The 565717-nt window shown below is 43.4% G+C and overlaps 4 protein-coding genes across 11 annotated transcripts; 1 reads left to right on the top strand and 3 right to left on the bottom strand.

Moving 5' to 3' along the window:
- Positions 1–13905: 13905 nt before the first annotated feature.
- Positions 13906–226743, bottom strand: SETDB2 (SET domain bifurcated histone lysine methyltransferase 2). 6 transcript variants are annotated; one of them, XM_030200469.1, is made up of 15 exons: positions 226626–226743; positions 197643–197683; positions 180726–180853; positions 155680–155689; positions 151860–151913; positions 106833–106926; positions 102690–103256; positions 101728–101844; positions 90392–90561; positions 86296–86539; positions 74765–74876; positions 61746–61848; positions 51261–51541; positions 33783–33871; positions 13906–14954 (listed from the first exon to the last, which is right to left on the bottom strand). In XM_030200469.1, exons 2-15 carry the CDS (start codon positions 197671–197673, stop codon positions 14837–14839), a joined length of 2118 nt encoding a protein of 705 aa, XP_030056329.1. In that variant the 5' UTR covers positions 197674–197683; positions 226626–226743; the 3' UTR covers positions 13906–14836. The 6 variants fall into 6 exon arrangements, with proteins under 6 accessions (XP_030056329.1, XP_030056326.1, XP_030056323.1 ...); XM_030200466.1 differs by lacking the exon at positions 155680–155689 and having other exon boundaries at positions 74765–74873; positions 151860–151925; XM_030200463.1 differs by lacking the exon at positions 155680–155689 and having other exon boundaries at positions 151860–151925.
- A 502-nt stretch (positions 226744–227245) lies between these two features.
- CAB39L (calcium binding protein 39 like) lies at positions 227246–440208 on the top strand. 3 transcript variants are annotated; one of them, XM_030200471.1, is made up of 10 exons: positions 227270–227344; positions 228117–228184; positions 281114–281253; positions 312997–313161; positions 324996–325114; positions 349016–349184; positions 399379–399438; positions 408755–408820; positions 416529–416672; positions 438517–440208. In XM_030200471.1, the coding sequence occupies exons 3-10, from the start codon at positions 281152–281154 to the stop codon at positions 438694–438696; spliced, it is 1005 nt and encodes a 334-aa protein (XP_030056331.1). In that variant the 5' UTR covers positions 227270–227344; positions 228117–228184; positions 281114–281151; the 3' UTR covers positions 438697–440208. The 3 variants fall into 3 exon arrangements, with proteins under 3 accessions (XP_030056330.1, XP_030056331.1, XP_030056332.1); XM_030200470.1 differs by lacking the exon at positions 228117–228184 and having other exon boundaries at positions 227246–227344; XM_030200472.1 differs by lacking the exons at positions 227270–227344; positions 228117–228184 and having other exon boundaries at positions 281142–281260.
- A 23771-nt stretch (positions 440209–463979) lies between these two features.
- LOC115468630 (cytidine and dCMP deaminase domain-containing protein 1-like) lies at positions 463980–525683 on the bottom strand. The gene is made up of 9 exons (XM_030200473.1): positions 525495–525683; positions 518316–518419; positions 510367–510544; positions 498427–499005; positions 497070–497119; positions 482889–483064; positions 475699–475888; positions 471718–471778; positions 463980–464633 (listed from the first exon to the last, which is right to left on the bottom strand). The coding sequence occupies exons 1-9, from the start codon at positions 525577–525579 to the stop codon at positions 464557–464559; spliced, it is 1500 nt and encodes a 499-aa protein (XP_030056333.1). The 5' UTR covers positions 525580–525683; the 3' UTR covers positions 463980–464556.
- Positions 525684–552514: 26831 nt separating this feature from the next.
- LOC115467905 (motilin receptor-like) lies at positions 552515–565704 on the bottom strand. The gene is given in 4 exon segments (XM_030199417.1): positions 552515–552838; positions 560634–560688; positions 565193–565656; positions 565659–565704. Coding segments are annotated over 4 exon segments (873 nt in total). The 5' UTR covers positions 565696–565704; the 3' UTR covers positions 552515–552521.
- Between the last annotated feature and the right edge of the window lie 13 nt (positions 565705–565717).

The following is a 565717-nucleotide window of genomic DNA, read 5'->3' on the forward strand; positions in this document are numbered from 1 at the left end:
TAAAGTTTTTTTAGGGTGGGAGGGGGTTGGTGACCACTGGGGGAGTAAGGGGAGGTCATCCCCGATTCCCTCTGGTGGACATCTGGTCATTTCGGGTACCTTTTTGAGGCTTGGTCCCAAGAAAAAATGGACCAAGTAAAGTCGCCCAAGTGCTCGTCAGGGATGCCCTTCTTTTTTCTATTATCGGCTGAGGATGCCCATCTCATAAGCATGCTCTTTTGAAAATAAGCCTGTAAGGGCCCTGTTTACTATGCCACACTATAGGCGCGCTAACGTTTTAGCGTGTGCTAAAAATTAGAGTGTGTTAAAAGACTCCCATAGGAATATATAGGATGCACTGGGCAGGGCTTAACACCACATAAGGAGCCACAGATATGCAAATACTGTATGTAATACTTGCAGCAGAATGGGCTGGGCCACTGAGGCCATGGCATGACCAACATTTTGTCCAACACAGCATCAGCTGGAGATTAATTTATTTGCCCCTCCAACCACAAATACCCCTGTGATATGACTAGGATGAAAAACTCAGTTACTAACTTAGGAGCCCTTTTAGTAAGCAGCGCTAAAGTGGCCTGTGCTCAGGGCTGGCGTTAGTGGATGGCAAACAGGGCAATTGCCCTGAGCCCCCATGCCATAGGGGGCCTCAAACCTGCCTCGAGCTAAAGGAGGCATAGGCTGAAGGCCAGATTTTGGGCTCCCTCCCTAGTTTCTGCCCCTTTGTGCATTTCTAGCTACCTAAATGTTTGCTGTAGACTGGCTAGAACCAGTCTAAAGCAAACGTTAATAGCAAGGTAAGCTTTGTTCATCCCTTAATCCCTTATTTGTCCTGTTCGTCTGTCTTGAATAGATTGTAAATTCTGTTGAGCAGGGAGTGTCTCTTACATGTTTATGTGCAGTGCTGCATATGTCTAGTATCAGTATAGAAATGTTAAGTAGTAGCATGATCAACCAGACTGAAAGTACTAGAGACCTAATATCAGAAAACTACCTCCCCTCCATCTCTTTTCCACTATCATCTTCTCAGTACTATGTCTGGCATGAAAACTGGATTCAGAAACATGAAATACCTCAGTATCCTCAAACATGAAATACCTCAGTATCCTCCAAAACTCCATAAGCTGGCCTTTAACCACTTTTTTTGCTAGAAAATAACACTGGCCATATTCCTATAACATTCTTATTTTATTTCCATTTTGTTCACACCTTTTTCAGTAGTAGCTCAAGGTGAGTTACATTCAGGTACACTGGATATTTCTCTGTCCCAAGAGGGCTCACAATCTTGGTTTGTACCTGAAGCAAAGGAGGGTTAAGTGATTTGCCTGAGATCACAAGGAGCAGCAGTGGGATTTGAACTGGCCACCTCTGGATTGCAAAATCATTGCTTTAACCACTAGGCCACTGCTGGTGCTATCTAGGTTGGAGGGTTTTAGAAGGCAGGTAAGCATTAAGTGGGAGAACCTACAAGGCAGTTACCCCTTGTGTGAAAAAAATATCCACATGTGTATATATATATATATATATATATATATATATATATATACTAGTAAAAAAGGCCCGTTTCTGTAGGCAAGGAAACGGGCCTTAGGCAGGCAATTCCCCCCCCCCCCCCGCGCTATGGCCCCTCGAAACCCACCCCCTCCCGCGAACCTGTCAATCCCCCCCCCCGGAACGCCCAAAACTGCCGCCACCGCCGCCGTTGTTGTGCTACCTTCCCTTCCCGTAGGTTCTTCAATCATCTTCTTAGAAAGTTTAACTCAGTGCGTCTGACGTCAGACGCACGGAGTTAAACTTTCTAAGAAGATGACTGAAGAACCTACGGGAAGGGAAGGTAGCACAACAACGGCGGTGGCGGCAGTTTTCGGCGTTCCGGGGGGGGGATCGACAGGTTCGCGGGAGGGGGTGGGTTTCGAGGGGGCCATAGCGCGGGGGGGGGGGGGGTGACAGCTGATTCCAAGGCAGTAGGAGGAGTAGGACGTTGGAGGTGAGAATTATTATATAGGACTACATCAGTGTGTGTAAGACAAACAGATGCTAAAACTGACTAAGGAATTTTCTTGCCTGGAACCTTGAAGCAGCCACAGAAATATGTATACAACTTGTCTTGGGAGGTGCTACAGTCAATAGCAACAGAGAATACAGCCTGGACTTAAGTCAGTAGCCTTTAATTTGTTACACACTATTTACACTGAAATATAGAATATGATGGTACATAAAAGTTCCATCTAATCTGCTCAATTTTACTGCAATTACCACAGGCCTCGACCAGTTTCAGACTTTCTCTGCAAATAAGGATCTATGGGTGCTTTTACTACTTCTTTTTGGTAATAGGAAAAGATGTTGGTGAATCAGTATCATTTAGCAAAAAACGTTCCTGTTTTGGCCTTAACCCATTCATCTATGCCGATTACGTCACTATCTACATTCCTTTCAGAAATGATTTATCTGAAATCTCCAATGAAATTAAGCATGGATTACACACCATGGTCACTTGGGCAAATTCATTTAAATTAAAACTTAATACTGAGAAAACTCATTGCCTTATCCTCTCTTCTCCCTATAATAAGTTCAAACCCTCAACCTTAATCACTCCTGATCTTACCCTTCCGGTCTCAGAGTCTAAAAATACTTGGTGTAATTGTTGATCATAACTTATCACTCGTGAATCAAACAAACTCCACCACCAAGAAAATATTCTCTCTATGGAAACTAAAACGGATAAAACCTTATTTCCCTTGAGAAATATTTCGTAACCTAGTTCAATCACTGGTATTAAGCCACCTAGACTACTGTAATGGAATATACGCAGGATGCAAAGAATAACTTCTAAAGAAATTCCAAAGCGCCCAGAATACAGCAGCCAGATTAATCTATGGAAAATCAAAATTCGACAGTTCTAGACCCCTTCGTGAGAAACTACACTGACTTCCAGTAAAGGAACAAATTACTTTTAAAATTTGCACCCTGGTCCATAAAATTCTTTATGGTGAAGCCCCAGGTTACATGGATACCCTTATCAATCTGCCATCTAGGAATTCTTGCAGATCATCCTGTTCATATTTAAACCTCCATCATCGTACCTGTAATGGTCTCAAATATAAGTCCACTTACGCTTCCACCTTTTCCTTTATTAGCACTCGACTATGGAATGCATTACCTAAATCTGTGAAAATTATTCATGATCATCTGAACTTCAGAAAATCTCTTAAGACCAGCTTATTTGGAAAGGCTTACCCTAATGGACCCGTCTTAAATCCATAATTCCTGGAATACAACTAATTTATGGACGTCATGGACTCTATTACCCTCCCCCTCTTTTCCCTCGTCCCTTGTAATTACTATCCTTCCTATTCACCTTACTATACTTCGTTGGTTTGTTTACCAGATTGGCGATTGCCTTTACGGACTGATGTTAGCCACATTGAGCCTGCCAATGGGTGGGGAAATGTGGGGTATAAATTTTATAAATAAATAAATAAAACAGCTCAACTGTTAGAGAAAGCAACAAGTCTTTCTTACACTGTTCAAACAGAAAATGTACATTTATTTTAGAAGGGAATGCTGCAATAGTCCTGCTGTCCTTGTTTATCAAGAGAAGAGGGGGGGGGGGGTGAGGCAAAGTACAATATATCCATTTCTTTCTTTATTTACAATTTTTCAAATACACGTTTTGCTTTATTTGTTTAGAAAAAAAATTATATTCCACTCTATCAGCAGAAGTCAACATGTACATAAATATATATAACATTATTCTAAGTGCTCCAAGTGCATAAATATCATATTGTACTCATAGTGTACAACAAATGAGGCTCCACTGTAGGCCTCAAATATCAGGGTTTTTACTTCTTTCCTGAACTCCATTAAGTTCTGAAGCTCTCAACTGCTTTGGCATTGCATTCCAAAACATGGGACTTGCTATATAAAAGATCTTATTTCTGCATTCCTCCAACCTAATCATCATCAAATAAACAATCATCTAGGCTGATATATGTGTATCTTTGATACCAGTACAGAAGATACCTGTCTATTTTGTACCTTAGGCTCAAAATCTTAAATGTAATCCCCTGTTCTATCGGAAGCCAATGCAACTCTCTCAATACTGGGGTTATATGATCAAATCTAGACTCACCAGTCAAAATCCTTGCCACCACATTTTGTGTTACTTGTAATGCCCGTAAATAATTTTTCTTTAAACCAAGCATTAGCCCATTATAGTAGTCAAAACATGACGTAATGATACACAATTTCTTTTCTGAGATTGGTATAGCTGAGATTTCTCAGACTTCTCAATATATACAATTTCCTAAACACATCCTTTACCATTTTTTGCACACTCCATCTCAAAGTTAAAGCAGAATCCGTCACCACTCCTAGGTTTTAAATCTTATTCGAAATACAGATTGTAGTAGATACAGTGATATTCAAAACATTGTAAAAAAGTAAACAAAGCCCTGTTTCAATCACAAATGTTGTAGATTTCCATCTCCCTGCCTTTTGTAGCAATCAGGGCATTCAGAAAAATATTTAGGGTCAAGCTCCTACTGACTGAGACCAAGTACTCTACTGTAATTCATACAAGTAAATGTAAGTACTTATGGATTCTAGCATATATATAATACACAACCGCAGCATAGAATAACTCATTGTAGTTTAGTCTGTCTACATGATCAAAATGTCTGATACACTGTATTTCAAAGGAAAAATAAAGTTATTGTCCAAGGACATTAAGACTTTATTTATTTATTGCATTTGTATCCCACGTTTTCCCACCTTTGCAGGCTCAATGTGGCTTACAATATATCATGAATAGTAGAAACATGTAAGAAAATATACATTTAGCATTACAGAAGGATCTTGGGTAAACATAATGTTAAAACATACAAGTAGTTTAACAAGCATATATTGTAAGGCATTTCTGGATATTTGTATAAGAGTTCATATTTGTTTTTCATTGTGGTATGCCTTGGTAAAGAGATGGGTCTTCAGTAGTTTGCGGAAATCAGTTCATTCATAGAGCGTTTTTAAGTTGCACAGCAGCGCGTTCCAGAATTGTGTGCTCAGGTAGGAAAAGGTTACACCTCGTGACTGGGATAATGTCAGTATGGGTTGAAAATTTTCTCTCTCTTTTATTTTGTTATTAAAGCAGTCTGAAAATAAGTAATATAAATGGGCCCTAGGGAGGATGGAGTAGCATTCTAAACCTCAAAGTGACTGCTTAAGACTGACTGACCAAATTTACTGTTTGGAGACTGATTCCTGACACAATAATGTGAAATGTGTGGAAAGAAGTCCATGTCACAGTTTGCAAATCCCTTCCATGTAGGTTCACCTCAAATGAGCCACAAATATTGCAATGGTTCTGACATTATGGACTTGATTCTATATATCACGCCTAAAAAAAATCAACATCAAAATGAAATACACCTAGGCCTACTTTATAGAATACGCCTAAATTTCTGTACGGTTTATTGAATACGCTGAGCACCCATTCACAAGTCCACATTTAGTCGCAGGCAGTTATGCCAAGTAAAACTTGGTATAAATGCCAACACCTAAATTACATGTGGACCAGGTGTATTCTATCACAGCGCGCATAGATTTTAGAAGCGACTTAGAATTTACACACATCACGTTACAGAAAGAAGAGTCCTGCCTTGCAGTGGCTGTAGTTTGCTTTGCTACTGCTGTTGGCCTAGAGAAGTAGCAGTGGCAGGGATGGGGGTGTGTGGGGAAAGGGGCACAGAGGATGCAGATGCTGGATTGGAGGGAGAAACAGAGAAGGGGATTAGGCTGGATGGAAGTGAGAGAGAGAGAGAGCAGAAGCTAAGTGGAAGGGGTAGAGGCTGGATGTAAGGGGTATAGAAGGAAGGCAGACGCTTGATGGAAAGGAGGTTAGAGGAGGGCCTGCTTGGAAATGCAGGTATTGGTGGTTGAAGCATGCCACTGATTTGCTCACTGTGCAAGCAGCATGGAACTCAGGCCTTGGGCAGTGGACCTCTTTGGATGGCAGGGCTTGAGCATCCTCACCAGCAAAGATATATCTCAACACTGTCCTGAGAGGAAATGTGCAGCCTAGGGGCACCATGACCCGAGAAAGTTTGAGAACCATTGCTTTAAGTGCTTGTCTACAATGCTGCTACTCATTAGACTGAAAGGCTTGTGTAAATAAGTTTTTAAAGACACTTTAAATTTGGGATGTGACTGTTCCACTCTCGAGTCACGTGATAGGGAATTCCATAATTTTATGGCAAAAAAGAATGTTTAACCCCTTAGTAATTCCTTCTGTTTTACCTGAATAAAAAAGCAGTAAAGAGAAGTGAGAAACTCCTTAGCTGGTAACCAGAGAAACTGCACGGGGAATACCCATGAACACTATGACGGTGTGAAGGCTAGCCCATTTTCATCTACAGTGAGTTCTGGGACCAGAGGAGAGTTAGGGAAGGTGGTGGCATGCTGGATAGAGGCTGATGTTGTCAAGCCTGTGGAAGCCACCATGTTAGTTTGCAGCTGCCTCTTACTGTCCCGTATGTGACAAAGGGGGATTCAGCATCTCTGTGCTTTAGGAAGTTGGGGGAATTAAGGCTACAACTTCCGTGACTCTTATGGATCTTCTGCCAACAAGAACTGCAGCCATTTTGATTGCTACTGACCATGTCTCTCCCCTGGTGAAGTGTGGCCTGGCCTTGGAGGAATCTCAGGACTGGAAAGTAAAGGTCCTTTTAAAACAAGCCTTTACATTTTCTGTGCTGGAGCATGGTGTGACAATGGGGGAGAATGGGTCAACTGTAGAGATTGGAGCACCCCTAGCTGGGCAGCCTGAGCAAGTAGGTCCTGTGGTGCCTTTGACTAAGCAATCCTCCCTTATGAGCCAGCAGTTTGTAAGAGGACTGACAGGCTGCTTACAGCCTGGTCTTGTCAGTTGCTGTGCAGGCAGATTTGCAGCAATCATGGTGGGTGCCTTAGAAGCCCCACTTCTTGCCATGGATATTAGAGAAATTGAAGCACCCCAGAATGTTGGCAACTCACAAAGGGATTTGGGATCCTATTTCCACAAGTACTTGGGTTTTGGAAGGATGAAGTCTCCCCTCTGGGGAGTAGTCCATTATTTGCCTCTTCCATCAGGAGGCGCTGATGTTCCTCATCACACAAATCTAGATGTCAGGTGTGATGACTGAGGTGGCATGTGGTGATCCAATCTTAGAGGGATTTCATAAGCCTAGCATGGTCTTTCCTATTCATAAGGCTCTAAGAAGCATCGTCCTTGTAGAATGGTAGTATCCTGAGCTGTTTTGAAAGGGAGAAAAATCTTGGATGTTGGCGCACCAGCTTGGTGTGTTTTATAGGGCTCTCTCTCTTTCACCCTCCATTTTTTTTCTGTTTTGATTTTTAGGGGTTTGCCTTAAAAAACTGTTTGATAAATAGAGGAGGTACCTGTCTTATGGGGACCGGTTATGATGGTTTTGGGACTCTTTAATAATACTGTTGTGACATGACAGCCTGTGTTGTAGTTGCTCTCTTGCACATCTACTATAATAAAACTCACCCTCAACGTTCTGAAGACAACATTCTGAAGTCACTCAGTCACTCACTGAAGGGTTCATGGATTCATGGTGGTGAAGCCACAACACTGACCATGTCTCTCTGCCCTGCCCTCGCATGATGGACCAATCAGAAAAAACACCCTCAACGTTCTGAAACACAAAGGACCATCACAAAAACGTTCCCAGGCAACGCTAGGCGACGTGAGACGGACCTATTAGAGGAAACTATGTGGCAATAAGGGAGGAGCATTCACCAGCAGAACGGCTCATTATCTGTGCAGCACGGAGAGCCGAGAGAAGAATATTCCTGCTGTGGGTATGTGCAAAAATAGACCGGGGGGGGGGGGGGGGGGGGAAGAAAATTTAAAATGCCTAATGCCGGTACTGAAGAGTGCCGGAGGGCCTATAGCACAGACTATATTTGGGATCGCTTGACGTGGAGTCGGTGGAGCCAGAGAACAGCGTGCCCCTTACCATCTGGGACATGGACGAACAGGAGAAGCTGCGGCCCAGCTGGAAGGATTACCCACAACCCAGCCAGCAGCAAACAGCAACCAAGGAAGGGGGAGGTCCCTACTCCTTCCCTGCCTAGGAATCGCTGGACACTGGCTGCCAAACTAACGAAACAACCACACACCGACGCACCACCTCCATCATTCGAAAGGCATCCACTCTTCAACAGAAATGCAAACTAATAATAAAAAACAAACAAAGAATACCCGGTTTCTCACACGGCTGCAGGTAACTCCCCACCCCCTTCCTCTTCCCCTTTTGCCGAAGTGGCCAAGGACGTGCCCAACCATCCCCAGCCTCAGGCAAGCCATCTCCCACCTCGGGGATTCCCCAAGCACCTGGAAAAAGACACCGCTGCTTCTCGCAGCGCATAAATGTTCTAGCATTCCCCTGCAGCCGGCCTGAAATGGACCGAACATACCAGATCACCCCCCGATGGCCCGAGACCGTGCTCCTCTCCCTTCCGCCAACTTAAAACAACCATCCCTGTCCTCAGGCCAGCCGTCTCCCACCTCCAGGATGCCCAGAACCCCTGCCCAACGGAAAAAGACGGCGCTACTTCCCAGAGCACATTTATCTTCCAGCGTTCCTCTACAGCAGCCCTGAAATGGCCAAAAAATACTGACAGACCAAGAACGTGCTCCTCTACCTTCCGCCCATCTAAAACAACACTACTGTCTCAGCACAACACCAAAAAAAACAAACCCCGGAAAAAACAATCCACCACTCAGCAAAGGCTGACCCCCCTACAACCACATTCACATTTCACCAACAGAAAGACCCCCCTCCACAAACCTCCTTGACAGACAAAACCACACACACACAATACAACAGAAACACACCCTCAAAGCCACACACCAATCCATCCCACTTTGCCAGCACAGCACATCCCCCAACCCCCCACCCAAAAAACAACAAAAAAAAAAAAAAGACATACATCAACAACCTGCACACACACCCCACCCTCACACACACACAAAATAACTCTGTGACACATACACACAAAAAAAAAAGCCACATGCTAGCGCCCGTTTCATTGATTTTGGAAACGGGCCTTCTTTACTAGTGTTTAATAAAACCCTTCTAAAAAAGTGAGAAGAATCATGGGGAAGCTCTATCCACTGCAACAGGAGGATTCAGAGCAACATTTTAGCCTTCCCAGAATGGATGCCACAGAACCTTGCTTCATTATTTGAAGATTATAAATCTGTTTCCTAAGTTGGAGCCTACACAGCAGCCTGCGGAAAGGTACTTTTAAGTCCTTGTTATCCGAATGGCATATTTGTTGAATCATATGGAACTCCCATTGGGCTTTCAGGCTCACTCCACAAAAGTATGGGCTATGTCCCTGATAGAATCTAGGATAGCCGTCCCTGAATATACTTGCAGGACGGCAATATAGTCATTGCTGCACTCCTTTGTTAAGCATTATAGATGGGACATCCGATTTAGGGAGAATGGCACCTTTGGGAAGGCAGTTCTTAGGGAGGCCTTTTCTTCCTGCCCAAGGTCTTAAAGCATGAGTTTGTCCCATTTGCCTGGACTGATCTAGCAGGATAAGGAAGGTAAATTTTTTTTCTTGGCTGCTAATAATTTCTTTCCCTTATTCCTGCTAGACCAGTTCAATAAGATTATAGCTCTTCAGGTTATTTCCCCTCAGTTTTTTTCAAAGCCTTGAACTTCTTAGCGCCTTTTATTCTTGCAGAAGATTTTGGGAGTGGTTGGTTTACATTATGTTCCAGGGCTGCATCACTCCTTATACTGCTGATGTTACTGGAAATCCGTGTTCTCTGCTTGTATCTGCTGGATGGGTGGCATAACCCAGTTATCTGGTCTAGCAGAAATGAAGGAAAGGATAATAGCAGGTAAGAACAAATTTCACCTTCCAGGTCAGGTACTTCAATTCACAGGAATCTAATGGCTCAAAAGGGAGTTTTTATCAGTTGGGGTCAGTCCTCATCAAATAAGGTCATGTAAGGCTTGAAGGTAGGCTACATTAGAAGCAAACACTGTATGAAGTAAACAATTAAAGACTACTAAGAGCAAAAGAGAGAAATACCTGGTCAACAAGAGTGATAAGCACCAGCTGGAATAAAGTGAACCCTGACAAGTTGGTTTTCATACCTACTACTACTACTACTTTTTAGCATTTCTATAGCGCTACAAGGCGTACGCAGTGCTGCACAAACATAGAAGAAAGACAGTCCCTGCTCAAAGAGCTTACAATCTAATAGACAAAAAAAAAGTAATCAAATCAATGTGTACAGGAAGGAGGAGAGGAGGGTAGGTGGAGGCGATTGGTTACAAGTGGTTACGAGTCAAAAGCAATGTTAAAGAGGTGGGCTTTCAGTCTAGATTTAAAGGTGGCCAAGGATGGAGCAAGACGTAGGGGCTCAGGAAGTTTATTCCAGGCGTAGGGTGCAGCGAGACAGAAGGCGCGAAGTCTGGAGTTGGCAGTAGTGGAGAAGGGAACAGATAAGAAGGATTTATCCATGGAGCGGAGTGCACGGGAAGGGGGTGTAGGGAAGGATGAGTGTGGAGAGATACTGGGGAGCAGCAGAGTGAGTACATTTATAGGTTAGTAGAAGAAGTTTGAACAGGATGCGAAAATGGATAGGGAGCCAGTGAAGCGACTTGAGGAGAGGGGTAGTATGAGTAAAGCGACCCTGGCGGAAGACGAGACGGGCAGCAGAGTTTTGAACCGATTGGAGAGGGGAGAGGTGACTAAGTGGGAGGCCAGCAAGAAGCAGATTGCAGTAGTCTAAACGAGAGGTGACAAGGGTGTGGATGAGGGTTTTGGTAGAGTGCTCTGAAATAAAGGGGCGGATTTTACGGATGTTGTAAAGAAAGAAACGACAGGTCTTGGCGATCTGCTGGATATGAGCAGAGAAGGAGAGTGAAGAGTCAAAGATGACCCCAAGGTTTCGAGCTGAGGAGACAGGGAGAATGAGAGAGCCATCAACAGAAATAGAAAACGGGGGGAGTGGGGAGGTGAGTTTGGGGGGAAAAATGAGAAGCTCGGTTTTGGTCATGTTTAATTTCAGGTGGCGTTGAGACATCCAGACAGCAATGTCAGACAAGCACGCTGAAACTTTGGTTTGGATGCAAGGTGAGATATCAGGGGTAGAAAGGTAGATTTGGGAGTCATCAGCATAGAGATGGTAGGAAAAGCCATGGGATGAGATTAATGAACCAAGGGAAGAAGTGTAGATAGAAAAGAGGAGGGGACCAAGAACAGAACCCTGAGGTACGCCGATAGGCAGAGGGATAGAAGTAGAAGAGGATCCACCAGAGTGAACACTAAAGGTGCGGAGGGAGAGGTAGGAAGAGAACCAGGAAAGGACAGAGCCCTGGAATCCAAGTGAGGACAGGGTATCGAGAAGTATGCTGTGATCGACAGTGTCAAAAGCAGCGGAAAGATCAAGAAGAATGAGGATGGAATATTGACCTCTGGATTTAGCCAGTAATAGGTCATTGGAGACTTTAGTAAGCGCAGTTTCGGTTGAGTGGAGAGGGCGAAAACCAGATTGTAGTGGGTCAAGAATAGCATGTGAGGAGAGAAAATCAAGGCAGCGGTGGTGAACAGCACGCTCAAGTAATTTGGAGAGAAAAGGGAAGAGGGAGATGGGTCGGTAATTAGAGGGACGAGTAGGGTCGAGTGAAGGCTTCTTAAGGAGAGGTGTGACTACAGCATGTTTAAAGGCAGTAGGGACAGTTGCAGTGGAAAGTGAGAGGTTGAGAATGTGACAGATAAAAGGAATAAGAGCAGGTGAGATGGTATTAAGAAGGTGGGTGGGAATGGGATCAGAGGAACAGGTGGTACATTTTGAGGAAGAAAGGAGAAGTGTAGTTTCCTCTATAGTAACTTCAGGAAAGGAGGAAAAGGAATGAGGGGAAGGAGAGAGAGGGGAACGGACTAGTGGAGGGAGTGGTGACGAGGTAGAGAATTCAAGGTTTATCTTTTGAACCTTGTCGTGAAAGAATTCAGCAAGGGTCTGAGGAGATAATGAAGGGGGAGTGGGGGGAGGGGCACCTTGAGGAGAGAGTTCAATATGGTGAACAGAAGTCGAGGGTTAGAGCCAAGAGAGTTGGTCAGTTGGATATAATAATCCTGTTTGGCGTGTAAAAGAGCAGGTTGGAAGGAGGTCAGCATGAACTTAAAGTGTAAGAAATCAGCAAGGGCCCGAGATTTCTGCCAGAGGCGTTCGGCGGAGAGGGTACAGGAACGTAGGTAGCGGATATTAGAAGTCAGCCAAGGTTGGGGTTTTGTACGCCTTATAGGGCGGGTCATCAAAGGTGCAAGTGTGTCTAAGGCAGAGGATAGAGTATTGTTGTAAGAAGAAACAGCCTCGTTGACAGACGCGGATGGTGCCACAGTAGAGAGGAGGTTTGAAACATGGGAGGATAGAGATGAAAGGTCGATATCGTGAAGATTCCTAGATAAATTAGATAAGATAGGACGGGACTGGGGGGGGGGGAGGAGATTTAAGTGTGAAAGTTATAAGATAGTGATCAGAGAGGGGACTCTAATAAATGTAGAAGGTGTTCAAAGAACTTTTATGTGGGGAAGTAAGAGGTCTATCCTTCACAGTACATGGTAACGTTTCCTCTATTTAAATCCGTAAGATTTTCTAGTAGAGTGTCTCCTACAATCAACAGTATTTAAGAGACGTTATCAGGCAAATTCAGTGAACTGAATGTTACCCTCTCAACATTCAGGCTGAAGTGTCAGTGACTTGATGTTAGGATGTTACAGAATTCACTATGTGATCAGAGTTGGCGAAAATCCTAACCAGAATGATTCTTGAATGGACAGGAATGGGAACCAAATCTGTTATGATTAATAAGGGAGCTAGGAATATCCCTCCCCTCAGTCTAAGAGGAAGAAACCTAATGTTAGGTTGCTGTATGTATGTTCCTATCCTCAAAAAGAACTGAAGAAATATTTCATGCAGCAGAAACACAAATAGATCCACTGCAGGTATCTCCCACTTGTGGAATATCTTGCTTGCTACTCTTCTGTCCAGAAAAACTCAAGATGGCCCCTGGTCTTCTTTCATCTGCTGTGCAGGCAGCTTTGCAGCAGCATTCCAAATCAGTGGGCTGGGGGAGGGGGAACTCATTCGTTGCAGGATTCAACTTGGTTTGCCCAATTCCACATTCAGACAGTTGTCCAATAGGAGGTATTATCCTGACCATTCAGCCAGAACATAGCTACTTGACTGTCCATTTGACCTAGGATAATTTTGCTTGACAACTAATCTCTGAATACATTTAGAGCAATTGAGATCACTCTTACTTCTAAGAAGTTTATTTGAAAATTTTCCTGAGTGGGTCATAGGTCCTGGGTGGCTCAAGCTCTGTGTAGCCTGAATCCACTGGGAAAATAAGATTAATTGGGTTTATCTCATTATGAGATGTGCCATGGGCATCACAAGTATTGTTGATGACATAAGGCCCAACAACCTCAACATGCTGATGCTGTTTAACTCTTATTTCTTCCATGACAGATGCCAAGGTGGGAATTCTTTAGTGTAAGAAAGGCTTTTGCTTGTGTTGTATCTAGCAGAGCTCCAAGTGGGATTTGGGATAATTTATGACAAAACTTAGGAACGCCAACACCTGGATGGTTCTGCTCACCGATTCAATAGCTACCACCTTAAACATGCCCTTGAGCAGCTAATCATACCGATAGGGAAATACATGCATCCTCAATATGCATAGGTCCGTGGTCTCTAACCTTTTTTATGTAAAAAGCTGCAAAGTGGATACAAGAAAGCTTTGGGAGCCACTAAAAGATTTTAGGCTTACACATGTAATTTAAAATATGAATTTTGATTCTGCAAGGATATGTTTTTTAAAAACTCATTTTATTTTGGATTATTAGCAGTTACAAAACCCATAAATATGACTCCTGAGTAACACACTTAAGAGATGCCATCAATGAGATACCTGAACAGTAAAGTGTGTGAGCAGAATATTAAAAATAATCCTTTATTAAAATGACAAAAGGACCCGACACGGGCCATGTTTCAGCCTAATGGCCTGCATCAGGAATCTATAATATCTGTGCAACCCAAAGAGGTGCTAAATATCCTTAGGTTCAATCGTAAAAGGAAAACACTATGGAACTCTTGTGATAACAGCAAGTCCTATACAAGATTTTGCAATTGTTGCTACACCGGAACAACCATCTTGCCAACCATTAAGTACAGGGGTTGATATATTATGCTTTGGGATTGTGTGGCAGGCTTTGTCATAGGAAATATTTTGCAGGTGAAGGATGAATGGATTCAACATTATAAACCACATTCAGGAAGGTGGTATATAAGATTTTACAAATAAATAAGGCAAGTCAGACACCAGTTTTAAGTATCATTTATCAATGTTGTCTTACTGCACCATCTTTACTTCCTGAAAATGCTGGGGAGCTTCTACTTTGACAGAAAAACAGCTACATCAAAATGACTCAATGATGACACTGGATGAACTGCAGCTATGCAAAAAATTAAGCAAAGTCTAAAAATCTAAACTTCACCAAATGGCCTACCTGGGGTTTTTCAAAGTGGGAAGAAGAGTGGCCCCCAATATAAAAAGACACATTTAAACAAAAATAGGGTTACTCATTTATAACCCATGGAAAATAAAACCACACACACAACCCCCCCCCCCCCCCCCAGCAAACTGAGGTGTCCTGTGTGACAGTGCTAGGGGAAGATTCCAAGGTTAGCTTTAGTTCATTTGGTTGCTCTTTGAATTGTCCCTAGGTGGCAGGACCATTGTTATATTATTCTTTTTCTGCACTTTTGAAATCCACACAAACATGGAATTTCTTTTTCAGGCAAGCTTCCAACTTCATATTCATAATCCCAAGTAAGTTCTTTTCCAGCTTTAATGTACCTGGAAAAAATAAATTGTATAAATTAATACATTCTTAGTGATTCCACAACAAAACTCCTCAAATTAATTTTGAAAGAGAGAACAAGAACACAAAAATAAAATGATAATATAATCTATCCATTTCATATATCCAAACCAACTGCCCAACATCCAAAACAGGGCTTCCCAAAGTATGGGTCACAACCCCAAATGGGATTGTGAAACCCACATTTGGGGGTCACAACCTGGACGAGCCCTCCATATGTAATTGGCCCATGCCTCTGGGGGTCATGTACTTTCTATGGATGTATGAATGGGATCACAGCCATTAGAAAGATATATACGCACTGCTGTAGAATCTCTTCTTCTCCCATAGAGATTCTTTTTGCTTGCCCCATGTGGGTTTTTTTTTAAAATTCAGATACTCTCCTTATTTCTACTACCTCCACTGACAGGCTATTTTACACATTCCTGTAAAGAAATATTTCCTTAGATTACTTTTTAGTCTACCCCCTTTCACTCAATCTATGACTCCGTTCCCATTGATAAAGGCCTGCCTCCTGTGCATTTATACCTTGAAGCTATTTAAGCATCTACCATATCTCCCCATCCCACCTCTCTTTCATGGTATACAGGCTTTAAATCTGTTCCCATGCACTATATGATGAAGACCTTTTGGTAGAAGTTCTCTGGACCAACTCCATGTGGTTTATGCCATTTTAAAGGTGTAGTCACCAGAACTGCATGCAGTACTCCAAATGAGACTTGTACAGAGGCAATATCACCTCCTTTTTCCTGCTGGCCAATACTCTCTCTGTGCACCCAAACATCCTTCTGGCATTATATTGCCTTCTACTCTGTTGGCCACCTCACAATTATCAGATATGATCATCTGCAGATCTCACTCTTATTCACCCACTAAACTGTACCATTCTCTTGGTTTTCTGCATCCCAAACACATAACTCTGTTTTATATTTTGGTATCCTCTGCAAAAAAAAAGAAAAAGAAAAAAAATGTTTTCTGCTAGCCCTGTGGCACTGCACTTGTAACGACCCTATCCCGAGTCATGAACTCCATTTAGCATTACCCTCTGGCACTTCCCACTCAACTACTGTTTAACCTAGTCCCTTTAGGGGCCCATACTAAAGGTGCTCAATTTATAAGTAGGGATTCTATTCTAGGTGTTTATTTTCCAAGTAATTAGGTGCTCTTTGTGGGTACAAAATTGATGTGTACTCACAACTGATAGTATTACTGAGTAACTTTTCTGATGGGATATGTGAGTTTGTCACTGGTCAACCAGTCAAAGAAATTGATAAGATTTCTCTGACAAGACCTACCTCTTGGAAAATCATGCTGCATGAGATCCTAGTCTATTATTTTAAAGCAGTATGCATAACTGACTATGAACTATCTTGATGTATTTTGTTCACTGTAAAATTGCTAAGGCTATAGTGAAAGTCAGGAGAGGACAATACCTGGATAGGTGGAAGGACCGACACACAAAGAATGATATACCTGGACTTCAACGTTCTACTTTTGTGTGGTTTTAAAGCTGCAACACCTACAAATCTTTTTGTCTATCAGTGCCCTCCCCATTTTCTCTAAATATGTGGGTTTTTATTTTAAAAAAATATATATTTTTTTTATTTTTTAAAAATCGGTCTTTTGTTTATGATACAGAAAATAGATATGACATGCTGTTTATGGGACAATTTTATGCAGTATTGGGAGTAACTAATGAGATAATTAAATTTGCAGATGACACAAAATTATTCAATTGTTAAATCGCAAGAGGATTGTGAAAAATTAAGAGGACCTTATGAGACTGGGCATCCAAATGGCAGATGACATTAAATGTGAGCAAGTGCAAAGTGATGCATGTGGGAAAGAGAAACCCGAATTATAGCTATGTAATGCAAGGTTTCACATTAGGAGTCACCGACCAGGAAAGGGATCTAGGCGTCATCGTTGATGATATGTTGAAATGTCTTGCTCAATGTGTGGTGGCAGCTGAGAAAACAAATAATGTTAGATATTATTAGAAAAGGAATGGAAAATAAAAATGAGGATGTTATAATGCCTTAATATCAGCTCCATGATATGAGCGTACCTAGAATATTGTGTGCAATTCTGGTCACTGCATCTCAAAAAAGATATAGTGGAATTAGAAAAGGTACAGAGAAGGGCAACAAAAGTGATAAAGGGGATGGGATGGCTTCCCTATGAGGAAAGGCTGAAGCAGCTAGGGCTCTTCAGCTTGGAGAAAATATGGCTGAGGGGAGATATGATAGAGGTCTATAAAATGAATGGAGTGGAATGGGTAGATGTGAATCGCTTGTTTACTCTTTCCAAAAATACTAGGACTAGGGGGCATGCAATGAAGCTACAAAATAGTACATTTAAAACAAAAATATTTCTTCACTCAACATGTAATTAAATTCTAGAATTTGTTGCCAGAGAATGTAGTAAAAGCAGTTAGCTTAGTGGAGTTTAAAAAAAAAGTTCGGACAGCTTCCTAAAAGAAAAGTCCATAAGCCATTATGAAAATGAAGTTAGGAAAAATCCACTGCTTATTTCTAGGATATAACAAAATATTTAAACACACATGAATACAAGTGTATTGCTTCTTCAGCTTATTGAGAGTGGAGTAGTCTCATATATAACACACGATAAAGATTATTTGATTTTTCACCCAATGACTGGGTGTATTATCTGTGTGTATTGTCTAATCATTGACTTGACCTCCACCACCCTTTGCTAATCTTATATATGAAAATATATTTCTGTTTATCAATATGCTATCATCTAATTATACAACTAATATGCCTTTTAGAACAATTTTGTAAGTAACTTTGTGCTGCATCTTGTTTTTGGTTTTAGAACTGGTGACTCCCCCTTGAAAAAGTAGCCACGAAACGGGGACCTGTCGGGGTTTTAAGAGCACCAACTTGTTCAAGCTAAGTGCTGCATAAAAGTAGATGATAGCATATTGATAAACAGAAATATATTTTCATATATAAGATTAGCAAAGGGTGGTGGAGGTCAAGTCAATGATTAGACAATACACACAGATAATACACCCAGTCATTGGGTGAAAAATCAAATAATCTTTATCGTGTGTTATATATGAGACTACTCCACTCTCAATAAGCTGAAGAAGCAATACACTTGTATTCATGTGTGTTTAAATATTTTGTTATATTTTGATGCTCGACAGAGCACAGGCACAATTGTTTATTTCTAGGATAAGCAGCATAAAATGTATTGTACTGTTTTGGGATCTTGCCAGGTACTTATGAACTGGATTGGCCACTACTGGAAACTGGATTTGATGGACCTTTGGTCTGTCCCAGTATGGCAATACTTATGTAAACACTAGTAAAAAAGGCCCGTTTCTGACACAAATGAAACGGGCGCTAGCAAGATTTTCATCGGAGTGTGTACGTTTGGGAGAGTGTATGTGAGAGTGACTGTATGTGAGAGTGACTGTGTGTGAGAGAGAGAGTGAATGTGCGAGTGTGTGTGTGTGAGAGTGAGTCTGGGTGCGAGTGTGTCTGTGAGAGAGAGTGTGTCTGTGAGAATGAGAGTGTGTGCAAGTGCGTATGTGAGACACAGTGTGAGAGAGTGTGTTTCACACAGATACAGTGTGTGCGAGAGATAGTGTGTGTGTGAGACTCTCTGTGAGACTGAGTGTATAAGACCAAGAGATTGTGTGAGTGACTGTGTGACACACAGAGAGTGAATGCAATACAGTGTGAGACATAGACTGTGTGAGAGTGCGAGAGAGAAAGACATTGACTGTGAGAGAGAGAGTGTGTCAGCCCCCCCCCCCCTCTCTGGTGTCAGGCCCCCCCTCTCTCTCTCTGGTGTTTGTAGGTTACTGTGCAGGACGCTGAGCTCTGGCTGTGCTTCAAGGAACTGACCAATCCTATTTAATAGAATGCACCTCCAACATTCTGAAGCCGAGAAACCTCGTGTGGTTGGTCACTTCTGCTTGTGACGAACCCAGAAGTACGTGATGTCAATTCAGGAGATGGATACAGAGAGCAGGAATGCCTCAGCCATGCAGTCAGCTTCAGAATGTTAGAGGTGCATTTTATTAAATAGGATAAATTGTTTTACACTAGGGTATCAATTTGGCCTGGTACAGTAATCCAGCTAGTAAACAGAACAAAACTATACTTCTTATGAATACTAGTATTTTTGCTTTCACCGTGTGATTCTGAATAGGAAATAATGTAAGACTTCTGCTATATACCGCTTTGAACAATTCAAGTTTTAATTAGACACATCTGGGAGCATAGCAGACTTGTAGAAAATCTGACATATTAAGTTTATTGTATTTTGTACTATATTTCTTCAAATTTAAATATTGTAACTTGCCTTGAGTGTTTTTTTTTAAATTATAAATAAAGTGTGTAATAAAGCTGAAATCAACCATAAAACATGGCAGAGTTCTACAATACAGAACTAGGGGGGAAAATATATATTTTTTCTCTGAGCCTAGTAGCTTTTTCCTACTCTACACTTTCGGTTCAATTAGAATCAGAACTGTAACCTGGTACTATAAGCCTTCATTCACAACTATGGGGCCTTTTTACTAAAGGGCATTAAGCCCTTAATACAAAGTTAGCACGCATACAGGCTACCACAGTAACACATTAAATCTGTACCCACAGATAGAGGGAGAGAGGCAGAGACGCTGGATGTGGGAGTGGGGGTGGGGGGGAGGGGACAAGCAGGGGAGAGAGGAGAGATATCCGAACCAGAGGACAGAAGACCAAAAAAAAGGAGGGGAGTTGCTGGACATGAATGGAGAGGAGGGGAAGGGAACAGATGGGAAACATGGATGGAGGGAAGGGGAAGGAAAACAGAGAGAAAGAAGAAAGAAAATGCTGCGTATGGTTAGAAGGAAAGAGAAAAGGAGGGAAATGCTGCACATGGATGGAGGGGAAGGGTATAGATTGAAAACTAAATAGATTTAAGAAGGATGCAGAAGAAAGGAACAGCTTTGAACTTGAAAGATCAATTAGGGCAGGAAGTGAAAAAAAAAAGGAGGTGAGAAAAGAAATAGCAAATAGCCAGAAGGCCCTGGAAAAAGAGTTCAGAGCACAGACAGAGAGAAACAGAATCAGAAACTGAGTACAAGAAGACTGAAAATAAAATCATTTTTCTTTTGTTGTCTGGTGATTTTATTTTACTAGTCTACTTATGGAACTATGTCAGTTTTGAGAATTTACATCTGCTGTCTTTAAATTTTGCACTGTACAGAAGGAAATGCGAGAGGGCAGTTTATGCGATTAATCTTGCAATTAAATTTTTTAATCATGATTAATCAAGAGATTAAGATTTTGAATTGATGTGCAACATGTAGACTTAATAGGTATCTTAGAGTCATGGTGGAAGAAAGATAAACAACAGGATATTCTGACACCAGGGTATAAATATGAACATAATAGGGCAGATCAAAATGGTGAAGGGGTAGCACAATAATGTAAAGACTGGTATACAGTCAAAAATAATAAAAAGGTTCTGTGGAAAACAAATTGCACTCTGGAATCTTTATGGATAGAAATTCTAAAAGTGACAGAAGAGTACAATAGTGAGGTATACTACTAGCCTGGCCAAGATGAAGAAACTTACTATAGAATGCTAGAAGATAAGGAAGACTAATAAAATTCACACCATAATAAATAAGTGAGATTTAAATAATCCTAGTACTGACTGGGCAACGGTCACATTGGTACATGCTTGGGAGGTAAAGTGACTAGAGGGCTTATTTTCAAAACACTTAGACGTACAAAGTTCCATAGGTTACTATGGAGCTCATTTTCAAAAGAGAAAAACGTCCAAAAAGTGGCATAAATCTGCAATTGGACGTTTTCCTCACAAAAATATCCAAATTGGTATTTTCAAAACCAATTTTTAGACTTTTTCTATGAAGTCTGTCAGAAGTGCATTCAAATCACAAGGGGGAGTGTCAAGGGTGTGTTAAGATTTGAATCTGGGCGTTTCTAACAGACGTTTTTCAGTCATAATGGAAAAAAAACAGAACAGTCCAGGACTAAGACGTTTTGAGCTAGACCTGTTTTTATAACCAATAAGGCACAAAAAGGTGCCCTAAATGACCACTGGAGGGAATCAGGGATGACCTCCCCTTATTCCACCAGTGGTCACTAACCCCCTCCCACCGCCCAAAAAATGTGATTTTAAAACATTACTTGCCAGCCTCAGATGTTATACTCAGGTCCATCAGAACAGCATGTAGGTCCCTGGAGTAGTCTAGTGGTGGGTGCAGTGCACTGCAGACAGGTGGACCCAGGCCCATACCTCCCCCTACCTGTTACACTTGTGGAAGAAACTGTGAGCCCTCCAAAACTCATCATAAACCCACTGTATCCACATATAGGTGCCCCCTTCACCTGTAAGGGCTATGGTAGTGGTATAAATTGGGCGTAGTGGGTTTTGGGTGGCTCAGAAGACAAAATAAGGGAGTACTGGTGAGCTATGTACCTGGGAGCATTTTATGAAGTCCACTGCAATGCCCCCTAGGGTGCCCTATTGCTTCCTGGGATGTTTGGGGGACCAGGCTACTAAAAATGCTGGCTCCTCCTACATCTCAATGGCTTGATTTTGTGTGTTTTGCACATGGGACTTTTTGTTGTTGTTTCAAAAATGGACAAATCACAAAACCTTGTTCAAAACAGTATTTTTGAAGGAAAAAAAAGATAAGACATTTTTCTTTTTTGAAAATGACCTTTAGGAAAGAAGGTCAGATTTTGGATGTTTTTTTTAAACGTCCAAAGTCGGACTTAGATGTCATATCGAAAATGCCCCTCAACGTAACTTTGTAAGTTTTAAGTGCTTTGAAAATACGTCTGCTAGATGTCATAAGTGACTGCTTAATATGGCTTGTTCAGGGAACCAACAGGAGGGAGAACTACTTTGGATCTAATGCAGGACCTGATTCACGGGTAAACGGGTTGGATCTACTTGGCAACAATGATCATAATACAATTAAATATGACATAATCCCTTGAGAGCCAACATAAACCAAAACTACTGCAATAGTATTTAACTTTAAAAAAAGGAGACTTTGATAAAATGAGGAAATTAGAAAATAAAACTGACTAGTTTCCAGGGTCAAATGTTTATATGAGGTATGGACATTTCTTGATATAATTTTGGAAGCCCTGATAAAATATATAGCATGAATTAAAAAAAAAGTTGAAAGAAGACCAGAGGGCATATTTAAAAAAATGGAATGCTGACCCAAATAAAGAAAATGGATGAACATAAATACTGGCAAATTAGATGTAAAACAGTAATAAAAGGAAGCCAAGAAAGAAATCTTTAAAAAAAAAAAAGTTTGCCATAGAGGCAAAAACTAATAATAGAGTATATCTGAAGCAAAAGGACTCTGAGGGGATTCAGTTGGACCATTACACAAACAAGGAGTAGAAGAAGTGTTCAGGAAAGACTAGGTAATAGCAGAAAAACTAAATGAATTTGTTGTCTGTTTTTACTGAGGAGAACACGTTGGGGGTCATACCCAGATCAAAATCAATCATTCTCTGATAGTAACGATTTGGAGCAATTAGAGCAAATAACAGTAAATCTAGAAGTAGTAGAGCAAACTGACAAACTAAAGACTAACAAATCAGGACCAGACAGTAGTCCCCCTATCGTTCTAAAAGAGCTCAAACATAAGTAATTTGTAACCTATCATTTAAAAGTCCACCTAACTTTTTATTTCTTTTGACCCAAACAGGATGGGGGTTGCCACTGAACCAACCAGACTACTGAATAACAATAAATGAACATGACAATGAACAGAAACTGAACCAAGCTTCCATCAAATTCATCCCACTTAACATGCTTACCTGACCCAAATTATCCCAATCACTTAATGCAATGCCTGATACACAAAGCCTGTCATAATCATCTGTTAATCTCACTGTTCTATACAATAGTAACTTTGTTCTACACAAATTGTAACCAATCAACTCCAGTCTCTTGTAAGTCACATTGAACCTACATGCGCCTACAACAGCGCAGGCCATTTTTCAGCACACCTTAGTAAAAGGACCCCTAAGTGTGTAATCTATCCAAACTATTTTGAGAATCAATTGGTCTGAGTTACAAGGAGACAACTTTTCTGGAAAAACTTCAGCCTCCCTCCTATCGGAAGGTCATCCAGAACGGTTACTGAAGCCAGTAAAAAACCTCACCCCTTGATTTGACTGTGGAGCCAGTTGGTACTTCTGGGTCCATTGCTGACACAGGAGAGAGCACGATCTCTGATTTGGTTGGGAAAACTAAGAAGGGGAGGGTACCTATGCCTTTGAGAGAAGTAGGTCCTCCATTGCCTTCTGCCAAAATATATACTTGATGTGGAGGCCAAGCAAGGAGTGGGCTAAGATAGTAACTTGATGATCTCAGAGTGTTTCTTGGTGAGGTCAGCAGCCTCATTCACCTTTTCACAAAAAAAGGTTTCTCCCTGGCATGGAACATATGCCAGCTTCAAGGTCTGAGGCATGCAGCCAAGTGTTTGTTCACCCCTTCAAAGAAATGTAATAGATTGATGAAGCAAGATTTTCCATCACTAAATCCATGTTGGCTCTGTCTCATTAATCTGTACTTTTGAATATGTTCTGTAATTTTGTTCTTTATAATAATAGTCTCTACCATTTTGCCCTGCACCAGCGTCGGGCACACCGGTCTATAATTTCCTGGAAACCCCCTGGAACCTTGTTTAAATATCGGCATTACATGGGCTAACCTCCAATCTTCCGGTACCATACTCTATTTTAAAGATAAATTACATATTACTAATAATAGTTCCACCAGTTCATTTTTCAATTCTATCTGTACTCTGGGATGAATACCATCCGGTCCAGGAGATTTGCTGCTCTTCAGTTTGTCAAATTGCTCCATTACATCCTTGAGGTTTGTAAAGATTTCATTCAGTTTCTCCGACTCGTCAGCTTTGAATACCATTTCTGGCACTGGTATCTCTCCCAAATCTTCCTCACTGAAGACCGAAGCAAAGAATTCATTTAATCTTTCCTCTCTGTCTTTGTCTTCCCTGATTTGCCCCTTTTACCCCTCGTTCATCTAGTCCAACCGATTCTTTAGCTGGCTTCTTGGTTTTAATATACCTAAAAAAAATTTTTACTATGTGTTTTTGCTGCTAATTCAATCTTGTTTTCAAAGTCTCTCTTTGCCTTCCTTATCAACGCTTTGCATTTTACTTGGCATTCCTTATGCTGTTTCTTATTCAGTCAATTCTTTCTTCCATTTTCTGGAGTGGAGGAGTGGCATAGTGGTTAGGGTGGTGGACTTTGGTCCTGGGGAGCTGAGGAACTGAGTTTGATTCCCACTTCAGGCACAGGCAGCTCCTTGTGACTTTGGGCAAGTCACTTAACCCTCCATTGCCCCATGTAAGCTGCATTGAGCCTGCCATGAGTGGGAAAGCGCGGGGTACAAATGTAACAAAAAAAAAGTGAGTCTGGCCAGACCTGGCAGACGCTCTGGATGCCTTTCAAAAGCATCACAAGTTGCCTGCACTCCCACTCTTTCGCTACTAGCTGACAGAGATTCTTGGCCTTCTCCTAGAGGAGAGTGTTTGTATACTCTGCCATACTGCACACAACGTTCCGCAAGTGGATGCTAATTAAGAGCTGATATGAAGCTATGCGGGAAGCGAGAATAGCTTTCTGAAAGAATTTCTTCCCAAAAGACTCCAATGACCTAGAGGCATATTTTCAAAGCACTTAGACTTTGAAAATGACCCCCCTAGCCTCCCTCCCTGAGGGAACAAAGGCATGAGTCTTGGCTCTTTGAGAGCTGATTCGACCATCATGGAGTCCCAGAAAAATCAGGCTAATTGGTGAAAACTATACTGGAACAGGTACCCAAGGCCTAAGAGGGCCTAGTGATCTGTGAAAAATAAAGCTAAAGTGCTAAAAAAATCTAACTAAGCAGTATTAAAGGGAAATGGCCCTGTGGGACCACATTACACAATGAATGGAACACCCTTACTGATGCACAGAAAAATGAAGACTGAGCTTGTACCATGCAATAATGGTGGATGGGAAGGCATGTGGAAATGTGCTAAAGGCTTCTAGAAAAGAAACTGGGGAGTGTTCCTGCGCCAGGCTCTGTTGGAAGACTTCACCCAGTAGCAAAAAAGACATCATCTTGCTTGTCCTTGAAGGATATATATAGGTCATTGATGCCACTGCACCTTGAGTACTGTGTGTGGTTCTGATCACCTCATCTCAAAAAGAATATAGAAGAACTAGAAAAGGTTCAGAGACGGGAAGACAAAAATGATACAAGTAAACAGAACACTTCCCTTATGAAGGCAGGCTCCAGCTTAGCAAAAAAGAGATGAGAGGGTATAAGTTTATAAAATCATGATTGAAATAGAACAGTAAATAGGTGTTCAATCTTAAAAAAAAAAAAAAAAACAAAGATAGGAATGTCCATGCAGAAGTCATTCAAAGCAACACATGACGCAAGAATGTCAAGTTTTATTTGACTAAATTAGGGCCTCTTATCAAGCTGCGCTAGCAGTTCCTATGTGGCAATGCCAATGAAACCCATTCAAAATGAATGGGCTTTGTTGGCATTACCGCACCAGGGACCGCTAGTGTGGTTTGATAAGAGGCCCTTAATGTGGTTGTAAATATTTGAGTTAGCTGGATGGTAAATTATTTTCCTTAACATTTTTTTAATACATATTTTTATATCAAAAAATCTTTTTCAACTTGGATTTTCTGATGTATTTCATATTATATAACTGCTTGAGGAGAATAAATATTTGTCATACAACAGTTGATTTGTATCCCCCTTTCGGTATATGGCTAAAAATATGGAAGTCTACATGGGAGTTTCCTGTGCATTAAACCAAAGGGATTTAGAAACTATTAGAACTTTTTAAAACTGAATGTTCAGGAATGAGGGAGTGGCTAAGTCTAAGCAGCCTGCTATGTACTACCTTGGCAGGAAGATGTGCCCTTTAAAAATGGCAGCTCTACCATGAGTTCTCCATTCTGATGTAGATACTGTGGTCCAATGTAAGTAATTTAATTTATTTATTTATTACGATTTATTTACCACCTTTTTGAAGGAGTTCACTCAAGGCGGTGTACAGTACGAATAAATCAAACATAAGCAATAGACAATTACAGCAGTAAAAATATTCAAATAACAATACAAAGTATGTCATAGTATACTACTTACAATGTCAACACTATATGTAATAAAACATTTTCATAGACAGTATAGGGTATAAGCAAAGGTGGAACATATAGATAGGTAAGAGAATAAGAGGAGTTGGAAAATAAGTGGACTAATTTAAAGAATGTTGAACATGAGGCCAGAGAGGTGATTAAATATCTCAGCTAGGGTAGGAGTAGATAAACATGTTCTGCGTGCAGTATGTGCAGCCTGTGTCAGTGTGTGTGTGAGACTAAGAAGCAGGTGAAAGCTTGACTCTTCCAACCAGGCCTTTAATGGAAGAAATAACTAACTTCTTAGTCTCACACACAAGAAGTGACATAAGCTGCACATACTGCAGGCAGGACATGTTCATCCACTCCTACCCTAGCTGAGATAATATTTAATCACCTCTCTGACCTTATGTGCAACTTTCTTTAAATTAGTCCCCTTAATTTTCTAACTCCTCTTACTCTCTTACCTATCTATATGTTCCATCTTTGCTTATACCTTACGCTGTCTATGAAAATGTTTTATATATTATGTTGACATTGTAAGTAGTATACCATGCCATACTTTGTGTATTGTTGTTTGAATATTTTTTTTTTAATTGTATTTGTTGAAGGTTTTAAACAATAGCATATTGACAACATCCTCATAACAGTCATGTATCACGTACAAAACGTTTACACATCAAAAACAGAGAACAGCGTATCCCCTCCCTAATCCCCTCCCTCCCTATCCCTTGTAGCAAACCCCCCTCCCCCTTGTTACTAGTGGAGTGTCGTGGTGTGAAGTCTGTGTTATAGCAGTCATAGTCTTGGGATAATCAATTTAGGCGCATCCAAGTCTATCCCATTTTGTAATCTCCAGGATTGATATCGTTCCCATTGCAAATTAAATTTTGTTACATGTCCCAATCGCAGAGCTGTCATTTTGGACATTTGGTATAGATAGTCCATCTTGTGTATCACCTTTATCGCTGGTGGTGCCAACTGACTTTTCCACGCTGATGCCAATGTGATTTTTCCAGCTACCAGCCAAACTGTCGTGAGCCGGTGATCAGACAGCCGAACTCCTGGGGGTCGAATATGTAGCAAACATATCTCCAGTTTAGTTGGATATCTTACCCCAGTCACTGTAGCAAATAAGTCCAGCAGTTCTGTCCAGTAGGGTTGAATCTTCGGGCAAGACCACCAGATGTGGAGCATATCACCCACCATTGAACAGTTTCTCCAACACTGAGCAGACCCCTGTCCATACATTTTTACCAGTCTCTGTGGTGTGTAGTACCACTGATATAGTATTTTATAACTATTTTCAATCATCGAACTAGATATGGAAACCCGCAATAAGTGTTCCAATGCTTTTTCCCAGTGAGTGTAATCTATGGTGATTTGCAGGTCTCGTTCCCATCGTTGTAGATAATATAATATGGGCCCCTTGTCACTAAGTAGTGCTGCATATATGTGAGAGATACAACCCCTGTGGCTTCCTACTCTCACTGCCCTTTCTAGAGCCGTCTCCTCTATAAGTAATTCTGTTTTAGCTCTTTTGTTTATATAGTCTCTAATGCAATTGTAGTGAAACAAATGTGATAGTGGTAACCCATAATCCTCCTGTAATTCTACGAATGGTAATATCTGACCCTCATCCCAGAGCTGGCCCAATGTGCCTAGACCTCTCTTCTCCCATTGGCTATATATTAAGTTATCCATCCCCAGCGGACAACCTGGAGCTGTTTTTATTGCCATCTGGTGGAAATAAAGGCGGTTAGGAAGATATTTCCTCCTTATAGCCAACCATGTCTGCAAAGGATATTGCACCGCTAGAGGGGCTCTCTTGATATACGTCTGCAGTTGGCCCTTTGGTATCCATAATAGAGAGCCCAAATTGTTTAGTCCCATCCATTGTTGTTCTATTTGGCACCATGCTTTTGTACTACCAGCGCTCCACCCCGCAAGCACCCGCAACTGTGCCGCCTGAACGTATAGAATAAAATTTGGCACCCCCATACCTCCCAGCTTCTTGGACTGATACATTATATCTGCCCTCACTCTGGGTGGTTTATGTTGCCATATGTATGCAAAAACCTTCCTTTTTAGTTGCCTAAAGAACCCTCTTGGCATTGGTAAAGGTAGCGCAAGAAATAGATATAACAATTTGGGCAGTATCATCATTTTTATCGCTGCCACTCATCCCAACCAAGACAACTCCAAGCCCTCCCATCTATCCAGATCTCCAAATAGTTCTTTAAGTTTCATGGGAAAGTTAGCCTGATATAACTCTGTCAATTTGGGTGTTAAATGAACGCCTAAATACTTAAGGGATCCCGTAACCCATTTGACCGGGAATTGTTGTCGTATAGAGGCTTCATCTCCTATTGTTAGCCCAAGTCCTAAAGCTTCTGATTTGTCCATGTTCACTCAAAACCCAGAGAATTTACCATAACGATTCAATTCCTGCATTATCTGGGGCATGGAGTCGCTCGGGTTGGTCACAGTTAATAGAACATCATCAGCAAATAGCATGATTTTGTACGTCATACGCCCAACGGTAATGCCATGTATATGTGGGTCCTGATGAATGTGCTGAGCCAGTGGCTCCATTGTCAAAGCGAACAATAGTGGAGATAAAGCGCAACCCTGACGTGTCCCGCGTTCTAATGTTATTGGGTCTGAACTTGTCCCGTTGATCCTCAAGGCAGCCAATGGTCTGGTATAAATCAATCGAAGCCATGATATAAAGCGACCTGCAAATCCCATATGTTCTAATACCTTGAACATAAACCCCCAGTTAACCCGATCAAACAACTTTTCGGCATCCAGAGAAAGAAGCAACATAGATTGTCGGGTAACAACTGCCTCGTGGATCAAGTGGAGTGCCCTCCTAATGTTATCAGTTGCTTTTCTGCCTGTGATAAATCCCGCCTGGTCCTCCTGCACCAGCTTCGGCATAAGCTTTTGTAATCTCTTGGCTAGTATTTTAGTAAAGATTTTATAGTCAGAGCCAAGGAGGGAGATAGGGCGGTAAGAGCTACAATATTGTGGATCTTTCCCTGGTTTGCAAAGAACCACTGGATCTGCCAGTCTCCAAGAGTGAGGTAATTCCCCCTGAGATTCCAACTCATTGAACGCCTGGACCAGTAGAGGGATTAACAGCTTGCTATAGCGTTTGTAAAATTTATTTGTGAACCCATCTGGTCCCGGTGCTTTCCCATTAGGCAGATCGCTAATTGCCCATGCCACCTCGTTAGATGTGATGGGGGCTGAAAGCATCTCCTCCTCTAGTGGTGATATTTTTGTGAGCTTGGCTTGAGCCAGGTACCTCCCAGACTCCTGGGGATCTGGGTCCCCTTCGGCCCGATACAGCACAGTGTAAAAGTTTGAGAAGGCTGCCCTGATATCCTCTCGTGTGGTGCACATTTTTCCCTCCCTGTCACGTATAGCTGTGATATGTGTGTTGGTAGACCATTTTTTCAGCTTAAATGCCAATAGCCGAGAGGTCTTGTTCCCATATTCATAGTGGGCTTGTCTCACCCGTTGAAGTTGCTCTGCTATTTCTGCCATTTGGATTTCCCTGAGTTCCATCCTCAATGCATGCATGTGATGATGTGTAGCCCCCATATCTCTCTGACGGGTATCCTGTGCATTGAGGATTGTCAGCTCTGTGTGTATTTGCTGGGCCCTCGCTCGCGTCTGACATGCAAGATGTACCTGTAGAGCTATTACTTTCCCCCTTATCACTTCCTTGCATCCTTCCCAGAGGATTCCCGAGGTCACTTCTCCATTATCGTTGAGAGCAATATAATCTTTAATGTCCGCTTCTAGGCTGGCGGCTATGACCGAATCTGCTAGCAATTTATCATTGAAGCGCCATTGCGGCGCCTCTGGGCTCTGAACCCTCAATTTCAACTCTAGCACCATTGGTGCGTGATCCGACCACGTCCTCGGGTGTATCTGAACATCTACAATGTCTGTCATTAAGGTTGGTGGGCCCATCCAGAAATCTATGCGAGAGTGTGAGTTATGAACTGCCGAGTAAAATGTGTAGCCTCTAGTTTGGGGATTTCTATGTCGCCAGATATCTATTAAATGCCATTGCCTCATGAATTTATGTAGTTGAGACCGAGCGGATTGCGAGTATCGAACCCCCTGTGTGGTATTATCTAGTGTTGGGTGTAGCGTCAAATTGAAATCCCCACCCATTAATAGAGTGCCCACTATGTGCTGGGAGAGGAGCGCTGACAGTTCCAAATAGAATGCACCCTGTTGGTCATTAGGCGCGTACATATTCAGGAGTGTGAGTGTTTCCCCCTCTACTTGTACTATCATTAACAAATATCTGCCCTTTTTGTCCCTGACCACTCGTTGGACCCGCCAGGGATATTTCTGGGATAGCATGATCATAACACCGTTCTTTTTCTTTTCTAGTAAATTGGATGCACAAACCACCTGTTGCAATTTTGTATTTTGGCATAACCGCTCAGCTGACTGGAGTAAGTGGGTCTCTTGAACAAATGTTATGTCTGCTTTTAGGCGTTGCGCCTCTTTAAACATGAGTTGGCGTTTTCCTGGGGAGTTAAGGCCCTTTACATTAAGGGTCATACATTTAACAGTACTCATCTAATCTTTAAGATTGTCCCCCTTAACATTAATTCTTGCCTAATCCTCCAGTTTGTCCCTTCTTGTAGTTCCTTTGTTTCCCCCTTCACGTGATGTTTAATCAGAGCCAGTCCCCCCCAACTAGTAACCCTTTTGCCCTCCCTCCCCACTTGAAGACATCCTCGTACCAAACACATAAGGATGTCAAAAAGGATAGTGACCCACCCCCCTAGATATTAACTTTTAATAACTGGTCCTCACATCATTAACTGGTATATTATTAATTACATAGCATATAGGTATCTCCTTCTAACATTAAGCAACGCACTCTTAACAATATCAACTCTACAAAATTCAGTTATATAGTCACCAAATTGCGGTCTACATCTGAAGTCCGGTGCCATGAACACAGGCTCTGTTTATTTCTTTGCTCTAACATCTAATTTTGCTAGTTGCATGTCGGATTCCTGGCGTTGTAATCTGCCTTTTCCCGCGGTGACTCTTTGCCAGCGTGGTCTATCGCCAATCGTGGACGAATGTTTCTTTAATGCAGTGGTTTCCCCCTGTGGTCCTTCTTCTGGGAATGTATCAGCTGCTTCTGCTATGCTTCGCACTTGGTATTGCCTCCCTTCTTTGTAGAATCGTAGTACAAATGGATGGCCCCAGCGATATTTGATGCCTTTGTCTGTCAGGAATTTAGTGAAGGGCTTAAGCTCTGCTCTTCTTTTCAGTGTAGCTGCAGCCAAATCCTGGTAGCATTCAATATGGTAGGAGTCCCATTGAAATCCAGGCGCTGATCGTGAGGCCTTCATGATCTGTTCCTTTAGCTTAAAGTCACTGAAGCAGGCAATAATAACTTTTGGACGATTAGTTGTGGTGTTACCTAGGGCTCTATGTGCCCGCACAAGTTGAATTGTTGCTGGATCTTTAGTTATCTGCAACTCCTTTAATAGGGCACTTGCAATACTCTGTACTGTCGCTTCACAATCGACATACTGTGACGTGTTTGGGAGACCGCGGAACCTCACTTTACAGCGCCGACTCCGGTTCTCGAGATCTTCTACTTTATCCCAAATTTGTTGGGTTTCCTGCTTGGTCTCCCGCATCTGGGAATCTAGAGCCTGGATTAGTTCAGTTTGTTCATCTATACGATCTTCTGTCTCCGCGACTCTGATGCCCAGCGCGTCTATTTCTCCTCGGAGCTCCGCCCCCATCGCCACGATGTCTGCTCGCACTGCGGTAATAATTTCTGTTTTTATTTCTTGCAACCACTCGCAGATCTCTTGCATGCGAGTTTCCTCAGGATTATGTCCCTCTCCCTTTGCAAATAGCGGCGGGGAGAGTAGCAGGGGACTACCTTCTCGAGGGCTGGGCGGGAGTAACTCGGGGGCCGGCACGCTCATGTTCGCTGCTGGGCTCGTGTATGCGAAGGCTCGTAAGTCGATCGAGTTGGCTTTCGAATTCGACATGGATCGCTTACCCCTGACTTTAGATGTTGCTTCCATGCGTTTAGAAGTTGTTTTTATGCGATCGCGTCTCTGTGGGTGTTCTGATTTCGAGGGGCTGATCGGAGCTCGTGGCTCAGGCAGCCATTTCAGGGGATGACGTCACTTCCCCGCTCGTTGTTTGAATATTTTTACTGCTGTATTTGTCTATTGCTTATGTTTGATTCAGTCTTACTGTACACTGCCTTGAGTGAATTCCTTCAAAAAGGCAGTAAATCTATAAAAATAAATGTAAAGAACATATATGAGCCCTGATGCAAGTATTAGCTGAAACATGCCTATGTTAAGTCCTTTTATGACATATTGCCTTGTAACAAAGGTCTTTTTAAAGAAATAATCTCTGGTCGTTGATGATACTTCACTTGGAGGTGTATTTTCAAAGCACTTATACTTGCAAAGTTACAGAGAAACCTATGGAACTTTGTAAGTCTAAGTGCTTTGAAAATAAGTTCCTTGGCATCTTTATTTGGTGTAATGTTTAACCTTTGAAACAATACTTAAACATAGATCACTCAATAAAATAACAACCAGCAGTCTGAAAACAAATCATAGAAACTATTTTTTTATGCAGCACACACTAAAACTGTGAAATCCATTGCCAGAGGATACGGTCAAGCAACTTAAAAAAGTATGGTTCAAAAGAGCTTAGACAAGCTCCTAAAGTATTTACATTTTGAGATCTGTCAAGTATTTGTGACCTGGATTGGCCATTGTTGGGATACAGAATGCTGGGCTTTATGGACTTTTGAAGATTATCTTAGACCTTCAAATATTACTTATTTCTCACTTAAATCTTTTAGGTCTGACTGCTGCAGTATTACAGAAATGCCGGTTCTGCTCTATTCTCACATTACGTACACTGATATCTTGGGAAATCCATGCCTCACATAAGGCAGCAAATTACATCATTTACTACGTCAACCTTAAAGACATTATCACTAAAATTGTATTTCAAAAGGAAGTACAAAGAAGTATTTAGGAAAATGGTCACATTCCATTTACACGTTTATTGCACGGTTCATTTTATGGAATAATGCACATTAAACATAATGCATGCTAACATGGTAGTTTTTTTGGTCCCAGTATAAAATACTGGAAAATGATGCATTTACCAGTCAATCAGCAATGAGATCCAGGAGGTATATGTGACAACAGATGCCTGCTTAATGCTGAGTATTTCAGGAGAAGCCAATCCACCAGCAAAAGCTGATGTATTAATTGATCATAAACATTTTTTTTTATTTTTGTTACATTTGTACCCTGCGCTTTCCCACTCATGGCAGGCTCAATGTGGCTTACATAGGGCAATGGAGGGTTAAGTGACTTGCCCAGAGTCAGAAGGAGCTGCCTGTGCCTGAAGTGGGAATCGAACTCAGTTCCTCAGTTCCCCAGGACCAAAGTCCACCACCCTAACCACTATTTGGTGAAGTGGTATATAAATAACAGATAAAACCTGAAATTTCATTAGCATTACGCCATGAACAATGAAAATAAAATAAACAATTCCAACCTGGTAGTGAAGAATGCTACCCAAGGAAATCTTCTATCACGAGTGTCCACAAAAACATTCTGTACAAAAAGATTTGGGCAACAGCTATGCTGTGTGAACAAAAGCAGTGATTAAAATATAACTCACTGAAAAGTAACAACATTCATCAGTTATTTCCTGAAGACTTAGATTAAAACACTGGGGTGGGATGAGCAATTTTTCAACTGCTACCTTGATGTAACGTTTGTGAGTACAACTCTGCACCTATTTTTTAAAGAGAAAGTCTGCATAGACTTCTGCTCTGAAAATCACCATGGGTAGTTTGTGTGATAGTGTGTCCACAAACACTGCACAGTTTATTCTATGGGTAAAATTTCTCTGGAAGACGATGCACAAAGATTTGAAAATATCCACCCAAACACATGCCCCAGACTTCCTCCCCTCAATCTGGCTAAATGTATGCATGCTAAGGAATTACTCGCAATCTTTTAGTCAGATTGAGAGAGGGCAATTTCAAGACAGTCAATTTACCCAGGTAAACAAATAACATTGGTATGAGGACAATTTTGAAATTGATCAACCTGCGTTAAAGTAAGATTGACATAGCCAGATGAGGGCTGTTTCTTAAACTGCCCCTCTTCTAACACAGTAAAAAAAAGTCCAAATGATGTTAAACAGCATACTTTTGGAGATAAGTACAAAAATAACCATGGCTTCTGCCAGTTTCTAATTTTCAAAAGGAAATTCCATGGGGTGTTTCCCTTTGAAAACTGGTTTGCAGATCTGCAAATACAAAGTACCTATAAAATCTGCAAGCTGCCTGTGGGGATTGAAAATTGTACCCTGCTGCACCACATGTTGTTCCAGAACAAATACTTTATCGCTTTTATTTACAACTGACAGATTTCTTCATCAGCAAAACTTGTCACATTTATTAATTTACTATAAAAATGCCTGTCAAAACTTTTCGTGTAGTAAATAGAGAAGCTGTCAACTTATAATTTGCCATCCATTTAGATAGCCCTTATGAATATCCATGTGTAAATTGAAGTGTTTAAGTTAGATGTTTCAAGTTATACCTGCTATCTATACAAGTCATTTGCATGTCTAATTTATGTTTAGTAGCTGAATATAATTTCTTAGACATATAAAAGTTAATGGTTAAATATCACCACCCCCCTTTTTGGGCAGATAATTTTGGGCATACAGTTATATAACAAATTATCTGTTCAAGTGACACACATTTTTTTTTAAATAAAGGCATTTATACAGTTGGTCTTGCTGCCAAAGGTATAAATGCTTTTGAATATAAACATCCCTTCTATTAAGTTCTACAGGAATAGGAAATGGTTACGATTTTGAAGATGATGATAGCCCAGAAAAATTTGAACAAAATGAATATTATTACAGATGATTAATATCAAGATTGTTGTTTTCCCAGAGTTCCGGGTATGACTCCTAATGTTTTGTCCTCTGAAATGATTCCTTAGGATATTTATTCAAAAGGAGTGAAGCCTGTGAAACTGGGATTACCTTAATCAGTGGGAATTGGATTAGAGACTCAAGTGTTTGTATTGTTAAATAATTTCTGGTTTTAAAAGAGAAAAAATGAAATCAGTTGTATTATTTCCACTAATATTGGACAATAAGTATGTTTCCAACAAAATAAATTGACTATACACCGTTTTGGGTTTCAAGAAGCCAACCAGACGATCAATGTGGAATAATGATTCAGATAATAAATAACTGGGGGTGATCAAGTTAATACCATGTTTTCTTTGTTTACTGTTGTTTAATTGATCTCCTTGTCTTGTTTCACTCTCCCTATTTTGTGGTCTAAGGAAGAGTTTATAATTACCTGATTGAAATAATTCTTGTATTATTTTGTCTGTATTTCTGGCAAGTTATTTTAGTGCTTGTAAAATTAAATTCTTATAAATAAAATAAAAAAAAATCCCTTCTATTTCATCTTAACATTAGAAAAATGTACAACACAGAGTACACAGTTTTCAAAGGTGTCTGCTCAGTCTACTCCTCTCTCCCGTAATACTCAATCCTTTTTCTCTCTGTGTCTCATCAAGTGCCTATCATTACTTGTGTTATTCCCAAATAACATCTGGGATTCCCTTATCCCCAGCTTCAGCCTTTTCATCACCTGTTAATTTTCTCTGCTTAGCACTTTCTCTTAGCAGAATGAGTCAACAGCCCACTCCCCCACATGCAAGCCTCAGTTCCTTCCCTCAGCAGCCCCTAGTCTAAATTTATATTTGTGTATGTTTGTGTGTGTGAAGCTCCTTTTAGCAATCTGAAAAGAAAGTATCGGGGCTGGTTCAAGAGAATTTATGATGCAAGACTCCTTTTAAGAAAGCAGAACAGAAACACAAAAGCCAGTTTTTGTCAGAGCTAAATTTCAAAGTGTTTTATCCATGTTCATCTGTCTGAAAACTGCCCTCTCAATTTTTAGCCCCCTTGAGAGGAGCTGTTCCTTGTTTGTGTGTGTGTGGGGGTGGGGGGGGGAGGAAACCATACATACAAATCCCTTTTCCAGTAAAATTCTATCCACAGAAAAAGTGATTCTTAAATGACAGACCTTCAGCAGAAGAGGTCAGGAAAGAAAAGCAGCTCAGAACAAAGTTCAAAATGAAGGCATGCACATACTCTTTGAAATTTGGTGCAAAGGTTGAGATTAAAAAATGCATGTGGTCTTTGTTCTAACCTAGAGTGTTTGAAAATTGGTCTTTTAAGGTCATTTGTCTTTACCAGAGCCTCTTTTCAGTTTATGCAATTCCTTTTTACTGAATGAATAAACATTACAGAAAATAAAGCAAACCATCTAATGTTCCATTCTTAAAATTTGATCTGATTTACAGCAACTTTTACAATATATAACCCCCCCAATTGTCTCCTACCACCCAAGTCACCCCCTGTAGTAGTACTAGAATCCCCCTTTTCCCCCTTGAGAGGACAGTGTTATACATGGGACCAATATAACAACGTTTACATACATTGGGTCTACACATCTAGCTCATTCAGGAGTTTATTTGTTCCTCAGGTAGGTAATGATTGAATATACATCTCAAACAGACAAGAACAATTTCTTCAGCTTCAAGGAGAAATGCGCATCTCTACCCTCCAATTTTATAAGCGTATATAGCTTATTTCTCCAGTGTCAACAGGCAGGCGGATGGTCTCCCACCCATTTGTTTATTATTAGGATTTATTTACCGCCTTTTTGAAGGCATTCACTCAAGGTGGTGTACAGTAAGAATAGATCAAACATGAGCAATAGGCATTTACAGCCGTAAAAATATTCGAAAACAATACAAAGTATGGCATGGTATACTAGCAATGTCAACACAATACGTAATAGAGCATTATAATTGGTAGTGAAGGGTAAGGCAAAGTTGTAACATATAGATGGGTAAGAAAGCAGTGGCATAGCTATGTGGGGCCTGGGCCCCCGTAGATTTGGCCCTGGACCCCCCTGCCGACGACCCTTTCTGGCCCCCCCTCCCGCCGCCTGCCTTTGCTGGCGGGGGACCCCAATCCCCGCCAGCCGAGGTCCTCTTCTTCCCACAAAAGGCTTCCTTCTGTTTCTAATGAGTCTGACGTCAGAAACAGAAGGAAGCCTTTTGCGGGAAGATGAGGACATCGGCTGGCGGGGGTTGGGGGTCCCCTGCCTGCAAAGGTAGGAGACGGTGGGTTGGCGGCAGGAAGGGGGGTTGAGAGGGTCATCGGGGGGGGGGGGGGGTAAAGTTGGTGGTGGCAGCGTCGGCAATGGCAGGGGGGGGGCTAAAATATGCCCCCTCACCTCGGGCTCTGGACCCCCCTCCCGCCAAAGTCTGGCTACGCCCCTGTAAGAAAGTAGGAAGAATCAGAAAGTAAGGTGACTGATTTGAAGAAAGTTGCACATGGAGGAGTGGATAAACATGTCCCGCTGCAGTATGTGCAGCCCGAGTCAATCCTTCTGTGTGTGAGTGAGACTAACAGGTTAGTTACTTCTTCCATTAAAGGCTTGTTTGAAGAGCCAAGCTTTCACCTGCTTCCTGAAATAGAGAGATAGTCTTGTGTTAAGTGAAGCCTTTCAGGCAATACATTCCAGAGTGTGGGGGCTACTCCGGAGAAGGCTCGCTTGCGGGTATCACATTGTGTAATGTCTTTTGGAGAGGGTGTAGTTAGTGAAAGTCCTTGGGTGGATCTTAGTGTCCTTGGCGGTGTGTGGAGGATCATCCTATTCTTTAGATACTCAGGGCCATTTCCTTTCATGGCCTTGAAGATCAGATAGAGTTTTAAATTTAGCCCTGCATTTAAATTTAACCCATAAGTAATGCCATACTGGGAAAAGACCAAGGGTCCATCAAGCCCAGCATCCTGTCCACAACAGCGGCCAATCCAGGCCAAGGGCACCTGGCAAGCTTCCCAAACGTACAAACATTTTATACATGTTATTCCTGGAATTGTGGATTTTTCCCAAGTCCATTTAGTAGTGGTTTATGGACTTGTCCTTTAGGAAACCGTCTAACCCCTTTTAAAACTCTGCCAAGCTAACCGCCTTCACTACGTTCTCCGGCAACGAATTCCAGAGTTTAATAGCAAAATACATTTTTTTGCTGTAATGCTAGCTTTACACAGAAATAATCTTTCCTCCTTGCTAAAAGAACCACATTATGCAAATTTACCAAATAAGTGACCCAATGTTGACATCTTTCCCCAATCAGTATTGTATGATCTGTGACTAAAAAAAATTGTATCTTTGAACAACTCCACAAAGCATGTGACAGTGAACCATCTACTTACTTACTGGGGCACTTAAGAGGATAAATTGACTCCACCTCTGTATGCCTGTTTGTGTGAAAAATAAGCTCGTCATAGTGCAAAAATGACAGTCCCGCATATTGGCACAGCATGTTAGAGATGATGTCTGTCCAAGCAACTGTATAAACTATTTATTAACCTGATACTCAACTCAGAAGCCCAAATTCTGTATACTTTTTGGGTGGAAGAAGATTGCAAAGTTGTTTATGGACAAAGCTTGCGGGGTGTCCACTTGGAAAAAGTCACCCAGTTGCTTAGCTAAACTGCTTGTAAAAGCAGTCTCTCGTAGTGATGCCTCATAACGTGTTAACTGCCTATGTGCAAATATTGTATTCCAATCATCTACTATTGCTCCCGGAAGGTTTGTTACAGTCTCTATGGAATCATCTTCTTGGATAACCTGGTGTAAGAATTGTACACCTGCTTGAGCCCACCTTCGAAAAACTGCATTGTCCAGCCCTGGTTTGAAATCTGCATTACCCACAATGGGGAGGAGATTACTGAAGAAAGGACTGTGCCTCTAGAGTTGCAGGACCCTCTTCCAGGTTTCTCATATGGGGCACACAAGGACTCTTTGACGTAAATGTAGGGGAAGTATGCAAGGTCGTGGATGCAACAGATATGTTATGTGAAGTGGAATCGCAATCACCCGTTCCATATCTTTGGAGTACATTTATCCATATTTTCCATTTTCATTTATTGGTTCTTGTATCCTACACTATACAATCAAGGGCATTTCAATGTGGCTAACACAAGTTGCTAGGAGAACAATTTAAGTGAGTCAGTGTACAAATTGAATGGGACAGTATAGCTAACATTGTTTTGGTTACAAGTTATATCATTTGAGGGAGTAGTAGAAAGATACACCGAGATCGAATAGAAAAAATTCTCATTGCAAGTGGTCTCAAGATGAGTAAAGTAAAGAAACTGGTCAACTCGAATATTTAAGACCCAGTCCTGTAAGTGGCGCAAGAAGCATGCCTGGGTGTACCCAAGTCTAGAAGCCCTAGTCCTCCCCGTCTATATTGTCTATTTAGTCTGCTTTTAATTTAGATTTTTTTATTTCCCCATAAAAATCTTATGAACAGTCTATTAATCATCTTTTAAGTCTTTTTGTAGGAGAAAAATGGGCAGATTTTGGAGTACATAAAGCCACTTTAGAAAGATGGTCATATGAATCAAATTAATTCTCCCACTAAGTGTTGGGGGCAGTGCTCTCCATGTCTCTAGGTGACTCCTAGTCAAATGAATAAATTCAGGTATATTATGTGGATATAATTACCTGGGTTGACTGAGAGCTGGACTCCCAGATATTGAAAAAAGTCTGTGGCACAAGAGGAAAAGTTTCTCCCCAAAGTCTAGGGAGGGTGGCGTCGGTAGCCAAGGCTTACAACTTATATTTATTTAATTTGAACCCTGAGAAGCCATCAAATTCTTCAATGTTTTCCAACAGAGCAAGAAGAGAATGCACAGGATTTACTTTGTGTGCTAATAAGTCCTCTGCAAAAGTAGCAATTTTTGAACTCGTTAGACCCCAAGCACATCCTCTGCACCTCCAAATTTGATAGGATGTCTCAAATTAGAGGATCTAAAACCATGATGAAAAACATTGGTGATAAGGGATATCCCTGTCTTGTTCCATGCTGAACAAGGAAGGAATCGCTACGTACCTCATTCACTACTATAAAAGCTGTAGGGGATCCATACAGCGTCCAAATTGCAGTAAAAAAAGGTTCTTGTAATTCCACATTTCTTAAGGACTCCATACATAAATCTCCAGGATAACCGGTAGAATGCCTTCTCCACATCAAAACTTACTAGTAGAGAAGGCGTTGAGTGGCATTGAACGTCCTCCAATGTAGACAAAATGGCTCTATTATTTTTAACTGCATGAAGGGGACGAACAAACCCCACCTGAGGTTCTGACACTAGTTTGGATAACAGTCCAGCTAAATGATTAGCTAATATTTTTGCCAGGAGTTTAGTCTCAAAACATATGAATGTGGTTACTATGTGTACCTTTCGTGTCTCAGGACTTATTCTCGCTGTGATTGCCTTGCTGCTCCCTTTCAGCGTCACGTGACACCCAACATAAGCTCCATGGGTGAGCTCCGTGGGGCATATTTTTGCCTAACATTCTAATTTTCTAGATCTTTTGTTTACTTTACCACTATGGCTCTTGCTTTCAGGATGCTATTTGGGTTGGTACTATTTTTTCTCTGGCATCTTGAATTTGGTTATTCGTCCGGGATCCCTTTGAATGTGGTAGTACTGGAGGCCTTTTCCAACCCGGTGTTCTAAGGCCATTGTCCTTTTAACATTTATTACCTGGGTCATTCTGCTCTGGTATGTTTTTTCAATTATGATAGGGCTATTACTGCCCTCCTATTTCTTGTCTTCCTTTTTCAGGTGCTTTACTTAACTGTCGGTTGCTTTGAAGAGTGGGCTACTCAGGGATTTTCACTACAGTTCAATTGCTCTGTCTCACTGAAACCTAGTTAAAAAGAAAAGACCATTATTTTATTCAGTCTCTCCCACCTGGGCATGACTTTATTTCTACTTCTAGAGTCTCTAAAACAGGTGAAGGCCTAGCAGTTGTTTTTTCTTCCAATATTCCAGTTACTGAGCTCAGAGCCTCTTTTTCTTATCCTGAACTTTTGCTTTTAAACATTTCAGGGTCTTCCCCTCCGAAGGGACAGCACCTTGTAAGTGGTGGAGGGGCTTCTGTGTTTCAATGATTTAGAGGGCTATGCTGAAGGGTTACCCATATCAGACAGGCCTCTGAGGAGAAACCAGACAAAAAGTGTCCCAAACTGGAGGATCCAAGATGGCGTTGAGGGAGGACGTACGTTAGTTGAGTTCCCGTTTTACACCAGAATACCTGAAGAAGTAGGCGCGCTCCCCAGAGAATGGGGAAGAAAAAAGGCAAAGCCGTGGTGTTGTCCTTCTCGAACACGGCTGGGGTTCCCACCACTTCTCAGTCTACTTTGGAGAGATTCGGGGTCATAACGTCAGGGATATCGGTTCCTGCTTCGGGGAACCGCAAGGCTTTATTGCCGAATCTCAGTGGAGAGGGAGTGACTTTGAGTCCCCCTGTTGGCATGACCTCTCCAAGACCTGGTGTCACGCCTGTGGCCATGACCACCCTCAGCCTTACCTTCTTTCTGGGGGTCAGCAGCTCTGCTGGCTTCTGTCTGTGTTTGTGTTAGTCTTGTCTCGGTCCTGGTGTGCTGGCTGCTTCCAGCATGAACCTGATTGCTTCACTAGACCTCACCTGTGTGGGCTATGCCTCTCTGAGGAGCAGCATCTAAGATGGCTGCCACCGGCTCTGTGCCAGCTTCCAAGATGGCTCCTGCTTGTCTTTCCTGTGGGCTCACGTCCTATGTGTGTCAAACCTCTCTTTGGGGTCAGTGTACTTCCTGCTTCTGTTCTACTGCTGGTGACTCATCAGTGAGAGCCTTCATAAGGAATTGCGGTGCTTGCAGTCAGTGCCTTTGCATTGAAGTGTTATGCTCTTAGGCCAGGTCAGGTTAGTGTCGGCTGCACTACTGCTTAGCCTCTCTCTGGGTTCCAGCCCAGCTTCTTTCTGTGTCTGTGGTCTTTCCGTGGGGGGGTCTTCCCTGCCTCTGTTCCTGGCTTACTCTGTGTTTGGGGTGAAGCCTCTGTTCCTGGTTTATCCTGTGTTTGGGGTGAAGCCTCTGTTCCTGGCTTACTCTGTGTTTGGGGTGAAGCCTCTGTTCCTGGCTTATCCTGTGTTTGGGGTGAAACCTCTGTTCCTGGCTTATCCTGTGTTTGGGGTGAAGCCTCTGTTCCTGGCTTACTCTGTGTTTGGGGGTGAAGCCTCTGTCCATGTTTGTTCTCTGTCTGCATGTGAAGCCTCAGCCTTTGTGAGTTCCCACTAGGTGTGTGGAGCGGCTGTGGCTTCAGACCCTTGGCTTGATATTCCTGGTTTACTCTGTTTGCTCTGCTGCCGGCCCAAGACCCTTGGCCTGTTCTTCCTGGTTTACTCTGTTCACTCTGTTGCCTATCCTGCCTTGCCTAGTCTGTGTGCTTACCCTGTTTGTATATCCTGAGTCCTGCCTTGCCTAGTCTGTGTGCTTCCCTGCTTGTATTTCCTGAGTGTATATCCTAAATCCTGTCTCTGTCTAGCTACTGTTTATTGCCAGGGCGTGGTCCCTGTTTCCTGCTGCTTCCTAGCTAGTGGGTTTACCCGCTGGGTATTCCCTGATCCCCAGTCTGCCTTGCTGGCATGTTGCCCTAGTCTTTGCTCCTGCTAGCCTTCGTATGTCTTGTCTCCTTGGTCTGCCTTCTGGTTCTTGCTAGTGGCGGTGCAGCAGCTCCCTGTCTGAGTTTAGTTCCTAGTCTAGTCTCCCTCGTGTTTCCTAGACCCAGGGTGGGTCCTCTGGTTCTCCAGTTCCGGCCCTGTCCTACAAGTCCTGCCGGCCACCTGCACGCTAGAGCTCAACTCTAGTGGAACGGTGGCCAAGCGCAGGTGAAGCGGATCCTGTCCTGCCGGTTCCAGTTGCCTACTTCCGATCCCGAGTTCCAGTCCTGTTCTTCCGTATGTCCGGTTCCAAGATGGTCTTGCCTGCCTCTGCCGCTCCTCGGCAGGGGCCCAAGGGCTCACGATTCCCAGTGCAGCCCCGAGGACCTGACAGCATACCAAGGGCCTCGAGAACGCGACACCCGGAAACAGTAACGCTTCGCTATGGAGGTCGACAGTGGAAACGCCCGAAATGGGTTAGGATTCTCACGCGATCCGAGGAGGTCCTGGCGCAGCATTGACTCCGGATAATAAACCAACTGGGGGATTGGAGAGTGAGATCTTCCCCCCCGAAGATATCTGGAGCAGTTTCTGTGGAGAAATTGGACCTGGTGAAGCCAAAAAATGTCATAATGGATGCACTATGGGAAGTGCTGCAGAGTGTGAATAATTCTCTTCTTCAGATGTCAAAAATTTTTCAGGAATAAATATATGATTATATCAATACTTATCTAACAAAGTGGAAGTCCAAGATATAAAAATAGAGACTTTGATTACGGAAATGGTTTCTCTACGAAAATCAGTTAATCTGGTAATGAAGGAAAGTCATGTTTCTTGTAAAAAAGTGGAACTTCTGGAGAACCAATTAAGGAAAAATAACTTGAGAATGATAAATCTTCCTAAAATACCCTATATCAGGGGCGTATCTGCGTGGGGCCTCAGGGGCCTGGGCCCCCGCAGATTTCGCCCTGGACCCCCCTACCGCTGCCAACCCTCCCCCTCCGTTGCTCGCCTACCTTCGCTGGCGGGGGACCCCAACCCCCGCCAGCCGAGGTCCGCGTCCTCCTGCCGCTGCCGGCTGCCTTTGGTGCTTTCATTTGTCCATTGAAGCTGGCGCCGATGAAAGTTTCTTTTGAGTCTGACGTCGCTGCACGTTGTACGTGCAGGACGTCAGACTCAGAAACATTTTCTGTCTGAGTCTGACGTCCTGCACGTACAACGTGCAGCGACGTCAGAGTCAAAAGAAACTTTAGTTGGCGCCAGCTTCAATGGACAAATGAAAGCACCAAAGGCAGCCGGCAGCGGCAGGAGGACGCGGACCTCGGCTGGCGGGGGTTGGGGTCCCCCGCCAGCGAAGGTAAGCGAGCAACGGGGGGGGAGGGTTGGCAATGGCGGCGGCGGCGGCGGCGGGGGGGGGGGCTATAATGTGCCCCCTCACTCTGGCCCTGGCCCCCCCTACCGCCGCAGTTCAGATACGCCCCTGCCCTATATAGAGAGTTATATTACTAGTGACTTTTGCCTTTGATTTAGATAGGAACAATGTTTTGAAATTGTATTTCCAATACATGGCTGATAGTTTTTTGGGTTCAAAGATAAATATATTTCCTGATATATCAAGGGAATCGCAGACTAGGAGGTGTGAACTCTTGGCTTTTAAGCCAAGAATCATTGCCCAAGGTGGGACCTTCCTAGAGCGATTCCTTTGTAAGTGTTTTATTTCCTTATTTGTTGAACCCAACAAATTACAAGAGTTTGTGGAGTTAAAAGAACAGATGAAGAACCCTCTGCAGCAACTTCCTTTAGTTACCACTGTACCAGCTGCAATTACTGATTAACCTTCCTCCCTCAGAAAATATGAATTTGTAAGATTAACCACTTGGTGTTTTTCTTATTTTCTTTGAGATTGTTTTCCTGATCTTGGATCCCCCAATTGTGGTCAATTATATATATTGTTGTGAGAAAATGATTTTTCTTTTTCCTTATATTAATATCTGTTTTTCCTTACATTTACGTGATAAATGTGAATGTAAGTAAAATGATAAATAAAAAAAAAATAAAAAAAATAAAGATTTCCGGGTCTTCTCCTTTGCACATTCTATTGTACTATTTCCCTCCTCCTCTCACTACAGATTCCTGGGATACTACTACTACTACTATTTAACATTTCTAGAGCGCTACAAAGTGTACGCAGCGCTGTACAAACACAGAAGAAAGACAGTCCCTGCTCAAAGAGCTTACAATCTACAGTCTCTTGCTGAGGCTTCTATTAATTTCCCTAATCTTATAATCTTGGGTGATTTCAATATTCATGTAGATTATCCTCACCGCTTGTCCTTTCCCTGTTTCCTTTCTTATTTAAAAGAGCTTGATCTGCATCAATTGGTTTCTTTCTGTATATTTTTGTGATCTAAGACCACTTTCTCATAAGGGTGGCATAATAAAGCTTATTTGAGCTCTGTTCATAGTGAGGTCTTATGCTTGTGCAAGTTCATACATAACTCACTGAGTCAGGTTCAAATTTTAGTTCACATTCTTTGAATTTTTTCTTTGTTCCTCACGATGCCTGACTCCCCTTTACAAACAGTTTGTGATCAGAGTTCTCTGATTCCTAAATCTATAATCCTTTATAACAAAAAATGGCACAAGGCAGCCAATAAAAACGCCATTTTTTCATGGCTTCTGGCTATCAGCCTTTACCACCCAAACCTGCCTCCTTTATTAATTGTTATCTAAGCCCAAATGAAGGTGTCTTGATTTTTGGAGATAGATTAGCTGCTTTTTTGCTTTTAGCTCCAATCTGAATGCTGCTTTCATGTTTCAGGGCCTGATTCATGACAGCAGAGGAAGGGTATGATTTATATTTAAGACATAATACAATCTTCAATTTCCAAATTTGCTCAAATTAATTGCAGAAGATTATGGGCTATTTCTTGACTGATCTATGTGAATCTTGTAAAGGTCATACAAGGATACAACTTTGTCTGCCTCATTAGAATTTGTACTTTTTTACAGCTCAATTTTATTAGACTGGGTTCAAAGCTTGTTATGAACTCTTCTGATCATATGTAATATGTTTTATAGAAGGATAGCTTTTACATTAACTGTGAGATTTACTGAAAGGCTCCTGCCTGTATTTTCCTGTTATGACTAGATGTTGCACACTTTTCCACTCTTGTATTTTTGATGAAACTCTAAAAACTTTGTGATGTAGTTTTGTTATTTCCAGATGGTTGCATTCCTCCCTCATAAACCTGAGGGACCATATTATCTACCACAGACCTGCTGGACTCTTGCAATCACAGGACTGGAAGGGCACTGCTTCTCATCTGCAAATTATAGTCATTTTTGTAGAGACTTTTGTCTTGTTAATGTCATTAGTGGCATAGCCCCCCCCCCCCCCCCCCCCGGAAGAATGAATCTAGATGAATGTTTAGATTATGCACTTAAGATCTTTTATGTACCTTGAATGAAAATGTTTTGTGCTGCTCCAGAAAAAAAGGACAGTGCCTTTCTATTGCCTAGTTTGCTCTAATTTGTTTAAATTGCCTTCTTTCACCATATAGGACATAAGTTGTTAGATTTCCTATTTAGGACCATTATCTGAGTGACCAGCCTCATCAATTTATCATTTTATATTATTTGAACTTGAAAGCATTTTCCCCAAACTTAGAAAGACTTCCTTGTTTACCTCATTGATTCAGCCACAAGAGGGATGCTTCTAAATAACATATATACAATTTAGATGTTAATTGTATACAGCTGGAATGTTAAACTTTTCTCCCACTTTGTGTGTCCTTTCTGAGCCTTGTTTTGTACACATGGGGACATAGTGTACCTAACTAATTCCTTGGTGCCCTAATCTTCTTTGTTATGCATTAGTTTTTTTAGGACAAGTATAAAACTTTATTTTCACTAATTTGCACTGTTGAAAATAGGATGCTGATGTGATTTTTATTTTTCCCTAATTTGTTTTTCCATAAATGCAGTGTGACTCTCATGACTTTTAAGCTGAAGCTTGCTTGTAGCAGACCTGGTTACCCAGAAAACCCACAATGATCATAACACCCCAAACTTGAAATTGCCTCAATTAGAATCTACCCCAAAACCCTGCTTGACCACCTAAACTGTACCCTGTTTTACAGACCACCAGGTAACTAGAACAAAATCCAACCAGACTTCATGGACTTCATATCAAACACCTGTGCACCAACTCCAATATACTCATATTAGGAGACATTAACCTCCACCTAGAAGACCCAAACTCTCCAAATGCACGAGAATGCAAGGATTTCCTCCGTCTATGGGACCTTAAATGGCCACACATGCAACCAACCCATGTCAAAGGGCACACGCTCGATCTCATCTCATACAATCTGCCCAAAGACGGAACATAGGAATAAAAGAAATTAAATGGATAGACACACCATGGTCAGACCACTATAAACTAAACCTATCCCTACACTGGCAGAAAAAGGGCTTATACCGCAGAAAGGAACACAAAACTTACAGCACAAGATCAGCACAAACATACCTAAATCTCCACTACCCAAGCTGCAAAGAACTCAAATACAAATCAACTTATGCATCCAGCCTCTCCTATATAATAAGCACACAACTATGGAACGCATTACCTAACACCGTGAGAACAACATATGACCACCTAAACTTCCGGAAATTACTAAAAACCAAACCCCACCGACCCAACTTAAATGCTTGAACAACCACAACACAACGGAACCAAAGCTAGTACCGGACACTAATTAACTCTTCCCCTCTATGATTCCCTAATGTGTCTGTCACACATGAACTTTATTCTACCACTACATCACTTTGTATTTGTTCATACCGGAACTGGCGATCGCCTTTACGGTACAATGTAAGCCACATTGAGCCTGCAATTAGGTGGGAAAATGTGGGATACAAATGTAACAAATAAGAAGTTGGAAGAAATCTCCCAGTCATTTTTGGGAAATTTTATGTAGAAGGTTACAGAGAAGTTTAAGCAAATGAGAAGGTGTATTTGTAATGAGATATTGTAAAGTTGTTAGCTGCCAATGTGCAAGTTGTGTGAGCTGTTTAACAGTACATATTGTGACTAGTCCCATGGCACGAGTGAATGCTAGTATATTCAGCAGCATGTCTACAAACAGGGCCGTGCTAACACGGTAAGCGAGGTAAGCATGGCAGGGGGGTGCTTCCCTCTGGGGGGCGCCACCGCACCATGCTCACCTCGCTCGCCATCCCGCAACATCCCTTTTCTTTTTAAATTTACCTCCATGACGTCAGAAGAAGGCGGAACACAGCGAAGGGAAGGCTAGACGTCGGGAGCGCCACCTCCTTCCCTGACGCTGCTGGAACCGCCACGGAGGTAAATTTAAAAAGAAAAAAAAAGAAAAGGGATGTTGGGGGGAGAGAAGAGGGCGGGCAGTTAAACAATGGGAGCGGGAGGGCAGGGGAGAAACGAGAGCATGGATGCGAAGGGGGGGGGGGGAGAAGAAGGCGGGCCAGGCTGGGACATGGGAGCGAGAGGAGAGAGAGAGGAGCATGGATGCGAGGGGGGGTCATGGAAGGGAGAGAGGGGAATTGCTGGATAGGGATTAATGGAGGGGGCAGGGGACAGAGGAGCATGGATGGGCATGGATTGGGAGGGCAGGGCTCAGGGAGAGAGGGGAATTGCTGGAAAGGGATGAATGGAGGGGGCAGGGGACAGAGGAGCATGGATGGGCATGGATTGGGAGGGCAGGGCTCAGGGAGAGAGGGGAATTGCTGGATAGGGATGAATGGAGGGGACAGATGGGCATGGATGGATATGGATTGCAGGGCAGGGCTCAGGGAGAGAGGGGAATTGCTGGATAGGGATGAATGGAGGGGGCAGGGGACAGAGGAGCATGGATGGGCATGGATTGGGAGGGCAGGGCTCAGGGAGAGAGGGGAATTGCTGGAAAGGGACGAATGGAGGGGGCAGGGGACAGAGGAGCATGGATGGGCATGGATTAGGAGGGCAGGGCTCAGGGAGAGAGGAGAAATTGCTGGACATAGAGGGGAGGGAAGAGAGATGAAGGAGATGAAATGAGGGAAAAGGAAGAGAGGAGAAAAACTGCACATGGATGAAGAAAATAGGCAGAAGCTGAGGACCAGAAATGAAGAAGAAAGGAGGAAAGGAAAGAAATAAATGGAAAGGAAGCCCTGGAAACGGAGTTAAGAGGACAGATAGCAGCAGAATCAGATACTGGGCCAGCATGATCAGAAAAAGAAAGTCACCAGACAACAAAGGTAGAAAAAAAATCATTTTATTTTCATTTTAGTGTTTGGAATATGTCCACTTTGAGAATTTACATCTGCTATCTTATTTTGCAATGTATAGCAATTTGTTTCTAAGAATATTGCTGACAATTCCTGTCAGTGTGGCAAGTGGTGAGCGATCATTTTCACGGGGGGGGGGGGGGGGGGGGGGTGCCTCCGCCTGATAGTCTGCAGGGGGGGCCTCAACTGATAGGCTGCAGGGGGGCGCCAGAGACCCTAGGCACGGCCCTGTCTACAAAGGAAACTCAAGTTGGTCAGACTGTATATGTAAAATGAATATATGGAAGTGTTTGAACAGGGATATGTATATGCCTTATGATATACTCTTTTTTTCTTTTTTTTTTTTTTGTAAGACCAACACTGTAATTGATTTTCTTGTGCATTACATATAACTAGAACTGTGTAAAGCCTACAATCTGAGAAACACATTGACTTATTGGTATGTTGTTCAGAAATTGGGCAGACATTAAGTAGATTGTTTTACTTGCTGGAAAGTATGCTGACATTTATGACCTGAGGCCTAACTATAAGGCCCTCATTGCTCTGTTTAATTGATTTATTGTTTGAAGTCATGTTTCAGGTTCACAGACCTGTCATTTCACATTAGTTGAAGCCTTCCAGCAGAGGCAGGACATCAACTCATTTGAACCCTGACTGTGTGAACCATGTCAGCGCTGGTCTCCACTGCAACTGTGCAAAGCCTGCTGCTTCACAATACCAGAACCTGCACTGACCACTGTCGATTCATCTGTCACCTGGATTGTCAGCCTAACACTGCAACAAAGCTTTTAATTACACTGACTTGCCAGCTTTCTAGTTGTGTACGTTTACAAAAAAACTTTTGGACTTTTCCTAGTTTTCTATTTTTATTGTTGCATTATCTTCTTGATTATGAGTTACTTTAATGTTACAGGTTTTTTTTTGTTTTCTGTTTTATCTTCACCCTAGTCCCCTGTTCTATTTCCCATAGAATTCCCTGATACTAGTTTGCTGTTTTTTATTTTGCTTGTATTCTGTGGTCTTTTTGTTAACATGTCATCACCACAAGTACAACCGAATTCATGCTAATCCCTTAATTAAGGCTTGTCTTGGTGCTCTTTCTTATACTTTTTAGATTCCTATTTTCACATCACCTGCTATTACTGCTGCACTTGGAATGTCACTACGAAGACTTCAACCTCGTCCTCATGTGCTCCCCACTGAAATGAATATGGCTATCACTGCCTTGCAAGATCAACTTAATGAACTCAACACCTTTACTGCTTCCAACTGTATGGGTCTTTACTGTCTCCTTGCATCGCAAGGTGGTTTATGTAATGTTTTAAATAGTTCTGACTGTTTCGCTGTTGTTGTTAATTGCTCGCATGTTATTAGAAATGCTCTGGACAAAATTGTTGCATTCTTATTTTATTTATTTTTGTTACATTTATACCCCGCGCTTTCCCACTCATGGCAGGCTCAATGCGGCTTACATGGGGCAATGGAGGGTTAAGTGACTTACCCAGAGTCACAAGGAGCTGCCTGTGCCTAAAGTGGGAATTGAACTCAGTTCCTCAGTTCCCAAGGACCAAAGTCCACCACCTTAACCACTAGGCCACTCCTCCACTCCCACTAATGTGGGAGATAGAGGGTGAAACAGTTATAGGAAAAAGGAGTGATGACAGGAGCAAGAACAACAAGAGGAGAGGGTGACACGAGTCATGCACCTTAAATGGCAAAGAGGATGGAAACTTTAGTTCAAAATAGTAGTGAAATGAGTTTATGTACTTGTACGGAGGAGTGTAAGCTCTACAGAGTGGAAGTTACAACCCTCAACAATGGCATGGGTGTAATATCTGTAAGGATTAGCACATATAACCTTTACTATTTTACTGCACAGACTACATGGTCATTTCAGTCCTTATTTGTACTTTTATTTTTAAATACAAATGTAAATATCTACAAACACATACACAGGAGTAAGAAAGACATTTCCAGCTCCTTTCCTTAACAGACTATGAGGCATATTTTCAAAGCACTTAGCCTTCCAAAGTTCCATAGGTTTCTATGGAACTTTGGAAGGCTAAGTGCTTTGAAAATATGCCTCTATATATGCACAGAATAACATTCGTACTTACATTAAGGAAACGTCCCACATTGCCTTCTTTTGTTGCATCCAGCAAATAAATATGTTCTTCGGTAATTGAGCTCTTCTGAGAACTGATTTTTGCTTCAGATTGAGACACTGAATAATTGTCACGTTCTTTATAAGGAGCATCTTTTTCAGTTTGCCGTTCAGTTGGTTTTACTATGGGTCTGGTTGTATGGGGTGTGGATCCATCTGTAACACTTTCATCATCGGATATTGCCAATTCATCCCACGTTGCAGTCTCTTTCTTGTCTGGAGATAACTCCTCTTCTGTATTTTCAACAAGATATTATTACTAAAGGTTCCAACAACTGTTGAAAGGTTAATTTTGGAAAATAAAAACCGAACATTTTTTTTTAAATAAAAAGCAAAATTGCTTACCTGTAATAAATCTTCTCAGAAGACAGCAGGATATTAACCCTCACAGCATGCTTGAAGTCACTGAACAAAGACCTAGTTAGTTATGTAATTTGCAAATCCTAGAGCTTTAATACATGTGTTTAAATTTTATTTTATAAAGTTTAACACAATTACACGAGTATATCCTTGCTCAAGAGGCATTTAAAGAATATTTGGTAAATTAAAAAGAAATATCTTGACCAAATTCCAATAACATTAGACCACTACAGATAGAGGGGTGGAGGAACGCAATAATGGAGATTAAAAATAATAAAAAAATAATAATAAAGAAACTGCTTAACTGATAACTTCCTGTTTCTTTAACCATTAACCACTAAATGAGTCGCTGTGGTAGCTGGAATAACAGACTGCTTTCTCATATCTATAGAAGAATGCAAATGTTCTGGATCAAATCGTGTTTCTCAACCCCAAGTAATTTACCAATCATTTACAGGGATACTGACAAAAAATACAAAGCCACCAGTGAAAGAACCTCCTGGTGCATAGATAGAAAAAAAGTCTCCTCTCTTGAATCGGATGATCAACATCATGTGTAAATCCATGTTCTTTGACCCAGCAATAATGTGGCTTCCTAAAATACAGGCACATAATGTTATTCAAATCCTGTTCAAACACAAAAGCTAACCAAGAAACTAGCTCTATCTTGGATTTCATCAATTGAAGTTTCCAATATGGCTGAGATATCCACAGTCTCATTTACTCTCTCATTTTGTGTTAGCCTCTGAACAATAAAATTAACTTTACTGAATGGTGGCATTATTGAGGAAGATATTCCCAAATTTTCTGCTAGATCTCTCTTCCATGTATCCATGAGTTTGTCCCAGAACCCTAGAAAAGTTTAACATTCTCAGATTTAAATGCCTAGTGTGATTTTCTATCTGTTCCAATTTTCTATGAACAAGTTTCTTACCTTTAATAAAGGCTCCAATGGCAGATTTATTCTCCTTAATATTCTGATTCTAGGACACAAATCTTCTCTTGGTATGCCTTCCCCAAACTATCCTGATTATGGGCCAATACACTCACAGTTTGTACTACAGAACTTAAATCTGAAGAACATCTAGTTATAGATGCAACCATTTTAACCAGAATATACCAGACTGATTGAGGAGAAACTCCAGGGCTGGATGAAGATGAAAAATTCACAGCCCCTTGAGGAGGACGCCATATCTTGTAACCCCCGCTGCCATACGTTGTGCTTCAGGAGTTTTTAATGGCTGTAAATCCTTCTGCTGCACCATGCCAGTTTCCAAAATGGCCTGGGGAGCAATCACCTCTGACATAACCGAGAGAGGCCAAACTGATCACAATGTTAAGCACACTATTTACGGCCTTTGCCACCAATATGGCCACTGCCATTTACCCTTTCAGATCTTCTAGCCTAGGGCGGGCGGGGGAGGGGGGTTGAGAATTCTTGCAGGTGGAGGGAGACCTTGTTAGGAGAAAAATGAACTATGCTATATTTTAACTCCTTCCCAACGCTATGCTTTTTACCCAGAGGTGATATTAAAAGGAAGAAACCCTTCTCTGAAAATTAAGAACTTTATTCAGGCATCAATTAGAAAGAATCACAATATAGAATTTCTGATACAAGATTAAGATTTGTAGTATAACAGGAAGCATGGCTTCTTTTAGCTAAGCTCACAAAACAAGTTAATCATTAGCAGAGTCAATCCTAACACAACTAAAAAGAACATCAGTTTTCTCCGTCATACTGATTGTTTCCATAGCTAACCCACATACTCACCAAGCCTGTTACTCTAAGATAACAAACGTTCAGGCCAATAATACAGGAATGAGGGGCTTCTCTGCTTTTCTTTATATGCAAGTAAGCCAATCAATGATACTTTCTTCCCTCATCTACTCACCATCACACTGGTTCACAGCAACTCAAAAGAAACCCCTTTCATTCTCATCTTTTATAATAAACTTTGATAATGGACCCCAATGGGACGCTCCAAGGAAAGTTCCAGGGAAGAAAGTTTATTCAGACATCTTGTCTGTTTACCATTAGTCACTTCCAATGAGTTCACTTTGCATCCCCCTTTTCAGAACCTTCCATTAGTCCAGTTCATCACTCTCATTAGCTTATTTTAGGATACCCTGGACTGAATATCTTTCCCAAGGATCTGGGTCAGCCTGGTCTCTTACTTCTGCAAACATGGCCCTTGTTATTCTTGAACACGTGAGACATTCTGGGTCCAACTCAAACAACATGACTTAAAAATAACATCCAGGTGTATCCTATCACTGCATAACCATCTCAGAGTAATATGGCTCCCATCTTCTATTTTAAAATACTATGTTAGCCTAAGTATCCCCTGTTATCCCTCAAAATCTTTAATAAATTTAGTTCCTAACAATCTTGCCCCCAGACAGTTCTGAATCTCCATCGCCGGTAACTGAAGTAGGAGTACTAGCCATGGCATCTCTGGGACGCTTATAAGCATAAAAGTTGATGGAAGCTTAAGAACCTACAGATTTAGAGCCTACCTATGTTTAGGAGCCATAAGAAATAGCAAAGGAAAATTTTCAAAGAGGTTTCAGAACTGCTCAGATCACAGGCACCATCTTGACTCCATCCCCTGTCATACATGCTCTACTAAGTACATGTGGGATATCCTGCATCATGGTGGTCAATTCTGTAGCTAGCTACTGTTGGAGGATCCAGCCCATTAGAGGAGAGACCTGTAATTTTTTCATGCATTCCCCTGCAGAGATAGTTGGCACGCCAGGATTTTTTTCTCTATAAACAGGACTTCTGTTGAAGGTCCTGTCATTAAGAATTAATAGGGTGCCCTGTTCCCTCCTGCTGTTGCTGTGATTGAGCACTTGTATAAGATGTATCTACTGTTGGGGTAAATATATTCTAGAGTCTATTAATATAGATGCTTGTTCAGTCTATGCTGTATTGTATTATGGGCTTTTTCTATATAACTGTTGTCCAATCTTGTTCTTTTATGCATGTACATCTCTTTAAGTATAAGATTCAAAAGAAAATCAATTCAATTTATTAAACACTAGGAAAAAAGCCCGTTTCTGTGAGAAATGAAACGGGCGCTAGCCAGGGGCGTAGCTACGGGTGGGCCCAGGCCCACCCAATCTCGGCTCAGGCCCACCTAATTTTACGCGCTGAAAGTGGACACCAGCTCAGCAGCCGCTATCAAAGCCTTAGTTTTTTCAGGCGCAGCAGCCCACTCAACCACCACCTACCTGCTTTCTTTTGGCCGTCGGCACTCTCACTGGCAGGAGGCAGCTCCTTGGACAGTCCCAGTCCTCCCCTCTTCGTCCCTCCGACGTTGCATGCCTGCATTACCGCTATCCCCTAAGAGGCGCCGTTCTTCAATCTCGTGGCGCACTAAAGTCTAGCGGCCGCTCTGGGGTTGCACGCGCCATGCTGCTGTACTACTGCCCGCTCCCCCTGGCCTGGGTGGCCCGCAGTGCACAGCACAATGGCGCCGCACGCAGTGCCGCATGGGAAAGCTGTCGGCTTGAATGTGTCGCGGCACGGGTGCGGCTGCCAGTCTGTGCTTGCAGTGGGCCGGGTCTATGATTTTCACTGGATCAATCACAGCAGCAGCAGTAGAACTTTCCCCACGGCCCCACAACACTGCTACAGAAGCCATGTAAATACATGTATTTTTAAAATGTGTAATTGTACTCATAAATGCTGGCTGGTGGTGGTGGGCTTCTGGGTGGGTTAAGCACTTCACTGCCTAGGGCAAAAAGGTATATTTAATGATTAAAATATACCTTTTTTTGCCGTAGGCAGTAAAGAGCCCACCCCCACCCAGAAGCCTCCACCAGCCAGCATTTTGATTACTCTTGATTACCCTAGCATTTTGCCTTGGGCAAAAAAAGGTATATTTTAATCATTAAATATACCTTTGTAATCAAAATGATGGCTCTGGTGGTGGTGGGCTTCTGGGTGGGGGTGGACTCTTCACTGACTAGGGCAAAATAAAAGGTATATTTAATCATTAAACATATCTCTTTTGCCCTAGGCAATGGAGCCCATCCCCACCCAGAAATTCACCAATAATAAATTTTAATAGTGCCCAGGTTAATTTTAAAAAAGTTGTCTATTTCTCTCATTTTGGTGGTGATTGTCTCTGCAGTGCCTAAGGTAAAATAAGAAAAAAAAAGTGTAGGTGGTTTGATATGGCATAATGTAACTATATTTTAAAATAATGTTTTTTTCACATTAAGGGTATATTTACTAAGGTGCGTTAGCATTTTTAATGTGCCTGTAAATTTAAGCCACATTAAATGCTAACACGCCTATACATGTCTATGGGCACATTAGTGTTTAACACATGTAAAGCATTTACGTGCGTTGAAAACACTAACATGCTCATAGCACTGCTTAGTAAACCTAGCCCAAAGTATGTATGTGGTTTATGTTGTTGCAGGCAAGAAACACTACTTGTATATAGTGCCCACCCACATTAGCTCTGGGCCCACCCAAAATGTCAGGTCTTCCTCAGAGTGTGTGTGAGAGATGGCGTATGTATGTCAGAGAGAGAATGAGAGAGAGAGAGACAGAGTGTGTGTGTGTTTGTGTGAGAGAGAGAGTGTGTGAGAGACAGTGTGTGTGTGTGTATGTGAGACTGAGGAGTGGGGGAGGGGGAAGAGGAAGTCTGCACTTATACCTGAAGCGGGGCGGAAGCAGCTCATCTGAATATGGAAGTAATTGTAAGAAAAGCGCGTGTGACCATGTGTGTGAGCAAAATGCATTCTTTTATGACCGAGAGAGAATAATTGTATGAATCTGTAAATGTATGGATGGGTGACCGAGCGTATGAGTGAATTATTTCAGCAGCTCGACAGGGTGAGACGCATCCCAATTTCCAGACCGGGCTGAGTGCGCATGCGCAGCGTCCTGACAGGAAGGCGCGAGGCTGAAGCCGGCCACTGGACACTCACTCACCGACACGCAGGGACTGGAGCTGGTGGTAGGGGTGGGAGATCGCTGCACCGTTACCAGAGCCATCTAGCTGCTCGGCGTCTTGGGACTCGCATTCTCTATTTCTGCTGCCAGTCACGACTTGGAAGCTCCGCGTTCCGCCGTTGTTGGCCCTGGTGGCAATGAGGACTCTTTCCTCCCTATCCCATCACCAGCGAGAGATGACGAGGGGGAGGGGTGTCAAGGCTTGGGTGATGCGCCGTGGGGGAGGGGGGGAGGGGCTTGGTTGATGCGGCGGGGGGGCGGCAGCAGTGAGAGCTGCTTCGTAGGCAGGGGAAGGAGTAGGTACTCCTCCCCCTGCAGTGACATCAGCTGAGGCTTTACTCCTCTCCCTGCAGTGACGTCAGTTGAGGCTTCGGAGACCCAGCAAGTTACAGACACAGGTAGCCAGGTTTTAGAATGTGAGAATTATTATATAGGATGTGAAGTGTGATACTATAACCGGGTGCTTACAGCTATGTGCCACTTGAGCATGTAAATGCACAGAAAACTGGAACTTACGTATGTAAGTGGCAGCAAATCAACCAAGGGCTATTCTGTGTATAATGTCATAGTGCATAAATGCAAGGGGGGCATTCACATTGGTGGGGATGCCATATATACATGTATTTAGGTTACTGCAGTTATGACTGTTTTATGGCTGGAGTAACTGCAGGTGCCTAAATGTTAAGTACACCAGTACTGGGTTACGCTAATATTCTATAATAGCACCTGGGAGCCCCAATGCTGTTATAAAATAGGCTCTCACTGTCTGGTATTGGGGCACCTAAAAGAGTGCACCCAGTTACAGAATTGGTAGATGCCTATTCTATAACAGAACCTAGGTTCCATTGCAAGTGTAACCCGGTACTGTTATAAAATGGGAAAAAGTTCCTTGGGGAGATGTTGCAGAGGGTATACACAAGAAGGCACTACATGTGGTAGGAGTGTGCAGAGATTCAAAGATTCTGGTTAGAAGTTTGAAACAGAATTCAGCAAATTCAAAGGATGATTCCTGGAGATTATTATTATTATTACAATCTTATATCCCACAACCACCAACCATTTCAGTGCATGTTACAACCACCAACCATTTCAGTGACTGTTACAATCAAGATATTGAAGAATTAGTCAAGAAAGTACATATACACAAAAAAATACCCATCCAAAATTCAACAAATCATGAAAATAAAAAATATTTCCTAAAAAGAAAGGTTTTTAACATCTTTCTAAATAAACCATAATTTTCCAGTTGTCTAATGGAAAGTGGTAACATAAGTTGTAGCTTAATATGAAAAAGAAGACTTAAAGATATGTCTATTGGGATTACCCTCTACCCACACAAGGGTAAAAGTAAATAGCTACCATACTTATCTTGAACCTACTTATGGCTGCCACAATAGTAATAACCAGAAATTGGAAATCTAAGAGCAAACTGGGAACTGAACAACAGGAGAGAATCTGGAGTGATTCATGAGGTATGATAGATTGGCATGGTCTCTCAAAGGGAAACATCATCCCCTAAATTCTATAAAAGTCGCTAAAAACTGTGCACGCAATTTAATGAGCCAATTAGTATCAGTAATTGGCTAATTGGATATAATTACAATTTATGTGCAGGTCCAAAGGGGGGCACTGCCATGACCATGGGTGATCAGGGGTGTTCCCACAATTTATGCATATTGTTACAGAATAACAGGAATCCACACCTAATTTAGGCATGGGGATTTACACCAAGGTTTCAGTGGTGTAAATGGTCGTGTCTAAATGTAGTCACAGTCTCTGCTGCTAAGCGCTATTCTATAAATGGCACCTAACTATAAGTGCCATTTATAGAATAGCGATAAGTACTATTTTTTCAATGCCATTTATAGAATTTAGTCCCATATATTTATTGTGGAGATCTGGGCCCATTTCTAGAACAATAATACTTTGCAGCAGGTTATGGGTGGTCAAGATTGTACCAATCGGAAAATGTCCTTTTTAAATACACATTTCAGTAGGCATCACAGAGATGTTATACTGTTAAATAAGTTATGTGCTAAATAAGATATACTGTTTCATTATTAAATCAGTAAAAGTTGGGGATATCCAAAATGATCATGTAAAGATGGTTTAGTATTCTTATCAGGTGGCTTCGTAGGTTATATGACGTTGAATATGTACTGTTTGGGGTCTTGGCTGGTAGATTACCAACTGGAGGAGAAGCATACTATAACGTTTTGACCATAAAATTCAATAAAAAAAAAAGAATGAATTAAAAAACACACACAAAAAAACAAAACTTTCCAATGTCAAAGTTGCATGAAGTGACATCCTCCTGAGCCACTTAAAGTGCATTGGTGGCAGAGATGGATGCTTGAAGACTGCCGCATTCCCCAGACTATTTTAGCATGGATGTCTGTGTATGGGTGCAGTTAATATCTCCCTGCTCTCTGAATCAGGCATTCATGGGGACCAGTGCTAATGATCCTTTGCCCTTATTTGGCTCACTGTACTAGTCTCCCCTAATGCCAATACTGAAGCAGCAGAATCCTTCACTTTCCTTGGATGGAAGAACTTGAGAACGCCCTGTCCCTAAGGCCAGGGTTTGAAAATTTCAGAAGGAGCAATGCTTCCTAGATTTCAGTGCTCCCACCGGTGCTTCCTTGATGCAACATTGGGGTCCTTCACTGTTGATGGCACCCCTTTCATACACTGCTGATGATTATGAAGACTCCTGGGACATATCTTTTGAAATTTGTCACAACTACTACTACTACTATTTAGCATTTCTATAGTGCTACAAGGCATACACAGCGCTGCACAAACATAGAAGAAAGACAGTCCCTGCTCAAAGAGCTTACAATCTAATAGACAAAAAATAAATAAAGTAAGCAAATCAAATCAATTAATGTGAACGGGAAGGAAGAGAGGAGGGTAGGTGGAGGCGAGTGGTTACAAGTGGTTACGAGTCAAAAGCAATGTTAAAGAGGTGGGCTTTCAGTCTAGATTTAAAGGTGGCCAAGGATGGGGCAAGACGTAGGGGCTCAGGAAGTTTATTCCAGGCGTAGGGTGCAGCGAGACCGAAGGCGCGAAGTCTGGAGTTGGCAGTAGTGGAGAAGGGAACAGATAAGAAGGATTTATCCATGGAGCGGAGTGCACGGGAAGGGGTGTAGGGAAGGACGAGTGTGGAGAGATACTGGGGAGCAGCAGAGTGAGTACATTTATAGGTTAGTAGAAGAAGTTTGAACAGGATATGAAAACGGATAGGGAGCCAGTGAAGGGTCTTGAGGAGAGGGGTAGTATGAGTAAAGCGACCCTGGCGGAAGATGAGACGGGCAGCAGAGTTTTGAACCGACTGGAGAGGGGAGAGGTGACTAAGTGGGAGGCCAGCAAGAAGCAGATTGCAGTAGTCTAAACGAGAGGTGACAAGGGTGTGGATGTGTGTTTTGGTAGAGTGCTCGGAAAGAAAGGGGCGGATTTTACGGATGTTGTAAAGAAAGAAACGACAGGTCTTGGCAATCTGCTGGATATGAGCAGAGAAGGAGAGAGAAGAGTCAAAGATGACCCCAAGGTTTCGACCTGAGGAGACAGGGAGAATGAGAGAGCCATCAACAGAAATAGAAAATGGGGGGAGCGGGGAGGTAGGTTTGGGGGGGAAAATGAGAAGCTCGGTTTTGGACATATTTAATTTCAGGTGGCGTTGAGACATCCAGACAGCAATGTCAGACAAGCACGCTGAAACTTTGGTTTGGATGCAAGGTGAGATATCAGGGGTAGAAAGGTAGATTTGGGAGTCATCAGCATAGAGATGGTAGGAAAAGCCATGGGATGAGATTAATGAACCAAGGGAAGAAGTGTAGATAGAAAAGAGGAGGGGACCAAGAACAGAACCCTGAGGTACGCCGACAGGCAGAGGGATAGAAGTAGAAGAGGATCCACCAGAGTGAACACTAAAGGTGCGGAGGGAGAGGTAGGAAGAGAACCAGGAAAGGACAGAGCCCTGGAATCCAAGTGAGGACAGGGTATCGAGAAGTATGCTGTGATCGACAGTGTCAAAAGCGGCGGAAAGATCAAGAAGAATGAGGATGGAATATTGACCTCTGGATTTAGCCAGTAATAGGTCATTGGAGACTTTAGTAAGCGCAGTTTCGGTTGAGTGGAGAGGGCGAAAACCACATTGTAGTGGGTCAAGAATAGCATGTGAGGAGAGAAAAGCAAGGCAGCGGCAGTGAACAGCACGCTCAAGTAATTTGGAGAGAAAAGGAAGGAGGGAGATGGGTCGGTAATTAGAGGGACAAGTAGGGTCGAGTGAAGGCTTCTTAAGGAGAGGTGTGACCACAGCATGTTTAAAGGCAGCAGGGACAGTCGCAGTGGAAAATGAGAGGTTAAGAATATGACAGATAAAAGGAATAAGAGCAGGAGAGATGGCATTAAGAAGGTGGGTGGGAATGGGATCAGAGGAACAGGTGGTACATGTTAAGCATGTTGCTTAGTGCTCAACTAGCACTTACACATGTAACTTTAACAGTCACACACTAAGTCCTAGAATTTTATAACTCATTTTGGCACATGAATGTAGGCGCCAAGTTATAGAATCAGGGAGTATGTTTTTAATAAATACTCCAATGAAGCAATTCCACAGATTAATTATGATTACAATAATTGTAGGACACACACTGTGAATTATGTAAGCAATAAACCTTGACAGTGAATCTACTGACAGAGTGTCCTATGTTGTGGAAGACAGATTATTGTAAATAACAGGCTTTAAGCTTATTTTATGATTCTTGTAAAAGGTTTTTCCCACATACTTTTTAAAAATGTAGAATATTCTGAACATAGTATTGGTAACAGATTCATGTCTTTTTCACCACTAGACTGGAATCTAACTGGACAATCTACTTTAGAATCCCCTATACTTTGCATTGTGACTACAACTTTGGAAATCTCTTATTATTAAACCACTGGTCAAGCAAATTCCCAGATGCTTTGTATGCATATATTCAACTAAGCTGTTTCTTTCTGTCACAAATAGATTTTTCACCTGTGGAATGCTTCCTGAAAAAAAAAAAGAATATACAATGTGGCACATACAAAACGTACATCCTAAGTATGCCAACTTACTGCTTGCTCTTCTTGTCCTGATGGATAATTTTATTTTGGGCAATTGCTGGGAAAGAAGGACATCTTCATCTTCTGAGCTGCCATGCATTGGCGTGGCAATTCCCTAAGAACATAAAACAAAGCTGTGATACATCTTTATATCAAGCAACAAGGATTAAAAGGAATCATATCATGTTTGTCAAATAATTTAAGGATTTATGAATTTTTTGAATCAGAAAAAAAGGCACAACATATATAAAGATGATATTCAAAAAAATCATCTACCTAACATTGGGATTTGGCCACATAAATCTCACATGTACAAGTAAAGGCTCTTAGTCAGTTGTCACACTGAGGAAATCATATTGTTTAGACATTGATGGGAAAGAGTAAATTTGATGTGTACTTTGCAGAACATATTTAGACACTATCGATATGGTGTATACAGTAAGGATTTAAACATTCACTTTTTATATAGTAGTTGTCCAATTTTTTACCGCAGATGTAGCCTGTGAGCAAAAAAACCCCACAACCATGCTGGGTATTTTTAAATAAATTTGGTCCTTAAGTAAATTGAAGGTCCTGCTGACCTGCTCTTTTGTTGCACACTATTTGTGAAGAACCTAGCCTCAGTTTGTGCTCATATTTAAATTTGTGCAATGATTTTTGCGGTTTGAACGTTATCAACAAGTCTCTATTGGCAAAACAAATGTCAGAAGATACACGGTATGTATCGGCTGTTTAGAATAATACCACTTCATTAGTCTTTGTGCCAAAATTCCAGCCTGTGGTATGGTCTACACTCATCAATTGAGGAATAAATTCATCAGATCTATAGAAACTGTCCAAAAGTAAATCTAAACAAACTTCAAGGATAAAGGCTATCAAATCTGGATAAGGTGTTATGTTCAATGGGCTTCCTATATAAAGTAGTATATAGTCCACCCTTCTTGACAAGAATATATAAAAATGCTATTTCATTCCTGCTACATGTCATGGAAAACAAAGAGGGATCAAGAGTACACCAACCAAAACAGAACAAAAAATGCACACAAGGGCCTTCAAGACTGGGACAATAAGAAATGGTTTACTTAGAAAATGACCCAACACGGGCCGTGTTTCGTCGAGAGTCCGCCTGAGTCAGGGATTTATAAGAATAATAGAGAAAGCATAAAATAAATATCCATTTAAATAATCATATCAAACATTAATAAGCTTGATTTAAAACAGTGACATATATATATATATATATATATTCATTCCATATTTTATGAATTCCCTTGGACACCACATAAAATAAATAATACATATTAATACAATATGACTAAGAATTAAAACTTGAGACATAAAAATGCAAAAACCTTGAAATAAATGATAATACTATTTTACATACATGCAAATTAAAAACACAAATAATTAAACAAGCATAGGCATATTCATAATTAGAAAAATAATGTATCTGTATAGAAGGCTAAAATGAACCACTATACACAATGCTGCCTGTCTTACCAAAGAAACATTCCCACTTCCTCGAAATGTATTGCAGGAAAATCATTAATAAACTGGGCAAACCCCCCCCAAAACAAAAAATTGAATAAAAAAGGATGTCATCAAATATTGAGGCACAACGAATACCATATACACATTAGAAAATGAAAAAAACTACACTTATGTAAAATCCAATAATATTCTACAATAGCCTTATTGGTTTACATCAGTGTGCTATACTGTGTTTCACCATCAACAGTGTACTTAAAAAAAAAAAAAACTATCATAGGTGTGCTACACAGTGAAAATCTACAGTAGCCATAATGGTCTACATCATAGTGCTATATATCATGTGATCACAGTCTGCCATGTACTCTCATTAGCCTGTATACTCAGTGGAACTGTTCATACATTAAAAAAAAAATGTACTCAGAGTGCTGTAATTACAGTGAGAAACCCCCCACCAAAAAACCACTACAAAGTTGTCTAATCACCATCAGCAGTGTGCAACATTATGAACTAGAGAACACAGCTGTAGATGAGCTAACCCATACAGAAAGACAATCTTCATATAAATACCTATACAAACACTGTTGAAAGAAAATTTCCATAAAGATCTACACACATGCTTAGTGCAACGAAACTGCCTCGTACCTCTAAAAAATGGAAAACATCTCAGAGTTGATACCATTAAATTAAACCATAAATTGGGTGCATGATATAAAAGCTTGGATAGCATCACCAAAACGACCCCCAATGCCATATTTACACAAAACCTTAAACATAAATCCCCAACAAACTCGATCAAATGCTTTTTCAGCATCAAAGTTGATAAGCAATGTAGGTTCTCCTCGTGATCATGTTGCTTCTAGTGTAGATAAATTTTGCTAATATTTTTCACTGCATAGCGTTCTCGTATAAACCCCATTTGTGGTCCTCAATAAGATATGGAGCACCTGTGCCAAGCAATTAGACAGTACTGTTCTTAGTAGCTTGGCTACAGATCAAGGATATGGGCCTATATCCCAGTTTAGGGAAAACAACTAACTGCACTGACTCCAATGATGTTGGCATATATCGATCAGAAATAACCCGATTAAACATAGCAGTCAGAGGTCTGACAATATCTGCTAATAAGTTATAGAATTCTGCTCTGTATCCATCCGGACCAGGCACTTAGAGAGAACTCCTGAGGAAGGACCAAAGAACTTCACTCTTCTCAATGGGTCAATCTAGTATAGCAGATTACAATGGAGTGAGGTAAGGCAATTCAACACTTTCCAAACATGAGTCTGGATCTAATCCATTAGAATAATCAGTGCTATAAAGCCCCCCTAGGAATACTCTTTAAAAATGTGATTAATCTCTTTTTATGTGTTGAGCACTGTGGTGGGGGGGGGGGGGGGTTGTTTTTTTTTAAAGTCAACCCTCTAGATGATTGTTTTTTTAGGGTTAGCCAGATGGTCCAGCAATTTACTGGTAGTGTGACCATATTTATACAAAAAGGTACTGATAGAATAGTGTCTATTTTCTAGCCCATTGCTGCAATAACTTATTCAGAGCTGCCTGTGTTGCAAACAATTGAGTCTGATTATGATGGGTCGGGTGACATCACTGACGTTCAACTGCAAGATTGCATGATCTATGTTTTTTCTTTGTGCTGTTATAAACTATGATGTCATCTCATAAAACACTCTTGGCTGTATCCCAATACAGTATTTCAACTAAAGCATGCTGTGAATTAAAATGTTTATACTCAACCCACTTATTGTTAAGAATTCAAAAAAGTTGACAGCAGTATATATAAATCCAAAGAAAAGAACCAAGATCTATCAGATTCCTTGTGTCTTAGCCCCTGAAATTCCACCCAAACAGGTGAATGATTGAATATTGAAATTGAGTCAATAGTGGCTCCTGTCATCATAGAAAATAAATTTCTTTCCATTAGTACATAATCAATTCTAGAATATGTTATGTGTGCCTTTGATAGATGGGTGAAATCTCTGGCTCCAGGATGGAGAAGGCAACAGACATCAATAACATCTAGGGTCGCACAAAGCAACGGAATCCCCTTGGTATCAACCCATTTGTCTTTATGAGGATTAAATGTCTTACCCATGTCAGGGTCTGCTACCATATTAAAATCTCCCCCCTATCATTTTAGGTGCATTAGCATTAGATTGAATCAGTGAGATAAAGTTTTAAACATTGGGGGCATATACATTGCATAAGACTAGTGGCATCCTGTCCACTATATCCTGGGCAAGTACAAATCTACCCTCTAGATCAGTTACAATACTTGTTTTTGGACTTGCAATGATTTATAAAACAGGATAATAACTCTTGATTTTTTTCCCTTTAGCCTTGGCATCAATATAAGACCCCCACCCACCATGTGCTAAATTTCTTATGTTCCTCTGATGTCAAATGAGCTTCCTTGGAGCATGGATGTAGTAGCTCGCTTTCTATGAAGGCTGTGCAAAACCTTCTTCCGCTTAATAGGGGAACAAATGCTTCTTACATTCCAAGAAAATATCTTTATAACCATTAAATAATCTCCACATTAAAATAGCTTGTGTGACATATATTAAACATAGCAATGTTGAAATGCCATCCCGGCCTCTGACATCCCAAACATACCTTTCCCTTTGATTGAGCCCATATCAAACATAAAAGAGTATATCTATGACCAATAGCACCCAAAAGACTGTGTAAAAAATCCCTCCCCATCCTCTCCCTAAGCCACATATCCCTCCACCCATATCTCCCTCATGCATGTACCCAGTTACATAAGCAAAAAAAAAGAAAAAGAAAAAAAATCCCCAAGCCTACATAAGTCCCATCCCCCGTAGTATGTCCCTTAAAGGGAACAGTCACTAAAAGTCGCCCCCTCCTCATCACTAAATCCCACTTCTCCATGAAAGGAATATATAGCTCCGGTTATTACCACTCTAATTTTATAAAGCTACACATTCTCAATATGTTAGTATTACATTTAATTGCGTTTATATATGTGATGTCATGCAAAATACAAGTTGTGTCTCTTATTAAAACCGAAAATACAATCAGCACTTCCCCCAAGGCATCTTCAAGACTCATAGATTGTGATATTCAAGTTTCTAAAAAAACTAGGTAAGTGTGTCTGAAATTGATTCCGGTAGTCTGACCAACTGCAAATTATTGCGGTGAGTTCGATTTTCAATACCATCAATCTTCTGTTCTAACTCTAGAACTCTTTTTTTAAAGTGAGATATTATCCTGCATCACTTTGACTTCTAAATCAGAAGTGCGTTGCAATCCTGCATCTAAATTCCAAGCAAATGTTGTCCAAGCGTTCATGTGTTTCTTCTGCAGTTTTTTTTTAAATCTAGAGCTGCCTTGACTGCTGCTATTGCTTCAGCCATGATTTCTGCTGTCCACACGGCACCCACAGAGGAGCTCACAGGACTCAGATGGTTGGCCATCTTGTTTTCGGTAGGCTACAGTTTCTCTTTCTTTATCTCTGTGAGCCAATTTACTGGCCCTATTAACCTGATTCCAGTAACGTAGCCTCTTATTATAGTACGAGATATGTAATTTGCCTCACCGAGGGTCACAGGCAGAATCAGGATGGTAAAGCAGGTAAATTGCCAATTCCTTGGGAGGGCAGAGCACAGCTTGGCTTTTCAGCTGCTTCTCCGTTGCATGGTGACATGCACCTCTTAATTCTTGATTTTATCCAGCTACCATGGTTACCCTGTCACAATCTATTGAAAACTGTCCTCCCCATTAATCCAGTAGCAATAAACTGATAACTACCTGCCAGGGACGGTGGAACGCGGTAATGAGGGTATGCATGGCTGGGGTGGGTGGGGGACGCAACATTTGGGGGCGCCAGAAACGGCACGTGCTGCACAGCATATCTTCCCCTTCTTTCCTCCCCCATCCAGCATCTCCCTCACCTGCCCAGTGTAACTTAGGTTTTCCAGTGCAGGAGTGATTCAAACATGCTGCCTTCGGCCTCCTCAGCACTCTCCCTCTGCCGCCGCAGCCTACCCAGGAAGAAACAGGAAGTTGCATCAGAGGTGAGGTGGACCGCGATAGAGGGAGAGTGCAGAGGAGGCCGAAGGCAGCATGTTTTAATTGCTCTCATGCCGGAAACCCTCTATTTAGAAAAAAAAACATTTTTAAGTTAGCAGGTGAAGTAGACACAACTGAACATCTGCTAACAGATAATAGATAAATGTCCTTTAGCAGTTTGTAACCCTGGGGGCGGGTGGGAGAATGGGGGGAACCAACCGATAGGGACTCTGACGCCCCCCCCCCCCCCCCGCAAACTATCACTGGACCTCATAGGCGCCCCGTATAAGAGGCTTAGCCCAATCGTGGACTTCCCTTGGCTGCTGGCCAGGGCGCAGGGGGAGCGGTTGCTCCCCCAAACACATCTTTAGAAGAGATGGTCGGTCTCTGCCTCCTCCCCCCTCCCGCGCGAGTCTTGTGCTTCCCCTCCCCCCCACTCTCACCCATCTGCATGGTCATGGACACTCTCTGGCCTGAGGCATTCTCTCTCCGACGCCGGCGCAGCGATTCACATAGCCAGCCCTAATCTGCCTGCGTCGGAGCCTCTCCTTCAGACGCGTCCCGCCTCCTCAATGCAACTTCCTGTCTTACGCAGAGGCGGGACGTGTCTGAAGGAGAGGCTCCGACGCATGCAGATTAGGACTGGCTATGTGAATCGCCGCGCTGGTGTCGGAGGGAGAACGTCTCATGCTGGAGTGTTTGAGGACAATTTCAAGAGGGTAAAACAGGTCAGCAGAAGTGCAGCTGCTTTGCATGGGGTGGTTAGAACTTTGCAAAATTTGAGCCCTGGCTCTAGCTGAGAAGTCCTGATCTTTCTAGAGCTCAAACATTTTGTTTCCTTGCTAGGAAATTACTAGCAGACAGCAAAAACTAGAGGGGTCAAAACAGAATATCATCTGAGGCTTGTGAGATTCTAGAATGTGAGATATTCTGCTTCACAGTTGTTCAACTTTCATTTTAACAAACATGTTCTTTAATTTAAAAATATCTAGTGGAAAGTGTTTGCAAAAATCAGACCTCGACCCCTGAGGTTTTAATATTTATGGAGCAATGCCACCCTCAGTACATTTCAATAATCCAAAAGCAGTGATTTGCCCATCAGACTAGCAGATGGCCGATCTTCACCTTCATTTTTTCCCTTATTTATTTGTCTTAGTCCTGCATGATAAAAACCCCATGGCAGTGACAGTATATGGAAAGTCAATAATCAAGCTTGACAATCTATTTTGCACAGTGTTGCAATGCTGTGTTTTCATTAGAGCTTATAAAGTAAACAGAAAAACAAAGGTAGAAAAGATCATTTTATTTTAATTATAGTGTTTGGAATATGTCCACTTTGAGAATCAGGTGCTCAATGTTAAAAGTTTATATTTATTTACTTCATATATGGCATTTTATCCCACAATGTTAACAAATCTATGTAAGCCACATTGAGCCTGCAAATACAGTGGTGGAAATAAGTATTTGATCCCTTGCTGATTTTGTAAGTTTGCCCACTGACAAAGACATGAGCAGCCCATAATTGAAGGGTAGGTTATTGGTAACAGTGAGAGATAGCACATCACAAATTAAATCCGGAAAATCACATTGTGGAAAGTATATGAATTTATTTGCATTCTGCAGAGGGAAATAAGTATTTGATCCCCCACCAACCAGTAAGAGATCTGGCCCCTACAGACCAGGTAGATGCTCCAAATCAACTCGTTACCTGCATGACAGACAGCTGTCGGCAATGGTCACCTGTATGAAAGACACCTGTCCACAGACTCAGTGAATCAGTCAGACTCTAACCTCTACAAAATGGCCAAGAGCAAGGAGCTGTCTAAGGATGTCAGGGACAAGATCATACACCTGCACAAGGCTGGAATGGGCTACAAAACCATCAGTAAGACGCTGGGCGAGAAGGAGACAACTGTTGGTGCCATAGTAAGAAAATGGAAGAAGTACAAAATGACTGTCAATCGACAAAGATCTGGGGCTCCACGCAAAATCTCACCTCGTGGGGTATCCTTGATCATGAGGAAGGTTAGAAATCAGCCTACAACTACAAGGGGGGAACTTGTCAATGATCTCAAGGCAGCTGGGACCACTGTCACCACGAAAACCATTGGTAACACATTACGACATAACGGATTGCAATCCTGCAGTGCCCGCAAGGTCCCCCTGCTCCGGAAGGCACATGTGACGGCCCGTCTGAAGTTTGCCAGTGAACACCTGGATGATGCCGAGAGTGATTGGGAGAAGGTGCTGTGGTCAGATGAGACAAAAATTGAGCTCTTTGGCATGAACTCAACTCGCCGTGTTTGGAGGAAGAGAAATGCTGCCTATGACCCAAAGAACACCGTCCCCACTGTCAAGCATGGAGGTGGAAATGTTATGTTTTGGGGGTGTTTCTCTGCTAAGGGCACAGGACTACTTCACCGCATCAATGGGAGAATGGATGGGGCCATGTACCGTACAATTCTGAGTGACAACCTCCTTCCCTCCGCCAGGGCCTTAAAAATGGGTCGTGGCTGGGTCTTCCAGCACGACAATGACCCAAAACATACAGCCAAGGCAACAAAGGAGTGGCTCAGGAAGAAGCACATTAGGGTCATGGAGTGGCCTAGCCAGTCACCAGACCTTAATCCCATTGAAAACTTATGGAGGGAGCTGAAGCTGCGAGTTGCCAAGCGACAGCCCAGAACTCTTAATGATTTAGAGATGATCTGCAAAGAGGAGTGGACCAAAATTCCTCCTGACATGTGTGCAAACCTCATCATCAACTACAGAAGACGTCTGACCGCTGTGCTTGCCAACAAGGGTTTTGCCACCAAGTATTAGGTCTTGTTTGCCAGAGGGATTAAATACTTATTTCCCTCTGCAGAATGCAAATAAATTCATATACTTTCCACAATGTGATTTTCCGGATTTAATTTGTGATGTGCTATCTCTCACTGTTACCAATAACCTACCCTTCAATTATGGGCTGCTCATGTCTTTGTCAGTGGGCAAAGTTACAAAATCAGCAAGGGATCAAATACTTATTTCCACCACTGTAGATGGGGTAATGTGGGATACAAATGCAATAAATAATAATAATAATAATAATTAAACATGAATTAAAGTGTTTTGTGGCTCTACATGAGAATTGTGATATGATCCCTTGTTTCATATTGTTGACGGTCTGCATTTTCCATATGGGTGGTATATTGGTGTATTAGGTTCTGCCCAGTGTAATATTTATGGTACAGTAAGGTTCTGAGTGTGTTTTTGCACAAAGTTGTGCATAGTGTTTTGCAGTTGAGCGATTGTGGTTAGTATATGCTTTGAGCAACCACTTTATTTTTTGACATATGATACATATCTAATATCTAAATTTAATAAAAGGTATTAATTGTGACTTTTATTTTTATTTCTCTCTATCAATTATGGATTTAAGCTCCACCCCTGGCCCCACCCCTAACCCCACCCCCTTTAGCCTCCCCAAACAGTTGGGCCACCGACCGCCTATGCTGGACCTGCTACCTGCTAGGCAAAAGTGCAAATGGTTTTATGTTGGTGTTTTGTATATTGTCTGGAACTGTACAAATGAGGTGACACCAGGGTTGGCCCAGCAATTAGGCCAGACTAGGCGGTCACCTAGAGCAACAGGTTTGTAGGGGAGGGCACACCAAACATTAACTGCAGTCAAAGCAAAACAATAGATCCTAAGTCAACCAAACTGAAAGAGCTATGAATGCATACAGTGGGGGAAATAAGTATTTGATCCCTTGCTGATTTTGTAAGTTTGCCCACTGACAAAGACATGAGCAGCCCATAATTGAAGGGTAGGTTATTGGTAACAGTGAGAGATAGCACATCACAAATTAAATCCGGAAAATCACATTGTGGAAAGTATATGAATTTATTTGCATTCTGCAGAGGGAAATAAGTATTTGATCCCCCACCAACCAGTAAGAGATCTGGCCCCTACAGACCAGGTAGATGCTCCAAATCAACTCGTTACCTGCATGACAGACAGCTGTCGGCAATGGTCACCTGTATGAAAGACACCTGTCCACAGACTCAGTGAATCAGTCAGACTCTAACCTCTACAAAATGGCCAAGAGCAAGGAGCTGTCTAAGGATGTCAGGGACAAGATCATACACCTGCACAAGGCTGGAATGGGCTACAAAACCATCAGTAAGACGCTGGGCGAGAAGGAGACAACTGTTGGTGCCATAGTAAGAAAATGGAAGAAGTACAAAATGACTGTCAATCGACAAAGATCTGGGGCTCCACGCAAAATCTCACCTCGTGGGGTATCCTTGATCATGAGGAAGGTTAGAAATCAGCCTACAACTACAAGGGGGGAACTTGTCAATGATCTCAAGGCAGCTGGGACCACTGTCACCACGAAAACCATTGGTAACACATTACGACATAACGGATTGCAATCCTGCAGTGCCCGCAAGGTCCCCCTGCTCCGGAAGGCACATGTGACGGCCCGTCTGAAGTTTGCCAGTGAACACCTGGATGATGCCGAGAGTGATTGGGAGAAGGTGCTGTGGTCAGATGAGACAAAAATTGAGCTCTTTGGCATGAACTCAACTCGCCGTGTTTGGAGGAAGAGAAATGCTGCCTATGACCCAAAGAACACCGTCCCCACTGTCAAGCATGGAGGTGGAAATGTTATGTTTTGGGGGTGTTTCTCTGCTAAGGGCACAGGACTACTTCACCGCATCAATGGGAGAATGGATGGGGCCATGTACCGTACAATTCTGAGTGACAACCTCCTTCCCTCCGCCAGGGCCTTAAAAATGGGTCGTGGCTGGGTCTTCCAGCACGACAATGACCCAAAACATACAGCCAAGGCAACAAAGGAGTGGCTCAGGAAGAAGCACATTAGGGTCATGGAGTGGCCTAGCCAGTCACCAGACCTTAATCCCATTGAAAACTTATGGAGGGAGCTGAAGATGCGAGTTGCCAAGCGACAGCCCAGAACTCTTAATGATTTAGAGATGATCTGCAAAGAGGAGTGGACCAAAATTCCTCCTGACATGTGTGCAAACCTCATCATCAACTACAGAAGACGTCTGACCGCTGTGCTTGCCAACAAGGGTTTTGCCACCAAGTATTAGGTCTTGTTTGCCAGAGGGATTAAATACTTATTTCCCTCTGCAGAATGCAAATAAATTCATATACTTTCCACAATGTGATTTTCCGGATTTAATTTGTGATGTGCTATCTCTCACTGTTACCAATAACCTACCCTTCAATTATGGGCTGCTCATGTCTTTGTCAGTGGGCAAACTTACAAAATCAGCAAGGGATCAAATACTTATTTCCCCCACTGTAACTTTGCCAGCAGGAAGGGTGGGTAGTGATACCCGCGTGGCAAATGCAACAAAGCCCACAGAAATTGAATGTTTTTTTTTGTTGTATTTGTCACGCCAGAATCACTAACGTGGCTTTGTAAAAGGAGCCCTTAGTAAATAAACTACATACCTACTTGGAAGGTGATGGCTTTTGGAAGAGGGGAAATGGGTTAAGTTTAAGGACTTGTTGCTTTGCTGCCTCTTGTAATTCTTGCATTCTCATAGCTTGTTTCTGGTTCACACCTCTCACTCTCTCTGTGCTTCAATCAGCCACTACTAGACCGGTTTGCATGGTTTTGATCTTTCCTACCTCCTCCTGGCGCCTAAGAGCCTTTTCTTTGGAAGCAGACAAGCAAACAACAATACTGTGAGAGACTCAAGGGGGCACATTTTCAAAGCATTTAGACTTACAAAGTTCAATAGGCTAGTATATAACTTTGTAAGTCTAAGTGCTTTGAAAATATGCCTCAAGGTGCACAAGCCGAAGACAGAGCTACTGTGTGCTCTGCATCTAGGCTCTGCCTCCTTTATGGATGCCAAAAGAAGGCCAATATAGATCCTGGTTATGCAGCACGTGCTGGCTCACCTTTATCCATTTCATCCTGTTTATTCTTAACAGCATCTGTGATGTTCTGTGTTTGGATGCAGTTTTTTAAATTAATATTATTTAATATTTGTATTATTGCATTTCATCAGTGTTTCTCCTGTTTACCGAGGTTCTATATTATTTGTATAAAAATTAGTGTTTATTACATATGTGAAAAATATTCTCCTGAGATCTTCAACATAATCTCTTACTACTTATTCCATCCTAACTAACATCAGCAAAATTCGCCCTTTCCTCTCTGAACACACCACCCGAACTCTCGTCCACGCTCTCATTACCTCTCGCCTGGACTACTGCAACTTACTCCTCACCGGCCTCCCACTTAGCCATCTATCCCCCCTTCAGTCTGTTCAGAACTCTGCTGCACGTCTCATATTCCGCCAGAACCGATATACTCATATCACCCCTCTCCTCAGGTCACTTCACTGGCTTCCGATCGGATACCGCATTCAATTCAAGCTTCTCCTTCTTACCTACAAATGCACTCAGTCTGCTGCCCCTCACTACCTCTCTACCCTCATTTCCCCTTACGTTCCCGCCCGTAACCTCCGTTCACAGGATAAATCCCTCCTCTCAGTACCCTTCTCCACCACCGCCAACTCCAGGCTCCGCTCATTCTGCCTCGCCTCACCCTATGCTTGGAACAACCTTCCTGAACCCTTACGCCAAGCCCCCTCCCTGCCCGTCTTCAAGTCTTTGCTTAAAGCCCACCTCTTCAATGCTGCGTTCGGCACCTAACCCTTACCGTTCAGTGAATCCAGACTGCCCCAATTTGACTGCCCCTATCGGACCGACCGTTCACTTGTCTATTAGATTGTAAGCTCTTTGAGCAGGGACTGTCTCTCTTTGTTAAATTGTACAGCACTGCGTAACCCTAGTAGCGCTCTAGAAATGTTAAGTAGTAGTAGTAGTAGTAACTACTGATGTGAGCTAGGTGCTCAGTCAGATGTCCTTAGCAGTGCCAAGGCTCTGCAATGCACTTCATGGTTTCCTTTCCCCACTGAGCCTCCGTTCTTTACCCTCTTGCCAAGGGGCCTAGGCAGGGAGTGGGGGACCAGAATAGGCTGGCCTAGACAATCACGACAGGTGGGACTGAGAGTTCTGGCGAGGCCTATTTTAGGCTTCACTAGTACAAGCAAGAACTATTCCTTCTCCAGTGGCCAACTTTTCACCTACCTTCCTTAAACAGATTGGTTTCTATTAAAGGGATGACCAAAGCAGCTTACAAGTGTGAGCTAGCAGCTCCAATAGTTTAATGCTAAGGCTGTGGCTGATTATAAGGATATAACAAGATAGATCCAGGGGAGGGGGGGATAAAGAATGACACAGTATCATGTCCTCTGTATATAAACACATAGGTAATAAGTATATGATAGTTTATCAGATTGTATGTACTGAGATATAGTTATAAAAGCTACAGCCAAATGTATCTACACCTATATGTCAGATTCATAATTCTGTAGGCAAATAGTCCAACATAATGCCTATTGCACTGCTATGTAACTAACAATCTGACCAATGACTTCAAAGGGCCCTTTCTCCTCACCTTTTTCATCATCTGTTTTCGTCGATTCTGAAGTATTGCTGTTCTGCTTTTGGGTCTTTTAATTGTTGGAGGACACACACTCTTTGGATTGTATCCATATTTCTGAAAACTGCAGAGAAAAGATATTTAGATACTATAGGAGTCCATTCAAAAAAAATTACATTCCCTTCTTTATACTTTTTAATTTTATAAGTCAAAACACCACATAGAACAAGCCAATTGTACACAATACTGAAAGAATCATTTGTAGAAATACCCTCCCCTGCCTCTTCTAGTATCACTCTTATTTGTAATCTTGATTCTCCTCTGTCCCAGACCACTCAGTGCAGTTGTTATGCCAATAAAAAGCCATAGAAATTCTAATCATAGATGTTGGAATCATAACATAGGTCTCCATTTAGCATGAACATCCTATGTTTTGTGATAGTTCATTATTGTGCCATTAATTTGGACATAATTTAAATCAATTTTTCAGAAAGCTATTCCCCCCCTCCCGTTTACTAAGCAGCGCGGCAATGCCAGCACAGCCCATTCAAAGTTTTACAGCTTTCTCTCTCAGCTGGGCTGAAGTGCTGACCATGTTCTTGCCTCTGGGATGGCTAGATACAGAGTCTATGTGCAGAAGGCAACAATTCTCCTCTAAGCAACTGCTTTATTTATACAATAAAGAAGATTTTCTTAAGAATTGAGTCTACTACTAAAGCCTCTACTTGGGGTTGGTTCAGCTGGCTATTTGGCTACACTATACTTTGCCTAGAACAGCACAGTAAAAAGTCTTGGACACCAAAGTAAAAATCTCAGGGGGAGTGAAGAATTTTGAAATAACTCAGTGGATTATACTGACAAAGATTTTAGTGAACATTCTCAAAGTATCTCATATATTGAAAACAAAGCATGTTACAGTTCAAGTGCATGTGTGCATGCAAAGTAATTATAAGCATTCCTCAATGCAAAAGAAAGAGCAGAGTTACAAGTGCATTGCTTAAACGTTTCTAATGTGTGACCTCAAGTGAAAATTAAATAATTCTACAGAACTGTGCAGTGTGCTAAGCTTCAGCTCTTTCTCTAGCAGAGAAAATAAAAGTTTGTTAAAGTTAACTGCACTGCTTGAAAGTAATTGTGGTGTCATTTTGAGGGGAAATCTGGACTGTTAAAAGTAAAAAGCCTGAAAACACTTGCTGCTGTAGAAGACAGTTTTGGTGCATTCAAGGAAATACGCTCTCTGAAGAAGCTTATCAAAGCTAAAAATTGCATGGCTTGGCACATTACTATGTGAATTTAAGTGAGACTGGTGTTGGCCCTCTTTCCAAACAGAAGCAGTCTGGAGCCATAGCTCCCTTTGGAGGTATAGTAAAAACCTGAATAATTAATTAGCTAATGCCAGGTGCTCTGCACAATGTAAGATTCTGTGTCCCTTCCTTCACTGCCTGCAAGATACAAAGGAAAGGAAAGGAATCTCCTCCACATTAGGACTTCGTAGCCAAGGTGTTTGTGCAACAGGGGGAAGCAGAGAGCTGCATGCACCCCCCTCCCCCCAAGCTGTTCCTTTTAAGCAACATTTTGGCATAAAGCCAAGGTTCACTCTGCAATAAGTAGGAAAACCCCCCAGAAAAGGGGGTTTATTTTATTAGCGCAAAGCTATGGCAGATTCTGAAGTTAATGAGCAGGCTGTCACAAGTCAGTATGGGCAGTGAGAAGAAGTCTGAAAGATCCAGAAGGACACGTGCTTACATATAAAGCCAGAGAGATGCATGAAACTGAAGTAGAAAAAAATGTCTCTCTTGAAAAAACTTTGGCTCAAAGTAGAGCAAGAAAATTCTTGAGGTTTCTAACTAGAGCAAGGCTGAAGGCCTCAATACTAAGCAACTGCAAATAGTCTATAACCAATATCAACAAAAATCAGAGGAATACTGCCAGTTTCTAAGCAAGAAAGCCCAAAGAGAAAAACAACAACCCACCGACCTAACATGTTAGCAGAAGAAATTAAAGGCCAGAGGCACAAGCAGCCCCTGCAGGGGAAAATCAGTTGCAACATTCAGGCAACTCCAGACACACTAGAAATTCTAGAAGTTCAAGGTCCCTAAAATCACACAAGAAAAGCCATTTCAGCAGGTCCGCTACAGGCTCTATTGCTCTTAAATTGCAAATGAAAGCACAGGCTGACAAATCAAAGGTTCTTTATAGTAAACAGGAAGAAGCCATAGAATGTGAGCAACATAAAATAGAAACTGTTGCTAAATGTGAGAAGGGAGAGTTAAACATTGCTTTGAAGCTGCTCCAGCAAGAGAATGAAGTGGCTGTCTTAGAGGCACAGATAAAAGCACTTGAAAAAGACATAAGAGCAGGATGACAGGGAGAGTCAGCTCAGCCACATCGTCGCTGAACATTCTACCCAGCAAGGTTCATACCTTGGCTCACAAAAGCACACAGAGTCTGAGCACGCACGTTCCTATACACCAGCATCTAATTCACCCAAAATAAGTAGGCTTAAGGCAAAGCATGTTAAGGAGGTCAGCCACCACAACAGTGATCTACATGCTCACATGCAAACAGATTCATTAACATGGGTTCTCGCTCCAGGAAGTGCACCAAGGGAAATGCTTCATATCAACCAGACTCTGGCATCACCCAGGAACTGGACTCTTACAACAGATGAGCAGTTATGGCCGGCAAAACACCCTGTGATTAAGCAAGAGCTGCCTGATCAGCCACATTTCATGCCTGACTCCAGACAAACCCCAAGCCATAGCCAGACACAGGTATCTGCTGCCAGTGCAATAGAGACTTCAGAGTGAGAAGATCTATTAACATACATGGCTTGCAAAAAGACAGTTCAATGACTACCCAGAAAGGTATAGAGGGTGGAAATCTAACTAAGAATGACATAGCAACTATGAAACTCACTCCAAAGCAAGAGATGAACCTGATGATAAAGGAGCTGGGAATTGAGTCAGCCAATTGTGTAAAGAGATTACCAGATGCATATTTGCATGACCCCTCGAGGAGTTTGAAAGAAATGTGGGAGAGATTTGACCAACGCTATGGCAGCCCAGAAGATATCCAATAGGCACTGATGAAAAGAATAAGGAGTCACCCAAAGGTGGCAAATAAGAGACAATGACGTTACAAGAATTAGGAGATCTACTCCAGGAACTGGAAGCAAAGCTGATCTGAACCTTCATGGCCTTTACTACTTAGATACAGCTTGAGGCATAAATGAGATTATATCAAAGCTGCTCTATGACATAAGAGAAAAATGGTCATCAGTAGACACCAAGTATAAAGAGGACTACCAAGAGGTTTCCTCCCTTCAAAGTCTTTGTGAAATTCATCTGAGATTTTGCAAAGAGGAGAAATGACCCCAGCTTCATGTTTGATGAACCTGAAGCAGTCAAGACAGGTTACGTCCCTAGTGAAAGGCCAGTTAAGAAGTATACCACCACCAAGAAGCCTATAGCTGTACATATGACAGATTTGTCACCCACATGAATGCCATCAACTGATCATCACCCTACTACAGAAAAAGTAAAAAATACAGTGTCCTATACAAAACCTCAACCTCAAGAAATGTAGAGGTTTTAGGAAGAAACTTTAAAGAGAACGTAAAGATCTGTTCAAAAAGTATAGAATCTACTACAAATACTGCTCTTCATCCAAGCACATGACTCGGGTGCTGCATATATCTAGTAGCGCTATAGAAATGATAAGTAGTAGTAGTAGTAAAGACTGTAAAGAAGCCATCAAGTGTACTGAGAGCAATAGTGACCAGCATGTCAGTGCCTTACACCCTGACAACAGTAAGCCCTCTTCTACAAGAGCTCCAGCCTCTGAGTCAGGCCACAGCAGGGACGAGGAGGTACAGCAAGTGTCACTACCGAAAGTTACCCCAAACTGTATGCAGCTGTGCGGAGGAGGCTGCAGTAGATGGTCAAGCACCAAGATATATGTAACTAATGTATATCCAAAAGGGCAACCAGAAAAGCCAGTAAAGACCTATGTCATCATAGATGAGCAGAGTAACCAGTCCCTGGCAAGGACAGAGTCCTTTGATCTGTTTGACATCCAAGGAGCTCGCTATCCCTACAACCTCAAGACCTGTACAAGGATGACAAGGAGGATGGGGAGAAGAGCAAGTGGATACAAGATAGAAGAGATGGATGGTAGCAACAAGACCTATCAACTGTTATTGAATGAAATCAGATATCTGTTAACTGAGAAGAAATTCCCACAGCAGAGGTTACGCAACACCATCACCATCTCCAACCTATAGTGGAGTATCTGCAGTTTTTGGACCTCAATGCCAAGATGTTTTTTTTTTTGTTGTTGGGAAGAAATGCACCAACATTGATCAGAGTTCAAGGATGACATGTAGGTCCACTTGACGCCCCATATGCCTACTAACTCGCCCTAGGATGGGTGATAGTAGGTGACATCTGCATTAACAGATTGAGGAGACCAAGTGTTGATGTGTACAAAACGTGAGTCTTGGAAAATGGGAGTACCACCTGATTCAAGCCTTGTCATAACCATCTGTATGTGAAGGAGGGTTTTAGCTGGGATGAACCAGACCACGGCTCAACCACGTCAGGGCATCTCTCCATCAGATTTAGGAGAACATCTGGGGAACTCAGTGTTCCAAGTCATCAAGGATGACAACAAACCAACTTATTCAGAAGAAGACAGAGTTCTTGAGAATTATGGATAAGGAATTCTACAAGGATTGGTGGCTGGGTGGCTCCACTACCATTCTGGACACCCAGAACATGACTACCTAACAACAGAAAGAAAGCTCTCTCTTATCTCACTTGACTGCAACAGACTCTGAGAAGGAAACCAGAAGGGAAATAACACTTTACAACTTTCATGCAGAACATGCTGGATAATGGCCATGCTGAGCCAGTTCCATAGTTAAAAGACAACGAAGAATGTTAGTACTTACCTACCTTTGGTGTATATAATCCACAAAAACCAGGCCAGATCAGGATTGTGTTCCATTCCAGTGCTCAAATTCAAGGAATATCACTCAACAATGTGCTGCTTTTTGGGTATGACATGATTAACAACCTATTAGGAGTCTTGATTCGCTTCAGAAAGAACTCTATTGCCATAAAAGCAGATATCCAACAAATGTTCTATTGCTTTGTTGTATACCCAGACTACAGAAATTACTTGAGATTCCTGTGGTACCGTGACTACATCAACCAGCATATCGTGGAATACAGACTGAAAGTTCATGTCTTTGGTAACAGTCCATCACTGCAGTAGTAACCTATAGGCTTAGGACAGCACAAGAGGGAGAAAGAGAATATGGCACAGACGCTTCATTGAAAGAGACTTTTATGTTAACGATGGTCTGAAGTCCTTACCTACCACAGGAGAAGCCATTTACTTGCTAAAGAGAACAAAAGCAATGCTGGCAAAGGCCAATCTGAAACTTCATAAAATCATCTCTAACAGTCCAGAAATAATGAAAGCATTTCCTGCAGAGGATCATGCCAAAGATTTAAAGGATCTAGAACTAAGAGTAGACACTGCCACTTCAGAGAAGCCTTGGATTACACTGGGATCTAGAGACATTTTCACCTTTCAAGTCTCTACCCAAGAGAAGTTATATACACACAGAGGTGTCTTGACTATAGTTAATAATCTGTACAAGCCATTGGGGTTTGTGGCTCCAGGCACCATTCAATGAAGATCCCTACTGAGGGATAAGTGGAAAGTTCCATTAGCACCAGAAATGCGACAAGAATGGGAGAAATGGAAAGATTCTCTAAATCCTCTTGAACATTGCACAGAGGAGATGCTTATTAATATGTTGTAAAAAAAGTTCCTTTGAGTGTTGGGTTAACTGGAAGATGCAAAACATATGAATAGAATTATATACCATGTTCAATATAGTTGAAATTCTGTGTCAGTCACATTTAATAACACCAAAAATTGGTGGATGCCTATAAAAAATGTGTGTCGTCCTGAAATACAGGCAGATACATTACAGTGATATAGACTGATGATAAAATGGTTAACATATAGATATGACTAGGCATAGGTTTGAACAGTTTTACTATATAAAGGTTTGCAGACCATATAGGTCACAACAAGAGGAATAATAATTAAAGGGTTGGCGGCGGTATGGAACACCATGTACTGGAGGCAGGAACTTTGACTATTTAAATGCTGTTGAGTCAATTTGGAGTATGAGAATTGCCTGTACAATCCTTAACAAAACAAGGCGTATATGGTATAGGGTTAGCCCTAATATTAAAGACAGGGGATGGGGATATAAAGTGAAAAGTTGATGGCAATCTGTTGTAAATTAACAAATAATCTTTTGATGAACATTTATATTGTTAAAATTATGTATACATGGACAATGGCATGTAATTTATTGAACTGTCATCAATAAAAACGTTTAACAATAAATCCTCTTGAACAACAGCACATCCCATGCATTTACATCCCTGCAGTACTCAGTACTGCCTGCCACCAAGAGACTGCATCTTCACTTCAACAACTAGCTGATGAAAGAATGGACACCGACCACCAAAGTGCCATCAGAGATACAGAACTACAGATCATCAATGATAACCTGGCACCATCTGGGAACTTTGACACAAGACAAACAGAAAGAACTTCTTCAGCAGAGCTATCACTGACCCAGTGATCCACACCACGAACAGATGAGGAAAACATGGACCACTGGACATTTCTCTCTCTTATATACTGTTTGTCTCTCATTCAGCTCTTGCGAGACTGCAAGAGAAGTCGCCAGAGCAGCAGTGAACCAGAGACAAGCAAGAAGTTGCCAAGCTTAAGATCCAGAAATGAATAGACTTTTGAATATTTATAGTTAGAGGAGTTAAATAGTGGTATCTACCGATACCAGGTGGGGAGTGTTCTTAACCCATATTCATGGAGGCAGGTTATATTGTGATGTATATTTTCTATGAGTTTTGTTTGTATTTAATTGCATTGTTTGTATAATAGATAGCACTGTGTACTGGGGCATTCCCCCTATAGTTTGCAATATCCTGTGATTGACTCCTTGTAAGCTTTCTTTATTGGCTTTTAGCTCTGAGCTGGGGCCTGCCCTCCCTCTCTGCCCCTGAGGATTTTGTGAGAGAGACCAATCTTCCTAGCATGCCTTTGTGATCAGCAGCTGTTCTAGGGGATGATCTCTCTTTCATCTACTGTAATTCCATCTCCCCAAGTCATTTCCCATTTTTGCCCTTACTTTCTTCCCCTTATTCGAATTTGAGTGTTACAGCTTTTCTTCTCAACTGTGCTGAAGTTATGGCAATCTCCTTGCCTCTAAGGTGGCTAGTTAAAGACTATGTGCAGAAGACAACAATTCTCTTCTAAGAAACTGAACTGTTAAGTTGGATTTTCTTTATTATGAGAACTACAATAAAGACGATTTGCTTAAGAATTGATCGTGTACTCCTAAAGTTTCTACTTAGGGATAGGTTAGCTGGTTGTTCAGCTACACTATACTTTGCCTAGAACAGCACATTGCGGGTCCCTTACTATGGAATATGCTGACTGAGGCTAAAAAAAATAAAAGACTTGAAAGAGTTTAAAAAGAATTAAAAATATTCTTTTTCTTGCAGGCATAAGTTGGTGATTAAGTAGATCCATTTGTTTTGCACATTACCGATTGTATTTTTATCAGTCAATCTCTTATGAGATACTTATACATTATGTTAGGAGGTGTTTTGTTTTTTTTTTTGTATATGCTATCTTGACATAGATCACAAATCATAAATACATAATGATATATCTTGAACTTTTTGATTGTGCAGATTAGAAGTTTTTTAAATAAAGTCTCTGTTAAAGTTCTCTGCTAGCTTTGCGTTTAACATAGTCTTTTGTTGGTAATGGAAGGTATCATTGCAGGGAGGACAACATCCCTTCCTCCCAAACTTGATCGAGAGACTAATGATAAGGATGCCAATTTCTTATAAGTATTGTTCATCATTCCAGGTACAAAGCCAGATGCATACATTATTGCAGTAGAGAGAAAACATTACCTGTCAGGAGAGAGGGAGTGACATTGGACCATCCATGTGCAAAATGGGAGCTTGCATATCAAAGTTCATCCCTTGTACGTGTTTCAACATTTCTAGCCTTGGCAACCAGGGTATAACCCAAAGTGGTGTGTCTTCCATAATGAGAAGTTAAATTTTGAGCCAAGGTTTTGAAGAAGGTTGAAGCCATTCAGCAATGATCTTTAATTGGGCTACTTTGTGGTAGTTCTCAAGTTTGGTACTCCCATTCCAGCAGACATTCGAAGTTGGTAGTGCATAACTCATTTTAGTCCGAGGGGCTTTTTCCCCCCATATATAATGAAAAGCTTTCCTTTTCTGTGTAGCTGCCTTTCCTTTTGCAATCTTGTTTTATGTATATGGGCCTGTAAAGAGATATTACTTCGCATAACAGCTTTTAATGTTTCCCATAGTACTACTGGTGTCACCTCTGTGGTATCATTCATCTCTAGAAATTTTCATAGATCTTTTTCTAATTTTTCAATGCTTGCTGGATCTAGAAGTGTCTAGGAATCTCCATACCGGAAGCTTATTCTGTTTAGTATTCAGCTGTAATGTTATTAGTACTTGACCATGGTCAGACCATGTATGGGGGTAAACTTCAGCGTGTTTCACCTTTTTTTTTTTTTTAACATGCCTGCAATTCCCATCAAATATCAATTCTGGAATAGGTATGATGGACTGGAGAGAATAGGTGTAGTCCCTCTCTGAGCCATGCTGTGCCTTGAGAGGTCTAAGAAACAAACATTTTGTATAAATTTAATTAATGCTGCTCTTTCCTTAGTAGCATAATCTACCACTGGTGTCATGTTGTCTAAAGATGGGTCTACTGTGAGATTGAAATCTCTTCCTATTAATAATTCTCCTTCCAGGTGTTGAATAAAGAGTTTAATGAGCAAATCAAAGAAAGCCCCCTATTGAGTGTTAGGAGCATAAATATTGAGGAAGGTATATCTCTGTTGATGTAATGATATTTATTAAAGGAATATATCTTCCTTCTTTATCTGTTAATACTTTGCGTATCAACCATGGGATAGCCTGAGAGAGAAGTACACCCAATCCTTTTGTTTTTGCTGAAATCTTATTAGAAGCTAATTTTATCATTTTATAATGTTTATGATATAACAAATATTCCTGCCTAGGCAGCAAATGTGTCTCTTGTATGAATGCTATATCTATAAGTAACCAATGGGCTTCTATAAATAGCAGGTTTCACTTAATTGGTGAATTTAACCCTTTCACGTTTAGAGTCATAAATCTCACTTCTCCCATGGCTGATCTTTATAAGGCTGCTCGCCAAGGTCAGAACAATTTGTAGCTATCATTAAAGCAGCTATATAAGACAGAGTCAATAATATCAGCTCACAAGTGATATCTGGGGGCAGAAGGTTAATTTAAACATAGAGGCAGTTCCCAAAACCCTTCCCTAAAATTTGGGAGACTGGAAGACTGGGCAACCAAATGGCAGATGAAATTTAATGTAGATAAGAGCACAGTGATGCATAATGGGAAGAATAACCCTAACTATAACTGCATGATGCTAAGTTCCATATTAGGAGTCACCATCAAGGAAAAGGATTTGTGTCATCGTGGAAATCTCCTCCTTAGTGTGGCAGCAGTCAAAAAAAGCAAACAATGTTAGGAATTAATAGGAAAGGAATACAAAATAAAACAATATCATTATACCTCTATGTCTCTCCATGGTAAGACTGAACCTTGAATACTGTGTGCAATTCTGGTTGCTGAATCTCAAAAAAATATAGTGGAACTGGAAAAGGTACAGAGACGGGTATAATCAAAATGGTAGAGACTATTATAAAGAACAAAATTACAAAGCATATTCAAAAGCATGGATTAATGAGAAAGCCAACATGGATTTAGTGATGGAAAATCTTGCCTCACTAATCTATTACATTTCTTTGAAGGGGTGAACAAACATGTGGATAAAGGTGAGCTGGTCGATACTGTGCATCTGGATTTTCAAAAGGCGTTTGACAAAGTACCTCATGAAAGACTCCAGAGGAAATTGGAGAGTCATGGGATAGGAGTTAATGTACTATTGTGGTTTAAAAACTGGTTAAAAGATAGAAAACAGAGAGTAGGGTTAAATGGTCAGTATTCTTTTTTTTTTTTTTTAAATGGTCAGTATTCTTAATGGAGAAGGGTAAATAGTGAAGTTCCCCAGGGTCTGTGCTGGGACCGTCGCTTTTAAACATATTTATAAATGATCTAGAGATGGGAGTAACTAGTGAGGTAATTAAATTTGCTGATGACACGTTCAAAGTTGTTAAATCGCAAGAGGAGTGTGAAAAATTACAAGAGGACCTTACGAGACTGGGAAACTGGGCATCCAAATGGCAGCTGACGTTTAATGTAAATGCAAGTCATGCCTGTGGGAAAGAGGAACCCGAACTATAGCTCCATGATGCAAGGTTCCACATTAGGAGTCACAGACCAGGAAAGGGATGATACGCTGAAACTCTCTGCTCTGTGTGTGGCGGCGGTGGCTAAGAAAGCAAATACAATGTTAGGTATTATAAGGAAAGGAATGGAAAACAAAAAATGAGGACGTTATAATGCCTTTGTATCACTCCATGGTGCGACTGCACCTCAAATATTGTGTTCAACTCTAGTCACTGCATCTCAAAAAAGATATAGTGGAATTAGAAAAGGTACAGAGAAAGGCAAAGAAAATGATACAGGGGATGGGACGACTTCCCTATGAGGAAAGGCTAAAGCGGCTAAGGCTCTTCAGCTTTGAGAAGAGATGGCTGAGGGAAGATATGACAGAGGTCTATAAAATAATGAGTGGAATGGAACAGGTAGACATGAATCGCTTGTTTACTCTTTCCAAAAATAGTAGGACTAGGGGACACACAATGAAGCTACAAAGTAGTAAATTTAAAACGAATTGGAGAAAATATATTTCTTCACTCAACGTATAATTAAACTCTGTTATTCGTTGCCAGAGAATGTAGTAAAAGCAGTTAGCTTAGCGGGGTTAAAAAAAGTTTTGAATAGATTTCCTAAAAGAAAAGTCCATAAGTCATTATTAAAATGACTTGGGGAAAATCCACTGCTTATTTCTAGAATTAGCAGCATAAAATGTATTGTACTGTTTTGGAATCTTGCAGGTACTTGTGACCTGGACTGGCCATTGTTGGAAACAGGATGCTGGGTTTGATGGACCTTCAGTTAGTCACAGTATGGCAATACTTATGTACTTATCCTTTTTGTTTGAGTTGCTTATTCAATGGGGTTATTATTTTCTCATACAATCTGCTAAAATACACAGACCATCCTAGGGTGTTCACAGACTTTTTTTTAGCACTGTAAAGATACACATGCTTAAAACTGAGCCACTGTGCAACATTTCAACTACCAGCTTTCAACTTTAAATATTCTTTAGCGATATTCTTTTTGCTGCCTCTCCTGAATTTCATGGTGATTACGTTTTCTCTAAGTGCATAGACTATGGATATTTCTTACTCCAGCAGCTCTTTCCCTTGCTTCATAGCCTGTGGCACAGGCTTATATTTCCCTTTTCCACTGTTGCCTTCCTCAGTATGGATGACTTCAATCTCAGAATCTGAGCAAGAAATTTCCATTTTTTTCTTCTTTGTGAAACTTTCATCCACTTGATCATCATCATCATTGTTATTATGTTGGACACCAATTTCTGCTGAGTTTTCAGATCCACCTTCTCTGTTAATGGTTCTGGTCAATATCCTGCCTAAAGAAAACACACAGATAATTACAAACACTTCTTGTCATGGTTAATAGTTTCTTACCCCATGAACAATTTTTAAAGACATATTATTTTTTTTTTGTTACAACTTTTCATAAAATATTTTGGTTCAGTTGTGGAAGTGTAACTGCACAGAGTAAAACAATTAGAGAGAGAACCTTTATTTGGTATGTTAATGGGCTGGTGGAGCTATGATCTTATGAAATGGTTGGATATTAGGAAGATCTTAAATCCAAATTAAACTGGTGAGGCTGTGTGTGTGTGTGGCGGGGGGGGGGGGGGGGGTGGGGGTGTTGTATGTAACTGAGGATTTACACAGTTGAGAGTATTGTGAACTTTGTATAGATTTTAAATTGGGTGGATGAGTTATAATTATGTGTAATTCTGAATGTTTTGCCAGTGTATTTGATGGAAAGGTAAACAAGATTAGATGGGTGGGGTTGAAAGTTTAGACACTGTTTTAGGTGTTTTTATGTATGCTGTCCGACATTTTGTTTTATTGTGGATTTTCTTTAAACTTTTATCAGTTCTATAACATAGTGACTGGAAAACATACAAAACTGTCAGTCCAAATATAATAGAATTTCCACAATGTTTAATTATTATAATTAAATGTAGTGGGGGAAAAACAGACCCCATTAAGCAAGTCAGGTTGTAATACTGTGCACTAATGCCATTAATGTGCAATATTTTCTACAAGGCCCACTGCATAAAATGGGCCCTGTGGTAAATAACATGTGTTAACTGTTAGTTGACCCAGTTACAAGGGTGTAACAAAAAAAAAAAAGAGAAAGAGGGAGAAACAATAATATACTAATCATAGCAAGTACAAACAATGATACAACCATTCATACCAACTTCATGCAAGTGATCGGTTTAGGTGAAAACACTAAGAAAAAGAATAACAGAATTCTGTATATTTGCAGTGAAATGTAGAAACAAATATGTTTCAAAGCATCAGGCATCAAGAAGGCCTTTCACAGACATGGTTCAAATAGTCACTGTAATAGTAGTTCACTATAAGTTGTTTCCAAAGGCTGAAAGTAGATAATTGGTCTGATATCCAAACTAAAAACTACACTTAAAGTAACAGCAAGGCTATGTAGAGAAATAAATTCTAAATGCAAATACTTCTACTCAGTACAAAACTACAATAGTAATGGGGAAAAGCCTCAAAGAGCTCCCAGATTAAATATCCATCTGTCGGAGCTAAAACAGACCAACTAGTCTTCTCTTCATCATAGGCAAAAACCCCGTATATGCAGCCACAGGAATTCTTAGTGGACCGCAATTATCTAATAGATACTGTTAATTTGAATTTTTTGAAATAAAGAATTTTTTGAAAATTCTTTAGTATAGATACCTATACTTCATAATTGACCAAGCAGTCTTGAGTGGAATACAATAAAAGCAGCCATTAGATCTACCTTGATTAGCACATCTACTATAGCCCACAGAAGAGATTCAGTGCTATGATGATGTCAGTAGCTGGATGGATGACTATGCAGCTCTATCTTTAAAAAAATCAGATCAGATCAGGTAACTGTTCTAGAACTACTTTTTCTAATACCTGCTTGGCCTGGCCAATGCAACCTTCCATTATCTGCAGATCGACCCCAAATGCCAGTAACTCCTGACTGCAATTTTTCTAAGACCCTATTAATGGCCTCATTCTGTACGGTCTGGAAAACAATTCCTCTGTTTATTCTTAAACCAGGGCCAAAAACTGGATTTAAAGAAGCAGTGTTTGGTGTATTTGGCGGTGAGGAGTTGAAGGTGGAGCCACGCCATCTTGTTGACCTAGGCACTGTGCCATCAGGGTCTATCTAGCCGACTTTGGTTTGTCTGGTATATCTGCTGCCTTATTTTCCTTTTTAACTTCAGGACAAGGCGGCATTATGTAGTAACTGTCGATCATTGAGGGATTTTGTCAGATGATAACAGATTTTAGCAATTTAAGTGGAACCCATGTCAGGAGTGCAGTTTGTGTGTCCTCATCCTGCAGTGACCATCACATGACCCTTGTTGTAATAGCCTTTTCTTTGTTTGGTGGGTTATCCTAATTGTTAAGATAGGGGAATATATGTGCATTTCATAACAACAACAGAGTTGGACTATGTTATTTTATGGTGAAAAGTTCAAGGTTAATAAAGAGACAATAAAAGCAAATAACTAATTGTGCTGAACTACAATTATTAAAATACTAGTAAATAAGGCCCGTTTCTGACACAAATGAAACGGGTGCTAGCAAGGTTTTCCTTGGAGTGTGTATGTTTGAGAGAGTGTGTGTGAGAGAGAGAGAGAGAGAGAGAGAGAGAGAGAGTGAATGTGCGAGTGTGTGTGTGTGACAGAGAAAGAGTGAGTCTAGGGAGTGTGTGTGTGAGAACGAGTGTGTGTGCGAGTGCGTATGTGAGATACAGTGACTGTGAGAGAGAGTGTGTTTCACACAGATGCACTGTGTGTGTGAGAGAGAGATAGAGAGTGTGTGTGTGAGACAGAGTGTGAGAGAGTATGTGTGCGATACAAAGACTCTGTGAGACCGAGAGAATGTATAAGACCGAGAGAGTGTATGAGACCGAGTGTGTGTGTGAGACCGACTGTGTGACACATAGAGAGTGAATGTGATACAGTGTGAGACATAGTGTGAGAGACTGTGTGAGAGAGAGAGAGAGAGATACCTCCCCCTCCCTCTGTGGTCTCAGGACCCCCCCCCCCCCCCCCGTGGTCTGAGGATTCCCTCCCCTCTGGTCTCAGGATCCCCTGCCCCCCTCTCAGGTCTGAGGACCCCCCCGTGGTCTCAGGACCCCCTGCCTCTCCTCCCCTCTGCGTGGTTGGCTGTACCGTGCGTGTGTGTGTGTGACAGAGAGTGAGACTGGGTGTGAGTGTGTGTGTGAGAGAGAATATGTGTGATTGTCCTCTCTCCCCTGCCCCCCTCCAGCCACCCAGTGATTCTCCTCTCTCCCCTGGCCCCCCCTCCAGCCACCCAGCAATTCTTGTCTCCTCTGCCCCCCCCTCCAGCCACCCAGCTATTCCCCTGGCCTGCCCTCCAGTGATTCTGCTCTCTCCCCTGCCCCCCTTCAGCCACCCAGCGATTCTGCTCTCTCCCCTGCCCCCCCTCCAGCCACCCAGCAATTGTCCTGTGTCCCCACCCCCCCTCCAGCCACCCTACGATTCTCCTGTATCCCCTGTCCCCCTCCAGCCATGCAGCGATTCTCCTCTCTCCCCTGGCCCCCCTCCTCCATCCTCCCAGCGATTCTGCTCTCTCCCCTGTCCCCCCTTCAGCCACCCAGCAATTCTGCTCTCTCCCCTGCCCCCCCTGCAGCCACCCAGCGATAAGTTCCTCATACCTTTGCCAAACTTTGAACACAACGTTCTGAAGCTGACTCTGTGGCTTCACTCAAGGGTTCGTGGGTTCGTAACGGTGTAGATCTCTCTCTGCCCATGTCTCTCTGCCCCACCCTCGACGTCATGACATTTTGACGCTAGGGCAGGGCCCGCCCTCGACATCATCACATTTAGATGCAAGGTTGGGGCAGAGAGACATGGGCAGAGAGAGATCTACACCGTTACAAACCCACGAACCCTTGAGTGAAGCCACGGAGTCAGCTTCAGAATGTTGGAGGTGCTTTTTATTATAGTAGATTTTGGGGATAAAACAAAGTCTAAAATGCAGTGTGTAAAGACTAACATTTTAACATGAAAATAAAAAACCTAGTGCATTCAACTGATGGTCCCTCTTTATTGATCAGTTAATCTTTCCAGAGTGTTTATTGCATATTTATAAGTTGGTTACTGACAGTATTTTAAAGAGCAAGATAGGAAATAAGACATACTTACCTGTATAGGTACAAACAAATGTTCCTTTGTCAATATCATCCAAACAGCGAACTCCCCAGCCCTTGTTATGTGTTTTAAACACTTGAAGTCGGAGTCGAAGGCCATGCTGCACTACTCTGTTCTGACAAAACATCTCGTCACATTTGCATGATATACTACACTCAAAAATTCTGTAAAGAAAGCAACAGAATTATTTCTTCAAACTTCAAAAACACACATATATAAATACAATTGTTTAGACTAAAGATTCCCTATGAGCAGGCCAATCCAAATGTTTATAGGGTAAAAAAGGCCAAGAAGCTGTATTCTAACAATTTATAAAATATAAAGTGCATGAACAAAAACTAAAAATGCAAGTTAAACTTATAAATAGAAAACACACTAAAACAGTGTAACATCACAAGAATTTCAGCAGCAGTTTGTGCTGTCTTGAACTCTCAATGCTGGGCACAGTTCATTGAGTAGTAGTGGAATCATTCTAGCCTATGCAGCCCTGACAGCCAATAGGAAGAGGCTGCCTGCGTGTTACAATAGCAATGTGTTCTAGGCCCCTAGCACTCAGCAAATTGACAGCTTGGGGCCATAGTAAATGATACATGAAATGACAGCAGATAAAAGATCGGAACGGTCCATCCAGTCTGCCCAACAAGATAAACTAATTTTACATGGTATGTGATACTTTATATGTATACCCGAGTTTGATTTGTCCTTGCCGTTCTCAGGGCACAGACTGTAGAAGTCTGCCCAGCCCTATTCTTGTACTAAAAGTTCTGAAGCTAACATCAAAGCCCCTTAAAATTTACACTCCAGCTCATTCATATCTATTCAGTTACGATCAGGACGTAGACCATAGAAGTCTGCCCAGCACGGGCTTTGATTCCCAATTACCAGCTTTGCCACCCAATCTCCCCTAAGATTCCATAGATCCATTCCTTCTAAACAGGATTCCGTTGTGTTTATCCCACACGTTTGAATTCCATCACAGTTTTCATCTCCACCACCTCCCACGGAAGGGCATTCCTCGTATCTACCATCCTTTCCGTGAAAAAATATTTCCTGACATTACTCCTGAGTCTGCCCCTTTTCAACCTCAATTCATGTCCTCTAGTTCTACCACCTTCCCGTCTCTGTAAAAAGTTTGTTTGTGGATTAATATCTTTCAAATATTTGACCGTCTGTATCATGTCACCCCTGTTTCTCCTTTCTTCCAAGGCCAGTTTTTGTTGTGGCCTTTCTGTGAACTTGCTGTTTCCTGGCACTTGACTGGAAATCAAATGCTCACTAGAAGCTTCCAGAGAGGTAAAGAACTAAGGAGAATAGGGCAGAAGTCTCTGGAAACTGAAGGGTAGGAGGGTTTAAAATAATTTGGGGAATGGTCTGGTGGCGGAAGTTACCTCCCCCCATGTGTTATAAGCCTCATGCTTGCCTGCCAAATGTGTCTTGGGTTCCACCTCCTGCCTTTGATCCTGTCTAGTCTGATACAGTAATCCTGAATGCAGAATCAGTATACTATACTCCCGTGAGTTGGCACTAAAGGCTCTTGCAGAAGAAGCAAGAATTCAAGGGCCAAGTAACAGAACCAAAACTCAGCTGCTGGCTTGTTTTAGTGGGGAGGTATTGGGAACCTTCCCACCTCTGTTTATTCCAGGAAGAGGAGAGGAGATTTATTCAGGGAACCTGCTGTGTCATCCAGGCAAATCCTGTAAATTACATCCTGAGCAGGTAACATCTGATTACATCATCACTGCAGAGCCACAGTGTCTGTCACCTAGATAACCCAGGAGCCTGTAAGTATTTATCAGCTAATTAATCATGATAACAGTTAACATATGCTTAATCTTACCAGCAAAGTGAGCTGTTCAAGCCAAGCCAACCCCTCACCAATCTGGTGAGTTGGTTTGAAATAACTAGGAGAATAAGGAAAAGCTGTTTGTAATTTTTTGTGCTTAATTGGAAGAATGGAGAAAGCTATTGTATATAGTTGGCCCATGTGTTTTGAGGAGTTTGAAGCTGTATCCTCATCAATTGAAGGACAATAAAGGTTCTGGTTTTCAGCAAAAAGAACTGGTAGTCTCCATCATTCCATCATTGTGTGAAGTCTGCTGCAGAGCTTGCTCAGCCTCCTAGGTAAATCCTAGTACCAACCAATAAATAATAGTGTGTACCCCTGTTGTCCACCTTCCCAGGGCATAGTCTGGCACATGCCTAGACCACCTTAACCAGTGGGTTACTACAGAACTAAACAAATTGCCATAAAAAGAAAAATAAATTATCATGACATGAAGCACCTTGTGTACAGAAAGGAAAAAAATACCTCACTAAACAGATGTGATGATGACAACTATAGCCTGAGAAAAGGCCCTAGCATCCAAGAATTTCTGAAGCTGATTAAGACCATAAAAAGTAAAAGTTTTACACCACAGATCTAAAACACTAACATGGATATTGTGAAGCATAAAAATTAGTTTCTCTTGATTTGGGAACTGTATATACAAAATCTTCCACCAAGGGTACTTTGTATGATACTTAACAAAATGCAACTTTAGCCTAGTTGATTTGATAGGTTTTTTCTTTGTGTTTTTCTCTCTGTTTTCATTGATCTGGGCAAGAGATCAGGGGGTGCTTGGGGGGAAGTTGAGTAATGTCTGGTGGAGAGGAGCCGGAAGAATCAGAGTTCCTTCTATCTTGGATGGTCTTTATTTTTTAAACAAGGGAGGGATAAAAGACATAATACAGTTTGATGATGTTTTGTATTTGATTTCAAACTCTCATTTATATGTCTTTCATCATGTATCTATTGCGTGGCTTGTTCTGTTTTTCTTTGTCATTGATAAAAAAAGTGAGGGTGTTGACTGTGTGGCGAGCCACGCAGCACACATCGCTCCAACGCTCCTATGTTTTTTCCTTTAACTGACTCTCCAATATTAGTTCATTTGAACTATTAAGACCCCCAAGGAAGGCATTTCAGACTAAATATGGCCCGTGTAGGGTTTTTTTTGTCAGCTGATTTTGAATAAAATTATTGAATTCTCTTACTCTTCCGTTTGCCTTGGTTCATTGGAACTTTCCTCATTTTCACCTGTTTTGTATCTGTTTCTCTTGACCTTTCAGCCGCTTTCGACCTTATTGACCATTCCCTCTTACTATCTTATTTAAGCTCTTTTGGTTATTACAAGCCCAGCTCAATTGTAGTTCTCATCATTTCTTTCAAACCACACTTACACTGTTGTCACTACCTCATCTAGAGTGTCCCCCCCCCCCCCCCGGTCACTACCCTCTGGTGTTCCACAAGCCTACATCCTCTCTCCTCTCCTTTTCAATGTATTTCTTAGTCCCCTAGCAACCTTGATACAATCCACAGGCATCTCATTTCACTTCTATGCAGATTATATCCCTTTTATCTACCCTACAAAACTCTTCAATCCTTCCCTAAGACTGCTTCAAAGATGTCTTACTTATTTCTGACTGGCTTTCTGGTCACAAACCTGTCCTTAATAAAGACAAAAGTTGGTTTTCGCGTACCCTTCATATGCCATCCATTCCGCTGCAACATTTTGGGTCCACTCTTCAATATTTCAGGTAACTTGGGAGTTATTCTTGACTCACAATTATCATTTGCATTTTATATCTCAAATGTGTGCAAGACAGGCTTTTTTGTACTCCATCAGCTCCGCACAATTCGGCAATATTTTAGTTGCAAAGTTTTTCATTCCTTAATTCTCTCTTTGCTTACTACAAGGCTAGATTACTAAAACATCATATACTTAGGTTGTACTCAGACTTCAATTAAAAGGCTTCAGTCATCCCATCAGTATAACCACGCCTCTCCACTCACAGGCTTGGTCTACTCCTTTATCTTTCCTCTCTCACTATTCCATACTCTCCAGCCCGTCTTTTACATTCAATAAATGATCAGTGTTTAGTTTTGCCTGGTCCTAAGTCTGCTCAGCTAGAGTTCACTCTTCATTACGCATTTTTCTTCACTGCTCTCTTTCATTGGAATTCACTCGCACAAGATAGCTGTGCCGAAACCTCTTTTACAACTTTCAAAACAAAACAAAATACCTGGCTTTTTGCTAAAGCCTTTTCTGTAGACTGAACCGATCTGGCAATCCGCTGTTGCTCTCCCTCTCTTTGTCCTCTCCCCTCTCCTTACCCCTCTGTATCTCTTTACCTCTGTTCTACCACTTTCCTGTAAAATTTTGTAGTTCCTTTCCATGAATTTAAACTAGAAGGCAGGGATGGCATATGGAGGCAGGTCACTTCCAGTGGTCCCCCCAGCTAAAGACAAGATTTGACAGTAGAAAAGAAAGCAATGAAAACAACAACCTTAGCAAATCACTTCTTACCAACACAGCAGGAAGTGAGACTAAACAAAAAACTAAACAGAAGATGAAAATTTCACTGAAATGTAGATGGAAAGCGATGACCACAAATGCTCGCAGTCTAAGCAGCAAAGTTCATGATCTGCAAGCCCTGATTTTAGAGGCAGACTTAGACATTGTTGCTGAAGAGTCGGAAAAAACTTACTGAAATATCTGTAAATCTGGAACAAGTAATGGAGCAGTTCTGCAAACTGAAGAGTAGCAAATCTCCTGGACCGGATGGTATTCACCCTAGGGTACTGACAGAGCGACTGTTATTGATTTGTAATTTATCCTTAAGTAGAGGAGTGTGGTAGCCGTGTTAGTCCACTCTTAAGGTTATCAATAGAAATCAAACAAAATAAAACATGGAAAAGAAAATAAGATGATACCTTTTTTATTGGACATAACTTAATACATTTCTTGATTAGCTTTCGAAGGCAACCTTCGAAAGCTAATCAAGAAATGTATTAAGTTATGTCCAATAAAAAAGGTATCATCTTATTTTCTTTTCCATGTTTTATTTTGTTTGATTTCTATTGATAATTTATCCTTAAAATTGAGTGTGGTACGGGAAGATTGGAGGGTGGCCAATGTAACGCCGATATTTAAAAAAGGTTCCAGAGGAGACCCAGGAAATTATAGACCGGTGAGTCTGACGTCGGTGCCGGGCAAAATGGTAGAGACTATAATCAAGAACAAAATTACAGAGCACATTCAAAAGCATGGACTAATGAGTCAACATGGATTTAGTGAAGGAAAGTCTTGCCTCACCAATCAGCTGCATTTCTTTGAAGGGGTAAACAAACATGTGGACAAAGGTGAGCCGGTTGATACTGTGTATCTAGATTTTCAGAGGGCGTTTGATAAGGTCCCTCATGAAAGACTACAGAGGAAATTAGAGGGGCATGGGATCAGAGGTAGTGTCTTAAAAACTGGTTGAAAGATAGGAAACAGAGAGTAGGATTAAAAGGTCAATATTCACAATGGAGAAGGGTAGTGTATAATTATAGTACAGCAAGAGGCCCTCACTGGATGCCCACCGGAAGGGTGGAAGGCCAGATTTTAGGACTCAGGCTGTAAAAATACAAGCTAGGTTTAAAAATCTATGACTGGCTGCACAAGGACGTGCTTTTCCTGCAAGTTAATATGTGTCCCAGCTTGGGATCCATCCACTGGAATAGTGGTGGGTCAATTTACATACCTTAAACAGCTTAAACTGCTAAAAGGCACTGACTAGGCCTAAAAATCTGATGATGGCCTTGTTGCTGAGCACCTGCAGAAGCAGGGCTGCTTGATAAGCCTTATTAGAATTTAGTATGACATTTAAAAGCAGTGCAAAAGCCAAGATCAAGGAATTGATGGCTAAAATCCTAAAAAGTTTGGTTCAGAACATGGAGTCTGTTGCAGTTAAAATGGCAGCCAGAGTCACAAGATATGGAACTGATCTCTTCATCTTAGAAGAGATGGTTGCACAAGATTAGGAACAGTCCATATTAGGAGTTGACCATATTAGGGGTTATTTGCAAGACAGGAAAAAGATTAAGAAACAGGTGGACACCTGACCTGTGGTTAAGATAAAAAAAATCCCTCTCCATAGACTTGTATGGGGACCAAATACTATATAAGAAGTGGGCATCAGAGCTATCGTTGGAACATTTTTCCCCAACGAATCTCCGAAAGGCGAAGCTCTGGCCGGTTGAACCCAGAATCTGTCTGATGAATGTACCAAATTGAAGTCCTGATTTGGGTGAGAATAAAAGACTATTTCTTTCACTAAACTGTTTCAGTCTCTGTTTCAATCTCTTCTCTTTAAACTGTTTCACAAACACACAAGTAAAATTCTATCTCACTATTCTCTAGTCTCTGTGTTAATTTCTGTTTCATTTCACACCTTATATCACATAAATAGACTATCTTTTAAACTCTAGTACATCATGTGGGAGAATAGATGCCCTAGGATGTCCTTGGAAATTAGGAGCCAGAAAACAAAGGTCATATTTAAGAGACTTATTATGAGCCTTCTGAAACCACCTCCGTGGGCAAGGGTCCTGCGGGGGTCTAGAGAGGGGTAATTAAAAACAGTAGTTAGCGGGGTCCCTCAGGGATCAGTGCTGGGACCTCTGCTTTTTAACATATTCATAAATGACCTAGAAATGGGGGTAACTAGTGAGGTAATCAAATTTGCCGATGACACAAAGTTATTCAAAGTAGTCAAATTGCGGAAAGATTGTGAAAAACTACAAGAGGACCTTACGAGACTGGGAGACTGGGCGTCTAAATGGCAGATGATGTTTAATGTGAACAAGTGCAAAGTGATGCATGTGGGAAAGAGGACCCCAAACTATAACTACGTCATGCAAGGTTCAGCGTTGGGAGTCACGGACCGAGAAAGGGATCTAGGTGTCATCGTTGATGATAAGTTGCTCAATGTGCTGCTGCGGCTAGGAAAGCAAATAGAATGTTGGGTATCATTAGGAAAGGGATTGAAAACAAAAATAAGGATATTATTCTGCCGTTGTTTCGCTCCATGGTGTGACCGCACCTCGAGTATTGTGTTCAATTCTGGTCGCCGCACCTCAAAAAAGATATAGTAGAATTGGAAAAGGTGCAGAGAAGGGCGACAAAGATGATACAGGGGATGGGGCGACTTCCCTATCAGGATAGGCTGAAGAGGCTGGGGCTCTTCAGCTTGGAGAAAAGGCGGCTGAGGGGAGATATGATAGAGGTCTATAAGATAGTGAGTGGAATGGAACGGGTGGATGTGGAGCACCTGTTTACGCTTTCCAAAAATACTAGGACAAGGGGGCATGCGATGATGCTGCAGTGTGGTAAATGTAAAACAAATTGGAGGAAATTTTTCTTCACTCAACGTGTAGTTAAACTCTGGAATTCGCTGCCGGAAAAGGTGGTTAAGGCGGTTAACTTAGCAGACTTCAAGAAAGGGTTGGGCGGCTTCCTGGAAGAAAAAGCCATAGAATGTTATTGAATGGATGAGAGAATAATACACTATTTCTAGGATGGGCGGGACAAATTGCTTGTTCTTTTGGCCACTGTCGGTTACAGGGTGCTGGGCTCGATGAACCCTTGGTCTGTCCCAGCATGGCGATGCTTATGTACTTATCATGGAGACATGGTTCAATGACTCCCATGAATGGGATGCAAATATACCAGACTACAATCTATTTAGAAAGGACAGAGATGGTCATAAAAGTGGAGGACTAGCTCTGTAGGTGAGAAACAATAATCGCAGCAACTGAAATGCCAGGGGCCTGGGGAAAGGAAGAAGCGATATGGATCACCTTAAAAAGAGATGATAGCACACTCCATATGGGTATTGTCTACAGACCTCAGACATAATCGGAGAAACTAGATAAAGATCTGGTTAGAGATATCCAAAAGTTGGAAAAGAAAAGAGAGGTGCATTCTGGGAGATTTCAACCTGCTGGATGCAGATTGGAAAGTTCCATTTGTGGAATAGGAAAGAAGTAGAGAGATCGTGGATGTTTTTCAAAGTGCTCTGCTCAGACAAATGGTGATGGAACCCACGAGGGAAGGAGCGACGCTGAATCTGGTGCTCATAAATGGGGAAGTGTGTCTAATATCCAAGTGGGTGCCCACCTGGGCAGAAGTGACCAAACAGTTTGGTTTGCTATAACAGCTGAAGTGGAGGGCAGGCACTCAAAACTCAAAGTCCTGGATTTTAAACATTCTGACTTTTGTAAAATTGGGAAATACCTGAAGAAAGAGCTGATGGGCTGGGAGGACATACAAGAAGTGAAAAGGCAATGGTCCAGGCTGAAAGAAGCTATAAATATGGCTATGAACCTCTATGTAAGGACAGTAAATAAAAGCAAGAAAGAAAAATGATATGGTTCTCCAAGCAAGTGGCTAAGAAAATAAAGGCAAAAGAGTTGGCATTCATGAAATTCAGAAAAACTCAAAAAGAGGAACACAAGAGAGGAATACCAGATGAAAATTAAAGAAGCCAAGAGAGAAATACATCTGATGAAAGCGCACGTATAAGAACAAATGGCTAGAAATGCAAGGAGGGGGGTAACAAAATTTTTTTTCAGGTATATTAGTGAAAGGAGGAAGACTAAAAATGGAATTGTGAGACTTAAAGATGCTGCAAACCGCTATAAGAATATAATAGCCATACTGGGTCGGAACAATTGTCCATCTAGCCCAGTATCCTGTTTCCAACAGCAGCCAATCCAGGTCACAAGTACCTGGCAGAAACCGAATTAGTAGCAACAATCCATACTACCAATCCCAGGGCAAGCAGTGGCTTCACCCATGTCCATCTTAATAACAGACTATGGACTTTTCCTCCTGGAACTTGTTCAAACCTTTTTTAAACCCAGATCTGCTAACTGCTGTTACCACATCCTCCAGCAGCAAGTTCCAGAGTTTAACTATTAGAGTGAAAAAATATTTTCTATTTGTTTTAAAAGAATTTCCATATAATTTCATTTAGTGCCCCTTGGTCTTTGTACTTTTTGACAGAGTGAAAAATCGATTTGCTTTTACCCATTCTGCAGCACTCAGGATTTTAAAGACCTCAATAATATCCCCCCACCGACCAGCCATCTCTTTTCCAAGCTGAAGAGCCCTAACTTCTTTCGCCTTTCCTCATATGGGAGGAGTTCCTTCCCCTTTATCATTTTGGTGGCTCTTCTTTGAACCTTTTCTAATTCCACTATACATTTTTTTAGATACGGCAACCAGAATTCAACGAAATACTCAAGATTAGGCAGCTGCGTCAGTCTAGTAGCGCTATATGGAGCGATATAGAGGCATTACAATATTCTTGGTCTTATTTTGCATCCCTTTCCTAATAATTCCTAGCATCCTGTTTGCTTTTTTTGCCACCGCCACACACTGGGCAGAAGATGTCAGTGTACTTTCTACAAAGACACCTAGATCTTTTTCTTGAGTGCCGACTCCTAAGGTGGACCCTAGCATCAGGTCTATGATTTGGATTATTCTTCCCAATGTGCATCACATTGCATTTGTCCACATTAAATTTCATCTGCAATTTGGATGCCCAGTCTTCCACTTTCCTAAGGTCTTCCTGCAATTTTTCACAATCTGCTTGTGTTATTACAACTCTGAATAGTTTTGTGTCATCTTCAAATTTAAAATGTCGTTCCATTTTCCAGATCATTTTTAAATATGTTAAATAGCACCGGTGCAAGTACAGATCCCTGCGGCACTCCACTATTCACCCTGCTCCATTGAGAAAAATGGCCATTTAACCCTATCCTCTGATTTCTGTCCAATAACCAATTTCTAATCCATAGAAGGACACTGACTCCTATCCCACTACTTTTTTATTTTCTTAAGAGTCTCTCATGAGGAACTTTCTCAAAAGCTTTCTGAAAATCTAGATACACTATATTCTTCAAAGAAATGAATCAAACTGGTGAGGCAAAGCTTCCCTTGGCTGAACCTATGCAAATGTTTGTCTATGTTTTCCTCAATTTTATTCTTTATAATATATGGAGAATGATGAAGAAAAAGCAAACTTTCTAAACAAATTCTTCTGTTCTGTTTTCACGGAAGAAAATCTTGGAGAAGGCACATGATTGGCTGGCAAAAGTATGCACGAGAATGGAGAGGATATAGTACCGTTCATGGAAAAGAGTGTTTATGAACAACTTGAAAATCTGAAGGTGGACAAAGCCATGGGACCGGACAGGATACTGAGTGAGCTCCAAGGTTCTGGCGGGTCCTCTTAAAGATTTGTTTAATAAATCCTTGGAAACGGGGGAGGTTCCATGGGATTGGAGAACAGCGGATATGGTCCCTCTTCACAAAAGTGGTGACAGAGAAGAAGTTGGAAACTACAGACCAGTAAGCCTCACTTCAGATACTGGAAAAGCAATGCTGAAGGAAAGGATAGTGAATTTCCTGGAAGCCAATAAGTTGCAAGATCCAAGACAACATGGTTTCACCAAAGGTAAATCGTGCCAAACTAATCTCATTGAATTCTCTGACTGGGTGACAAGAGAATTGGATCAAGGACGTGAGATGGATATAATCTACTTAGATTTCAACAAAGCTTTTGACACGGTTCCTCATAGGAGGTTCTTGAATAAGCTTGACACGCTGAAGATAGGACCCGAAGTGGTGAACTGTAATAGGAACTGGTTGACGGACAGACGCCAGAGGGTGGTGGTTAATGGAATTCATTCAGAATAGGGAAAGGCAAGTACTGGAGTGCCTCAAGGATTGGTGCAGGGGCAGATTCTGTTCAATATATTTGTGAGCAACATTGACGGAAACTGCAGGAAAAAGGTAGCTCTTAAGGTCAACCTCTGAGGCCTTACATAATTAGGTGGGTGGTCCTAGAGAAGTCAGGAAAAACACATACACTTCAACCCCAATAAAACACATTTTATATCCAAAGGATCAAAATTCAGTTACCGAATGTTTCTAATACAAAAGTAAGGGCCCTTTTACTAAGCTACGGAACAACGTGGCCTTAGTGCACCCTTATGTGGGGTTTCCCCCACGTGTTAAGGTCATTTTTACCGTAGCTGGAAAATAGTACATTTTCCATTTTCCTTATTAATGGCCACTAACCGGCTAAGTAACTAAATAGACAGTAGAACAGCTGTCCTAACTTTATGCGGAGTTAACCAGGCACTGGTCTGAATGTCACCAGTGCCCAGTTAACTTCCAGGTTAGTGGACATAGCTGGATATCCAATGCTGGGAGCTGCATACGCCCCAGCTCTGAAAATCCAGGGTTAGGTCAGTCCACGGCTGGAAATTGCTTGCAAGCCACTTACTGATACAGGCTAAATATTAACCCGTTTTATTTTAAGATGACTTGCAAGTTATTTATTTATTATTTTTTAATTTAGATTTGCTCACACCTTTTCAGTTAATCACAAAATTCTCTTTTACACAACTGTTGACCATATATGGTTCAAGATACATATTTAAAAACCCTGATACCTACCCAGATGGAATAGGCTTTTGCAGTCTTCTATACTCATAACCAGATGGCACTTTATTTAATGGTGTAGAGCATTCCCTGTAGCCTCCTGCTGTCAGCTGAAGGCATGGACACTTTGAGCTAAAAGTCAATACACATAAAATTGAAACAAAAGATTTATACACAATGCAAAAAGATCTACAAAGCTGCAAATTTTTAAGAAACACATATCATCAGTATGTCATATTTTTGTATGGCCAGTCCAGTGGCTCAGTAGCAGTGTTAAACACTGCTATAACTATTTTAAAATGTATATACAACTCTTACAAATATATCTCTGTTCAGTGTGGTTTATAATATTAAACATGTAAAAATACACACGATGGTACAAAACATACCCTCCAACTTTCAACAACCCTATCCATCTTCTCTAGCAACCTTCTCATAACTTCAAACATAACAAGTTATCCCCCCCCCCTCTTTTCAAACCATCCATTACTGAGGACCTAGGTTTGATTTCTGGGCCAGCTGGGGCTAGCGATGCTGCAGAAGCAGTGATCACAGTCCATAGGAGAACAAATTCCAGTCACTGGGATTGGCCACTGTTGGACTTGATGAACTTTTGGTCCACCCCAGTTCTTAATGATCAATGGTGACACACAGATGCAACTTACAAGTTCACATTAACTGAACTGTACAAGAAGCTGCAGTTTGCTTCACCTTATCAAAGGATGTCATGTGATGGCTGGGATAAACTAGAAAGAGATACAGAAGCAGGAAGAAACACGGTAATTGCATATGAAAACTCGTGGCACTGTAGCTCAAATAGAAATTGATTCCCACTAATCTGGAAGCCAAAAGGAGTAGGAAGAGACTGCTGGGCCAAATAATGTTACATATTCTCGGCATCCTAGCTAGTTACTATCATTCTCATCTTATCTGACTTTGCTAGTATGACCATTAAAATAATGACTTTTGTTACTTACACATCACTGCAACCATCTGTGCAACTGCAGGAATCAATGAACATGTCTGAAAAATTGTTCATGGAATATCCATGTGGCCATGATGTTTTTCTGTATTTAAAATATGGCAAATCTGTGCTATCAATATCATTAAAGAAAGAAACAGGTACTGGTTCTGCCCAATTGCTGATATCAGAGTTAGAGACAATGGATTCATGGTTAAGATCAGTTCTGTCCAACTGTAAATATGTGTTGAATGAAAAGTTATCTACAAATAGAAAGTTGCACTGGGTTTCACTTAAGTAATTTTGGACCTCCTGATAATTTCGAAGACTTCTTCCACAGGGTGCTCTATAGTAGACATCAAGTTCCTTTGAAAGGAAATTTGCCTTAGCATGCAGACGCAGAAAGTGACAGAAGATAGGTATTTTAAGTGGATTTTTGCCCCTGAAGGGACCACGAGATGATTTGACAAGGCATGCAGCATTACAAATGCAATGTTTCTTAAAAGGTAACTTTGCAGGTAATGCTTTGCTAAGACAAGTATCTTCATACATCGAAAAGGAAGTGTCTTTGATCTTGGTTGTCCTGTAAGGAATCAGAAATGGCCGTCAGTGAAGTCTTGGAAAAGCCATACAAAACAATTAGATCTTCATTGCTTCTTGGCCTTCGAACTAAGATCCAAACACTGGATCCCAGACAATAACTAAGCCATTTTAGACACTTTTTTTTTTAAATTGTAAAACATTCCTACAACATCAATGCAAAAAAAAATGTCTAGTTGGTGTACAATTCAACACGTATACATTACAATTAATATCTCAAAACAAATAAACAATGCAGTACAAATAAAACAAAAGCATACTCCACAACAAGTAGAATTCATAAAAATATAATCTAATCTTCTCACAGTATTACTATCTTCCTCACTGAATCTCACCAGAGCCTTAAGGTACTGATTCTCCTTGGGTTGAGGCTTAGAACCTGTATATACTTTGGGGGAGGGGAGGGGAAAATGCCCTGTCAGCCAGTTCCATTGGGAACATGCTATTATGATCATTGCCAAAGCATACATCAAAATTATTGTTTCTTCCATTGCCTTTAAACTTGTCTCAAAGGACGTGAAAGTGAAATTCAGTCTTTGAGACAATGAGGGGCATTTTCGATATGATGTCTAAGTCAGGCTTTAGACGTTTTGCAAAAAGCAACCAAAATCTGAATAGGAAAGTTAATTTTTTAAAAAGAAAAAAGTCTATCTTTTGTTTTTGAAAATACTGTTTCTAAAAAGGTTTTGTGCTTTGGAGGTTTTGTTTTTTGGTCCATTAAAAAAAAAAAAAGTCCAAGTGAAAAACAAGCCATTGGGATGTAGGAGGACCCAGCATTTTTAATAGACTGGTCTCCCAGACATCCCAGGAGATAAATGGGGCACCCTAGGAGACACTGCAGTGTACTTCAAAAACATGCTCCCAGGTACACACCTCATCCTTTGTCCCTTATCTTGTCTGCTGAGACCCCAAAACCCACTGCCCACAACAATAGCCCTTATGGGTGAAGGGGGTACCTACATGTGGGTGCAGTGGGTTTCTGGTGAATTTTGGAGCGCTCAGTCTGCCCCACAAATGTGACAGGTAGAGGGAGATAGGGACCAGAGTCCCCCATTCCCTGGTGCACTGCACTGACCACTACACTACTCCAGGGACCTGCATGCTGCTCTAACAGACCTGGCTCTAACATATGAGGCTGCTAAATCATATTTGTATTCACATTTGTGGGGGGTCACACCTGATTCCCTCCAGTGGTCATCAGGTCACTTAGGACACCCTTTTGTGCCTTATTCGTTATAAAAACAGGTCTAGCTCAAAACATCTTAGTTTTAGTCCTAGACACTTTTGTTTTGTTCCATTATGGCTGAAGAAGTCCAAGTATTAGGAACGCCCAGATCATACCCTTAACACGCTTCTGACATGCCCCGTGTGATTTGAACGCACTTCTGACGAACGTCATAGAAAAATGTCTAAATGCAGATTTATGCCACTTTTTGGATGTTTGTCTCTTTTGAAAATGAGCTCCAATGTCAAACTATTCCATAGAGGGGGTCCTAAATAATTAAACGCAGTTTGGTAAGCAGTATTTAATTGTATCATAGCTGGAGGACGAACAGATGGAAGATCTTTCTAAGATGACCAGACACAAAATAGTGAAGAACATCAGCTAGATAGCTTGGATGACTAGTGGTCAATGACCAAAAACTCAATATGAGGCCAGTCAGTGAAACACTATAATTCATGGGATTTGAAATGTAGTTTCAAAGCAGAATTTTGAACTAACTATAGTATCTTAATGGAAATAGCTGTACAACAATGAAGGAGACCATTTCTATAATCCAATTTCTGCACTGCCAAAATATGGATAAGAATGTGGATATCCTATCTAAAAAAAAAAACCCAAAGGAGTGTTATACATTCCAAAGTGAAAAATGAAAGCTGATTTCCCTGTACTTTATAATTTTGCAGGGAAATCAGCTTTGGGTCAATAACATAGTAACATAGTAGATGATGGCAGAAAAAGACCTGCACGGTCCATCCAGTCTGCCCAAGAAGATAAATTCATATGTGCTACTTTTTTTATTTGTATTGTACTCTTCAGGGCACAGACCGTATAAGTCTGGCCAGCCCTATCCCCGCCTCCCAACCACCAACCCTACCTCCCACCACCAGCTCTGGCACAGACCGTATAAGTCTGCCCAGCACTATCCCTGCCGCCCAACCACCAGCCCCGGCACAGACCGTATAAGTCTGCCCAGCACTAGTCCCGCCGCCCAACCACCAGCCCCGGCACAGACCGTATAAGTCTGCCTAGCACTAGCCCAGCCTCCCAACCACCAGCTCTGCCACCCATTCTAGGTGGCATAACTAACAGTGTTACCATATCTTTGGTTGGGATTGGGTTGCCCTGGCATGAAGGGGCCAGATTAGGAATAGGCTTATGTTTACTTATCCATAAGACCTCTCAATTCTGAAGATTAATCTACAAATCCATCTACATGGCAGGATTTAGCTACCTGGGCTCAAAATGGTGGAACTCAATTCCCAAGGTCACAAGAAACATCACAAACTACCTTCAATTCAGAAAAGAGCTAAACACCTACCTTTTCAAGAAATTCTATGGTTAACAGATGCGGACTAATAATAACTTGTTATCATACCATAATACCACTGTTCTGTACAACTTAATTATTGTAATCCATATTACTTAGCAATTGTCATGCATCAATGTAATCTCCCGTAACTGTTAAATGTAAGCCACATTGAACTAAAACTCATTTTTTTTATAATTATGGTATATAAGCATGAATAAACAAATAAATAAAATCTAGAGAACACGTTTCCTCTGTGGCAAGGTACATGATTTGTTGGTAACAGTTTTCTTTTCATCTAGTCCTTTAAATTACATTATGAGGAAATCTGTTCTATTTGGGATTAGTACCAGCAGTCTACTGGTCTAAATCAAAAGCCAAATAGAGGACCTTCTTCACGGTAAACATTAGATGCAGTTTTCACCTCTTTCCACAGGTTTCCTCTTACTGAAAAGAACAGTGTTAACTCTGTTTGAATGAGATTTGCTGGTGGTATTAGAAAACTAAAATATTTGAGAACTGTCTTTCCACATAACAGAAAAATGAAGAGGATTATTTTCATAACAGACATGGGTTCAACATGTCCATTTCTGCCTCAGGTTACACCCCATCCTACAGAAGTTATCTATATTCTCTGACAGATTAATTTGTAGACAATAATTGTCTCAATGACAATTTCAACAATGAAGAATACCTATTGACAATGCTGTTTCTATCTGTATGTATATAATGGGGGGAATTCAGGTTTTGGATGAAATTTAGTTGGAAAGTCTTGTACTGAAGTTCCAGCTCTAATACCCAAACTCATTCAAATTCATCTATGAAGAGCGCCCCAACAAATATGCTGGGAAAAATAGGGCCATGTCTGAATTTGTAAGCACCTAAGCACACACATTTTCTTAAAGTAAGCGATAAGTGGTTTGCTTATTATTTTTTTTCAAAATGAACTCATTACCATGTCTTCTAAGATAATATGCAATGTATTAATTTCTAGGCCAATCTATAATAAAATGTTGATTTATACTCACACAACAGAATCATTTTCAGCATATTCGTCTTCCAGTGAGGCAAGCAAACATGGTATGCTTTTTTGTATATCATCATCGTCAATATTTGCAGCATCTATGTGAAAGATGAACATCATTATAGGACCTCAACAACTGCAATCAATGCTTATTCTTAAAATATGAGACTGATGCATTTGTTGTTCTTAAAAAAGGCTTCTTAATTCATAATTAATAAGAAAAAACACACTCTTGTAACACCAAGGTAGACAGATAATATCCTGACTATACAACAAGAAATGGAAAGGGGCCTATTTATTTAAGTGCAGAAATGCTAATGTACTAATGTACATTAATGCACAGTACCATTTTAGTCTGCATTACCGTTAATGCAGATGTAACAAGGACTAACACTCAAAATATTTAAAGGAACTTATTATTATAGAACCATATTACAAGCATCTCCTTAACATTAACATACAATACACCAGTAAAGTGAATGATACATACCTGTAGCAGGTGTTCTCCGAGGACAGCAGGCTGATTGTTCTCACGACTGGGTGACGTCCGTGGCAGCCCCCACCAACCGGAAGAAGCTTCGCGGGCGGTCCGCATGCAGGGCACGCCCACCGCGCATGCGCGGCCGTCTTCCTGCCCGTGCGCGACCGTTCCCGCCAGTTGAATGACAAGCAAAAATGATAAAAAAAAGCAACTCCAAAGGGGAGGAGGGAGGGTAGGTGAGAACAATCAGCCTGCTGTCCTCGGAGAACACCTGCTACAGGTATGTATCATTCACTTTCTCCGAGGACAAGCAGGCTGCTTGTTCTCACGACTGGGGTATCCCTAGCTCTCAGGCTCACTCAAAACAAGAACCCAGGTCAATTGAACCTCGCAACGGCGAGGGCATAACAGAAATTGACCTACGAAGAACAACTAACTGAGAGTGCAGCCTGACCAGAATAAATTCGGGTCCTGGAGGGTGGAGTTGGATTTACACCCCAAACAGATTCTGCAGCACCGACTGCCCGAACCGACTGTCGCGTCGGGTATCCTGCTGGAGGCAGTAATGTGATGTGAATGTGTGGACAGATGACCACGTCGCAGCTTTGCAGATCTCTTCAATAGTGGCTGACTTCAAGTGGGCCACTGACGCTGCCATGGCTCTAACACTATGAGCCGTGACATGACCCTCAAGAGCCAGCCCAGCCTGGGCGTAAGTGAAGGAAATGCAATCTGCTAGCCAATTGGAGATGGTGCGTTTCCCGACAGCAACCCCTAGCCTGTTAGGGTCGAAAGAAACAAACAATTGGGCGGACTGTCTGTGGGGCTGTGTCCGCTCCAAGTAGAAGGCCAATGCTCTCTTGCAGTCCAATGTGTGCAACTGACGTTCAGCAGGGCGGGTATGCGGCCTGGGGAAGAATGTTGGCAAGACAATTGACTGGTTAAGGTGGAACTCCGACACCACCTTCGGCAGGAACTTTGGGTGGGTGCGAAGCACTACTCTGTTGTGATGAAATTTGGTATATGGAGCATGAGCTACCAGGGCTTGAAGCTCACTGACCCTACGAGCTGAAGTAACTGCCACCAAGAAAATGACCTTCCAGGTCAAGTACTTCAGATGGCAGGTATTCAGTGGCTCAAAAGGAGGTTTCATCAGCTGGGTGAGGACGACGTTGAGATCCCATGACACTGTAGGAGGCTTGATAGGGGGCTTTGACAAAAGCAAGCCTCTCATGAATCGAACGACTAAAGGCTCTCCAGAGATGGCTTTAACTTCCACACGATAATGGTAAGCACTAATCGCACTAAGGTGATTCCTTACTGAGTTGGTCTTGAGGCCAGACTCTGATAAGTGCAGAAGGTATTCAAGCAGGTTCTGTGCAGGGCAAGAACGAGGTTCTAGGGCCTTGCTCTCACACCAAACGACAAACCTCCTCCACTTGAAAAAGTAACTCTTTTTAGTGGAATCCTTCCTAGAGGCAAGCAAGACACGGGAGTCACCCTCAGACAGACCCAACGCAGTGAAGTCTACGCCCTCAACATCCAGGCCGTGAGAGCCAAGGACTGCAGGTTGGGGTGCAGCAACGCTCCGTCGTTCTGCGAAATGAGTGTCGGAAAACACTCCACGGTTCTTTGGAGGACAACTCCAGAAGAAGAGGGAACCAGATCTGACGGGGCCAAAAGGGCGCGATCAGAATCATGGTGCCGTGGTCTCGCTTGCGCTTCAGTAAGGTCTTCCTCACCAAAGGTATGGGAGGATAAGCATACAGGAGGCCGGTCCCCCAATGAAGGAGAACGGCGTCCGACGCTAGCCTGCCGTGTGCCTGAAGTCTGGAACAGAACAGAGGCAGCTTGTGGTTGGTCTGAGAGGCGAAAAGGTCCACCGAGGGGGTGCCCCACTCTCGGAAGATCTTGCGTACCACTCTGGAATGAAGCGACCACTCGTGCGGTTGCATGACTCTGCTCAGCCTGTCGGCCAGACTGTTGTTTACACCTGCCAGGTATGTGGCTTGGAGGAGCATGCCGAACTGGCAAGCCCAACGCCACATCCCGACGGCTTCCTGACACAAGGGGCGAGATCCGGTGCCCCCCTGCTTATTGGTGTAATACATTGCAACCTGATTGTCTGTCCGAACTTGGATAATTTGGCAGGACAGTCAATCTCTGAAAGCCTTCAGTGCGTTCCAGATCGCTCGGAGCTCCAGGAGGTTGATCTGCAGCTCCTTCTCCTGGAGGGACCACAGACCCTGGGTGTGAAGCCCATCGACATGAGCTCCCCACCCCAGGCGAGATGCATCCGTCGTCAGCACTTTCGTGGGCTGCGGAATTTGGAATGGACGTCCCAGGGTCAAATTGGTCCGAATGGTCCACCAGAGCAGCGAAGTGCGGCAACTGGTGGAGAGGCGGATGACATCTTCTAGATTCCCGGTGGCTTGGAACCACTGGGAAGCTAGGGTCCATTGAGCAGATCTCATGTGAAGACGAGCCATGGGAGTCACATGGACCGTGGAGGCCATATGACCCAGAAGTCTCAACATCTGCCGAGCTGTGACCTGCTGAGACGCTCTGGTCCGCGAAGCCAGGGACAGGAGGTTGTTGGCCCTCGCTTCGGGAAGGAAGGCCTGAGCCGTCTGGGTATTCAGCAGAGCTCCTATGAATTCCAGAGATTGGGTTGGCTGGAGATGGGACTTTGGGTAATTTATCACAAACCCCAGCAGCTCCAGGAGTTGAATAGTGCACTGCATGGACCGGAGGGCTCCTGCCTCCGAGGTGTTCTTGACCAGCCAATCGTTGAGATATGGGAACACATGCACTCCCAGCTTGGGTAGATACGCCGCTACCACCACGAGGCACTTTGTAAACACCCGTGGGGCAGAGGCGAGCCCAAAGGGCAGCACACAATACTGAAAGTGCCGTGTGCCCAGGTGGAATCTGAGATACTGTCTGTGAGCTGGCAGTATCGGGATGTGAGTGTATGCGTCCTTTAAATCCAGGGAACATAGCCAATCGTTTTTCTGAATCATTGGCAGAAGGGTGCCCAAGAAAAGCATCCTGAACTTTTCTTTGACCAGGAATTTGTTCAGGCCTCTCAGGTCTAGGATGGGACGCATCCCCCGTTTTCTTTTCCACAAGGAAGTACCTGGAATAGAATCCCTGCCCTTCCTGCCCGGGTGGAACGGGCTCGACCGCATTGGTGCTGAGAAGGGCGGAGAGTTCCTCTGCAAGTACCTGCTTGTGATGGGAGCTGAAGGATTGAGCTCCCGGAGGACAATTTTGTGGCAGGGAGGCCAAATTCAGGGCGTATCCGCATCGCACTATTTGGAGAACCCACTGGTCGGAGGTTATGAGAGGCCACCTTTGGTGAAAAAATTTTAACCTCCCTCCGACCGGCAGATCGTCCGGTACGGACACTTTGAGGGCGGCTATGTTCCCATTGATCCAGTCAAAAGCCCGTCCCCGGCTTTTGCTGTGGAGGCGCAGGGGGCTGCTTAGGCGCACGCTGTTGACGAGAACGAGCGTGCTGGGGCTGTCCCTGTGCCTGACGAGGCCTTCGGGCCGGCTGGGTGTACCTACGCTTGGCAAAAGAATAGGGCACAGCCTGCCGGGCCCGGGGAAAACGTCCACCTGCTGAGGTGGATGCTGAAGGCGCCCGGTGGGAGAGCTTGTCGAGGGCGGTTTCCCGCTGATGCAGTTGGTCCACCAGCTGCTCGACCTTCTCACCAAAGATATTATCCCCCCGGCAAGGGACGTCGGCCAGTCTCTGCTGGGTGCGGTTGTCCAGGTCAGAGGCACGCAGCCATGAGAGCCTGCGCATCACTATACCTTGGGCCGCAGCACGAGATGCCACGTCACAGGTGTCATAGATACCCCTGGACAGGAACTTTCTGCACGGCTTTAGCTGCCTGACCACCTCCTGAAAAGGTCTGGATTGCTCCGGCGGGAGCTTATCAACCAGGTCCGCCAGTTGCTTCACATTGTTCCGCATGTCGATGCTCGTGTAGAGCTGGTAAGATTGGATGCGGGTCACGAGCATGGAAGATTGGTAGGCCTTCCTCCCAAACGAGTCCAGAGTGCGAGACTCCCGCCCCTGGGGCGCTGAGGCGGTATCCCTCGAACTCCGTGCCCTCTTGAGAGCAGAATCCACGACCGCCGAGTCATGAGGCAATTGGGGCCGCATTAACTCTGGGTCCGAGTGAATTCTGTACTGGGACTCTGCTTTCTTGGGGATGGTGGGATTAGATAACGGTCGCATCCAGTTCCGAAGCAGTGTCTCCTTAAGGACATTATGCAACGGCACCGTGGAGGACTCTCTAGGTGGTGATGGATAGTCGAGGACCTCGAGCATCTCAGCCCTCGGCTCATCCACAGAGACCACGGGGAAGGGAATGCAAATAGACATGTCCCTGAAAAAGGAGGCAAAGGAGAGGCTCTCAGGAGGCGAGAGCTTCCTCTCTGGTGAAGGCGTGGGGTCAGAGGGGAGGCCCACAGACTCCTCTGAGGAGAAATATCTGGGGTCCTCCTCTTCCCCCCACGAGGCCTCTTCCTCGGTATCGGACATAAGCTCATGTAGCTGAGTCCTCAACTGGGCCCGGCTCAACGTTGAGGCACCGAGGCCTCGGTGTCGTCGAGCGGTGGACTCCCGCGCCGGCGGGGACGAAGCTCCCTCCATCGACGTCGACGGGGACTCCACCTGCGTGGTGGTCGAGACCGGCGCCGCAAGCGGCGGCGGTGTTGAAGGCCTCGGCACCGGGCTAGAGCTCGCCGGCGCTACAGTCAACGGCGCCGAGGGCGCAAGCACCCCCGGCGCCGGCACAGCCTGGCGCATCAGCCCTTCCAGGATCCCCGGAAGGATGGCTCGGAGGCACTCGTCCAGGCCCGCTGTCGGGAAAGACGGGGGGAGGGGGCTGGTAGAGGCGTCGGTGCCGGAAGCTGCTCGGGTCCAGGAGACTGCACCGAAGTGCTGGGACCCTGACGTGTCGGTACCTCCACTACCGAGAGGGACCTTTCCTCTCGACATGGACGCTTCGGCGTCGACTCCTCTCCGGCACCGAGGGCCGGGCGCACCGATGGGGACCGATGACGGTGCTTCTTCTGTTTTTTGCGGTGCCCGTCATCGGCGCCAGGTGGAACGGAGGAGGAGGAGGTCGATCCCCCTCGATCTCGAGGGGCCGGGTCGGACAGGGTTCGGTCCCGAGGGCCATGAGCAGAGGGATTGACCGGGGCTGATTGCCCACGCGGCCTCTCACCCCTACCGTCACCGGAGGACCGGCGGGACCTGTACTCCTGGGGTCGATGCCATCGGTGCCGATTTCACGGACATCGATACCAGTACCGAAGAACCGGCCGTCGATACCGATGCCGTCGAGGTCGACGTCGAGGGGCCGGCGCAAGTTCCAAAAAGACGGTCCCGAAGAACTTGCCTCGCAACCTGAGTCCGTTTCCGGAGACCAAGACACAAAGAACACGACTTGATATTGTGCTCCGGCCCGAGGCACTGGAGGCACCAAGCGTGGGTGTCGGTCTGCGAGATAGGCCGGCCGCACCGACCACACTTCTTAAATCCACTCGGGACCTTCGAGGACATTGACGGAAAAATCGCGTTGGCGAAGTTAAAGTCGTCGATGGTGGCGGTAAATCACACCTCGAAAAATAAATCGACCGCGTGACCACAAGGCCGCAACGTGACGCCCCCGCTAGAAAATGAGGGAAAAATTCAGCGCGTTCTATTCCTTTTTTTTTTTTAAGAAAGGAAAAAAGGTTTGAAGCGCGCGGCAACAAAAAACAGAAAATTAGCGAATTCGCGGACAACGCGACGGTTTTCTGGGGCTGACTAAGAGAGAGCGGCGACGCACGACTCTCTCCAGCGCAGAAAAGAAAAGACTGGCGGGAACGGTTGCGCACGAGCGGGAAGACGGCCGCGCATGTGCGGTGGGCGTGCCCTGCGTGCGGACTGCCCGCGAAGCTTCTTCCGGTTGGTGGGGGCTGCCGCGGACGTCACCCAGTCGTGAGAACAAGCAGCCTGCTTGTCCTCGGAGAATGCCAATGTTAACTATACCTCCTTACAGTATAGTTACTACATTAGTTATTGGAAAAGTAATGGAAGCCATGCTGAAGGAAAGGATAGTGAATTTCCTGGAAGCCAATAAGTTGCAAGATCCGAGACAGCATGGATTTACCAAAGGGAAATCGTGTCAAACGAACCTCATTGAGTTCTTTGATTGGGTGACAGGAGAACTGAATCAGGGACGAGCTATGGAAGTAATCTACTTAGATTTCAGCAAAGCTTTTGACACGGTTCCCCACAGGAGGCTCTTAAATAAACTGGAGGGGCTGAAGATAGGACCCGAAGTGGTGAACTGGATTAGGAACTGGTTGACGGACAGACGCTAGAGGGTGGTGGTGAATGGAATTCGCTCAGAGGAGCGAAAGGTAAGTAGTGGAGTGCCTCAAGGATCGGTGCTGGGGCCGATTCTGTTCAATATATTTGTGAGTGACATTGCTGAAGGGTTAGAAGGTAAAGTTTGCCTATTTGCGGATGATACTAAGATCTGTAACAGAGTGGACACCCCGGAGGGAGTGGAAAACATGAAAAAGGACATACGGAAGCTAGAAGAATGGTCTAAGGTTTGGCAATTAAAATTCAATGCGAAGAAATGCAAAGTGATGCACTTAGGAAGTAGAAATCCACGGGAGACGTATGTGTTAGGTGGGGAGAGTCTGATAGGTACGGGCGGAGAGAAGGATCTTGGGGTGATAGTATCTGAGGATTTGAAGGCGACGAAACAGTGTGACAAGGCGGTGGCAGTACTAGAAGGTTGTTAGGCTGTTTAAAGAGAGGTGTGACCAGCAGAAGAAAGGGGGTGTTGATGCCCCTGTACAAATCGTTGGTGAGACCCCACCTGGAGTATTGTGTTCAGTTTTGGAGGCCGTATCTTGTTAGGGATGTAAAAAGAATTGAAGCGGTGCAAAGAAAAGCTACGAGAATGGTATGGGATTTGCGTTACAAGACGTATGAGGAGAGACTTGCTGAACTAAACATGTATACTCTGGAGGAAAAGAGAAACAGGAGTGATATGATACAGACGTTCAAATATTTGAAAGGTATTAATCCGCAAACAAATCTTTTCCGGAGATGGGAAGGTGGTAGAACGAGAGGACATGAAATGAGATTGAAGGGGGGCAGACTCAAGAAAAATGTCAGGAAGTATTTTTTCACGGAGAGAATAGTGGATGCTTGGAATGCCCTCCCGCGGGAGGTGGTGGAAATGAAAACGGTAACGGAATTCAAACATGCGTGGGATAAGCATAAAGGAATCCTGTGCCGAAGGAATGGATCCTCAGGAGCTTAGTCAAGATCGGGACGCAGGGCTGGAGGTTGGGAGGCAGGGATAGGGCTGGGCAGACTTATACTGTCTGTGTCAGAGCCGGTGGTGGGAAGCGGGACTGGTGGTTGGGAGGCGGGGATAGTGCTGGACAGACTTGTACGGTCTGTGCCAGAGCCGGGGTTGGGAGGCAGGGCTGGGGAGGTGAGGATAGTGCTGGGCAGACTTATACGGTCTGTGCCTGTGCCAGAGCCGGTGGTTGAGAGGTGGGGCTGGTGGTTGGGAGGCAGGGATAGTGCGGGGCAGACTTATACGGTCTGTGCCCTGAAGAGCATAGGTACAAATCAAAGTAGGGTATACACAAAAAGCAGCAAATATGAGTTATCTTGTTGGGCAGACTGGATGGACCGTGCAGGTCTTTTTCTGCCGTCATCTACTATGTTACTATGTTATATTAGCTTTGGCAAACTAATATAAATTGCATTAGCAAATAAAAAATGTATTTAATGGCCAATTTACTAAAGGTTTCAACCTTTTCAGTAAATCAAATATTAACTGTGCTGTTAATGCAAGTGTTAGCACTTACGTTAATGTGCAATTTTAGCATCTTTTAGAAACAGATCCCAAAGTCAGAAATAGCAAAGCTGCTTACCCATACTAGTTGTTCTATGTAGACCCCAGAATAACCAAGCACAAGTGGGCGACATCATTTGTTGGCACCTAGATACTGTAACTCTCTCCAAGCTCAGAATTAGCTTGAAAAAGCTTCTGAGCATATGAATTGCTGATCTTGTGCTCGTACTTTAGTTTGTATGTGGCTTAAGTAGAATTGCTTGTCTGATTTAATCCGTTACAAGTGAGCACCTTTGCTTTCTCTGCCAACAAGCAGAATTACTTACTCACACAAGTGGGGACTCGCCAGTTAAGGGTTGCTTTAGGATCACATCAAAGTCTTGGAAGTGTACATCTGCATTGCAGGGAGTTGTTTTGGACTATGCAATCCTAGATTTGCATTGTCTCTGAGCAACCTGTTTTTCTATTCTGTTCTATTCATGTTTTCTATTTCTCACTTTGTGTGAGCTGAAGTTATTCTGTGAATAAATTTCTTAAGCCTGCTTGAGCGAAAGCACTGTCTCTTCTGGATAAGAGATTCAGGCACAAGTGAGATGTAAATACATTCAGTAAGGACTACATTGCTGTAGAATTTTTTCTCGCGATGTTGATTTTAAATGATGTTGCCACTGCTCTGATTTCAGTGCACCTTTACTCTACCTTAGGTTGAAAGGCAAGTCTGCTTATACCAAAACTGAACACATTTTACCAACCAGATAGCTACTGCTCTATTAGAAATGGTGACACACAGATGAGTACAGGTAGCAAAATATAAAAAAGTTGAGATAACTTTTAATGTTCTTTTGCTTTGTTCAGACAGAACAAAAGCAACAGGAAGAAACCTCCGCAATATATATAGCAACCAAAGGAATGAAGGTGGTCAAAAGAAGGAGAAGAAGCCAATGTGAATTTATTGATAGTTGACCCAACTCAGCTAGATTTCAGCACAATTGCCTGCAACAGGTGTCATCTGATTTGGTAATTCAAATATTGCTCAACTGTACAGCACTGACTTGATTCTTCTCATGATTTGCCGAATGGCAGTCTGCACAATAGAAAGCTTTCAGCTCATAATGAAAATGTTTAAAAAACCTAAAAGCTTTCTAACTGTGCAGATTGCCATTCGGCAAATCATGAGAAGAATCAAGTCAAGTCGGTGCTGTACAGTTGAGCAATACTTGAATTATCGAATCAGATGACCCCTGATGCAGGCAATTGTGCTGAACCCCAGCTGAGTTGGGTCAACTCTCAATAAATTCACATTGCTGATAACCTTCGTTGCTTCTCCTTCTTTTGACCACCTTCGCACCTTTGGTTGCTGTTCAGACAGAATGCAAATGCCAGAGTATAAAGCTTTCTGATTAAATAGACCTTTTACTTATAGTGTGGGGATTAACTCGATATATAAATCCAGCAATATCCCAAACACTGCCTAATCTAATAAGTTCAGGTGAATGGTAGTTACGCTGTGATAAATAGTTTATTGATGAACTTATTAGATTAGACAGAGTATAAAGCTTAGCACAGAAGATTGGCACAACTATTGATTTGTTAATGTGGAAAGACAAAACTATTTTTGGTAGAAACTTGGAATACACCCCAAGTGCTACCATATCTGACACTATTGCTCACAGTTTGCCAATTCCTCAAGCTTAAGTAATATCTTCAAAAATGACACTATCCATGAGGTATGCTCAAACAAAAGCTCCATTGGTTTACATGGTGGTTTCATCAATCATGCCAGGAGAAAAGCCCCATTCCACTGATCGTTTTTCAGCAGATGGTTTGGTATGGAGAAATCCTCTCATAAATCTTGACATTTATAGGGCATAAACAGATTGGTTAAAGGATTTTCCTTTCTGTAGTATGCGAAATGGCACAGAGGTATACCTTCACTGATGATGTTCTAAGACCCTCCTAATATAACAGAAAAAAGGCACTGCAGAAGTAAAGCAGGAAGGCATTAAAGAGTCCTGATTTTTGGCTGCACACTAGATGGTGAACCTTTTCTCTTGAAGCAACATGATTTTCTTGTAGAAAAGAACTTCTAAAAAATAGCAGCTGCATTTGAACTGGTAGGTCTAAAGATGATACTAATTGGTGCTCAACATCCAAGGAACTAAGGCTAGTAGATACTGGAGGGTGGGATGTATCTGAGTAATAAGATTTGAAAGCATTTGCAATTTGATTGCCTCTTTCATGAATATTTCAAACAGAAAAAGGAATCAGATCTGTCTGGCCCTTACTGAAGATCATGGCACCTCTCTTTTCTTTTATTTTGAACATGGTGCTTACTACGAGTTTGATTGGATTATGCATCCAAGAGATCCCATGTCCAGTATATTGTCAAGGTATCAGTGCTACTCTATTCCTGGCTAATGTCCTGGAACAGAGGCCTACCTGTAGTGTTCCTAACCTTTGAAACAGCCATCTTGCTACTGTGATACTTGGGGACAATTTGTGCAGTTGCAGGACTTGACAATTTGTCAGCTAATTGACTTTACACTCCAGACAGTTATGTGGCTATAATTACTGCCCGATCCCAAATTCTAGTAGTAGTTTCTTGGTGAAGAGCAAACAATCCTGCACCATTTCTATGTTTATGAAATGCATGGCTCCTTGAATGCCCATTCCTACTTTGTTCTGAATCTGATATTGTAATAAGGAAGAGGCTGTCCTACCCTGGTTAGGCCCCTAGAGGGCGTTGTTGCCCTAGAATGTCCAGGGAGAAGGGCTGGGTGAGTGGCAAAAGGGAGCCAGAAAGGGGAGGTATAGATGGAGGTCGCTAGGACCGGGGAGAGTCCTGGAGATGGAAACAGGTGCAGCAGGTTATGGGCTGGGTCCTGTTTGGCCATTAACCACTTAGTACCCCGCCTGAGGGAGAGGGGGAGAGGAGGAGGGCTGAGTCCTGTTGAGCCCTTAACCACTTAGTACCCCGCCTGAGGGAGAAGGGGGAAAGGAGAGCTGGCAGCTGAATAAGGGGCTGGTAGCTGAAGCCAGGGAATCCCCATGAGAAGTAGTGGCTGTGCCCTTTGGCCTGGTAGTAGAACTGTGTGTCCCCAGAAGGAAGCTGGCTGGGGTAAGAAGGCCCTGGAGTAGCCAGGTATAAGAAATATGTGTTCAAAGAGGTACTGTGTGTCCCAGCTGAAAAGACTGTGGGTCTAAAACAGTGAAGAGGTACTGTGTGTCTGGGGACTGAGTTAGTACTGAGCCCAAAGGCCTGTGTGAGACAGCTCAGTGAGAAGAGTCCAAGGACTGAGTTAAGACTGAGCCCAAATGGCTGGGTGAGAGGGCTCAGGGGGAAGAAATCTATGGATAATGAACTGTGCAAGAAGAAATGTTTAAAATGGAAAATTGCACTGAGTAGGAAGAAATGGTTAAGCTGGAAGAACTGTTTAAGCTTGTGAAAGTGTTTTAAAGCTGAAAGAAGTGTGCCCCAGAGGCTGGAATAAAGATGTGTATGAAAAGAGCCTGATTGGTGAAACCTGACTGTGTTTGCTTTTTGGAGAAGCAGGTCACCCTGAGTAGAAAAGGGTGGTAGATTAATTTGCATAAAATCTGCATATGGAGAACCAGCTCACCCTGAGTGAAAGAGGGATCTGGGAGCCTGAGGTGGGAGCTTCATTATCACACAAGCCTCATCATTTTCACAATATGCAAACATATATGAGCCATCATCCATGTTTTAATGCCAATTGATCAATATAAAATTCTTTCCCTTTTCTTGACAAGCACTCTTGGGTATGTTGGGATTGGAGATGGACTTCCCATCCTATATTAAACGAATCTGTTGAAACAGTACACTGAAGCTGAGGTTTTTAGAAGCAGAGACCCTTCAGCAGATTGGATAGAGATACCAGTCAGTGAAAGGGGTTATTAAACAAAAGTGTGAGGCTCCGATGCCAGTCCGCAGATAACATCTCCCCAGATAACCTTGCCTAGATGAACTTGTCATTTCCTGCCAACAGGTAGGAACACCTATAAACTATGCTATATTGAACTTGTCATTTCCTGCCAACAGGTAGGAACACCTATAAACTATGCTATATGCTTCTGAAAGCTTTTGGAGACATCCTACCACAGTTAACAGTTGTTTCAGTCATGTGGGACCTAGGCAAAGGACAAGCTGTTTGTGATAATCAGAAATGCTCATCTTTTTATACCAGGCTGAGAACTTTCTGAATTCTTATTTCTCTAAAGGACATAATAAAAATTAGTTAAGTTAACAAATTAAATTATCTATTTTTTGTATGAGGGCAACAAAAAAACAAAATACAATGCAGCATCAGAGAAAAGATGAAATTTTTTCTGAAAAAGGTAAACATTGTTATAGCCGAATTATGCAGATATGAGAAAGCTAGCTTTCAAATCCAGCTGGCTAAGCAGAAAGAAAACTGGAGGTACCACCACAGGGGTGGAAATGAATAGTAATGGCCATGCACGACAGCTTCTTCAAGTTAATTCAGAGCTCTGAAAGGGCTAGGCTTTCTTGGCACCATCAGAAGACATCATCCACTTGTGTAGCTGATTCATCCTGCTTGTGGACAGAGAAAATGTATATGCTCCTCCTCTCTTTAGAAGTCTCCAAGAATGCAAATAATACATAAACGTACACAAAGAGCCTCCTAGAGCACTTACAGAACACAAAAAGGGCAATTCTATGATTAGTACATAAGAATATAAGTATTGCCATACTGGGACAGACCAAAGGCCCATCAATCCCAGCATCCTGTTTCCAACAGTGGCCAATCCAGGTCACAAATACCAGGCAAGATCCCCAAAAAAGTACAAAATATTTTATACTGCTTATCCCAGAAATATTTTCCCCAAGTCCAACTTAATAATGGTCTATGGACTTTTCCTTTAGGAAGCCGTCCAAACCTTTTTTAAAACTCTGCTAAGCTAACTGCCTTTACCACATTTTGTAGCAACGAATTCCAGAGTTTAATTACACGTTGAGTGAAGAAAAATTTTCTCAGATTCGTTTTAAATTTACTACTTTGTAGTTTCATCGCATGCCCCCTAGTCTTAGTATTTTTGGAAAGCGTAAACAGACGCTTCACGTCTACCCGTTCCACTCCACTCATTATTTTATAGACCTCTATCATATCTCCCCTCAGCCGTCTTTTCTCCAATCTGAAGAGCCCCAGACACTTTAGCCTTTCCTCATAGGAAAGTCGTACCATCTCCTTTAACATTTTCGTCGCCCTTCTCTGCACCTTTTCTAATTCCACTATATCTTTTTTGAGGTGCGGTCGCACCATGAAGCGATACAAAGGCATTATAACGTCCTCATTTTTGTTTTCCATTCCTTTCCTAATAATACCTAACATTCTATTTGCTTTCTTAGCCGCCGCAGCACACTGAGCAGAAGGTTTCAAAGTATCAAAAACGACAACACCTAGATCTCTTTCTTGGTCGGTGACTCCTAACATGGAACCTTGCGTGACGTAGCTATAATTTGGGTTCCTCTTTCCCATATGCATCACTTGCTCACATTAAACGTCATCTGCCATTTAGATGCCCAGTCTCCCAATTTTTCACAATCCTCCCGCGATATAACTACTTTGAATAACTTTGTGTCGTCAGCAAATTTAGTTACTTCACTAGTTACTCCCATCTGCAGGTCATTTATAAAAATATGTTAAAAAGCAGCAGTCCCAGCACAGACACCTGGGGAACTCCACTAACTACCTTTCTCCATTGAGAATACTGACCATTTAACCCTACTCTCTGTTTTCTTTTAGTCAGTTTTTAATCCACAATAGGACACTAACTCCTATCCCATGACTCTCCAATTTCCTCTGGAGATTTTCATGGAGGTACTCTGTAAAACACCATCTGAAAATCCAGATACACAATATTCAACCGGCTCCCCTTTAGCCACATGTTTGTCACCCCTTTGAAGAAATGTAATAGATTGGTGAGGCAAGATTTCCCTTCACTAAATCCATGTTGGCTTTGTCTCATTAATCCATGCTTTTGAATATGCTCTGTAATTTTGTTCTTTATAATAGTCTCTATCATTTTGCCTGGCACCAACGTCAGACTCACCGGTCTATAATTTCCCGAATCTCTCCTGGAACCTTTAAAAAAAAAAAAAAAAATCAGCGTTACACTGGCCACCCTCCAATCTTCCGGTACCTCACTCGATTTTAAGGATACATTACATATTACTAACAATAGTTCCGCAAGTTCATTTTTCAGTTCTATCAGTACTGTGGGATGAATACCATCTGGTTCAGGAGATTTGCTACTCTTCAATTTGTCAAATTGCCCCATTACATCCTCTAGGTCTATAGAAATTTCAGTTTCTCCGACTCGTCAGCTTTCAATACCATTTCTGGCACCGGTATCTCTCCCAAATCTTCCTCGGTGAAGACCGAAGCAAAGAATTCATTTAATCTCTCTGCTACGGCTTTGTCTTCCCTGATTGCCCCTTTTACCCCTCAGTCATCTAGCGATCCAACCGATTCTTTTGTCGGCATCCTGCTTTTAATATACCTACAAAAAATTTTTACTATGTGTTTTTGCCTCCAACACAATCTTTTTTTAAAGTCCCTCTTTGCCTTCCTTATCAGTGCTTTGCATTTGACTTGACATTCCTTATGCTGTTTCTTATTATTTTCAGTCGGTTCCTTCTTCCATTTTCTGAAGGATTTTCTTTTAGCTCTAATAGCTTCCTTCACCTCACTTTTTAACCATGCCAGCTGTCGTTTGGTCTTCCGTCCTCCTTTTTTAATACATGGAATATATTTGGCCTGGGCTTCCAGGATGGTGTTTTTGAACAGCATCCAGGCCTGAGGTAAATTTTTGACCCTCGAAGCTGGTCCTCTGTTTTTTTTTTCACTGTTCTTCTCATTTTATCATAGTCTCCAATTTTAAAGTTAAACGCTAACGTATTGGATTTCCTGAGTATACTTACTTCAAAGCTAATATCAAATTTGATCATATTATGATCATTTTTATCAAGTGGCCCCAGCACCATTACCTCCCGCACCAGATCATGCACTCCACTAAGGACTAGGTCTAGAATTTTTCCTTCTTATTGGCTCCTATACCAGCTGCTCCATAAAGCAGTCCTTTATTTCGCCAAGGAATTTTACCTCCCTAGCATGCCCCGATGTTACATTTACCCAGTCAATATCGGGGTAATTGAACTCACCCATTATTATTGTGTTGCCCAGTTTGTTTGCTTCCCTAATTTCCTTTAACATTTCTACATTCGTCTGTTCATCCTGGCCAGGCGGACAGTAGTACACTCCTATCACTATCCTTTTCCTCTTTACACATGGAATTTCTCTCCTTCTCTTAAGTCCTCCTTCATACTGAACTAGATCCTGCTTGCTTTTCCCTCTCTCTCTATTTTATTCCCCCCTTAATACTAAACTAGATCCTGCACTGCCTGCTAGAAGCTATCTGTTAATGCTGTGGCACAAGGTTCACGTTTTAAAACTAAGGGGAAGGGGGTCACGTGACGCTATGAGCGGGAGTGGACGCTAGTTGGATCGCTCCTGCCTTCTCCTCAAACATCTGGGCAAAAAATCGCTGCAAAACAAAGATTAACATCCTGCTAATTGAGAGCGAACATTAGCCGAACTCACGGTGAACGGACCGAGCGCAGAAAGTTACGGCAATGACGACAAAAAACACAAGAAAAGAGAAAGAAAAAACTCGCCTAGTTGGAGACAAAATGGCGGCGCCGGTGAGCCCGGGAACGTCAGAGGTGGGGTCCGCCTGGGCCGCTGAAATTGTGGGAGAAGTCACACAAGCGCTAGAGGTAATATTAGATAAAAAATTGAGCTCCCTGGACAACAAGTTGGAATCCCTTAATAACAATATAGCCCAAATACAAACGGATATGGCGCAATATCAACAGCGGGCCAGTGAAACGGAAGACCGAGTCAGTGTACTAGAAGCAGAGATAAATCAACTGAAGAAAACAATCACCTCCTATGACGATAAACTCGAAGACCTAGAAAATAGGTCGAGGAGGAACAATCTCCGAATTGTGGGACTAACTGAAGGGCAAGGAGATCGTGAACTCAGTAAATATCTTGAAACGTGGTTCACAGCAGAACTGGAGTTACCTGAGATGTTGGGGCCGCTAAGAATCGAGCGTGCACATCGACTAGGGCCGAAGAACGTGGCGGAGGGAAGACCACGTGTAGTCATCTGCAAAATCCTCAATTTCAATCATAAAAACGCCATTTTGCAAGCTCTACGCAACGGCAAAGAACTATACAGTGGAAATCGCAAAGTTCTTTGTTTTCAAGATTATTCATCGGCGGTGGCGGCGCAAAGAAAAAAGTTTTCATCGATATGCTCAGCATTGGTGAATAAAAAGATCAAGTTTGCGCTATTATACCCCGCGAAGTTGAGAATCATTCATTCTTCGGGCACAAAGTTGTTTACCACTATGGAAGAAGCAAAACTATTTGTGCAACAGATGGAAGAGAGGCCGGAAACTTGAGAGTGAAGGATTACATCGCTGAAAAAAGACATTTTCCAACTGACTTCGCTAAATGCTTGAGATAATGTACAATGGTGTGAAAAGTGAAAAATTATAATAAGAGGATGTTGGGGCAGATGATCCATGAAAGAGATTATTAAAGGATAAATTGAAAAGCGACACAAGTTGGATTTAAGGTGGACATAATGGACATTGAAAACATTAGAGGGCCAATTGAAATACAAACAGGATAACAGGAAAGGACGATTTAAGCATGAAAAGTGGCCAAGAATCTTGGATATTAGGAAAGTATGTTATAATAGATATAGTATAAGGATGTTAAGATATTACCTTTGTTGTTAGTTATTTGATACTGCAGGCAATGTAAGATGCAGGGCCTGAAATCAGTTAAATTCGATTTGAAAGTATTACAATCTTAGTTTGAAAGAATCTGACAACATTAAGAGTTCATAAGACTAATAATACTGCTCTTGCTTAACAATTGTAGAGACTGGCAAATCTAAAAGTCAAATGTGTTGGGGGACTGAATGATAAAGAGGTAATACATACTCACACAATCATGAAAGTATGTTATAATAGATATAGTATAATAATGTTAAGATATTACTTTTGTTGATAGCAAGTTGACACTGCAGGTAATGTAAGTCGCAGGGCCTGAAATCAGTTAAATTGGATTTGAAAGTATTACAATCTTAGTTTGAAAGAATCTGACAACCATAAGATTACTTAAGACTAATAATACTGCTTTTGCTTAATAATTGTAGAGAATGGCAAATCCAAAAGTTAAATGTGTTGGGGGACTGAATGTTAAAGAGGTAATACTTACTCACACATACATGTATCATTAACGGAAGAACGAGTAGAGAAGGGACGGATACAAATAATGGGAGGAGGAGCGTTGACAGTGACCTGCTTCCTACGGGAAGGAGAGGGCTATTGGGGGGGAATGGGGAGAGGGGGGAGGGTAGGGAACAGATAACTACAAGACAATGCAAGGGGGGGAGGGGGAAGGGAGCAACTCAATGTAACCTACAGACGCAAATAAATACGAAGATGAGAACATGGGGTATGAGCAGGAGTGGCTGGAGGCTGGGCTGGCTACTCTTGATAGTAAAAGGTAATCAGATGATGGAAAATCGCTATATGAACGATAACTACTTAAGGTAGCATCCTGGAATGTGGGGGGAATACATTCCCCCATTAAGAGATCAAAAATACTGCGTCATCTTAAACATATAAGAGCAGATATTGCACTGCTCCAAGAAACACATTTATCAACAGTGGAACATGCCAAATTAGCCAGATGGTGGGTGGCAGATTGTGTGGCAGCTGCGGCAATGGGTCGGAAAGGGGGAGTAGCCATACTTTTTCGGAAAGGGCTAGCAATTAAGATACATAAAACTATTTCAGACCCAGAGGGTAGATTTGTACTAAGCATAGTAACCATTAATAAAAAAAACTATAATATTGGGAAATATATATGCTCCCAATGTGTTAGATTTAAAATTCTATAAGAAATTGCTCTCCCAAATCACTCAATTGGAAAACTTGCCTCTAGTGATGGGAGGAGATTTCAATATGACTTGGGATCCGAATATGGACAGATCGCATCCGCCAAAGGAGATAAGAAAAATAGATACTAGGGGTCTACCGGATTTATGTGAAATATTAGATTTAATAGATGTCTGGCGCACCTTGCATCCTATGGAGAAAGCATACACACACCAATCTAGAGCACATGGGTCAGCATCAAGAATTGATTACTTGCTGGTATCACGAACTATAATAACAGACATTACTGAGGTACACATAGATCCCTGTGTCATATCGGATCATTCGGTGGTCGGAATGACATGGAAGGGAGGGGAGGATGAAGACTTGCTAAAAAGCTGGACGTTTCCAACATACTTAATTAAAGATGCAAGATTTGGGGAGTTTTTACATGCTAAATGGGCAGAATTTAAGCATTTTAATGAAGGCTCAGTGGCTGAGACCAGCACTTACTGGGAAGCAGCGAAAGCGGTGTTGAGGGGGGAAATAATCAGCTATGTCACGCAATATAAACGAGTGAGAGACAGAGAAATAATGAGACTAGAACAACTCTTAGGTAAATTAAACCGCCAATACGGTTTGAACCCCAGTAATGATATCAGACAAGAGATTCTGACCATACAAGCAACTTTAAACACCAAACTACATGAGAGAGAAGTGAAATCTCAGGCCTACTATCGCTTTCAACTTTACAAGCACGGGAATAAAGGGGGCAAATATTTAGCTCGACTTATAGCATCTAAGGTTACTTCCCGAAATATAACAACTATTGAACAAAAAAATGGGAATCTCATACACTCTAATAAAGAAATTCGACAGGCTTTTCAAAATTTTTATCAAGAACTTTATAAGAGGGCAGATCAAGACGAGTTACAGGGGGAGTCTTACTTGGAGGGTGTTCACATCCCGAGGCTGCAAAGTAGAGACAGAAAGCGGCTAAATGCTAGGATTAGTGAAGACGAGGTGGGATGGGCAATCAAACAAAGTAAATCAGGCAAAGCATCAGGTCCAGACGGCTTTAAAACAGAATTTTATAAGATGATGGGGGATTCGATTCTCCCTACCTTGACTGAGATGTTCAATGAATGGATAGAGAAGGGTGCCTTATCTGATAATATGAATTTAGCTAGGATAGTAGTATTTCCTAAACCAAAGCGAGATGAACAGCTGGTTACATCGTATAGACCCATTTCCCTAATTAATCAAGAGGCAAAATTATTTGCAAAAATATTGGCCAAAAGATTAGGAGGGATATTGCCTCACCTTATTCATCCAGCACAGGTTGGTTTTGTCCAAGGGCGATCAAGTACAAAAAACTTGCGGAATATTTTGGCGTCATTGGAAGGACTGGGTCATTCCAAAGAGCAAGCTGTGATGATCAGCTTCAACGCAGAAAAAGCGTTCGACAGAGTGGAATGGCCCTTTCTATATTCGGTGCTACAGAAATATGGATTTAATGGCAACTTTGTGCAGGCAATTAGAGCATTATATCATAAACCAAGAGCACAAGTGCTGGTAAATGGAAATATATCGGGGGAAATTCAGATCAATAGGGGAACTAGACAAGGTTGTCCTCTGTCGCCTCTGTTATTTGCACTTCAATTAGACCCATTAATTAGAGACATACATGATTGTGCAGCGATAACAGGGGTAAATATTAAAAATCAAGAATTTAAGATAGCCGCATTTGCGGATGACTTGTTAATGATTATTACGAAGCCAAAAGATACTCTAGAGAATCTTTTACAAATTTTCAGAGAATATGGAGATTATTCGGGTTTCAAACTGAATATAGACAAGTCAGAAGCGCTTCAAATTAATGTGGACATACACGAGCTATGGGGGGGAGATTTCCCTTTGAAGCAGGCACACAAATCTTTTGTATGCTTGGGTATACAGTTGCCGGCCAGACCAAAAGAGCTATATCATTTAAATGTTGAAAAATTACTGGAACAGACAAAACAGCAGTTAGAATCATGGGGCACGCTAACAATCTCGCTCATAGGGAGGATCAACCTTCTTAAAATGGTGATATTACCGAGATGGTTATATATGTTGCAGATCTTACCAATAGCCCTGTTGCAGAAAGATATAAAGCGCTTATACCGAATGCTGCTCAGATTTTGTTGGGCTAAGAAAAAAGCTAAAATACAACAAAAATACATGTTGGGAGGTTGGAGACAGGGGGGTTTGGGAATTCCCAATCTTAAATATTATAACATGGCATGTTTATTGCGACTGGTGAGAGATAGATTATTTCATGCTTCCGACCATACACCTATAGAGATAGAAGATGCATTATTTAACCCATATCACTTTACTACCCTAATGCATCTACGGAGCGGGGAAACTCCTCCAAGAATTAGACACAATATTTTACTTAAACCCATGAGAGAGGTATGGAAATTCATAGGCAAACTATTAGGCGGAGACTCAAGAATAACGGAGTTAATAAGTATTAGAGGAAATCCGGCCTTCCAACCAGGAATGGAGAACAAAATCTTTGATGACTGGGGAAAGATAGGTGTGGAAACCCTGGCAGACGCACTAGGAGAGAATGGGGATATTAAGCCATTGCCGCAGCTGCTTCATCAAGAGGAACCTGGATGGCAAGATACTTATGCACACTATCAGCTTAAACATTACATACAAAACTTAAATAAAGAAGCACTTACAATTAGGTTAGGTAGTAAAATTATTACCTTCTTTGAGGAAATTACAGAAAATGCCCCTTCTATATCGCAATTATATCAGAGATTATGGAGTCTAACTCCTGAGAAGGAGATGACTCTGTTGAAACAGAAATGGGAAAAAGATATGGGAAAGAACTTGCAATCCTGGGATATAATAGCACAAATCAAAAGTATTCCATGCCTGATAGGGGGAACTGATTATAGAGAATGTGCATTTAGAATGATACACAGGGCATACTTTACACAGGTTCAATTGTATAAAGCAGGGGGTATAGAAACAGCTCTTTGTGTAAAATGTCATAATGCCGAGAACTCCATTTATCATGCGATGTGGAAATGTGTGTTAATACAACGATATTGGAGACAAATAACTAATTATCTTACAGGTATGCTATGTAGTGGAGTAGATATGAATCCATTACATCTAATATTAGATATGAAGGAGGTACAACCGAGTTTAAATGCAGATAAAGTATTGCTAAAGCGCAAATTATGTTTGGTAGCAAGGAAATGTATTATGCAACACTGGACTACACACAACCCGCCAAATTTCTGGCATTGGCGTAATCAGGTACATCAATTGTTGGTCTGGGAAGCAAAAGAGGCTAAAGGAAATGATAAAAGAAAAACGAGATTTCTTAAAATCTGGGGATGCTACTTGGAAAAAATGACGCAGAAAGGGCGAAGTCTGATTATTAATACCTTATGAGTGGACTTTATGCGATACTAGAAAAGTATGGGGATTCTTATAGGTTACAGGGGGAAACACGAAGAATAAGAGGGCAGGGAGGGTGGGAAGGGGGAAGGGGAAATAGTAGGTATAAAGATGGAAGAATGAAACATTATACTATGGTGGAAACTAATAATTGATTTGTTGTACTAATATAGGATAAAGAAGGTGGAACAATATTTGGTTATGTTAGACGTTGACAATAATACAATGTTCTGTTGAATTCATGGATAATACAAATTGATGAAACACACAGAGGAAGAAAAAGAAACACACTATCCCTGTGTAAGATAAATATTGTTTTATTATGTTATTACAAGATAATTGAGGAACAAAAAATACTTGTATTAGTTTTATAATGTCTACAAGATGTGGATGTGTTGATTTCTTTCATAATAAAAAACAGTTGAAACATAAAACTAAGGGGAAAAGACTATGGAGATTAGTTGATAAAATTTGCTTTTCTCTATTTTTATTCTGCCTATCACTAACCTACAATTCCTCCTTTAAACCCCAATCTTTAGGTTCCCAAAGCACAATAGTGTTCACGTACCAGAGAAATGTCCTCTTCTCTCAAAATTTCTCAGAAAGAACGTTCAGTGGGACCTTTCCTCTTTATATAGTTTTGAATCTAAGGGGACCTTTTCAAAACAGGCTCTTTGAAGCTAACTCAGCAACCTATGCAAATATTCTACTTCCTCACACCTTAGTTAACACCTAATAGAGGTCACTGGCCGTGCTACCTCTCCAGCAACCAAAGAACAGAAAATAACTGTCTTTAAGAACAAGATTTGAGCCTTTTAAAGCTTTTTGGCTGTTAAGTTTCTACCTCTAGAAAAGGTTTCAGTTTAAAATTATGGTAAAAATGCCTATTTCTAGAGAAAATTTCAGTTTAAAACTATGGGAAAAGGATTATATTCTATGGCAACTAGTTAATAATGCTTGCTTTTCTCTCTGTCTCTCTCTTTTTTTAGTCCCCCCTTAATACTAAACTAGGTCCTGCTTGCTTTTCCCTTATACCTGCACTAACACAGGTCACAGTGCACACTGGAAAACAATCCTGGAGTTTTAAAAATGCACAATCTACACCTACGTTTTCATCATACAATTAAAAGCAAACTGCAAGTGTAATTTTACCCATACTGAAAGGAAGAGGAATGGACAGAAATAACTAGGTGAAAATGTGTTTATCCATTATATACAGTCAATAGAATTTCAGCAATATAGTTAGGTGTAAGGTAGGTAGTTCCTTTACACACAAGCATCAAGCCACACAAGAGCTATGGGGGCTGCCACACATGTGCAACAGTTTTCATGGCAGGGTTAGAGTGAGATGGGTTGCCATCTCTGTCTCCAAACACAGTAAGGAGAGTCACCTTGTAGAACCAAATAGTCCTTATTCCAACCAGCATGGACAGCAAAAAAATGATGACACAACAGTGCCGTGTTTCGGCAGAAAGAATGTTTGCATCAGGGGTCTTATTACATAAACAGCTGGTATACAAAGAGCAACATATGCACTGGAGCAGTTTTGCAATAGCTAACTTTCAATAAGAAAATAGTGATAAATATCTCAAGGAAATGTGTAAACTTCATAAAACTGCAGCAACACTATGGCCATGTTGGATCATCAGTTTTTTGCTGTTCCATGACGGTTGGAATAAAGACTGTTTGTTTCTACAAGGAGACTCCTTTGGTGTTTGTGATCTTCGTCGTAAGGTTTTGGTTCTTTTCTGCTGTTTTCCAGCTCTGTCTCCAGACATCCCAAAGCAACAGTCGGTTAAGTGTCTTGCCCTGGCCACAAGGAGGGGCATAATTGAAAGGGTTGCCCAAGTTTTCCTGAGGACGTCCTCACAGGATGGCCCCACGAAGTGGCAGGGAAACCCGTACTATCGAAACAAAATGGGTGTCCATCTTTCGTATCGATAATACGGTCGGGGACGCCCAAATGGCAAAATTTAGGTCGACCTTAGAGATGGTTGTCCCCGATTTTCGCCGATAATGGAAACTGAGAATGCCCATCTCAGAAACGACCAAATCCAAGCCATTTGGTTGTGGGAGGAGCCAGCATTCGTAGTGCACTGGTCCCCCTCACATGCCAGGACACCAACTGGGCACCCTAGGGGGCACTGCAGTGGACTTCAGAAATTGCTCCCAGATGCATAGCTCCCTTACCTTGTGTGCTGAGCCCCCCAAAACCCACTCCCCACAACTGTACACCACTACCATAGCCCTAAGGGGTGAAGGGGGGCACCTACATGTGGGTACAGTGGGTTTCTGGTGGGTTTTGAAGGACTCACATTTACCACCACAAGTGTAACAGGTGGGGGGGATGGGCCTGGGTCCACCTGCCTGAAGTGCACTGCACCCACTAAAACTGCTCCAGGGACCTGCATACTGCTGTCATGGAGCTGGGTATGACATTTGAGGCTGGCAAAACATATTTAAAAAGGGTTTTTTTTGGGTGGGAGGGGGTTGGTGACCACTGGGGGAGTAAGGGGAGGTCATCCCTGATTCCCTCCGGTGGTCATCTGGTCAGTTCGGGCACCTTTTTGATGCTTGGTCGTACCAAAAAATGGGCCAAGTAAAGTCACCCAAATGCAAGTCAGGGACGCCCTCCTTTTTTCCATTATCGGTCGAGGAAGCCCATGTGTTAGGCACGCCCCAATTCCGCATTTGCTAAGCTTCCGACACGCCCCCGTGAACTTTGATTGTCCCTGCAACAGAAAGCAGTTGAGGACGCCCAAAATCGGCTTTCGATTATGCCGGTTTGGGCGACCCTGGGCAAAGGTCGCCCATCTCCCGATTTGTGTCAAAAGATGGATGCCCTTCTCTTTCGAAAATAAGCCTGAAGGTGTTGCCATGGGATTTGAACCTGGGCCTTCTGGTTCCCAGCACACTGCTCTAACGATTAGGCTACTCCTCTTTTTAGCATGCAACTCAAAAAGGGGTGTGGCCGTGGAAGCAGTATGGGCAGGTCAGAAGCATGCAGGGTTATGGACAGATGTAAAATACAGCATTAAAATAAATAAATAAATAAATAAATAAATAAATAAACCGTCATCTGGGTTTATTTACCTTTTAATTACTAGTCACCAATCACTAAGGGCCAAATCTCCACCAGACAAATGTTTCCCCCTCTAAAGGCAGAGAAGAGCAGGAGTGTGAAAGGAAAACTACATTGTTTACAGCTCTGACAGTCAAAAGTTTGAGATTTTATTTTCACTATTCTCTCCAACTCACAGTAACTTTCCAAACCCCATAAAATCCAAAAGCCTCTCATTTACTCAGTTTAACAATACATATACAAAATCAACACATCAGCTAATATTAAATTATATTTTTAATGCAGTTCTACAAAAAATGTTATTTAAACAAAACTGATGACAGCCCTTTCTATTTCATTTAAGGGGAAATAAATGAAGCTTATAAAGCACCTTTTCCATCTTTATTAATCAAAGTAAATGGGAGTGATGTTGTGTTGACTACCTTTATAAACATGCTGTGGTTCTATGCTAAAACAATAAGAACAGATGAGGCACAAGCCCATGAGGTTTAAATAAACAAGCTGAAACCTGCACACTTAGGAGATAGCTCTATAAGGAAGTACCCAGTTAAAGCATTTTTTAAGGCTCCTGTGTGAAGACTACAAAGCAATGTGAGAGTGCCTGCATATCTTTCCAAATAATAGCATTAAATGCCTGCACCAATATAGTCAAGTGAAATTAAAGTATTTTATAAACATGCTATGAATGTAAACCTGGACTTCAGTTCTCATAGGTAAAGTAAGGGTTAATTTGTAAGCTACAGATGCTTGGATAAGAAAGAAAAAAATGTTCTTAGTACAAGTCAGAAAAGAACCACAGTGAAGATCAATAGTAATTGTACTAGAAGGGAGGAAATGTGCACGTCATGGGAAGAACTGCACGCTTGTCTTTTCTCACAACCAGAAAGGAAATGGTGGGGATGTTTGTAATTAACTGCTGAGCATAAAGTGCATCTCTTGTCTGAAATATATAAAAAGCAGTTTTGCACGTGTGTTCAGAAACCCTGGAAGAACTTTGTCTGTTCTCTCTCTATGCTGGCACGCAAATTAATAAGTATGCCAGCAAAGGTGTGTTTAAATGTATTTTATTGATTTCATTTTGGGGCTCAATTTAGGGACTCATCCAGTCTTCTAGTACCTCCCTATTGGTTGGACGGGAAAGAGATGGGATTCCCTCTCCCCAGGTGCCAAGCAAACGTGAGGGATACTGGCTCTACAAAATTTCTAGAGGGAGAGAGGAGGAGGCACACATCCTGCTCATTGCTCATCTTGAGGGAGGCTATGGGTTATGGACAGATTACTGCATTGCCAGTTGTAAGTTTCTGTGTTAACTGTAGTTTGTATTATCTTGTTTGCCTTTTCTATCTGGGAGGGGTGGGGGAGAAGAGCAGAAACAGAAAGTGTGCAGTCTGATGAGGTCTCAGGAGAAAAACAGAAATTTTGTGATTTGAAAGGTGGGGGGGGGGGGGGGGGGGGATTTGCAGAGGACAGTACAGGGGATACAGCTCATTTGCAATTGCCAAGCAATATGGGCGGGGAGGAATCTTTGACATTTGGAGAAGCTACAGATGTGCTAATAAAAGAACAAGAACAAACAGCTTGAGTGGCACCTTTCTCAAGCAGGATAAAGGGTACCTAGGGGGGGAAAAAAAACAACAAACAAAAAGGGGGTCTCATTTCTTGGGCAGTGGGTGGGGACATTTGCAGCCTTTATGAATAAGTGTTTGGTCCAGAGTTGAGTTATCTGTACAAGAAGAAAAAAAAACCAAGAGCAATTAATTTTGATTCACTGTTGCTCATAATTCCTCTTTCTTCAATTTACAAACTCATGCTTGTCTGGGGTTGAACTTGGTATGAAGATAAATAGTAAAGCGTTTTGCTAGGGTAGCATGGGCTGTGGGGCTGCATATTGATCTCTATTTCCAGTGTGTGCAGTGTGGGGGGAGCGCAAGTGTGGTGTGGTGGTGAGTGAGTGAAAAACCCAAAACTAAAGTCTAGCACGGCCACACCCAGATAAAATCCCCACATCAGGAGACAGAGAGAGAAATTAGAAATATAGAAGATGTTAGCCTACAGAAAGGATTTTGTTATTTTGCTAACCTTGATAATATATGGACAAGACAAGACAATGCTGCAACAGGGTGCAGATGAATTAAAAAGATGGAATATAAAATATCCAGTGTACCTGAATGTAACTCACCTTGAGCTACTACTGAAAACGGTGTGAGCAAAATCACACAATTGCTGCTATCACAATGGAAGTAGCTTACTAAATATTATATTTTTTTTCCTCATTACCAACTGTAATCATTCAGATGTCTTTTATGAAACTGAACAAAACCATGACCAGCTATGGAGTAGCCTAGTGGTTAGTGCAGTGGACTTTGATCCTGTGGAACTGAGTTTGATTCCCACTGCAGCTCCTTGTGACTCTGGGCAAGTCACGTAACCCTCCATTACCCCTGGTACAAAATAAGTACCTGAACATATGTAAACCGCCTTTGAATGTAGTTGCAAAAACCTCAGAAAGGCGGTATATATTATAAATACATGCTCTGTCCCCACCCCTACCACACTCCCAATAATAATAATTCCAATGAGGGTACCAATGCAGGCTGCAGACCATGTTGAGGGTTAGGAAAAGTACAAGAAGCTGCACTCTTCATCACCCATTGAGCCACAGTCCCTAACACACACGTTTCCCCAAAATAATCTGCATCCATAGAACCCCCTGGCCCTTTCCCAACAGTGGATGCAGAGCAGATCTAGAACATTTCCCCATAAAACTCACCATACAAAAATGTTTGTTTCTAGTATTATCTCAATAACAGGCATATTTCAAAGTAATACAAAAATCTATCAAACAAAAGGTCACACAGAACCTAGAGCAAATCTAGCATACCAACACTAACATCCAAAACAAGGATCCTACCTATGATACATTAGGGCCCTAAATATTATAGTGGGGACCTAAAATATCAATACATCCATCAAGAAATCTGAACAAACCAAATCACTAGAGAATACAACATAGAAAATTCATGCTAACAGAATACCTCGGTCACACATACAACACAGAACACAAAATGACAAATACAGAATATGGGACCACAAATATAAATTGAATCGAAACCCCAAGAAGACAGATCTTGCATTTAATAAAACACCAGAGAACTAGAAAAGTGCATTTCTTCCTGCACTGTGCAAAATATAAAGACAGCACATGCCAAGGATGGTGTTAGGGGATAAAACCAGTGGCGTAGCTATTTGGGGCCTGAGGGGCCCTGGCCCCCTGCCGACGATCCCCTTGAACCCCCCTCCCGCCACCAACTCTCCCCCGCTGTCGCTGCCCGCCCTCGCATCAGATACCTTTTTTGCTGGTGGGGGTCCCCAAACCCCGCCAGCCGAAGAGTCTTCTTCAGCGCCAGAGTAGCCTTCATTCAACGAAGTTCCTGCGATCAGCTGTTTCGACACCTTACGTCCTGCACCGTGCATGTAGCCTCGTGCAGGACATAAGGTGTCGAAACAGCTGATCGCACCAGGAACTTCGTTGAACAAAGGCGCTACTCCAGCGCTGAAGAAGACTCTCTTCGGCTGGTGGGGTTCGGGGACCCCCGCCAGCAAAAAAGGTATCTGATGCAGGGGCGGCTAAATAGTGCCCCCCCACCTCTGGCTCTGGCCCCCCTCCCGGCGAGGTCTGGCTACGCCCCTGGGTAAAACTACAGCAACTGCCCTTGGGCCCCTGGCCAGAGAGAGCCCCAAGCCTGCTAGAAGCTGAAGATGATTCAGCCTGGTAGTAAGCTTTGGGGTCCCCTCCCAAATATCTACCCTAGGCCCCAGCCATGTCTAACACCAGCTCTGGCAGAATACACCTTTCAAATCTGACATATTCTATTCACAAAATAGAAAAATAAAAATATTTTTCTACCTTTTGTGTCTGGTAATTTTATTTATCAAATGTTGGTCCCAAGCTCTGGTTTCTGCTTCTCTGTCTTCTCTTAACTCGCTGTCCAAGGTATTCTGTCCATTAGACATTTCTTCTCTCTCCATGTCCACTGTCTATCTTCTTTCTTCCTCTATGTTCGGCATCTCCCTTTCTCTGTGTCCCTATATTTCTCTGTCCAACTTCTCTCTTCTCTTCCTCCCCCATGCCAATGTGTGTCTCGCCTCTCCAACCCCACCCCATCCAGCTTCTCTCCCTCTCGCCCCCCCAATCTGGCTTGCTTGCCTGCCTTCCCATCCCCCCTCATTCCTGCTGTGGGCTCAGTATTTCAGCCCCACTTCATTCATCCCCTTGGTCTGGCATTTCTTTCCTTTCCCTCCCCCCTCCTGCAGGCCCAGCACCTCTACCCCTTCCCTGCAGCCATAGCCCCCTTTCCTCCCACAATATGTCCTGCACACGTCTCCCTTCCTCGAGTCCAGCCAACCACCCACCCACCCACAATTGAGCATCCCTCATTGGCTTCCCTACTGCGTGTCCGGGATTGCTGTAGCTTTGGCTTCCTTCTCCTTCCCCTGCTCAGTAGTGATTCACCGAAACACTCCGGATCCTTCCCTTTGCCACGTCTGGCCCTATCTGATGTAACTTCCTGTTTAGGGAAGGAAGGATCCGGAGAGCCTAGTGAATCGCTGCTGGGAGTCCCAAAAGTGTAAGCTGCAAGTGCACTGCAGCAGCGGTGGGGAAAGGAGACGGAAGCCGAAGCTGCAGTAATCCTAAACATGAATCGATGCTGGCCATCCCGAAAATGTAAAAGCTGCAAGCACTGCAGCAGTGGGGGAAGAATTTCAGACCGGAGTCTGTGTGGGCCTCGGGCAAAAGTGAGTGGGCCTGGGCCCATCCAGGCCCACCAGTGGCTACACCCTTGGTAGGAAATCAGATGATGTCAATGGTGCTTGCTACAGGAGGCAACTTTTTTTTTTTTTAAGTTTCCCTGCAAGTGCCTTGTAAAATGTTCCGATACAAATTAGGGCTGCAGTTTGATTAAAAATTTTAATCGTGTGGTTAAAAAAATTAAAGGAAGCAGGGAAAACTTCAAACATCACCACTGTATTTAATAAAATGCTACAGTAATTTTTATGTTTGTTATACTGGGGGGGGGGGGGGGGGGGGGGAAGACAGATGCAGTCACTATGCAGTCACTCACATCCTGTGTGACTTCATCTCTCTTCCCTCCTCTCCTCCCCCCCTTCCATTGACTGCCTGCCTACATGCTTGACTTGTCACACAGTCTGGGGTGGGAGGACTAGAGGGTAGGAAAGACAGATGACATCACCCAAAGCCTGCAAAACTGAATATATTTGCTCCTGTCCCCCTGCCCCCACCAACTGCCTGCCTGCCTGCCTGCCTGCAGGATCTGAGTCAGATCAGGAATGCAGGAAGGAAGCAGTGTGGGGAGGTAAGGGGACCCAGGGATATGCTGGAACTCACGGGGGTGGGGGAGGAGGAGGGGACGGGATCAGGTTGGACCTTGCGGGGGTGGAGGGGGGGATGGAATGGCATTTACCGGTGGCGGGGAGGCAAGCAGCAGCGGTGGCAGGCCAGGTGGCAGCTGCAAGCAGAAGGGGTGCCTTGTTGGAAGCATGCAGCAGCAGTGACGGCAGGCCGGGCTAGCGGGCAACATAAGAAAGCAGAAGGGGTGCCTCGTTGGGAGCATTCAGCAGTAGTGAGGGCAGGCCTGGCAGGCAGGCAAAAACAGCATCAAGCAAGCAGAAGGGTGTGCCTCCTTGGGAGCATGCGCTCCCCAATAGAGGCTTTCCTTATTGGATCCCCAACAGAGAACCAATCAGGAGATCCTGACAAACAGTAAATCCAAGGAGAGGAAGGATAAGGTAATGGCAGCCTTGTGTGAGCAGAGAAAAAGATAAGTAACTTGGGGGGGGGGGGGGGGGTCAATTAATTTCATTAACAGCTGTCATGAAACACCTAGCATCCACCCTAAAGTCAACTGGAAGGTCTGACCCCAACACTGTTCAGGCCCACTTGCACTTGGGCATGTGCTCTATACTGTACCCTCATCCCGCCAACTGAGTCCTACTTGCCTCTGGGTTAGTCTCCCACTCTCAAGTTATTCCCCGGTGATTTCTAGGTACTGGGGCCACTCTCTCAGGGGTCCCATAGTTCCTGGAAAACACCCACAGACCCAACACACAAACCACCAGGATCCTTAACTAGTCCAGGACAACAGAGCCAATAAACTAACAGGTTTATAATTACAGTAGAACAGTGAACGTCTGAAAAAGTGAAAAAGTACAGCAAGCAATAACAGATAACCAAAACAAGGATCAACATTAAAACTATCTAACACTTGTTACTACCTGGGTAGCACCTGGGGAGTTTCAGGAAATTAGCTGCTCACAAGTCTGGACAGGGTCTCAGGACAGAAATGTCTCTCCTCTGTACCCCCACACTCAGACTGGAGGAAAATAGTACATCCGTGCTAGATTTGAAGTCCAGGACCAATCAGAGCCCAGAGCACCAACTTTGAAAGTATCTGGCCAATTGAACTACAAGTTTCCTTGTCACAAGGCTAAATTGAAAAGGAAAGTAATCTTCTCTGCAACAGCTTTAAAACAAAAACAAATACCATCTGCTGGCCAATTAGGAGAAATACATGTCATCAGTAAAAATAATACAGACTACAAGCATAAGACCCCTGTTTTGCCAGAGCCACACTTAATTTTTTTAAAATCTCGATTAATTAATATTTATTTATTCGTTACATTTGTATCCCACATTTTCCCACCTATTTGCAGGCTAATCAATATTAACATGCAGCCTTAATAACAATTGTATTTCCTTGACCCTACTCAATTGAACAAAGCCGCCAGGGGGGGCCGGGGGGCAAGCTTCCCCGGGCCCAGCATACAAGGGGGGCCCAGTGCCAGAAGGTTCTACTCCTTCAGTCTGTCTCTTTTGCTCCTGTTGTTTCGGGACCCGGGTGACTGCATTAACGTGATAACCTGGGTTCTGGCACACAAGAGGAGAGTGACAGACTGCAGAGGAAGCAGAGGCAGGAATGTGGCAGGGGTCCAAGTGGAGTGGGGCGGCAGAGGTAGGGGCGGCAGTGTCCCGAGTGAGAGGGTAGATGCAGCAGTCCGAGTTCGGAGGGGGCGGCGGCAGAGGCCCAAGTGGGGGTGAGGAAACAGCGGCCTGAATGGGGGAGTTGAAGCAGCGGTGGTGGCCCGAGTGGGGGAAGCGGTGGCCTGAGTGGAGGAAGGGCAGCAGTGGCGGCTGCACCAGCCCTGCTCCGGCTCTGTCTCTCACTGGGCCAAAGGGGGGGGGAGGCTGGGGCTGTGCTGGACCTGCCCCGGGCCCAACTGTGTCTCTTGGCGGCCCTGTTTCTTGTTAAATACGAAATCTAAATTAATGAGTTGATGTTTACTTTCTTTTTATCAATTCGATGGTGGGTTTAGTTAAGAAAAAGGTCATATAGAATTGGTATAAGAGTGCAATGTTTGTTGATGATTTCTTGCTTATTTACGTTTTAGTATTATCCTCTCGCTTCATTTATGTGGACTGGATTTAATTATTTTTCTTTTCTTGCTATGTTTGTAAGAATTTGAAAATACTTAGGGGGTCCAAGATGGTTGCTTACCTGTGAGGACGTTTGTGAATGCTCCGCCTTACTCGTTTCATCATGCCTAAACACTGTGGGAGACCCGCAGTCCACCCACTCACTGGGTAGTTTTACTTCAACTTCGGAAGGCAGAAATCATAGAGTATGCCTGTGCAACTTCAGGCAAACCGGAAAAATGAGAGCCGGAGGACAGCTCGCGCTTTGGGAGTGAGGTAATGCTTACTCAAGTTGGTCCTATTACTCCCCCACATCCCAGAATAGATCCTGTGCTGGGTTCTTCCGGGTCACCAGTGGTGACCCCATCAGTGTCGGGAGAAAGCGGGTCGATGGCTGGAGTTTCCTCTGGTGAGAGGTCATCGCATGGTACGCCCATGGGCAACAAGTAGGTGGGAGAGATGCTGGAAGAACCAATAGAAGAGCCGCTTTTGGCTCTGTCGCTTTTGGTAAAGCCAGCAGAAATTACTCTGGAGGACATTTGGAATGTCCTCTATGCCTTGTCTTCTAAGGTTCTATCTGTAGGGAACCAGAATGAGGTTTGGTTTCAAGCTTTGGGAAAGAGTAACGTTGAAATACAAGGGAAGGTGGAGACACTGGAATTACAAATTCAACAGGTGAAATCTACACAATCTGTGGTTGTACAAGATAAGAAAATTTCATATCGTAGAATTGAGAATTTGAAAATTACATAAAGGGTTTGAATTTGAGTCTGTTGAACTTTCTAAAGGTTTTAATATCTACACCTAAGGAGATATATAAATTCTTGAAAGATAATTTTGGATACGTGGAGATTGCTGTACCTCCATTGAATAAAAATATATTTTATTCCTCTCCCAGTTAAGAAATGTACTAGCTCTTTAGAGAGAAACCTGATCAAGAAGATATCTCTTCAGACAGTCTGAATCTTAGTAACATTCTGAAAATCTCTGTAGAAGAGGTAACCCTTCGGGCTACCCTCTTGGTTTCCTTTGTTTTTCACAGGACAAGGAAGCACTTTTGTGGCATTTCTTTAGATCAAAGGACTGTAACTTTATGGGAGGGCAAGATACCTAACTTTCCCTGATGTTTCTTGTTGGACTCAGAATAGAGAGAGGAATTTTTTGACTTATCGCTCCAAGGTTTTGGCTCTTGGAGCATTTTTTTAATGAATTATTTTTATTGAACATTTCCAACAAGCAACACACAATGCAGTACAAATAAGACTATTATTATTTGTTACATTTGTATCCCACATTTTCCCACCTTTTTGCAGGCTCAATGTGGCTTACATAGTACCGTTAACGGCGTTAGCCGATTCCGGTCTGAAACAAATACAAGGTATGAACAATACAAGATGATATTGTGGTAGGATGAGGTACAAGTATGGTAGGTACAATTGGGGGAACTTGGAGAGGAAGAGTCAGGAAATGTCTATTACGGTCTTTGGTTACATTGTGTCGTAGGTATCTGGTATTTTTATGTTGGGTCGGTGGGGTATGCTCTTCTGAACAGGTCTGTCTTTAGTGCTTTCCAGAAATTTAGATAGTCGAACGTAGTTTTTACTGCTTTTGGTAATGCGTTCCATAGTTGTGCACTTAAGTAGGAAAAGGTAGATGCATAGGTGGATTTGTAGTTGTCCTTTGCTGCTTGGGTAGTGGAGGTTTAGGTATGATCGTGCAGATTTTGTGGTATTTCTGGTTGGCAGGTCGATGAGGTCTGTCACGTATCCTGGTGCCTCACCGTAAATAATTTTATGAACAGTCATGCAGATTTTGAAAGTGATACATTCCTTGATTGGTAGCCAATGCAGTTTTTTTCGGAGTGGCTTGGCGCTGTCAAAACGCGTTTTTCCAAATATAAGCCTGGCTGCTGTATTTTGGGCGGTCTGAAGTTTCTTTATGATTTGATCCTTGCATCCCTCATAGATTCCATTACAGTAGTCTGTGTGGCTTAGTACCATTGACCGTATCAGGTTACAAAATATTTCCCTCGGGAAGAATGGTTTCACATGTTTGTGTTTCCACATAGAGGAAAACATTTTCTTTAAGGTGGATTTCGCTTGGGTCTCTAGTGATAGGCCACAGTCGATTGTTACTCCGAGAATTTTCTCCCACTCCCCACACTCTCAAACCATTAAAATAACAAATAGGATAGCATCAACAGGGATTCTAGCAGCTAGCCACTAAAGATAGTGAAACAGAAGCCCGCTTATGCCAATTTCTATATGTCCCACACCTTGTGGAAAGTTTTAACCTGACAGAGAGCCGCCAGCTGGAACATCTGATAAACATAATCTAGTCTCCGTAACACTTGGTCTTCCATCGGAAGTGCAGACTGTTACGGAACTGGTAGTGAGCCCTTGTGCCTCGACAGAGCACGGTGAAAAAGGAGGCCGCACTCAGTCAGGCAGCCGGACAACCCCAAGCTTCACCTGGGGACGACCACCGTTCCCCAGGAGTTGAGCTCCCAGGTGCGGGTGGCCACCAGGACTTCAGGATACGAGCGGGGTCAGACGGCTGCTAGCCAAGCCCGGCAGCAAGTAAACAGTATCAAGTCCAAACCGAGAATCAGGGCAGGCAGCAAAGCAGAGAATGTCAGGTCCAAACCAGAAGTCAGGGCAGGCAGCAAAGCAGAGAATGTCAGGTCCAATCCAGAAGTCATGGCTGGCGGCAAAGCAGAGAATGTCAGGTCCAATCCAGAAGTCAGGGCAGGCAGCAAAGCAGAGAATGTCAGGTCCAATCCAGAAGTCAGGGCAGGCAGCAACACAGAGAATGTCAGGTCCAATCCAGAAGTCAAAGCCAAGCCAGGAGAAGACAGCAGAATGCTTAGACCACACACCAAAGCTGTACAACGATAGAAGCCGAAGCAAACTGATGACCGTGTTCAGTTCTTAAATAGGCCTCTCATCAGGAGATCCCTGCTACAGCTGATGGGCAAGGAACCTCATTGGGCACGCCCATAGGAATAAGCCTCTCAAGATGGCTGCCCCTCAGGAACTGATGTAGATGCTCTACTCAAGATGGCTGTCCTTCAGGAACTGATCAAATGCACCTCTCAAAATGGCCACCCCTCAACTGAACCTTCCAAGATGGCCGCCGCCAGGAGCAGCCAGGTAGGAGTGTAACAGAGTGTAACACAGACTTCTTCCAATAGGCAGCCAGGGCAACCCTGATAACCGTAAACAAGGACACTGCCAATTTATGAAGTTCATGCTTAATTCCTACTAGTTTGAAGTTCAATAGACAGCAGTCTGCCTTTAAAGGATAGCAAACCTGCAGGATATGATGTAAGCTGGTTCAGTAAGTCTGCACCAGGGGACAAGTTCACCATATATGAAAAAGCCTCCAGGGGAGCCACATCCTTGCAAACAGTGTCCTGAACCTGTCATAAATATGCGCATCAGCACCGTCCAAGATATCATCCTTGAATACAGAAATAAACCCCTGCAACACCAAAACACAAAAAACAAGACAACTTACCAAAATCAGCCCTTGCCCACACACCACTGATCCTCTTCTAACTGTCCAAATAGGATGCATTAATGCAAGATCAGTAGTAAATAAAAGCGAAATCATCACTAACTGGATCACCTCAGAGAACCTAGATCTACTGATTGACGGATCCAGGTTTCTGTGATGAAAAGTAGATCTAGGTTCTCTGAGGTGATCCAGTTAGTGATGATTTCGCTTTTATTTACTACTGATCTTGCATTAATGCATCCTATTTGGACAGTTAGAAGAGGATCGGTGGTGTGTGGGCAAGGACCCTATCATAAACGAACTCTGCCCCCCGGGCTACAAAATATCACACTGACCCAGGAAATACAAAAGAGGAGGAGGAATTGCACTCATCTACAGATCACACTTCTCCGCAGAGCCCACCTCAGAGTCCATCTCAACTCAACTCGAGATAGCCTCTATAAAACTATATAGTCCCATGCTATACGAACATTTAACCTGCATACTGTTTTACAGACCTCCTAATAACTGGAACCATAGCCAAACCACATTCGTGGACTTTATATCAAGTGCATGCGTCAACAACTCCAATATACTAATATTAGGAGACCTAAACCTCCACTTAGAAGACTCCAACTCTGCCCACACCCAAGACTGCACAGACTTCCTCCAACTATGTGATTTAAACCTTCCTCCAATAGTACCAACCCACAACAAAGGCCACTCACTTGATATCATCACACACAAACATTCTACAGATCAAAACTTCCTCCTATCAGACATCCACTGGGTCGCCTCCCCCTGGTCCGACCACCACAAAGCAACCCTATCTGTACAATGGCAGAAAAAAGACCAACCAAAACCACCAGAACCCACAACAATTAAAACCAGAGGACGAATCGAAAAAGATACCTTCTGGCAACTCATCTACGACAACAATTGGACGATAGATCCAAACACAACCCACTTCCTTGCAGACTGGGACCATAGATGCAAACTTATCTTAGATGAAATTGCTCTGCTACACTCCAAAACCCTACGCACAAAGAAAAACCCTCTCCATGGTTCAACGAGGAATTAAAAAAACTTAAAAAAGAAACCAGAAAACTAGAAAAAATATGGAGCAAGTCAAAAGATGACGCAACCCTGAACACATGGAAACAAACACAAAAGAAATACAAGAATGAAATTAAACGAGCCAAAAGGACATACTATACAAAACAAATCACAGCCACTGGAATAGACATAAAAAAAACAATACAAAATCATAAAGAATCTTCTTAACACGAACCCAGTAACAACTTCACCCTCAAACTGTCCATCTGCAGACCAGCTGGCCAAATACTTCAATAATAAAATCTCTAATCTGTGCAACACAAATCCCCCACGATGATACCAATATTGATACCTTCCTTGACGAACTGGACCCCGGCTCTGAAGAGATCCCAGCAGACCGCTACTGGACAAATTTCACCCCCCTCAGCACTAAGGAAATCTCCTCAGCACTAACCAAACTCTCCAAGTCTCACTGCCACCTGGACCCATGCCCCAACTATCTTATGAAAAATGCCCCAGAACAATTCATTACAGAACTCACCACCCACTTAAATTTCCTATTTCAACAAGGCTCCTTCCCCTCCAAACATGGCAATATTCTACTGACACCAATACCGAAACCCCCCAAGAAACCAGCAAATGACATCACTAATTATCGACCTATGGCCTCCATCCCTCTCCTAATCAAACTGATAGAAAATAGAGTGACCTCCCAACTCACCGAATTCACTCAAAGGTTCTCCATATTACACGAATCACAATCGGGTTTTCTACCTGCACACAGCACAGAAACAGTACTGCTCACCCTGATATCCAGATTCAAACAGGAAATTTCAATTGGCAACAAAATACTTCTTCTACAGTTCGACCTATCCAGTGCATTTGACATGGTAGACCATACTATTCTCACAAAACTACTGGACAAACTAGGGATCGGCGGGAACATCATTAAGTGGATAAAAAGTTTTATCACCACCAGATATCAGGTTAAATCAGCCTCATCAATATCGCCTGCATGGTCATCAAAATGCGGAGTCCCCAAAGGATCACCTCTATCCCCAATCCTCTTCAACCTTATGATGATTCCTCTGGCCAAATCCCTATCCAAATCCGGCCTTAACCCCTTCATCTACGCTGATGATGTCACAATAGTCATCCCTTTCCAATCCAACCTTACTGAAATCTCGGGGAAAATAATCACTGCCATGAACATCCTAGCGTCCTGGGCCAACGCTTTCAAGATGAAATTGAACAAAGAAAAAACCCAATGTCTAATCCTTTCATCACAACATGCTACTCTGCTCCCAACCACCTCGATCACCCCCGATGTCACAATCCCAATATCTGACAATCTAAAAATCCTAGGAGTAACACTAGACAACCACCTAACTTTGGAAACTCATGCAAAAGCCATGACGAAGAAGATGTTCAACATGATGTGGGTTCTGAAAAGAGTAAAACCATTCCTCCCAAAGCAAACTTTCCGCAACCTAGTACAATCCACAGTACTCACCCATGCAGACTACTGCAACAGCATCTTCATCGGCTGCAAAGACCAAATCATGAAAAAAACTCCAAATCGCCCAAAACACAGCAGCCAGACTCATTTTTGGCAAACCACGATTGAAAGTGCAACTCCACTTCGTGAAAAACTTCACTGGCTCCCTATCAAAGAACGCATAAATTTCAAAGCCCACACAATGATCCACAAGATCCTCCATGGCGAAACTCCAAGCTATATGACCAACTTGATCGATCTTCCAGCCAGAAATAGGTCCAAATCTTCCCGAACATATCTCAATCTTCATATTCCCAACTGCAAAGGCCTCAAATACAAAACCTACTATGCATCCAACTTCTCCGTTATAGGCAGCCAACTCTGGAACGCAATACCACGACACATCCGAACAACCAATGAACACCTACCCTTCCGAAAGCTGTTGAAGACTTACCTCTTCAAACAAGCTTACCCAAACAACCCAACTTAATTCTCGAACCTAATTCCACACCACCAGCACTACCCACACTCCAATCCTCTCCCCCACATCTCTCACCATTGTTTCTACTCTTTTAACTTGAACATCTCTTGTTACTTTGTATCATACTTTGTGTATCTATGTGATACTTTGTACCATACTTTGTACCATAGCTTGTAAGCTGTACTGAGCCTGCTATCAAGCGGGAAAGAGCAGGGTATAAATGCTATAAATAAATAAATAAAACCACCTACAGAGGACTTTATAGCCATTTTCCACCATAGGTGTTGCTAAGGACACTTTGTGCAGTTTCCGAAACCACTTTTCTCATTACTGTGCAGTATAAGATTCTCCCAACTCAGCCTCCCACTGTGCCAGACATTGTGACAGAGAAGTGGTAAACAACAACAACGCTTTATATAGATGACAAGTACACCCCTCCCTCATGCCTGCTCCAGGTGGGGTCTCCTCAAAGCTCACCCTCCCGTGACTTTTTCTGTACATAGTCCCTAATTTGCCTGTAACAAAAGGTATCAGTCCCAGGCAGACTGTACTCATCTTGAAAGTCTTGAAAAGAGACCAACTCCCTTGCCTCCCACAGCTGGCCCAAGGTGAGCAGCCCATGTTGTGCCCAGCACCCAAATATTGGGTCCGGATGACCAGCCTGAAATCCCAGGGCATACTGAATAGCTGTTTGTAGGTAACACTGCCTATCTGGGAAAAACTGCTTGCGCACCTGGTGCCAGCTCCTAATAGAAATCCAAATTATAGTCAGGAGTGTAGAGAGCAAACCCCTCAACCTCACCTCAGCCAGCCAAGCGACCGCCCATAACAGAATAATCCCTAAAAAAGGATTGCTCAATTTGAATCCAGGGTTTAGCAGAGGGACTCCCCACCCATTCACTGATGATGCAGAGTTGTGCTGCAGTGTGATAGTGTTGAAAGTGAGGAACTCCCATACCACCCCAAATGGGGATTCACATAAAACAGATCGTTTCACCCTAGGTGGTCTTTTCCACCAAATACATCAAACACCCTACGATTTAATCTAACAAATCTTGGAGCAATATTTCCATTGCGTTATTCTTATAAATGTACTAGTTCCTTAAATGATGTAAAATATGTTTTCTTTAAGCCTTCTCAGTTACAGTTTTTCTACAGAGAAAAGGGGCAGTATCCACATTATCTTCAGAGGGTTGTACCATCAAGACAGGACTGATTGATAGATTTGATGCATACGATTCACACTTTCCATTTTTCTTTTGAGCTTTTACTTTCTTTCTCTCCAAGGATTTCCGTATCTGAACTCCCCATTACATGGACTTGATTTATAGCACAGATTATAGTTTATAATACAGATATTGTTCTTTCTTCTTGAAGATCTGATTCTCTGCATACTACCACAAAGTACTTTTCTTTGTAAGATGAATTGAAAATAAATAAAAGAATTTGAAAATACTTAAAAATATATTTTAAAAAAGTTGTCCCGGGAATATTAGATAGGTTTTAATAGAATTTGGACAGCAGATTAGCATTTTCTAAAATGCAAAAAGAGATTGATCAAGCAAGACTGAATATATCCAGGATGGTGGACAACCATCTTTTGTTGATATATTTAATCCATCAGTAGAAAACGGTGAGGAAAAAGTTGGAGATCAATAGCCTTCCCTTCTCACATTGTACAACTGAATCCTATTACCCTTTAAGGATTAAGAAACAGAGAGTATAAGATAGTTAAACGACTCAATTATTTGAAGTTAACATCTTCCTTTGCATTCAAATAATTGAGGAGACATATCCCCTTTTCCAGTATTTTCTACTAAGACATTTTCTGAAGAATATCTTATGAGAATCATGGTACTTAAGGGCTTTGAGATTAACAGCCATGAAAAGTTGATCAGAAAAATATACAATGCACTAATAGATAAATAAGGGTATAAGAAAAGTTCATATTTGGAAACTTGGTGTCACTGGCTGGGCATAAACCTCAAAGATGTTCAATAGTGTAGGATATAACAAAGTTATTTACTTCAAGCAGGTGTTCTCCAGGGCCAGCAGGATACAAGTCCTCACAACATGATGAATTCATTGATGGAACCCATACCAGAAAGTTTTTCCAGTATAGTATGTACTTGAAGCTTTTGAGTTGCTTCACCGCACATTTGCACCACTTCCTGCCTGCCACCGACATGGGGACCAGTCTATTATTCAGCTCAATTAGACTACAACTTCTTGGGGAGATGGGTGGGTAAGTGAGGACTTGTATCCTGCTGTTCATAGAGAACACCTGCTGCATGTAAGGGTTTTTTTTCTTCTTCAAAGCAATATAGGATAGCAAAGTCCTCACAGTATGGAATTCCCTAGTTACCTTCAACAGATAAAAAAGAAATACAAGAAAATGATGCAAGATGCAGACACCAACATGTTTTTGGTAGCAGCTAATCTTTGCATATTTTTCTTATTTTATTTTTTTTAAGAAGGTAGCCTGGAAAAGAAAAAAAAATTGGCCTAGATGGGATGGGGTTACACATAGTAACACAGTAAATGATGGCAGATAGATAAAGTCTCACACATCCATCTAGTCTGCCTGACAAGGTGGCTATAGCCACGCCCGCCACTCTGTGAAGGTCCCAGCTACCATGCTTAAACAATGGTTGTCAAGTCTCTATCATGCCAACCATATAGGCAGACAAATGATGGGAGTCTTGTTTATAACCATATATCATCCTCAATTATTGCCGACAGTATTCAACTTACCAGTCAATATGTTTTCCCCTCCCCACTGAGCTGCACAGCATCCTCACTCACAGCACATGACAATAAAGTAATCTACAATACTGGAGTTGCTGAAGCTTCCCAGTCTGAGGAGTGTGACATATCCAAGCTCTGCCCAAAGCAGGTGAGAGAAAGCCACGGTAGCTCTCACGACTTTTATACTTAAGGTGCAGACCCTCTAAACCTGAATATCTACACTGAGGGTTCGATTCTAATCCCCTAAGAAATTCTGGAGGATTGCCTGGCTAATCCTACTGTCACATGGGGGGTCCTTTTCCTAACACTAGTTGGTCATGAATGTATGAACAAATGCCAATTTTCTCATATGGAGGCTGCTCTCAAGTGGGCTATCAATGCTACCACAACTCTAACATTATGAGCCATGACAGACCTTCTAACCTGCCTGGACTTAAGGGAAGCTAGCAAAACTGCATTCCCAATTATATAGTGTGCACCTGTTGATGGCAGCCTCTATTCTGGGTCAAAATGCTGGGTGAACGAGGGAGGCAGATCCAAGATGGTGATTCTGTGAGTATTCTGCATGTGTCTGCTGCAAATCAGATTTACCTCTTGTGACAGAACAGTGTGTTTTAAGCCTGTAAAATGTATTGGTTATTTCTTGAAGTGTATTTCTCTAGTTTGGCCAGCAGGTGATGCAAGTTATGTTTTAAGCTGTTACAAAGAACTGACCTTTCTTTCTTTTAGTTAGCACACAGATAAAGGAAATGCCTATAGTAATGTAACCAGCTTTTTTTTTTTTTAATTTATTGACTGTGCTCTGATTGGCCCAGGAGCTCTTTCAACTGTTTTCCCCATTTTCAGCCTGGGAGAAAAGAGAGAGAAAGCTCTTTGCTGAAACCCTGTAAAACTGGTGTGCAGCTATATGTCCTGATCTCCCCAGGTACTTTCTAGAAAGTAAACAATGTTTAGTTAGGGTATAATTGATCCATATTTCAGTTACCTGTTATTGTTTGCTGACTGCAACATTTTTATTCATTGTTCAATTTTCAGACAGTAAACATTTTCTTTTAGTTTATTGCCTCTGCCTCTCTGGACTGATAAAGAAGCCTGGTGGGTCTACGAGTGATTTCTGAGAACTGTCGGAGAACAGAGTGTGGCCTCAGTAACCTAAAAATCACTGGGGATAATTTGAAAGCGGCAGACTCGCCCAGAGGCGGTTGAGACCCAGTCGGTGTGAGGAAGGTGCTAGTATAGTAGGCAGATCTGAGCTGTACGGGGATAGACCCTGTAAGTGACTGTGGGGTAACCCCAGACTGGAGGTTAGGCATTTCATGACACCTCTGTTCTAGGCTTGCATATCTCTTCGAAAATAAAGGGGAAAGTGAAGATTCCCTCCTGCTCTTCACCACCTCGGAGTGCGTCAGACAGTTATTAACTACAGAGGAACCTTCCCGATAGGGGCGATCCCACTGCTCAAGGTATGAGGAACAGCCCAGAGCTGGGGAGCAATGCATTGCTCAGCACAGCACCATAGGTTCTTCAGCTCCTCCCTATGTGCGAGACATGACATCATTAGTGTTGCAGAGTCCAGCGGAACACCAAACGATATCCTCTGCTGCTGAAGGGAGGCCACTGTCATCTAAGCTCATTGCAGGAAGTACAACCAAGTTGGCTGGGATGCCAACTTCAGAGGTGTCGAATGGTGCTTGTTTGGGTGGCAGTGAGAAAATGATTCCTCCTTTGATTTAGCCTGCTGAAGTAATTCTCAATACCATCTGGTCTGTGATCAAATTCCTATATACCTCTGTTCAGGGATTATTCCCAGTGTGAATGCGAACAGTAGCAAAATTGAGAAGATTGAGGGAGCAATGTGTTTCATGCATGCAGAAGATTGAGGAATGTTCCTAATAAGTATCTCAGATTAAACAAGTACTCCTTGGTTCAAGATAGAGCTCTTTATCACTGTAAAATTGAGGATTTTGAAAATTATATTAGACATTTAAATGTTCATATCCTAACTTTCCTAAGATCTTAACTAGTACTCCTAAGGACCTATTTTATAGGTTTCTTCAGGAAATATTAACATATTCAGAAGCTGTTTTACATCATTGCATAAGATTTATTATTTGCCAGTTATAAATAATGCAAGTGGAAAGAGATCAATCAGTGGTGGATGGATCATCTGCTAGTTTGGACTCAATTTCTTCTGTAAAACTTTCCAGTAAGCCAACTGAATCGAGGTCTACTTAACTAATTTATCTTCTGTTCCTCCCAGAAGCTTTACTTTGTTTATTTTTTCAGATCTAATGAATGTATTTTTCTTGGAGAAAAAAATTCTATATTTCCTGATGTTTCAAGATGAACATAGATTAGAAGGAATAAATTTCTTCTGTATCATCAACATGTATTAACTCTGGGGGCCAAGTTTAATTACGATACCCTTGTAAATATTTTATATTCATATATATTTTTGAGCCTTCTCAGCTGCAGGTTTTTCTTAGAAGAAAAGGGGATATCATTCTCAGCATCTAAAAGGTCTATATTCAAAATTTTGACCCAGAACAGCACCAAGAGTTTTGGATTGGGTTCAGGGTGTCGATGTAATGTGTGATTTGAGAACTTCAAACTAGATCTGAGAATGTGTGTGTGTGGTGGTGGTGGGGTTCACCCCTTACCCCCTTCACATTAGAGAAGCAATTATATTACAGGAAGAAACCCATATGAACTTTGCTTGTTTCTGGTCTAGTTCTCTCATAGCCAGATGAAAGGAGCCCCCACAGTGAGATGTGCTTATCCGAGACCTTTCTTCTGCTCAGGCAGGGTGCTGCAAGGTACGCAGTTCCAGAAGAAGGATAAGAGGACAGATGGGGTCAACTGGACTCAAGAGCCTTAAACAGCCTTAGAAGTGGCTGCCACCTGCCTGTCAAAAAGAAAGGTGAGGTAGGAGAGCACTAGTGCTCCTCAGGGTCACCTTGCAGACATAACTGTCACCTTTAATGGAATGCAAATATTTGTGTGCCATTTTGGGTGCGGATATTCCAGAAACTCATCAATAGTATCTGCAGAGCAACTGTCGGGTAGTGTCAGCAGGGTTGGGGCAATGGAGAAATTGGTAGTGCGGATGAGGCAAAATTTTAAGTGCCATTGGACCAACTGACTCATAGGCCACTGTATGCCCAACCCTGGTCTTACTGGGACAAAATCTGAGGTCCTGCAGATTGGTCTGGGACCACTACCTGGTCAAGGAGTGGGGCAGGAATATTTCTGTTTAGCTAATTTCAAAGTCAGGAAGACTAGAAGTATTTCCTTCAAAAGAAAATGGAGTGAATTAAGTCACTTCTTACCATTTTCAAATGTCAATCGTTTGTTTGGAATGGCTTCATTCATCAGTTTCATGGCTTGCAAATATTCTAAGAAAGAAAAAAAAAGTAAATATCAATTTTTGAAAACAATATAGACAACACAAGGAATATATATCTTGTAGTTCAGTTAAGCAGAGATAATGAGATTGATGTTCAGCATGGTTTAAGGTGGCAGGAGAGGATCCTGTCCACATAAAACATGCTGTTGGCCATCCACCGATATTGAATAGTCCTTAAGTAGGTAGTGCCATTGAATTATTGGCTGTATCTGTTCATTCAAAATCAAGGCAGTGGAGGGACAATCCAGGGACAGAGTTAAGGATGACCAGGAGTTGTGGGTACTGGTGATATTCTGTGCCAGTGACGGTTTAGCTACGCAACTAGATAAGACCGTAGAAAAGGCTGTACTACGTTTAGCCACTTATTAAGTACCAGCACATACATAGCTATCAGGGTAGTGGCCTGACACTTTCTTTACTATACCCTCTCTCCCTCATGAATAGCCAGCCCCCCTTTCTGAATCCCCCCAATAGAAGCACCCCCTTCCAGAACCTTACTGCTAATAGTAGCATCCTATCCCTGAAATCCCCTCCTCATAAGTGTCCCCTTCTAGATTACCCCTCCTAAATCAAACATCCACATGTAGCCCCCCCCCCCCACCTTCACTAGTGATCTTAGGTGGTCTAGCAGAGAGTCTGGGAAGGAGTGATCCACACTTGTTCCTGCCCATGACAGCTCCAGCCTCAAAATGGCTGCTGCGACCTCTAACAAAAGTCGTATAGTACTACTATAGAACATCGAGACTGCTGCTGGCAGTCAAGTCAGTCATTTTGAGGTCACAGCTGCAATGGGCAGGAGCAAGTGGGGATCACTTCTGTCTGGACTACCTCGTAAGAACACCAGGGCCTGTTAAGGAAGGCTTTGGGGGGGAGGTCAGCAGGGAGAGCTGCTCTGGAGGAGGAGTCCAGGAGGGGGCACTTCTACTGGCACTGGAGGGAGGGGGACAAAAGAGGCATTGCTAATCAGTGAAGTCAGAAAGGGGGCACTGCTATTGGAAGGAGGTCGTAATTGGGAGAGTGGACCTTAAGATATCCTCTAATGTAGGTCCCAGCCAATATTCAGCTGAATATCAGCTGGGACCCACATAAGTCCAAGGTGGCCAGCATGTCTGGTCAGACTCTGTTATTCAATGCCAGTGCCCAGATATGGCCTGGCACTGAATGCTGTATCTGGGTCTAATTTAGCCAATGATGGTCAGCACTTAAAAAAAAACAAACAAAAAAAAAAACACTGACTGCCATTGGCTGAATACAAGGGAGAATATGTTTCAAAACATTAAACGTTTTCAGGCCTGAGACATTGCCTAAGGAAGTTATGAAAGCTTTCATCTTTAAATAATTTTAGCCTATCAAAATGCACAGGTCATTTTCAAATGCATGTCAGTGTATAAAACAGTGTTTTACATGTAGAAAAGGGCTTTTATAAAAACTAGTAAAAAGGCCCGTTTCTGGCTGAAATGAAACGGGTGCTAGCAAGGTTTTGCGCGGAGTGTGTATGTTTGAGAGAGTGTCCTCTGAGAGTGACTGTGTGAGAGTGAAATGTGCAAGTGTGTGTGTGTGACAGAGTAGGTGTGAGTGTGTCTGTGAGAGAGCGTGTGTGTATGTGAGAATGAGTGTGTGCGAGTGCGTATGTGAGACAGTGAGTGTCCTTCCCTGTTCCCCCTGTCAGGTGTCAGGACTGGGGGGACTGTGGACAGTCATGAAGGCAGCCCCTACCAAAATAATGAAAGCAAGACCATTTGTATAATAATCACTGCATTCCAGAGAACAAAATGGAGCAAGTTCCCACATGCTATCTTTTGCTTTCTGTATTCAGTAGCTGACAGGCTTGCTAGACTTACCTAAGTGGCTGCAGCTGCAATACACTGAAAAGAAAGCAAGGAAACCTATGAGACGTAGATATGGCCGTCCCCTTGGCCTCTGACGCTCCTCCCTTCTTCTATTTGACTTCCCTCTGATAGGTCCGTCATTCGGTGTGACGCTCCTCCCTTTTCCTGTTTCAGTTCCCTTTGATAGGTCAGAGCGGTGCAGCTGTGACACTCCTCCCTTCTCTGATAGGTCAGGGCGGGGCAGAGATGTAGTGTGCTTAAAAATGGTTACAGAGCTTCGAACATACGAACTGTTGAAGCCTCAGAGTGTGCTTTAGAATGTTGAGGGTGCTTTTTATGTGCAGATGGGGCGTGGCCTACGGCTCAGATGGGCGTGGCTGAGACTGAGGGTGAGTAGTCCGAATAGCCTAGCCTACCAGGAGGACAGGAGTTCAGGACAGATGGAGTGAGCTTCAGAACGTCTGAGTGGGGATTTTATTTATATAGATTACCTACCCTCTATATAGGTAAAGTAACATGCATACTAATTTTATACACATATGTTTACCAGAATAGAGCAGATAGTCCCAGGGTGAAGCTGGGGTGGGGTTAGCATGTATTTGCAAACATTCTACAACATATGTATTAAGGTCCATGGAATGGAGGTGAAGTTGAAGAGAATGGAGGGTGTGTGTACCAAAGAGCAGGTGTAAACATATGTACATATATTCTCTGAGGTAATTACTTTATAGAAAATAAATAATTTTGCTTTGAAATAATTTCCCACATGCATACAGGGAAAAAAAGGAAAAATTAATTACCTCATAATTTTCTTTTCTTTAGTCCCAATGGATCAGTCCAGACATATGGGTTGTGACCATCTGCCAGCAGGTGGAGATACAGAACTCAAATGAGTTGTGCCTCATAAGCTCCTGCACTTACCAACCAAGCCAGAACTTGATAATAAAGTAGTAAAAGAGTGACTTCCAGAGAAAAACCTCCAGCCTCTAGATAGAAAAACAACTATGAAATAAAGGGCAAAACTCGTAATGGAACCAGAACAATACAAACACCTAAAATGGAATGGAACCTGTAAAAACAGAAACCATCACAGAAGGGTGGACTCTGGACTGATCCTTTGAGACTAAAGGAAAGAAAATGATCAGGTAATTTTTTTTATTTTGTTACATTTGTACCCCGCGCTTTCCCACTCATGGCAGGCTCAATGCGGCGGGCAATGGAGGGTTAAGTGACTTGCCCGGAGTCACAAGGAGCTGCCTGTGCCGGGAATCAAACTCAATTCCTCAGTTCCCCAGGACCAAAGTCCACCACCCTAACCACTAGGCCACTCCTAATTTTTCCTTCCATTACATCCCAAGGATCAGTCCAAACAAATGGGACGTACAAAAGAAATCCTTAAGAGGGGAGAGACTGTGATATCCCTGCAGCGAAAACAGTGGCCCCGAAGGAAGCATTTCCTCAAGCAGACATATCCAAACGGTAATGCTTAACAAAGGAATGAGAAGACGACCACGTTGCTGACAGACAGATCCCTGCCAATGAAACTGCCCTAGACGCTGCCAAAGAAGTCACCAAAGACCTGGTATAATGAACCTTGACGTGCATGGAAGCAGATCTACCCCTCAGAATGTAAGTCAAAGAAATAGCCTCCATAAGTCATCGAGCCACTATCACTTTGGGGTCCCGCAAAGAGGACAAAAAGATGATTAGACTGCCTGAAATCGTTGGTAGAAATTAGATAGCACATATGGACATGCTTCACATCCAACAGTCTCAGGGAAGCATATTCTGCAGAATAGACCTCCCTGGAAAAAGAAGGAAGAAACATAGTCTGACATGAAAAGGAGATACAATCTTAAGGAAAAAGGACGAAACCATCCATATGGAAACACAGAAAACAGTCAGTCTCGTGACCTCCAAGGCACTGAAGTCCTACAATCTTCCCACAGAATAAGCACTCTCAAAAGCAACCACAGTGGCTGCTTTTTTTGTTTGTTTGTTTTTGAAAGATTGAGGCAGGAGAAAAAGAGAAGGGAAGACTGAGATCAAGAGGTAGAAAGTGGCAATGGGGGAGCAGAGAGGGACCTAGACCACTAGGTTTACACCTGAGGCACAGGATATTCTCAACCCCAAACTCAACTGAACCTGCAAGCAGGACAGCAGGTCACACAGAAGTCACCACAGCACACCGTTCTTGCTATCCTGTCTGCTGGAGATAGAGAATACTGGCTTGGTTGTTATGCGCAGGAGCTTATGAGGAAGAACTCAGAGTTTAACTCCTAACCCTTATTCACTTGTTCAGAACCCTTATTTTATCATCCTCACTTTAATATTCCCTTATCTCTTGTTTGTCCTGTTTGTCTGTCCTAATTAGATTGTAAGCTCTGTCGAGCAGGGACTGTCTCTTCATGTTCAAGTGTACAGCACTGCGTACTTCTAGTAGTGCTATAGAAATGATAAGTAGTAATAGTAGTTCTCTCGCTCCACCTGCTGGCAGATGGTCACAATCCATTTGTCTCGACTGATCCCTGGGATGTAATGGAAGTGTTGCGTCCGTCGATCCTTTTGGCTCCTCCGCCGCGGGAGCCGGTGTCCACCGCAGCGAGGGTCGGCGGTCCGGAGGCCGCGGCGGGGAGCTGGGGCCCGCCACGGTGATGGCCGTTCCGGCCGAGGCCAGAGGCCGGCGATTGCGGCCGCCGGTCTCTTGGTCACCGGCTGTGGGGGCTATGTTTGCGCCGCTGAAGGAGGCGGCGCCAAGGCGCGATGGCCGGTGTCTTCTCTTCCGGGCGTGAGGGCCCGGAGCTCCGCCTCTGAGGTGCTGGATTGGGAGGCCAGGTTGGTGGTCCCGCCTGGGTAATCGGACAGAGCCAATCATAAGGCTCTGTCGATAACCAGGTCCGGATTGGTCGGCTGTACCTACGGGGGCGGGGTGGCTGATGCTGAACAGTATTAAGGAAGGGGACTGAGCTAGAACAATACTTCAGGTTCTGTTCCCGAGGCCAGTCTCCGTTGGTTCACTGTGCTCCGTTGTTTTCCTTGTTCTTCCGGTTTTGACTTTTGGACTGTTCCTGGTTTTCCCTGCTAGCCGCCTAACTCGACCTCTTGCCTGATCTTGACTACGCTATTAGCTGCCGGCCCAGAACTATTGCCTGTCTGTGGATGTCCTCATTCTCCATATGCCCTCTGCTCTCCTGGTCCCTATCCGGGTCAGTTCGGCACCCCCGCAGTTCCTGAAGTCCCGTTTGACCGCCTGCAGCTAGGGGCTCAACCCTTGGTGAACGGTGGTCGCCGCGGGTGAAGACTTTGGGTTGCACGGCTGTCCTTTGAGGTCCCTCGGGACCTAAGGGCTCACCTACCTTGCAGACAAGACAGGAAGCATGCATATTATTTTTATGTATACACAGCATTATAAATTATCCCCATGGGGCAGTTGTATAAGTACATATTATGTTGAACAGTGCTTTATATGCTCAAGTTGATGGTTGTAAATTTACCTGGGGGTGCTCAGAAAAATATTAGAGCTATATTCTATATATGGCACCTGAAAATCTGCGCAGTAAAAATATGTCTAGGCATATTCTCTATACTATACCTAAATTTTATAGACTAAGGCTTAAATTTCCACACAGTATATAGAATATGCCAAGCGCACTCTCTATGTGACCAAATTGGTCATGTCCACTTACACCATGTTTTACTTGGCGCAAATCCAGAAGCCTATATTAGGAGTAATGCAGGTTATTCTATAATAATGTGCACAGATTTTAAAATCACCCATTCCATGCCCATAACCATGCCTTTTTCAACTGTGCGAATTGGAATTTACACTCACCCACGTTACAGAATACGTTTAGCGAGTTGTGTGCGTAAATTGTAATTAATGCACATCAGTGCTGATAATTGCTTATTAACATCCAACTGACAGCACTGATTAGCTAGTTATACACATTATTATAGAATATGATTCAATTTCCAAGCGGGAAATTAAGGTGCGATATATAGAATTTCGGGGATAGTGTCTAATTTTATACAATATATAAATACTAGGAAAGAAGGCCCATTTCTCAGAGCAATGAAACGGGCACTAGCTTTTTTTTTTGGGGGGGGGGGGGGGGTGACTCACATACGGAGAACAGTGGCGATTTTCCTGGGCCGCCCCGTGCTCGTCGCCGTTGTAGCTAGCTGGTTCATGCGCACACCGCTGTTGTTAGCGTTGTCGTAGCTCTGTGTGGGTGGTGATTTTCCTGGACCGCCCTCGACGTCATCGCGTTTTGACGCGAGGGCGGAGCATAGGTACAGTAATAAAACTCACCCTCAACGTTTGCTCCGCCCTCGATGTCATGACGTTTGATGCGAGGGGGTGGGCCCGGTGGCTTCACCACCACGAACCTTCGAACCTGAAGGAACTGAAGTCAGTGGCTGGCTTCACTGACGTCAGTGTCCTCAGAACGTTGAGGGTGAGTTTTATTATAGTAGATATAGGCATGTTTTGGCAGTGTCCAATCGTGATTGCTAAAAAGTTGTGCAGAGCATGCATTGAATTACTGATTAGTTTTCTTTTATGTTATAAACATAGTGCCTTATGCACTAAATGTATGGTGATTTACATGATCGATGTTATAGATTTGTGATGGTCTTAAGAAAGCATACATGCAGGCAAACCATCAGGGAAGCGTTATTATGTTTACTAAGCATCATTATTAAATCTAAGGTGCTCTTATTTTTCATGCACCATGCAGGCTGCTATATGCTGTGACATTAGTTTGCTTACCAATTTTAAGCATGTCTTACGCAACCTTAATCTTTTTTTGGCTCGTGCACAAGCCCTGTCTACTTTCGTGATTTATCAGAATGCGCATGCACTAGGTTTTCATTTGGCACCAGTTTGAGGATGCTGGTGTGCTATTACACACTTTTGCTCTCTGTCGATAATTTAAATCAACCTCGGTAAGTTTTATTATATATTTGTTTTTCTGTTTTTTACAATCTGGACAGAAGTCTCATTCAGAAGCAAACTTCTAAAGCGGAGTGTCCTGTGGAGAAAGGTGGTAACTGTGACATCGATGATTTTACTATGGTTAAAAATCTTGATTGTCAATTTCGCTGATTGGTTCTTTCTATTGAGAGAGATTCAGGATCTAGCAGATTTAAAAAAAGCGTTAAAAACATATCTGTCTATGCAAGATCATGAACGAGTATAAAGACAGGATGGCTATATAACATATAATAAGATGATATCTATGTATTAAAGGTCCATGGAATGGAGGTGAAGAAAAAATGGAAGGTGCTGTAAATAACTCATGTGTTAGAATGAATTTTGTGTTGTTTATGTAAGACATTTGATTATTATATATGTAGATGATGGAATCCGCCTAGAAGATTGGTGATATTTTAAATAATGTCGCTCCCCCCTGATATTCAAAACCATTTAACCGACCAGGAATGGCACTTGGCTGGTTAAATGGTACTTAGCCAGCTAAGCACCAATATTCAGCACAAGATAGCTGTCTCAGCTAAATATTAGCAATTAGCGGCTATCTGGATGACCACCTATGTTGCGTGACAAAGCCGGTCAGCGCCGATATTCAGCGTCTGGCCAGCTATGTTTGGCAGCCAAATATGGCCTTGTCAATAGGTGGAATATCTTTGGTAGGTTCCAACTTAACCAGCCAGTGCTGAATATCAGATTGGCCAGTTAAGTTCAAACCGATCAAAAATAAACTGCATATTCAATGCCAGTCACTGGAAACAGCCTAGCATTGATTATTCGGGTTTAGCGCCAACTGTGGGAGCTAGCCTAGCTACCTCCCACGGTCTGAATATCGGGCTCACTATTTTTAAAGAAAATAGTAGTAATATATCTCACACCAATGATATTTATAGAGTCAGAATCCAGATTGTCAATATCATTGATTGATCATTTTACTTGTAACTTACCATTGACATCTTATGCACCTGCCAAGTAAGAGTAACAAGTGCAGTTTTTATAGAAAGATGACTCATTTTTATAAATATTTTTATAAGGTCAGAATCCTGATTGTTAACACCACTGACTGTTTTATCTGCAATTTTTAATGGCATGTTATGCACTCACCAAGTAAGGTTAACAAGTGCAGCCTTTATTTAAAGGAGAAACATGACTCATTGCTGTACTACATACTAATGATTTTGCTGTCCATAAGGGTGGGGTCTTTTTATAAACTTTACCTTAACGGTTATTTTAACATTTATTTACACTGATCTTACATTTTGCTATTGTATCAAGCTGTTTTATATATAGCTTCACTATGTGGCTTATGTGTGTTTGGCCCCTCTGTATCTACCTACCAGTTATGGGATTCCCTTTTGTCACAACGTTTTTAAAACTATAGCATCTAATGACCAGGTATTATCTGATGTGCAATTGTGTGACACTATTTGGTATTCTCATCATATCTGCATGTTCTATTTTCAAGGTTTGCTGATTATTTGGGTTTACAGCTCATTGTTTTAAACAGACCAATTTCACTGGTAGGAAGTATTTCATCATTGTAATTTGTTTGGAACACCAATCACTTAGTCACTGCTTGAGTAATGTATTTTTCTTCATATCACTGACTTATTGAGTATTTTTGTAAATTACACACGCTATAAGCACGTTTGTCACACTACAATCAATTTGCATATGCTGTTAAAATTTAATATGTCTTCTATAACTGGGTCTAATAAAGGACTTTTGACTATCCCTTTCTTGAAAGTTCCTTGGTGCTTTTTTTTGTATTTGTGTTCTGGTAATTTTATAAGTGACTATAGTGTAACAAGAGAGAGAACTAAGTACAGACAAAGTCCAAGCAAAAAAAAAAAACAGCACAAAGGGCCTTTAAAAACAAAAGGGACACAGTTCTTGTATTTAAAAAATCCTATTTGACACTCATACTGAAGGTGTGCGTGAGCTCTATATGGAGGAATATATTATAGACAAGCTTGAAAATCGTCATATGTTCTGAATTTGTCTGTATGAGCCTCCTTGTCATTGGTGTGAACCCTGACGCAGGTGTGGTAGCACTGAAACACGGCCCGTGTCGGGTCTTTCTTCAATCAAAATTCATTATTAAAAGGATTTTTTAAATACAAGAACTGTGTCCCTTTTGTTTTTAAAGGCCCTTTGTGCTGTTTTTTTGTTTTTTTTTCTGCTTGAATTTTATAAGTGACATCATTATGTAGAATAATATGCTCAAGTTGATGCTTGTAAAAGGGGTGCTCAGAAAATATAGGGCCAGATTCTATATGAGGCGCCTAAAAAATCCACACATTAAACATTTCCACCTAAGAATATTCTATAAGCGGCGCCTAGATTTAGGCACAGTATATAGAATATGCTTAGTTGATATCCAGCGCCTATAACTATGCACCTCCATTTATACAAATGAAAATGTGGTGTAAATCTCTGCATGTAGATTTACACGCACTGGGACATATTCTATAACTACACATGTAAATTTTGGAACACCCACGAAACACCCATTTCCCCACCCCTTTTGAAATATGTGCATTAGAACTTAGGCGCAGTTCATTACAGAATATACTTAGCATTGTGTGATTAAATTCTAATTATTGCCAATTAGTGCTCATTATATCAAGTGCCGTTATCAATGCTGATTAGTTTGTTAAGCCAATTCAGTCACATGCGTTATTACAGAATATGCCTGGATTTCGGCGCACATCTCTAGACACGCTAAATGGAATCCAGCAGATAGTGCCCAATTTTATACAATATCTATGTAGGCATTCCTGGGAGGCAAAGAAGGACAGAACAGGTGCAGGATTGGCCTTTATGCAAGTATTTTATAAAATAGGTCCCAATTCTTAACAGCATATACATGTTTAACTTATATCTGCCTCACAGCAGGTGTAACACTGTGCAGGAACTTTTGGGTAAGCTATTTCATAAAAACATACAGGAACAACATACTTTCCTTTTGTGCCTACACACACCCTTCATGGAGCAAATTTATAAAGCATTGTCCATGTGTAAAGCAGGTTTTACATGTGGAAAATGGCTATTATAGAACTGCACATAAGTATACCCACCACAAGACTGCTTATTTTGGGTATGCAGACGTATGTGCGAGAGCATCTGTGTACTAATAGGGGTCATTGTGCAAGCTTATTTTAGAGAAAGGTACACAGGTGTCTATGTAGCCTTTATAAGAAGTCATCATATCAGAAGCAAATTCACTTTCAAAGAAGCTCTTTGAATAGAGCCTTCCAGCAATGTTTCAGATTCTAATCACTGGACATAGCAAACTAAGTTATATATGAAGAATCTCTTGTCAAAAACTCTCAGTCAAGCAATATGCAGTTCAAAAACATTTTTTAAAAACCCCATTTCTATCAAACACTTGGAGCCAGCTGATTACAAGTTACGTCACAAGAACTAGATACTAAAGTTCTGAAATTGTCAATTGTAAGCTTCAAAATCATCCCCCAAGCCATAAATGCCACCAGCTCTTGGAGGAATTTGGACCAAAACTGAGATTATGTTTCGAGCAAACCACTGCTCTGCTTCGAGTTGAAAACATGAACCACAGGTAAATTAATAGGAAGGTGAGAGAGAAACGTCGGAGAAGACACACCTACCACCCAGAATATGCACAGATTTTCTTGTACAGTTAGCTGAATCGGTCATTCTCTTCTCCCCCCCCCCCCCCCCCCCCCCCCCCCCCCCCCACCATGTTAGCCTGACATTTTTCTGTCCCTTCCCAGCACCTCCTTATCCCATTTATCTTCTCGTATTCCTCCAAGGGGAATAGCATCTTTCCTCTGCCCTCCCCACCACAGTCTAGCATCTCTCCCACTCTCTCTCTCGTGTCTTCTCTTCCCCCTCTTGGCCCAGCATCTCCTCTCTCTCTCTTTCCTTTCTAGCTATCTCTGTAGTCCAACATCTCTCCCTCTCTTCCCTGCCTCCCACTATCCAGCATCTGTCCTCTCCACCCCAGATACATCTCTCCCTCCCTCCCCTTCACCTTGTGTCCAAATCTCTCCCTCTTTCTTCTCTTCCACCCCTTCATCTCTGCTTTTCCCCTCTCTCTCCTCTGCTCCCAAGTCCAACTTCTATCCCCTCCCCCCATGTCTCCCTCTCTCTCCCCTCTCTCCCTCTACTCCACTTCTGGATTGGAGTCAGTCCCTCCCCCACTCTACCTCAGAATAGTCGTGTGGCAGCAGCGATTCATATATGCTGCCTGTGCTGGCCCTGCAGACTTCCCTCTGCTGCATCCCACCCTCACTGATGTCACATCTTGTTTCCTCAATGGCTAAATACAACAGAGAAAAGCCTATGGGATTGGCATAGGCAATGTATATGAATTGCTGCTGCTATGCAACAGTTCTGAGGTACAGTAGGGGGATGTTCAGAGAGAGAAGCTTCTGGGCTACAGGCAGGGGAGGGGCATATGACAGATCCGGGGGCGGAGGGAGAGAGGCAACCATCACTGCGTTGTGATGAGAGCTTTATTGGCCAAACTATGTGGGGCCTACCTATAGTTACATCACTGAGTCAGATGAGGAGGCCTTGCATGGACCAGCATATGAGGTCCTGCAAGGAAGTACAGGTGGGGCTGACTAATCTATTCACTGAAAAGTAAAGATCAATGTCAGACAGATATATGTAGAAGGAATGAATGAGAACAGGAGACAGAAGAAATAGAGAGATCTTGGAAAACAAGGAAATCTAATGTACCATTGCAGGAGCAGATCAACAAATAGAAAGTGGAAAAAGAATGTGACCATTCAATTAAAGAAATAAAATGTGCAAAGTTAAAATAAATAAATAATAAATAAATAAATGTGTGTATATATATATATATATATATATATATATATATATATATATATATATATATATATATATTACACACACATATTGCTTTCAATTTTTAGGGATTAGACTGTGTCAGCTTGAGGAACTGGGCACCTCTTCTATTTCTGTATTTTGCAAAGTACAGGAAATGCACTTCTGTTTCCTTCTTCCAGTGACAGTTCTCAATTTGGCTGTTATGACTTTCTATTTCAGTTTTCTGTATGTGTCTAATTTGTGAGTTCCTTATTCTGCTGCAGGTGAGGGCATGTCCACGGGAGTATAAACCAAGATGAAAGATTCTGCCAGAATGTAATGTTTATGCAGGGATCTAACACAGCCAGGTTTATTTGGTGTTTTTTTTTCACAGGAGAGGAACTGGATTCTAATGTCTAATGTAATATTTACAGAGTTACCTTTTGATAGGTAGAGTTGTTTCAGTTTGAGTCCCGTGAATTGGTGTACTTTGGAATGGTGTTAACTACATAGTCTCAGAGTATCTTTTTTGCAGGTTTTTACATTACTCCGCAAATGTTTCACAGTGGAACAGGTGTGTATTCTTACTGAGATGATCCCAGAGTTTTAATACTTACATATTTTTGTATTGTGAGTTTTAAGTGGAAAATGTCCTCTTTCTATTGTTGAGGAATATGGAATGCATGCTACATAAATGGGAGTGCAAGGTTTGAATTGAAATTCTGTCCCATCACCTATAGATTCCAGGCTTCACTCCCATAAAGATGAATTTATTGAACGATGCTACCAAATACCTACAGTGTAATGGTAGTTTTCCTAGTAGCTGGTTTGGGAGAGGCATGGTTCTTTATGCAACTGTTTTTCAAGTAGAGTGCCTTCAGGACTTGATCGAGTGTGCCACAGGTAAATCACTACAACCTTTTACACACGTCCCAGAGTGTAAGAATTAACAGGCAGCATGTAAGACATGGATAATCAGGTCCTGCTTTGTACAGCACATACATTATACACAGCACCTTCTCACCTTCCTTTCTTTGAGTTCTTTTAACCTCTGGTAGGACCTTCAGTGCTTCCATAGCTTTTCTTTTAGCTATGTGAAAGTCCGTTCCACGGAGGCCGATGAGCTGTACAACATTCTTGAAAACATAGATGCACTTTTGGTTTGAAAAGATTGGGAAACAATTCCTTATGTATAGAAGGCCCTTAAGACTTTCTTATAGTATCTTTTATAACTAATTTAAAAGTAGAGATAGGGGAGGGATACAAGATGATGGGTAGTATGTGAGGAAATTTTAATTAATTATTTATTTTTGCCCAGAAATCTCATCAAAGTAATTTTTGTAGAACTACTGGTAAAGCTACAGTGATACATAGACCACTCAGTTAAAATTCAACATATTTTTCACCAACCAGAATCATTCTTGTAGTAGTAGTACAATATCAAGGTTTGGTCTCTTCAGATTCTAATTTAGTGATTAGATGGCATAGTTACTCATGAACATTCTTACAGAGAGACCTGCTGTTAGATCCAGGGTAATAACTTGGTATGTACAAAAAGGATATGGGTTCTTTTTCCCTGAGAGGGGACCTGCAGAAGGAGATGGAGAGAAATTCAGAGCATAGCTGGCACAAGCTACAAAGAAGGCTCATGACAGCTCATGAACATTAAACAGTCTTGGAAGACATATCCCTGCCAGGAAACAAGAAAGCGAATGATACATACCTGTAGCAGGTGTTCTCCGAGGACAGCAGGCTGATTGTTCTCACGACTGGGTTGACGTCCACAGCAGCCCCCACCAAACGGAACAAAACTTCGCGGGCGGTCCCGCACGCAGGGCACGCCCACCGCGCATGCGCGGCCGTCTTCCCGCCCGTGCGCGACCGTTCCCGCTCAGTTGAATGACAAGCAAAAACTATGAAACGCAACTCCAAAGGGGAGGAGGGAGGGTAGGTGAGAACAATCAGCCTGCTGTCCTCGGAGAACACCTGCTACAGATACAGTGGGGGAAATAAGTATTTGATCCCTTGCTGATTTTGTAAGTTTGCCCACTGACAAAGACATGAGCAGCCCATAATTGAAGGGTAGGTTATTGGTAACAGTGAGAGATAGCACATCACAAATTAAATCCGGAAAATCACATTGTGGAAAGTATATGAATTTATTTGCATTCTGCAGAGGGAAATAAGTATTTGATCCCCCACCAACCAGTAAGAGATCTGGCCCCTACAGACCAGGTAGATGCTCCAAATCAACTCGTTACCTGCATGACAGACAGCTGTCGGCAATGGTCACCTGTATGAAAGACACCTGTCCACAGACTCAGTGAATCAGTCAGACTCTAACCTCTACAAAATGGCCAAGAGCAAGGAGCTGTCTAAGGATGTCAGGGACAAGATCATACACCTGCACAAGGCTGGAATGGGCTACAAAACCATCAGTAAGACGCTGGGCGAGAAGGAGACAACTGTTGGTGCCATAGTAAGAAAATGGAAGAAGTACAAAATGACTGTCAATCGACAAAGATCTGGGGCTCCACGCAAAATCTCACCTCGTGGGGTATCCTTGATCATGAGGAAGGTTAGAAATCAGCCTACAACTACAAGGGGGGAACTTGTCAATGATCTCAAGGCAGCTGGGACCACTGTCACCACGAAAACCATTGGTAACACATTACGACATAACGGATTGCAATCCTGCAGTGCCCGCAAGGTCCCCCTGCTCCGGAAGGCACATGTGACGGCCCGTCTGAAGTTTGCCAGTGAACACCTGGATGATGCCGAGAGTGATTGGGAGAAGGTGCTGTGGTCAGATGAGACAAAAATTGAGCTCTTTGGCATGAACTCAACTCGCCGTGTTTGGAGGAAGAGAAATGCTGCCTATGACCCAAAGAACACCGTCCCCACTGTCAAGCATGGAGGTGGAAATGTTATGTTTTGGGGGTGCTTCTCTGCTAAGGGCACAGGACTACTTCACCGCATCAATGGGAGAATGGATGGGGCCATGTACCGTACAATTCTGAGTGACAACCTCCTTCCCTCCGCCAGGGCCTTAAAAATGGGTCGTGGCTGGGTCTTCCAGCACGACAATGACCCAAAACATACAGCCAAGGCAACAAAGGAGTGGCTCAGGAAGAAGCACATTAGGGTCATGGAGTGGCCTAGCCAGTCACCAGACCTTAATCCCATTGAAAACTTATGGAGGGAGCTGAAGCTGCGAGTTGCCAAGCGACAGCCCAGAACTCTTAATGATTTAGAGATGATCTGCAAAGAGGAGTGGACCAAAATTCCTCCTGACATGTGTGCAAACCTCATCATCAACTACAGAAGACGTCTGACCGCTGTGCTTGCCAACAAGGGTTTTGCCACCAAGTATTAGGTCTTGTTTGCCAGAGGGATTAAATACTTATTTCCCTCTGCAGAATGCAAATAAATTCATATACTTTCCACAATGTGATTTTCCGGATTTAATTTGTGATGTGCTATCTCTCACTGTTACCAATAACCTACCCTTCAATTATGGGCTGCTCATGTCTTTGTCAGTGGGCAAACTTACAAAATCAGCAAGGGATCAAATACTTATTTCCCCCACTGTATGTATCATTCGCTTTCTCCGAGGACAAGCAGGCTGCTTGTTCTCACGACTGGGGTATCCCTAGCTCTCAGGCTCACTCAAAACAAGAACCCAGGTCAATTGAACCTCGCAACGGCGAGGGCATAACAGAAATTGACCTACGAAGAACAACTAACTGAGAGTGCAGCCTGACCAGAATAAATTTGGGTCCTGGAGGGTGGAGTTGGATTTAAACCCCAAACAGATTCTGCAGCACCGACTGCCCAAACCGACTGTCGCGTCGGGTATCCTGCTGGAGGCAGTAATGTGATGTGAATGTGTGGACAGATGACCACGTCGCAGCCTTGCAAATCTCTTCAATAGTGGCTGACTTCAAGTGAGCCACCGACGCTGCCATGGCTCTGACACTATGAGCCGTGACATGACCCTCAAGAGTCAGCCCAGCCTGGGCGTAAGTGAAGGAAATGCAATCTGCTAGCCAATTGGAGATTGGTGCGTTTCCCGACAGCGACCCCTTTCCTATTGGGGTCGAAAGAAACAAACAATTGGGCGGACTGTCTGTGGGGCTGTGTCCGCTCCAAATAGAAGGCCAACGCTCGCTTGCAGTCTAATGTGTACAACTGACGTTCAGCAGGGCGGGTATGCGGTCTGGGAAAGAATATTGGCAAGACAATTGACTGGTTAAGATGGAACTCCGACACCACCTTTGGCAGGAACTTAGGGTGAGTACGGAGCACTACTCTGTTATGATGAAATTTTGTATACGGAGCATGAGCTACCAGGGCCTGAAGCTCACTGACCCTACGAGCTGAAGTAACTGCCACCAAGAAAATGACCTTCCAGGTCAAGTACTTCATATGGCAGGTATTCAGTGGCTCAAAAGGAGGTTTCATCAGCTGGGTGAGGACGACGTTGAGATCCCATGACACTGCAGGAGGCTTGACAGGGGGCTTTGACAAAAGCAAGCCTCTCATGAATCGAACGACTAAAGGCTCTCCAGAGATGGCTTTACCCTCCACACGATAATGGTAAGTACTAATCGCAGTAAGGTGATTCCTTACTGAGTTGGTCTTGAGGCCAGACTCCGATAAGTGCAGAAGGTATTCAAGCAGGTTCTGTGCAGGACAAGAACGAGGTTCTAGGGCCTTGCTCTCACACCAAACGACAAACCTCCTCCACTTGAAAAAGTAACTCTTTTTAGTGGAATCCTTCCTAGAGGCAAGCAAGAGACACCCTCAGACAGACCCAACGAAGCGAAGTCTACGCCCTCAACATCCAGGCCGTGAAAGCCAGAGACTGAAGGTTGGGGTGCAGCAACGCTCCGTCGTTCTGTGAAATGAGAGTCGGAAAACACTCCAATCTCCACGGTTCTTCGGAGGACAACTCCAGAAGAAGAGGGAACCAGATCTGACGGGGCCAGAAGGGCGCTATCAGAATCATGGTGCCGTGGTCTTGCTTGAGCTTCAGTAAGGTCTTCCCCACCAAAGGTATGGGAGGATAAGCATACAGGAGGCCGGTCCCCCAATGGAGGAGAAAGGCATCCGACGCTAGCCTGCCATGTGCCTGTAGTCTGGAACAGAACAGAGGCAGCTTGTGGTTGGTCTGAGAGGCGAAAAGGTCCACCGAGGGGGTGCCCCACTCTCGGAAGATCTTGCGTACCACTCTGGAATGGAGCGACCACTCGTGCGGTTGCATGACTCTGCTCAGTCTGTCGGCCAGACTGTTGTTTACGCCTGCCAGGTATGTGGCTTGGAGGAGCATGCCGAACTGGCAAGCCCAACGCCACATCCCGACGGCTTCCTGACACAGGGGGCGAGATCCGGTGCCCCCCTGCTTGTTGATGTAATACATTGCAACCTGATTGTCTGTCCGAATTTGGATAATTTGACAGGACAGCCGATCTCTGAAAGCCTTCAGTGCGTTCCAGACCGCTCGGAGCTCCAGGAGGTTGATCTGAAGACCCTTTTCCTGGAGGGACCACAGTCCTTGGGTGTGAAGCCCATCGACATGAGCCCCCCAGCCCAGGAGAGACGCATCCGTCGTTAACACTTTCGTGGGCTGTGGAATTTGGAATGGGCGTCCCAAGGTCAAATTGGTCCGAATGGTCCACCAGTGCAGTGAATTGCGGCAGCTGGTGGAGAGGCGGATGACATCTTCTAGATTTCCGGTGGCTTGATACCACTGGGAAGCTAGGGTCCATTGAGCAGATCTCATGTGAAGACGAGCCATGGGAGTCACATGAACTGTGGAGGCCATATGACCCAGAAGTCTCAACATCTGCCGAGTTGTGATCTGCTGAGACGCTCTGGTCTGGGAAGCCAGGGACAGGAGGTTGTTGGCCCTCGCTTCCGGAAGGAAGGCCTGAGCCGTCTGAGTATTCAGCAGAGCTCCTATGAATTCCAGAGATTGGGCAGGCTGGAGATGGGACTTTGGGTAATTTATCACAAACCCCAGCAGCTCCAGGAGGCGAATAGTGCACTGCATGGACCGGAGAGCTCCCGCCTCCGAGGTGTTCTTGACCAGCCAATCGTCGAGATATGGGAACACATGCACTCCCAGCTTGCGTAGATACGCCGCTACCACCACGAGGCACTTCGTAAACACCCGTGGGGCAGAGGCGAGCCCAAAGGGCAGCACACAATACTGAAAGTGCCGTGTGCCCAGGCGGAATCTGAGATACTGTCTGTGAGCTGGCAGTATCGGGATGTGAGTGTATGCGTCCTTTAAATCCAGGGAACATAGCCAATCGTTTTTCTGAATCATGGGCAGAAGGGTGCCCAAGGAAAGCATCCTGAACTTTTCTTTGACCAGGAATTTGTTCAGGCCTCTCAGGTCTAGGATGGGACGCATCCCCCCTGTTTTCTTTTCCACAAGGAAGTTCCTGGAATAGAATCCCTGCCCTTCCTGCCCTGGTGGTACGGGCTCGACCGCATTGGCGCTGAGAAGGGCGGAGAGTTCCTCTGCAAGTACCTGCTTGTGATGGAAGCTGAAGGATTGAGCTCCCGGAGGACAATTTGGTGGAAGGGAGGCCAAATTCAGGGCATATCCGCACCGCACTATTTGGAGAACCCACTGGTCGGAGGTTATGAGAGGCCACCTTTGGTGAAAAAATTTTAACCTCCCCCCGACCGGCAGATCGTCCGGTACGGACACTTTGAGGGCGGCTATGTTCCCATGGATCCTGTCAAAAGCCCGTCCCCGGCTTTTGCTGTGGAGGCGCAGGGGGCTGCTTAGGTGCACGCTGTTGACGAGAACGAGCGCGCTGGGACTGTCCCTGTGCCTGACGAGGCCTTCGGGCCGGCTGGGTGTACCTACGCTTGTTAAAGGCGTAGGGCGCAGCCTGCCGGGCCCGGGAAAAAACGTCCACCTGCTGAGGTGGATGCTGAAGGCGCCCGGTGGGAGAGCTTGTCGAGGGCGGTTTCCCGCTGATGCAGTTGGTCCACCAACTGCTCGACCTTCTCACCAAAAATATTATCCCCCCGGCAAGGGACGTCGGCCAGTCTCTGCTGGGTGCGGTTGTCCAGGTCAGAGGCACGCAGCCATGAGAGCCTGCGCATCACTATACCTTGAGCCGCAGCACGAGATGCCACGTCACAGGTGTCATATATACCCCTGGACAGGAACTTTCTGCACGCCTTCAGCTGCCTGACCACCTCCTGAAAAGGCCTGGACTGCTCCGGCGGGAGCTTGTCAACCAAGTCCGCCAGTTGCTTCACATTGTTCCGCATGTGGATGCTCGTGTAGAGCTGGTAAGACTGGATGCGGGTCACGAGCATGGAAGATTGGTAGGCCTTCCTCCCAAACGAGTCCAGAGTGCGAGACTCCCGCCCCAGGGGCGCCGAGGCGGTGTCCCTCGAACTCCGTGCCCTCTTGAGAGCAGAGTCCACGACCGCCGAGTCATGAGGCAATTGGGGCCGCATTAACTCTGGGTCCGAGTGGATTCTGTATTGGGACTCTGCTTTCTTGGGGATGGTGGGATTAGATAATGGTCTTAGCCAGTTCCGAAGCAATGTCTCTTTGAGGACATTGTGCAACGGCACCGTGGAGGACTCTCTAGGTGGTGATGGATAGTCGAGGACCTCGAGCATCTCAGCCCTCGGCTCATCCACAGAGACCACAGGAAAGGGAATGCAAATAGACATGTCCCTGACGAAGGAGGCAAAGGAGAGGCTCTCAGGTGGCGAGAGCTTTCTCTCTGGTGAAGGAGTGGGGTCGGAGGGAAGGCCCACAGACTCCTCTGAGGAGAAATATCTGGGGTCCTCCTCCTCCCCCCACGAGGCCTCTTCCTCGGTGTCAGACATGAGCTCATGCAGCTCAGTCCTCAACCGGGCCCGGCTCGACGTCGAGGCACCGAGGCCTCGGTGTCGTCGACGAGCGGTGGACTCCCGCACCGGCGGGGATGAAGCTCCCTCCATCGACGGGGACTCCACCTGCATGGTGGTCGAGACCGGCGCCGCAAGCGGCGTCGGCGTCGAAGGCCTCGGCACCGGGCTAGAGCACGCTGGAGCCACCATCAACGGTGCCGAGGGCGCAAGCACCCCCGGCGCCGCCACAGTCTGGCGCATCAGCCCTTCCAGGATCCCCGGAAGGATGGCTTGGAGGCACTCGTCCAGGCCCGCTGTTGGGAAAGGCGAGGGGGCCGGTAGAGGCATCGGTGCCGGAAGCTGGTCGGGTCCAGAAGACTGCACCGAAGTGCTGGCACCCTGACGTGGCGGTACCTCTACTACAGAGGGGGACCTCTCCTCTCGACGCTGCCGCTTCCTCGTTGTCGACTCATCCCTGGCGCCGGGAGCCGGATGCGTCGTGGGCGACCGATGACGGTGCTTCTTCGCCTTTTTGCGGTGCCCGTCATCGGCGCTCGGTGGAACCGACGAGGAGGAAGTCGATCCCTCTCGGCCTCGGGTCCGACAGGGTTCGGTCCCGAGGGCCCTGGGTAGAGGGAGTGTCCGGGGCCGATTGCCCACGCGGCCTCTCACCCCTGCCTTCACCGGAGGACCGGCGGGCCGACGGGACCTGTGCTCCTGGGGTCGATGCCGTCGGTGCCGATTTCGTGGACATCAATACCGGTACCGAAGAACCGGCCGTCGATACCGATGCTGTCGAAGTCGACGTCGAGGGGCCGGCGCAAGTTCCAAAAAGACGGTCCCGAAGAACTTGCCTCGCTACCTGTGTCCGTTTCCGGAGACCGAGACACAAATTACACGTCTTGGTATCGTGCTCCGGCCCGAGGCACTGGAGGCACCAAGCGTGAGTGTCGGTCTGCGAGATATGCCGGCTGCACCGACCACACTTCTTAAATCCACTCAGGACCTTCGAGGACATCGACGGAAAAATCACGTCGGCGAAGTCAAAGCCGTCGATGGTGGCGGTAAAATTCACACCTCGAAAACAAATCGACCGCGCGGCCACAAGGCCGCAACGCGACGCCCCCACTAAGAGATGAGGGAAAAACAAAGTTAGCGGTTTTTTTTTTTCAACGAAAATGAAGAAAATGGAAGAAAATTCGCGGCGAAAGCGCGATCCGGTTTCCGGGGCTGACAGAGAGAGAGACGAACGCGGCTCTCTCCAGCGTGGAAAAATAAAGACTGAGCGGGAACGGTCGCGCACGGGTGGGAAGACGGCCGCGCATGCGCGGTGGGCGTGCCCTGCGTGCGGGACCGCCCGCGAAGTTTTGTTCCGGTTGGTGGGAGCTGCCGTGGACGTCAACCCAGTCGTGAGAACAAGCAGCCTGCTTGTCCTTGGAGAATAAGGAGTTCCTTTGGAATTATAGGAAGGCAAAGGTTGCCAATATATGAAACCTGTCGGGTGTGACTCCAGAACTGAGTGGTAAACAGGAGAAGCTAGGGGCTGAAGCCAAAGAGCTCCTGGACATCTTCACTACTCCTTAAAGAAGTGCAGTACAAAATAGGTGAACATATGCTGGAACTAACCTAAGCAGGATAGTTTTCTCCATGATGTAAGTAAGGAAAGATTTTTTTTCTTGAGAATAATGTAATATAGTTGCAAAATTCTACTCTTGTGGAGGAAGTATTGACAGTACTTTGTTAAACATTCCTAATAGAGTTTAAATCAAATAAAACCCAAAAGCAAAGTGAAGAGCATCAACACTCTGCAATCTCCTTCTTGGGGCAAACGGAATATAATGTACATTTTTCTTGAGGAAACTGCACTTTATATTATCATCACCTGAGGCCAATGTCATCTGATCAAATGAGAACACAGCTATATAAAGACACTACAGGCACCAGCAAAGAGGTACCTACAACTATTTTTCTGCTGTTACTTACTACCACTTAAATCCTTTAAAGCATGTTTAATCGTACTCTCTCCTTCTCTAAATATATGCAGTTTCAAACATTACTGTTTCAATAGCTGAATCACTAAGGAATCAATATTGAAAACATTCATGTGGCTAGCCGCATATCGAGGTCCTTTCACTAAGTTTAAAAGGGCTTGCTGCATGCTAAAATTATTACTATTTTACAGAGGGACATGCATTCCTCTTTACTATCAGTGACTGAAAAATGCCGAAGATATAAAAGTTTTGTCTGAAGCTGTCTTGCTCCAGGCACAGGCTTCTGACCACCAGTCCTCTAAATTAGATTAATTAGAGACAAAAATTCAGTCCTTAGAAGTGTTGGGGTCAGCCTCAGTAAAGGTTAAGAATTTTTCACATTGTTGTACCGAGTACTTGGAGAATCAAATTCGGAGACATAACTTGAGACTGTTCAACTTTCTTAAGTCTCCATTGATTGCAACAGTGGATATGATTAATAAATACCTTGTGGAGGTCCTTGGGATGGCAAATGACTCATTACCCCTTATCACATGAGCCCAGTATATTCTGGGTTTGGGAAGATCTGTTAGTGAAACCCCTCGGGGACAAGTAGGGGGTGATATGACTTTCACATTCTCTCTAGAAGTTATTACTCAGAAAACTACTTTGGTGGTCTCTTTTGAACCAGACCGCAATGCAGTTTTGAAACTTTCCTTTAGATATTTAGATATGCTGTTTTTGGGTTTAAAAGTTTGAGTTTCTCCTGATCTTTCAAGGGAGAAACAGAGGAGATACAAAGCCTTCCTGGCCCTTCAGTCGAGGGGACAAACTTTGGGTGCTAACTTTGTGCTTTATGATTTTTCAAGGTAAACACTTTCAATTTTTTGACCCAAAGCAGCTAGATTAATTTCTTGCGGCTAAAGAGGAAATAAGTGTTTTTGGATAGTCCTGTACACACGCTTTAGGGGCAGGCTGGGGAGGGTCTCTCGGGTAAATGACATGCATATAGATTTTTGTTTCCTTTTTCTTTTCTTACCTCTTGGATCTATTTGCTTTTTTTTCGGGCAAAGGTTAAAATTTAATTTTACTGTAAATGATGTTTACAGTAAATGATGTTGAGAGATGTTATTTATTTATTTGGATTTCGCACACACCTTTTTCAGTAGTAGCTCAAGGTGAGTTACATTCGGGTACACTGGGTATTTCCCTGATGGGCTCACAATCTAATTGTGTACCTGAGGCAATGGAGGATTAAATGACTTGCCCAAGATAAAAGAAGCAGCAGTGGGATTTGAACTGGGCACCTCTGAATGTCAAAACTGGTACTCTAACCACTAGGCTATTCCTTCACTCCTTATGGTTAAGTTCAATAAATATGAAATATAATTTTTAACAAAGAGCTCCTGTATGTTTTAAGAGCCATCCCTGGTATCTCTTGTTGCTTTAAGGTGCCGAGTATAGAGCCCATGTGCTGAACTGGACCTCATCACATAGTGGTGACTCTCTTCCATGGCAGACTCGATTAAACCTGAAGGCACCAGTGATGGTGAACCTTTCATAGACCGAGTGCCCAAAAAGCAACCCAAAATCTAATTATTTATCGCAAAGTGCCAATAGGGCAATTTAACCTGAATAACAGAACTTTAAAAGCATTTGGTATGCTTTTGAATAATTAATGTGATTTTTGCTGTTGCAAATTAAATGATCCCAGGCTCCAATCTAATTCATGTTTAATGTGGGATAAAATGCCATAAATAAGTAAATAAATATAAACTGTTAATGTTGAGCACCTGATTCTCAAAGTGGACATATTCCAAACACTATAATGAAAATAAAATGATTTTTTCTACCTTTGTTGTCTGGTGACTGTTTTTCTGATCATGATGGCCCAGTATCCGATTCTGCTGCTATCTGTCCTCTTTCCGTTTCCAGGGTTTCCTTTCCATTTATTTCTTTACTTTCCGCCTTTCTTCTTCATTTCTTGCCCTACTGGGTCTGCCTATTTTCTTCATCCATGTGCAGTTTTTCTCCTCTCTTCCTTTTCCCTCATCTCATCTCCTTCCTCACTCTTCCCTCCCCTCCATCCACCCATGTCCAGCAACCCTCCTCTCTCCCCACCCATGTCCAACAACCCTCCTCTCCTCCTGCCCTCCACTCCATCCACCCATGTCCAGCGATTCTCTTCTCTCCCTCGGCCCCCACTACAGCCCCCTCCAAATTCCAGTAACAGGCATACAGAGAATACAAAACACTCAGGACCTATAGAGAAATTCTACCATACCATAAGCAGTAATTTCTACGAGTCACACAAGAATGTACCTAGGAAAAGGAAGCATCTTAAACACTGCAGTGAGCACTAGAACACCAATTCACCTATTGTAAAATGAAACCAGCCAGAATAGTACAGATCCTCAATCCTGCACAGTCAATGCCAACTGAAAGCCATGTCATTTTCACAGACACAGATACACCCTAATCCATTACAGAATAAGTAACCACAAACTTTCTATTTAGACAAAAATTAAACTGAACCTCCAAGATGCCAAGATGCATATAATGAAACACCACAGAAACAGAAAATATCCCCTAGAACTGTGCAAAATATAAAGATAGCAGATGCAAATTTGAAAAAAAACACCACTTAACAAATTAACAAATAGAAATAACACAAATACAGAAAATAAGATAATACAATTTTATTGGACTAATACATTCAGCTTGCACAGGCCAAAATCTCCTTCCTCAGGTCAATACAGTATACTGCTGTTACAGTATCCTATCCTGACCTGAGGAAACAGGTTTTGTTGTCCAAAAGTTAGTCAAAATGTATTAAAATTAGTCCAATAAAAAATTATCTTATTTCCATTTTCTATTTATAAATATTTATTAGCACAACTACAATACTACTTTATCCTAAAGCAAAAAAAGAAAAAAATATTTTATTTACAGTTTGTCATCTCTGGTTTCTACGTTCCTCATCTTCTCTTCACTCTATCCCTTCCATCCAGCATCTGCCTTCTCTCTCCCTTCCATCCACCGTTTGCCCTCTCTCTCTGCCCCTTCCAACCACTATCTGACATCTATCTCCCTTCAATCCACCATCTGACCTCTCCACCGTCTGACCTCTATCTCCCTTCCATCCACCGTCTGCCCTCTCTCTCCCTTCCATCCACCGTCTGCCCTCTCTCTCCCTGCCATCCACCATCTGCCCTCTCTCTCTGTCTCTCTGCCCCTTCCAACCACTATCTGACCTCTATCTCCCTTCCATCTAGTGTCTGCCCTCTCTCGCCCCCTTCCATCCACCGTCTGCCCTCCCTCTCTCGCCCCCTTCCATCCACAATCTTCCCTCCCTCTCTCTCCCATCCATCCAGGGTCTGTCCCCTCCCTCTCTCTCTGCCCCCTCTTTTTAGCCCCCAGTTCCAGCTCCATTATCCCACCTGCCCCTAGTTACAGCCCCAGCCCACTTCTCCCACCTGCCGCCCCTTTTCAGCCCCCACATCCAGCCCCATTATCCCTCCAGTACCCAGTTTCAGCCCCAGCTCTTTTCTCCCACCAGAGCTTCAGCCCCAGCCACTTTCTCCCTGTCCCCTTTTCAGCCCCCAGTCCCCACAGTTTCAGCCCCTGGCCCTTTCCAGCCCCCAGTTCCAGTACTGGCCCCCTTATCCCACCTACTCTCCTTTTTAGCCCCCAGTTCCAGTCCCCTTCATCCACCTGCCTTGCATTACGGCCCCCCTTTTCAGCCCCAGACCCAATCTCCCACTTGCCCCTGCCCCAGGCATGACTCCATTCTCCCTCCTGCCCCCTTCTCAGACCCCAGTTCCAGCCCACTTCTCCCATCTGAGACCCTCTCTTCTGCCCCCCCAACCCAGTCCCCACCTGCCTACTCTCAGCTCCCTCGACAGCCCCTGTTCTCTGGAACCCAGCCCCCTGCATTTTTAAAATTTCTGAATCGTCAGCACAGCATCTCGCATCTGTAAAACAAGCAAATCGCCTTGGGCCTTTCCTGTGTCCCGCCCTGGCAGAAATAGGAAGTTACATCAGAAGAGGGGGGACACAGTGAAGGAAGGCCTGAGGTGATCTGTTTGTTTCACAGATGCGAGACGCTGGCGCTGCCGATTCAGAGATTTTAAAAATGCAGGGGATCAGGTGGCAGAGAGAAGGGGGCTGTCGAGGGAGCTGAGGCAGGCAGCAGACAAGAGAGTAATCCAGGTACAGGCAGAGTCAGTAGGCAGGCAGCAGATACAAGATTAATCCAGGTACAGGCAAGGTCAGTAGGCAGGCAGCAGACACGAGAGTAATCCAGGTATGGGCAGAGTCAGTAGGCAGGCAGCAGACACGAGAGTAATCCAGGTATGGGCAGAGTCAGTAGGCAGGCAGCAGACACGAGAGTAATCCAGGTACAGGCAGAGTCAGTAGGCAGGCAGCAGACACAAGAGTAATCAGGTACAGGCAGAGACAGTAACGAAGAACGAAGTAGAGGAGAAGCCCACTACTGAGCAAGTAACACCTACCAAAGTAGAAGCTGAAGCAAGGAGTCTAGGGAGAGCTCAGCTGATAAAGTGCTGGCGTCTGACATCAGCAGGGAGAAGGGGCACAGCCATAGGACAAGAGCAGGGGAAGGAAGAACCGGAAGACCAATAGGAGAGAAGCAAGGGAAGACAGGCAGAGGAAGAGCAGACCCAGGTGGGTGGAAGCAAAGCAATCAAGGAGTCTGGAAGCCAGGCAGAGAGAGCGCAGAGCCAGGTGCATGGAAGCAAAGCAATCAAGGCGCCTACAGCCAGGGAAGAACCACACACAGATGGCTCAAGGCTGTGCCAGTCAAGTGTGCATGTTGACGGGACCCTGCGCAGCCCGAGGACACCGCTTGCGCTGAGGTAGGGAACATGACACTCAAAGACTTTAAAACAGAAACTATAATTTCAAACCTCTATTTTGAAAGTGGAGGTATCTACACGTATTTTTATATGAACATAAGAATAGCCATACTGGGTCAGAATAATGGTCCATCTAGCCCAGTATCCTGCTTTCAACAGTGGCCAAAGCAGGTCACAAGTACCTGGCAGAAACCCAATTAGTAGCAACATTCCATGCTACCAATTCCGGAGCAAGCAGTGGCTTCCCCCATGTCCATCTCAACGACAGACTAGACTTTCCTCTAGGAACCTATCCAACCTTTTTTAAACCCAGATAAGCTCTAGAACTCGCTGCCAGAGGTTGTGGTAACAGCGGTTAGCGTAACTATGAAAAAATATTTCCTCCTATTTGTTTTAAAAGTGTATTTCCATGTAATTTCATTGAGTGTCCCCTGGTCTTTATACTTTTTGAAAGAATGAAAAAAATCAATTCATTTCTACCCGTTCTACACCGCTCAGGATTTTATAGACCTCAATCATATCACCCCCTCAGCTGTCTATTTTCCAAGCTGAAGAGCCCTAATCTATTTAGTTTTACCTTATATGGGAGGAGTTCCATCGCCTTTATCATTTTGGTGGCACGTCTGTGCATAGACAAATTTATCATTGCATAAATTTCTAGAAAGAAGTATATACAGTCCCTTGTGTTATTTTAGGAAATTATGTACAGTTGTGGAACAGAGCACAATGGCAGAACAAACCATTCTAGACCAGTGGTTCTCAACCCAGTTCTTAGGACACACCTAGTCAGTCAGGTTTTCAGGATATCCGTAGTGAGTATGCACAAGATAAATCTGTATACAGTGGAGGTGGTTCATACAAATTATATCATGCATATTCACTGGGATATCCTGAAAACCTGACTAACAGGCTTATTTTCGAAAGAGAAGGACACCCATCTTTCGACACAAATTGCAAGATGGGCGTCCTTCTCACAGGGTCACCCAAATCGGTATAATGGAAAGCTGATTTTGGGCGTCCCCAACTCCTTTCCGTCGCGGGGACGACCAAAGTTCCTAGGGGCGTGTCAGAGGCGTAGCGAAGCCGGGACGTGTGCGTGCCTAACAAATGGGCGTCCTCAACCCATAATGGAAAAAAAAGGGTGTCCCTGACGAACACTTGGACAACTTTACCTGGTCCTATTTTTCTTACGACCAAGCCACAAAAAGGTGCCCGAAATGACCAGATGACCACAGAGGGAATCGGGGATACCTCCCCTTACTCCCTCAGTGGTCACTAACCCCCTCCCACCCTCAAAAAAAGTTTTAAAAATATTTTTTGCCAGACTCAAATATCATACCCAGCTCCACGGACAGCAGTATGCAGGTCCTGGAGCAGTTTTAGTGGGTGCAGTGCACTTCACGCAGGCGGACCCAGGCCCATCCCCCCCTACCTGTTACACTTGTGGTGGTAAATGTGAGCCCTTCAAAACCCACCAGAAACTTGGCTGTACCCACATCTAGGTTCCCCGCTTCACCCATAAGGGCTGTGGTAGTGGTGTACAGTTGTGGGGTAGTGGTATTTGGGGGGGAGCTATGTACCTGGGAGCTTTTTTCTGCAGTCCACTGCAGTGCCTCCTAGGGTGCCCGGTTGGTGTCCTGGCATGTCAGGAGGACCACTACACTACGAATGCTGGCTCCTCCCATGACCAAAGGGCTTGCATTTGGTCATTTCTGAGATGGGCATCCTTAGTTTCCATTATCGCCGAAAATCAGAAACGCCAAGTCTAAGGACGACCATCTCTAGGGACTACTTAAATTTCAAGATTTTGGGCGTCCCCGACAGTATTATTGAAACGAAAAATGGACGCCCATCTTGTTTTGATAATACAGGTTTCCCCACCCCATCGCCGGGACATCCTCAGGAAAACTTGGGCGCCCCTTTTGATTATGCCCCTCTAAGTGTATCCCAAGGACTGAGAACCCTATTTTAGACAATCTACAGCTTGGTGGCTGCATGAAAACACTGATGGATACAACAAAAACAAAGCAGCATGAAACTGCTACATTGGGTTTATGTTCACACAGGGCTTTTTTTTTTTTTTAAATAAAACAAACATTAAGCTTATATCATATAAATGGTTATTTATATCAGTTAAGATTAAATTCCTTATACTTACAAATATTTTGTAAAATGCAGGCTGAATATAAGATTTTGGTGCCCACAGGCAAGAACAAGCAGAAGAGATCCCAAAAAGATTGGAAGCTAGAATAGCAGATAAAAGCCACAGTGAAAGCAGCATATGCACAAGGTCATTGGCCCTAACAGTGAGAGCCAACTCCTCTGGCACCTTCAAAATATGGGGGCTGTCTATGTCTAAAACTAGACCTGGTAAAACAAAAAGTTATTTATTGAGACAAGTTTTTCTATTTCATATTTTTTTCATACCTCGAGCTGTTGTCCAGTTTCATCTTTGATTTTTGTTTGTAGACTAAACAGTACACTCTGTACTTGCTCAAAGATCATGTCAACCTTTCCATTAAGTACCATTTTCCTCCAAAACTCTTCTGGATCATCTGTAATACAAATTCTTTGTAAGACAACAGTTTAAATATCAACTTAAATATGACAACTTTCCCAATACTACAAGCGAAATCACAAGTGCAGATGGAAGTTTAGTCTGAATTCACTTAACCATGGCAACAAATATGGGCAAAACAAAAAACCACACACATTTTCCCCATAAATAGTTTATACTATACTGCACTGAGTTCATGTTATTCACAATAGGAATTGCCACACATAGAACACTGGAGTAGGTGTTAAAGTCACTCCTCATTTACATCCTCAATTATAATGTGTTGCAGTCTTTATAAACAGATACATAAAACTCTGGTAGGTGGCTATAAGTAAATTATCTGTGTGCCAAAACAAGGAAAGAAGAATGTTGTTTCCAATTCATATGTAAAGCGCATAGATTATAAAATGCTACTCATGACATTTTGTGGCCTAGTTCTAATAGATGGAATTACTGAACTATCTTAACAGCAATTAATTGTTCATAGTAGCATAAAAAATACAGAGGAGACCCGGAAATTATAGACCGGTGAGTCTGACGTCAGTGCCGGGCAAAATGGTAGAGACTGTAATCAAGAACAAAATTACAGAGCACGTTCAAAAGCTGGACTAATGGGAAAAAGTCAACATGGATTTAGTGAAGGGAAGTCTTGCCTCACCAATCTGCTGCATTTCTTTGAAGGGGTAAACAAACGTGGACAAAGGTGAGCCGGTTGATATTGTGTATCTAGATTTTCAGAAGGCGTTGATAAGGTCCCTCATGAAGACTACAGAGGAAATTAGAGGGACATATGATCGGAGGTAGTGTCTTACTGTGGATTAAAAACTGGTTGAAAGATAGGAAACAGAGTAGGATTAAAAGGTCAATATTCGCAATGGAGAAGGGTAGTTAGCGGGGTCCCTCAGGGATCGGGTGCTGGGACCTCTGCTTTTTACATATTCATAAATGACCTAGAGATGGGGGTAACTAGTGAGGTAATCAAATTTGCCGATGACACAAAGTTATTCAAAGTAGTGAAATCACGGAAGATTGTGAAAAACTACAAGAGGACCTTACGAGACTGGGCGTCTAATGGCAGATGATGTTAATGTGAACAACTGAAAAGTGATGCATGTGGGAAAGAGGAACCCAAACTATAACTACGTCATGCAAGGTTCAGTGTTGGGAGTCACGGACAGAGAAAGGAATCTAGGTGTCGTCGTTGATGATACATTGAAAACTTCTGCTCAATGTGCTGCTGCGGCTAAGAAAGCAAAATAGAATGTTGGGTATCATTAGGAAAGGGAAGGAAAACAAAATAAGGATATGCCGTTGTATCGGTCCATGGTGCGACCGCACCTCGAGTATTGTGTTTCAATTCTGGTCGCCGCACCTCAAAAAAAGATATAGTGGAATTGGAAAAGGTGCAGAGAAGGGCGACAAAGATGATACAGGGGATGGGACGGCTTCCCTATCAGGATAGGCTGAAGAGCTGGGGCTCTTCAGCTTGGAGAAAAGGCGGCTGAGGGGAGATATGATAGAGGTCTATAAGATAATGAGTGGAATGGAATGGGTCGATGTGGAGCATCTGTTTTCGCTTTCCAAAAATACTAGGACAAGGGGCATGCGATGAAGCTGCAGTGTGGTAAATTTAAAATGAATTGGAGGAAATTTTTCTTCACTCAACGCGTAGATAAACTCTGGAATTCACTGCCGGAAAAGGCGGTTAACTTAGCAGACTTCAAGGAAGGGTTGGATGGCTTCCTGGTGGAAAAAGCCATAGAATATTACTGAATGGACGAGGGAATATAGTATTTCTAGGATGGGCAGGACAAACTGCTTGTTCTTTTGGCCGCTGTCGGTGACAGAGTGCTGGGCTCGATGGACCCTTGGTCTGTCCCAGCATGGTGATGCTTATGTACTTATACATGAGGCAGGCCAATATTTCATGTGACATTACAAAGAAGACTGAAGCTGCCGTTATGTGGGCAATTCTACAACTGGTCAGTTCTATTTAGGCACCTCAGGCGGCTCAGTAGGAACCTATCCTATAATGGAACCTGGACGTCCAGATTCTGTTATAGAATACTAGGGTAAACCGGTATCAGCATTCCTAACATTCAGAGCGCCCACAGTTACATAAGCTATAGAGTTGGTGTAAGGAAGGGCACCTAAATAAAGAAACTTATGCTTGTAAAAAGGTATCCCACCCATGCGTATACCCCCCTTGCAAATATGGATTTACAAATAGTGCTTAGGTGCTACTGCTAGCTCTTTTATATATTCACTAGTAAAAAAGGCCTGTTTCTGACACACATGAAACGGGCACTAGCAAGGTTTTCCTCGGAGTGTGTATGTTTGAGAGAGTGTATGTGAGAGTGACTGTGTGTGAGAGAGAGAGTGAATGTGCAAGTGTGTGTGAGAGAGAGTGAGTGAGTCTGGGTGCGAGTGTGTCTGTGAGAGAGAGTGTATGTGTGAGAATTGAGAGTGTGTGCAAGTTCGTATGTGAGAGTGTGAGAGAGTGTGTTTCACACAGATACAGTGTGTGCGAGAGAGAGAGTGTGTGTGAGACACAGACTGTCTGTGAGACTGAGTGTATGAGACCAAGAGAGTGTGTGAGTGACTGTGTGACACATAGAGAGTGATGTGATACAGTGTGAGACATAGAGTGTGTGAGAGACAGTGTGTGAGAGTAAGAGAGAGAAAGACATTGACTGTGAGAGAGAGTGGTGTGTGTGTGTGTGCCAGAGCGTACCGTCCCCTCCCTCTCTCTGGTGTCTGAGCGTTACTGTGCAGGACGCTGAGCTCTGGCTGTGCCTTCAAGGAACTGACCAATCCTATTTAATAGAATGCAACCTCCAACATTCTGAAGCCGAGAAACCTCGTGTGGTTGGTCACTTCTGCCTGTGACGAACCCGAAGTACGTGATGTCAATTCAGGAGATGGATACAGAGAGGCAGGATGCCTCAGCCATGCAGTCAGCTTCAGAATGTTGGAGGTGCGTTTATTATATAGGATAAGTGCTAGTATTCTAAACATTATGTACACAAGGGGCAGATAAATGTAGGCACCTAGAGTACAGAACTGTTAATTTATACAGATCTACTACTACTACTACTACTTAACATTTCTAGAGCGCTACTAGGGTTACGCAGCGCTGTACAATTAACAAAGAGAGACAGTCCCTGCTCAAAGAGCTTACAATCTAATAGACAAGTGAACGGTCGGATCCGATTGGGGCAGTCAATTGGGGCAGTCTGGATTCACTGAACGTATCTATATGCTTAATACTTTCATTCAAGTGGTATCACTAACCATTTACACAACAAACAGCAATACAACTAAAATGTAACACTGAATTGGAGGAAGAAAAATATTGTGCTTATAAATCAACCCTTCTCAGTAAGTTTTAAAATGTGATAAAGAGAAAGAGAGCCCCATGACTATCCTTTTGCAAGAGGAGCACGGTTTCTTGTAGCAGAGCTTTCATTTTCAGGTAGAAAAGGGAGGTGCATATAAGGATACTGTGGTGGTGCATCTCCACAGGATACTACGTTCTAGAATGATAATAGGCCTCCTAATCCTATGGCCAGTTGAAGCTGGTGTTATCCATATAATTTATAAACTGCTTCACTCAGCTAATAGTAATTCAAAGTGAAGAACAAAAGTTTACTGTAAAGGATTATAAATTCATATTGAAAAACAAATCAGAATCCATAATAATTAATAGATCATGTTATGAAGGCTGCATCAATCTTTATGTTATGAAGGCTGCATAGATCATGTTATGAAGGCTGCTCACCCCAAAAGCTGGCTAAAAATTGCTTCACATTCTACAAGCAAATGCAGCGTCTAAATTTGTGAGGGAAGGGGTATGAAAATGTGTATGTGTGTGTGTGTGTGGGGGGGGGGGGGGGGGGGGGAGGAACTGGGACTTGGTGTAATTGATTATGAACCCCAGTAGTTCTAACACCTGAATAGTCATTCGCATGGACTGTAGAGCGCCTGCTTCCGAGGAGCTCTTCACCAGCCAATCGTCAAGATAAGGGAACACATGCACTCCCAGTCGGCGTAGTGACGCTGCGACTATCACTAGCACTCTGTGAACAATCTGGGCGCAGACGCCAGACGAAAAGGGCAGTACACAGTACTGAAAGTGCTGAGTTCCCAGCCAAAATCGAAGTTACTTCCTGTGAGCTGGGAGTATCGAGATGTGTGTATAAGCATCCTTTAAGTCTAGAGAGCATAGCCAATCGTTTACTTGAATCATGGGAAGAAGGGTTGCCCAGGGAAACCATCCTGAACTTTTCTTGGACTAGGAATTTGTTCAGTGCCCTTAGGCCTAGGATGGGACGCATCCCCCCTGTTTTCTTTTGCACAAGGAAGTACCTGGAATAGAATCTCAGCCCTTCTTCCCCTGGTGGAACGGGTTTGACCGCACTGGCCTTTAGAAGGGCGGAGAGTGAGCTCCCGGTGGGCCATTTGGAGGTTGGATTTCAGATTGAGGGTGTATCCTAACCAGACTATTTGAAGAACCCACCGGTCGGAGGTTATAAGAGGCCACCTTTGGTGAAAAAATATCAACCTCCCTCCAATTGGTAAGATCGGCCGGGTATGGACACGTTTATTGAGGCTATGCTTAACTGGAGCCAGTCAAAAGCTTGTCCCTTGCTTTTGCTGGGGAGCAGTATGGGCCTTATATGAACGCTGTTGACGAGAAAGAGCGCGCTGGGGGCTGAGCCTGGGCAGGTTGCCCGAGAAGCAGGAGTGTACCTATGCCTAGGATGGGAATAGGGAGCACTCCTCTTCCCCCCCAAATACCTCCTAGATGAAGCGGCAGTAGCAGAAGGCACCCGGTGGGAGACAGAATCCGTAGCATCATTATGCTTCTTGATCTGATCAACAAGATCCTCTACTTTTTCAACAAAAAGGTTGTCCCCCCCCACCGCAAGGAACATCCGCCATTCGCTGCTGGACTGAATGATCCAGGTCAGAGACACGCAGCCATGAGAGTCTGCGCATCACTATACCCTGAGCAGCAATCCTGGATGTTACATCAAAAGTGTCAAACGTATCCCAGGCCAGGAATTTTCGACATGCCTTCTGCTGCCTGACCACTTGGCGAAAAGGCTCGGCCAGCTCTGTAGGGAGTGCATCAACCAAGCTCGACAATTGCCATATCGAGTCCCGCAAGTGTACGCTCGTGAAGAGCTGGTAAGACTTAATTTTGGCAGCGAGCATAGTGGCCTGATATGTCTTCCTCCCAAAAGAATCAAGAGTTCTCGCTTCTCTGCCTGGGGGCACCGAAGCAAAGTCTCTAGTACTCCTGGCTCTCTTGAGGGCGCAGTCCACCACCATGGAATTATGGGGTAACTGGGACCTCATCAATCCAGGTTCACCGTGGATCAGATACTGGGATTAAGCTTTCTTCGGGATCAAGGGGCCAGACAGAGGGGCCGACCAGGTTCGCATAAGGACTTCCCTTCAGTACCTTATGCAGAGGAACTGTCACAGCCTCTTTAGGTGGAGAAGAATAATCCAGGACCTCGAGCATCTCAGCCCTGGGCTCATCCTCAACCTCCACAGGGAAGGGAATAGCCATAGCCATTTCCCAAACAAAAGAGGAAAAGGACAGACTCTCTGGTGGAGATTGATCCTTCCCTCCACCAGAAAGGAGACTGAGGGAATCCCAAAGGACTCAACAGAAGAAAAGTACCTGGGATCTTCCTCTGACTCCCACGAGTGCTCCTGCTCAGTATCGGATAAAGCCTGTGTTAAGGTGCTTCGACACTGAACCTGCCTCGATGCCGAGGAATGATGTCCTCTATGGCGATGTCGAGAGGCCGACACCCGGTTCGACTGTGGCGAACCTCCCTCCACTGACGTCAAAGGGGAGTCGACTTGGGTGGCAGCCGACGCCGATGCTGTAGCCGGCGTAGCGGTCGGGGACCTCACCGCAGGTGAAGGGCCAGACACCGCTGTAGCAGACATTAAAGAAGGCGCAAGCACCCCCGACACCGAAACTGACTGGCGCAGCAATCCTTCCAGAAGTTCTGAAAACAAGGCCCGGATGTGCTCGTCGAGAGCCGTCATCGGATTAGGCTGCGCGGGTCGATGGAACAGGCGATGTCAGAATCCGTGGAGGCTCGGGAGCAGACACCGGGCTGCTAGGAGACTGACACATCGGCACCTCATGTATCGAGGGTGTTAGGTTCTCAAGGCAGAAACTAGATTCATGAGCCCTTGGACCACTGCCGTGGAGCGGCAGTGGCAGCCAAAACCACCCCCAAACCAGAGACAAGGCAGAACAGGACTGGAACCCCAGACTGGAGTTGCAGCTGAGGCAAACAAGCTGGAACAGGCAGAGCAGGAACAGCTAGACTTCACCTGCGCTTGACCACCGTTCCCCAGGAGTTGAGCCCCTGGGTGCAGGCGGCCGGCAGGACTTACAGGACAGGGCAGGAACTGAATACCAACTAGGCAGAACAGGGACTGAGGGTCAGAGAGGAAAGGAATATACATTGGAAGCAAGACAGAATACTGGGCTAGGACTCACAGACAGGCAGGAAGTGGACAGGCTAAAGGACAAGAACTGAAAGCTGCCAGGCAGCCACTGAAAAGGGTACAAAGACAGGTAACAGCAAGGACTGAAAGCTGCCAAGCAGCCACTAGGGAAAAACACTGACAGACAAGAGGGCAAGACCAGAAAGCTGCCAAGGCAGCCACTAAGGAGGGAACTAGCAGAAAAAGCTAACAGCTAACCTACACACAGACTAACCAGGGACCAGACAAGGAAATACAAACAAGACTAGAAAACAAGCAACAAAGTACAAGCTAACTACACAAAGACTAGACTAGAACCAAGCAAGGATTTCAGACAAGAAACAGAATAACCAGAAGTGCAACAAAACACACCAACATACCAGGGACCTTAGACGATGCAAAGGCAAACACAGAAGTTTCCAGGTGGTTAATAAAGCCCATCAGCAGCTGAAGTTCAGCTGCAGGAATCACAAGGCAGCTACGGGTGCTGTTCAGGCACAAACAAGAAAAGCAAGTCTGGCAGCCCGGAAGATCCGGACCGGACTGGGCTGGTCTGGAACGTGTGACAGTCCATAGCAGCCACCAGTTCTGGCCACCAGAGGGCAAGGTGAGCGCAGACAAGGAAACAGTCACCATCGTGACAGAGGGGAAGTGATCCTCTCAGCGCAGATGCTTCTCGAGTGCCGACTCTCTCGATGCCCTGGAGCTCCCGGTACCGTGTGTCGAAGGAGAACGTTGACGGTGCTTCTTCGCCTTCGCTCGTCGCCCGTCATCGAGACTCCTCGGTACTGACGAGGACGTGGAATCCTCACATCTCCTCGGGGCCGGGTCCGACGAAGGTCGGTCCCGGGGAGCCTGCATAACAGGAGGCCTCGAGACAGGTGGAGACCCACTCAACGCCTCACTGCTCCCAGCGCGAGTTGGTCTCTCAGCAGCTATTACCTCTCTTCCCAACGTCGATGCTCCATTCGATGTCGACACTGCCACCTCCGACCTTGGTACCGATGTTGAAGGACCAGACTGAGCCCCAAAAAGCTTCTCTCGTTGGGCTTCTCGAGACTCTTCAAGTGAAGACACAGACTACAAGCGGCTGGAAACACCAGGCGTGGGTATCGGTACCCGAGATGGTCCGGTTGCACTGAGTACAACATTTGAAGCTGCTGTGCGTCTTCAATGACATGGAAGGAAAAATGGCTTCGGCAAAATCAAAAGACGCGATTGTGCCTGTTAAAGAAAAAAGGGCACAAACAAACAAAAAGGGGAAAACCCCGGCTGCATCGAAAAGAAAGAAAACTTAGAAAAGGGGAAAAAGAAAACTAAAAGAGAACTAGGGGATAGTTTCTTTTTTTTTTTTTTTTAAAGAAATGACGCTAAAATAGGAAGAAAAAAGCGAAAAAAAGTCGTCAGACTCTGTTCCTGGGCAAAAACGAGGAGAACACAAAAATTCCTGTTACCTCGTCGTGGACAAAAAAGAACTGAGGAAGCACTCTCACACGACGGGTGGGAAGTCGTCCACGCATGCGTGGTGCACGCGCACCAGAAGACTCTGGCAAAACTTTGTTTATATTTTGCTTGCACAATGCCAATTCTTGGGCCGACGCTGACGTCAACCCATATGTGAGAATAAGCAGCCTGCTTGTCCTCGGAGAAACAGTTTTAACCCCTCAGTAACAAGTCCTGGGTTATCCAACCAGCTGAAATATGATCTATTTGCAAGACCTTCCTCTATTCCCTCTAGACACGGAATGATTAGAGGTATAGATTTGAAATCAAGTCAGTGCTGTATATCCAAAGCTCCTATATGTATTGCACTGTAACCTTTGTGCTTTGAATTCTCCATTAGTTTAGGACTTGTAGGAGGGTCATTCCATGCCAAGTGGTCTAAAATTTTAAAAAGTTCCCACCATCATGTTCTCCAATTTTGTTCAAATTGTATCTGTTGCACGAGTCAGGTGTTAAACTAAGTTTCCCAAAATTTGAGGTCTCTAACTGCAATAGTTGCAGATCTAGACCCCCTTTTCTGAAAGGCTGTCAGTCCATGAGCGTGCGACGTTTACCAAAATGCCATTTTTGGGGTCTAATAAAATCCAAACACATTTATAAGAATGGCTGAAAAAATTCAAATCCTGTACAGTTTTTGATGCTAATTCCGATGAAATACATTTTAACATTATGGATGCAAAATCCAGTCAAACAAGTTGACTCAAAGTGTGCATCAAAATTAGTCGCGACTCATCGGAACATATTTGGACCCATATTCAAACCGCAACAACTTCCATGCAAACGAAGATACGGACTTGAAATTTTGAACAAGCATTATGCTTGTGCTGGACACAATACTGCCAGATTTGCAACTAACCAGCATCTATAACCGCCCTGCAGGATCTCTTCAAAGTTGGCACTGTCAGCCCAAATGGTAAAATGTACCAAAGTTCAAAGCCAATTATTAAAAAGTCTGCCTGAATCAGCTAGTGAACAGTATCATCTGAAAGAGAAAATTGTGCTCTACAACATTGACATGTTTTTGTTTTGTAGTAGTTATTTTTCAATTGTCCAATTGTAAACATTTATCGTTTAGTTTTATATCGTATTAATATAGATGGACCATCCTTATGTCATATCATCATCACATAAGCATTTAGATAGATTTTTTATCTTTTTGGTATTTCACTTATACATCGGTCCAATTTTTAACTTTTTTATGTTTCATCCCACTAACATCTATATAGACCCAAGAGGGTTCACCGACACCATTTTTCAGAGTGCACGTATCACATCAGATTACCTGAGGTAATTTTATTTATATAATAAGTTATGTACAATTTTTATTAGTGTATGGTTCAGTCACTATAATCATGTGGCCATTAGCAATATATGGTATTAAAGTTCTTAGTGATTAGTACACACATCGATAAGGTTTATTGATATGGATCATTTAATATTTCATTTTCATTTTTATTGTTCACATTTTTATTGTCCACATTTCGATATATGGTAACTATAGATGTATGCATATCCTGACATTTATTAATATGGATATTTTCAATCATTTTCTTGTTTTAATACTAATAAAATGATTATGTCTGGCTGCCTATATAGATTTATGTATCAGCCATTGTATTACCCATGTGGCTTAATAATCCACATCTGTCAATACACATAATTTTAATATATGTTTTATGTTTCAAGTCATGTTTTTAGATTGTTAACAATTTCATATTTACTTATGATGTAATTTTATTTATTGATTTTCATATATATATTTATTGGTATCATCATTTTTAAATTATTTTTAATTATTTCCTAATATTTTGTTCTATTTGTTCTATTGTTTAGTTTAGGTTATAAAGACCCCTGAGGCAGGCCTTTTGGCCGAAACACGGCCGTGTTGGGTCATTTTTTATGTGAATAAACATTTTTCTTGGTATCCTCACTCATTCTCACTTTTTTGTTTTGTAATGCCACCATTAAGTAGCCATTTACTCAGGTCAAAGTATGTTATATTTTGTGCGCGCAATGTATTGCGTTGGTCCATGATGGCTGAGCCATTACTGGTTCTCACATTGAAACCAGCATCCCCATCGCCATAGGGGCCACGCCCGAAAGCCATGCAGTAACAGCCACGGGTGGGTATCTTTACTGCAGGATCCCAAGCCTGTTTGTGTGTTTCTTCTCTGCAGGTTCCCAAGCCTGCCTTCTTCAGTTACTTCATCATTCTGAAAGCATCATTGATCTGCAAGAGAATGGTTTCAGGGAAACTATATTGCCGACCAGATGATGTCACTGATGGAGCTGGAATAACAGCAATGATAAGTTGTTCTGGGATCCAGCAAGTATCGCGTCTTACCGGCCAATAAAATGAAGTAGCGGGACCATGAGGATGCATAAAGCTTATGAAAGCATCTTTCTGTTCAACTGACGTTTCACAAACGTTTCCAATCCACCATAACAGCGCACAATAAACGATTGGAAAATCAACAAATAAAATTCGAATGAATAAATAATTATATCAATACTTTTAAGCGACTATTAAGACTATTTCCTAGAAATGAAGAAAAATTAGCGCATCAAGCGTACTAAATATAACATACTTTGACCTGAGTAAATGGCTACTTAATGGTGGCACTGCAAAACAAAAACATATCAGTGTTGGGACACGCAAAATTGTAGAGCACAATTTTCTCTTTCAGATGATACTGTTCACTAGCTAATTCAGGCAGACTCTTTTTTTAATAATTGGCTTTGAACTTTGGTACATTTTACCATTTGCGCTGACAGTGCCAAATTTGAAGAGATCCTGTAGGGCGGTTATAGATGCTGGTTAGTTGCAAATCTGGCAGTACTATGTTCAGCACAAGCATAATGCTTGTTCAAAATTTCAAGTCCGTATCTTTGTTGCGGTCTGAATATTGGTCCAAATATGTTCCGATGAGTCGTGGCCAATTTTGATGCACACTTTGAGTCAACTTGTTTGACTGGATTTTGCATCCATAATGTTAAAATGTATTTCATCGGAATTAACATCAAAAACTGTACAGGATTTGAATTTTTTCAGCCATTCTTATAAATGTGTTTGGATTTTATTAGACCCCAAAAATGGCATTTTGGTAAATGTCGCGCGCTCATGGACTGACAACCTTTCAGAAAAGGAGGTCTAGATCTGCAACAATTGCAGTTAGAGACCTCAAATTTTGGGAAACTTCGTTTAATACCTGACTCGCGCAATAGATACAATTTGAACAAAATTGGAGCCATGATGGTGGGAAGGTTTAGACCACTTGGCATGGAATGACCCAGGAATATTTACACATAATAATAAAGTACTCCTTACAACATTATTTTTTTCAACTTATTTATTAAATCACCTATACCTATGTCCTGCATACAATCCTCTGAACTCACAGTCACTCGCCGCTTTCACTCATAACATTCTATTCTCTTCACTAATCATGTCATCACTTCTAATCAATTAATACATAGTAAAATAGTACCATAGTAGATGACGGCAGAAAAAGACCTGCAAGGTCCATCCAGTCTGCCCAACAAGATAAACTCGTATGTGCTACTTTTTGTGTATACCTTACCTTGATTTGTACCTGTCGTTTTCAGGGCACAGACCGTATAAGTCTGCCCAGCACTATCCCTGCCTCCCAACCACCAGCCTCGCGTCCCACCACTGGTTCTGGCACAGACCGTATAAGTCTGCCCAGCACTATCCCCGCCTCCCAACCACAAGCCCCGCCTGCCACCACCAGCTCTGGCACAGACCGTATAAGTCTGCCCAGCACCATCCCCACCTCCCAACCACCAGTCCCGCCTCCCACCACCGGCTCTGGCACAGACCGTATAAGTCTGCCCAGCACCATCCCCGCCTCCCGCCACCGGCTCTGCCACCCAATCTCGGCTAAGCTCCTTAGGATCCATTCCTTCTGAACAGGATTCCTTTATGTTTATCCCATGCATGTTTGAATTCCGTTACCGTTTTCATTTCCACCACCTCCCGCGGGAGGGCATTCCAAGCATCCACCACTCTCTCCGTGAAAAAAATACTTCCTGACATTTTTCTTGAGTCTGCCCCCCTTCAATCTCATTTCATGTCCTCTTGTTCTACTGCCTTCGCGTCTCCGAAAAAGGTTCGTTTGCGGATTAATACCTTTCAAATATTTGAATGTCTGTATCATATCACCCGTTTCTCCTTTCCTCTAGGGTATACATGTTCAGGTCAGCAAGTCTCTCCTCATATGTCTTGTAACACAAATCCCATACCATTCTCGTAGCTTTTCTTTGCACTGCTTCAATTCTTTTTACATTCTTTGCAAGATAAGGCCTCCAAAACTGAACAGAATACTCTAGGTGGGGCCTCACCAACGATTTATACAGGGGCATCAACACCCCCTTTCTTCTGCTGGTCACACCTCTCTCTATACAGCCTAACAACCTTCTAGCTACGGCCACCGCCTTGTCATACTGTTTCGTCGCCTTCAAATCCTCACATACTATCACCCCAAGATCCCTCTCCCCGTCCGTACTTATCAGACTTTCCCCGCCTAACACATACTTTTCCCTTGGATTTCTCTTCCCTAAGTGCATCACTTTGCATTTCTTCGCATTGAATTTTAATTGCCAAACCTTAGACCATTCTTCTAGCTTCCGCAGGTCCTTTTTCATGTTTTCCACTCCCTCCCGGGTGTCCACTCTGTTACAGATCTTAGTATCATCCGCAAATAGGCAAACTTTACCTTCTAACCCTTCGGCAATGTCACACACAAATACAAATACAAAGACTATACTTGTAGGAATATGCCAGATGAAGCATTTTTCACATTAATCATCTTTATTTGATATACCATAAAATCAGTAAAGACATCTAAGTATTTACAGTGACAAGCTAAGGATATTTTATATAAATCTTGTCTATCCTGAGGAATCTTAACTCCTCCCCAGTAGTCAAGTACAATAAATCTATTGTAAGGAGGAGGTAGAAAGAAGGCAGAGAAGAGTGACAGTAAGCGAGGAAAGGATAAAAACCCTCAGAGGGGAAAAGGGAGTAGGAGACTGATGAAAAGGGAAGAGAACTACAGAGCCCAGCAACACTTGCAAGGGAGGAGGGAACAAGAGAAACAGTACCACAACTCATATTTGTTAATTTGTACAGCGCTGCGTAACCCTAGTAGCGCTCTAGAAATGTTAAGTAGTAGTAGTACCACAACTCATAAGTACATAAGTAATGCCACACTGGGAAAAGACCAAGGGTCCATCGAGCCCAGCATCCTGTCCATGACAGCGGCCAATCCAGGCCAAGGGCACCTGGAGAGCTTCCCAAACGTACAAAACAGATTTTGAAAATATCAATTTGGACGTTTTGAGAAGAAATCCGTCCAAATGGTGCTTTTTGACACTTTTTGGATGCTTTTCTCTTTCGAAAATGAGCCCCAATATACACACTGAAAAACAATGTAGGAGACTGATGAAAAGGGAAGAGAACTACAGAGCCCAGCAACACTTGCAAGGGAGGAGGGAACAAGAGAAACAGTACCACAACTCCCAGCAGGTAGTAGAGTCAGGGGGTGATTGGGAGATGGAGGATAATCAGGGGGAGGAGCAGCACCTGGGAGAGAGGGTGGGGGAAGACTCCATGGAGTGGGAGGAGATTGAACTAGGAGAGGAAAGCGAAAGGAAAGAGGTTGGTGAGGAGCAAATGGAGTTCTTTTGCTCAGGACAAAGAGAGGTGGAAAAGGAAGAGACTGCAGAGAGAGAGAAGCCAGAGATTTGGGGCCGCTAAGTGACAATGCCTAGATGCGGTCTGGCTTCATGGAACTGTGGGAATTAATTACCTGAAGGAGGTCAGTCTGAACATTTGTGGGAGGTTGTCAGAGTGTTGGTGTCTGGCAAATGAGGGTGGTGAAAATGCCTCCAACTCCTAGGCAGTAGAAGAAAGGAGAGGAGGAATAGACTGATCCACAGGTTTATCCCAAGTTGTTAGCGAGTTCTAAGACTGAACTGTTCTGAACTGTTGTTGGATTGCTGTGTGTTGGAGAAGTGAAGCAAGGTGCACAGAGGCCAGCAGCTGTAGTACAGTGGACATACTGTTTTCCCGCTGGTACCACTGTGGAATAAAGTACTCTGCAGAATAAATATAATACTGTGAACAATTACTTTTTGCAAGTGAGCAGAAGCAGTTCCTCTTAGGAGGTGGATTAGCCCCAATTGTGTGGGTGAAGGCGGACAGCATGGAGAGGTGTTAAGTCGCAAGCACACAGCACGGAGAGGTGTTGAGCGGAGAGCGGACAGCACGGAGAGGGGTCGGATCGAGAGCAGACAGCACGGAGAGGTGCATGCTGACACTATATAGAAAATAATTTTGATCATCAACATCAGTGCTATAATATCAATTCAGCCCAGTATGTTTCATCATTGGTCACCCAAATGTATAACAATAAAGTGAAGTGAAATGAAATAAAAAACTTATCTTAGTGAAACAAAGGAGGCACCAACGTGATCATGTTTTGAGCACTGGCTCTGCGGCAAGGTGCACTTTCATCATCAGTGACACAAACACTTCTTTCAGAAACATGATCACACTGGTGCTTCCTTTGTTTCACTATTTTATTTAATTTCACTTCACCTTATGTTGAAATATTTCTTACTCAGTCAACACAACCTTTGCAACATACATGCAGATTATTGCAGATTATTGCAACGGAATCTACGTGGGCTGCAAAGAACAATTCATTTAAAAAACTCCAGACCGCCCAAAATACAGCAGCCAGGCTGATATTCAGCAAAACACACTTCGAAAGTGCCAAACCCCTCCAAGAAAAGTTGCATTGGCTCCCAATCAAAGAATGGATCATCTTCAAAATCTGCACCTTAGTCCACAAAATCATGTACGGCATAGTCCCAGGATACATGACAGACCTTATAGACTTACCAATAAGAAACAAAGTCAGATCGTCAAGATTCTACCTAAACCTACACTACCTAAATAGCAAAGGACTGAAATACAAAACAACTTATGCAGCCGGCTTCTCCTACATAAGCGCACAACTATGGAATGGGCTCCCAAAAGCTGTGAAAACAATCCACGACCACTTGAACTTCAGGAAATCACTAAAAACCTACCTCTTCAAAAAAGCCTACCCCAATGACACCACGTAACCGTCTTCACCTACCAACACAGCATGACTATGATCGAACAGGACATCACGCAATCTTCATCCATTCCGACCCTCCACTTATACCTCGTACGATCACTATACAACTTGTATTTGTTATCCACTGACTGGGCAAACGTCTTTGATGGTACTATGTAAGCCACATTGAGCCTGCAAATAGGTGGGAAAACGTGGGGTACAAATGCAATAAATAAATAAATACAAAATAGCAAATACTCAAGTACTTAAGCACATCAACAGACAAATGATAATCAAAATGACCAATTGTCCATTTCGTCCCCAATCCCATCTTCCCACCCATACATCACTCAATCCCCCTATTCATGAAGTGCGCTAAAATGCACATCAAGGAATAGCACAAGTCTCTGTCATGAACACTTAACATTTTATCTGCCCCCCAAACTCTTGTACTCCCAATCAGTAAGAAAACAATTGTGCTCAAGATCCCCAGTTATGATATATCCAAGTCATTTAAGATAATAGGATGGACTCTCAATAAGGTCGCCAAATAGGGATCCTGTATCTTCAAAAATCTCTTCTTCGCAGTCTGTCCCCGAAGGCCTGCAGTCATCTTTTCCATCCAAAGTAGCTCAAACATCCGATTACGCCACTGAGTCACAGTGGGTGGAGATGTTATCAATCCACTGTAACAATATACATCGCTTTGCCATTAGACAGGCTTTGCGCAAAAGGATTACTGAGAATATCACGCCCTCCACAATGTCATCCATCAAATCCAGGAGATATCTATGGGGGAGTGCTGGCCAGCTACCACCACATACAGTACTCAAATGGACCCAGAGAAACTGCAGAAATTCTGTATTTGAGGACATTCCGATACAATGTTTATAGGAGGCATTAGGAGCTGTTGGATAGCCCTCTTTTTTTGGGGGGGGGGGGGCTCTATGGGGTTCATTTCACTTTATTGTTATAATTTGAATGACCAATGATGAAAACATATACAGGGCAAACAATAAGCTTTTGAATTTGGTTGAATTGGCAATACAGCCCTGATGCTGTCAAAAAAATATTTTTTCTACATAGATTTATTGTACTTGACTGCTAGGAAGGTGTTATTGTGAACTATCTATATTTCCTACATCTATTTTGAATGTTCTTTTATTGGAGAAGTCTTAACTGACACAAACTTACATAGCTGATTAAATTGGAAAAGGCACCCAGCAACAGTATCTGTGGCAGGACAATACCAATAAATACCCATATATCGTACCCTTAAATAATTCTAGTTAGCTGGACAATAAACAGCTATAACAACTAATAAGAGCCCTATACAAATAATTAACAAAAAAATAATTTCCCTGGCATTTTCCAGTAATTCTTATGTCAATATTTCCCAAACTCATCCTTACTGTCCCAAGCAATCAGGTTTTCAGGACATTCACAATGAGACATACTCACAGAGTGGAAACACTGCATGGATATATATTGTGGATATCCTGGAGACCAGGCCTTCTAAAATACACAAGGATAAGTGCGAGACCTTCGCCTTACCAAGTGGATTTGATCTGGTGACAATGGGTGAAATATTAGGGCTAGGAATATTTCTTTAGCACCATGGTTCCAACTTACCAGGATGTGTCCCTTCTGATGAGCTGCTCATCTCTCGTGGCCTAAAAGAAACAAAAAAAAAAAACCCACTTATACAAGTAGTTGAAACTAAACATTTCTTCAACAGTACTAGGATATCTTGAGTATACACAAAGCTATACAAAATAGAAATGCAATCTTCTACAAAGTACTTCCAATTCAAATAATATAATTTAACAAAATGCAATGGACTATTAGAATGGAACTACATTGTTATGACAAGTGATTTGTTTTATTAAAGCATGATATACGCCTGAAAATGCATTGCAAAGACAGACCTGCTATGGATACAGTTTTCTACGAATACATTTCATAGGGTGCACAGTTTACTTAGGCCCTAACACGTGACTAACACAGCAAAAAAGGAGAACCACAAAATGCGCTCAGGCATCATGTAGTTACACTAAAATCTGCATGAGCAAACAGCGAGCTAAAAGATTTTTTTTGAGGGGTCGTGGCATGGCATGGGTGTTCCTGCAGTAACCAATTAGCACATCTACATTATCGCATGCTAATTGGTTAGCGCACGGATAACACAGGATCCCTACTGCCTACAAAATGGATGGCAGTAAGCTCATGTGGTAATTTTATAAAATGGATACACACTAATGGCAACACTAGAACATGGAAATTAATGGAAAAAAGGTGAAAAAAAGGCAATTTTACGGCTGCAGTAAGGTGAAATTAGTCCTTACCTGATAATTTTCTTTCCATTGGTCCCAAAAGATCAATCCAGAGACTTGTGGGTTATGTCCCTCTGCCAGCAAGTTGACATAGATAGAACTTCAGAGTTCTACTATATGTAGTCATGTGCAGTCACCTTAACCTCAGTATTGTCGATGATAAAGCAGTGGAAGAAGACAGAGAAAATCCAACAGTAAGCCCTCTCCTGCCTGCATAAAGCCCATGTAGGCTCTTCAACCGTGCCTACGGGAGGGTAACAGAAGGTTTCCTCTTTGTTATTTGGGGGTTTTTTTTGATTGAGTTTTTTTTTTAGCCAAAATCAAACAAAGGAACCTGATGAAACTGAAGCAACTAGAAGAAAACACTCAACCAAGAACAAAGGGCGGGCCTCTGAATTGATCTGTTGGGACTAATGGAAAGAAAATTAATAAAGACCGATTTTACCTTCCATAGCATCCAACAGATCAATCCAGAGAATTGTGGAATGTACCAAAGCAGTCTTCAAGTGGAGCAGGGCACTATATCCTCAACAGACCGGAGCAATGGTCCGCAGGCCACGGCTACACGAGCTGCCACGTCAAGCCTGCAGTGCCTAGCAAGGGTATTCATCCCCAAGTACTGATAAAATTGAAAAATGAACTTGCGGAACTATTGTTAGTAATGTGCAATTTATCTTCAAAATCAAGCGTGGTTCCGGAAGATTGGAGGGTGGCCAATGTAACACCGATTTTTAAAAAAGGTTCCAGAGGTGATCCGGGAAATTATAGACCAGTGAGCCTGACGTCGGTGCCGGGCAAAACATTAGAGACCGGCTCGTAATCTTGGAGTCATCTTCGACTCCTTCTCTGCCCATATTCAACAAATCGCCAAAACCTGTCGCTTCTTTAACTTCAACATTAGCAAAATTTGCCCCTTCCTTTCTGAACACGCCACCAAAACCCTTATTCACACCCTTGTTACTTCTCGCTTGGACTATTGCAATTTACTTCTCACCGGTCTTCCGCTCAATCATCTTTCTCCTCTCCAATCTGTCCAGAATTCTGCAGCCCGACTTATTTTCCGCCAGAATCGTTATGTCCACACTAGCCCACTCCTCAAGTCACTTAACTGGCTCTCTGTACGCTTCTGTATACAGTTCAAAGTCCTCTTACTGTCCTTTAAATGCATCCACTCTATGACCCCTCACTACCTCTCCTCTCTCCCTACATTCCTCCCCGTGAACTCCGCTCTCTGAACAAATCTCTCGTCGTCCCCCTTCTCCTCCACCGCTAACTCCAGACTTCGTTCCTTTTATCTTGTGGCACCTTATGCCTGGAACCGTCTTCCCGAACCCATACGTCTAGCTCCATCTCTTCCTGTTTTTACATCTATGCTGAAAGCTCACCTGTTCACTACTGCCTTTGGCTCCTAATCGCTACTCATTTGCCCTCTTCCTCCCCTGTTCCTCTTTACCCTGTAATTCCCTTGCCTGTAATGTCTTGTCTGTCTGTTTTACCTAGATTGTAAGCTCTTTGAGCAGGGACTGTCTCTCTATGTCAAGTGTACAGCGCTGCGTGCGTCTGGTAGCGCTATATAAATGCTATTAGTAGTAGTAGTAGACTATTATAAACAACAAAACTACAAAACATATTCAACAGAATGGATTAATGAGACAAAGCCAACAAGGATTTAGTAAAGGGAAATCTTGCCTCACCAATCTATTACATTTCTTTGAAGGAGTGAACAAACATGTGGATAAAGGTGAGCCGGTTGATATTGTGTATCTGGATTTTCAGAAGGCATTTGACAAAGTACCTCATGAAAGACTCCAGAGGAAATTGGAGAGTCATGGGATAGGAGGTAGTGTCCTATTGTGGATTAAAAAATGGTTAAAAGATAGAAATCAGAGTAGGGATAAATGGTCAGTATTCTCAATGGAGAAGGATAAATAGTGGGATTCCCCACGGGGCTGTACTGGAACCGCTGCTTTTTAACATATTTATAAATGATCTAGAGATGGGAGTAGCAAGTGAGGTAATTAAATTTGCTGACAACACAAATTTATTCAAAGTTGTTAAATCGCAAGACGATTGTGAAAAATTTCAAGAAGACCTTACAAGACTGGGAGACTAGGCATCTAAATGGCAGATGACATTTAATGTGAGCCGTGCATGTGGGAAAGAGGAACCCGAATTATAGTTATGTAATGCAAGGTTCCACATTAGGAGTCACCAGCCGGGAAAGGGATCTAGGTGTCATCACTGATGATACGTTGAAACCCTCTGCTCAGTATGCAGCAGCCACTAAAAAAGCAAATAGAATGTTAGAGGTATTATTCGGAAAGGAATGGAAAACAAAAATGAAGACATTATAATGCCTTTGTATTGCTCCATAGTGCGACCGCATCTCGAATATTGTGTTCAATTCTGTTCACTGCATCGCAAAGATATAGTGGAATTAGAAAAGGTACGGAGAAGAGCGACAAAAATTATAAAGGGGATGGGACGACTTCCCTATGAGGAAAGGCTAAAGCGGCTAGGGCTCTTCAGCTTGGAGAAAAGATGGCCGAAGGGAGATATGATAGAGGTCTATAAAATAATGAGTGGAGTGGAACGGGTAGACATGAATCGCTTGTTTACTCTTTCCAAAAATACTAGGACTAGGGGGCATGCAATGAAGCTGCAAAGCAGTAAATTTAAAACGAATTGGAGAAAATATTTCTTCATTCAACGTGTAATTGAACTTTGGAATTCATTGCTACAGAATGAAGCAAAAGCGGTTAGCTTAGCGGGGTTTTAAAAAATGGTTTGGATGGCTTCCTAAAGGAAAAGTCCATAGACCATTATTAAAATGGACTTGGGGAAAAGCCACTGCTTATTTCTTGAATACAGTATATACATTGTCCCAAACAATACTCCTTAAATAAATATTTTAAACTTCTATATAGTATTTCTTCATAACCATATCAAGGAGTGCAATCAATATATTCTTAAGTTTATGCAGTTTTTATATATTGTGTACATTTTTTTATGGGGATCTTCAGATGCTACTGCAGCTCACACCATACGAACACAGCTTTCTTTTGAAACAATGGTTGTGGCGCAAATCGTCATTGATCCACCTATTTGTGATTTTTAAATAACTTCAATGTATCTAACTTCATGTCAAACATTTTTGAAGACTTGGAATTTCTAGATGTATGGGTATACAGGATAGGCAATCAGATACATACCACTCTTTTTCAGAAACCTACTGCACGCAATACTTTACTGCATTTTTCCAGTTCTCATCCCTAGCACCTTAAGGTTAGTCTACCTACTAATCAATGTTTGAGGATAAAGAGGATTTGCTCCAATGATACAGCATTTTATTTATTTGTTACATTTGTATCCCACATTTTCCCACCTATTTGCAGGCTCAATGTGGCTTACAATTTTTCCGACATGACTTGTGTCATTTCAGAATACATATACAATTGGTAATGTAAATGGAACATGAGTATTAAATAACAGTCAAATAGAAAGGAAGAAAATATACCCAAGGTATAAAAATAAACAAATGGAATCACATATTGAACATGGATTGCATAATAAAATTAAGTAATACAGTGTAGGAAGAGAGTAAATCTGATGTTAAGTAAATGATGGTGAAATACAGTACCAATTATAAGTTATTATGGTATGCCATGTTAAAGAGATGTGTCTTTAGTGCCTTACAGAAATTAGTTAGGTGGTGGATTATTTTCAGGTCCAATGGTAGAGCATTCCACATTTGTGAACTTAAGTATGAAAAGCTGGATGCATGTGTTAATCTATATTTTAGACCTTTACAAGTGGGGAAGTGAAGATTTAGGAATGTGCGTGACGATCTCTTAGCATTCCTGGGTGGCAGGTCAATAAGGTCTAACATGTAGGTTGGAGCATCACCGTGAATTATTTTATGCACCAAAGTGCATATTTTGAAAGTTATACGTTCTTTAAGGGGAAGCCAGTGTAGATTTTCTCTTAGGGGCCTGGCACTTTCGTATTTTGTTCTTCCAAATATAAGTCTGGCTGCAGTGTTCTGGGCAGTTTGAAGTTTTCTGATGCTTTGCTCTTTACAACCAGCAAGAAGACCATTACAGTAGTCTAAATGACTCAGTACCATTGATTGTACCAGGTTTCGAAAGATTCCCCTGTGGAAGAAAGGTTTAATTCTTTTAAGTTTCCACATTGAGTGAAACATCTTCCTTGTTGTGTTTTTCACATGGCTATCCATTGTAAGATTCCGATCAATGATGACTCCGAGAATTTTCAGGTTATCTGAAATGGGAAGGGTGAAGTTTGGTGTGGATATATTGGTAAAGTTCTTAGTATTGTATTGTGATGTAAGTACTAGACATTGAGTTTTCTCTGCATTTAGTTTCAATTGAAATGCATCCGCCCAGGAGTGCAAGATTTGGAAGCCTTGCTGGTGATTTCTTTTAAATCACTTTTAAACGGGATAAAAATCGTGACATCATCTGCATATATGTATGGGTTTAGGCCTTGATTAGCCAACAACTTGGCCAGTGGTGTCATCATTAAGTTGAAGAGGGTTGGCGAGAGTAGTGATCCCTGGGGAACACCGCATTCGAGACCCAAGCATCAGTGATGGCTATGCGTTTTCCATTGTTAAAAAAGCTTACCTGAGGGTGAAATTTTCTCAAACAGATTGGCTATTGCAATATCAACCTAAACTGGAAGAGGAAAAATTAACGGTAGTAATTCCATACTCTCCTCTAAGCTCTAGAATTAATAGAAGCATTCACCTCCACTGGTAGATGTTACAAATTTATGATTGCTTTTCAGATCATCCTATATGTGCCTTTAGACGTAATAAAACCATAGGAGAGATGCTTACTTACAAATGATTGGATTATGATAAAAATTCCTCTGATGTTCTGGATCATTTTAAATGTGGATCCTGTCAATGGTGTGATCTGACCATTGAAGGATCTATGTGGCATTATCCTGCTACCTCACGTTCTATCTATGCAGCGGTCCCAGCACAGACCCCTGAGGGACCCCACTAACCACCCTTCTCCATCGAGAATAATGGCCATTTAACCCTACTCTCTGCTTCCTATCCTTTAACCAGCTCTTAATCCATAATAATACACTGCCTCCGATCCCATGACTCTCCAGTTTCCTTTGTAGTCTTTCATGCGGCACTTTGTCAAACGCCTTCTGAAAATCTAGATACACAATATCCACCGGCTCCCCTTTGTCCACATGTTTGTTCACCCCCTCGAAAAAATGCAGTAGATTTGTGAGGCAAGACTTCTCTTCACTAAAACCGTGTTGACTTTGTCTCAGTAGTCCATGCTTTTGTATGTGCTCTGTAATTTTATTCTTAATAGCCTCCACCTTTTTTCCCGGCACCGACATCAGACTCACCGGTCTATAATTTCCTGGATCGCCTCTGGAACCCTTTTTAAAAATCGGCGTTACATTGGCCACCCTCCAATCTTCCGGTACCACACCTGTTTTTAGGGATAAATTGCATATTACTAACTCTGAAATTGACTGGTGGAAAATCCAACGTTCTTTATAGTTTAATAATTGACCAGCATTCCCACCCTCCCACCCTAACTGGACATGATTTAGGATCCTCCATTTAATCTCGCTCAACTGATGATGAAAATCTAACCAATGTTGAACCAATGGAGCTGTGAGGACCTGATTCTTAATCCTTGATTTATGTTCATTCAGACAAGCCTTCACAGGACGACTTGATCTTCCTATGTAAACTTTTTGACAAGGACATATGATCGCATAAACTACATTACTAGTTAAGCAGTTAGTATAGGACTAGTAATGGTGGTCTCTGATTTGATTGGCTGATGGTTTAATTACACGGTCCAACCACAATGTGCGGCTTCATGACCAGCTGAAGACTATTTAAATCACAAGTCTGCACTAAGACGCCGCAGCCATTTTTCTTCTCATGCAGGAGAATGATCACTATGTAGCTGTGAGTGCTATCAAATTCTGAATATTGATGTGGGGGATGCAAGTAAATATGTAATTTTAATAGTGCTATGGTATTTTTGTTTCTTCAGAGAACCTCTTCCCTGAGGAAGTTTCTCGAAACCTGGCCAAGTCGGCAGAGGTTCTCCTGTGTTGAAATTTTGCTGCCAGCTAAAGATAAGTGATGTTCTATGCTAATCGGAACTGTTGATGGCTTGAAAAACGTTTGACATGAAGTTACTACTACTACTACTATTTGACATTTCTAAAGCGCTACTAGGGTTACGCAGCGCTGTACAATTTAACATAGAAGGACAGTCCCTGCTCAAGGAGCTTACAATCTAAAGGACAAATGTACAGTCAGTCAAATTGGGGCAGTCTAGATTTCCTGAACGGTATAAAGGTTAGGTGCCGAAAGCAACAACAAGTTAGATACATTGAAGTTATTTAAAAATCAAACGCCTTTTCAGCGTCGAAGCTAATCATAATCGACGGTTCACTGTTAGCTTCTAGGCGTTCCAGGGAGGCTAAAATACCTCTAAGATTCCGCGCTACTGACCTCCCCTGAACGAACCCCACTTGTGCTTCATGGATAATACCTGGGAGTACGCGCCTCAACCTATTCGCAAGTATTTTTCCGAATAGTTTTACTTATTTTTTATTTTAATATAGCTATTTTGCATTTCCTAAGCTGGGAGCAGATTTGGACTTGCAAGACAGCTAGAAATGTATTTTTTCTGGTAACTACCCTTTCTGAGGCAATAGAAATTTTTGGTTTTACATTTGGCCTACCCTAACTTGTGATAAGCAACTAAGAGCCAGAGACTCCTATGACTAAGGACACTTGCAGTATCCAGATAAACAATCAAAAGGAGAAGTGGGTTGGGTAAAATTGTAGCTCCAGCAAGAGGGTGTGGACACTATTATGGTGGCTTTAACCATTATCTAATAAAAACTTATGTTTATATCAATGCAATAAGGAAACTAATGAGATGATTAAAAGTGCTGGAACAGGATTCACCGTAAAAGGAAATAGAATATTCTGGAAAGATGCATATTCATTAGGTAGGAAGGGTAATTAAGATAATGAAGAAAAAAAGTATTTAAGAGGAAACAGAACTGAGGATGGTGAGCCTCGATGTGTCCACTAGCAGGTGGACATATTGACAGCTCCAAGGGAATACTCCGTTTTAATTTGCTACATATTATACTCTATTGGGATTTTATTTGTTGATATTTCAATAATTACTGATTGGCTTCTTTGACTATTTGAATAAACATTTATTATGTTTAATACTTATTTAGTAGCCAGAGTTTTTCTTGCCTGGGGTCCTACCTGGGAGGAAAATTTCTCAAGGGTCCCCCCCCCCCCCCAAGAGACCTCCAGATTACTCCAGTCTCAGAGGCAAAGACAGGAATACACCAAGAGGGGCATTTTCAAAAGGTATGTCCAAGTTGTGATTTGGACGGCCTTGCAAAATGGCGAAATCCAGGGGCAGGGAAACCCGTATTTTCAAAACAAGATGGACGTCCATCTTTCATTTTGAAAATACTGTCAGATGTCCAAATTCTTAAATTTGGACATCCCTAGACATGGACGTTTCTAATTTTCAGCGATTTTCGAAACCAAAGATGGCCATGTCAAAAACAGCCAAATGCAAGCCATTTGGTTGTGGGAGGAGCCAGCATTTGTAGTGCACTGGCCCCCTGACATGCCAGGACACCAACCGGGCACCCTAGGGGGCACTACAGTGGACTTCATAAATTGCTCCCAGGTACATAGCTCCATTACCTTATGTGCTGAGCCCCCAACCCCCCCCTAAAACCCACTACCCACAACTGTACACCACTACCATAGACCTTATGGGTGAAGGGGGGCACCTATATATGGGTACAGTGGGTTTCTGATGGGTTTTGGAGGGTTCGCTGTTTCCTCCACAAATGTAACAGGTAGGGGGGGTATGGGCCTGGGTCTACCTGTCTGAAGTGCACTGCAGTACCCACTAAAACTGCTCCAGGGACCTGCATGCGTTGTCATGGACCTGAGTATGACATCTGAGGCTGGCACGACATATTTTTAAAGATTTTTTTGAGGGTGGAAGGGGGTTAGTGACCACTGGGGAAGTCACAGGAGGTCATCCCCGATTCTCTCCGGTGGTCATCTGGTCATTTCGGGCACCTTTTTATGCCTTAGTCATAAGAACAACAGGTCCAGGTGAAAACGTCCAAGTGTTCATCAGGGACGTCCTTGCTGTTTTTTATTATGGGTCAAAGATGTCCAAGTGTTAGGCACGCCCAAGTCCCACCTTTGCTACGCCTCTGACACGCCCCCTTGACCTTTGGCCGTCCTTGCAACAGGAGTGCAGTTGGAGACGTCCTAAATCGGGTTTTGATTATACCGATTTGGACATCCCTGGGAGGACGTCCATCTTCCAATTTATGTCGAAAGATGGACATCCTTCTCTTTCGAAAATGAGCCCACAAGTGGCCGAACTGCAAAAGGCAGCCCCGGAAGCTAGATGGAACTTGGAGAAAGAAGTCATCTGTGCTCTGGAAGAAAGCGCTGCTACCCACAAAGGCAGAAACTGTCCATAGAGAGGCCAGCCAAAGAAATTGCCTCTCTCAGCCAACAGCGACTCTTAAAACTAGATCCCCTTTCTTGCAACCAGCAAAAGGGCAGCATGAGGCTATGCCAGGAATCATTTCTGCTCAGCAGATCAGGAATCTGATGATCCCACCGCAGTGTGGATGTTTTGTAAGGAGGAGTTGCCATGCTGTATATCTAAGGCTCTCCAGGTTCTGAACATGTCTCCTTCTGATCCTGCCACAGCCGCATCTGCCAATCTTAAAATGGCAAGCACTAAAAGAGCACTTCAGTCTTTTCCAGTGCATGAGGCTATGCAGGAAGTCATTTCTGCTCAGTGGGTCACCCCAGACACTGCCCCACTACACCCACATCTGCTAATCTAAAAATATCAAGCCAGCATGGCTTTAGAAGCTGCATTATCTTCCTGAGGTCCTGAGCAAAGCATGAAGCAAAGATTTGACCAATGGAACTCGCTGGTCACATCCAAATAGTATAGGGGTACATAGCGAATGTCAAAGAAGCAGGAAGACAAATGTTGATTGAGATGAAAGGCAGAAACCACCTTATGAAGAAAAGGCAGGACTGTGCGCCCCATCACCCCTTCAGGATACCTCCAGAAGATCTTGAAAGGATGAAGTCAGGAGTTCTGAAACCCTGCTAGGACTGAACCTGGATTGCTGAAGAAAACTAGACTGCCCCGGACGATAGTACCTGTTCTCTTTAAAACGAGGGCGAGCCTGACCCGACCGTAAAGAGAGTGTAGATATGTCCTCAGGAAGATACTGAGTCTGAGTCACCCAGCTCTTTCAACTTCGAGTCCCCAAACAACAGCTTGTCCTTAAAAGGGAGTTTATTCAGCCACTGTTTGAAGCTGCAACTGCTGCACAGTGGTGCAACCACATCAAATGACCGGCTGTGACCACCAAGGACACCTGCTTAGTCAACGCCGAAACAAATCATACAAGAAATCTGTCAAATAAGCCAGCATCAACTCCACATCTGGCAACTGAGGAGGAGGTAGTAGCCTACGAGCTGCAGATAGCCGCCTCCAGAGAGTGAGAACTTCTGAATTGTCAGAGGAAGGCTGTGTTGAATTCACCTGTTAAGGCTGTTGGCTTGAAGAGAACAAGAGAGATGAAGACAAAAGCTGAGAAGGAACCCCTGAAACGGTCTGATGCAATGTGGCCCATGGGAGAATGTCCAAGAGACCACTGCACCCAGATCTTGAACCTATTCCCACACCCCCAACCTGGTAGGGAAAGTAGAACCTGACTTGGGTTGGCATCTGTTGGTGAGGAGCAAAAGGAAGAAAGGACCTCCCAAGCCTATGTGGAATATCACTCCCAGATATGCCATGATTTGTGTTGGAAACAACCGACTCATGGTGAAATTGATTACCAATCCTAAGGACTGAAGAATAGTAGCTATTTTGGATGAAATTAGCAGAGTGTCTTGACAGACAGAGTCACAAATCAGCCAATCATGAGGTATGGATGAACCTGTAATCCACCCTCATGAAGGAAAGCTGATACTACCACCATGACCTTGAAAAAATGTCCTTGGTGATGTGGAAAGGCTGAAAGACATGGTCATAAATTGATAATGTTCTTCTATGGGAAGGAGCACTGGGAATATAAAAGTATGCATACTTGAGATTCAGGGAAGTTAGAAACTCTCCCCACTAGACAAACTATTACACACTACAAAGTGCCTATTGTGAAAAGTTAAACCTTAAACACTCTAGACTCTTATGATGTCCAAACTCAGCTAGAAGGAAGCTCCCTAGCTGGAAATACAAAGTAAAGTGAATTTCCCATTCCCCCAATTGCAACTGGACAGTGCCTAAATAAAGAAAAGTTTGCTAGGTGGTATGAACTGCCTGATATTTGGGCTTGAGCTTGAATGGCGAACCCAATAAAATCTACAGTGGAATGGGAGAACTCCAGTTTGTAACCCTGCATTAGAAATCCAAGACCAATTGGTCTGAGGCAGACATACGTATACCTGGAGTTGAAGCTGAGATCATTCTGCCAGCATGCAAGGCGGCTTGTTGTTGTGGAAGTGGAAACCCTGAAAGTGTTTTTCCTGGCTCGGAGCACTTGGCCTCACAAAACCCATGACTAAACTGAGAGGATTTAAAAGAATCTTTAGACTCGTCCTCTGGCAAGCTCTGAGACTTGGGAGTCCCTCAGATCTTTACCCAACTTCCCAAGATCTTCTCCAAGCATAAGATTACTTTTAAGAGGTAGCTTGCTAAATGTGACTTGGAAGCCACATCAGCTGTCCGATGCCTAAGCCAGAGCTAACTTCTTGCAGAGGGGGGTCATGAATTGGCTGGTGTGGCTGTGCACTAGAACTGGCTGCGCATTGGAGCTAACAAGTGTGGCTGAGAACCAGAGCTAGATAGTGTATCAGAATATGGCTGTTTGTACCATTGTGCACTACAGATAGCAAACTGCAGCGGGATGTGACCCAGCAACCTCTAGATCTCTGTTCTCACTCTCAGCTCATTGCTTAAAGTATTAAGCTACTTCTACACTGAAGTAGCTCCGTAATGAATGCTAGCGTCCCATACAATGAAAAGGAGCAAAAATGCAATATAAGAAATTAGAGCCACTGGAGACGCTGTGGATACCGTGGTGGCTGGTGCTAGTATGCAATAGATTGGCCAGTATTATTTATTTTATTTATTTTTTGTACTTGTATCCCACATTTTCCCACCTATTTGCAGGCTCAATGTGGCTTACAAAGACTTGTTATGGCGGCGCCATTCCAGGGTAAAAGATACAATTGGTGTTACAAAAAGATTAAGGCTGACATAAAAGAACTAAGCGACAGTTACAGAAAGAAGACTTTCCGAATAAGGGTGGAGTGTTGGAGTATTATAATTAAGCTAAGGAGTCTCATGGTAGGCATTCCTGCGGACAGCTTGTCTAGCCTCAGCCACCAACTCAGCACCTTGCGCACCACTGGATCCAAGGGAAGGCGTACAGCATAATCTTCCGAAACTGGAGTCCACTGCCGCAGAAGAAAGTGCTGTAGTGGTCTCATATGGGCCCTGGCCCAGGGCACTACCTCCATCTTGGCCATCATGGAGCCCAACAGCTGCACACAGTCCCAAGCCCGAAGTGTAGAGGATGCTAGGAACTGGTCCACCTGGGTCCGAAGCTTGACCCTCCGGTCGTCTGGCAGGAAAACTCTGCCCACTTGGGTGTCGAATCGAACTCCCAGATACTCCAGGGACTGAGTCGGGCGCAGCTGACTTTTCTCCCAGTTGACGATCCATCCCAGGGAGCTCGGATCAGCCAGTCATCCAGATAGGGATGGACTTGCACTCCTTCCAATAACCGAAGTGAGGCTTACCGGCCTGTACTTTCCAGCTTCTTCCTTATCACCACTTTTGTGAAGAGGGACCACCTCCGCCGTTCTCCGATCCCTCGGAACCTCTCCCGTCCAAGGATTTATTAAACAACTCTTTAAGAGGACCCGCCAGAACCTCTCTGAGCTCCCTCACTATTCTGGGGTGGATCCCGTCCAGTCCCATGGCTTTGTCCACCTTTAGCTTTCCAAGTTGTTAACAAACACTCTCTTCTGTGAACGGTGCTACATCCATTCCATTCTCAGGTGTACTTTTGCCAGTCCCTCTCGGTCCTTCTCCAGGAAACAGCTTTAGACTTGTTACAGATGGACCAACAATTGTGGATGCAGCAGCTCATAGGTTTGCTTGCTTTGTTTTCAGTGAATGGGAATGACGGCTTTGCTGGGAAGGGGAAACTTAGATTGTCCTAAATGACTCACTTCCACTTCTGTTTATTAAACCTCCTTGGCACTAGCTGTTGAGAGAGTTCCCAGCATGTACCCAGAGCTACTGTACCACAACTCTATTGCATGTTAAATGCATTTGCCTTACTGCAGATGCACTTGGTGCTAAATGTACTCACAAGGAGTGTGGTAAAGTACCATGAGCTAACTGCAATATGCAGTTCACTCCCATTATCTGCCCACAACCTACCCATTTCCTACCCCATAAAACACAGCATGCAGTTAGCGCCAGCTTGGTAACAGTAACTGCGCTTGTGTGCTAAAAGCACACGCTAATTCATACACTGTTTAGTGCACTTTAGTAAACAGGCCCCTTAATGTCCTACAACTGTAATAATGCATAATCATTACACAATGATTTAAGAGACAACAGATGGTGGGTATAAAGGGAAATCACATCAAGAAAAGGAAGGGTTAACATTTTGGTAAGTGATATTACAGAGGGGCTATAGAAAAAAGGTTTGTCTTTGTAGATAGAGATTTGAAAATTCCTTACAGCTTAAACACCAAGGAAGAAATATATTCAACATATATAGCAGTCCTCCTCCTACTCCATCTTCCTTGCAGCCTCTCTCTCTTCCTTTTCCTTTCTCAACTCCCTGCAGTCCTGGCATCCTCCTTCCAGCTCCATTTAGCTTCCCCCCCTCCAATTATGAAAATCTACTTGCCCCAAGGGTAACTGAATTTTTGAAACCCTGCAACAGGACAAGAATCCCCAGAAGAGAAGCATTCTAAGATAGCTTGAGGAATGGTCAAGTTTGACAAACAAAATGTAATGAAAATATATGCAGAGTCATACAATTGTGGCTCATAAATCTAAGGGAGCAGTAGGTAAGGGTGGTATGGTATTGATGTGATCTGAAGGTAAATATATCTGTTAACCCTGAAGTTGCCAAACCAATTGACAAGGTAATTACGTGAGCCAGGGGAATACTAGAGTGAACAGAAATAGCTAAAACAATCAAGAAAGAAGAAGTAATAATGTCCCTCTACAAACAATATCCGGTGAAGAATATAAAGGTAAAATTATGTATCATACCTGATAATTTTCTTTCCATTAATCATAGCTGATCAATCCATAGACTGGTGGGTTGTGTCCATCTACCAGCAGGTGGAGATAGAGAGCAAACTTTGCCTCCCTATATGTGGTCATGTGCTGCCGGAAACTCCTCAGTATGTCGATATCAAAGCTCCATCCGCAGGACTCAGCACTTAGAGAATTACACCCACAAAGGGACACTCTGCCCAGCTCACCACCGCCGAAACGGGGGAGGGGAATTAACCCAGCTCATCCCCACACAAGTGGGGGAGGGGAATCCGTCCAGCTCATCCCCACGGAGCGGGGGAGGGACACCACCCCGCCGATGCGGGGGGATCTGGCTTATCCTGCAACCGCAACCGCGGGAGGAGCTGACTGACCCTAACACCGCCGAAGCGGGAGGGGTACAAAGCTGCCCTACAGCCGCACGAAGCGGGAGGGAGTGCCGGCAGAATTTAAGTCTCAATCCAGCCCCGTAAAACGGAGGGGAGAGGAATGCAGCAGCTCACTGTAACACAAACTTGTCTCAACTCTTGAAGAATCCAAGTGAAAAAAACTTGAACACGAAGTCCTCCTGAAGTAACTGAAGACTAAACTTGAACCTAAAATTCAACCAGAATATAAACAGTACAGATATCTGGGAGGGGCTATGGATTGATCAGCTATGATTAATGGAAAGAAAATTATCAGGTATGATACATAATTTTACCTTCCATATCATCATGCTGATCAATCCATAGACTGGTGGGATGTACCGAAGCAGTACTCACCCAGGGCGGGACATTGAAATCCCTGAACTCAACACTGAAGCTCCAAACCGGGCCTCCGCCCGAGCAGCCACAGTCAAGCGGTAATGTCTGGAGAAGGTATGGGCCGACGCCCAAGTTGCCGCCTTGCAAATCTCTTCCAAGGAGACGGACCCGGCCTCTGCCATCGAGGCCGCCTGAGCTCTAGTGGAGTGGGCCTTCAACTGAATAGGCGGCACCTTCCCCGCGGCCACATAAGCCGCTGCAATGACTTCCTTGACCCATCTTGCCACTGTAGGCTTAGCAGCCTGCAGACCCTTACGAGGACCTGCAAACAGGACAAACAGATGATCCGACTTCCGGAAATCATTGGTCACTTCCAAGTATCTGATGATGACCCGTCTCACATCCAGATATTTGAGAGCAGAATACTCTTCTGGGTAGTCCTCCCTACGAAAGGAAGGGAGACAGAGCTGCTGACTCACATGGAAGCGAGAAACAATCTTGGGTAGGAAGGAAGGCACTGTGCGAATAGTCACTCCTGCCTCAGTGAACTGCAGAAAAAGCTCTCGACAAGAGAGTGCCTGGAGCTCGGAAACTCTTCTGGCTGAAGTGATAGCCACCAAAAAGACTGCTTTCAACGTCAGGTCTTTCAGAGATGCCCTCGACAAGGGTTCAAAAGGTGGCTTTGTAAGGCTCTTAGCACCAGGTTGAGATTCCACGCAGGCACCACTGAGTGCAGAGGAGGGCGCAGGTGATTAACTCCCTTGAGGAAACGCATCACATCTGGCTGCAAAGCCAGGGAAGCACCCTTCAGGCGGCCCCTGAAGCAAGCCAGGGCCGCTACCTGGACTTTCAGGGAACTGAGCGACAGGCCTTTCTCCAGACCTTCTTGCAGGAACGCCAGCACTGAAGAAATTGGAGCAGTAAATGGAGAAAGTGAACCTGCTTCACACCACGCTGCAAAGGTACGCCAAACCCTGGCGTAAGCAGTAGAAGTAGAGCGCTTCCTCGCTCTCAGCAGAGTGGCGATGACCTTGTCTGAGAAGCCCTTCTTCCTCAGACTCTGCCGCTCAATAGCCAGGCCGTAAGACCAAAGGGGGAGGGATCCTCCATCACCACGGGACCCTGATGTAACAGGCCCTGCTCCACTGGCAGTCGCAGAGGTTCATCCACTGAGAGCCTGATCAAGTCCGCATACCAGGGACGTCTGGGCCAATCCGGACCCACCAGGATTATCCGGCCCGGATGCTTTGCCACCCGGTCTAGCACCCTGCCCAACATGGGTCAGGTCGGGAACACATAGAGAAGCTCTTGTGTCGGCCACTGTTGGAGAAGAGCATCTACTCCCAGGGATCGAGGGTCCCGTCCTCTGCTGAAAAAGCGCGGCACTTGGCAATTAGCCGATGACGCCATCAGATCTAGGCTCGGCTGGCCCCAGCGCTTTGTGATGTCCAAGAACACCTGAACAGATAGCTGCCACTCTCCGGGCTCCAAGGTATGGCAACTGAGAAAGTCCGCCTTGACATTCATGACTCCGGCAATGTGGGCCGCTGACAGCTGTTCCAGGTTCGTTTCCGCCCACTGGCATAGATTCATGGCCTCCTTGGCTAGAGGGGCGCTCTTGGTACCTCCCTGGCAGTTGACATAGGCCACAGCCGTGGCATTGTCCGACAGGACCCGTACAGGCTTCAACGCCAGTACCGGGATGAACTCCAAAAGCGCCAACCGAATGGCTCTGAGTTCCAGGAGGTTGATAGACCACTTTACCTCTGCAGGAGACCAGAGCCCCTGCGCTGTCCTTACCAAGCAGTGGGCTCCTCAGCCCGACAAAGAGGCGTCCGTCGTGACGACAATCCACTCCGGGGTCACCAGAGGCATTCCTGCAGACAACTTGTCTGTCTGCGTCCACCAGCTCAGCGCCTTGCGCACTGCTGGGTCCAAGGGAAGGCGCACAGCATAATCCTCCGACATCGGAGTCCAGCGCTGCAGCAGAGAGTGTTGTAGTGGTCTCATATGAGCCCTGGCCCAGGGCACTACTTCCATCGTGGCCGTCATAGAGCCCAACAGCTGCACATAGTCCCAAGCCCGAAGAGGAGAGGCTACTAGGAACTGGTCCATCTGAGCCTGAAGCTTGACAATCCGATTGTCTAGCAGGAACACTCTGCCCACTTGGGTGTCGAATCGAACTCCCAGATACTCCAGGGTCTGAGTTGGGCGCAGCTGGCTTTCCTCCCAGTTGATGATCCACCACAGGGAGCTCAAAAGAGCAACCACCCGGTTCACAGCTTTGCCGCACTCTGCATAAGAGGGGGCTCGGATCAACCAATCGTCCAGATAAGGATGGACTTGTACTCCTTCCTTCCTCAGGAAGGCCGCGATGACCACCATTACTTTGGAGAAGGTCCGCGGAGCAGTAGCCAACCCGAACGGGAGGGCTCTGAACTGGAAGTGTCGGCCCAGTACTGCAAAACGCAGAAAGCGTTGATGAGGAGGCCAGATGGGAATATGCAAGTACGCTTCCTTGATGGCCAAGGATGCCAGGAGCTCTCCTGCCTTCACTGCCGCTATAACAGAGCGGAGGGTCTCCATGCGAAAGTGCCTGATTGACCCCTTGAGGTCGAGGATAGGCTGTACAGAACCTCCTTTCTTTGGTACCACAAAGTAAATGGAGTAACGTCCCTTGCCAAGCTGATTCTCTGGCACCGGAACGACTGCACCCAGGCGGATCAGATTGTTCAAGGTCTGCTGCACTGCCACAGCTTTGACCGGAGACTTGCAGGGAGAGAGTACAAACCCGTCTCTTAAGGGTCGGCAGAACTCTAGCTTGCAGCCGTCTCTGATGACTTCCAGCACTCAAGCGTCTGAAGTTATTGTGATCCACTCGCCCAGAAACGAGGACAGCCGTCCTCCAATCTGCACTGGGGCGTGGACCAAGGCCCCGTCATTGGGTACGAGACCCTAGGGGAGGACCGGAGGGAGCACCTCCGGGACGGCGGTCTCTGCGAAAGGAATGCTGCTTGGGGGAGAAGTTCCTCTTGAAGGAAGAGGGGGCAGAGGAGCCCGACCTGCCCGGGCGGTACCGACGGGCTTCCTGAAACCGTCCTCTGGAGGTACCGGGGCGAGCACTAGCCCGAGCCCTGACCTCTGGTAACCTCTTGCCCTTAGACGTGCCGAGATCGGTCACGATTTTGTCCAGCTCGACCCCAAAGAGCAGCTTGCCTTTAAAAGGCAATCTAGCCAGGCGGGATTTAGAGGCGTGGTCAGCAGACCTATGCTTCAGCCAAAGCCACCGCCGCGCAGAGATTGTCTGAGCCATGCCTTTAGCTGAGGCCCTCAAGACATCATACAGCAAGTCTGCCAAATAGGCTAAGCCCGATTCCAGGGCCGGCCAATCAGCCCTCAAGGAATGATCCGAGGGGGAAGCCCGCTGCACCATAGTCAGGCACGCCCTGGCCACATAGGAGCCGCAAACTGAGGCCTGCAAACTTAAAGCAGCCGCCTCAAAGGACGACCTTAAGGCCGCCTCCAATCTTCTGTCTTGGGCGTCCTATAGGGCCGTGCCACCTTCCACCGGCAACGCCGTTTTCTTAGTCACCGCAGTGATTAAAGAAACCACGGTAGGCCACAGATAGGCCTCACGTTCACTTTCAGGCAAAGGATAGAGGCGGGACATAGCCCTAACCACTTTAAGGCTCGCTTCCGGGACATCCCACTGAGCCGAAATTAAGGTGTGCATGGCATCATGCACGTGGAAGGTTCTATGCGGGCGCTTCGTCCCCAGCATAATGGCAGAGCCAACAGGGGCTGAGGGAGAGACGTCCTCCGGAGAGGAAATCTTCAAAATGCCCATGGCCTGCATTAACAGGTTGGGCAAATCCTCTGAGCTAAAGAGCCGCGCTGCAGAGGGGTCATCCGCTCCATCCGAGCGGGGATCCGTCTCCTCCAAGGAATCCGCAAAGGACCGTTGGGAGAACTCAGATACGCTGCCCTCATCTACATCGGAGGAGACAAAGTCCTCCAAGGCCTGGGAATCAACCCGAGGGCGTTTACCTCCGGGGGCCTCAACCTCTTTACCAGACGAGGGAGCAGGGGCAGCGTTTTGCATAAGGAAGGCCTGATGCAGCAGCAAAACAAACTCGGGGGAGAAACCCCGCATACTGTGCACTTCCGCAGCCTGGGCTACAGCCCTAGACGCACACTCAACCGGCGCTCGCAAGAGCGGGGGAGAGACATGCTGCGCATCCAAGATGGCGTCCTGCGCGACACTCCGCGAAGGAGCCGCGCGGGAAGAACGGCGCTTAACTTTAGCCGCTTTTGTGCCGTCGCCCAAATTAAGGGCGTTCATGGCATCAATGTCTCCCACCTCAAGGGCGGCCCAAGAAGAAGCCGTCCGAGCCGCGTGGCCGGCCAATATGGTGGAGGCGAGCCGCGGGGGATGGGCGTTTATGGCGGGAAAAAACAGCCACACTGGAGGAAGGACCGGGACACTCATCGGTCACGAAACTGTCACCCAACAAGGGCGAATCAGACTTTAAGACCCCCGCATCCCCTCTAGAAGCGCACACGCGATCCGGGGAGCGACTCTTTGCGCCCTCGCCCTCCGACGCCATAGGCCACGTGGAGACCAATCGGGGAACCCCCTGCCCGCTATAAAAGGTAAAAATTACCTGCTGTCCGCTCCGAGCTGTAACGACCTGGTGTCCCAGTGAGTAGCTGCAATAAACGTTTAAATAAACGTCGAAATAAACGCCTTTAAGGACGCTCAAAATTTTTTTTTTTTTTAAACGGAGCCAGCGGGAGGGGGGAGAAAAGGAGGGACCTGGCGCCACCAGGTTTGCACTTGCTCAAGAAGAGCCCTCAACCCCAGGCACTCAACAAAACCTAAAAATTAGGCTTGGAGGCCTAGCCAGAGCTGCTGCTGTGTGTGACCACCACCTGCTGAGATAGAGAACATACTGAGGAGTTTCCGGCAGCACATGACCACATATAGGGAGGCAAAGTTTGCTCTCTATCTCCACCTGCTGGTAGATGGACACAACCCACCAGTCTATGGATTGATCAGCATGATGATATGGAATAAACGTTTAAATAAACGTCGAAATAAACGCCTTTAAGGACGTTCAAAATTTTTTTTTTTTTTTTTTAACGGAGCCAGCGGGAGGGGGGAGAAAAGGAGGGACCTGGCACCACCAGGTTTGCACTTGCTCAAGAAGAGCCCTCAACCCCAGGCACTCAACAAAACCTAAGAATTAGGCTTGGAGGCCTAGCCAGAGCTGCTGCTGTGTGTGACCACCACCTGCTGAGATAGAGAACATACTGAGGAGTTTCCGGCAGCACATGACCACATATAGGGAGGCAAAAGTTTGCTCTCTATCTCCACCTGCTGGTAGATGGACACAACCCACCAGTCTATGGATTGATCAGCTTGATGATATGGAACTAAGAATTAAATGCAAAGAATGGAAGCATTTTTTTAAAGATTGAAGTACGCTGTTTTTGTATTTTTGTTTTGCTAGTGACTGAACCCCCCCCCCCCCCCCCCCAAAAAAAAAAACAAATTCTGGAGTAATTAACAGGGAAAATTACTATCTTGGTTAGAGGCCAACCAAAACTGCTTTTTTCAGTTTCAGACAAAATCAAAACTGCAACTGAAACCAAGTTCAGTTGTGTGAATGTGAACCAATGAGGCCTACTGGGGATTGTCGGAGCTTGCAGTCAGCAGCCCTCTGCTAAACCCACAGGAGATTACCCTCTGGTCCCAGCAACTGCAAGCAGAGGCTGACAACTGGGAGAGCCATTTTAATAAGCACTTCTCAACAAGTTTGCCACATTTAGGTTCCCAAGGCAATGTACATGTAGTTAAACATCCTCCAAGACAGGAACTTTGTGAGAACGTGTTAAAAAAAATGCCAGATGATATTCAAAATGATTAAAGCAGGCATGAGAGGCTCTTACCCACTTAAATCGCTTGTCTATAGTTAACCGCCAATATTCAGTAGCACAAACAGAGCTGCTGAATATTCACGGTTAGAGCCTGCGCTGAAGCTGGATGACTTGTGGCTGTTGCGGGGCGGAGTTGGCACTTATGCAATTACCTGTCAATACTCAGCGCTTGACTGCTTAAGATAACTGCTTAAATTGGGCCGCATAAATAGCAGCCCTATCTTTAAGCAATTCAGCATATGCGGTCAAGGGCTGAATATTGCACTTCACTGCATAAGCTTTAGTGGCCAACCTAAAACCAGATATTCAATGACGGTGCCCAGACATGCTCCAGCACTGAATATCCAGGAATACAGACGACGGCAGACATTAAAATGCTGACCTCTGTCGGCTGACTATTGGCCAGATGATTACTAGCATTTTATGCTTATCCAAACTGTACACAAGTAACAAGAGAAAGTAGCAGAGATGCTTTCCGTTTTGTATTTAGTTATATAACCGATTAAAGACAAGCATAAAATAGGGTACCTAAAATAAGGTAAAGGAGTCCAAACACTGGTCTACAGTATAGACATTATAACAGCCTGATGCACAATCCAGTATAAAAAGCCCACTGATGTTACTGAATATGAGAACTATATGCTCTGAAAAATTACAAATCAAGAGCAATACATTTCTCAAATTATTTCACCGTAATATCATTTCCCTACTAACACTATAAGCTGACCAGTACTTGTGCTTGAAAACAATTACTGCAGGTTCCTCTCGCAAAGAATCTAGCTTCTGCACACTATGTTTGATTAAAACACTGCATCTTCATTAAAACAAACAGGGCCTGGAAATTCTTTCGAATTACCCAAATAAGAATATAAGAACAGCCATACTGGCTCAGACCAGCCCAGAGTCCTGCTTCTAATAGTGGCAAATCCAGGTCACAAGTACCTGTCAGAAACCCAATCAGTCAGCAACATTCTGCGTTACCAATCCTGGGGCAAGCAGTGGCATACCTAGGGTTACCATATGTCCAGATTTACCCGGACATGTCCTCTTGTTGAGGACATATCCAGATGGGTTTTGCCAGTCCGCCCATTTGTCCGGATTTCTGGTCAATCAGGCGGGCGGGTGGGCAGCGGACCTATCCTAGCCTCCCCTTCCCTTACTTACTATTGCCCTGGTGGTCTAGTAACCTCTTCGGGATAGGAAAGAGTCCCCTCTTTCCTGCCCGGAGCGCTGCCCTTGCCCTGAATCCTGTTGCTGTGACGGTCTCGGGATTCAAAATGGCTACCGAGAGTTGAAGCAGCCTCGCGAGACTGCTGCTCTCGGCGGCCATTTTGAATCCCGAGACCGTCACAGCAACAGGATGCAGGGCAAGGGCAGCGCTCCGGGCAGGAAAGAGGGGGCTCTTTTCTGCCCCGAAGAGGTCACTAGACCACCAGGGCAGTAGATAGTAAGGGGAGGGGAAGTGACGGGTGGGAAGAGGGGGAATATGTGACAGGGGCGGGGCAAGGATGCAAAAGGGGCGGGGTATGTGTCCTCTTTTTGAGAGGACAAAATATGGTAACCCTAGGCATACCCCACGTCCACCTCAATAACAGACTATGGACTTTTCCTCCAGGAACTTATCCAAACCTTTTTTTAAACCCAGATACACTAACTACATCCTCTGGCAGCGAGTTCCAGAGCATAACTTTTGAGTGAAAAAAAATTTCCTCCTATTTGTTTTAAAAGTATTCCCATGTAATTTCATTGAGTGTCCCCTGGTCTTTGTATCCAAGCCAGACTATATATTAATTTAAATAATGAAAGACTATCTTTTACCTCCAAGCAAAATAACCTCAACTAATGAAAACAAACTAAAAGCCACAGTGCTTTTACAATGGCTGATTTGGGCCACATTTGGAATGACAGAGGGGTGTAGTTACGGGTTGGCCTAGGCCCACCCAGTAGTGCTACACCTTTAACTTAGATGGCATGGAGGGAATTAGGCTGGGCTCCTGCAGTCCTGCATCTCCCTCCCTTAAGTGTCGCTCTCGCATGAATGGGTTCCCCAGCAGTGGCAGCGATTCCCACATGCTGCCTTCTGGTGCCACTAAGCCGGACGCCTCCTTTCTGCTTCTCTGTTGCAACTTCCTGTTCTGACTAGACAGCGGGACACTGCAGAAAGAAGGCTTCTGGCTTAGCAGAGACCTGTTCACACAAGAGTGATGCTTAAGGGAGGGAGATGCAGGACCGCGAGAGCCCAGCCTGCTTCCTTCCACACTGCTGCTGCCAGGAACCCGATCACAGAAAGTTGTGAAGTGAGGTAGAGAATGAAAGATGCTGCCGGGGGGTGGGGTCATAGAGGGAGAATTGTTGGACATGGGAGGGGAGGGGATAATTGTGGACATAAGGATGGAAGGTAGGGTAAGATGCTGCATGGAGTGTGAGAGGGATGCGAGGAGAAGTGCTGCATGGCCATGGAGGGTGTGAGGGGTGAGAGAGGGAGAATTGTTGTACATAGGGTTGGAGGGGAGGGAGAGGAAGAAATGTTGAACATAAGAGTGAGGGGGAGGCAGAGATGCTGCATGGAGGGTGAAGGTTGACAGACGAATTGTTGGACACAAGGGTGGAGGGGGCGATGATGTATGGAAGGTGAGAGGGATAAATGGACATAGGGGTGGAGGGGTGAGAGAGGGAGAATTGTTGGACATGGGGAGAAGAGGGGAGAATTATTGAACATAAGGGTGGAGAGGAGGGCGAGATGCTGCATGGAGAGAGGGGTGAGAGCGGGAGAAATGTTAGACATAGGGGTGGTGGGGAGGAATAGATGGTGCACAGGGAAAGGAGAAATGTTGGACAAGGTAGTGGACAGGAGGAAGGGTAAAATGCTGCCACTGGGGAGGGGGAAGAGATTTGGGGCACAGGGGAGGGGAAGAGATGGTGGACAATAGGAGAGAGGGAGAGATTTTGGACATGGAGGAAGATGAGAGGGAGGGAGAGGAGAGAAAGAGCGAGATGTTGGATGCAGGAGCAGAAGGGAGTGATGGCGAGATGCCGGACAGGGGAGTGAGGGAAGAGAGGGAAAAATCCAGGAGCAGAAGAGAGTGATGGCGAGATGCCGGACAGTGGGAGTGAGGGAAGAGAGAGGGAAAAATCCAGGAGCAGAAGGGAGTGATGGCGAGATGCCGGACAGTGGGAGTGAGGGAAGAGAGAGGGAAAACTCCAGGAGCAGAAGGGAGTGATAGAGAGATGCCGGACAGTGGGAGTGAGGGAAGAGAGAGGGAGAAATGGGGGAGCAAGCAGGAGGGAAGGGACAGGGAGATGTCAGGCTACAAGAGTGGAGATGGGGAGAAAGACAGAACATTTGCTGGGCTATAAGGGTGAAGGGGATGGTGGAATCATATGGGAGAGGCCAGGAGGAGGTGGCAAAGAAATGAATAAGAGGAAAGTGATTACATAGAGTAGAAATATGGTAACAGGTATTAGAGTAAAGATGAAAGAGAATTGAGGGATGGGGAAAGTATTAGATGGGTAATGTGAGAGCTATGAGAAGATGGAAATTTGATAGATGGCTGAAAAGTAAAAAGGAGGAGAAGGGCAATAGATGGTAAAATTTGAATTGACAGAGAGCAGAAAAGAAAAGAGGAAAGAGCTAAAAAGGAACGATCAATATGTTAGAGGCAGGTGTAGTGTGGGAATAGACAGGAGAAAAGACAAATGAACAGCAGCCACTTGAAGGAGAATTAGCAGATGGCAGACAGGAAAGTAGAAAAGAGAAATCAGAACCAACATGATGGAAAAATTAAATGTCCAGACCACAAAAGTAGAAAAAAGAATTTTATTTTGAACATAAGAGTAGCCATACTGGGTCAGACCAATGGTCCATCTAGTCCAGAAGCCTGTTTTCCAAACAGTGGCTAAGCCAGGTCACAAGTACTGGGCAGAAACTCAAATCATGGCAACACTCCATACTACAAATCCCAGGGCAAGCAGTTGATTCCCATGTCTGTCTCAATAGCAGACTATTTGGCATATTTTCAAAGCACTTCTTCCAAAGTTCCATAGAAACCTATGGAACTTTGAAATGCTAAGTGCTTTGAAAATATGCCTCTATGGATTTTTCCTCCAGGAATTTTTCCAAACCTTTTTTAAACCCAGATACGCTAACCACTGTTACCACATTCTTCAGCAAAGAGTTCCAGAGCTTAACTATTTGTTGAGTGAAAAATATTTTCTCCTATTTCTTTTTAAAGTATTTCCATATAACTTCCTTGAGTGTCCCCTAGTGTTTGTACTTTTGGAACACAATTGATTTACTTCTACTCATTCTACACCTCTCAGGATTTTGCAGACCTCAATCGTATCTCCCCTCATCCGTCTCTTTTTCAAGCTGAAGAGCTGAAGAGCCTTAACCTCTAACCTTTGCTCATAGAAGAGTTCCATCCCTTGTATCATTCTGGTCGCTCTTCTTTGAACCTTTTCTAATTCCACTACATCTTTTTTGAGATACGGTGACCAGAACTGAACGTAATACTCAAGATGCGGATGCACCATGGAGCGATACAAAGGCATTATAGTATTTCTGGTCTTATTCACCATCCCTTTTCTAATAATTCCTAGCATCCTATTTGCTTTTTTGGCCACCGCCACACACTGGAGGATTTCAGCGTATTATCTACACCACCACCTAGATCTTTTTTTGAGCGCCGACCCCCAAAGGAGGACCCTAGCATCAGATATCTATGATTCAGATTATTCTTTCCAATGTGCATCACCTTGCATTTATCCACATTAAACTTCATCTACCATTTGGATGCCCAGTCTTCCAATTTCCTAAGGTCTTCCTGCAATATTTCACAGTACGCATGTGTTTTAACAACCTTGAATAGTTTTGTATCATCTGCAAATCTGATCACCATTCCGATTTCCATATCATTTATAAACATGTTAAATAGTACCAGTCCCAGTACAGATCCCTGTGGCACTCCACTGTTCACCCGCCTCCACTGAGGGAAATGACCATTTAATCCTACCCTCTGTTTTCTGTCCAATAACCAATTCCTAATCTACACCAGAACATTGCCTCCTATCCCATGGCTCTTTAATTTTCTCAGGAATCTCTCATGAGGAACTTTAGCAAAAGTTTTCTGAAAATCTAGATACACTACATCAACAGGCTCACCTCTATCCACATATTTATTCACGCCTTCAAAGAAATGAAGCAAATTGGTGAGGCAAGACTTCCATCAGCTGAACCCATGCTGACTCTGTCCCACTAAACCATGTTTGTCTACATGTTCTTCAATTTTATTCTTTATAGTAGTTTCCAATGTTAGCTTTGGGAAATGTCTTTGTACTGTGTTCAGCAGAAAAGGAAATGCATTTCTGTTTTTCTTTGTTCAGTGTTGTAGTACAAGCTAGATTTATCTTCTTGGGGTTCCCAGCTCAACTTCTGTCTAAAATATTTTTTTTTCTAATTTGTGATCCATTATTCAATATTTGGTGAGGGTCTGTCAGTGTGTTGATCAAGTTTCTACAGTGTTGTAGTCTTTCTTTACTCTCCTGTTCTCATCTCCATGTTTAACAAAATGGCTGCCATGGAGATGAGAACAGGAGAGTAAAGAAAGAACCTCCATCCTGAAGAAGTCCGTGAAACCTGGCCAAGTCAGCTGAGGTTCTTAATGATTGAAGTTGCATCTCACATCTTGCTGCCAAGTAATGAGGCAGCCTGGGCAGAGAAATCATATTTGTTAATTCTGTTTAAATTTGGTTCAGTCCTGTAAAGTGGAAGAATGCCATCTGGGTTTAATTGCTCAGAAGTCTAGCTTTTGCTAGACTAGAGGTTAGAAAGGTCAGAGAGAAATGAAACTTTCTTTGTCCCTTTTTTAGTGATGGATTGTTCATATTTACCACATCTGGATGCCATTCAATCTCGAGGGGATCAGCAAGCAAGGCATACTGCAGTTTTAAAAGGATTAGGCTAATGCTGGTTAGAAGAAGATAGTTTAGATATAGATAATTCTAGATGATTTAGATTTTGTCTTATAAGGAATTCTGATTTCTGCTTATTTTAAAATATGTTTTATTCTGTTTAATTAATAAGTTCTATTTCTATGTAGAATATCTTTTCAATTCAGTGTTACATCTTTGACTGACTTTTCAAGTGAGCTTTGTCTGCAGTTTAAGAGGTCATCATCTGGTTTGAATTATCCACAGTCCTAGCTAGGTGAAAGAGGTCAGGAAAAGTCAACTCTCTTCTCCTTGATGAATAGCTAAATGTAGGACTGGCCTTCTGAAAGTAATAACAAACCATGTCTGTGTGCCATTAAGTAAGATTGGCCCCTCAATGAACCCAGTTTAAGATATGACTGGGATTATGTGAATAATAATAAAATGCAAGAGATAGGTGCCACATTGTCTAGTTTGAGAGGCCCCAGGTCATAGGTCAGTTTAGGAAATATCTGAAACCTATGTAACTGATATTTTTAAGTAATGTGTAAGTAATAATTAGTTCAAGACAGGGTAATCAATCTATTCTTTACCATCTGGTGAGAAAGGGGGGCTAGAGAGGTGTAGGACCCTATATAACTGGGAGCAGAAGCAGCTTACGTTAGAAGAAGAGAAGGAGCTGAGACGAGAGAGACAACAGACAGGAGAAGGACAGGACACAGAGAAAGCTAGAGCTGATGTCCTACTTTGTTTGCTGGCAAATAAAGAAGATTTCTCTCTCATTCTGGTGTGTGGTGTTTGACTCCTGAAGTACCACAGATTCTGCTAACAATAGTGGTAATTCCTGCAACAGTAATAAGATTAAAGTGGTGATATTTTAAGTTGAAATGAATCGATGCTGAAGTGGAACTAGTGATTGTTGAAAATGTTAGAGTAAAGAAGAAGAGAATGATTTGAGATTAATTATACACAGAAAAAAAATACTACTAAAAAATGAATACAGATATAAAGGCTATGCAAAAGCATATTAAAGGATCAATGAGGATTTGCATCTAAATGCATAAAAAGTACAGATCTAGCAGCTATGATGCATTAGGCCTGAAGCTCCTTTATAACATACTATGCTTGTTAATGAATTATGTGTGTACCTGGGAACTTCTTTGAATACTTAATTATTTACTTGCTGGCAGTCCTGTTTCCTCCCAACCAAAATTGTAGCCAGGTTGAGGGATCGGAGAGTGGACTGGTGCAGGCGCATATTTTAAACACAATAGATTGCGTGAAAAATAGGAGCCAACGGAAGTCCATTTGGGGGAGCAGTCGCTCCCCTGGCACCACCACCCCCTGCTACACCCTCTGCTCCCAACCCCAACAGCCTCCGTTTTTATTTTTTGGATGGTATTCACTATTAAACCAATGAGTGTTTCAAGCCTCAGTCTGGTGTTCCACCTGCCTCTCTGGGTATTGCAAGCTTCATTCTGGTACATCAATTGCCTCTCTCACTGCATGCCAAGCCTCATTCTGGAGTCTCTAGAGATTTTGACTACAATCACCATTCCCATGCAGCTCTCTACTTTGGATGGAGGGAGGGGAGGATGAGTGGAGGCAGGGCTAGCCCAAACACTAGGCCTGACTCAGAGAGATCACCTAGTACAGTAGCTTCTTAGGGGCAACAAAAAGCAGCTGCAGTCAAATCAAAACAATTGGTCCTCACAGTCAAACAAAACGATCAACACATTTTAACAGGTTTGTGTTTAACACGGTTAATTGGTTAGTGTTTAATTATCAATGGGGGGTGTCTAAAGGCAAGGGTTGAGGGGCTGTAAAGCTTAAAACTTCACCTAGGGCACCCACACCCCTTACACTGGTTTGAGTGAAGGTCCGTAGTTTTGTTTTCATCACGGTGAGCATTTTTTTCCCAACGTAGACACCTAAATATCCTTGCACCGGTGTTTTATGCAAAACTTAAAACCACTAAGTGCAACAGCCAGTCATGGGTTTCCAGTTCCTGCCACCTCGGTATACCTGTCAGGTTAGCCAATGATCTCTTCTTACCTCGTAAGGGCCCTAGCACATCAGCCAGGACCTTCTCAATTACTGGCCCTCTCCGCGCTAAGCACGCCCTACTCGGAAACCCGAAACACTTATGATGAACAGAACTAAATTCAAACAGACCTCAGCACCGAACAACCAAACTAGCAGCCGCTCTGGCTACTTTATAGAACGACAAGAAAGAAGGCTTACCGGCGGATTTACAAAGCCCGTCCTGTCCAGCAGCCGTTAATATTACCCCAATCCAGTTTCCCCAAAAAATTTTAAGTACAACTTCAATAAAAACAAACACAATTTTGTCTACTATCCCTAACTTCCAGGGGTACGTACGACCCCGCCTAGCTGGGAACGCATGCGCAAAAAGCAAGCAGCCTGAGCAGCGCTTACGCATCCTTCCTTTGTGCAGAACACAAAAATACGTGGTGATGGTTATACTACGTCTTTTTATATTGTATTGAATTGAGTTCGAATTAACGCAAGAAGAACAAATCAATATAAGATAATGCATACATGGATCTAAACACCCTCGTCCTCTTACTGGTTAATCTGTGGATACCAAAGATTAGAAATAGCAAGGCCTATACGAAGTTCAGATCGTAGCACGTGGGGGAGGGGGGTCATTTGTAGATCACTATTTGCGCATCTGTACAATTTATTTGCCCGACCTTTTGAAACTTTTTGTCATCGTGCGCCAGTACCTGAGAACGCGTTACGTGGGCAGGTTTGGCGGCCATCTTGTGTGTGGCAGCAAGAACGTTAGTGTCTTATAGTTCTGGCATTTCTGGGCACGTCTCTTTTCTGCTAATGGGAACCTGGCTGCCTGGCGCGTCACTCACGCCCGTTACCATAGTAGCGCGCTGTCAGAGGCTGGTGGTGGCCGCTGACAGGGAAGCTCCGGGAGCCTTGGCAAGGTAAGGAGACAGCCGGATTGGGGTTGTGAGAGTGAACCAGCACACACACAAAAAAATGCGCCATATGTTCGACTTCTAAAACTGAGAGTTGGTCGGTCTGCTTTAGAAAACCAGCGCAGAAATTGGGGCGTGTAGGGTAATGCCGCTACTAGGCTTGGAGCGTTCTTAAATTGTGCCCGAGAGGCAGAGCTTTGTGCCGCGTAAGGAAGAGGAGGGGTGTTTCGGTAGGTCGAGCGGGAAGTACGCTGTTGGGAGGAGGGAGCGGTATAGAGGGGACTGTCAGATAGATTCTGTAGTAGTCTGCTCTTTGGGGAGGGATAGCTGTCGGGGCGTGCTGTATGTTATTGACGCAGGGGTTAGTACCATGGGTTGTGTTAAGTTGTGTTGCGGAGGGGAGGGGAGGGGGCTGTAGTGTCATCCTTTCACTTGTTTGGCAGACAACAGTTGGGTTAGTTGAAATTTGTGTTGGTTGGGGAAGCGGTTGTGAGAGAGCGAGCAAGTTGGCATATTGTATTGGCCGAGGAGGTTTATTGACTTTGCTCTGAACAGCGTCTGCTTGGCAGGCTCATGTTGTGAACACTGGGCACGGTGGGTGTGTTCGCCAGGTTTCTTTCTTTGAGTCACGGGAGTAGGGAGGTCATGTTTGGCTGCTAACTGGTTTCATTGTGCCGTTGAAGGCTATGCAGTGGGGGTGGGGAAGTATCAGTGGAAGCGAGGCGGCATTGGCATATCAAGGATCTGGTTTTATACGTATATTTTGTTTTCCCTACAGAATGGTGTTATAAAAAGGACGAGTGGCCTCTATACTGAGCTACAGAAAAGTGGGTCCTAGTTTTCTAGGTAACTTTTTTTCTGGAAGTTATACTCTTTGGTACGTTTGGACTATGATAACACTGATTAGTTCTCTGTTTAGGCAGAACTGAACAGTAGTACTAGTAGTACCCGGTGAAGAATGAGGTAAAAAAAAAAAAAAGTTGACTAGCAGGGAGGGAGGAGGAGCCAAGAAGATTCCCTGGGCTTGCTGGGAATAGAAGGGGATTCTTAGTGGACCTTTGTTCATTATGTAAATAGGATTTAAAAATATATGTATTTTTCGACTGAAGGTGGGGGAATTCCAGAGCTTAATTGTGCATTGAAAGAAAATGTTGCTGGACGATGTAGTAAATACTGTTTTATGTTTCAACTTTTTTATTGATGATACAATAGCTCAAACATAACCTTGAAATGCAACAATTTACAAAGCCATTGACCTAACTTTTTTATACAGATATGACAGTACTTGTGTCATCAATGTTTTGTTCCCTTTTATATATTTTCTCCCCTTATGCCCACAAACTGTGAACACTGTACCCAATAAGTTTACATACCTTGTCAAAGTGAATGATAAAGAATAATAAAATGAAATTTTTCCTATTAAGCTAACCTCACATGGGGTGTTATATTTATTAAGGTACCTTGTCTAGAATCCCCAATCCCTCCCCCCTTCCACCCACCCGTTCTGTCCTACCACGGTAGTAAATACTGTTAATGTAACTGGGTTAAAATAAAAGGTTTGGACAAGATAAGGATAAGATCTATGGAATAAGGAAATGTTTAAAAGAGATTGTATCAAAGTGTTAAAAAAGGTCCACCTGCCACTTTTCTTCATGTGTCTAGGGCATGCTGTTCTTTTTAATTTTCATTAATTATATACAGTACTGCCTGCAAGTCCAAAAGCTATTGAAGTGGTGTATATTCACTTATTAGTTTTTCTGTTCCTGGAGGGCTCACAGTCAGAGTTTCAATCTGAGGAAATGGAGTGTTAGGGGGGTCCTTTTATTAAAGCTTAGCGTGTCCTATTTTATACCTATGGGTCATGTGGCCCTTCGTGAATGCAAGTGTCCGTTAGCACATGCTAAGTTATATTAAAAGGGCCCCTAAGTGACTTGCCCAAGATCAAAGGGAGCAACAGTGGGACTTGAACTGAATTCCCCTGGTTCTCAGCCCAATATTCTAACCATTTACGAAGACAGAGGAAACCAGCAGGAATTTTTGTAACTTTTAGTGGATCTTTTAGAGAGGTTGGGTACAGAGACAGTAATACTTTTAACTTTGGCTATATCTGTAGCAATTGGTACGGAGAGGAAGGACTTAGCGAAGTTTGAAGAATGGTCTATAATTTGATAGAGAAGATAAAAAAGGTGGGAGTGTAAGCCAGGCTATCCAAAGACTGAAACCAAAGGGTTCAATTAAAAATATGTGACGTTTTAATAGTTTTGTAACAAATAATAATAAAACAACTTTACATAGAGAACAACTCTAATAATAAAACAATTTTACATAGAGAACGACTCGACACAACCAATGAAGGGAGATTATAAATAGTTATAAATCTCAAAATCTCACTGCTCAAAAACAAACCAAACGATAGATCTGCAGGCAGGATCTAAAAAGGTCTTTTAAAAGACCGTTCATTGGGTGATCCTTCTGCCGCTGGTGTTATAGCACGCAGCGGCAGAAGGATCACCCAATGAACGGTCTTTATAAAGACCTTTTTAGATCCTGCCTGCAGATCTATCATTTGGTTTGTTTTTGAGCGGTGAGATTTTGAGATTTATAACTATTTATAATCTCCCTTCGTTGGTTTAACGTAGTGATCAGACTCCTGATGTAGGCCACCTGGCCGAAACACAATGGTTGTGTCGAGTCGTTCTCTATGTAAAATTGTTTTATTATTAGAGTCATTCTCTATGTAAAGTTGTTTTATTATTATTTGTTACAAAACTATTAAAACGTCACATATTTTTAATTGAACCTTTTGGTTTCAGTCTTTGGATAGCCTGGCTTACACTCCCACCTTTTTTATCTTCTTTATTCGCACCGTGGGATTTACTGAGTTCTTTTGTGGATTCTCTCTAGACTATAATTTGATAGTTAAGGTTTAATGCTAAAAAATCAGGGTCATTTTATTTATTGCATTTGATACGTAACATAAGAACATAAGAATAGCCATACTTGGTCAGACCAATGGTCCATCTAGGCCAGTATCTGTTTTCCAAACAGTGGCCAAGCCAGGTCACAAGTACCTGGCAGAAACCCAAATCGTGGCAACATATCTGTCTCAATAGCAAACTATGGACTTTTACTCCAGGAATTTTTCCAAACCTTTTTAAAACCCGGATACGCTAACAGCTGTTACCACATCATCTGGCAAAGAGTTCCAGAGCTTAACTATTTGTTGAGTGAAAAAGTATTTCCTCCTATTTGTTTTTAAAGTATTTCCATATAACTTCATCGAGTATCCCCTAGTCTTTGTACTTTTAGAATGAATAAAATATCGATTTACTTCTACTTCTTCTACACTACTCAGGATTTCGTAGACCTCAATCACATCTCCCCTCATTCATCTCTTTTTCCAAGCTGAAGATCCCTAACTTTAGCCTTTTCTCATACGAAAGGAGTTCCATCTCCTTTATCATTTTGGTCGCTCTTCTTTGAACCTTTTCTAATTCCGCTATATATATTTTGAGATACGGCGACCAGAACTGAGCGCAATACTCAAGGTGCAGTTGCTCCATAGAGTGATACAAAGGCATTATAGTATTTTTGGTCTTGTTCACCATCCCTTTCCTAATACTTCCTATCATCTTGTTTGCTTTTTTGTCCATCACCGCACATTGAGCAGAAGATTTCAGCGTATTATCTACAATGACACCTAGATCTTTTTCTTGAGTGCTGACCCCCAAGGTGGACCCTAGCTTTCCAATGTGCATCACCTTGCTTTTGTCCACATTAAATTTCATCTGCCATTTGGATGCCCAGTCTTCCAGGTTCCTAAGTTCTTCTTGCAATATTTCATAGTCTTCACGTGTTTTAACAACCTTGAATAGTTTTGTATCATCTGCAAATTTAATCACCTCACTCATCGTTCCGAATTTCATATCATTTATAAATATGTTAAATAACACTGGTCCCAATACAGATCCATGTGGCACTCCAGTGATCACCCTCCTACATTGAAATTACCATTTAACCTTACCCTCTGTTTTCTGTCCAGTAACCAATTCCTAATCCACACCAGAACCTTGCCTCTTATACCATGACTCTTTAATTTTCTCAGGAGTCTCTCCTGAGGAACTTTATGAAAAGCTTTCTGAAAATCTAGATACACTACATCAACACAACAGGCTCACCTTTATCCACATGTTTTTTATGCCTTCAAAGAATCATCTTCATTAAAGTCTTACTTCATTTAAGACTTCCCTCGGCTGAACCCATGCTGACTGTCCCAGTAAACCATGTTTGACTAGGTGTTCTGTAATTTTATTCTTTATAATAGTTTCCACTGTTTTGCCCGGCACCAACATCAGGCTTACCAGTTTGTAATTTCCCAGATCACCCCTAGAACCCTTTTTAAAAATCAGCACCACATTGGTCACCCTCCAATCTTAAAGTACTACAGATGATTTTAACGACAAGTTACATATTACTAACAGCAGATCAGCAATTTCATGCTTGAGTTCTTTGTGTACCCTTGGATGTATGCCAACTGGTCCAGGTGATTTATCACTCTAACTTGTCGATTTGTCTCACTAAGAGGCATATTTTCAAAGCACTTAGCCTTCCAAAGTTCCATAGAAACCTATGGGACTTTGGAAGGCTACGTGCTTTGAAAATATGCCTCTGTCTTCCATACTCACTGAGATTTCTTTCAGTTACTCTGCATTTTCACCCTTGAAAACCATTTCTGGTACAGGTAGATCTCGTACATATTTTTTGTAAAGACAGAAGCAAAGAATTCATTCAGTTTCTCCGCTATGACCTTGTCCTCCCTGTTTGCTCCTTTTGCTCCTTCATGATCTAATAGTCCCATGGATTCCCTCGCAGGCTTTCTGCTTCTAATGTACCTGAAAAAGTTGTTACTGTGAATTTTAGCTTCGGCGGCAAGTTTCTCTTCATATTCTCTTTTAGCCTTTTTTATTAATGCTTTGCTTCTGACTTGCCAGTTCTAATGTTGCTTCTTATTTTCTTCATTTGGATCCTTCTTCCATTCTTTAAAGGACAATCTTTTGGCTGTAATAGCCTCTTTTACTTCACCTTTTAACCATACTGGCTGTCATTTTCTCTTCTTTCCACCTTTTGCGTATACGTGGAATGTATCTGGACTGGGCTTCCAAGATGGTATTTTTGAATAACATCAACACCTGATTTATAGAGGCATAATCGAAAGGGGTGCCAAAGTTTTCCTGAGGACTGTCAGCAATCGTTGTCTAGGGTTGGTCCTGGGTCCAGTTCACAGAGGCAGTGGGTTCCCAAAGAATGCACACTCCACACGGGTTTAGATATATAAAGTATATTATATTTTGCAGATATATATATAGGCTCACAGCACTTAGTACAGGTAACTGGTACAGGCTTTCTCTGGGTGTGTGTTTAGAGAGAGAAAGAAAGGATAGGGTGTTTGTTCAGAGGAAGAGAGAAGCCTTGGGGTTGTGATGCAAGAGGTATATATATGTGTGCAGAGAGAAAGGAAGAGAGAGAAGGGCCTAAGAAAACATAGTCCTGTGCTCTGGGAGAGAAAGCTTTGGGGAAGAAAGGGGGGCCAGAGCCAAAGCTCTGGAGATGGGTAGGTGCAGGGGGAAAGACAGAGAGAGAAGACGTGCATGCAGAGCCCTGTGTGCTCTGCTTGCAAGGAGACAGAGCACGAGGGGGAGAGGTGCCCCGGACAGAGAGCAGTGCCCCGAGCACTATGTGTTTCTCCTTTATACCTCCAGAACAGAAAGAGATCAAAAACTTATCTTCCTTCCCAGCCAAATTCCAGTGTACTTTCTTTGAAGTCAGGAGAGGTGAGCATTTTCACAGGTTCTCCTTTTGAAGTTACTAGTCATGGAGCCTCTCTGTCTGGCCTCCTTTTGTTCTTAGCTAGCCCTGCTCCCAGATATGACAAAAGTTATGTTAATCAGGAGCAACTGAGAGACAAAAGGGCTATTAGGCCTCTCAGCACCATTTGGTCCATGTCATCCTCAGTGGTTCCTGAGGGAGGGGGTGGTTCTCAGAGGTCAGAAACTGGTTTAATATTACTCTAAGTATGTCAAGCTAGTTTCATTTTAATATAAGTATGTCCAGCAATAATTTTGACTTCCAGCAATCCTGATAAGGATGTCCTCGCAGGACGTCCTGGCGAAGGGGTGGGGAAACCCGTATTATTGAAACAAGATGGGCATCCATCTTTCATTTCGACAACACTGTCGGGGATGCCCAAATCGCAAAATTTAGGTTGACCTTAGAGATGGTCGTCCCCGATTTTCGGCGATAATGGAAACCAAGGACGCCCATCTCAGAAACGACCAAATCCAAACCCTTTGGTCGTAGGAGGAGCCAGCATTCATAGTACACTGGTTCCCCTGACATGCCAAGACACCAACCAGGCACCCTAGGGGGTACTGCTGTGGACTTCATAGCTCCCTTACCTTGTGTGCTGAGCCCACCCAAACCCACTCCCCACAACTGTACACCACTACCATAGCCCTAAGGGGTGAAAGGGAGCACCTACATGTGGGTACAGTGGGTTTGTGGTGGGTTTTGAAGGGCTCACATTTACCACCACAAGTGTAACAGGTAGGGGGGATGGGCCTTGTGGGACAGAAAAACACAGCCTGCACCCACTAAAACTGCTCCAGGGTTCTGCATACTGCTGTCATGGAGCTGGGTATGATATTTGAGGCTGGAAAAAATATTTAAACATTTTTTTGAGGGTGGGAGGGAGTTAGTGACCACTGGGGGAGTAAGGGGAGGTCATCCCTTATTCTCTCCGGTTGTCATCTGGTCATTTAGGGCACATTTTTATGGCTTGGTCATAAGAAAAAAAGGACCAGGTAAAGTCGTCCAAGTGTTCGTCAGGGACGCTCTTCTTTTTTCCATTATCGGTCGAGGATGCCCATGTGTTAGGCACACCCCAGCTCCGCCTTCACTACGCCTCCGACACACGACGGAAAGCAGTTGAGGACGCCCAAAATCGGCTTTTGATTATGCCGATTTTGGGGACCCTGTGAGAAGGACGCCCATCTTGCAATTTGTGTTGAAAGATGGGCTCCCTTCTCTTTCGAAAATAAGCCCGTTAGTGTCCTAACTTAAGCAGCCAATCCTTTTAGTTTCTTTTTAACCATTGTCCTTATTTTACTTTATTTTATTATAGTCACCCTTTCGAAAATTAAATACAACTACAGTAGATTTCTGTTGTGGGTTCATCCCAGATAGTAGCTCAAACTTAATCATGTTATGATCAGCGTTTCCCAGGGGACCGAACACCGCCACCTCTCGCAGTATGCCCTGCACGCCACCAAGCACCAGATCCAAAGTGGGTCCTCCTCCTGTCAGTTTCCTGAACCAGCTGCTCCAAGAAGCAGTCGTTTATTACATCTAGAAATTTTATCTCCCTGGAACTCCTTGATGTAACATTTATCCAGTCAATATCTGGATAATTGAAATCGCCCATTATTATAGTGTTGCCCAATTTGTTAGCTTTCCTAATCTCTAAACATTTCTTAATCCGTCTGTTCGTTCTGTCCTGGTGGACAGTAGTACAGCTCTACATAATGATTCGACTCTATCTGTTTCATGTAGAATGTTTATTTTATTTGACTCAATTCCCTCTAACATATTGCGCAATCCCCTCTCCAATTTGATCCTCTCTTTCATTGTGATACAATTTGTACCCTTTTAACACAGTGTCACATTGATTGTTCTTTTTCCACCATCTCTGAAATGCCTGTTATATCTACCTCATCATTTACTGCTGTGTACTCTTAAATCTCCCATCTTATTTTTTTAGGCTTCTAGCATTTGTATACAGGCACTTCAAATTATGTTTTTTTCCTTTGATCTACAAGCTGCTTAGAAGCTGAAGGGAATAATTTGCATCCTTTATCCTGCTCTCTCATTAAGCACACCTGACTTACTTTCAGCATTGTTGAAACCTCTCTATTGGGATTCCCTAAATGTCCTGTCTCAATAGTATCCTTAAACTGAACCATGTGCTCCTGGGTGACTGTCGGCTCCCCCCCCCCCCCAATTCTAGTTTAAAGGCTGCTCTATCTCCTTTTTAAAAGTTAGCACCAGCAGCCTGGTTCTATCCCGGTTAAGGTGGAGCCCATCCTTTCAGAACAGTCTCCCTCTTTCACAGAATGTCGCCCAGTTCTTGACAAATCTAAATCCGTCATCCCTGCACCATCGTCTCAGCCACACATTTTGAAGCTCTGCCTGCCTTTTGGGTCCTGTGCATGGAATGGGGATCATCTCTGAAAATGCTACCCTGAAGGATCTGGACTTCAGTTTTCTACCTAAGATCCTAAATTTGGCTTCCAGAACCTCCCTCCCACACTTTTCTATGTCATTGGTACCCACATGTACCAAGACAGCCGGCTCCTCCCTAGCACTATCTAAAATCCTGTCTAGGTGATGTGTAAGGTCTGCCACCTTCGCACCAGGCAGGCAAGTGACCAGGCGACCCTCACGTCCACCAGCCACCCTGCTATCTACATGCCTAACAATCAAATCACCAACTACAACAGCTGTCCTAACCCTTCCCTAGCCTAGTGGTTAGTGCATCCTGGGGACCTGGATTCGATTCCCTCTGCAGCTCCTTGTGACTGTGGGCAAGTCACTTAACCCTCCATTGCCCCAGGTACAAAATAAGTACCTGTATATATGTAAACCGCTTTGAATGTAGTTGCAAAATACCACAGAAAGGCGGTATATCAAGTCCCATTTCCCTTCCCTTCCCACCGGGGCAGGAATTCTTGGAGACATATCCTGAGTGTGAGAGGATAGTGCATCCCCTGGTGGGCATATCCTGCTACTTACTACTACTACTTAACATTTCTAGAGCGCTACTAGGGTTACACAGCGCTGTACAAAATAAACAAAGAAGGACGGTCCCTGCTCAAAGGAGCTTACAATCTAAAGAACGAAATGTCAAGTTGAGCAGACTAGATTTCCTGGGTAGAGGTGTAGAGGTTAGGTGCCGAAGGCGATGTTGAAGAGGTGGGTTTTAAGCAGAGATTTGAAGATGGGCAGGGAGGGGGCCTGGCGTATGGGCTCGGGGAGTTTGTTCTACGCGTGGGGTGAGGCGAGGCAGAAAGGGCGGAGCCTGGAGTTAGCGGTGGTGGGGAAGGGTACTGAAAGGAGGGATTTGTCTTGAGAGCGGAGGTTACGGGTAGGAACGTAAGGGGAGATGAGGGTTGAGAGGTAAGGAGGGGCTGCAGATCGAGTACATTTGTAGGTTAGTAGCAGAAGCTTGAATTGAATGCGGTACCTGATCGGAAGCCAATGAAGTGACTTGAGGAGGGGGGTGGTATGAGTGTATCGGTTCAGGCGGAAGATAAGACGTGCAGCAGAGTTCTGGACGGACTGAAGGGGGGATAGGTGGCTAAGTGAGAGACCAGTGAGGAGTAGGATGCAGTAGTCAAGGCGAGAGGTAATGAGAGAGTGGATGAGAGTTCGGGTGGTGTGCTCAGAGAGGAAAGGGCGGATTTTGCTAATGTTATAGAGGATATTATATATCCTTTCAGTCTTTGGAATCCTTGGTAACATCTTTATTATTATATATCCTTTCAGTCTTTGGAATTCTTGGTCGCCCTCCCACTTTTATTTCATAGAGGAAGAAGCGACAGGTCTTGGCTATCTGCTGGATATGCGCAGAGAAGGAGAGGGAGGAGTCGAAGATGACACCGAGGTTGCGGGCAGATGAGACGGGGACGATGAGGGTGTTATCAACCGAAATAGAGAGTGGAGGTAGAGGGGAAGTGGGTTTGGGTGGGAAGACAAGAAGTTCGGTCTTGGCCATGTTCAGTTTCAGGTGGCGGTTGGACATCCAGGCAGCAATGTCGGATAAGCAGGCAGATACTTTGGCCTGGGTTTCCGCAGTGATGTCAGGTGTGGAAAGATAAAACTGGCTACAGGAGTACTTCCTACTTCACCAGGATGATGCTCTCCTTCTAGGAGACCTCTCTCCAACGTAGCACAGGTGCTGCCAGACTGGGGGTGGGACTTCTCTACAATGTCCCTATAGGTCTCATCTATGTACCTCTCTGTCTCCCTCAGCTTCTCCAAGCCTGTTGTTCTAGCCTCAAGAGAATGGACCCGTTCTTTGAGAGCTGGGAGCTCTTTGCATCGGGCACACACATATAACCTCTCACCAACTGGGAGATAATCATACATGTAACACTCAGTGCAAAAGACTGGATAGTGCCCTTCTAGCTGTTGGACTTGCTGTCTCCTTCTTAGTATTTGAGTTTTTCAATAATTTAAAACTTGCTAAGGTATTAAGGATATTAGTCTAATATTTAAAAAAAGTTAAGCTTATATGGTATAATGTGTGATTTATTGTTTTCTTCTTAGAAAGTGATGAAAGGTAATTAGAACTCTGTAAGAGCACTCCTCCCTTGTTATCCTAATTAGAATAATTATAACTGAAGAACTGTGCTAGGGGTGGGAGGGATTGAAGACTAAACTAGGCCCTGCTGTGCCTGCTTGAGTCTCTCTGTTAATGCTGTAGTAAAAAGAAAATTAGGGAAAAAGAGTATGGAGACTAGTTGATAAAGTTTGCTTTTTTTATATTTTTATTCTGTCAATAGCCTACAATTCCTCCATTAAACCCAAGTCCCAAAGCACAGACCAAAATAATGTTCACTTACCCAGTGCTTTTTTTGTGCCGGTACGCAACGGTACGGCGTACCGGCACCTTTTTTTGCCCGCTCCGCCCCCCCCCCCCCCCCCGTGACACTCCGGGCGACTCCTGCACTTAGTTTTTTTTTTTTAAAGACTCAGAACGCGCGAACGATGCAGCCGGCAGCGATTGAAAGAGGCTGTCTGGGCTGGCGTCTGCGTCGGAGCTTCCCTCACCCTCTGCGAGTCCCACGAAACAGGAAGTTGTAACAACGAAGGTGGGACTCGCAGAGGGTGAGGGAAGCTCCGACGCAGACGCCAGCCCAGACAGCCTCTTTCAATCGCTGCCGGCTGCATCGTTCGCGCATTCTGAGTCTTTAAAAAAAAAAACTAAGTGCAGGACTCGCCCGGAGTGTCACGGGGGGGGGGGGGGGGGAAGGATTGGGGAGAGAAAGAGGGAAACCAACAGAGAGAAGGATTGGGGAGAGAGAGAAAGAGGGAAACCAACAGAGAGAAGGATTGGGGAGAGAGAGAAAGAGGGAAACCAACAGAGGGAAGGATTGGGGAGAGAGGGAAAGAGGGAAACCAACAGAGGGAAGGATTGGGGAGAGAGGGAAAGAGGGAAACCAACAGAGGGAAGGATTGGGGAGAGAGAGAAAGAGGGAAACCAACAGAGGGAAGGATTGGGGAGAGAGGGAAAGAGGGAAACCAACAGAGGGAAGGATTGGGGAGAGAGGGAAAGAGGGAAACCAACAGAGGGAAGGATTGGGGAGAGAGGGAAACCAACAGAGGGAAGGATTGGGGAGAGAGGGAAACCAACAGAGGGAAGGATTGGGAAGAGAGGGAAACCAACAGAGGGAAGGATTGGGGAGAGATGGAAAGAGGGAAACCAACAGAGGGAAGGATTGAGGAAAGAGGGAAACCAACAGAGGGAAGGATTGGGGAGAGAGAGAAAGAGGGAAACCAACAGAGGGAAGGATTGGGGAGAGAGAGGGAAACCAACAGAGGGAAGGATTGGGGAGAGAGAGGGAAAAACAGATGGAAGGATTGGGGAGAGAGGGGAAAAACAGATGGAAGGATGGGGAGAGGGGAAAACAGATGGAAGGATGGGGAGAGAGGGGAAAAACAGATGGAAGGATGGGGAGAGAGGGGAAAAACAGATGGAAGGATGGGGAGAGAGAGAGGGAAACAGATGGAAGGATGGGGAGAGAGAGGGGGGAAAACAGATGGAAGGATGGGGAGAGAGAGGGGGGAAAACAGATGGAAGGATGGGGAGAGAGAGGGGGAAAAACAGATGGAAGGATGGGGAGAGAGAGAGGGAAAACGGAAGGATGGGGAGAGAAAGAGGGAAGACGCTGGATGGAAGAATGCAGAAAGAAATAGGGGAGACACTGGAAGGATGGGGAGAGAAAGCAGAGCTGCTGGATGGAAAAGGGGAATAGAGAAAGACTGGAGAATAAGAGGAAGGGGCATGGGGAGAACAAGGGTGAGGAAAAGATGAAAAGCCACAGGTAGATGAAGGAAATTAAAGAATGGATAGTAAGAATGAATTAAATCTGGACAGAGAGAGAGCCTGAAAAATATTGAAGAAAGCAAAGAAAAAGGAGACAAAAATGACAAATGGCACAGAAGAGTTAAGCGAAAACAAAGGAAAGCAGAATTACAGACTGGGACCAATATGGAAAGAAAAACAGTCACCAGACAACCAAGGTAGAAAAAAATCATTTTATTTTCATTTTAGTGTTTGTAATATGTCCAATTTGAGAATTTACATTGGCTGTCTTATTTTGCACTGGGTATACTGGAGCCGTAAGAGCTTACAGAGATTATTTATCATGAAAAAAAATCACGTTATTTTTTTCTCCTATAGTACTATAATATTTTCAATGATGTCTGTTTATATGCGCCATGGCTGGTATAGGGGGTGTGGTTAATGTGGGTGTGGCTATCATAGGGGTGGAGCCATATGTGGTGACCCCGCCCATAATGAGTACCGGCACCTTTTTTTCTAGAAAAAAAGCACTGCACTTACCAGAGAGAAGTGTCCTCTTCTCTCAGCACTTCTCAGAAAGCCAAAAGACCTGGGAAGGTACCAATGAGGTTTATAAAGCCTTAAAAATCATAGAGGAGTGAGAGGCAGAAGAGAAGGACAGACGAAGAATTAAAGGCTTCAGAGAAAAGATGGGTCTTGAGTGCTTTATTTTTTTCCAGAAACTTGATATACTGCAGAGGGCCTGGCATAGGCTTCAAAGCCGTTTCCACAATGCATAAAAGAAAGGTACAGATTTGACAGCAGTAGAGAATAAAAGGGGAAAAAGAAATGAGAGATCAGAAAGGAAGGTGGTTCCCATCAGCCTTCGGATGGTGTTTCAAGACAATTAATAGAACAAAGAGGATTACTGCTGGAAGCTCTCCTGTCAATTCTACTTAGTCTGGCATGCTTTTTCTGCTCCTTTTATGAAGACCAAAGTCTGCACATTACTGTTCTCTGTACAGTAAAAGGGTAATAAAAGGATGCCATCTTTAATTATAGAAAACTTTGCTTGTAGAAAACAAAATATGGAGGCCATCATCCAACATGAATCCACATTCTTGCTGAAAAGCTGTATCAAGAATGTCTCAAGTGAGTAAGTGAATGATGGTACAGCATGGGTTTGAGATTTAAGGAGATTCATCCTTGATACAGCTTTTCAGCAAAAATGTGGATTCATGTTGGATGATGGCCTCCGTGCTTGATTTATACAAGAAAGATTTTCTGTAATGAAAGATGAGTACTCTTATTTAAATGTTTATACGAGTGAAAGTTAAAAGAATGAAACATTTTTGAAGATATGTTAAACTGAACTGTGACTATTTCGATGATGTAGTCGAATGGCAAAGTTTTTAACTTGAGCTACACCTCTGATGGTCTGGCAAATATCTGTATAAGGAATTGTCTTGGCAGGGTGGATATTTTTTGTGCTATATTTTACAAATATTTTACAAAGGCAACATGTAAATGTGCCTTTATAAAACAACTCACTGGAAAGCTGCCATGCAAAGCTATACCTGTTCCAAGGCAGGTGCAACTTTTTGCATGTAGGTACTAGTAAAAATCAGCACTTTTTCAGGGCTAACCATCAATTACCATATATAATCAACTATGTCAAGAAATTTGACTAAAATTTGCCCTAAAAAACAGGGTCATCTTATCTATGAGGATGGAAAAATGAAGCATCCTCCAAACCTCTCAGCAGCACGATCCTGCATATCTTCCCCACCAGCCCATGGGTTCAGCATCTCAATCCCCACCCCTCTCGCTGTGTACCTTCAAAAGTATCTTCTATAGAGCCGCAGCAGTGCAGCAATCCTCCTGGGCTGCCTGTGGCCTGTTCTTGAGCACTCCCTCTGATTCATCCCTTCCCTGCAGAAACAAGAACTTGAATCAGAAGTTCAGTATCTGCCCTTTTTGTCTCTATTCTCCCTCTGTGTCCTTATTCCTCCCCTTGTATCCAGAATCTCTTCTCTGTCCCTGCATCTCTCTATCCTCCTGGGCTGCCTGTGGCCTGTTCTTGTTCACTCCCTCTGATTCATCCCTTCCCTGCAGAAACAAGAAGTTGAATCAGAAGTTCAGTATCTGCCCTTTTTGTCTCTATTCTCTCTCTGTGTCCTTATTCCTCCCCTTGTATCCAGAATCTCTTCTCTGTCCCTTCATCTCTCTATCTCCAGCTTCTTCCCTCTTTTCCCTTCCTCCTGCACCCCTACCCCAATGGCTGGCTTCTCTCTTTCCCCTGGGTCAATGCAGTCCATCTCTCTCTCCCGCTATTTTCCCCCTCTCTCAAGGTCTATATATCTCTTTCCTCTGCTTCTCTTCCACTTTGCTCTGGGTATTCTCTCTCTCTCTTTCTTCCCTCTGCTTCCTCCTCCCTTCTCACAGATCTGGCATCTCTCCATCATCCCTGCTTCCCCCAGCATGGATCTAGCATCTCCAGCACACCCTTCTCTCCATCCGTGATGCCCAGACATGCAGCAGTCCCTGGCAGAGGCAGGCTGTGAAAATAGGCTGTCAGTGGGTCTTTCCTATGCTGCCGCCTGCCTCTCTGATAAAACTTCCTCTGGGCAGGCCACAGCATAGAAAAGGCCCAGGCAGGGCCAGCCCACAGAAAGACTGTTTTCACAGTCTGCCTCTGCCAGGGACCACTGCACATCTGGAGGACCAGCAAGAGAGGTGCTAGACCTGTCCGGTGTGGGCAGGTGGGGGATAAGGTGTAGGAAAAGGGGAGGATTCTGATCTGGGGATGAGAGGGCAGAGAAAGGGAGTGATGCTGGATTTGGAGGGTCCAACTGCAGGCTGCCCCTACCACTGAGTGGCCCTAATCATTTTGCCAGGCTTACTCTATGGCAGCTAGGCCTCTGCTTTTACCTGCAGGGAGGGTGGGTAGTTTTCAAATAGTAACAGCATGGGTGGAAGTGGGAATGTATCAAATGACCAAGGCAAACAATGGAGTAAGAGCGTCCAAAAGTTTATTTGCCAATGGTAAACTGACCCAAAGAAAAGACCCAGCAAGGGCAGTGTTTCGGCTAAAAAGCCTTCATCAGGGGTCATAATGGTTCAAATCAATCACAGTATCATAAAAACATGTAGAACAAAAGGGCTCTTGAAGTGATGTCACTTGTAAATAGTGTGCTTCTGCTGGTGTAACAAGCTGCCAGTCTCTGGCTGTCACAGCTTGAATGTTGAGAGCCTAGAATTCGCTTCCTTGGGTCTTTCGGAGGGTGTCTCTTCGGTCTTGCTGGCTTCCAGGACAGATTCCACTAAGAGGTGCTATTCTTTTAAATGGAGGAGGTTTGCTGTCTGGTTGAGAGCAAGGCCCTAGATCCCGTTGCTTGCCTTATACAGACCCTGCTTGAATACCTTCTACACCTATCGGAATCTGGTCTCAAGACCAATTCCGTAAGGGTTCATCTTAGTGCAATTAGTGCTCATCATCAACGTGTAGAAGATAAGACCATCTCTGGACAGCCTCTAGTTGTTTGCTTTTGTCAAAGCCCCATGTCAAACTTCCACCAGTGTCATGGGATCTCAACATTGTTCTCACCCAGCTGATGAAGGCTCCTTTCGAGCCACTGAATTCCTGCCATCTGAAGTACTTGACCTGGAAGGTAATTTTCTTGGTGGCTGTTATCGTCAGCTCGTAGAGTTAGTGAGCTTCAGGCCTTAGTGGTGGATGCACCTTATACTAAGTTTCATCATAACAGAGTAGTCTTCCACACCACCCTAAATTACTGCTGAAGGTGGTGTCAGAATTCCATCTGATCCAATCGATTTTCTTGCCAACATTCTTTCCCCAACATCATGCCCATCCTGGCGAAAGCACCTTGGATTTCAAGAGAGCATTGGCCTATTACATGGGGTGGACCAGGTCCCTCAGACAGTGTGTCCAACTTCTTGTTTCTCTTGATCCCAACAGGATGGGGTTTGCCAGTGGGGAAATGCACCATTTCTATTTGACTGGCAGGCTGCATTTCTTTCACCTATGCCCAGGCTGGACTGGTCCTAGAGGGTCATGTCACGGCTCACAATGTCAGAGCCATGACTGCGTCGGTAGCCCACTTGAGGTCAGCCTCCATTGAAGAAATTTGCATATCTGCGATGTGGTCTTCAGTCCACACATTCACATCACACTACTGCCTTGAGCAGGATACCCAACACGGCAGTCGGTTTGGACAGACAGTGTTGCAGAATCTGTTTGGCATCTAAAATCCAACTCTACCCTCCTAGGCCCATTTTATTCTGTTCCAGGCTGCACTCTCACTCAGCTGTATATAGTTTCAGGTTAATGTATGTTGTGTCCTCGCCATTGCAAGGCCCAGTTGACCAGTGTTTGTTGCTTTTGGTGAGGCTGGATGCTAGGGATGCCCCACTTGTGAAAACAGATAAGCCTGCTTGTCCTTGGAGAAAGTGAAGGTACTTACCTCTAGCAAGTGTTCTCTGAGGACAGCAGGCTTTATATTCTCAGAATCCCTCCCACCTCCCCTTGGAGTTCTCTCCTCTATTGTTTTGTCTTTATTTTTGCTGTAATACTAAACTGAGGAGACCATGTTCACGCGGCTGGCGGGAAGTCACTCGCGCATGTGCAGTGGAACATATCTCGCACTCTACAAAGCTCTACTTGTTATAAGTTCAGGACCGGGCGACGTTGGTTGATGTCACCCACTTATGAGAATATAAAGCCTGCTGTCCTCGGAGAACACCTGCTACAGGTAAGTACCTTTGCTGTCTGTGTTCAACTCAATGATTGGCTAGAAGAGAAACTAGCTAGATCCATGTCAATCTGGATTCAGACCCAGTTATGGAACAGAAATGGTTTTTTTTATCACTACTAGATGTTCTTCACAACAGAGACAGAGGATTTACCTCAGTGTTAGTACTGCTGGATATCTCGGCAGCATTTTGAAGTTGTGAACCAGTAGTATGACTTGAAGAAACAGGTATTAGAAGCACAGTACTTGTTTGGTTCAGATCCTATCCTATCTATTAACGGCACCTCATTGCCTCCATGGGTGCTGACAGTATCAAAGATTGATACTGTCGCCTATTCTGTTCATTATCTATCTCAAGCCACTAGCTGTAGGTCAATGGGTACTCTATTCTACATGTACGCAGATGATGTGCAGCTACTCATGCCCATTGAACAAGACTTACCTACAGCCCTGAATAAATTGACCACCCATTTAACACCTGTTCAAGAATGGGCTAATAACAAATTTTGCCTGAACCCAAGTAAAACTGTGCTCCTGTGGGTCCCCAACACAAGTGGGTACAGACCTGATTTCAGAATCTCTTTTGGGAGATACGACAGGTAGATTCAACACTTAGATTGATCCCTCCAAATCCAGGCAACCTTCAAGAGCTGCTTCTATCATTTGCAACAACTGTTGCCTCTCTCCATACATTGAGCAGGCAAGTGCCTTGTCACTGGTTCACGCCATAATAACACAAAGACTGGATTATTGTAATGTATTCTATGATGGTCAGACTACAAGGTGTTTGCATCAGGTCTAGTTGATTTCAGAATGCTGCAGCAAGACTCATAGAAAGTTGTAAGCAACGTGAGAACACCACAATATTTCCACAAAAGTTTCTAGGCTACTAGTACAATACCAGGGCTACATTTAAATCTGTGTCAGACCTTCAAGGCCCTTTTAAGTAAATGGCCACAGTACTTGAAGAGCAGGTTCTCCCTCTACATAATCCCAAGGTCTTCCCACAGAGTATCCCTCTTCAAGGAACATCACATGATGTGACACCTGCCAACGAGCCTTCTCTGGAGTAGCTCCCACACTCTGGAATGTATTCTCTGGAAGGGTTCACACAACACCAGAATAGCTTTACTTCAGAAAGCAAGTGAAAGGTTGGCTTTTCTCCCAAACTTTTAATAGAAGAAGCAGTTAAGTTGCACACACAAGTACTAACACTGACTGCACATACTGTACCAGGACTTTCTTATCTTCTACCCTAGCTGATATATTTGTACACCTTTCTGTCTTCATCTACAACTTTCTTTAAACTAGTCTCCTCATTTTCTAACGCCTATTACTTTATCTTATCTGTGTTCCACTTTTGCGTACACCTAATGATGTCTGTTCAAATGTTTTATTGCATATCATGCTAACAATTTTAGTAGCATACTATGAATTTTTTGTTTTAATATTTTTACTGCTGTAATTGCCTGTCGCCTTTGTTTGACTTGCTCTTACTCTACAGTGCCCTGGGTGAATTTTTTCAAAAAGGCAATAAATCCAACTTTAAAACAAACAAATAAATAAATAGAAGAAAGTCTTAAGAGATTAGGGGTTTTCAGCTTGAAGAGATGGCTGAGGGTGGATATGATAGAGGTCTAGAAATTCCTGAGTGGAATAGAACAGTTAAATGTGAATCAATTGTTTACTCTTTAAAAAAATACAAAGACAAGGGGACTCTGAAGTTATATGGTAATACATTTTTAAAACAAACAGGAGAAAATACTTCTTCATTCAACAATTAAAGCTCTGGAACACATTGCTGGAGGAAGTTTGAAAAACAGCATAACTGGATTTAAAAAAAAGTTTTGACAAGTTCCTGGAGAAAAAGTCCATAAACTGCTATTAAGGTGAGACATGGGGGAAGCCACTACCTATTCCTGGGGTCAGCAGTATGGAATCTTACTACTGTTTGGGATTCTACCAGGTACTTGTGATCTGGATTAGCCACTACTAGAAGCAGAATACTGGGCTAGATGGACCTTCAGTCTGACTCAGCATGGCAAATAGGACTGCGTAGCCTTTTGTGTGGTCGTATGTGACTGCTCACTATGCGGGCATCGGCACTAAATATGGCCCATGACTACATAAGTTCTGGCTCCTCCAAGACTCCACTCCCAAACTGCCCTGATTGTACCTTAGCAGTCAGAGAAGACAAACCCCATAGTAGCCTTAACAAATACCTTCTTCCCTACTCTAATCTTCTTTGCACCACTTCCTGAAGAGCCATGCATTTACCTTCTTTGTAAATGTATGGTACTGTCTAATCATCTTAAAGGGCAAAGAGTACCACAGATGTGGTCCTTGTATTGCAGCAGCTTCTTTACCGCATACATTGTAAATTTACATAGTGTGGCTTGATCAGCAGACCCTGTTTTGAAGACCAAATTTCTAGGTGGCTCATATAGCCTCTTGAGCTCCCATAAATATAAGTATCCATTCAAGTACATAGCTTGAAAAGCTAATCATATCACTTAAATTGGATAGATGATTCTACAGGGAGCCAATGGAGCTCTACAAATTCCTTCTCTAAATAAAACCACCATAGATTGTAAGCTGTTTTGGAAGGGACATTGAGCCTCTATGTAATTTATTTATTTATTATTACATTTGTACCCCGTGCTTTCCCACGCGAAGAATGTTCAATGCGGCTTACATAGTAATAGGGATTACAGAGTATTGATAGAGAAAATGTAAGTATAGCCAATTGATTATATAATGCTATATATAATTGATTATATAATGCTATATTAATGCTAAAATTAAACAAACAAAAAATAAACTTTTAGTTTCTTGCAGTGATTTACCATTCTTGTCTGTACTGTAGTGCCAGGTGACCTAGTGAGAGCTAGTTAAACAATAAAACTTTCAGAACTTTCCTCTAAGTAATTATACTTTCCAAGGTAAAATATTGTTTTACTCTTCTCCGAGGACAAGCAGGCTGCTTGTTCTCACTGATGGGTTGACGTCCTCGGCAGCCCCCTCCATCGGAAAGTTTACTAGCAAAGGCCTTTGCTAGTCCTCGCGCGCCCATGCGCACCGCGCATGCGCGGCCGTCTTCCCGCCCGAAACCGGCTCGAGCCGGCCAGTCTTCTTTCGTCCGCGCTCGGTACGGTCGTGTTACGCCGTTCGTGCCCCAGAGAGTCGACCTCGCTCGTCCTTTTCGACGTGTTTTTTCCTTGTTTTTCGTTGAAAAAGTTCGGGAAGCGCTCCGGAAGTGTTCCGGAAGACCCTTTCGGGTTTTCTGCCCTTCCCGTAATTTTCACAGCTTTTGCCCCGTAAGTTTTCTTTCGTTGTCGGGGTAGGCCTAGTTTGGCCTCGGTCGAGATTTTTCTCCCTTTAAATTTTGGTGCTTCAATTTTCGCCATTTCGGCCTTTGATTTCGCCGGCGTGATTTTTCCGCCCATGACATCGAAGCCTTCCAGCGGCTTCAAGAAGTGCACCCAGTGCGCCCGGGTAATCTCGCTCACTGATAGACACTCTGCGTGTCTTCAGTGTCTAGGGGCCCAGCACCGCCCTCAGAACTGCAGTCTGTGTTCCCTGTTACAAAGGCGGACTCAGGTAGCGAGATTAGCCCAGTGGAACGTTTTGTTCTCGGGCTCTTCGTCGGCACCGGAGGCATCGAGTGCATCGACGTCGTCAGCGTCCGGACCATCTTCCTTGGCTGCCGCTCCATCGACTGCATCGAGGCATAGGACCTCTGCATCGGCGCCGAGGCATCGGGCGACTGCATCGACGTCGGTGGTACCGAGACTTCGTCTGCTGATGTCGTCGGACGGAGGTGCATCGTCAGGAGTGCAGGTGAGGGCTGTCCATTCCCCTGCTGGTGGCGGTGAGCCTTCGGGTGGGTCTCCTCCTACCCTGAGGGCTCCTGCGGTACAGCCCCCCCGGGATCGACCCTCTTCGGTCTCGGCCCCGAGGAAGCGACGGATGGATTCTACGTCCTCCTCGTCGGTGCCGGGGAGCTCCGGTGACATGCTTCGGAAGAAGTCGAAGAAGCATCGACACCGGTCTCCTCCCCGTGTCGGCACCGAGAGCTCTGGGTCGCCGAGGGAGTCGGCACCCAGCAGGCATCGGCACCGAGAGGACCGCTCACCCTCTGTTCAGGAGGTGTCGATGCGCTCCACTCTGGACAGCCCGGAACAGCCTCCTCGCCCGGAACAGGTTCTGACGTCGACGCCTGCATCGACCTCTCAGCCTTTTTCTGCAGCCACTCTGAACGAGAGCCTCCGGGCCGTTCTCCCAGAGATTCTGGGAGAGCTGTTGCGCCCTACCCCTCCGGTACCGGCAGTGCTTGCGCCTCCGGTACCGTCGAGCGTGGCGCCGGCTGGTCCATCGCCCAGGTTGAAGTCCCCGACGTCGGTACCGCGTGCGGTGCCGACCGCGGCCACCTCCCAGGAAGGCTCCCCGACTACGTCGGCGGAGGGAGCTTCGCCGATGCGGGCGAGGGAGTCTACCTCTCGACGCCCCCATCGTGGACGTGGCTCCACGGAGTCGAGCCGGGCGAGGTTGCAGACACAGGTCCGTGAACTTGTGTCTGACACCGAGGGTGAGGCCTCGTGGGAGGACGAAGAAGACCCCAGATATTTCTCTGACGAGGAGTCTGGGGGTCTTCCTTCTGATCCCACTCCCTCTCCTGAAAGGCAGCTTTCTCCTCCTGAGAGTCTGTCTTTCGCTTCCTTTGTCCGGGAGATGTCTACGGCCATCCCCTTCCCGGTGGTTGTGGAGGACGAGCCCAGGGCTGAAATGTTTGAGCTCCTGGACTATCCTTCTCCACCTAAGGAAGCGTCCACTGTTCCCTTGCACCATGTCCTGAAAAAGACATTGCTTGCGAACTGGACCAAGCCATTAAGTAATCCCCACATTCCCAAGAAGATCGAGTCCCAGTACCGGATCCATGGGGACCCAGAGCTGATGCGCACTCAGTTGCCTCATGACTCTGGAGTTGTGGATTTGGCCCTAAAGAAGGCTAAGAGTTCTAGGGAGCATGCTTCGGCGCCCCCGGGCAAAGACCCTAGAACCTTAGACTCCTTTGGGAGGAAGGCCTACCATTCTTCTATGCTCGTGGCCAAGATCCAGTCTTACCAGTTCTACACGAGCATACACATGCGGAACAATGTGCGGCAGTTGGCGGGCTTGGTTGATGCTCTTCCCCCTGAGCAAGCCAAGCCTTTTCAGGAGGTGGTCAGGCAGCTGAAGGCGTGCAGAAAATTCCTGGCCAGAGGAGTTTATGACACTTTTGATGTTGCGTCCAGGGCCGCTGCTCAAGGTGTGGTGATGCGCAGGCTCTCATGGCTGCGTGCCGCCGACCTGGAGAATAGAATCCAGCAGCGGATTGCGGACTCGCCGTGCGGACAACATTTTTGGGGAAAAAGTCGAGCAGGTGGTAGAGTCTCTCCACCAGCGGGACACCGCATTCGACAAGTTCTCCCGCTGGCAGCCTTCAGCATCTACCTCTACAGGTAGAAGATTTTTCGGGGGAAGGAAGACTGGTCCCTATGCTTCTGGTAAGCGTAGGTACAATCCTCCTTCCCGACAGCCTGCGGCCCAGGCTAAGCCCCAGCGCGCTCGCTCTCGTCAGCAGCGTGCGCCTCAGCAAGGCCCCGCGGCTCCCCAGCAAAAGCAAGGGGCGAGCTTTTGACTGGCTCCAGCAGGGCATAGCCGACATCCAAGTGTCAGTGCCGGGCGACCTGCCGGTCGGGGGGAGGTTGATAGCTTTTCACCAAAGGTGGCCTCTCATAACCTCCGATCAGTGGGTTCTGCAAATAGTCCGGCAAGGATACACCCTCAATTTGGCCTCAAAACCTCCAAATTGTCCACCGGGAGCTCAGTCTTACAGCTTCCAGCACAAGCAGGTACTTGCAGAGGAACTCTCCGCCCTTCTCAGCGCCAATGCGGTCGAGCCCGTGCCATCCGGGCAGGAAGGGCTGGGATTCTATTCCAGGTACTTCCTTGTGGAAAAGAAAACAGGGGGGATGCGTCCCATCCTAGACCTAAGGGCCCTGAACAAATATCTCGTAAAAGAAAAGTTCAGGATGCTTTCCCTGGGCACCCTCCTCCCCATGATTCAGCAAAACGATTGGCTATGCTCTCTGGACTTGAAGGATGCCTACACTCACATCCCGATACTGCCAGCTCACAGACAGTATCTGCGATTTCAGCTGGGCACACGCCACTTCCAGTACTGTGTGCTACCCTTTGGGCTCGCCTCTGCGCCCAGGGTGTTCACAAAGTGCTTGGCTGTAGTAGCAGCGGCACTTCGCAGGCTGGGGGTGCACGTGTTCCCATATCTCGACGATTGGCTGGTGAAGAACACATCCGAGGCAGGAGCCCTGCAGTCCATGCAGATGACTATTCGCCTCCTGGAGCTACTGGGGTTTGTGATAAATTATCCAAAGTCCCATCTTCTCCCAGTGCAGAGACTCGAATTCATAGGAGCTCTGCTGGATTCTCGGACGGCTCGCGCCTATCTCCCAGAGACGAGAGCCACCAACTTGTTGTCCCTCGTCTCGCGGGTGCGAGCGTCCCAGCAGATCACAGCTCGGCAGATGTTGAGATTGTTGGGCCACATGGCCTCCACAGTTCATGTGACGCCCATGGCCCGTCTTCACATGAGATCTGCTCAATGGACCCTAGCCTCCCAGTGGTATCAGGCCGCTGGGGGTCTAGAGGACGTGATCCACCTGTCCACGAGTTTTCTCAAATCCCTATATTGGTGGACGATTTGCTCCAATTTGACTCTGGGACGTCCCTTCCAAATTCCTCAGCCACAAAAGGTGCTGACCACGGATGCGTCCCTCCTGGGATGGGGAGCTCATGTCGATGGGCTTCACACCCAAGGAAGCTGGTCCCTCCAGGAACGCGATCTGCAGATCAATCTCCTGGAGCTACGAGCGATCTGGAACGCTCTGAAGGCTTTCAGATATCGGCTGTCCCACCAAATTATCCAAATTCAGACAGACAACCAGGTTGCCATGTACTATGTCAACAAGCAGGGGGGCACCGGATCTCGCCCCCTGTGTCAGGAAGCCGTCAGCATGTGGCTCTGGGCTCGCCGTCACGGCATGGGGCTCCAAGCCACATATCTGGCAGGCGTAAACAACAGTCTGGCCGACAGGTTGAGCAGGATTATGCAACCTCACGAGTGGTCACTCAGTTCCCGTGTGGTACGACAGATCTTCCAGGTGTGGGGCACCCCCTTGGTAGATCTCTTCGCATCTCGAGTGAACCACAAAGTCCCTCAGTTCTGTTCCAGGCTTCAGGCCCACGGCAGACTGGCATCGGATGCCTTCCTCCTGGACTGGGGGGAGGGCCTGCTGTATGCTTATCCTCCCATACCTCTGGTGGGGAAGACTTTGTTGAAACTCAAGCAAGACCGAGGCACCATGATTCTGATTGCTCCTTTTTGGCCGCGTCAGATCTGGTTCCCTCTTCTTCTGGAGTTGTCCTCCGAAGAACCGTGGAGATTGGAGTGTTTTCCGACCCTCATCACACAGGACGAAGGGGCACTTCTGCATCCCAGCCTCCAGTCGCTGGCTCTTACGGCCTGGATGTTGAGGGCGTAGACTTTGCCTCTTTGGGTCTGTCCGAGGGTGTCTCCCGCATCTTGCTTGCTTCCAGGAAAGATTCCACTAAGAGAAGTTACTTCTTCCATTGGAGGAGGTTTGCCGTCTGGTGTGACAGCAAGGCCCTAGATCCTCGCTCTTGTCCTACACAGACCCTGCTTGAATACCTTCTGCACTTGTCTGAGTCTGGTCTCAAGACCAACTCTGTAAGGGTTCACCTTAGTGCAATCAGTGCTTACCATTACCATGTGGAAGGTAAGCCGATCTCAGGACAGCCTTTAGTTGTTCGCTTCATGAGAGGCTTGCTTTTGTCAAAGCCCCCTGTCAAGCCTCCTACAGTGTCATGGGATCTCAATGTCGTTCTCACCCAGCTGATGAAACCTCCTTTTGAGCCACTGAACTCCTGCCATCTGAAGTACTTGACCTGGAAGGTCATTTTCTTGGTGGCAGTTACTTCAGCTCGTAGAGTCAGTGAGCTTCAGGCCCTGGTAGCCCAGGCCCCTTACACCAAATTTCATCATAACAGAGTAGTCCTCCGCACTCACCCTAAGTTCTTGCCAAAGGTTGTGTCGGAGTTCCATCTGAACCAGTCAATTGTCTTGCCAACATTCTTTCCCCGTCCTCATTCCTGCCCTGCTGAACGTCAGCTACACACATTGGACTGCAAGAGAGCATTGGCCTTCTACCTGGAGCGGACACAGCCCCACAGACAGTCCGCCCAATTGTTTGTTTCTTTTGATCCCAATAGGAGGGGAGTGGCTGTAGGGAAACGCACCATATCCAGTTGGCTAGCAGATTGCATTTCCTTCACTTACGCCCAGGCGGGGCTGGCTCTTGAGGGTCATGTCACGGCTCATAATGTTAGAGCCATGGCTGCGTCGGTAGCCCACTTGATGTCAGCCTCCATTGAAGAAATTTGCAAAGCTGCGACGTGGTCATCTGTCCACACATTCACATCTCATTACTGCCTGCAGCAGGATACCCGACGCGACAGTCGGTTCGGGCAGTCAGTTCTTCAGAACCTGTTTGGGCTTTAGGATCCAACTCCACCCCCCGAGGGCCCTGTTTGTTCTGTTCCAGGCTACACTCTCAGTTAGTTGGTAAATTTTTTAGGTCAATCTCAGTTATGTCCTCGCCGTTGCGAGGCCCAATTGACCATGGTTGTTGTTTTGAGTGAGCCTGGGGGCTAGGGATACCCCATCAGTGAGAACAAGCAGCCTGCTTGTCCTCGGAGAAAGCGAATGCTACATACCTGTAGAAGGTATTCTCCGAGGACAGCAGGCTGATTGTTCTCACAAAACCCGCCCGCCTCCCCTTTGGAGTTGAGTCTTCCCTTGAAGTGTATTGTCTTGCTACATACTGGACTGGCCGGCTCGAGCCGGTTTCGGGCGGGAAGACGGCCGCGCATGCGCGGTGCGCATGGGCGCGCGAGGACTAGCAAAGGCCTTTGCTAGTAAACTTTCCGATGGAGGGGGCTGCCGAGGACGTCACCCATCAGTGAGAACAATCAGCCTGCTGTCCTCGGAGAATACCTTCTACAGGTATGTAGCATTCGCTTTGTGGTATGTGACTTGCTGCAGCTGAGCAGAGAGAGCAACTGAAAGAAATGTTGGTGACCATGGAAGATGTACTGAGACAAATTGACAAGTTAAAGAGTGATGAATCACCTGGACCGGACGGCATACACCCCAGGGTACTAAAAGAACTCAAACATGAAATTGCTGATCTGTTAGCGATCTGTAACCTGTTGTTAAAATCATCTGTAGTACCTGATGATTGGAGGATGGCTAATGTAAGGCCGATTTTTACAAAAGGTTCCAGGGGTGATCCAGGGAATTACAGACCGGTAAGCCTGACTTCAGTGCCGGGGAATATAGTGGAAGCTATTTTATAAAGCATAAAATTACAGAACACATAGAAAAACATGGTTTAATAGGACAGAGTCAGCATGAGTTCAGCCAAAGGAAGTCTTTACACTCCAATTTGCTTTATTTCTTTGAAGGCATAAGTAAATGTGGATAAAGGTGAGCCAATTGATGTAGTGTATCTGGATTTTCAGAAAGGATTTGATAAAGTTCCTTTTGAGGGACTCCAGAGAAAATAAAAAAGTCATGGGATCAGAGGCAATGCCCTTCTGTGGATTAGAAATTGGTTATTGGACAGAAAATGGAGGTTAGGGTTAAATGGCCATTTTTCTCAATGGAGGAAGGGTGAATAGTGGAGTTCCACAAGGATCTATACTGGGACCGGTGCCATTTAACATATTTGTAAGTGATCTGGAAAACAAAATGATGAGTAAGGTGATTGAATTTGCATATGACACAAAACGATTCAAAGTTGTCAAAACGCATGTGACTTTATGAAAAATTGCAGGAAGACTTTAGGAAACTGGAAGACTTGAACGAGGCATATTTTCAAAGCACTTAGCCTTGCAAAGTTCCATAGAAACCTATGGAACTTTGGAAGGCTAAGTGCTTTGAAAATATGCTTGGCATCCAAATGGCGAGTAAAATTTAATGTGGACAAATGCAAGGTGATTCACATTGGGAAGAATAATCCAAATCGTAGTTACCTGATGCTAGGGTCCACCTTAAGAATCAACACTCAAGATAAAAGATGTAGATGTCATTGTAGACAGTATGCTGAAATCTTCTGTCCAGTGTGTGGCAGCAGCCAAAAAAGCAAACAGGATGCTAGTAATTGTTAGGGCAGTGATGCAAAATAAGACCAAAAATGTTATAATGCCTCTGTATCGCTCTATGGTGTGACCTCGCCTGAGTGTTGCATTCAGTTTTGGTCACCATATCTCAAAAAAGATACAACAGAATTAGAAAAGGTTTAAAAGAAGAGCTACCAAAATGATAATGGATGGAACTCCTTCCATTTGAGGAAAGGCTAAAGAAATTAGGGCTCTTTAGCTTGGAAAAGAGGCTTCTGAGGGGGGATATAATCTTGAGTGGTGTAGAACGGGTAGAAGTGAATTGATTTTTCACTCTTTCAAAAAGTACAAAGACCAGGGGGACACGCAATGCAATTACATGGAAATACTTCTAAAACAAATAGTAGGAAATATTTTTTCATTTAAAGTATAGTTAAGCTCTGGAACTGATTGGTAGCATGGAATGTTGCTAGTATTTGGGTTTCTGCCAGGTACTTGTGACCTGGATTGGCCACTGTTGGAAGCAGGGCACTGGGCTAGATGGACCATTGATCTATCTATCTATCTATCTATCTATCTATCTATCTATCTATCTATCTATCTATCTATCTATCTATCTATCTATCTATCTATCTTTATGTTGTTTTTGTAAATGCATGTGCATTTAAAGTTGTTTTAGTTGTGACCTGTGACTCAGGCGATACACCTGCTGAAACATGGCCTCGTGTCGGGTCAGTTAATAGTTGTGGTGCTTAATAAAAACTGCTCTTCTACCCTACTGGCTGCAAGGTTGTTCTTGGTTCACCCCTACTCTTTTGGTTTGTTACTGTTTCATATGTAGAGGGCTTAGACTTTTGTTTTGGTTTCTGTTCTTTATAGAGTGGCCACCATATGCTGTTTGTGTAACTGAATGTACAATAATTGAATTTGTATTAGTGAGAGGAGGAGTTAGCCTAAATGCGGCTTATATGCTACAATATGGTCTAAGTGGAATAAAAATGACCAGGTTAGATTAGGTCTGGTATAATTTGCCATGGAGTATTTCAAATCACTGTTTGAAATGGCAGGATAATATTGTCACATATGAGTGACGTCATCCACTGAGCCCGGTGCGGATATGGCAAAGTACACTGTCGATTTAAATCTTTGAGGCAGTGCCCCCACAGCGCATCCATTAATGCCTTCCTGCCAAAACTACAGGCCAATCAGAGCCCAGTCAACAAGTTTTAAACATATACTGCTGCTTTCTTGCTTTTGTTAAAGAAAAAGAACATTCTGGGGCCCTTTTACAAAGGCGTGCTGAAAAATGGCCTGCGGTAGTGTAGATGCGTGTTTTAGGCATATGCAGAATCATTTTTCAGCGCACCTGTAAAAAATAAATGCCTTAAAACATTTTTTTTAATGAAAATGGACATGTGGCAAAATAAAAATTGCTGCGCGTCCATTTTGGGTCTGAGACCTTACCACCAGCTATTGACCTAGCGATAAAGTCTTACATGGTAACCAGGCAGTAATGACCTACACGCATCAAATGCCACTTGGCACACGTCTGATATGCGTGTCCGAAAATAATAATTATTTTTTGGACACGCGTATTGGACATGCGCCAAAAATGAAATTACCAGAAGAGCCACATGGTAGCTGGGTGGTAACTCCATTTTGGCGCGCATTGGGCGCGCGTAGACGCTTGCGCAGCTTAGTAAAAGGGCCCCTCAGTTCCCTATAACAACTTTAAGCATAAACATGCACCATCTGCTGGCCAAATAGGAGAAATACACTTCAGACATAATTAAAACAGGGAAATATATATTTTACAGGCTTAAAACACAGTTTCTTCACGTAACTTAAATACAATGTCCAAACCATTATATAAGCGTTCATTAGCTCAAGCAATCATGATATATCATCTCTTCAATAGCCAATTCTGTATGAGGTTTGAAAGTTGATGTTCAATAATGTTATAATTCTTGCTACTTTGATGGAGTTTCCTGGCATTCTAATAAGAATTTAAATTTGAAAAAGAAAATAAAAAAGATATAGCCACTGGCCCAGCACTGCTTGGTGAGACAACAGTGGTTGCTTTAAAAGTAGAAAAAAAAACTTGAGCTAGTTCTTTAGGTTTGCTACATGTATAACTGTTAAGCTTTGAGAATTTCGTTGGTGGGTAGATATGTTTCTTTGCCTTACACACATTCCTTTGACATGAGACTTGGAGAGGGCTGGTTTGACCAGAACTGCCTTTGGCGGATTGCAGAAACAAGCGAGACCTGTATTTTAAGCCCAGGAGAATTTGCTATGCTTTTGCTACTGCTATGTTCTTAATTGTTTATATGTGTTTTTCATGTAAATGTGCACAGTGCATCAACTGACTTTTGGTATGTGTTCTTTTGCCACACGTTAATATGGGAATAATGAGGAACCTTAGTGGGAGACAACTACTTTGCCAGTTTTATCACTAGAAAAAGCTGTCTTTCACACACTTTTTATAAGACATGAACCTTTTATCCTCTTAGATCCTAATTCGTTAGTGCTTTCCTCCTTTTCTGGATTCAAAGGAAAGACGTTTATAAACATTGGGGTGTCTGGATACAGAGAATACAATTAAATGATTTGTAAACTTTTTATTTTTAATATTGATTATTACCTTAAATGTAAATCATCACATCATAGCTGTAATTGGGGCTTGCATTGCAGTTGCTATATTAGAATCTTTTTGAGTTTCAAACTTGACTTTATATAAAACATTGACATAACAGTAAAGTCCTGATTTATACATGTCCAGTTACTTTAAAAGGCTTTACTGAAAGAGGGATTTTAGTTCCAAGTGGACACATACAAGTTTCTCTCAGTACTCCATTCCTTCACTTCAACAAGTATGTTAAACAGGATTGCACCCTCTACCAAGCCCAACAAAGGATGGAGAAGTCCCACCGAAAAATTAGGAAAGATATACATGATAAAACAATACTTAAGATATTGGTGCCATATCAAACAAGAAAGACCTATAAACCTTTTCCAAGGTATTTTCTTAAACTGCCAGCAATCATACATATCAAGAGTCCAAACTGAAAAATTTTTCAAGAGAAATTCCTTCGTGTGTAGGCTCAAAAACATATCTTTAGCATTAGAAATTTTAATTATACATGTTGCAGGATATTTTAGAAAAAAAGAATCACCATTTTTAGCCAGTACTTATTGCGGTAGTTCTTTATTGTAAATTAACAGTGCGGTAATGCCGACACAGCCCATTCGCTTTGAATGGACTGTGTTGGCATTGCTGCGCGGCTTTGTAAACAGTGGGGTAAGTGTCATTTCACCCTATTTGCTGTTATGAGGTGTTTGCTTATAAATTGTTTAACTGAAAAATCTTGAAAAAAGTGCATGAGATTCTGTGGCGTGTCTGTTCTCCAGGTCAATAAGGTTGACTGGTCATTCATTTTGTTTGGTTTAACCTCTACTGGGGCAACTTTTGAAATTGCTGGTAATTTTGATTTTGATAAATACGTTTTTTTCAGTCCACCAAATGATCATTTGTTTTTCAGGAAACATTTTATGAAACTTTTTTTTTCACTCCCTAACATTTTGTTTGACTTGGAAATATGTGTTTTAATTGTAGTGAAAAATCTATTCTGACCAACTAACTGTAAATTGACATCAAAATTATGTCATGATTTACAAAGAATATTTTATCATGCTACATATTTTTGCATAATTGTCTTATAGGCATATTTCAGAGCCAAATTTTATTATTGTACACCCAGCCATTTATTTAGAGAATTATGATGGTGGATGGGGAAAGCATGCAGATCATGACTCTTGAAAAAGTGTGTGTGCATCTGCAATCAGAAGAAGAGAAAGACAGTTTGAAAAGTGCAATTCTAATAAAATAAAGTGCACTAGGCTTTGTGCAGGGTAAGCACAGCTTTAGTGCATGTTTTGTGGGTGCATAGATACAGAAAGGGGGTTTTGCACACAAGGTAACTCAGCACAAAGCCTTGGATTAGATACCAGTGCACTGCATTTTTAGAAGCATGGTAATGAGGCTAATTATTTAGCACAGATGTAGAGAAGTGTACAGAAGGCTAAGCACAATGCCAGGGTTTTAACCCTTTGTTTCCTTAGACTTGATGTTATCTTGTTCTTCTGCAGTAGTATTTGAGGATTCAATGCTTGTTTTCTCCTTTGGACTGAGCATACACACAGGACCCACAACTTTAATTTTTTTTTAATTCCATGTTTGTCTGTTTATTTTATAACAATCATTGATTGATTAAAAAACAAGACACAGAGGCTGATTTGAGGTGAAGTGCTGCACTTCACTTCTGCTCAGTGATTCCCCCCAGACCTTCTCCCCTTCCTGGACACTTTTAAGGCAGGAGCTAAGAGCTGCCTGCCCTGCTTGTTCCTGTCTCTACACCACCATCTTGCAAAATTATGGCTCCTGCTCCCGTATTGTGCATTCTGAGATGCACAATGCAGGGTCAGTCTTTCAAATAAGGAACTTTTGTAATAATTTCCTTATTTGGTGGACTGACCCTTGTGCAGTACATGTGGGGTCAAGCCCTGCCATTTTGCATGAGTGGGCTGAATGTTTAGGAAAAATAAATGTCTCCCTGTCGGCGCATGATCCGATTCCTGCTCATATACTGTCAGGAAAGGAGACATTTTACTCTTCACAGCAGCAAATGGTTGCATATTACTGTGTTGATGTGCACTGTTTTTCCTGACAGCACACATTTTTTAATGTAGTGATAATTTGCATGCTATTTGCCTATAGTATTGGGAAACTAAAATGTGTGTTAGCTCACAGCTTTCTAATAATGGATGCCTAAGTGTCAGTTTATGGCTCCAAAACAAACTTATTGTTTCTGCTCCTAATCAGGGTATATATGCTTATTTATTTATTTATTTACATAATTTGTAATCTTCACAATTTTGATATTCTTGGCAGAGAACATAAAAATATACATATTATTAAAAACAATGAAATGGAAATGGGACTCGATATACCACCTTTTCTGAAGTTTTTGCAACTACATTCAAAGTGGTTTACATATATTCAGGTATTTATTTTGTACCAGGGGCAATGGAGGGTTAAGTGATTTGCCCAGAGTGACAAGGAGCTGCAGTGGGAATCAAACTCAGTTCCCCAGGATCAAAGTCCACTGCACTAACCACTAGGCTACAAAAAACACTTGGCACAAAACAAACATCGTTAATATCAATATTCCTCCTGCCAGAATGAAATACACAGTTCCAATACAACATAAAGGCTCCATGTTCTTAACTTTCTTCATAGGCTTGTTGAAAAAATCGTGTTTTAAGCTTTTTCTTAAATACGGAAACTTCTGAGATTAGGCTCAAATCAATTGGCAACAAGTTACATAATTTTGGTTCAGCAACAAAGAAAATGAATGATCGGTATTCCTGTAGCCTAATCAGTTGATAATTTAGCACATCCAATAATCCATTATCTGCAGACCTCGGAGCTCTGGGAGGCTGACTCAAATTAGCCGAGATAACTACTGATGATAAATTATTCAGCACCTGAAAAACTAATAACAACATTTTAATTTTAATACGTTATTCCACAGGAAGCCAATGTAGCTTCTTCAAAATAGGTTTAATGCACTCAAAGCAGCTTGTATCAGTTATCACTATTGTGGCGGCATTTTGGGCACCTTTAAAGTTTTTGGGGAGGATTTAGAAATCCCTAAAAGCAACCCATTTTAATAGCCAAAACAAGGGCATACAATGCTCTGCACAACCGGCCTAAAATTGGTATCATTGACTAAATCTTTGTCTCACAATTTAAAGAAGACTTGCCTGATTATTTTCATTGCATGCAGTTTCATAGTAAGAGCTGAATCAAATATAACTATGGGGCGTACACAGATAACAACCTTTTGGGCTGTTATTGGGGAACCTGACAGTATAGATTACTAAACAAACAAGACTCTTACCACGTTCAGCATTAGATAATATAGTGTCAGAAGCAAATGTTCCCTCTTATCTCTAAATCCGAGCTCACTTCGCCCAAATAATAACAGAACTAACTCCACAATCAAGTATTATAAAAATAAGGTACTTATTTATTTACTATAGCAGTAAAGATAATGTGCAAAGAAGGCAAGAATAAAGACACGGGAAGTCTTATCATAACAGCTCAGAGTAAACGCACATTACCCTAGACAGAGTTCTAATTCCATCAACTATTCTAAACCCAAAGCACTACACAAGGATACATGGCAAACATACAACCTGATGCAGACGTCCAGCAGGAGGCAGAGTGTTCCAAAGATGGTCAGTCAGATGCAAAGCAGGGTGGCATCTTGGCTAGAATGTCAACACAGCAGCCTTTTGTATCAGATATGAGCCTTCTTTTATATATAAATCACAAACTGCAACTGGCTAACGATGTGCATTCTGGCCTTGTGGGTGGTGCACACATAATTTTGTTTAGCCCCAGAAGTTGTGGTTTCAAGGGCCAAAAGACTGTCTCACTGGCACCACATTGAAGGGGTTACCTGACAAGGAGCTGGGGTTTCATAAACCGTGTGTAATTTTGATAGCCACATCATCTCTCTGGCTGCATGGGAGATTCCAAGTGTCGTCTGGCCATGACGTTGGTCTGATGACAATGTTGTCATTCTGGTACATTAGTCATCCATGTTGACATTCTTGTCTGCAAGGCTGAGGCTCATTAAACAACTGACTAGCAATAAAAGATTAAATAAGTCTGAGTCTGCATTTTAAATTCAATTTGTTAATGCTGGATAATGCCATGTAATATAATCCTATATATTTGTTATATATGAACATACAGTGCTGTATATAGTGCTTGTTTTGCTCCTAAAACACCCAAGTTCCTTAAATTATGGACAGTTGGAATTTTTACATCATCCATAATGAAATGAGAAGGTATATCATAATTTGGCAACCGAGATAGAAATAATATTTGAGTTTTTGCTACATTTAACTTCAATTGGTTTCCTCTCTTTCATTGACTAATGGTATGCAGACAGAGCTGCAACAGGGCAAATGAGGATTGATCAATCTGAAATAAAAATTTAATATCATCTGCATATATCCTAAATTGCAGTTGGAATTGCTTCTCCCATAGAAATGGATAAGGGTATTTTTTTAAGGGAGGGCTTCATTTCTCTTCCACCACTCCCCCCCTAAACATTTGCAGAAACTTCACTTGTACAATATTGGAACTCCCACAAACTCACCTCCTTTCTTCCTATGACTTGAGCTGCCTCCACAGGCTACAAAGTACTTCAAAGCTGCTGCTAGAGGTTGTAGCAGCCATTTTCCTGAGGCATCCGCTAGAAGCCTTTTCACCCCTACTGGACCACCAGGAATTTCAGGTAGGCTTGGTGGGGGGAGGGCACTATCCTTTATGGAGAAAGGGGTGGGTGGTTTAACTTGGTCAGGGGTTACTTTTCTAATGGCCGGTCAGAGCTGATAGTCGGTGGTACTGTCCAGTTAAATGCTCCTGAATATCAATGATTGGGTGGCCATGTGCAATTTAAGAGGGCAGGAGACTCTCCTTAAATTGCTTTGAATATTGTATGGATAATGTACATCATTTAATAGGCACATTTACATTTATGGAAATGTTCTGCAGAATTCCCACTGAATTTCAGAAACTTTGTAACTGAAATTTCTACCTCTTGCCATAGAAGCTAGCCGGATGATGACTGGCACTCAATTTTATATAACTGAGCACTCTGCATTACCGGAGGACACATTAGTTTCTATAGTCATGTTACAAGCCCATGAGGGCCTACCTGTATGGGGAATGAAGAAACATTTGAGCAAAGTTAACAGCATATTTAAAAAAAATCTGGTATTTTCCACTTTTATTTGAAGTCCTATTCATTCATCATGGACATGATTGTTAACCCTCTGTGCTTGTAGAAAGCATGTCTAACAGGTTTATGCACCCTGAAGACATGTTCCTATTAAACTCCTCTGACCCACAATATTTATTTTGGCCTGAAAGTATGAGGAAGAAACAGAGTTCATTATGGAATCTTTCTCCAGTCTCTTCATTGTGCTTTATCTGGGACAAACAAGTCTAAAACAAAGCTCTTTCTAAATGTATATCCTACTTTACTGGCTTGAAAGCTAGGGATATATGGCTAGAAACCTTGACTTCTGTCATTGAAAGATCATACTTGAGTTTTTGTGAACCTGTTCCTTTTTGTTACACTGGCTCAGTGCCCTATTGCAGGTTAAGCAGGCTATGGTATACTGAGTTGCCTGGCACTGGACCTTAACTGCAAATCAGAATGCTTTTACAATAGGTTGATGGAATTGCAGATAATTTTAAATACTATGAGAGTTAGATTACCCACATCCTTTTGGCATTGTGTAATGTTAAATACAATTTCTTCCATAAAACTTGATGCATTGTATTCTTTAATATTTCCTACTTTTTTTTTTTTTATGAGAGAAACAGCATGACATGAGATTGATACTTGGCAGGGCAGTTGCTGCTTAAAAATATTCAAATACATTATCTGGATATTTTAAAGTGTATTTTCAAATATATTCTCTGTTTTATTTTTTTTATTTATAACAATAATTCAACAAAGGTAACGTTGTTAAGCAATATGCCATAATTTACATAGGAAATAATTAGGGATAATTCCCTCTACTAACAAAATTTTTTATAAATGCTTTAGTCCACAAGGGGAGGAGACTGATCAATGCACCATAACCTGAGAGGAGGTATAAAAGAAACAACAAATATAAATAAGAAAATAAGGTATTATTAACTGCTTCAAATCTCTCTATTAAATCCAGGTCATTACAAGTCAGGTTTTGGAGGCTCTTGCATCCAAAAAAGATCGAAGTTGTGAAGGTTCAAAGAAATGAAAACTAACATTATCAATCTATAATACACATTTACATGGAAACCTTAACTGAAATTTAACTCCCAAATTCAGAACTGCTTGACGCATAGACAGAAATTTCTTCCTTCTTTCCTGTGTCCATCTGGAGACATCAGGAAATATCTGAATCTTTTCTCCCAAAAAAGTAAGTGGAGCAGATTGTCTCGAGTAAAGTCTTAACAAAGCTTCGTCTTGAAGAAATACAAAGCAGACCAATAAGGTGGCTCGAAAGTCCACCTCTTCTTGTGATCTCTCCAAAAGAACTGTTACATTTAAGCTATCAGAAGAAGATTCCGCCACCACTCGTCCCTCTAATCTAGCCACATGAGCAGATGAAACTGGTAAATAGTAAAGTTTTTGTATTGGCGGGAACCCATTTTCAGAATATTGAAGAACTTCTTTTAAAAATGTATGAAATAGATCCCGTGAGGAGTTTAACAGAAGGAAAAATTTAACAGTCTCGTTAGTGATCTAGCTCCATTTTCTAAGTTCTCCAATTTACAATGGACCACATTTGCATCTTGTAACAATTTATGTTCTACCTCTTTTATTTGGGATAAAGATAATTCACAATTTTTCATATTAGACTCCTGATGGTTTAGTCGAGATTGAAGCGTTTCAATCATTGAGGCATTCAACTTTGAATTGGAAACAAAAGTAAGACCAACTTTATGCAGGGATTCCATAGCCGACCATTATTTATGTATTTATTTATACCCCACATTTTCCCACTAGTTGTAGGCTCAATGTGGCTTACATAGAACCGTAGGGGAGACTACAGTACAGAAAAATACAATTAAACAATGCAGTGTTACCTTTGCAGGTCTTACCAACGGTTGTAAAGCTGCTTCAGAGTTAGGCCGCATTCCACCCAACTTTGGTGTTCCAGATATTGTCTCTAGTTCTGACAAATTCAGCACAACATCTGAAGAGGTAGCTAAAAGGCTCCGATTTTCAGGGGAACCCCCTCCTAGAATGTCGCTATATCATAGTGAAGCCCCTCCTTGGCCAGATCAGAAACCCCGACTTCCAAGGTCTCGACGGGTGCACTTCCCAACATGCTCACTGCCCCTGGAGCTTGTTGCACTGGACTTCGTGGGCTAAGTGAAATTTCACTTTCCTGACCGGGACTCCTCTCTGTTCCGGTCAAAGGAGCGCCCTAAGATGCAGTTGGCGTCGCTTATGCTGTGATCGGTAGCTGACGAAGAGCAAGGGTCACAGAGGGTAAGGAGGAACCACCTCTAATCTTTCCCTTTCTTAGGCATTATAGTTCAAGAAATTGAAAAAAGGAAATAAAAATCTCTGAGAGCTCAGCACAGGACATCTGACCTCAACGCCATCTTGATCCGTCTCCCCTATATTCTCTGTTTTAAGTTAGGCTGCTGAATATACAGTCCTAAACTTTAAATTGATAAATTATGCATTTTAAATTGGGGCCTAAATGGATAGAGTTATGTGGATAGCACTAAATATTGGTGCTGTCTGAATCCATTTTTGGCCTCATCCATTAAAATACCTTCTGATCCTCTTTTTCCTACAGACTAAATACATAACTTTTTTGGCCAGTGGGGCATTCCTGAATTTCCAGCCTGAATGATTTATGCATGTCTTTATTTGACAATCTGACCCCTAGTGGTGGTCCTTCCAGACTACTACTGGGGGTCAGTTGGCACCATTTTTGAAAAAGCAGCCGTCAGTTCAACAGCAAATGGGGATTGCTCCTCCCCTCGTTGAGTCATGGAGTTACAGTAGGTTTAGGAGGGAAGCAGGAAGGGGTGAATCTTTGCTGACCCTCTGATTTATTTAAGGGATTGGGTTTTGACTTTGACTTGTATGCTCAATGTTGGGGCAGAAGAGGGGGGCCTTCAGCCTCGTTATCCACCAGGGGAAGGGATCCAGGAGGCTCTTTGCAAGGGTTACCATACATCTGGATTCCCCTGGACATGACCTCTGTTTCAGGGGACTGTTGGGGGTCCGGGTGGTTTTCACCAGCCTGCCCATTTGTCCGGGTTTCTGGGCAGGCTGGCTGCCTGGCAGGTCTCAGGGTGCCCTCCCCTCACGTACCTTAATGCACTCTGCCGCTGACCCATTCGCTGATGCCACTTCAAAATGGCTATCGAGACTTCAAGCGGTGGCCTCACGAGACTTCTGCAGAAGTCTCCAAGGCCACCGCTTGAAGCCTTGGCAGCCATTTTGAAGCGGTGCCGGCAGCGAGCAGGTTGGCGGCAGAGCCAGGCAGGAAAGAGTAAGGTTCTTTCCTGGCCCGAAGAAACCACTAGACCACCAGAGTGTGCGGTAAGTTACGTGAGGGAAGGGGAGGTGGATGGATGGATGGAGTCATGTAGGTGGAGGTAGACTGGAAAAAAGATTGGGGAGCGGGACATACATAGGAGAGAGAAAAGGGGGATATACAGCATATGGAGAGGAAAGGGAAAGGAAAGGAAAGGGGGACATGCTCATGGATGTTTGCTTTTTTGGAAGTGTACATCTCTTCATTTTGTATTTACCAGAGTACGGAAGAAAATGTATTTTTGTTATTTTGCCAGTATTTTTACTGCTCATAGTATATGCCTTTCTTTGGGGGGGGGGGGGAGGGTCAATGTGACTCTGTGGGGGTGGGGTAGGGGCATGGCAAGGTAGGGTGGGGCTGAAGGAATGGTTGCATTTTATTTTGTGTCCTTTTTTTGTTGTTGCGGCAAATATGATAACGCTACTCTTTGCAGCTACTCAGAAAATAGATATACCTCCATAAGGTGTGGTTCCTTTTTTGTGTAAATGGAGCCTGCAAACAATTTTTCATGTGCTCCTTTCACAGTTTTTGCAATTTGCAATGAGCTGCTTTGTATGATTTTGTATCACAGCAGCTCATTAACGGCAAATTTAAATTTTTGTGCAAAGCAGACTTCATGAAAAACGTACTACTATAAAGCATCTCTCCCTACACTCTTCCCCGGGAACTCCGTTAACTGGGTAAATCTCTCTTATCTGCACCCTTCTCCTCCACCGCTAACTCCAGACTCCGTTCCTTTTATCTTACTGCGCCATATGCCTGGAATAAACGTCCTGAGCCAGTCCGTCAAGCTCCATCTCTGGCTGTCTTCAAATCTAGGCTAAAAGCCCACCTTTTTGAGGCTGCTTTTAACTCCTAACCCTTACTCACTTGTTCAGTACCCTTATTTTATCCCCCCCCCCCCCCCATCTCAATAATTCCCTTATCTCTTATTTGTCCTGTTTGTCTGTCCTAATTAGATTGTAAGCTCTGTCGAGCAGGGACTGTCTCTTCATGTTCAAGTGTACAACGCTGTGTACGTCTAGTAGTGCTAAAGAAATAAGTAGTAGTAGTAAGTCACTTTTACAAAGTATGCATCACAGAAAGAATAATTCAAAACATGTAGAAATGTGCAAAATCTCCAAATTTCAGGTGTCTTGTTCTATTTTTCTTGAAAAGCACACCTTTAGTGCCTGTGAGTATAAAGTAAAGGTGTTTTGTTTTTTTTTGCTATTACCCCTGGAAACAGCTCTTAGCAAAGCAAGGGACCCATTTGTTGGGTTTGGAGCACAGCTCCAGATGAAATCTGACTAACTAGCAATCTTCTAAAGTTAAGTTTCACAATATGTGGGTTTTGGTTTACTTTTTTTTATTGTTTGGTGTTTGGCATTTTTTTGTCATTTGGACTTTTTTTTTCCACTAGATAATCACCATGCACTGAGGGGTCTGTTTTACTAAGCCGCTAGCTTGGCTTAGTAAGCAGGAGGCTATATGTTGAGTGTAGTTTTTTTTTCCGCCTTGTCTTTTTATCTCCACTGGGTTGCCAGAGATTGTAATTGCTATAGCACCTGTGTTTGGACATTAGTCCTGTTTCGGGTGTTTAGCACTGAGGCATTAGCTTCCACTTTTGCAATTACTTGTGAGTGTTGTGGTTACTTGTTATCTAATGATAGCTAGCAGGCGCTGTATTGAATTATTGTATGTATACCTGCTTACCTTTGTTGTTTTGATATCTGAGTATAAAGTAAAGAACACCAAGATATATATATATATATATATATATATATATATATATATATAATTGGGTATCCACTTTTCATATCTTTTGACAGTTGTGATGGAGAAATAGCTGAAATTCAGCTCTTATTGATCACAAAGACACACAAAAAATATGTATTGGGCCTGGCTGAACTATGACATTAAATTCTAAAAAAGTATGGCTTAGCACAAGTCATCATATGGCATCAAAGTGGTAAACCAGTGGTTAGATGAGATGTCTCATTATAGAGAGAAAACACAAGCAAGAGTCCACACTCCACACAAAGCAGACAGGTAAACAGCATAGTTGACGAGAATAGTGAGGTGTGTTTAATAAGCAGTTTTTACTGTTCCACACTGTCCTGTAAAAACAAACAGCCAGTTTAAAAAATTTGTATATTCCTAATTTTATTTTGGACAGTTTAGTTGCTAGGGGTTCCCATGTGTGGAAATTCAGTTTCCTCCTTGTCCTGGGAGAAGGTGAAATTACTCATTTTTTTTGTAGGAAGTGTTCTGTAAGGGTAACAGGACACACATTCTCATATACCCCCCTCCCTCCCCCCCCCCCCTCCCCCAGGAGTTGAATTCTATCAGCTATTTTATTAGATTTTCCATGCTGTGGCTGCAGGCAGGAAGGTACAAGCATGCATGGATGGTAGATGCTTCTGAAAGCTTTGAGAAAAAGAACTATGGTGAGCGTCTCTGCACCAGGCTCCATTGATATCATCTTGTGTGAGAATATGTCCTGCTATCCTTGGAGAGCACCTCTACAGTTGAGTAACACTGCTTTACTGCACACCATTAAGCATTAGTGTGGAACATAGAACAAACATTCTATCTGGAACTTTTAAAGCTGTGGCGTCTTCTTCCTTCTGGCTGCACTCCTATTCAAGAAGACTGATCTCTTCTTTAAGAGAATATCCTTTCACTTCAGTCTTTTTTTTTTTTTCATTTCACAGATCTGTGATGCAGTCTTTAAAGAGCACTTTACAAGCTCTTCCAACTCTTCTAGGCTTTAGAAACCTGTCTGGGGGTCTGTGTAGTCAAATCACAATTTTTTTTATAGCGGCTGACCTAATTTCAATTTTGGTTATGCCTGGGGTTTTTTTTTTTTTGGCCAAAAGACCATTGTAATTTATTGGCATGGTTTTGTTTTTGGCTGAAACTTACTGTGTGTTGTTTGGTGGTAGCTGAATGTTTGTGCTTTGTCCTGTTTGTCTTACTCCCTCCTCCCCCCCCCCCCCCCTACAGGCCTATCTTGGTGGTCTAGGAGTGTAGTCAGGGCTGGAGTGATTCCCCAGTCAGTTCTACGTTCTACCCATTGCTCTCAAAATGGCTCCATGACCTCTAGTGGCAGGGATTGAAAGGTAGTCTGGGGAGACCTACTCTTTGCATTTTTTTGTGTGTGTAATGTGATTGCATGCAGTTATGATCTTGCATATAGTAGTTTATATGGTAAATAGAGTGCTCCAAATACTTTGATACAAAACTTTAGCAGGAATTTCTGTAAATTTGGGATGATAAGCTCCTTAGGAATTAGCTTTCCCATGGAGATATGATGTCAGGCTGACTTAGTGCCACTCTCGGAGTGACGGCTGTCACTGTAAGAGTGGCACAAAGTCAGCCATTGTAAACGAACTATGGCTTTTTGAAACTAAAAGCCATAGTTTTCATTAGCTGAGGTCCATGTGTGTGGAGGCTGCTTGGAGGTAAAATACAGTTTTTCATTATTTAAATTATTTTATTAATTTTTGCTTAGATATTATTTGGATCATTCTAAATGAATTTCTAGGCTCTGTTGGATATAATGAAAATGCAGCAATTTGGTTAAACGTGGCATGCAAAAGCTAGATTCTGTGAGAGAAACTTGTGGTGACTTTTCAAGCACAAGTACTTTTGAGCTTATGGTGTTAGTAAGGAAATGATATTACAATAGCATGACATGTATATATTAGAAAATAAATTGAGACATATATTGCTCTTGATTTGTTGACCAGTGTCTGGGCTTTTTTTTTTTTCCAAACCTATTTTTAGTAAGAATAATTTATATCACTGCTTGTCCTTAATCGGTTTTATAACTAAATATAAAACGGGAAACATCCCAATGCTACTTTCTCTTGTTATATATGCACAGTTTGGGTAAACATAAAAACCTGGTGATAATGATTTTTTTTACATTTTCTATCAAAATTTCTGTCTCAGAGGATATGTAACTACATCTGCATTGACTTGGGAACAGTGGGATCTCTGCTGCCCCCCCCCCCCCCCCCCGGGTGCATTGTTGTTACCTCCTGGGGTGCTGGGAGCAGCCATGCGGATGTTGGCTCTGCCGGTTCCCTGTGCCCTGGAACAGGAAGTAACAGCAGTAGGGAACCAGTATAGCCAACAGCCGTGTGACTGCTCCCTGTACCCCTCCTGCGGCATGCACCCGGGGCGGACTGTCCCGCCCTTGGTACGCCACTGCCTGGGAACCTAAACATGCCAGACTTATTGAGATGCCATTAAAATGGCTTTCCTAGTTGTCAGCCTGTGCAGTTCCTGGTACTGAAGGTACTCCTGCCGGAATTCTGCGCAACTGTGGAGCACAGAATTTGTGTAGAATTTCCCATTGTGCAGAATTTAATAATTTTTGCACTGAATTTGCCTCTGAGAGAGCTGGCTGGTTCCCCCCCCCCCCCCCCCCTCCGGCTGCCCCTCAGAGCCCGTGGTGCTGGTGACTGGGTCCCCCCACCACCCCTCTGAGCCCACAGTGCTGGCTGGTTCCCTGACGCCCCCGAGCTTCTGTGTGGCCTACCTGAGCATGCCCTGGTGATTTAGTGGTCTCAAAAAGCAAGAAGGCAGACGATCCGCAAAATCCAACGTGGACACAAACAGAGCAGATCAATCAGTAGTATGGTTCAAAGCTTTATTATAAAGTAATTGACGACACAGACTGCGTTTTGCCCACAAGGGCTGCATCAGGGGCTTGAAATCAATGCAAGCTAAAACAGCAGGGAAAATAACCAGCAGTTTGACTTCCAGCACTTGATAAATGTGACCAAATGATGTCCCTCCTTGGGGCGCATTTATAGACCTTGTTTTGGAGGAAGTCAAAGTACTGGGTTTTTTTTTTTTTTTTTGCCCTACTGTTTTTGCTTTAGCTTGCATCGATTTCAAGCCCCTGACACAGCCCTTGTGGGTGAAACACAGTCTGTGTTGGGCGATTATTTTATAATAAAGCTTTGAACCATACTACTGATTGATCGGCTCTTTGTGTCCACACTGGTGATTTAGTGGCCTCTTTGGGGGGCAGGAAAGAACCCCACTCTTTCCTGCCTGCTGTTGCCGCTTCTTCAAAATGGCTGCAGAGACTTGAAGCGGTAATCCCATGAGACCTACCGCAGGAAGTCTCAGCAGCCATTTGGAAAAAGCAGTGCCACCAGCCCAGAGCAGCGGCAGCGGGCAGGAAAGAGTGGGGATATTTTCCTGCCCCGAAGAGTACTCCCAATGCAGCTTCTCCAGTCCTCCTACCTCACGGGTGAGTGCAGGGGAGATGGAAAAAATACAGATGGCATATGGGTGCAGGGAGGAGGCAGGAGGCTAATTTTAAAAAATGGTGGATAGGTTTGTGAAAAAAATGTGGATGCTGGGGAGGGAGGGGGGCATGTAAAGAAACGGATGCTGTGGAGGGAGGGAGCTGTAAAAACGAAAGTGCAGGGAGAGGGACTGGAAAAATATGGATGATGGGTGGGTGCAGGGAGGGCTGTAAAAAAGATAGATGCTGTGAGTTCTGGGAGGGAGCTGGGAATAATTTGGATAGTATCTGTGTACAGGGAGGGAGCTGTAATATTGGTTAAATTATGACAAACTTGCAGAATTTGCAAATTTTGTGCACAGAATTGTATAGAATTTATAAATTATTATTATTATTTATTGCATTTGTACCCCACATTATCCCACCTTTTTGCAGGCTCAATGTGGCGTACAGAGTGTTGTTATGATGCAGTCATTACATGATCTTAAATACATAAGCTGAAAGTAAATGTATAGAACACAGAATTGCATAGAATTTGCAAATTTTGTGAGCAGAATTTTGAATTTTTTTGCGCAGAAGTTTTCAGTTTCAACTTTGGACTCGGCCAAAACCAGGTGATGAGTTTTGGCTGTATTTTCAGTTTCAGCCAAAACTGAAAAAAGCAGTATCAGTCAGCCTCCTGTTCTTTATATCATTGGCTCTTGGAACCAGCAATTGTAGTGGGACGAACTCCCTAATAAACTTCTAAATCTTCACTTTCTTCTCTTTCTTTTGTTTTGTATAACTGTCCTGTACTTTTTCTACAATATTGTCATTTCTTTTGTAAGTTCTTTACCTGTTATTTTATGAATTGTAAATTACCTAAGGTGGCGTATCAGATAAAGACAAAACTTGAACTTGAATCTTGCCAATCCATCAGACATTTTGACTGTTGAGACCGTCTCCTCCCAGGCATTCCCTAAATGACAAAATCTAACCAGTGACCAAGAAGGTTTTCAGCATAATTAAAACTTCGTCCAGGTATCTTAGATAACTTAGAACTTGACCTCATGGTCCTGGGACCTCACTCCACAAAGTCTGACAGCTCCAGCTTTGGGTTACAGCACTTTCATGGAAAGGAAAAGAGGGATGCTACACCTCTTTTTCCTTGGTCCTTCAAATATGTTGCTTATGATCCAATTCCCATTAGGACAGGAATTCTTCTCCTTAGTCCTGCATCCTTTTGCAGAGTGGCAGAAAAGAAAAAGATAAAAATCTCTCCCAATTCACAGGATTATATATTTAATATGACAGGGCTGGGGGTACTGAGAGTAAGTACCATTTATAGCTTCAGTAAGGGGAGATCCAGTCATCACATAACAGTATCATGGTTTCAGAGGGAGCTCTGGTATGTGATCTCCAACCTCAACAAAAAAAGGGGGGGGGGAACCCTACATGAATCAAACAGCAAAAAAACAAAGGAGCAGGGGTGGACCCTTAGTTTTCCCATCATCAAAAGCAATAGGATTACCAGAGGATAAGGAAAAGCTGTTTTATTATATGAAGAAAGGCCAATAGGCTAAAAAATGTAAACAATACAACACTGCACCATGAGGCTTACTATGATGGATGAACTTGACATGGGTCCATATTTCAGCAAAATCACTTGCATTAGTAGCCATAACATCTAAAGCTACGGGAGAAACATATATATAAAAAAGATAAGTGTACAGAAGTATACTAGTATTTGCATACACAAATAATAAAATATAATTAAAATGTCAAATAGAAAACCTATTGTAATATAAAAATTGTATGAAAACATTACAAGTGACACCAAATGTTCAGGTGTGGAGGAAACACACCTCTAAAACCTACCAGAAACCCACTGTACCCACATCTAGGTGCCCCCCTTCACCTGTAAGGGCTATGGTAGTGGTGTACAGTTGTGGGTAGTAGGTTTTAGGGGGAGTCTGGGGGGCTCAGCACACAAGGTAAGGGAGCTATGTTCCTGGGAGCATTTTATGAAGTCCACTGCAGTGCCCCCTAGGGTGCCTGGTTGGTGTCCTGGCATGTCAGGGGGACCAGTGCACTAATGGCTCCTCCCACGACCAAAGGGCTTGCATTTGGTCATTTCTGAGATGGGCGTCCTTGGTTTCGATTATCGCCAAAAATCAGAAGCGACCAAGTCTAGGGACGACCATCTCTAAGGACGACCTAAATTTCCAGATTTGGGCGTCCCCGACTGTATTATTGAAACGAAAGATGGACGTCCATCTTGTTTCGATAATACGGGTTTCCCCGACCCTCCATCGGGACGTTGTGTGAGGACGTCAACAAAACTTGGGCGTCCCTTTCGATTATGCCCCTCCACGTGAAAGGAATGGAACACAAATGTGATAATTGCAAGACAAAATAACAGCATAACTTCTCATTTTTGGTATTCCTAGCAAATACAGCTATATGGCAGTATAAACACTGACAACTCTTGCTCTTGAAATTCAACCTACCTAATATAAAATGTTGATTCTTTTTGAGAATTGTGCATCTCATATATACAAAAATACATCAAATAAACTATATAAGAGTGGGTTGTATCCATCTACCAGCAGGTGGAGATGGAGAACTAAACTGAAGGAACTCATACCAGATGGCCATCCCCTATGCCATTTAGTATATCTCTATCTCCAGCAGGTGGTGGATCTGTACCATCTCCTGGATTCACAGGGCCTTAGGGGTCTCCTGGACCTTTGTCCAGTTGAGACTGTGTGTGTGGTCTGTTAACCTCCTTTAGGGGCATACTTGCTTGGTCAGTCCCTGCCTCACCCAGAGAAATCCCTTTCTCCCAGTTCTTTTTGCTGCTCTGTTACCTTCCTCACGAGAAAAAAGAAACCGAGTACATCTGGGCAGTGCTGTTGTGGAGCCAGCCTGTGCAGCACTGGAGTTCCCCTCAGGAGGAGTGCAGTTGCAGCCAGTTTACTGGACCGAGGAGTCAGTGAGCTTGGTGCAAGGAGGATCTGTGACTGAATGGCACTGCAGTGAGTGCGCTTGATTTCTGTCTCCCATTTACCTCCGGTGCGTGTTCCTGACGCTCATGGTGGCAGAAACGGTGAAGAGATGTTCCTGCGGCGGGAAACGTAGGTCGGCAGCGGTAATCTGTAGCACAGGATGTGCTGAGACATTTGTGGGAGATTCTGGGTCTCTGTCCCCTGGCATGACAGTTTCCCACGCAGGGAGCGCTGATGCGGGTGCCATCTTGGATTTTCCCTCGGTAGCTACCTCGGCCTCACTGCAGCTCGCGCTGTCTTCCTCTGCCTGAATCGCTGTAGATTTGGCTGGAAAGGAGGGCGGCAGTGTGACTGGGGGGCCGGGTTCAGCTGCTGGCACGGATGCAGCTGAGGTGGCAGGCCCAGCGGCTTTGGGTATGGGTTTCTCCCCAGAATTCATTCTCCATCAGGCTTATGAAACAGACCCTTCCCCTTCCTCACCCTATGGCGAGACTGGAGGATTTGAGTTAGAGTCTGTTACCAGTGTCACGGGATCAGGCTCACAAGCACAGGCGCCTGGACTCTGGTTTCAATGGTAGTTCTGTAGGACCTCTGTCTCTCATCCCTTCTCTTCCTGGGTGTTGGGGGGGGCTCATTGAGGACCACGAACACGGAGGATTGAGAGTGGGGAGATCATTTTGGAGGAGCTAGATGATCCCACAGCAGTACGGATTTTTCATAGGGAAGAGTTGACCTCCCTCACCTCTACTGCTATGGAAGTTCTACATATAGAAGATCCTGAGATGCAGGCTGCTACGGCGGTAAATGTGAGGATGACTAGCACGAGAAGACCAGCCAGGGCCTTCGCAGTGCATGAGGCCATCCAGGAGATCGTCACAGCACAGTGGATGAATCCAGATGCACCTCTGAAGGTGACCAGAGCCATGTCTTGCTTGTACCCAGTGCAGGGTAGCCAGGTGGAAAGATTTGCCCTGCCTCGGGTAGATGCTCTGGTGACGGCAGTCACCAAGAAGATCACCCTTCCAGTGGAGGGGTGGGGGCTGTGTTAAGACATGCAGGATTGGCTTCTGGAGGCTACTTTAAAGCACTCATTTGAGATGTCCGCTTTGGCCCTTCAAGCATCCATTTGTAGTTTGTACATGGCCCGGGCTTCCCTTGGTTGGCTTCAGCAGGCTGTGAAACAGGAGCAGGAGACTGCCCCATCTGTGATGGTGACCTTTCCTAAGATGGAGGCAGGTCTGGCTTACTTGGCAGATGCTGTATATGATCTTGTGCGAGATTCGGTGAAGCAGATGGCCTTGGCGGTAACTTTGCATAGATTGCTTTGGCTGTGTCACTGGGCCGTGGATACTGTGTCTAAGCAACGTCGTACCAAATTGCCCTTTAGGGGCAAGCATTTTGTTTGGGGAAGATTTAAAGAAGATTGTGAAAGACTTGGGGGACTCCAAATCCCAGTGGCTCCCGGAAGACAAGCCTAAGGCGTCAATTAGGACTGGCTCCGTGAGACCCTGATTTCGGGAGGCCCGGCGCTATCAACCGGATAGGCCATCTTTGTCCTTTCAGTGACCTCTGTTTCAACAGCGAGCTTTCTTTCATGGAGATAAAAGAGGATTGGGCTCGGCGACCCGACAGGGAGCAGCTGGTCGTCCTTCACAATGATAGGGCACCGGCCCACTCTTTGTTGTTGGAAATAGGGGGTTGGCTGGCTCGACATTACTGGGAGTGGGCCGAAATCACCTCAGATCAATGGGTTCTCGAGGTTATCAAAGGTTACAAGCAAGAATTTGCATCTCTCATCAGAGATTCTTTCTTGGAGTCAAAGTGCTACGGCTGCAAAACAGGAGCCAGTTCTAGCAATATTGCGAGAACTGGTGACCATTGGGGCTGTCGTTCCAGTTCCACAGCTTGAAAGGCGCAAAGGTCGGTATTTGGTTACTGCTATTGTGTTGCAGTGCCAAAAAAAGGAGGATCATTCAGACCCGTGCTTGACCTCAGGGAGGTGAATCAATTCCTCAGGTTTGCCATTTTTGCATGGAGACTCTCTGAACGGTGATAGCGGCGGTGCAGCTGCGAGAGTATCTGACGGCCTTGTATCTCAAGGAGACTTATTTATGTATTCCAATCTGGCCACCACTTCAGCAATTTCTGCAGTTTGCGGTACTGGGGAAGCATTTTCAGTTCTGGGCATTACCCTTTGGACTGGTCACGGCGCCACGCACCTTTTCCAAGGTTATGGTGGTGGTGGCAGCTTCTCTGCGGAAAGAGAGAATTCAAGTTCATCCCTTTGTAGACGACTGGCTGATTCGGGTGTCATCAGAATCTGAGAGCTGATGGGTTACTCAGCGAGTGGTGGAAGTGCTTCAGTCCTTCAGAAGGCTGATCAACTTCTCCAAGAATCACCTGATCCCAACCCAGACGTAAGTGTACTTAGGCATTCGGTTTGATATGATGCAGGGCCTAGTCTTCCTGCCGGAGGGCAGGAGGCTCAAATTGGTGGTGCAAGTGCTCAGCCTCTTGCAGTTGCCAAGTCCTCTGATATGGGACTTTGTTCAGGTGTTGGGGTCAATGACGGCCACTCTCAAACTAGTGCCATGGGCCAGGGCACACATGTGACAGCTACAACATGGTCTCCTAAGCCAATGTCTCCAGTTTCGCAGGATTACTCTCGACGACTTCCGTGGTTGCCTTGTGCGCGATTCAGTATGGCCTGGTGGCTTCTCCCCTTCCATTTACAGGGGATGCCCTTGGCATCGCTTCAGTAGCCTTACGGGCTGGGGGGCTCATTGCCTCCGTTGCTATGCGCAGGGGCACAGGTCGACAGAAAAAACAGCTTGGTCCATCAATCAGTTAGTGTTGAGAGCTGCGATGAACGCCCTGCTGGCATTTCAGGAGGTACTGCAGGGCGCTTCAGTGCAAGTGTTATCAGACAACACGGCGGTGGTGGCTTACATCAATCAACAGTCGGGCTGTACACTCTGAGGTGAGCAGGATGCCGATATGGGCGGAGGAGCACATTCAGTATGTATTGGCAGCTCACATTGCGGGTCAAAGCAATCTTCAAGTGGACTTTCTCAGCATCTGCTGGATGCGGCGGAGTGGGAGTTGTCAGACCAGGCATTTCGACAGATTTGTTGTCAGTGTGGTGCTCTGGAGGTCAACCTCATGGCATCACGGCAGGATGCCAAGGTGGCGTGGTTCTTCAGCAGGCAAAGGGTGGTCGGTTCCGTGGGACTCAACGTGCTTCTATAGCAGTGGCTGCAGGCATTTCTGCTGTACATTTTCCCTCCGTAGCCTCTAATCGGTTGGGTTCTACACAGGATCGGCAGATACCGGAGGTTAGTGATTCTGGTGGCTCTGGATTGGCCCTGATGTCTGTGGTATGTGGGTTTAGTTCGTCTATTGGTGGAGACTCCTCTTTGGTTTCCCCTGTCTCTGGATCTTCTCTTTCAGGGTCCAGGGCTGATGGAAGAGCCCTCCCGCTTTGGTCTTACGGCCTGGCCTTTGAGAGGTCTAGATTAAGGAAGAAGGGCTATTCAGACGGGGTGATAGCCATTTTACTTTGGGCTTGTAAATGGTGCACGTCGTTGGCATATGCATGAGTGTGGCACACCTTTGTGGCATGGTGTGCTGTTTGGGGATAGTCGTCCTTGCTGGCTTCAGTTTAACAGATGTTGGATTTTGTACAGGAGGAGCTACAGAAGGAGTTGGCTTATAATTCCCTCGAGTTCAGGTGGCGGCTCTTACCTGCTAGTTGAGAAATATGTCTGGTTCCTCTTTAGCTGCTCATCCAGATGTAGTGCGCTTTTTTTTTTTTTATGGAGTGCTGTCCACCTTTGGCCTCCATTTGCAGGCTAGAACTTGAATTTGGTGCTCCAGGGTTTGATGTGGGCTCCTTTTGAATCCTTACTCAGGGCGTCGGATAAGCACTTGACCCTTAAAACATGTTTTGGGTTGCCATGGCGTCAGCTCAGAGAGTCTCGGACATTCAGGCATTGTGTCGAGACCCTTTTCTTCAATTTTCAGAAGCTGGCGTAACTTTGCAGACTGTGTCATCCTTTCTACTGAAAGTTGTGTCTGCATTCCATCTTAATCAGGATCTTTTCCTTCCTTCTTTTTGACAGGAAGATTACCCGATGCAGTTTGCATCTCTGTGGCTTCTGGATGTTCGGAGGGTCCTTCTTCAGTACTTCAGATGGCCGATGACTTTAGGCGCTCAGACCGTTATTCTGGCAGGTTCCCGTCGGGGTGAAGCAGCCCGCCGGGGAGGGGAGGGGGCCTTCATGCCCGTTCTACTCAAGCTCAAGCTACCTCATGGGTGGAAACCAATGTTCTATCATTGGAGGAAATTTGTAGGGCAGCTACTTGGGCATTGCTGCATACCTTTTCCAAGCATTACAGGGTAGATGTAGCCACGTGGGCGGATGGATGTGCGTTTTGGGACGACGGTGTTGTCACGGGGAGCGGCAGCTTCCCACCCTGTTTAGGAAGTGTTTTGGTACATCCCACTGGTTCTGGATTCATCTGCTGCTGGGGCTAAGGAAGGTAAAATTATGCCTTATCTGATAATTTTCTTTCCTTTAGTCGCAGCAGATGAATCCAGCATCCCACCCTGATTTTCAGCCACTGATTCTTTCAGGCACAGCTTATGTTGCTGGTCTTTGCTGTGTAGTCTCTTTTCAGATACATTACAATTAAAAAAAAAAAAAAGAATAAACAGAGTTGGGGATTACCTAGGAGAACATGTGTCTCAACGTTCCAAGACAAATAGTTCCTGGTTACTGCTATTGTGTTGCAGTGTTTTCTGTGCAGACTGCGCTGTTGCGGTTCTCTATTTGTGAGGAAGTTTTCAGTTGTTATGTTCCAGATTCCATTCCTACTGCTTTGTGATGTGACATATACTAAATGGCATAGGGGCTGGCCGTCTGGTATGACTCCCTTTAGTTCCTGGGTTCATCTGTTGCAACTAAAGGAAAGAAAATTATCAGGTAAGGCATAATTTTACCATATATATAATATTTACATGCTGCATCTATAAGAAATTTTCAAGGATGGATCAGCAAGCATATTATAAAGGCTCACCAGTAGGTGAGAAAATGAGATATAAAAACATTAGAATTAGAAATCATACACAATGGTTAATAAGCATATTTGGAGGGTCTTAGGGCTTAGAGTGCCTCTTTAATCATCTAGACAAGGGTATAGGTCCTTTGTATATCCAAATGTAGTATGGTATAATATTATGTACTGATACTGCCACACCAAAAACAAACTGCAGCATGTAACATATATAAAAAGGAACATATCACAAGTCTGACAGGACTGTCTATAGTATAAATGTGGATATGGCACAATATCACAAAGAAAACATCATAAATCCAAGAGCAAAATGAAACTAATGCTATGCCTAAGGGAACAGAAAAAAATGTTTTAAAGCCAAAATGTACAAACTTAATTATAAACCTTATATTGATTATAATTTTTGTATAAAGGTGTCAACGCAAGCAGATCCCTGGAGTAATATAGTGGTCAGTGCAGTGCACTGTAGTGGTGGTGGTGGGGGAAACCAAGGCCCATATATCACTCTTTTACACTTGTGGTAGAAAGTGTGAGCCCTCCATAACTCACCAAAACCCTACAGTTCACACATAGGTGACCCCTTCACTCATAAGGGCTATTGTAGTGGTGTACATTTGGGGATGGTAAGTTTTGGAAGGCTCAGCAGATAAGGTAAGGAGGTGATAGTGAAATGTGTACCTAGGAGCTTTTATATGAAGTCCACAGCAGTGCCCCCTAGGGTGCCCCATTCCTCTCCTGGGATATCTGTGTGGCCAGTCTACTAAGATTGCTGGCTTCTCCTACATCCCAATAGCTTGATTTTATATGGGGGGGGGGGGGTTCCCTCGAAAATGAACCAAAAAGATAAATCATACAGAGCACAAAGCCTTCTAGCATGTGACCATTTTTTTTTAGAAAAACAAACCCAGACAGTGTGCTGTTTCGAAAATGTTTATTTCCTATTCAGATTTGGGACATTTAGAGGCATATTTCAAAGCACTTTGGGAGGCTAAGTTCCATAGGTTTCTATGGAACTTTGGGAGGCTAAGTGCTTTGAAAATGAGCCTCTTAGCGTAAAACGTCCAAGGTCCAAATTAGATGTCATATTGAAAATGCCCCTCCACGCGTGCCAAAGAATCAAATATAAAATGTAAATAATCGTAGACATACTGATATCGGTAGGCATATCTCCTCGATACCTACTAAGATTTCAGTAGTAGTGAAAAAGCTGCGCATGCTTCTTGAGGCTTTAAAACTGGAAAAATGGAGTCTCACTTTGAAGTAGATCACTACTATGCAGCTGAGGAATACCTGCCTCATAAGGAGGAGTCCATCATAGCAAGCCTCATGGGGCAGTGTTGTATTGTTTACATTTTTTAGCCTATTGTACTTTCTTCATATAATAAAACAGCTTTTCCTTACTTTGGTAATTCCGATTCTTGTGACATTGAGAAGACCAAGGGTCCACCCCTACTCCTTTGTTTTTTTTGCTGTGTGACCTCCAACTACAGTTGTTGCTGAAGTAGTTGGGTTAAGTGGATATAAAGAGGACAATACCTGAGTATTTGAGAATAAAGGGTCTTGGCACTATAGACAAATAGCAACTAGTTCCAATTGAGCTGAAAGCCTGGAAGAGAAGCTGAAAATTGCGGAACCAAAAGATAATGTATGTCAGTCCCACATCATTATAATTTGTCTTGTCTCAAAACAAGAACAGAAAAGGCAAAGAAGACAGGAATGAAAAGTAAACCAGGAAAAAGAAATTAAGATTGAAGAGTATTAATGTGTGGGTTATTAGAAAAACAAAGATGATTTTAATTAATTATCCAGGTGTGCACCTGCTACATAAATAGGAACAAAAAATTGCACAGAACAAATGGTATCAATGTTGGCCTAAATTAAAGTGATATCAAGTTGCCAGTTCAGATGTCTATCTGGCTATAGAGTGAAAAGGGAGGCCATGAATGTTTACTTGTTCAACAGGACTATAACGTCACAAACGAAGGATTGACTAATCAAAACTAAACTGTAAGCCTTTTTGTATGAAGACTGTTTAAAAGTGGTTCATAATCCTTGTTCACCATTCTTGCACACATAGGTAAATATATATATATATAACTTTTTTTTCAGATTAAGGTATTATAAAGAAGAACTTAAGGAATAACAAAATGCCTTTGTTCAGTAAATCACACAAAAATCCTGCAGAGATTGTGAAAACACTAAAAGAAAATATGACCATACTGGAGAAGCATGACAAAAAATCTGAAAAGGTATGAGGTAATGTATAAAATCATATTGGAAGTTTTACTGTCTGAAAGAAGTATTGAAGGTGACAGGCTTTTGTTTTCATCCAGAGTAGTTGATCATGAAGAAGCTTAGATGTAGATTGATATTGTTTTATTTTTATGTCAGAATTTCATATTTTATACATCAGGCAAACCAGTGCTTAGGCAGTATACTTTGATGTGTAAAATTTGTTTTAGTTATTAAGTTTTTCAAAAGAAAAGGTGCTCATTTTCAAAGCACTTAGACTTACAAAGTTCCATAGGTTACTATCAGCTTCTTTTAGAAAGCCATGCTACCGATTGGCGCACAGCAAATGAGAGGAAGCCCATAGGAATTAAATGGGCTTCCTCTCATTTGCTGCACTTCTCAAAGTGTAATTTCTGTAGAGTGCTTTTTGGTTTTTTTTTTATTTTGCAACAAAATTGTAAAGAGAATTGCAATGAAACATCCAAAAACAATCAAAAGGAAAAAATACACCTTATTATATCCATGATTATAACTAGACCACATAATGAGAGACAAACACTTTTGTGGAGTTTAACGTAGATCAACAGTCCTTTCAAACACAAAGGAACAAATTGGGTATTCTATCCAAATTTAGAACACCTATAGCCTCCCAATACTCAAACAAATAATTAAACATTCTGTTGAAGTAAATGTTTATCTTTTTTTAAATTTATTTATTTATCACAAAATTACAAACATATCCAGTTTGCAAAGTAAAACAGAGAAATATTTCAAGGAAAAATAAATGCTAAATCTAGCATATATTAAACAAAGCAATCTTTTCACTCTTCCTTAGACCACCAAAGGGTGGGGGGAGGAATCTAAACAAATTTAAGGAGCAATATAATCCAAAGAAAAGGAAAAATGCTTCAAATTGGCATAGTCCTGTTTGTTCATTCATCTTTGATTGCTGAATCAATTTTCTTATTCAGGTAGATGAAATTTTAGCGTCCAGAAAATACTTTAATTGAGGTGGTTCAAAAAAGACGCCAGACATTCGAATTATACATTTACAAGGATATACCAAAGTAAAAATTGCTCCGAGTGTTCTCACTTCATCTCTTAGCGCAAGAAATTGTTTTCGACTTTGCTGTGTTGTTTTCGTAACATCGGGATAAACCCAAATTTTTTGTCCGTAGAACAGTGTTGCAGAATATTTAAAGTAAAGTTTCATTATTAAATTCAAGTCCTGTTCAAACACCATAGATACAATAAGAGTCCGTCTAGATGTTATTTCTATCTTCGATTCCTCAAGTAATGCAGTTAAGTTTTGCATATCTACAACAGGAGATTCAGGTATCTCTCCCGATTTTTGAAGACTAGGTAGATAGTACACCTTATTACAAGGAGGGCATTCTGCGGGAGTTAACTTCAAAATCTCTTGAAAATATTTCTTAAGAAAATCTCGAGGCGTCAAAGCAGGAGACATTGGAAAATGTAACATTCTAAGAGTGAGACGTCGGTTGTAGTTTTCTATCTGCTCTATTTTACGAGCAGTAAAAATGTTGTCTTTAACAAGAGCTTCTACCGTTGTTTTAACTTTAGTGGTCTCTTCTTTAATAGCTGAAATTTGAATTGAGGATTCTCTTTTTATTTCATCATATGATTCTGACATTAGATTCAACTTACTTGTTAGTGAAGAAACTTCTTTAGTGGATTTAGTCACCTCAATAGTTAGTCTCTGAAGCGCCATCCATATAGCTGCCATAGTCACCTCCTGGGGCATTTCCTGCTCCAGAGTATTCTTCACCAGTGCATCAGGGGAGAAACCGCCAGAAAGAGACAGGTCAGAAACTTCGTCGGTATCTGCTTGTACTCTTGACTCCACTCTGGCTCCAGCGGGACAGGGAGGCGGTTTCAGCAACGGAGGCGAAAGCGTGGTCTCTAAATCCCTGATCGATGCAGCTCCTTCTGCGCCGATCTCAGCGGGTGTCGCCAATCCGGATTCAAATGGTAAGCTTCTCACAAAACGATCAAGTGTTTGCTGTATAGGGGATGACGTTAGTGCCACTGGCGGTATCACTTTTGTAATCCCCTTTCTTTTAGTATGAGGCATTTCAAAATCTGGGGAAAAACTTCGATTTAGCAGCAAACAGTTTGAGAGCGTCTGTGAGCACAGCTAGGACGCCATCTTGCTCCTCCCCCGTAAATGTTTATCTTTAAGAAAACTCTCTAAATGCAAGGGAGGTTAAAAAAAAAGTGTGTGGTGCATTTATTGCACTAGTTGAATAAAAATACTATAAAATCTTGTCCACAGGTGAAATGGCGTTACCTAGAGCATCTTTTTTGGGCCAGCTCTTCCCTTCTTGCTAGCTGGGTTGCTTTTAGACTACTATGAGGCCTTTCGTCTCAATAATCTATTTCATAGTTTCCTTCTCCAGAAACCTGGGATGTTGGTTGAGCGGGTAATTTTGGGAGTACATGTCAATGACAGTACTCCTTTCTTTTGGACCAGCAGAATTGCTTTCATGGATTGATGGTGCTAGAGCAAAGACAAGCAAAATGTTCTCTTAGAAGTTATTTTTGTTAGTTTGTGATGTTTATATTCGATCCCCACCTCATAGAGCTCGGAATTTGGTTCTGAAGTTGTTTTGACTCCTTTTCCCTGCTTTTTGTTTTGTTCTTTCACACTTTGTTTTTCTCCCCCTTTTTTGTGTGTGTGTGTGGGGGGGAATTTCCACACCGTGCATGCTATGGATTGGGTTAGGGGAATGGTGGTATGGAGAGTTGAGGGCTGGGGTTTAGGGTTCGCTTGCTTAGGGCATTCCAGTTTACCAGAGGGTCACAAGAACCAAGGCCTTCTGACTATGTTTTCATGTATATGGAAAATTTAGATTGCCTTGTTTTGGGAGTTTGAGGATTTTTGTCTCATCAAATGGGAACTTGCACTCCTTTGCACGTGGTACTAACTTATGACACTGTATGTTTCCGATTTTATCATATTTTATGTGCTCTTTGCAATATTTTATACTATGGTGCTTGTTTTCCAGTAAAAACTGTTTAAAGTTAAAATACTATAAAATCTCACTGAAGAAAAGCTTGAATATATAGTCAGTGTAGGTGAACATTATATATATACAATAGTTGGAGAATTTCCCCATAGGTAAATGGAGCTTAATGCATAAATAAAAAAATAAAATAAATGCCTTTCCAGAAAGCTCAAGGTGGTATATAATAATGTTGCATGCGAAATTGTTGCACGCAAAATTATTGTACCAATGCTGCTATGTGAATGTGCACCCCCCCCCCCCCCCAAACCCAGCACCTAGCTGAAAAAGGCCAGAAAGTGGTATATGCCCAGGGAATACCTCATGCACATTATTTTTGTCAATACCCCACAGCGCAACTGCAAAACACATAATCCACATTCCCCATATCAACAGTTCCCCCTCCAACCCTTAGGGCCCTGTTTACTAAGATGTGCTAGAATTTTTAGCGTGTGCATCTTAGTAAACAGGGCCCTAAGAATTGGAATTCCTAAGGGTGTCTCTAGAGTTAGCGCACGCTAAAAATGCTAGCATGCCTATAGAGCGGTTTAGTAAATAGGGCCCTTAGAGCGTTGAACGTTTCATCTGGAACTCCTGTATAGTTTGTTTATTTATCTTATAGCCCGCTTTTATCCAAAGTGGGTAACAGAGTTACAAACATAAAAACATAAACCGTAAAAAAAACAACCCTTAACAATCTACTTCATTAATAGCGACTCTTTAAACAACATTTAAATTGTTGAGTATTTTCACAGGTTCTCAAATGTCCCCGTATAGCATTCCATAATGATGGATCAGCAATTCACGAGACTCGCAGTTGTCTCCACATAATGATATGATTTTGGAGAAGGCAGACAAAGCTGTTGCGAAACATCAGATCTCAAAGCACGTTCTGGTTTATACATCTTCAAAACAATACAGAAATATGTAGGCACAGTCCCATATATACGCTGATGAAGCAGCACAAGCACTTTAAACAAAATTCTATATGTAACAGGAAGTCAGTGTAGCTCTTTTAACACTGGCATTATATGTTCAGATTTCGAAACTCCCATAATTAATCGTGCAGTTGCATTCTGAATGACCTTCAGTGCCTAAGTTGAAAAGAAGAAATACCTAAAAACAACGTGCATACGTGTGTTGATAGATGCTTTATGGGACTATGTCATATGAAAAGTATTCAATATTTTAGAAGACTTCGGAGCTCCTAGGTTGTTCACACACAATCTTTTTATTTCTTTCATTTTGAAGTGTTAGTAGCTGATAAACTCATTTTCCATTACATCCCAAGGATCAATCCAGACAAATGGGTTGTGATCATCCGCCAGTAGGTGGCGATAGAGAACTTGTCCCTCATAAGATCCTGCGCTTAGCAACCAAACCAGCATTCTCCATCTTCAACAGGCAGGATAGCAGCTCCTGTGTGCTGTGGTGACTTCTTTGTGTCCTCCTGTCCTGCATGCAGATTCAATTGAGTTTGGAGTTGATAATATCCTGTGCTTCCCCATTGCCACTTTCTATCTCTCTATGCAGTGGCGTTCCTAGGGGGGCGGTGGGTGTGGTCCGCCCCGGGTGCACGCTTGTCCGGAACGTTCGTTCTGTGCTCCCTCTGCCCCGGAACAGGTTACTTCCTGTCCGGGGCATTATCCTGTTCCGGGGCAGAGACAGCATAGAAACGAACGAAGCGGACAGGCGCGTGGCACCCCCCTCTCCAGCGGCGTGCACCCGGGGGGGTTTCCTTCACCAGGGGGGGTGTCCTTTCGCCGGGGGGGTCGCTCTGCACCCGGGGGAGGGGGCGCATCGGCGATCGGCCTCGGGTGTCAGCCCCTCTAGGAACGCCACTGTCTCTATGTCTTCTCTTCTCATTTTCTCCTGCCTTTATCTTAAAAAAAAAAAAAAAGCAGCCATTGTGGTTCTTTTTGAGAGCGCTTGTGCTGTGGAAAGATTGTGGGGCTTCAGTGTCATGGGGATCAAGAGACTTGCTGTTTTCTGTGAGTATATTTATTATTCTCTGTGTCTGAGCCTTATTAAGTCTTGTGCACGCTGCAGGGGGTAAGCTCTCAGCTACCGGTTCCTAACACTTTGCTTTACTTCTGTGGACATGCCACTTTTGCCTACTTTGGCCTACTCAGTCTCTGGGAGAAGTCAGCTCAAGCTGCCTCTCCTTCTTCCCCTCACATTGCTTTTGAGGAGCAGCTTCCTAAGAAGCCGTTTCGCAGGATTTGGAGAATGTTCCTCTTTGGGACTCAGAGGAGGTTTTATCTGTGTTTTCTGACTTTCCTAGTTCTGCTGGTGGCCCTGACTTGGACCAGAGGCAGACAGGGGTGATGATCCTACAGTAGCTAGACTGTTGTTGAGAGCGGAGTTGCCTCTGTTGGTCACAAAATCTACGGAGGCTTTAAACATTGCTTCCCCGGCTTCTCAATCCTTTGGTCCAGCTCCATCTATTATGTCAGGTACTAAGAGACCTCCTGTATCTTTGTGTTCATGAGGCTATGCAGAAGCTTATTGCAGCTCAGTGGGAGACCCCTGATTCTAACTTCGGGTGACTGTCGCTATGTCCAAATTTATATCCCCTCCTGCCGTCTGATTTAGAGCAGTTGCTCTGCCTAAGGTGGATGCCCATATTACAGCGGTTACTAAACGTACCACTATCCCTGTTGAAGGCGGCACTGCATTAAAGGATATGCATGACTGCAAGCTTGAGGCTTCCTATGAAGCTGACCTTTCAACTAGCTGCGTTAAATTCTCAGGCAGCAATTTCTTCTTCTTTTGTAGCCAGGACTTCTTTATCATGGATTCATCAATTGTCCACATTGGACTCACCTCCAGACTTTCTCCCTACCCTACAGGCAGGGTTGTCCTAATTGTCAGACGCTCTTTATGATATTCTCCAAGTGTCAGCTAAGGGTATGGCCTTGGCCATTCAGGCACGAATCTGGCTATGGTTGAAGCATTGGGCCGCTGATGTAGCATCCAAATCTCATCTGGCAAAGTTGCTGTTTTGAGGGAAACTACTCTTGTACAGATTGGGAGAAGACCTGGGAGATTCCAAGGTCCAGCGTCTACCCAAAGACAAGCCTAAGCCTCCTCTCTGGGTGTCTTAAGTCTCGTTTTCAAGAAGAGCGGAGGTATAAACCAGGGAAGGCTAGTTCTTCCACTCAAAAACCTCGCTTTCCTCAGACTCAGTCTTCCTTTCGAGAAGGCAAGAAGCCCTTTTCCGCTTCTACTTTGCAACCCTCGCAGTGATGGGGTCGAGGTTTGCTCCTTGCATGTAGACATAGGTGGGTGTCTTTACCACTTTCACAAGGAGTGGACCACCGTTACTTCAAACCAATGGATCCTCAATATTCTCCATGGCTACAAGCTAGAATTTTCAAAGCCACTCGCAGATCTTTTCATGCTGTCCCTTTGCTTCAGCTCTGCAAAGAGTCGGACAGTGCTAACTACCTTAGCCTCTTTAAGGTGACTGGGAGCCATTTCGCCTGTCCCTCCAGCAGAGAAGGCGTGGGTCAAAATTCCATCTATTTTATTGTCCCAAAGAAAGAAGACTCTTTTCGCCCAGTTCTGGATCTGGGGGGGGGGGGGGGGGGGGGGGTGAATAAGTCTCTGAGTGCTGCACTTCCGCTTGGAGACTCTTCGTTCTGTCATAGCCTTGGTCCAGCCAGGTGAGTTTCTCACCTCATTGGACCTCAAGGAGGCTTATTTTCATATCCCAAGTTGGCCTTCTCACAGAAACTTTCTCCAGTTTGCAATGCTGGGAGATCATTTTCAATACAAGGCCATACTTTTTAGCCTTACCACTGCATCTCGCACATTTTCAAAAGTTATGGTGGTGGTGGCATCCTTTCTTTGCCAGTAAGGGATTCAGGTACATTCTTACCTGGACGATTGGCTAATTCAGGCGCCTTATCAAGAGATCCTTCGCAATACACAAAAATCCTGTCTCTTCTTTCTGCACTGGGTTAGGTGTTGAATTACAGGAAGAGTCATCGCACCACCACCCAGACCCTAGAGTTTCTGAAGTGTGCTTCAATACCCAGGCAGGGAAGGTTTTCCTGCCTCAGCATCGTCAGCTCAAGCTCAAACAGCAAGTTCTCAGGCTTCCTTGCCCACGGGCATGGGATAATGCTTGGGTTCTTGGTTTGTGGCGCAACTTTGGTTGTTCTGCCTTAGGCAAAGTTCCACATGCAACCCCTACAATCGTCTCGGTTGAGCTGGTGGTCTCCAATCTCGGGGACTTAAGGCCAGCTGGTGCTGTGGATGCCTCAATCCAAACAGTCTGACTTTGTGGCTTCTTCCTGTGCACACTCTGGTGAGTTGCCCTTACAGACTTCCAGTTGGTGTGTTCTCACCTCCGATGCCAGCTTCTTCAGATGGGGAGCCCATTATCTCCACCACTCTACATATGGCCGCTGGTTGAGGCTTCCTGGTCCATCAGTAGATTGGAGCCGAGCTATCCATAAAGCTCTACTAGCCTCTGCGCCCCCTTTTCACAAGAGGCCAGTGTGTGTTCTCTTGGACAATGTCGCAGCCATGTCTTACATCAACAGACAAGGAGGAACAAAGAACACAGGAGGCGTGTCATCATCTTCAGTGGGAAGAACTTTACATTCTGATGATTTCAGCGTCTCACATAGCAGGTTCACTGAACTCACAAGTAGATAAGTACATAAGTATTGCCATACTGGGAAAGACCAAAGGTCGATCAAGCCCAGCATCCTGTTTTCAACAGTGGCCAATCCAGGTCACAAATACCCAGCAAGATCCCAAAAAAGTACAAAACATTTTACACTGCTTATCCCAGAAATAGTGGATTTTCCCCAAGTCCATTTAATAACAGTCTATGGACTTTTCCTTTAGGAAGCCGTCCGCTAAGCTAACTGCCTTTACCACATTCTCTGGCAACGAATTCCAGAGTTTAATTACGCGTTGAGTGAAGAAATATTTTCTCAGATTCATTATAAATTTACTACATTGTAGCTTCATCATATGCCCCCTAGTCCTAGTATTTTTGGAAAGCGTGAACAGATGCTTCACATCTACCCATTCAACTCCACTCATTATTTTATAGACCTCTATCATATCTCCCCTCAGCCGCCTTTTCTCCAAGCTGAAAAGCCCTAGCTGCTTTAGCCTTTCCTCATAGGGAAGTCGTCCCATCCCCTTTATCATTTTCGTCACCCTTCTCTGCACCTTTTCTAATTCCACTATATCTTTTTTGAGATGTGGCGACCAGAATTGAACACAATATTTGAGGTGCTGTCGCACCGTGGAGCGATACAAAGGCATTATAACATCCTCATTTTTGTTTTCCATTCCTTTCCTAATAATACCTAACATTCTATTTGCTTTCTTAGCCGCAGCAGCACACTGAGCAGAAGGTTTCAACGTATCATCAACGTTGACACCTAGATCCCTTTCTTGGTCCGTGACTCCTAATATGGAACCTTGCATGACATAGCTATAATTCGGGTTCCTCTTTCCCACATGCATCACTATTCTATGTTGTTTATACATGGGACAACAGAGGATTAAGTGAATTGGGCAGAGTCACAAGGAGTTGTAGTGGGAATGGAAACCAGTTCTTCAGGTTCTCAGTTCACTGCACTAACTATTAGGTTCCCATGTTAACTCTGTGTCAGCCAGTTAGCATGTGCTAAGTATAACTCATTAGCTGGCTTATGCTTCCATGCCCACTCTCCACCAGTACTATGCCCAAAAAATTTAGAAAAATGTAATAACACACAGTAACAGGGAAACTACCACACAACCCCCTAATGCATTTTTGTAGTGGCCGGTTAATGTATGTTAACTGTGTATTAAATGCTTAGTCCCCTTTATTAAAGAGCCCTAGTTTTGTAACATGAAACAAATGTCCACTAAATTTTTGATTTTTATCCCTCCCCTCCCCAGTTTTATGACACTTGACTGAAAGGGAAATATGCACAACTTCTTTGTCTGCCATAACAGCGTTCATGCAGTTTAAACAGCAAACAACAAATCTCGCTTCCCCTCCCACTTTTATTACACCTGCAGGGCATTCAACAGCACATTTATTTATTTAACACATTTATACCCCACATTTTCCCACACAGTTGCAGGCTCAATGTGGCTTATACAAATACAATATAAAGTAGGAGCATAAAGTAACAGTATTATAAAGCAACAGTGAAATAAGGAGGGGTGGTGATAAAAGGGTAATACAGTCGCATATAGTAGGACGTTAATTAGTCTGGAGTTAGGGAGTTCAAAATGGGCTCCAAAATTTTTGGGAATTGATCTTCTCCCCCCCCCCCCCCCCCCCCCCCAAACACTGATAAATACTCCATAAGGAGAAATGTGTGCATCTGTGTCCTTCACAACATGAGAGGGGGGGTTCTGGGGAAATCCATTGAAGCAAGATGCACTCCTTCACCATCAAACATGTCTTACAAACACACAAAAATCTGTTCGTCCCACTCTTCAGTGATGTCCAAAATACAAAGTCTTTAAAAAGTGTAAACCAACAAATTTTGAAGATGAACCCACAGGTCTGTCCAAAAGGCCTCTGTCTTTTCACATTTCCAAAAACAATGCACATATGTTCCATCCACATTCACACATTTTGGACATTTGCTCAGCACATGCATTCACACCTTGCTGACCCACGTGCATATAAATTCTACGCAAAAGTTTAAACTGCATTTCTCTACCTGCACGCTTTCTACTTCTGCTTCAGTGTATTCCTTCATGTTGCCCTGAAAAGGGGCAGCACAGCAGTTTTATATTTATAATCTCTATAGTATTTTCCTTTAAGCCCTCTTTCCTCCCTCTCCTGCGGCCAAATTTATCAAATTGCTCATTCCTTAGCTTCAGCAGCAGATGAATCCAGGAACTGGTGGGTTGTGTCCGTCTACCAACAGGTGGAGATAAAGAACACTAAAAGCAGGCATTGACCCCCTGTGTACAGGTCCCTCTACTTTTAGTATATCTCTATCTCCAGCAGGTGGTGGACAGAGCTTACCAGCTCCTGGATTCTCTGCTTAGAGGACTCCTGGGTTTGCCAGTTGAGCTGGGGTGTGTGGCTGACAGTGCCTACTTTGGAGGCATAATTGTTTTACAGGTCCCTGCCTTACCCTTTTCTCCCCTTCTCCTTCTCAGTGCTGTTTCTTCTGTGTCTTCCCTGCTTGGCTCACAGTAAAACAAAAAAAACAGCATGTTCCCAGACCCGAGCTCTCTCTGACCGGGTGCTGGAGCACTGGGACGCTGTCTGCAGCTCCTCCAGGGACGGGCTGCACTTCCCTGTTGACAAGGGTGAGTGTTTTTGTTTTTCTGATTCCATGCCATTTTCACCCCGATCCTAACGCAGTTGTGTTATGGCACCTGAGATGGCCAAGCGCTGCCCTCACTGTGTCAAACGGTGCAACATAGTGGGGGTGTGCAGCTCAGGCTGCCTTAATGAGTCGGGGGCTGCGAGTCTGCTGGCAGCCTCCAAGGTGGGGGTTTCCCGCGCTTCGCAGCTCGTGGTGGGCGCCATTTTGAATTCACCTGGGGATGCTGTTAACACGGTTCCTGAGACAGAGGACCTCAGCTTGCTAGCGAGGATATTTACAGAGGGCAGTCAGATGGCATGGGAGTCTCGAGGGTTGGTAGCTCTGGAGGCTTTGGCCTCTCAGGGGCAGGGAGACCCATTTTCCCCTGAGTTTATTTTGCTTATGCACCAGGCCTTCTTATTGAAGAGGGCTTCCCCGAGTTCCCTGCCTCTCCCCCTGCAGCCATTGGTCCCTTCAGTTCAGGAGGGCTCTGATTTGGTTTCAGGCATGTCATTTTCTGCGGACCCGCCGTCTTTTAAGTGCAGGCGGGTGATTTCCATCTCGGGAGCGGGCTCCATCAGCTCCCATTCTCCTCAGCCATCCCTGTTTGATGGAACAGGAGGTTCCTCCAGGGGCACGCAAAACACAGGGCTGGGGGATCTTGAAGAGGGAGAACTTGGTCAGGAGGAGCAAAACTACACAAAGTGTAACCAGGTACCTCTAAGTGCAGCCAAGGATAGAACAATCTCCTCCAGCCACAGGCTCCCGGTACAGTCAAGAAATAAATGTCCACTAGCAGCTTCAATCTTAAGGACTTTATTACATGCAGGTTTCTAGTAGACCTGATACACAGTTCCAACAGCAGCATTCACCTTCAATCTTAAGCACATATAAGCCACCTGAAAGTGTGTGGCAAATAGTCCTCTTTAAGCAGTAGGCTATCAGCACATACCAGGATTCAATACAGGCTCACAGTCAGCTCCAGTCTGGGCCCTTTATTCAGTGCACAACAAAAAGTAGTTCAATTCCAAATAGAAGCAGTTCATTCAATTCATCATCGCAGTTAAATCACAAAGCAGCAGTTTCTACCTTCTACTCTCTTTACCTTCAGGAGAGTTCAATACTTTAGGGACTCCTCATACCCAAGGGATTTCACTCTGCATCAGCTTCACTGGTAGATTCAATACTTTAGGGACCTCTCTTACCCAAGGGTTTTCAGCCTGCAACTGCTTCTCTCCTTTGGGACTCTTTCCCACCTGCCTAATCAATCCCTGGCTTCTGCTCTCACAACCAGTCATTCTCCTTCCATTAGCTTCCCCCACACCCATACCAGCTGAGTTAAGCATTAGACTAATGATGAGCTCCTGCACACAGGGTTTCCTAACTCTCTTTCCCCCTAGTGGCAGCCCATCTACACGTCCTGCCAGCTTACACCCATGTCTTCCCCCATTGTAGCTAGGAGTCCAGTCCGGGTTCCTCATCTCACCCCCTGGCTCCTTGGCTGCAATGCCTTCTGGGACTTGTATTTCAAACTGACACTACCTTAACCCAACTATCCTGGATGTGACTTTATCACAAAAGGCAGTTCAGATTTTTCATAGAGACGAGCTGCCTTCCCTTTTTTCAGAGGCCTTACAAGCGCTCAATATTGAGGACCCTGAGGCGACGGCAGCAGCGGCGGTGAATGTCAAAATGACTAGCACCAGAAAGCCTGCCTGGGCCTTTCCAGTACACGAGGCTATTCAGGAACTCATCTCAGATCAGTGGTCTGAGCCTGAGGGGAGCCTGAAGGTAGCTCGCACAATGGCCCGACACTACCCGGTGGGGGAGTCTCATCTGAGTCTTTTTGCTTTCCCTAAGGTAGACTCCCTGGTGACACCGATCACTAGGAAAATCACCCTCCCAGTTTTGGGGGGGGGGGGGGGGGGGGTGTTGCCCTCAAAGATATGCAGGATCGCCGTCTGGAGGCGTCCTTAAAGCGCTCTTTCGAGGTTTCAGCCTTGGCTCTGCAGGCTTCTATTTGTAGTTAGTATGCGGCTAGAGCCTGTCTTTCTTGGCTTCAACACAGGGTGCAGCAGAATTTGGAAGTTTCTGCCTCCTTGTCAGAGGTAGCCCCCTGTATGGAATCAGGACTTGCGTACTTGGCTGATGCCCTCTATGATTTGGTGCAGGCCTCGGCTAAGCAGATGTCCCTAGCTGTTTCAGCTCGACGTCTGTTATGGCTCCGCCATTGGGCGGCTGATATGGCTTCGAAGCAGCGTTTCACGAAATTGCCCTTTAGGGGTAAATTGCTGTTCAGTGAGGACTTGGAAAAGATTGTTAAAGATTTGGGTGATTCCAAGTCACAGCGCCTGCCGGAGGACATACCCAAGTCCAGTCCCAGAGTTTCCTTGGTGAGACCGAGATTTCGTGACGCTCTGCATTATCGCCCTGCCTGAACTTCTATTCCTTTTCAGCGTTCCAGATCTCAACAACGTTCCTTTCGTTCTGACAAAAGATCCGCTAATCCTGCACAGAAACAGGTAGACCTCAACCAGGCTTCCCAATGATGGGGTGCCGGTCCACTCTTCGATTTCTCGCATAGGGGGCCATTTGACCCTGTTTCACGAAGAGTGGGCCAAAATCACGACACATCTATGGATCCTCGACCTGATCAAGCACGGCTACAAGTCGGCGTTCGCGGCACCCATTGGAGATGCCTTTTTGGAATCCCGCTGCGCTACTGCCGTCAAGCAGGCAGCGGTGACTGACACATTGCGCTTTCTGTTGCATCTAGGAGCGGTGTTTCCTGTTCCTCAGGCTGAGCTTTGGGGAGGTCGCTATTCCATCTATTTCATGGTATCCCAGAAAGGGGGGGTCTTTCCAGCCGGTCCTCAGCTTACGTATGGTGAATGAGTCCCTAAGAGTGCAACACTTCCGCATGGAGACACTGCGTTTGGTTATAGCGGCGGTGCAGCCCAGGGAGTTTCTAACCTCGTTGGACCTCAAAGAGGCGTATCTCCATATCCCAATTTGGCCTCCTCATCAGAGATTCTTATGGTTTGCAATCTTAGGCCAGCATTTTCAGTTCCGCGCCTTACCATTTGGGCCGGCCACAGCACCACACACCTTTTCCAAGGTGATGGTGGTGGTGGCGGCGGCCTTCTTGTGGAAAGGAGTCAGAGTCCATCCGTATCTGGACGATTGGCTCATCCAAGCAGACTCGGTGTTAGAGAGTTGGCAAGCTACTTCACGGGTTATTGAAGTTCTCCAGTGCCTCAGTTGGGTCAATTTCCCAAAAAGCCATCTAATTCCCTCTGTCTCTCGAATATTTGGGGGTTTCCTTCAACACGGAAGTGGGTTGCATTTTTCTTCCCGACAGCAGGCGTCTCAAGTTACGGTCGCAGATTCTCCAATTAATGGGACTTCCTCGGGCTTGGGATTATGTCCAGGTGCTGGGGCTCATGGCAGCCACTTTGGACGTGGTACCGTGGGCGAGGGCTCACATGAGGTCCCTGCAGCATGCCTTACTCAGTCGATGGTCTCCGACATCTCTGGAGTATCAGTGTCAGTTGCCCTGGACTCCAGCAGCCAGGACCAGCATGACTTGGTGGATATCCGGAATCTATCTGAGGCGTGGAATGCCACTTGCTTCCCTTCAATGGATCCTGGTGACTACCGATGCCAGTTTTTTGGGATGGGGGCCCACTGTCTAAACCATTATGCGCAGGGGCTACGGTCGAGTATGGAGTCCAGCTGGTCCATCAGTCGTCAGGAGCTGAAGGCCATTCAACAGGCTTTTCTGGCGTTTCACAAGATCCTGAATGGACGAGCAGTGCGAGTTCTGTTGGACAATACGACAGCAGTGGCCAACATCAATCGCCAGGGGGGCATACACAACAGAGTGTTGGCATACGAAGCAGCTGTCATTCTGACATTGGCAGAGCATCATCTTTGTCTGTTATCGGTGGCCCACATCGCAGGCCTGGACAGTGTGCGGGCCGACTTTCTCAGTCACCATGCCCTCGATCCAGCAGATTGGGAATTAGCGACAGAAGCATTCTGGCAGATTTGAAGCAAGTGGGGCACGCCAGGGATCGATCTCATGACGTCCAGCTCCAATGCCAAAGTCGCACAGTTCTTCAGCAGAAGAAGGGAACACGAGTTCATGGGGCTGGATGCCCTGTCGCAACCGTGGCCGCCATCCATACTTCTGTATGTGTTTCCACCGTGGCCCTTGATCGATCGGGTTCTTCAACGGATCTGCCTTCACTTGGGTCTGGTGATCCTGGTGGCTCCAGACTGGCCATGTCATCCCTGGTATTCGGATTTGCGGTGGCTTCTGGTGGGGGATCCGTTCCATCTTCCTCTCCTCTCAGACCTTCTGCATCAGGGTCCTGTGGCTATGGAAGATCCTTGCCGCTTTGGTCTTATGGCTTGGCTGTTGAAAGGGCGAAGTTGAGAAGGAAGGGTTATTCTGACGAAGTGATAGCAACTTTGCTGAGGGCTTGCAAGAGATCCACGACTACAGCCTACACTCGAGTCTGGAGTACTTTTGAGGTGTGGTGTTCAGCACATGCGTGGTCACCAATGCGAGCTTCGGTTTCCCAGATGTTGACCTTTTTGCAGGAGGGCTGCAGAAAGGTCTAGCCTACAATTCTCTTCGGGTGCAAGTGGCAGCACTGGCATGTTTTTGAGGCCGAGTGGCTGGTTCTTCAATAGTAGCTCATCTGGATGCAGTGCGCTTCTTGCTTGGAGTGTTTAAGCTTTGTCCTCCGTTGCGTAACCCGTGTCCTACTTGGAGTTTGTGGCTTGTTTTGTGGGCTTTGCTGTCGGCGCCCTTTGAGCCATTTCGTCAGACTTGAGAAAAAGATCTTATGCTTAAGGCGATGTTTTTGGTGGCTCTGGCGTCGGCGTGTAGAGTGTCAGAAATTTAGGCCCTCTCGTGTCAAGATCCCTTCTTGCAGTTTTCAGAATCCGGGGTCATGGTTCGCACGGTGCCCTCATTTCTTCCTAAAGTGGTGTCAGCGTTTCATCTGAATCAACCTCTTTTTCTTCCTTCTTTTTCGAAGGAGGACTGTCCGGAGTCTTTTCAACAACTGCGCCTTTTGGATGTCCGGCGCGTTCTTTTGCAGTACTTACTGATGTCGAATGAGTTTCGGTGCTCTGATCTCGGGGAGCTGCAACTTCCCGCCCGGTTTAGGAAGTGCTTGGGTACATCCCACCAGTTCCTGGATTCATCTGCTACTGAAGCTAAGGAAGGAAAAATTAGGACGTACCTGATCATTTTCTTTCCTTTAGTCGCAGCAGATTAATCCAGAATACCTCCCTGGTTGCAGTCTGTGGTCAATTTAAGCAAAATCTGCATTAGACAGTTTCATTGGGTACTCTATTTTGAGTATTGTTCACTCTGGTTAAGTGCTTTTTTTTTATTGTGAGTTAAGTGATGTTACTATTTCTTTTCTCTGCTTTGGAATTATTGATATTAGCTTTGAAGTAAGTGTACATAGGAAATCAAATACGTTAGCATTTAACTTTAAAAAAGGAGACTATGATAAAATTAGAAGAACGGTGAAAAAAACCCTTAGAGGCGCGACTGCGAGGGTCAAAAATTTACATCAGGCGTGGATGCTGTTCAAAAACACCATCCTGGAAGCCCAGGCCAAATATATTCCGCGCATTAAAAAAGGAGGATGGAAGACCAAACGACAGCCGGCAGTATTCTCAATGTAGAAGGGTAGTTAGTGGGGTTCCCCAGGGGTCTGTGCTGGGACCACTGCTTTTTAAAATATTTATAAATGACCTAGAGATGGGAGTAACTAGTGAGGTAATTAAATTTGCTGATGACACAAAGTTGTTCAGTCGTTAAATCGCGGGAGGATTGTGAAAAATTACAAGAGGACCTTGGGAGACTGGGCATCTAAATGGCAGATGACATTTAATGTGAGCAAGTGCAAAGTGATGCATGTGGGAAAGAGGAACCTGAATTATAGCTACGTCATGCAAGGTTCCACGTTAGGAGTCACAGACCAAGAAAGGGATCTAGGTGTCGTCGTTGATGATACATTGAAACCTTCTGCTCAGTGTGCTGCTGCGGCTAAGAAAGCAAATAGAATGTTAGGTATTATTAGGAAAGGAATGGAAAACAAAAATGAGGATGTTATAATGCCTTTGCGACCGCACCTCGAATATTGTGTTCAATTCTGATCACCGTATCTCAAAAAAGATATAGTGGAATTAGAAAAGGTGCAGAGAAGGGCGACAAAAATGATAAAGGGGATGTGATGACTTCCCTATGAGGAAAGGCTAAAGTGGCTAGGGCTCTTCAGCTTGGAGAAAAGGTGGCTGAGGGGAGATATGATAGAGGTCTATAAAATAATGAGTGGAATGGAACGGGTAGATGTGAAGCGTCTGTTTACGCTTTCCAAAAATACTAGGACTAGGGGGCATGCGATGAAGCTACAATGTAGTAAATTTAAAACGAATCAGAGAAAATGTTTCTTCACTCAATATGTAATTGAACTCTGGAATTCATTGCCAGAGAATGTGGTAAAGGTGGTTAGCTTAGCGGAGTTTAAAAAAGGTTTGGACGGCTTCCTAAAGAAAAAGTCCATAGACCATTATTAAATGGACTTGGGGAAAATCCACTATTTCTGGGATAAGCAGTATAGAATGTTTTGTACTTTTTTGGGATCTTGCCAGGTATTTGTGACCTGGATTGGCCATTGTTGGAAACAGGATGCTGGGCTTGATGGACCTTTGATCTTTCCCACTATGGCAGTACTTATGTACTTATGTAAAGGTAGAGGGACTTGTACACAGGGGGTCAATGCCTGCTTTTAGTGTTCTCTATCTCCACCTGCTGGTAGATGGATACAACCCACCAGTTCCTGGATTCATCCGCTGCGACTAAAGGAAAGAAAATTATCAGGTATGTCCTAATTTTTCCCTATCCCATGCTTCGGGATATTGTGTCAAAAGCTTAGTCGCATAATGTGACACTTGGACATACTGATATCTGTCCCTCTCTTCCAGTCCATGGGTTGCTCTCCTTAACTCAAATGTTAGTACTGATTTCTGCCCCCCCCCCCCCTTTTAAATGCTGCGCCATACTGATCCCTTTGGCTTCCCATTAATTAAACCCCACCCCCTGCATCCCTGAGGGAAAGTCTCCATTCTCCTTCAAGGGCAAATAAGAGTATCTGTCCACATAGGCGGTCGGTGGCCCAACTGTTTGGGGAGGCTAAAGGGGGTGGGGTTGAGGGCGGGGCCAGGGGCGGTGCTTACCTCCATAATTGTCTGACAACACACAGAAAAAAAATAAGTAAAAATAAAATAGTCACAATTAATACCTTTTATTAAATTTAGATATTAGATTGTAAGCTCTATTGAGCAGGGACTGTCTCTTTGTGTCAGGTGTTCAGCGCTGCGTGCGTCTGGTAGCGCTATACAAATGTTAATAATAATATTAGATATGTATCATATGTCAAAGAATAAAGTGGTTGCTCAAAGCATAAGCTAACCACAATCGCTCAACTGCAAAACACTATGCACAACTTTGTGCAAAAACACACACAGAATCTTACTGTACCATAAATATTACACTGGACAGAACCTAATACACCAATATACTACCCATTCGGAAAATGCAGACCGTCAAGACTATGAAAGAAAGGATCATAATATCACAATTCTCATGTAGAGCCACAAAACACCCTTTTAGGGTGGGTAGTGTTCACAATGAGCTCCTTTTATTAACAACCATATGTAGATCCTTCAAGAGGTAATGTCATGATTTAGGCTCTACACCCTTTCTGATGTTTTGGTGCCACCTCAGTAAGGCCAACACACAATCTCTCCACTGCAAAACACTATACACAAACTTGTACAAAAACACACTCATAACCTTACCAAACCATAACAGCATTAATTACAAGGACAGGACGAGCTACAACCTTATACATTGAAAGGCAGCACTGTAATTACACTGGGCTCTAAAACACTAGTACACAAGCTAGTGAAAAAAATAAAAAGGGCTGCAAATACTACACGCTAGCTGAATACTGCACCTTGATCACACTTGAAAAACACATGACACAACAGATATGAAGGCAAAATACTGAACTGGAAAGTTACCTCAAGAAGTCAGACTCAGCATGCAGCAATACTAGAAAAATTTAAACTTGCATGCAAAATATCACAGATGCACATTTCCAAAAGCTGACATATTCCAATTAATACATTCTGAATAAAAAAATGTTTTCTACCTTTGCTGTCTGAGTATTTAGTTTTTCTGTTAGCTTTGGTCCTAGTTTCTTCTGTTGTATGCAGTGTCTTCTTTCCATTTGATATTTTTTCTTTCACCATGTCCACCATCCTTCTGTGTCCTTATGCGTCCTGTCTACCATCTGTAGCCCTGTCCCTATCCTTTCTCCAGTTTAAACATCTGCCCTCAAAGTGTTTCAATCCAGCCCTTAAATTCAGCAATTTCCCCTCCATCCATATCCAGCATTCTTTCCCCTCTAGTTTATATCTACCCCTCCCTCTCATCCATCCCCATGTACAACCTCTCTTCCCTCCTTCTTCTCTCCCACTGTCCACATCACTCTCAGTATCTCCCTTCCTTGCACCCTGGGCCCAACATCTATCTCTTTCTTCCTCTTCCTTCCCCTTATAGCATCCCTCCATACAGCATCTCTCTCTCTCTCTCTCTCCCTCCCCCTCCCTCCCACTTCCATGTTCAACATTTCACCTTTTCTCTTGCTGTGCATCTGTCCCTCCCTCCTCCTTCACATCCAGCATTTCTCCCTCTCTCACCTCTACCCCATCACCCCAACAGTGCTCCTGTCTCTCCCTGCCACCAGCCAGCATGCTGCCTCGGTCTTCCCCGCCTAGGGTTACCATATGGCTCCAGAAAAAAGGAGGACGGATTGAGCCAGCCGGGTTTTACTTCCATTGCGTAAGCAATGGAAGTAAAACCCGGCTGGCTCAATCCGTCCTCCTTTTTCTGGAGCCATATGGTAACCCTATCCCCTGCAGCATTCTTGTGTTCACCCACACCCGTCGCCGTCAGCGCTGCCATTCTTTCTCACAGGCAGCTCCGTTCCCGCTCCCCTTTGCTGCGTCCTCCGGCTCTCTCTGATGCACTTCCTGTTTAACAGTAGGTTTGACTACTATGTTTATTATACTCCATCAATTACAACTCAACTAGAACAACAGCAAGACTTGTACTACTGGAACCAAGATATTCAGTCACATTTCTTCTGCTTTCCAGAGGATTCTCTGGCTCCCAATATCCTCCCAGATCCTTTACGTTTCTTGAAATTCATAAGGTTCTACATACTGGTATTTTATCTCTTTAATTTGCTCATTCCTATCACTTCTCTGTGTTTCATATGCTCTTAACATTGTAATTAATTGGCCCTCCTTTCAGTTTCTGCACATCACTTGGGATCTACTGGACAGACTTGTTTCTCTGACGTTGGCCCTCATCACTGGAACTTCCTTCCCTTTAAATTAGAGTGAACTAAACCACTCTTGGTTTAAATGCTTGTTACAAACTCATCTTTTTCTCTTTTGTTTGATTCTTAGATTTTCAACGAGAAATTGAACTTGTGTGCTCTGTCATCTATTTTACTGTGTTGTTTTATAGTAATTTTTAATGACATTTTATTTTATTTTCTCATTTTAAGTTTTATATTATAAACTGATTTGTTTGTACTTATAGGCCCAAAAGGTAGTAAATAAAAAAAAATTAAAATAAACTAAACCTTTTTCAACACTTTAAAACCATAGTGGCCTTTATTTATTTTCCTAACAATAATGTTCATTACCCTTTATAATACTGTATCTCCTTTCAGTTTTGCTCATGGCCTTTCTACTTCCCCTAGAAGTACCTATCCAGCTAATGCCTTCTTGAGGTACTCCCCCTTTTCGACTAAAGTTTGTTTTCCTGAAGTGTAGGACCCTTGCTTTTAAATTAACCACATCATCTGTGATCACTGGATACTAGATGATCACCCACTACATCATCAGAAACTCCAGATCCAGTGTTGCTCTCTCCTGTGTAGGTTATGTTGCAAATTGCAGGAACAGTTCTACCTCTAGAAAATCCAGGATCCTCCCTGCTTCTGAGTGACAACACAGCAGGAATATTCTACTGAACAACGGCTACCTGTAGGACAAAGATTTTTTTTCTTTGTTTTTATTTCAAGTTCTACATTTTATTACGATGATTTAAACACAACTTGTATATGCCACTTTTAAGATATTACCTTTGACATTTCATATCTTGCATTATCAATTGCCTCTTAACGAAATAAATTGAAAGTCTGTGTTCCTAATAGAGAGTTGAGATTTCAGGATTATCTTTTGTTGTTGCCTGCCTTAGTTGAGATGTGCTTAGCAGATACTTGTGGCTGTTCATTTTCTTATGGAACTTAGTGCCTAGAGCAGTGATTTTCAACCTTTTTTAAAATCTCGTGGCACATTTAAAATGCACAAAAATTGTCAAGGTGCATCACTAGAATCTAACCCATACCCACTCGTCCCCACTAAGATCCATTCCCCCACCCATCCCCGCAAGTAATCTCCTCCATCCCCATGTTTATCTGTTACCTTCAGAAGTAGTTATTTCATTTAATTATGCTACTGAAATATATTAGAGCTCCAATATACCTTCCACTGGGAAACTGGAACAAAAAATGGGCTTTTACAGATTCCTACGTAGACGCCACATGCCAGCAAAATCCTTCACCTCAGCTGCAGATGCAGAACATGACTCTCGTCTGATACAAAATAAGGAACTGCAAAAAACATGCAGACAAAAACTGAAAGCAGAGATACCAGACTCTGCATATCGTGCAATACTAGAGAAATAGAAAAAAAATGCATGTCCTGTACAGTGCAAAATAGCAGTAGTTGCAATTTCTCAAATTTGACATAAATCACTAAACAAAATAAAATCATTTTTCATACCTTTGTTGTCTGGAGATTTTATTTTTCTAATCATCTTGTTCCCATTCTCTGGTTCTGCTTCCCTTTGAAAGCTAGCTCTGTTTTCAGGACCTCCTACCCATTTGCTATTTTTTCTCCCCTCCTTTCTTCTTCATTTCCTGTCCTACATACATATGTAGCACTAATCTTCCACATTCAGCTTTCTTCCATTTTCTACCTCCTGCTCAAATCTAGTTTTCTATCTCTTTCTTTCTCTTTCATCCATGTGCAGCATTCCTGCTCATCCTCTCCTCTTCCATTCATATGCATTTCCCCCAGTCCATTCCTTTCTGTCCATGTGCAGCATTTTCCGTCTGTTTTCCTTTCCATCCATGTGCATTTCCCCCTCTGCCTCCCCTTCCATCCTTGTGCTGCATTTCCCCCTCTGCCTTCTATCCATGGGCAGCACTTTCCTCTCTGCGTTCCTTTCTATACATATTCGTTTCCCACACACACATTTTCCTTCTATTCATGTGTAATATTTTCTCCTGTCCTCTTACCTTTCATCCATTTGCATTCCCCCTCTCCTCTTATCTTCCAACCCATCTATGTGCATTCCACCCTTCCTATGATGTCATGTGATGTGATTCTTATATTCTGCTAACTCCCACTTTATAAGTGGTTCAAAGTGGGTAACAATAACATAGTACATAGTAGATGACGGCAGAAAAAGACCTGCAAGGTCCATCCAGTCTGCCCAACAAGACAAACTCATATGTGCTAGTTTTTGTGTATATCTTACCTTGATTTGTAACTGTCATTTTCAGGGCACAGACCGTACAAGTCTGCCCAGCACTATCCCTGCCTCCCAACCACCAGCCCCGCCTCCCACCACCGGCTCTGGCACAGACCGTATAAGTCTGGCCAGCACTATCCCCGCCTCCCAACCACCAGCCCTGCCTTCCACCACCAGCTCTGCCACCCAATCTCGGCTAAGCTCCTGAGGATCCATTTCTTCTGAACAGGATTCCTTTATGTTTATCCCACGCATGTTTGAATTCCGTTACCATTTTCCTCTCCACCACCTCCTTTGGAGGGCATTCCAAGCATCCACCACTCTCTCCGTGAAAAAATACTTCCTGACATTTTTTTTTTTAGTCTGCCCCCCTTCAATCTCATTTCATGCCCTCTAGTTCTGCCACCTTCCCATCTCCGGAAAAGGTTCGTTTGCGGATTAATACCTTTCAAATATTTGAACGTCTGTATCATATCACCCCTGTTTCTCCTTTCCTCCAGGGTATACATGTTCAGGTCAGCAAGCCTCTCATATGTCTTGTAGCGCAAATCCCATACCATCCTCGTAGCTTTTCTTTGCACCGCTTCAATTCATTTTACATCCTTAGCAAGATACGGCCTCCAAAACTGAACACAATACTCCAGGTGGGGCCTCACCAACGATTTGTACAGGGGCATTAACACCTCTTTTCTTCTGCTGGTCACTCCCCTCTCTACACAGCCTAGCAACCTTCTACTTACGGCCACCGCCTTGTCACACTGTTTTGTCGCCTTCAGATCCTTAGATACTATCACCCCAAGATCCCTCTCCCCATCGGTACCTATCAGACTCTTCCCACCTAACACATATGTCTCCCGTGGATTTCTACTCCCTTAGTGCATCTCTTTGCATTGAATTTTAATTGCCAAGCCTTAGACCAATCTTCTAGCTTTCGCAGATCCTTTTTCATGTTTTCTACTCCCTCCCTCCCGGGTGTCCACTCTGTTACAAATCGTCCGCAAAAAGGCAAACTTTACCTTCTAACCCTTCTGCAATGTCACTCACAAATATATTGAACAGAATCGGCCCCAGCACCGATCCCTGAGGCACTCCACTAGTCACCTTTCCCTCCTCCGAGCAAATTCCATTCACCACCACCCTCTGGCGTCTGTCCGTCAACCAGTTCCTTATCCAGTTCACCACGTCAGGTCCTATCTTCAGTCCGTCAAGTTTATTTAAGAGACTCCTGTGGGGAACCGTGTCAAAAGCTTTGCTGAAATCTAGGTAGATTACGTCTATAGCACATCCCTGATTTAATTCGCCAGTCACCCAGTCAAAGAATTCAATGAGATTCGTTTGGCACGATTTCCCTTTGGTAAAACCATGTTGTTTCAGATCTTGCAACTTATTTGCTTCCAGGAAATTCACTATCCTTTCCTTCAGCATCACTTCCATTACTTTTCCAATAATCAAAGTGAGGCTTACCAGCCTGTAGTTTCCAGCTTCTTCCCTATCACCACTTTTGTGAAGAGGGACCACATCCGCCGTTCTCCAATCCCACGGAACCTCTCCCGTTTCCAATGATTTATTAAACAAATGTTTAAGAGGACCCGCCAGAACCTCTCTGAGCTCTTTTAATATCCTAGGGTGGATCCCGTCCGGTCCCACGGCTTTGCCCACCTTTAGCTTTTCAAGTTGTTTATACACACACTCTTACGTGAACGGTGCTATATCTACTCCATTTTCATTTTTGCCAGTCCATCGCGGTCCTTCTCCAGGATTTTCTTCTGTGAAAACAGAACAAAAGTATCTATTTAGCAAATTTGCTTTTTCTTCATCGCTATCTACATAGCGGTTCGCAGCATCTTTCAGTCTCACAATTCCCTTTTTAGTCTTCCTCCTTTCACTAATATACCTGAAGAAATTTTTGTCACCCCTCCTTACATTTCTAGCCATTTGTTCTTCCGCTTGCGCTTTCGCCAGACGTTTCTCTCTCTTGACTTCTTTCAGTTTCCTCCTGTATTCCTCTCCGTGTTCGGCTTCTTGAGTTTTTGTGTATTTCTGGAACACCAACTCTTTAGCCTTTATTGTCTCAGCCACTTTCTTGGAGAACCATATCGGTTTCCTTTTTCTCTTGCTTTTATTTACTCTCCTTACATAAAGGTTTGTGGCCCTATTTATAGCTTCTTTCAGCCTGGACCATTGTCCTTCCACTTCTCGTTCGCCCTCCCAGCCCATCAGCTCCTTCCTCAGGTATTCCCCCATTTGACTAAAGTCAGCGTGCTTGAAATCCAGGACTTAGAGTTTTGAGTGGCCGCCCTCCATTACAGCTGTCATATCAAACCAAATCGTTTGATGGTCACTGCCGCCCAGGCAGTCATATAAATAAACTAAGAATGAAGACAAAAATTTTTTAAACAAACAAGTCTTAAAATTGTTACAAAATAACAAATTGACTGAAGAGCTGTGAAGTTCCAAAGGGGGGGAGAGAGCCAAAACTGAGGGGCCCAATAACTGAAAGAGGCTTCCAGAATCCTTTTATATCTTATATTTAAAAATGAAGTTAAGATTAAATGGTATGGATCTCTAGCGTTCAGGATACCACGAAGTGAGGGGAAAGAAACTAAAAAGGCAATCTAGAGATGTACCATCAAACACTATACATGCCAATTTAAATAAGACTCAAAGATGAACAGGAAGCCAGTGAAGAGAAATAAGAGGAGCAGTAGAGCTGTCAGATCTTTTAAAACCAAGAATAAGTTTGGTGGCAGTGTTCTATAGTAATTGCAGTTTGAAATTTCACAGTAAGTGACAAATAGAGAACATTACAGTAATCTAAATGGCTTAGATTAAAAGCCTGGTCTAAGATGGCAACATGTGTTCTATGAAAATAATGTCAAGGAATAAGAAGCAACATATCAATGTGAGAATAAAAATATACATTCTACCCCTCTCCCTTCCCTTCCATTTGCAGCTTCTTCCTTCCCCCCTCTCCAATTCCCCTTACTACGAGCCTGGCATGCCTTCCTACCTCCAACTACCCCCCTCCCAGCGGGCTTACAGATTTGCAGCATTGGTCAGCAGTGCAGGCAGCGATTACATCTAGCTTCCTCTGAGTGGCCTGAAGTTTTCCCTCTGCTCCATCTTTCCCATGTGGCAACAGAAAGTTGCGACAGAGGGAAGGACCTGGGGCTGTCGGAGAGAGAACCTGCTATAATCGCTGCTGGCCAATGCTGCAAGTACGGAGGCCTGCGGGTGCAGAACTATGCTGAACCAGTAGGAGGAAACAGGGGAAAGGGAGGTAAGGCGGCAATGCCAGACTGCTGGTGGTGGGGGGGGGGGGGTTGGTTGGCAAGGCAATTTTTGGCCCACCCCATAGTGACTCATATGCCTGTGGGATCCCTGTGGACTCTGCAGAACAGCTGGGGAGCAGCCGCATCACACTGGTTCAAAAACGCTGGCCTAGAGAGATGCAGCATATGCAAGATTTAGGTTCTAAAAAGGTTTGCAGAATCTGGTTGTTTTCTACTGCTTTTAGTTAACCCTGATCCTAGCAAGTGGGATCTGATTGGACTCCACACAGTATTGTTCAGGTTCTATATAAATTTGTTACTTTACTAGTGGTATTTCTGATATACATGTTGTTTTCAGGTGGTGTTTTCTTGTACTGACCACAGCTAGGACACCAAAAGAACCGATATCCTTAGTATGAAATAAGTAACTAAAATTTATTTCCATTTTCTGTCATACTAATCACTATTAAAGGAAGACAAGCTCGATATATTGCTCATGTGTTCTGAGAGCAATTTTGGAGGACAATGACGAGACTGATTTTGAGGATTCAGACATCTCCTTTCCTGATATCTGCCTTCTTTCCTCCTCAAAATGCACCACTTGTTCCTCTGATCCCATCCCCACCAACTTACTTAACACCATCTCTCCTACTATCACCCCCTCCATCTGTCATATCCTCAACCTCTCTCTCTCCACTGCAACTGTCCCCGACACCTTCAAGCATGCTGTAGTCACGCCACTCCTCAAAAAACCATCACTAGACCCTACCTGTCCCTCCAACTACCGCCCCATCTCCCTCCTACCCTTCCTCTCCAAGACACTTGAGCGCGCAGTCCACAGCCGCTGCCTTGATTTTCTCTCCTCTCATGCCATCCTTGATCCGCTTCAATCCGGTTTTCGCCCTCTTCACTCGACAGAAACAGCACTTTCTAAAGTCTGTAATGACCTGTTCCTTGCCAAATCCAGAGGCCACTACTCCATCCTCATCCTCCTGGATCTATCCGCCGCTTTTGACACTGTCAATCATGACTTACTTCTTGCCACACTGTCCTCATTTGGGTTCCAGGGCTCTGTCCTCTCCTGGTTCTCCTCCTCCCACCGCACCTTCAAAGTTCACTCTCATGGATCTTCCTCCACCCCCATCCCCTTATCTGTTGGTGTTCCCCAGGGATCGGTCCTTGGACCCCTTCTCTTCTCAATCTACACCTCTTCCCTGGGCTCCCTGATCTCATCTCATGGTTTCCAGTATCATCTCTATGCTGATGACACCCAACTGTATCTCTCCACACCAGACATCACCGCGGAGACCCAGGCAAAGGTATCGGCCTGCTTATCCGACATTGCTGCCTGGATGTCCAACCGCCACCTGAAACTGAACATGTCCAAGACCGAGCTTATCGTCTTTCCACCAAAACCCACTTCTCCTCTTCCTCCACTTTTTATCTCAGTTGATAACACCCTCATCCTCCCCGTCTCATCTGCCCGCAACCTCGGAGTCATCTTTGACTCCTCTCTCTCCTTCTCTGCGCATATCCAGCAGATAGCCAAGACCTGTCGCTTCTTCCTCTTTAACATCAGCAAAATTCGCCCTTTCCTCTCTGAACACACCACCCGAACTCTCGTCCATGCTCTCATTACCTCTCGCCTGGACTACTGCAACTTACTCCTCACCGGCCTCCCACTTAGCCATCTATCCCCCCTTCAGTCTGTTCAGAACTCTGCTGCACGTCTCATATTCCGCCAGAACCGATATACTCATATCACCCCTCTCCTCAGGTCACTTCACTGGCTTCCGATCGGATACCGCATTCAATTCAAGCTTCTCCTTCTTACCTACAAATGCACTCAGTCTGCTGCCCCTCACTACCTCTCTACCCTCATTTCCCCTTACGTTCCCGCCCGTAACCTCCGTTCACAGGATAAATCCCTCCTCTCAGTACCCTTCTCCACCACCGCCAACTCCAGGCTCCGCTCATTCTGCCTCGCCTCACCCTATGCTTGGAACAACCTTCCTGAACCCTTACGCCAAGCCCCCTCCCTGCCCGTCTTCAAGTCTTTGCTTAAAGCCCACCTCTTCAATGCTGCGTTCGGCACCTAACCCTTACCGTTCAGTGAATCCAGACTGCCCCAATTTGACTGCCCCTATCGGACCGACCGTTCACTTGTCTATTAGATTGTAAGCTCTTTGAGCAGGGACTGTCTCTCTTTGTTAAATTGTACAGCGCTGCGTAACCCTAGTAGCGCTCTAGAAATGTTAAGTAGTAGTAGTAGTAATATCTCAGAACAGTCAGATCAGTGCCACAATCTGTTTAAAATGCTTTAGATGAGCCAAATGTTGATAGTCAACCTTAACAACTCAGTGATAATCTTACAAGAAAAAGAGTTTGTGCATAGGCTTGTGGTAGTCGACATGGTACACGTGGTTGGGGACGTGGCAGGGGTCAAGATCAGTGGAACTATGGTTCTATAAATGCACCTCAACAGGAACCAACACCAGATATACTAGTTGGACAAGATGGCACTGTTTGGCATAAAAATGCACCCAATGCTAATGGATGCAGAATTTCAGACATCGGTCAACAACCTGGAATTACTAGCATTATTACATGTTCTTCAGTAGAGGCTTTCACTTGTTTCCTAACCCCAGAAATGATCTTGTGGTGCTGAAGACCAGTTGAGAAGCACAATGTCAAATCACAGTATGGAATCACAGTAATCCTGACCAACCAAAGAATTGGCATAATGTTAACAGCATTAAAATAAAGGCTTTTGTAGGGTTATGTCTCTTGGCCGGGGTACATAAATCTCGTCACGAACCAGTTGCATCTCTGTGGCCAGAAAAAGAAGGAAGAGCTATCTTCACAACAACCATGTCCAGAAACAGATTCACTGATGCCCTGTTGTCAAATCTGATATATTTCAGGATAACTCAAGCCGATAGAAGAGCCACTGACAACCTTGCACCATTCTGTGATTTCTATTTGATCTTCCAGGCACAGCTGCCAAAGTTCTATATTCCTGGCACAGACCTGTGTGTGGATGAACTATTGGTGACTTTTCATTGCAGATGTGTTTTTCACCAATACATACCTTCTAAGCTAGCCAAATATGGCATCACAATGTGGGAGGTATGATGCAGAACCAGTTAGCCATTGAAGGGTGAAGTGTACCTGAGATGCCAACCTGGTGAATAGCATGATGTTGGACATGATGCTCGTGATGTCAAGGAGTTAGTTGCGTGATGGCATGACAGTTGTAAGTATGTAACATCTGACCATTTCTTCACATCTGTTTAGTTAGCTGAAGATCTCTTGCAAGATGATTTGACATGTATAAGGGGGAATGAGACTTGATATACCACGTTTCTGTGGTTTTCCAACTAAAGCACAATTTGACCCAATAAACCAGACATTCCTAATGAAATGAAAACAGTGATCAACAGAAGTGCATTGCTTATTTTTAGTTTCAAGGATCAACTAACCGTGATGTCTTATGTACCCAAGCAGAATAAATTGTAGTGTCAAGTATGCACCATGATGCAACTATAGAAGGTAATGACAGAAGGCCACATATATACTACATTATAACATTGAGTGGTGTAGATAATCTTGACCATTATTCAACATTATTCACATCTTGAAGGAAGGTTAATCATTGGCCTATTTGTCTTGTTTGGCAATTGTGTTGACATTGGTTCTATAGCTGCATTCATCATATGGATGGCAAAGTTTCCTGAGTGGAAATTATGCAAAGGAAAGGAAAGACAAAGACTCTTTAAAACTTGGACATCTACTCATCATGCCCTAGGTCCTGTTTAGAGCCAGTATCAATGATGTTTCAGGCTCCAGAGCATTTACCCATGAAGATGGTTCACATTGATCACAGTATTCCCCAAAATGTCCAAAGAGAAGTTATTGAAGGAAAAAGAAAGTGATGCAAACTATGTCCAAGAGAGGTTGACAAGAAAGTTCACCAGACATATAGTACCTGTATGAAACCTGCATGCCCTACCCACAGTAGACATGAGACCATTTGTGACAAATGTATCTAAACCTAGATTCCTTTTCTAGGAATCAGAAAAGAATCAGACATTATATAATACTTGTTTTATGCGAATCTAGTTTGTAGCATAATTTCTTTTGAAAGACTCCTGAGGAAATTAGAAACTCATGGGATAGAAGGTAATGTCCTATTGTGGATTAAGGACTGGCTAAGAAATAGAAAACATAGAGAGAGTAGGGTTAAATGGTCAGTATTCTCAATGGAGAATGGTAGATAGTGGGGTTCCCCAGGGGTCTGTGCTGGGACCGCTGATTTTTAACATATTTATAAATGATCTAGAGATTGGAATAACTAGTGAGGTAATTAAATTTGCTGATAATATAAAATTATTCAAAGTTCTTAAAATTGCTAGCGGATTGTGAAAAATTGCAAGAGGGCCTCTCAATACTGGGAGACTGGACATCCAAATGGCAGATGTCGTTTAACGTGAGCAAATGTAAAGTGATGCTTGGGATAGAGGAACCCAAACTATAGCTATGTGATGCATGGTTCCACGTTAGGAGTCACTGCCCAGGAGTAGGATCTAGGTGTCATCATTGATGACACATTGAAACCTTCTGCTCAGTGTGTGGCAACGGCTAAAAAAGCAAATAGAATGTTAGGAATTATTAGGAAAGGAATGGAAAATAAAAATGAGAATATTATAATGCCTTTGTGTCGCTCCATGGTGCGACCGCACCTTGAATACTGTGTGCAATACTGTTCACCGCATCTCAAAAAAGATCTAGCGCAATTAGAATAAGTACAGAGAAGGGCAAAGAAAATGATGAAGTGGATGGTTCAATTTCCATATGAGGAAAGACAACTAGGGCTTTTTTAACTTGGAGACAAGACAGCTAAGGGATGATAGAGGTATATAAAATACTGAGGAGAGTGGAACGGATAGGCGTAAATCGCTTGTTTACTCTTTCCAAAATTACTAGGACTGGTGGTATGCAATGAAGCTACTAAGTAGTAAATTTTAAAACAAACCAAATAAATTATTTCTTCACTTAACGTGTAATTAAACTCTGGAATTCATTGCCAGTGAATGTTTTAAAAGCAGTTAGCTTAGCAGGGGTTAAAAAAGGTTTGGATAATTTCCTGAAGGAAAAGTCCATAATATGGAACAATAGAGGCTGTGATCTACACGTAGATAATCCACAGGAGAACAATGCACACCAGAGTGAAAGTAGAAATAGACTTTTCATTAAAATCAATTGCCTGACGTGCTCATGTTTTGCCTCCAAGAGGCTGCGTCAGGGGCTTATCATTCCACTATAAAAATACAAATCAAAAAATAAATAATAAAGAAAACTTTGTTTTGGGGTGGGGGGCTGGGGTTGTTTTGTTTTTTTTTGCGAAAAGTGACCTTTGACCTAAGCCACACTGCATTTAAACTTTCACATAGCAAGGGTGGTTGTTTTTCTGTGAGAGGAAAAGATTTCTGAAGAGCTTCAGCATTTGTTGCTTTTGGTAAGAAAATTATTTTGACGTTTCTAACTTGAGCACTTGGGATTTTTGTGGAATTTTTCATTCTGTCTTGAGCTTACTTGGCTTTTTAGAGCTTACGTGTGTGTTCTTTTTTCTTTTTCTTTTTTTTAGGCAATTGCAATTTACTGCTGTAGTATTTGTTTCAGCTGCTATCAGGTCCATATGCCTTTAGGGACCCTGATAGGTACGTGTCCCATGTCCCTTTTAAGTTGTTTTTTAAGAGACATGTATGACAATATGTTTTGTATGTATGTTTTTTTTTTTTTTAAGATTAATATTTGAATGTATCCTACTACCACTAAAAACTGACTGAATAGTATTTTTATGCTTATGTTGTTAATTAACATATGTCTGTACTTGTTTATGGGTTAATTTTATTTGGATTACTTACTTTTAACTGGATTAATAATTTATTATATTATTTAATATATTTTATTATTTATTTTTTATGTGTGTTTTATAGTGGAATGATAAGTTCCTGATGCAGCTTCTGGGTGGTGAAACTTGGCCACATCGTGCAACTGCTTTTAATAAAGTCTATTTCTACTTTCACTCTGGTCTACATTGTTCTCCTGTGGAAAAGTCCATAAGCCATTATTAAGATGGACTTGGGAAAAGCCACTGCTTATTTCTGAGATAAGCAGCATAAAATCTCTTTTGTGATCTCGCCAGGCACTTGTGACCTGGATTGGTCACTGTTGGAAACAGGATACTGGGCTTGATGGACCTTCTGTCTGTCCCAGTATGGCCGTTCTTTTTTTCTTGTGACATACATGTTTTATCAAGTCATTTATAACACATTTTATAACCCAGATTGGTCATTTTATTTAGCTTCCTTGCTATATTTCTATTTTAAAGAAAATGGCTGCTTTATTTTCTTTGAATATTATGTAATAATTTAATTCTGCAATTGTTCCCTAGGCCTCAGAAGAAGTATCTAAATCATTACAAGCCACAAAGGAAATACTGTGTGGTAGCGGAGACAAGGAACCACAGACTGAAATGGTGGCGCAGCTTGCACAAGAATTGTATAACAGTGGTTTGCTGGTAACACTGATAACTAACTTGCACCTCATTGATTTTGAGGTAGGTTGTAACTCATAAGCCAAAATTCATACAAATCTCACCTTTTAGGTATTTCCCCCTTTCTGCAAGGGTAACTTTGGAGGCATGGCTGACTAAAATACTTAGCCAGATAGCGTCATAATTAGTGATATCCTGTTAAATTTGTGAAGACAAGTGTTTTCACACAAGTAGCTGACATGTCGTTTTCCAGATAAAATTACCTGGATAAGTTTTCTGCTGAACATCCAGTTAAAGTTATCTAGATATGTGTAACCACTTGCTGGCTTACTCCATATGGAGCTCTGTATGGCTTTTAACTTGTCAAAAGAGCAGTTCAGCTCACTTGTTAATTTTGCATTTGAATTTTCATATGTACTTAGAGGTTTGTTTAGTTATATAATGTTTCTCAGATGATAGGAATAGATTTTTCTTTTGCTGGATGATTTGGTGGCTAAGGACACCTCATCAGCACTAGAAGAAAGATCATATTACCCATGTAATAAAATCATATACATTTTTAATAAATTATACTTACTTTATCATCCATACCTGACCAGTACAGACAAGTGGGTTAATTTTCCTGGAGCCACAAAAAAAAACAGCTCAGAGCTAATTTGACTCCCCTTATAGAAGACTGGTGCTGTTTCTCTGGCTCCTGCGTATAGTGCAGATACATGGCCTGGTGTAACAACTACAAGTAGACTTCTTCTGGGAAACCTGTAGGCCAAAATTCCTGGTAGAGCATAGACTGAGTCAGAGGGATGCTGCGGCCGATTTCCTTCCCTACTTGGGAACAGACTAAAGGGCTAGGCTTGGCAGAGGCTTGTCCATAGATCTTAAGCATACTAAACTCGTCAGTACCAGATCTCTTCCCCTGCCTACCCCCTCCATTTCTTGTGGGGGTTTGTGGTTGCAGTGCCTACTGTCTTCCTTCCCTATTCTTGGGAGGGGGCGAGAAAATTTCCTGAGTACTAACTGATTAAAGTTTTTGGAAAATGAATTAAAAAAACAAACCACTTTTGGTGCAGCCTATTCTCAGATTCCCTACTGGTCTCATGGTGCTGTGTCAGATTGGGAATCTGAAATAAGTACATACATAAGTACATAAGTAATGCCATACTGGGAAAAGACCAAGGGTCCATCGAGCCCAGCATCCTGTCCACGACAGCGGCCAATCCAGGCCAAGGGCACCTGGCAAGCTTCCCAAACGTACAAACATTCTATACATGTTATTCCTGGAATTTTGGAGTTTTCCAAGTCCGTTTAGTAGCGGTTTATGGACTTGTCCTTTAGGAAACCGTCCAACCCCTTTTTAAACTCTGCTAAGCTAACCGCCTTCACCACTTTCTCCGGCAACGAATTCCAGAGTTTAATTACACGTTGGGTGAAGAAACAGTTTCTCCGATTTGTTTAAATTTACTACACTGTAGTTTCATCGCATGCCCCCTAGTCCTAGTATTTTGGAAAGCGTGAACAGACGCTTCACATCCACCTGTTCCACTCCACTCATTATTTTATATACCTCTATCATGTCTCCCCTCAGCCGTCTCTTCTCCAAGCTGTATAGCCCTAGCCTCCTTAGTCTTTCTTCATAGGGAAGTCGTCCCATCCCCGCTATCATTTTAGTCGCCCTTCGCTGCACCTTTTCCAATTCTACTATATCTTTCTTGAGATGCGGCGACCAGAATTGAACACAATACTCAAGGTGCGGTCGCACCATGGAGCGATACAATGGCATTATAACATCCTCACACCTGTTTTCCATACCTTTCCTGATTATACCCAACATTCTATTCGCTTTCTTAGCCGCAGCAGCACACTGAGCAGAAGGTTTCAGTGTGTTATCGACGACGACACCCAGATCCCTTTCTTGGTCCGTAACTCCTAACGTAGAACCTTGCATGACGTAGCTATAATTCGGGTTCTTTTTTCCCACATGCATCACCTTGCACTTGCTCACATTAAACATCATCTGCCATTTAGCCGCCCAGTCTCCCAGTCTCGTAAGGTCCTCTTGTAATTTTTCACAATCCTGTCGCGATTTAACGACTTTGAATAACTTTGTGTCATCAGCAAATTTAATTACCTCGCTAGTTACTCCCATCTCTAAATCATTTATAAATATATTAAAAAGCAGCGGTCCTAGCACGGACCCCTGAGGAACCCCACTAACTACCCTTCTCCATTGTGAATACTGCCCATTTAACCCCACTCTCTGTTTCCTATCCTTCAACCAGTTTTTAATCCACAATAGGACATTTCCTCCTATCCCATGACCCTCCAATTTCCTCTGTAGCCTTTGATGAGGTACCTTGTCAAACGCCTTTTGAAAATCCAGATACACAATATCAACCGACTCCCCTTTGTCCACATGTTTGTTCACTCCTTCAAAGAATTGAAGTAAATTGGTCAGGCAAGATTTCCCCACACAAAAGCCATGCTGACTTGGTCTCAGTAATCCATGTCCTCGGATGTGCTCTGTAATTTTGTTTTTGATAATAGCCTCTACCATTTTCCCCGGCACCGACGTCAGACTCACCGGTCTATAATTTCCCGGATCTCCCCACCCCTCCTCCCCTTTCACTCATTTTCAGTGAATCGAGGGGGAATCAGGGGGAATCGAGGTGAAAAGCTGTAGGTAAGTCATGGCAATTCAGCATTTCAGCCAGTGCATTTGACCTGTTTTCAGAACAACCATGCAAGCAGGTGCCAGGTGAGCAGGTACAATCAATGGAGGTTTAGTACCCAGCTAAAAGTGAATCTGGATAGATACCCAGAATGGGCTGTGGACTATGCAGTGCATATGGAATAAAACCTGGTCAGTGCTTCTGAATTAATGGGAGATTAGTAGCTTTGTTTGTTGTCACTTTGTGAAAAAAGTACATAAACATGCTGAGCCCTTTATCTCCTTCTTTCCTTCTGATAGAGAAATAAGGAAGGAAAGTTATGAAGGTTGCATATCTACCCTCAGGCATGGCAGAGCCTATTTAGCTCCAGTTTACTGTTAATATGTCAGCTGGTGACAACTCATGTTTATCAGAGCTCCTCTCTACTTCCTCCTAGTTGGGAACCAGATCTGTGCCCCTGTATAGAAGTGAAGCTTCCCAGAATGCCTTAAGGACAGGTTAGGCTTGTGATCCATAAAAAAATTATGTAGCCTGAGAATATTTTTTTTAATTCCTAGGTGTCATGCTTTGGCAACATATTCAGGTTCTGCTTTGAGCCCTTCCCAACCCTAGTCTTTGCCTCTGTGTGAAGGGAACTAAAGGTTGGTCTTCACAATGTTTGGGATGCAAGAACATTCCACTGACTGGGACAAGAGGAAGAGGAGATAGCTGGTTCAGCAGACAGAGGGGGATTGCCTCCTCAGAAAAGGATAGTTTCTCAGTGGGGAGGTTGTTTGGGACAGAGAAACTGGTGACCCTTTTTTTCTAAGGCTTCTCCTTTTGGTACCTCTCAGATGGGCTATGAAAGAGTAATCTGTAGGGGAATTCTATATTCTTGGGTGGTTTTATTGTAATGAATTAATGGTAAAACATTTATATTCTGCCCTATCCAAGATGAAACACAATAAAACATACATAAAACATAGCACCCATACATGTACCAAAAACCCTTTCCTCTCTCCACATCTCTAACCGTCACTCCCTAAACCAACCACAAAATTTTATGTACACCATACCACACTCATCCTGCCCTGTTCATAAATATTACAAATAGCAGGAGAAAAGATGGGCTTTCAACTGCTTTTTTAAGGGCTGCCATATTAGTCATCTGCCTCAAAGAAAGGGTCAACTGGTTCCAAAGCACTGGACCCACCAACGAAAAAAAGATCCCTTCCTCGTTCAAGATGTTTCCGCAGACCGCACGGACCTCCCAGTTGAATAGATAACCAGCCAAAGAATTCCAAAGCACACGATGGATAAGTAAAAGGATTTTAAATTGAATCCTGAGCTCCACAGAAGGCCAGTGCAACTTGCACAACAATTGGGAGACATGCTGATATCTAGACAACTGAAAGATCTGCTGAGCTGCAGCGTTCTGTACCACCTGAAGAGCCCTTATCCAGCTTGCAGGAAGCCCAAAATAAAATGCATTACAGTAGTCCAGACTGTTCAACACCATGCTTGAACACCCAACCGAAAATCCTCCTCTGGTACAAAAGGCCTCACCCTACTAAGCATTCTCAGTTTAAAAAAAGAGTGTTTAACCGTTGCACATGTGTGTTTAAAAGAGAGGCTGGCATCAAGCACAAGAACTACACAAAGCACACCCTCCTACTACACAATCAAAACTTCTCGCCATTTTACTAGGAAAGTCAGGTGCACCCCATCTTGAGACCACCATCACCTCCGTTTTCCCTGCATTCAACACCAGGCGTGTCTAATTGGGCTGTTACCACCTTCACAGTTCAAAAAGGGAAAAAAACTGGACATCATCAGCAAAAATATAGTCATAGGCCTCCCTCTTCTCTTTTCCCAGTTCTTCCTGATAAATCTGATAGCTGGAGTTGGAATCTGCTGAAGCTGTGACACCTGATTGTAGCCTTAAAATGCCCAAGATCAATGGTTTACCCTTCTGGTGAAGAGAAGGGTAAGGTGTTGGTCACCAGTGCATTTGGGGGTTCTTTATCATATAAAACTACAGTTAAAGGGAAGCACAACATTCAGGAGCCTTCGTGGTATAAAAATCATTTTAAAGAGAACACATCTTTCTGTTTTCTGTAGTCTAAATCCAGGTTAACTCCCGCAGTCTGTGCTAAGCCCAGATATTAACCCATTAGTTAATTAGTTAACATTAGCCCAATGTTCCCATAATAAACCATATGGGAACATTGGGCACTAATGGGTTAAATGCCAGTCCATTTCCAGTGACCAGCATTGAATATCCAGCCAAAAATATTCCAGGGTTTCACGTGGCCAAACCCACTTTAAGAATCAGCAGATAGCCAGTTCTATCACGTGATATAACCAGCTAACCAGTAGCTACTAACTGGGGTTATTCAGCAAGAGAAGGCCATTTAAGTGCTATGTAACCGGTCAGCAGCTGTTTTGACCAGTTAAATAGCACTGACTATCGTGCGATTAGTCTTCTCGTTGGGCAGTAAATGCTAGTTAGGGATAAATCCTTTGCCCTGGCTTTAGGGGTAATGTTAGCTGGTGATGAGCCACAGGGTTTTGGGCTCAAGAAGGCTGCGACTCCACCCCCTTTTGGGGTCCTCATATAGTTCTGCACATGGGGCATACATTGGGAATGTTTGCAGGACGTAGAGCCACCTTTGAAAAAGTACCATCTTCACGTGCTATATGTCTCTGCAAAGTTAAAGGTAAGGCAGACCAAAGACATAACACATCCACCAGCTTTTTTAACTATACAGTAATGTTTTCAAAATATGCATCAGACACATTTTTGATTAAATACCCAAATATTTTTAGTTTCTACCTTTATAAGAGGAAAGTCATCCGACCAGTCTTCATACTCATAGCTTCCCATGGACATTGCTTCTGATTTATCCAAGTTTAAAGTTAAAGCCCAATACCCTCCCGTGTTGTTGCACTAAGTTCAACAAGCTATCTAATGATTGTTTAGGATGTGTGAGCACCAGGAGCATATTGTCAGCAAATGCCATACATTTAACTACTTCCTTAACAATCAGCAAGCCCTGTACCTCAGAGTCAGCCCTTACATTACTCAGTAAGGGATCCAGAGCAAGAATGAAGAATAGGGTCGACAGGGGCATCCCTGCCAGGTGCCCCTAGCCAACAGAAAGAAGTCTTGAGAGTGTTCTGTTGGTCTGAACTGCTCACCTAGGGTTTGTGTAAAGAACTTTAACCATGTCTACAAAGGGGCCCTGCATCCAGCAGTTGAAACGGGTATTCTCAGTGCACACAGTCAAAGGCCTTTGGGGCATCTAGACTAACCAAAATGACAGGTGTATTTCTTGGGGCACAATGTCCTAGTGCTGCTGTTACGCTTCACGCGTTCCGGGAGGTGTAGACTAGTGGTTAGTGCGGTTGTCTGAGAACCTAGAAAACTGGGTAACTGTGGGCAAATCACTTAACTCTCGATTTCCCCCGGTATGATACTTAGATTGTGAGTCCATTAGGGATACAGAAAAGTACCTGCATAAAATAAATGTAAATCACTTTGATTATAACACAGAAAGGCAGTATATGAAATCCCATTTCCCATTACCCTATTCTGTATAAAGCCCACCTGGTCTGTATGAATCACTTCCAATAACAATTTAGCCAGCCTCATCGCCAAGATTTTTGCCATCAGTTTAAGCTCAAAATTAAGTAAGGAACTAGGCCGATACAAGTCCAGCAATAGGGGATCTCGGCTAAGGTTAGGCAACACTACAATTGTTGAACTATTGGCATAAGCTGGAAATGACTTGTTCTTACAAACTTGCTCATAATACGCTTTCAGAGGCAACGAGATATGTTCCTGCAACGGTTTATAAAATTCCACAGTCATACTGTCTGGGCCTGGAGCCAAAGGAACTTGTTTGATGGCAGCCAGAATTTCATAAGCTGCTACTGGCTTGTGTAGAGTGGGTCAGTTTTGCTGTTGGATTTGAGGTAAGTTTAAGGAAGATACATAGGAATGTACTTCTGCAGAGGGGACTGCCTGACATTGATAGAAATCTTTGAAAAACTGAGCAAATAGAGAATTCAACTGACCATTTTTAGTGACTATGAATCCCTCATGGGATAGACTGCTCCAGAACTGCAGGCTTGTCCAGGGATGTACTAGATGCACCAACAGTTCCCATAACGATATAATTTATGCATATAATATATTTGAGATTTAACATCTTGGCGTACAAGGCTACTCTGGCAACTTGTAGATTATCCCTTGATCCTCGACACTGGGAAGATAACCAACTTTCTTTACACTTTTCAGTTTGTTTTCTAAATACAATAATTCTGTAGCTAATTGCTTCCTTCTACTCACTGCATATGCTGTAGTGTCCCCCCTCAAAACAGTTTTTGCGGTTTCCCATATCAAAATAGGATTGTGAACATGTTGATTATTATCTTCCATAAATTATTTCCATTTATTAACTATATAGGTTTTATAATTAAAATCCTTGTAAAGATGAGTCAGGAAATACCAAACTTCTCCTGCCCCTTTCCCCCCAGTATACCCTGCACATCCAGCCAAAGCACCGCATGATCCAGTAAAATGCATCCAGCCAAAGCACCGCATGATCCAGTAAAGTGGGGACTGCAGTAGTGGCTCCTTCTTCCCGATGAAACAATGAAGATGTTACTAACATATAATCTATACGAGACATGGCTGGGTGTGCACAAGCCACATGAATGAGCCTCCAAGGGTGCACCAGACCACCAGAACCAACACCCTACAGAATTGTTTGAGACCCCAAGGTGCTTTGGATTACTCAGATTGAGCTCCCCCATCCTATCCATATGGGGGTCTAAAACAGTATTGTAATCATCCACCACCCATCAAGGGCAGATGTAAATAGGCACTGCACACCTTAGTCGTGTTGAAAAAAGGAAATGGTAAATACATTAAGAGTGTACAAGTTCAGAATTACCAGCTCTAAATCCTGAACAGTCATATGTACTAAAATATATCTACCAACTTCATCCATTTCCACCTTGTGAAGTGTCGGGATAAATTTGCTCACCAATATGCTATCCCTGCACTTTGGGCTGTACCAGATAAAAATACTGCATGTCATCTACCCAGCTCCATGTCATCTACCTAGCTCCATTTCAGCTTTTGATGTTCTAAGTCTGAGAAATGCGTCTCTTGCAGGCAAGCAATATGCACTTCCTTCTTTTTTAACTGTTGCAGTATTTTTGCTCTTTTAATTGGGGACTTCACCTCAGCTACGTACCAAGAACACACCCTCAGGGAGGCTGATCCCAGGGTACCCCAAAATGTGGCTCAACAAAAACAGGTACCTTATACACAGAATGAATCCAGCACCCAGCCCTCACTAGGTCCAACAATATTCCTATTCTGTAAGAGTCTCCAATGCTACCACAAAAATCCGATGTACATAATTTACGTAAAGTATTATCCCTCCCCCTCATGAGACACATTAGTCCTTGTTTCTTCTAACCACTATCCTATCCCCCTCTGTACACCCTTATACAAAACCTCCATGTGCGCCCATCCCCTCTCCCTTCATACATTCAATTCAAACTTCAATCATCACTCACACCAAACAGCAAAGAGAAAAATACACTTCAGAGGATTGTCCTGTAGCAAATCAGTGCAGTCTGGTGACTTAAAAAAAAAAGTCCAGCCCTGAGGCAGTCCATAACGAAATCTATATCAATAGAGAGTACAGTCCACAGAGCTTTCTGAGCCAAAGTAACTCTAAAGTAGAGTTCTCTTATGGGGGATGTGGTCATAATGCCATACTATTAATGTAAAAAAGCCATATGATAATTGTCTATAATTCCAGTGAGGAACTCAAAACCACTGTGTACTCAATAGCGTCATGCCATGTTTTCCCACTGACTACTCCATATCTCCAAACATATCGCAGTGGGCTGAAATAGTTGTTGCTTGCCTATTTTGAAAGGTAGGTGTGTCTAACCAACAACAGACCTTTCACAGTTAGATGTCATTGTCCCCATCTAGCAGTGTTGCCAAGGATGACTGTGCCTCTGACACTGAGTCAAAAAATGATGTCTGACCTTCATGCACCACATGAACTTGGGCTGGATACAACAGTGCAAACTGAACTTGTTTTTTAAAAAGAGCAGTTCACACTGGGCTAAATTCCTCTGGGCGGCCACCAACACTGAATAGTGCTGGAAACAAAGGGTCCTTATAATGTAAAACCTTCCCCGCCCTATTAGCACACAAGACAGCCACCTTATACGCAAAGTTAAGTACTTTCAATATAACAACCCTGGGATGAGAACCTTCCAGACTGCAAGCACACATGTAGTGGACCTGCTCAAGGCAAAATGGACCATGCTGGTTGCCCAACTGCAAGACCTGTGGAATTCAAGTCTCCGGAAATTTTGGCAGCTCGCCATCTAGTATGCATTCTGGGATTCCAACCAAATTTGTTAATTGTTACGCTATGCTGTATTCTCCAGGTTCTCCACCTTCTGCAACACCTTCTGTAGTTGTTTGTCCATTAACTGTTGCTTATTTTCTATGGTCTGCATTTTGTCCTTCCTCGTGCTTGTCCAGCATTGGGTGTCGTCCAATTCCAGATCCATGCTATCTATCCTTTCATGGGCATTATCGATCTTGTCAAAATATTGCTGCAGTTTCTCATCTTTGGCCATGTCTACTGCTGCTTTCACCTTGGCGATTGTCTCTGCAGACCACTCCGAGCTCACAGTGGGGTTGGGTGGTCTGGTGGCTGCCACCATTTTGACCTTGGAGGGTCTACTCTTGTCATGGTTTTCCTCAAAGATTTTGTGGTGTTCAGGGCAAGGAACCCTCTAAATCAGGTGCTATAAACGTCGGACTGATATTCTGTGCCATTTCACTGAGGGTCAGAGCAGTTTCTCAGGTATACTTGCAGGCTTCTGGAGAGGGAGATAGGAGCAGCACTATTCAGAGCCTGCTCAGCCTCATGGCTCTACCGGAAGCTCCTCCTGTATGTATTTTACCACTTTTTTTATTTTTATAATACAATGGTTTTGTGCACTCATTTTGAAAGTTCCTTCCTTAAAGTTGTGTTGGAATTCCACCTTAACCAGTCAATATTCCTTCCAGCCTTTTTTCCATAAAGGTGAAAGTGCACTGCACTCTTTGGACAACATTAAAACCTTGGTCTTCCATCTGAAGCAGTTTAAAGTCTGTAGAAAGTCCACCCAGATTTTTGTTTCTTTTGACCCAAAAAGAATGGGGGCTGGCATTGGTAAATGCTCATTTTCAAGTTGGCTAGCAGACTGCATTTCCTTCACTTTTGCCCATGCTGGGTTGACTCTAGGGGACCAGGCAATGGCTGATAATGTCAGAGACACGGCTGTGTCTGTAGCCCATTTGAAGTAAGCTTCCATAGAAGAGATTTGCAGAACTGCAACATGGACTTCTCTGCATACATTCACATCTCATTACTGCCTAGATCAGGATTTGAAACACAACAGTAGGTTTGGCCAGAAGGTCCTCCAGAATCTACTTGAGATTTATAATCCAACTCCATCCCCTCCCCCTCCAATCCTCCTCTTTCAGTTCCAGGCTGTCATCAAAAAAATTATAAAATGTTAAAATGGCCTGTTGTCGCCAAAAATGTTGCTGTTCACCTGATGTGACACCACTTGTAGTGTTCTTTCCCCTTCTTATGTAGCTAGGGAGTCTCATGCTCAAGGATTCATAGTCCTGCTTGTCTTTGAAGAAAATGAAACCTGTAGCACATGTTCTCCAAAGACTGTAGGACTTGAATCCTCATAGCTCTCCCACATCTCCAAAGAGTTGCATACTACTAGCTCTTGTGTGACAGTGGCAGGTGGAAACAGGCTCACTTGTGAGAAGGAGGAGGGCTCCATCGATGACATCACCGATGGTTGAGGATCTGAGTCCTGTTGTCCTTGGAAAATACTTATTACAGGTAAGTAACAGTGGCGTAGCTACAGGTGGGCACAGGACCACCCATTCTTGCCTCAGGCCCACCCAATCTAGTGGCCCCCAAAGGACCTCATTGGCAGTACCTTACGCCTCTCTCTCTTGCCCTCATGGCAGCTGCCCATCTCTCTCTAAATTCCCCACCCCTGCCTCCATTTACCTTTTGAGTTATCACCAGCATCGATTCCTGTAAGCAACCTATGCCAGCCTTGCAGGCTTCCTTCTGTGTGTCCCAACCTCAGTGACATAATTTCCTGGGGACGCGGTAGAGGGAAGACTGCAGGGCTGGTACAGGCTGCTTACTGGAATCGCTGCGAGCGATGGCCTGGAAGAAGACCGGGGAGGGAGAGAGGAAGGAATTCCGGCTGGGAGGGGGGGGGGAGAGGAACAGATTCTGAGCGGGGGGGGGGGGGGGGGGAGGAGAAACACGACGATAGCATGGGCCGAGGGAAAGTTTAACAAAAAGAACTGTATATATGGACAGGAGTGGGGGTGGGAAGGACTCACCCAGGTTAACTTGGGGCCCAACCGAAATAACAGGTCTGGCTACACTCCTGGCAAATAACTTTTATTTTCTTGTTGTCTAGATGAGCTACTACTGCTTTAAAGATCAGTAGCCTGTAAAATGTTTTATTAAAAAGCATTTATATACTGAAAAATCTGTATCCTTGTTCCATGTGGTTTACAATAAGTCAAAATATAAAAATAGAAACACCACATCAATAAAATAAAAATAAACACAATTCAAAATAGACTTTGCTTTTACCCGTCCCCAATCAACCTGCCAGATTTTATATTAACCCATTCCCATATCACCTCCCCTAATATAATTATAAACCTTAAGGATTATCTGCCCCAGCCTCCTGCCTGAGACTACATAAACATCTTACCTTACACTCATTATACTATTATTCTGGAAGAATGTAGATGTTAGATTTTCTTTACATTTTAAGGTTGTTGGAAGGTTTACATGAGTTCAGGGAAAAAGTGGTGGTAAGATCCTTCTCTATCTAAACCGTAGGATGTTAATTTTTTGGAGGTATATACCTTGTTTTGAAATTATGGTAATCCTATAAATTGTAAGCCCTTTGGAGCTTGAGAAGGGGCATATTAAATAAAGACCCACATCTTAGGTTGCTTTTGAACTGTGGCTATTCAGTTCACAGAGAGACTTTCTAGAAGCCTTCAAATGCCTCACCATATTATGTAAAGTCAGTTCACTCCAATTTAATAAAATCCAAAAAGACATTTTCAGAGTGTATCTGCATTTTTTTTAACAGGGGAAGAAAGATGTGTCTCAGATATTTAACAACATCCTGAGGAGACAAATTGGCACTCGTAGTCCCACAGTGGAATACATTAGTTCCCATCAGCATATCTTATTTATTCTTCTGAAAGGGTAAGCTTTCATTTTGATCTTAGCATGAAGTCAGTGTGTAAGTAGTATTGATATGTTAGAACAGATAAGTTAGAAAGTACTTGTTTTCTACTTGACATACATTGTTATATGAATGATGGTCTGGAACACTGGTAAAGAAGAATGAACTGTATCAATTCTTAATTGTACATCTTTAAATATACAGTGGAACCCCATTATAATGCAATGATTGGGATACATGGAATATCATTACGTTAGTAATATGTAACCTGTCGTTAAAATTGTCTGTAGTACTTGAAGATTGGAGGGTGGCCAATGTGACACTGATCTTTAAAAAGGATTTCAAGGGTGATCCGGGAAATTACAGACCGGTAAGCCTGATGTCAGTGCCGGGCAAAATAGTGGAAACTATCATAAAGAATAAAATTACAGAACAAATAGACAAACATGATTTAATGGGACAGAATCAGCATGGGTTTAGCTAAGGAAAGTCTTGCCTCACCAGTTTGCTTCATTTCTTTGAAGGCGTGAATAAATGTGTGTATCTAGATTTTCAGGAAACTTTTGATAAAGTTCCTCATGAGAGACTCCTGAGAAAATTAGTCATGGGGTAGGAGTCAAGGTTCTGGTGTGGATTAGGAATTGGTTATTGGACAGAAAACAGAGGATAGGGTTAAATGGTCATTTCTCTCAATGGAGGAGGGTGAACGTTGGAGTGCTGCAGGGATCAGTACTGGGACCGGTTCTGTTTAACATGTTTATAAGTGATATGGAAATCAGAATAACGAGTGAGGTTACACTTGCAGATGACACAAAACTATTCAAGGTTGTTAAAACACATGCAGACTGTGAAATATTGCAAGAAGACCTTAGGAAATTATAAGACTGAGCATCCAAAGGGCAGATGAAATTTAATGTGGACAAATGCAAGGTGATGCACATTTTAAAGAAGAATCCAAATCATAGTTACCTGATGCTAGGGTCCTCCTTTGGGGGTCAGCACTCAAGAAAAAGATCTAGGTGTCGTAGATAATACACTGAAATCTTCTGCTCAGTGTGCGGCGGTGGCCAAAAAGCAAACAGAATACTAGGAATTATTAAAGGGATGGTGAAAAAGACCAAAAATACTATAATGCTTCTATCTCTCCATGATGCGACCACACCTTGAGTATTGTGTTCAGTTCTGGTCACTGTATCTCAAAAAAGATATAGCAGAATTAGAAAAGGTTCAAAGAAGAGTGACCAAAGTGATAAAGGGGATGGATCTCCTCTCGTATGAGGAAAGGCTAAAAAGGTTAGGGCTGTTCAGCTTGGAAAAGAGATGGATGAGAGGAGATATGATTGAGGTGTACAAAATCCTGAGTGGTGTAGAACAAGTAGAAGTAAATCGATTTTTTACAAAGACTAGGGGACACTTCTGGAAGTTACATGTAAATACTTTTAAAACAAATAGGAGGAAATATTTTTTCACTCAACAAATAGTTAAGCTCTGGAACTCTTTGTCGGAGGATGTGGTAACAGGAGTTAGCTTTTCTAGGTTTAAAAAGGTTTGTACAAGTTCCTGGAGGAAAAATCCATAGTCTGCTATTGAGACAGACATGGGGAAGCAACTGCTTGCCCTGGGATTTGTAACATGGAATCTTGCCATGCTTTGGGTTTCTTCCAGGTACTTGTGACCTGGCTTGGGCACTGTTGGAAACAGAATACTGGGCTAGATGGACCATTGGTCTGACCCAGTATGGCTACTGTTATGATATTATGTTAAATGCGGGGTCGTGTTGTATCCGAATCAATGGAACATGAACACCCTTGCATTATATCCAAATCAATGGAACATGAACACCCTTGCATTATATCCGAATCAATGGAACATGAACACCCTTGCATTATATCCGAATCAATGGAACATGAACACAAATGAACTAAAAATTGATCTGCTGCAAAACATGTATTTGCTACAAACAAAGGCATTCACACAGCATTGAGTATTATGGCCGAACTACTGTGTATATACAATGTTATTGAAACATACAGTACTGTACTAGTACAGGAAGTTATCTAGCATAATCTGTTTTCTTAATGCAAACTGTTGACTTCTTGCATAATCAAGAATGTTTTGTAGCTGTAAAATTTTGATGCTGTCCACATCCTGACTTTCTAGCCATCTCAAACTTGTCTCAAGATGTTCTGTGGCCTCTGACACTTTTGGAAGAGCAGGAGGAACATCTTCATCATCTTCCTTATCATCAGTGTTGTCATCCAATGGTGTGGTTGTGACTTTTCGGTGCACATTTACCACAATTTCTTCATCAGTCACATGCCCAATTCAGGAAATCATTATGCACATGCTTGAATCTTTTTAATACCTCTTCAGCTGTGTATACAGAGTCCACTGGCCCTGGGGGCAGCCTAAGCTGCATATACAGTGTCCATCCAAGGTTGTTTTTACACTGGCACTGGGAGTGGCCTAAGCCACGCAGAAAGAGTCCACCCAAACTTGTTTTCACACCAGCACAGACAAAGCTCAACCGGGGCTGGGCCCAGGCTCACTCTGGCATAGCTACACATCAGCTGGAGTGGCTTACATGTGAGGAATTGTATGTTAAAAAAAAGGGGTGACATGATTGCATTGTAAGCAGATTCGCATTATTGTGGGGCGCTTTATAACGGGGTTCCACTGTATGTTGGTCTTATGAAGTTAGTGTTTGTCTTAATACTACTTTGGTTTTCATTTATATGGTGCAGCAGTTTCAGTATATGAATGGAATCACCTATCACATGGTTTCTGACTAGAGTGTGTCAATAAATTCTTAATGATACTCTTGTTTGTATATATAATAACTGTGTCCACCTGTTTGATCAAATAATCTGTTCTATATAATTCACTAGAACAGTTAATTTCAGTTCCTGCATTCCAATACATGTCAGCATCACTTCTTAAAAAAGAAAACTGATAGAGGATTCTACCCCCATAACACAACCCAGGATCCTTGCACCATTAGCTGCCATCCAGCGGTGATTCATTTAAACACTCCTGTAGTTGTAGACTTCTTTCTACCAATATAAAAACAACTGAATTTTGGAGCAAGCAAAACTGGAGCATGATCAATCCTCTACTCCTGTTTTTAACTCAGAGAGAAGAGTAGCCTTTTCCCTCAAGCAGAACCCCAGGCAAGAAAAACTCTGGCTACTAAATAAGTATTAGACATAATAAACGTTTATTCAAATTGTCAAAGAAGCCAATCAGTAATGATTGAAATATCAACAAATAAAATCCCAATAGAGTATAATATGTAGCAAATAAGAGTTTTCCCTGGGAGCTGTCAATATGTCCACCTGCTAGTGTAGGCACATTGAGGCTCTCCATCCTCAATTCTTTTTCATGTTCTATACCTTTCTTTCTTCATTATCTTAACTATAATTGCCCTTCTCCGAGGACAAGCAGGCTGCTTGTTCTCACGACTGGGTGACATCCACGGCAGTCCCAAGGAACGGGAATCTTCCTAGCAACAAAAGTTTGCTAGAGCCTTCGAGCGCGCGTTTCTATGTTCCCGCCCATCGTGCGAGAGTCCCGATCAGTTCTTTTCTTTCCGCGGTAAGGGAGTGACTGCTTGCGGTCTCTCTCCATGTGCCCCTGAAAACAGCCTTCATTTTTGCGGGGGGTTTTTCCGCTTTTTTCTTTCATTTTTCGCTCTGGTTGAGCTGTTTTCTTTTCAAAAAAAACAAAACCAAAAATCTTTATTTGTTAGGTTTTGTCCCCTCTTAAGTTTCTTTTTGTTTCCGTTGGGGTCGCTCTTTAGGCAGCGCGTACCCGTTTCTCATTTTTGTGCCCTTTTTGGCACCATCGAGAACTTTGACCTCGCCGCCGCTATTTTTCCATCCATGACATCAAGGATTCCCAGTGGCTTCAAGAAGTGCGCTCGATGCAACCGGGCAATCTCAGGTACTGACCCCCACTCGTGGTGTATTCAGTGCCTTGGGTCCGACCACCGCCCAGACGCGTGTAAGTTGTGTCTTAGCCTTAAAATGTGGACACAGGTGTCGAGACAAGCTTCCATGGCTCGTCTTCATATGACATCGGCTCAATGGACCCTAGCTTCCCAGTGGTATCAAGCTGCAGGGAATCTAGAGGATGTGATCCAGCTGTCCACTGACTTTCACAATTCCCTTCTGTGGTGGACGATTCGATCCAATTTGACCTTGGGACGTCCTTTTCATATTCCTCAGCCACAAAAAGTGCTGACAACGGATGCATCCCTCCTGGGGTGGGGAGCCCATGTAGATGGGCTTCACACCCAGGGAGCTTGGTCCCTCCAGGAATCGGGTCTTCAGATCAATCTGGAGTTGCGAGCAGTCTGGAGCGCTCTAAAGGCTTTCAGAGATCGGCTGTCCAATCAAATTATTAAAATTTGGACAATTAGGTTGCCATGTACTACATCAACACGCAGGGGGGCACCGGATCTCGCCCTCTGTGTCGGGAAGCCATCCAGATGTGACTTTGGGCTCACCGTCACGGCATGTTTCTCCAAGCCACGTATCTGGCAGGCGTAAACAACTGTCTGGCCGACAAATTGAGCAGGATAATGCAACCTCAAGAGTGGTCGCTCAACTCCGGCGTAGTCCACAAGATCTTCCGAGCGTGGAGCACCCCCTCGGTGGATCTTTTTGCCACTCAGCTCAATCATAAGTTCCCTCAGTTCTGTTCCAGACTTCAGACCCCCGACAGACTAGCGTCGGATGCCTTTTTCCTACATTGGGGGACAGGCCTGCTGTATGCGTATCCTCCCATATCTCTAGTAGGGAAGACTTTGCTGAAACAAGGAAGACTGCAGGACCATGATTCTGATTGCGCCCTTTTGGCCGCGTCATATTTGATTCCCTCTTCTTCAGGAGTTGTCCTCCGAAGAACCGTGGAGATTGGAGTGTTTTCCAACCCTCATCGCTTCTCCATACCAACCTCCAGTCTCTGGCTCTCACAGCCTGGATGTTGAGGGTGTAGACTTCGCCTCCTTGGGTCTTTCTGAGGGTGTCTTCCGAGTCTTGCTTGCTTCCAGAAAAGATTCCACGAAGATGTGTTACTCTTTCAAATGGAGGAGGTTTGTCGTCTGGTGTGACAGCAAGGCCCTAGGTCCTCGCTCTTGTCGTACACAGACCCTGCTTGAATACCTTCTACATTTATCAGAGTCTGATCTCAAGACCAACTCCGTAAGAGTTCATCTTAGTGCAATTAGTGCTTTTCATTATCGTGTAGAGGGTAAGCCTATCTCTGGACAGCCTTTAGTTGTTCGTTTCATGAGAGGTTTGCTTTTGTCAAAGCCCCCTGTCAAACCTCCACCAGTGTCATGGGATCTCAACGTCGTTCTCACCCAGCTGATGAAACCTCCTTTTGAGCCTCTGAATTCCTGCCATCTGAAGTACTTGACCTGGAAGGTCATTTTCTTGGTGGCAGTTACTTCAGCTCGTAGAGTTGGTGAGCTTCAAGCCTTGGTAGCCCAGGCTCCCTATACTAAGTTTCATCATAATAGAGTAGTCCTCCGCACGCACCCTAAGTTTTTGCCGAAGGTGGTGTCGGAGTTCCATCTGAACCAGTCAATTGTCTTGCCAACATTTTTTCCCCGTCCTCATACCCGCCCTGCTTGGCCTTCTATGTGGAGCGGACAAGCCCCTTCAGACAGTCCGCTCAAATGTTTGTTTCTTTCGATCCCAATAGAAGGGGAGTTGCTGTCAGGAAACGCACCATTTCCAATTGGCTAGCAGATTGCATTTCCTTCACTTACGCCCAGGCTGGGCTGACTCTTCAGGGTCATGTCATGGCTCATAGTGTTCGAGCCATGGCAGCGTCAGTGGCCCACTTGAAGTCAGCCACTATAGAAGAGATTTGCAAGGCTGCGACGTGGTCATCAATCCACACATTCACATCTCATTACTGCCTTCAGCAGGATACCCGACGCGACAGTCGGTTTGGGCAGTCGGTGCTACAGAATCAGTTCGGGGTTTATAATCCAACTCCACCCCCCCTAGGCCCATTTTTGTTATGTTCCAGGCTGCACTCTCAGTTAAATGTTTCTTTGTTGTCTTGAGTGAGCCTGGGGGCTAGGGATACCCCAGTCATGAGAACAAGCAGCCTGCTTGTCCTCGGAGAAATGAAGATACATACCTGTAGCAGGTATTCTCCGAGGACAGCAGGCTGCTTGTTCTCACATACCCGCCAGCCTCCCCTTTGGAGTTGTCCTTTTCCTCTTTGTTTTGTTATCGAACTGATCGTGACTCTCACGTGACGGGCGGGAAGATGGCTGCGCATGCACGGTGCGTGTGCCCGCGCGCACTCGAAGGATCTAGCAAACTTTTGTTGCTAGGAAGATTTCCATTCCTCGGGGCTGCTGTGGACGTCACCCAGTCGTGAGAACAATCAGCCTGCTGTCCTCGGAGAATACCTGCTACAGGTATGTATCTTCATTTTCTTACCTAATGAATATGCATCTTTCCAGAACATTGTATTTCATTTTATGGTGAATCCTGTTCCAGCACTTTCTACCATCTTCCAGCTTCTATAATTTATTCCCTCATTGCATGGACAGTTTTAAGGCCTGTCATATAAGTTTTCATTAGATAATGGTTTGACCTATGTCCTTGTTAAGCATAGTCACTATGCTAGTCCCCCCCCCCCCCCCCTTGCTAAGGCTACAATTTCACCCACACCCACTTACTTCTCCTTTGATTGTTTATCTGGATACTGCAGGTGTCCTTATTCATAGGAGTCTCTGTCTCTTAGTTGCTGACCAGCAACTTATCACAAGTTAGCATAGACCAAATGTCAAACCACAAATTTCTACTGCCTTAGAAGGGTGGTTACCAGAAAAAAATACATTTCTAGCTGTCTTGCAATTTCAAATCTGCTCCCATCTTAAGAAATACAAAATAGCTATATTAAAATACAAACTAGAAATATGTATGGTTTGCACCTTGCCATGGCCTCTGTGATATATATTCTGCCTGAGATCTCTGTTTAGTGTTAAGTCTTTAGCATGGTGATCCAAAGCTAAATGTCAGGACAGGTTTCAGAGCAGGTTCTCTAACAGCATAACAATATAGTCAGATGTTTTCAGAAAAGATTAATGTGACAGTACTCCATTGTTTTCAAAACTCAACATTATGTGTAGGTGGAAAATAATGCTTACCACCATAGCACAGTCAATAATCCTTTTGTCCATGAAGTCTGCCAGTACACGTTTTCAGCCGATCACTCATGCAGTTATGTAGTCCTCACTGCAATAGTAAAGCAATCGTACAAGAAACAAAAAAATAAATCCAGTGCACAAACATGCCACCAGAAATCATAATGTAGTGCAAATCTGCCAAGACCCTTCAGAGTCCCGTCTCTGATGCTGAAAACTGCTGTTCAGTCTTTTAACACTCCTGCTGCATCAAACATGTGGCGTTTGCTGCCATGCTGCACTCACAATTGTGTAGGATATAAAAGCATAAATTTAATTTTTTGCTTGTACAGCTAAGAGCGAGCTCTCATTGCAGAGACCTTTGCTGAAAAGTCTGGAAAGAAAGAACTTTTTTATTGTGATAGCTGAGAAGTCCATTCGTGCGCACTGCCCACAGGATCTCTTCTTATGGGCATAATTAAGAAGTTTAAAAATCACTACCCTCAGGTAGGTGACCTTTGACTGCTGAGGGCCTAGGTAATGTGCACTCTTTATATGTAGTGGGCCAGCCACTGATTTGTAGATTCAAAGTTTTTACAAGCCATGCCTCCAGAAATCCCCTTAGATGTTAATAAGATTTAATCTCACGCTTACCATTAAAGTTCAGTGTGGCTCACAAAAGAATAAACTGGACCAACTCCAGGAAATATATAAACAATTATCAGCAGTCCATAATTAGAACATACCTAAATTACATTAAAAAAATTCCTAAATTAAGTTTTCAATAATTCTTGGAAAGTCAGATAGTTAAATTTCAATCTAAGTTTTCCATCTGAGATGGATTTGGACAGGCCAACCAGACGGAAATTGCAACGACTTGACCTATTTTCAAGGTCATACAGTTTTTCTTCCAGTTTTCTTGTAAACTTCCCTGGTCATCCATAGTTTTTTGTGCTTAGTGTAGACCCTGCCCCTATGGCACATAAATGCTGACCCACTTAGATGAAAGCAGGCTATAAATTTATTAAATAAACTTACGCCTCAGTTGGCAAGAAGTAATTCAGAAAAGCTTAGCTTTCAGGCTGTATTGCTTCTCAGATATAAGTGGTGCTGATGTTATGTTGCTTTTGTATTAGATTTTTTGTATATTTCTACATTTTTATTTTATTTTATGTTTCAACATTTTTATTGATAATATACACACATTATCACAACCATAGTCAGGGGTCCACAACATGTCGCCCCAAATACTTCCAATCTTACAAACCAGTAATAGCATCCATCATCAATCTTTTAAACATTTTCTCCCCTCCTCCCTCCCAATCCCCCCATGAATCTCCCAATCGAGCCCTGTGTTCGTATAGGCTTGGTTGGTGTCTCTCCCCTTCCCTCCCTCCCCCTCCCCTCCTTCCCCCCTTCCCCCACCCCCCAAAAAAGGGGGCAAGTCAAGGGAGCTTGATCACCACTCTACATCAAAGAAGAACCATAGGTACAAATATACAGTGGGGGAAATAAGTATTTGATCCCTTGCTGATTTTGTAAGTTTGCCCACTGACAAAGACATGAGCAGCCCATAATTGAAGGGTAGGTTATTGGTAACAGTGAGAGATAGCACATCACAAATTAAATCCGGAAAATCACATTGTGGAAAGTATATGAATTTATTTGCATTCTGCAGAGGGAAATAAGTATTTAATCCCTCTGGCAAACAAGACCTAATACTTGGTGGCAAAACCCTTGTTGGCAAGCACAGCGGTCAGACGTCTTCTGTAGTTGATGATGAGGTTTGCACACATGTCAGGAGGAATTTTGGTCCACTCCTCTTTGCAGATCATCTCTAAATCATTAAGAGTTCTGGGCTGTCGCTTGGCAACTCGCAGCTTCAGCTCCCTCCATAAGTTTTCAATGGGATTAAGGTCTGGTGACTGGCTAGGCCACTCCATGACCCTAATGTGCTTCTTCCTGAGCCACTCCTTTGTTGCCTTGGCTGTATGTTTTGGGTCATTGTCGTGCTGGAAGACCCAGCCACGACCCATTTTAAGGCCCTGGCGGAGGGAAGGAGGTTGTCACTCAGAATTGTACGGTACATGGCCCCATCCATTCTCCCATTGATGCGGTGAAGTAGTCCTGTGCCCTTAGCAGAGAAACACCCCCAAAACATAACATTTCCACCTCCATGCTTGACAGTGGGGACGGTGTTCTTTGGGTCATAGGCAGCATTTCTCTTCCTCCAAACACGGCGAGTTGAGTTCATGCCAAAGAGCTCAATTTTTGTCTCATCTGACCACAGCACCTTCTCCCAATCACTCTCGGCATCATCCAGGTGTTCACTGGCAAACTTCAGACGGGCCGTCACATGTGCCTTCCGGAGCAGGGGGACCTTGCGGGCACTGCAGGATTGCAATCCGTTATGTCGTAATGTGTTACCAATGGTTTTCGTGGTGACAGTGGTCCCAGCTGCCTTGAGATCATTGACAAGTTCCCCCTTGTAGTTGTAGGCTGATTTCTAACCTTCCTCATGATCAAGGATACCCCACGAGGTGAGATTTTGCGTGGAGCCCCAGATCTTTGTCGATTGACAGTCATTTTGTACTTCTTCCATTTTCTTACTATGGCACCAACAGTTGTCTCCTTCTCGCCCAGCGTCTTACTGATGGTTTTGTAGCCCATTCCAGCCTTGTGCAGGTGTATGATCTTGTCCCTGACATCCTTAGACAGCTCCTTGCTCTTGGCCATTTTGTAGAGGTTAGAGTCTGACTGATTCACTGAGTCTGTGGACAGGTGTCTTTCATACAGGTGACCATTGCCGACAGCTGTCTGTCATGCAGGTAACGAGTTGATTTGGAGCATCTACCTGGTCTGTAGGGGCCAGATCTCTTACTGGTTGGTGGGGGATCAAATACTTATTTCCCTCTGCAGAATGCAAATAAATTCATATACTTTCCACAATGTGATTTTCCGGATTTAATTTGTGATGTGCTATCTCTCACTGTTACCAATAACCTACCCTTCAATTATGGGCTGCTCATGTCTTTGTCAGTGGGCAAACTTACAAAATCAGCAAGGGATCAAATACTTATTTCCCCCACTGTATAATCTTGTGTCTAACATGTCAAATTCAAGAGCAGACTGCGACCTCGCGGGCTCAACGTATCTATGTACCCATTCCAAATTTGCATAAAGGCCTTTTTCTTCTTAGGGGATCCCCGCGCCTCTCTGGCCTCCCATGTGGCTAGCAAATGAATTTGATTCCTCCATTGCCAGTAGGACGGGGGATCCGGGGAGACCCAGTGTTGTAATATAGTTTTCTTGGCCACTAAACCTACTTTTCGACACCAAGTCCTTATTCCCTTATCCTTCATCCGAAACCCTTAATGTGTATCTAGAATATAGTGGTCCCAGGATCCCCTTATTACTCTTCCCGCTATTGTGGACATATACGTCTGGATTCGACTCCAGAAGGCTCTAAGCTTTACACAGCCCCAAAAAGCATGATACAATGTATGTACTGTAGCGTTACATTTAACACATCTATCACTATTTCTGGGGTTTATATGTGCGAGTTGTTGTCTGGAGAAGTAAGCTCTCATAACTCCTCGGTATCCGCATTCTCTCAGCCTCTCATCTACTGTAAGGGCTGGAATGCTTCTCAAAGTAGCTCTTACATCCCAATTCCCTAATTTCCCTCCTGATTCCCTTTCCCACTGTTGTTTGATGGACTGAAAATTCTTGGGCGTGGAGATTAGTGTTAATGCCCTGTGTATAGCCGACACTGTCGCCCCAGTAATCTCCAACTTTTGGAAAAAATCTCGCACTTTCTCCTCCACTTTCATCTGCAAAGCTGGTTGATCCAGACTTAGAATGTAATGTTTAATCTGGGTGTATGCAAACCTATCTCCCCAATGTGTGCCTAAGCTATTTTGTACCACCTCAAATTCCATCATCTTCCCTTCCCCATCCAGCATGTGTTCTACCCTTGAGATCCCCTGGGCTTCCCACCTAAAAAACGCCACATTCTCCCCTCCCGGATCGAAGTTCAAATTACCCCTTATAGATAATAATCCGGTAACTGTGGCCTTTCCCCCCATAAGTTTCACGAACCCTCTCCATGTCTCCCCTCAATGGCTGTAGTAACACACAATGTTTAAGACTTATAGGCAGGTTTCGCCGTTCTTGATGCAGTAGTGTTAAAGGGTCGTAGGGAGAGAAGTATTCTTGTTCAATCTCTATTGGGGTGTATTCACCTGCCTGGTTCACCCAGTCTCCTATATGCCTCAGTAAACAGGCATAATTGTAGCTGCGAAGGTCAGGTAAGCCCAGTCCTCCACTCTGCCATCCCCCCATCAAGAAGTGCATTTGCAATCTGGGCTTTTTCTTTGCCCAGCAAAATTGGCTAAAAGCCCTATTAACCTTCTTCAAGTCTTTCTGCAAAAGGCGGAGAGGCAGTGTTTGCATGGCATAGAGCCATTTGGGGAAAATCATCATACGAATTAAATTTATTCTGCCTCTCAAGGATATGGGTAGTCCTGCCCAATTACCAAGATGTTTCTTCGTGTCTGTTAATAGGCTATTTATATTAAGCGTGTATAGCTGCGTGGTGTCCATAGTCAGTCTAATCCCTAGATATTTGAATGAGTCCTTCGCCCAACTCAGGGGAAATTCCTGTCTCCATCCTTGCTTTACTTCTTCTGAGGAGGGTAATGCCTCCGATTTTAGGAGGTTCAATCTAAAACCTGCATAGTCTCCATATTCCTTGAACGTTTCCATTAAATTAGGAAGGGAGTTCTGCGGCTCAGTAATCATCACTAGTAGGTCGTCTGCAAAAGCTGCTACCTTAAATTGATATTTACCAATGGGCATCCCTTTTATCAAAGGGTTTTCTATGATGGTACGGATCAAGGGATCCAATGTCAGTACAAAGAGTAAAGGGGATAATGGGCACCCCTGTCTGGTACCTCGCCTTATCGGGAAAGACTCTGTCTCCAACCCATTGACCCGTATTGTGGCCCTCGGTGCGTGATATAAAGCTTTAATTGCTGATGTAAAACGTCCCGTGATCCCATATCCTTCTAACGTGGCGAAGAGAAACTCCCAATGCACTCTATCAAACGCTTTTTCTGCGTCAAAGCTGATAAGTAGCGCTGGTGTGTTATTTCTTTTTCTCATCTCTAAAGCCCCTAGAATTCGTCTTAGATTCTTAGCAGTTGTCCTCCCTTTTACAAACCCTACTTGTGTCTCATGTATTAGTTTTGGCAGCACTTTCACTAACCGATTAGCCATTATTTTTGCTAACAATTTCACCTCCACGTTTAACAGTGATATCGGCCGATATGATTCCGGAATCAGTGGATCCCTACCAGGTTTTGGTATAACTGTAATTTGTGCCCTAGAAAGATTCAACGGCAAGCGCTCTGCATCTATTATCTTATTAAAGTACTTAGTAAGCGTGGGAGTAATGTTCTTTCTCATGAGTTTATAAAATTCCATGCGCATCCCATCTGGTCCTGGGGCCTTCAACAGTTTCCCTCTCATTATTTCCAAATCTACTTCCTCTTCTTGAATTGGACTATTCAGCTTATCTCTTTCCCTTTGAGTTATGCCTGGGAGTTGTATTGTATCTAGGTAAAGAGAACCCTGGAGACCTTGATCTACTGGTGTTTTATATAATTGTTCATAGAATTTGGCAAAGATTTCTCCTATCATCTCATCCTGCCGTACCACCTGTCCCTGGCTATCTCTCATTTGTAGGATCCGCCCGTTTTGTGGCTTAGGCCTAGCCAAGCGGGCCAGCATGCGACCTGATTTATTACCATATCTATGTAATTGGAATCTATAATAGGTTTGCGATTTAGTCGCACGCTTATGCAGTAGCTCATTAAGAGCTACCTGCAACTCCAATAACTTAGTGCGTTGCTCAGGCTGAGGTGTCTTCCCATATGTCTGTCTCGCCCTGCAGATCATAGAACTCAATCTTAGTATTTCTCTATTTCGGGCCTTTCGGACATGATGTGTATGACTAATAATTTCGCCTCGAAGTACCGCCTTGGCGGCATCCCAGAACAGTAAAGGGTCAGTCTCGTGTTCCTGGTTTAAGGTCTTATACTCCTCCCAACTCTTCTGAAGCTTTTCACCCAACTGTCTATCTTTAAATAATTCCAGGGGGAACTGCCAGAATTTTTGTTTGGTACTTCAAGTAGGCACCTCTCACTCCATATATACCCAGGCATAATCCGAAATCGTGTAAGGTCCTATGTTTGATGCAACCACCTGTCCAAACAGGTCTCTGGTGATAAGGAAATAATCTATTCTGGCTTGTGATGCATGAGCTCGGGAATGATGCGTAAAATCTCTCTCTGAGGGGTGAAGCATCCTCCATATATCTATCAAATCTACCATTTTCCCCAGTCTTTTTAATCCCTGGCTAGACGCTGCCACATCCCTCCTCTGTCCTTGGGTGCTGTCTATCGTTGGTTCCCATACTGTATTAAAATCTCCGCCAACAATTATAGGTGTCCCAGCATATTTCATCAGGTGTCCTATTACCGAATTATAAAATTTTTTATCATACTGATTAGGTGCGTATACATTGCAGATCACACTCTTATGTCCGGCTACTTCAAGCTCTACTATGACATATCTCCCCCCGGGGTCTATCATGAGGGGTCTCACTGTTGTCGCCACTCCTTTGCGGACTAAAATCGCCACTCCCCCTCTTTTTTCCCAGCGCATTTGCAGCTATACACTCTTGTACCCACCAGGTACGCAGCTTAGCGTGTTCCTCCTGGCTTAAGTGTGTCTCTTGTAACACACATTCTATATCTTTGTAATTGCTGTAGAATTTTGGATCTTTTAATGGGTGAGTTGATCCCACCAACGTTCCACGTGATCAATTTAACCATGGAAACTTAGTTGGTCTTCGTCTAATATTGCATGATTCCTTGCTCCTAAACCTACCCGGTGGGCATCCCAGCCACTGCCCTCCCGGGACAAACATTGTGTTGTACCCATAGTCTCATCTAGTGTTACTCCTTCCCTCCCTTTTACTTGAGCCCCATCCCCTACCGTATCCCCTCGTCCCTCTTTTAGTGTGTCCAGCTCCCTTCCCATTCCCCTCCTCCCTCCCCTATCCGTGTCCCTCCTCCCCTCTGCTCCCACCCGCCCCCTTATCCCCTCCTCCCCTCTTTTGGCCATTCCCTGATAGGGAATCATCACGTATAGGCGCCCCCCAACCTCTCTCCCCCAATTCTCTATACACTTCTTGCCGTTTTGAACCCAGGGTCCCTCCTTCCTCCCAATGCGTCTGTTTTGTGTCTCCTTGTATCAAGGGGAGTGGGGAAACAGTAGATCCAACAGATTAATATATTAACATACACAGCCGGTCTTATAGCCAGCCCATATTCACACACATTCCTTACTCACTCCATTCTTACAGTCCTCCCTTCCCCTCCCAATCCATATACTTGACCTCCAGCTACCTCATTCTCTCAAACCTGTTAACTCTATAACAACTGTGGTAACGTCTTCTATTAGTCCTACCAATATCCCATGTACAGGTAATTACCAGACATAAGTGTCAATATATTCCATGTTGACTCCTTCCACTGTCTCTTGGTGTCCTTCTGCCATTTCTCAGTCCGGTAAACCTCCGCTCCGGTTACTCCTCTCCTCCTGTTCCATCTGATCCACAAACTCCTTGGCTTCTTCTGGCTTTTCAAAAGTGCGAGTCGTGCCCTCGTGCGTTATCTTTAAAGTCGCTGGATACATCAAGGTGAAGCGTTTCTTCATTGCAAATAATTTGGAGCAAATTGGCGAGAAAGCTTTCCTTTTTCCCGCCACTCCCACTGAGTAATTCTAGAAACAGATAATCCGTTTGTTTTCAAATGTTAAGTTTTTCTCTCCTCGTGAGGCTTGCAAAATCCATTGCTTATGAGCAAAGTTAAGTACTTTCAAGATGACCACTCGAGGACGGGAGTCCGTATCTCTGCGTGTTCCCAAGCGGTGTGCCCTTTCCACCCTTAGAGGGCCTAAATCAGGGGGAAATCTCACTTGCTCCGTTAGCCAGCGTTCCAGAGCTGATGTTAAATCCCTGCCCCCCAGCTTTTCAGGGAGGCCCACTAATCGGAGGTTGTTTCTACGGGACCTGTTCTCCAAGTCCTCTATCTTTTGTTCCAATGTCTCTACTGTTCGTAAAAGTGTATTCTGTGTCTCTTCCACTTCTGTTACCCAATCCTCCACCTCGCCGGTTCTAGTCTGGAAGGCAACACATTCGCGTGTGAGATCCTCCATTCTCGTCTGTAATTTTTCCAATTTCGTATCAATTGGTGTAAAGTGCCGTTCTAATAGATCTTCTAGGACCGCGGTCATCTCTGTTGTTATTTCTGAGACCCAGATCGAAGCAACTGTCGGGTCCGCGCTGCTGGGTGCGGCGGCCATCTTAGGGTCTGTTGTCTTTTGGCGCAGCTTATCTTTCTGCATCGTTTTAGACGCCATATCCCCTTGCTATCGTTCTAATAATTTCATGTCCGTAATCAGCTCCGGTTCCCCTTCCAGGAATGGATTACAGCTAGATATAATCGTGTTTCAATTCGCGCGGGGGAGAGGTCAAGCGCCGGAGAAGCGTTCAGGTGCTACCGCTTTCCAGCATGGCGTCACGTGATCTAATTTTTTTTTAATTTTATTTTATTGAGGTTAATTTTACAGCAGGTTGTTTAAAAGAAATGATTAAAAAAGGCACTTATCTTTATTAAGGTAACATTGAGGGGCATAATCGAACGGCGCCGGCCAAATAGCTCACTGGCCTTCTTTGGGGCCGGCACCATAAGTGGGCGGAGCCAACCGTATTTTTGAAAAAGATGGCCGGCCATCTTTTTCTTCGCTAATACAGTTGGGCCCTGCCAAATGTCAGAGTTCGCAGGGTTTGAGATAGCCGGCATCGGTTTTCAGCCATAATGGAAAATAATGTCGGCGATCTCAAACCCGGCCAAATCCAAGGCATTTGGTTATGGGAGGAGCCAGCATTTGTAGTGCACTGGTCCCCCTGACATGCCAGGACACCAACCGGGCACCCTAAAAAATAAAAATAGCTCCCAGGTGCATAGCTCTCTTCCCTTTTTTATATTATTATTATTATTATTTATTGCATTTGTACCCCACATTTTCCCACCTATTTGCAGGCACAATGTGGCTTACAAGCACCAGTTATGGTGTTACAGGAAGATTCTGGATGAAGAAAGAAAAGGTCTAAGCAAAGTTATAGAAAGATAAATATCTGAATAGGTTGTTTAGCCCCCCAAATCCCCCCAAAACCCATTCTCCACAACTCTACACCATTACCATAGCCCTAAGAGGTGAAGGGGGGCACCTACATGTGGGTAAAGTGGGTTTTGGGTGGGTTTTGGAGGGCTCCCATTTACCACCAAAAGTGTAACAGGTAGGGGGGGGATGGGCCTGGGTCCTTCTGTCTGAAGCGCACTGCACCCACTAAAAACTGTTCCAGGGATTTGCATACTGCTATCAGGGAGCTGGGTATGACATTAGAGGCTGGCAAAAAAGTTTTTTTTGTTGTGTTTTTTTTTGGGTGGGAGGGGATTGGTGACCACTGGGGGAGTAAGGGGAGGTCATCCCCAACTCCCTCCGGTGGTCATTTGGTCAGTTGGGGCTCCTTTTTGAAGCTTGATCGTGGAAAAAAAAAAGGGACCAAGTAAAGCCGAAATGCTCGTCAAGCCTGGCTTTTTTTTTCCATTATCAGGCGAAGCCGGCCATCTCGTGAGCACACCCCTGTCCTGCCCCCGTCCCGCCTTCACTACCCTCCCGACACGCCCCCTTGATGTTTCGCCGGCTCCGCAACAGAAAGCAGTTGAACCCAGCCAAAATCGGCTTTCGATTATACCGATTTGGCCGGGTTCAGGAGATCGCCGGCCATCTCCCGATTTGTGTCGGAAGATGGCCGGCGATCACTTTCAAAAATGAGCTGGATAGTTACTTTTGTGCCTTTATAAAATAGACTCCTAGACCCTGCCCCTATGGCACATAAATGCTGACCCACTTAGACGTAAGCAGGCTATAAATTTATTAAATAAATTTACACCATAGTTGGCAAGAAGCATCAGTGTGAAGAAACTGTTTTGCTATTGCAGTGAGCACTTGTTGCAATTTAAACAATGTACTGCGATAGAATTTCTGACTGTTGGGAGTCCCTCCAACTGAAATTCACTGCTGCATGCAGATTTATGGTGATGACTGTGTTGTTGTGAATATTGTGCGTCGCTGGTCCAGAAAAGTTTGTGAACCAGAAAGGTCTGATTTGTATGATTAGAACTGAAGTGGGTGACCTGTGATGGGAATAGACAAGTCTGAGAGATGTTGACAAACTCGTACAGGACAATAGGAGGATCACTTAAAACTTTGAACGATTGAGAAGAGTTCATAAGCACAAGAAGCAAATTTTGTTGCAACATGAAAATGCTAGGCCTCACAGAGCATGAAATACCACAGAGGCAGTTGTGAAGTTTGGTCTTAGTCTTATTACATTAGTCTTGTGGTTCAGTTTTTCCTCATCAACATCACAAAAATCTGTTGTAACATAAATGAGCAGTTCAGGAGTGGAAGACGCCAAACACAATCTCTAGTGGATCAAGAAGACTTTTATTATCCAATAATTACAAAGCTAGAATATAGACAAAATTGAAACTGAGGATAAAAATCAAAAGTAACAAAAGATCATTATTATAAACTTAGCTATTAAAAAAAAAGATGAGAAAAGGAGAGCTCCTCAGAGTCCTATGTTTTTTAATGTTTTTACAATACAGCACAATGGGATCAAACTCCACTCTCCTTAACACCTTATCTTAAAATGTATCTGTTAATTCCAGCAAACTAAGATGGAAAGCAAAATACAGTACTCAGTGTGGAGAAAGACTGCATATCCATAGAACTTTTAAACTTAGCTCATATAGAGGCTTATTTTCAAAGCACGTAGACTTACAAAGTTTGTAATTCTAAGTGCATTGAAAATGAGCCCCTTGGTATACATAACTGTTTCTCTTCTACACAATGTTAGCTTTTCAAAGAAGTAGAATTTTAAGAGAGAGATTGGGCAGAGAAGACCAAGTCCATGTGGTCCTAAAATGTGTGAGCAATACTCCATTTGTACTGTTACAAGGATTGATGATGGATCAGGTGTTTAAGTTTAGTCAGTCTATAAACTGTACCTCGATCAGTGTTATACTCATGATTACATGTCTCTGTTTATTAAGATACATTGGTCAGACTTCAATAATGTTTAAAACTCAAATTATTCGCATCACCATTGTGTTACTCATAACAAACTAGAGGAGCCTTTGGTAAAACACTGCTTGGATAATTGACACTCTTACTAATTTGAGATGCACAATTATTGATCAGATCCTACTTGCATCCAGAGATGAAGACATCCATAAACCTGCATGGTGATTAAAACAAAGATGGATATATACTTTGAAGACAATGAAGCCTTTGGGGCTTAATGCTTAAATACAATGGAGCACTTTTTTCTAATAATGTTTGACTGAATTTTGTTTGAAAGAGTGGTAACATAAGAACATAAGCATTGCCATACTAGGACAGACTGAAGGTCCATCAAGCCAAGTTTCCAACAGTGAGTGGCCAATCCAGGTCACGAGTGCCTGGCAAGATCTCAGAACAGCAAAATAGATTTTATGCTGCTTATCCTAGAATATACAGTGGATTTTCCTAAGTCCATCTTAATATTGTCTTATAGACTTTACTTTTAGGAAATTATCCGAACCTTTTTTAAACCTTGCTAAGCTAACTGCTTTTTACCACATTCTCTGGCAACAAATTCCAGAGTTTACTTACTCATTGAGTGAAAAAATACTTTCTCTGAAAGTTGAGCACCATTTTGTTTCATTGGTTCAGGCAGTATGCTATATAATGATAGTCTCCTCTAATGCAGGTTCTGGCAAAACAAGGGGCCCTTGTCAGCAGCCAGTACTATTTATCCTTCAGGACAAGTGAATTTTGAGTTTGTTTACATGAAAAAGTTTAAAAGCTTGTATATTGCAAGACTGATTCAGCAGTGGTGCAAGCTGGTTCAGCATTTTGAGACTAGTACACTGCTGAACATACATTTAAAGACCCCTATGGGATTTTTTTTGAAAGATTATTTAATAAGCTAAATTTGAAAGCTCTACTTAGGCTCAGATATGAAATTTTATCTGAGTCTTTCTCCATATTGAGTGTTATGTTTTACATCTTACATACAGCTCAGACTTAGTGACATGCAATTTACATCTTTTTTTTCCCAAAATTTAAAAGAATACCTTCAGGGGCATCTGTTCGACTCGAAGACTGAGCAATTGGTTGAAGAGACAAGATATGCAATTATTTTATAACTGCTCTCAAAATCTTGTCCATTTATTGGCAGAAATGTGTCAAATAGTGGCAACTAAGTCGAAAAATTAATAAAAGTACAAGTTTCAAACATTTTTTTTTTATTCATTATAATATCTTCATTTAAACAAAACTTACGGATTTGGAGGCAGTACTTTTCATTTAACCCTTGTAAATGACTTTCACCCTTACAATAAGGCTTATGGAGATTAACCTGCTGAAGCAGTAGATACAGTGCTGGCTACCGTTCTGGTCAGGCTGGATGGTCCATGCTGTTATTTACTGCGTTACTAAATTATTGTATATGTAAGTTGTAAACCACTTGGAATGTCATAAGAGCAGACTACAAAATCTTTTAAATAGACAAGCTTAAGTTTAGGCCCATGTATTCTGCGGCCCTACCTAAATAGATAGAACCACAGATTCTCTGAGGACAAGCAAGCTGAAATATTCTCACACATAGGTCGGCGATCCGCGCCGGCCCGGGAATCGGCATAAAAATATAGCAAAAACAAAGATTTGCCAGAGCCTTCTGGCATGTGTGCAACAACACACTGCGCATGCGCAGACTGACTTCCTACCCTTTGCGCGTACCTCAGTTTTCTTTGTTCTGCGTGAGGAGCAACAGCTTTTTCTGTGGCTCCTCTCTTTGCCCAGGAAAGAGCCTTCTCAGTTTTTTGAGGAAAGGCTTTCCCCTTATTTTTCATTAGTTTTGTTTGGCCCTGTTGAAGTTTCCTTTCTCTTTGTGCCTTTTTTTTTTCTTGGCACAATCAAGCCGTTTGATTTCACCGGTGCGGTTTTTCCTTCCATTCATTGAGGGCTCCCAGCGGCTTCAAATGTACTCAGTGCAACCACACCATCTCGGGCACAGATACCCATTCCTGGTGTATCCAGTGCCTTGGGCCCGATCATAGAAAAGGACCCAATTGGCTCAAGAAGCCTGGAGACAGAAACTTTTTGGGACTTGGTCCGGTCCGTTGACATCGGCATCGGAACTGAGGTCGGTGGTATTGACTTCAGGGGATGCATCAATGTCGGGAGCTCTGGGGCGTTGAGGGATTCAGCACCCGAAAAGCATCGGCGCCGGGAAGACCGCTTCCCTTCCATACAGGAGATGCCGACGCGTCAGACTCTTAGCAGTCCAGTTCCTGCTCCTGAGCCTCAGCAGACTCTGCCACCGACTGCTCCACCGGCCCTGCAGTCTTCTCTGATGGCGGCTATCGATGAGTGCATCGGGGCCCAGCTTTCAGAGCTTCTGGAAGGGCTGCTGTGTCAATCTGCTTTGGCATCGGGGCTGCTTGTGCCTGCCCTGCAAGCGGCACCGGTATCGGCTGCCACCCAGGTCGACTCCCCATCAACATCAGTGGAGGAAGCTTCACCGCAGTCCATGCGGGCATTGATCCCTCCACATTGCCATAGGTCCTCAGCATCAAGACAGGCTCAGTCTTGGAGGTCCCTGAGGGAAATGCTTTCCAACACTGAGGAGGAGCGCTCGTGGGAGTCAGAGGAAGATCCCAGGTACTTTTCTTCCGATGAGTCCTTTGGGATTCCCTCTGAACCTTCCCCTCCACCTGAAAGGAGACTGTCTCCTCCTGAGGCCCTCTCCTTTTCATCGTTTGTGCGGGAAATGACTGAGGCCTTTCTGTACCCTGTTGATGTAGAGGATGAGCCCAGGGCTGAGATAATTGAGGTCCTGGACTACACCTCTCCACCTAATTAGGCAGTAATGGCTCCTTTGCGTAAGGTACTCTAGGAAGTCCTTATGCGAAACTGGTCGTTCCCTCTGTCTGGCCCCATGATCCCTAAGAAGACTCTCTTCAGTCGTGGACAATCCGGCCCAATTTGACCATGGGACGACCATTTCAAATTCCTCACCCACAGAAAGTGCTGACGATGGATGCATCTCTCCTGGGGCGGGGAGCTCATATAGATGGGCTTCACACTCGGGGAGCCTGGTCCTTCCAGAAAACAGGTCTTCAGATCAACCTCCTGGAGCTCCGAGTGATCTGGAAGTCTCTGAAGGCTTTCAGAGATAGGCTGTCCAACCAAATCATCTTGATTCAAGCAGACAATCAGATTTCAAATTTACTACACCAACAAGCAGGGGGGCACCGGATCTCGCCCTCTGTGTCAGGAAGCCGTCCAGATGTGGCTTTGGGCACGCCGTCACGGCATGTTTGTCCAAGCCACTTATCTGGCAGGCGTAAACAACAGTCTGACCTACAGGCTGAGCAGGGTAATGCAACCTCACGAGTGGTCACTGAATATGGGCGTTGCCTGCAAGATCTTCCGATCATGGGGGACCCCCTCAGTGGATCTTTTTGCCACTCAAATCAATCACAAAGTCCCTCGGTTCTGTTCCAGGCTTCAGGCCCATGACAGACTAGCTTCAGATGTCTTTCTCCCACATTGGGAAACAGGTCTTCTGTAAGCGTAGCCTCCCATACCTCTAGTAATAAGGACTTTGCTGAAACTCAAGCAAGATCGCGGAACCATGATCTTGATCGCACCCTACTGGCCACATCAGATTTGGTTCCCTCTTCTTCTGGAATTGTCCTCCAAAAAACCGTGGAGATTGGACTGTTTTCTGACCCTCATCATGTAGAATGAGGGGTCGCTTCTACATCCCAACCTCCAGTCTCTGGCTCTCATGGCCTGGATGTTGAGAGCCTAGAATTCGCTTCCTTGGGCCTTTCAGAGGGTGTCTCCCGGATCTTGCTTGCTTCCAGAAAAGATTCCACTAAGAGGTGTTACTCGTTCAAATGGAGGAGGTTTGCCATCTGGTGTGACTGCAAGGCCATAGATCCTTTCTTTTGTCCTACACAGACCCTGCTTAAATACCTTCTACATTTATCAGAGTCTGGTCTCCAGACCAACTCCGTAAGGGTTCACCTTAGTGCAATTAGTGCTTATCATCAGTATGTAGAAGGTAAGCCTATCTCTGGACAGCCTTTAGTTCATTTCATGAGAGGTTTGCTCTTGTCAAAGGTCCCCCCAGTCAAACCTCCACCAGTGTCATGGGATCTCAACGTCGTTCTCACCCAGCTGATGAAAGCTCCTTTTGAGCCACTGAATTCCGGCCATCTGAAGTATTTGACCTGGAAGGTCATTTTCTTGGTGGCTGTTACTTCAGCTAGTAGGGTCAGTGAACTTCAGGCCCTAGTAGTGGATGCATCTTATACTAAGCTCCATCACATCAGAGTAGTCCTCCGCACGCACCCTAAGTTCCTGCCGAAGGTGGTGTCAGAGTTCCATCTGAACCAGTCAATTGTCTTGCCAACATTTTTTCCCCGTCTTAATGCCCACCCTAGCAAAAGCAGCTTGCACACCTTGGACTGTAAGAGAACATTGGCCTTTTATGTGGAGTGGACGAAGCCCTTCAGACAGTCCACCCAGTTGTTGCTTTTGATCCCAACAGGAGGGGAAGTCACCGGAAAACGCACAATCTCCAGTTGGCTAGCAGATTGCATTTCCTTCGCTTATGCCCAAGCTGGGCTGATTCAAGCGGGCCATGTCATGGCTAATAATGTCAGAGCCATGGCTGCGTCAGTGGCTCACTTTAAGTCAGCCTCCATTGAAGAAATTTGCAAATCTGCAACCTGGTCTTCAGTCCACACATTCACATCATACTACTGCCTTGAGCAGGACACCCAACGCAACAGTCTGTTTGGACAGTAGGTACTGCAGAATCTGTTTGGGGTTTAGAATCCAACTCCACCCACCTAGGCCCGTTTTTATTCTATGCCAGGCTGCACTCTCAACTAGTTGTTTATAGTTTCATGTTAATCTCTGTTATGTCCTCACCGTTGAGAGGCCCAGTTGACCAATGTTTATTGTTTTGGGTGAGCCTGGATGCTCGGGATACCCATGTGTGAGAATATTTCAGCTTGATTGTCCTCGAAGAAAGCCAAGATACTTACCTGTAGCAGGTATTCTCCGAGGACAGCAGGCTGATTATTCTCACAATCTTACCCACCTCCCCTTGGAGTTGTTGTTGTTGATGCTTTTAGCCTTAACTGAGATGCTCTTGTGGTGGGCGGGAAGTCAGTCCGCGCATGAGCGGTGCGTCGTTGCACACGTGCCAGAAGGCTCTGGCAAATCTTTGTTTTTGCTATATTTTTATGACGATTCCCGGGCCGGTGCAGATCGCCGACCCATATGTGAGAATAATCAGCCTGCTGTCCTCAGAGAATACCTGCTACAGGTTAAGTATCTTCGCTATATCGGCCATAAAGATAAGCTGATAAATCCCCTGCTTATCTTTATGTAACATCTGGGTCTGTGAACATTGACCCCAATGATAATAGTGGGGTTTAAATTTTACTTTTGAGCTTGGATTTCTTGCCTGTACATCCACACTTTTTCCTTTAAATTTTAGATATGAAGCCCCCCAGGTTGCTTTAAACAGTGGCATCATGCTGAGAGAATGTATCCGACATGAGCCACTTGCCAAAATCATCCTCTGCTCTGAGCAGTTCCAAGACTTCTTCAAATATGTAGAAATGTCAACATTTGACATTGCTTCAGATGCCTTTGCTACATTTAAGGTAGGTTATTTAATATATGTATGATATTTATCTAGTTTAAAATAGCGCACCATGCTTACAAACATCTGATTTGGGGATGTGGGTGACCTTTGTTTTAATTATCTTTAAACATTTTCTAAAAATGAAGCTTTAGAGAATAGGTTTCTTAATTTGGATTTAAAGCAAAGCATCTTAAATCTACTAATTTACTTTATTTTGAATAGGAAGCAGGATATTTGGAATGCCTCATGTGCAGTTGCCATGACACATCTATTGGGGGATAATTTTAAAAGCCATTTAATTACATAAAAAGGCTTATGGGTAAAAATAATTGGCTTCAAATTACAGCCTAAGAAATGCATGTAAAGCCTCTTTGGACTTGCTTTTCCGGATACATGCTTTTGGATTTCCACAAGCATATGTATAAAATTTCAGGCGTAAATATGTGTTCCCTGAGGACAAGCAGGCTGTATTATACTCACAACTGACTCGGTCAGGTCTTTCCCTCTTTTTGGGCCCTTTTTCTTGGCACAAATGAGACTTTTGATTTCGCCAGTGCAGTTTTCCCTTCCATGCCATCGACGACTCCCAGCAGCTTCAAATGCTGTACTCGGTGCATCAGGACCTTCTCAGGCACCGATACCCATTCATGGTGTTTCCAGTGCCTTGGGCCCGACCATAGCCCAGCTCGTTGTTCCCTCTTTCTTCGTATGAAGAAAAGGACTCAACTGGCTCGAGAAGCCTAAAGAGAAAAACCTTTTGGTGCTTGGTGTGGTCCTTGGTCGGCGGCATCGACATCGAGGGACCCATCGACATCAGAAGTGGAGGTAGGCATGGCTTTTGAGAGGCCATGGAATGCTGGGAGAAGTGAATCATTGAGTGGGTCTCCACCTACCTCGAGGCCTCCTGCTGTGCAGGCCCCCCGGGACTGGCCATCGTTGGACCCGACCCCGAGGCGACGTGGGGATTCGACGTCGTCTTCGTCAGCACCGAGGAGCCTTGGTGAGGTGCATCGAGCGAAGGATAAGAAGCACCAATACTGTTCCCCCTCGACATATGGTGCCAGGAGCTCTGGGGCGCCAAGGGATTCAGCACCCAAGAAGCATCGATGCCGGGAGAACTGCCCCCCCCCCCCCCCTCCATACAGGAGATGCCGACACGTCAGTTTCTCAGCAGCCTGGTTCCTGCTCCCGAACCCCAGGTGATGCTGCTACTGACTGCTTCACCGGCCCCGCAGCCTTTTCCGATGGCGGCTCTTAACGAGCTCTTATGGGCCTTGCTTCTGGAGGGACTGCTGCATACATCAGCATCGGGAGTGCTTGCGCCTACTGAGTCGCCTGCTGCTGCTGTGGTCTCTGGCCCTCCACCCGCGGTGAGGTCCCCGTGCTCGGTGCCACTTGCAGCTCAGGTATCAGCTGCCACGCAGGTCGACTCCCCATCAACGTTGGTGGAGGAAGCTTCGCCACAATCCATGCGGAGGTCGGCCCCTCAACATCGTCATCAAGACTATGGGTCTTCGGCGTCAAGGAGGGTACGGTCTCGGAGGTCACTGAGGGAAGTGCTTTCTGACACCAAGGAGGAGTGCTTGTGGGGAGTCAGAGGAGATCCCAGGTACTTCTCCGATGAGTCCTTTGGGATTCCCTCTGAGCCTTCTCCTCCACCTGAAAGGAGACTGTCTCCTGAGAGCCTTTCCTTCTCATCTTTTGTATGGGAAATGGCTGAAGCCATTCCGTTCCCCGTAGACGTGGGATGAGCCCAGGGCTGAGATGTTCGAGGTCCTGGACTATTCCTCTCCACCTAAAGAGGCAGTGAAGTCCTTATGCGGAACTGGGCGTCCCCTCTGTCTGGTCCTGTGATCCCTAAGAAGACTGACTCCCAGAATCGGATCCATGGTGAACCTGGGTTGATGAGGTCTGTTACCCCACAACTCCATAGTAGTGGACTGTGCCCTCAAAATGAAAAAGTACAAATAATAATATATTATATATAATATTATAATATATATTATTCTATTTCTATTCTTCTATATTATATTCTATTTCTCCACCAATTAGATATAAGGTAATATGATAAGAATATGTAAGAAAAGGGGGGATTAAATACTATATTTGTTGAATTACATTAACCTGCACTGTAAGGTTTAAGGACATGTGCTCAGAACATAAAGACCATATATTTAACTTTAAAATGTTTATTTACAAAACAGGTACTGTAATAATGTTACGAGAAGCAGTTTTTAGGAATCTTTCACAAGGGGAAATGTGCTTTCAAGATAGCAAATCTGAATTATAAATTAATCTGAATAATGGCAACTCACTTTGATGGAGGCTGCTGGTTGGAGTGATGAAGGAGATCCTTGCTAGAAAAGAAGTCTTTTTGTTGCAGAGTTGTTGCTGGAGCCTGGAGAAAGTCTTTTTTCAGGGATGTGTGTGTAGTCTAGCAAGGGCAGGCTCAGTGAAGATCCAGATCAGGAAGCGGACAAAGAGAGCAGGGCCAGAGCGCAAGAGAGGAGAGCAAGAGCGAAGAAGCCAGAGACCAAGAGAGAGAACTGGACATTTTCCAGGCTTTTTATAATCTCTTGTTGGACCATAGGCTGAAGTCAGGTGGGGTGTACTCGATGAAATGAAAACTCAGGGATCACTGAAAACTGGTTTCATCTGGTTTTGAGATGGAGTATGGTAACTAGTCACATGTTTAATGACATCATAAGACTTTCTGTCTGGGCATCTGCTGTAATATACATCCAGAAGGCATCTGACAGGATTAAAAGAGTCTTTGTCTGAGAGTAAGTGGGCTTCTTTTGTCAGATTAGATAGGTAGATGGGCTTTTCGTCTGAGTCATTGTCTGAGAATAGGTCGAGTTTCACTGTCTTTGATTAACTCCAGTCTCTGAGATTGCGGTCCATCTTCAGAGTTTTGTTCTTTGGAGATGTGTTGATGGACTTAGGTATCCACCCAGCTAGTTTTTGTTATCAGTAGTTTGTTTATTTATTTATTTATTTATTTATTTATTTGTTGCATTTGTATCCCACATTTTCCCACCCATTTGCAGGCTCAGTGTGGCTTACATTGTTCCGCCATCGTTATCGCCATACCAGAATAAAAGATATAATTAGTAATTACATAAGAACATGGGTAAAGTATAAAGAGATCATTATCGGAATAACAGATAAAGCAGTAATGTTTTAGAGTTCATATGATGGATCGTTATGGTATGCTCTGTTGAAGAGGTAGGTCTTCAGTGATTTCCAAAATTGATTAGGTCACGCATTTTTTTCAAATCCAGTGGTAATGCATTCCAAAGCTGCGTACCTATGTAGGAAAAGCTGGATGCTTGTATTAGTTTGTATTTTAGTCCTTTGCAGCTGGGGAAGTGGAGATTCAAGAATGTGTGAGATGATCTTTTAGAGTTCCTGGGTGGTAGGTCTATGAGGTCTGACATGTAGACCGGGTCATCTCCGTAGATAATTTTATAAATCAGGGTGCAAATCTTGAACGTAATATGTTCCCTGAGTGGGAGCCAGTGTAGTTTTTCTCTAAGGGGTGTGGCACTTTTGTATTTTGTTTTACCAGAGTCTGGCTGCAGTGTTTTGGGCTGTTTGAAGTTTCTTGATGATTTGGTTTTTATAGCCAGTGTAGAGCGCATTGCACTAATCTAGGTGACTTAGCACCATTGATTGTATCAGGCTGCAAAATATATCCCTTGGGAAAAAAGGTTTTAATCTTTTGAGTTTCCACATTGAGTGGAGCATTTTCTTTGTTGTATTCTTCGCATGGTTTTCCAATGTGAGATTACGGTCAATGGTAACACCAAGAATTTTCAGGCTATCTGAGATGGGAAGGGTAAGGTTTGGTGTAATTATAGTATTGGATTTACTCATGTTATTTTGTGATGAGAGGATGAAACATTGTGTTTTTTCAGCATTAAGTTTTAATTGAAAAGCATCCACCCAAGAGTTCATGATTTGGAAGCTGTGGTTGATGTCATTAGTAATTTCATTTAGATCATGTTTGAACGGGATATAGATCTTGACATCACCTGTGTAAATGTGTGTATTGAGGCCTTGGTTAGATAGCGAGTTGGCCAGAGGTGTCATCATTAGGTTAAAGAGAGCCGGTGAGAGTGGTGATCCTTGGGGAACTCCGCATTCAGGTTTCCAAGGTGCTGATGTATTCGAATTAGATTTTACTTGGTATGTTCTTGCGGTAAGGAAGCCTCTAAACCAGTTAAGAACGTTGCCACCAAAACCGAAGTATTCTGATGTTTAATAATATTTTATGGTTTACCATCTCGAATGCACTGGACATGGCAAATTGCAGGAGAAGTATACTATTGCCGGTTGCAATTGCTTGTTTAAATTTAGTTAGAAGAGTAGTTAGTACTGTTTCAGTGCTGTGGTGTGACCGAAAACCTGATTGAGAATCATGAAGAATAGAGTATTTGTTTAAAGAGTCGGTGAATTGTTTGGTTACCAGGGGGAAGGTGAAAGTAAAGTCTTTCCATCTGTATATATTTTATATATACATTTGTAACTGATCCAGCAAAATCAATAACTCTGATAATTACACTCATATCATGCTACAAAAGAGCCAACAGTTCTAGAGACTATGCTTCGGCGCCCCTTGGCAGAGAAGCTAGGACCTTGGACTCTTTTGGGAGGAAGATGTATCAGGCCGCTATGCTTGCTGCTCGTATCCAATCATACTAGCTCTTTATGAGCATCCACTTGTGGAACTCGGTACAGCAGCTGTCTAGTTTGATCGATGCCCTCCGTCCGGAGCAGGCTGAACCTTTTCGCTAGCTGGCAAGGCAGCAGAAGGCATGTTGTAAATTCCTGTCCAGGGGTGCTTACGACACTTTTGATGTTATATCCAGAATCTCTGCCCAAGGTATAACAATGCGCAGACTCTCATGGCTGCATGTTTCTGTCCTGGATCACTCCGTCCAGCAGAGAATAGCGGATGTTCCTTGCCGGGGGGATAATCTTCAGAGATCTGCTGTCCAACCAAATTATCTTAATTCAAACAGACAATCAGGTTGGAATGTACTACACCAACAAGCAGGGGGGCAGCGAATCTCACCCGCCATGTCAGAAAGCCATCCAGATGTGCCTTTGGGCGCGCCGTCACGGCTTGTTTCTCCAAGCCAATTATCTGGCAGGTGTAAACAACAGTTTGGCCGACAGGCTGAGCAGGGTAATGCAACCTCACAAGTGGTCACTGAATATGGGTGTAGTCCGCAAGATCTTCTGAGCGTGGGGCACCCCTTCAGTGGATCTTTTTCCCACTCAATCACAAAGTCCCTCGGTTCTGTTCCAGGCTTCAGGCCCACTACAGACTAGCGTCAGATGCCGTTCTCCTACATTAGGGAACAAGCCTTCTGCATGCTTATCCTCCCATACCTCTAGTAGGGAAGACTTTGCTGTAACTCAAGGCTGCACTCTCAGTTAGTTCTATATATTTTCAGGTTAATCCATGTTATGTCTTCGCCGTTGTGAGGTCCAATTGACCAACCTTCGTTGTTTTGGGTGAACTTCGATGCTAGGAATACCCAAGTTGTGAGTATAATCCACCCTTCTTGTCCTCGGAGAAAGCGAAGATACTTACCTGTAGCAGGTATTCTCCAAGGACAGCAGGCTGATTATTCTCACAAACCCACCCACCTCCCCTTGGAGTTGTCTTCTTTTCGCTCTCTTTTTTTTATTCTTCACTGAACTGAGGAGCGCGGCGGGTGGGAAGACACGGTGCATGCGCGGTTTGGTGTGCAGCGTGCTCAGAAGGTTCTAGCAAACGTTTTGCTATGTGAAATGCCAGTTCCCGGTCCGGCGCATATCACCAACCCAGTTGTGAGAATAATCAGCCTGCTGTCTTCAGAGAATACCTACTACTACTACTACTATAAATTACTTTTATAGCACTAGGCTGTATAGAGAGGGGAGTGACCAGCAGAAGAAAAGAGGTTTTAATGCCCCTGTATAAGTCGTTGGTGAGGCCCCACCTGGAGTATTGTGTTCAGTTCTGGAGGCCGTATCTTGCTAATGTTTGGGCCAGTAGATGCTGGGTCTCAGAACCAAAAACCCGACAATCTTTCCCATACAAATTCCCCAACTGATTTCTTAGACCACCGGCTGGGTAAAGTACCAAAAACACTATAAACAAGAGAAGCTTCTCACATTTACCATTTATTCTTACCCAAGAACATGAAAAATAAGAAATAATAGAATTAGGAGCAGCACATAAGAAACAGGGTATTGAGGGAACATAAAAAGGGAGGAGACATGGAAATGGTCGCATATTCCTTAATCTATTGAGATAGACTGAGGAAGATTTTCATCGACTGCCCTTTGTCTTCCAGACCAGGCAGTTATATAGGCTGTAGTACAAAGAACTGGTTCTCAGGAACACACCATACGCCATGCAGGATATGCCATTGTTTCTTATAATTGCCCCAAAAGGCATCTAACAAAATATATATTGCATTTCCTTAAAAGTTACATCTGCAGCACATCCTCCATAAAAGCAATCTGTATCTCACTTCAAAGGATTCAGGACTCAGTTCCCACGACCCCCCCCCCCCCCCCCCCACAATAGCATTTTTCAATCCTGTCCTGACAGTAGGATATCTGTCCCTCTCCTCTGTCAGCCCTGCTCTCTTGTCACCTGGAACTTTGCTTTGATCTGCATCCTAAAAGTCTCTCAAAGGCTAATAAACACACTCACGTAAACAGTGAATGGCAAATGGCTCATTGTCCTTCACTTGCCTGTCAGAGGAAGGTGGGAAGGAGGTGGGGTATTTGCTCCACACCTGGCCTGCTCAATACCATTCTAATTCACAGAAAATACAGAAATTTCCACTTCTCCTCATCTGTATATTAATTCTTAGATATTGGATATTTAGCAGTAGCACACCTCCACCAACACTAAGGATGTCAAAAGAATTGAAGCGGTGCAAAGAAAAGCTACGAGAATGGTATGGGATTTGCGTTACAAGACGTATGAGAAGAGACTTGCGGACCTGAACATGTATACCCTGGAGGAAAGGAGAAACAGGGGTGATATGATACAGACGTTCAAATATCTGAAAGGTATTAATCCGCAAACGAACCTTTTCCGGAGATGGGAAGGCAGTAGAACTAGAGGGCATGATATGAGATTGAAGGGGGGCAGACTCAAGAAAAATGTCAGGAAATATTTTTTCCCGGAGAGAGTGGTGGATGCTTGGAATGCTCTCCCACGGGAGGTGGTGGAGAGGAAAACGGTAATGGAATTCAAACATGCATGGGATAAACATAAAGGAATCCTGTTCCGAGGGAATGGATCCTCAGAAGCTTAGCCGAGATTGGGTGGCAGAGCCGGTGGGGTGGGGGGGGGGGGCTGGTTGGGAGGCGGGGATAGTGCTGGGCAGACTTATACGGTCTGTGCCCTGAAAATGACAGATACAAATCAAGGTAAGGTATATACAAAAAGTAGCACATATGAGTTTATCTTGTTGGGCAGACTGGATGGACCGTGCAGGTCTTTTTCTGCCATCATCTACTGTGTTACTATGTTACCAGTCGTACGCAGCGCTTTACAATTGAACATGAAGAAGAAAGACAGTCCTGGGCTCTCTGATCTCACGGTTTCCAGTACCATCTTTATGCCGACGACACTCAGCTCTACCTCTCCACACCTGACATTACTGCTGAAACCCAGGCCACAGTTTCAGCCTGCCTGACCAACATAGCTGCCTGGATGTTACACCACCACTTGAAACTGAACATTGCCAAAACTGAGCTTATTGTCTTTCCCCCCAAGCCCACCTTGCCCCTCCCCCCCATTCTCTATTTCAGTAGATGGCACCCTCATCCTCCCCATCTCATCTGCTCGCAACCTAGGAGTCATCTTTGATTCCTCCCTCTCCTTTTCCGCTAACATCCAGCAGACAGCCAAAACCTGTCGCTTCTTTGTCTACAACATTAGCAAAATTCGCCTCTTCCTCTCTGAATACGCTACCAGAACCCTTATCCATACCCTTGTCACCTCTTGCTTGGATTATTGCAATTTGCTTCTCACTGGTCTTCCGCTCAGCCATCTCTCTCCTCTCCAGTCTGTCCAAAATTCTGCAGCATGACTTATTTTCCACCAAAATTGTTTTACCCACACTAGCCCACTCCTAAGTCACTTCACTGGCTCCGCGTACAGTTCAAACTTTTCTTACTGACCTTTAAATGCATCCATTCTGCAGCCCCCCATTACCTCTCCTCTCTCATCTGTCCCTACATTCCTCCCCGTAAACTCCGCTCACTGGACAAATCTCTCTTTTCGTCCCCCTTCTCTTCCACTGCTAATTCCAGGCTTCATTCCTTTTCCCTCGCGGCACCTTATGCCTGGAATGGACTTCCTGAGCCTGTACGCCTAGCTCCATCTCTACCTGTTTTCAAATCTATGCTGAAAACCCACCTTTTCTCCACTGCTTTTGGCTCCTAACCACTACACAATTCCCCTATCCTTGTTCCTTCTCACCCAGTACTTTCCTCGCCCTTAATTGTCTTGTCTGTCTGTATTTTTAGATTGTAAGCTCTATCGAGCAGGGACTGTCTCTCTGTGTCAGGTGTTCAGCACTGCGTGCGTCTGTTAGCGCTATAAAAATGTTAATAATAATAATACTTTTAAAAAGTTTTGGGCACGTTCCTGGAGGAAAAGTCCTTAGTCTGCTACTGAGACAAACATGGGGAAGAAACTGCTTGCCTTGGGATTGGTAGCATGGAATGTTGCCATAATTTGGGTTTCTGCCAGGTACTTGTGACCTGGCTTGGGTACTGTTGGGAACAGGATACTGGGCTAGATGGACAATTGGTCTGACCCAGTATGGTTACTCTGTTTATGTGTTACTTTGACTATCCAAGGCTGAGCATTACTTTGCTGTTATATGTGTTGGGAATTTTTGTACTTTTATACTTTGTTATAAATTGTGGGGTCCTTTTTCTAAGCCACGCTAAAAAAAATGGCTGGTGGTAGTTATAGCACATTGGTTTCTCATCCGCTTCGCCACTTTTTAGCACAGCTTGAAAATGGCTGACTTTCAGTTTATTCTATTAATGGCCACTCTCTAATTTCCAAATTAGCGCGCGGCCATTACCACCTGAGCCCTTACCTCCTCCTATTTAGTAGGCGGTAATGGCTTATGTGCTACTCCTGCAGTAATTGGGCATTTGGATTTGAATTGGGCTTGCCTGGCTGTCAGCCAGTGCTCTAATTACTAGGCTGCTACTCTACAAGAAGGCCAATTCTGTAGAGTCTAGAAGGCTCCTCAGATGGAAAGGCATCTGTTTCCTAGCCATCTTTTTGTGGTTCAATCTGCTGTTAAAAGAGCCAAAACTTTCAAGACTCATTCCTTGATGCCCCTGGAAAGAGAGGATCAAATATTGAAGTATTTCAGGAGAAAGTTGTTTTTCAGAATGTTTTGTTCACTTCTTGCATAGCTTCTTGTCAGCCCTTGGGCATGCACTTTCAGAGTATAATGTGCAGTATTGGAGAGTTTGCAGACATTATCCTTCCAGAAGATTGAGTAACTCCTTTCACTAGTGAGAAAATGGAAGGAGTATGGAAATACATAATCCGAGCAACCTGGATGATCTGGCATCATGAGCTTTTGCTGTGAATATTAGTGTCCAAAGACTTGCCTGGCTCCAGCCTTCAAATATAATGCACTGGAAAAGCTTGCTGACACACTGTGCCATGGAAAGAATCTTTGTTGATAAGGTGGAAGAGACTGCTAACCTGATCAGGCAGCACAGTGACACTTGGCCGACTTCTGACCTGGCCTCCAAAAGGGAGGTATCAGAGTGGAAGGTAAAGGAGTTCCTACCACTCTGAAAGGCAGTCGGTATCTTTCTATCTTGTTTTCTTTCCAATCTGGACAGCAGAAATCCCAAAAGATCTAGCAAGGGGCAGGGTTTTGACTGTTTCCACAAGATCATGTCTGGCAAGGATACTATGATGCTGTCTAGCCTACCAGCAGAGGGAGGCTACAGTTGTTTGCAAACCACTGGCCCCTTGTAACCTCTGATCAGTGGGTTCTAAAAATAGTCCATCTAGGATACCTTCATTTATTGGAAATTGCTCCAATTTGCTCACCAAGAGCTGCTTTGTCTAGCTCTAAACATCAGGCTATACATACCACGGAGATCTCTTCCATCTTAAATGTAAATGCAGTTGGACCCATTCCATCAGGAGAAAAAAAGGAATTAATTTTATTCCAAGTATTTCCTGGTCACAAAAAAGTAGGCAGATTCTGTCCTATACTAGACCCAAGGGCCCTGAACAAGCTTCAAGTAAAAGAGAAGTTCAGGATGGTTTCCCTAGGTACCCTAATTCCTTTTCTCCAAAAGGAAGACTGGTTATATTCTCTGGACTTAAGGATCTTGCACTCGCATATTAGAGATACATCCCAGACACAGTATGTATCTCAGATTCATTATAGGGAAACACTGTGTACTGCCACTTGGTTTCACATCACCTCAAATATTCACAAAATGCCTTGTAGTCATAGCAGCATATCTATGCTGATTGGGAGTGCAGATGTTTCCTTATTTGGATGATTGGCTGGTTTAGAGCACATTTCAAGAAGAAACAGAAAGATTGGTTTGTTACTAGGGTTTGTCATAAATTAATTCTAAGTTCCATCTAATTGCATCACCACAATTGGAATTCATTGGAGCTCTGCTAGCTGTGACTCAGACAAACCACTGTAAAAATCACCAATTCAACTGTGGGAGAACTCCGAAATGGTTAGCAGACATCAAGATGGAATGTGTTGAGAATGTTGTCCACCCAGCCTTGACAGTATTTATAATGGCTTTGGCATGTTCTAAGTGTAGAGAAGCACAATGGACCTTTTGCATGCAGTGGACTTGAGCTGCTCACAGATTGCAGCATGGTCATATCTGTCAAAAAGTACAGTCAGGACTCTTTGACCTGGTAGATGGTACAATCCAATCTGGGAAAAGTCATTCCCTTCAAAATTCCAGAGTATCAAAATATGCTCCCAATACATGTGTCTGAACTGGGTTGGGGGCTCATGTAGATGGCTTCCACATGAGGTTTATGGTCTCACCAGGGGAAACTTCACCAGATAAATTTCCTGGAACTGAGAATAGTATAGAACATACTCTAAAAACTTTCAGAAATTGGTTGGCTAGCAAAATTATTTTTTTTAAGCTTAGTTTTTTATTCAGTATCAAAACACCATACACAAGCATATGCAAACAATTATTTCCAAACATTATTCAGTAACATATCATCCAAATCCACTGTAACCCTTCACTCCCAACCCATCCCTCACCCCCTTTTCCCCCTTTTCCTATAAGCAAAATAAAATAGGATGCAATAAAATTATATAACTACATTTACTTTTAGATATCTGCAGAGGAGATCATATTTTATCAAATTGTTGGCTTCTGTCAAGTCAAATTGCAGTAAATTTCTCCAGTATAAATAGTCTTTGTTTCCTTGAGTCCATCAAGGGCGTTCTGTTAGTTTCTATAATGCTCCTATTTCACCTCTAGCAGAAAGCAAGCAATAAGACAAAATTTTGTGTGGGGTATCCAATTCAGAAAACCCCACGCCCAAAAGACAAAACTCAGGTATATAAACCCAGGGACCCCCCCCCCCCCCATTATATTTTGGGGCTCCTGTCTGATCAATTCCCAAAAGGCATATATCACTGGACAAATAAGAACCTTGCCCCCCCCCCCCCCACACACACATTATCTCCAACAAAGCACAGTATACATAGTAACATAGTAAATGACGGCAGAAAAAGACATTCATGGTCCATCCAGTCTGCCCAACAAGACAAACTCATATGTGCTACTTTTTGTGTATACCCTACTTTGATTTGTACCTGTCCTCTTCCGGGCACAGACCGTATAAGTCTGTCCAGCACTATCCCTGCCTCCCAACCACCAGCCCCGCCTCCCACCACTGGCTCTGGCACAGACCGTATAAGTCTGCCCAGCACTATCCTCACCTCCCACCACCGGCTGGCTCTGCCACCCAATCTTGGCTAAGCTCCTTAGGATCCATTCCTTCTGAATAGGATTCCTTTATGTTTATCCCAAGCGTGTTTGAATTCTGTTACCGGTTTCATTTCCACCACCTCCCGCAGGAGGGCATTCCAAGCATCCACTACTCTCTCCGTGAAAAAATACTTCCTGACATTTTTCTTGAGTCTGCCCCCCTTCAATCTCATTTCATGTCCTCTCGTTCTACTGCCTTCGCACCTCCGGAAAAGGTTCATTTGCGGATTAATACTTTTCAAATATTTGAACGTCTGTATCATATCACCCCTGTTTCTCCTTTCTTCCAGAGTATACATGTTCAGGTCATCACGTCTCTCCTCAAACGTCTTGTAACGCAAATCCCTTACCATTCTCGTAGCTTTTCTTTGCACCGCTTCAATCCTTTTTACATCCTTCGCAAGGTACGGCCTCCAAAACTGAACACAATACTGTAGGTGGGGCCTCACCAACGACTTATACAGGGGCATCAACACCTCCTTTCTTCTGCTGGTCACACCTCTCTCTGTACAGCCTAACAACCTTCTAGTTACGGCCACCTCCTTGTCGCACTGTTTCGTCGCCTTCAGATCCTCAGATACTATCACCCCAAGATCCCTCTCCCCGTCCGTACCTATCAGATTCTCCCCGCCTAACACATACATCTCTCGAGGGTTTCTATTCCCTAAGTGCATCACTTTGCATTTCTTCGCATTGAATTTTAATTTCCAAACCTTAGACCATTCTTCTAGCTTCCTCAGATCCTTTTTCATGTTTTCCACTTCCTCCCGGGTGTCCACTCTGTTGCAGATCTTAGTATCATCCGCAAATAGGCAAACTTTACCTTCTAACCCTTCGGCAATGTCACTCACAAATATATTGAACAGAATCGGTCCCAGCACCGATCCCTGAGGCACACCACTACTCACCTTTCCCTCCTCCGAGTGAATTCCATTCACCACCACCCTCTGGCTTCTGTCCGTCAACCAGTTCCTAATCCAGTTCACCACTTCGGGTCCTATCTTCAGCCCTTCCAGTTTATTTAAGAGCCTCCTGTGGGGAACCGTGTCAAAAGCTTTGCTGAAATCTAAGTAGATTACGTCCATAGCTCGTCCCTGATTCAGTTCTCCTGTCACCCAATCAAAGAACTCAATGAGATTCGTTTGGCACGATTTCCCTTTGGTAAAACCATGTTGTCTCGGATCTTGCAACTTATTGGCTTCCAGGAAATTCACTATCCTTTCCTTCAGCATCGCTTCCATTATTTTTCCAATAATCGAAGTGAGGCTTACCGGCCTGTAGTTTCCAGCTTCTTCCCTATCACCACTCTTGTGAAGAGGGACCACCTCCGCCGTTCTCCAATCCTTCGGAACCTCTCCTGTCTGCAAGGATATGTTAAACAAATCTTTAAGAGGACCCGCCAGAACCTCTCTGAGCTCCCTCAATATCCTGGGGTGGATCCCATCCGGTCCCATGGCTTTATCCACCTTTAGCTTTTCAAGCTGTTCATACATACTCTCTTCCGTGAACGGTGCTCTATCCACTTCAATCTCATTTATACTTTATGCAGTCCATCGCGGTCCTTCTCCAGGATTTTCTTCTGTGAAAACAGAACAAAAGTATCTATTTAGCAAATTTGCTTTTTCTTCATCATTATCCACATAGCGGTTCGCAGTATCTTTTAGTCTCACAATTCCCTTTTTAGTCATTCTCCTTTCACTTATATACCTGAAGAAATTTTTGTCACCCCTCCTTACATTTCTAGCCATTTGTTCTTCCGCTTGCGCTTTCGCCAGACGTATCTCTCTCTTGACTTCTTTCAGTTTCATCCTGTATTCCTCCTCGTGTTCCTTTTCTCTAGTTTTTGTGTATTTCTGGAACGCCAACTCTTTAGCCTTTATTTTCTTAGCCACTTGCTTGGAGAACCATATCGGTTTCCTTTTTCTCTTGCTTTTATTTACTTTCCTTACATAAAGGTTCGTGGCCTTATTTATAGCTTCTTTCAGCCTGGACCACTGTCCTTCCACTTCTCTTATGACTTTCATTCATAGCATGAATGCATTGAGGTGTCATATCCAACCACATTAATACTTTACAGTTATGTTCCCTCAGTTTAACTGCTTAAACATCTTATTATTGTTAAGGAATATGTCTTCCCACTGGTCTTTAGTCCATTCTACTTTTAACTCTTTTTCCCAAGCGTTCATATAGCCCAACTTTGTAAAAGAAGTATTTTGCAGAATAATATACAGTTCAGAAATTAAACTCTGTGCACCTTGATTGTGAACCCAAAGTGATTCAGTAGAATGCCAACCCCTTTTCATTACCAATTTCCACTCATTGTGGAGTAAACCATAATATAATTGCAGATATTGATAAAAATCAACTTTATCCAGCCAATATTCATCTTTCAACTAGGCAAAGGACTTCAGAACTCCATCCTGGTAGAATTGGTAAATAACCTGTAGGCCTTTAGGTTTCCACAATTTCAGGCGAATATTAAGCAGGAGGTATAGTGTCTAATACCGCTGCTAAAGGTGTTATACCAGATTTATAATGTTTTCCCCACAAACCTGTAACGAACGAATGCCACGTTTGTAAAACATTTCTCATAAATGGATTATGAATCACAGCCAGATCTTTTTTTGAGCTGTAAACACAAGGCAATGCACATAATTCAACCATCCCACTGAACTTTGTTCCATCTGTACATAAGGTTTATAGCAAACATCTGATTCCCAGGCCCAAAGATATCTAACCTGTGCTGCCCTATGAGGTGTATATAAACTAGGGACACCCAACTCTCTGCAGAAAACGAAAATAGATTTTGTAATCCTTGGTTGCTTATTATGCCAAATAAAATGTTGTAGAAGCCTTTGTTATTGGTCCAAGAGATGACTATGTACCAAGATAGGTAAAAACTGAAAAAGGTACAATAATCTCAGTAAAATACTTATCTGGATAATAGCCCATCCAAACCAGGAGAACTCTCCCTTAAGCCAGTCTCTCAAGTCTGCTTTGACCTTATTCCATCAAGGTTGATAAATTTGCTGCAAACAGGATTTGCGGATCTTAAGTTACATATATCCCAAGATATTTCAACTTCGCTTCCACACATTTAATGGAAAGTTAGCCTTAATGTGAGTTCATTCTGCCTCCTCTGTAGTGAGATTCAGAATCTTGATTTTGTCTAAGTTTGCTCTAAATCCTGATACCATCCCATCCCATAGGCTTGCATCTCTCGCAACACGGCTGGGAGTGATATATGTGGTTTAGTAAGAGACAAAATAACATCATCAGCAAACAGTGAGATTTATGGGAAACATCCCCTACTTCTATTCCCACTTTCTCATCCAAATTTCTTATCCGATGCGCAAACGGCTCTATGACTAGAGCAAATAGCAGAGGGGCATCTCTGCTTTGTCCCTCTCCCCAATTGAAAATTACTCATAAAGCCTCCACTGATTTTTAAACATGCTTTCAGACTGGAATATAAAACTCTAAGCCATTGCTGATAACCTTGCCCTACTCTAAATTTCTCCAAGACTTGGAAAATGAAGTCCTGTTGCATGCAATTGAAAGCTTTTTCAGCATTGACCGTGAGCAATAATGCTGGTGTTTTCCTCTCTAGCCACCCATGATAAATTTAACACCCATTTTATATTATCCATGGTCTGATGACCTGGTATAAATCCTGCCTGATCTGCGTGAACGATATGGGATAATATTGGACTTAGCTCAAATTTTTGATAGGATCTTCAGGTCCACGTATGAATCACAATTAGTAGGGTTTCAACCTGGTTTACATAATATTGTGATTCCCGCTGTATTCATCGACTCAGGTAGTTGGCCACAAGTTCAACAACTATTAAATTCCCTAAGCATAATTTGGTTAGAGAATTGGAGAACATCTAAAAAAATGCATTGGAAAAGTAGTCAAGGCTATGGGCCTTTCCCTTAGAGAGATGTTTAATAGTTCCTAAAAGTTTTTTTATTCCTGTTTGCTTGGATCATGGAAGGTCTAGTACAATTAATGGACTGACTATCTGTCACACTTTTCCTTGCTTTATTACACCCAATCAGGCTTCAGACCTAATTATAACACCGAAACAGTACTTGTCACATTATTATCTTAATTCAGATGATTGCTAAGCCCAGGAAGAAAAATCATCCTATTACAATTTGATATGTCCAGTGCTTTTGATGTGGTAGATTATAATATAGCGAAAACAAAAAAAGGGGTGGGGAAAATAGGCTCTATTCAAACAATGGGGCAGTAAATTAGTTAAAACAATGATTTTTATTGTGAATAGGTGACTCAACACAGCCGTGTTTCGGCGCCGTAGCGCCTTCCTCAGGAGTCTTCCGGAAGTGTTTCAATCTTTGGGGTGATTGGCACACTGGAGAAAAAACACTAGGGGATACACAATCCTTTCTTCCAAAGGAGTATTCAATGGTTAGATGGGTAACACTCAGGAAGATAATGGCATAAAGAAATGCACAGTTCCTCCTTGAGAGCGAGCGAGTGGCGATGCAAAAATCTCAAAAATATTTGCACATCCGATTATAATATATTATCTGCACTTCTCGATAAGATTGGCATATGTGGAAATGTTCACAAATGGTTTATGGATTTTTTCAAATCCAGAATATATAAAGTCAAAATGCCTGGATCCATTTTCCATGTTTGGTCCCCAGATTCGGGAATGTCCCAAGGTTCTCCCATATCTCCCATCCTCTTTAACATCATGATGGAACCTTTTGGCTGTCTCCTGGAAGCCCAAGGATTGCAGTCTTTTATTTGTGCAGATGACGTAACCATCTACATACCTTTTGATACTCAGTTACAAGATACCCTAGATATAATTCAGTCCACCTTAGACCTGATGGAGAACTAGGCATCCTCTTTCCACCTAAAACTAAATAGGGAGAAAACCAAATTTCTTATAATCCATAATCCTAATAACTTCCCATCCCAGTCTAGCTTCATGGTCAACCAAGTAATCTACCCACTGGAAATATCTGTGAAAATTCTCGGAATTGTTATAGATCAACAATTAACAGGAGAAGATCATGTTAACACCGTGGTATCCAAGACCTTCAGATCGTTATAGAAGAAGAACTGAATCCTTTTTCCTATCCAATTCCTTCCAAACAATTGTGCAAGTATTAGTCCTGTCACAACTGGACTACTGCAATGCATATTGCCTAGGGTGTAAAGAATCTTTAATCAAAAAATGCAAACTACCTTAAACATAGCTGTGAGACTTGTGTTGAGCGCTTCAGAATTTGACAGAGCTTCTCTCCTACTCTCGAAACTACACTGACTTCCAGTCAGAGCTAGAATAATCTTTAAAACCTGCACATTCATTTACAAAATAATACATGTTGGATTTAATTGATCTACCAGCTCGAAATGCAGAAAATACCTTATACTTCATTATCCTAACTATACAGACATCAATTTCAAGTCTATAGTATACAAAGATTTCTCTCACATAGCCACTAAATGATGGAATGATTTACTAGTTGAAATTAAACGAATTTCTAACTATTTAATGTTCTGAAAATTTCTGAAAACTTTTCTTTTTGAAAAATTCCAGAAATAAGTATATTAGCCATCAAATTCTAGTATTTCTGTAAAAGCCTATGAACTCTAGATAAGTTGCTTTAACAGATCGATCTTTACATCAATATTTGTCTTCTTTTACTTAAACTGTTGTAAACCACATAGAGCTGAATAGCTGGTATTCAGATTATATGGGATATAAGAACCAAAATAAATAAATAAATAAAAAATCTTAGGTAATATTACTTATGACAAAAAACTAGATATATTGTTGGATACAATGGATACATTGCTTATACAGTGGGGGAAATAAGTATTTGATCCCTTGCTGATTTTGTAAGTTTGCCCACTGACAAAGACATGAGCAGCCCATAATTGAAGGGTAGGTTATTGGTAACAGTGAGAGATAGCACATCACAAATTAAATCCGGAAAATCACATTGTGGAAAGTATATGAATTTATTTGCATTCTGCAGAGGGAAATAAGTATTTGATCCCCCACCAACCAGTAAGAGATCTGGCCCCTACAGACCAGGTAGATGCTCCAAATCAACTCGTTACCTGCATGACAGACAGCTGTCAGCAATGGTCACCTGTATGAAAGACACCTGTCCACAGACTCAGTGAATCAGTCAGACTCTAACCTCTACAAAATGGCCAAGAGCAAGGAGCTGTCTAAGGATGTCAGGGACAAGATCATACACCTGCACAAGGCTGGAATGGGCTACAAAACCATCAGTAAGACGCTGGGCGAGAAGGAGACAACTGTTGGTGCCATAGTAAGAAAATGGAAGAAGTACAAAATGACTGTCAATCGACAAAGATCTGGGGCTCCACGCAAAATCTCACCTCGTGGGGTATCCTTGATCATGAGGAAAGGTTAGAAATCAGCCTACAACTACAAGGGGGGAACTTGTCAATGATCTCAAGGCAGCTGGGACCACTGTCACCACGAAAACCATTGGTAACACATTACGACATAACGGATTGCAATCCTGCAGTGCCCGCAAGGTCCCCCTGCTCCGGAAGGCACATGTGACGGCCCGTCTGAAGTTTGCCAGTGAACACCTGGATGATGCCGAGAGTGATTGGGAGAAGGTGCTGTGGTCAGATGAGACAAAAATTGAGCTCTTTGGCATGAACTCAACTCGCCGTGTTTGGAGGAAGAGAAATGCTGCCTATGACCCAAAGAACACCGTCCCCACTGTCAAGCATGGAGGTGGAAATGTTATGTTTTGGGGGTGTTTCTCTGCTAAGGGCACAGGACTACTTCACCGCATCAATGGGAGAATGGATGGGGCCATGTACCGTACAATTCTGAGTGACAACCTCCTTCCCTCCGCCAGGGCCTTAAAAATGGGTCGTGGCTGGGTCTTCCAGCACGACAATGACCCAAAACATACAGCCAAGGCAACAAAGGAGTGGCTCAGGAAGAAGCACATTAGGGTCATGGAGTGGCCTAGCCAGTCACCAGACCTTAATCCCATTGAAAACTTATGGAGGGAGCTGAAGCTGCGAGTTGCCAAGCGACAGCCCAGAACTCTTAATGATTTAGAGATGATCTGCAAAGAGGAGTGGACCAAAATTCCTCCTGACATGTGTGCAAACCTCATCATCAACTACAGAAGACGTCTGACCGCTGTGCTTGCCAACAAGGGTTTTGCCACCAAGTATTAGGTCTTGTTTGCCAGAGGGATTAAATACTTATTTCCCTCTGCAGAATGCAAATAAATTCATATACTTTCCACAATGTGATTTTCCGGATTTAATTTGTGATGTGCTATCTCTCACTGTTACCAATAACCTACCCTTCAATTATGGGCTGCTCATGTCTTTGTCAGTGGGCAAAGTTACAAAATCAGCAAGGGATCAAATACTTATTTCCCCCACTGTATATAGTTCTTTTAAATTAATTCTTCTCGATAAAGCAGCTCACTCTTTTCATTTCATATCTTAGTAATAGTATTTCTAATTTGGACCTGTCTCAGTTTAGCAGCCAACAGTTTGCCTGACTTATTCCCCCACTCATAATGCTGCTGCTGCACCAACCGTAATTGCTGTGCTAAATCCTGCAATCTTAAGCCTTGTAAAAGGCTTCTTATAACATCTGCTTCTTGTTTATACCTTTTCTGTCCTGTATCCTGGTAGTGTTTGGCAAACTCTTGTTTTGTAGCAATTGAATATACTTGTTTTGCCTCATTTTATAAATAGCCCTCGGACAGCTTTAAGCCCCTCCTATAGGGTGATATCGGATACCTCTCCTGTATCATTAAGATTAATGGCCTTTTCTGTCTCTTCTTTTATTTTTGTACGTTGGAGAAGGCTTTCATTAAGCCTCCAGAATTTTCTAGAAGTACTATCTTTTTTTTTAATAGTAAATTCAGCTGACAGTGGGGCATGACCCAACCGTGTAATAGCTTTGTCAGAGCATGCTTTCAATCTTTGTATCCAAAAGGGATCTCCTATCAACATATCTAATCTAGCATGCAAGTCATGAACCTGAGAATAATAGAGGGACATGGGGGAAGCCACTGCTTGCCCTGGGATTGGTAGCATTGAATGGTACTGCTAATTGTGTTTCTGACAGGTACTTGTGACCTGGATTGGCCACTGCTGGAAGCAGGATACTGGGCTAGATGGACTATTGGTCTGACCCCGTATGGCTATTCTTATGTTCTTAGGTGTAATCTTGAGCAGATGGATTCTTTGTTCTCCATAAATCAGTAAGTTTATTTGTTTGCAATAGCTTATATAACATTTTCCTATTCCCCTTAGAATGTGGTGATCTAGAGGGGATAGAATCAACTAAAGGGTTAATAACCAAATTAACCCCCACCCCCATAAGCATATTGCCTTGACCAGGTAATTCTAACAATGTCAATACGTGTTATTAGGAGCAAAAATAATCAATAGTGAAACCAATATTCCCTAAATTTCCCCATGAATCAAGATCAGTCTCCCATCTTTATCTCTTTTACTTTCCAATCTAGATTCCGGTGAATTAAAATAGCCAAACTCCTTTGCTTGTGTCCTCCCTTATTACAATTTACATATATATGTGAATATGCTTTGTAGCAGAGTAAAGATGCATTGCGATTTAGCAGGTACGTCTCCTGTACAAAAGCCAGTATCAAGTCTCAGACTTAATAATTCTTTAAATAGTAAATCACATTTGCACAATGAGTTGAGATCATTTACATTTAGGGAACCAATTCTAATATATAGACCTTGCATTGGTATTTGTGGAACTATTATCATGTAGTAGAATATTAACCGTTGCCCACCATAAAAATGAACTCCTCAGCAGTATACCCCATAACAAGTAATCCCAAAACATGATATGAAATTGACTTCAACCCTTTACTCCCTCCCTTCGAATGTCATCCCTCCTAGCCCTCCCTATATCCCCCTCCCACTACTCCAGTGTGTTACAGCCTTCCACCTACACATGAGAAGCCCCTGAATTAGGCAGTTCTCTAAGCACAACCATTTGTAACCATTTATAACATCCCCCCCTTTTAAAACTTTATCATATAATTCAGCAATAGGCAGATTGAACTATTGAGAAGCATAACCCCAGCCATCACTTTGTTTCTTTTAAATGCTAGTATAACACGATGAGCTACTGAAAAGGTACTATATAGAGTTGCCAACAAAAGTTCCAAAATCTTATCAGCCTTGTAGACACCAACAACAGCATAAAGTATTCCATATTCAAAAAGCAACCAAAAAGGTTAAATTGTCGTTTGAACCATTGTCAACCCGGCTGTGACCCGGAGATCGTCATCATCTTTCCCATCCACTGATCCGATAGATGCAGCAGTCTGGAGCCCCCACACAACATGTCAACTTGGGAAGCTGTTCGTTGATTGCTTAGGAAGCTGTTGTTGAACCTCTACTGATAGATTTGGTACTTTCAATTGAGCCAGACACCGTGCTTCCTCAGAAATGCATACTTTTCCTGTTATTACCATTAACAGTAAACACTAATGCAAAAGAATATACAGTTACATTTGATATTTACCTGTCACGCTTCACACAAAACACTGGATAGTGAGCCCTTGGGCTACTGCCGAGGGCGGCAGCGGCAAGAGGAACACCCACCGGAACAGAAGCCACAGCAGGGAGCAGGCAGACAGTCCACAAACCCAGCAGAACCGGGGCCAGGCAAACAAAGTCAAGGTCCAGCTCCAGGCACGGGTTCCAAGGCAGGCGGCAAACAAAGTCAAAGTCCAGGTCCAGGCAAAGGTTCAAAGGCAGGTGGCAAACAAAGTCAAAGTCCAGGTCCAGGCAAAGGTTCAAAGGTAGGCGGCAAACAAAGTCAAAGTCCAGGTCCAGGTCCAGGCAAAAGTTCAAAGGCAGAATCTGAAAGTAGCAGGGAAAGCACAGCAACAAACAACCGCAGAAGACACACCTCTGAGGACCTCTGTTGCAAGGTAAACTAGAAACACTTCCAGGTGGTTAATAAAGGCCAACAGCCAGGGAGTTCATCAGGTACGGAAACAACTAAGTTCCAAAAAGTCTCGAGACCAACTGGCAGGCTAGAAAATCCGGACTGGACCGGATGACTTCTAGAACCGGGAAAACCATCAACAGACAGTCCATTGCGACCACCAGGGGGCGAGATGAATGAGAGCATGATACCGGGGCAGAGTCATAACATTACCTTTCTCAAAATTAAAGTAACTACCTTAAAATTCTTTCATCTTTTGTAAAGTAATGGGTGAAATATCTTGGTAGATTCACCCAGGCTTCTTTCCAGTGAATTGGGCCTGCCTTGCGTGCTACCACCAAGATTTTCTCCTTGACTCTAAAATCAGAAATGCATACAATAATGTCTCTATGCATATTCTCTTTCCTTGGGCCAAGTGCTGTGTGAGCAAAGTCTAATTTCACAGATTCCTCGTCAAATGTATAATCCAACTGAGAAGTAAATGTTGGGCCAAGTCACACACCACAGTCTCTCTTTTATCATACGTTGGAGTTTCGGGGATCCCCCATATACTTAGGTTATGTTGATGTGACCTGTTTTCCAAGTGCTCCATTTTTTCCAGAGCACTCGAGTTTCAGTATTAGTAGACTCAAAAGAAGAGAGTATATCATCCATTTCCTCCTCGCCATGTGCCACTCACTGTTCAAGTTCAGTTTGGCGCTCCCCTAGGGCATGAATGGCCTTTTTAAAGCTGGGTAACACCACTCAAATATCCTTTCAGATAAATTTCAATTCCTTCTGTATTTTCACTAGCCATTGCTGAAAACCGCTGTTATCATTGCTTGCAGCTTGCGGGTCTGAGTGATGAGGCACCATCTTGAAAACTTCGTGCTCACCACTAGATTTATTTATTTATGACATTTATCCCGCATTATCCCAAGAAGAACTCAGGTTCATTGTGGCTTACATAACAATTACAAAAGCAGGAACATGTTCAAAATATATTAACAGAAAGTAAAATTCATCATATAATGTTAGATCAGTAAAACTTGAGTTAGGAACAGATGTCATTAAATACATAGAGGGGCATAATCGAAAGGGGAGGCCAAGTTTTCCTGAGGAAGTCCTCGCAGGACGTCCCGGCGAAGGGGCAGGGAAACCCATATTATCAAAACAAGATGGGCGTCCATCTTTCGTTTCGATAATATGGTCGGGGACGCCCAAATCACAAAATTTAGATCGACTTTAGAGATGGTCGTCCTTAGAGAGAGTCATCCCCGATTTTCGGCGATAATGGAAACCAAGGACGCCCATCTCAGAAACGACCAAATGCAAGCCATTTGGTCGTGGGAAGAGCCAGCATTCGTAGTGCACTGGTCCCCCTCACATGCCAGGATACCAACCGGGCACACTAGGGGGCACTGCAGTGGACTTCATAAATTGCTCCCAGGTACATAGTTCCCATACCTTGTGTGCTGAGCCCCCCCCCCCACCAACCCCCAAAAAACCCACTCCCCACAACTGTACACCACTGCCATAGCCCTAAGGGGTGAAGGGGGGCACCTACATGTGGGTACAGTGGATTTGTGGTGGGTTTTGAAGGGCTCACATTTACCACCACAAGTGTAACAGGTAGGGGGAGGATGGGCCTGGGTCTTCCTGCCGGAAGTGCACTGCACCCACTAAAACTGCTCCAGGGACCTGCATACTGCTGTCATGGAGCTGGGTATGACATTTGAGACTGGCAAAAAAATATTATTAAAGTTTTTTTTTTTTTTTTTTTTTAGGGTGGGAGGGGGTTAGTGACCACTGCGGGAGTAAGGGGAGGTCATCCCCAATTCCCTCTGGTGGTCATCTGGTCAATTCGGGCACCTTTTTGTGGCTTGGTCATAAGAAAAAATGGACCAAGTAAAGTCGTCCAAGTGCTCGTCAGGGATGCCCTTCTTTTTTCCATTATCAGTCGAGGACAACCATGTGTTAGGCATGCCCCAGTCCTGCCTTCGCTATGTTTCCAACATGCCCCCATGAACTTTGGTCGTCCTGCGACGGAAAGCAGTTGGGGACGCCGAAAATCAGTTTTCGATTATGCCGATTTGGGCGACCCTGGGAGAAGGACGCCCATCTCCTAATTTGTGTCGAAAGATGGGTGCCCTTCTCTTTCGAAAATAAGCCTGTTAGTGATTTAAGCTAGATAATTGAAAAATGGAGGAAAAAGGTAAAGGGCTAGGATTAATTGGGATAGGCAGGAGTAGTGGGAGGTGGGATGAGGTAAATATTAATACTATGAGTTTATTTGAGAATAGTGCTTATTTCCTTAAAGGCTAGACTGAAGAAGTACATAAGTACATAAGTACATAAGTAATGCCATACTGGGAAAAGACCAAGGGTCCATCGAGCCCAGCATCCTGTCCACGACAGCGGCCAATCCAGGCCAAGGGCACCTGGCAAGCTTCCCAAACGTACAAACATTCTACACATGTCATTCCCGGGATTTTGGATTTTACCAAGTCCGTTTAGTAGTTTTCAATAGACTTTGGAATAACAAATAATCATTGGTGTATTTGATGGTCTTAGGTAAGGAGTTCCAAATTTTAGTACCTTGATATGGAAAGTTAGCAGTATGGATTGTTTTGTAGGTTACTTTCTTACAATTCAGGAAATGTAGGATAAAATATTCGCTAGATGATTTAGTGGCATTATGTGAGGGTAATTCAATGAGCTTGTTAGGGTATATTGGGGCCGGACCACCCAAAATTTTGTGAATGAAGGTACACAGCTTGAATGATATTCTTTTATTGGCAGGCAATGCAAATCGTACAGAAGGGGGGTTACTTTGGTGAACCATGGCAGTCCGAATATGAGACATGCAGCTGTGTTTTGGGTGGTTTGTAGTTTTTTGAGAAGATCCCCTTTAAGTCCTGTGTAAGTCCCTGGGCTCACTGATCTCATCTCATGGTTTCCAGTATCATCTTTATGCTGATGACAGCCAGCTGTATCTCTCCACACCAGACATCACCGCGGAAAGCCAGGCCAAAGTATTGGCCTGCTTATCCGACATTGCTGCATGGATGTCCAACCGCCACCTGAAACTGAACATGGCCAAGACCAAGCTTATCATCTTTCCACCAAAACCCACTTCTCCTCTTCCTCCACTCTCTAACTCAGTTGATAACACCCTCATCCTCCCCGTCTCATCTGCCCGCAACCTCGGAGTCATCTTCGACTCCTCCCTCTCCTTCTCTGCGCAAATCCAGCAGGCAGCCAAGACCTGTCGCTTCTTTCTCTTTAACATCAGCAAAATTTGCCCTTTCCTCTCTGAGCACACCACCCGAATTCTTATCCACGCTCTCATTACCTCTCGCCTTGACTACTGCAACCTACTCCTCACTGGCCTCCCACTTAACCATCTATCCCCCCTTCCGTTCGTTCAGAACTCTGCTGCACGTCTTATATTCCGCCTGAACCGATATACTCATATCACCCCTCTCCTCAGGTCACTTCACTGGCTTCCGATCAGTTACCGCATATAGTTCAAGCTTCTCCTTCTTACCTACAAATGCACTCAGTCTGCAGCCCCTCACTACCTCTCTACCCTCATCTCCCCTTACGTTCCCACCCGAAACCTCCACTCACAGGACAAATCCCTCCTCTCAGTACCCTTCTCCACCACCGCCAACTCCAGGCTCCGCCCTTTCTGCCTCGCCTCACCCTATGCTTGGAATAAACTTCCTGAGCCCTTACACCAAGCCCCCTCCCTACCCATCTTCAAATCCTTGCTCAAAGCCCACCTCTTCAATGTTGCTTTCAGCACCTAACCTTTATACCTATTCAGGAAATCTAGACAGCCCCAATTTGACTGCCCCTACTTGACTGACTGTACATTTGTCCTTTAGATTGTAAGCTCCTTGAGCAGGGACTGTCCTTTTATGTTATATTGTACAGCGCTGCGCAACCCTAGTAGCGCTTTAGAAATGTTAAGTAGTAGTAGTAAATAGAGTTGCAGTAATCAAATTTTGTTAGGACTAGGGATTGAACTAGATGGGACTAGAGGGTACAGAAGACTGATTTTGCGAAGAATGGTCTTAGTCTCCTTAATTTCCTTAATGAATTGAAGACACTTGAGACCACTTTGTAAATGTGGTTTTCTAGAGTGAGGAATTGGTCAGTTGTGACTCCTAAGATTTTAATAGTTCAGTCAAGGGGATATGTGATGTTCTCATTGGTAAATGATTTAAGATTTATAGCGTGATGAGAATTAGTAACTATTAAGAATATAGTTTTATCAGTGTTTTAATTTGAAATTCAATGCACAAGATTCCATTAGAGAGATACCTATCTGATGATATGAGAAATTTCATTTATTTCCTTGGTGAATGGAATATAGGTGGCAATATCGTCTGCATAAATGAATGTTGAGAGACCATTTTTCTCCAGTAAATTGCCTAATGGAATCAACATGATGTTAAATAGGATGGGGGACAATGGAGAACCCTGGGGCACTCCACAATCAGGGGACCATGCTGATGAAATTGTACCTGATTGTTTTACTTGGTATGATCTAGACCTTAGGAAGCCTGAGAACCCTTTTAACACAGCTCCACAAATTCCGTAATGGTCAAGGATGTTTAGAAGAACATTATGATCAACAGTGTCAAAGGCACTCGACATATCAAATTGGAGGATTAATATTTTATTACCAAAGCTAAGTTCTCTTCTAAATGTAGCTAGTTTCAGTACCGTGAGAAGGTCTAAAACCAGATTGTGAGCTATGTAAAATGTAGCGAAATTGGACATAGTTCATTAGTTGGTGTGTGTCTAACCCCTCCATTATCTTTACCAGTAACGGGATTGATGCCACTAGTCTGTAGTTACAGACTACACTTAGCCTGGTTTAGGTATTCCTCGGTATCGGAGTCTTAATAATGTTGTCATTTTGAGGGGGAATAGGACCTAAGATGGCATTAAAGTTATGTTTGAGTGCAAATAGCTTATGAGTAAATTAGGGCTGATTTGAGAAGCTAACTAGGGCAGTTATCAAGTAGGCATTGTGATTTAGTGTATTTATGAAGATTGCATTTGACTTGATCAGTTGTAAGTGGGTGAAAGGACAACCAGATTCTGTCTGCTTGGGAGCATAGTGGTGAAGGATCATGTGGATTAAGAAAATGATCTATTGATGTTAAGGGGTTATTTAGTTCTTTTCTGATTTTAGTTACTTTCTGCTCAAAAAATTACGCCAATTGATCAGCTGTTGGAGTGGGTTCATTTGTACAAGTTGAAGGATGAGTATTGTGAAGAGTAAGGGGCTGTCCTGTCCTGGGTAGGCCACTAGGTGGTGCTATTCCCATTTAGGTCCAGGTCATGTCATTATTGAGTCCACCAGGGGAGCCAGTAGGGGAATGTCCAGGTGGAGGTTGCTAGGACCAAGGAGAGTCCTGGGCTGGAAACAGGTGTAGGTAGTTATGGGCTGGATCCTGCCTGGAATTAGGGAGAAGAGCCTGAAGGGGTGGAGAAGCTAATTAACCACCTTATACCTGCCTGAGTAGTGAAAGAGAGGGAGAAGCTGGGACCTGGCAGCTTGAGAAAGAAGATCCCCTTGAAGGTTCTGACTGAACTCTGTGGACGTTTTGAAACTATCTGCTGAAAAGGTGACAGCTGCACTACCAGCTGAGAAAGTCTTTAAATGAAAAGTAAATGCTTTGGTTTGGCTGTTTGAACTGTGAAAGTTTGAGGAACTGCTTTAAGTATGGAAAGGGTTTAATTAGAAGACTCTGAGTAACTGCCTTTTCGCTATGTTTAAGTTGAAGAAGAAATGTTTGAGTTAAAGAAGAAATAATCCATGAAGATTATGTTAAATGGCAACTAATAAAACCTTTGGTTATAAGAAGCCTGGTGTTGGTGGACATTTGTGAAGGAAGCTAAGCAGGGTCAGCCCTGGCCAGGTCCTGGAAGGGTGACCAGTTCACAGTATTCAATAGCTTATTTACTAGTGTTTAAAATTTTCGTGGATTAACTGTTTTTTCACCTGTAGTTCTGAATAGTAAGTGTGTTTTGCTTTGATAATCATGCTTTTGTATAATTTTAGAAGTTTTTTCCAATTAGTCCATTGTTCATTGGATTTGTTTTTGATCCAAATTCTTTCTTGTCTTCTACATTTACGTTTCATTTGTAGGAGGTCTTCGTTAAACCATAGAGATAACTACTTTTGTGGTCAGGATTTGTTTGTAATTGGTGCAAGTTCATCTAGAACAGTTTTGCAAGTGTCATTCCATTGTTGGATGAAATTAGTAGATGGATTACAGCTGTTCATTTGACCAAAATTTTGAGGGGTCAATGTTACCTCTGGTTTTGAAGGTATGTGATGTTTTAGTAGGCATAGATGAATGGGTGGATTCTTTCCAGTTTAGTTTTAAAGAAAGGCTGCTATGACCTGACCAAGGTATCGGGGACCATTGTGGTTCAGATATGTGAAAGTTAATAGGGTCTGTAAATTTGGTTGCTAGCTGATGTCCTTTGATGTGGAAGGACATTCAATTTGAAGAGTGAAAATTGCCAGACATTAAGGAAATCAAGGAATTGTTTAGTATATAGATTAGTAGTATTTTCAAGATGTAAGTTGGTATCTCCAGTCATAATGATATTGTCATTATTGATACATATGTTTGATATAAATTCAGTAAGTTTGGCCCTGGCCAGGTTCCAGCTATTGGGTGGATGATATAGTAATAGGAGATGATAGATTTGGATAGGGAATTGTCTTTTATAGAGCAGGCAACAATTTCTAGGTTAGGGGATTGAAATTCAGTTATAGTTTTTACCTGGAGAAGTGATTTATAAATAACTAGTAAATAAGGCCCGTTTCTGACACAAATGAAACGGGCGCTAGCAAGGTTTTCCTCGGAGTGTGTATGTTTGAGAGAGTGTGTGTGAGAGTGACTGAGTGAGAGAGAGAGAGAGAGAGTGAATGTGTGTGTGTGTGACAGAGAGAGAGTGAGTCTGGGTGTGAGTGTGTCTGTGAGAGAGAGAGAGTGTGTGTGTGTTTGAATGAGAGTGTGTGCGAGTAAGTATGTGAGACACAGTGACTGTGAGAGAGAGTGTATTTCACACAGATACACTGTGTGTGAGACAGAGTGTGAGAGTATGTGTGCGATACGCAGACTCTCTGTGAGACTGAGAGAGTGTATGAGACTGAGTGTGTGTGTGAGACCGAGAGTGTGTGAGAGTGACTGTGTGACACAGAGAGTGAATGTGATACAGTGTGAGACATAGTGTGAGAGACTGTGTGAGAGTGAGAGAGAGAAAGACACTGACTGTGAGAGAGAGTGTGTGTGTGAGAGAGATACCTCCCCCCTCCCTCTGTGGCCTCAGGACCTCCACCCCCCTCTGGTCTCAGGATCCCCTCCCCCCGTCTCAGGTCTGAGGACCCCCTCTGCGATCCCCTCCCCTTCCCTGTGGTCTCAGGACCCCCTGCCTCTCCCCCCCTCTGCGTGGTTGGCAGCACCGTGCGAGTGTGTGTGTGTGACAGAGAGTGAGACTGGGTGCGAGTGTGTCTGTGAGAGAGAGAGTGTGTGTGATTGTCCTCTCTCCCCTGCCCCCCTCCAGCCACCCAGTGATTCTCCTTTATCCCCTGGCCCCCCCTCCAGCAACCCAGCGATTCTCCTGTATCCCCTGCCCCCCTCGAGCCATGCAGCGATTCTGCTCTCTCCCCTCCAGCCACCCAGCGATTGTCCTGTGTCCCCTGCCCCCCTCCAGCCACCATGCGATTCTCCTCTCTGCCCTGCCCCCCTCCAGCCACCCAGCGATTCTGCTCTCTCCCCTGCCTCCCCTCCAGTCACCCAGTGATTGTCCTGTGTCCCCTGCCCCCCTCCAGCCACCCTGCGATTCTGTATTCCCTGCCCCCCTCGAGCCATGCAGCGATTCTCCTCTCTCCCCTGCCCCCCCTCCAGCCACCAGTGATTATGCTCTCTCCCCTGCCCCCCCTTCAGCCACCCAGCGATTGTATTGTGTCCCCAGATTAGCTTAGTCGAAGTGGCAACGTTATTGAAAGCCCTGGCCGTCCATGGAGTCAGCTTCAGAACGTTGGAGGTGAGTTCGTTCCCTCAGTCCTGCCTTCTGATTACCCGCCCTCGACATCATCACGTTTTGACGCGAGGGCGGGGCAGAGAGAGATGTGACACCGTTACGAACCCTTCACTGAAGCCACGGAGTCAAATTCAGAACGTTGGCGGTGCTTTTTATTATAGTAGATAGCTAAGCCACCTCCTTTCTTTTTGGCTCTGGGGAGATGAAGAATGGAGTATCCAGGTGGACATATGTCTAGGATTGCTGGATCATCTTTTGCATGTATTCAAGTTTCAGAGATAATGGCTAGACCAAATTGAGCTTTGGTTATCCAATCTTTAATTATTTTAGTTTTGTTGATAACTGAGCCAGCACTGGCATAATCTATGAGTAGGAGCAGGTAGGAATGCTTATCAATAATTGACAATGGGACTTTAGTGAGTATGCATTTGTTGTATGAGGTTTTTGAAACTTTTTTGTTATGATACTTAGTGGGAAGTGTGATGTTTGGAGCATTATGAACCAGATATTGAGATTCTAGAATAAAAGGATTATTTTGGTATCTGGTCAGTAGCCCATATGGATAGTGTCTTGGGGTGTGTATCACAGGGATATTATGGATGAATCCAAAACCATTGGTGAAATGACTTGTGTATCTTGATAGAAAGAGTAGGTAAAGTAACCAGTATAACAAGATTTTTAGCAAACTCATTATACAGCACTGGTGGGCCGATGATCAGAAGCAAACGCAGGCGCTAGAGGCTGTAAGCACCATACTAGCGCCTGCGTTTGCTAATACCCCATGATCAGAGCCATTGAGCGTGTGGAACAACGTGCTCGCGGACTCTGAACGCAACTAGCATGCAAATACATGCAAAACAGGGGTCTTAGCGTAAGTAGCAAGCAAATGCATGCTAAATCTATTCCTCCCCAATGATTGGCGAGCAGCATGCCAAAACCCTACGCCAGCTCGGAGCTGGCGTTAGGGTTCACAGACCATTGGGGAGGAATGGTGAGCCCTGTCCAGCATGCATTTGCATGCTAGCAGGCCCCCATTCCCCCAGTGCAGCAGCCCATGCCCCCCCCGCAGGAGGAGGATCCCCAACCTGACCCCTCCCCCACTGACACTGGGGCTAGAGGTCCGGTGGACCTCCAGTCCACCTGACCCCCCCCCCCCGACGCAGGTTTAGGGGGGCTGGAGATCTGGTGGATCCCCAGCCCCCCTAAACTCCCCCCGGCATCCCCTCACATGCCGCCCTGGTGGCCCAGTGTGCCGCAAGTCATGCCCCCCTTGACCTGGTGGTCTAGTGACCCTTCCCCACCCCATACCTTCGTTGGAGGAGGGAGGTGGCCTCCCTCTTCTTCCATTGGCACTGCCTTGAAAATGGCAGCACCCAGCCCTGCCCAGTGCATCCTAGGATGCAATGATCTGGGCAGGCTTCACACCATATAAGGAAGAAACTCAGGCACAATACTCCTGCACTTTTACCCTATGATCAGAGATAATAGCGTGCTTAAATTTGGTTGCTATTATCTCTGATCATAGGGGCGGTAAAGCCCCGCACTGTTCAGCGCTATTTTTAGAGCGCTGTTTGGAACAGCGTGGGGCTTTTGATCATCTGCCCATGAGAAATTGATTTTATTATTTATTTTTTGAAACTGTATGTAATGTAATGTGAGGTAAAGATGGTGAAAAAACAGTTTTGATTCCTAGTGATGTTAGAAGTATCTATCAATTCTTGCAAACCAAAACAGACAAGGAATGGTAAGAAATACTGTCTGTGTCAGACTACAGCGTTAAAATGACCTGAATTAGAATGAGGAGTCAAATAATGAGAACATAGATATAAACTAATTTTACTTAAATGAGTTAACAAATAGTAAACTCACTGACATCTGTGCAAGTCCAAGGAGCAGGAAATGATGCACTTTGGTATTCCGCTATTGTTGACTGTCAGTGGAATGCATTCGTCAAGTTACTCTCAAAGCTGCTCATGAAGGGTATTGACTAACAAAACCAGTTCAGAATCCTTCCAAAGATGCTGCCGAAGTTGCACACGAAGAGGCGCAAGCCTCAGCAGTTGCACGCAGATTCAGAGTGGAGCGAGAGGTGATATCAACCGCTGTACATACCTTCTGATTTGTTTGTTGTAATGCAGTGGTAAAGGAAGGTCCGGTGTAGCCTCCTAGGTGGACTGGGTCTCTGAACTGCAGATATGATGATGTTTAGAGGGTGTAGGGTGGATTTCGATGCTTCACTAGTTGTATTCAAGTTCAAAGAGGATGGGAGATCTTATGAGGTACTAGAATGTGGGACCTTCTTCTTCTAAGGGATCGCACCGATAAAGTTCAAAGTGACGCACGTAAGGACGTGCCCCTTTGGTACACCCTTTGGCGTGATTCATCGGAAAAAGGCTGCCTGTTGTGGGAGGTGCTTGGTTGCATCACCAACCATCTGCCTGGTTTGAAATTGTGTTGTAAAAGATGGTAGATGATGGCTAAGGAAAGCCTTTTCCAAGAGCAGGCTACAATGAATGTTGGAACTCAGAAGCTCTAATAAGAGTGTAGGCTACTGTAAAAATGAGAGCTCAGCAGTCTAATAAATGTGTAGGCTGCTGTAAAAGTGTGAGCTCAACAGTTCTAAAGTAAGTGCAGGTTTACAGTGAGATTGGGAGCTCAGTAATTCTGATGGGAATGCAAGCTTACAGTTAGAGTGGGAGCTCAGCAGTTCCGATGGAAGTAGAGCCTCAGAAGCAGGCTGCCTATTGTGTGAGGTGCTACAAATGGCGCATGAGGAAATAGCATAGACTCAGTTCAACTGTTTTGGCAAAAGGCAGTTTTTTAAATACTATTCTTTTTTTCATTTAAACTCAAAAACTGCAAGGTATGCAGGAATATAGCATATGAGGACAATTTTTAGAATGAATGATTGCAGGTGAAAAGGCTTTCCGGAAATTGCCCTTCTTCAATTCATCAAAAAGTCAGTACCTTCTTCCAGTACTGTGTAGACATTTTTCCCCTCAGTTTTTTTACTTTTTTTAAAGTAGTACATGGTTCTTATAGCCATATTGGCTCTGGAAAATGCTGTATCCTTTACAGGCTGTGATACTTTTATATGGAATCAACCTGAAATGGTGATAGCACAGGGGATGGCCCTCACTTAAAAATTAGGCTGTAGAGACCATATAGATTAATTGAATATTTTATTTATTTAGATTTTGCTCACACCTTTCAGTAGTAGCTCAAGGTGAGTTACATTCCGGTACTCTGGATATTATACTATAAGGGTCCTGATTCTGTCCCAAATACACCGCTTTTCTTTGACTTGATACAGATTTAATTAAATATGGTTTAATTAAATGTGTATTAAGTTCCTACTTATTTTGGTAAATTAGTAATATTTCTTATATTAGGATATAATTTGAATTAAATTCTGGCAGGTATTCAGTTTATGAGACTTAGCTACTGGGCAAACAGGAGAAAGGGAATGTTATGCACCAAGAAATATATTCTACAGAAGTGTACATGCACAGAAGGTAAAATGTTGCTGTCCTTCATCTTATGTGATTTTCCATGAATATGAGCAAACAGATTTTGAAGAAAAAAACAGGAGCAGTTACATTCTCTACCAGGAAAAAAGTGCTAGTCCATAGCAAGTCTTCTGGGAAAATGTAGACATCTTCAATCCAATTGTTAAAATAAATTAATAAACTTTAAGGAGAGCTGCAGGCTCTAACAAACTGAGCCATCTTATGGCAACTTTTTGAAAGAGAAAAAAATATGCCACCAGCTGTTCCCATCTTCTGCTTCTGCCCCGCCTCCAACAAATAATTGTGGCAAGTGCAGCAGTGCAGGCTTTAGCACCTGCAGTTCACATTAAGGGCTGAGGGAGATGGCCGAAATACAAGGTTGCAGTCTTTAGCCCCCCCCATCCCCCAACATATATATGCTTCCCCTGTATGATATTAAAGCCAAATTGTGCATCCATAGAACCCACCTCCATCCCCCAATAATAGGTGCAGAGCCGAGCTAGATCACTTCCCCATAAAGCTCACCATACAAAGACATTGCTGATTTTTAGTGAAACCTCACTAACAGCAGCATAAAGGCCTATTACGAAGTAATTGAAAACTACAAAAAAAATCAGCCAAGACCTAGAGCAAATCTTCCACACCAGCATTAACTTCCAAAACAAGAACCCTACCTTCAAAATGTCAATGTCCTAAATATTAGTGGGCACAAGACCATCAATATGTCTATTAGAAAAACTTAACAAGCCAAATTACTGCAGATTACTACACACACACAAACGAGATATATACAGAAATTAAACTGAACCCCAAGAAGCCAGACCTTGTATGTAGTGCAACAACAGGGAAACAGACACTTTTCCCCCTATACTGTGCAAAATATAAAGATAACAGATGTCAGGGATGGGTTGGTGGGACAGTGCAGTCAAGGCAATTGTCCTTAGTTTCCTGGCCAGAGTGCTGCATGCCTGCCTGAAGCTAAAGAGGGCACAGCCTGATAATGGGCTTTGGGTTCTCTCCCAAATTTCTGCCCTGGGTTCTAGCTATGTCTAAAACCAGCCCTAGAGATTGGAGTGTGTTCCAACCCTCATCACGCAGAATGAGGGGTCGCTTCTACATCCCAACCTCCAGTCTCTGTCACTGCTTGGATGTTGAGAGACTAGAATTTGCTTCCTTGGGTCTTTTGGAGGGTGTCTCCCAGGTCTTGCTGGCTTTCAGGAAAGATTCCAGGTGTTACTCTTTTAAATGGAGAAGGTTTGCCGTCTGGTGTGAAAATAAGGTCCTAGATCCTCTTACTTGCTCTTCATAGACCCTGCTTGAATACCTTCTACACTTGTCAGAGTCTGGTCTCAAGGCCAACTCCGTAAGAGTTCACCTTAGTTCAATTAGTGCTTATCATCAGCTTGTAGAAGGTAAACCCATCTCTGGACATTCTCTAGTTGTTTGCTTCATGATAGGTTTGCTTCTATTGAAGCCCCCTGTCAAACCTCAACCAGTGTCATGGGATCTCAACATCGTTCTCACCCAGCTCATGAAAGCTCCTTTTGAGCCGCTGAATTCCTGCCATCTGAAGACCTGGAAGGTTGTTTTCTTGGTGGCTGTTACTTTAGCTCATAGGGTCAGTGAGCTTCAGGCCTTAGTAGTAGATGTACAGTGGGGGAAATAAGTATTTGATCCCTTGCTGATTTTGTAAGTTTGCCCACTGACAAAGACATGAGCAGCCCATAATTGAAGGGTAGGTTATTGGTAACAGTGAGAGATAGCACATCACAAATTAAATCCGGAAAATCACATTGTGGAAAGTATATGAATTTATTTGCATTCTGCAGAGGGAAATAAGTATTTAATCCCTCTGGCAAACAAGACCTAATACTTGGTGGCAAAACCCTTGTTGGCAAGCACAGCGGTCAGACGTCTTCTGTAGTTGATGATGAGGTTTGCACACATGTCAGGAGGAATTTTGGTCCACTCCTCTTTGCAGATCATCTCTAAATCATTAAGAGTTCTGGGCTGTCGCTTGGCAACTCGCAGCTTCAGCTCCCTCCATAAGTTTTCAATGGGATTAAGGTCTGGTGACTGGCTAGGCCACTCCATGACCCTAATGTGCTTCTTCCTGAGCCACTCCTTTGTTGCCTTGGCTGTATGTTTTGGGTCATTGTCGTGCTGGAAGACCCAGCCACGACCCATTTTTAAGGCCCTGGCGGAGGGAAGGAGGTTGTCACTCAGAATTGTACGGTACATGGCCCCATCCATTCTCCCATTGATGCGGTGAAGTAGTCCTGTGCCCTTAGCAGAGAAACACCCCCAAAACATAACATTTCCACCTCCATGCTTGACAGTGGGGACGGTGTTCTTTGGGTCATAGGCAGCATTTCTCTTCCTCCAAACACGGCGAGTTGAGTTCATGCCAAAGAGCTCAATTTTTGTCTCATCTGACCACAGCACCTTCTCCCAATCACTCTCGGCATCATCCAGGTGTTCACTGGCAAACTTCAGACGGGCCGTCACATGTGCCTTCCGGAGCAGGGGGACCTTGCGGGCACTGCAGGATTGCAATCCGTTATGTCGTAATGTGTTACCAATGGTTTTCGTGGTGACAGTGGTCCCAGCTGCCTTGAGATCATTGACAAGTTCCCCCCTTGTAGTTGTAGGCTGATTTCTAACCTTCCTCATGATCAAGGATACCCCACGAGGTGAGATTTTGCGTGGAGCCCCAGATCTTTGTCGATTGACAGTCATTTTGTACTTCTTCCATTTTCTTACTATGGCACCAACAGTTGTCTCCTTCTCGCCCAGCGTCTTACTGATGGTTTTGTAGCCCATTCCAGCCTTGTGCAGGTGTATGATCTTGTCCCTGACATCCTTAGACAGCTCCTTGCTCTTGGCCATTTTGTAGAGGTTAGAGTCTGACTGATTCACTGAGTCTGTGGACAGGTGTCTTTCATACAGGTGACCATTGCCGACAGCTGTCTGTCATGCAGGTAACGAGTTGATTTGGAGCATCTACCTGGTCTGTAGGGGCCAGATCTCTTACTGGTTGGTGGGGGATCAAATACTTATTTCCCTCTGCAGAATGCAAATAAATTCATATACTTTCCACAATGTGATTTTCCGGATTTAATTTGTGATGTGCTATCTCTCACTGTTACCAATAACCTACCCTTCAATTATGGGCTGCTCATGTCTTTGTCAGTGGGCAAACTTACAAAATCAGCAAGGGATCAAATACTTATTTCCCCCACTGTACCTTATACTAAGTTTCATCAGAGTAGTCCGCATGCACCCCAATTTCCTGCTGAAGGTGGTGTGTGAATTCCATCTGAACCAGTCTATTGTCTTGCCAACATTCTTTCCCGACTTCATGCCCATCCTGGCGAAAGCAGCTTGCAGACCTTGGATTGCAAGAGAGTATTGGCCCACTACATAGAACGGACAAGGCCCCACAGACAGTCCACCCAGCTTTTTGTTTCTTTTGATCCCAACAGGATGGGGGTTGCCATTGGGAAACGCACCACTTCAATATGGCTGGCAGATTGCATTTCCTTCACTTATGCCCAGGCTGGGCTGGCCTTGGAGGGTCATGTCATGGCTCATAATCTCAGAAGCATGGCTGCATCTGTAGCTCACCTGAAGTCAGCCTCCATTGAAGAAATTTGCAAGGCACATTCACATCACATAAGTACATAAGTAATGCCACACTGGGAAAAGACCAAGGGTCCATTGAGCCCAGCATCCTGTCCACGACAGCGGCCAATCCATGCAGGCCAAGGGCACCTGGCAAGCTTTCCAAACATACAAACATTCTATACATGTTGTTCCTGGAATTGTGGATTTTTCCCAAGTCCATTTAGTAGTGGACTTGTCCTTTAGGAAACCGTCTAACCCAGGGGTAGGCAACTCCAGTCCTCGAGAGCCGCAGGCAGGTCAGGTTACAGGATATCCACAATGAATATGCAGGAGATAGATTTGCATACCATGGAGGCAGTGTATGCAAATCAAGTTCATGCATATTCATTGTGGATATCCTGAAAACCTGACCTGCCTGCGGCTCTCAAGGACCGGAGTTGCCTACCCCTGGTCTAACCCCTTTTTAAACTCTGCCAAGCTAACCGCCTTCACCACGTTCTTCGGCAACGAATTCCAGAGTTTAATTATGCGTTGGATGTGGATGAAGAAAAATTTTCTCCGATTTGTTTTAAATTTACTACACTGAAGTTTCATCGCATACCCCCTAGTCCTAGTATTTTTGGAAAGCGTGAATAGACACTTCACATCCACCTGTTCCACTCCACTCATTATTTTATATACCTCTATCATGTCTCTCCTCAGCCGTCTGTTCTCCAAGCTGAAAAGCCCTAGCCTCCTTAGTCTTTCTTCATAGGGAAGTCGTCCCATTCCCGCTATCATTTTAGTTGCGACAGTCGGTTAAGGCAGACAGTGTTGCAGAATCTGTTTAGGGTTTAGAATCCAACTCCACCCTCCTAGACCCGTTTTATTCTGTTCCAGGCTGCACTGTCATTCAGATTGTATATAGTTTCAGGTTAATCTATGTTATGTCTTACTACTACTACTATTTAGCATTTTTATAGCGCTACAAACTCACCATTGCAAGGCCCAGTTGACCAATGTTTGTTGTTTTCGGTGAGCCTGGATGCTAGGAATTCCTCACTTGTGAGTAGAAGCCTTCTTGTCCTTGGAGAAAGCGAAGGTACTTACCTGTAGCAGGTATTCTCCGAGGACAGCAGGCTTTGTATTCTCACAATCCCTCCCACCTCCCCTTGGAGTTGTCTCCTTGTTTATTTTTACATAATTTTTTGTTTAGTATTAAACTGAGGAGACCACGTTCTCGCAACGGGTGGGAAGGCACTCTCACATGCGCGGTGGAGTGCGGCTCACGCTCCACAAAGCTCTCTTTTTAGCTTTGGCAAAATGCCAGACCGGATGAAGCAGATTGGCGTCTCCCACTTATGAGAATATAAAGCCTGCTGTCCTTGGAGAATACCTACTACAGGTAAGTACCTTTGCTTTATCCAGGATCCAATTACAAATTTCCAGGATCTAATTACAAATGTTCATATGACCTAGTGGACTGTGTTGGATTCAAAAAATTTTCCATCAAGAATGGACCTATCATACATTCCTCATAAGAATCTTTCCCATGTAATTAAATTGCCTTAAAAATGGAGACTATGATTCATTCTAGTGACTGACCTGCTTATCTTCCTGCTGCCATTCTTAAGGCTAACAAAATATCTCATTGACCCTCGAAGCACATTCAGATTATATTTAAATCACTGAACTGGTTTAAGTTCCATTGACTATACAGTGTTCAATCTAAAAATCCAAAATTGTTCACTATGATATGTAAATTAATTAGATCTGCCTCTCCCGTTTGGGCAGCAGAAGCCAGGGGCTCTCTCTAGTAAATAAGTTGCGTGTTCCCACCAATTACTCTGACCTCATACTCCCCCAGACTGCTCTTACACAGTCCAGGAATTAACGAACTCCATAACCAGAAGGACTCGCTGGGATATAAGAAGATAGTTTATTTCAATCTTACCAATAGCAATACAGTTAAATCAGGCAGTCATATGATGGAGCAGCATTACAAGAAACGTGTGTCACCCGCCTTCTCTTGTAGCCTTCCTTCTCCCTTCTGATTTAGTACCCCTCAAACTGCTGCTTATATACTATTCTGACCCAATTGATTCCAATGGACACTAGCTTTGTCACCAGGGTTCTTGGACCTTATCAGTTGATTAAAATGACTTCACATATTCTCAAGCTCTAACTATAAACAAGATAAGTTCAGAGCGCATCTTGTGAGATGACTTTGCATGTTCCCCAAACTCTCCCCTAGCTCCCTCCTTTGGATGTTCTCACCCGGGGTGCAGCTGACCCAGTACTATCTCTACATAACCATAGCAACTCTTGCTCATGACGTCTTGCAGGTGCCAGTCCCAGAGCAAATGCCCCCCCCCCCCCCCATCCCTTGCCAGCTGAGCATTTGCTACAGTGAAATGTAACTGTGTCAAAGGTGATCTCTGATTTTTACAAGCTAGCTCTCTTTTGTATCAGAGATGATTTTGATTTTAAGAAGCCTAGCTCTTATTATGAGCCATTGGCCTGTATTTTATTGAGAGCAAGGGCTAGCAGGGCTAACATATTTCTTCAGAGGGTAATTTTATAACAGGTTGCCTAGGTTTGGAGCAGTGGCATAGCCAGGTGGCCAGTTTTGGATGGGCCTGAGCCCAAAGTGGATGGGCTTAAATTTTTCTCTCCGCCCTCACCTTCCACTCCCACCCACAGTCAAGCATCTCTCCCTCTCCTCTCCTGTTGGTGATCCAGCATATCTCCTGGTCTCTAAACCCCCCTCCCCGGTGTACCTTTTTAAATCCGCTTCTGGAGGTCACTGGCCACAAGCAGTGACTCACACATGCTGGTCACAGCAGCCTTAGAGCCTTCCCTCTGATGTAACTTCCATTTCCACATAGATGGGACCACATCAGAGGGAAGGCTTTAAGACCTGTACAAACAGCATATGTGATTTTCTACCAGTGACCTGAGGAGTAAAGTTTTAAAAGTAAATGGGGGAAGGGATTGAGATCCCAGGAAAGATGTTGGATCGCCAGCAAGGGGGGGGGGGGGGGGGAGATGCCAGGAGTCAGCTGGCAGGGTTTGAGGATACCTGCCTGCTACAGCAAGGATATGCCACTGCTGGGTGGGCCTGTGCCCACTCAGGCACATCTGTGGCTATGCCAACAGTTGGAGGTTAAGTAGGTTTCTATTTTGAGATTATTTTATAAACCCAACATAGGCACCTATGTGTCTTTATAAAATAGCCTCAGAAAAGCTACCAAAATGCAGCTGCGTTCCTCCCCCACCTCCATCCCCTGTTTGTGAATGAAGTCAGCTACCCAATATAGGCTAGTTATAATTGAGCTGGAACCCAAAGGAACTGTAGAAAACTGCCTGACCAATAAAAGCATTGCTAGCTTAGAGTCCGAGTGTCTCACTACCACTGACCAATTCTGTTCTATCTTCATAGTGCTCCAACAACAACTGACACCAGTAGAAAACGTGAGACGTTAGCTTGGCTTTGCTATTCTGGACTTTTATTCCTACAGTTAGAGGAGCAAGGTTAACTAACAAGAGTATCTAAATGCAGAATGTTAGTCTTAAAAACTGTTCACCTCCAGAAATAGCTTATAAAATTACTCCCTTTGTACCAAAACACCAGTGGATCATGGGTCATTGTGGAGTTATTCAGCTGTCAAGTAAATGGCCAACTGGAATGTGCTAGAGATGAGGACTTTTTAATTTAATTTATTTCACTATTTAATCCAGCCTAGCAAAACACTCAAAACAGGGTACGTGTCTGGCACAAATACTGTACTTGAAAACAAATTTTTGCATTCAGATGATGGTATAAAGTTTGTTCTACTGTAGATGTTTTTCTTGAAATTTAAAAAATGAGCATATCAGTACATATGCTGTCAACTGCTGTGTTTAATATACAGTCAAAAGCTGCCAGGTTAAGCATTAATTTAAGCACTGTTTTGTTAAAAAAAATACATTTTTGGTAATACTTTGTTATATAAACATTTACGGCGGAGGAATTATCAATGTGCAGGATTCATAAGCATCGCCATGCTGGGACAGACCCAAGGGTCCATCGAGCCCAGCACCCTGTCACCGACAGCGGCCAAAAGAACAAGCAATTTGTCCCGCCCATCCTAGAAATACTGCATTAATCCCTCGTCCATTCTTGTCACCTTCATTGTGTTCTTTTCTTGGCTCGTCCATTCAATAACATTCTATGGCTTTTTTCTTCAGGAAGCCGTCCAGCCCTTTTTTGAAGTCCGCTAAGTTAACCGCCTTTTCCGGCAGCAAATCCCAGAGTTTAACTACGCGTTGAGTGAAGAAAAATTTCCTCCGATTCGTTTTAAATTTACCACACTGCAGCTTCATCACATGCCCCGCTTGTCCTAGTATTTTTGGAAAGCATAAACAGACGCTCCACATCGACCCATTCCATTCCACTAATTATCTTATAGACCACTATCATATCTCCCCTCAGCCGCCTTTTCTCCAGGCTGAAGAGCCCCAGCCTCTTCAGCCTATCCTGATAGGGAAGTCGTCCCATCCCCTGTATCATCTTTGTCGCCCTTCTCTGCACCTTTTCCAATTCCGCTATGTCTTTTTTGAGGTGCGGCGACCAGAATTGAACACAATACTCGAGGTGCAGCGATACAACAGCAGAACAATATCCTCGTTTTTGTTTTCAATCCCTTTCCTAATAATACCCAAGATTCTATTTGCTTTCCTAGCCGCAGCAGCACATTGAGCAGAAGTTTTCAACGTATCATCAATGATGACACCTAGTTCCCTTTCTCGGTCCTTGACTCCCAACGCTGAACCTTGCATGATGTAGTTATAGTTTGGGTTCCTCTTTCCCACATGCATCACTTTGTACTTGTTCACATTAAACGTCATCTGCCATGTAGACGCTCAGTCTCCCAGTCTCATAAGGTCCTCTTGTAGTTTTTCACAATCTTCCCGTGATTTGACTACTTTGAATAACTTTGTGTCCTCAGCAAATTTGATTACCTCGCTAGTTACCCCCATCTCTAGGTCATTTATGAATATGTTAAAAAGCAGAGGTCCGAGCACCGATCCCTGGGGGACCCTGCTAACTACCCTTCTCCATTGCGAATATTGACCTTTTAATCCTACTCTCTGTTTCCTATCTTTCAACCAGTTTTTAATCCACAGTAAGACACTACCTCCGATCCTATGTCCCTCTAATTTCCTCTGTAGTCTTTCATGAGGGACCTTATCAAATGCCTTCTGAAAATCTAGATACACAATATCAACCGGCTCACCTTTGTCCACATGTTTGTTTACCCCTTCAAAGAAATACAGCAGATTAGTGATGCAAGACTTCCCCTCACTAAATCCATGTTGACTTTGTCCCATTAGTCCTTGCTCTTTAATTTTGTTCTTGATAATAGTCTCTACCATTTTGCCTGGCACCGATGTCAGACTCACCGGTCTATAATTTCCTGAGTCTCCTCTGGAACATTTTTTAAATATCGGCGCTACATTGGCCACCCTCCAATCTTCTGGTACCACGCTCAATTTTAAGGATAAATTACAAATCAATAACAGTAGCTCTGCCAGCTCATTTTTTAGTTCTATCAGTACCCTAGGGTGAATACCATCCGGTCCAGGAGATTTGCTACTCTTCAGCTTGCAGAACTGCTCCATTACGTCTTCCAGATTTACAGATATTTCAATAAGTTTTTCCGACTCTTCAGCTTCGAATACCCTGTCCGATATCTCAGTCCCACAGGTTGCTGAATCCCATGGTGAAAGAATAATACTGGTTGCGAGCCACATCATACACAGTGTTATTCTAGCAGCCCAGGAGGATCGAGCTGCAAAGCCATGGCCCAATTCGCCCGTCTGGCAGAGCAACCCCCCCCCCCCCCCCCCACACACACACACACACAAAACTTCCAGAAACCCTACAAGGGCCTACCATTTAGTTCATTGGTGGTCCAGGGGGTCTTTGGGCAGGAGCAGTACCAGTTGCTCCTACCCAGTCTAGTGCCATCATCAAAATGGCGCCCTTAGCAGCAGTATTGTGTGACTAACTCTAGGGGTAATATGGAAACATGACTCCTAGTAGTAGTCTCACGATTTTGATGACCCCCCCCCCCCCCCCCCCAGTCTACCAATAATCTAAATGGTAGGCCCTTTCCAGTTTTGGAGCTTGAAGGGGAGACTTGAACTTGGTGGCTGCACCTCAGGCCTGGGAGCATCAAGCCACGGCAGTGCTAAATCTGGGGTTATTTTGGAGGGTTATGTGATGACCAGAGCACGTGCATGACCTGCGCTGCAGGGGAGTTGCCTTTCCCATCCCGCTATTTTCTTTTAAACTTGCTCCCCACTAGCGCATTTTTCACTTATGGGCCTGGTAATTGACTTTGGAGTCTATGCTTCTCCTGTGGCTCTACTTTCTCACTTTGGGGCGGCTGCAATGTCGAGCAAATTGCTTAAAGGGGTAGTGGAGAAACCACACGTGTCATAGGCCAAGATGGCAGCGGAGCATGATGGCAGCGGAGCATGAGTAATCTGTGTTGATTATGTTGGAGGAAGTGGCCCGGCACCTTACTCAGTGCATGAAAGCCATACTGGAGGATAAAATGTCACAGCTGCAATCTACCCTTCATGAAATGAAGGAGACTGTTGCAGCTCAAGCTGGAAAGATCACAGAGGCCCGATCATCGAAGCACAGCACAGGACCTGTGATCTTTCCAAAGATCACAGAGGCCCGAGTATGGAATCCTAGCACAGGAGGTGGAGGACCTGCAGGGCTATCTAGCGACGATGCAGCAGATTAAGTTAGAGGAGTGCCTAGTTAAGAAGGAAAACTGCAGTCGCAGAAATAACCTGCAGCTGGTAGACCTTCCTGAGGATGTCTTGGATAAGGACCTTGTATGGGTATCCTTTCAGGAGCTCCCGGAGAAATTGGGAATGGCTGAGAGCTCCACGCGTTTTACGGTGGAGCACTCACATCACTTGATTCAGTGGTCGCAGTCTGGTGACTGTCTGCTGGTGGTCATAGCACGCCTCATTAATTACATAGATAAAGTGGCCATCCTGCTTGTCTACCAGTCTGTGCGCTAGCTGGAGCTCCGGGGACATAAGATCTTACATTTCGAGGACTTCTGTACTCATGTGTCTTCATGTCGCCAAGCAGTGGTGCCACAGTTTTCTAAGATGGTGAATTGGGATATCCATTTTTTCATCCAGTACCCTTCCCAGGTGAAAGTTTTTTCACAATGGCTCGACCAAGGTCTGTGTCTCTGTGCAAGAACTGAAGGATTTTGTACATTCCCTGGAAGCTCCTGTGCCATCTTCCAACCCGGTACCTTGAGGCCCTTATCTTCCATGGATCCTGGGACTTTTTTGTTCACTCTGCTGTGGTTGGTAGCCCCTTTGCTTCATGTAGCTGCTGATTTTCTATGCACCTTGTGTTGGGCCTAGTATGGACATGGTTGGCCTGATGTTATGACGGGAAATGTGAGCCCTTGTGCCCCGACTGAGCACGGCGAAGATGGAGTGACGCCGCACTCGGTCAGGCAGCCAGACAACCCCTAGCTTCACCTGGGAAGCAACCGCCGTTCCCTGAGAGTTGAGCCCTCAGGTGCGGGCAGCCACCAGGACTTCTGGAACTGGCTGGGTTGCACGGCCACCGACCCGACAGGCGAGAGCAAACACAGTCCAGTAACAAAGGGGTCAGCAGTGCAGCGAGTCAGGGCCGTGCAAACCCGGTAAGCGGGGTAAACATGGCAGGGGGGCGCCTGCCTTCAAGGGCACCGCGCTGTCCGGACCAATTGTATAAAAAAAAAAGTACTGCGTCGGCGCATCGGAGCCTATGCGCATGCGCTGCTGCAGCCTTCCTGCGCGCAGCGCTTGCTCTTTGGCAAGCCCAGCTCTTCCCACTGTTCCTAGAATTTTGAGAGGTGCTTTTTGAAGAGGGGCTGATTCTAAAAGTCTTTAGATATAGGAGGATAAAAGACAGGATCGGCTTAGCCTGTTCTGGTGAGCTGTAAAATTAATGGCAGTATTCTGAGTGTCTCCCAATTGAATTTGTCAGTGCGGGGGGATCTCCAGTGACCACTGGTGCATCTTAAGCAGTTAGAGGTAAGAGCAAGGGTAACTTTTCTTTCGGTTGTAAAACAAATAGATAACATTAATGCTAAACAGAGACCATTGCGTCATGGAGCAGAAGTCTCTCCACTTCTGCAACAGTTTCTTTCTGGAGTGTAATGTTGAACTTCTCAAGGCTTTAAAGGGTCCTAGATTTTGTTTGTTTTTGAAAGTGTCCCATAGGGAGGACAAATTTGAACTTAGTCAAGTTTTTTTCTATATTTTTAAAAATGTCCTTTGCTTAAAATAGAACATGGAAGACTGTGAGAATTCTTTGCATATCCAGCACTGACTAAGAGCAAATGGAAACAGCATTTGGAGCACAAACCAAACTCTTCCCTTTTTTATTCTTTTGCATTGTTTGGAATGATGTCATGATGAAATAGGATGGCTCATTATCCACTGGGTTGTCCAATCAGACTTTGGGCTGCTTTTTCATTGTTTTGCCTTGGTCAACGATAACAAGCAATGCCATCCTAAACACAGAGGAAAGGAATGTAGTTCGTTTTGTAAGAAGAGAGTTGTGTCTTGTACAGCACAGTCATTTTTTAAAATCATTTCTGGTAATATGTTAAGCATCACATCATTGGCACTTCCTTGGGGTTTCTTTGGAAAGAACTACAGAGTAGTATGTTGAAATCTGCTTTTATTCTTGTAGATAACGATAGCCCTAAAGGAATTTTGTTCTGGTAATATAAACAGCCAATGCATTGCATCAGAAAATTCTGTTCTATATTCAGGTTCTTGACCTGGGAAAGTCAGTGTGGCAAGTGGTGAGCGATCATTTTCACGGTTAAAAATCATAAAAAATTATTTGCGATCAAGTATTTCGCAAGAAAGGCTTGTAAGCCTTGCCATGATTGCTGTTGAGAATGATATATGTGCCCAGTTAGATATCAAAGATTTAATTACTAATTTCGTGAACATGAAAGCATGAAAAGCTAAGTGGTTGTAAACCCTCTATATGTTGAGCAATCCCACAAAGATGCACTCCATCTTTCAGCTCCTATTTCCTTTGCATCTTGTGCCACACGGGGAGGGGGAGGCGCTAACCGATAATCTGCAGGGGGGCACCAGAGACCCTTGGCACGGCCCTGCAGCGAGTAATCAGGAAACAGTCCGAGGTCTGGGCAGGCAGCAACACAACGCAAAGTCAAGAAACAATCCAAGGTCTGGTACATAGGAAAACACTGGAACAAGGTAGCCGTCCAGGAACACGGGACAAGAACCACGACCTCTATGCAGCAGAAGCCGAAGCATGGAAGGACTGGAAGCAGGGCTTTAAATAGTACAGGAATTAGGCTCAACCATGTGCAGCTGTTCCATGATGGCTGCCACCACCTGAGACGCCCATCACCAAGATGGCCGCCCTAACCTGGAGATACCCACATCCAAGATGGCCGTCGCATCCTCAAATGCCCATACCCTGCGCAAGCAGACTTGCACCTCTGGAGGAGTGTAGCAGAGTGTAACACCTGACTACTTAGACTCCAGGCGACCTTGCGGGCTGTGTGAGCACCCGGGATATGGAGTGGGCCAGCAGAGCCGGGCTGGTGTTTGAGCTGTCTCTGAGTGGTCTGAGGGTCATTGGATCATTGCAGCTCAGGCTCCATCCTCCCACTTCTTGCCCAGGTACTCAGATCCCATCGGACCTGTTGGCCATTGTGGATGCATTTTTTGACAGCCCTGTGGCTGTCCTTTAGAGCTGCTGTTCAGTGCTTCATATGTAGTTTCTTGTTTCTGTTGTGTGGGGATGTTTTAATCTTTCCTGTTTTGTGGGTAGTGGGGGAGGGGCTAAGCATGGGGAACTGTAACAGGGATGTATTGGTTAATATGGGTTAGTATGTGTAGAATATATGGTTGGCTTATGTGGGTTGAGTGTTTGTGGGTTATGGGGGAGGGGGTCTGGGATGGGGGGGGGGGGGGGGGGAGTCAGCCCCTTCTGAGTCCACAATGTAAATACACTTTTCCCCAGACCAGGTGGAAACGCAGGATTATCACACAGAGACAGAATAAGGAGTTACAGATGCAGAGAAGCAATGCTGGCGGCAAAGCCATCGCCACACTGCTGTTGCTGTGCTATACATAGGATAATTATGAAAGGCATTTGGGGGTGTCTTTGTTCCAGTATGAAGTATGTAATCCATGGTGACTTAAATATCGTTGCATTAAAATAAGTTGAGTTGGACACGTGACACCTAGAGCAGGAGCAGAGATTGCCTGCTTGGCTTCTCCATCTCCCCACCAAATTTGTCACCTATCCTGATTTATTTTTCGCAAGAGACGACAAATAACGTTTTGGAATTCCCTGCTGTGCTGACAGGCTTGCAGAAAGGATGATTTAGAGGCTTTTTTTACCTTCCTATGGCGTCAAACTCACAGAGCCTTGGAGAAACAGGGCGTGGAGGCTAAGATGGTGTCATCACCAGCCCCGCTGATCTCATTGATAAGCTCCCTTTGTATTAAGAAAATCATTTTGGAAGTGAGGGCAGTGGTGGAAGCAGCACTGGATTCCAAATTACAGAAATTGCAGGATAAAATTGAAGCTGCCCATGATCACTTGGACAGTATGGATGGACCTTGAATATGATGTGCACAGCACCGCATGAGTATGCTGGAGGTTGAAGTGCAGAGTAAACTCTGAGATATGGATCAGCTTCACCTTAGTTATCAACAGATGGGAGCGTAAGGTGGGTGACCTGGAGGGGCAGCGCCCAGCGCAAGAATTTGTGCTTAGTGGGATTTTCTGAGACATTGAAGGATGAGGTTCTAGTACAGACTTTGGAGACTTGGCTTTCAGATTCTTTAAACCTGCTTCCTCTCAGTGTTCCCTTTAATATAGCATGGGCCCATCGGCTGAGCACGGTGACTGGTTCACCAGCGAGGCCAAGGGTGATAGTATTTCGTGTGGTGCACTTTGTTCATAAGCAAGCCATTCTACAAGCCTTACAAGGAGAATGGCATTTGGAATTTGCAAACAGGGAAGTTTTATATTTTCAGGACAATATTGCTAATGTGCTTGCTGCTCGGAAAGTTTTTGCGCCCTTATGCTCTGAGCTTTACCTCCGAAAGATTCCATGTGCTTTGCTTTACCCTGCGAGACTCTAAGTCAAATATGATAGCAACACTCTTTTTTTATTTATTATTTTTTTTTACTTCTGTGGAGGCAGCACAGACTTATTTGCAAACTATCCCAGCTGGGAATGGCACTTACGCCATTGCTTCTGTATGTGTTGGACTTGCTTGTAGTTATTTAGGATTACACCTTTCCTTTTGTATTTTATGAATGAGGTGTATTTCGCCAGTACTTAGCAGTATGTTTTTACTATACACTTACTATGTTTCTTGCAACAGTTTCACTTAGGATGTTCAGGATGGGTAGGTTTATTATGCAGTATTATGGGACTCTGGGTTGGTTATTATAGGTGGGGGAGGGTGGGGGTGTCTGACCCCAAGTCTCTTTCTTTCTTTTTTTTTCCTTTGAGGTATTGAGCTTAGAAGGGGGAGGGTTAAGGTAACAGGGGTTGAGGGAAGTAGGGTGGGGGTAGATATGATATGGTATTGGGTTATGGTTTGGCGGGGGGGTGAAAATGTAAACCCTCTTGATGGCTATGGGCTGTTTGAAGGAATTATGTAGTTTGTGAAACATTGTCATAAATAAAACATATTGAAACATAAAATAATCCAAACTGCATTTAGGGTCCTTAAGTTGCTTTAAGAGGCAAATAGCATGGCTAAAGCCCTAATGCAGCTTGATAAAATTCCCACCTTAAGGGGTAATTCTCAAAAGATCACTTAAAGTTAGGCACCAGGATGATGCACACTAAGCGCAAATGCTATATTGGCAGTTATGCACGTAATTGATGTTATAGCATACTAGCGTAAGTCTGAAGTTATGCACCTAAATTCAAACGTGAGCACTTAACACTATCTCAAAGGTTGGGGTAAATGTTCATACTTAACTACTGTCAGGCATATAACTGTAACCCACATGTGTAAGTGCTAGGCATGCCCCGACCTGTCTATGCCCCTCCCAGGTCCAGGCCCCTTTCGGTTTTGCTCTATGGATTTTACGCACATAACTGGCAACTAATGATAACACCAATTATATCCAGTAATTGGTTGTTAGTGCCAATTAGCAGCTAGAACTGACACTATTCTATAACTTCTTTGCGCTCTAAGCATAAAATTGTCTGTGCAAGTTTATAGAAATAGGGGTTATAGGATGTTCACCATGAAATATACAGAAAACAGTTTGATAAATCTACCATGACTCTCATTTACTATACACAGTCTGAGAGATAATTGGAGTAATGCTTAAAAGGGGACACTTTCAGAACAGCTTGTTCATGTGCAAAATCTGCTGGTAATTTGCATTCACAGACTTGTACAGATTTTCAAAGGAAAAGTGTATACAAGTCTTTCCCTTTAAAAATTGTCTATAGTTATAATTAACCATATTTTGCAGGTACTTTATATGTGAGCATAATTTGGTTGGGAAATAGAGCATGGGCATTTATAAATGCAGTATATGTGCACTATTTCCCATTCCATTCTCACCCAAAATACACCTTCTGGAATGCCTGCCCTTAATCTACTTATACGTACACATGTTATAAATCTCCTGCATGTACTTTTAACCAGGTAAAGATTGGGCAGTTTTTAGTTGTCTTTTTAGCCAGGTAAAACACTTCAACAGTTTGTCCTCAAAATAAGTGCACTTGCTCACTTTGGAACAATGTCTCAGGCTCCTCAACCAGAGATAGAAGTAATGATGGTACCTGTTCAATACTTGGGCAAAGGATACTGCAAGCATGTAAACTGTATTTAATTTTATAATTCATGCCTGTTTCTCTTACAGGATTTGTTAACAAGACACAAGCTGGTGGTAGCTGAATTTCTTGAACAAAATTATGACACAGTAAGTATAAACTGGTTTGTTTCAATTTATGTGCTGCTCTAATCACTCAAGCTCTAGGTGGATTACAATATCCTACTATATAAATGAAGGCTGACTGTGCTGCGCATGCGCAAACAGCGCAGCTGTTCTGCGCATGCGTCACTTCGCAGGTCTCTCCCGTCATGCCCTGCATGCACAGTCTCACTATACCCTAACAGATTGACAGCAGCGCGGTTCTCCACTCAATCCAATAACCAGTAACACTGAGAGCGAGTGCGGGGTCTCACACATCCCAGGCCCCAGAGAGCAGCGACAGCAGTCTTCCTCTCCCTCCCCAGATCGCACCAGGCACCTGCGTCGGTGCTGATACTCCCCAGGAAGGGCAGCAGGGAGAACCGCGCCACTCTTGGCTCTGCGCAGGAGGCCACGGCCTGAGGTGAGCGCGGGAAGTGGCAGGGCACTGCTGGGCCGCTCATCCCCAGCCCCGCGTACGGAGAACGCCCGAAGCAGCACCACCGCCTAACCTGGTCCGTTATGCTGAGGACTCCCATCTCCGGGGCCTGGAAGCACAAGGCTCCCGGCATGAGGCTCCAGCCCCCGGGAGACGGGGCAGCGACGCAGGCTTCAGAGCTCCAGCAGGAAAGTGCGTGATGGCTCTGTTCCTTCCCCCCCCCCCCAATCTGCAGGTGTGACATCGCTTCCTTCACCCCCCTACCCATGGTTTTGGTACATCTGTCTCGCTTCCTCTTCCCAACAGTGCTGCACAGTGTATGGGATTCTTCGGTGCAGGCAGGAAAGATCCCCAGTCTTGCCTGCTTGCTGCCGGCGCTGACCCTCCCCCGCTGCCGGATCGCTCTTTAAAAATGGCCGCCGAGGCTTCTGCAGAAGTCTTGGCGGCCATTTTGAAGAGTGATGCAGTTGCGCCACGGGAGAGTCAGCAGCGGCCAGGAAAGACGGGGGATCTTTCCTGCCTGCCCCAAAGAATCCACTGAAGAACCTGGGTGGCTGGAGGGTGGGGCAGGGGAGTGAGGAGAATCGCTGGGTATGGGTGGCTGCAGGGGAGGGGAGACAATCGCTGGGTATGGGTGGCTGGAGGGGGGCAGGGGAGAGAACACAATCGCTGGGTATGGGTGGCTGCAGGGGGGCAGGGGACAGAACACAATCGCTGGGTATGGATGGATGGGTGGCTGGAGATGGGGGGCAGGGGAGAGAAGACAATCACACACAGACAAACAAATGTGCTAGCACTCGCTCTTGCTCTCTCTCACACACACACAATCACTCTCTCTCTGAACTCACTCTCACACTCTCTCTTTCAGACAGACGCACGCACATACACTTTCTCTGTCTCTCACTCTCACTCACCTCTCTCTCTGTCACACACACACACACACAAAATATTAGAACAATAAACAACTGCCTATAAAGAGTGACTGACCCTCCACTGTCACAGGGACTCCTACCAGCTCTCTCTCACACACGCGCACACACACACACACACACACATATTCTCTCTCTCTCTGAACTCTCTCACACTCTCTCTCTTTCAGACAGACACACACACTCACTCACTCTCTCTCTCTCGCACACAAAATATTAGAACAATAAACAACTGCCTATAAAGAGCGACTGACCCTCCAGTGTCACAAGGAATCCTACTAGCTCTCTCTCTCTCTCTCATACACACATATACACACTCTCTCTCTCTCAGCTCACTCTTACACTCTCTCTTTCAGACAGATGCACACACACACACACTTTCTCTCTCTCTCTCTCTCTCTCTCTCTCTCTCTCTCTTACTCTCTCACCCACACACAAAATACTAGAACATTACGTTCATCAACTTTTAAATTACATTTCAGAAATGAAAAATCTTGCCCGTTTTAATGGGCTTAACGGCTTGTCTGTTATAATGCACAATAAAATAAACATCAAACAAGCTAAAAAGTAAATTTTTCTAGTGTAGACGTGTGTAACTTCCTTATATGATTTATTATATTTGTTTGTAGTTGCATTGATTGGATGGGTCAAATTGGTCTTTCTCTGCTGTCATATATTCTGTTAGTGTGAAAAAGTGTTCAAACCCATGTATTTTGCAGTATACAGAGCAACTTTTAAAGCTATTTACATGGGTAAATAGCAATTGATCTAGGTAAACTAGCTGTCTAAAAATTACTCTCCCTCAGTCTAGCCAAAAGTATGTACAAGGGGCCGTTTGTTCAAGGTTCTATAGCGCACATTCATTGTTATATTTGGGGGAGATATTCTTGGGGGGGAGGGTTGGCCAAGATCAGAAAATGTGCATAGACTGTAGTTACAAACTTTGACATTATTTTACATAAAAACTCTACCTGTACGTAAAGTAGGTGCAGAAGGATTAAAAGTATGTATGTATGTTCCCTTTCAACTTTGATGCTAAATCCATAAGTAAAAGATAGCTGAGGACTTTGCAGCAAATTGGTGAAAATTGCACTTGCCATATAATTAAACAGTTATGGCATATTGCTAAGGAAGAATTGTCTATTCAAAAAGGTGTGAACCTATGTTATTGTATAGTGAATCTCTCACTCTATCCCGCTGATTTCAAAATAGAAATAATGTATTAATTCTTAACAAACAGAACCTCAAACTTCCCAGTAGGGATAAGTACCAAAAGTACTACTAAATCCACTAGCATTCAAGGGAACAGGGTAATATCATTGGTTCTTATTAATCATGAAAAAAGGAAAAAAGAGTCAGAAAATAAAATTCATGGCAGTTGATAACGGACATAATGCAGACTTTTGCCTACCTTTTCTTTTCATCTGTGAATTCAGTGCTGAACAATAACCTCGCCATGCAGATATGCTTCTTTCTGAAGCTATATAAATGACTTCAGTAACTTTGCAAAGTTTAATTACCCATAGTGTCATCTCAACTGATATTAAGGTATATTGCATGCTACTACTTTCGGATTCGGTTCACCTATCTTAAAATACCCTTATAATATTGTTTAGATTTAGAAAATCTTCCTTGTTGTAGAATACTTCATTATGCTGACATTTTCTGTATAGCAGAAATGGTAAGTGGGTCATAAATGACCATTACCTTATATGCAACCCACTTTCTCCATTTTCGTGTGAACATACTATCTAAACAGTAAGGTATGCCTAATGTTACTTTCTTATCAAAACTTCTGAAAATAAGTGTTTCAGGAGTAGGTAAGGCATTTACAGCATTTCACTCACACAGAAACTGATGTACTGAAGTGCATACCTGCCAGCATAGTCTTTGACTTTACCTTTATGCTGCTGTGATCTGGGATGTTTTGCTACTATTGACTCAGCTTTGTTCTGCTGTCATGAATTTTGAATTGCACTACTACATTTCTGGTAGCTGGGGATGGTAAGCTTTATCCCTGGTGAAGTCAGTGTTGTTACTACCACTTCCCTTTAAAACTTAGCATGTCTGCAGCGCACCAACAAAGGGGCATGACAGAAGAGAGTAGTATCCCTTTGTGCCCAATGTGACCACTCTTTTGTGGGTTCCTTTTGTGATATCCCTTGTGGACTTTCTTGTGAACTTTCTTTGTGAGTGTTTTGTAAGTTATTGGGTGAGTATCCAAGGGGTGCCTTGGGTGAAGGATTTTTGCTTTTAGTGTATGTTCTTAGCAAAGCGTTAGATGAGTGTTCTCAGTCTGGAAGATTTGTTTGTAGTACATATAGCATTTTCTTTTCTTACTATTTTGCATGGTTGTGGGGAATGAGTTTGTAGTTGCTAATGTTTGCCAATTCTTCCTCGGTTGGGGCAGGGCCATTATAGTCCATAGAGGTTGCAGAAACATGTCAACCAGGAGAATATTTGTTGTTTGCAAAAGGTTGCCTAGGTATTTCTTTGCCAAGAGTGAGTAAATGTAGTAGTGCGGTGCTTTTTTGAGATTTTTTTTTTTCTGTAAACACTTGAGTGGGGCTAATCTTGAAGTGTATAGGTTTTACCACTCTGATTTAGTGGGTAGTGGTTGTGTTTTATCATGTCCCAGGGATTGGAACGCTGGATGAGTTTGCTCATAGAGTTTTTTGCATTTCAGCAGCATTAGATGATACCAAGAGATTCTAATTGGGTTTTGATCAAAGTGGATATTCTTTTTTTTTTTCCTGTGTGACCTATTGGATTTTATGGAATATTTTGATTGGAGCAAGATCATTAATTAAAGTTACTCATGAAAAAGGATACTTCCTTAGCCTACGCAGCAGATGAATGTAAGAACTGATGGATTGTGTCCACTACCAGCACATGGAGATAGAGATGACAAAGCTGAAGGCAGTTATTCCAGATGGCCAGCTCCTCCCTCACTCAGTTTATCTCTCTGTCTCCATCAGGTGGTAGACTGCATCTCAGCAGCTCTCTTGGGCCTTTCTGGAGATTTAGGGGTGGGGGGTGCCTGGATTTTGTACCAGCTTTAGAGACATACTTAGTATTCTGGGTCCCTGCCTCATCCTATGGGCCTCGTTCTCCCTGTGTGTCTGAGCTGTGGTTTAGGCTGTAGCCTTCCTCTCCCAAAACAAAAAATAAAAATCTTGTGCTAGGCCGTTTAAAAAAAAGACACAGGAAAGACAGAGACACAGCTCTTTTAAGGGGATTCCTTCAGCAGCTGTTTGCAGGCTGAGCCTGGTCTGTCACCAGAGTCTTCCCTACAGCCCTGCTGTGCACGGGAACAGTGCAGCACACTGAGGATGAGTATTTACAGCTCTGTTGTGGGGGAAGCTCTGTTATAGCCGTGAAGACTCAAACGGTGCTCGCAGTGCAGGGCACACCGGTCAACTTCAGGAATGTGTATGGCCAGTTGCACAAAGATTTTATCTGGCGCCAGCGAAGGGCTTTCTCCAGAGCGGTCTGATTCCTGCTCTGATTGTTTGGATGCTTGCAGTTTTTTTTAGTGCCTGCCGACGCAGTTCCCACGTCGGCTTATGACTGCAGCAGATGCTTCGCAGCCCACCTCAGCCTTCAAGGATGGGTTTTTCCTCAGCTGCATGGTCTTCTTCTGCTCAGGCTGCTGCAGCTTCTGGCTCCGGGGAATTTTTTTTCGCCGGAATTTGTCCTCCTGCTTCACCATACCTATTTATTGACGAGGGCTTCTCCCTCTCCCCATTTTCCTGTGCCCTCTTCTCTGGAGGTCTCTTCTCTGGATGATGATGTGGCCTTGCAGCATTCTGTGGAGGATCTGGTATTAAAGAGGCGGCATCTGTGTGATGCTTTGGAGGGTGGGGTCTCTGGGACCTCTCGTGGCTACTGGCTCTGGGGGGTCCTTACGCCCTTCTCAGGTGGATGAGTTGGAAGATGGTGAGGTTCCCCAGGATGATTCTTCTGCGGTCACGCTTTTTCATTGAGATGAACTCCTTTCGCTCATCTCCCACGACTTGGAGGCACTAAATATTGAGGATCCTGAGGCGCAAGTTGCAGCTACAGTCAGTCCCAAAATAGTAAGCACGAGAAAACCATCTAAAACCTTCCTGGTATGTGCTGCCATTCAGGAACTCATTTTGGCCCAGTGTTCTCATCCAGAAGGGAGTTAGCAGGTGGCTAAAGCCGTCTCATCTGTATCCGGTCGCTGCAGATCAGGCGGAGAATCTGGTTCACCCTAAGGTGGACTCCTTAGTCATGGCAGTTACTAAGGATACCATTCTTACGGTTGAAGGAGGAGTGGCCTTGAAAGACATGCAGGATCGACATCTGGAGGCTTCCCTTAACCATGCTTTTGAGGTGTCTACGCTGGCCCTCCAAGTCTCTATTTGTAGCACTTACGCTGTTGCAACAGGCTTTGGAGCAGGACCGCAGGTCAGTGCTGACCTTTGGGGGTTCCTTGATTCACATGGTGTCCAATTTGACTTACTTGGCAGACTCCCTTTATGATCTAGTGTGCACTTCCGCCAAACAGGTAGCTTTGGGGGGTCTCCTCTTGGCGTTTGTTGTGATGTTGTGATTTTGTCATTGGGCAGCAGATTTGGCTCTAAGCAGAGGCTTATGCGTCTTCCTTTTTGGGATCAACTTCTCTTCACAGAAGACCTAGAGAAGATTGTGAAGGATTTGGGAGATTCTAAGTCTCAGAGGCATTCTGAAGATAAGCCCAAGCCTGCGTTGCGGGGGAGGGGGGTCTGCCATATCTCGCCTCCGTGAGGCAAGGTGTTATTGTCCAGGGCACACATCGGGAACCTTCCAGTGACCTCGCTTTCAGCAGCACTCTTCCTTTCGAGGTGATAAGCAACCCTCCAGTACTGCAGCATGGCAGGGGTCTGCCCTTGCCCATCCCAATGATGGGGCGCTGGTCTGCTCCTCCGGGCTAAGGATAGGGGGTCAGATGACCCCCTTGTATGAGGAGTGGTCCAGCATCACTTCAGATCAGTGAGTCTTAGACATCATCATAGAAGGTTACAGAATAGAATTCTCCTTGTCTGTCGGCAAAGTGTCCCTGGAGTCCAGGTGCGCCACCACTTCCAAGTGAGCGGTGGTCAAGGCCACACAGCAGTCCCTACTGGATCTGGGGGCGATGGTGTCCATGCTCCCTTCCGAGATCCATTCTGGACACTGCTCTGTTTATTTTGTGGTTCTTAGCAAAGGGGGCTCATTCCATCTAATTCTAGATCTGCGGAAGCTGAACCAGTGTGTCTTGATCCAGCATTTCCACATGGAGACTCTGCGGTCTGTGGTGGCAGCAGTGCAGCCAGGGGAGTTTCTCACTGTCGTAGACCTCAAGGAGTCCTAAGTGCAGTTTCTGATTTGGCCGCCTCATCAGCGGTTTCTCCGCTTTGCCCTTTGGAGGTCATCATTTCCAATTTCGGGCTTTGCCATTTGGCCTTGCTACTGCTTCCCGCACCTTTTCCAAGGTCATTGGTAGTCATGGCGGCGTATCTTCGTAAAGAGGGCATCAGAGTGCACCCCTGTGTCGACAACTGGCTGATCCATGAGTGTTCATTGGAAGAGAGTCGCAAGGTTACTTCTCGGGCCATCTCGCTCCTGGAATGCTTGGACTGGGTGGTCAATCTTCAAAAGAGACACCTCACCCCATCTCAAGTCGTGGATTACCTTGGTGTCTGATTCAACATGTCGTTGGGTCAGATGTTTTTGCCCAAGGATGGGAGAGTCGAGCTTCAGGCTCAGGTGCATGGGCTGCTGGGGTTGCTGAGCCCTCGAGTCTGGGATTACATTCAGGTGCTGGGTTCTATAGCAGCCACCTTGGAGGTGATGCCGTGGGCAAGAGCTGCTGCTCTCTCTTTTGTGCTGGTGGTCTGCAGTTTCCCAGGAGTATCTGTGGCATCTTCTGTGGCTGCCCAAGGAGCGACAGAGCATGAGCTTTTGGCTTCACAACTCTGTTTGCGGAAGGGGATGCCCTTGGCTCCTCCACAACGGGTGATGGTGGTCACCTTCATGCCCAGGGGCAGTGGACAGAGGCAGAAGCGGCGTAGCCAATCAACCGGCTAGAGCTCCTGGTGATTCTGAATGCTTTCAGAGCTTTTCAGGACTCGTTGAGAGACAGGGCGGTCCAGGTTCTGTCGGACAACACAACGGTAGTGGCATACATCAACCATCAGGGTGGTACTCGTAGCCAGGCCCTGGCAGCAGAGGCGGGGCACCTCATGGAATGGGTCAAGCTTCACATCCTCGGTCTATTATTGAAAGAAATCCATTGGAGGTATCTGCATATTCTCTGATTTTAAATATGTTAGTAGTGAAAGTGATTTGAAAAAGTGGTTTATCAGCACCTTTGTGATTTATATAGTTTTGCGTTACCTGTTGCATGAACATCAGTTTGGGTTTAAATGTAAGTGTGACACAGAGATCTCAGTTTGTCACTGTCTTTGGAAGAGAGTGCAGAAGTTATTTTTTTTTTTTGTTATCTTAATTTTCAATCATACATTTACATAAAATAATTGTCAGGGAAAAATAGAAAAAAAAATTACATCTTCTAGTAGATAAAAGGAAAAATGACTTTTAAATTTGTCCACATTTAGAATTCAAGATATAAGGAAATAATTTTAAGGCACTTTATCCTATCAAAAAGCAGAGAGGTTAGAACACAAATTCCAGCCAGCGGTTTCAGCTAACCGGTGGAGCAATCAAAGACCTCCCAACATTGCTGCTTTCCTTAACTGTAATAAATTGTAACAATTTAACCGGGTCAAAGAACACATAGTTAACTGAATTTAAAGAAATTAAACATCTGCAAGAAAATTTCAGGACAAAAGTTCCTCCCAGTGCTAAAGACCGTGACCTCAACGCCAGGAATTCCTTTCTCCGTCTCTGTGTAGATGTACTCAAATCCGGGTAAACTTGTATCCTAGCCCCGAAAAATTGTTGGGAAATGTTCCTGAAGTTATGTCAGCTTCTGAGCACTTAAGGATTTATTGAAATGTACAGTTTGACTAGGGGTGCCTGCAATTTAGCACACAACTGTTAAGTACTTTGGTTTGAAAATTTTGGTATAAAAATGAGGGATACAAATCAATTTGACTTTGCCTCAATGTGGGCAGTCTGAAAATTGCACCAATATATAAATAGAGAAACAGCAAGTAAAATAAGACTTGGTACCCACCCAAATGTGAGAATTCTAATTGACTGCTTCTTCTTGGAGAATAGCCATACTGGGGCAGACCATTGGTCCATCTAGCCCAGTATCCTGCATCCAGCAGTGACCAATCCAGGTTACAAATGATATTACATGGATTTGCTCCGCAATACATGTTAGACTTGATTTGTTACTCAAGTAGCAAGTCTAATTTTCTACCTTATACCTTATCTTTACACTTCCCAGCACCGTGAAGAAGGAATCTGTTTGAAAAGAATGTTTTCAGTGGGGTTCCCTTATCAAGCATCAACTGTTTAGAATGTGTATCAGTATCAGATTAAGAAGCTGCAGAATTATCTGTTATTTAGAAAAATATCAGAGGCTTATTTTTAAAAACAGATTTAGATGCTTATTCTTAAAAATGATGTTTGTAATGTTTATCCCAGAAGATGTCTAGTCTCTTGATTTCTGGAATCCATACAGAACTGTTTGGTATAGGCGGAATATAAGAATTTTTTGTAATGTAATGTAACAAGTACTTGGCAGAATCCCAAATTGTACCAAGATTCCATGCTACCAATCCCAGGGACAGCAGTGGCTTTCCCCATGTCTATTTCTGTTGTCCTCCCCCAACCTAAATGCATCCTCTCTACCAAGGATGCATGTAGCCAAAAGTGTACACTTTGTTCATAGTTTTTCAGGGAACCAGGTGATGTGAATAAAATACTTTTTACCCAAAAGAACACCTAGAAGAATGATGGGAAAAGAATAATAATTTTTATTTTTATTATTTTTTAGGTATTTAGTGACTATGAAAAACTTCTTCATTCAGAGAATTATGTAACAAAGAGGCAATCTTTAAAGGTAATGTGAAATCCCTAATAAGTGAAGTGTTCAGAAATGTAAGTGTTGGATTGCATCTCTAAATAAACCAGAACAGTATAATTAATTTTTTTCATAATACTGAGGTCTCTAGAATCTGGTATTAATGTGTTTAAGCAATGCTCCTTGTTATGTGGATTTGCTGACAAGTTGAAATCAATTGATTATGATATTAAAGTGCTGTGAACCTTCTAGACCTTTAATGTGCAGGACTTTTTTGTTTTTACTTTCTGTTGGTATTTTGGTTTCCTTATGCTTTCATGCTATTTTTTTTTTCAGTTTGTTTTGTTAGTGCATGCTGTTTTACAGTAGCACACACTAAACACAAACTGCAACAATTATCTGAAAAATCCTCCATGTCCCTTGTCCCAAACGTGGTGCAATCTCATCAGGCCTCTGCATTCTGACCTCTAATCCAGTTTAACTCGTCCCTATTCTGTAAAGGAGAAATGAGTAAACTCTAGATTCTTCTGTTTCGTTAGTGCCTTGCACCAAAAACTCTCTCCCAGCCGATGCCTTCTGCTCCCTCCTCTTGTAGGATGTTTTTGGGCAAGCCGAAGCAAGGTCTCTATTACTGTCAACATGTTCATCCCCAGCACACTCGTTCTCATCAACAGCATGCGCAAAAGGCCCAGCTGGCTCCCCAGTCAAAGCAAGAAGGCGAGTTTTTGACTTGCTCCAGAGCATAGCCACAATAAAAATATCTGTGCCGGACAACCTTCCAGTTGGAAGGAGGCTGAGCTTTTTTCCAAGAAAGGTGGCCCTTTATGACCTCCGACCAGTGGGTACTTCAAATAGTTTGTCTTGGTTATGCTCTTCATTGGCGAATGAGACCACCAAATTGCCCCCCCCCCCCCCCCCCCCCCCACCGAGATCAACTTTCATCAGTTCTCACAACAGGGAGGTACTTGTAGAGGAACTCTATGCCCTTCTCAAGGCCTGTGTGGTTGAACCCACTCCAACAGATGATGAAGGGCTGAGATTCTATTCCAAATACTTTCTTGTTCCAAAAAAGACAGTGGGGATGCGCCCCATCCTAGACCTAAGGGCCCTGAACAAATATGTGATCAAAAATAAAGTTCAGGATAGTTTCCCTGGACATTCTTCTCTGAATGGTTCAAGAACAAGATTGGTTATGCCGTCTGGATGCATATCACAATAGTTCCAGACCACAGGAAATATCTCAGATTTTTAGTGGGGACACATCACTTCCAGTACAGCGTATTGCCGTATGTCCTTTCATCAGCTCCCAGGGTTTGTACCAAATGTCTAGCAGTAGTCACAGCATCACTACGCAGTCTTGGAGTCCATGTGTTTCCCTACCTGGACAATTTGTTGTTGAAGAGCACGTCAAAGGAAGGTGCTCTGGAGTCTATGCAGAGAACTATTCAGGGTGCTAGAGCTACTAGGGTTCATTTTAAACTACCCCAAGTTCGATCTATTCCCTGTTCAAAAATTGGAGTTCATAGGAGCCCTGCTAGATACCATGCAGGCGCAAGCTTTCCTCGTTGTGCCATGAGTATACAATCTGCTTTCTCTAGCAACACAGTTTCACACCAGACAGCAGGTCACAGCTTGGCAGATGTTGAGGTTAGTAGGCCACATTTTCACATGAGAACTGCCCAGTGGAAACTAGCGGATGTCATCCGATTAACCCCAGAACTGGATCAATCCCTCTTCCAGTGGATGATTCAACCAGTCTGACCTTGGGGTTTCCATTCCAAATTCCTCAGCCCCGGAAGAAGTTGACCAGGGATGCATCCACTTGAGGTGGGGAGCTCATGTAGTTGGGCTTCACACTCAAGTTATTTGGTCAGCTCAGGAGGCAGATTTCCACATCAATCTTCTGCGCTTACTAAAGTCTCCAATGACCTATTACTGGCTAAATCCAGAGGTCAATATTCTATCCTCATTCTTCTTGATCTTTCCGCTGCTTTTGACACTGTCGATCACAGCATACTTCTCGATACCCTGTCCTCACTTGGATTCCAGGGCTCTGTCCTTTCCTGGTTCTCTTCCTACCTCTCCCTCCGCACCTTTAGTGTTCACTCTGGTGGATCCTCTTCTACTTCTATCCCTCTGCCTGTCGGCGTACCTCAGGGTTCTGTTCTTGGTCCCCTCCTCTTTTCTATCTACACTTCTTCCCTTGGTTCATTAATCTCATCCCATGGCTTTTCCTACCATCTCTATGCTGATGACTCCCAAATCTACCTTTCTACCCCTTATATCTCACCTTGCATCCAAACCAAAGTTTCAGCGTGCTTGTCTGACATTGCTGTCTGGATGTCTCAACGCCACCTGAAATTAAATATGACCAAAACCGAGCTTCTCATTTTCCCCCCCAAACCCACCTCCCCGCTCCCCCCGTTTTCTATTTCTGTTGATGGCTCTCTCATTCTCCCTGTCTCCTCAGCTCGAAACCTTGGGGTCATCTTTGACTCTTCTCTCTCCTTCTCTGCTCATATCCAGCAGGTTGCCAAGACCTGTCGTTTCTTTCTTTACAACATCCGTAAAATCCGCCCCTTTCTTTCCGAGCACTCTACCAAAACCCTCATCCACACCCTTGTCACCTCTCGTTTAGACTACTGCAATCTGCTTCTTGCTGGCCTCCCACTTAGTCACCTCTCCCCTCTCCAGTCGGTTCAAAACTCTGCTGCCCATCTCGTCTTCCGCCAGGGTCGCTTTACTCATACTACCCCTCTCCTCAAGACCCTTCACTGGCTCCCTATCCGTTTTCGCATCCTGTTCAAACTTCTTCTACTAACCTATAAATGTACTCACTCTGGTGCTCCCCAGTATCTCTCCACACTCGTCCTTCCCTACACCCCTTCCCGTGCACTCCGCTCCATGGATAAATCCTTCTTATCTGTTCCCTTCTCCACTACTGCCAACTCCGGACTTCGCGCCTTCTGTCTCGCTGCACCCTACGCCTGGAATAAACTTCCTGAGCCCCTACGTCTTGCCCCATCCTTGGCCACCTTTAAATCTAGACTGAAAGCCCACCTCTTTAACATTGCTTTTGACTCGTAACCACTTGTAACCACTCGCCTCCACCTACCCTCCTCTCTTCCTTCCCGTTCACATTAATTGATTTGAGTTGCTTACTTTATTTATTTTTTTGTCTATTAGATTGTAAGATCTTTGAGCAGGGACTGTCTTTCTTCTATGTTTGTGCAGCGCTGCGTACGCCTTGTAGCGCTATAGAAATGCTAAATAGTAGTAGTAGTAGTAGGATGTCATCCGATTAACCCCAGAACTGGATCAATCCCTCTTCCAGTGGATGATTCAACCAGTCTGACCTTGGGGTTTCCATTCCAAATTCCTCAGCCCCGGAAGATGTTGACCAGGGATGCATCCACTTGAGGTGGGGAGCTCATGTAGTTGGGCTTCACACTCAAGTTAGTTGGTCAGCTCAGGAGGCAGATTTCCACATCAATCTTCTGGAGCTCCCAGCAATCTGGAATGCTCTAAAGGTTTTCAGTGATCAGCTGATCAACCAAATTGTACTCATTCAAACAGACAATCAGTCTGTGATGCATTACACCAACAAGCAGGGGGGGTACAGGATCATACCCTCTGTGTCAGAAGGCTGTTGGGATGTGGAACTGGGCTGTCCAGAACAGGATAGTTTTCAGGAAGTCCAACAGCCTGGCAGATAGACTGATCAGGGTAATGCAACTGCACAAGTGGTCACTCAACATGACTGTTGTCTGTGAGATTTTCCGAGAGTGGGGCACCCTCTCGATAGATCTTTGCCATTTCTTTCAATCACAAAGTCCCTCAGCACTGCTCCAGGCTCAGGTCACACAACAGACTAGCTTTGGATCCATTCCTGCATTGGAGACAGATCTTCTATATGCGTATCCTCCCACTCCTCTAACAGGGAAAACTTTACTAAAACTCAGTCAAGACCGGGGAACCATGAACCTGATCGCCCCATATTGGCCCAGGCAGATACGGTTTTCCACTTCTTATATAGTTATTATCTGAAGAACCTTGGACATTGGAGTATTTTCCAACCCTCTTCACACAGGTCCATCCCAATCTCCAGTCTCTGGCCCTCACAATCTGGATATTGAGGGCTTAGAATTTGCTTCCTTGAATCTCCTGGAGGGTGTCTCCAAGGTTTTGCTGGCTTCCAGGAAAGATTCCACTAAGAGATGTTGTTACTTTAGATGGAGGAGGTTTACTGTCTGGTGTGAGGGCAAGGCCCTAGATGCGTTTTCTTGCTTTTCACAGAATCTGTTTGAATACCTTCTGCACATCTCTGAGTCTGGTCTAAAGCCAACTCTGTAAGGGTTCACCTAGTGCTTACCATTTTCATGTAGAGGGTAAGCCCATCTTTGGACAGCCTCTAGTTGTTTGATTCATGCAGAGTTTGTTTTTGACTGTCCCCTATCAAACCTCCTCTGTGTTATGGAACCTCAACTTCGTCGTTACTCAGCTGATGAAAGCTCCTTTTGAGACACTCAGTTCCTATCCCCTGAAGTTACTTCAGCTCGCAGGGTCAGTGAGCTTCAGGCCCTAGTAACGGGATCCACCTTATACAAAATTTCATCACAACAGAGTAGTTCTCTGCACACACCCTAAGTTCCTGCCGAAGGTGGTGTCTGAGTTCCATCTGAACCAGTTAATTGTCTTGCCAACATTTTTTCCCAAACCTCATGCCCATCCTGGCAAAAGCGCAATGCATACCTTGGACTGCAAGCAAGCATTGGCCTTTTACCTGGAGCGGACTAGACCCTAGTCCAGTGATGGCGAACCTTTCAGAGACCGAGTACCCAAACAGCAATCCAAAATCTAATTATTTATCGCAAAGTGCCGGTACTCATGGGCGGGGTCACCACATATGACTCCACCCATATGATAGCCACACCCCTTACACCAGCCATGGCACATATAAACAGACATCATTGAAAATATTATACTAGTATAGTAGAAAAAAATAACATGATTTTCTTTCATTATAAATCATTTCTGTAAGCTGTTACAGCTCCAGTATACCCAGTGCAAAATAAGACAGCAGATGTAAATTCTCAAATTGGACATATTCCAAACACTAAAATGAAAATAAAATGATTTTTTTCTACCTTTGTTGTCTGGTGATCTTGTTTTTCTATCCATATTGGTCCTAGTCACTGATTCTGCTGCTCTGTTCTCTTAACTCCGTTTCCAGGGCTTCCTTTCCATTTATTTCTTTACTTTCCTCCTTTCTTCTTCATTTCTTGCTTGCATCCATGTCCAGCAACCCTCCTCTCCCCTCCAGCCACAAATGTCTAGCAACCCTCCTCTCCCCTCCAGCCACCCATGTCCAGCCACCCTCATCTCCCCCCCTGCCCTCCCTTCCTCCCTCCCAGCACCAGGCAGGCCTCCCTCCCTTCCACTGAGCACGCAGCAGCACCCAGCATCAGGCCTCCCTCCCACCCAGCATCAGGCCTCCCTCCCTCCCGGCCACCCACCATCAGGCACCCCTCCCTCCCACCCAGCACCAGGCATCCCACCCAGCACCAGGCCTCCGTCCCTCCTTCCCACCCATGCACGCAGCAGCACCCAGCACCAGGCTCTCTCCCACCCAGCATCAGGCCTCCCTCCCTCCCGACCACCCACCCGGCATCAGGCACCCAGCACCCCTCCCTCCCACCCAGCACCAGGCCTCCATCCCTCCCATCATCAAGCAGGCACCCCTCCCTCCCACCATCAAGCAGGCACCAGGCCTCCCTCCCACCCAGCACCAGACCTCCCTCCCTCCCACCATCAAGCAGGCACCCCTCCCTCCCACCATCAAGCAGGCACCAGGCCTCCCTCCCACCCAGCACCAGACCTCCCTCCCTCCCACCATCAAGCAGGCACCCCTCCCTCCCACCATCAAGCAGGCACCAGGCCTCCCTCCCACTCAGCATCAGTCCGTCCTCCCTCCCGCCCACCCACCCACCGAGCACCAGGTCGCCCACCCGCACGCCCAGCCACTTCCCCTTCATCCTTCGTGCAAGAAAAAGAAAAAAAAAAGACAAGCAATCACGGCACCACGCGCCGTCCAGTTCCCGCCCGAAATTTAAAACTCGTCACCGCGCGCCGTCCAGTTCCCGCCCCCACCCCACCCCCCACCCGAAATTTAAAACTCCTACCTGTCCTGCTCGGAGTTAAGGCGGCGTCGGCAGCGACAGCACCAGTCAAAAGCGTGCTAGTTTGGCGCCTTCAGCTTCCGTTCTGTCTCTCAAGCTCTGGTCCCACCAGACCTTGAGAGACAGAAGGGAAGCTGAAGACGCGCCGAGCTAGCACGCTTTTGACTGGTGCTGTCGCTGCCGACGTCGCCTTAACTCCGAGCAGGACAGGTAGGAGTTTTGAATTTCGGGGGCGTGGGGGGCGGGAACTGGACGGTGCGCGGTGATGAGTTTTAAATTTCAGGGCGGGAACTGGACAGCGTGCAGTGCCACGATTGCTTGTTTTTTTTTCTTTTTCTTGCACGAAGGATGGGGAAAGTGGCTTGGCGCACGTGCCAACAGAGAGGGCTCTGCGTGCCCTCTCTGGCACGCGTGTCCATAGGTTCGCCATCACTGCCCTAATCCATCCAGCTTTTTATTTCTTTTAGAACATAAGAACATAAGTGTTGCCATACTGGGACAGACCGAAGGTCCATTAAACCAAGCATCTTAGGCCCATTTTATTCTATTCCAGGCCTCACCTTCACAATACTGTATATAGTTTTCAGGTTAATTTACGTCTTTGAACTCACCATTGTGAGTTCCTATTGTCCTAATGCTGTTGTTTTCTGTGTTTCTGGTAGCTAAGGATTCCAACATGTGAGAGTTAACTGGCTTACTTGTCCTTGGAGAAAATGAAGTTACTTACATGTACAGGTATTCTCCGAGGACAGTAGGCCACTTATTGTCACATACCCTCCCACCTCTCCTTGGAGTTGTCTTCTTTAGCTATGTTATTGTACTAATTAGTCCCATGCTCGCAAGTCGGGCAGGAAGGCATCCACACATGCACATTGGGAGCGCTGCCTTGAGGTTTTAAAGAAACAGTCACTGGATAGCATTTCCACATTGGACTTTGTGGATGATGTCACCCACATGTGAATAAGTGGCCTGCTGTCCTCGGAGAATACCTGCTACAGGTAAGTAACTTTGCTTTATCTTGGCAAGCATATTGGGATAAAGAACAAGTAATGAAATATGGAATGGAAGGGTAATCTCCAGATACTTTATTCCTTTAGGTTTCCAGATGAATGGTGCCATGGGTATTTGAGTCATGGAAGTCCACCTTTTGCATGGATTTAACTCTCAAACCGTTCATGTACATTTGTTTGATATAGACACTAGCTCATATATATTGATACTGGTTTTGTTCTTGTTGTAAGGGTTTTTGCTACAATGGTATTGGAATAATTGTCATGTGTTTTTATATCCTTAGTAGTATTCTTGTATTAACTGTAACAAAACCATTTAGTAAAAAATTAAAGTGAAAAATAATTTGTCCATTTGGTGAAAAAATAATTTGGTATCTGAGTTTTCTTTAGAGTTACTTCAGGAAACTAAGCCAAAACCTGAAGCTAGGTTGTCCACTTGTCAGCAAGGAACATTATTCATCAGCTTTTGGGCTGGCCTACAATTAGTGTGTTGAGTACTATGGGTTTCTGAGGTTTTGAGTAATATATTTCATAAAAGATTTTTTGTTTCTAAAATAGTTGCTCGGTGAGCTGCTTCTGGACAGACATAACTTTCCTGTCATGACAAAATACATCAGCAAGCCAGAAAACCTGAAACTCATGATGAATCTGCTGAGAGATAACAGTCCCAACATTCAATTTGAAGCATTCCATGTCTTTAAGGTATGTTTAGGGAATACTTTAGCACAAATCTAGTTTTGTGCCCAGTCAAGAGAGCCTCATGTCCACAAGATTTGCTTGCTTGTATTTCTTACAAATCGGTCCCAAACCTTTTAAAAATCTATTGCTCTAGATACGTAGAAACAACCAAAATTTTATTTGTATTTCTTACAAATCGGTCCCAAACCTTTTAAAAATCTATTGCTCTAGATACGTAGAAACAACCAAAATTTTACATTGTTTGGATTTTGTGTTAAAACCACATTTCCCACTACACACTTTAATAAACGACATGTTTGTGCTTAGTGCTTGAAATACTCAGGCTGATATTCCAACAGACCTAAACGTTCATCGATGGCTGCTGAACATTTTACATTGTCTTTGCATTTTACTTCTGGGGGAATTCTGCACTACTGCACAATGCAGACTTTGCGCAGAATTCCCCACCTCTGAAGACTCCACAGAATTCTGTGCAGTCTGCTTTTGCGGCACAAATATTCCATTTCCAGCTGCCTCCCCTCCCTCCCAGCACACCTACCGCTCTAGTGCTGCAAGAGGAGGAGTTGCACAGCTGCAGGTCAGGATGCTTCCTCCTCTGCTGCCTTAGTCCCCAGCGGTTCGTTTTAAACCACACAGCTGTACAGAGGCCCATGAGACTCAAAAGAACAGTCGGGCCTGAGACAGTAGAGGAGTAGGAAGCAACCTGATGTGCGGCTGTGCAGCTTCTCTTACTGCGCTGGAACAGAGAGTGAGGAGGGGGCTGGAAAAAGCTAGATGAACTTTGTGTGTCTCATGAGAAATGGGGTGGAGGTCTGCATGAAGTTGCATGGGAAACTCCTGTGGTGGTGGAGGCAAAGGTATTTCATGCCTCGGAGGAGATACCAGCCCTTATAATGGGGTAATTCTGCACAGTGTACAGAATTTTCTTTCTTTTTATTTTTATTTTTGTGCAGAATTCCCCCATCAGTAGTATTTTCAGTTATAGTGAAGGGTAAGAGGAAAGGCAGTGCTGAGAAATTATCCTGATAGGGGCAATATTCAGCCACTAACAAGATAATTTATATGTTTAGGCTTGCTGAATAGGGGGCAACTGAACATAGATTTCACTCCAACTTCAGCATTAATCATCCCTTTGTTTGGTTTGTGACATTTTTACCTTCTCAGGAGAATGGAAGGAAACACTGAGGCTGATGCACTTAACCTATGGATATCCCAAGGGTTATCAACTTTGTTGTTCCAAATTTTGCTACCGATACAAATTAGCTCCATAGCAGCCTTTCAGGAGAAATTTAACTATGGAGTCTGACCAAAAACAATAATTATGCTTTTGCCTCAAGATCATTGCTGCAGTGACCAGACTAGGAACAGCAGGATGGTCTAATCTTTCCACAAAGAGATTCCATAACTGATGCATTGTTATTTATGGATAGTTATTAGGCAAATTTATCAATTGATGAGACAGCAGGGACTTAAGATAAATTCAGGAAAAAAAAAACCCAAAGATTTTGTGAATGGAGAACAGGAAGGACATAAGACTAGTAGATGTTCCATGCAATTCAGTTTTTTATTGAGTGGTGAGACTAAAATTTTGGAAGTGAATATTGATACTCATTTGACTATGGAGACCGAAGTCAATATTTTATTGAAAAGATATGCAGTCTACAGATACAAGTGCACCACATACATACATATTTCACAGAGAATTATTTCAGGTGGTTAGAGTACTCTAGTATAGGTTTGTCAGGTCTGCTGGAAAAACAGATCACAATGGGGCTGCCAGGATGATTTTAGCGGGGTCTAGGTGGGAAAGGGTGACACCTTATTTGATTGCTCTACGTTGGCTTCTAATTCAGGCATATGTACAATTTAAATTATTGCTGGTCATGTTTAAAATTATATATGGAACAACTTCAGATTATATGCAATCTTGGGTTCTATGGTTTGTCCCAGAATAGAACTTATGTTCAGAAGGTCAGTTTAGGATGGCTGTTGCCCAAAATTAATCAATCTCATTTTCTGGATTTTAGAAAAAGGTCCCTAATAGGGATTGGACCCAAATGATAGAATATGCTAAATTTAGAGCTCGGGAAACAATCCTCATATGGTTTATTTTGTCAAGCCCTAAAAGCATTCCTGACTGTTATGGATTATAAAATGTCTTTATACATGTAACTTATGAATTCTTTACAGCTGGTAGTGAAAGACTTGGGCTGCCTTGATACATTAGTTTGGGATGGGGAAGTTGAGAGTTGCTATCTGGTCTGAACTGGGTTATAGTTTTAAGCTCCTTGTTTGGATGATTCTGTATGCCAATTATTTGAAATAATATTCTCCTTGTACTTTGTTTTGATTTATTGTTTAAGTAGAATGAAAATACCCATATTAATTAGTTATGTCTTTTGCAACATTCAGATAATAAAGATGTCTTCACATGCAGGTATGTTTTTCTGAATTAATGCAATAAAGCATAGCAGTAGCTCATTAATTCAGAATTGTAGTAAAATTTCACACATCAGATTACACATTAAGGCCCTGTTTACTAAACCGTGCTGTAGGCGCTAGCATTTTTAGCACGCGCTAATGCTAGAGACACCCATAGGAATATGTGGGTGTCTCTAGCGTTAGCATGCGCTAAAAATGCTAGCGCACCTCAGTAAACAGGGCCTTACATTCTATTTACAAGGGGCAAAATTTTAAACTTTTTGCAACTGGAGCATATGCATGCAAAATGCTGAAATATTGGTGTTTTTGCGTGTTTTGCACCATTTTGAGCTTTTGTTCCCCACAGTCCCAGTTTGCAAAATTTTTTCACTTTTGCATAGCCCAAAATGCCTCATATACTAAAACAAAACAGTAAGATGCTCTTAAGTGCTTGATCACTATTAGGAAATAGCTATTAACAAAAAAAAAAAACCTTGAGGATTACCACATTTGTCTTTCAAGTTGGACAGTTTATCAGGTTTGCTACAGCTAAAGAAATGGGGTTTTTTTTCTGTTCTTTCTTTAAAATGTTCCTCCAGCCTCATGCATTTCACTGGAAATTGAAACAAGTTCTTATTTTGGCCTGTATCTATATTATTGGCTTGTCAGGAGTGTTAATCTAGGCTTAAACATTGGCAGAAATCCAGTAGTCATAAGAGCTTCTAGCTCAATAAAAATAGACCTGGCCATAGTCACATGACCACACCTCCTAAGATATGTGGAGGGGCATTGTCGGAAGAAAATGTCCAATTGGGATATTCAGCTCCTTATGTTAAAAAAAAAAACAACTATCTTAAGAATCATTTTTTAACAGGAACATCTGGGTTTCCCTTTTGAAAATGGCTCTAAGATGGACATTTTTGCAGAGAAGACATCTAAAAAGAAGAGCCATTTTCCAAACTGACACATCCAACTTAAATGCCAAAACAAAAACCAGGCATAAGACTCATGGCATCATTTTGAGAGAAATGGCCACTCAGACGTCCCTGCAGATCAGAGGGGGCAGCCTTGTGGCTAGTGCAGTGGATGTTAAATAATGGCACTCAAGTACAATTCTCACCATAACTCCTTTATTTTGTATTGTGAGCCCTCCAGGAACAAAATAAAAATTACTGTACAAATAGTCTTCAAATCTGTAGGTGTCTCCTGTATTTAGATACAGTAGGTAATTGTGATTTGGGGGGGATCTCAATTTCCACCACAGATGTACTAGGTAGAGTGGGATTTGAACCCGGATCCTCTTCACATTCCACTGCACTGACCAGTAGGCTACTCCTGGGAGCTACTTGTTGCTCTGTTGGGTATTCCTATAATAACTGATGCTGTCATAGCACCTGGTATTCCCTTTCATTTCACTTTTTAGGGGGGAGTGAGAGGGAGGACAGCATTCACTGGGGGATTAAGGAGGGGTCAATTTTTAATCCTTCAAGTGGTTAGCTGGTCATTCAAAGCATCTTTTTTTAACCTGGACATGATCAAAACAGGTCTAGATAAAAATGCACTTCTTTTTAGACTTGATATGTCTTCCTGTTCCATTATTGCTGAAAGACGTCCTCATTTTGAGCCCACCCAAAATGCTTCTTCAACATGCCCCATTGCTATTTGGACAAACTCAGTGGAAAACATCCAAATTCTGCCTTTTCGAAAATCGCGATTTAGACATTTTTGGCTATTTTGAGACATCTGTCTGCTTCAAAGTGATGATATGATACTAATCTGTATAAAGTTCTGGTTTTTCTTAATATCTACTGGCTGCCTCTTTAATTCAGTATTATTGGAGTCAGGCCTTAGAACTGTAAAACTGCTGATTGAATCTGATTGTATATTGTAAAACTGTTTAGTCATTCACTCTAGATCCTTGTTAAAGGGTGATATTGGCTAGGTCAGATTTTTAGACTTGGTGGAAATTTGTTATTGTATTAAAGGCAGTCTTCTTTTATTTCTATTTCTTTGAGGCCCATTGAGTGCTAGCCCTGCCACCTCTCTTCCCCATAGATCCTTACCTGCAGGGGTCATCTGATTTCCTGGGCAGCATATATTCCACAGCAGTGGTGTGGGAAGGTGTTTAATAAATTCAAGCTTAGAGATTGCTTTCTTAGCAAACACAGATATATGAACCTTAGTTTTTCTTTTTAAGAAATGTCTGAGAAGTTCCGAGATAAGAGAACATTTGCTTTGTGCTTTGGGAACTTAAAGATTGGGGTTTAAAGGAGGAATTGTAGGTTAGTGGTAGGCAAAATAAAAATATAAAAAGGAAATTTTATCAACTAATCTCCATAGTCTTTTCCACTTAGTTTTAAAAACTTTGTACCACAGCATTAACAGATAGAATCTAACAGGCACTGCAGGATCTAGTTTAGTCTTCCCACCCACCCCTAGGACAACTCTTCATTTATAGTCAGTTATTGTAATTAGGGTAACAAGCAAGGAGTGCTCTTACAGAGTTTTAAATACATTTCATTACCATCTAAGAAGGAAACACTAACTAAATCACGCAATATACTATATAAACTAAAAGACACTTTTATATTAGGCTAATATCCTTAATACTGTAGCAAGTTTTAAATTATTGAAAAACTCAAAAACACTAAGATGGAGACAGCAGTTCAGCAGCGAGAGGGGTGCTATCCAGTCTTTTGCATTGAATGTCACATGTATGATTATCTCCCAGTTGCTGAGATGTCATGTGTGTGCCCAATGCAAAGAGCTCCTAGCTCTCAGAGAATGTGTCCTTTCTCTTGAGGCTAGAGTAGCAGACTTGGTGGAGCTGAGGGAGACAGAGAGGTACATAGAGGAGACCTACAGGGATGTTGTAGAGAAGTCCCACCTCCAGTCTGGTAGCCCTTGTGCTACCATGGAGGAGGGAGTTCTCCTAGAAGGAGAGCATCACCCTGGTGAAGTGAGAAGTACTCCTGTAGCCAGGACCTGCCAACCAGGGGAATGTACTATCCTCTCGCACCGAGGATATGTCTCCAAGTGCTGCCCGGGAGGGAAAGGTTAGGACAGCTGTTGTAGTTGGTGATTCGATCATTAGGCATATAGATAGCTGGTGGCTGCTGGACGTGAGGATCGCCTGGTGACTTGCCTGCCTGATGTGAAGGTGGCGGACCTCACGCATCACCTAGATAGGATTTTAGATAGTGCTGGGGAGGAGTCGGCTGTCTTGGTACATGTAGGTACCAATGACATAGGAAAATGTGGGAGAGAGTTTCTGGAAGCCAAATTTAGGCTCTTAGGTAGAAAGCTCAAATCCAGATCCTCTAGGGTAGCATTTTCTGAAATTCTACCTGTTCTACGCACAGGGCCAAAGAGACAGGCAGAGCTCCGGAGTCTCAATGCGTGGATGAGACGATGGTGCAGGGAGGAGGGTTTTAGATTTGTTAGGAACTGGGCAACATTCTGGGGAAGGGGGAGCCTATTCCGAAAGGATGGGCTCCACTTTAACTAGGGTGGGACCAGGCTGCTGGCATCGGCATTTAAAAAGGATAGAGCAGCTTTTAAACTAGAAATGGGGGAAGGCCGACAGTCGCTCAGAAGCGCATGGTTCGGGATAAGGTATGTTTCAAAGATATCACCAAAACAGGGACGATAGGGTATCCTGATAGTGAGGTTGCACAACAGACCGTAGTAGATTAGGTGTCCCTAAATAAAAATAAAAATCAGACAAAAGATTGCAAATTAGTACTGTCAAGTACTAAGCATGATGTAAATAGGAGCAGCCAACACAGTTTGAAATGTCTATATGTGAATGCCAGGAGCCTAAGAAATAAGATGGGAGAGTTAGAATTTATTGCACTAAATGAAAAATTAGATATAATAAGCATCTCTGAGACCTGGTGGAAGGAGGCTAACCAGTGGGACACTGTCATACCGGGGTACAAATTATATCATAGTGATAGGGTGGATCGAATTGGTGGAGGGGTAGCATTGTATATTAACGAGAGCCTTGAATCAAATAGATTGAAAATTCTGCAGGAAACAAAACACTTCTTGGATCACTCTGGATTAAAATTCCATGTGTAAAGGGGAAAAGGATAATGATAGGAGTGTACTAGCGTCCGCCTGGCCAGGATGAACAGACGGATGCAGAAATGTTAAAGGAAATTAGGGACGCAAACAAACTGGGCAACACAATAATAATGGATGATTTCAATTACCCTGATATTGACTGGGTAAATGTAACATCGGGGCACGCTAGGGAGGTAAACTTCCTTGATGAAATCAAGGACAGCTTTATGGAGCAGCTAGTACAGGAACCGACGAGAGAAGGAAAAATTCTAGACCTAGTCCTTAGTGGAGCGCATGATCTGGTGAGGGACGTTATGGTACTGGGGCCGCTTGATAACAGTGATCATAATATGATCGGATTTGATATTAGCTTTGAAGTAAGTATACATAGGAAATCAAATACGTTAGCGTTTAACTTTAAAAAAGGAGACTATGATAAAATGAGAAGAATGGTGAAAAGAGAACTTGGAGGAGCGACTGCGAGGGTCAAAAATTTACATCAGGCATGGATGCTGTTTAAAAACACCATCCTGGAAGACCAGACCAAATATATTCCGCGTACGATACTAAGATTTGTAACAGAGTGGACACCCGGGAGGGAGTGGAAAACATGAAAAAGGATCTGCGGAAGCTTGAAGAATGGTCTAAGGTTTGGCAATTAAAATTCAATGCGAAAAAATGCAAAGTGATGCAGTTAGGGAAGAGAAATCCACGGGAGACGTATGTGTTAGGCGGTGAGAGTCTGATAGGTACGGATGGGGAGAGGGATCTTGGGGTGATAGTATCTGAGGATCTGACGGCAACGAAACAGTGTGACAAGGCGGTGGCCATAGTGAGAAGGTTGCTAGGCTATATAGAGAGAGGTGTGACCAGCAGAAGAAAGGAGGTGTTGATGCCCCTGTACAAGTCATTGGTGAGACCCCACCTGGAGTATTGTGTTCAGTTTTGGAAGCCGTATCTTGCAAAGGATGTAAAAAGAATTGAAGCGGTGCAAAGGAAAGCTACGAGAATGGTATGGGATTTGCGTTACAAGACGTATGAGGGGAGACTTGCGGACCTGAACATGTATACTCTGGAGGAAAAGAGAAACAGGGATGATATGATACAGATGTTCAAATATTTGAAAGGTATTAATCCGCAAACGGATCTTTTCCAGAGATGCGAAGGCGGTAGAACAAGAGGACATGAAATGAGATTGAAGGGGGCAGACTCAGGAAAAATGTCAGGAAGTACTTTTTCACGGAGAGAGTGGTGGATACTTGGAATGCCCTCCTGCGGGAGGTGGTGGAGATGAAAACGGTAACAGAATTCAAACATGCGTGGGATAAACATAAAGGAATCCTGTTCAGAAGGAATGTATCCTTGGGAGCTTAGCCGAGTTTAGGTGGCAGAGCCGGTGGTGGGAGGTGGAGCTAGTGGTTGGGAGGCGGGGATAGTGCTGGGCAGACTTATATGGTCTGTGCCAGAGCCGGTGGTGGGAGGCGGGGCTGGTGGTTGGGAGGCGGGGATAGTGCTGGGCAGACTTATACGGTCTGTGCCAGAGCTGGTGGTGGGAGGCGGGGCTGGTGGTTGGGAGGCGGGGATAGTGCTGGCCAGACTTATACAGTCTGTGCCCTGAAGAGGACAGGTACAAATAAAAAGTAGCACATATGAATTAATCTTGTTGGGCAGACTGGATGGACCGTGCAGGTCTTTTTCTGTCGTCACCTACTATGCTACTATGTATTAAAAAATGAGGATGGAAGACCAAACGACAGCCGGCGTGGTTAAATAGTGAGGTGAAGGACGCCATTAGAGCTAAAAGAAAATCCTTCAGAAAATGGAAGAAGGCACCGACTGAAAATAATAAGAAACGGCATAAGGAATGTCAAGTCAAGTGCAAAGCACTGATATGGAAAGCTAAGAGGGACTTCGAAAAAAAGATTGCGTTGGAGGCAAAAACACATATTAAAATTTTTTTTTAGGTATAGTAAAAACAGGAAGCCGGCAAAAGAATCAGTTGGACCGCTAGATGACCGAGGAGTAAAAGGGGTGATCAGGGAAGACAAAGCCGTAGTGGAAAGAATTCTTTGCTTCGGTCTTCACTGAGGAAGATTTGGGTGGGATACCGGTTCCGGAAATGGTATTCGAAGCTGACGAGTCGGAGAAACTTAATGAATTCTCTGTAAACCTGGAGGATGTAATGGGGCAGTTCTACAAACTGAAGAGTAGCAAATCTCCTGGACCGGATGGTATTCATCCCAGAGTACTGATAGAACTGAAAAATGAGCTTACGGAGCTATTGTTAGAAATTTGTAATTTATCCTTAAAATCGAGCATGGTACTGGAAGATTGGAAGGTGGCCAATGTAACGCCGATTTTTTTTTAAAGGTTCCAGAGGAGATCCGGGAAATTATAGACATAGTAACATAGTAACATAGTAGATGACGGCAGATAAAGACCTGCATGGTCCATCCAGTCTGCCCATGACAAACTCATATGTGTATACCTTACCTTGAATTTGTACCTGTCCTTTTCAGGGCACAGACCATATAAGTCTGCCCAGCAGTATTTCTCGCCTCCCAACCACCAGTCCCGCCTCCCATCACCGGCTCTGGTACAGACCGTATAAGTCTGCCCTCCCTTATCCTCGCCTCCCAACCACCACCCCCTCTTCCCCCCAACTGCTCCGCCACCCAATTTCAGCTAAGCTTCTGAGGATCCATTCCTTCTGCACAGGATTCCTCTATGCATATCCCACGCATGTTTGAACTCCGTTACCGTTTTCATCTCCACCACCTGCCGCGGGAGGGCATTCCAAGCATCCACCACCCTCTCCGTGAAAAAATACTTCCTGACATCTTTCCTGAGTCTGCCCCCCTTCAATCTCATTTCATGTCCTCTCGTTCTACCGCCTTCCCATCTCCGGAAAAGGTTCGTTTGCGGATTAATACCTTTCAAATATTTGAACGTCTGTATCATATCACCCCTGTTCCTCCTTTCCTCCAGGGTGTACATGTTCAGGTCAGCAAGCCTCTCTTCATACGTCTTGGAACGTAAATCCCATACCATCCTCAGTAGCTTTTCTTTGCACCGCTTCCATTTTTTTAACATCCTTCGCAAGATACGGCCTCCAAAACTGAACACAATACTCCAGGTGGGGCCTCACCAACGTCTTATACAGGGGCATTAAAACCTCCTTTCTTCTGCTGGTCACTCCTCTCTCTATACAGCCTAGCAATCTTCTAGCTACTGCCACCGCCTTGTCGCACTGTTTCGTCGCCTTCAGGTCCTCAGATACTATCACCCCAAGATCCCTCTCCCCGTCCGTGCCTATCAGACTCTCCCCGCCTAACACATACGTCTCCCTTGGATTTCTACTCCCCAAGTGCATCACTTTGCATTTCTTCGCATTGAATTTTAATTGCCAAACGTTAGACCATTCTTCTAGCTTCTTCAGATCTTTTTTCATGTTTTCCACACCCTCCGGGGTGTCCACTCTGTTGGAAATCTTGGTGTCATCCGCAAAAAGGCAAACCTTACCTTGTAACCCCTCGGCAATGTCACTCACAAATATATTGAACAGAATCGGCCCCAGCACCGATCCCTGAGGCACTCCACTACTCACCTTTCCCTCCTCCGAGCGAACTCCATTCACCACCACCCTCTGGCGTCTGTCCGTCAACCAGTTCCTAATCCAGTTCACCACTTCGGGTCCTATCTTCAGGCCGTCTAGTTTATTTAAGAGCCTCCTGTGGGGAACCGTGTCAAAAGCCTTGCTGAAATCTAAGTAGATGACGTCCATAGCACGTCCTTGATTTAATTCTCCTGTCACCCAGTCAAAGAATTCAATGAGATTCGTTTGGCACGATTTCCCTTTGGTGAAACCATGTTGTCTCAGGATCTTGCAACTTATTGGCTTCCAGGAAATTCACTATCCTTTCCTTCAGCATGGCTTCCATTACTTTTCCAATAACCGAAGTGAGGCTTACCGGCCTGTAGTTTCCAGCTTCTTCCCTATCCCCACTTTTGTGAAGAGGGACCACCTCCACCGTTCTCCAATCCCTCGGAACCTCTCCCGTCTCCAAGGATTTATTAAACAAGTCTTTAAGAGGACCCACCAGAACCTCTCTGAGCTCCCTCAGTATTCTGGGGTGGATCCCGTCCGGCCCCATGGCTTTGTCCACCTTCAGCTTTCCAAGTTGTTGATACACACTCTTTTCTGTGAACGGCGCTCTATCCACCTCATTCTCAGGTGTACTTTTGCTAGTCCCTCTCGGTCCTTCCCCAGGGTTTTCTTCAGTGAAAACAGAACAAAAGTATCTATTTAGCAAATTGGCTTTTTCTTCATCATTTTCTACATAGCGTTTTGTTGTATCTTTTAGTCTCACAATTCCCTTTATAGTCTTTCTCCTTTCACTAATATACCTGAAGAAGTTTTTGTCTCCCCTCCTTACATTTCTAGCCATTTGTTCTTCCGCTTGCGCCTTCGCCAGACGTACCTCTCTCTTGTCTTCTTTCAGTTTCATCCGGTATTCCTCCCCCTGTTCCTCCTCTTGAGATTTTCTATATTTCTGGAACGCTAACTCTTTAATCTTTATTTTCTCAGCCACTTGCTTTGAGAACCATATCGGTTTCCTTATTCTCTTGCTTTTATTTACTCTCCTTACATAAAGGTCTGTGGCCCTGTTTATTACTTCTTTTAGCCTGGACCACTGTCCTTCCACTTCTCGTATGTCCTCCCAGCCCATCAGCTCCTTCCTCAGGTATTCTCCCATTTTGTTAAAGTCAGCTCGCTTGAAATCGAGGACTTTGAGTTTAGAGTGGCCGCCGTCCACATGAGCCGTTACATCAAAACAAACCGTTTGATGGTCACTGTTTCCCAGGTGCGCAGCCACTCGGACATTTGACACACTATCCCCATTCGTGAGCACCAGATCCAACGTGGCTCCCTCCCTCGTGGGTTCGTTCACCATTTGTCTGAGCAGAGCACTTTGGAAAGCATCCACAATCTCTCTACTTCTTTCCGATTTTGCAGACGGAACCTTCCAATCTACATCCGGCAGATTAAAATCTCCCAACAACAGCACCTCTCTTTTCTTCCCCAACTTTTGAATATCAGCGATCAGATCTTTATCTAGTTCTTCCAATTGTGTCGGGGGTCTATAAACAACACCCACGTGGACCAAGGTTCTATCCTCTCTTTTTAAGGTGATCCATATCGCTTCTTCCTTTCCCCAGTTCCCTGTCATTTCAGTCGCTGGGATATCATTTCTCACATACAGAGCTACTCCTCCACCTAAACGTCCCTCTCTATCCTTCCTAAAAAGATTATAGCCTGGTATGTTTACATCCCATTCATGGGAACCATTGAGCCATGTCTCTGTGACTGCAACTATGTCCAAGTCAGACTCCAAAATCAGGGCTTGAAGGTCAGGAATTTTATTGCTTAGACTGCGAGCATTTGTGGTCATCGCTTTCCATGTACATTTCCTAGTATGTGTTTTGGTTTTAGTGATTTGTGAGGGTGTTTTCTCTTTGGGTACCTTCTCATATTTTTGTTCCCCCTTCCTTGCTTTTTCTTCTTTTTCCGCTTCAGTTTTATTTTCAGGAACATCAGAGTGCAGTAGTGGAGCAAAAGAATTTTGTAGTGGCAACACTTGTGCGGGCGGATGCTTCTGTGTCACATGATGAAGTCTGCCCGAGCCTACTGTGAACCATCTGTTCTTATGTGGTTTTATTCTTTGAGGCAGTGGTGAGAAGTTATGATTCTGCACAGTCCTATAAGTTGCTTTAATTGCATCTAATTCTTGCATTACTTTACAGAGCTCTTGTTTTAAAGTAGATAGCTGAAGACAGACCAGTGAGTGACGTCGGTGCCGGGCAAAATGGTAGAGACTATTATTAAGAACAAAATTATAGAGCATATTCAAAAGCTTGGAGACAAAGTCAACATGGATTTAGTGAAGGGAAATCTTGCCTCACCAATCTACTACATTTCTTTGAAGGGGTGAACAAACGTGGATAAAGGGGAGCTGGTTGATATTGTGTATCTGGGATAGGAGGTAGTGTTCTATTGTGGATTAAAAACTGGTTAAAAGATAGAAAACAGAGAGTAGGGTTAAATGGTCAGTATTCTCAATGGAGAAGGGTAGTTAGTGGGGTTCCCCAGGGCTCTGTGCTGGGACCGCTGCTTTTTAACATATTTATAAATGAGCTAGAGATGGGAGTAACTAATGAGGTAATTAAATCACGGGAGGATTGTGAAAAATTACAAGCAGACCTTACGAGACTGGGAGACTGGGCATCTAAATGGCAGATGACGTTTAATGTGAGCAAGTGCAAAGTGATGCATGTGGGAAAGAGGAACCCGAATTATAGCTATGTCATTCAAGGTTCCATGTTAGGAGTCACGGACCAAGAAAGGGATCTAGGTGTCGTTGTTGATGATACGTTGAAACCTTCTGGTCAGTGTGCTACTGCGGCTAAGAAAGCAAATAGAATGTTAGGTATTATTAGGAAAGGAATGGAAAACAAAAATGAGGATGTTATAATGCTTTTGTATTGCTCCATGTTGTGACCGCACCTCAAATATTGTGTTCCATTCTGGTCGCCACATCTCAAAAAAGATATAGTGGAATTAGAAAAGGTGCAGAGAAGGGCGACGAAAATGATAAAGGGGATAGGACGACTTCCCTATGAGGAAAGGCTAAAGTGGCTAGGGCTCTTCAGCTTGGAGAAAAGTCGGCAGAGGGAAGATATGATAGAGGTCTATAAAATAATGAGTGGAGTTGAACAGGTAGATGTGATGCATCTGTTTACGCTTTCCAAAAATACTAGGACTAGGGGGCATGCGATGAAGCTACAAAGTAGTACATTTAAAATGAATCGGAGAAAGTTTTTCTTCACTCAACGTGTAATTAAACTCTGGAATTCGTGGTAAAGGCGGTTAGCTTAGCGGAGTTTTAAAAAGGTTTGGACGGCTTCCTAAAGGAAAAGTCCATAGACTGTTATTAAATGGACTTGGGGAAAATCCACTATTTCTGGAATAAGCAGTATAAAATGTTTTGTACATTTTTGGGATCTTGCCGGGTATCTGTGACCTGGAATGGCCACTGTTGGAAACAGGATGCTGGGCTCAATGGACCTTTGGTCTTTCCCAGTATGACAATACTTATGTAGTTATATTCTTATGTACTTATATAACGAATAAGGCACAAAAAGGTGCCATAAATAACCAGATGACCATTGGAGGGAATCAGGGATGACCTTCCCTTATTCCCCCAGTGGTCACTAACCTCCTCTCATCCCCAAAAATGTGATGAAAAACATTACTTGCCAGCCTCAGATGTTATACTCAGGTCCATTAGAACAGCCTGCAGGTACCTGGAGTAGTCTAGTGGTGGGTGCAGTGCACTGCAGACAGGTGAACCCAGGCTTCTACCTCCCCTTACCTGTTACACTTGTGGAGGAAACTGTGAGCCCTCCAAAACTCACCAGAAACCCACTGTACCCACATATAGGTGCCCCCTTCACCAGTAAGAGCTATGGTAGTGGTGTACAGTTGGGGGTAGTGGGTTTTGGGTGGCTCAGCAGACAAGGTAAGGGAGCAATGGTCAGATGTGTACCTGGGAGCATTTTATGAAGTCCACTGTAGTGCCCCATAGGGTGCCCTTATCCTTTCCTTGGTTATCAGGGGGACCAGTGTACTAAAAATGCTGGTGGGTCCTACAATCCCAAATCACAAAACATTCTATTTTTGAAAACAAAAGATAGACGTTTTTCTTTTTTGAAAATTGCCTTCTTTGCTATTCAGATTTTGGTCGTTTTTTACAAAACGTCCAAAGTCGGACTTACACTTAATATCAAAAATGCCCCTCCATGTAACTTTATAAGACTATGTGCTTTGAAAATGAGCCTCCATGTGGTCTAATGGGGAAGAGACTGCATAGATTTAGCAAATGAAAATCCTGTGGAGAAAGATCAATCAATAAGGATTCAAATATACATTCAATAAGTTTTTTTTAATACATAGATTTTGAAAATAGATAAGATGAATATAGCATTAATATAAAATATGATAGTGCACTATAAAGAAAAGATAAAGATTATACATGAAACTGTGATTTTTATTTGGAAAAATCTACAAGACATTAGCCAGGTAGCATTGGAAAAACAACCATCTACCCTGGGAATTAGCCACAAGGAATGGATATACTCCAGTGTTCTGCACTGGAAGGCCTGGTTTCCTGACTCTTTCCCCAGTACACAATTTTCCCCAACCTTTTCCTCAGTCTTGCTGCTGGCATACTTCCATAAGTTATTCTATTTAATACCTGTACAATGCAACTCTTGGTAAGTCTGAGCTATGCAGTGCCCAAAATCTTACAAGACTGAGCACACATGATAGAGTTCAAACTTGCTGTGTGCTGCTGTAAGAAAACAAAATAGTTGTTCAAAGGTGGCACCACAAAAAAGCCTCCATGGAAGGTATAGGGCAGTGCTTCCCAATCTTTTTGTAGCTGTGACTCAGTGATTGTAGCCAAATAAAATTGTGAGACACCCCATAGGTGCAGAATTGTGACCCCATTTAAGGTCCCAACCCACAGTTTGGGATGCTCTGGGATGGGGGAGATTAAAAACTGGAGGGGCGAGCCCACTTGAAGGGGACGGGGCTAGAGACAGGGTTAGTGGAGGTTAATAGAGTGGAAGTCAGTTTTGCTGGTGATAGTTTTGGCTCTCAAATTGAAGTTTTATTACCACTTCTGCCCTCACTTGAAAAATAGAAAAGATCTTTGATCTACTCTGTGGTACTTTTCCAGGTAATTACAAAGCTGGCAAGGGGGCCTACATTTTCTGTGGGAGATTTAGGGCACGACTCTATCCTGGCTCCCAGCTTTGCCAGTCACTGCCCACAGCTCCGACGCAGAACACCTGATTCATGGCCCATGGCACCTGACGTTGCCTCCCCTTCCAGCGGCAGAAGGAGACACTTTAATAAAATTTCATCTTCTGCTGCCAGCTCTGGTCCTGCGGCAGCAGAAGATGACATTTTATTAAGGCGTTTCCTGCTGCCACTGGAAAGGGAAGTTTCTTGGTGGGAGATCCCAGCTCCTTGGGATTGTGGAACATGACCTGCAAAAGCTGGAGATTCCTGCCAAATACAGGTGTCTTGGCAGGTCTGTAATTATGACCAAGATTGGCCACCGTCTTACCTGCATAATATTCTTATGGGTCAACTCTTATAGAGCAAATAAAGTTGAAGAAAGGGGGAATAACACCAGTGTTTAGCAAGTGGAGGGTAGGAGGGTCTTCTCTTGAGACTGAAGTGGGGGGGGGGGGGGGGGGTGCTACTGGCACAGAAGCCTCAGCAACTTGTGGCCTACCAGTGCTCTGGAGCAGGAAATTATGTTGGGGGTAGAGTCATAGAAGCCACCTTGACAAATGACTAGTGATACTAAACCCAACACAATTAGCCCTCCTTGGCCACAGTAAAGAAATTTGCTTAATATTTGTGGAGTTCAAGTGCCTTTTGTACCCACAAAACTGGCACCTACAGACAGAGCTATCCCTATTTAAAGGTCTGGGCTTGGAATCGTTGCCCTGATTCATGCCCCATTATACTCACTAAGGACAGTTCTGCTCCCTAGACTCTGAGAATAGAGCAGACCGCTAGTAGCTTAGGCAGTCAGGGGTATAGACACAAAGACAGTTAAATCACTTTAAAATGCAAATTGTTAGAACTGTACATTCTCCGAGGACAAGCAGGCTCAGTATTCTTACATATGGGTCGTCATCCGCGACGGCTCAGGAGTCCGGAACTTTGGAAAAACAAAAGAAGTCTCTAGAACGCACCGTCACGCGGACCAAACGTACTGAGCATGTGCAAACGGCTTCCCGCCCATGACACGAGCGTGCCCTAATTAGTTTCTTTCTTTCTGCGAGTCTGATCAGTCAAGTTTCTACTGCTGTACGGATTTTCGGCTCAGGAGACGGACTTTCAGCATTTATCGCTATTTTATTTCTTAGTACTAACTTTCAGAAAAAAACTTTCAGAAAAAATATATTTAAAAAAAAATTTTGTATTTTCCTTCATTTTTCTTAGTTTTTTCTCATTCTTTTAAGTTTCCTTTATTTTTTGTTGCGGCCGACCTTTAGGCTGCTTGGCCGGGTCTTTTTCCCTCTTTTTGTGCCCTCTTTTATTGGCACCATCGAGCCTTTTAATTTCGGGGCCGCTATTTTCCCACCCATGTCATCAAAGACTCCCAGCGGCTTCAAATGTTGTACTCACTGCAACCGGACCATCTTGAGCACCGACCCCCAAGCGTGGTGTCTTCAGTGTTTTGGGCCCGACCATCTCCCAGCTGCCTGCAAGCTTTGCAAATTGATGAAGAAGCGGACCCAAGTGACTCGAGAGGCTCAGCGAGAGAAACTTTTTTTCTGAGCAGTCCGGTCCTTTGACGTCGACAGCGACCTTGGTACCGAGAGCATCGGTACCAACATCGGCGTCGACATCGAGGGAAGCAGCGACTCCGAGAGTGCAAGTAATGGCTGCCGAGAGACGGCATCGAGTGGGTCTCCACCCATCTCGAGGCCTGCTGCTATGCAGGCCTCCCAGGACCGACCTTTGTCGGACTCGGCCCCGAGGAGGCGTGTGGATTCCATGTCCTCCTCTTCGTTACTGAGGAGTCTCGATGACGGGCATCGAGCGAAGGCGAAGAAGCACCGTCATTGATCTCCTTCCAGACACGGTACCGAGAGCTCAAGGGAGCCAAGGCAGCTGGCACCCGAGAAGCGTCGGCGCCGGGAAGATCGCTCTCCCTCCATTCAGGAGGTGCCGATGCGTCGGTCGTGTGGCAGCCTGGTACCGGCTCTCAAGCCCCCTCAGATTCTGCAGCCGACTCCTTCACTGGCCCCTCAGCCTTTTCCGATGGAAGCTCTCGACGAGCGCATCAGGGCCCTTCTTCCAGAGCTTCTGGAGGGTTTGCTTCATCAATCTGCATTGGTATCGGGGGTGCTTGCGCCTTCCATACCGACTGTGGAGGCGGCATCTGGGCCATCGCCTGCGAGGAGCTCCCCGCCCTTGGTACCGCTTGCAGTGCCGGCGTCGGCTGCTACCCGGGTCGATTCCCCCTCAACGTCGGTGGAGGAAGCTTCACTGGAGTCTAGGCAGGGGTCGACTTCTCGACACCCCCCACAAGGTCGTCAATCCTCGACGTCAAGGCAGGCTCGGGTTCGGGCTGCTCTTAGGGAGCTTCTGTCTGATACCGAAAATGAGCGCTCGTGGGAAGCAGAAGAAGACCCGAGGTACTTTTCGGAGGAAGAGTCCTGAGGGCTTGCTTCTGATCCTACTCCATGATTGAAGCAAGGATGTCTCCACCTTTCTTTCTCATCCTTTGTGCGGGAAATGTCTAAGGACATTCCATTTCCTATGGAGGTTGTGGATGAGCCCAGGGCTGAGATGCTCGAGGTCCTGGATTATCCTTCTCCACCTGCAGAGGTTGCAAAGGCCCCCCTGTACAATACACTCAGGGAAGTGCTGATGCGGAATTGGTCTTGCCCCCTCTCTCTAATCCAGTGGTTCCCAAGAAGTCCGAGTCCCAGTACAGAGTCCATGGAGAGCCTGTAATGGTGAAGGCCTAACTTCCTCACGATTCCATGGTGGTGGACTGCTCTCAGAAGAGCCAAGAGTACTAGAGACTATGCCTCAGCGCCCCCAGGCAGAGAGTCTAGGACCTTGGATTCTTTTGGGAGGAGAATGTATCAGGCCACAATGCTCGCCGCCAAGATCCAAACATACCAGCTCTACACAAGCATTCACTTACGTAACTCGGTGAGGCAACTGTCCAGTTTAGTGGAAGCTCTTCCTCCGGACCTTGCTGAACCTTTTTACCAGGTGGTCAGGCAGCAGAAGGCGTGTCGCAGATTCCTGGCCAGGGGGTCTTACGACACTTTTGATGTAGCATCCCAAATAGCTGATCAAGGTATAGTGATTTGCAGACTCTCATAGCTGCGTGTCTTTGACCTGGATCATAAGACCCAGCAGCAAATGGTGGATGTTCCTTGCCGGGGGGATAATCTTTTTGGAGAAAAAGTAAGGACATGGTCGATCAGATGAAAAAGCATCATGATGCCATGGATTCTCTCTCCCGCCGGACGTCTTCTGCTACTGCCTCCTTTTCTAGGAGGTTTTTTGGAGGGAGGAGGAGTGCTCCCTGTTCCTATAACAGGCATAGGTACACTCCTGCTTCTTGGCAGCTGGTTCAGGCTCAGTCCCAGCATGCGTGTTCTTGTCAACGCCGTGTGCCTAAAGCCCCTAGGGCTTCCCAGCAAAAGCAAGGGACGGGCTTTTGACTGGCTCCAGTGCAGCATAGCTGCAGTAAAAGTGTCCGTACCGGGCTGCTTGCCTGTCGGGGGGGGGGGGGGGGGGAGGTTGATATTTTTTCACCAAAGGTGGCCTCTTATAACCTCCGACAGGTGGGTTCTTCAAATAGTCCGGTTAGGATGCACACTCAATCTGGCATCCAAGCCTCCAAATTGCCCACCGGGAGCTCAATCATTCAGCTCTCAGCACAAGCAGGTACTTGCAGAGGAACTCTCTGCCCTTCTAAAAGCCAGTGCGGTCGAACCCGTTCCACCAGGGGAAGAAGGGCTTGGATTCTATTCCAGGTACTTCCTTGTGCAAAAGAAAACAGGGGGGATGCGTCCCATCCTAGACCTACGGGCCCTGAGCAAATTCCTAGTCCGAGAAAAGTTCAGGATGGTTTCCCTGGGCACCCTTCTTCCCATAATTCAGGAAAACGATTGGCTATGCTCTCTGGACTTAAAGGATGCCTATACTCGCATCTCGGTACTCCCAGCTCACAGGAAGTATCTTCGATTTCGTTTGAGAACGCAGCACTTTCAGTACTGTGTACTGCCCTTTGGCCTAGAATCTGCGCCCAGGGTCTTCACAAACTGCTTGGCAGTTGTCGCAGCATCACTACGCAGACTGGGAGTGCATGTGTTCCCTTATCTCGACGATTGGCTGGTGAAGAGCACCTCGGAGGCAGGGGCTCTACAGTCCATGCGGATGACTATTCAACTGCTGGAGCTACTGGGGTTTGTAATCAATTATCCCATCTTGTCCCGGTTCAGAAATTGGAGTTCATTGGAGCTCTGTTGGACACACGGACGTCTCGAGCTTATCTTCCCCAGGCAAAGGCAGACAATCTTCTGGCCCTAGTGTTCTTGGCTCGAGCGTCTCAACAGATCACAGCTCGGCAAATGTTGAGACTTTTAGGGCACATGGCTTCCACAGTTCATGTGACTCCCATGGCACGCCTACATATGAGATCAGCTCAATGGACTCTAGCTTCCCAGTGATGCCAGGCCACAGGGGGTCTAGAGGATGTCATCCATCTCTCCACCGACTTTTGCAGTTCCCTTCAGTGGTGGACCATTCGATCCAATCTGATCTTGGGACATCCATTCTAAATTCCTCAGCCACAAAAAGTGCTGACGACGGATGCATCCCTCCTGGGGTGGGAAGCTCATGTAGATGGACTTCACACTCAGGAACTTGGTCCTTTCAGGAGAAGGATTTTCAAATCAACTTCCTGGAATTACAAGCTATCTGGAACGCTCTCAAGGCTTTCAGAGATCGGCTGTCCAATCAAATCATTCTAATTCAGACAGACAATCAGGTTGCTATGTATTACACCAACAAGCAGGGCTGACTCTAGAGGGCCATGTCATGGCTCATAATGTCAGAGCCATGGCTGTGTCAGTGGCTCACTTGAAGTTAGCCTCTATTGAAGAGATTTGCAAGGCTGCAATGTGGTCATCAGTCCACATATTCACATCTCACTACTGCCTTCAGCAGGATACTTGACGCAACAGTCGGTTTGGGCAGTCAGTGCTGCAGAATCTGTTTGGGGTTTAGAATCCAACTCCACCCTCCTAGGCCCATTTCTGTTTTGTTTCAGGGTGCACTGTCACTTAGTTCTGTTTCTTTTTAGGTCAATCTAAATTATGTCCTCGCCGTTGCGAGGCCCAGTTGACCAATGTTCATTGTTTTGAGTGAGCCTGGGGGCTAGGGATACCCCATACATAAGAATACTGAGCCTGCTTGTCCTCGGAGAAAATGAAGATACATACCTGTAGCAGGTATTCTCCGAGGACAGCAGGCTCAGTATTCTTACAACCCTCCCTTCTCCCCGTAGGAGTTGTTTCAGTTCTCTCCTTTGCTTTTTACTAACTAATTAGGGCACGCTCGCATCGTGGGTGGGAAGCCGTTTGCACATGTCAGTGTGTTCGGTCCGCGCGACGGTGCGCTCTACAGACTTCTTTTGTTTTTCCAAAGTTCCGGACTCCTGGGCCATCGCAGACGACGACCCATACGTAAGAATACTGAGCCTGCTTGTCCTCGGAGAATACCTGCTACAGGTATGTATCTTCATTTTTTTAGCACGCATTAGTGTAGGGACTAGATGCAATAAGCATTTTTTTCTTATAGATACTGCTACATTCATCACTCACTCTGATCCCACAAATTCAAACAACCTTCAAAAATTGTCTTCCCTAGTGGGGGGGGGGGGGGGGGGAGTGCAGGAGTGATTCCCAGACACTCCTGTCCTGTTGGCTGCCTGGATTCAAAATGGTGACTCTGACCTCTAGCAATTGATCTAAGCAGTAGTACCACAAGACTATAGCTAGGGGGTCAAGCAGCCAAATAATGCAATCTTATTTGGCAGTTTGATCCCTAGCAGTAGTATTTTGAGACTAACTGCTGAATAATGATGCATTGTTTTGCAGCTTGGATCAAAGCAACCATTTTGAACCCGAGCTGGTGACAGGATAAGAAAGTCTGATTATTCCTGCACCTCCCCCTCCAAACCCACCCACTGATTGACCAGGTATATCCCTAGTAAGTACCTGGAGAGAATGGGGATTTCTGAATGGTGATCAGAGGTGGGAAAGTACTTGGAGGGTGCTTGGAAGATGTTGTGGTGAATACATTGCGGATAGTGAGGCTATACTTACTGCCTCCTATGTAGTGGCGACAGCACACAGTAACTTACATGTCCTAACTGCAAGCTCTATCCACACTCATAATGCACCCATTCTCCTCCCTTTTCCTGACTCAGCAAGCAATTACTGCACAAATTAGTGTGTCACAGCTATGCAGTAACTGTTAGTGTGTTAATTTGCACTGTAAATGATTACTGCGCTTTAGTAAACAGAGTCCTAGGTTACGTGCAGTATCCACAAGTGAGTTTGTTTTCTGACAGGCTTATTATACAGTCAACTTTTTCCCAACCATTACTCTTCATGTAAACATATGTAATTATGTTATCTATATCTGAATATTTTGTATTTATATTTGTTTTCATCTTAGGTATTTGTGGCCAATCCAAATAAGCCACAGCCAGTTGTGGACATACTGTTGAAGAACCAGACCAAGTTAATTGAGTTTCTGAACAGCTTCCAGAAAGAAAGGACAGATGATGAGCAGTTCTCAGATGAGAAGAACTACTTAATTAAACAGATTCGAGACTTGAAGAAGCCAACACCATGAATATTTGTTTAATTTCCCCTCATAAAGGCATTAATCTCAACTCATTAAAATCTTGTGATGGCTATACCAATGCCTATCTTTGTTTTCCTGTAGTCAAATACTGTCAAAACTATATAAGTTTTATATTAAAACTATTAAAAAAAAGAAGCTATATTAACATGTTCTTAATCAAATCCATGATAACTGAGAACCTGTGAGGTAGCTATTAGAAATTGTTAAGGTATATGTATTGATGCCATTGCTAATGATGAACCGAAGCTTCAATTATTGTTTTTCCTCTGTAGAACTGAACAATTGGCCAATGGGCAAGAAGACATTTTAACCATTTTAATAGACTTTTCATTTTTCTCATGCATTTGGTAAGCTGTTAGACTTAAGCAGATATGGGCAGTGAAAGAAGTTCATGTGTCATTCAATCTTTTAGTGACCAAAATAAGCCTAAGGGCCAGAGATTTGGAATAAAATAAGTTAGAGTATTAAATGAATTATGAGGCTTGAAAAATTATGGAGCCATAGTGTTTGTGTAAGATTATTTTGAGTTTGAACTCTTAAATAAATGTACAGTAGCTTTTTCACACACCTGGAGAATCTGTTATATGTGGTACTTCATTATTCATTGCTGTGAGAATTAACTTTTCCTTTGCTTAAAAAAAAAGCTGTGAGTGCAGAACAGAAGTCTTTCTACTGAGCCACTTAAGGTGTAGCATGTAAAGTCTGAGATCTGTTCCTTTATATTAAGAAGAAATTATGAACAGTGGTAATCTGAATATCTTAAAAATGTTTCTAGGATCAGATGAAATCCAATGTGTCTTGTTTGATGAGGCTTAAATTCTTTCATTATATAACTGAATAGCATACAGTTAGAATATTGAAAATCTTGGTAGTATGAGTTTCTGTCCAAAAGACTGTTGTGCAGTTACTGGACTAAGGGGCCCTTCTACAAAGGTATGGTAGGCTCTACGCGCATGCAATGCGCACCAAAAGAAGAGTACCACCATGCTATCATCCCACCCCACCCCCGGCAGTAATTTCAGATTTGGCGTGCACCCATACCGCCGGGACAAATTATTTTTGTATTTCCTACTGCACGTGGTGTTTCTGGCATTAATCTGCAGTTGGCGCGCACTGACCGGTCATCACGCAGGTAGCACATGAACCCTTACCGCTAGATCAATGGGTGGCATTAAGGCTCAGGCCATAAATAGGAGCGTGCTGGTTTCAATTTTAACGAAGGCCCTTTTCCCGGCCAATTGAAAAAAAGCCCTTTTCCCCAGATTCAGTAAAAACCGGCCCCCGCATGCACCAAAAACACGCGCTCATACTACTACAGGCCACTTTTTGCCGCGGCTTAGTAAAAGGACCCCTCAGGGTTTAATTTTTGCACCTTAGGCAGGGATGAAACCTAGTAAAATCAGTCATTTATTTAAAATGCCATGTATAAAATAGATATCTTAGAAATTTGTACTTACAAAACTATACTTGCAAGATATTAAAGGCAAAGTTAATGATTAATTATATGCTTATTGTCCTTATTTGTTCTCACCCCATTTCCAGAAAAAATCCTTTACTTTCCTATTGGTGTGTATCCATTAACATCTAATCTGCTCAACAGTGAATTTTATGTAGATGGACATACAAATTCCCATATAGAACCTTAACACCCAGTCCCCCTTTCCTGTGTCTTTCATCTAATTAATTGACTTGCTTTTTAGTATTACAACTACATAATGCATTGTATTCCCAGTCTTTCATGGAGGTCTGATGGTTTTAGAGTTGTAACGTGCCTCACTGTACAAGTTACACCTGATGCTTTTTTGTAAATCCAGTGGTTTTAAGGTTGTAATGCCACACCATTCATTTTATGCCCAATAATTTTTCAGACATGGAAATGTTAGTTTTTGCTACATGTCTAGGGTGCAGAAAACCATCACATAGTACCACCGACATTACTTGATCTCTGACTTTCACACTTTAATAAATAATATGTATTTTTATTCTATTGTCTATTCTCCACCAATTACCTATAAGGTAATAAAATTTACATTTGTAAGAAAGAGGGGGAATTAAATATTATATTTGTTGAATTACATTAACCTGCACTGCAAGGTTTAAGGGCATGTGCTTTCAGAACATAAAGACCATATATTTTACTTTAAAAAGGTTTATTTACAATACAGGTAACGTAATAATGTTACAAGCGAGAGGCAGTTTTTAAGAATCTTATCACAAGCGGAAATGTGCTTCAAGATATCAAGTCTGAATCATAAATTATGCTGAATATAGTAACTCACTTTGATAGAAGTTGCTAGCTGGTTGGAGTGAAGAAGGAATCCTCTCTGCTGAAGAAGTCTTTTCTTGCAAAGCTGTGGTTGTTGCCTGGAGAATTCTTGTCAGGGTGTGTGTGAAGTTCAGCAGAGAGAAGCAGGTCCCAAGAGCAGCAGATCCCAAGAGAGCGAGCTGGGCTTTTTCCAGTCTTTTTATATTTTCTTGCTGGACCCTAGGCTGAAGTCAGGAGGGGTGTACTTGATCCAATGAAAACTCATGGATAGCTGAAAACTGGTTTCATCTAGTTTTCAGATGGGGCATGGTAACTGGTCCCATGTTTAATGACATCATAAGACTTTCTGTCTGGACTTCTGTGGCAGATACACATCCACAAGGCATCTGACAGGATTACAAGAGTCTGTCTGAGGGGCTTCTTTTGTCAGATAGATGGGCTTTTCAGTCTGAGTTTCCCTGTCTTTTGTTAAGTGTAGTCTCTGTGATTGATTCTTTGGAGATACGTTAATGGGTTTAGGTATACACCCAGCTAGTTTTTTGTTATCAGTAGTCCAGGGGGAATGTGAAATGAAAGCCAGACCAGTTTATCTGATTCTGTCCCAATAAGTCATTAAAGCTGTATCTATATCTTATACATACATTTGTATCTGATCCAGCAAGATCAATAATTCTGACAATTAACTCGTATCATGCTACAGCACCACTGAGAATTTTTTAATATCTGTTTTATGTCTTTTTGAATTTGTATCTCATTTTAATCCCAGAACTTCTGCTGGGAGGCTGTCCCATATATTTCATTACTCCTGTCTTTGAAGATATACTTTTCTCAGATTTCTCCTGAGTTTACCATCTGTAGCCATATATCAAGGTACATTTAGAAACTGAGAGCTTGATATGGGATAAATATTCCAGGTGCACTCAAAACAAGTTATTGTATTATCATTTAATATATTTGGTATACTGCCCCTTTCATTCACGATTCAAGGCGGTTTAAGTTAAATGTATGTTTGTCTACCTGTTTTTCATTTGGCCTTTTGAATCTCCATTGACAAGCAGGGTTGAAATAGTTATACGAGTGGATGATTGAATGTCATTTGAATAGAACAGCTGTCCAAGAGTACAGCACTAATGTAAAGTTCTGAGCATGAAGCAGTCCTAAAAGAAGGCAGAACACATATCTTAGTGTAGAACATCTTTAATCCAACAAATTCAAATTTATAGAAAGCCCAACGTGAATCACATTTCACCCTATCAATGGGCTACATCAGGGGCAAACTAAAAAAACATACATGACAAAACACATTAGAAGACATGTATATTAAAACTGATAAACTATGACATGGTCACCATTAGGAGCAGGAGAAAGAGGAGGTAGCAAAGAGGTCAGGGAGTTACATACATGGAGAGGCATTATCAAGCCATTGGGATGTAGGAGGAGCCAGCATTTTTAGTAGACTGGACACACAGACATCCCAGCCAAGCAGTGGGGCACCCTAGGGGACACTGCAGTGTACTTCACATAAAAGGTGCCAGGTATACATCTCACCCTTACCCCTTATATTGTATGGTGAGCCCTCAAAAACCCACAAAAAAATTAACGTACCCAACCATACACCACTATAACAGCCCTTATATCTGCAGGTATCATCTATATGTGGGTACAGTAGGTTTTTGGTGGGTTTTCAAGGGCCTAACACTTTTCACCTCAAGTGTAACAGAGTGGTTCTCCTTCTCCATAGTTCATTGTACCAATCACTAGGCTATTCCAGGGACCTGCTTGCTGCTGTACTAGGACTGGTCATAACATCTGAGGCTGTCATAGAGGTGGGTATGTATTGTTTCTTTCACATCTTTGCGGGGTGGGAAGAGGTCAATGACCACTGGGGGACTAAGGGGGGGAGTCATTCCTTTTTTCCTCCAGTGGTCATTTAGGGCATTCTTTTGTGACTGAGTTGTTATTAAAACAACTCTAGACCAAAATGTTTAAATTGTAGCCCTGGAAGTTTTTGTTCTGTTCCATTATGGCAGAAAAACGTCCAAGTGTTAGGAACTCCTACATCCCACCCTTAACACACCCCATTGTAATTTAAACGCACTGTGGATGAACAGCATAGAAAAACATTTAGAAAATGGGTTTTGAAAATAGTGATTTGAATGTTTTGGCAAACAAAATGATGCTTTATGCCACTCTTAACTTTTTTCTCTTTTGAAAATGAGCCCCAAAGTGGCTGAACCTTATTGAAGAAAAAAGTGGCTAAAGAATCACCAGATGGCATTGTGTCTGGCCCTTTTTTAAGCCCTTGTCACCCAAAATAACAATAAAAATTGGAACTCGCAATGGAGAAGAGTTCAAAATACTAATCAACCTGAAACTATATACAGTGCACTCCATTTAAGTGCACGTCGGATAAGTGCATGCTCTGTTTAACTGCATGCTGTACTTCGGTCCCGTTTTTGGCTCCATCAATTTCTATGGGGACAAATTTCTGTTTAGCACACCACTGATAAGTGCTAGATTCACTTATATGCATGGTTTAAGACCACTCATCTGCAGGAAAGACTCCGCATAAGTGCGCGCACGGAATATGGAAGCCGATTGGCGCATGACAACCAACAAGATTTCAAATTTACCACCCCTTTAACTGCCACAGGCAGAATAAGTGAAAGAATGTTGTTAGAATGTAAACTGGAGTCATTGCGCAACTGTAAGACTTTAACATTGGCTGAACGAATTGAAGTTCTTAAAAAAAAATTAGAAAACAAAGTCAAGGATCTATTGCTAAAGAATATGGTGTCAATCCCAGTCAAATTTCACGTATCTTGAAGCAGAAAGACCAGCTTCTGGAAGACTGGCAAAACAATACAAATCCACACCGGAAACGAAAACGGGCGGGAAAAGCTGAGGAGGTAGAAGATGCTCTTGTTCGGTGGTTTTCTCAAGTCAGGAGCAGACAGTTTCATGTCAGTAGTCCACTGCTTATGGAGAAAGCTAATCAGCTAGCTGAAAGTCTTGGACTAACTGAATTCAAAGCCACTGTTGGTTGGTTGGAAAGATGGAAGGAGAGGAACAACATAAAATTCATGAAACAGCATGGTGAAAAACAAGACACTGATGACTTTGGTGCTGAAAATTGGGTTGTTTCAGTTCTTCCTACCATCTTGAACAAGTTTGCACCTCGTGACATTTTCAATGCTGACGAAAACAGTCTCTACTGTGAGCTGAAGTAATAGCCAACAAAAATGAGATCTTTCAGGTCAAGTACTTCAGCTGACAGGAATCAAATGGCTGAAAAAGAGCTTTTAGCAGCTAGGTGAGACAATGTTGAGGTCCCATGACACAGGTGGCGGTTTGACAGGGGGCTTTGTCAATAGCAAACCTTGCTTGAAGCAAGCAACTAGAGGCTGTCCAGAGATGGGCTTACCCTCTATACTGTGATGGTAAGCACTAATTGCATTGAGGTGAACCCTTACAGAGTTGAGCTTAAGCCCAGAATCAGAGAGGTGCAGAAGGTATTCAAGCAGGGTCTGTGTAAGGCAAGAATGAGGATCTACGGCAGTGGTTCCCAAACCTGGTTTTGGAGGCAGTCAGGTTTTTAGTATATTCACAATGAATATTCATGAGATAGATTTGCATGCAGTGGATGCAGTGCATGCAAATCTATCTCATGAATATTAATTGTGGGTATTTTGATGGCTGGGTGAAACCCGAGTGGCAAGTGCGACTAGTGTCTGTCCTCGGCACAGGGAGAATGTGCCTGCTGTGTATTGAGCAGGGCTGCAATGAATTCCAATTGCTGAACCAAGAGCAGATGAGACTTGGGGTAGTTTAAAACAAACACTAGTATCTCTAGCACCCGACTAGTTCTCTGCATGGACTCCTGAGCACCTCCCTTTGATGTGCTCTTCAGCAGCCAATCATCCAGGCAGGGAATCATATGGACTTCCAGTCTGTGTAGTGATGCTGCAATTACCACTAGACATCTGGTGAAAACCTTGGGAGCTTATGCAAGGCCAAATGGCAATACGCAGTACTGAAAATGACATGTTCCCACCTGAAATCTGAGATATTTCCTGTGGCCTGGAAATATCAGGATATGAGCACAGGCATGCTTTAATTCCAATCTTGAGCCTGAATCATTGGGAGAAGGGTGCCCAGGGAAACCATCCTGAACTTTTCTTTGACTAGGAATTTGTTCAGCAACCTCAGATCAAGGATGGGAAGCATCCCTCTACAAGGAAGTACCTGGAATAGTACCCTTCCCTTCTTCCGCTGGTGGAACTGACTCGACTGCACGGGCCTTTAGAAGGGCAGAGAGTTCCTCTGCAAGTACCTCCTTGTGCTGAGAACTGAAGCAAGATGCTTTTGGAGGACAATTTGGTGGTCTTTGAGGCCAATGCAGGGCGTATCCCGACACAGACTATTTGAGGAACCCACCAGCTGGAGGTTACAAGAAGCCAACTTTCTTGGGGAAAAACTCATCTTCCTCCCCAATGGTAGGTCGTCCGGAACAGTCACTGTTAATGGTGGCTATGCTCTGCTGGAGCCAGTCAAAAACTCGTCCCCTATTTTGACTGGGGAGCCAACTGGGCCTTAGGTGCATGATGTTGATGAGAATGAGCATGCTGCAGCTGAGACTGCTGCAGAGTGTACCTAAGCCTCTGAGAATAGTAAGGTCCTCTCTTTGACTTGGCCAAAAACCTACTGCATATGGACAGGTGAGAAGGTGTCCAGCAGGAGAGAGTATCTATGGTATCAGTGTGTTTTTTTTATGAGTTCCGCGACCTCCTCCATCATGTCTCCAAAAAGATTATTCCCCCGGCACAAGACATCCGCCAACCTCTGCTGGATCGCTGGGCCCAAGTCAGAGACACGCAGCCATAAGAGTCTGTGCATTGCAGTACTCTGGGCATAAATCCTGGATGCCATATCAAAAGCATCATAAGCACCCCGGCCGAAACTTACAATACACCTTCTGCTGCTTGGCCAGCTGGCAAAGAGATTTGACTTGCTTCAGTGGAGAAAATCTGTCATACTGCGTACCAAGTTCCACAAGTAGAGACTTGTGTACAGCTGGTATGGCTGTGTATGGGAGATGAGCATTGTGGCCTGACATATCTTCCGCCCAAAAGAGTCCAGAGTTCAAGCTTCTCTGCCTGGGGGCACCAAACAACTTCTGGCTCGTTTGAGCACGAATTCCACCACCAGGGAATGAGGCAAGTGCAGCTTATCAAACCTAGGGAAACTTTGGATCCAATACATGGTATAAAGTTTCTTGGGGAGGACAGGGACCAACAGAGGAGACTCCCACTTCTTCACCTTAACATCACGCAAAATCTTGTGAAGTGGGACAATCACAGCCTCTCTAGGAGAGTCATAGTCCAGGAACTCAAACATCTCAGCCCTCAGCTTGTCCCCTGTCTACAAATTAACTGGAATAGCAGCCCCTATTTCCTTCACAAAAGCTGGGAAGGAGAGGCTCTCAGGTGGAGACTTTCGTCGCTCCTCTGGTGGGGAGGGCTCAGATGGGATACCATAGGATTCCTTCTCCAAGAAGTACCTAGGATCCTCATCAGACGCCCATGAGTGCTCCATATCGATGTTAGCAAAGAACTTCTCATGGAGGGCGGAGACTGAGACTGTCTTGAGTAGGAGGAACTTGGTCGATGCCTAGAGTGACATCAAGATGTAGGCTCCACCTTTGACTCCTGTGAAGCTTCCTCCATCGATGTTGAGGGGGTACCTGCATGGGTGGCTGTTTATGCCAGCACCACACGTGGCACCTGCATCGGTGACCTCACCACAGGCTGACGGCCCTGCAAGGCAGCAGGTAGAGACATGGCTGATGCAAGCACCCCTGATGCCAATGCTATCTGCTGTAGTATCCCCGTCAAGTGCTCCTGGAGCTTGGCCCAGATGCTCTCATCAAGGGCTGACAACAGGAAAGGCTGGTGTTGTTTAGGGATGGCTTGCTGAATTGTCAGTGTCGACTCAGGTACTGGGCCCAGCTACATAGAGACCGCTGCACCAGCACCACCTTGATGGAGGGGGATCACTCCTCCTGGTGCCACTACTGAATTTCTTGGTGTCCTGGTGCTCCCAGTACCATGTGTCAAGGGGGACTGTGTTTCTTGGCCTTCGCCTGATGCTGAACATCAACACCCCTCGGTGCTAATGAAGACATAGACTTCTCACACCTCTTCAGTATTGGGTTTGATGCTGACTGGTCCCAGACAGCACCAAAGCAGTTGGAGACCTGCTCGATGCAGGCTCACTCTCAGTGTCCGCCATTGGTCTATCAGCCTTGGGGACTGATGCACCCAATACTGGTGCAAGCACTGACAACAATGCTGACTTCAACAATTCGGACCTGGCTCCATAAATTTTCTCTCTCTGAGCCTCTCTGTGTTCTTTTCTTTTTTTTTTATTAATTAAATTTTTTACAGGTAAAACATGCAATTTGAAATACATTGTATTACTTGAATAATTCTATATAACAAAATTAGTCATGATATTGAAAGTTACAAGTACATTCATTAAACCTAGAAGGAAAAAACAAGTTATACAATTGATTAGACCACAATTCAGTCAATGGGGGAGGAGTGATTCAGATAATAGGAGATCTAAAAAAAAAAAAAGTACGTATATGGCCTGACCTTATCTTCCCTTCATAAGTTTGATAATCAGATGATATTTCTTACTCTGCAGGTTTAATGGCTAATTTTTTCATTTCTAGGAACACTTTAATTACCGACCCATCTCCCTCCTCCCTTTTCTCTCCAAATTACTTGAGCGTGCTGTTCACCACCGCTGCCTTGATTTTCTCTCCTCACATGCTATTCTTGACCCTCTACAATCTGGTTTTCGCCCTCTCCACTCAACCGAAACTGCGCTTACTAAAATCTCCAATGACCTATTACTGGCTAAATCCAGAGGGCTCTATTCCATCCTCATTCTTCTTGATCTTTCCGCTGCTTTTGACACTGTCGATCACAGCATACTCCTCGATACCCTGTCCTCACTTGGATTCCAGGGCTCTGTCCTTTCCTGGTTCTCTTCCTACCTCTCCCTCCGCACCTTTAGTGTTCACTCTGGTGGATCCTCTTCTACTTCTATCCCTCTGCCTGTCGGCGTACCTCAGGGTTCTGTTCTTGGTCCCCTCCTCTTTTCTATCTACACTAATTCCCTTGGTTCATTAATCTCATCCCATGGCTTTTCCTACCATCTCTATGCTGTGACTCCCAAATCTACCTTTCTACCCCTGATATCTCACCTTGCATCCAAACCAAAGTTTCAGCGTGCTTGTCTGACATTGCTGTGTGGATGTCTCAACGCCACCTGAAATTAAACATGACCAAAACCGAGCTTCTCATTTTTCCCTTCAAACCCACCTCCCCACTCCCCCCATTTTCTATTTCTGTTGATGGCTCTCTCATTCTCCCTTTCTCCTCAGCTCGAAACCTTGGGGTCATCTTTGACTCTTCTCTGCTCATATCCAGCAGATCGCCAAGACCTGTCGTTTCTTTCTTTACAACATCCGTAAAATCCGCCCCTTTCTTTCCGAGCACTCTACCAAAACCCTCATCCACACCCTTGTCACCTCTCGTTTAGACTACTGCAATCTGCTTCTTGCTGGCCTCCCACTTAGTTACCTCTCCCCTCTCCAATCGGTTCAAAACTCTGCTGCCCATCTCGTCTTCCGCCAGGGTCGCTTCACTCATACTACCCCTCTCCTCAAGTCGCTTCACTGGCTCCCTATCCATTTTCGCATCCTGTTCAAACTTCTTCTACTAACCTATAAATGTACTCACTCTGGTGCTCCCCAGTATCTCTCCACACTCGTCCTTCCCTACACCCCTTCCTGTGCACTCCGCTCCATGGATAAATCCTTCTTATCTGTTCCCTTCTCCACTACTGCCAACTCCAGACTTCGCGCCTTCTGTCTCGCTGCACCCTACGCCTGGAATAAACTTCCTGAGCCCCAACGTCTTGCCCCATCCTTGGCCACCTTTAAATCTAGACTGAAAGCCCACCTCTTTAACATTGCTTTTGACTTGTAACCACTCGCCTCCACCTACCCTCCTCTCCTCCTTCCTGTACACATTAATTGATTTGATTTGCTTACTTTATTTTTTGTCTATTAGATTGTAAGCTCTTTGAGCAGGGACTTTCTTCTATGTTTGTGCAGCACTGCATACGCCTTGTAGCGCTATAGAAATGCTAAATAGTAGTAGTAGTAGGTCTGGCTCAAAAAACGTGTATTTTACCCCAAAGTATTTGACCAGACATTTACATGGGTAGGCCAATAAATATGTTGCCCCCAACGCTCAGGTCTCTTCTGTATACAACAAAAATTTCTTTCTCCTATCTTGAGTCGTTTTACAAACATCCGGATATACCCACACTCTTTGACCACAAAAAGTTTTTAAAGCATTTTTAAAATACAGCTTCAAAACTGCATTCATATCCTGCTCAAAAACAAATGATATCAAAAGAGTTCTGCGGTAGTCAATTTGAGATAAAGATGTCTCTAATATTAGTGAAATGTCCAATTGATCTTGGCAGTCCAATGGTAAATTCCTCAATTTACTTTTTTCACCATCACCTGGTTCAGCTTGCTGAGGAATTGGTAAATAAAATATTCTATTTAAAGGAGGAATAGCTGAATCTGGGTATAGTAAAATATCTTGTAGGTACTTCTTGAACATTTCAGTGGGACTCATTTCTTTAATCCATGGAAATTTTAATACTCTAAGGTTCAATCTTCGATTGAAATTTTCAAAATGTTCTATTTTCCTGTGCATTACCATTTTATCTGTTACCAAGGTCTCAGTAACAGATTTTAAACATTTTACTTCTTGCTGGAGTGTGTCAGTTTGTAATTTCGCTTCTTGCTTAGTTTTCTCAAAGGAGTTAGTCAGTAAATCAATTTTACTTACTAATTGTGAAGTTTTCTGAGCTGATTTCGTTACTGTCTGGCTTAAACCCTGTAAAGTCTTCCATATTGCCTGCAGTGTAATCTCCGCTGGAGGATTCCCCTCCAAAGATGTTCCTTCCGTGTTCAGGGGAGAGTTAGCGCCGGCCAAGGTTTGGTCTAAGATGCCTTCCGTAGTAGACTCACCCTCCTCGCTCTGTCATGAGATCGTTGGAGGCGGAGGACGATTATCGGGCGGGGAAAGTGATGTCTCCCATTCCGAGGGAGCCATAGCTCCTCCAACGGCTCCCAAGCTGGCATCGCTCGCCCTTAATATGGGAATAGGCATTGTGAATTGGTCTAGCGTTTGTTGAGTCGGGGAGGAAGTTCGGACCATTGGCATCTGGCCCTTAACTATCCCCTTCCTTTTTGTGTGGGGCATTTTCAACGAAGAGGTAAGAAAAAGAGAAAAAAAAGGCTGCCAACAAATTCAGCTGCTCAAATCCACAAATGCTCAGGTCGCCATCTTGTCACGCCCCCCCTCTGTGTTATTTTCTGCATACGCAGGCAAAGAATACAGGGCTTCTTTTACAAAGCCACACTAGCGCTTCCCATGTGGCAAATGAGAGGAAGCCCACTGAATGGACTTCCTCTCATTTGCTGCACCGAGCATCAGTAGCGCAGCTTTGTGAAAGAGGCCCACAGTTAATAGTGTTGTGGTCTGGCCCCAAACACTGGAGCCACCAGGAATGAATGTCAGTGCCAGAGATGGTCCAATTGCACTAAGCACAGTACTTGAAGCCACTGGGAATCTTCGATAACATGGAAGGGAAAACAGCCATGGCCAAATCACACAACTCAATGGTGATAAAGGGAAAAACACAAAATTGGAAAAATTATTGTAGGGAAGGCACACAAAAGCTCAAAAAGAACAGATGCACCAGATGCTGTGAGGAACCATAAGCAGAGCATTCTCACTGCAGATGAAGAGAGCTTGATGGTCCTGTGCTCTTGTGGAGGATGGGGAGGCACTCACGCTTGTGCAGTGGCGGTGTTTTCATTTGCTCTAAAAGATATACTATGCTATAAAAGCATTCCGTACCAAGTGATGAAGATGACGTCACCCATGTCAGAATTGTCTAGCCTGCTTGTCCTCAGAGAATCCAGACCACTCCCACATAGAATTTGTTGAATGATGGGGGGTTATCAGTTATAATTGTGTTTTTATTGGATAGCTAAAACTGGCTGGGGGGAGAGGGAGGGCTTCATTATGTATAGAAGGCCATGGTGTCTTTTATTGCCTAATTTAAAAGTGTGGAGGTAGGGAAAGGAAGCCCTCACAGTTAAGCTGTGAGGGTGTTAACATTGGCTGAAGCCAGGCAGCCAGAAGAAGAAAGGAAAGGGGGGGGGGGAGTTGCAGGAGGGAGTTAGTTTGGAAGTAGTTAGTGTTTAGGTTAGCAACAGGAAAGGGAGAAAGGGGATTGGGTAGGAATTAAGGGATAGGATTGGCTGGAAGGGAAGTGCTAGGATAGGGAAGATTTGGGCGCTCAGAATTAGTTTTTAGTTAGGTAGGAGAGGGTTAGGGTGAATAGGAGGGAGTGAAAGAGAAGTTGGGGGGGGGTTTAAAAGTGAAAAAACGAAAAGAATTCTTATGTCTAATCAGTGGAGCACTGGCTAGAGCACTGAGCTTGTAATCAGAAGGTTGCTGGTTCGATTCCCCTTTAAAGATTACCTGAGGTGGGGGAGGCTGGTGCTTGGCAGTGGCGTCGTAGAAAACATCGCGACGGCACTTCCGGTTTCGCGGAGGTGAGGAGGACGGAGTACGGAGGGGAATTTGGGAAAGTGATTTGGGTTGGTTTTTGGTTGCTGGGCGGAAAAACGGGGTTTTTGAAGTGTGTGTTACGTTGGGAGGGGGTGGGTGAGTTAAAGTGTGTTGGGAAGGCACTTCCGGTTTGCGAGGTGTTGGGGGTGTTTATTTGAAGCGGAGCAAGGAAGTAATTTGGGAGTTGGCGGTTTTATTTGGTGTGTGGGGCTGTGCAAGTGGGGGGTGACGTATGTGTGTGGAAAGGGGGGTGGGGTGAGCGTTTCGTGGGTAATTTTGGGAGTTTGAAGGGGAGGGATTGGATGGATATGTTTGGATTGTGGTGATTTTACAGTGGGGAAAGAAAGTGTGAACAGTGAGTTGGGTAGGTGAGGAGGAGGGGTAGAGTTTTTATTGGGGGCCACCCACATGGTGATGGTGTATGTCACATGGCAAAAGCAGGAAGCTAAGCAGGTGCAACCCTGGTCAGGAACTGGATGGGCAAATTAGGGGACCTAAATCAGCAGTGTAACCTTTTAAAAGGAGAGATTAAGGGACTCAAAATTGAAGAGGTGTTTGCTTGGGAGCGGGGAGAGTGAGTGATTGTGGGTAATTGATTATATTAAATAAATAAATAAATAAATATATATATATATATATATATATATATATATACAGTGGTGGAAATAAGTATTTGATCCCTTGCTGATTTTGTAAGTTTGCCCACTGACAAAGACATGAGCAGCCCATAATTGAAGGGTAGGTTATTGGTAACAGTGAGAGATAGCACATCACAAATTAAATCCGGAAAATCACATTGTGGAAAGTATATGAATTTATTTGCATTCTGCAGAGGGAAATAAGTATTTAATCCCTCTGGCAAACAAGACCTAATACTTGGTGGCAAAACCCTTGTTGGCAAGCACAGTGGTCAGACGTCTTCTGTAGTTGATGATGAGGTTTGCACACATGTCAGGAGGAATTTTGGTCCACTCCTCTTTGCAGATCATCTCTAAATCATTAAGAGTTCTGGGCTGTCGCTTGGCAACTCGCAGCTTCAGCTCCCTCCATAAGTTTTCAATGGGATTAAGGTCTGGTGACTGGCTAGGCCACTCCATGACCCTAATGTGCTTCTTTCTGAGCCACTCCTTTGTTGCCTTGGCTGTATGTTTTGGGTCATTGTCGTGCTGGAAGACCCAGCCACGACCCATTTTTAAGGCCCTGGCGGAGGGAAGGAGGTTGTCACTCAGAATTGTACGGTACATGGCCCCATCCATTCTCCCATTGATGCGGTGAAGTAGTCCTGTGCCCTTAGCAGAGAAACACCCCCAAAACATAACATTTCCACCTCCATGCTTGACAGTGGGGACGGTGTTCTTTGGGTCATAGGCAGCATTTCTCTTCCTCCAAACACGGCGAGTTGAGTTCATGCCAAAGAGCTCAATTTTTGTCTCATCTGACCACAGCACCTTCTCCCAATCACTCTCGGCATCATCCAGGTGTTCACTGGCAAACTTCAGACGGGCCGTCACATGTGCCTTCCGGAGCAGGGGGACCTTGCGGGCACTGCAGGATTGCAATCCGTTATGTCGTAATGTGTTACCAATGGTTTTCGTGGTGACAGTGGTCCCAGCTGCCTTGAGATCATTGACAAGTTCCCCCCTTGTAGTTGTAGGCTGATTTCTAACCTTCCTCATGATCAAGGATACCCCACGAGGTGAGATTTTGCGTGGAGCCCCAGATCTTTGTCGATTGACAGTCATTTTGTACTTCTTCCATTTTCTTACTATGGCACCAACAGTTGTCTCCTTCTCGCCCAGCGTCTTACTGATGGTTTTGTAGCCCATTCCAGCCTTGTGCAGGTGTATGATCTTGTCCCTGACATCCTTAGACAGCTCCTTGCTCTTGGCCATTTTGTAGAGGTTAGAGTCTGACTGATTCACTGAGTCTGTGGACAGGTGTCTTTCATACAGGTGACCATTGCCGACAGCTGTCTGTCATGCAGGTAACGAGTTGATTTGGAGCATCTACCTGGTCTATAGGGGCCAGATCTCTTACTGGTTGGTGGGGGATCAAATACTTATTTCCCTCTGCAGAATGCAAATAAATTCATATACTTTCCACAATGTGATTTTCCGGATTTAATTTGTGATGTGCTATCTCTCACTGTTACCAATAACCTACCCTTCAATTATGGGCTGCTCATGTCTTTGTCAGTGGGCAAACTTACAAAATCAGCAAGGGATCAAATACTTATTTCCACCACTGTATATATATATATATATAATAGTAAATAATGAATAAATCAAATACTGTTTAATGGGGCCAAAGAAGATTGTGAAAAGTGGGGGTAAAGTGAGTGGAAAAAAGAAACATGGGATGAATGTGTCTGGAGGGGGGAGTGCAAAAGGGGGTATGGGGAATATAGGGTGAGATGCTGATGTTGCAGAAGGGGTGAGTGGTGGACAAGGTGTGGAAATGGGGTGTCAGGTGGGATTGAATATTGAGCAGGAGAGGGGTAGCAGGATGGAATGTGGGACGGCAACCAGTGCGATGGCAGGTGGTATGCGGACCCGTGGTGATGTTCCTTTGCAGGATGCTGCGGCGGAGGATCCGTTGGAGGGGCCTTCTTCTGGGAGAGCAATGGGTGAGTTGGAGGAATTGTGTGTATCTGGATATAGAAGGGGCGGGGGGGAGGGGAAGTACGGGAGGGGGTTAGAGATCGGGGTAGTTGGGAAAAAGGGGTGACGGGAAAAGGTTTGAGAAAGAAGCTGCGGAATAAAAAATTTTTGCGGAATTTGTGTCATGTGGTAAGACGGTTGGATAGTGAAAAAAGGCAGAGGAGGGGTGGAACAGGTGATCCTATGCAGGTATGGAAATCCTCAGACTCCTGGGATTCATCAGGGTCTTCTTCATCTTCTTCGGATGAAGTAGAGGTGGAAAGGGGGAATGTTGTAAGTGGGATGCGGGAGAATCAAATGGCAGGTATATTTATGGGTTCGAGGATGGGTCATACATTATGTAATATTGCCCCTCTGGATTGTTATATAACGTTAAAATGGAAGCAGAGAATTTTAAAAGGAAAATATATAGATTTATTTGCCTTGTTAGTGCGTGATAGGGATGTTAATGGGGGGAAGGATGGGGGTAAGGAAGAAGGAAAGAAGAAAAGAGGGAGGGTACCAAAGACAATCATGAATTGGTTAAGTTTTCATGTTTTTGCGAGTGTGTTGGGAAGTCAGAAACCTGCTCTTTATCCGGGTTTATAGAATTACTGTGATTTAATTTTGAGAGCTTATAAAATGTATGGAGGTTGGGCTTGGGTAAATTATGATGAGCAGTTTAGGCGGAGTTTGGCGAAGGACAAATCTGAGAATTGGGGTGTGAGAGATGTGGATTTGTGGATTGCTAATTTTACTCCTTCGGTTAATCCTCCCTTTCGTTCGGGAGCCTCTGCTGGATTTCCCGGGTATGGTAGTGGCTCAGTTGGCAATACCGGGGGAATGGGCGTTGGTCGAACAGGGAGTTTTGGAATGGCAGGAGGAGGAAGTGTGGGGACAAGCGGATTGGGGGGAAAAGGGAGTAGCCCCGGTAATGCTTGTTTCCAATTTAATGCGGGACGATGTAATAGGCCTGCCTGCAGATTCAGACACTGTTGCAGTGTCTGTCAGGGATTCCACCCTGTGTTTAAATGTCCAAGAGGGGGATTGGGAGGTCGGGGAAGGTCGGGGAGGGGAGGAGCTATGGGCGGCCCAGGTGTGGGCTGGCAAGGCCCCTTCTCCTATTAATGTAGCAGCGTTACAAAATTGGTTAGGTCTGTATCCGTGTGGTGGTGATGCATATTTGCTGTGGGTAGGTTTTTCAGAAGTTTTCCCGATCCCGTTTGAGGGACCAGTGTTGGATCATAAGTGCAAGAATTCAGTATCTGTGATTCAGCATGCGGAGGTGGTTCGGAAAAAGTTGATGAAGGAGTTGAGTCTTGGGCGGATAGCAGGACCGTTTGCTGACCCGCCGCTTAAAAATTTGGTAGTGTCTCCATTGGGTGTGATACCGAAAAAAGAGCCGGGTACATACAGGTTGATTCATAATTTGTCCTATCCTGAAGGTTCTGGTGTAAATAGTTTTATTGATCCGGATTTGTGTACAGTGCAATATGCTAGTTTTGAACAAGCGGTGGATTTGTTGAGGAATTTGGGAAAAGGTGCATTGATGGGAAAAGCGGACATTGAAGCAGCTTTCCGTTTATTGCCAGTGCACCCTACAGCTTTTAGGTTGCTTGGATTTAAGTTTGAAGGTAAATTTTATTTTGATAAATGTATGCCTATGGGTTGTTCTATTTCTTGTAATTATTTTGAAGCATTTGCTACATTTTTACATTGGGTAGTGGAACAGGTTAGTGGTTGGGATTCTATTGTTCATTATTTGGATGATTTTTTGTTTGGGGGTCCAGAAAATTCATTGCAGTGTGCTTCCTTGATGTCAGCATTTAGAACGGTGGCAAAGGAGTTGGGTGTGCCTTTGGCTAAAGAAAAAAGTGAGGGCCCAGTTACCAAATTGGTGTTTTTGGGGATAGAGTTGGATTCAGTGAGAATGGAGTCTCGTCTGCCTAAAGAAAAGATTGTGGTTTTGCGTCAGGAGATTGATAGGGTATGCATCAAGAAAAAGGTGACGTTGAAGGAGATTCAGTCGTTGTTGGGGCATTTTAATTTTGCAACGAGAGTGATTCCTATGGGACGAGTTTTTTCGAGACGTTTAGCATTGTTAACAGTTGGTTTGCGGAAGGCGCATTTTAGAGTGCGTGTGACACAGGCAGTGCGAGCGGATTTGCAAATCTGGAGAGAATTTTTGTCGGTGTTTAATGGAACTTGTGTTTGGCAAGATGTATTGGTTTCAAGTGTGGATTTACAATTATTCACGGATGCGTCGGGAGAAATTGGATTTGGGATTTATTTTGGAGGGGCATGGTGTGCGGAAGAGTGGCCTCAATGGTGGAGAGAGATGGGTTTGTGCAAGAATATAGCTTTGTTGGAATTATTTCCAATTTGGGTGGCTTTGTGGCTATGGGAACGGAGGTTGTGTAACAGGAGGATTGCCTTGTATTCTGATAACATGTCAGTAGTATGGGCAATCAATAAGCAGTATTCGTGTTGTCCGCTGTTAGTGGAGCTGTTGAGATTGATTGTGTTAAAATGTTTGCAATTAAATTTATGGCTAACAGCGAGACATGTGCCTGGTGTTTGTAATGAGATTGCTGATGCGTTATCTCGTTTACAGTTACATCGTTTCAGAGCTTTGGCTCCGTCAGCAGATTGGGAGCCTACACGGATGTCCGAAGATTTGTGGCACAATTTTCAGGAGGTTGTGAGGCGCTGTTGATGAGAGCATTAGCTCCTAATACTTGGAAGGCTTATGGAGTTGGATGGAGGCGATTCCTATCATTTCTGGCTGACAGAGGTTGGGATTTGGTCTTCCCAATTTGTGAAGAGAGAGTGGTCCGACTTATTGCTTTTGCAGTGGATAATAAATGGTCGTTTGGGATGGTATCTCAGACGATGGCTGCAATAGCATTTGTGTCTAAATTGCTGGGTTGGGGAGATCCAGCAGGGAAATATTTGATTCGTAAATTATTGTGTGGTTTTTCCAGAGAACATGGGAAATCACGAATGGAGAGGGTGAGGAGGCCGCTATTTTATGCACAGGTAGTGCAATTGTGCAAGGTATTAACCAATATTTGTTTTTCAAAATATGAAATATTGTTATTTCAGGTGGCTTTTGTGGTAGCCTTCTTTTCAGCTTGCAGGGTTGGGGAGTTGGTAGCTTCATCAACGCGAGCTATGGATGATGAAGGTTTGAGAAGAAGGGATGTGGTGGTGGAAAAGGGGGTGTTGCGTATATATTTAAGGAAGTCTAAAACGGACCAAGATGGAAAAGGCATTTGGATTAGTCTGCGAGCGGCTAAGACTTTGGAATTTTGTCCAGTGCAATGTGCAGAGTTCAATGGTGTAAGACCGGTGAGGGGTGAGGTTTGGTTGGTGCATAGCAATGGTATGCCGTTAACGAGGTATCAATTTGCAGCAGTGCTTAAGAAAGGTTTGAGATATATGGGTTTGGAGCCAAAGGAGTATGGGACACATTCCTTTCGAATTGGTGCTGCTTCCAATGTAGCCCAAGAAGGGGGTTCAGTGGCTTTAATTCAGCGGGTGGGAAGATGGAGGTCTAATAGATATAAAGGGTATGTTCGGGATGAGAAGTGATTAGGTTTATGCTAATTGTTCTAGTTTCTTTTACAGATGTATTGCCTCTGGACATATGTGTATGGATCTGCGGACATTCATATGTCTTTTGGGCACACAAGCATGCTCTGGAATCAAAGTGGGGATCCAACCTGGGATTGGTGGAATTTGGTATTCGAATCCGCTGGTTGGCCATACGAGGAATGACTTGGAAGCAGTTGTTGCCAGCATTACTGCAAGCTCGGCGATTTTCTTCTCCAGTTCTAATTTGTATTCATTTGGGGGGAAATGATTTATGTGCTGTAAAAGGAGTTCAGTTAATTCGTTTAATGAAAGCAGAATTATTGGAGGTGATGAGTTATTTTCCAGGAGCAGTGATTGTATGGTCACAGATTATTCCCAGAAGAGTGTGGAGGGGGCAGTTAATCCAAAAGGTATTGAGCGGTTGAGGCGCAGGGTGAATTGGGAAGTGTCAAAATTTATGGGGAGAATGGGGGGTTTGGTGTTAGCACATGATTTGATCTCGTCAGATTGTGCAGGTTTGTATAGACAGGATGGAGTTCATCTGTCCGATATTGGAACTGATATCTTTTTGAGTGCACTCCAAGATTTGTTGGAGGACTGCTTAAAGAAGGATTTGGCGGCAGCTTTGGTTATGGGGGAGCGGTGACAAGATGGAGTCTGTCACCGCTTGTGGCCTGGATGAGGGGTTTAAGAGGCACCAGAAGCGGTTAAAGGAATTGTATGAAATATATGAAATGGAAATGAACTCGTGGGTGGAACCGCCATGAGTAAGAGGTGGCTTGACGGTACCGTAAGTCACCTGGGGGGAGGGGGGTAAGGGGGGAAGAAAGTGAGCCAGTTCGTTACCGAATGGCTTAACATTATTATTAATCACACTGTGAAGTGGGGAGAAAGTGAACCAGTTCGTTACCGAAGGGCTTAACATTATTAACCACATTCTGAAGTTAACCTGGTGGAAAATTATATGTTACTAAGTTGATGTTAAGTAAATGAATTAATATTTGAAAATAAAGCTGCAGCCAAATTTTATTCCAAAAAAGAAATTGTTGTTTGAATTATTTAAAAATTTTAAGTATGTGTTAAGGGCTGCCTGAAGTGTGAATGTCAATGTTAGGAAGCCCTCACAGTTAAGCTGTGAGGGTGTTAACATTGGCTGACGCCAGGCAGCCAGAAGAAGAAAGGAAAGGGGGGGGGGGAGTTGCAGGAGGGAGTTAGTTTGGAAGTAGTTAGTGTTTAGGTTAGCACCAGGAAAGGGAGAAAGGGGATTGGGTAGGAATTAAGGGTTAGGATTGGCTGGAAGGGAAGTGCTAGGATAGGGAAGATTTGGGCGCTCAGAATTAGTTTTTAGTTAGGTAGGAGAGGGTTAGGGTGAATAGGAGGGAGTGAAAGACCCATCCCAGCCCGCCCTTGGTGGGGGTGTGTGTGGTGGGGACAAAATTTTGAGATGGTTAGGGAAAGTGGAGGATTTGGGGGTAAATGGTAGCAGCTTTTAAATGGAAAGGGGTGCCTGGATGAGGGGTTTAAGAGGCACCAGAAGCGGTTAAAGGAATTGTATGAAATATATGAAATGGAAATGAACTCGTGGGCGGAACCGCCATGAGTAAGAGGTGGCTTGACGGTACCGTAAGTCACCTGGGGGGAGGGGGGTAAGGGGGGAAGAAAGTGAGCCAGTTCGTTACCGAATGGCTTAACATTATTATTAATCACACTGTGAAGTGGGGAGAAAGTGAACCAGTTCGTTACCGAAGGGCTTAACATTATTAACCACATTCTGAAGTTAACCTGGTGGAAAATTATATGTTACTAAGTTGATGTTAAGTAAATGAATTAATATTTGAAAATAAAGCTGCAGCCAAATTTTATTCCAAAAAAGAAATTGTTGTTTGAATTATTTAAAAATTTTAAGTATGTGTTAAGGGCTGCCTGAAGTGTGAATGTCAATGTTAGGAGCATGATGTGTGGAAATGTCTTTTTGGCATGGCCCCCCTGTTGCCACCCCAAATTTTATCTGTCTAGAAATGCCACTGCTCATTTCTGATCTGAAGATAGTGCCGTTGAAAGCTAATAAAAAATGTATTGTTAGTCCAATAAAAATGAACTATTTTAATTTTATTTATATTTTAATAACTTTATAAGTGGACAAACATAGTTACCACATCACTTCTCTCTCTTAGAAAAAGCAAAACCCAACCTTGATGTTACATATTCACTGCATGTTTTTCACTACTAAAGTGTCACTGTGCTCCCTCTACTGCCAGAACACCAAAACTGCACTGCCACATGGTTGAAAATATCAAGGACATACTCACTATAATGCTGTAATGAATGTTAGCACTTCTTCCAGTGAGACAATAGGATATTATGCAAATGAAAATCCTTATACCTTCTTACTTTGAGACTAATTTGTTATAGGCACCTTCAGTCAAAACCTATGGATGTAGTAAGAGTTTGTGGTATAGCAGGTGCTGGAGGTCTGGAAAACTTACGTGCAACTTCATGCCATATATATAGAGAGAGAGAGAGAGAGAGTGTGTGTGTGTGTGTCAAGGATTGTAAGATGATATAGAGATGCAGGGCAGCTGGGGAAAATATGAATGTTTCTGGTTGTTTCAAAGGTTAGTAGCATGCATGCAGAACCAACTATAGGATATAATTACAGCATTATAAATGCACCCAAGAATTGAATTTAAGGATGCTTTCCTCTTTAAAACAAAACAACAACAAAAAACTCTACCTATATCGCCCCCCTTTTCCCTCTCATGCAACCACCTTCCCCACACAGCACATGGTATGTCCTGGTACATGTGCCCTTAGAAGGCTGAAGGGACCTTCTAACCTTTCTTCACAGCAAACTCAAAAGTCTGCCAACCTGATTAGCTAGGAGTCTCAAAACGTGTCTCTGCCTGCAGAACACTGCAGCCTCTGCTGTATGTCTAGTGGAAGGATGGACATTTTTTTTATTCTGGGAAATGTAAAAAGCCAACAGACTTGTTTTATATACAGACAAAAAAACAAAACAGTGAAACACTGCTCTATGACTGAGAACAAATGGAAGTATAGATGTACAAGTATTAAAACCTCTCCATAGTTTGTAAAGGGAGCTGCCATGGGTAATGCTGTTTTCCAGTCAGACTTAAAACAGTCTTGAGAACAAGTAAATACATTTGAGTCTAAAGGGTTATTTTACTAAGGTTACCACATATCTTCCTCAGAACCCATTTTATTCCTATGGGTTCTGCTGCCATATTCAAATCATTAGGAAAAGACCCCTTAGGCACTCCCAGAAGTGAACAATGTATATGTTCAAATAAGTCTTTGACATGCTTGCTAATCTACTGGAGGGTGTCAATATAATACCCATGATGGCTTCTAATCCTGTACAGTGTGAATATCTTTTATTTTTTGGGGGGTGGGGCTGTGACAATAGATCTCAAATATAAGCGTATCACTACATAAGGTTCCAGGTCTCAGGAACATATGCAATCTGTAGCCCTAAAATGCTACGTTCCTGTGCCTGGGGCTAACCCTACGCAACCTGCTTAATTCTGAATTACTCTTTTTTCACTTTTGTAGTTGTCAAATAAATCATATATTGTTAGGACAACTTCCTCAAAAATAGTATTTGCCACAATTTGTTAATAAAAATAGAAGATATAGTATTGAAATGATCAAAACGCAGATAAGTTATGGGTCCTAGCTGTTTTTGCAACAAACACATTTTGTGACCTAATCAGTATTTGAGCGTTTGAAGGAAGATCCAGCTACAGCCCTACTAACCTCCACTTTTCCAGAAAAGGCTCCACTTAAGCAGATCTTTTCTAAAATACTATCAAACTGTACATGTCCTGACCCAAACATCTCAATTCTGATATCTATGATCTATATAAAATGGAGCTTGACATGTTTAAAAACACACTAATAAAACAAATGCATGCTATCAAATGGCACATTCGTAATGTCTGATGATGAACACAGAACTGCCTTTATATGGCTCATACTTATTTTGAGTAGTAATGCTGCTTTGTTCTGATATGGTAGTGTAAGAGTTCTTCTCAGGATAGCTTATTTACTCAGGAGTCCTTGTACAAAGGTGCGCTAGTATTTTTAGCATGCACTAAACATTAGAGTCGCCCATATATTTCTATGGGCATTGCTAGCATCTAGTGCATGCTAATGATTAGCGTGCCCTAAAACCACTAGCACACCTTTGTAAAAGGACCCCTCAATGCAAAACAATTCATACATATTTGTGCCTTTTTTTATTAGTGTTTTGCTAAATGTAATCTTGCTGAAGATATAAATTTGTCAAGGTTTTCTTTCCTATGACGTTGCCTTATGATTACTATTACTTTCAACCTTCTTGTTTCTTGTACTAAATGAAGAATCACTCTCAGGAAGAATGAGGGTGGGGAGATGGCAATGCCTCCAACTATGTTAGTTTTGCATATACTGTGACAGTAAAGAATCTCAGTCCTCAACCAGGGTTGAATAGGCGCTCAGTCACTCCAATTTACTGTTAACCCTCATCATAAAGACACACTCTCAGTTAAGTGCTTAGTTATAAAATTTTGCATTTGTTGTTTCTGAAAAGAGAGAGTCGCTGCAGCTTTAGCTGTTGGTAGCTCTTCACCTTTATCCGAGTCCTCAGCATCCATTTTATATTTTGACAGGAAAATGAGGTACTGCTGCAATTGTATAATGTACTGCTTTAACATCTTGAGGCCATGTTTTGCAAGATCTGCCCCTCTTCTCTGCATCCTTTCAAATATGTAATTCATTTTTTTTTTACAGTTAGCAAGAATTAAGAATAGCATACAGCTTCAGATAATCTTACAGCACCTTTGGTTTAAACTGATCCAAAAGGGAATATGCTCCAAGTAAAGAATGATTGAAGGCTCTATAAAACACTCACTCATATCAATACAAATATGCTAATTTTTTAAATGTTCATTTTACATACATCAAAAAATAAAATCCCTCTTTATTTGTGTAAGGCAGGGGTAGGCAAACTACAGGAAAAACAGAATCTAGGGATTGAGTTCTACGGCCTTCAGCTTCTTGCTGTTCTAACTTCAGGACTGCCTTACTGACACCACCATCAAAAGGCTCAATGTCATGAATAATTTGAGCCTTCAATGAGGATATCACCAGAATAACCATGGCGCAAGGGGTTGATGTTTCCCCTTCATATGTGTGTGGAATCTTATTCCCATAGACCCAGGCCAACTCAAGACTTTCACCATTGCCATCCTTGGCGGCATCTTTGGGTGCTGTGACCTCCCCTCTTTAGACTCATTTGAAGTTATCTTTCCTGACGTTTTGGGGTGGGGGGGGGTGTACCTGCTGTAGCTGGGGTATTCTATGGTCTTATGCTCTCAAAATGGCAAGGACAAATCAAAATCAAGTATACACATATAGTATCACATCATACCTTATGCTATGAGTTATCTTGTTGGCCATACTAGATGAGCCATACAGGTCTTTATTTGCCATCATCTACTATGCTGCTATGTTACGTTACAAGTGTATGTCCGGGGGGAGATGGGAATATCAGTGCTGGTGAGAGCAGCTGTGTTCTGTGCACCAGGAATCAATTATGGCAAGGATGGGTGAGTTCTGGCACAGAGTAGCAGAACATTGGGTACCATTTTAAGGATATTCATTAGGAGTGTGGCTATCTGAGAGGTGGTGAAAAATAGATAATTATCACCAGCACAAACCTACTGCTCATCGATTACTGCAGCATCTGTGTGCACATGTAGTGTAAGGTCAAGCTTAGCAAGGTATGTACACCTGCACAGGGCACAAGGGAGGCAGGGGTGCCAAAACTGCACCCTATCCATTGGCTTCCCTTGCTTGGCTGTGATTCAGTGGGTGGGATGGGAGGGCCTGGAAGGCATGCTGCACAGAGTGGGTTTCCAGCTCAGCTCAGGAGCCCAGCCTGCATGAACATAGGGAAAGGGGATGGAATTTGATATAGCGCCTGTCTGTGGTTACAAACAAAGTGGTTTACATATTATATACAGGTACTTATTTTGTGCCTGGATCAATGGAGGGTTAAGTGATTTGCCCAGAGTCACAAGGAGCAGTAGTGGGAATTGAATCTATACCAGGCCTAACTGGTCTAGGAGGACATCCACGGTAGTACTGGTGTCAAGCAACATGACTGGTGCCAGGATTGGGATCTACTGGCTGAAACATAGCAGATGGCGGTGGGGTGCTCAGTTCTGGCTGGGGGAAAGTGCAGCAGGATGGTGGAAGACATTGAGGGGAGGATTCTGGTGTTATAAAAGAATACTATCCTCCCAAGCTACAAGCAATGAAAAACCATATTTTCTTTTTTTTCATTATCAAGCTGGGGCATGTAAATTGTCTTTTTTTCTATTTGGAGTAAACAGTCTGTGTAGTACTGTGAATGTGGGGAAAAACCTCACTTCCAGGGCAGAGCCCTGGGGAGGTGGGGGAGGAAGATTCCCAGTCCCTGGTACAGAAGAGAGAGAGTCACAATGTAGTCCTGTGCAAAAAAAATAAAGTTTGCCTACCCCTTGCTCTAAAAGGTAAAAGGGGAGCATATAAAAGTGCTTAAAAGAACTTTGTTTCACACTCCATTTCAGCTCTTGCCAAGGCACAACTTCTTCTTTTTCTGAGGCTGATCACCATCCAGTGCCTTGGTTTTCAGCATACCACCTACAAAAACATTGGAAGTTAATAATATAATGATAATGTGCAAATGAATATACTTTGAATCAGATCAGAGCATACAACTGAGCCACATAGCATCTGAACTCTTATAGTATTTAGCCAATAAAAGAAAAAAATGAGCAAAAGCAATGAAAAATACTAAGGTAGGAATGCAACAGATCCCCAGCGTTTCACAGGGACTAATTTCAGGATCCTGATCATACGATTAAGAGAGGATGACAGGCATGGGGGTTTGAAGGGAAGAGCACAAAATATATTCTCTCAGAAAAGAATGGTAAGTGTGTGATTGACCGAGCTGCCAAGGGGTTCTGATTTTTGAGAGTGGATTTTAGTACAAGCCCCAGCCCTGCACCACTCTGCCTTGGCCCCACCTACTCTACATCATGGCTCCACCCCCTAGCATACCTCAATCCCACAGCCATTGCAGAAAATATTTTCTTTACACCAGTGACAGCAGCGATGGGTAAGAGGGAATGTTTCAGTTCATTCTATATACCCCCCCTATCCAGCCTCTACTTCTCTAGGGGCATAACTGCAAGGGGGCCTCAGCCCCACATACACACTTTGAGCTTAAGTCGACTCCAAAATTGTGGCACTGGTTGAATTGCTGGTGGAGATGCTCAAGTCCCACTAGCTGAAGAAGTCCACTGCACGAGCTCCCTACCATACTGTTTGAGCAGTGCAGCATTCAGCAGTGTGCTTCAGCCACCGATGCCTGACCTCCTGCATATGCTCAGTGCAGGCACTTGAAAATGCAAAATAAGATGATCCTTTTTTATTGGACTAGCCTAATACCTTTTTACATTAGCTTGCAGAGGCCAAAACCTCCTGCCTCAGGTCAGGTCAAGACAGTATACTGCTGTTATGGTATCCTCTCCTGACTTGAGGAAAGAAGTGTTGCTCTCTGAAGGCTAGTCAAAAATATTTTAAAATTAGTCCAAAATAAAGTTATTATCCTATTTCCTATTTTGTGTTTTATTTGTATTTATTAACCTTATAAACACAGCTACTACATTACTTTATCCTAAATTAATAAAAAAATTATTTTCTCTACCTTTGTTGCCTGGTCATTTACTTTTTCCCAATTGTATTGATCCCATTCTCGTGTTTCTACTTTCCTTCGTCTTCTCTTAATTTTCTTGCCAAGGTTTCCTGTCCTTGTCATTTTCCTCCCTCCTGTTTCTTTCAGTTTTCTTCAATTTACTTTTCTGCCTCTGTCCAGATTTAATTAATTCTCACCATCCACTCTTTAATTTCCCTCTTTTTACTTGATCTACCTATGGTTTTTCATCTTTCCCTCACCCTTGTTCTCCCCTATGCCCCTTTCTCTTATTCTCCAGTCTTTTATTACGTTTATCCTCTCCCCCTTTCTGTCCTGCACTTCCCCTCTTTCTCTCCCGTCCATCGTGGCTTCCTTTTTTCTCTTCCCATCCTTCTATCCAGCGTCTCCCCTCTTTCTCTCCCTACCCTTCCATCCAGCATCTTCCCTTTCTCTCCCCATCCTTCCAGTGTCTTCCTTCTGCATCCTCCCATCCAGCATCTCCCCTCTTTCTATTCCCATCCTCCCACCGTCTTCCCTCTTTCTCTCCCTCCATCGTTCCAGCCATGGTCGCCCCCTTTCTCCCCATCATCCTCTCTCTCTCTCTCTAGCCCTTTTCCATCCAGCGTGTTCCCCACTTTCTGTCCCCATCATCATCTCTCTCTCTATCCATCTTCTATCCAGTGTCCCCACTCTATCATGTTTCCTCCCCTCTCTCCATGCTCCCCTACTTCCCCTTTCACCCAGTATCTTCTGTTTCCTGGTCACTGCTTCTTCTCCCGATGAGCAGCAGCAGCAGCCCCAGCAAAACAACAAAGAGCAAGTGTGGGGCTGCAGCCTCCAGGCACATGCTGTCAGCACTGCCCCAGACCGGGAAGCTGATGTCAGCGGGGGAAGAGCTGACAGCACATGTCTGAAGGTTGTGGCTCTGTGCTTGCTTTCTGCTGTTTTGGTGACGCTGCTGCTCTTTGGGAAAAGCGGTAGTGGCAATGTGTCTTGGTGGGAGAATTTTCCACTTTGGCGGGAGATGACCCACTGAATGCGGGAGACTTGGCAAGTCTGGATTCAGGACAAATCCAGACAGTGACTAAACTGAGCAACATGTAAGAACAACTAAGAGAAAGAGGAGATGGTAGAGGTAGTGCTACCCTGTGGATACCAGGGGGATTCTGATTTAAAATAAACTTGCTTTATATTCCTGAAAATAGGTGTATTTCTTCTTGCTATTTTCCTAGCATTTTTCTTTTTTTCCCCATTTATGAATATATTGCTTATCAAAGGCAGGGTGCCCAATTCTGAGTACTAATGACCAGCAGATTAAAAAAAAAAATCTTTTCTACAATTTATTTCAATGTGGCACACACTTTAGCTAGGGAATCTAATTGTAGAAAAGATTTTTTTTTTTAAATGTGGCACATACTTAAACTGTGGAATCTATTGCCAGAGAATGTCATCAAGGCAACTAACACAGCAGCTTTTTCAAAAGAGATTTGGATAAGCTATAGGAGAAAAAGTTCATAAAAATTAGTAGCCAGGTAGACTTGAAAGAACTATTGTTTATTCCAACTATTGCCTATCACACCTGCAAGAAACAGGAAGCTCCGTCAGAGGAGGCAGGACACAGCAGAAGGAAAGGGCCTGAACCAACCAGAAGCAGCATGTCCTCAATGCTGCTGGCCAGGTGAGGGGCATGAAGTGAGAGATACCAGGTCACATAGAAACATGACGGCAGATAAAGGCCATATAACTTGTCCACTCTGCCTATCCTCTGTAACCCCTAATTCTTCCTGTTCCTAAGCGATCCCACATGCTTATCCCATGCCTTTTTAAATTCTGGAACAGTCCTAGACTCCACCACCTCCACCAGGAGGCCATTCCATGCCTCCACCACCCTTTCTGTGAAATAATACTTCCTTAGGTTACTCCTAAGCCTATTCCCTCTTAACTTTGTCATATGCCCCCTCATTCCAGAGCTCTCCTTCATTTGAAAAAGGCTCTCTTCCTGTACATAAATACCCTTGAGATATTTAAACGTTTCTAACATGTCTCCTCTCTCCCTCCTCTCTTCCAGCGTATACATGTTGAGGTTCATAAGCCTGTCCCTATAATTTTTGCATTCAAGACCGCTTACTAATTTTGTAGCCGCCCTCTGGACTGACTCCATCCTATTTACATCTTTCCGTAGGTGCGGTCTCCAGAACTGCACGCAGTACTCCAAATGGGGTTTCACTAGAGACTTATACAATGGCACTATCATCTCCTTTTTCCTGCTGGTCATGCCTCTCTTTATGCACCCAAGCATCCTTCTGGCTTTTATCGTCGCTTTTCCTACCTGTTTGGAAGCTTTAAGGTCAACAGACACAATCACCCCCAAGTCCCGCTCTTCCTTCGTACACTGAAGCACTTCACCCCCTATACTGTACCATTCCCTCGGATTTTTGCGACCCAAGTGCATGACCCTGCATTTTTTGGGATTAAACCTTAGTTGCCAAATATCAGTCTATTTCTCTAGCTTTGTTAGGTCCTTCCTCATGTCATTCACACCCTCCAGGGTGTCCACCCTGTTGCAGAGTTTAGTATCATCCGCAAAGCGACAAACCTTACCAGACAGCCCTTCCGCAATATCGCTCACAAAGACGTTAAAAAGAGCCGGCCCTAGGACCGATCCCTGCTGCACTCCACTGATGACATCCTTTTCTTCAGAGCAAGCTCCATTTACCACTACCCTCTGTCTCCTACCATTCAACCAATTTTTAACCCAATCAGTTACTCTAGGCCACATACCGAGGGCACTCAATTTATCAGTCGCCTGTGCGGAACCGTGTCAAAGGCTTTGCTGAAATCCAAGTATACCACATCAAACTGTTTGGTCATCCAGTCGAAGAAGACAGATTCGTCTGTCACGACGACCTGCCACTTGTGCAGCCATGCTGCCTTGGGTCCCGCATTCCATGTAGTTCAATCTCACAATCCTCCTCTTTAGAAGCGTTTCCATTAGCTTACTCACCACCGAGGTCAAACTGACAGGTCTGTAATTCCCAACCTCCTTACTTCCATTCTTGTGCAAAGGAACCACATCCGCCCTTCTCCAGTCCACCGGGACCACACCAGTTTTCTAAGGAAGCATTGAAGAGGTCCATCAGCGGAGCCAACAGAACTTCTCCGAGTTCCTTAAGCACCCTTGGGTGTATCCCATCAGGCCCCATTGCTCTGTCTACTTTTAGTTTGGCAAGCTCCTCCCGAACACAGTCCTCCGTAAACGGGTCTTGGTCTACCATATATCCATCCCCTTTAGCCTTTGTTTTCTGCAGTCCTACCCCAGGTCTTTCATTCGTGAACATAGAGCTAAAATAATTGTTAAGCAGTTCAGCTTTATCCTTATCTTCCACATATTTCTCTCCCTCAGCTTTGAGCCTCACAATGCAATTATGGCACTTCCTCTTGTCACTTACATATCTGAAAAAGGTCTTATCCCCCAATTTTACTGTATTAGCTATCTTTTCCTCCATTTGCTGCTTCGCTTTCCTGATAGCTTTTCCAGCTTCTCTTCACTTATTTAGGTATTCTCTCCTGTTTTCATCTTTCTGAGTCGTCTTATAACGTGCAAAGGTTAGCCTCCTTACCCTTATCTTTTCAGCTACTACATTCAAGTACCTGAGAGGCCTTCTTTTCCTCTTACTTTATGTAATTTTCTAACATAAAGGTTAGTTGCCTTTAGTTTAAAACAATTTTTATTAAACAATCAATAAATCATTACAACCATAAGTCTGTATGAATTATTCGTTTTTCTTTCCCTCTATAGCCTCTCCCTCCCCCCCAATACCTTTTGTCTCACCCTTCTTTATGTTACAGCATCATTTCTTCTTGTATTTTAACAATTTCAGTGTAACTCCCTTCGCTGTAGTATATACATAACAACTTTATGAATAAAGATGGTCTTACTTACAAAACTAATCCCTCTTTATGTTAAATAAGTACATGTATGTCATTCTTTATTAACTATTCTTCCCTACCCCCTTTCCTATTTCCTTCCCTCCCACCTCTCCTACCTGTACTTCCTCTCCCTTCCCTTCCCCCCCCCCCCCAAAAAGGGTCAAGATTTCTTTATACCGAGATTGACTGTCACCAGTTTGTAGCGGATATCACTCTCCCTTTCATTAAAGGCCTCCTAATCGGTTGAGAACAAAACTGCGTGCTTGTGGAGCCAATGCTTGTATGTACGGTTTCCAAACTAAATAAAACTCTTTTTGCCTTTTTAATTTCCATTGCACTTCTCGGAGTTCCATTAATAATAACGCATGCAGTCTATTACGCCATTGCCAATAAGTAGCAGCCTCTTGGTGGGTCCAAATGGCTAGAATGCATTTTTTCCCTATTAAAAATGCTCTATATAGCAAGAGATTATGATGGGCAGCACCAGTACCCCCCACCGTCTCCTCTCCCAACAATACCTGTTCTGGACCCACTGATATATGTTGATTCATTTGGGTTAGTTGCCTTTAATATAGCTCCTTTCGGTCTTGTCCATTGCTGTTCTACATCCTTCAGCTGTTCCCATCCCGCTAACTGTTCCTTGAGAAATTCCCCCATCTCGGCAAAGTTAGTTCCTTTGAAATCCAGGACCTTCAATCTCGAATGAGCCCTCTCTTCTGTTTTAATATTGAACCATACCATACAATGATCACTAGATGCCAAATGGTCTGCCACCTTGACGTCAGAAACGTACTCTCCATTCGTAAGCACCAGGTCCAGAACAGCTCCATCCCGCGTCGGTTCCATTACCCACTACTGGAACAATTCTTCCTGTAGGGAATCTAAGATCTCTTTGCTTCTAGACGACCCGCAGCCGGGACACCCCAATCAACATCCGGCATATTGAAGTCACCTATCAGTAGTACTTCCCCTTTCCTAGCTATCTCGCGGACGTCTTCAATTAAGTCCCTGTCCATTTCCTCCAACTGTGAGGGTGGTCTGTATATCACTCCGGGGAGAAGGAAAAGGAGAGAAAAAAAATACCAGAGCGCAAGGGTGGGGAGCACAATGCATGTGAAGAGAGCATTCAGGCATCTGAGCAGAAGGGGCCCAACCATATGTGCCACATGCCCCTTCAGATGTGCCAAGTCAACAACCCACACAAGCACAAGTACAGCAAAAAGTAGTAAATAAAAAAAGAGGAAGCAACAGTCTAAGGAACAGAAAAGTGTAATATATCTTTAGAGTTTGTGTCAATGAACCTTGATAGCCACCAAAGTAAAACTAAAAGCAACTCATTCAAACTCTGCACACATCTTTACCTAGTACATAAAGGCCCATCTTCACTTGGATGAACACATTGATCTACACATTTGATAGCTCCTAGAATGGGCTGATTTGTTCAGAGAAAACAGGCAAATGTTTCAGTCTCTCACTGATTTGCACTGGAGACTAAGAGGGGTGATATTTGGTCAAGAATATCCCTGAGGTTTTTCCCACCAAGAGGACGCCTCCCTGCTAAACTGGGAGAGTTGGGAAGTCTGATAGGGAAAGTCTGTAAAGTTGCTTTTTCTCAGCTGAACTCTACATCACTGCATGAAGCTATTCAATTACACATTACAAGCAATTTGACAGACATCTTTAGGACAGACATGGGAAAGGCAGCATCCTGGGTGTGAATTAGATGGTAAATCTCGTGTGCTCATCTGATAGTGGAAAAAACAAACTTGTTCCAGCTAAGAAGGGATGTTATGAGCAGTCATGTCCCATGGCGTCAGCTGGGACATACATAATCAAGCAGCCTAAATAAGTCAACTGGTCTTTTTCTGCCATCATCTACTATATTATAATTGTATGCCTGTGGCAATTAGCTAAAAAGACATAGGTAGATATTTTTCACACTCAGGTACAGTACAGTTAATAGCAGCTTTCACTGGACGAGCAGCCCCAAAATGTTTTGGTAGCTCAGCGAGGTGCCACAAAATTCAGGAAAAACAAAAAGGCATTGATGCTTTAAATCTCCAGTAACAATCCACCACTGTGCTTAATACTACTCACTTTTTGCTGTGTTACATTCACTGTGGTCTGTCATACCAGTACCTACTGGAGTTAACTGCCACTGCAGAAAGAAGGAAAAGTATAATTTTTTTTCTGGATAGTACTTGTTTCTCTTACAACACGAACATCTTCTAAAACACACACAAAGGAACTGGTTTATAAAGAGGTCTATTCATATTTTATGCCTGTGAGGAAAAATGTACAACCTGTACAGGGAATCTGTTCCCAGGATATTAAATAGGGATTACTCACTAGCACTATGGAAATCAATAGTGGAATCTACAAAAGGAAGTAGAAATTTGCAATTAACTCATAACTGCTGTGAATCCAGCTTACAAAGAGGTGTCAAACTGCAATTCTGGAGAGCAACAAACCATTCTGGATATCAAGATACCTCTAATGAATATGCATGAAACTATTGGCACAAAATGGAGGCACTAGTGCAAATATATTAGGGATATCCTGAAAAACAAAATAGTTTGCAGTTCTCCAGAATTGCAGTTTGCTGAGCTGCCAAGGATGGACCATCCCAAAGAGAGAGTCAAAAAGTATAACTCTAGAAAGATGTGTCAGATTGCTTTACAAATGATGAAAAAATACCACATAAAATGCTTCCCATTTCTTTGGTGCTTCTTAAGTAGAGGAGTGTGGTAGCCGTGTTAGTCCACTCTTAAGGTTATCAATAGAAATCAAACAAAATAAAACATGGAAAAGAAAATAAGATGATACCTTTTTTATTGGACATAACTTAATACATTTCTTGATTAGCTTTCGAAGGTTGCCCTTCTTCGTCAGATCGGAAATAAGCAAATGTGCTAGCTGACAGTGTATATAAATGAAAACATTCAAGCATTACTATGACAGTCTGACAGGGTGGGAGGATGGGGGTGGGTAGGAGGTATGCATGGGGACATCAAAGCATATCATTGATATTCTAACATGCTTTGATGTCCCCATGCATACCTCCTACCCACCCCCATCCTCCCACCCTGTCAGACTGTCATAGTAATGCTTGAATGTTTTCATTTATATACACTGTCAGCTAGCACATTTGCTTATTTCTGATCTGACGAAGAAGGGCAACCTTCGAAAGCTAATCAAGAAATGTATTAAGTTATGTCCAATAAAAAAGGTATCATCTTATTTTCTTTTCCATGTTTTATTTTGTTTGATTTCTATTGATAACCTTTGGTGCTTCTGAAATGATATAGACTAAGTAGAGGCAATATGAGACAATCTTCAAAGAAATTTGTCCAGGTAATATTGGTGGCAATAGTTTGACCTTTAAACTCTGCACGGATATAAGAAACGCTGGCTTCTTTGTCAGATTTTTCCAGTGATACTGAAGTGTGTGGTTACACGCTGTCATCTCCTGAAGAGCTGTAGGTTTTGGCTTTACATTGCTTTACTTATCTTTCTTGGCTAAAGTTAGAATTTGCACTTGGGTTGTCACCGTCTGGTGTCCAATTGTGTTCGTAGTTATCCAAAGTTAATTTAACCATTTTGTTTGTTTTTTTGCTACATAGATTCTACCTTTGACAAAGCAACTGTGCTGGTTTTTATCTGGTATGGTGCCATTAAATGAGTTGCTTGTTTTCATATTTTTATATGTTGTTGGTCAGTAGCTTCTTTTTATTTACTTTATTTTTTTGTCTTATAGTTACATATGGTGATAACTAGGGTGTACACCATTAATCATCTTGTTGATGAAGATCATATTTTAGGTATGTGTCCTATTTATACTCTACTACTTCATATGTATATTATTATCTTTTTTACTTATTGACTAAGTCTATATAATATTTTCTATCATTATTTATTATATTCTTAGATACATGTATTCACAATATCTATTATATTCACGTATGTTTATCTCTATATGTCATAGAGGGGCATAATTGAACGAAAACGCCTATCTCCATGGGCGTTTATCTCCAAGAACGGGTCCGTGAAGGGGTGGACCGAACCGTATTTTGGGAAAAAATAGACGCCCATGTTTTATTCAACAATGTGTGAGCTGGGCGTTTTTGTTTTTCAGCGATAATGGAAAATGAAAGCGCCCAGCTCAAAAACGAATAAATCCAAGGCATTTGTTCGTGGGAGGGGCCAGGATTCGTAGTGCACTGGTCCCCCTCACATGCCAGGACATCAACCGGGCACCCTAGGGGGCACTTTTACAAAACCAAACAAAAAGGTAAAAGAGCTCCCAGGTGCATAGCACCCTTCCCTTGTGTGTTGAGCCCCCCAAATCCCCCTCAAAACCCACTGCCCACAAGTCTACACCATTACTATAGCCCTAAGGGGTGAAGGGGGGCACCTACATATGGGTACAGTGGGTTTGGGGGGGTTGGACGACTAATAAGCATTAAGCAGCACAATTGTAACAGGTAGGAGGGATGGGCCTGGGTCCACCTGCCTGAAGTCCACTGCACCCCCTAACAACTCCTCCAGTGACCTGCATACTGCTGTCAGGGAGCTGGGTATGACATTTGAGGGTGAAAATAAAAAGTTGAGAAACTTCATTTTTTGTGGTGGGAGGGGGTTAGTGACCACTGGGGGAGTCAGGGGAGGTCATCCCCGATTCCCTCCAGTGGTCATCTGGTCATTTAGTGCACTTTTTGGGGCCTTATTCATGAAAAAACAGGGTCCAGGAAAAGTGTCCTAAATTCTAGCTAAAAACGCATACTTTTTTCCCATTATCGGTGAAATGCGCCCATCTCTGTTCGGCAGATAACCACGCCCCAGTTCCGCCTTCGGCACACCTCTGACACGCCCCCATCAACTTTGTCCGCATCCGCGACGGATTGCAGTTGAAAACGTCCAAAAATCGGCTTTCGATTATACCGCTTTATTCGTTTTTGTGAGATAAACGTCCATCTCCCGATTTAGGTCGGAACTTGGGCGTTTTTCTCATTCGATTATAAGCAGGATAGTGATCTGGTTCTTTTGCTTTTATATATGCAATTTTTATTATTATTTATGCTTTTATATACGTAAATTTATTATTTTAGAGCCCCTGACGCAGCCCTTTTTGGGCGAAACGTGGACTGTCTGGCATTTTATTGGGTTTTTACCCTTTAATAAAGATTGATTTGCACTACTGACTGATCTGCTTCATTTGTTTTCACTTTGCATTTATCCATATTAAATTTCATCTGCCATTTGGATGCTCAAATCTTCCAATTTCCTAAGGTCTTCCTGCAATTTCACACTCTATATTTGTTTTAACAACTTTGAATAGTTTTGTGTCATCTGCAAATTTAAATCACCTCATTTGTCGTTCCGATTTCCAGATCCTTTACAAATACGTGGATTTAGTCAACATGGATTTAGTGAAGGGAAATCGTGCCTCACCAATCTACTACATTTCTTTGAAGGGGTGAACAAACATGGATAGAAGTGAGTCGGTTGATATTGATATTCCCCCATCAATACCCATTCAGAAACCAAAAGCTTGAAAGGGGTTTTTGTTTTTATAACTTCCCAGTATCTCTCCACATTCCCCCTCCTCCCATCCCTACCCTCTCAATCCCCTCACCCCATTCCCTCCCTAACTCTCCTGTTTTAATGGAGTTCTTCGCTATACCGCCTCTTGCCCTTGGCAGCAGAGCTGTTTATAATACTTTTAAAATAAGTTATAGAACAAATTCTAATATGTATATGATCTACTGTGTCAGTGTTTCCCAGTTCAATCCTAGAGGCACACCTAACTGATCTGGTGTTTAGAATATCCACAATGAATACGCATGAGATTTGCATGCATTGGTTCTCCACAGAAAACAATTATACCCTATAAAACAGTCTGGTTAGGTGCATCTACAGGACAGAACTGATAACAGTGATTTACAATGTCATGGCTGGTAGGGCACATAAGGTAAAACTTGACTAGACACAAGCTTCAGGTATTGTGCATTTCTTCTGCAATGATTGTACCTCAAAAGTGAAAATCTACTTGTGTAACACATAGGGTATAGTACTTACTGTATATTTGCTGACATTCCTAAGCTCAGCAAACTTCATGTAAGAAATGTCTGCCTTTATTTTTCCAATGTCCATATCTCCAGCATAGATCTGTTTTATGCCAGCGCCCTTTATTAATGGCACACATTCATCGCAAGGGCATTTTGTCACAAAAATCATACTTCTCTCTTCTGGGTTTATCTCCTGGCACCTAAAATAATGAATCAAAGTTATTAATTTCTTTGAATATCTTTCACATCATCTTACTAAACGTAGAATAGATATGCATAACATAATTTGTACGATTGTTCATCTATACTATAAAATGCAGAAAGAAAAGAATTCACAGTGTTACCCTAATAATGAAGTATAAAAAGTATACATATAAAGTAACTGCTTCTTAGCAGAAGCATTACAGCAATTTACTTTAAAAAATTATATAAAGTAATAATAAAGGTTAGGCACAATTCCAGGTTATGTTGTCCCAATTCCTGATTAAGTGGGTCAGTTGACTGGGTGGAGTCAAGATTAACAAAAAATATCAACCTCCTCAAGTGCTTCCTAGCTCTTGTTCCCCTGCATATTTGAGACAAGTACCATACAACAAATAAGGTGATTTTACCTGGGTAGCTGAACATTGCCCTTGACATTTGTGGATAAAAGTACTCGTGTGCTGAAAAGGGTAGATCAATGCACAGGAGCAGGGTATGGTTTAAGACACAGTCTTTGTTCCTGCTTCAAAGCAATTGCAAAGTTTGTACCTAGTAATATACCTGTGGCATGGCATGGCCAACCTTGCATTTTCAGTAGGAAACTATATTAAGATCTTCCCTTTTGAAAAATGCTTGCAGGCCCCATGCAGGGTATAACAAAGTGTTGAGGGGGTGCTAGGGCAATTCTACAACTCCTCTAGCCCTGAGGCAGTAGCAAACCACATCAAGGGGCTGACGTACACAGGAACACCTTTATATGGCATCTTTTCCAGGCAGTGGGGTTGTCATTTTTATTTCATAAGGGAGGGGTGGCAGCGACTCTTCATCAACTTCTGGTTGCTGGCAAGCATGTACTGAACTGGTCCACTCAGCTGACAGCCTTGAACAGTGCTGAGAGTGGGCCCACATGACTTGAGGTATAGAATTCAAGCATCCTACATTGGGGCACACAGAATGGATGAAATGTCGCTTACAAAACCAGTCTAGCACACTGCCCAGCTTAACAACGGTAGGCAGCACAGGTCTCAGCTCAACTCAGTTACCAACTGTCATATGTAGCCTTCCTATTTCCACTAAAGACTTGTTCATTGACTATGACCATGTATTTGGGATAAGGAAGAGCCAGCAGTGTAGCTGACAATATTAGTGCTTAGGTTGGTTCCTTGCTGTCCTTTATTTGCTTTGGTTTTCTGGCATTGGGATAAAGGAGCCTAGTGATAAAAGATTCTGAAATCTGTCCTAGAAGATTAGAAAAGGAGTCACTAGATGGAGGAAGTGACGTCACGGGGCTGAATGGCCGCTTAAGCTACTAGCTCCCGAACCTTCCCACCTTTCTATAGCAAAAAGCGCTATATTTTCCTTCAAAACTACATTTGCAAGACTCCCGGAGACTTACCTGCACCTTGAGGGATAAAATGAGTAAGAAAACATCAGCGGTCCCGCGAGACAGCGAACGGACGGCAGTCCGAAAGTCAGCGCGGGGCTCCTCGCGCCATGCTTCCCCTGCCGCGCGGGAGTCATCGGGGTCTGATTCCGGCTCCTCACAAGTAGGACGAAGTGAGCGTGCAGCTAAATTTAAGAACCCGCAGGATTTAACAAAGTGTTTGGAGGCTATAAGGGCAGAGATTCGCGCCTCTAAGGACGAGATCCTGGAGCACGTGGACGCGCTCAGCGCTGACCTGAGAGAACTTGGAGGCAGAGTGGAAACGCTCGAAGAGCGAGTCGACGAACAAGCGGAAAAACATGAGAGCATGGAGGTGAATGTGGCTAAATTAGCTGCACAAGCTGAAGATTTGAAATACAAACTCGATGATATAGAAAATCGCGGACGACGCCAGAATCTTCGATTTCGAGGAGTGCCTGAAAATGGCGACAAAGAGAACGTTCCAGCCATAGTGCGGGCCTTATGCGAACAACTCATGGGCGAGACCTTTGATGCGGACATGCTGGGAATAGAACGTGCTCACAGAGCTTTGGGTAAACCCAGGGATAATAAACCAAGAGACATTGTAGTACGTTTTTCCACCTATGCGGTTAAAGATCAGCTATGGCAGAGAGCTCGTCAGAACCCGGTTCTACAACATAAGGACTCTCGAGTTTATATCTTCCAAGACCTCTCATTGTTTACTTTAACTCAGAGGCGAGCAATGAAGCCAGTAATTGAGATTTTGGTGAAAGAGAAAATTGCATACCGATGGACTTTTCCCTTTGCAATCTGTTTTACCCTTAAAGGGGAACAGCTCCGATGCCGTTCGGTGGAAGCTGCGTGGAAATACCTGCATGAGGCAGGTTTAGCTCTTAAAGAAACCTTACCGGTGGCGATGGCTCCCTCTACCAAGAAAAGGTTCCAAAAGTGGGAGAGAGTGGAGAATGCAGCGAGCAGCCAAACTTGAGACTGGTAGTTTGATATGGTTGGATAAAACTTGGAAGGCAGTTAATATGCAAAGGATGCTTGACTTGCTCAAATTTATATGTTTTGTGAGTTATGAAAGCAGAAGGATAATGTAAGGATTAAATTAGAGGTGGGAGGGGGAGGGGGGTTGGAGGGTTTGAGGGGGTATGCATTTGGTTCCGGGGTCATTGTTCCTCTGCTATCCCATACAGTGGCGCAAGGCGCTGTTTGGTGGGGGGATGTTAGGGAGGTGGGGAAATGTGGGAGGGAGGGAGTGGGTAAATAACAGACAGACAGATCAAGGGGAGAGAAGGGGGTCAAGGGAAATAGGGGAGCAGCAAAAAATTTATTTGTCCAGCGAGTGTTCCACAAAGAGTGAGGTAGATGGTTGACTTTAAAATTCTCACATATAACATCAAAGGTTTAAATACCCCATTTAAAAGACATTCCTTATTTAAGGAATTGCAGTTAATGGGTCCTCAAGTGGTATTCTTACAAGAAACTCATTTACATAAAAAGCATGAACATTTGCTGACCTCTATGCAATACCCAAAAATCTTTTATGCTTCTGATGTGAAAGGTGTTAAGAAAAGGGGAGTGGCTATAATGTTCCACAAAAATGTACAGATGCAACTTCTGCACTCCAAGAGGGATGCTGAGGGTCGTTTTCTATTCTTGCATGTTAAGCTGGATACTAAGGAATATACGCTGGCGAGTGTCTATGCTCCCAATGAACGACAGGAGAGATTTTTCCTACACCTTCAGAAGGAGTTGCAGAAGTTTGCTCGGGGTAAGGTGATAGTGGCGGGGGACTTTAATGCTACTATGCAGCCTAGGTTGGATAAGACCACTGCACCTTCCCCTAACGATTGTAGAATCTCCAAAGCCCTGGGGAAGTTTGTAACGACTATGGGACTGTATGATGTATGGAGACTTGACCACTCGGGGGGAAGAGATTATACATTTCATTCACATGTGCATTTCTCTCACTCCCGACTGGATTATATTTTTTTGGATAAGGGCTTCTCAGAAGAGGGGGGGGGATCATACATAGGACATACGACAATTTCAGACCACGCCCCTGTGTGGACAATAATTACTTCATTGAAGGAAGAGACGCGTGATAGAAGGTGGACTTTTAACAACTGTCTACTACAGGACCCAGAAATTGTAACTAACTTTCGTTCTGTGTTGAAGGAGTACTTTGATATCAACCTGGATTCAGGGCCAACACTGGGTATAGTGTGGGATGCATTTAAGGCTGTATCTAGAGGTTATTTCATAAAATGTGCAACCCAAAGATCTAGAACCCATAAAGTAAGATTAGCTCAGTGCATGGAGCGGTTAGGCGCCCTGGAAGACAGGTATAGAGCCCATGGCTCAGTGGCTGACTTCCGCAAACTGCAAGCAACAAGATTGGAGCTCGCAGCTTTACATGATGAGACTTTGCAGTTTGTAAATGCACGCCTGCGACAAGTTCATTATGAATTTACAAATAAACCAGGCAGGTTGCTGGCCACTAAATTAAGGAAAATGAGGGCAGATAGACACATCCTGAGAATGAAAGATGCTAGGGGTTCCATGCTGCACACATCAGATAAGATTAGAGAGCGGTTTGCCCACTTCTATGAGAACCTTTATAAGGAGGATGCTGCTGTACAGACTGAAGCCATTGACCAATATTTGGCAGACCTGGGTATGTCGGCGCTGACTGACTCTCAGAAAAAAGGGTTGGAAGCCCCGGTGACAGTGAAGGAAGTAATTCGAGTTATTAAAGCACTCCCAACGGGGAAAGTACCGGGATTAGACGGATTTACTAATGAGTTTTTTAAGCTTTTTGGGGGAGAATTGGCACCCTATTTGACGTTGGTTGTTAATTCGGTACGTGAGGGTGCGCCTTTCCCGCCATCGATGATGGAAGCATGGGTGGCGGTGATACCAAAGCCAGAGAAAGATAATACGGAATGCGCCTCTTACCGCCCCATCTCGATTCTCAATACCGACGTAAAAATATTGGCCAAGACCCTGGCAAATCGATTGGGTGATATGCTGCCTAGCCTGGTGCACCCCGACCAAGTTGGTTTTGTAGCAAATAGACAGGCCCTGGACAACATCCGTAGAACACTGGATTTGCTCTTTGTGGCTCGGTCGAGGGCCTTGCCAGTGGTTTTACTGGGATTGGATGCGGAGAAGGCCTTCGATCGAGTCCACTGGGGGTATCTGGATAAGGTTTTGAATAGAGTGGGAATTGGTCCTTATTTTAGAACATGGATTCAGGCACTATACACCTCGCCTCGGGCCTGTGTAAGAGTGAATGGTGGTAATTCGCAAATGTTTGAACTGGGCCGTGGCACTCGTCAGGGATGTCCTCTGTCGCCTCTGCTGTTCGCTTTGGCGATGGAGCCCCTGGCGGCTGCCATTCGGGAGAATGTAGATATATCTGGAGTGCGGGTGAGGGATAAGGAATATAAGATTGCTCTATTTGCGGATGATGTGCTCCTGTCCTTAACTAATCCAGTGGTTTCCCTTCCAAACTTAATGAAAGAGATAGGAACTTACTCTAGGGTATCTGGCTATAAACTCAATGCGGGGAAGTCTGTGGGATTAGCAGTGGGGATATCGCAGGAGCGTATGGAGGCGTTGAGGGCCTCCTTTGCATTTAAGTGGACTGACCGAGACATTAGATACTTGGGGGTACAGATCCCTGGGAACCTAGCGGACCTCTTTGCTGTTAACTACCCAGCTCTTCAGAAAGAGGTCCTGAGGGATTTAGACAGATGGGATTCGTTGGAATTGTCCTGGTTGGGACGCATAGCTGCACTTAAAATGAATATATTACCCCGTCTGCTATACTTATTCCAGGTGCTGCCGCTGCGGGTCCCCAGGGCATTCATATCTAAGCTTCAGGATGGCCTGATTCGCTTTGTTTGGCACCAGAAACGACCACGCTTGCCAAGAGCATTCTTGTATAGAAGTAAGCGAGAGGGAGGTCTTGGAGTGCCTAACCTGTACTGGTATTATTGTGCAGCGCAGGCTAGATCGGCTGTGGAATGGTTCCGAAGGGCAGATCATAAGTTATGGGTCCATCTTGAACAAGACTTGATTGGCTCTCGTAGACTGGGGCACCTGATGTGGCTACCGGCTAAATATAGGGGACAGGTTGAACGATTTCCGCCGATGTTACAGGCTACATTCTACTATTGGGACCGAATGTTCCAAGAGCGCCGACCTCTTGTGTCGGGGTTGGCCCCGATTGTTGACAACCCTATGTTTGGCCCGGGAATGGGGAATACGGTTTTTCGTAAATGGGCTACCTCGGGTGTGGAAATGTTAGGTCAACTATATATAGGTGAAAAGTTGGTGCCCTTTGAGACATTGGTGGCGGACTATAGGCTTCATACCTGTGAACATTATGCCTATGGGCAATTGATACACTTTTTGAAAGAACCGGCATATGTGGAGTGCCGAAGGAGGGAGGTCCATCCCTTGGAAGAAGTGTGTGTGGACTCTCGCAGTACACGTGGATTGATATCTCGTCTTTATGGCTATTTGGGGACACAATTAAAACCATCCCACTTGCATCGTAGAAGATGGGAGCAGGAGCTAAATTTCACTTTACCTGAAAAGGAGTGGTTGCAATTGGAGAAGGGTATTTTGAAATCCACTATAGCAGTGGCTGTTAAGGAAAACTCGCTTAAGGTATTTTATAGGTGGTATCTTACTCCGCAACGATTGCACCAGATGTTCCCTAAGGTCACAGCGAGTTGTTGGAGAAACTGTGGAGGAGAAGGGACAATGGGCCACATTTGGTGGACCTGTCCTAAAGCAGTAGCATACTGGAGGGGAGTCCGGTCTCGCCTTCAGGCCTGGGTGGGCAGATCTGTGCAGTGGCATCCTTTAATCTTCTTATTGGGCCAGAGACCCACGGGCTTAACAAGTAGCCAATGGTATATGGTGAGAGGGGCCTTACAGGCAGCTCGTATAAACCTGGCCAGAAGTTGGAAATCTCCGCTAGTACCCTCATTGGTGGGTTGGATTACAAAGGTGCATTATATATGTGAGATGGAGCGATTGACAGCAGTTAAAAAGAAAACCCTGCCTAAGTGGGATAAAATATGGAAACCTTTTTTGAACGCTTGTTCTGGATAATTACTTAATTGAAATGCAAGGGGGGGAGGGGGGAGGAGAGGGAGGTAGGGGAGGGAGGGGAGGGGGGGAGAATAAGGAAGCTGTAAGGTTCCAGAGAGGGGTTAAATAATTTTTTCAAAAAACTGTTAAATTCTGAAGTATAATTGGATGATGGGATAGTGCTGTTCTTCTTGTTTCTATCTGGTACTTTGTTACATTTACTGCAGATTTGATATGGTGTGAAATGTTATGTACTGTTCTTGGCTTGCTTTGTCTAAATGACAATTAATAAAGACTTCTATAAATTAAAAAAAAAAAGAAAAGGAGTCACTAAATATCTGAAAGAAAGAAACACCCTTGCTTCCCTTCTCTAAATCTTTTCACCTTCCGCCCAATAAAAAAACAAATAGGCACACACACACACACACACACACACACACACACACAAGTGACACAACAGAAAATAACCACTCCATCACCTGAATGTCAAGGCATTCTGCTCAGCATGTATAATGTATCTGAATTTTCGGATCTCTCTGTCATTTTGTTTGTCATCCATGTGTGGAAAATCAGCATACTCCGAACCTACAGGAAAGGCATTATAACCACATCCTATGAAGTACATAGCTCCCGTCCCATCACAGTTAGCTGGACTCTGAAAAACATGATTCAAGAAGAATAGTTAATGGTAAGTCAGATCTGTATAGCCATCTGAAATAGTTCAGCTAAATCAAGACTCAGTTGGACTGGGTATTTTGATATTTGGGGGAGAGCACAGAAAATCTTGTGTCAGAAATGTGTTGGAATGCCTGTAAAATATATTCCTTGATAATTTATTTTCCTTAGACATTCTTTCCATACCTATATTTCTTTCTCCAGTCCCAAAAAACCATCATAGTAACATAATAAATGGCAGTAGACCTGCATGGTCCATCCAGGGCGGCCAAAGCTGTACCCGCTACTCCGTGCAGGTTAAACACTGGAATCACAAACTGGGCAGTCAGAAATTCGCCACCATGCCAACCACATATAGGCAGTTATAGATGATGCAATTTTGGAGCATAATACCATGCATGTCAACAGTCTTAAGAGTGGTTTTAATGTGGCTGCAGGATAGTCACATTAATTATAAATATATGATTAATCCAACAATATTATTAATAACATTTTGCTCACCAATTTCAATCTTAAGATATCTTTCCCTCCTCCACTGAGTTCACACTGATAGCATACGATATGAATGCGATATAAAATACGAAAATGTGATTCTGGTCTATGTCATTTTTGGGACACAGACTTTTGACCATTCCTTCCTGTGTGTCTAGTTTCCAACCATAATAAGAAAGCAACCCATGATCAACTCATCCTCAGTTGCCAGACTGGAATGAAATGGCAAAAGGTCTTGGTAGTAGACTGAGGCCTTGTGTTCTCTGCTGAGTAAAGTAACACCAGGGTCCAGTTGGCAAGCTCCCTTAAAAGTCTTCTATAATCAATTAACTTTGTATCACAATCCTAGATGATTACTCCAAATGGCTGTATTGAAAAATCAACATTTTTAATCATTACAAAACAATGCAAGTTTCTTTAAAGCTGCAGTTCTGCCAAAAAGGTGTTTTATAAAAGTCATTTGAACATGAGCGAAGTTATTAAGAGTCCCTACTTTTTCATATCGGTATTACATTCTTGAGGAAGTCTGTAATAGATTCCACACAATGATCTACAGGATATTACACGGAGAAGCCCCCACCTACATGAATTACCTTATTGACCTCCCATCCAGGAACAGTTTGACGTCTTCCCGTACTTACCTCAATCTACACCTCCCCAACTGCAAAGGTATTAAGTACAAATCCTTCCACGCATCCAATTTTTCTTTTTTAGGCAGCCAGCTTTGGAATGCTTTACCAAGATCTATCCGTACCATTAACGGCCTTCTGCCCTTCAGAAAAGTACTGAAGACCCATCTCGTCAAGGTAGCCTACCCTAACGATCCAACCTAACCAAAACTTGCCCAGACTATTCTTATTGACAATAGTTATATTCTGACCATGTTCCCCATTATCCTTTCTGCTACCCCATATCCATTCCTTTTCATCTTTCTACGCCTACCTCCCAATGCTCATTTCCTTCTGCACCCAATTCCTCCTATGTTTAACATACTTTCCGTCAGCTCCATTAGTTTTGCGTTTAACGCAAACTGTATATTCTTCTTACGACTTTGTAATTATTTAGATTGTTACTATGTAAGCCGCATTGAGCCTGCCATGTGTGGGAAAGCACGGGGTACAAATGTAATAAATAATAATAATAATAGATTAAAAGCTCATTCTACTTAGCTACTCTTACCACTAATGAATGTAAGTGAACTAGAGTGCTGCTGTGCAGATCCTTACCAGACCCCAGGCCACCAATGCATTAACACACAGAGGGAAGCCAGCTCTCAATAGGCTGGCATAGCATGCAGGCTCCTCTACTGAATTTTCAGAGCCTGATTGGCCACTGCTGTTTCGTCGTGTTTTATATTTTCTGCAACTTCTATCAGATTGTAACCTTTTTTTTTTTCCCTAATTTAATATGAATGAATGTAATCCATTTTGATGGTCTTACCCTAAGGAGACAATCAAATAAACTGTTTACCCATGGAAAAGGACCCACTGGAAATTAACTTGCTCCCCCCCCCCGCCCGCAAATGATGGTAAAAGTACCTATGGTGGTCACAATGCAGGTATTTTCACACATGATCGAAAAAGGGATAGATTGGGAGCAGGGTTGGCATTAAAGGGGATGCAAACAGGGCAACTGCCATGGGCCCCATGCCACAGGGGGCCCCAAGCCTGCCTGACGTTGAAGGCACAGCCTGCAAGAGGGTTCTGGAAGCCCCCCTCAAATTTTGTCCCTGGGCCACAGCATGACTAACAGTGGCACTGGTCAGAGGAGAGAGAGTACAAGTGACAATTTCAGTTTGACAGCCATATGTGTAATTTCAGTGGGTGTATAGGGTTCTGTCTCAAAATAGGTGCAAATGACTATACTGAAAAGGGTGCCCCATTCCTGTGGCTGCTGCATTTTCAAAGGGAAAATCTGCACTGGGCTTCCCTCTGAAAATTAACTTAGAAACATAGAAAAATGTAGGCATATATAGAACATATGGCCCATCCAGTCTAACCCATCCATACCATCTATTCTCCACATCACTTCCTTAGAGATCCTATGTACTTGTCCTAAGCTTTCTTGAACTTGGGACAAGTACATAGGCAGATGGTATACCAAGTCACACGCAATCAAGCCCCTTCTCCAACTTACACACTTGAGGGGCCCGATCTTGCACATTGGTGTCCTCCCCCACCACCCGCAATCCGGTACCTCTTCTCTTCTTTTAAAAAGTGTTTTCTGCCACAATCTGCGTAGTGCCAGCACTCTTATTGGAAAGAATAATCCGAATCATAGTCATCTGATGCTAGGATCCACCTTGGGGGTCAGCAACCAAGAAAAAGATCTAGGTGTTGTAGTAGATAATACGCTGAAATCTTCTGCTCAGTGTACGGCGGTGGCCAAAAAAGCAAACAGGATACTAGGAATTATTAGGAAAGGGATGGTGAATAAGATCAAAAATACTATAATGCCACTGTATCGCTCCATGGTGCAACCGCACTTCGAGTACTGCGTTCAGTTCTGGTCACCGTATTTCAAAAAAAAGATATAGCGGAATTAGAAAAGGTTCAAAGAAGAGCGACCAAAATGATAAAGGGGACAGAACTCCTCTCGTATGAGGAAAGGCTAAAGAAGTTAGAGCTCTCCAGCTTCGAAAAGAGACAGATGAGGGGAAATATGATTGAGGTCTACAAAATCCTGAGTGGTGTAGAATGAGTAGAAGTAAATCGATGCTTTATTCATTCCAAAAGTACAAAGACTAGAAAGAAATTACACAGAAATACTTTTAAAACTAATAGGAGGAAATATTTTTTCACTCAACGAATAGTTAAGCTCTGGAGCTCTTTGCCAGAGGATGTGTAATCAATAGAAATAGAATAAAATAAAACATAGAAAAGAAAATAAGATACCTTTTTTATTGGACTAACTTAATACATTTTTTGATTACCTTTCAAAGGTAGCCCTTCTTCGTCAGATCAGAAATAAGCAAATTTTGATAAGTAACAGCATATATAAGTGAAACATCAAAGTATTTCAGTGACAGTCTGTAGGTATGAGGGAGGGGTGGGCTAGGTGAGAAACAGAGAGGGCTGAGAGGATGAGTGACAGGGAGATCTGCATGGTGATCAGAGAATGACAAAGCAGTTAAATGTCATGGTTTATAATGGGCTAGAAAACCCAGATCTTTGTTAAGTCCTGTCTGGTGGGTGTCAAAATATTTAATCATTTTGACTTCAAAGGTCTTATGTTCCTGTATTGTTTTAAAGCATCCTTTCAGTATTCGAAAAGCTAATCAAAAAATGTATTAAGTTAGTCCAATATTAGCAATTAATGTGCGCTTAAAATGTTAGTGCACCTACAGCACGGCTTAGTAAACAAGGCACAATGTTTGATAAATAGCTATGGGACCATACAAGTAGGAAGATGTTTTCTTTACAAAGCACAGCAGAGTCATAATAAAAAGTACACAACTTTCAATTTAAAAAAGTGTTAAAATATATAAAGCAGTTTTTTAAAGATAAATGTTTATTAGGTTTCTATTCAAGTAAAAAACACATTTACAAAACAAAATATGCCAGCACAAAAGAGTGAAAATAAAGCAGTATGACCAAAATAAGAACCAATAAGAGTCTAGTTAAATTTTTTAAAAATTAGATAAGTTTTGCTGCCATAAATTGGGTTACTTTCTTGATTATTGAGCAGTATTATAGATAAATCCAGTATTATAAAAGCTGTGGTTTCATTTTCCCTTCTCTGCTGTCCCTTTAAATATGCCAATGGCCAGTGAAGCTTAAGCCTTTGAGGTTAACATCTGGAAAGCTGCCGTAAAAGCTTGAACAAAACTAGGAGTTTCACAGTTACTAGAAATGAACAAAACAGTCTGTACTATATGGCATGCCAAGTACCATTATTCCCACTCAGATTCATGAAGGGAGAAGCGTTAAGAGACATCCCTGCTTGGGAGGAAGTGACGTCACCGTCAGAGATGGCTGCTTGAAGTTTGAGCTCCGTCGGGGCAGCAGTGAAAACAGTGATTTTCCCCCAGCGAAACCGCGATCGCGAATTTAGGCGGTCTGAGTCCGGGGATCGATGGCGACCCGAAAGCGCCTGGAGAAATTTAAATACAGCGCTGATCAGCGGGACGGAGCGGCAACATCGAGCCGCACCCCGCGCAAGGCGCGAGACAAAATGGCGGACGCGGACTCGGGCTCGGATACGGAGGGGCTGATGGAACAGCAGGAGAGCGATACTGAACTCACGAAGCAGGAGGTAACACGCTGGTTTAAAGCGCTCAAAGCTGAAATGGCGGCAGTGAGGAAAACAATCAAGGATGCAGTGGTGGACATTCAGAAAGAGGTGAGGGAAATTGGCACCAGGGTGGAACAAGCTGAGGAAGCACTGGAGCACGTGGAGGGAGACATCTTGGAATTGAAAACAGAGATTGGCTCCCTGCGTGCAGAGAAAGATAAAATGCAGTTGGATCTTGAGGACTTAGAAAATAGATCCAGAAGAAATAATTTAAGATTCAAAGGGGTCCTAGAAACGGATCAAAATATGGACTGCACTAAGGTGGTGAAAGCAATTTGTGCCTTTATCCTGGCATCTGAAGGAGATGAACACATGCTTGGAGATGGGACTGAGATACAATTTGATAGGGTACACAGAAGCCTGGGACCCCGAAGAGATAAACAGCCCAGGGATATAGTGGCATGCTTTAAGGATTATAAGACTAAAGATCTGGTCTGGCGTAAGGCACGATTGATGGGTGAAATTCCCTGGGACAATCAAACAGTGCTAGTATTTCAAGACCTAGCCCTGGGCACGCTGCAACGAAGACGAGAGTTTCGAGATCTGACCAAGTTTCTACAGCAGGCCAATTACAGGTACAGATGGGTCTTCCCGTTTGGATTGCAGCTTACAGTGGAGGGCCACACGAGGAGGGTGACCTCGCTGGTTGAAGCATGGAAAGTGCTGAAGGAGCTTGGCTGTAACAATTTGCCATCTGATGGAGATACAGGGAAACCAGGGAAGGCAGCAACCGAGAAGAGAGGATCGTCGTGGCAAAAGGCGGGCTCTCGCAAAGGACCGGGCTCACATAGGCCGGAAATGGACAGAGTACCCTGATGGAAAGTATGAGACACTACTGGTTTCAGTTCACCACAGTTATAGGTGGTTGAGTAGCCCGGGAGGGTTACCGGACAGGGTTTGCAATAGTTATCTTCTGTTATGAGTTCAGAGAATGGATGTTTTCTACACTGTTATAATGTAATGAGATTGGAGAAGGTGGAGCGGAGGGAGAGGGAATACGAGTTTGGGGGGAGGGGGGAAAAACAGAGGGGGCGAGGGGGGAGTCAGCTCTGGCGAGGGGTTATTTCCTTACAGTATTAGGCTGGCGGCAAATGGTACCGCTCAGCAACAGGGGGGCGGGAGGAGGGTACAGGGAGGGAAAGGGTTGAGGGTGGGAACTTGGAATGTGAATGGGTTAAATTCGCAGAGGAAGAGAAATATGGTATATCGGGAGTTACAGAGGAGTAGATGGGATATAGTCTTGCTGCAGGAGACACACATTAGACGCCGAGAGGCACATTTATTACAGCAGAGGGCCTACAGTGAATGTATTGCACACTTTGACAAAAGAGGGGGAAAGGTGGGCGGTTTGGCCATTTATATTCGGAAAGGGACTCCATTTGTAACTGATGACATTTATAGAGATGAATTGGGGCGCTGTTTAGCGGTCAGAGGGCTCTTATATGGGAAATCTGTGACAATTGTGAATGTCTATGCACCTAATTCTGGTCAGGGAGAGTTTTTTGAGCATATAAGGGAGGAACTTTTGCAATTTCAAAGAGGTGGGATGATTATGGGAGGAGATTTTAATTTGTGGAATACATCTATGGATCATTCTAAGGGACACATAACAGTACACAAGCCTTATACTCGGAGTTTGAGGGCACTGGCCTCGAGATTGGATCTCCTGGAGGTCTGGAGACTTAAACATCCGACCCAGAAGGCATATACATTCTTTTCTCACTCGCAGAACTCATATACACGTATTGATATGATTTGGTGTAGCTGGGTTTTATGGGAACACGTTGTGGATGCAGATGTGGGGTCTATTTCAGTCTCTGATCATGCCCCGGTAGAACTTGACTTGAAGGGGTTGGGAGAAGAGGATAAACAGAGATTTTGGAGGCTTAATGAGGGCATCTTGGGCGATAAACAGATATGTGAGGATATACGCAAGGTAATTCAAGATTACTGTAGTATGAATGACATAGGGGAGGTATCGGAGGGCACACTCTGGGATGCTTTAAAGGCGGTGGTACGGGGTCACCTAATTAAATGGGGTGCCAGGAAAAAACGGGAACGGGAGGCAAAAGAACTGGAAGCCAGGGAGAGGTTGGCCTACTGGGAGCGTAAACATCAGGAAGGGGGGTTGGGAGAGGAGTTGCGCGAGGTACGTAAATGGAGGGTGGCCTTGGATCAAATACAGGTTGAGCGGGTGGAGTTCCTGAGGAAACGTCTCCAGCATAAGTTTTTTGAATTTGGTAATAAGTCAGGGAGGATGCTGGCTAACTGTTTGAGACACCGTCAACGGGACTCGCTGATTACCAAAATTAAAGGGCAGGGGGACCAGATCCTTTACAAGGACAGAGAGATTAGAGAGCAATTTTTGAAATTTTATAGTACACTATATACTAGCACTATAGGAGTGGAGGAAGGTGAAATTAGAAAGGAACTGTGCTCTCTTAAGTTGCCCAAGTTATCTCGTGAGGATTGTGAACAGCTAGAGGCCCCCTTTCATTTGGAGGAAATTAGGCAGGTAATAAAAGGACTTAAAGGAGGGAAGGCCCCAGGGGTGGATGGCTACTCTGCAAAGTTTTATAAAATCTTTGCTGGGGAGGTAGGGCCGTTGTTGGTAAGGGTGGGAAATGCTTGTTTCCAGGGCAGTTCCCTCCCTTCTAGTATGCATGAAGCTGGTATATCACTCATACTGAAACCAGGCAAAGACCCCTCTGCGTGTGGATCTTATAGACCAATTTCCTTAATTAATTTGGATGTTAAGATTCTCTCTAAGGTCCTTGCGAACAGATTAGGGGGGATATTGCCCAAATTAATCCACCCAGATCAATCAGGGTTTGTAGCGGGGAGACAAGTAGCCGATAATATACGCCGTACACTGCATATGATTTGGGAGGCTCAACAGGAGGGTCGACATATGGCCTTGCTAAGCACAGATGCTGAAAAAGCTTTTGACAGGGTGGAGTGGCCCTATTTATGGGAGGTTTTGAGGCATCTTGGTGTGGGAGAGGGGTTGATAGGATGGTTGCAAAGGTTATATGAAGGACCCTCGGCAAGGATCAAGGTAAATGGGGAGTATTCTAATGCATTTAAGATAGGGAGAGGTACGAGGCAAGGATGCCCACTATCTCCCTTGTTGTTTGCGATATCGATTGAACCGCTGGCGCAGAGGATAAGGGAGATGGGCGACATAAAAGGGATGGTGGTAGCGGGCAGGGAACACAAGCTGGCATTATTTGCTGACGATATTCTGTTTTTTGTCACGAGTCCCCTGACGACTTTACCAAACTTGGTGAAAGAGCTTAATCAATTTGGTAGAATTTCAGGGTTTAAGATAAACTATGACAAGTCTGAAGTTCTGGGGGTGACTATCCCACAGGGTCGACTGGAAGAAATGCTACAGGGGTTCTCATTTCGACTAAAGAAGGGCAATATCAAATATTTAGGGGTTCAGATACCCTCTGAGTTGAATCAGCTATATTCACTAAATTATGGCCCGTTGTTTCAACAAGTACATAGGGACATGGCGGGCTGGCAGGGTAAGTGGCTATCCTGGTGGGGGAGAATAGCAACAGTACGAATGAACATCTTACCCAGGATTTTGTTCCTGTTTCAGACTTTGCCTGTGCAGGTACCTAAAAAGGAAATAAATAAGCTTCAGGGGGAGATTATGAAATTTATATGGGGGGGTAAAGCTCCGAGAATACATAGGAAATTGATGTGGAAGTCGGTGGACCTGGGAGGGAGGGGGGTGCCCAATTTGGAATGGTACTTTTGGGCTGCACAGGTAAAGTTTGTGGTGGCATGGAGTCAGGAGTCTCCATCGGTGGTGGCTAGTTTAGACCAAGAGATGGTGCAGGGTTATAAGTTGAAGTCGGTTATATGGGCTTCACTAGAACCGAGGGTATATGGCCAAATGACAACGAATCCATTTGTGAACCATCTGTTGACCTTGTGGGCCTCTTTCAGAACCAGGTTCTGGATAAAGAGGAAAACTTCCACAATGGCAGGTATAGGTTGGGAACCGGCTTTTCAAGTGGGAATGGGCCACCAGGTTGCAGGGTGGTGGGAAGAGGAGGGGTTGATTTGTTTTAGGGATCTTCTGGATGATGGGGAGTTAAGACCCTTAGAGGAGATCCGGGAACAGTGTGGGGGAGGTGCGGGAGATACTTATTTTTATATACAAGTCAAGCATTATATGAGCCAACAAGGGTGGTTGAAAAGGGACCCGGAAGAATACGAGGAACTTGAAAATTTGTGGGGATCATTGGGGAAAATGAGAAGAGTTATATCTATGTTGTACAAATTGATCAGAGGTAGATCTTTTGAGAAATGTGCTTATATGATAAAATGGGAACAGGATCTGCAAAGGGAATTTACAGTAAATGAGTGGAAGGCTATAGTAATAGAAGTCAAAAAAGCCTCGAATTGTGTGTTGTTAAAAGAAAATGCTTTTAAGATATTGTCGCGGTGGTATTACACCCCGCATCGACTACATGCTATGTTCTCCTCGGCATCCTCACTGTGTTGGAGGTGTGGAGATGAGGAGGGGACTTTTTTGCATATTTGGTGGTCGTGCCGGACTTTACAAACATTCTGGAAGACAGTAACGACAAAAATTTCAGAAAGTACGAATAAGCCGTTTCAATGTACGCCGCATTGGTGTCTTTTGGGTCTCGGTAACAGAAGAGGAACTAAATGGCAGAGGCGCCTAAAGAGGATTTGTTTAACAGCGGCTAAGAGTGTCATTGCAATGCACTGGAAGAAACAGGTGGCTCCCTCAGAGCTGGACTGGACTCTGAAACTTTCCCTGGTCGGGGAATTGGAGCAACTAACGGACAAAAGAATGGGAAGGTACAGCCCATCTTCTGAACTGTGGTCTCGATTTAAGCGATTAACCCAATAAGGACAGTTGACATAGAGCTGGGAGGGGGAGGAGGGGGGGAGGGGGGGAAATGTGGGAGAAAAATGAAGAAGTTTACATTGTTGTATTGTAATGATGCTCAATAAAATATTCAAACATTAAAAAAAAAAGAGACATCCCTGCTTATAATCGAATGAGAAAAACGCCCAAGTTCCGACCTAAATCGGGAGATGGACGTTTATCTCACAAAAACGAATAAAGCGGTATAATTGAAAGCCGAGTTTTGGACGTTTTCAACTGCAATCCGTCGCGGATGCGGACAAAGTTGATGGGGGCGTGTCAGAGGTGTGCCGAAGGCGGAACTGGGGCGTGGTTATCTGCCGAACAGAGATGGGCGCATTTCACCGATAATGGGAAAAAAGTATGCGTTTTTAGCTAGAATTTAGGACACTTTTCCTGGACCCTGTTTTTTCACGAATAAGGCCCCCAAAAGTGCCCTAAATGACCAGATGACCACTGGAGGGAATCGGGGATGACCTCCCCTGACTCCCCCAGTGGTCACTAACCCCCTCCCACCACAAAAAATGAAGTTTCTCAACTTTTTATTTTCACCCTCAAATGTCATACCCAGCTCCCTGACAGCAGTATGCAGGTCACTGGAGGAGTTGTTAGGGGGTGCAGTGGACTTCAGGCAGGTGGACCCAGGCCCATCCCTCCTACCTGTTACAATTGTGCTGCTTAATGCTTATTAGTCGTCCAACCCCCCCAAACCCACTGTACCCACATGTAGGTGCCCCCCTTCACCTCTTAGGGCTATAGTAATGGTGTAGACTTGTGGGCAGTGGGTTTTGAGGGGGATTTGGGGGGCTCAACACACAAGGGAAGGGTGCTATGCACCTGGGAGCTCTTTTACCTTTTTTTTTGTTTTTGTAAAAGTGCCCCCTAGGGTGCCCGGTTGGTGTCCTGGCATGTGAGGGGGACCAGTGCACTACGAATCCTGGCCCCTCCCACGAACAAATGCCTTGGATTTATTCGTTTTTGAGCTGGGCGCTTTCATTTTCCATTATCGCTGAAAAACAAAAACGCCCAGCTCACACATTGTTGAATAAAACATGGGCGTCTATTTTTTCCCAAAATACGGTTCGGTCCGCCCCTTCACGGACCCGTTCTTGAAGATAAACGCCCATGGAGATAGGCGTTTTCGTTCAATTATGCCCCTCATCGTGACCTTGTACCTGCTGGCACCCACTGTTTGATTAGCAGACAGCCAGCAGAGCCCAGTGATTGTAATGTGGCTGCTGTTAAGAATACTACATATGCACATGCACCAGGCAAGTCTGGAAAGTGAGAATAAAAAGAGCCTGTGCACTGCTGTACAATTTGCAAATGTAATTAAGGTTGGAGCACCCCGGGGCGGAAGGGTGGGACTTTTACTGTTACTACTACTACTACTTATCATTTCTATAGCACTACCGGACGTACGCAGCGCTTCACACTTGAACATGGAGAGACAGTCCCTGCTCGATAGAGCTTACAATCTGATTATGACAGACAGACAGGATAAGTAAGGGATAAGGGTTAGGACAGACAGGACATATCAGGGATAGGGGACAGTTGAAGGGTTAGGTTTAGGAGTTAAAAGCAGCATCGAGGAGGTGGGTTTTTAGCTTAGATTTGAAGATGGCCAGAGATGAGGCTTGGCGTACCGGCTCAGGAAGTTTAATCCAGGCATACGGTGCAGCAAGATAGAAGGAACGGAGTCTGGAGTTAGCGGTGGAGGAGAAGAGTGCAGATAAGAGAAATTTGCCCAGTGAGCGAGTTCCCGGGGAGGAGTGTAGGGAGAGATGAGAGTGGAGAGGTACTGAGGAACTGCAGAGTGAATGCATTTGTAAGTCAGTAAGAGGAGTTTGAACTGAATGCGGAAACGGATAGGGAGCCAATGAAGTGACTTGAGGAGAGGGCTAATATGAGCATAACGACACTGGCGGAATATTAGTCGTGCAGCAGAATTTTGAACAGATTGAAGAGGAGAGAGATGGCTCAGTGGGAGACCTGTGAGAAGCAAGTTGCAGTAGTCTAAGCGGGAGGTGATAAGAGTGTGGATGAGGGTTCTGGTTTTTGAGAAGAGGGAGGTTTAGTGGGGAGGGAGTGGGTGAATGGAATGTCACTGTTATTGTTAATTGGCTGCGTGCTTCTGATGTTGTCTGTATAGCAGTTAGTACTGTGCAAGATTGGGTTTTGTTAAAACTAATAAAGATTCAAACACGAAAATATCAGTTTAAGATAAACACAAAATGTACTTGCTAGAAAGATATTAGGGCCTTGTTTTAAAGTGCATAAATGTTAATTTAGGTGTTTTATTTTGCTGCTAATTAGGGGATCCTTAAAGGGTATGAAAAAATAAAATCGGTGTTTATTGGTGTTTTTGCAGCACATGTACTATTGATGGGTACCTTTTCCAGCTAAATCAAATACATACAAGCTGCACAGCTGTGGAGCATTCAACAAGGTACAAAAACAATCGGGGAATAGGGAAAGTGGTGTTTACCCAATAAAAAAAAACTTGTGAACGAGTTGTTTGTGCTCCCAGGTCTGAAGGAACCTGCATGTTTCTGTAAATATAGGCAGCCTCAATGGCCACCTTCAGTGTACAATGGAAGCTTTTGATGCCACTTGGTCCTTTCGTGGGTCAAGGAAAAGGACAAACAAATGATCAGAGACAAAAGGGATTTGTCTCCTGCAAATACCTAATCAGGACTCTGCAGACACCCAACTTATGGAGTCTTCTGGCTTGTGTAGCCGCCCAGAAGAAATGGAAGACAAACCTCCTGATTCACATGGAAGGGAGAGATGGCCTTCGGGAGAAAAGAGGGGACTGAGTGAATGGACACCGAGTCCTCTGAGAAGGTGAGATATGGATCCTGATAGGAGAGAGCCTGAAGCTTCAACCCACTCCTGGCTGAAGCAAGTGATGCTGGCCTCAAGAGCTCAAAGGAGGTTCCTATAAGCACAATGAGTATCAGATTCAAGTCCTAAGTTGGACTTCTGCATGGCCCCTTTAGGATCTCCAATATAGAGGCAAAAGTGTTAAGTTCATTGCAGAGATATCAAGCAAAACACGTTTCTTTTTTTTTTTTTTCCACAAATCAGCAAGAATAGACTTACATCCTTCTGCCATTGCAGGACAATAAGTACCAGTGGATGTCACTGGAAGGAACCAATTTCTCTACCTACATCTGCTGGTAGGAAGGGAATACCACCTCCTTGTGCAGACTCGTATAGTTGGATGCTAAGGAAGTATGTATTTGTGATTAGGGTACAATCACTTATACCAGCCACAGAGCTAGTACAAATGATCGCACCTAAGTGCTGGAGAGAGGCACATATCTTATGGTATTCCATAAGATATGTGCATAAGCGTGTGCTCCAACCATACTCCACCTGGACTCTGCCAACATGTATGCAACCTGTGAAATGAACACTACAGACTATACTCACACACGTACAGAATAGCATATAGATGGAAAAGCATATATGCACGTGTGTGCACATATATGGTATGTATAATCTAAACATTTACATGCATAGTACATGCATAAATGTTACAGCCTGTTTTATAGAATTGCTCCCTTACTGGCTGGCTGGTTTCCAGAGGGACCTGTGACTGTTTCTCCAATGGCTGAGCTAGCTGGCAGAAGGAAAGAGAGGCCTATAATTTAAACCATAAAGGTTTTGCACCTAACATGCGTAATATACAAAAGTTATCCCTTGGAAGTTGCCACACCTCCATGAAAACTGTTCCCAGCACTCTGGAAAACGCAGCCATGCTGTTCATGTAGGGCAACAGTTGCTACTGTATGTTAACAGCGTAGCTGCTAATGTTGAATACAGTTATCTATACCTCTGGAAGAGATGTTAATTGGTAATGTAGCAAGTAATATAAAAGTTAACACACAGTAATAACATCTTCATTAAATGCAAACTGCAATCACTGTCTATGCCACACTGCCTGATTGAAATTTCCATATTAGTTCAGTGCAGCAGTTTAATGTGCTGTTAATGGCGTGTTACTGTTAGACACGTTAAACACTGAACTACTACTTATCATTTCTAAAGCGCTACTAGACGTACGCAGAGCTGTACACTTGAACATAAAGAGATAGTCCCTGCTCAACAGAGCTTACAATCTAATTACATCTAATACTATTTAGTAAATAGGCCCCTTAATATGTTCTAAATTTTTTTCCTTTGGTAAATGTGAATCAAAATCAATATAAAAACCTACACACATTTTGTACATATGACCAAGATAGGAACATGAAAATCTTATTTTTATACTTACAGATCTCCCTTCTGCCCAAATTACTGCTCCAACTCCTATTTTGTGATCCTCTGGAACAAAGAAAAAATGATCAATACAAATGAATATTATATTTTAAGTAAGTAAATGTGAGCCTCAACAGCAAGCTTCTATTCAAAAACGTCTCTTGCCCTGCCTTATTAACTTGCCAGTACTTGTGCTCATCCATATTTTCTTCATTAGAGTCTGCTTTCCATTTTCTGAAAGATTTCCTTCTCACTTTTACTGTCTCTTCCACCTCACCATTAAGCCATGCTGGTTGTTGTTTGGCATTCTTCAATCTTTATTTAACAAATGGAATATATTTTTATCTGGGCTTCCAAAATTATTTTTAAAATAATATTCACACCACATGTAAGCTTTTGATCCTGGCAACTGCTCCTTTTAGCTTTTCTTTCTAACTAAATTCCTCATTTTATCATGGTCTCTCCAGAGATGCCAAAGGGGGTCAGCCTCCAGGGAAGGAGATTTAGAGCCTGCCCATAGCTCCACCCCAACCCACCCATAGCTCCCCCAAGCTCCACCCAACCTGCCCATAGCTCCGCCCAGAACCACCCACAGCTCTGCCCCTGCCCAGCCTCCCTTTCCTGCGACAGGAGACACCTTGTAAAACATCATTTCCTGCTGCCGCAAGACCAGTAGCAGCAGATGATGACATTTAATGAAGGCATTTCCTGCTGTCCCCAGAAATGGAGCTGTTCAGCGGGAGATCCCGGCACTCTGGCGAGAGATGACTCACTCAACTTATGCATCCAGCTTCTCCTACATAGGCACCCAACTGTGGAACGCATTACCAAAAGCCATGAAAACAATGTACGACCACCTAAACTTCCGGAAATCACTAAAAACCAACCTGTTCAAAAAGGCATACCCTACCGACCCAATTTAAATGCCTGAATCCTGCAACACAATGAAACCAAAGCTCGTAATGGACACTACATAACTCTTCCTCTCTACGATTCCCCAATGAGTCTTTTATTGACTACTACTACTACTAATCACTTCTATAGCGCTACAAGGCATACGCAGCGCTGTATATCATACATAAAAAGACAGTCCCTGCTCAAAGAGCTCACAATCTAAGTAGGACAGACAAACAGACAGAACAACTAAGAGGTAAGGGAATTAAAGAGGAAGGGATAAAAGGGTACAGAGTAGTGGTTAGGAGTCAAAAGCAGCGTTAAAGAGGTGGGCTTTTAGCCTGGATTTGAAAATGGCCAAGGAATAACGAACGCCACAACGGTACTATGTAAGCCACATTGAGCCTGCAAATAGGTGGGAAAATGTGGGATACAAATGTAACAAATAAATAAATAAAAAATATAATGCAACAACTCACCAGTTCTATAAGTCAGTAATCTGGCTTGTACCATGCAGTGCCTTGCAATGTCCTGGGGCAAGCCTTGATGGGGCATTTCATCAGTCTGTTGTGAATTGCTGCAGTAAAACCCAAAATTTTGGTCTCTGGGTACACTGGATGCCACTGTGCCCAGAAGAAGAATCAGTTCTTTCATGTTATGCCTCAGATTGCTGAAATACGGATTTTCACAAAGATTTTCCAAACCTATAGTCCTCAATATTTCTTTATGCAAGTTTTCATTTGAAATTAAAAACAGTGCTTCACATTCCTTGATAGTTTCTTGCCTACATTTAGAAAAGAAGTCTGTGCTACACTCAGGTTGCATGTTCGCAATTTTCTGAATAAAGTCACACTTTAAGGACGTTTCCTCAACAAACTGTATCATGTAACACACCAAGGGTTGAAGCAGTACACATACATGAGCTCGACTATTTGATTTCAATCTTTCTACAGCTTTGGCATCAAGCGTTGCATCTTCATTGCTACAGTAACCAGCTGCTTTCTTCTGCAAGCTTATTTCAGGATCAGCAGGCCAGTAGGAGATTCTGTTGACACCAGCTGGAAAATAGAACACATGCATTGTCAAAAGCTAAGAGGCTGAAATTTTAAAAACCCCTAGGTGTCTAGAACTTCCTAAGTGAAAATGCCCCCCTTCTGAATTCCTAAATTTATCAGACACCTAAAGAACAAGTGGGCAGTTAGATGGATTAAGGGCAGAGAAGATAATTTAGATGTTTAATGCTACAATTCAGTGCTAGGTATATGGCCAAAACTAAGCACGGAGACAGCTAGTCTAAATGTAGATGGTATCTCCGTGAACTGAGCTACTGATCAGCCCACCTCCAAGGCCACAATCTCCTTTGTTTCACCACCCAATATAATAAAGATCCTTGGCCACCTCCTGTAACACCACCAAAAATAACCCAGGGGCCCCCCTGCTCCTCCAGAATGTCCACTTACAATTGCGAAGGATCTTCTCTCTTCACAAATGTGCATCATTGCCAACCTGAGCCTAACCATGCCACCTGCTACTAGTCAACATCATTCAGCACAGGTCAGTGGTGCTGGCAGGAGGGAATCACATCCCTCCAGCCATAGAGGACAGACAATGCTCTAGAATCTCCACTTATGATTCTGGAGGAATGGAAGGGCCCAGGATCTACTCTGGGGGTTGGAAAGCCGACTGACAATCTTCACTATATTGAGATTTGGGCAAGAGGGGGCACTCATTTTCAGCCAAGGCTGAACATCCTACAAAAGGAAAATTTGCAGCAGAAAATCTAGGGGTCCCTTTTACAAAGCAGCGGTAAGCCCAAAGCGGGCTTACCACTCGCTAAAAAGGAAGTACCACCGAGCTACTGCAGCAGCCCAGCAGTAGTTCCCACCGTCAGTGCGCCGTCATATCCACAGCTACAAAAATATTTTTATTTTTGTAACGTTGGTGTATACCTGGCAATAATCGGGCTGTGCCGCGCACTGCCCATTACCGCTGGGTTAGCGCAGGAGCCCTTACTCCCACCTCAATAGGTGGTGGTAAGGGCTCCCTCCCGAAATGGCTGTGAGGCAAGTGCTTCACTTGCCGCACAGCCATTTCCTGAAAAAAGGAAATACCCACCTTTTACCCGCTGTGGTAAAAGGGGGCCTCAGCGTACGTCAAATGCATGCGCCATCACCACAACAGGCCCCCTTTTGCTGCAGCCTGGTAAAAGGAGCACCTGGGTGCCTTAAACACAGCTGAAAAATTTCCTTCATCTAGACAGCCAGTTTAGGGTTCTGATGTGGAGGTGCTGCGATTAGTTAAGATAAAATGAACAAACAGCCCCTATTAAGCAAGCAATGCATAATTTGTTTTCCTCTACATATTTCTACAAATGGAAAGTGGGACTTTAGACTTCTCCAACAAAAATATACTTTTTAGTTTAGCAATATTCTATTCTATTTGGGTTTTTTTTTAATTATGATTTAAATTCTTGCCATCATCTTTGTATTGGTTCTTTTTCCCTGCTTTTAGGAACTGTAAACCCTTTAGACGAACTAATGACTTGGCAATTGATGACAATGACGACTAATATATCACCTGCATGAATATATCATGGCTTCTAACTTGAAACTTCTCAACGTTAGTGATCATGGATATTGAAGTTGTATACGTAAAGGTTATTTGGTGTTATCTTACTTTGGTTTATATTACATTTAAAAAAAGAAAAAAAAAGAACTTGAAACTTCAACAGTTTTGGGCAAGCACGTGGAGATTGGTTATAATCCATTCGACTGCTATATTTAGAGCGTGGTTGAAGAAGTCATACTGAGAAGAACATAAGCCTGTATTTTTTAGTTAACACACTATTAATTGTGGAATCTATTGCTGGAGGACGTGGTCAAAGCCAGTAGAATAGCTGTGTTTAAAAAAAGTTTGGATGAGTTTCTGGAGAACAGATCTGTTAAGAATTATTAGCCAGGCAGACTTAGGGAAAGTCACTCCTACTGCCAGAAGCTGTGAGTGAACAACAGTGAATTGATCTTCCTATTAGGATCTGCTGGATACTTGGACTGGTCCCTGTTAGAGATGAGATGTTGGGCTCAATGGATCATTTTCTGACCTAATAGACAGAGTTTCTTTTTTTGTATATTTAACATTTTTTGTGTATTGAGATTTGCAAAAGCTGTACAAAACACAATGATAATTATCAACAAAAACAATGCAATAAAAGGAAAAACATATCACCCTATCAAACTTCTCTTTTATACCCAACTGTATTTCAAGCAAACAAAATAAACAAAGGGGGGGGAGGAAAGAAAAATTGAAAGACAGAGAAAGATCCAAAGTAATTGAAATAGGAAGGGAAAAAATGCTAAGCAGAAAACCTCAAACATACTAAAAGCCAGAAAGAGGAGATTTCTGTCACTAGTAAAACTCAAATTACATAACATACACCAAATGCGCTTCCACTTTCCAACAGTTTTGCATCTTTCAGCGGTTAATCTTCATAATCGGTACCCGTAAGCCTCCATGTAAGTACAGATGGAACCCCCTGGTCCTTCCAGGCAGCAGCCAATGTCAGTTTAGCTGCATAGAGCAAGTGGCGAACCAAACTAATCTGAGCATTACACAGGACTGGAATAGTTCTGTTAAACAAAAAAATATATACCAGCACCCCACCATATCTTCAGCCCAGTAATCCAAAGGATCTGAAAATGAATACTTTTCCAGAAAGCCTTAGCTTTCGGGCACATCCACCAGATGAGCCCATGGTATCAGAGACCCCATACTCCTGCCAACATGAGGGATTCGCATGAGGATACCAGTGACTTATTCGATCTGCAGTCAGATACCATCTATAAAGTATCTTAACATTAATGTTCCTTAACATTGGAGGCAATAGCAATGATAGCCAAGGATTGTTCCATAGAATATCAGTCAGATGGCTCATATGTTACCCCTAGCTTCTGCTCTCACTTATGCTTATAAGCCAGATCAGGTGGTCTAAGATCCCTAAAATAATTACAGCGGGAAGATTGCTTGCCTGTCGCTGGTACAATCACCTTGTAACGGGGTTTGTTGTTGTGGCTCAATCGCTGAGGTGTCTTCAGTTGTGAAAGAATGAGACTTTTGTCTATAAGGTAGCCATCAATTGAACTGTGGATTATCAGGACATTTGTGTTGCAGCGGACATGTTGGACAGTTGGGGTAGATGAAACTGTGTTATTGGGTTATTGTGGTGAAGCACAGTTTTTGAGCAACATGCGAGATTGTATGCAGATGTATGGGAATTTTGAGATGTAATAAATGTTACAGTGGATATTATGATAATGTTATTTGTGATCAATAATTAATTAGTGCAGTATATGAGTAGATGATACAGCATGACTAATTATATAATCAATTGTAACCCTTGTATGTGTAATAAAATAATCATAGGGTATACCCACTAAATATTTGGCAGTCAGAGTTTTGTTGGTTTGATGAACCAATGAAGAAAGCAAAACAGCAGCCATTGTCAGATCACACTTTTAAAACCTTTTAAGAAGATATGGTGAGTAATAAACAATTTTTCAAAGGGTATTAATTATAGGTTTTGGATTGTTTTTTTTTTTCTTTAAATAAAATGCCTCTAAATTAGCATGATTCTTTATAGCAGGCTCATCCAGGTTCAGTCCTTCAGGGCTGCAAACATCCCTAATGAATATGAATGAGCAAGATTTGCATTGCCACTGCATCCGTTATATGCAGATCTCTCTCACAGATACTTATTACAATATACTCAACAACTATTGCATTTATATTTATCTTTATTACATCAATTAATCTCATAAACCTAACAATTATTGTCTAAAATCCCCATATATCTACCATTCATTCATTCATCCATTCACTCTAATTCACATTTATAAAACTAATATCAAAATATCAAACTCTATAACATTAGAACACCCGGAATAATAGAATCACTTATAATCTTGTAACAAAATGTTTTGCTTTCAATAGCAATACTGGTGTGAAACTTGTAAATTACACTGACATTCAAAGCACTTATTCTTCATTACGATCTTCTCTTGATCTATTGATAACCTGCTGTGAACTCTGTTACCATGTGAAAATTAGTCCATTGATTAAATCAATTGTCCACCACAGCAGGTTAAAACAAAAAGTTACATTCCATCGTAAACCACAACTGATTTACTATGTGCTGTAGTATTGAATGACAGTAGTTCCATTCACCGTGACTCCACTCTTCACGGGACTAATGTGAATCTTTTCCTTGACTTTCAAACTGCTTCACTGCAGCTGTCCTCTCATTTGTTTACTGAAACACTTGTACACGGACCCTACACGATCGTGTTTCGCAAATTATGCGTCTTCAGGGGTCAGTAATCTATGTAAACAACAATAATAGCATACATTTGTGTTTCACAAACAATATTACAATCCTTTTAAAAACCAGTATTATAACCTCTTACCGGCTCTACAGGTGGCCAAGCATTCAACAATCCTGGATGTGCCGGTGGTAACGCCTCAAAAGACGCCCACACATGCGCATACCAAGGCTTCACGGAGACTGAGTTTAAATACCCTCTCACAAATTTAACAATCCTGGATGTGTCGGTAGCAACGCCTCAAAAGACGCTCACACATGCGCATACCAAGGCTTCAAAGGGACTGACTTTAAATACCCTCTCACAAGTTTAACCACTCTACTTCTTTATTTAACCCGTAGGGGCTTACAGTGTTCCAAAGGTGAATTAGCCTTTGTTCTTTTCGCAATAGCATGCGAGGCACATTACCTCCTCTTTCAAAACTAATTTGACTCAAAACTACAAAGCGAAGATCCTGAACTTCATGTTTGACATCCACCCAATGTGAAACCAATGGAGCTTCCATTCGTTTAGTACGGAGATTACTGAGGTGCTGTGCTATCCTAACTTTGATCTTTTTAGTAGTCAATCCAATGTACCATAGTTCACAGGGACATTTTATGCCATACACACAATTTGTAGTATTGCAGTCAGTGTGAGCCTGCAAACGATATATTTTCTCTGAATGAGGAACATTCACTTCATTAACTTGCATGGCATACCTGCAATATACACACCGATTGCAACTCCCATGGCCAAATTCCTCATGTGTTGCATTACATGCAGTATTATGCCTTGCCAATTGTTCACCTAAATTTCTACCTCGAGAAAATGCAAACCGAGGAAATTGCTGAAAAACTTTGTGTATACCTAATATAGACCAATGACGTTTCATAATTTGTATAATTTGACTAGATGACTTAGTGTAAGGTAGCACACAAGTCAGCGGATCATTTTTTACAGATCTATATTTCTGGTTATCATGTGATGGATGCCATTCATTGTAGTTGTTGAACGCTCTCTTAGCCGCTTTTTTTAAAATTCTATCAGGATATCCTCTGTGTTGAAAACGTGAAATCATTTGAAAAGCTTTTCAAATGATTTCACGTTTTCAACACAGAGGATATCCTGATAGAATTTTAAAAAAAGCGGCTAAGAGAGCGTTCAACAACTACAATGAATGGCATCCATCACATGATAACCAGAAATATAGATCTGTAAAAAATGATCCGCTGACTTGTGTGCTACCTTACACTAAGTCATCTAGTCAAATTATACAAATTATGAAACGTCATTGGTCTATATTAGGTATACACAAAGTTTTTCAGCAATTTCCTCGGTTTGCATTTTCTCGAGGTAGAAATTTAGGTGAACAATTGGCAAGGCATAATACTGCATGTAATGCAACACATGAGGAATTTGGCCATGGGAGTTGCAATCGGTGTGTATATTGCAGGTATGCCATGCAAGTTAATGAAGTGAATGTTCCTCATTCAGAGAAAATATATCGTTTGCAGGCTCACACTGACTGCAATACTACAAATTGTGTGTATGGCATAAAATGTCCCTGTGAACTATGGTACATTGGATTGACTACTAAAAAGATCAAAGTTAGGATAGCACAGCACCTCAGTAATCTCCGTACTAAACGAATGGAAGCTCCATTGGTTTCACATTGGGTGGATGTCAAACATGAAGTTCAGGATCTTCGCTTTGTAGTTTTGAGTCAAATTAGTTTTGAAAGAGGAGGTAATGTGCCTCGCATGCTATTGCGAAAAGAACAAAGGCTAATTTACCTTTGGAACACTGTAAGCCCCTACGGGTTAAATAAAGAAGTAGAGTGGTTAAACTTGTGAGAGGGTATTTAAAGTCAGTCCCTTTGAAGCCTTGGTATGCGCATGTGTGAGCGTCTTTTGAGGCGTTGCTACCGACACATCCAGGATTGTTAAATTTGTGAGAGGGTATTTAAACTCAGTCTCCGTGAAGCCTTGGTATGCGCATGTGTGGGCGTCTTTTGAGGCGTTACCACCGGCACATCCAGGATTGTTGAATGCTTGGCCACCTGTAGAGCCGGTAAGAGTTTATAATACTGGTTTTTAAAAGGATTGTAATATTGTTTGTGAAACACAAATGTATGCTATTATTGTTGTTTACATAGATTACTGACCCCTGAAGACGCATAATTTGCGAAACACGATCGTGTAGGGTCCGTGTACAAGTGTTTCAGTAAACAAATGAGAGGACAGCTGCAGTGAAGCAGTTTGAAAGTCAAGGAAAAGATTCACATTAGTCCCGTGAAGAGTGGAGTCACGGTGAATGGAACTACTGTCATTCAATACTACAGCACATAGTAAATCAGTTGTGGTTTACGATGGAATGTAACTTTTTGTTTTAACCTGCTGTGGTGGACAATTGATTTAATCAATGGACTAATTTTCACATGGTAACAGAGTTCACAGCAGGTTATCAATAGATCAAGAGAAGATCGTAATGAAGAATAAGTGCTTTGAATGTCAGTGTAATTTACAAGTTTCACACCAGTATTGCTATTGAAAGCAAAACATTTTGTTACAAGATTATAAGTGATTCTATTATTCCGGGTGTTCTAATGTTATAGAGTTTGATATTTTGATATTAGTTTTATAAATGTGAATTAGAGTGAATGGATGAATGAATGAATGGTAGATATATGGGGATTTTAGACAATAATTGTTAGGTTTATGAGATTAATTGATGTAATAAAGATAAATATAAATGCAATAGTTGTTGAGTATATTGTATGAATTTAGTGCAACTATTTATTGAATGATACCTTAGACAACATTGTGACAGATACTTATTAGGGATATCCTGAAAACCTGCTCTGCTTGCAGCCCTCGAGGACTGAACTTGGTTAAACCTGCTCTACAGAAATTTTTCTTGGAATCTACATTGAAGGTTTTATAATGACTCATTTTGTGATATCCCTTCATGTTTTTACTTACTATAAATTTAGAAAAGCCAAAGTTTAAGATTTAATATCATCAGAAAGGTACAGTAGGTTTTTAGGTGGGACTTGAATATGATAAGAGAGGCATGGTGCACCAGATCAAGATTATTCCAGGGCATAGAGGTGGTAATTCTGTAACATAAGTGCCAACAATTACTTGCCAATTATATGTGTAAATGTTTAGAATAATGTACTGTAACATGGTGTCAGAATTATTGAGCAGATTATGCTGAATCAGATATACCAATTTAAAAATGCAGCTTTTAAAAGATGTATTGAAACTGCATTTCAATACCTTCTTTCCCCTTTTCCCTGGGAAATTCTGGTAGCAGGGCTAGGCAATTACAAACACTTAACAGAGACAAAAGGTAGCTTTCTTCTCCTCCCATCTAAAACAAAGCATGACTAGGTGGATACCTGAAGGCTCATCAGGACATCTCCGAAAACCAAAGACCCAAGAGACAGAAAGTCTGGAGAACCCATTGACAACAAAGAACTCAGAGGAAACCCATAAACAAAACATTTGCCTGTCATCAGAGGTATACCTGCCCCCTCCCATCAGCTATCAGACAAATGGGCACCAGGACATCTGCAGAAAGGAAAGACTTATAATGTGACCATGTGAACAGACTACAATAACCATAATGCCTTGCAAGCTATCCAGTGCAAACCAGGAAGCAGGTGCTGGGACTCTGTGATCATATCCTCCTGCAGCTTGCAAGATATAAAAGCAAAAGCTGTTTCCCCAAGAAGCAGATTCTCCCTTCAGCTGCAAGCAACTCAGATCCATTCACTGCAGAAGCCCTGCTCCCTGCTCCTGACCACATGGCTCATCACAGCATGCTTGTGACAAAGACTCTCCTGTAAGTTAAACTGTAACCGTAACTTTTAAACTGGCTACCTTACTTAAGTACAGATTATCTGTAAAGATCTCTTAAAAGAACTATATCTCGTTTGTAACCTTATTTATATGATTGCATTAATCATATTGTAACTTAATAAACCTTTTTGAAGCTAAAAATATAGTCTCTTTGTGTCCTGGGTGCATAACTTTAAATCTGGAAATGCAGGACACCGCATTTCAACAGAGATATTTAATTCATTGCAATTGTAATTATTGTTGCTTTAATTAGCAACTGGTGGAGAATATATATATATATATATATATATATATATATATATATATATATATATATATATATATATATATAAAATTATAAACATTAGCAAGTGCTCTAGAGCTCTTTCCCCCAAGATAAATCATTTCTTGTAACAGTACAAGGTTAATACAATTTTGAAATACTTAAGCTTTCTGAAGTGGGACCCAATATCAAACACTTCAGAAAGCTTAAATATTTCACAATTTTATTTTAACATTGTACACTGCATGAGAAAATGCAATGATTGCTTACCTGGTGACTGAGTTTAAGATCTGATGGTCTGTGAAGGTCCGTCTGAAAACGTATGAGCATATTTAAAAACTGAACAGAACATTATTGAGAAATTATAGCTGATTTGTTTTTGTTGAATATCATAATATGGGAAGAGAATTTTGAGTTTTATAACTATGTGCCAGCAGTTAACCCACCTAATTGTTACTTATACACACGAATGCCCGAAGCTCTAATCTATAAGGGCACGCCTAAGTGGCATCGTGCGCATCTGCAAGAGGGGTGTACAAGTGAAGCTAGGGTGGGGCATGGGTGCGTCTCCCACTGATGCACACACTTTATAGAATACTATAAGATGTGAGTATAAGCTTGCTGCGTTTACATGTGCTCATTTATACCAGCTACAGACCTGCTGTAAGTGGTGAATGTACATTTTGGCAGACCAATGCTGGTTTGAACTAGTATTCTATAACAGAAACTGGGCACCCAGATGCCATTAGATAATTGGTGCAAATCATGCTGCATCTGGGTGCCCAAATGTGGATGCCAATTTACAGAATCGGTATCATAGCATGTATTTGTATAGATGGGCAGAGCTCAAACTTACATAACACACAGAATACTGTAAGTCGGTGGTTCCCAAAACCTGGTTCTCGAGACACCCCAGCCAGTCAGGTTTTCAGGATATACACAATGAATATTCATGAGACAGATTTGCATGCAAATCTCTCTCACAAATATTTACTGTGGATATCCTAAAAGCCTGACTGGCTGGGACATCTCCAGGACCGGGTTTGGGAACCACTGCTGTAAGTAATGTGAGTATCTGCAGCACTTAGGAGCTCCCGCTTACAGCAGCTTGGTGGCTGGTATAAATGCAAAGTGCATACGGATTTGGTTATGCTAACATTCTATAAAGGAAAGTAGGTTCCTACAGTCCTTCATAGGATACGCTCCTACCAGGTGCCCTGTTATAGAAGTTCCTTCATAGTGCAGCTAGGTTGGAAAGCATGGAGAATTGAGTTTGTAACAGAGGAGAAGATAAGCAAATCTGATGTTTTAAATAATGCAATGGAGAGCCCACTGGAGGAAAAAATAAAAAACCTCAGCAAATCATTTTGCTCTAATTTTCAAAATTAAAATTTGGCAAGAGGGAGTGGCCAAGATGGCAGAATGGCAGTTTGGAGCTCCATACCTGCTCAGCATTTCTTGGTTCTTCTTTGAAGCTTTCTTTTTATGACTATGCCTCATACAAAGCGAAAAGGGATTCTGAAGGCTCTTCCTGTGCCAGCTCGAACCTCCTTGAACAGTTTGTCTCCAAACAATCTCAGGAACTGCCAAGAGAAGAGGGTCCTAAGTGTTTGGGTGAGGAAGCGTCCATACTCGAGGCAAGATGTTTTGTTTTGGGTTTTTTTGCTACATTTGTACCCCGCGCTTTCCCACTCATGGCAGGCTCAATGCGGCTTACATGCGGTTTCTTTGTCCCCTCCAGCATCCACTGCTCCACTGTGTCCGGCAGCTGTTCGCGCCCTGTCCACAGGTGACCTGGAAGCAGTTGGTGCTTCTTCGGAACCCTGAGGCATGGGGGTCAGGGATGCTGAGGAGTTAGCTGTCGATGTGGAGATAACAGGGTCTGCAGCTAGTTCGCTTGAACCCACAGCGGTGACTCTGGAGGTAATCTGGGAGATTCTGAAGCTGGACTTGACGGTCAGTAAAGCATCTAATGAGATTTCTGGCTTGGCAGGTAAGGTGGACTTGTTATCAAAATCTGTTGAGAAGGTTAAGCAGGATGGTATGGTTTTTTTTCCCAAAAGACCCAAACTGAGATTACAGAACTGAAAACTACTGTTTCTACAATACTGAATGAAAGAACTGTGATGCAACGTAAATTTGAACAGTTGGAAATTTATAATTGCAGATTAAACCCATGAGTACTTAATTTTCCTTTAGGCAGTTAGTCTAGATCCCATGGAATACTTCAAAAAAATATGTGGTTGATTCAACCAAATATTTTTTGGGATCTGCACTGGCTGAGTAAGTACTGGATCAAGAAGAAAATGCTTTATGAGATGTATCTGCAGTTCTGGAAGTCATTCACTGATGTTCACGAAAGAGTTACTTTGCTAGTATCATTTGTTTTTGAGCAAGATCTGAACTTGGTAATGAAGCTGTACTTTTGTAACTCTAGAATGACTTTAAAAATTGTGGTTATTTCCTGATTTGACTAAGACAACTCAGGACAGAAAGAAAGAACTTCTAGTGATGCGTGTGGAGACACAGGATTTGGGAGCTACTTTTTACTAGCTTCCCCCCCACCAAATGCTTAGTACAATATTTAGGACTCAAGTATACCTTTTTCATTTCAGTCCAATTAAGAGCTTTCTTTGGACCTTAAGAAAATCTCTAAATAATTAGTTGGATATTATTGTACTCTGCCTTGAGAAAGCGTGTTAAGGCTATTCCTCAATAATTGTTATTCCTTTTACTCCCTGTATTATTGTAGGTCTCTCTCCTCACTTTTGGTGGTATAAGAAAGAATATTATTATATTCCTTACATTGTTTCCTTAATTAACAAATGCTTATTTGTTTTTTTCTGTAGCAAGTATTGTTGCTTATGATTTATTTGCAAATGATAATAAACAAATTTAAAAATAAATTGGCCAAACCTTTTGTTCCTTACTTACCATTCACAATCATTTTTAGGCAAGCTGAACAAGGCTTTCTGGAGAAATAAAGGTCACAATCTTTAAGTCTTGATCCATGTTTAATAACAGCAATCTGGCCTGCATGCAGTTCTGCACCGGAACAATGTAGTCCAATAATTTTCATGTTTTTTACTACAACCAGGCCAGTTTTTAATATCTGCATTCAAAACAAAGATACAAGACAGGAGTTCACATCATTTACAAACCTATAATTTGTTCACATCAATTAACTATGAATATTAACTGGCTAAAGTATTGAACTGTCTAAGAATGGCACAAATATACTTGGAATTTTGAAGTCTAAGAAGGATTGAATTTAACTTCTAAGCACCAGAAGGTGCAGGAGTGGCGGATGGAGAAGAATAATATGATCTCCCCTTCTGATGATGCAAAAGGTGGGCAGAAGGATTGGGGGAGATGAAGCAGTTCCCCTATGAGGATGTGTAATAAGGGTGCTGCCTCTTCCTTCCCCGTGACACTTTCCTGTGTGATGACGTTCCATCATACTTGCCCTTAAAAAGTGTGTGGGGGAGAACAGGCAAGGGAGATGATTCCACTCACCTTCGCTTCCCATATTAACCAGCTATGGAAGAAAACACCATTCAAAATAGCTACATCTAGTCAGATCATTCTTCGACCAAAAAGCCTTTACACTACTAGTTCAAATGTTACTCCATCCTCACTTGGATTACTGTAATGTTCTATTGCTTGGTACTAAAGTGTCAATAGCACAAAAATATGCAAATCACACAGAACACAGCTGCTAGACTAATATACAGATTGAATAGATATACTAATGTTTCAACTCATCTAAACAAACTGAACTGGCTTCCCGTAGCAGAAAGTCTCGGATTCAAAGCTGCTTGTTTAGTTTTTCAAATCCTACAGGGCCTCACCTCTGAACTGCTGACTAAGATCGCTTCGCTATGTCTGGTCCAGACTAACAGACTGAAAAATCAACTGATGCTAGAATCACCGTTCCAGAAGACAATTCAAAATCATTCCCCGTTCTTGGAGTCAAAATATGGAACTCTACCAATTCCCATTAGAACAGAAAACTGCTACCTCAACTTTTTTTTTTTTTGTTACATTTGTACCCCGCGCTTTCCCACTCATGGCAGGCTCAATGCGGCTTACATGGGGAAATGGAGGGTTAAGTGACTTGCCCAGAGTCACAAGGAGCTGCCTGTGCCTGAAGTGGGAATCAAACTCAGTTCCCCAGGACCAAAGTCCACCACCCTAACCACTAGGCCACTCCTCCACTTCAGAAAGATGCTAAAAACCTTTCTCTTCCCAAAGACTACTTCATAACTTCTTCCTCCTAGTATCATCCATTATCCTTTCCTTAATGTTTTTAGTCTCATGAATTAATCCAACAGTCTCTAATGTGTCTCACCTAGAATGTAAACTACACTGAACCCTGGAAAGGGGATATTAGCGGTATATAAGAATTGATTTAAATTTAATTTTACAGTCCAGACCAACAGCTCCTGCACCTTTAAAGGTCCAATGGGATAATGCATTCAGAAAATGCTATGGGGATGAATGTAAGAGGAGATACCCCTTTCACCATGGAAACCCTAGGTACTGTCTACTGTCCCTAGTGGGAATTCCAGGCCTGCATAAATATTTGAACCAAACGGAGAAGAAATCAAATGAATTCATAATGAACTAGAAAAGGCATAAAAGAGAATAAGAAATATACTGTTAAATAAAGCCACCAGTATTCAGTGGCTGAAGGAGCAATTGCATAGCCTGCTTTGCACCAGCATTTATTCCCTTCTCATATAAGATCTCACTATAAATTATCATCAATGAGTGGTCTTATGGACAAAATAAGTTAACCCTCAATTTTGCAAATTTGTAGCTTTTTGGATCTAGTGCATCAAGAAATCAATATTTACCTATGGATAAGTGGACTAAGCTAAAAGCCAATGAAACTGGCAGACTTTTGAGTGCAATTCAACAGTCTATCTCCATTGACCACAAGAACAATTAGGCCAACCATCTCAGGTGTGAAAAATGGATTAGCCCACTTGTCTGTAAGACCATCCAAATATATCAATATCTCCAAACACTCACCATTACCAAACCTTCCATTCTTCACTATGCACTAGCTTCTCTATTTCCTTCTCTTTTAAATACACAGCATGTTGCATTTCTACACATAAGGCCCCTTTGCCATACTAAACTTAATATTCAAATTTTGGACACAGAGTACCAATATAAACGCTAATAAACAATATCATGAGTGAGGGCCATCAGTCTATATATGAAAACATGTCAGACTTTCGTGTAGTCTGAATTTCTGAAAGGAAATCACATGATTTTGAATGTATGTTTAGTGAAAGATAGTTTTTGTAGTGCCCCATATCCTTCCAGTGCCTTCAATTCAATAATCAATAGAGTAATTCATGGCTCAAAAGGGGGACATTCTATAAATGGTGCCAAAAATTAGGTGCCGATAAATTCAGCAGTCGACATTATTCAGTAAAGAGCATAGAATAGTGTTGAATGTCAGATTCAGTGCTCAACTTTGGATGCAAGCACTTATGCCAGCTGAAACCTTGTGTAAATCCTGGTGCATAAGTTGGGTGCAGATCCCCACTATATTGTAACACGGATCCCCACCCATGCCTATGCCCCCTTTTGAGTCACGAGCGATCCAATTTAGGCACCTATTGTTACAGAATAGAGTGCAGCCAGATCGGCATCCAAATCATAAATAGTGCTCGTTAGCCTCGATAATTAAATCATTGGAACTCATTAACTATTTTGGGTGCCAATCTGGGATCTGTGCCTCTTTTTGGGCACCCTTTATAAAATCTGGGAGAAAGTGTGTTCCAAATTGCTGAAAACGTCCCAATTTGTATCTTCTATTAAAACAAATCCCAACACAGCTCAAGAGTTATATAACTTTGCTAGGCAGTAGGCAAAGTTACTGCTTCCTTTTAGCTCCCTGTCCCTGCTTCCCTTTTATCTCCTTTTAGCACTCACTGCTATGCGTCAGCCACAGTGATGTTACTTCCAATGCACTTGGCTAGCACTGTTCTCTTTATGTGCGTTGTTGCTATCTCTATGATTTTTACCTCATCTCCTGTATAGGTTTCTGCTGCCGCTTAGCTCTTTGTTTCAGTTCCTATAACTCCTGCTGCTACACAAGGTGTAGCTGCTACACAAGATGCCAGACAAGGTGATGTCACTTCCACTCCAGTACAAAGAACCTGCAGCTACAATGTGTTTGCACCACAAGTGCCAAAGAAGCATGACATAAGAACAGATCCTGCTCCTTGGAGCACCTTTAGAGGTGTCCTTTCCCTTCACTTACTCTTCTTCTTATTCCTTTGTGTTCGTCCTTCCTCTGCTTCAGGGATGTACTCTCTCTCTCTTGGGATTCAGCAGCTGTTGCTGTACATTGGAGATAAAGACTGCTTTTGATACCTGCCAGTAGGTCCGTTTGTAGCCCATGTTGTCTTCTCAATCTACACCATGTTCTCTTCACATCTACACCAGTCTGGTACTCTCTAAGGAATGATCTGCTAACTACGACACAAAAACCCTCTTCTATCTGCTCTTATTTCTTTGTTCCACTTACAGGTCATGTGCATCACTGAAACCTGGCTGTGGCCAGGCGAGACAGCCCCTGGGGGTTTTTTTCCCCTACTACTGTAGGCCCAGTAGATGTGGGGGGAAGGGGTGTGTGGTGATACTTTATTTCTCCCACTTGCAGGCCTCTCCCTGGGCTGCCAAGTCACTTACCCCCCTGTTTATAAAGTCACACTAGCAGCTGCCGTGCAGCAATGATGACACAGTCCATACGAACTGAATGGGCTGTGTCGATATTACCACACCGGCTACCACTAGCGCAGATTTGTAAACAGGGGGGGTTAATTACTCAGATACCTCTAGGGGTTTTTTCTGACTTCAATCACCCCACCACCACATACTGCCTCTTTAGATCAATGCTTCTTTCTGGTTGCTGAACTCTGTATGTCTGGTTCTATCTGGCCTCATTCTTTTTACTTTCAGCCAGTATGTGGTTGATCATTACATGATTAGATACACTCTTCCTCCCCAGCCTGTCATCTTTCATAAAAGGCCCTTAGCCTCTCCTGACCCCAATATGTTAGAACATGGACTCTCCTCTATACATTTACATTCACCAGGGGTTTTGCTGGATCAACAATTATCTTCCATTCTCCAACATGCTACTAAAAGTTTCCGTAAGTGTTCTCCTTGGTATCTCACAGAATTACACTTCTTTAAACATGTCGACATGCAGAATTCATATGGTGGAAAAGGCACTCTTTGCCCAGTCACTGCTCTTTTCGCAGCACCGAATACCATGTTAAACCTAGGAAGACTAAATATTCTTATTGTTTTAGAATCATTACCACCTCTTCCAACAAGCATCAAACATTTTGAGGTTCTTGATACTCTTTCCTTCTGCTTCTTCAACTTCTGAATATCAGCCTCAGATTTTCTCCCAGCTCTTTATTTTCAAGATAAGGTTTAAAGTCTCCAGGCTGCCCTTCTGTCCTCCTCTCAGTCGTATTACACATCACTCCTGTCCCTTTGTCATCCCACTCTACCTACTCTCCTTCGTCCCCTCCTCCCCATTTTCCTTCCTCCAGCTGGAATACTTTTCTCTCTCTCACTCCAGCCACTAGATCTCTCTCCATTTTAAACCCTTCTTCCTCTCCTTTAGACCTTTGGCAAGCCCCACTTTTTTGCAAATTTACCTCTCTCCTGTTATTTTTGCCTCTTTTACAAGATATAGGCCTTTGGAAATATGCAACAGCAACACCATTCCTCAAGAAATCAAAACTTAGATCTCTCCGATTCCACTAATTTTAGGCCTATTTCCAATCTCCCTTTTCTCTCCAAACTCTTGGAAATAAAATTATTCATGACCTCTTTATACCATTCTTAGATAAATCACTAGTACTTCATCCTCGACAAGGTTTTATAAAAGGGCATAGTACAGAATCATTACTTACAGCTCTTCATAATGAGATTTAGGAGTTCCCTAGACCAACTTAGATCATCCTGGTTTTGCTCTGTCTCTCTGCAGCATTCGATTTGGTTGATCATGATTTACTTCAGCACCTTCAAGATTTAGGAATTTCAGACAATTTCAGACACAGGTCTCTCCTATTTCAGTCTTATCTTACAGATAGATCCTTTCAAGTTAATCATAGTTCTTCTTATTCATCATCCTTCATTTCTCTATGTGTGTTCCTCAAGGCTCTCTCCTTGCCCCTCTTTAATGTCTCTTCTCCCACTACTAAATCAACCTCTTGGTGGTAGTCCATATTGCTATGCAGTTTCCCCCAGATTCTATAAGCCACGACCGAAGTTGCGCATGCAAATCAGCGAGTGTAGCTGATTTGCATGTGCAACTTAATCGCTTAACAGGCTAATCGGCACCAATAATTGGCCACTAACAAGCAATTATTGGCACTAATTAGAATTTACACACACAACTTTCTAAGTGTATTCTGTAAAGTGGTGCGTCTACATTCTAATGCGTGGATCACAAAACGGGGCATGGCTATAGGAGGGACATGAGCAGGTTGTGGGCGTTCCTGAAAATGACACGCACAGTTACAAATTATGCCCGATCTGCGTCTGAATTAGGCACGGGAATTAAACCAGGTTTTAGTTGGTATAAATGGCTCTATGTGTATTCTATAAACCGCGCCTAACTTTAGGTGAGGTTTATAGAATAGCACTAAGCGTGAGGGTTTTTCAGTGCCAATTTTTAGGCACCATTTATAGAATTTGGTCCATTATGTACAGATTCTATTCACTCTTCCTCAATGGATTCTTCCTCTATTAACCATTGTTTGCATGCTGTGTCTATTTGGCTTCATGTTAATCGTCTATTTCTGAATTCTACCAAGTGTGAATCCATACATTTTCCAAATTCTCATACCATCTATCCCTCATCTTCAGAGTCATCCCCTATCATTTCAAGGCACCGTACATATACCATATTTTGGTTATATGATTGTTTTACAGTCAGGGCCGTGCCGATGCGGTAAGCGGGGTAAGCACCGCAGGAGGGCGCCCACCTCTGGAGGGCACCGCCGCGGTGCTTACCCTCGCCCCGCGCCGCCGAGGCCTTTAAATCTTTTACTTGCAGTCGCAGCAGCGTCTGTAAAAGCAGAGCGCTGCCGACGTCTCACTTCCCTTCGCGCTATTGGTTCCCTCAGTGTCCCGCCTTCTTCTGATGTCAGAAGAAGGCAGGACACTGAGGGAACCAACAGCGGGAAGGGAGACGTCGGTAGCGCTCCACTTTCACAGACGCTGCTGCGACTGCAAGTAAAAGATTTAAAGGCCCCCAGGGCGCGCCGCGATCATCTTCACGGGGGGGGGAGGGGGGCGCGCGCCAACTGTTCATCTGCGGGGGGGGGGGCGCCAACTGTTCGTCTGCGGGGGGGCGGCACAGACCCTTGGCACGGGCCTGTTTACAGTGTTGTTAAATGTGTATATTTCTGATACTGTTTCATGTTAGTTCTATTACTAGGTTTCAATTCGCCATTTCCAAGTTTAACCCATTGACTGTATTTATGCTTATATTTGGTCATTTTACTATCATTATGCTGTTAACAAAATTGTAAGTCTTATATTAAACTGTACCTGAAGTACAGTGCCTTGGGTGAATCTCTTCATAAAAGGTAGTTAATAAATTCCAACAAATACGATATGATATGAGTTTTACAGATGTTTTTTTTATAAAAAGGTTTAAAATAGGCTCTAATATCAGTGGATGCCCTGTTATAGAATTACCCTCTTCATGTGCATAAATAGGCTTTTAAAAAAATCCCCCTTCTTAAATGAGGGTAAACTTATGCATATGTAAACTGTATGCACATATGTTGACCTGGATTGAAAAAAGGAGATCGTGGGGAACAGGGGGTCCTTTATTAAAGAGAACTAGCGTTTATAACGAGTGCTAATATTTAGGGCGCGCTAAACATTAGCAACATCCATATATTCCTACGGACGTTGCTAACGTTTCACGCACCCTAAATATTAGGTCGGGCTAGAAATGCTAGCGTGCCTTAGTAAAAGAGGCCCAGATTCCACAAAGGTCACCCAAATTTACACACCAAAATTGGATGTCATCCTGAGATGCTCACTGGTTAACAAGCCAATTAGAAGCAATAATTGGGTGCTATTATTCACATTAATTAACTCCAATTAGGATTTGCATGTGCATTTGGATGTTTGCTATTCTGTAAGGTGATGCACCTAACTCCCACAGTGTGCATCTGAAAAGAGGGTGTGACCATGGGAGGAACATCAGCATGTTAGGGGCAAATCTGAAAATTTGTGTGTGTAATTACAGAATACTGGGTCAGTGTGACTAACTTGAACACCAGCATTTACACCAGGTGTGTCTGGTGCCCGTAGTTAGGCACGAGATCCGCACTTATGCGCTACATGGGTGTGCTGATTTTTTACAGCACCTAATTTGGAACGTCATTTACAGAATCTGGCCCATACTGAATAAAATATGCATGTAAGCATATAAACCTTAGAAAACAAAGAGAAAATATAAATGTATGCAGATATTATACCCATATATTCATTCTGACATTTGCTGGTATCAGCACAGGGAAAAGTAAGCAGGCGCAATTTATATTTAGCACAGTTATAAAATTACTGCAACACTCACAGTGATGTTTTTTTCCTATCATGATCAAGGTGTGACCAATGGTACTCGGACAATGGGCAGAATTTCAGCTGTGGTCAAATTCATCTTCATCTGCCCCAGAATCACGGAATTAACAATTCTATGGTCATGGTTGATAATGAAACATAATATAAAATGAACTCTTTTGTCAGAAAGATATTTAACAATACAAGTTCAAAGGTAGTTTCAAATTAGAACAGCATGAAATCACATTTTAGTTCACCTGGGATTTCTTTTCTTGTGGTTGGTGTTCATTTGGTGGGAAAAGTTCCATCCAGAGACTCAGTAAGGTGAAAAGGTTGACTTTAGAAAGTCTTGGGGTCTGACCTGTATCAGCAAAATATTAAAAAAAAAAAAAAGAGTTTATATCTAGGAAAAAAAAGGTGGGAAAATACATATAAACTAAAACAAAATATCAGTCTTTATCTAGTTCAGAACTAAAGGCAACATTGCTTACTGAGGCCCGTTTCCAACAGAAAGGAAACGGGCGCTAGTAAGGTTCTAGGGCCCCCTCCTCCTCCTCCCCCTCCCTCACCCTCTCCTCCTCCTCTCAGAACCCCCCTCCCCCCTCCTCTGCTCTCAGGACCCCCCACTCCTCTCAGGTTTCAGGACCCCCTCCCCCCTCCTCCGAGGACCCCCTCTCTCATGACCCTCCCTCCTCTCTGGTCTCAGGACCCCCCTCCCCCCAGTCTCAGGCCCCCCTCCTCTCTGGTCTCAGGCTTCCCTCCTCTCTGGTTTCAGGGCTCCCCTCCTCTCTCGTCTCAGAACCCCCTCCCCCCCTCCTCTGTCATCTCAGGACCCCCACCCCACAGCACCCTCCCTCTCTTTCTAAGGCCTCCGACTGCAAGCAGGACGTGTGCTGCTGCCCCTCGCCTTCGTTAGTGCCGGATGTTGTTAAAAACTTTTTACCTCCTCCAGCGCCGGCAAGAGTGAAGGGGAGTGAGCACGCACGGATGCCGCTTCACAATGGGCGTGGTACTCATACGGGAGTGGGGCCGTCGGACTGCAGTGGGCCCGGAACTCGGACGGACAGGAGTGAAAGGAGGGAGGGAGGTAGGGGGTCATGGAACTTGGGGGGGGGGGCATTTGTTTACTCACCTCTGGTGCCTGCTGCTGGGTTCCCTTCCCTCTCACTTCCCTTTGGTCCGCCCTGTGACGCCATCCCCAGGGCGGACCAATCGGAACTGTGTTATGAACGCAGACAGCCAGACGGAGGTGCAAATCATTATATAGAATGATCTGTCAAAGCACATGAAATCAACAATAATGCCTGCTAGAATCTGGTATGCTAATCAGGTGCAGTTCAACAACTGGGATTAGATAAGGAGAGGACAAATCAATATCCATAAAACTCTACTATGGTACTCTCTATTAATTCATTTTTATTAAAAAGGGAAGAGTGGAAGAGTAGCCTAATGGTTAGTGCAGTGGAATGAAAACCTGGGGAACTGGGTTCAATTCACACTGCAGCTCCTTGGGACTCTGGGTAAGTCACTTAAGGGACCTTTTATCAAACTGCGGGAAAAAGGGTCCTGTGCTAGCGGCACCAGTAGAGAAGCAAGCTGATCAGATTTGGAATTCTTTGCATGTGGTGGATCAAAAATTGATAGAGGGTTTTGTGAAAGGTTTATCACTTACTAAGGCTCAGTCAGATCGATGCTTGACGTGATTGTGCCATTTTTTAAGAACTTGGTGAATAAATCTTTGCAGGAAGGACTCTTGGTAAACTCTCTTACAGAGGCAAGCCATGGCTAAAAAAGTCATCACTTGATGCAAAGGTACAGAAAAATTTCAGACCAACATCTGTTTTGCCATTTTAGCAAAGGTTACTGAAAAAGCTATGTTATGTCAATTAATGGAATCTATAGAAGAAAAACATTTGTTGGATGATTTTCAACATGGCTTTAGGTCTGATCATAGTGTAGAATTCTTGCTTTTGTCAATGTTGGACAAGTTAAGAATTGGTATGGATTAGAATATATGTTTTTGTGTTGTTACACTTGATGTTGCATCTGCTTTTGATACTATTGATCACCAGCTTTTGCTTAACACATTGTCTGACTTTGGAATTCGTGGACAGGTGTTGTCTTGGTTTCATTCCCAATTGCAAGGTAGATTGGTCTCTACAAGTTTTCCAATTACATGAGGTGTACCAGAGGAGTCTGCTTTTTCAGCAATTTTGTTTAATTTATTTATGGTCTCTCTTGGAAAAGTGTTCAAGAACTTGCAAGTTTCTTACAGAATGTATACAGATGTGCAATTTTTCTTTTTCTTTTTGAGCAGCATGGTTGTGATTTAACATTGAGGTAAAAAAAAATTTTAGATGAGATTTGTGAATTGGATGGTACAACATAAAGAGCCCTGTTTACTAAAGGTGCATTAGCGTTTTTAGCGCTTGCTTAAAATTACACATGCGCTAAAAGCATTTAGTACATACTAAAACTGCTAGCACATCTCTAGGGCAGCTTAGTTAACAGGGCCCAAAATGTCCTTGAATGTGACAAAGACAGAAATAATTTTTGTGGGAAAGGGAAATGGGACTTGATATACAGCCTTTCTGAGGTTTTTGCAACTACATTCAAAGCGGTTTACATATATATTCAGGTACTTATTTTGTACCAGGGGCAATGGAAGAACTTTGGACTCATCTTTGTTGACATTTGATTATTGGGGAGAAAAAGTTATTGGGAAACTATTTGTTTGCAGTCTTGGAGTTTCTTTTTGGATAGTAATTTGACAATACAAAAACAAGTAGCCCATGTAATTTCTACATCTTTTTTCCAACTTCGGGTTTTGAGTAAATTGAAAGTTATAGTGACACCTTATGATTTTCGAATGATTGTGCACAGCCTGGAACTAACAAACAAAAATTGATTTTTGCAATTCTTTGTTGTTGGGTATGTCATCTTCCCAGTTCCAGGCTCTACAGATCATCCAAAATGCAGATGAACGGTTGATTACTGGAGTTTCAAAATCAGAACATATTACTTCAATGTTAACAAAATTACATTGGCTTCCTGTAATATACAGAGTTTTATTCAAGATTCTTGTATTGATCATCAACGTATACATAGAATTGTTCCTGTATACGTTTGCAATGTTTTGAGAATGTATAAACTGGGAAGAGCGTTAAGATCTGAGATATCTCAACAACTTTGTTTGCACTCTCCAACATATCATTATGTGGAGACAAATATGCAGGCTTTTTCAATTGAGGATCCATCACTATGGAATGCTTTGCCTGGACATTAAAGATTTCATGACAATGTTCAGCAGTTTAAACATCTTTTGAAGACATTTCTTTTTGAAAGCCTTTCTGAAAGAATGAAGTGTATTGTAATAATTGCTCTTTTAGCTAATTATGGGAATCTATTAGTTATTGTTTTTATTGTTGCTTATGTTTCTTTTAAGTTTTATTGATTATGTATGTTTTATTCTTTGTTACCCGCCTTGAATAAAGGCAGGATACAAATAAAATAAATAGGGTGATGATGCCCCTGTATAAGACTCTGGTGAGACCTCATTTAGAATATTATGTACAATTCTGGAGATTGCACCTTCAAAAAGATAAACAGGATGGAGCAGGTCCAGAGAGCAGCTACTAAAATGTCAGTGGTCTTCGTCAAAGCATAGGGGGAGAGAATTAAAGATATCAACATGTATACTTTGGAAGAAAGGCAGGAGAGGCAAGATACGACAGGTATTTAAACGTTTCTATGCGGCATAAATCCACAGGAAACAAGTCTCTTTCAATTGAAAGGAAGCTCTGGAACGAAGGGGCACAGGAAGAAGATGAAAGAGGATTAACTCAGAAGTAACCTGAGGAAATATGTCTTCAAGGAAAGGGTGGTGAATTTGTGGAACGGCTTCCCAGTGGAAGTGATGGAGACAAAAACAGTATCTGAATTCAAGAGAGCTTGGGACAAGTACATAGGATTTGTAAAGGAGCGATAGGGAGAGTAGACGGCATGAATGGGAAGACTGGATAGGCCATATGGTCTTTATCTGCCTACATTTTTCTCTGTTTCTATTCTAATACCAGTTTCTGAAAAAAACATAATAATAATGAAGCAGGAACTTAGGAAAACTAAGCTCCCACTGTCGGTATTAATAGTTTTTGTTCCTAGCTCAATCCATATTTCATTAATTTTTCACCATTCATATATTTTTTGATGTACTGATACCCGAGTACTGTGAATATTGCATAAATCAGCTTTTTCACACAGGCAATGTATGTGAACTTATAATCTAATTATTTTTTTCTTGATGCATTTATACTCATTTTATATATAAATTCATATATAAAAGTATTGTTTTTGGCTATCTAGGTTTTACTTTGGGGCTCACTTTCAAAGCACTTACACACAAAGAGGGGCATTTTCGAAAAGGACGTCCAAGTTTCGGTTTGGACGTCCTTGCAAAACGGTGAAATCTAGGGGCGGGGAAATCCATATTTTCGAAACAAGATGGACGTCCATCTTTCGTTTCGAAAATACCGTCAGGGACGTCCAAATCCTTAAATTTCGCCATCCCTAGATTTGGATGTCCCTAGACAATGAACGTTTCTGATTTTCAGCGATTTTCGAAACCAAAGACGTCCATGTCAGAAACGACCAAATGCAAGCCATTTGGTCATGGGAGGAGCCAGCATTTCTAGTGCACTGGTCCCCCTGACATGCCAGGACACTAACCGGGAACCCTAGGGGGCACTGCAGTGGACTTCATAAATTGCTCCCAAGAACATAGCTCCCTTACCTTGTGTGCTGAGCCCCCAAAACCCACTACCCACAACTGTACACCACTACCATAGCCCTTACGGGTGAAGGGGGGCACCTACATGTGGGTACAGTGGGTTTGTGGTGGGTTTTGGAGGGCTCGCTGTTTCCTCCACAAACGTAACAGGTGGGAAGGGGATGGGGCTGGGTCCGCCTGTCTGAAGTGCACTGCACCCACTAAAACTGCTCCAGGGACCTGCATACTGCTGTGATGGACCTGAGTATGGCATCTGAGGCTGGCACGACAAATTTTTAAAGATGTTTTTTGAGGGTGGGAGGGGGTTAGTGACACAAAAAATTGCAGTATCTACTAGAGTTGAAAATTGTAACCTAATACTATGTAAGACAGGAGTTCTCTCTATGACAACATTAAAATACGTGCAATTTAAATACCTTGATGTTGTTAACAGGGTGTATCACAGAAGTGATTCAATTTAGCACTTAAGAATAAAATTATATTCTATTGCTCAGTGGAGTTTTTCTGCCCAATGATAGAACTTAAGCGTGAGTTACATTTTTAATGAAAGAAAGGATATCATAATGCCTCTATTTCACTCCATATGTGCAATTCTGGTCACTGCTTATCTAAAAATGACAGATTAAGAAAAGGTGCAAAGAAGAGAAACAAAAATAATAAGGCAAAAGAAGTTATGGCTCTTCACGCTGAAGAGGAGATAGCCGAGGGAAGATGATAGAAGTCTATAAAATCCTAAGAGGAGTAAAACAAATAAATGTGATAAACGTTTTACTCTTTCAAAAAGTACAAACAATATGGAGAAAGAATCTTAAGGGCCCACTGCTCCTGCGATATTCATCGGGGTTGGTGTTCCTCCACTTCTGTAGCCAACCTCCTTACAATGAATTGGGAACATTTAAAACAAATACTAGAAAATATTTTTTTCACTCAACTCATAGTTGGGCTCTGGAACTTGTTGCCAGATAATGTGGTAAAAGCAGTTATAGTTAGGTTTAAAAAAAAAAAGGTTTGGCCAAATTCCTAAAGGAAACTTACATAAGCCATTATTAAGGTACAGTCCTGGGGAAAGTTACTGCTTATTCCTGGGGATAAGTAACATGGAAACCATGCACTTTTTGGGATCTTGCCAGATACATGCAACATGGATTGGCCATCTTTGGAAACAGGATAGTGGGCTTCATCTGACCCAGTATGGCAATTCTTATGTCCATATTCTTCCTTTTCCCATTTGGAGTTTTATGTAACATTAAGGCAACTCCTAGGCCATCCATTTCACAAGTGACTGGATGCTGTTTCTGAAGTACTAAAATCTATAACATGTTTTAATTCAGTCAGTATTAATGAATAATAATTAGAATTTTTATAACAATGATACATACCTTAACAAATGTCTACTAGATTCAGTATTTGTATTTTCTGACTTGAGAACTTCAGCCACAGCTCAAATTCATACCGATAGCATTATTTATTTTATCATTTGTAAACAGTAACTTGATTTTAGTATTGTCCAGTACAGTTTTACCATTTTATTCCTCGTCATTCATTTCTCAGAGAGTGATGTTATGATGCTATAATTCTTCTTATTCGATCAGCGAGACCAAGGTCCCAGTCACGGATGTTAAATATTAACTATTTAAAAAAAGATTAAATGGTAAGCACAGTCTTTGTGCTTAGTTAACTAAATATTTATTCCTAGGAGCTAGGGTCATGCTGCAGTTAGCCTGCGGCTGACTCCAGACTTTCCTTTCCCAGCAAGCTGCAGTTTCACAGGCAGGGTAGCTATTGGCCAGCTCAGGGAGCATGCTGGCAAGTCAGAGAAAGGGCAATGAGCAAGCAGGAACTACAGGGAGGGAAAGGAAAAACGTTGACACATATGGTAAGGTATCCTAGCAGCTACAGGCAGCTTGATACATGAATACCATTAGCGGGGCTTAAAAAAGGTTTGGATTGCTTCCTAAAGGAAAAGTCCATTGACCATTATTAAAATGGACTTGGGGAAAATCCACAGCTTATTTGTAGAATAAGCAGCAAAAAATGTACAGTTTTGGGATCTTGCCAGGTACTTATGACCTGGATTGGCCACAGTTGGAAACAGGATGCTGGGCTTGATCAACCTTTGGTCTGTCCCAGTATGGCAATATTTATGTACTTATACAACCCATTAACTGTTTAAATTTCAGTGATTTAAATTGATACTTTCTAAAGGCAATATTTACATCAATATTATTCCCAACAGAGGAAGTCAAAATTAAAACCACATCTCTTATGAGTGCTTCTCAGTTTATTTATGAATAAGCTCCAAGCACTGGGTTTGAGTCATGAGCTGAAATAGTCCCATCTTGGCTTTCTGGTTGACAGAAGACCTGTTTATATATAAGAGGGTTGGTTGTTCATGGTCCTAATGGCGGTGTGACAGGACTTTAATACCCTGTTAAATCCTGACTGACCTGAGGATTAAACCATCTCAACCCCTCCCCTGTTAAAAATAAAAAGTAAAATAAAAACTTCTGGCAGACTTTAAATGCTGTTATTCAAGCCTCCCGCTGACAGCTAGCATTCATTCAACATTTCATCTGTCACTCACTCTACATGCTGTCGATCTGTCAGTCTCCTCTCAAGCTGCCAATCTATCAGCCTCCTTGCCACTTACCCTGCATGCTGTTAGTCTGAGTGCTGGCCTCCTTACTGATCGCCGCTTGATGAGCGTGGAGCGCTGCATCCCGCACGGCATGCATTAATACCCCCTCACCCCGACCCAGTCCACCTGTAGCGCGACAGCGCACCTTCCGCTTCCAACCGGGCACCGTGTGTACCCGCGTAGCCACCGGACCAATCGTCGCGCCGTGCGCTGTGACGCAACAAAGGAGGGGGGCTGGGACTGGGAGGAGGGGAATGGGGAGTACGTGCTGCTGGGCAAGGAGGAGCAAGGAGTCTGTTGTTAAACCTGCTTGGGAAGCAGGGAGCGGAAGGATATGTGCGACGTGCGTGGCTGTGGCTATTTATTTATTACATTTGTATCCCACATTTTCCCACCTATTTGCGGGCTCAGTGTGCAGAGTTGCAGACAAGGAGGTTTGATTAAGAACCTTCTTGGGTGCAGAGAATCCAAGGACGGAAGAAGATGGGAGGAACTGGTTATTGGTCAGCTATGCGATTTATTTGCGGTGCAATATAAACGAGTCAAGGTCAGGGAAAATGTTGCGGTGTAGGGAGGAAACGATGGGAAAATGGTCATGGCTTCTTTTACTGTATTGTTTGTTGGCAGAGCTTTTATATTCATAAATTGGATTCCACTCTCGTTCAGAAGGGTGTGTATCTGGATGAGTTCAGTTATTAGCAAGATACAGTTATTTTAGTAGACAAGGAGGCATATTTTCAAAGCACTTAGCCTTCCAAAGTTCCATAGAAACCTATGGAACTTTGTAAGGCTAAGTGCTTTGAAAATACGCCTCTATGGTTTTTTTTTTCCTTTGGACAGGAATTAATATTAAGCGATGTTCAAGTTTCCCTATACTTGGCCTGATAAAACATCCCACTCCTGAAGGACCGTTATTTAGACATGTCACATGTAGGGAGAGATTCTATATATGGCACCTAAAAAAAATGGTGTTGAAATCAGTGATGACAAAGCGTATTCTATAATCAGTGCAGTGGCGTTCCTAGGGCAGCTGACACCCGGGATGGATCGCCGATACGCCCCCCCCCCGGGTGAATTTTTACCTGCTGGGGGAGTGCCTCGCGCCTGTCGGCTTCGCTTGTTCCATGCTCCCTGTTCCAGGGCAGAGGGAGCACGGAACGAGCGGAGCCGACAGGCGCGTGGCACCCCCCCCCCCCAGCGGCGTGCACCCGGGGCGGACCGCACCCACCGCCACCCCCAGGAACGCCACTGAATCAGTGCCTTCATTTAGGCGCCAATTATAGAATATGCTTAGTTGATATTTCAGTATCTAAATCTATACACATCCATTGCCACCATTGAAAATGTGGCATAAATCTCAGCGCGTAGATTTAGGGACACTGGGCTATATTCAATAGGTGTGTAAATTTCAGAACTCCCATGGAATGCCTATAAACACACCTCTTTTTGCTTGCGCACATTAGCAGTTCGGTGCAAATTGTTACAGAATACACTTAGTGACTTGTGCACCTAAATTCTAATCAGTACAATTAGTGCTCATTATTGCTTGTTAAGTGCTGTTATCAGCGCTCATTAGCTTGTTAAGCTTATTAAGTTACACGCATTGTTATAGAATCCGCACCAATTTTGGTGTGGATCTCTAGGCATACAATATAGAATCGGGGGGGGGGGGGCAGTGAGAAAAAAACATTACTATGTTGTTGCAGTAAGGAGCTTGTTTTTGGCACAACACCATTTTTTATGAATTTTGCATAGCCATTTGTGGCATGTTTACTTTGTGGAGAGAGAAACAGATGGTTAGGTCACTGCTCCTTTTTGAGTCTATTCTCTGCCCTGCACTGTGCTTCCTACTACCACTATCTCTAAGACTTGAATGAGGATGGCCCTTTCCTCATCCCTGAAGCAAAACAGGTAACACTCTTGTTTGTCCTGACCTTGGAAATACCTTCTTAACTGAGGATTCATTGTTGGTGCTGATTTAAAAAAAAATGTGAATCTGGACTGCCATGAGTGGGAAAGCGCGGGGTACAAATTTAACAAAAAAAATAAAAAGTTAGTACAATTTATACTTGAAACATGTTTCTGTGGTGTTCATCCAGACCGGTACAGACAGATGGGTTGTGCAGTCCCACCAGCAGATGGAGACTGAGAACCACTGACTTTCAGTAGGCCTATTAGTGAGCTGTGCAGTTACCTAAAAGCCAGTCTGTTCTCACTTTCCAGCAGCTGCTGAAAATAGTAATTCCAAAAAAGACTTCCCTGTGTTGCTTGGCCTTTTTACAACTGAACCAGTAGAGGCCCATGGGGGGGTCTCTTTAGCCCCTGGGTGTCACAGGTAGTTGGGTCCCTTACCCCTCCCATTCCCCTCTTCTGAGGTAGCATTGACTTTTGTCCCTGGTTGGCCTTCTCTGCTTAGTCTAAATAAATATGCCTTTATCTAAATAAAATAGTGGTAGGCAGCCTTGAGAGCCTGGAGTCTACCAATGTGGGGAGGGGAGAAGAATTGTGAGAGTGCAGTTTTCTCATCTTGCAGCACCGTCTGCTCTCCCTCTGTGCAGGCTGGTATTCCTCCATCAAGTCTTGTCTGTCCGGCTTCTGTGCATCCTCAGCAGGTTCCCTGGGTTCTCACAAGTGGCACATGCTACATGTTTGCTGCTGCTGTGAGATCAGAGAAGCTTGGACCCCATGGGGCTGTGTAAATATTGTCCCAACTGTGGAAGGGTTGAGGCTTCTGATTCAGCTGCTGTGAGTACACCTAAGGTGAGTTATTTGTGGTTCTGAATTAAACAGTTGGAGACCATTATGAGGGTACAGGTTGGGGGAAACGGAATGCTACATCAGTTTCTTTGCTAATGACATATTAGCCTATTTAGAATAGGCGCCCAAGCATTTTAAAACTGCTGTACAATTAGTTAGAATTTTCAGACATATTTTGGGACTCAGGGTCAAGTGTGCTAAACCCAAACTACAGTGGAATGCTGATTATCTGAATGCCGATTAACCAAATGTCCCATTACCTGGACCGGCACACGGTGGTGTAAGTATGGGTGGGCCATGGTGGGGTCCAAGAAAGCACAAAGGCAGGCTGTCTGCAAACTCCAAGATGGAAAATGACCAGAGCAGATCGTTAACAAGCAAAAGCGCGGTCTGACTTACATAGTAACATAGTAGATGACGGCAGAAAAAGACCTGCACAGTCCATCCAGTCTGCCCAACAAGATAAACTCATATGTGCTACTTTTTGTGTATACCCTACCTTGATTTGTACCTGTCCTCTTCAGGGCACAGACCGTACAAAAGGTGTGGATCAAGGACTCAGGAAGCAGCTTGTGGGACAGACAGAGGAATACAAGGACCAGGACTGAAAGCCTCAGCGAGTAAAGCAAATGAGGAAAAAACCCTAAAAGACCAACCAGTCCTGGCTTATATTTCAGCACCTATTAATCTGTGAAAATATGGTAGCTAAATTTGAATACCATGTTTGTTCAAAGAACTTTTATCACTGAACTATACACTTTCCATACTCTAGGACCATTTGAATTTGGACTTAGACCACCACTACAACTACTCTGATTGTAAAACCAATTAAATGTACTGTGCTAGTTTCACTGGGAAGATACACTGGTTCTGGGAGATCTAGTAGAGAAAAATATTCACCAATTAAATGCCATAACATCCTAAGCATGTTTACATACAGGTTAAACCACATTCCTTTAAATTAAAACTCAAAGCTACATAGGAGTTTCTAGCCTTCTGTGTTACAGTTCAGCTCATCAGTGGGCATTATGACCTGAGGGGTCCTAAGGCAGAGAGGGGGAAACAGTAAGGTTTTAAGCACAAATCATTAAGCAAAAGATACCTTTAGATTTTATATACAATGCTGCAAAATGTAGGGGATTTTCAGAAAAGTGGTTTAATTTTACAAACAAAAAAAAAACCCTCCAGAAGAAGATGGAGCCACAGACAAACTATGCATGCATGAATGAATGTGCAAAAGTTAACACACACACGTTGTGTGTAAACAGAGGAGAGAAGCCCCTGAAGCAGCCCTGTTGGGCGAAACACGGCCTGTGTCGGGCTGTTTGTGTGTATACATATTTTGCAATTTGTTTTCTATTAATAAATCATTTTTTGCTTGTTAACAATCTGCTCTGGTCATGGGCCATGGTGGGAACAGGCCCACCCTGCAGCAGTGCATCACCCACCTGTCTCTCTTTCTTCCACAGGTGACCCAGTATCTGCCCCCTCTCTAAATCTTCCATGTTGTACCATCCCAGCAATTCATCCTCATAGCCTGGGCTGGCCCCTCAGGAAATAATGTCAACATGAGCAGGGACACAGCAAGAAAAGCTCTATCCTTTCCTGTTCCTTCTACATGGAAAGGACTCTACAGTACAGTGCTGTGTTTAAACTGGTGTCAAAGCGAAAAAGGGTCATCATTTAAAAGTCAAAATTGACATGGAGAAGTTAAGAAAGGGAAAGTTGGGGAAAAATTTGGCTGAAAAATATGGTGTAGGAACATCAACAAAGTGATGCTATTGTCAACCTCATCTCAGTTCTTGAAAAAAAAGGAGGGGGGGGGGGTTCCAGAAAAAAAAAACATTAAAAGGTCACCTAATGAACAGGTAATTAAGCTCTATATCTCTGCTTTTTGCAAAAAGATCATTGGGCCATCCAATTTCTGGGCCACTATTAGCTGACAAGGCGATGTTTTTCAATCAGCAACTTCAGGGTATTCTCAATTCAAATGTATGCAGAGGATGTAGATAAACTAGCAAAGTAGTGGGGTAAGGAACTAGGTATACCATACACAACACAACAGTTTTTAGATTTTCTTTTGACACACTATTAATTATGACTAAATCTACAGACATGCAGGAGTCTCAATTTATGCTTTTGCACAGGGCATTTATTACCAGAGGCCAGAGGGCCACAGTGGGACTATGGAAGGATGGTACATGAATTAAATGTAAACATGCAAGGGGAACGTTCATCCAGTCTTTTCTAGAATGCCCCAAGCTTACTGTTTGGAATCAGGTGCTGGAAATCATTGAGCAGGTGCTACAAAACAAGCTGGAATGGGATTATGGAATGCTCCTCTCCAACATCTTTTTATGCAGCAATACGTTGCCTTACCAGGACAGCACTTCATTTACAATGCTATACTACTAGTCAGAAAATCAATTTTACGTTCAGAGACTTCAGAAGAAAGACCAACTATTCAAGATTGGGAATACCGCATGAAGGACTTAGCTACATTTGAGATAGCGACCTTTAAGGGCTCGAAACAACGGGACCATGCACATTACATAGCTCTATGGAAAAATCTCCACATGTTATCTTCAAAGTAAGGATGATGGGAGGGGGACAGGATGTATGCATCTTGATTAATATTTGTTCTCAGTAAGACTCTGGTTGAGTGGGGATTGCGTGTGAGCTAGTCTGATTTTTAGATGCTAGGGGCACTTGGTGAGATGAGTGATGGAAGTGGATTGGTTTTAGAGAGGTTAACTGAATGCTTTTTTTTTTTTTTTACAACAGTGATAGAGGGTTTTGAGAATTGAAGTGAGCATGCAAAAAATATTAGGAGATGTCCTCACTGGTGAAGAAGCCATTCATTTGTGTATATCTTTGAGTTTTATCATATTTGATCCAGTGATTGTTATATTTCATCTATATTTATGTAATGGAAAAATGGTTTGTATTCAAAAATAAAGAAACAAAAATAAACCAGAAAAATGTAGGCCAATAAAGACCATATGGCCTATCCAGTCCACCCATCCATGCCATCTACTCTGCCTATCACTCCCTTAGAAATCATATGTACTTGTCCCATGCTTTCTTGAATTCAGATACTGTTTTTGTCTTCATCACTTCCACTGGGAGGCCATTCCACAAATTCACCACCCTTTCCAAGAAGAAGTATTTCCTCAGGTTACTTCTGAGTCTCCCCTTTCACCTTTATCCTATGTCCCCTCTTTCCAGAGGAGAATGGTTAAAAACAAAAAAACCTTTAGAGGAGCAACCAGAGTCACCACTCAACACATCAATACACATACAGTCATTTAATTTTGCATTTTATATGATCCATTTTCTAATTAGGGATCCTCTGTGTTTATCCCATGCATTTTTGAATTCCTTCACTATTTTGTCTCTACCACCTCCCCTGGGAGGGCATTTCAGGCATCGATCACTGTCTCCATGAAAAAGAATGTTATGACATTATTTCTAAGTCTTCCACCCTGCAATATTATTCAAAGCAGCTCAGTAATTCAGAATTAAGCAAAAACCAATACATATAGATGTCTTTGTGGACCAGCTTTCACACAAAAGATAACTATAAATTAAGAGATATGAGTTACCTTTCGTATGCCAGACTCCACACAGATTTTCTCGTGAGAGTTTGCTATGGAAGATCATTTGCATCAACAACAAACTTTCAACAGATTAAGCTACTCGCCCAAAGGAAATCCTGCAGGTTAGCACATCAACTCCTATGGCATGTAAAGAACATTCTTAACCAAACAAGTTTCATTCCAGGAGCAAAATTGGGGGCTTTGCCATGATGAAATACAAAGCTGGAAAGAAAGAGCCAGTGGAAGCAAGCCAGTCTACAAAGGGTACGGGGTGACAGTTGGAAGCAATTAGGAAGATATTAATTTGAGCAGAAAGATGAGCTACTGTGTGTCATGACAGGTTTGGATTTGCATCTGGATTTTATATGACTTCAACACATATAAAGCAGCTGATGCTGATGCCTGGCTAAGAGTTGTGCTACTGGATACCTGTCTGAGCTACTTTGAGATATGATATATCAAAAGGAAAATGAAGAATGGAAGACCTGAGGGTGAGTTAACCAAAGAAGTAAAATCTGAGTAAGTTAAGGAAAAGATACAAAAGCAGGTATGTGATGAGATTCTGAAGTCAAGAAGGTGCCATGTAGTCAATGAGTACCCAGCAAGAACTTAGGGTAAAATGGCAGCACAAAATGATAGGTCTGAAAATGATTTTAGATAAGGAGGCTGAACTGCCTGAAGCACAGACCTAAGAAATGAAACAAGAACATTCACAAATGGTAGATGGCCTGTCCAAGCAACTGCTGCAAGCTGAACAGCTAAAAAGGGGTCTGAAGAAAGACAAGCAAGCCCTAAAAAATAAGAGCAGGAAACTAATTGAGGAACAAACTAGAAGCACTATTTTATGACAGAGTATTTTGCCCATGAGGAGCTTGAACCATCCTAGGCAGAATAAGGAAGAGCTGATAAGCTAGCAGGGGAATCAGGTACAGCCACCTTTGTCCTCTCCTCTGTGACAATACAGATAAGCTGATGCAGGGGATTACATGCCAGAACCTCAACTATACTACTACTTGACATTTCTATAGCGCTACTAGGGTTACGCAGCGCTGTACAATTTAACAAAAAAGGGGCAGTCCCTGCTCAAGAGAGCTTACAATCTAAAGGACAAAATGACAAGTTGGGGTAGTCTAGATTTCTTGAGTAGTGGTTAGGTGCCAAAGGCGACATTGAAGAGATGGGCTTTTAGCAGGGATTTGAAGATGGGCAGGGAAGGGGCTATAGGAAAATATCTGTCAAAATTTAAATATAGGTTTCTGGATCCATCAAAGAAAAAGAAGCATCAAGAATCAGAGAAGGAATTGGAAGATAGGCTACATGATAAATTCTTAGGGGATGTGAACTTGGTTGGGGAGGGGGGACAGTCTTTTGTGTGACAATGACAGGCTAGCAAAGGACCTACCTAAAGTTATCTGTATAATGTTGGAAGCAGAGAGCGAAGCAATGGAACTGTTCAAAGAGGTTTCAGTTGCAGAATATTCAAGGGTAAGTTACAAGAAGAAACACACAAGATGGTAAGTGTGGAAAGCTAAATGCAGCAGTGAGGAAAAGTGATGGTGTAGAACGAAGACTTAAATTACCACTTTGCAGGCCCAATTGCTTGATAAGGAGAAGTAACAAGGATATAGAGTAGAAAAGCCAGAGGGAAACAGCCAAAAAAGAAGAAATTGTACTTTATTGTTAAAACTTTGGCTGAGATCTGTTAGAGGGCCAGTTGAGGCAATAGAGTAGATAAGACAGCTGGAGAGAGAAGTAGTCAGGTGAGGGGTGAAGTTTTACTAAAGAGCATGTGAAGAGTGATGCAGGGAGATACAGATAGGGAATGTTGGGAGTTATATTTCACCACTGTCTCACAACAGAGACATACTAAAGAACAGTTAGCTGTGGGTCCTCAGGAATGATGCAGCCTAATACATTCACATTGATTACTGTAGCTTTAAACTGGCTCTACCTGAGGCCTAATCAAAATAGAGCTACCCACTTAATTTTGTTTATTGGTGCAAACCCAGTAGGCAAGAAATACAGTTTGACCTAATGCAGGTGGTGTGATTATTGCTCCCTTAGGGCTAGTTTTACTGAAGTTTGCTACCATGTTAACACATTATTGTGGAGCCCATTTTATGCAATGAGAATGAGACCTCTTCACTGATAACATGCATTTATGGAGTTAGCAGGTGCTTAACATAGTAGCTCACTTTGGTAAATCCAGCTTTTAGTGTTGTAAGCACATTTTGATTATATCATAAAACCCCATATTTCTGAAAACTTGATTACTCTGTAAAATCACATGCAAATAGGAGGCATTTGGAAGTTTAATTAGCATTTTCAACAAAAATGGTTTATTTTCCTCTCACTCATCACATTAATGACTCATTTTGTTTCTATTTAAAGGTGCCTTCCATTTTGCCTGTTTACTTGTTAAAATTATGTTAAATATTGATTTCTTAATTGTTGCCAAACTTTTGAACGGATAACAACTTTCCCAGTGTTTTCCTGTGGCGTTTTGTGGGTCAAGAAATATTGTCTTTAGATGAACATCTCAGAGTAAATGTGTACAGTATCTCAGTAGTGTTCTGTAAATGTAGCTTAATGTTTTCTAGGTCCATTACCTCTCAGCAACGTGAAAATGAAGGCAGTTTTATTAACTATTCAGGAACACTGGCCAAAAAAAAAAAACCCACTTAAATTATAAAGAGCTTGATGCAGATAACCAATAGCTGTCTTTGTTTTCAGAATAAAAAATTCCCTGGTAAGGATGTATTTACTTGGTTCTGATCTAGAGATTAGGTAAAGAATTTCTCAGCCTGCTCAACATAGAATGTCTCAGAGCACAGAGATTTAGATGTTAATTTAGTTTATATGTGGTTAGCAAAACAACAATTGAAATTTGCATTATGATTATATAAAAATATTTTTATTGGATACTAATAATTATATACATTTTTAATTGCTCAGAGAAACAAAAATGCAAAGTGTTTTTGTGTATTTATTATTTTTTAAACAATTTCTATTCATCAAATTTACTAGTGCTCTACTGGAAAACAGATACAAAGAGAGAAAAAGGGGAGACTGTTGTATTCATGTAAATATGTCTTAATTATTAAAAAAAGGAAGTATTCTAGCCCCCAGATTCTGTATAGGTTGCCCAGTTTTGAGTGCCCAAATTTGGGTGTGGATCCTAGATCCGCAAGTAAACTTGTGAATTAGGCACAAACATTCAATTATTGGAGCTAATTAGCACGTAACTGGAGGGACAAGGGAGATGTGATACAGGCGTTTAAATACTTGAAAGGTATTAATATAGAAATAAATATTTTCCAGAGAAGGGAAAACAATAAAACTAGAGGACAACCACTAGGGTGGTAGACTTAGGAGTAAGGTCAGGAAATTTGTTTTTCACGGAGAAGGTGGTTGATACCTAGAACGCCCTCCTGAGGGAGATGGTGGAGAAAAATAAACAATGATGGAATTCAAAAAGGCATGAGATGAACACAGAGGATCTCTACTTAGAAAATGAATGGTTAAAAAAACCCAAAACTTAAATGGTTGCAAGTATGTTTACATGTTGAGTGGTGCTTAGATGGTGACGCCGGCTGTGAAGAACTAAGGCTGGTGCTGGGCAAGCTTGTACAGTCTGAGGTCTGTATATGGCAATCCGGTTTAGGATGGGCTGGAGAGGGCTTCAACGGAAACTCCAGTAAATTTGTAACGTGAGGACAGTGCTAGGCAGACTTTTACAGTCTGTGTTCTGCAAATGACAAGACAGATTTGGATAGGCTGGAGTGGGCTTCAATGGCAACTTCAGTAGTTGGAACCTAAGGACAGAGCCGGGTGGACTTCTATGGTCTGTGCCCCAAAAATGCCAAAGAGAGACAATGATCAAGTATTTTATATTACGATCATTGTTCATTTAATGATGGCTTGATAATGAGTGTCTATATATGTTTCCTGTTCTTCTAGTTCTCCTTTTTTGTGGAACCTAAAGACAGAGCCGGGTGGACTTCTATGGTCTATGCCCCAATGGCTTGATAATGAGTATTTCTTTTATACATGTTTCCTGTTCTTCTAGTTCTACTTTTTTGACTGAAGGTTTTCCCACAGTTTGTACAATTAGATGGTCTTTCTTCAGTGTTGGATCCCTCTGGTAATGTCTCTGCTAGGAGGTCAGGTATGGGCTCACTATCTTGACACTTCTGGTAGGCTGCACACAGCTTGCACCATAGCTGTGCGATTTGCACAGGCCTTTAACATATTTACATGAAAGATACGCTGTTTTCTATCTTGAAAGTCCATAGATGTAACATAGTTTGTATCATTTAGGCACCTTATTTATTTATTTAATTGCATTTGTATCCCACATTTTCCCACCTATTTGCGGGCACAGTGTGGCTTACATGACCTTGTAAGATCCCGCCCAATTAGCCTGAAGTTTATTCTGATGAACTGGGACTAAAACAAGTACCTGCTGGCCCTCATAAAACTCTTGATTTTGGGCGTTACGATCATACCAGGTCTTTTGCTTAGTTTGGGCTGCTTACAAGTAATCTCTCACAAAGCCCACAAGTTCTTCTAACCTCTGCCGCATATTAACTACATATTCAATTACAGGGGTGTCAGAGGTGTCCACTTTCCCCTCCCAATGTTCTCTTATTAGGTTAAGGGGCCCTCTCACCCTCTGGCCATAAAGCAGCTCAAATGGGGAGAACCCTGTAGACTCCTGAGGTACTTCTCTGTATGCAACAGTAGGTAAGATAAGTATTTTTCTTGTCCCGGTCTCCTGTGTCTTTAACATATGCTTTAATATCACATTAAATCTCTCCACCAACCCGTTAGTTTCAGGGTGATATGGTGTGGTACGTACAGATTTCACTGCACAGTGTGCCCACGGGTTCTGGATCAACTCGGACATAAACTGTGTCCCTTAGTCGGAGAGTATTTCTTGTGGATATCCTACCCTTGAAAATATTTCTAGCAGGGCAGTGGCAATTTTCTCTGTTTCTATGGAGGATAAGGCTACCACTTCAGGATATCTGGTAGCAAAGTCCACCACTATCAATATATATCTTTTCCCAGTCCAGCTAGGGACAGCTAGAAGCCCCACTATATCCACAGCTATTCTCTCAAAGGGCTCACTGATAATGGGTAAAGGTTTCAGGGGAGCTCAGGGGTGATCTTGGGTCTTACCCACTCTTTGGCATGCATCACAGGTTCGATAATAGTCAGCTATGGCTTGAGATACTCCCGGCCAATAGAAATTCTGGGTCAATCTAGTGTGTGTGCATGTCACCCCCTGATGTCCGGTTAGTGAAATATGTGCAATCTGTAGGAGTTGTTCTCTGTATGTTATATGAAATGTAACAGTTCAGTCAAGTTCGGTTCATGATGGTCTTGCATAGAGATTTGTTCTCGTTGCAGTTCAGACTTCTGTCTCATTCATGTCCAACAGTACCACAGAAATTCGTTAAAGCATTATATGGTATTTTGCCTGTTTGCACGTGCTAAAAAATTTTGACAAATATTTTTCAGAGGGGACAAGTCATGAGTTGAGTGTGAGCATTCATGCATTATTCAACTAGTGTGCACATTAACTGGATAACGCAGAGTTAACGCAGAAGCACCTAGCGCTTCCTGAATAGGAGGCAGTAAGTGCTCCTCCTTTAAGCAGGACAGCATACTGACACTAGTAACACATGACCTGTAACTGATCATTTAACCTCCCCCATAATTGCTGTGTTAATTCTGGGCATAGCGTATGGGAAAGTGCCATGTTAAAATGCTTTAAGTCCAAATTTTACCACACTTTAGTAAAAATGCCCCTTTGTTACTAATACAAAAATATGGAACACACTCTCAATGTGGCAAAGCAACTTCAAACCATAAGGTTTTATTGTGTGTAATGGCTAGACTATTTGGACAACTTCTTAGGGGTAATTCTATATAGTAAACCAAAAGTTAGGCACCTAACTTTCAGCACACAAATGGAAGTAACTGGTAACTAGTGCCAAAATGGGGGGGGGGGGGGGGGGGGGATGGTAGTTAGGTGCCTAAGGAGCTCATTTTCAAAGCACTTAGACTTACAAAGTTCCATAGGTTACTATCCACCTTATAATTGAAAGAGAAAAACGCCTAGATTTCGACCCAAATCGGGAGATAGACGTTTATCTCACAAAAACGAATAAATCGGTATAATGGAAAGCCGATTTTGGACGTTTTCAACTGCACTCCATCGCAGAAGCGTACAAAGTTGACGGGGGCGTGTCGGAGGCGTGGCGAAGGTGGAACTGGGGCGTGGTTATCGGCCGAGGAGAGATGGGCGCCTTTCGCCGATAATGGAAAAAAAGTATGCGTTTGTAGCTAGAATTTAGGGCACTTTTCCTGGACCCTGTTTTTTCACGAATAAGGCCCCAAAAAGTGCCCTAAATGACCAGATTACCACCAGAGGGAATCGGGGATGACCTCCCCTGACTCCCCCAGTGGTCACTAACCCCCTCCCACAACAAAAAATGATGTTTCACAACTTTTTATTTTCACCCTCAAATGTCATACCCACCTCCCTGGCAGCAGTATGCAGGTCCCTGGAGCAGTTGTTAGGGGGTGCAGTGGACTTCAGGCAGGTGGACCCAGGCCCATCCCCCCCCCTACCTGTTACAATTGTGCTGCTAAATGCTTAGTCGTCCAACCCCCCCAAACCCACTGTACCCACATGTAGGTGCCCCCCTTCACCCCTTAGGGCTATAGTAATGGTGTAGACTTGTGGGCAGTGGGTTTTGAGGGGGATTTGGGGGGGCTTAACACACAAGGGAAGGGTGCTATGCACCTGGGAGCTCTTTTACCTTTTTTTTTGTTTTTTGTAAAAGTGCCCCCTAGGGTGCCCGGTTGGTGTCCTGGCATGTGAAGGGGACCAGTGCACTATGACTCCTGGCCCCTCCCACGAACAAATGCCTTGGATTTATTCGTTTTTGAGCTGGGCGCTTTCATTTTCCATTATCGCTGAAAAACAAAAACGCCCAGCTCACAAATTGTCGAATAAAACATGGACGTCTATTTTTTTTTGAAAATACGGTTCGGTCCGCCCCTTCACGGACCCGTTCTCGGAGATAAACGCCCATGGAGATAGACATTTTCGTTCAATTATGCCCCTCCACAGGTATCATTTTCAGAAAAAAAACATCCAAAAAGTGGAATAAATCTGCATTTTGATGTTATTCTCACAAAAACGTCCAGATTGGTATTTTCAAAACCAATTTTTTTTTACATTTTTCCCTATAAAGTCCATCAGAAGTGTGTTCAGATCACAAGGGGGTGTGTCAGAGGTGTGTTAAGGGCGGGATCTGGGCGTTCCTAACACTTGGATGTTTTTCTGCCATAATGGAAGAGAACAAAAACATCCAGGGCTAAAAGTTGGATGTTTTGGTCTAGACCTGTTTTATTAATGAACTAATAAAAAAGGCCCGTTTCTGTGAGCAATGAAATGGGCACTAGCAAGGTTTTCCTGCGGCAGTGTCGTGAGGTGTTTGGAGGGCAGCGCTGGGAGGGCGCAGGACGGCAATGTCGGGAGGGTGCAGGTGGGTAGTTTTTTTGTGGAGGGCGCCAGCTTCAGGGTCCCAGGGGATCAGGTGTTCGGACGGCATAGCAGTGTTTGTCGCTGTCCGTCGGTGGGGGGTGGAGGCCCTGCGTAGGTCGCTGTTTCTAGCAGTGCATCAGGGGGGCGTCAGAGGGCAGTGGAACTGCCGATTGGCTGAGTGTCATAGCCCCGCCCTCCATTTCATCACATTGTGACGCGAGGGCGGGGCAGACACTCATGGGATCTTGCAACTACAAATTTACATTTAGAATGTTGGGGTTGTGAATTATGTGTGGATGGGGCGTGGCTGAGGGCGGGTCTATGAGTGAGAGTGAGTGGTGATGACAGCCTAGAAGACTACAGGGCTTCAAGTGTTTCCCTGCCACACAGTGAGGTTCAGAACGTTGGAGGTGAGAATTATTTATATAGATAAGCCACAAAAAGTTCCCTAAATGACCAGATGATCACTGGAGGGAATCAGGGATGACCTCCCCTTACTCTCCCAGTGGTCACTAATCCCCTTCCCACCCCCCAAAAATGTGATTTAAAACATTACTTACCAGCCTCAGGTCCGTTCAAGCAGCATGCAGTTTCATGGAGTAGTCTAGTGATGGGTGCAGTGCACTGCAGACAAGTGCACCCAGACCCAGACCTCTCCCTACCTGTTACATTTGTGGTGGAAACTATGAGCACTTCAAAACTCACTAGAAACCAACTGTACTCACATACAGGTGCCCCCTTCACCCATAAGGACTATTGTAGTGGTGTAGTTTGGGGTAGTGGGTTTTGGGGGCTCAGCAGACAAGACAAGCAATAGTGAGATATGTACCTGGAAGCATTTATTTGAAGTCCATTGCAGTGCCCCCTAGGGTGCCCCATTGCACTCCTGGGATGTCTGTGTGGCCAGTCCACTAAGAATGTTGACTCCTCCTACATCCCAATGGCTTGACTTTGTGTGTTTTTCACGGATGGTTTTTTTTTTTTCAAAAGTGGACCAAAAATATAAACACACAGAGCACAAAAACATCTAACAAATAGCCATTAAAAAAATATTTGTTTTTCTGATTTGAAAATGGCTATATTCCCCTCTTGAATTTCGGATGTTTTTAGCAAAACGTCCAAAGTTGGACTTAAAAATGCCCCTCCGTGTAACTTTGTAAGTCTAAGTGCTTTGAAAATACGCCTCTAAGTGTACTTTGGTGCCATTTTATAAATGGACACCTACGTGTTCTAGCATGTAACTGCAAAGGGGACATTCTCATGGGAGGAGCATGGGCAGGTCCTGCGCATTCTATTACAATGTGCACTTTATTAAATACTGTTAGGCGCCTAACTGCTGCTGCATTTAGGTGCTCACATTTAACAGAGCAGACTAATGCTAGTGTTCTATCATGCATTAGGTGCACAAATTTGCTATTATAGAATGGTAGCTTAGCACTTAGATTTTGATTGCCTAACTTTTAGCACCCTTTATAGAATTACCCCCACTATGGACATACTTTTTTTCTCATTTTTATTCATTAGAATTAGGGGGCCCTTTTACTAAAGGGTGTTAAGCCTAATGTGTGTTTAACATATGAAAAAGGTTTACTATAAATTGCCTTAAAGTGTTTTGTGGTAGTTTGCCAGTTTGCAGAGACTAGTCGCACATTATTTATTAAAAAAAATATATGTTGGGGAGGGAGCATGTCACGTGCAGGGAATGGGCATGGAAGCATTTTCCAGCTAGTATGTTCATATTAGCATGCGCTAGCTGGATAGCAGAGACTTAACAGCTGAACACTTTTAGTGCGTCATAAATAGAAGGTGGTAGGTGTTTCCTGCATTAATTGTTTTTGCAAGTCCCACACACTAATGTAAAAATTAACATGGGACCTGCAAAAAAAATATTTTAAAAACCCTAAATACTGCCATGTTAAATCTGGGCTTAGCACACAAGAAGTTCCTGTGTTAAAATGCATTAAGGCCATATTTTAACATATTTTAGTAAAAAGGCCCCTATATCATTAAGTTACACTGCTTGTTTCATTTACCCCCAGGCACCTTCAGTTGATTATCTGCAAGTTTGCCCTTTGGTAAAGAGCATGCTGAAGTTATTTCTGCTGATTTCCAAGCTCTGAAATTTCTATTAAGAAATATATATACATTACATATTTAAAAAAATATCTTCATATACAGAAAAATAACATGTTGGAGTGTACTGTTAGGGTAGGTTTTTTTTTTGCAATATTAAACATGCATTTCTCTGAGGACAAACAGGCCATCATATTCTGTCAGCTGGTTTTGGGTGACAGCATCTACGGAGCCCGGTGCAAACACTGACTAGCAAGATCAAGAACTTTCTAGCAGTGTCCCACCATGTATGTGCTGGTGCCTTCCTGTCCTGGTCCCTCGGTCTTTGTTTTTCTGCAAAGCACAGAGGATGCGTCTTTGTGTTCTCCATAAGTGCGATTTGCGCTTTTTTACTTGTGCCTTCCCGTCAGGTTTTCAAGTTCTCTCAAATAATTTTTCTCTTCTATTTTACCCTTTCTTCAGTTTCCTTCTTAATTTCTTTTAGCTTTTTGTCCTTTAAAATTTCCTTTACTTTTCTCATATTGCGAGGCCCTTTTAGGCCGGACCCAATCTCGATTTGAACACTGCCCCCTTTTTACTGGTTCAAAATTGAGGCGTTTAAGTTGGCCACAATCCTTTTCTTGATGTCTAAGAGGAACCTCAGTGGCTTCAAGAGGTGCGCCCAATGTGATTGCGTGATTTCTGTGATGGACCCACACAACTGGTGCCTTGGACGTGATCATGAGCCTAACTTGTTCTCTCTGTTTGCAAGTGCAGCTGAGGACGCAAGACCACTTACCGCCTCCTGTTTAGGAGGTGCTGTGTTCTTGCGTTAACTGTACATTAGTCAGGTAGCGCATGATAAGTATAATGTGCTAGCTGGCTAATGCTTCCACTTCCATTCCCTCCAACAGAAAATTACTGAAAAATTTAGCAATGTGCATTTTAATAATTCAGAAAAAGGAAAACTACTACAAAACCCTTTAATGCAGTTGTGCGGTAGCCTGTTTCCACATGTTAACCACACCGAAGGGCTTAATGCCATATAGTAAAAGGGCCCCTTAGTGCATACAAAACTGATCTAATGTCAAAAAATTGATATGAGCATGTTAAACATTTTTATTAATATGGATATGTGTTTCAACAATTTTTTATTGATGAGGTCACATGGTATACAATTCCATCTCAGTCAATATAAATCGTATAACAGCAAAGTCTAGTACATATTACTAAACCTGAAATGTCCATCATCAATATTTTCCAAACTTTTCTCCCCTATCCCTTCCTTCTTGTCTACTTCTATATCTATAATGTGTACATGTATAATTACCGTGCAGTTGCATAACTATTAACAATAAACTTTTATATGGAACTCCAATATTTATAACTCGTGTTTTACTCAGTGTATTATCCCAACAATATTTACTGGTGGGTCCTCTTAATGTGCTCCTTCAAAGGATTGTTCTCCTATCTAATAATACACATGTCCCTCTATTATGCATTGAACATTACCCTTCCCACTCCTATACCCCCCCTCCCCTTAATATGGATACGTGAAACAAACACAATCCAATAATTGGGGAGTGGGAAGACCAAACAAACTGAAAATGAACCCTATTCACACCTCTTGCTTCAGGTAAAACTTGGATTTTTAAGACCCCCCTTAGACTGGGACCTTAATATTGATTTGGAAAGATAATGAATTAAATTTGAAATCCAAGTCCATATATAGACAATATTAAAATAATATATAGAACCACTCCATCCAATCTTCCTTTCATTCTAGGTAGAAAACACACTAACATCAAAATTCATATCACAAGACATTAACAAGGTAAAATAGGTAATACATAAAAAAAAATCTACAATGGATGAAGGTTTTGAACAAAAAAAAATCCCATCCTCTATCTTAGCAAATCTGCAAAATACTGAAGAGGCAATGTGCAACTGTTAACACAAAGATTGGGCAAAAGAAATACAGCAGAGAACTAGTTGGCTCAACAATTTTTTTTTTAAGTCTAGATATAAAAATGTGGTTTCCAAATGTGTGTGTGTCCAAACTTGTCTTGGCAATTGTTCCTCAAGCCAACATTTTTCGGCATGTAACTGCTTGCATCAGGTGAAATTTTACCATGTAAATAAAGCTGGAAAACACATATGCACAATCATCTAGAAACAAAAATACAAACTAACAAATCAGACACAGAACATCAATAGAAATGAAATAATAATGAGGAAAGACCAACTGTGACATTACCTTATAGATTATACCAACTCATTAATGGTAGAATGGACAGTCCACTAAAATATAATACTGTAAAATAAGATCAACAATAGAAGTAAGGTGGAATGTAGAAGCTTAAACAATTAAATTTTAAAAGATAAAAATCAGTCATTCCAAGGATCATCTAGTGCTGATCTCAACTTCATATGGCCATAAACATGAACTTTAAAAGGGCCAAATGATACAGGTGTTTAACCAAATAAGAGCCAGGATGGGGACATATATGGACTTCAAAGGATTAGACCCAACTGTTCCAATGAGATATTGCTGCTCTTTGAATTTCTCCAGGCAAATTCAGTCCATCATAAAAACACTTATTGAAAAAAAATAGTGTATCTATTAATTTTTGGAAACACAAAATATACTATGGAACAATCTGAAAGTAAAAGTAACACTATAAGCCATATTTAAACATGCAGGGAGGTAGCAACACAAAGACTGCATTTTAAGCTGAAAAAAAATGATAAAGAACATTAAAAAATAACCGAACCATTGATTAAAATGATTGTTTTAACCCTTCCCTCCTGGGCAGAATCCCCTAGAGACACATTCTTGGTGTGAGAGGATATTACATCCCCTGGAGGGCAGGTGCTGGCTACAGGATTGCTTCCTGCTTCACCCCCCCCTACTTAAAAATAACAATACTGAAGAAGTAGGGGTAAAGCAGGAAGCAGTCCTGTAGCTAAGACTTGCCCTCCAGGGGATGTAATATCCTCTCACACTGAGGATGTGTCTCCAGGATGTGGGCAAACCTGGGTCCAGGAAATTTCAAGCGATGGTCACTTAATGATCTCAAGAGGCATGTAGGAGTGTAAGGTATAGTTAAAGAGTTTAGATATTGGGGAACCCCCATTTTAAATGCTTTAAAAGGGAGAAGGAGAATTTTTAATTTAATACAAAATTCAATGGGAAGCCAATAGCATCTTGGAGTATAGGAGTTATGTGATTAGACTTATGCAAATGGCATAATAGCCACATGGTCATATTTTGGAGTTTGTAACATTTTTAGAGTAAATAAGGGAACACAGAAGTAAACGGCATTACAATAATCAAGCCAGACATTAGCAATGAAAGGAATCAGGGTCAAAGTAGCTTCTAACAGCATGGGAGTTGTCTCAAAATAAAGAAGCCCATTTTAAATATAGAGGCTTCTTGTGACAAAAAAGAAAGTTGATAATTGAGAGTGATCCCTAGATAATGAAAAGAATCTATGGAGGTTATTGTAGTGCGAAGATTAGGAAGATCAAAGGACGGTTGAGAGGGCCAACCAGTGAACCAACAGGCAATGGCCTTCTCACAATTCAAGACAAGCCAATGATCTGTCAGTCATTGAGCAACAGAATCAAGGCAAACCTGTAGACTTGCCAGGGTTCACTGAATCAGTATGATGGATTAGTAAAATATCATCTGCATAAAAATTAAAAGAGAAGGCCCTTTTTTGGATAATGGTCACCAAAGGGTTCATAAAAAGATTAAAGAGAATTGTCAATATGATAGACCCTTGTGGCACTCCACATAAAAGGGTTTTCGTAGTTGAAGTAGTAGTAGAAGTAACAACTTTACATGTTTGATCCTTCAAAAAAGATTCAAACCACTGAAGAACAGTACTCGACAGACCAAGTGAAGAGAGGCGGAAAAGCAACAGTGAATGATTAATAAGGGCAATGTAACCTTGGTACAGTTTAGAATACAACTCATTAAGATAAGATGGTCTTGGTACTACATCCAGATCTAAAGCCAGACTGATGTGGCTGGAAAGCTAATATCTTATCTGCAAATTGATTAAGTTGGGAAAAGACAACCTTCTCTACAATCTTAGAGTGGAAACACGAATTGGATACAGGATGATAGGGGGCAGGATGGAGGAGATAAGAAAGGTTTTTTTTTTCAAAATAGGCTGAAAAACTGCCAACTTCCATTGAGGAGGAAGATAACCTACCAACCAGAGGTGAGACTAAGGTTTATCTGAGGTAGAACAAGAGGGAGCAACTCAAGATTAGCCATGGTCAACCAGGATGAGGGAAGTAGATCTAAGGAACAAGTGCTCTTTTTCATAGATGAAATCATCTTGGTACGTGACACCAGGGTTTGGGCTTCAAGGAGGACCATATAAGTAGAAGAAGAGATAATTGATCTTTGAGATGAAAGACCAGGTAGAAGGGATTGAGTAACAAAAGAGGTCTGTAATGTGGCAATCTTAGAATAGAAATAATCTGAGAGACTCTGCAGATGGCATTAGCTGAACTGTTTGAATGGTAGGAGCTCCAGACAAAGACCGGAAGATGGAATAAAGTTCTTTGGTAGGATTTACAGCCTTCAAGATCTGAGAAGAGAAGTATGATTTCTTTGCCTGGAATTCATTGCCAGAGAATGTGGTAAAGGCGGTTAGCTTAGCGGAGTTTAAAAAAGGTTTGGCCCGCTTCCTAAAGAAAAAGTCCATAGACCATTATTAAATGGACTTGAGGAATATCCACTATTTATGGGATAAGCAGTATAGAATGTTTTGTACTTTTTTGGGATCTTGCCAGGTATTTGTGAGCTGGATTGGCCACTGTTCGAAACAGGATGCTGGGCTTGATGGACCTTTGGTCTTTCCCAGTATGGCAATACTTATGTACTTAAGTGATAGTTGAAATGTCGTGCCGATATCTACACAGTTGAAGAGCTGAGTGGGTTTGCGTTTTCCTCCAGAGATGTTTGGCCTGCTTTAATTGGTGCTTAAGAAGTCTTACACCTTTATGATACCATGGTTGTTTATAAGGTAGGACAGAGGAGAACCAAGCAGGAGCAAAAGAATCTAAAGTATTGGCAATAGAATTCCAATAGTGCAACTGGTCCAATAATGATTCTGGAAAATAGGGGTAAAAAGATGGGAGTGACAGAGGGTTAGCATAACAAGTATGTTTAATAGGCTGTGAAACTATGTTGAGTGATTGCAGAGCGAATAAAGGAAGTAGAGAAAATGTAATCCAATAATACTCAACCATGAGCGAGGAGTTAGATGTGACAGACAAAATTAAGGAGAGTCATGGGTGAGGACTAAATCCAAAGTATGGCCCCCCTGGTGATTCAGACCCACTGCCGAAGATCTAAATCCACACGAAAAGAGGAACTCTGGGCTGAGAAGGGGCATCTACATGAAGATTAAAATTTACTATGAGTGGGGAGGGCAAACTCACAGCTGCATCAGCCAATGCCTGAACGCACGAGTTCCATTGATCTGATGTCAATGAAAGGGGACAATAAAAAATCACCAAATGAAGTGAGGTGGAAGCACAGAATTTGGCCATCAGAACGTTTGGATAATGAAGGGCATGTCTAACTTCTAGAAGCTGTAAAGAGACCTGAACAATAATTGCAAGGCCTCCAACCCTGTTTAGAGGATTGAGACTGGGAACATACCTCATAACCTGAGGGCAGGCATTGATACAAATAACTTTCTTCTTAGTGATTTGTCACCTGACATTAAAATCGTCCATGGTATTTGAAGATTGGAAGGTTGCCAATGTAATGGCAATTTTTTAAATGGTTCCAGAGGTGATCATCAAAATTATAGATTGCTAAGTTTGACGACAGAAGGCATTAATTGACAGGCACCTATATGCACAAGGCACTATTCTATAAGGTAGCACCAAACTGCCATAGTGCCTAACTGCAATGGTTGGAGCATGAGTGGGTCATGGGTGTCTCCCAGTTACACATGTAGTTTATAGAATACTATAAATTACATGCACACCAACTTATGGTTGCCATTGACATGGCGTAAGAGGGCACACCAATGCCGACATGCTAGTATTATGGAATCTTGGTACCAAGATGGCATTACAGAATTGCCACTAAGCACAGGGCATTGGAATGCCTAAATTGAAGTGCCAGTTTATAGAATTGTCTCAATAGTGTATAGTACTTACTATAATAACTTCAACATCAACCTTTTCATGTTGCATTAATGTTCTGTAAGGCCATGAATCCTGTTGTCACCCATAGAAGACAACCTTGTTCCTTCTATAAGCCCAGATGCACACTCACAACTGAAAAGCCTACACCATGGCACACAGGACAATCAGTTAAGCTGTTTCATTTTTTTTCTGTATGTTTGTATATGTAACTCTGTTTTGCCTGGATTAGTCTTAAGTGGACTAAACTTTTGTTGGTGGGCCAGGGCTGGAACAAGTATTCACCTGGAGACCTTTGGAACACAAGCTACACTTTCTAGTATCCACAGGCATTCTATAACTCAGTCCCGGCCAGAAGGACTATTCTGAACACAAAAGGTTTACTTAAAAGAAAACTTGTAGCAAAAAGGCCAAAAACTCTTCACAGCAACATTTACAGGCAGAGGCAGAAAAACAAAATAAGCATCATAAGACAGTTTTCTGTTATGTTTTTCCAAGGTCCTCTAGTCTTTGAAGGCGCGTTAGAAAGTCTTTTACTACTATACCCTTCCTGAGCTGATTCTTCCCCAGAATTGCTAGGATCTTCTGTACTACTTCAATTTTCTTACTGTTTCTCCTGTGTCAGCTTATACCTAAGGTCTAACGCAGCTCAGCAGCTCTGTCACTGTATTCCACTCCTTGCTCCTCCAGGTGTAGTGGCTGAGCTACCCAAAGACCCTCTTCCCCTTGCTTTGTAGTACAATGGCCGGAGAAGCAGGAGCCAAAGACAAAGTTCAAAAGTGGCTGGGATTTTATACCAGCCATAGTTCCACTCCAAGAGAGGTCTCCTTCTACCATTAGTTCATTAGTCAGAAGAGTTCTCCCCGTGTTCCAGAAGCCATGGGGGTATTTACAAGTCAAAGTCTAATACCGTAGTACAGCCACTAGAGGTCTCTGCAAATTCTCATTGGAGCTGAGCCATAGCTGTGTGTACATATTTATTTATTAGGATTTATTTACTGCATTTTTTAAGGAATTCACTTAAAGCTGTGTACAGCAAGAATAAGTCAAACATAAGCAATAGACAATTACAGCGATAAAAATATTCAAACAACAATACAAAGTATGGCATAGTATGCTACATTAAATGTCACCACAATACACAATAAAACATTTTAATAGACAGCATAAGGTATAAGCAAAGATGGAACATATAGATAGATAAGACAGAGTAACAGGAGTAAGAAAATGAGGTACTAATTAAAAAGAGTTGCAAATGAGGTTAGAAAGGGACTTGAATATTATCTTAGCTAGGGTAGGAGTGGATAAATATGTCCTGCTATAGTATGTGCAGTCAGTTTCATTCCGTGTGTGTGTGTGTGTGTGTGTACTGGGCTCCCATGTTTAAAGAGGAATTCTATAACTGCATGTTTTCATAAAAGTACAGTACTTTCATGCTTTTCTCTGTGCAGACTTTTGTTGAGTTTTCAAATTGAAAGTATGTATCTACTTTGACAATTACCCCCTCCCCCAAATCTATGCTTATATTTATTCCTTTTATTTGGGGTGCACTAATTTCCTAGGTTAAAATATGCACATACACTGGAACCTTCAAGAATGCAAGTACTTGGAAAGCCATTCCCAAGCTCACCCTCGGCAACACCTTCTAAAAGTGGGTAAATGTACATGTCCACAAGTTGTAGACATTTAAGTTTACCCACATTTCGGGTGGGCAATTTTAGATCAAGCCAGTTCTGCCAGTAAAGTACTGCTTTACCATGGAAATGCCTTTGAAATTACTCTGTTAATGTTCATTATTTAACTTTTTTATTTTTGCAGTTTGCTCATGGGAACCTACAAATAAGCCCATGGAAAATGCCCAGTACAAGATAAGTGCTAATCCCTATATAAAATACAAAAAAAAGGTTAAAAAATAGGAGTTTAAGCACTCTACAAAGGGAGAAAGACTAGTGAGGATTCCTGCTAGTCGCCGCACTGGTAAGTAAAGAGAACCAACGGCACAGCAGAGCGGTGCTTTTCCACATTAAGGGAAACAACACCGGGAATCTGAAGTCACTTACCTCTATAATAAACAAGCTGTATGAGGCACAGCAGTTTGCAATTGTGTGGTTAGAATTATTGTATAATCACAATATGCTTTAGCATCAATAGCACAGAAAATTATAGCCAAAGTAGATGGTACATATCCACTGAATGAAAATGTAGCCTGAGGTGTAGGGGGAGGCTCATGGGTCATTGGCAGGCCTCTCAAATTCATATTCTAGCCTGCTCCCCACATTAATTACGCCTTTCCTCACCCAGGAACTTCAATAACAACCTGTGTTTCAGAAGACGAAGTGAGTCTCTGTTCGTAGCCTAACTGCAGGGCCGCCGAGAGACTGGGCCAGGCCCGGGACAAGGCCGCCCCCGGGGCCCCCTCCCCCACCCGAGGTCGCCGGGGTCCACCTGCCACCGAGCCCTCCCTCCACCCCCGGGCCCTCTGCACTGAGCTTAAGCGCCTCACCTTTGAAAGCGCAGCAACAAGCAGCGGCAGACCACTCCTTCCTTCCATGTCCCGCCCTCGCGGAAGTTATGTCAGGTGAGGGCGGGACACGGAAGGAAGGAGTGGTCTGCTGCTGCTTGCTGCGCTTTCGAAGGTAAGGCGCTTAAGTTCAATGACAGGGAGCGACGGAGGGCGGGCGGGCCGGACTGCGGCAGTGGCGCCGGGCCCAGGGAATTTTGTCCCCCCTCCCCCTCTCGGCAGCCCTGCCTAACTGATGCATTCTTAAAACCAACTAGTAAGTGTTGTTACGAGAATAGCCTGTGCTGTTCCATCCTAGGGATCTGTGCACATTGTTCTTAACACTTTGCCACTGGTTGGATCATGGAAAAGAAGCCTAGTCAGGAATCGAACTTGGAGCTTCAGCATGGCACAGTGTTATTGTTTGGACAGTTCATTATATATAAATAAATGTATATAAACATAGACATGAAAGAAAGTCAATAAGACAATAAGGTACATTTAGGTATAGCATCTATATCCTAAAGATGTACCTTCTTTATTGTACCCCCTGTCCTTCTCATATATATCACAAAAGATGGCACAGTGTAGCAGTATGCATAGATAGCTAACAGTACTATTATGGCATGGCTGGTATGGTAGGATCCAGGTTTACTATTCCTTATCCATGGAGCCGTTTGGGCCAGAGTGCACTGTGGAGGGTGACATGCTCAGACCTGGGAATAGAGAAGAGACAGTTGCTACTGCTATCGTGGCAGCCCCTGCTGGCAAAGGAGCAATGCTACCTGGGAAGTGGCAAGGGAAAATGCAAGAGAATGCTGAGGGATAAAATGGTGATAAAATAGACCTTTAAAAAAATATATATCATATTATATATTTAATTCCTGGATCATCACCTTGTATCTCTAGAACAAAAACACCATTTTCAAGGGGTAACAGAATTCTTCCAGGCAGAAAATATTAGGGGTAGGGCATCCTTTTGAGAAAGGCATATAACATTTTCTTTTGCTAATAGTTATCCTGTGGTATATATTACAAATCAAGACAATAGCTTTTGTTTTTCATGTTAATGCCTTAGATATAGAGGCATATTTTCAAAGCACATAGACTTTAAAAAAAAGTTATGTGGAGGGGCATTTTTGATAGTGCTTCTAAATCGGACTTTGGACATTTATGCTAAATGTACCAAATAGTAAATATACCCATTTTCGATAAAAGAAAAACCTCTATTTTTTTAAAATACCGTTTCGAAGAAGGTTTTGTGCTTTGTGCGTTTATCTTTTAGGCCATTTTAGACCCCCTCCCCCCCCACAAGTTAAAACACATAAAATCAAGCCATTGGGATGTAGGAGGGGCCAGCATTATTAGCAGACTGGTCAACCAGACAACCCAGGAGAGATAGAGGGCACTGCTATGGACATGATATAAATGCTCCCAGGTACACACTTCACTGTTGCTCTCTTATCTTGTTTGCTAAGCCTTCCAAAACCCACTACCCCCAACTGTATACCACTACAATAGCCCTTATGGGTGAAGGGGGCACCTATATGTGGTTACAGTGGGGTTCTGGTGAGTTTTGGAGGGGTCACAATTTCCACCACAAGTGTAGTAGGTAGGAGGAGATATGAGCCCGGGTCCACCTGTCTACAGTGTACTGCACCCACCACTACAATACTCCATGGACCTGGCTATAACATCTGAGGCTGTCATAGAGGCTAGCTGAGTACTATTTTTATTCACATTTTGGGGGGATGGGAGAGTTAGGGGGAGTCAATCCTGGTATCCCTCCAGTGGTCATCTGGTCTTTTAGGACACCTTTTTGTGTCTTATTTGTTAGAAAAACAGGCCTAGACTGAAATGTTGATGTTTTCACCCCAGATGTTTTGGTTTTGTTCCATTATGGCTGTAAAACGTTCAAGTGTTAGGCACGCCCTAATACCACCTTTGAAATGTCCCTGACATACCCCCTTTGTGATTTGTACACACTGCAGATGAAGTGCATAGAGAGACATCTGCAAAACAGGTTTCAAAAATATCGATTTGGATGTTTATGACACTTTTTGGACGTTTTTCTCTTTTGAAAATGAGCCCCATAGTAACCTATGGAACTTTGTAAGTCTAAGTGTTTTGAAAATGATTCCCTTAGTGTCCTCATATTTTGTAATTTTTTTTCCAAAACTGGGTAGGTTTGTCATATTACCACAATTTCTTGTCTAATTTACTTATGGATCAAAGAATGAAGGGACTAGACAGAAATACACTTGAAGTTACAATACGTAGACATTACAATAAATAACAGCTGATCGTTAATGATGTCACTGCTAAACTGAACTGCCCTTATAGTAAGATATCTTCAAATATGCCTCACAGACATACACAATATAATCTTAAATATTAGTCGCATAGTCATTCTGTATGCTGGTACCGGTGTCCGTGTATCCTCCAGTGTCATCTCTGGTAACAGAGTAAGCTCTTTCCCCTGGTGGGTCCGGTCTCAGGAGCTTGTATGCTGCAGATCTGTATTTCTTTGAAATAAGGTTGTAGAGGATCGGGTTGATGGATGCACTTAGGTAGAAAAGCAGCATTGCGACTATATTAAAGTATTGAGAAAAGTAGAGCATCTGTAGATCTGATGTGTTTATGAATATAATCCTGCCGATATGGAAGGGCAACCAGCAGATTACAAACGCTACAACTACCACAGCTGTAAAACAAGAGAACAGGTAAAACTTCAATCCCATTCAGAGCCTGAAACTGCAGTAAGAATAATTGTCCACTTTTTAATCTGAATGCTGGCACAGTAACACTCAACCAAAGGATATCTAACTGTTGTGTACTTGGGAAGTCTAGTTGTAGTACGTTCCTTTCTTTTATGACCTTTTGGTGAGTAGTAAGAGAAAGTTGAGAAGAAATTCCATTTAATGCCATGATTGTAGCTTGCTGAAGGAATAGCCTGCTGACCTATTAGTAAACCGCAATACAAAAACAAGATATTTTGTGGCCTAAGCATGGTATTCCAACAGAAAAAGTAATACGCAGCTTTTAGCAATAAGATGGGATGGCTCCTTATGTAAAAACAGGCATACTAATTTCTGTGCTTGAATCTTATGAGCCATAGAAATAGGCTGAGTGTAAGTCCTAATCTGAGTCAACATGGATGAGAACTCTGAAATCTTAATTATTTTGTTCCATAGTTTTATATAATAATATAGTTCAAATATTCATATCTTCTTTGTAAATAAGTATGTCCAGAAAAGATATGATTAACCATTACAGTAACTCTTCTGATCTAGGGAGCTGAGCCATGCCACAAATTTTACCAACCACTGGAGAGGAGAGAGATATGTCGGCATGGGGAAGGAAGAGAGGGGAGAAGCTGAACAGGAAAATATAAGTACACAGAGAAAGGGAGATACCGAACATTGGAGGAAGATAGAGGCACAGAGATGGAAGAAGATGGATAGTGGACATGGAGACAATCAGGGGCATTTTCGAAAGAGAAGGGCGCCCATCTTCCGACACAAATCGGGAGATGGGCGTCCTTCTCTCAGGGTCGCCCAAATCGGCATAATCGAAAGCCGATTTTGGGTGTCCTCAACTGCAGTCCATCGCGGGGATGACCAAGGTTCACGGGGGCGTTTGGAAGCGTAGCGAAGGCGGTACTGGGGTATGCTTAAGAGATGGGCATCCTAGGCCGATAATGGAAAAACAGAAGGACGTCCCTGACGAGCATTTGGTTGACTTTACTTGGGCCATTTTTTTCACGACCAAGCTTCAAAAAGGTGCCCGAACTGACCAGGTGACCACTGGAGGGAATCGGGGATGACCTCCCCTTACTCCTCCAGTGGTCACCAACCCCCTCCCACCCTAAAAAAAAATTTTTTCCAGCCCTCTGTGCCAGCCTCAAATGTCATATTCAGCTCCATGACAGCAGTATGCAGGTCCCTGGAGCAGTTTTAGTGGGTGCAGTGCATTTCAGGCAGGCAGACCCAGGCCCATCCCCCCTACCTGTTACACTTGTGGTGGTAAATGTGAGCCCTTCAAAACCCACCCAAAACCCACATCTAGGTGCCCCCTTCACCCCTTAGGGCTATGGTAGTGGTGTACAGTTGTGGGGAGTGGGTTTGGAGGGGGGGTTGGGGGGCTCAGCACCGAAGGTAAGGGAGCTATGCACCTGGATCAATTTCTGAACTCCACTGCAGTGCCCCCTAGGTACCCGATTGGTGTCCTGGCATGTGAGGGGGACCAGTGCACTATGAATTCTGGCTCCTCCCACAACCAAATGGCTTTGGATTTGGTCATTTTTGAGATGAGCATCCTTGGTTTCCAATATCGCCGAAAACCAGGGACAACCGTTTCTAAGTTCGACCATCTCAACATTTAGGTCAACCATCTCTAAGGTCGACCTAAATGTTGAGATTTGGGAGTCCCCGACCGTATTATCGAAACAAAAGATGAACATCCATCTTGTTTCGATAATAGTGGTTTCCCCGCCCCTTCACCGGGACGTCCTTAGAGATGGGCGCCCTTAGAGATGGTCGTCCCCGTTTGATTATGCCCCTCAATGTCAAACGGACAGGAGACCTTGGTGAGTGAGTTAAGAGAAGATGGAGGGAAGCAGAAACCAGAGCCTGGGGCTAACATGATTTGAAAAATAAAATGACCAGACAACAAAAGGTAGAAAAAATAATTGTATTTTTCCATTTTGTGATTAGAATATGTCAGATTTGAAATGTACATCCTGCCAGAGCTGGTGTTAGATATGGCCAGGGCCAGGGGCAGAAATTTGGAAGGGGATCCCAAAGCTTACTACTAGGCTGCACCTTCTTCAGCTTCCAGCTGGCCTGTGGTTCCCTCTGGCCAGGGGGGGCCAAGGGCAGTTGCCCTAGTTGTAACCCCTAACACCATCTGTGGCATGTGCTATCATATTTTGCACAGTGTAGGAGAAAATGCATCTTTTTCTATTTCCCTGGGGATGCACTACATGCAAGGTCTGGCCTCTTGGGATTTTGATTTAATTTGTTTATGGTTTGTGGACACTTATTCTGTATTTGCCATTTGTGTTCTGTGTGTATAACCAAAATATTGTTCAGGAGAATCCGCCTAAGCGGAGAACTGAAACGTCCCACGAGAAAACACGAAAGTGTAAAAAGAAAAGGTGGGAGGTTGATCACAGATACCAAAGACTGAAAAGATTAATCCTGAAGTAAAAACGTTTATTGATTAAAAAACTCGACACAAATGTTGTGTTTCGGCTGCTAGGCCTGCATGAGGAGTCTGTATAAACTGAAACATCCAATGTCCTGAAATACAGAATGATCTGTGTACGTGTAATAATGTCCAATCCCTTATTGTAGAGGGTTGGATAATGGTCTTTAAAAGGACCCTTTATTTAAAAAAAGTTGTTCTTTGCCAGTGAAGTTTATTTTTGACTTGACACAAATGTTGTGTTTCTGCCGCTAGGCCTGCATGAGGAGTCTGTATAAACAGAAAACATCCAATTTCCTGAAATACAGAATGATCTGTGTACGTGTAATCGTTTATTGTTTATTTATTTTCTATACCGTTTCTTGTTGCATACACAATAATAATGTCCAATCTTTTATTGTAAAGGGTTGGATAATGGTCTTTAAACACAACGTTTGTGTCGAGTCTTTTAATCAATAAACGCTTTTACTTCAGGATTCATCTTTTCAGTCTTTGGTATCCGTGATCAACCTCCCACCTTTTTGTTTTTACACCAAAATATTGTTAGCATGAATTTTCTATGTAGTATTCTGTAGTAATTGGCTTGTTCAGTTTTCTCGATAGGTGTATTGATATTTTAGAGCCCTACTGAAATATTTAGGTCCCTAAAATATCATAGGTAGGATCCTTGTTTTGGATGTTAGTGTTGGCATGATAGATTTGCTCTAGGTTCTGAGTGACTGTTTGTTTGTTAGATTTTTGTACTATACAATATGCCTGTTATTAAGCTAACACTAGAAACAAATGTTTTTGTAAGGTGAGTTTTATAGGGAAATGGCCTAGCCCTGCTCTGTGGATGCAGAATATTTGGGGGAAGCATATGTGTGTTGGAGGACTGTGGCTTAAATGGAAGATGAAGAGTGCACCCTCTTGTACTTTTTCCTAGCCCTCAACGTGGCCTGCAGCCACTGAAGCCAGCACTGAAGTTATTGGGAGTGGGGTAGGTGTTCGGTAGGGGCAGGGGTAGGGCATGGGTGCATCAGGTGGCAGGTGTTTCTCTAGTGCCACCCATTCAATCTGTTGGCCTACCCAAAAATTGCCTTCTGGCTTAGCCACTGGCTGCTAGACTAACAAAGAACCCCCAGGTGTTATGGAGGGGGGAAAGGAAGAGTCAGACTATGCCATTTGTGGTGTGTGTATGTGGGGGGGGGGGGTTGTGCTTAAGGAGGACTAGTATGGGGTGGGTAGTGTCCAGGGATGGTACTGAAGTTCTGATGGTGGTGGGGGGGGGGGGGGCAAAAGTGTCAAGGAAGGGTTAGGAAGGTGTGGAACTATTGCAGCAGGTTTCTTTTTTTTTCATTTTGGCAGCACTATGGCCCATGTTCCATGCCTGTGCAGTTAGCACAGATGCAGTTGCATTATTATTATTATTAGCATTTGTATAGCGCTACCAGACGCACGCAGCGCTAAACACCTGATACAAAGAGACAGTCCCTGCTCAAAAGAGCTATCTGCTGAGGCATGAAATGTGAGACTGCACATTATTTTCAGGGCATATGCTGGCCGTGCCCCTGCAATTACCACACAGGCTTTGCAGTTAAAGCACCTTAAAGTTTGCAGTTAATGTATGTTAAGTGCAAAAACGTACTACACATTAGTAAAAGGGCCCTATGTATTTTATTTCTGTTTTATATGGGACAAAATCACACATTTTTCTAAAAAAAAAAAAAATTATATATATATATCGGAGCTGGACTTTATGATGGACCTATGATCTGTTATTTTGAGATTCACATCAGTCATATTAAAGCATTTGCTACAACTAGACTTCACAACTATATGACAGATTTCTTATTCATTATATTATATTGTGGCTTGGTTGGTTGTTTCCTCCCTTTTCAAAACATTCCTTGAAATTTTCTAAAGTTTTACAGTTACACTAGCATGTGGGCTGATACAGTACCAATAACAGTCCAGTCAGAGGAAAATACACATTACTTAGCAAAGTTAGCAATGGAACACTGAAATGTTACATTAGACATTCAGTTAACTGCACTTTGGTCATATATACTTGTTTAAGAAACAAATGTAAATGGTATAACAGAACTGTTACTGAGAAAGTTTTAAAGAGCTGCATGGTGAGTTATATAATAATTATCATGTATGCTGTGGTAATCTGTTAATGACTAATTTCAAGGCACAAAAATACATTCTTTTAACAGATGTCTGCATTGAATAAGTATTTGTTTAAGACAGAACAATTGTATTGCCATATCTGGTTGTTTCAGGCACATTAAATGGACTTTTTTTTTTTTTTTTTAGCTTTTGATGTACACACCAGCTGGTCCTATTCTTTCCATTTTCACTATGCAGGTAAAACCAGGGGTTAAAAGAATTAGTAAGAATATTTGACAGTGAATGCTCTACCTCCGTCTGTGTCTCCTCCTCATGCAGTTCTGTGAGGCTGTGACCGTTTTGGAAAGCAGTTGAGAGATTTTTATTTCCACTAATCTACAAAGTTACTATTTTAAATTGAGTTTTATGATGATAATTATAACAGCAGTGAGTGGCAGGAGAAATACATGAAAGAAAGATCGAACCAATATGAGGAAGGGTAAAAGAGTTCCAGGGTACAGAATCCCAGCAACAGGAAGATCATGTTAAAAAGTGACATGTTTACAGTGGAGCACTATTTCAGAAATTCTATAAATTGGCACCTCAGTTTATGTGCCCCAATGCCCTGTGCCTAGTCCAATTCTATAATGCCATCTTGGCACCGAGATTCCATTATATACAATAGCAGTATAAGAATGCATTTGTATGCCCATGTGCTGCTGCAACCCTCTAATGCCATGTCAATAGCAGGTGTAAGTTGGCTTGCTTAGGTGCACCAAGTATAGTTTATAGTATTCTATAAACTATGCACATACCTGGCACATATATCTGTGTTCTACTTATGCACCACCTATGTGTTTATCCCTCTTGCAGTTATGCACTAAGGCACTACCTTATAGAACTTAGTGCACAAAGGTGCCTACCACTGTTCCCTCTAAGTTGGTAGTCCTCCAACTGCATCGCTACCAGTAGGGGGCAGTGCTTCAATATTGTGTTTTTAATCTCCAAAGACAGGCAGGTTCCCTGGATTCCTGCAGAGCTTGTCTTTCCCTCAATATTGAGAATATGATAGTAAAACAGCACTCCCCACTGGCATGGATGTATGCGGAGGACTCCCACTTAGCTTAGAGGGAACAGGCACCACTTTATAGAATTGCCCCCATAGCTCACTTGTGCTTCCTCCATTGGCAGACTTGAGCACATCTACCCGAACCAGCTGCAGGGGGGTTGTGTAGGTGGATGTTGCATGTGGAGTGTGTGGGTATCTCAGTGCTGTAGCAAGGGCTAATGGCAACCCCCGGGCGGGTCGCCGCTGTGCACCCCCCCCCCCCCCGGGTGCAGCACGGCGCGACCCCCCCCTCTGCGGTTGTACCCCTCCGGAGCGCAACCCCCCCCCCCCCGGAGCGCATTCTTACCTGCGGGAGGGCCGATCCGCCCCGATTGCACATCACTCGGAGCTGCGTCGGCCCCGCTGGTTCCTGCTCTCATCTGCTCCGGAACAGGAAGTAACCTGTTCCGAGGCAGAGGGAGCAGGGAACCAGCGGGGCCGGCACCCCTCGAGCGCGTGCACTCGGGCCGGACGGCCCCTCCCGCCCCCCCTTCCTGCGCTACTGGTGTATCTGTATATATAAGTAGAGGGTGTATATGGGAGTGTGTTAAAGAGAGGAGTTGAATGTGATGTGTCTGGGGTTGGGATACCATAAGTAATTGTGTAGTGGGGCATGGGGCCATATACTTTTCCTCTTTCACTCTTCTCTGCACTCCATGGTCTTTTCTTCTCTACCCCCCTATTGCTCCTTCCCCTCAACTTTCCCTCCTCCTTTCTTCTATTTACTCCTTTTTCTCTCTTTTGCTTTCTAATCTATGTTCTCTCCGATTCCCCCCTTACTTCACTGATGCACCCATTTATCTCTCCTTCCCCTTCTACCCCCTTCCCTTCCTTTTGCTTCCCTCTCCTGTTAATTTCCATCTCCTTATGCTACTCATTTTCTCTAGCACCCTGCCCTCTTCCTCACAATGCTACTAAAAGCAAAGAAATTAAACAAAAATCACCTCTATCCTATATGCACAGGTTCCAAATACTTCAGTGCATAGTTTCTCAAGCAGAGGCAAAGCTAGGTGGGTCACCAGGGGAGCAGCCGCTCCCCAACAAACGGACTTCTGACAGTGCCAGTGCCTATTTGTCACTTGATCTGTCACATTTAAAATATGCACCAGCGCCGTCAGCAGTCCACTCTCCGCTCCCCCCCACACCCTCAACCTGGCTACGCTACTGTTCTCAAGCCTTGCTGGAGTATCCTCCAGCCAGTCTGGTTTTCAGGTCATCCATAATGAATATGTATGAGATAGATTTGTATGCATATTTACCTCATGCATATTAATTGAAGGTATCATGAAAATCAGACTGGCTGGGAAATACTCCAGGACCAACTTGAAAAACAGTAGTTCAGTTAACCAAGTTCAGACTCCAGGTACTAGCCTTTAAGGTCCTTAAAGGATGTGTACCACTTTGCCTCAGTTGTTACCTCAGCTCTTATATGCTTCCATGCTCTTAGGTTCACTGATTGTGCCAACACTCAAAGACATGTGCCTCACAGATGCTAAAAACGTTCCCTCAGGATCAGACCAAAGCCTACCCCTATGGAATACTTGATCACTGACCACTGCTATAGCACCGTAATCTACAAATTCTTCAGGAAATACTAAAACTCTGTCTCTTTGGAGTGGCTGTCTAGAAATGGAGACAGAACTACCTGGTTTGGATATGTAGAAAATATATAAGAGTTATTTTAAACAGTTGACATAGCAAAACTGCTCTAGCATCCTAAATACTGAATCCCCCATATCCCCTTTTCCTTCCTCGTTACCTATTCCCTACTTCACATTTTCAACTTCTCTTAATCCTTCCCTGGCCCATACTGCATTCCTTTATCCTAACAACTTTAAATTTCTGGACTCCCCATCTGCCGTTCTCCCTGTCCTTTGTTGTCACCTATCGTATCTTATTCTCAAAGATCATGTATTCTGCTACGTACCGGGCTTTATTTCAGAAACTTCAGGCAGATGTTGATTTTACACCATAAGCATATAAAAACAAACAAGCTGTAAATGCCCTTGAACAAGTAACCGATTCGATGATGCTGATGAATATGGACAGTATGCAGTGAAAATAAACTTTTCAAAATGTTTTCACTTACCCAAAATCTTTACTGTTTGCTTGTGGCTCTTCTCCCTGGTGGCAGCATATGAGCCCTTGTTCTTCCATAAAGTTCTCCCTGTGAAACCAGAAAGGATATTTAAAATGGTGCCCCCATTGCTAAATGTCACAACACCAGACTGCAGAGCAGTAGCGTAGCCAGACCTCAATTTTTGGGTGGGCCTGGGGGTGGACTGGGTGGCATGACCCACATATTTCCTCTCTGTCCATCCCCCTCTCGTAAAGATAAATACCTGGGCTGGCGGGGATCTCCGGGCTCTGCCAGCTGAAGAATCTTCTGGAGGCCCCCAAGGCATGAAAAGTCTCATCCCTGCGCCAGTCACCAGCGTGGTGGGAAGCATCGTTCAGCAGCATTGCCTGGGTGCCTGCCTGCCTTTTAAAATAATTTGTCTCCCCAGGCTCTGCTGCATTTATTCTTCGCCCGTTGCAAAGCGCTGCCATTCGCACAGGCTTGCTCTGCTCCCCTTTGCTGCGTCCATCCGGTCCTCTCTGATCCACTTCCTGTAGTGGATACGTTAGGGCCAGATGGACGCGGCGAAGGGGAGCAGAGCTGCCTGTGCGAACGGCAGCGCTTTGCGATGGGTGAAGAAGTAAATGCAGCGGAGACTGGGGAGACTAATTATTTTAAAAGGCAGGCAACGCTGCTGAATGCTGCTTCCTGGACCCGGCAGAGCCGCGGGAGAAAAGGCAGTGACAGAAGCAGGATGTTGGATGGGCGGGCCTGGAGGGAAAGTGGCTGGGCCTGGGCCCGTCCAGGCCTGCCCGTGGCTACGCCCCTGCTCCAGAGATCATCTGATTTTCATTTGTTTAAAGATATTCATTCAGGAAAGAATTTCATTGAGGGGGGTCTTTTACAACGTGGTGGTAAACCCAACACGGGCTTACTGCTGGCTATCTAAACTACTGCCGGCCCAACGCAGTCACCGGCAGTAGTTCCGGGTTGAGCTGCAGAGTCATTTCTGGACGCTCCAGAATTTTAAACATTTTTTCTAGTACGGCAATAACCAGATGGTAACTGGGCATTGCCACGTGCTGTCTGGTTACCACTGGGTTACTGCGGGAGCCCTTACCGCCACCTCAGTGGTTGGCGGTAAGTTCTCCTCCTCGCTGCATGGCCACTCAGAATAGATAATACTTCAACCTCCATAGTTGATGGGATGGTATCCTCTGGGAGCTGATCAATTATCTATAGTTTCCTCAGGGATTCCACAGTGTCTTGTAAATATCTTAGGATGCTGGTGGTATTGGTTTAAGGATGGATTCCATGTAGCTCAATAGTGGGATGCCCAGTGTTCCCCAATTTATGCATTTTGGGTAGTAGATAGAAGGTACCTAGTTGAAGCTCTTAGGGGTGGCACAGGATGATTTACCAGTGAGGTTCAGGAAACAATCACTTCAGGAGATTGTGTAATTCCTTTTGATATTTTCTAGGGGGGTCTGAGGACAGGGGCTTGTAGAAGAGTTGCCTGTCTGCATCCTGTGAATATACCAATCCCTTTATGACAACCACAAAGACTTCTATTGTCAGCGTCTTTGAGGTTGCGGGTGGCATTGTATTCTCCAGGGCTTAGGTTATTGAGCAAACAATGTGTTTTGTTGATTATATTAGATTGGAGCTGGAGCAAAAGAATCCAATGCCAATATCAAGTCCAGTGTTGCAACCATCTATGAACGTCAGCTGGATTGACTGCATTTCTAATGCCCTCACTTTAGAAGTTCTATTTCCGATTACACATGTATATTGCAAACCGCAAACCTGATTTTAGAGAGCCAGTATTTACACATGTAAATCTTCTCTGTGTGTAGATTGCGAGAGGGTGTGGTTTAGGTGGGTCTTGGATAAACCAAAATCGACATATGTGTTTCACATTTCAGGAAAGGAATGCACATGTACATCCCAACAATATCAACATATGTAGAGTTTCTCCCTGGCATGTACAGGTTTTCTAAAAGTGCTCATTTCAGGCAGTCCTTTGCAGGAGGGATTAAGATGGGTATATTCCCTTAATCCCCCATTGTGTATTTTCCCTCCAAATTGAACAAAGACTGCAACCGCTTCAGTTAATTAGGAGCATCCACATGTGTAGATACCCAAAATGGAAAACATGCACATGCAAGTGTCAACATGCACCCATGCAAGTTCTGAATACCATGTCCAGCACTCACACATGTAGGTTGCTGTTTCCTCCATTGATGTTTTCTGCATGTGAAATGGTTGCTTTCCACCCCATGGGCATATACACATATACATGCATTCCTGGCTTTATTTTAGAAAAGGCTCTATATCGGCAGATCCTTTTCTTTCTAAAATACTACTGGAACTGTGTGTTGGTCCTGAGCTGGATGAATCAATTCAGATTTCTGTGTTCTAAGATGGGCCTCCACATCTGCAAAACTATTAATTTACTTGTGCACCAAATACTGCAGCAAATCTGCACAGTTCAGGGGGAAAATACCAACATGAGGATTCCATGGCAAATTAAGGCATTCATTTTATTTTAGTTTTTTTTTTTTCTTTTTGAAGCCCAGAAGTTTTCTTCTGCTTCTAGGTTTTGTTTTTTGTTACATTTGTACCGGGTGCTTTCCACTCATGGCAGGCTCAATGTGGCTCACATGGGGCAATGGAGGGTTAAGTGACTTGCCCAGAGCACAAGGAGCTGCCTGTGCCTGAAGTGGGAATCGAACTCAGTTCCTCAGGACCAAAGTCCACCACCCTAACCACTAGGCCACTCCTCCAAAACATCTAGAATCCAATGCCACAAGCCTTCTACCACAAGTCCCTGGGGATTTCGTTTTACTTATTTTATATCCTCTCCGAATTCATCACAGTAACAGTCCTCAGCCAGGAACTATGCATCAGGCTCCTAGCCCCTGGAATAAGGAGCTCTAAATCCAGCCACTAGGTGTTGCCATTGTTCAGGGACTGTAAATGCTGCTTCTGTTGGATCCCCAGCCCCTGCCATGCCAAGTAGCAGTCATCCCAGTAATCAAGCCCAGGTTTCTGTTTGGCTTTACCACTGAGCCACCAAGCTCACCCCCAAGGGATTGTACTCTTAAAAATAAAAGCAGCATAGATTTTGCCACAAGCTGCAGCCAACCTATTGTATTCCTTTTAAAGATACTTTGACTAAACTTTTGTCAGAAAAAGTGTAGCAAAGTTGTTCTCACCACCCTCGTTTCCTCTTCAGACCCATAGAATCTTACAGTTCTCACAGAGATACATTTGAAACCTATTTTTGCAGTTTTGAAGAATTCCTGACAATTGTCGTTCATGAACATTTGCTGACTGAATTCTGTATTTTTAGAACTTGCAGATTTCACAGGGGTTAAGATACATTTGAGGACTATATGCTCCCTGTGAAAATGTAACGCTCCTATGGGAGTCCAGCTCCTGGGTAGCACATTAAAGATGCACTTACCCCAAATATCAAGGGTTCGCTTCTTGTTCTGTTCTTCCGAATTTGCAGCACTAGGCACCCTAATCCTGTACTTCCTTTTATGCAAAATTCTGCCTAGGAAGGCATAAAGAATATTTAAATATAACATGACAATAGGAAAAACAAGATCACTTTTAGGATATGAATATCTGATCTTTATGGCACAGTCAGAACTTGTTTTTATCCCATCAATCAATCATCTGTGTGTAATAGGTTTCTCTCTCAAGGTACGTCTCCAAAGGGGTCGTTTGAGAAGTTCGGTACTCTTTATCTTCAGTTGATCTTATTGAAAATCTTTTTCATTAATTGAATATAGAAACAGCAGCAAACGAAACACAGGAAAAGTGGAACAGATACATATACACACAACCCCCTCCCCCATCGCAATAACCATCGATAATGTAGAGAGGGCTTTTGCTCTTACAGCCCTCTCTAGCCAACACACAGTTGAAAAAAGCGCCCTTATCCAACTATCCCTAAACCCCCCCCCCCTTTTTCCCAACTCTGTACGAAAAGACACACACACAAAAAAGAAAGAAAGAAAAGAGAAACCCATATTTTCAGTTGATTTTAACACAAGTGAAAATTACTCTTATGTATACACGGAGTTTATTCTCTTAACTTTAAAATATATTCAGATATTTCCTTGACAAGTGGAACAACCCATTTCTTTGAAAGATAATATATGTGTACTTCCCAGAAAAGCAGAATTGGTTCTTATAAAAACTCTGAAACCCATACCCTGAACCTAGCTTTTAATCTGCAGTTTTGTCAATAAAATTAGCTAGTGCAAATGGTTTTGAATAATCCATGATTACGCTACATCATAAATCCAAAGAACATGGCATTTTCTCACACACAGTTTTCGGGCCAATGCTAGCTATTGTTTTAACGCTTAGGCTTTACAAAGAATACCATCAATTCCATCTTCATCTTCCATACATACATACAGCTACTTTGGACGTCTGCACCCTATACTGAAAGACTTCGGATAAGCTGAAAAGAAGAAATATTACAAAACAATAATACATACCGCGATAAAAGTGTGCCACTTACCCCAGATCCTAACTGCATGCTTATGATTTCTGAACTCTTTCTTTGCAGCATCAGACTCTCGAATTCTGTCCTTGCTCTTCCACAGGGTTCTCCCTATGAAGCTGTAAAGTATGTTCAGGCAGAACATGGGGATAAAGAAATAAATGGTGGTCACCCAAAGTAAAATGTTGAGGAGCCCAGATTCCTTGGCATATCTGGTGGGTTTGCATTCCCAGCTGGTTTCAGACGGGTCTGTGACGTTTTCCGGTTCTGTCCCAGCCAGGAAAAAAAAAGGGCCAGCAGAGAGCAAGGCGAAAGCCCAGAGGAAAACGATCACCGCCTTCACTCTTCTCTTGGTGATGAACACTTTAGCTTTCAGGGGGAAGCAGATCGCCAAATATCTTTCAATGCTCAATGCCGTTATGTGCAGGATGGTAGAATAAGTACATCCTTCGCCAATAAAATGGAAAAATCTGCACAGGAAGTCCCCAAATATCCAAGGCTTTGATCGCCAAAGACGGTAGAGGTCAAAGGGAGGCAGAAAAGGATAATCATGTCTGACACAGCCATGCTGGACAATAGAAGTTGGTGG

The sequence above is a fragment of the Microcaecilia unicolor genome, chromosome 4 (genome assembly GCF_901765095.1).
Source record: "Microcaecilia unicolor chromosome 4, aMicUni1.1, whole genome shotgun sequence".
NCBI lineage: Eukaryota > Metazoa > Chordata > Amphibia > Gymnophiona > Siphonopidae > Microcaecilia > Microcaecilia unicolor.

Bases quoted from the DNA above. Each gene is read 5' to 3' on its own strand.
- LOC115468630 (XM_030200473.1), bottom strand. From the start codon at position 525,579: ATGCATGCCGTGCGGGATGCAGCGCTCCACGCTCATCAAGCGGCGATC. The intron at 518,420-525,494 runs GTAAGTGGCAAG...TTGCTGATACAG, and splicing joins TCAGACTAACAGCATGCAGG to GTCAGACCCCAAGACTTTCT. The intron at 471,779-475,698 runs GTAAGTACTATA...TTCTTTCTGCAG, and splicing joins GGAATGTCAGCAAATATACA to TGGCAGTTAACTCCAGTAGG.
- CAB39L (XM_030200470.1), top strand. From the start codon at position 281,152: ATGCCTTTGTTCAGTAAATCACACAAAAATCCTGCAGAGATTGTGAAA. The intron at 399,439-408,754 runs GTAAGTATAAAC...ATTATTTTTTAG, and splicing joins TTGAACAAAATTATGACACA to GTATTTAGTGACTATGAAAA. The intron at 408,821-416,528 runs GTAATGTGAAAT...TTTCTAAAATAG, and splicing joins CAAAGAGGCAATCTTTAAAG to TTGCTCGGTGAGCTGCTTCT.
- SETDB2 (XM_030200469.1), bottom strand. From the start codon at position 197,673: ATGAGCAGCTCATCAGAAGGGACACATCCTG. The intron at 106,927-151,859 runs GTAAGAAGTGAC...TCTTTCACATAG, and splicing joins ACGATTGACATTTGAAAATG to ATGCTGCAAATATTGACGAT. The intron at 101,845-102,689 runs GTAAGTAACAAA...ATTGACTTTTAG, and splicing joins ACAGATGGTTGCAGTGATGT to CTCAAAGTGTCCATGCCTTC.